Source organism: Brachycentrus maculatus, unplaced genomic scaffold, assembly GCF_059751285.1.
Source record: "Brachycentrus maculatus isolate JH-2025_06_01 unplaced genomic scaffold, ASM5975128v1 h1tg000173l, whole genome shotgun sequence".
Classification (NCBI taxonomy): Eukaryota; Metazoa; Arthropoda; class Insecta; order Trichoptera; family Brachycentridae; genus Brachycentrus; species Brachycentrus maculatus.
In genome coordinates, this window is record NW_028280926.1 from 1,874,277 (window position 1) to 2,405,000 (window position 530,724).

General features: G+C 31.7%; 13 protein-coding genes, 2 long non-coding RNA genes and 1 other non-coding gene across 20 annotated transcripts; 8 read left to right on the forward strand and 8 right to left on the reverse strand.

Moving 5' to 3' along the window:
* Positions 1–16,541: 16,541 nt before the first annotated feature.
* LOC148308201 (uncharacterized) lies at positions 16,542–18,564 on the forward strand. The gene is made up of 2 exons (XR_015837707.1): positions 16,542–16,783; positions 17,216–18,564. It is a non-coding gene; the product is annotated as an uncharacterized LOC148308201 (long non-coding RNA).
* A 57,980-nt stretch (positions 18,565–76,544) lies between these two features.
* Lgr3 (Leucine-rich repeat-containing G protein-coupled receptor 3) lies at positions 76,545–229,501 on the reverse strand. The gene is made up of 18 exons (XM_088262169.1): positions 229,156–229,501; positions 139,758–139,877; positions 130,271–130,372; positions 105,906–106,074; positions 100,824–100,895; positions 99,328–99,531; positions 97,375–97,446; positions 96,676–96,747; positions 94,924–94,995; positions 87,834–87,902; positions 86,704–86,843; positions 83,456–83,617; positions 82,213–82,358; positions 81,627–81,777; positions 80,873–81,005; positions 79,802–79,989; positions 78,521–78,667; positions 76,545–77,752 (listed from the first exon to the last, which is right to left on the reverse strand). The coding sequence occupies exons 1-18, from the start codon at positions 229,241–229,243 to the stop codon at positions 77,628–77,630; spliced, it is 2,232 nt and encodes a 743-aa protein (XP_088118295.1). The 5' UTR covers positions 229,244–229,501; the 3' UTR covers positions 76,545–77,627.
* Positions 83,289–83,360, forward strand: TRNAM-CAU (transfer RNA methionine (anticodon CAU)). Its single transcript has one exon. It is a non-coding gene; the product is annotated as a tRNA-Met (tRNA).
* A 10,649-nt stretch (positions 229,502–240,150) lies between the features above and the next one.
* On the reverse strand, positions 240,151–272,491 carry LOC148308204 (C2 domain-containing protein 5). 2 transcript variants are annotated; one of them, XM_088262102.1, is made up of 20 exons: positions 271,786–272,491; positions 270,637–270,811; positions 267,908–268,048; positions 266,000–266,160; positions 264,327–264,526; positions 259,827–259,981; positions 254,101–254,232; positions 253,167–253,335; positions 251,568–251,656; positions 251,342–251,487; positions 250,312–250,418; positions 248,983–249,217; positions 247,446–247,640; positions 246,627–246,737; positions 244,671–244,876; positions 244,441–244,528; positions 243,015–243,251; positions 242,124–242,321; positions 241,410–241,514; positions 240,151–240,346 (listed from the first exon to the last, which is right to left on the reverse strand). In XM_088262102.1, the coding sequence occupies exons 1-20, from the start codon at positions 271,963–271,965 to the stop codon at positions 240,284–240,286; spliced, it is 3,093 nt and encodes a 1,030-aa protein (XP_088118228.1). In that variant the 5' UTR covers positions 271,966–272,491; the 3' UTR covers positions 240,151–240,283. The 2 variants fall into 2 exon arrangements, with proteins under 2 accessions (XP_088118228.1, XP_088118227.1); XM_088262101.1 differs by lacking the exons at positions 240,151–240,346; positions 241,410–241,514; positions 242,124–242,321; ... (10 more) ...; positions 254,101–254,232; positions 259,827–259,981 and adding an exon at positions 260,301–263,551 and having other exon boundaries at positions 271,786–272,481.
* A 581-nt stretch (positions 272,492–273,072) lies between these two features.
* Positions 273,073–275,847, forward strand: LOC148308205 (steroid receptor RNA activator 1). The gene is made up of 3 exons (XM_088262089.1): positions 273,073–273,289; positions 273,604–274,218; positions 275,084–275,847. Exons 1-3 carry the CDS (start codon positions 273,250–273,252, stop codon positions 275,239–275,241), a joined length of 813 nt encoding a protein of 270 aa, XP_088118215.1. The 5' UTR covers positions 273,073–273,249; the 3' UTR covers positions 275,242–275,847.
* Positions 275,848–277,750: 1,903 nt separating this feature from the next.
* Positions 277,751–305,930, forward strand: LOC148308206 (neuronal synaptobrevin-like). The gene is made up of 6 exons (XM_088262150.1): positions 277,751–278,142; positions 299,485–299,599; positions 300,769–300,847; positions 301,252–301,331; positions 301,893–301,944; positions 305,313–305,930. Coding segments are annotated over exons 1-6 (336 nt in total). The 5' UTR covers positions 277,751–278,140; the 3' UTR covers positions 305,321–305,930.
* Positions 305,931–311,744: 5,814 nt separating this feature from the next.
* LOC148308207 (HEAT repeat-containing protein 5B) lies at positions 311,745–430,796 on the reverse strand. 2 transcript variants are annotated; one of them, XM_088262095.1, is made up of 36 exons: positions 430,660–430,796; positions 394,144–394,294; positions 352,528–352,742; positions 350,234–350,381; positions 349,199–349,416; positions 348,743–348,828; positions 348,342–348,499; positions 346,872–347,288; positions 344,998–345,148; positions 344,257–344,445; positions 343,054–343,172; positions 342,239–342,372; positions 340,597–340,864; positions 339,518–339,696; positions 338,614–338,788; positions 337,567–337,848; positions 336,553–336,742; positions 335,768–335,937; positions 335,125–335,263; positions 333,814–333,993; positions 332,790–332,917; positions 331,679–331,787; positions 330,612–330,793; positions 329,389–329,513; positions 328,106–328,229; positions 327,156–327,453; positions 326,333–326,476; positions 325,172–325,285; positions 324,965–325,088; positions 323,853–324,004; positions 322,754–323,044; positions 321,447–321,665; positions 319,944–320,083; positions 319,031–319,229; positions 313,970–314,115; positions 311,745–313,298 (listed from the first exon to the last, which is right to left on the reverse strand). In XM_088262095.1, exons 2-36 carry the CDS (start codon positions 394,273–394,275, stop codon positions 313,116–313,118), a joined length of 6,228 nt encoding a protein of 2,075 aa, XP_088118221.1. In that variant the 5' UTR covers positions 394,276–394,294; positions 430,660–430,796; the 3' UTR covers positions 311,745–313,115. The 2 variants fall into 2 exon arrangements, with proteins under 2 accessions (XP_088118221.1, XP_088118220.1); XM_088262094.1 differs by lacking the exon at positions 430,660–430,796 and adding an exon at positions 409,794–409,930.
* LOC148308208 (CCR4-NOT transcription complex subunit 9-like) lies at positions 426,477–427,802 on the forward strand. The gene has a single exon (XM_088262096.1). It carries the CDS (start codon positions 426,606–426,608, stop codon positions 427,500–427,502), a length of 897 nt encoding a protein of 298 aa, XP_088118222.1. The 5' UTR covers positions 426,477–426,605; the 3' UTR covers positions 427,503–427,802.
* Positions 430,797–430,947: 151 nt separating the features above from the next.
* LOC148308209 (putative glutathione-specific gamma-glutamylcyclotransferase 2) lies at positions 430,948–436,152 on the forward strand. The gene is made up of 3 exons (XM_088262141.1): positions 430,948–431,220; positions 433,921–434,155; positions 435,306–436,152. Exons 1-3 carry the CDS (start codon positions 431,086–431,088, stop codon positions 435,500–435,502), a joined length of 567 nt encoding a protein of 188 aa, XP_088118267.1. The 5' UTR covers positions 430,948–431,085; the 3' UTR covers positions 435,503–436,152.
* Positions 436,153–440,468: 4,316 nt separating this feature from the next.
* Positions 440,469–454,756, reverse strand: Rlip (Ral interacting protein). Its single transcript, XM_088262090.1, has 10 exons — positions 454,183–454,756; positions 453,742–453,877; positions 452,824–453,013; positions 451,370–451,589; positions 450,164–450,273; positions 449,158–449,309; positions 448,004–448,172; positions 446,784–446,908; positions 442,882–443,065; positions 440,469–441,801 (listed from the first exon to the last, which is right to left on the reverse strand). Exons 1-10 carry the CDS (start codon positions 454,256–454,258, stop codon positions 441,040–441,042), a joined length of 2,124 nt encoding a protein of 707 aa, XP_088118216.1. The 5' UTR covers positions 454,259–454,756; the 3' UTR covers positions 440,469–441,039.
* A 215-nt stretch (positions 454,757–454,971) lies between these two features.
* Positions 454,972–463,677, reverse strand: Golgin84 (golgin A5). 2 transcript variants are annotated; one of them, XM_088262092.1, is made up of 11 exons: positions 463,400–463,677; positions 462,871–463,262; positions 460,948–461,169; positions 459,914–460,106; positions 458,779–459,063; positions 457,762–457,954; positions 456,883–456,980; positions 456,629–456,776; positions 456,412–456,487; positions 455,390–455,550; positions 454,972–455,160 (listed from the first exon to the last, which is right to left on the reverse strand). In XM_088262092.1, the coding sequence occupies exons 2-11, from the start codon at positions 463,259–463,261 to the stop codon at positions 455,101–455,103; spliced, it is 1,827 nt and encodes a 608-aa protein (XP_088118218.1). In that variant the 5' UTR covers position 463,262; positions 463,400–463,677; the 3' UTR covers positions 454,972–455,100. The 2 variants fall into 2 exon arrangements, with proteins under 2 accessions (XP_088118218.1, XP_088118217.1); XM_088262091.1 differs by having other exon boundaries at positions 455,390–455,565.
* A 1,439-nt stretch (positions 463,678–465,116) lies between these two features.
* On the reverse strand, positions 465,117–467,736 carry Cipc (Clock interacting protein circadian). Its single transcript, XM_088262131.1, has 2 exons — positions 467,595–467,736; positions 465,117–466,841 (listed from the first exon to the last, which is right to left on the reverse strand). Exons 1-2 carry the CDS (start codon positions 467,626–467,628, stop codon positions 466,249–466,251), a joined length of 627 nt encoding a protein of 208 aa, XP_088118257.1. The 5' UTR covers positions 467,629–467,736; the 3' UTR covers positions 465,117–466,248.
* A 5,353-nt stretch (positions 467,737–473,089) lies between these two features.
* On the reverse strand, positions 473,090–475,731 carry LOC148308213 (uncharacterized). The gene is made up of 3 exons (XM_088262133.1): positions 474,976–475,731; positions 474,539–474,685; positions 473,090–474,093 (listed from the first exon to the last, which is right to left on the reverse strand). The coding sequence occupies exons 1-3, from the start codon at positions 475,006–475,008 to the stop codon at positions 473,944–473,946; spliced, it is 330 nt and encodes a 109-aa protein (XP_088118259.1). The 5' UTR covers positions 475,009–475,731; the 3' UTR covers positions 473,090–473,943.
* Positions 475,732–475,813: 82 nt separating this feature from the next.
* On the forward strand, positions 475,814–487,385 carry Vps16B (Vacuolar protein sorting 16B). 2 transcript variants are annotated; one of them, XM_088262082.1, is made up of 11 exons: positions 475,814–476,072; positions 476,674–476,821; positions 478,461–478,660; positions 480,735–480,871; positions 482,210–482,237; positions 482,924–483,074; positions 483,892–484,025; positions 485,529–485,618; positions 486,099–486,254; positions 486,396–486,521; positions 487,173–487,385. In XM_088262082.1, exons 1-11 carry the CDS (start codon positions 476,001–476,003, stop codon positions 487,191–487,193), a joined length of 1,263 nt encoding a protein of 420 aa, XP_088118208.1. In that variant the 5' UTR covers positions 475,814–476,000; the 3' UTR covers positions 487,194–487,385. The 2 variants fall into 2 exon arrangements, with proteins under 2 accessions (XP_088118208.1, XP_088118207.1); XM_088262081.1 differs by lacking the exon at positions 487,173–487,385 and adding an exon at positions 486,623–486,774.
* A 16,045-nt stretch (positions 487,386–503,430) lies between these two features.
* LOC148308215 (facilitated trehalose transporter Tret1-like) lies at positions 503,431–525,442 on the forward strand. Its single transcript, XM_088262132.1, has 7 exons — positions 503,431–503,643; positions 511,802–511,937; positions 514,798–515,026; positions 518,107–518,263; positions 520,569–520,961; positions 521,667–521,965; positions 522,613–525,442. The coding sequence occupies exons 1-7, from the start codon at positions 503,584–503,586 to the stop codon at positions 523,001–523,003; spliced, it is 1,665 nt and encodes a 554-aa protein (XP_088118258.1). The 5' UTR covers positions 503,431–503,583; the 3' UTR covers positions 523,004–525,442.
* Positions 518,124–526,384, reverse strand: LOC148308216 (uncharacterized). The gene is made up of 3 exons (XR_015837706.1): positions 526,220–526,384; positions 520,559–520,780; positions 518,124–518,261 (listed from the first exon to the last, which is right to left on the reverse strand). It is a non-coding gene; the product is annotated as an uncharacterized LOC148308216 (long non-coding RNA).
* Between the last annotated feature and the right edge of the window lie 4,340 nt (positions 526,385–530,724).

Here is a 530,724-nt window from a genome sequence, read left to right on the forward strand (position 1 = left end):
AACACCTTTATGCTAAGTACACAGTAGTACGGTTTCTTTATGGAAGCATTAAATAACTGATCGCTGATTATTGACCGATATCTGAGTACTGCGTACTTTGTTTCACGTCCCTAGTATAAATGTCAGATCTTTATTCATTCGTCGTTCGAACGTTTTCTTTATACCAAATCCACCTTTTAAACGTCGAAAAAACACGCGTAAGCGAGAAATGCTCTAGCACTATTGTGTCGATTGAATTATCAGTGGTTCCGGAAAGTGTTCCTTCCAAGGGAATGGTGAAAAGCGGATACTACTCTTAACGCAGATCTGGTCCGAAGATAGGTGTAGATATTGTTGTATATTTTTAAAGCATTTTTGTGTTGTGCCTTCATAGGAAAATTTATGATAATTTATTGAAATCAGTCCTTGTCATAGCATAGAATGAATTTTAATTTTGGAAAGCTTGAATCAGTTGAAGTTTTTTGAAGCCGCCACTTGTTTACGAGTGATTTTAGCACTAACGAACAAAACACATTGGAATAACAAGAAATAAAGGATATTATAAGAGATAGAGATAAAAAAAAACAACAATAATAATCAGTTAGAGTTAGTTGCTTCAAGCTTTTAGAATTGGGCAATCTGCACTTTCGATACAAAAAACTCATTCCCCGTACACTACAATTTTGAGCTTTCAGTGTGTAGTCGTGGTCAATAGCTGCAGTTGAATTTCAGTCGAGTATGCTCGAAATGAGATTTTTCCAATGAAATTTTAAAATACCCAACTGCGGTAGCTTGAAATAGTTGCCACTTAAGTTTAGTTGGCTTCTTCTGTCGAATCTGAAGCCCGAAATTAGAAAACGAAAACGTTCAGTTAGCGAACTCCTGAAAATGTAACTCACACTGTGACTTTAACACTTATCATCGGCTGATCTTTGATCGCCAATCTATTATTGATCGACAATAACTCAAATTACCGTAATGATTGACTGTCGATAACAAGATCTTAAAAAGGTTTATTTCTAGAGTTGCTACTTAACTTAGTTAAACCCTACTCGTAAAATTTATCGCAAATTAGAGAGCATACAATGTAGATATGTATTATATGTATAGATATGTATTATGTAGTGATCTAAACCCTTAACGTTTAAATTTGAATTATATATTCAATGATTGTTGAAATGATTTATGGACTTCTTTTGGGAAAATTAAATGGATTCAAAACAAGGAATAGTATAAATCGAATTTAATTGTAACGTAATCTTATGTTATTGTCTGGTTTAGGCGATCACTTTATATATTATTTTTATTGTAGAAAAAACTTTATATGAAAAAATAAAGGTTTAATCTTTTACAAGGTTTTATTATTTGAGGCCAAACTCGCATTTATAAAACTCAGTTGGCTTCCGGCAACGCATAGAGCCAGAAGTCGGGTCACGCCCATTTTTTTAGAATTCAAATTGGATTTTTGTTTTGTTTTTTACAACATCTGTTGAAAAAATAAATTTTTATATATTTTTTATTACCTTTCCATAACTCTTTTCTTTTCATATCTATGTATTTATTTCGAAGAAAAACTTAATTTTTAAATACAAAAATGGTGCTCAAAAAAAAAATTACCTGGTTTACCAATTACAATGAAATGTTACCTGGGTTTAATAAAAATTAAGTTACTATTTAACGCATACTAGGTCTTAAAGGTCTAGGCACTAAAATTGGGTAGGTATGTATTGTAATATATACCTTTAATTTTTTTTTAAAAATACCTTAAAAAAAACTTTTTTAAATAAAAAAAATTACTGCTTGCTTAAAATCCATTAAATTTACAGCAAAATAAATAAGTGAACTCATCATTTAATATTTTTCAATGTGTTTTAAAATAATCATTTAAATCCAGTAAAATAAATTAATGAACAAATCGTTTGGTATTTTTCAATGTGTTTTAATTCATAGTACATTATATATATTTTTAATATATCTTTATAAAGGTTCGTTCCGTTACTGCAATACTGAAATCTCGGGAGAAAATTATCTTCCAGCTAAACATATTGTTTTCTACAATTTCATTATTTTGAACGCTTTGATATAATGCATTTTATAATCCCATGGGCAGTGTTGGTCGTGCGTTGCAATATTGCTTTGCACTTAATAGGAAACAAACTTCCACGGACGTATTGATTAACGTCCTAAGTGAAAACATGGAAAAGCAACACAAGGCGTTATTATGTTGGGTGATTGTTTATAATCTTCAATGTAATTATTAGTTAGTGCATCTGATATTAATTTTCAGTCTAGCATAGCCGCGGCTTTACCCCGCAATCGACGACTACTAATGGGAAATAAATCGCCATGTACAAAATTATTATATTACGAAAATAAAAGATTTATGGGTTCATTTATAAAACGTGTCTTCTGAAATATTTTTATTGTTTTTATGTTGATGATAAATGTAATATTTTAGAATATTTTGGGTGTGTGCAAATATTTGTTCACAAATTCAGGGCTTGCGTCCACACAGGAGTTATTCTATTGCGAATCTTTCCTTCAATACATTTTAATTTTTTTTAAAACCCTTACCCGCACCCCAATGGTGCATAGGGCACTGCATCATATAAACGCAGTGTTATCTTGATCGTTAACACATGAAGGAAAGGTGATCAGCCCTCCACTTCAGGTACCAGACCAGGGTAATATTGAATAAATATTTGAGTGTCAAAAATTACCTATATTTTATTTGATCCCCCCCTGGGAATCAAACCCGAGACCTCCAGAACGGTAGCCGAGCGTGCTGACCATTACACTACGGAGGCGGACAAAATGCATTACATTAATATATTTATTGAAATCAAAAATTGTATTTTGAATTGTAATACATAACAGCAATCGACAAAAGAACAGTTTTGAAGTACCGAAGAAATGAAACAACAATATACTTCAATATTCTTCTCCGTCTTATTCCTCATTGCTGAGGGTTGTGACCCTTGCAGAAGCAATGACTCTTCTCCAGTTATCCCTTGACTGCGCTGCACGTAGCGCTCCAACCACTGAGGTGCCTGCTGCTGCCTTAATTTGATCGGTCCATCGTGTGAGGATCTTCCTCTCCCTCTCTTTCCCTCCAGGCTACCGATCACATCTAGTCGTTCCAGGCTATCCTCGTTGCCACGCGCAACGTGTCCAAAGAACTGGAGAATCCGTCGGGTACAGATATTGGCCAGAGTCAAGCCATCCAATCCATATATCCATATTTCAATATACATAAGTATATATAAACGCTGCAGTGCCCCATTGGGTACAAATAAAGGTTCGAAGAGTATTGTGAGTTATTTAATTACGAAATTTTATATAATTTAGGAGGAATAATCAGTACGCGATCGGCAGCGCTAGTAGCCGGTTTTTGTTTTGAAAAAAAAGAGGTTTTTTTTTTTAAGAATATGCATAAAAAAATATTTTTATCTTTTTTAACTCCTTATCTTTCAACAACTCTTTTCTTTTCAAAACCATATATTTATTTCAAAGAATAACATATTTTTTTCAATACATAAACAGTGTTTCAAGAAAAAATTCAATTACATCAAATGTTACCTGGGTTTAAAGAAAATTAAATTTCGATTTATCATATATTGGGTTTTAATCAATTTATCAATAAATTAATTCGCTTCGCCTTTTAAGAATACGGTGTAATTAAGCGATGAAAAATCAACTTGAATAAAAATGGGATTCCGTAAAAAATGGTTATAATCCTGGAAAATTAATTGATCTACTATCTTATTAGTTAACCTTACAGCCACATATCAAAGTAAAATACATTTATAACAGGACGCCCTGTAATACATACGTTTTATACAAGGAATAATGATACATTAGGGTTATAGGTCCATATATTTTATTACGGAGACCCGTGGGAATAAAGTGATTAAAGTTTTGTTTTCCACAAGACATATGGGTTCAAGACTTTAGCTAGACAAGTGGAATATGTTGCTAATGATGAAACGAAGAAACGTTAATTGAACCATTACAAATACTTACTTTCATCACATTAATTATTTTTGCTTTCTTTAACGGACTGTGTATTGTCTCTCGCAAAGCAGAGGTTTACAAATAATTATATTATTAACCTGTGGAGAGCACCATAGATGTATTGTGATCATTTTTTAGGAATTAGTGTTTGGTCCAGAACGCACGTTTTTAATATGTTAAATATTATAGTAAATCAGTTTCAGTCGTATCAGTCTATAAATATATTTATAAAATATTAATTTTCTCTTTATTTTCATATTGTGTATTACGCTTTGTACTATTTCAAAATAAGTGTTTTTAAGATTTTCTCTTTATTATCATATTATGTATTACACTTTGCACTTTTCCATGTGCATTGTATTTTATTTATATTATATAATAATAAATTATTATATTATGCCAACATTCTAACATTCAACATATCATTTTAAGAATGACATGTTGAATGTTAAAAAGAACACTTATTTTCTACTACTTGAGTAAATAATATGGTTTTTGTAATAATGTTACACATTCCGCATCATAAACCGAAAAGCTGTGTAAGCTGTGAAAAGAATGCATCGAAACACGGGTCATAATATATTTAAAAAAAATATTATATATTTAAAAAAGTATTTACCAAGTAAAATTTAAATTAAAAACGGATAAATATTCCTTGTACTACAAAACAACTGCCAACTTAATGAATCTAATGAAGCTAATTTTCTCCTTTGAAGTTCTCCTTTGAAGTTGGGAAATTTAGTTCTTAAAGAAAACAGAAGTACCCTATGTACTTTAATTAGTGGCACAGTGCAAGTTAGTAGTGTGTTCTTATCTCCGTTTACGAATCTATTGTAAACCATTTATTACGCTGCACTTTCAACTGCACTGCATAGTGTAACTGCAGCGACTCTTAGAGTGACCAAATGTCAGACAATGTGAATTCTGAAAATCTACGGAGCAAAACACACAGGCGATGTTGTAAAGTTGGATAAAAATCGTCCTACTGATAGATTGTGTTAGATAGGTTGTATAGATTTGTATAGATAGAAATATAGGTTGTATAGATAGAAAATGATGCGGAATGCATCGAAACACGTGTTACAGTAGATTTGAAGAAATAGTGGTATTTACTAAGTAAAACATCAATTGAAAATGGATAGATTATACCACAAAGTGACTGCCGAATCAATTTATGAAAATGTATAGATTTTGGTTACTTCTTGCTAATAATACTTTTTAAAATTTATTATGTGTTGGGAAAAAGAAGGATAATCTAGTGAGGGCCAATCAGAAACTTCTCAGCCTTTGCTCATTGCTGGGAGAAAACCACGCAAAACTCCTTAAGGAAAATCAGGACTGCTAATTGTCCTCAAGCGACCTTCCGTTCCACTTGAAGAGGGTTCAGCATCTTGTGTCCTAGCTTGATTTATATTACCAATGTAAGCACAATAGACCTAATATGGTCGCAGTGACATAAGGGATGCAAGTTCCCTAGACCTCAAAAAAAATATGTAAACACAACTTCCTTATGATATGTCCTCACCCAGGCTCCTACAATGCGCCTCCAGCTGTTGTCTTTGAAAACTCAAATGGGGCAAATCATCAACAGGTTAAGGACCACTTGAGGAGTCTCATTATCCTAGAAATAGGATTTTCGGAGAAAGTTATTCCTGAAAGATGGTCACCCTATCTCCGGCACCCAACTTATGGTCGACTAATATCTTAGGTGATTATATCTGAATTGATACAAATGACCTTACTTGTTGCCGTTAGCTGCTACCTTTGTGCTCAAACCAATAGGAAATGCATATTACTTGCACTGACTTCAGGCATCTTACAATGTAACATTTAAAACATGATATTCAATGAAGTTTCGAATGAAATTAATATATTTGAGAAATTGATATCATCATATTGATGAAGAAGAATATTGAAGTCTGGGTATTTAAAGAGCTTACACCTGTCATAGGTTGGTTTAAGTGATCACTTTACACACAAGTTATACTTACAATTCTACTTATGATTGGCAACCACACTACTCAAATTTCAGAGGTGGTATTTTTCATCCAATTGATACCTCATTTCACATGCGAGTTCTCGGCATCATCAATGGTTGAGTTCAGTATTTTTTTTGCATACTTTTTATTATAGCTGAGACTTTCATCAACTTCTTAACATGATAAGACCTTATGAGCAAAGATTTGGATACTGAAAATATTGTGAATTTATTTGATTGACAAAAAAGTACTAACCTGTAGAAAGAAGAATTACAGATATATTGTAAATTAATAACAGAGGGTACCGGTCTTTGTATCCTAGGCGTCCTCTGACTTGACTCCTTTTGAATACTTGAAATACTTGATCAAAAATTTCAATTCAAAATTATACAATAAATCTGTATAAAATTCTGTGTATTTACGTAAAAATGGATGAAAGTATTAAATCCACCCAAATAAATAGTATAAATAAATAATAATATGTATTATTTTTAACATCTCATCAAAGATGAAGAAGAATATGGAAGTCTGGGCATTTACGGGGCTGACGACCGTCATAGGCTGGTTTAAGTGATCACTTTACACACGTGTAATATTCACCAATTCTACCCATTATTTACAACCACAGTACTCAAATTCTTGGAAGTTCTATATATATATATATATATATATATATATATATATATATATATATATATATATATATATATATATGAACCAATTTAGAAACCTTGTTCTTGAATCACTAGAACTTCACTAGAGACATCTATTGGGACGGTCGTCAGCCCCGCAAATGTCCAGACTTCCATATTCTTCTTTATCTTTGATGAGATGTTAAAAATAATATGAAAATAACTCCTGTAATTGGAGATAATCCAGATTTTGCGAAAAAGTATTTGGACACACTCAAAATGTTGTAAATAATAATATGTATATTTCGTTAACACGTTAAATGCCATGAGGGTCACGGGTGACCCCACCCCATCAAGAGCTATATTCAACATGCTTTTTTGCGCTGCTGGTCACACTTTATGAACACTTTACAATACGTAAATTACCGAAAAGTTTTTTTGTGGATCAATATTGACAAATTTTAGTATTGACGTTTAACGTGTCAATTCACATATCGACTTATATTATACTTAAGGTCTTTCACAAATATTAATAAAGGGATTGCTTATCTCATAACTGCACTCACACTTTTAGGCTACTCCTCCTCTTATGCGTCTACTTTTTGAGATTCTTCAGAGTCTAGACACGAACCCTTAACCACGAACTCTAAGTTGAAGGGGTTTTGTAAATGGTGGAGAAAAAAAGCTTTGTAATTTTAAATTGTAAAGGACAATGGAGAGGATACAGCACTCCCTTTTAATCATTTCGTGAAAGAAATACTTTTTTCATGAACGTGAGGATGTCAATATAAAAGGATATCAAACCACCTACTGAAGATCTCCAATTGTTTAATAAAAAAAAACGCTTCTTAATCAGCATTTAAAATTTATTATTATATTTTTAATAGTATCAATTAAGCAATTTTAGCAGTAAAAACTTTTATTTTGTATTTGACATAAATATTACATTTACATATATTTGTTTTTTTTTTTTAAGTATTTTTTATAATTCTGAAGATGCAATATACGTAGATATGGAAGTCTGCGTATTTACAGGGCATTTATAAGTATTTGTTTTTTTGGTGTAAAAAATTACATAATTTTATTTATAATGTATTCGTTAAATTGGTCTTCAAACAAATAAATAACTTAAAACCCCCTATTATAGATTTTGTCCGCCTCCGTAGTGTAATGGTCAGCACGCTCACCTACCGTTCTGGAGGTCCTGGGTTCGATTCCCAGGGGAGGTAAAATAAATATAAGTGATTTTTTCGCTGTAATATTTATTTAATCTTACCCTGGACTGGTACCCGAAGCGGAGGGCTGATCACTTTTCCTTCATGTGTAAACGATCAAGATAACACTGCGTTTATATGAAGCAGTGCCCTATGCACCATTTGGTGCGGATAAGGGTTTTTATATTATTTTATTTTACTGAAGATCTCCATTTCTTCAATAAAAAAATGCTTCTTAATCAGCATTTATAATTTATTATTATATTTTTTGTAGCATCAATTAAGCAATTTTAGCATTAAAAACTTTTATTATGTATATATATATATATATATATATATATATATATATATATATATATATATATATATATATATATATATTAAAAACTTTTATTATGTATATATATATATATATATATATATATATACAGTATCTACTCAATGAATTAGGGCCACGCAGAATTTCGCGCAATTTCTCAATTCAAACAGGAATAACTCAGAGAAAACCTTGAATAAAACAACATTGAATTTTATTTACACATGAACACTTTATTACGCTTAAATTATGCATATATTTTCATATAAATATAGTTAGTATTTAGTATTTCCACCTTTGGCAGAAATAACTGCCTCAATTCTTTTTGGCATACTTAAAATGCACTGTTTTATCATGTTTTTTGTTTCTTCGTCTTCTGACCAAATTTTTTGAATATTTTTTTTAGACAGTCTACTGTCGGATTTGGAAATGAGTATACCTTATTTTATAACATGCTCCATACGTTTTCTATAGGATTAAGGTCCGGAGAATTTCCAGGCCAGGGGAGCAAAGGCAGATTTTTGTTAGACAAAAATTTTATTATTGATTTAGCCCGGTGGCAAGGTGCCCCATCCTGCATGAAGGTGTATGGACCTTCTGTTGGGTCGAGTGTATGGTAGAAGGGCAATAAAATTCGTTCGAGGACCTGCTTATAGGAATTTTGGTTCATTGTTCCTTCCACGAAAAACAACGGCCCAGGTAAATTGTTAATAATACATGACCATATCATTGTTGCAGGGGGGTGTTTGATAACTTTTACCACACAGGCCTCATTGTAACGTTCCATTGGTGTTCTCCTGACAAATCGACGGCTCTCTGTCACGGCTTCTAACCGGCACTCATCACTAAAGATGACCTGAAAAATAATGAAAATTTAAGTTTAATTCAAATATATAAGTTTATTTACTAAAATGATATGTTGAAAATTCAATTTAAATAAATACCTTTTTCCAATCATCTACCGAGTAATTTCGATGTAGCCTGGACCATTTTAATCGATCCGCTTTCATTCGTGGTGTCAATTTTGGTACTTTTACAGGGCGCCTGCATTTCAGATTTACTTCGTAAAGACGTCGCCTCAGTGTTGATACCGATATATTTATACCCTCTTCTTCCAATTTGATTTTTAATGTTTTTGCTGATGCACTACGGTTTTCTAAGGCACTTTGAACGATTTTTCGATCAGTCCTCGGTGTTGTTTTTCTAATCCTACAACAGTTCTTTCGCCGATTGCTGGTGGCGGGTGACTGATTTTTTATGGATTTTGATATTCTGTCCACTGTTTGACGAGAAACGTTTACTTTTTTTGAAATTTCTCTATTAGATAGTATTTCTAATTTTAGTAGCATTATAACACTAGACTTTTTTTCCTCAGAAATGTCTTTACTTTTTCCCATTTTGTCCTTTTCAAAAAAAACACTTGAGTTTACAAAAAAAAATTATACTTTATGAACTAAAATTAAAAATTAAGTTTTTTTCACAAGACACGATAATTATATAACCTCTCTGAACAAAACAACAACCAGAACTCAAGAAACTTCACTAATAAATGAGATAGGACTATTTTTCGAACATTCAACTATCTGTCTACCTGTGCTAATTAGGGACCTTTCTCAGAAAAAGGGTTTGAAATTTTGTAAAGGCTTAAATAATCCAGGTATATTTTACATATTATTGAAGGTAATATACATGATATTAGATGTCAATAGAAAACTTAAAGTATTTATGTAAAATAAATATAATAATCCAAAAGATTTCAGAGTATTCTAAAAAATAATGGGTGGCCCTAATTCATTGAGTAGATACTGTATATATATAAATATATATATATATCCATAATATAAATATATATATATATAAATATATATATATATATATATATATATATATATATATATATATATATATATATATATATATATATATATATATATATATATATATATACTTGGTTTTAAAGTTTTTTATATATATTTTTTAATAATATTGACGTTGCAATATATGTAGATGAATGAGAATATGGTCTGGGCATTTACAGGGCATTTATTTATATTTGGTTTTATGTTTAAAATAACATAATTTTACTTGTAAAGTATTCATTACATTGATCTTCAAACAAATAAATAACTTAAAACCCCCCATTATAGATTTGACGTGGTTTTGCTTCGCTAAAAAAGAATATAACTTCGGTTAAAAAAACTGACTAATCCTTCACGTCGAATTTTTTGCTGCAAACAATAATTGCTGTACTTTCTTTACCAAACTTTATATTGATCATAATTATTAATAGCCTTAGCAACAAGCAGTGGAATACGATACATTTTTCATTCCGGAAAATAAATACCTCAAATAATTACCTGCCTTATAAGAAATAATACTAAAAAACGCATTTGGCAGCAGACCAACATGCACTAATGACACTAAAAAAAGCACTAAAAAAGGCAGTAAATAAGGCACTAAGGCACTAAAAATACTAATTTTATTGTTGTATGCGTGCATATGTGTGAAAAGTGCTGTAGTTGTGACGTTGCGTGCTGGTGTAGTGATTGTCCTGACGAAGAGATGGGTACGTCTTAACCTCGATGTACTAAAACGTCGATGATTGGTTATATAAAGTAAGAATATTACTCATATTTTGTTACATTTTTTTGTATTTTTTCTAAGCCGAATTAGGAAAAGTACGTAAAGAAAAGCATGAATTGTGTAACTAATAAAATCAATACTTTTTAGGTTTGCCATTTAATATGCATAAATCGCTTGGGCTATTCTAGCCATCTTTGATTCAAACGAATCTTTAAAAAAAATCCGATGATGAATAAAACTAAACTATCCAACTAACTAACCATTTCGCCGCTTCCTTGCAGCGGTAGAAAGAGGGAAAGAACGCCACACTACGATGTCAGTACTAAAACTGGCGGTAAGTTGTGTACTGCCAGTTAAGGCCCAGATCTCTAGCGTTCAAATCAGAATGCGCAGAGCCGCGCTCAGGGCTCGACGTGTCCTTATGCTCGGTTTTATCAAAGAATGTATGTTGGATATTTTTTTGTTTTTTAGAATATCCTTATTTAGATTTTTTTTTGAAATTCCTTACCTTTTAATAACTCTTTGCTTTTCAAAACCATATAATTACTTCGAAGAAAATCTTATTTTTCGCAATGCAAAAACGGTGTTTAAAAAAAATCATTTACGTAAAATGTTACCTGGATTTATAGAAAATTAAGTTGCGACTTAACGATTACTTGGCCTTAAGGTTTTTATATAACGTTATTTTGAGTAAAGTTTATTTTTTCAATCTAAAATTTACCTGTAATTTTTTGACATCTCATCAAAGATGAAGAAGAATATGGAAGTCTGAGCATTTACGGGGCTGACGGCCGTCATAGGCTGGTTTATGTGATCACTTTAACACGTGTAACATTCACTAATTCTACCCATTATTGACAACCACACTACTCAAATTCTTGGAAGTTCTATATTTATGAACCAATTTTGAAACACTGTTCCTGAATCACTAGAACTTTACCAGAAACATCTATTGGTGAGATGAAAAGAAGCCTTTTATTGAGCAGAAACTCTTTTATTAGTATGTTAGTACTTTTATACATATACTTTTATACATCGATAACGGTCCAATACATCCTATAACGGTCGTAAGCCCCGTAAATGCTCAGACCTCCATATTCTTTTTTTTTTAATTAACGTTTTACTTAGTAAATACCACTACTTCTTAAAATCTACTGTGACACGTGTTTCGATGCATTCCGCATCATTTTCAAACACCGTATGTGAAGCTAATTCTAAATTTTAGAGTTGGATCCTTGGGACGTTACAGGTTGTAGCTGTTTCTTGTTTTTATTTTTTAATTTATTTTTAATTTTTTATTTTTATTTCTTATCAGAGGGAACACAGACAAAAGGGGGGAAGCTTAGATGAGATGTTAAAAAATTATATGAAAGCAACTCAAAATTTTGTAAAATTTACAGTTTACTTCTTTCATAAGAATTTGTCTACAGAAATGATCTTGTGTAGTATGTAAAACTGACCTGATATCTATAATGCAATTTAATCATATACCCACACATTACTAAAAGAGATAGGAATCAAGTAGTTGAAGGTTATCTGGTCATGTTTATCTCATTTGCATACTGGAATGCATATTCCCATGTTATTATTTCCTTTATTATATTATTATCATAACACCTTTCGGGCTGTTAGGAATTATCTAATTATTAATTGGTTAAAAACTTTACGAAATATGTTACACGAATGATATTTACATAAATGTTGCAATTTACTAGGGCTGCCAAATGTTCTACATATAGGTACCATATACAACATTTTGAGTGTGTCCAAATACTTGTTCACAAAAATCTGGATTATCTCCAATTACAGGAGTTATTTTCATATTATTTTTTGACATCTCATCAAAGATGAAGAAGAATATGGAAGTTTGGGCATTTACGGGGCTTACGACCGTCATAGGCTGGTTTAAGTGATCACTTTACACACGTGTAACATTCACCAATTCTACCCATTATTGACAACCACACTACTCAAATTCTTGGAAGTTCTATATATATGAACCAATTTAGAAACTTTGTTCTTGAATCACTAGAACTTCACTAGAGACATCTATTGGTGAGATGTAAAGAAGCTTTTTTATTTAGCAGAAACTCTTATATTAGTATGTGAGATCCGAATCCTGGATTATAATCACACACATGAGAAACGCCAGAAAATACCATTTTCATTTTTATTATTAAGCTTATAATTGTCAATAGATGTCTCTAGTGAAGTTCTAGTGATTCAAGAACAAAGTTTCTAAATTGGTTCATATATATAGAACTTCCAAGAATTTGAGTAGTGTGGTTGTCAATAATGGGTAGAATTGGTGAATGTTACACGTGTGTAAAGTGATCACTTAAACCAGCCTATGACGGTCGTAAGCCCCGTAAATGCCCAAACTTCCATATTCTTCTTCATCTTTGATGAGATGTCAAAAAATAATAGGTACCATATAATGTCCTTTTTAAAAATCATATTAACTTAGTATAACAAGCTAACGTTTCGGCAACAACCTGTTGCCCTCTTCAGTCATAAATTAAACCCTGAAGAGGGCAACAGGTTGTTGCCGAAACTAGTTGGTTAATAAAAATGTGAGTGGATCAGAACACAAAGTATTTTTATTTCTCGAAATAATATATTGATTTATTTATTTACGTATTTACATAAACACGTACATACACCCACACATAAATATACATAATTTAATACCATGTATATATGAGTTGAGGAGGTACATGCAGTGGTATCAATGAAACGATGATATAATAGATATTTAGGGTTCCAAGTTAAATACATAATTTTTAAAAACAATTACGCGATGAATTAAAAAAGTTGAAGCACAATTCGAAATTGAGAGGCCTTTAAACAATTAAGAGAAGCGAATCGAGTAAATAACTAAGAAAAAAAATCACGGTAATAGTACTTACTTTCATTTCGCATTTTATACGAGTACCCTCTGTATACTTAACATCGATTTTTATCTGTTTTTTTTTTATGCAATAATAAATCATTCGTTTAAAAATCGTGTCTATTTTGCCATTACTATTTTCATAAAATATTTAAAAGAAATAACAATTTCACTTGTCTAATGATTTAATTATGGAGAAATATACAAAAAGCGATTAAAAAATCAATTATCTTGAAAATATTGGCAAGTTTTTGCACTAAAAGACGATTTATGAGTGAAAGAAGAGAGCAATAAAATACTTTCAATTAATAAAATTGCTTCCATATATGCACGCTTCGAAAATATAATGGATTCAATTATGATTCTGATTGAATAACTTATGAAAATTAAAAAATCATGCGAGTTACGACCTTAACTGTTGGACGGTAAAGAGGATATATGCCATTTGGTTAGAATTGAGACATAAATAAAAAGTTAATATAAATTTACAACATTTTGAGTGTGTCCAAATACATGTTCACAAATCTGGATTATCTCCAATTAGGAATTATTTTTTAACTTGTTAAAATTAAAAATGTAAAAAATAACTTCTAAAAACTAACTAACTAACCACACGCCGCTTCTCCGCAGGGGTAGGCAGAGAGAATAGAACGCCACACCCTTCTGTCTTTGCAAACATTCTTCGCCTCTTCCACGTTCATGCATCTCCTTTTACACACCCGCCGATTTTTTCGACTCCTAACCTGACCGCTTTCAAGTATTTGGTATACCTGATCGTGCCAAGTTTTTCTCGGTCCTCCTCTGCTCCTTTTTCCAATTACATTCGCCTCATAAATTTGTTCTACCGTTCTTTCCTCACTCATTCGTTCTACATGTCACAAACCATCTCAACAACACAAAATAACTTCTAATTGGAGATAATCCAGATTTGTATTTGAGCACACTTAAAATGTTGTAAATAAATAAACTGGTCAAAGCTAAAATAAGTTGTAAACCATGTTTTCAAGCGTTTCTTAAGAATGGGAAATTACTCCAGGATTACGACCTCACATACAAATGGAAAGGGTCTCTGCTTAATAAAAGCTTTCTCCATTCCAACATAGATCGCTGTTGTAAACTCGCACATTCTGTGTTACAAATTTTATTAATATATCTAGAAGCTAAAAAAAAGTTGAGTAATGTGGTTGTGAATCATGGGTAAAATTGGTGAATTTTACTCGTGTGTAAAGTGATCACTTAACCAATCTTATGACGGTTCTAAGCCCTGTAAATACTTAGACTTCCATATTCTCTTCATCTATGTTGAGATGTCAAAAAATGTTATGAAATATTTTAACATAATAATTATTATGAATATTTAAATATAAATATACATTTTACATAGTTATTGCAAGCCAATTTATTTTTCACAATTATTTGAGTTCAAATCCTTGTTCAGATTCTTTTTTGTTTAGTTCGGAGTAGTTTATATTGATATCTCAACATAGACAAAGAAGAATATGGAAGAATGGTTATTTACAGGGATTGCAACTTGTCATAAGCTGGTATAAGTGATCATGTTATACATGTGCAACAAACACCATTCTACTCACGATTGACAATAACACTACTCTGATGTGTTCACCGCAGTGGTAAGCAGAGAGACTATGTATGTTTGTTTGTTTATATATATATATATATATATATATATATATATATATATATATATATATATATATATATATATATATATATATATATATATATATATATATATATATATATATATATATATATATATATATATATTATATATATATAACTATATATATATATATATATATATATATATATATATATATATATATATATATATATATATATACACACCTTCTTCTCGGCCTCTACTATGTTTATATGTACATTAAATTAACAAAGTATTAAGTGGCTTTATTGACACGCCCATACAGTATGCAGTATTGAGTATGCAGAATGCAAGTGATGAAGGCGTTTTGCATAAGTTCTCACGCGCTATATTCTTGTGCAATTTTACGCGATTGAATGCAGCCTATCTCCCATCCTTATAAATGAAAATACATACAGGCAATCATAATTTATTCACGAAAGTATGCATCATTTCATAATGGCATTATTTTAATTTGTTTTTATCATTTTAATCTATAAAGATCAAAATAAAATGATTTAAATGTAGAAATAAAACACTTGTGTGAGAATAATTTGTGGGTTTATTAATGTAAACACAGCTTGTTTCTAGAAGTACAGATGTTCTTTACAGGTGAAAATACAAAATTAAAAATACAAAAAGGTTGTTATGACACCTGATTCTAAGATCATTTGTAGTTCTTAAAACTAGCCGTGTTTACATTATATAAACTCAAAACCTATATTAACCTATATTAACGCAATTAATAAACTGACAAAGTGGTCTTATAGACGTGTTTTATTATTTTTATTTATATCATTGAATATATTAATGATCAGGTATGCCAAATACTTGAAAGTGGTCAGGTTAGGAGTCGTAACAATCGGCGGGTATGTATGAGGAGATGCATGAACGTGGAAGAGGCGAAGAATGTTTGCAAGGACAGAGTGGTGTGGCGCTCTATTCTCTCTGCCTACCCCTGCGGGGAAGCGGCGTGTGGTTAGTTAGTTAGTTTTTAGAAGTTATTTTTTAGTTGGTTAGTTAGTTAGAAAAAAATATATATATATTTATATATATATATATATATATATATATATATATATATATATATATATATATATATATATATATATATATATATATATATATATATATATATATATATATATATATATATATATATATATATATATATATATATATATATATATATATATATACAAAATATAACAATGTGCATTGTGTCATATTTATTTTCTGCCTGTTTCAATCTAGGGTTATTTGCAAGGCCGACTAGAGACAGGCCTGGGCGCACAAGGGTTTTTGAAATGTCACGTGATCAAATCGGTGTTCTAAAATTTGCAGTTCGAGCCAAGCGGAGTGCGTCGGTGCGTCCAGTGTTTACAAATGGCCGCGATTGTTTATGTTGATGTTCGTTGTTGCTTTATTTGTGTGTTGTTTTGATATTGAATTAAAAGCATATAAACTTCAAAGTGAGTGATTAGACAGTGAAGTGTATTTGAAAATTGAATTGGTAAGTAATTTTCGTATTTATAACACAATTTCGATGTTTATACGAGTTTAAATCTCATTTGACGTTTCAAAACGTTTCAATAAATCGTTGCTACTTTTTAGCTTATATAACAATGCATACTTATTTGTATTTCATTTTTAAGTGTTTATGTAACGTGAATATTGACACGTGTTTTATTTATAACTATACTTAATATTTTCAACAAAATCATTATTTCACATTTGAGGTTATATTTCGCTTACGAATCCATGAGCTTACTCACGAGAGATGATGTCGACTCAAATTTCTGTTCGTTTTCGTTATCATATTAAATTATTGTATTAAACATACACTATTCATGTTGAGTTTATCCAAGATAACCAAACGATAACCTCGGATGACCAAACTTAGCATTCTTAAATTCCTACGCTTAATATCTTTGTTTCATTACAGGTGGTTTACAAAACAAAATGGGGAGATGTTGCAGCGTTTTTGGATGTAAATCCAACTACCGCTCTCAAAAAGAAAATGTATCCACATTTGCTCTTCCAAAAAACGATGCTCTACGGAAAAAAATGGCTTCGTCGGATTCCTACGGATTTTTCTGGAATAAAAAATCCATATGTTTGCATCAAGCATTTCGAAGAATCCATGATTATACGAAGCGACAGATGCACAGTACGCGAGGAAGCTATAGATGTGCCTCGCAAAATTCCCAAGCTTCGTGAGGGAGCAATTCCTACAATATTTCCGAGTGCTCTCAAATATCTATCCACCGCACCCCAATCAACTAGAAGACTCGCTGATGTGGAGACATCCCGGATGGAGATCGCTCTTCAAAACAGCCTCGATGACCTAAGGAAGCTGAATGAAGCAAAATCCATAAACAGTTTAGACGATTTAACTAAGACCAATCAAATTAAACCAGAATGGGTTTTAACGGAGACAGCGTTACAAAGAGTTTTGTGTTTAATTGACTTAAATGATGTGCCTTGTGTTTTGGGCGCTATTAAAGTAGTGAGTGATTTAAAAATACATTTATATTTAGGTAATAAGTTAGTAAGTAAAAGTCGTCATCCAAGAAATGTGAGTATAATCAAAAACGTAGATGATTTAAGTGACGTGATAAATTTTATTGAATCCTCTATCCATGACATTACCATCCCCGCCATTGATTTAAATGATGTTCTAATTATGTTGCAATCACACTTCCCAGATAGTGATCAGAGAATTATGTTCATTATAGAACAAATTAAGTATGCCGCTACCCTAAAAAATCTCCGTCGATACAGCGGGAATACTTTGATATTTGCAGCGTCAATGTTTTTACACTCCTCGGCTACGTATCATATGTTATTTAATACTAATTATTTGTGCATTCCTCTTGCTACAGCATTGGTATGGTTTAGTTTGCAAACAATTTTAGATTATTGTCCTGATGTTTTTATTAGTGGCCAGAATCAACTCTATATTTTAAATAAGATAAGTGTTTCTAAATTAAATTATTATTTCTTGAATCAAGGTGATTTTTTAAATGAATGTATTTGTAATAAGACTTTGCTAATAATATTAGAAAATATTTGCCATAGAACCTGTAAAATCCTTTTAAGTAACTTAGCAAATATCAAAAATGATGAACTTGCTGCACAAAGTTGTTCGGGATCAAGTAGAAAAGTACTAAAATTTTATTAGTTTTTTCTCATCCATAACCATCAACTATCAAACCTAATGTGTAAACTGTTTGAGTAAATTAATGTAACATGTCTTTAAATTAAATCCTTCACATAACATAAATCACATATTCTCAATTGTCAATTTAACAAAATTGAAGTATTTTGTTAAATTGAGTAGTACAAGATTAAATGCAAATGTTGTAATTGAATCGACTTATATGGTCACCAATATTAAGAAATTTACTTACATAATTATAAGCTTCTTTTCATGTCCAATTATTTTTCCATTTGATATCTTATGCTTAAAATATTTGTGTTGAATAGATTTTTTTCAATTACTGTTATATTACATGTTTTTAATGTTAAATGTGTATATGTATATACATATATATATATATATATATATATATATATATATATATATATATATATATATACATATTTATATATATATATATATATATATATATATATATATATATATATATATATATATATATATACATATTTATATATATATATATATATATATATATATATATATATATATATATATATATATATATATATATATATATATATATATATATATATATATATATATATATATATATACATATATACATATACATATATATATATATATATATATATATATATATATATATATATATATATATATATATACATGTATATGTGTATGTGTATGTGTGTGTATATAAGAAAATAAATAATGCCTTTTTATGTAATATTAATTCGTTTTATTTTTACCTTTCCTTTTTTGTATAAACTGTTATCATTTAAACATCTGGATTTTCGAAAATTGTAGGTTTAAACCTTTAAAAAATAATCCGAAATTCCACTCGCATATCGCACGCGGACAATAGCACTGACTTCGTAATTCGGCGTTTGCGCGCCCAGGCCTGTCTCTAGTAGGCCTTGGTTATTTGCTGATTACGTCATACTCCCCCCCTCCCCCTTCCTCCACCCACTGACGCTGATTTGCTGCACCTTTACATTAAATATTCATCGATACTAGTTCGGACTACATGAATTATAATTTGAATATAACTAATTTTAAACATTCTGCCACGTCAAAATAATTTATTGACTGTACTTCCAGATCACGAAACTTCACTTGTTAAAACGCAATTCGACCTGACATTTGGAATTGTATATGTAAATACTTATAAATCTGTAAATAATTTTTATAGATACTTTTTTATATAATTGTATGTAAGACTTGTATCCGTTGAACCCACAACATTTTTTCAGACATTTTTAAATAAATTTTTATTTCCAACATTTTGAGTGTGTCCAAATTCTTGTTCACAAAATCTGGATACACGTGTGTAAAGTGATATAAATAACTTAAACCAGCCGATGACTGTCGTCAGCCCCGTGAATGCCCAGACTTCCACATTTTTCTTCATCTTTGATGACATGTCAAAAAATAATATGAACTTTTTATTTATACTTCGTTCGAATGTATTGTGGATGACGTGTTTTTTGTTATATTTATTGGTATGTAACCAAATAACTAATCACGCCGCTTCCTTGTAGGGGTAGGTGGAGAGAATAGAACGTCACACAATTCTGTATTTACAAACATTTTTCGCTTCTTCTATATTCATGTTTCTCCTCTATGATTATTTTTATTTTTTACTTCAAGTATTTGAAATTCTTGATCATGCCAATTTTTCTCGGTCTAAAGTGATCTCTTGAACCAGCTATTGACAGGTTAGAAGTCCAGTAATAATGTGGGCATTTTTAATTATACCTTCTTAATTACTTCTTCGTCTATATTGAGATTTGAAATTTACATAAATATATGTAATAAAAAACTGTATGTAGTTTTTTTCACATTTATTTCATTTAAATAAAATATTAAATCAAATAAATGCGGAAAAAAACAATATACACAGTCGTCATTATAGGTATATTGTATAAAATGAAGTTCAACCAAAAAAGTCAGTACAAAACAAAAAATAATTAAATGTGATTATCCAAAGTATGTAATAGTGCTTAGGTATTAATTAACATACTTTTTATTGCTAAAATTCGAAACACAAAACACTTTTTCGAAAAAACCTTTTTGCACGTACAGTAATTTTAAATTTTACTTCTTAAATCGCTTATTTTAAGTGGTACCATATCGTAGTCGTACAGGAGAAAGTGACCAACTATCAAAACGTAAAATCTTAGGGAGGGCCATTTAAGTCACTTTTGCTTGGCAAGAAAATAAACATCAATGCAGTTAGTCATTTTTAACAAGTTATATATATATATATATATATATATATATATATATATATATATATATATATATATATATATATATATATATATATATATATATATATATATATATATATATATATATATATATATATATATATATATATATATATATATATATATATATATATATATATATATATATATATATATATATATATATATATATATATATATATATATATATATATATATATATATATATATATATATATATATATATATATATATATATATATATATATATTATTTCCAGGTTTAAAATCCTTTGGGATTTTTTCAGGGCAATATTAGGCTAGTAAGATATCAAATAGTCAATGATCACGTTTGTGTAAAAAAAATCACTTGGTCACTTTCTCCTGTATGACTACGATAAATTACTTTGAGAGCATATAAATCAATAAATATAAACGATTCCGACAGTTTCCACAGTTTCGAGAGTAGATGTATCATGAATATTTACATAGAAGATAGAAGGCGGTATCCAATATTAGTATGCGTTTTAATATTTCTGTGTTATTAAATATAAACGTCGATGTAGTGAAGAGATTGTGTAGACCTTAGCCTTTCACCCGCCCTCGCTTCGGTACATACTTCATACTCTATTACTAACTGTACTGCAACAAGAATCAGTATCAAGGCCACAATAATTATTGCCAATTACTAAATATCTCGGATTAGATTAACGAAATCACTTTACACTGCAAGATGTAAAATGAATAATGCATAAAACAGGTGGATTGTGTAATCAATAGACTAATACAGTTTTGTTCTTGTAGTTCAAGAAACTGAGAAATTACAACGAATTCTGTAAAATTCGAAAAAAAAAGTTATTTCGACTCCTGACCAAGCCGCTTTCAAGTATTTATCATACCTTACTATGCCAAGTTTTGCTCGGTCTTCCTCTGCTTCTTTTTCCTATTTCAATCCCCTCATTATTTACCGTTTTTTCTTCGCTCTAACTATCTATCACATTATTTATTATTTTGGCAAAGCTTATCTTGCGATTATGATTATTTTAGCCTTGCATTCTTTACTTATTTCATCATTCAGATATCTATTATATATCGATTTGCCGCACATTAGTCTGAGGAATCATATTTCGACTACATTCAGTCTACTTTCATCCTTCTTTTACCAACTCCATGCTCCGCCTCTATACACTATTTCCAAGTATAAGTCATATCTAAGTAATTCGTACGAAGCTTTTTTTTCTATAATTCTTTGGTATTGAAAATTTGTGGCACGTTACTTTAAAATACTGAGTCTTAACCGGAGAGCCATTTTCCGTTTGAAGGCGTTTTAGGACCATTTTTTTAGAAGTCTTCTGACGCCATTTTTACTCTCCCAAAATCTCTTCTCCCGTCCAAAAATATTAGGGGTCCATCTTGTGGGATCTTGTCTTGCAACATGTCCTGCCCATTACCACTTCAGTCTTGCTACGCGAGATGATATTCGCTATTCTGGTTCTTTTCCTCATTTCCTCATTTCTTATTCTATCCCTAAGGCTTATATCTAGCATTGATCTTTCCATGGATCACTGTGTGCATTTGAGCTTTTCAACATTTTTCTTTGTAAGTGCCAGGTCACTAGTGCATATGTATTCGCTTATGGAATGCAGGATTAATACGTTTTCCTTTTCAGACAAGTCGGAATCTCTATTTTCTAGTATTTGTCTTAGTTTGCCAAAAGCTACCATACTCCTTTCTATTCCTCTTAGCAGTTTCGCTCTTTGGTTTTCTTGCAGCAATACGTATTATTTGATATTTTAATTATCGTTTTACCCATTGATCTGTTTTTTTTTCTCAATAAAGTGACTCTTCCTGTGATGTTGACGCCCAGCTATCCTTCTATCTCTTTGATGGTTTTCCGGGAAGACGGTGACCACGTGGTATCTCATTAGCCGCAATATATGGGATCCTTGATTCATCCAACCGGTTGACATTGTCTCTCCAAAATTTTCTTCTTTGTCTACTTCATAGTACGACATCTTCGGTCTCTCATATCCGCCTAATTTATGCGTTACGGATTCTGTCTCTCAGCGTCTTTCCTGTGGTAGTCCTTAAGTCTTTCATTTCCGGTGTTCTGAGTAGATTTTTGGTCCTGATTATGTCGGCTCTTATCCCTACTACATACGTCATGATTGGTCGTATGCAAGTTCTTATTGTTTTTGAACATTAATAAAATAAGAACAAATAAAACACCTATTCGTATTTACAACAGTAAACATTTATTAGAGTTTCTGCTTAGTAAAAAGCTTCTTTACATCTCACCAAAAGATGTCTCTAGTGAAGTTCTAGTGATTCAAGAACAAGGTTTCTAAATTGGTTATACAGAACTTCCAAGAATTTGAGTAGTGTGGTTGTCAATAATGGGTAGAATTGGTGAATGTTACACGTGTGTAAAGTGATCACTTAAACCAGCCTATGACGGTCGTCAGCCCCGTAAATGCCCAGACTTCCATATTCTTCTTCATCTTTGATGAGATGTCAAAAAATAATACTTATTCTTATATTATTTATTGATTCGGCATTAATTTTGTGGAATGACATGATGATTTTTTAAAAATATTAAACACTTGAATATACCACTTTAATGAGTTTTATTTAAATATACGACTTGTTTCGAAAACTACAGATGCTTTAATTTTTACCAGAAGATGAAAACATCTAAGTTGTTTTCGAAACTAGTCATATATATAAATAAAACTCAGTAAAGTGGTATATTCAAGTGATTAATAAAAAATCAACCTGTTCTTTTGTTATTAAATACATATTACATATCGCTCACTCCTTTCAAGAACGTCATAAATCAAAAAAACTTGATTTTTCAGGAGAACGTTTTTAAAGTTTAATAATATAATCCAATGTATTAAAAATAAATATCAAGCCACTTATCGAACTTTTTACTGTGCAACAGATCTTTTTAGGTAAGACCTAAAGGTATTTTCTCCATTTGAAAAATATTTTGTATATTTAAAAAAATAATTAAACAATACTTTTTCTTCAAAATGCAAAAACAACACTTTCTGTCCTGTAGCGGGTAAATATTAAGTAAAAAATATGCCGCTTTTGCTGGGATGTAGTGCATTTTTTGGGCGTTCCGAAAACATGCATAACTGAAAATTGACGATTTTATATTTATGACGTTCTTGAAAGGAGTGAGCGATATGTGCATTTCAGCTCTTAAGGCATAGTCTTTGTTGAGCCGAAATACTACCATATACAATTTCAATCATTATTTGCTATTTTGGTACAAGAAACTCATTTAATTGAGTGGGAATAATGGAAACACAAAAAACGTAACAAAAGATTTTTTGCATTTTTAAGTTAATTAGGCAATTAGCAGTAAAAAAGCTTTTAAGCTAACGATTTTATCGATGTAAAAACAGTCATTCCTTGTAAAAAGAAAATCCCCTCTTGCGAAAACAGTAACACGTCTAAAGGGGCTTCATTTGCGTCGTAAAAACCAAACATTCATGTAGTAAACATATTTAGTTAGTCAAGTTTACAGCTTATGAGATTTGGAAATATTGCAATAAGCTTACGTACGACATTTGCACTTCAAAAAGTAATTTAAATAAATTTTACACTCTTTAAACTCCGACGAGAGTCAGAAAGGATATAAAATGCACATTTAATTTTTAAATGCGAACGATAAATGTCAGAGGTGACTTTTTATTTTTATTTGTATAATCTGCCTTGCAACCACTAAAGATCAGTTGTTATATGAGAGAGGCATTCAATGAGTTCCACACACAACATATGGAGATGACATTGAAATTATTTCTAAGTTTTACATTCTACTTTTAAATTTATACTTATCCAAATATATTTTACATAACGTATCGTATTTTAGGAACTGAAGACGCACCTTAATGTTTCAGCAATTAAAAAATAATAAAATTTTCAAATAACTAACCATCATGCCGCTTCCACGCAGAGGTAGGCAGAGAGATAACGCCATACCAATCTGTCTCAGCAAACAATATTCACCTATTCCATATTCATGCATCTCATATGTACCTCATATGTTGGATTATTCCGACTCCTGACCTAATCACGCCCAATTATTTGAAATATGTATTTTTAATGTCAAATTTTCCTCGGTCTTCCTCTGGTTGTATTACCAACCACATTCGCCTCATAGCTTTGTTTTACTGTTCAATCGTTCGATTCACATCCCCAAACTATCTCGACATACCTTTTTACTGATAACGCTTATGGGTAAAATTAATTAAATAAAACATTTGTATTAAATGTATACATATATATATATATATATATATATATATATATATATATATATATATATATATATATATATATATATATATATTTATATATACATATATATATATATATATATTTATATATATATATATATATATATATATATATATATATATATATATATATATATATATATATATATATATAATATATATATATATATATATATATATATATATATATATATATATATATATATATATATATATATATATACATATATATATATATATATTTATATATACATATATATATATATATATATTATATATATATATATATATATATATATATATATATATATATATATATATATATATATATATATATATATATATATATATATATATAGTGAAAAAATCACAAAATTTTAGTTCAAAACCTTAGAGTATCGGACATAAGACTTCCAGCAAGGAGCCCAAATTTGCTTACCATTACATTACACCACGGAGGCAGAGATAAAAAAAAAAAACAAAATTTTAAAATAGGATGTAACTGAGAAAGGAATGGAGATATTTCCGGAAGAAACTGAAATTCTCTTGAACTTACGAATTTATTTTCCGCAAGATGTTTTTGCTTCCCAGAATAATTGGTTACTATTTTAGGCCGTCCGCCTCCGTAGTGTAATGGTCAGCACGCTCGGCTACCGTTCTGGAGGTCCCGGGTTCGATTCCCAAGGGGGGTAAAATAAATATAAGTGATTTTTTCACTGTAACATATATTCCTGAAGCGGAGGGCTGATCACCTTTCCTTCATGTGTAAACGATCAAGATAACACTGCGTTTATTTAACGCAGTGCCCTAAGCACCATTGGGGTGCGGATAAGGGTTTTATTATTTTTATATTATATTTCAGGAGATATAAAATTAGGATAAAAAATTACTCTTGTGGACATTTGATTTTTTCTTCTTCTGAAAAGCACATTAAATAGACATGGTAACGTAGTATTCATTATGGGTGTTACCATGAACGCTTAACTTTGGAAATATGGGTGTATTATTAAATATTTTAAAAAAATGTATGTCACTAACAAAAAAAGTCCCTCTCCAAGGACAAGAGATAAGTCTCTTTTGAGAAAAGGTTCAGCGCAACTAAAATTATAAGACTGCATTAAGTAGAAATGTATAGAAATTATATTAAATTTTATAAAAATGTTACTTTATTAAATAAATAATTAATTCATAAATAAATAAAAAAACACAAAATTATTATTGTGAATCAAATAACATTAACGAACTACTGTCTTTAAAAAAATGTAACTTTAATTTTCAGAATATTTGATACAAAACTGCGAATAAATGTAAAAAACGTCAATTGTGAAGTCAATTATTTACACAAATATTTCGATTTCATACTATTTCTGTGAGCCTGAGCGGCTCATTATTAGAAATAGGTATCAAATTGTGGTAGAGTGGGTTCGAACCGAGAAACTCTGACTTAAGTGTCCGCGACACTAACCACGGGACCACAAGCCGACACTACAATTTCTTTCAGTTACATACATGTTCGCTACATTTTAAGTGTAGAACATGCGCCATTCAGGTGAGGATATGCTGAATAAGCTTTTAAAGAACCGCAAACTACAGGAAGCATGACAAGGAACTGTATTCAAAACATTGTGTGTCAATATACCATGTATATAAATATACCATGCACACATATCGCTCACTCCTTTCAAGAACGTCATAAATCAAAAATCGTAAATTTTGAGTTGTGCATGTTTTTGGAATGCCCAGAAAATGTACTATATCCCAGCAAAAGAGGCATATTTTAAACTTAATATTTACCCGCTACAGGGCAGAAAGTGTTGTTTATGCATTTTGAAGAAAAGGTAGGTATTGTTTAATTATTTTTTAAATACATTAAATATTTTTCAAATGGAAAAAAAACCTTCAGGTTTTACCTAAAAAGATCTTTTGCACAGTGAAAAGTGGCTTGATATTTATTTTCAATCTATTGTATTTTATTTTTAAACTTTAATGACGTTCTCCTAAAAAATCTAGGTTTTTTATTTATGACGTTCTTGAAAGGAGTGAGCGATATGATATAGTTCTCTTCATAATACACAAGTACATACATGTTCAAAGTATCGTTCGTATATACAAATACAATACAAGTCCAATGCCCTTCGTCATCATGCAAAGGTACTCAAACATATTTTTTTTTGACCTGACTAAATTATGACCACAAAGTTAAAAGTGCAATGCTTATAATATGTATATAAAATATATGACTTTACCGACTAAATTTTACGATTTTAAAAATAACTCTAGGGGTTCTCTCATTGGACGCATCTTCTGAAATTTGTAATTCAGAATTCATCTTTTGAAATTTGTAAGGATAGAAAAAAACACACAAGTGTGACGTCTTTACGGGACTGCCCGTGGTTGATTAGCTTTCTATGGTCTACCTACCGCGGAACTCGATGTCTCTGTTCAAAGTATTTTGAAATAGGAGCGGATAAGTAACGGCAGTGGGAACGTTTATCAATTAGCTTTAGTAGCATCAGTACCAATATCAAAAAAATAATGCATATGCGTAATGATGCAATATATCAACAACAAATGAAATATATGTATGTTATTTAGGATAAATATAAATCTAAAGAAGTTGAAGAGAGGGTAAGATTTGTTTCTTACATTGATTTATTTATTGTTATAAATTATTTATCTTATCAGTGGGTACATAGACAATAGGAGGCAGGCTTTAGTCATTGTCATATCGTTAATTACGGGTTTATTATTAAATGCGTATAAATTTTTATTGTTTCAAAATGTTGCAGTTGATTATTTTTCGTATTAATCATAATAATTAATTTTTAGGATTTCTTCTCTTGAATGTTTTTCGCAGATACTAATGGCACATTTTATAAACTTTATAAAACAAAACGACTTTGTTTTAACCATTGGTACACTTTATCCAACCGGTTTCGACAAGAATTATAAGTTGTCATTTGGAGTTGACGTATTCGCTACGCAATGCACAATAAAAACAACATTTAGGAGTTTTTAAATCATATTTTCATATGGTGTACGGAGTACGTGGAAGTTTTTGGTAAGGGAAGGGTTGTTAACTATGAGTATTTCAATGTTTTGGAATTAAGTACATAAACCCTGGTGATGACAAGGTTCTTGTCGAAACCGGTTGGATAAAGTGTACTAATAAAAAGTGGTTAGAACATAGTTATTTTATTTTATAATGTTTATAAAATGTACCACAAAGTATCTGCGAAAAACAATCACGAAATTAAGGATTTCTATTAATAATAAACAAGTACACAGTTTGGAGGTCGTTGCGCTGAAATATAATATTTGTGGCAATGAATAAGTCACAGCTGAAACAGTCTGAAACCGTAGAAGTGCTGTTAATTTGATCACATTGAATTTGTTTTGTATAATTCATTGTTTTAGCGAGACAGGAAATCGTACAATGGGGTCTGTAATGGATACCTATCACGTACATATAACATATTATAATACAGATGTAGATATTTAAATAATACTGTAAATTTTCGTTGCTTTAAGTTACAAGAAAATACAACACAAAGCATATAAATTCAGATTTGGAAATAAAACAAAAAATACAGAAATAAAGTTTCTCTTTACAAAAACAGTTACATTTATTTGAAAAACTTTATAAAATAAAACAACTTTGTTTCAACCACTTTTAATTGGTACACTTTTTCCAACCGGTTTCGACAAGAACCTTGTCATCCTCAGGGTTTATTTACTAATTCTAATAAGTATTTCAATGTTTTAGAATGAGCACATAAACCCTGAGGATGACAAGGTTCTTGTCGAAACCGGTTGGAAAAAGTGTACCGATAAAAAATTGGTTAAAACAAAGTTATTTTATTTTTTAAAGTTAATAAAATGTGCCACAAAGAATCTGCGAAAACATCCAAGAAAACATTTATTTGAGCTTTAGTATCAAAATCTGACATATCCATTTTTATTGTTTCTAAAAAATTAAGAAAAGCGTTCATACAATGCATTTAAATTTAATACAAACATAAAGTAAATACCAAAACATGGAGTCGTACTAACGTAATAAATTTGTTTAAAAAAAGGCTGTCAATTATAAGGTAGAATGGTTAATGTTACACGTGTATAAGGTGGGACGTCAGCCCTGTAAATGCCCATATTCTTTTTAGTCTATTGAGATGTAACCAATTCTTAATTGGACAAACAAAAGTTAGGAACAGAAAAAATGGTCAATGTTACAATGTTACACCGGCTTTTGACAGGACGTCAGCCCTGTAAATGTCCATATTCTTTTTAGTCTATGTTGAGATGAAAACAATACTTAATTGGACAAACAAAAGTTAGGAACAGAGCCAGAATAGCGAATAGCATAGATCGCATAAAATAGCATAGCGAATAGCATAGTATCAAGTAGCAACGAGCAGGGCATGTTGCAAGACAAGACCTTACAAGATAGACCCCTTAAGATGGAGACCTTGGGACAATAAAAGAGGCCTTGGAAGATCTCTAAAAATCGATGGTCCGACGACATGGCTGCTGTAGGGGGTAAAAAATGCCTCCAAGCAGCAAGAGACCGAAAAAATGGAAAGATGCGGAAGAGTCCTATATCCAGCAGTGGATGATACAAAGCTAAAGAAGATGAATAAAGAAAATTATTGGACAAACCCAGTTTTGTAATTAAAATTTAGCATTATTTTTTGACATCTCATCAAAGATGAAGAAGAATATGGAAGTCTGGGCATTTACGGGGCTTACGACCGTCATAGGCTGGTTTAAGTGATCACTTTACACACGTGTAACATTCACCAATTCTACCCATTATTGACAATAATGGGTAGAATTGGTGAATGTTACACGTGTGTAAAGTGATCACTTAAACCAGCCTATGACGGTCGTAAGCCCCGTAAATGCCCAGACTTCCATATTCTTCTTCATCTTTGATGAGATGTCAAAAAATAATATGAAAATAACTCCTTTAATTGGAGATAATCCAGATTTTGTGAACAAGTATTTGGACACTCTCAAAATGTTGTAAAATTTAGCATTTTGCTATTTTTTTTAATTAATTTTTGTTTTACAAAATACATATTAAAATAATACAAAATAGTTGGTAAATATACAATACTTTTCAATTATAACGTTTCTACCTCTCCAATAAAGTAGATACTTTTGTTTAGAGAGGGAGATCGTATTAAATTTTTTAATAAACAAAGTAAATTAAAATTAAAATTAAAAATAAACAAATTGAAAAAAAATAATTTCTTTGGTATTGATTGAGTATAGGTAGGGTTGAGTCTAATATGTTTTTTTTTATTTTATTTTAGTTTTAAAGGTTTGTTATTTTTTTATAGACTTTAAGATTTCCGAAAGTTTATTAAAAAGTATGATCGAGTATTTCAAATACTTGTAAGTAGTCAGGTAAGGAGTCGAAATTATCGGGGGGTTTGTGTGAGGAGATGCATGAATGTGGAGAGGCGAAGAATGTTTGCAAAGACAGAGTGGTATGCGATTCTATTTTCTCTGCCTACCCCTTCGGGGAAGTGTCGTGATAGTTAGTTAGTTACATAGTTAGACAAACATACCTCAGAATACCATCGCGTAAGTCAATATTTTACGTTAATCCACCTTATTTATAGGGTTCTAAATTCTTGTCGTTGCATTCCTCTGGAAGTGGTCTACATCTCTTACCTTCTAATATTGCATCTTTCAAAATAGAGCAGGTGAATTTCTGTCGCTGTTGCCAATTTCTGTGTGCGCATTCCGAAACCAGCGATGCGTCTCGAAATATATTGTTATGTTTATATAAATTTAGGCGCCGCCTAAAAAAACACACCATTTTCTACCAATAAACGAGAAATTTAATTCAAAGATTTGCTTGGTAAATACCAAGATTTTAAGTCATAAGAGTCATAAATTAAAAATGGATATATCGCTCACTCCTTTCAAGAACGTCATAAATCAATAAACTTGATTTTTCAGGAGAACGTTTTTAAAGTTTAAAAATAAAACACAATATATTAAAATAAATATCAAGCCACTTATTGAACTTTTTACTGTGCAACATATATTTTTAGGTAAAATCTGAAGGTTTTTTCTCCATTTGAAAAATATTTGGTATATTTAAAAAAACAATTAATCAAAACCTTTTCTTCAAAATGCAAAAACAGCATTTTCTGCCCTGTAGCGGGTAAATATTAAGTTAAAAATATGCCTCTTTTGCTGGGATATAGTACATTTTCTGGGCATTCCAAAAACATACACAACTGAAAATTGACGGTTTTTGATTTATGACGTTCTTGAAAGGAGTGAGCGATATGTTTATTACCACAAACTGACTGCCAAATCAATTGATGAAATTTAGAATAAAATAAAATAAATTAATTGTACGTTTTAGACAATCATCGGTAGAGCGGTGAATGTTACACGTGTGTAAAGTAATCACATAAGCCTATGACTGGTTGTAAATACCCAGACTTCCATATTCTTCTTCGTCTATGTTGAGATGTCAAAAGAACATAACTCCTATGACTTGGAGACACTCAAAATATTGTGAATAAATCCATGTTTAAATATGGAAAAAGTACAATAAGTAATTTATTTGCTTTATTTTATTTGATTGTACTAAACTTCTAAGAGAGACATTCAGAGATGAAGCAACTCTTTATTGTATAATGTGATCACTAATTTCCCTCCAGTGCAAAGTCGTAAGCCTTGTGAATTCCCAGACTTCCATATTATTCAAACCCTTATCGGCACCCGATGGTGCATAAGGCACTGCATCATATAAACTTATAAGTGTTATCTTGATCGTTAACACATGAAGGAAAGGTGATCAGCCCTCCGCTTCAGGTACCTGTCCAGGGTAATATTGAATAAATATTAGAGTGAAAAAATCACTTTCAGTTATTTAACCCCCCTTGGAATTCGAACCCGGGACCTCCAGTACAGTAGCTGACCGTGCTGACTATTACACTACGGAGGCGGACATCACAAAGCCTAGATTCCCTCAGTATAAATATGTAAAAAAAATCCATCAGTTAAAAAAAATGATACAGGAAATATTAATGCTATTATTTACTCGAGTCCGCCTCCGTAGTGTAATGGTCAGCACGCTTGGCTACCGTTCTGGAGGTCCCGGGTTCGATTCCCAAGGGGGGTAAAATAAATATAAGTGATTTTTTCACTGTAATATTTATTCAATTTCACCATGGACTGGTACCTGAAGCGGAGGGCCGATCAACCTTCCTTCATGTGTAAACGATCAAGATAACACTGCGTTTATATGACACAGTGCCCTATGCACCATTGGGGTGCGGATAAGGGTTTTATTATTATTTATCATTATTTACTCGACAAAAAAAATACACTAGAAATCTTCCAAAAATTGTATTTAAAATCCTGCCAAGACGAAATTTCTGTCTAAATACCGTATAAAATAGGGGAAAAATGTCGCGGAATTTGGGGAATGTTAATTGAGAGAGGTAACACCAGATTCACAATAAGAGTCGGGACCAAAGTGATAATGTAATGAGGTGGACTTGAGCCAACACACGCGGCATAGCGGCCCGAAATAGACGCACTGGCCGCATCACCTCCGGACGCATTATGCGACAGCGCGCGGCATATCGCTCACAAACTATCGCCGGCCTATAAATCAAATCTGTTATTATTGCGGATGCCGTTTATGAGGCGCTAATTAAATATTCAATGGGAGTCGTTATCCTTCTCCGTAGTGCAGTGGTTAGTACGTTCTGACGGTGAGACTTCGACTCCAGACTGGGAGCTATGAAAGCATTATTCTAACTTAATAATAATTTCAAAATAGGTTTCATTGGATTGACTGCAGTAATTGAATATTATGACAAAAAAAGCTTATAAAAATTAAATATACATACATTATTTTTTGACATCTCATCAAAGATGAAGAAGAATATGGACGTCTGGGCATTTACGGGGCTGATGACCGTCATAGGCTGGTTTAAGTAATCATTTTACACACGTGTAACATTCACCAATTCTACCCATTATTGACAACCACACTACTCAAGTTCTTGGAAGTTCTATGTATATGAACCAATTTTGAAACATTATTCTTGAATTCTTCGTCATCTTTGATGAGATGTCAAAAAATGATATGAAAATAACTCCTGTAATTGGAGATAATCCAGATTTTGTGAACAAGTATTTGGACACACTCAAAATGTTGTAAATATACTCAGTTTTGTATTATAGAACCTAACCTAACCTAACCTAACATCTGATTATATATTTCTTTCCTATATATGGGGTGTTTATTTACCATTCTACCCATGATCGATAACCACAATAATAAAAATTTTGGAACTTGTCTTTAAATATTCTATAATTGACACGTTTATTCAAATGTAAGTTTACTGTAAATACCTGGACATTCATATTCTTATTCACCTATGTGGAGATGACTGATGAGATGATAAAGATTCGAGCACATTGAAATGCACATGTTCTCACAAATTTTATATGTAAAAAAACATATATATGCAATTGTCATGATAAGTATGCAGTCCTTCGTACGATGTATAAATTTAATATGTCACCTAATTAATTTTAAACCATATAATATATGGTATCCTGCAACATTGTCTAATAGTTACTGATACTAAATAATAATATTTTCTAATGTTCAAATTCCTTTTGTCCATGTCCTGGAAATAATTTATCGCATTATGTTTCGTAAATCTATCGCTTGGTTGTAAATCGCGAGTTAAATGTCACTAATGCGATGTGAAACATCACAGAAATGTTGATTTATACACGGGTACCTACTTGATGAATCGCTCCTTCAGACTTATCATCTCCACTTATTCAGGATTTTAACGCCACATATTCTTGTCTGGTACGTATTTTAATAATATTGTAACGTTTCAATAAAATCTACCAACGCAACTGCAACGATATTCCTGAAATATGATTTTCAGAGAGTGTTACGCAATCCTGAATCATGAAAATAATTTCATGAAAAGCTTAAGAAGATAATTTGATAAACTAATTCAACGTGTTAAATTAAGTTATTCAACATTTTGAGTGTGTCCAAATACTTGTTCACAAAATCTGGATTATCCCCAATTACAGGAGTTATTTTCATATTATTTTTAACATATCATCAAATATGAAGAAGAATATGGAAGTCTGGGCATTTACGGGGCTATGACGGTCGTCAGCCCCGTAAATGCCCAGACTTCCATATTCTTCTTCATCTTTGATGAGATGTTAAAAATAATAAGTTATTCAATGTGTTATACAGCGCAAAAAAGTGAGAAGCATTAATAATAATTTGCGCTACAGCAAATAAAATGATAATTTAAATTAAATATTATTTATAGTGTGCTGGTTCCTACCCTAATAGTATGGAAGTGAAGCATAGAGTGAACATAGGCAAAAGAAGTAAAAAACCACGATTCATATTTTGCATACTATTATTTTTTGACATCTCAACATAGATGAAGGCCGTCTCTACACAATCAATACACACTTGTAACATTCACCGATTCTACCCATTTTACGTCATGTTACCACACTACTCACATTTTTGAAGCTTCTAAATACATTAATCAAACTCGTAACACAGTATGCGCCATATATGGTGGGATGAGGAAAGCTTTTATCAAGCAGAGACTCTTTACATTTATATGTGAGGTCCGAATCCCGGATTATATTCACATACCTACTCGAGAAACGCTTGAAAACATGATTGCATGACTAATTTTAGCTTTTAAATAGACCAGTTAATTTATTTACAACATTTTGAGTATGTCCAAACACTTGTTTACGAATCTGGAATATCTGCAATGAGGATTTATTTTTAACAAAACGTAAAAAATAGCACCCTATTGGAGATAATCCTGATTTGTGAAGAAGTATTTGGATATACTCAAAATGTTTTGCATACTATTTATTATATTATTGTATAAAGTCTGCCTACTCATGTATAAATCAATACACAATATGGCTCCAGAGTATCTTAAGGAGCTGTGTATTCCAGATGAATTGGTTGATAGACGTCTCACGCTTCGATCGGCTACAACATCTGCAATGGGCAAAGTTATCTTACCAGCTCGCAACCAACGCACTAAATTTGGCGAGCGTGCCTTTGCTGTTGCAGGACCGACGCGACGGCGTGGAATGCTCTTCCACCAATGGTTAGAAATAGTGAGAGTGAGATGATCTTTAGAAAAAGACTAAAAACACATTTGTTTGCTAAATCATTTCCACCATAATATTTTCCCCAATTCATTCACCGTGAAGCGCACTTGAGGTATTTTTTTACGAAAATGGCGCTATATAAGTTATCCAATTTTATTATTATTATTACAAATAATATGTACATTGCATGATAATACTGCAATATTAAAAATAAATAAACGACATTAAGCTGCAGGCACCATTACAAGCTGTAATATGAACTATAATTAAATTTAGCAATTGATAATTCGGTATCAACATGAATAAAAGACCCTTTATTCTCTGCAGATACCGAGTAGAACTGAAGACTGAACTGTATGTACCATTCTGAAGCAGATAATTGAATTGTTTCATTCGTCTGTTCGGGAATTTAACCTTGGCGGCCTTTGCCTTCGAATCGACATAAACAAGTATCTTAATTTTATTTTTAGTTTTATTATTAGTAGCAATATATTATAATATTAATATCTGTCTTTGCCAGATTTATTCAGCAGTACAGTAAAGCCACAATATAGCGTACCTCTTTTTAACGATCTTCGCATATAACGGGCAAAAAATCGAGTCTATGCATTTTCGTAATTTTAGAGAATTGGTTATAAAAAAAAACACAGCAAATTTCAAAATTTCAAACAAAAGTTATTTATTTTTGAAAGCAGGATTACTGAGAGCAAGCGCGTCGAAATTAAACAGCAACGTCACTTCACGACGAGTGTCCGAAGACAATAAACATATTTTTGTTGTTGTTTAGTATTGTTTATTTATACTTCATATTTTCATATGTTCATATTTTCAAAAAAGTTTATTTATTTATTTTAAACCTATTTTTATATAACGGACTTTCGGCTTTAAAGGACACCTCCTCTCAGTAGTCCATTATATCGAGGTTTTACTGTACTTCATTAAATTCGTGACAGAACACTAAATAAAATAACCATGTACTTACATTATACGAATTTTCACGAAGCAATAAAAAAAACTTAAATTTTAATGTAAGAATAAATTCCTTTGATTAGAAAATAAGTATTTTATATTCATTGTTGGCAATGTGTTGCTGTGGCTTAGTCTGGTTTGAAAGAAAACAAATAAAATATAAAGCACATATTTCTAATATGTACATTTTTTAAAATAACATTTGTATCACTTAAAAAATATTATTGAGTGAAATATCAAAGCATCAGATGTGGTGAATATATCTATAGATTTGGTTGTTCACACACAATGAGGGTACTTTTTTATTATATATGTACGCACAGATCATATCATTGTTCATATTATTGAACCAAATGTTAATATTACGATGAGATGTGTGAAATACACAGAATGGTAGCCATTAAAGTTGATTGAAGTATGATATGCAATGTATCTACATTTTCAAATATAAGGCTCAAACATAATAAAATTCTACGAGATGGTATAAAAACTGTGATTTTTGCAACTGATCGAATCCAGAATCAACACAATTTTTTTGAAAAATTAAATTAAATATATTTGAATCCGACCAGATCTATTGTTGAATGTTTTAAGCTTCGTAATTGCGTAGATTTCCATATTCTTCGTCATCTGTGTTTGAGATATCAATAAAAAATCTTGATATCAATTAAAAAATCGTGATATCAATAACTCCTAAGTGAAGCAAATCTAGAAATTATGAACAATAATTTGGACACACTTGAAATATTGTGAGATGTCTTTGAAGTTAATCTTCAGGATTTGTGTCAATTTTTTTTAATATACTCAACAGTAGCAAAAGATGATTGAACATACTCCATTTTCATCCCAGTTAATCCCAGGTGATTGGGCCAATTTGGACATTTTTGTCCTATATTGTGAATAAAAACATTGTGAATGGTTCATTTATTTGTACAAGAATACTAGATTTCACCTTCAGCATTTGTGTCAAGATTTGTACATACTCAACAGTAGTGAAAGATGACTGAGCCTACTCCATTTTCGTCGTAGATAATCCCAGGTGATTGGGCCAATTTGGGTCTTATTGCTACTGCAAAATATTGTGAATCGTCCATTTATTTTTACAAGAATACTAGATTTTACCTTAAAAATTTGTGCCAAAAGATCTGTAGATACTCAACAGTAGTGGAGGTTGATTGAACGTACTCCATTTTCATCCCAGTTAATGTCAGAAAATTGGACTAAGTGGGACCTTATTGCTACTGCAAAATATAGTGAATCGTCCATTTTTTTGTGTAATACAAAATATACTAAATTTGACCTTCGGCATTTATGTCATACTCAACAGTAGCGAAAGATTATTGAACGTACTCTATTTTCGTCGTAGATAATCCCAGGTGATTGAGCCAATTTGGACCTTTTTGTTCTGCTATGAATCGTCCATTTATTCTTATAATACAAAATATACTTGATTTGACCTTCGGCATTTATGTCAAAGTTTTGTACATACTCAACAGTAGTGAACGATGATTGAACGTATTCCATTTTCATCCCAGTTAATTGGACTAAGTGGGACCTTATTGCTACTGCAAAATATAGTGAATTGTCCATTTTTTTGTATAATACAAAACATACTAGATTTGACCTTCGGCATTTATGTCAAAGTTTTGTACATACTCAACAGTAGTGAAAGATGGTTGAACGTACTCCATTTTAATCCCAGTTAATCTCAGATAATTGGACTAAGTGGGACCTTATTGCTACTGAAAAATATTGTAAATCGTCCATTTTTTGTAAAATACAAAATATACTCGATTTGACCTTTGGCATTTATTTCAAAGTTTTGTAGGTACTCAACAGTAGTGAAAGATTATTGAACGTACTCCATTTTCATCCCAGTCAGAAAATTGGACTAAGTGGGACCTTATTGCTACTGCAAAATATAGTGAATCGTCCATTTTTTGTATAATACAAAACATACTGAATTTGACCTTCGGCATTTATGTCCAAGTTTTGTACATACTCAACAGTAGTGAAAGATTATTGAACGTACTCCATTTTCGTCGTAGATAACCCCACGTGATTGGGCCGATTTGAACCTTTTTGTCCTGCTATGAATCGTCCATTTATTCGTATAATACAAAATATACTAGATTTGACCTTCGGCATTTATGTCAAAGTTTTGTACATTCTCTACAGTAGTGAAAGATTATTGAACGTACTCCATTTTCGTCGTAGATAATCCCAGATGATTGGGCCAATTTGGACCTTTTTGTCCTACTATAAATCGTCCATTTATTCGTATAATACAAAATATACTAGATTTGACCTTCGGCATTTATGTCAAAGTTTTGTACATTCTCTACAGTAGTGAAAGATTATTGAACGTACTCCATTTTCGTCGTAGATAATCCCAGATGATTGGGCCAATTTGGACCTTTTTGTCCTACTATAAATCGTCCATTTATTCGTATAATACAAAATATACTAGATTTGACCTTCGGCATTTATGTCAAAGTTTTGTACATACTCAACAGTAGTGAAAGATGATTGAGTTATACTCCATTTTCATCCCAGTTAATCCCAGGTGATTGGGCCAATTTGGACCTTATTGTTACTGCAGACTCATGAAATTGGCCGTAACGATATCGATGTTCGATGTCCAATCACGATCCAATAACTATTCACTTTCATACAACCTTCAGCCTATATCAACTCAGATACAATTCCAACATTCTGTGTTGATTCATACTGCCTGCAAATCCGTGCATCCTTTAAAGGCGCGGTTTTTTGTATGGCTCATAATAATAATGGAATAACGTAATCTACAAAATAAATTAATATGATAAAATAACGACTTTATATTTTTCCAAATATTATTTAAATCAATTTTTCATATTCCATTCTGCTGAAATTGCAAAAGCAAAACACTTATTTTTTACCAGTACCTTATATTAATTTATGTATTAATTTTAAATCAAACACATATTTTTTTGAGTCTACTAACTTAGTAGACTCAAAAAATTTGTGTTTGTTTTAAAATTAATACATAAATGAAAATGGAGTTCTACAAATTAAACGCCAAATCAATAAATACCTTATATTAAGTTATTAACTCGTTTATATTTCGACTTGAAGATGGAAGCGAAGCTTCCGAAACTAGTCGTTATAATAAAACAAACTCAAGTGGTAAAAAAAGTGTTTTTCTTTTACAATTTCATCATGTCTTACCGCAAAGTGAATGCCAAAACAAAAAACAAAATATTCCATTCTGTTCAAATACTTTCTTATATTAACCTCTTTATACTTTGTATCACACGCGAATAACAAGCGCCATATATTGAAATGATATATTCGGCCCTATTATTTATTTTTATTAAAATAAAGATAAATTTGTGTTTTCATTATTTACAGAAATACTTCAATTTAATGCTTTTTCTGTGATACAAAGCGGCCCAATATTAAAAATAGGTATTAAATCGTGGTAGAGTTGGTTCGAACCCAGAAACTCTGACTTAAGAGTCCACGGCACTAACCGTGGGACCACAACCCGACGCTATCGTTAAGTCATGGAGCTGAAACCTTTAATTATTAATGTGAATTATTAAATTCCGAATAAGCATAATTTTTTCGAATGGTACATATTTGTGAACCAGTTTTTTAATGCAATATTTTGAGTTTTGTAGATACCCTTACTAAAATATTTCTTTTAAAGACACAAAAATTGTACCATTATGAATGATGTATATGTATGTTCCGCCTCCGTAGTGTAATGGTCAGCACGCTCGGCTACCGTTCTGTAGGTCCCGGGTTCGATTCCCTAGGGGGGTAAAATAAATATAAGTGATTTTTTCACTGTTATATTTATTCAATAATTCCCTGGACAGGTACCTGAAGCGGAGGGCTGATCACCTTTCCTTCATGCGTAAACGATCAAGATAACACTGCGTTTATATGACGCAGTGCCCTATGCACCATTGGGGTGTGGATAAGGGTTTTTTATTATTTATTTATTATATGTATGTAGATAAACCATTATAATCCGAAGCTGAAATGGATTTATTTCTCAAAACATTGTTTGGTTGCGGCAAGGTCAGATGTTTGTTATTGTAATGGATTTCTTAAGATTGTCTAAGGATTTTTCATAAAAAAATTCAAATCGTGTTGTTGGAATAGTATTATACAAAACAAGTCAACATTTACATGCATACACGAGTGTGTTCTCTAAAAAAATATGCAAAAGTCAACTAGTTTTAAATAGAAATGTCACATGAAGTGTTATATAAATTGGTAGAACAAAACAGCATAATCACTGCAAAAAATCAGTATTTTATTTTTTTTGTTTAGTTTTAAAATATTTGATTTATATTATCGATTAATTTATTCATTGAATTGGCGATTATTAAGATCAACATGCCTGTATATTAAAGTATGATTTATAATTCTACGAAATTGATTAATTTTTGTGGCTACTACTGTTTCGCCTTTTGAGGCCATTACAAATAGCGTCAAAAAACGAAATAGACGTATTTAAGCACATTTTTTTAAAATCTGGTACTAAATCTTAAGCATTTTTCGAGCAGTAAAATTCACATTTTTACTCTGAAAAATTTGGCCCCCTCTTATAGTTCGATAGCGGAAAACCCATGAAAATAATTCGGGGATTCATACAAAATGAATCAGGGATCCCCGTAGAATATTATTAGCTGTGCAAGAGCATATATAAGCGAATGTGATTTCAAGCGGTTAATAAAGGTTTTTTTCTTTAATTTGTTATAATCACAGAAAAATTCGGGGTATGTCTTTATGATCCGATGCGTTTTATCGACCGGAAAATATGGTATATTGTGTTATTGTAACCATTGTATTCATAGTGAGTAGATTTCTCTAAAATCACACGTTAGGAACATATGCACAAAAAATAATTAAGTTTAAAAAAAATTGTACTTATTTTGAAAAACACCAATGTTTTCAAATTGTTAAATATATCAGGAGCTATAAATTGGCAACTGACAATCAAAGATGTGCACTGATTGGCGTGAAGAGCTTTAATTGTTCGAATCCCGTATCGCGGGTTTGATTCCCGTCAAAATAAATTCATGAAAGATTTATTTTCAATTGGTCTGGGTGTTTGTGATGAATTTTTTTACATTTTCATTCCCTATCCTTACTCTCCTATATGTATCAAGCCTCAAATAGAGGCTTTGCGGGTTATTCCTTAAATTTCATTTTTATTTAGTTTGGTTATAAAATTCCATCGCCCATGTTTATTACAAACGTCATTTTCGCTATGTCATTAAATTTATAAGCACAATACTATTTCAACATAGTTAAATGCATAAGACGCACATTTGTGCTCATGGAATCGCATAACTGTTCATTTTAATATTTATATTTTCTGATTAAAATTCTTGTGGTTTGGTTTGTAAAATAATATGCATTTATCTGTTAATAGGATCAGGTAAATCTTTCGAAAACAAGTTGATCGAATCTGATATTTTTTCGAAGAAAGTGTCGGCTAGCTAGAAATTAATACCAGTTACAAGAAATCGATTCTTAAATTCCAAAAAAAAAACATAATATGAAAAGTAGCAGTACTTTAAAGGGATAAATATCATTAAACGTGCATAAATATATAAAAACTATTTTAAGCATAATTATGTTTTGGAATAGATAGTTATTAAAGGTATGAAATGATAATTTCGATTCTTCATTGAAAATAATTGTTTTTCCAAAACTGGAAAATTTAGACTAGGTGATTGGGATGAAGGTATGAGCGAATATTTAAAGAAGAGAAGTTATTCGAGTACAGTATTTTTTGTTTTGTCATAAACGTTGTGGAATGAAATAATGATATAAATATAAAGATAAAACACTAATATAAATTTCTAGTATCGAGAACATGAGTATTTTTCGAAACTAGCTGTGTTTACATTAATAAACTTATAATAAACTCATCAAAAGTGATTTTATACAAGTTTATATTTTATATTTATACGTCATTTTATTTACAAGTATGAGCTATTTACAACATATGAATATGTGCATCAATGAAGGCTCCAAGAAGCATCTCATAAAGGTCTTTTAACCATAATAAAGGGCCGAAAATGTTAACCTGAACGTCCACCATAGCATATTTAAATACAAAAGACACATTGCATAAAATATTAACAGTTTTTATAAGATTTTTTTTATTCATTTAAATAATTTGTTAGTATTTTTTTTGGAAATTTCATTTGATCATGGTTAGTAAACAAATTGAGAAATAAAAGAAAAACTCCCGACAAATTGCACATTAAGCAGTTTGATATCGGGTTTTCACAATGTGATTAAAAATATGTATGTAAAAATGTGTTGTGTGTGTGTAAAAAACAAAAAACTATCGGTGATATTCTTTAATAATAAATACCTACTGTTAATTATTGACAAATAATATTGCTGGAATTCACTTCATTTTTTCGATAAAAAAATGTATTTAATGGAATAAAAATAGTGGTTACTGGATAAATACGCTTTTATATATTTCCATTTTTAGATATTTCCAGTTGGAAAAGTTTTCCATCCGAAGAAATTTTACAGGTAAAAGGTGTACATATAAGAATTTAGTTACGCTAGTTAGTCGAGTGATTAACGTCAATTTTCTTGTCTGCCAGTTGCTATGATTGTACATTGACTAATCACTATTATTTATTTGTCATTACACTCGAAACTTTGTGCTTCCTCTTTCCGTATCACAAGTAAAAACATTGTATCAAGGCGTGAATTTACAACGAATTCATTCTTTCTATACCCTTAGGGACAAAATAAAGATGACGTAGAATATTGAAGTATGGGCATTTACGAGGCTTACGACTGTCATAGGCTGGTTTAAGTGATCATTTTACACACGTAAAACATTCACTAATTCTACCCATGATTGACAACAACACTACTCAATTTGAAACATGGTGCTTGAATCATAAGAATTTCACCAGAGACATCTGGGTGAGATGAAAGAATCTTTTTATTTAGCAGAAACTCATAGCATATATATATATATATATATATATATATATATATATATATATATATATATATATATATATATATATATATATATATATATATATATATATATATATATATATATATATATATATAATATGTATATCGTAGTCATACAGGAGAAAGTGAGTTTTTTTACAAAAACATCATTCACTATTTGATATCTTACTAGCTTAACCCCTTACCGCATACTGGCTCATATATGATCCAAAATAATCATTCGCCATAAAAAACAACAAAATAATAAAATATTTCTTGTTTCCGGCAATAATACTTAAGTTTCATCTATGATCTGCATTACTAGTTGTCAAACTTCTTGCTAGATGTATCTGATTGTACTTGATGTGCGTTCGACTGTTTCCAACTGTCGGTTTATGATTTTCTGCACAAACGTGATATTCAAAAGTGTTTTTTTTTAAAGTTTTTTGTTTGTAAAGCGCTATAAAAATTATATTACACTGGTGTAATATTATTTTCATCGGCTAAGTAATAAAATGATCACTTTTATATAAAATTATGGATAATATTGTGTAAAATGTTTTTGGTCCATATATGGTCCATCATGCAGCTAGTCAAAAAAAATTGCACATAAGGTCAAATAAGTTATATAATGCCAATAACCAAGTTAAGTGTATTTTTATCGATTATAATTATTTTTTAAATATGGACGCTCGTAATTTCTACAACACTACAAAATATGCAAGAGAAATACCAAAGAACAGTTTTGACAGCGAGGATGATGTGTCAGATAATGAGGATTACCCCCAAATGAGTACTCCCAAAAATGTAATTATTCTAGAAAGCGATGAGAGCAGTTCTGATGAAGAAAACGAAGTCCAAGAAGCTCCTTCAACTTCTGCTACCAAGAAGTTTGTGTGGGGAAGTCGAAATATGTGTAAATCACCAGATGATATTGCATTTTTGGAAGATCTAGAGTTTCCAAATGACTTTGACGATATAGATTCTCCTTTTCAATTTTTTAAATATTTTTTTGAAGACGACATCTTGGAATGATAGTTTTGGAATCACGGTTGTACTCGACAAACCAAAGACCAGACATTTCAATCGTATTGTCGAAAAATGATATAGAACAATTCATTGGAATATGATGATGTCTATAGTACAGTTACCCTCTATACGTCATTATTATAATCCTGATCTAGGTAACCCATTAATTTCCGAAACCATGACGTGCAATAGGTGGGAGGAAATCAAAAAAATGTCTGCATTTTGCCGACAACTCTGTAATGGCAACTCCAGATTCTCCAGATTTTGACCCTCTTTCGTAAAGAGGGTCAAAATCTCCTAATCAGCCAAATTTTTTAGGCTGATTCTTTCTTTGTCATCTGCAAAAAATGCAAAATAAACTTATGTCTGAAAAAAGACTGGAATTGCTATACAAATTTCCATGAAGAATAGCGGTTTTCGATTCCAAGCCATGTCATGTACTCTAGTATTTTTTTTTACTACAACTGCATGGCGTGCCAGATTTGGACCAAAATAATTGTTTGTATTTTATATAGGTAAAAATAATTTTTTTGAAAAATAAAAAAATACGTGTCTTTTTTTTTCATAATTTACACATCATATATTTTTTTACAAGTTTTAAAAAAATCATGCAGTAAGGGGTTAATATTGCCCTGAAAAAAATCCCAAAGGATTTTAAGCTTGGAAGTATAATATATTGACTTGTTAAAAATGACTAACTGCATTGATGTTTATTTTGTTGCCAAGCAAAAGTGACTTAAATTGCCCCTCTAGAACATTTTACATTTTGTTAGTTGGTCACTTTCTCCTGTACGACTACGATATATATAATATAAATCCTTCGCGGGATAAATCCAGTATTTGTGTAGAAAAAAAAATTAAAATCCGAAAAACATTGGTTTGCACCACAGTTTAAGTAACGCTGTATTCCAATATTACAGCGTATCTTGGTAGGGAATATTGCAAATTTGAAAAACCGCAAATCTCGTTCAGCGGCGACGGCAGCTTCCGATAAATCGCACACACTTCTCGTAATATCGCACATTACATTATGCTTTCGACCGCAAAAATATAAGCTTTCGTATTGACTTACATTCCGGGCGAGTTATTGAGAAATGTTCCTCACACGTATTGTTCAAATGACATGTTATGACAACCAATATAATTGGATTATGCACATACGTAGGTATACATATATACATATATATTCTGCACATTCATATTGCATATGTACGAGTATGTAGATATATCAAAGGCTCAATCATGAATTCCAGGGCTATATTTTAGTTAAAAAGGTCCCGGAACTTACTTCATGTCAAGCTTTTTACTAAAAAAATAGTTCATTATAATACATACAACATAAACAATTATTTTGACGAATTATATAAATATAGATTGTAATTATGTAAGTGCAAAGCTGGTTTCGTCTAATTGAATTTGAAAATTAAAAAAACAAAAAAAATATCCATGAAAAAAAGCCCCTTTCCATTGCGTTAGGTACATGGAAAAAAGCCCTGCATTCACATATTTCATATATACAGGGACGTGCATTCTATGTATATAGGGAGAAAAGCAGTGCCTATCCTAACTCACCCGCGTGACATAAAAAAGCAACCAGTACCTACCCTACCTTACTAAGTAGTACCTAGCTCACCTTGCTACCTACTTCTACTGCCTAACCTTATTAATAATCTGTTCACACCACTACATTTGTATGTACATAGGTATATCAAGGGTTCAAACATGAATACTATTGCATTGATAAATATTGTTTCAGTAAGCTTAACTTCACTTGTGATCGGGAAAAAGCTATCACTTATTTAACCGTTAGAGAGCTGAGAATCGATATATCGACTCTGATATACTGTGCCAAAAGCGCGGCCGTCGATATACCGGCGATAACGCCAGTGTTTTTTGGCGGTCGAGTTGTGTCACAACACACTATATGCCGTTCTAAAATTCCAATTCATAAATAATATTCACAAATAAACAAATTCTCATCTCAGCCTTGCGTTCTTTCATCATATCACCATTTGAACATCTATCATTCATCGTTTTGCCAAACATTAGTGTTAGCAATCTCATTTCGACTGCATTCAGTCTAATTTCACTTCCACATATTATATTAGGGTCATTCGTCCGCAATTAAGTTTGTAGTAAGGTCCTTACAATATATTGCATTTACCCAAATTAATCGGCTTTGAACATACTTCTTACCTTATGTTTCTTTATTAATCGGCTTTGAACAAACTTCTTACCTTATGTTTCTTTATATGCCTATTTACTATATCCGTTTCTTTTTTTACATTTTATATTTTACCCAGTGTTAGTTTTGTTTCATTTTTTACCTTTAACTTTCTTATTTGTATTTCAGTCTTGTTTACTTAAATCCCGTGTCACAAAATGAGTGATGGAAATTAGTCACAAAATGAGTGATGGAGAAACCATTTGAATAATATTTAGTATTTTTAAAAAAATAATTAAACAATACATTTTCTTCAAAATGCAATAACAACACTTTCTACCCTGTAGCGGGTAAATATTGAGTTAAAAATATGCCTCTTTTGCTGGGATATAGTACATTTTCTGGGCATTCCGAAAATATGCACAACTGAAAATTGATAATTTTTTATATATGACGTAGTTGAAAGGAGTGAGCGATATCTGACTAATGTTTTAAATAATAATAATAATAATAAAACCCTTATCCGCACCCCAATGGTGCATAGGGCACTGCGTCATATAAACGCAGTGTTATCTTGATCGTTTACACATGAAGGAAAGGTGATCAGCCCTCCGCTTCAGGTACCAGTCCATGTTTTAAAAATAAATAAATTTATTTTTGCCATCTTTCCTCATAACACCATTTGAACATCTATCATACATCGTTTTCCGTATATTTTTACACGATAAAAAATATTGTTTCTGATTAAAATCAAAATAAAAAAAAAATAAAAAAATTCCATCGCCATTAAGTATCTTTTGTATGGTAGTCAAGCGTGCTAACGTCTATATTAAGGTAACTGATACAACGTAATAGGAAATATAATTAATAAAAGAATGGTAGATTTTATCAAATTCAGAACTATTACACCGTGAAATACAAGCTTTAAAAAATAGCGCAGTCGTTCGTAAAATAGATAATTTTCCTAAAAATGAATATGTAATTTCGGAACCATATGCAAACGTATTACGTAACGTGAATATCAAATGACTTTCCCTCTCGTCCATTTTAGATCTTTCTCCTCATTTAGGAATCACGAACAATAGAGTTACACCATTGGTTACCTCACATCACACATGTGAAGTAAACAGTAAAAGTGTGATGTTCCATATTAATAGACAACGGGCGCTATTCTCAATCTTATCCGTTAAAATAAGTGTGTACAATGGTTACTCCCTTCAGTAAAATACGCAAAGACGTGGTAGTTTTCTTTCGCGGCCTAATTTAAATAATTATCGATGATGGGGACAACTCTTCTTCCGTCTAACTGCTATCCACACCCAATGGTGCATAGGGCACTACATCGTATTGACGCAGAAACGTCTTGATCGTTACTTACATAAAGGCAAAGTGATCACTCCTGCGCTCCAGGGACCAGTCCAGGGTAATATTTAATAAATATAATAGTGTAGAATCACAAATATTTATTTTTCACCCACAACATACTAGCACAGTACCTAAACACGCTAACCATTACACCACGGAGGCAAACAAGGCACGGAGGTACAACGACAACTGACCAAGTAAGATGTAAGTTGGGGTAAAAGGCTTTAAAGCACAAATATAAGCTTACTCAAATTAATCATATACATACTGTCGCGATCCCACACATGAAGTGATATATGAATTAAATCGTATACGTTCAATAAATACGCATACTGACGTCGTAAAACAAACTGTACTTTATTTAGTAGTTACATGTCTGGATACCCTTCAAGGTATTCATTATTACCCTTCAATTAGATTACCTTTAAAGGTATTCATCTCCCCGACGCACACACTTATCCCATCGGTGTTTCCAGTTTTGGAAACAGTACTGAAACGCTTGTTTTGTGCTGTGCTTCAGCTCCTTCGTCGAATTTGCCTTAATCTATGGAAAAGTCTCAAATATTCTACCTTTTAAAGGTCTTTTGAGTTTGGGGAGCAAGAATCAATCAGAAAGAACGAGATCAGGCTAGTAGGGTGGGTGGGGACGAACATGATCGAGTGTTTAGCCAAAAACTCACGACTTTTGAAACCTGAATGGGCTGGAGCGTTGCCGTGGCGTTGTTGTTTCATCGATTTTTTTATTGATTGGGAATCAATTTGCTGAGCTGTGAAGAAATCTCTATGTTTGAATCAGATTATTTTTTTGCTAGATTTTAAGGATCATTTGCTGGGGAAATGTTTATTTTTAGATATTTTAGAGTAGGATACAGGTGGGTCCTCTTAATAAATATTTTTATATGTAAATCTCTAACCCTTATCCACACCCAAATGGTGCATAGGACACTGCATCATACAAATGCAGTATTATCTAGATCGTAAACACATGAAGGAAAAGTGATCAGCCATCCGTTTCAGGTACCAGTCCAGGGTAATATTGAATAAATATTAGACTGAAAAAATCACTTATATTAATTTGACCCCCCCTGGGAATCGAACCCGGGACCTCCAAAACGGTAGCCGAGCATGTTGACCATTACGCTTCGGAGGTGGACATTGAATTTGGTAATTTATCATGAAATATTTGAATAAATATCACGCACTTTAATTTTGAAAAGTATAAAATGTTTAATATAAAAAACTATCATAGATGCATTACTTAGTATCGCAGAACGTTTCTAAGAAGAGAAAAGTTCTTCTGCTTGGAGAAGGACAATTTTTTTACATTTACGTACTTTAAGTATCCACATTAATAATCAGGTTTAACGCTAGGCTTTGAGAATCGCACCCAATAGCCAACATAATACAAAAACCTTTTGTCCCAAATCACTGCAAGGCTTTATGCATTTGCAAATTGTCTAACGAAGTGTTTCATAGCTTGTTCGCCTAATAACTTCCGCGTACCACGAAAGTACGAGTGAAAAAATATCACTTAAATTTTTACGATTTACTGTGTATGTAAAATCTAAGCTAAATACTTATTTATGTAACTAATGATAGAAACTGTAAAAAAGCATTACCTATGTTTGTTTTATTAATATTTAAAAATATATCATTTTTACCAAGATTTTTATTGATATCTTAAAGTCGATAAGGAAGATATTGAGATAAGACTAAGAAGTGCGTAAAGTGATCACTTAAACCAGCCTACGACATACGAGTCCCATAAATGCCCAGACTTCCATATTCTTCTTCATCTTTGATGAGATGTCAAAAAAAAAGACTAAGAAGAAAAAAATCTAGAATATTTTTTGCAGATACTTTGTGGCACATATTATAAATCCTTATAAAATAAAACCTGAAATTTATTTTTAACCACTATTATTTTTGGTACTTTTCTCCAACTGGTTTGGACAAGAACCATGTCATCTTCAGGGATGGCATATAATAATAATAATATAAAATCTAAAACTGTAAAATATTCATAGTTAGGTGAGTAAGCAGGATTAAGGAGTGGGTAATTAAGTATCCGCCTAGTGTTTAGAGCCTCGCTACCGTGCTGGAGGTCCCGGGTTCGTTTCCCAGGGGGTCAAAACAAATATATGATGTTTTTCACTTTCATATTTATTTAATATCACCCTGACTCATACCTGAAGAGCTGGGCTTGCTTTGCCTTCGTGTAATTAACGATCAAGAAAACACTGCGTCGATATGATGCATTGCCCTATGCATCATTGGGTGCGTATAAGGGTTAGAAGAAGAAGAATTAAGTGAGGTTTGAAGTGAGAGGGGATGGGAGCGTTGAGCTTTTATTAATTTTATTTTTACGAATAGGAATAGAACATTTAAACGTAGAGCTAGATACTACCAAAATTCAATTATTTATTAATAAAATTAATAAATAATTTTTTTAATTAAATTAATATTCTATTATATAAGTTTTTATTAAGACCGTGGTATTTTTTAGTTCAAATTTAATTAACAAGTGAATATATAGAGCATACTAAATTTATGATTTTGAACACCATAGTCGAATATATTCACGTTTCACTCAGTCATGTTTACAAATAAACAATTTGTAAACACATGGCTTGATCTAAAAATATATGAAATTCTTCTTTACGTTCGTGTAAGTGAAAAAATCAACGGTACAGCAAGCGTGAAATTGATTTTATGATAGTTATAAATTACAATATTTAGAAAATAATAACATAGATAGTTGCTTGAAATTCACCACAGAAAATAATTAATTATTGAATCAATTCTGTATTAAATGATTACTACCTATTAATTTACGAGTAAAATACCAGAGTAATTATTATCCAGTAAAACTAATAAATCAATTCGAGATTTTGTGCAGTTTCATACACATTATTGCAATAAATAAATAAAATAATTGCTGTGCCGTTTAAAAAAATACAAGCATTCCAAAACAATTTATTATGTAGATTACTTACAATATTTTAGTAAAATATAGATTGGGAGAAAAAATTCTAAATCTAAAATTATCTTACAAACTTTTAAAGAAAAAACAATTGATGTGCAAAATTCAAGTAACTCTAGATATTCTAATAATTTAATTTTGCACAGATGTAAAACAACAGCAGCGTTAAACCATTATACGTACATAGGTAAAAAAAACTTTAATAAACTTCCGGAAAACTTAAAATCTAAGTAAAAAAAAAAAAAAAGAAAGGTTATTCTAGCTATCGAAATATTAAAATATTTTTTACGTATTCATTTTCAAATTTTCAATGAAAAACACTTGTTTTTTTTACCACTTGAGTTTATTTTATGACGACTAGTTTCGGAAGCTATACTTCCATCTTCAGGTCTAAATGTAAACTAAAACATAATAAATAATTAACTGTTCTATAAATAAGGAGAGAGGTAAGTTTGGGGGAGGGGGGGGGGGGGTTACTCATAGGGGTGGAGTTTGAAAATAAAGAAAAAATGGAAAGCAAAGGTGAACAATGTAGAAACAACATATTATTTATTAAATTTTTATTACAATTTAAGTTTTTGGATTTCTAAATTTTCTAAATAATTCATAATTTGTGCTTCGTGTGGTACTAGGTGTGATAATTTTAGTTTATGAGAGTGGAATAAGTGATTCGGATACATAATGTTATTAACCCTTTTTTTTCCATTTTTCCTTTATTTTCAAACTCCACCCCTTGACTAACCCCCCCTCCCCCTAACTTATCCCTCTTCTTATTTATTGAACAGTTAATTATTTATTATGTTTTAGTTAACATTTAGACCTGAAGATGGAAGTATAGCTTCATATTATAAATAAACTCAAGTGGTAAAAAAACGTGTTTTTCATTTAAAATTTCATCATGTCTTACCACGAAGCGAATGCCGAAAGAATAAATAAAATATTTATTTTAAGCTTAAAATCTAAATATCTCAATAGAAAAGAAAAAAAGTATGATATGCAATGAGTAACTAATGGTTTAATGTCCAAAAGATACCGCTTGTACGTACATATGGTACATTGTAACTCGTAAAAAATATTTCCTTTGTTATTCGCTTATATCATACATCTCTGAACACAAGTATTTATTGAATACCTAACAATACAAAAATCCAATGAATCATTTGTAAGTTTGATCAATAGTGCCCTGGGTATTGTATTACTTATGGACAATAAGTATTTTAATATAATATTTTCTAAACTGCATAAATGGGTTAGGTTATTGTAATACTAATGTGCGGATTGTATTTTAAATCGACATATTAAACAAAACACTTGTTGGAAAACAAAGCTGGAGTGAAATCATTATTCATTGCGTTTAAGCAATATAATTGTATGTACCTCATTATGATGTTGGAGCAACGTATCGAAAATGTAATATATCGGGTTTATAGCGAAATAGAAAGCCAATTCATTGGTAAAAGTGTGAATAAATGAATAATCAAATTTGCATTTCGCACTACTTGCAATTGCTCGTAAAAAATATATATTTATAGAATTTAGAATGGCCGATGAATGGTAATAAGTATTATTCAAAGTACAAACAAAATGTACAGTAATGCCTCGTATAACGTACTTAATTCGTTCAAGTAGCAAGTTTGTTATGCGAAAAGTTCATTATATGAAACAAGTTTTCCTATTACAATAAATTTTAAAATATTAATTCGTTGTATAGCATTCAATTTAGTACTGTAACATAAAAAAGATACTCACGTTTTTTGTTTTCTTTTTTCGTCTGACTCTGATTTAGGAGTCTACCGAGGCTTGCAAGATCAAATCCTCTTGTTCCAACCTTTGCTTCTTGGCTGCTGGCTTCTTGCAGGATTGTCTGTTTCTCCCTCTTCTTCAACACCTTCCGGAAATAACGGGCAAGGGTGATATTATACAGATCGTTGATCCTGTTGGCCTCAGCTGAGTTTGGATAATGAGTGTTGGTAAATTTCTGAACCTCTCCCCATTTGACCCGGATGTACTTGATGGCAGCTGTTGAGATTTTTAATTTCATTGCTCCTTGTTGTCAGATGCAGCTTCCTTTAGAGCTTCATCATGTTACTTTACTAGAAGTGTATGGAGTTTTTCGGTTTTCAGATGAAACACGATACAAGAAACGAATTTTGAAAATGAAAGTGATTTGAACACATACTAATAAAAGAGTTTCTGCTCAATAAAAAGCTTCTTTCCATCTCACGAATAGATGTCTCTAGTGAAGTTTTAGTGATTCAAAAATAATGTTTCAAAATTGGTTCATATATACAAAAATTCCAAGAATTTGAGTAGTGACGTTGTGAATAATGGGTAGAATTGGTGAATGTTACACGTAATTGGTGAATGTTACACGTGTGTAAAGTGATCACCTAAACCAGCCTATGACGGTCGTCAGCACCGTAAATGCCCAGACTTCCATATTCTTCTTCATCTTTGATGAGATGTTAAAAAATAATAGTTGTATCTACATTAATAAACTTAATAGTGGTCTTATACAAGTGTCATTTTTGTATAATTTTATCAATACTTTAAATATTTAAAGTATTTAATTTGTGGCTAGTCATTTTTACTTTGATGTCTTTTTTAATAAAAATGTAAGAAGATACTGTTAGCATATACTGAACCACTCACCGATTTAATTGAAAATTTAGTACTAACATGACTTAGATTTTTGTAAAAAAAAAACCTAAAAGTGGAATTTTTACACTGAATGTATTCATTTTTACGAATACAAAGATTATATAAAAATAATGTTTTACATTAAGAGTATATTAACTCTAATAATTTCCTATTAATAGTTGCAGTGTTTAGTTAAAAAGTGAAAACTTGTATGATTTAAAGTAAATGCATATTATTATTTAATTCACAGTCAAGCATCTTCTTCTCAAACGTCACGCCATGTATCGTGCTGAGGACGATTATTTGTACTTATGGCCTTAGGAGAAGTGCGGCATCTTGAGGGTTAAATTGCATCCAATTACGCAAATTTTATGGGGAAAAGGTCGATAACCCTTCTACTGAAAAAACAGAAAAGGTTTTGTTTCTTAAATAAGAAGGCCATTGCAATGTTTGATATCATTGAGGTAGTATTTTACGAAAATGGCGCTATATGAGTTATCCAAATTTATTCTTATTATTGTCTTATTATGTCTGCCTCCGTAGTGTAATGGTCAGCACGCTCGGCTACCGTTCTGGAGGTCCCGGGTTCGATTCCCAAGGGGGGTAAAATAAATATAAGTGATTTTTTCACTGTCATATTTATTTAATATTACCCTGGACTGGTACCTGAAGCGGAGGGCTGATCACCTTTCCTTCATATGTAAATGATCAAGATAACACTGCGTTTATATGACGTAGTGCCCTATGCACCATTGGGGTGCGGATAAGGGTTTTATTTTATATATTTTATTGTCTTATTAGTTGTCATTTCATTTTCGTTAGTTTTCTTAATGTAGGCGTTAGGTAATGAATCCCGAATTAATTTACTATTACGGATTATAATATATAATAAACTGTACCTTTGGGCAAAATGTTTTTTTTGTTACCTACTTCTAACCCTTACCCGCATCAAATGATGCAAAGGGCACTGCATCGCATGGACTTCATTTTATAGTAATCGTATATAACTTGACGGCAAGGTCCTGCGTTTCAGGTACCAGTGCAGAACGATATGAAAAAAATTATTATATTATTAATTATTTTGACCCCCTTATTTCATTTTGCATACTAGGATGGTGTATGTTACACGTGTATAAAGTGATCACTCAAGCCAGCCTAAAGTCTTTAGCTAAATGAAAAACTTACTCAACTCAAGCATAGATGAAAGCCGAGAACTTAATTAGACAATTATGAGAAATTAAACAATAAGTACAACTTCCAAAATTTGAGTAGTGTGGTTGTGGAATGGTGAATGTTACAAGTATATAAAGTGATCACTATTTATTATTATTATATTTATATATATATATATATATATATATATATATATATATATATATATATATATATATATATATATATATGTGTATATATATATATATATATATATATATATATATATATATATATATATATATATATATATATATATATATATATATATTATATATATATATATTTTTTTTTTCGTATGTTCCATAAAACTTTTTTATTTGTTTTAAAGACTACTTAATCCATTCTTCTACATTTTCGCGATGCTGAGATTATGTTTGAAATGCTTTTATAATAAATTTCTACGGCGATTGCATTGTATATATACCTCTGCATATTTTTTAACGTTTTTTTTCCGTTGTAACATGAAACTTTTCTATTTGTTTTAAAGACTATTTAATCCATTATTTTACATTTTCGCGATGGGCGTCAGATATCACGCGTAACACAAAATTACAAGTACCCAGATCTTACGAAGTATGAATTACGGAATGAGGTTATATTTTCGACACTCCCTAATCAAACTACGGTGCTTTTAAATAAACATTAAAAAATGTTAGCTTACATCGCACATTTTTTATCGCCATATATTACTTACTATTTTATCTTACGATCAGTGACGTGCACAGATAAATAATTAGGAAAGGCAGCAGAGGTAGGTAAGCTGGTACTACTCACTAGGGTAGGCAGTAGAGGTAAGTAGCAAGGTAAGCTAGATACTACTTAGTAAGGTAGGGTAGGTACTAGCTGCGTTTTAATATGTCACGCGGGTAAGTTAGGATAGGTATTGCTTTTCTCTCTATATGTCACTCACTCCTTTCAACAACGTCATTTATCAAAAAACTTCATTTTTCAGGAGATCGTTTTTAAAGTTTAAGAATATAATAAAATGTTTTAAAAATAAATATCAAGCTAGTTATTGAAGTTTTTACTGTGCAACAGATCTTTTTGGTAAAACCTGAAGGTTTTTTATCCATTTGAAAAACAATTAGTACATTTAAAATGAAATAATTAAACAATACCTTTTAATACAATTGAAGTTTTTACTGTGCAACAGATCTTTTTAGGTAAAACTTGAAGGTTTTTTCTCCATTTGAAAAACAATAAGTACATTTAAAATGAAATAATTAAACAATACCTTTTCTTCAAAATGTAAAAACAATACTTTTTGCCCTGTCGAGGGTAAATATTAAGTTAAAAATATGCCGCTTTTGCTGGGATATACTACGTTTTCTGGGCATTCCGAAAATATGCACAACTGAAAATTGACGATTTTTGATATATGACGTTGTTGAAAAGAGTGAGCGATGTAATCCACGCCTCTGCTTACGATACAACTATACTTAATGCGATAGCGTTTTTTTTTACAAATGGGTGATACCGTTTTAAATGTACTGAATATTAAAACCATATTTTTACGAAGACGGAACTTTAAATTTGAAAATAAAGATTGTATTCATAATTTTCTCTTTTAAAATAAAGATATACAAGATGAAAATAAATAATATAATACATATATAAATCTAAAAAAAAGAGTATAAGCCCTGAAGAAGACCTTTGTTTCGAAACCGGTCGACATTATAATTATGTAAACACAACTATTTTATTAAAATGTATTGATAGTAACAGGCTTAGGAATTTCAAAAAACAAATAAAGCTTTTTAAAAGCAGTTTGTATTTTTTTTACCTATTTTTGTATCGAAGTACCTACACAGAAATATATAAATATTGAGTATTTTATGTTTTAACCAGTTTATCCCTCACGAGACTCAGGCAAGGAGTTTGTGTTGTGTTGATGAGTCCAAGTGCTGCTTGGGCAAATCGTATTCCAACCTGTCGAGTTGTGGTCCCGTGGTTAGTGTCACGGACTCTTAAGTCAGAGTTTCTCGTTTCGAATCCACTCATCCAAAATTTGATACCTATTTCTAATGAGCCGCTTAGGCTCACAGAAATAGTATGAAATTGAAATATTTGTGTAAATAATATCACAAAAAAACTTATAGCCAAATATATTTATGTACATATTTGTTTTTATTAACTAACTTGAGCAGTGTTTGGGTAATCCTGTTTCGAGTTGTTTGGTGATGATTTTGTCGCCAAAATTCGAGGGTTAAGTTAAGTGGTTAAGTGGTTTATGGCAAAATAAAAATCTGTAAAAACATAACTTTCTCTGTATTGTCTGTACTGTAACTGTCTCTTTATTGGAGAGAACTGCGTTATTCATTTTCAAATTGTAACAGTAGAAATGTCCACAAAATTATTTAAATTATAAAAAAAATTGTAACCGTATTAAATAATAATAAAAAAAAAACCTTCCGATCCCTTATAAATGTTTTTAACACACGAAGGTGGATCTCAATTTAACTACGATTTAAACTTTTTTTATAAGTGTTACACTTTTCCCATATTTAACTCTTCAATTCTTTTGTGCGTCGCTTTCATTTAAAATTAAAAGATTTTCTAAATGTTTCTACAACGATAAAAATGAAAAAAAGTAATTGGCACTCTTCGTGTGATTTGACAGCACCATTAAAATGTCATCTCAAAACTCCTTTGTTTAAAAACTTATCATTTCGATTTGAATCTTTCCGGAAATATGAATTTTCCATGTTGAAACCAAAGAAAATTTACTAAATGCAATGGGTGGAAATAATTTTAGGACCAACCTTTTTAAAATCTTAATTTGAGGTAATTTTGATTTTATATAAGGTTTGAGTTATTTTGGACCAAGCTTTTTTAAAATTCGGGTTTTGGTCCCGTGGTTAGTGTCGCGGACTGCCGTGTCAGAGTTTTTAAGTTCGAATCCACTCTATCACAATTTGATACTCTAATTATGAGCCGCTTAGGCTCACTGAAATAGTATGAAATTTAAGTATTCTTGTGAATAATAAAAACAAATACTTCTAATTTTGATTTTATATTAGGTGGGAATTATTTAAGTACCAACTTTTGTAAATTTTAAATATGTGGTTATTTTAATTTTAAATTATGTCCGCTTAGTTAACAGGTTTTAACTATTATGCATGAATACCGGGCTTGATACTCGGTGACGGCGTCATTAATATAAAGCTATTTTTATTAAATACAATATTTATTTGACATCGCATGATATGTCATACTGATTTTTGCGCAATGAAGATCAAGATAAGGTTAAATTATTATAATTCTCAACTTTTTGTTACCATTAAATGGAAATACGAAATGATTTAATAATATGTAAATAAATACTTTTATATTTTTTTTTTCAAAAATATTAGTAATATTAGTATACAACCACTCACTGAGATTTTTATGTCTACCGGTTTCGAGACGTAACCGTCTCTTCGTCAGGACAATCACTACCACAGCATGCGAACAATACTACCCTTCACTACCATAGCACTATTTACACAATTAAAACTACACAAAATGTTTAACACGTGCAATTTTGGTCGACCCAAAGACCAACAGTAGTGAAGGATAGTATTGTTTGCATACTGTGGTAGTGATTGTCCTGACGAAGAGAGGGGTACGTCTCAAAACCGGTAGACATAAAAATCTCGGTGAGTGGTTTTATACTAATATTACTAACATTTTTGTAAAAAAATATAAAAGTAAAAATGACTAACCACAAAGTAAATGCTATATTGAGAATTATATATACATTTATCATATGGTCAGGAGTCGGATTAATCGGCGGGTATGTATAAGGAGGTGCATGAATGTGGAAGATGCGAAGATTGATTGCAAAGACAGATTGGTGTGGCGTTGTATTCCCTCTGCCTACCCCTGGGGGTGAAGCAGTAGTCGTACTAACATACAATCGAGAATTACATTATTTACATTGTATTGTATCATATACATATATCAATATTTTAAAAGTACTAAAATCATCAACCGATTTGAGAATGCTTTTAACAGACAATTATCGGCATACTGAATTTAAATTTATGCGAATTTTACGTTGGTTTCATTGATAATATCATATCGAATCCAATGTGATTGCCGTCTACTGTTTTTTTATCATAAAAATGTCATTATTTTGTAAAATGAGATAATAAAGGTTGATTGCAATAGTTATATTTTGTAGCGTATTTCGTTAACGTTAGATTAAAATATTTAGAAAGTTGTGCACGTATTTGACACGTGTAATTTTAACCTGTCTGTATTTGCGACACAATATTTCTATAATGCAGGTACATTTTATACCAATATATTCACAATCTAAAAAATGTAATACGAGTATTATTCATTCCAAAATTATTGTGTGTAGGTAATTTAAACGGTTTTTTATGATAAGTTTTATAGGACAAACATATTATCTTCGCGTTTTATCCACTCTGCCTACTCCTGCATAGAAATGATGTGACGGTAGTTGAGTATGAGATAGTTAAGGGTGTATTTACTCTCAAATATACAATTAGTACCTTTCACACGTGTTCGCGTACATTTCTTTTTAGAACGTATACAGGATTTTATTAAATCTTTTTTAGAAGAAAAACTTATTTTTTCAATACAAAACTATGTTTTAAGCAAACAATTCAATTACGTTAAATGTTACCTGGTTTTTAAGAAAATTGAGTTGCAAGCAGTATTTCTCCAGTCACAACTTAATTTTCTCTAAATCCAGGTAACATTATATGTTTTTTTTTTTATTTTCTTAAAACACTATTTTTGCATAGAAAAAAAAGTTTTTCTTCGAAATAATTATATGGTTTTGAAAAGAAAAAAATATTGAAAGGAAAAAATTGTAAAAATATACTTATGTAAAGATATTTTTTATATATATTCTAAAAAACTAAAAAAATATTCAGTAAACATTATTTTAGAAAAAATCGGGCATGGAAAGATGTCGCTCACTCCTTTCAAGAACGTCATAAATCAAAAATTGTCAATTTTCAGTTGTGCATGGTTTCGGAATGCCCATAAAATGTACTTTATCCCAGCAAAAGCGGCATATTTTTAACTTAATATTCACCCGCTACAGGGCAGAAACTGTTGTTTTTGCATTTTGAAGAAAAGGTATTGTTTAATTTTTTTTTAAATATAATAAATATTTTTCAAATGGAGAAAAAACTATCAGGTTTTACCTAAAAAGATCTGTTGCACAGTAAAATGTTCAATAAGTGGCTTGATATTTATTTTTAATACATTGTATTATATTTTTATACTTTAAAAACGTTCTCCTGAAAAATCAAGTTTTTTTATTAATGACGTTCTTGAAAGGAGTGAGCTATGTGTGGCCTCTCGGGTGGTCGGCCGGTGATTTAATTCTATGTTTGCGAATATCCCCTTAAGTGTGAGGTGTCAAGTTGAAACGTGAAATAAGATTTCTAAATTTGGTAAACTACAGTACCTATATTGAAAAATAGCACTGTCTTTCAAATGCATATAAGTATGCGTTGACTGCCCTCTGAAATATTGTATGTTAACATTAAAGAATCGTGATTTTTTAAGGATGTATGTAGATTCAAATAAATCTTTTGTATAACATTTATACCTACACACCTTCTGGTATCACAAAGTATACTTTTTGTATTGCGAAGCGTAACTAATCCGTATTTTAATAGAAATATTATAAAAAACAATAATTGTAAAAAAAAATACGTTTTATTTTTGTCGTCACAAAACACCTTAACGACTTCCACGATTATTTCTTTGATCCGGAGCCAACGGATAATGGCCTTTACAAAAAATGTTCAAGGCGACATGTTGTTGATAAATTAACGCGTTGAAATCAACGAAAAACCAGATGAAAATATATAAACACGTTACCTTAGTATTTTTTAAGCCACTCTTTCATGATAAATAAAATACCTCTTTATTTTTTAAGCTTTGCTATCATAATATATTACAGATTAAAAATAACTAAATATGTTACCTTTATATTTTAAAAACCTGTGTATCTTTAAAACTATTTTTCATCTATAACATATCATGATATATTAAAGATGAAGATTTCATAAATATCGTAGTCATACAGGAGAAAGTGGCCAAGTGCATTGTTTTACAAAAACGTGATCATTGACTATTTGATATCTTACTAGCTTAATATTGCCCTAAAAACATCCTAAAGGATTTTAAACTTGGAAGTATAATATATTGATTTGTTAAAAATGACTAACTGCATTGGTGTTTATTTTCTTGCCAAGCAAAAGTGACTTAAATGGCCCTCCTGAACATTTTACGTTTTGGTAGTTGGTCATTTTCTCCTGCACGACTACGATATGTATCTTTAAATCTACGTTATTATGATAAATTACAAAGAAAAATACATAAATACGAGTATGTTACCTTTATATATTAAAACCTATGCTGTCATGATATATTACAGATAAAAAAACATAACCTTTGTACATTTAAAACTATGCTATAATGATATAGATGAAAAATAAATAAATAACGTTCCCTTTGTAACTTTAAAGCTATGGTATTATGATATATTAAACAAATAAAAGCGTTACCCACCTACATATGTGTCTTAAAAGCTATACTATCATGCTACTTTATACATATCTCAATAGGGACGATGCTTCTTTTAACGTAAATAGATTAGCTTCCTTTGCTACAAGTGCTATTCTGATTATTTGCGTTTTTAATTTTATTTTTTGGGGCATAGTTATATAAAAGAACAGCTACCTATCATAAATTAAAAATAAAACTTCAATTTGATATTTTACTTTATCTTTTCGTACAAAAATGTCATAAAAGTATACATATAATAAAATAATTCATTTCTTGTTGAAATTTTCTAAAGAAGATAAAATTATCGAGTAAAATTTAAATGTGTGCTATAAATATTATATTTTTACAACATTTATAAGAAGCGACCTTTGAACCTTCAACTACACATCGTAAACATTTTTGCTACCCCGTGTTTATATTTAAGTAAATTTTATTAGTCACAAAATTTAAGATGACTCTCTGACGTTACGTATTCACAAACGTTTGTATATGAAATGTCATTAAATTTGGGAGAATTTTTCTAATTATTATATCAGGAAGGTTAATATGAATAGTAACAACAAAAAAACATAGATTACTTATCCATTATTTGAAAACAAAATGTTGGTAGTTATCCATTTATTGTCCGTTACTCTATATTTCACATTCGTTTGAAAATAACTTAAAATGGCGAAACTGTTTGGTTCTAAGATTACCATTATTTGATTATTGGTTATATTATTATTGGTTTACTTGGTACTATTGGTTTACAATATATACTATGGTATGAAGATAATTGTAATAATTTTCATCCAGAAAAATACATATGTAGTAATTTTAAGTAAAAATGTTAAATATAAAACAGTTAAAACTAAATAAAAATTAGGGAATCATCAATTCATTTTATTAATGAATTTGAAATATTGAAAATGAGCTTTCAAAAAGTAAACACAAATAAATATCCACACGTTTGCTTTAATATACATGTATGCACATTACACTACATATGCAAAAAATGTTCACAGTATATTGCAAATATTTAAATATAATAAATATGGACAAATATAGGGTACTTACATAAAAAAATAGTTTCATTCATTTCACTACAAACTATGGAGAACTTAAGTCAAAGAATAATTAATAAACTTTCTAAAAACAGATATGATTTTATCAAAAATACACTAAAAACTCGCAATAAACACTCTTACAACACCATTTTAACTATACATTTTCGGTAGGTACATTTAAAATGTAAGTATTTTGTTAAATACAGTTTTGAATTATTGTTGCATGCACAGATTGTGCATTACAAAAATGTTGTACATAAATTAATACTGCAGGTGTTAATTACGTCAAATGGCATAAAGTTATGAAATCGCATCATGGTAGTGATTACTTAAGAATTTAAAAATTAAAAAAACAGTGAAAATGAATTAATATAGAAAATATATACAAAGAAGAAATGTTCTAGTCCCTACAAAATTATCACAAAGGTATGCGATTTTGCAAATTGTCTATTTTAAATTAAATCTTGTAATTTGTAGAATGATGCAATATCAATGTATGATGAAATTATGTACCATATTAATTGTTTGTCATTGTTTGGTCACTAGTTATTTTTCAAATACATATATTTACATGTATCGTAGTCGTACAGGAGAAAGTGACCAACTAACAAAACGTAAAATATTCAGGAGGGCCATTTATGACACTTTCGCTTGGCAACAAAATAAATATCAATGCAGTTAGTCATATCCTGGGATGTTTTCAGGGCAATATTAAGCTAGTAAGATGTCAAATAGTAAATGATCACGTTTTTGTAAGAAATGCACTTGGTCACTTTCTCCTGTATGAATACGATATTTATTAAAAACTTTTTGCAGGTACAATGGGTGTGTCAACCAAACGGTGGAACTCCAAGAAGAACAGGAATAATTGGGCAGTTTTTGGCAAACTTAAAATATTCTAGAGAGTAAAGAGATTCCGACTTGTCAGCAAAAAAAAACATACGAATCCTACATATTGACAGTGAATACATATGGTCTAAAGTCCATTGGTTTGGCAAAAAGAAATGCAGAGAAGCTCAAATACACACAGCGATTTGTGGAAAGATCCATGCTTGGTTTAAGCCTAAGATATTCAAACCCTTATCCGCACCCCAATGGTGCATAGGGCACTGCTTTATAGAAACACAGTGTTATCTTGATCGTTAACACACGAAGGAAAGGTGATCAGCCCTCCACTTTAGGTACCAGTCCAGGGTAATATTGAGTAAATATAAGAGTGAAAAAATCACTTATATATTTATTTGACCCCCCCTGGGAATCGAACCCGGGACCTCCAGAATGGTAGCCGACCGTGCTGACCATTACACTACGGAGGCGGACGAAATGAAATGAAAATACTATCGAAATATGTATGAATAAAAGAGTCACTAAAATGATATAATGGGTTTATTTACATAATCTGTATTTTTATCTTACAAGGATAATACGTGAGTTCCACAAATATATGGGATATTAGAACCGTCACGAACGCTTAATCCAACGCCACCTATATTAAGTAAGATCCGTGACCTAAATACGGCAATGGGCAGGACATGTTGCAAGACCACAAGATGGACCCCTAAAATTTTAAGATGGAGTTCTTGGGAGACTAAAAGAGACGTCGGAAGACCTCAAAAAGATGGTCCGACGACGTAGCCGCTGTGAGGTGTAGAAATTGGCTCCAAACAGCAACTGACCGTAAAAAATGGAAGGATACGGAAGAGACCTATATGCAGCAGTGGAGGACAGACAGCTAAAGGAGAAGAAGACGAAGAAATAGGTATATAGTTTTCCTAGATTTTCTTCTGCATCTATTCCCAACTACATTCGCCTTGTAATATCTTTTGTTCTTTCTTCACTCTTTGGTTACACATGCTCAAATCATCTCAACCACCTTTCTTAATTTTATCGATAATGCTTATCTCAGCCTTGCATACTTTCCTTATATCTTATATCACTACTCGAACATCTAACATACACCATTTTGTCGCATAATCGTCTGAGAGATCGCATTTTGACTGCATTTAGACGACATTCGTCCTTCTTTTGTAAACTATTTGCTTCACTTTCATACTGGGAATCAATGTTCCGTTGTGTAGTGCCAGTTTAGCTGTCGCAAAAAAAAAAAAAAAAACGTACATAGATTATCAAAACCGGACTAATCGAAACAGGGCCAAGCGAGGTATTCCGCAAGCACGAAACAACATTATACACGTTTACAAGACGCACATTCCAAGTGCGAGATGGTCGGAAATTATGAAACAATGTCGCCTAGAATGTGAGTTTCGCTCGGTACAGTTATGTTACCAACAACACAAATTTACCGGTAACATTCTAAGCGCAGTTTCTGTAATACTTTGCACGGCCACGGCGCTCAGACTGTGCGCCTGAGGTCTGTAGGACGCTGAAGGTCGTCCAGGTGATGTCGTTGAACTTTTGACCAACTATAGGAAATACAGCAATTAAAAAGTAATGTTCAAATAGTAATTAATAATTTTTTCAATAAAATTATTATTTTTACCGCAAAAGCGGCATGGTTATAATACTATGTACCATAAAAACACAAGTTTTTAAGTATTTTGTGTGTTTGTAGGTGTTACTTAAGCGCTAGTATAGTAGTTGTCCTGAGGAAGAGACGGGGACGTCCCAATGTCATGGTAAGTGGTATCATTAAAAAGTAAAGTCAATATGCCATTTGTGAATTATTTTGTTAGAAATATTGTTTTTACTGCAAAGATGATAATATCATTAAAAAAACAGATTTTAAAAATGGTTGTTTTTGGAAAAATTAAGTAAACCTGCTTATTTATTTGAGTGTTTTGTGTATTTGAAGGTGTTCCTTACGCCCAGGTGTAGTGGTTGTCCTGACGAAGAAACGAATTCTTCCCGATGTCGGTGGACTTTGGGAAATCGGTAAGTGGTATGAAGAAAATTTATTACATTTAAATTACAATATTTATTGCTGTTATTATTATTATGGTTTCAATATTATCAAATGATTAGTTATTTTTGAATACTGTTAGTTTATGAAGGAGAAATAAGCCGTACGAGTCGTGTGCGTAAAACTTAATTTCATATGGGTTTCATGCGTTTGGAAATCCTAAAATGAAAATAAAAACGTCTACGCTACCCGTGTAAGAAGATTTGTGTGCTGTCTACCTAAAAGTCAATATTTAACCCTTAACACGGAGGTATCAAAAGTTTTTAACCCTTAACACGGAGATGGTATTTAACCCTTAACCCTTAAGTATTTAACCCTTAACACGGAGATATTCAGACGCGACCGGCCGCGCTAGGGGACAGACCTGTCTCCGCACACGTTTAAAAACAAATATGAATTGGATTTTTTTTAAATATACAGGTACATTGATAAAATATTTTTATATTTTTTTTTAAACTCCTTACATTTCGATAACTATTTTCTTTTCAATACTAAATATTGATTTCGAGTATAGACTTATTTATTCAAAACAAAAACGGTATTTTAAGGGGAAATTTGCAAACATCCAATTTAATAAGCGATCAGCCGCGCCAGAGGCCAGACGTGTATCCACGCTAAAAAAATTAAGAATATAAATCTGATTAACTCCTTACTTTTCAATTACCCTTTTATTTTAAAAACCATATATTTATTTAGAAAGAAATTTTTTTCGAAAGAAATTACTTAGAAATTATTTTTTTCAGTACAAAAACGGTGTTTTGAGCAAAAAATGCAAATACGTTAAATTTTGCCTGTATTTAAAGAAAATTAAGTTGCGCGCCGTCGATTATCTCGCTTTAATTTCTTTTCAGTGTGATCGTTCACTAATGTAATTTCATTATAATAGATTAAAATTTAATTTAATTTTACGTTTAAAGGAACTTTCTCAAATGAGTGACAGATCGAAGCAGAGAAAGGTGGTCGAGTAAAGGTTTTGCAACTTAATGATTGATTCATTTTGGATATATGTAATTATTGTTTATTTTGATAGATCGATTTTTATGTGGCAACCGATAATAAATATTATATGAAGCCCATAACCACTGCTACTTCTTACACAACATTATTTTAAAATAGTATCTCATACCTGTCTGATATGTATCAATCGTGCTACATCTAACAATATTAATATTATGTATTATACGGACATTGGATTATTCATCCTACGGATGAGATTTTAATTTAAAGGTGACTCTACTTGATATTAAACATGTTTCGTTTCAAGAATTAATGCAATATGGGTGTTCAATAATGGGCAGAGTGGTGAACGTAACACAAGTGTATAAAGTGATCGCTTACGCCAGCCAAATGCAAGGTCGATAGTCCTGGGATGCTCAGGCTTCCATTTTCTTTCGTATAAAAGGGAAAAACGAAACATGTTTTATATTATTTGAGACACCCTTTAAATGCATCTAACGTATGCTTTTCAATGTAATATTTGTATTATTATAGTTTAAGATAAGTTGCAAATTCAATGCAGTGCCATACGCACTATTTGATGTAAATAAGCGTCAATACAAGATATAGCTACAATAGCAATCAGAAAATGGCTACAACATTTTGAGTGTATCAAAATACTATTCACAAATCTGGGTTTTGTAAACATAAACGTTTTAAAAAAATCATTAATTGATTCGGCAGTCACTTTGTGGTAAAATCTAACCATTTTTAATTTAAGTTTTACTCATTTAAATACCACTATTTATTAAAATCTTTTGTTACACGTGTTTCGATACATTCCGTGTTTTTTTAAAAATTGATATCCTCAACATATATCCAGACTTCCATATTCTTTTTCAAATATTTTAATATATGTGACATTTTTTTCAAATTGAAAATAAATAAAAACGAATGAAAATTACATTTCATCAAATTCGTTCACCCAAATGCCAGTTTGCCAAGTTTCTGGAAGTCCGTTATAGCTAAGAGATTCTCATCACGTTGAATTGCCAAATATTCCTTCATGTCGCAAAACCAGGACTTCCTCTTGTACCTTCACCACTTCTGCCTTCCGCTTTCCCCATAATTGTTTCCGGAGAAGTTATTACCAGTCATGTCTCTTGACGTGTGTCAGGCACTCAACTTTCCTTCGTTTGATTGATGTCAGTAATTGGCGAGTTTTTCGACCAACCTTGTACTTCTTCATTAGTTCTTCATCTGGACCATCTAAGATATGGTATATCCAAGTTGACTTTTTTTCGACCGTTTTATTGATGAGATGAATTAGAAGCTCAATTTGTAATTAATGTCTCGTTTATTCTCAATATTATTAATATTGAAAGCATTTACTTTGTGGTTCGTCATTTTATTTTTTTTCCAAAAATGTTAATAATATTAGTATATAACCACTCACCGTGAGTGGTTATATACTTATATTATTAACATTTTTGTAAAAAAATAATAATAAGTAAATGTGTCGTTTAGCTGGGTGGTTTTAGTGTAATTTTTATGAGTAATTTTCAAATGCATATGTAAGGATTATCTTAGCACTTAGTTGTTTAACTATAATGAGGAGTAATTTGTTGAATATTATTTTATTGAATAATTTTTTTGCATAGTCGTTTTGTAGTAAGCTAAGTTTTACTAAGTAAATACCACTGTTCAATATCATTTTCATTTTCAAACACCGTACGGTGTTGTACCGTAAAACTTATTTTTTCAGGAGATCGTTTTTAAAGTTTAAAAATATAATAAAATTTATTAAAAATAAATATCAAGCCACTTATTGACCTTTTTACTGTGCAACAGATCTTTTTAGGTAAAACCTGAATGTTTTTCCTTCATTTAAAAAATATTTAGTATGCTTAAAAAAAATGGTTAAACAATAAATTTCCTTAAAAATGCAAAAAACAACACTTTCTGCCCTGTAGCGGGTAAATTTTAAGTTAAAAATAAGCCGCTTTTGCTGGGATATAGTACATTTTCTGGGCATTCCAAAAACATGCACAAATGAAAATTGTCGATTATTGGTTTATGACGTTGTTGAAAGGAGTGAGCGATATAATATTGTGTTTTTTTTCTTCACTCTAGTAATTTCTCTCTCTTTTGTTTATTTCTGTACTTCTTATAATCAAGGGGTGGATAAAAAGGTATTGCTGCAATCCATTCGTCGAAATAGGTTCAAATCAATTTAATCTAAAGCAGTTTCATTTCCTTGTGGGTGTAGCCACTTCCCGGTACAGTGTCCGAAACCTTTGACCGTTGGGCAACGTTGGGCAGCTGTGGGACCTCCCCATCACGTTGTGGTCTGTGATATATGTATAGTCCATAGTCTACAGTCTAATGCCATTATCTGTGGCTTAGTAAGTCAAAGAACAGTGTAACCAGATTAGAAGAGCAGAGAAACTGAACTGGTAGATTATTTTTTTGGGAGTCATTTTAATTACCGAATCTTATGATATTTTACGTGAAAAAACATTTTGTATTTTAAACCATGGTTAACTTTATTGTATGGTAATTAATATAACACGCCTTTGTCCGCCTCCGTAGTGTTATGGTTAGCACGCTCGGCTACCGTCTGGGGGTGGTCCCGTGCTCGATTCCCTGGGGGGGGTTCAAGTAAAAATTTGATTTTTTCACTCTAATTACTTATTTAATATTACCCCGGACTGGTACCTGAAGCGGCTAATATGCTTATTTTTTTAAATTAATTTTACTAGCCTTATGTTTGTTCAAACTTTGAGCTTTTGAGATTTTGACCGTCGGTATTTTGTCCGCCTCCGTAGTATATTGATTAGCATGTTTAAGATCCCAGGTTCGATTCCCAGGGGGGTCTAAATAAATATAAATGTTTTTTACCCTAAGATTCATTTAGTTTTAATATAAATTGGTAAACTTGCCTTCATATTATTTATAATTTACAATCAAATTAACATTGTATCAATTTGATGCAGTGCCCTATGCAAGATTGGGTGCCAATAAGGATCAGAAACTGATTCTGATACAAAAATTCTGATAAACAAAATACTACTAACTGTGAATATTAATACGAGGTATTACGATTCTCTTTATAGTTTTCTGACATAATAAGATCCAGATGCATTTTCGCGATAACGTAACGCAGGGTAAAGCCAAGTCTCGATATCCGATCGTTTTAGTTTTACGGAGCTTCGTTTGCGATGATTTAAGACACGATCATTTATTTCGACGTTTCGAATCAGCCATTCGTCTCAGTAGGATTCAGCAAAGAATCGTACCATCTGCACGACCTACGTTCATTATTTCGACCTAAATATGAAGTGAATGTAAATCATATTATTCGAGTATAACGAATCAGGTATTTCGCAAATAATCTTATCGGATAGTCACTTACTTATTAAATTAATCGATAATTTATAAACGGAACTGTATCGATTATTTGGGCGAATGAGACGGCAAGTGGTATTTTCAATTGATTTACCTTAAATGTTATACCATTTCATTTGCAGAATTTATGTTTTTAAAATGATATTTATAATGTAATAAGCCTTATTACAAATAGAGGATGAACGATTACCCATCTAGTATTTTTTTAAATAATGTAATCAAAAAATACATTTTTGACACACATTTCACTTGTTCCTTACCACTGTCCTATTGTACATACTTACCACCTTTCCTCACTTTCAGCTATCACGACTTTTCACATTCCACCAGACCAACGGATGACAAACCAGTTGACTTTTGCACCATACAATTTCTGTTACATTCTAAATCTGTATGTATATATATATATATATATATATATATATATATATATATATATATATATATATATATATATATATATATATATATATATATATATATATATATATATACATATATATATATATATATATATATATATATATATATATATATATATATACATAAATACATAAATACATAAATACATATATTTTATACAAATTTGAAATTATTTCTGAAATCATATATCTTCCACAGCTTAATACGTTGGTTTATATGTACGTACAATAACAAATAAAAAGACTCTGAAGGTAAAAAATTTAAATATTTTTTCATAAAATATGACGTTTTTTTACTTACTCATATAAACCTTCCGATTTCGACAACGCCAAGTACCCAAAAAAGATTAAATATGAATGAAATAAAAGTCAACTAATCTATCAAGAAACCTAAGTACATTGGTACCATGTAGTACTTGTAGGTACTTGTAGTACTTTAGGTACTTGTAGTAGTACTTGTAGGTACCAGGTAGTACTTGTAGGTACCAAGCGGAAAATAGAGACGACTTTGGTGTTAAATAGATCTTACCTCACGGTGTTTAGTTTTAATAATTTCTATGAATAAAATCTCCACTGTGTTTAGCAGTTAACGATTATGGCACGAGTCAACCGAGTTATGCAATTTCAGAAAGTCACTACCTAACAATAATCTATGACAAAAAATGCCCCCAATCCGATCACTTACATCGCCTCACCTACCTCATGACAGCTTAACACCTATGGCTTTGTACAATATACAATATCTAATAATAATATTATTAAATGGAGGAAATACCAATCAATCAATGTGCTATCAAGATCATTTTATTTAATTTTTAACTAACAGGCAGAGTTGCAGAGACAGGTAGGAAGAGAATTAATAAAAAAATGTAATAATTGTAAACTTACTACGTTAAAACATCTTCATTTGTAAAAAATCCTCAAAAATTGCAAGTTTTTCAAAAACAAATATAACCGAAAAATATCAAAAAAATACCGAATGATTTATAACATTTTGAGTGTCCAAATACTTGTTAACAAATCTGGATTATCTCCGATTATCGGTGTTATTATTTTTTTTTTTGACATCTCATCAAAGATGAAGAAGAATATGGAAGTCTGGGTATTTATGGGGCCGACAACCGTCACAGGCTAGATTCAATAAATAATATATATAACTAATTATTTTACAGTACTTGTACTTATATATATATATATATTTTTAAACCCTTATCCGCACCCGATGGTGCATAGGGCACTGCATCTCATATAAACGCAGATTTACCTTGATCGTTAACACACGAAGGAAAGGTGATCAGCCCTCCGCTTCAGGCACCAGTCCAGGGTAATATTGAATAAATAAATATTGAATCTGTTATATTTATTTAACCCCCCTGGGAATCGAACCCGGGACCTCGAGTACGGTAGTCCAGCGTGCTGACCATTACACCACGGAGGTGGAGTATTAATAGTAAATATTACAGTACTTACTTGAGTATATAATATAGGTAAAGTGCTGTATACTGTTTGAACTTAAGTTATATATAATAATTTTAACAAAACAACAAAACTAAACAAAATGAAATTATATATAATAACTTCATGTTTTAATAAATATTTTCTTCAGTCTTTTCGTGTTTTTTAAATGTTTTCCTACGAACGCTTTTCTTTAAAATCTTGTTCGGATTTCCAGGATTTCTAATTTCCGGGGTTCTACTGTATACACACATATCCCGATTTCCATTGTTACATTCTTATTATTTATTATTGATTATTAATTATTTTATTTTATTTTATTTTACTTTATCCAAAAGTTTTTTTCTAACAAAAGTTTTCTCTAAACGTTAAACCACAATTATTAATTTAAAAATGTCCGCCTCCGTAGTGTAATGGTCAGCACGCTCGGCTACCGTTCTGGAGGACCCGGGTTCGATTCCCAGGGGGGGTAAGAATAAATATAAGTGATTTTTTCACTGTAATATTTATTCAATATTACCCTGGACTGGTACTTGAAGCGGAGGGCTGATCACCTTTCCTTCATGTGTAAACGATCAAGATAACACTGCGTTTATATGACGCAGTGCCCTATGCACCATTGGGGTGCGGATAAGGGTTTTATTATTATTATTAATATCGTTCTCCATAACTTATATGTACTCCTTTTTTATCTTTAAAAAATTTATCGACTGGCACTTAGGGCATTTGCAATTTCCATTATTCTATCATTGTTCCCAGGGTTGGCATTTGACATTTCAACTTCATTTACTTCTCCGGGCTAGTAAAAAAGGTGCTCCATACGTGCTATTTGAAACATTATTACCTAATAACAAACAGCACCTTCTCACTGATAGCTACAACAAAAAAAACATATTTCTATATTTTATTTTATTTTTTGTATCACGATTTAATTATGTTTATTATTTTACATATCGCTCACTCCTTTCAAGAACGTCATTAATCAAAAATCGCCAATTTTGAGTTGTGCATGTTTTCGGAATGCCCAGAAAATGTACTATATCCCAGCAAAAGCGGCATATTTTTAATTTAATATTTACCCGCTTCAGGGCAGAAAGTGTCATTTTTGCATTTTGAAGAAAAGGTATTGTTTAATAATTTTTTTAAATATACTAAATATTTTTTAAATGCAGAAAATACCCTCAGGTTTTACTTAAAAAGATCTGTTGCACAGTAAAAAGTTCAATAAGTGGCTTGATATTTTTTTTAATACATTGTATTATATTTTTAAACTTTAAAAACGTTCTCCTGAAAAATCAAGTTTTGTGACACCTGCCACAGCTATTGGCACTGATTTCATTATCTAAATATTATATTCTCAATATTATTAATATTTAAAGCATTTACATTGTGGTTAGTCATTTTGACTTATTTATTTTTCTACAAAAATGTTAATAATATTAGTATATAGCCACTCACCGAGATTTTTATGTCTATCTGTTTCGAGACGTACCCGTATCTTCGTCAGGACAATCATTACCACAGCATGCAAACAATACCACCCTTCACCACCACAGCACCATTTACACACTTAAAACTACACAAAATATTTAACACATGCGATTTTTTGTCGACCCGAAGACCAACATGCACTAAAGGTTTCAGCACGGACATGCGTTACAAGCCTTTACGAGCCAAGGCATGATAGTGCATGTTTAACCTTTAAAATTTATTTATACAATTTATATAAATACATGTCCGCCTCCGTAGTGTAATGGTCAGCACGGTCGACTACTATTCTGGATTCGATTCCCCGGGGGGGTTAAATAAATATAAGTGATTTTTTCACTCTAATATTTACTCAATATTACCCTGGACTGTTACCTAAAGCGGAGGGCTGATCACCTTTCCTTGGTGTGTTAACGATCAAGATAACACTGTGTTTATATAATGCAGTGCCCTATGCACCATTGGGGTGCGGATAAGGGTTTGAAAAAATATATATATATAAATACATACTTATATGTAATAAAAACTATGGTGTAAAAAAAAATAAAACACGTTTTTCACATGAAGATAATTTACTTTATTGAAATGCTTACATTCAAAACATTTATCACAGTTATATTATGTACAACTAAAACAATGACTTAATATTGATATAAAATATGGTGATTAAAAAATACTTAATAAAAAAAATAATTCAAATTCGCTCATTTCATTTATTTCTTTAATTCATTGTAATATAATTAAATTATCTAAAATAAATCATTCATATGACTTTTTGCATTGGTAGCAATTTAAAAAAATTGTCAACCTGTAAAAAATATTGCGTCGAACTGTAGTCCAGTGGTTAGTGTCGTGGACTCGTTCTACTGAATCCATTCTACCATAATTTGATACTTTATTTTTAAATGAGCCGCCTGGCTTACATATCGCTCACTCCTTTCAAGAACGTCATAAATCAAAAAGCTTGATTTTTCAGGAGAACGTTTTTAAAGTTTTAAAATATAACACAATGTATTAAAAATAAATAACAAGCCACTTATTGAACTTTTTACTGTGCAACATATCTTTTTAGGTAAAACCTGAAGGTTTTTTCTCTGTTTGAAAAATATTTAGTATATTTAAAAAAAAATAATTAAACAATACTTTTTTTTCAAAATACAAAAACAACATTTTCTGCCCTGTAGCGGGTAAATATTAAGTTAAAAATATGCCTCTTTTGCTGGGATATAGTACATTTTCTGGGCATTCCAAAAACATGCACAACTAAAAATTGACAATTTTTGATTTATGACGTTCTTGAAAGGAGTGAGCGATATGTAAATATTCAGTATGAACTTGAAATATTTGTATATATAATAAAAACAAAAAATATTTCACACATAACTTTTACTACTTTAACTACTGACGCAATCAAGAGATTTAATAATGTCTTGATTGCAAAAAATAAATGACACTAATAATTTGCAGATAATTAAAAAATTACAAACACCAAATATTCCACCAATTTAATTACAGTAATATAATTAGTATTTGACATTACTTTAAAAAATACTACTTTAAATTGTAATGATTTTGACACATCAACATTCACACCATTTTCTTATAAATTACTTTTTATCATTCCCGATGTACCCTTCTTTGAGAATCAAATTATCAGCCTGGTTTCATAATGGAAGCCCTTTACTCTTATATAGATTCACCCCTTCTCTCATTCAACATATTAATTTTAATAAATGTAATACAAACTACCATTTAAATCATTACACCAAAATATAAAACTATTTTAAAAATACATTTCAGTATGACTAACGTATGGCTTTTTAAATTTAAATACACGATACTAATATTATAAAATTCTTATTGATATGATATTAAGACGGAATGTATATGTATAAAAACCTTCATTGTAAAAACTTAAATACAATGAAATTTAAAATCATTCCAATTGACAAAATAAATTTCATTTATTTGTATTTTTCTACGAATACTTTACTTATAAACTATATATTTAAATAAAAAATACCTTTATTCAAAACCTGTTAAAATTTCACTTAATAAAAGTAAAACAATCGTAAAAAGTACCTTATTAACCCTTTTTTATAAATACATTTGTAAAAAAAGGTAACATGAAAAAATGTGTTTATAAATATGTACTATGTTGCCATACTACATAAGTAAAAAATATAAATGTACCTTAATAATATAGGAGGCATTTGTATAATAACTTAATATAAATTAACTGTTAAAATGTCACTTAATAAAAGTAAAACAATCTTAAAAAGTACCTTTTTAACCATTTTTTTATAAAAACATATTACATTCGTAAAAAAAAAGTTTCATGAATAAAATGAGTTTATAAATATGTACTATGTTGCCATACCACATAAGTAAAAAAATTCATATGTAACTTTATAATATAGGAGGCATTTGTATAATAACTTAATATAAATTAACGCAGTTCCACATATTATATAAAACGATTTTTCTGTCTACTAACATTAAATTCCTTCTTTCTATAGATACCTTATTCTATGGTACCTGATTAAGTACCTACCTGACCACATTCTAATAACATCAATACAATATGAAATAAACCGTCTGCAGATGCCTCTTTGCCGAACTTATTTATATATAATATATACATCTCCACCTAACACCTAACTTTATCCAAATATAATGTGTTAACATCTTCTTGATATTGTGATTTTCACAAATTGACGTTTAATATATGGGGTAAGGGCTCATATATTGGTGACCCCGAACATGCAACCTTCTGATCTGGAGTCGGATGCACAAATGTAATTATTTAAACATTGCAACTGTAATTTCTCATACAAACAATAAGGTTTTTCTTATATTATAATAGTTTGTCTTATATTACCATATATGTACAAAGCTAATTTGAAACAGATTTTGAAAGGATGTAACATGACCACTTCTTTTTGCCTGTTTTTGGTTGGTTGAAAGATATTGCTTTTAAGCAATAACTCCACCAATATACGTACTAATATTAAGGGAAGCTTAAAAGGAAATTAAAAATTAATTTTTCTCAAAACAAGGATTTTGTCATAGCAACTTGCCAGTATAAAATTCCGTGTGCATTACACGGAATTTTATCGCACAGCAGTCCGGTTTTGAAAAATAAAAGCGACTACGACGGTTTAGCATGATCGAATTTGCGCGCAACGTGTTCATGCACCGATCAACAGCACCGATCCGAAGAAAGATGGACAAAAGCACAGCCAATCCAAGTCAATCACCGTTTTAAAACGCTAACTGAAGTGCCGGACGGTAAAATTTTGTGTAGTGCACAAACGCCCTAAGGATGTTATATTATATAAATACAAATAAAAACACTGAGTTGGCAAGAAAGTTGCACAATGTATTTCTATTGAACATACTTTTATTTTAGAGATGAAATATCGATTTCTATCATTGATCAGAATGAGTCATGATGTGATGTATCTTAAATGAATTAGGCAAACATCTAAAATCATTTTAATATCGACTTTATGAACATACAAAAAAGAATGATCAAATATGATATCCAATGAAATACAAACAAAAAAACAGGAATAAATGCATTTGGGCATGTCTGCCCTGAAATATTAATAAGCACTGTGAATGATACGGCATAGTATCCCAAAAACGTTCCATCAGGAAGCCAACACCAGTCTATACCACACATTTATATTGACAAATTAGTTAAATACATATAAACATTTAATACTTTACCATTTACTTTAGTGTAAATTACCATTTAAAAAGTGATTTTTATCTCGTACGACAATACATATAATATAATGTAGATATTTTTCTCTTAAATAACCTAATTTCTAGTTCTTACACTAAATAATTTAAACAAAACCCCAGCAGTTCTCAATCGTTATTGATCTTACATCTTATTAGAAAGATATATCGAACCATTGTCAATATTGAAATAATTCCTAAATTAATCATAAAATGGACATAGGAACAAAAACTTAAGTGTAAAAATAAAAGAGTGCTAATTTATGTCAACAACATTAAAAATTTCAACACAAATTGACGGAAGATACTTTTGGTGTTTACTTCACAAAGTAAGTAACTGTGTGCAGATTGCAGTTACTCTCAATTTAAAGACAATAGATACTAGAAAAGACTTTGTTTCTTTTACTTGAGGTGTATGAATGAGCACATTGCCTTTATATAATTTACAATAAAGATAACACTGTGTCGATACTATTCAGTGTCTTTATGCACCATTGGCTGCTGATACAAGTAAGAAGAAGAAGACAAAATAATTACTAAGTCAAGGAATTTATTCTTCCAAATGTCGCTTCTGAACTTAATTTTGGAAGTCTTATAATGAAATCTTACATGATAGAGAAAACCCATGTTAAAATCATCTTAACAAATCGCTCACTCCTTTCAAGAACGTCATAAATCAAAAATTGTCAATTTTCAGTTGTGCATGTTTTCTGAATGCCCAGAAAATGTACTTTATCCCAGCAAAAGAGGTTTATTTTTAACTTAATATTTACCCGCTACTGGGCAGAAAGTGTTGATTTTGCATTTTGAAGAAAAGGTATTGTTTAATTATTTTTTGAAATTTACTAAATATTTTAACCTGAAAACATCTGTTGCACAGTAAAAAGTTCGATAAGTGGCTTGATATTTATTTTTAATACATTGTATTATATTTTTAAATTTTAAAAACGTTTTCCTGAAAAATCAAGTTTTTTGATTTATGACGTTCTTGAAAGGAGTGAGCGGAATGTTATTAACTGGGGCTATAAAAAATCTGAAAAACTTCAGTATAAGCACTGTCGTAGAATATGAAACGCTAAAGTCCGCAATAATCTCAAGTCGGGTTTAAAGTTTACAGTCAAGAGAATAAGATGTGTCGATGGTGGAAATTGGCTCAGAATGCATCGGGCGAAGGGGTCCAACAACGCAAGTTATATTCTTATGCGATGACGTTCTGGAGCTTTCTGTATCTAGAACAAATGACAATTAATTAATCGGAACAAAAAATTAAAAATTTTATTCGCCTCCACATTATGATAATTAGCGTGTTTGACTACCAGAGGTCACGAGTTAGATTCTTAGGGAGTTTAAATAAATTTTCAAATTGCTATATGTATTTATTTATTTTTTGAACTGGTATCTGAAGTGCAGGACTGATCGCATTGCCTTCATATATCAAGATAGAACTAGGTCAATACGATTCCTTGTCCTTATGCACCATTGTGTGCTGATACAAGTTAAAAGATAAAAACATACTAATTACGGAATTAAGGAATTTATTTTAGCGAGTGCCACTTCAGAACTTAATTTTAGATACATTTTGATTACTACTACTACTTACTATCACCACTCCGTTTTCCGTAGGAGTAGGCAGAGATAATAGAATGCCACACTCTTTAGTCCTGACGTACACTCCTAGCTTCTTTCACATCCAGCCCTTTGAATACGCAGATTTTTGACACCATCAGATTTTAGATTCTGATTGATCTGATTGTGCCAAGTCTTTTTCGGCCATTTTTGTTCTATTCTCCCACTCACATTTGCCAAATATACTTTCTTATTCATTCTCTTGTTATCTATTCGCTCAACATATCCATTACAGCTTACAAAAACCCTGTTTTTATGCAGTTTTTTTTTTACAAAATTGAAACTGCAAATATAAACATGACAATTGTGGCGCATATTGCAACTATGGGTTTACTGAGGTTGCAAACAGGAATCTAAGAGCAATTTATTACCTCCATTAGATGATCTCTTGGCAGAATATCTCCAACTGAAGGACAAGAGTTGATCTCGGTACTTGGGAGTGGTGAATGTGTACAGCAACGGATTAACGGCAGAGTTCAACGGAACTACAAACACCACCAACCAAGCGTGCATATCAGCTGGAAAATAATCACAATTTGAAGAAGCAGTCACAGTATTTGGAAAATTGGGAACTCAATATTTTATTATCAACCCATATTAACACATTAAGGACGGGAAAGATATTCCTTTTGGTCGATTGATGCTAAGGATGGGAAGGGTATTTTCAACTTCTGCGCCAGGCTCATTTCAAAGGCAGAAAAGAAGGAATTATCCAATGTTTCAATATAAATATTATATACCATATATCTCTGTGTTAAGTTCTTAACTATGTTTACATAATTATCAAATACCGTCGCTAATTTTAGACGGGTATAAAAAATACCCATCTAAAATTTGTTAACTTTACACAGCGTTAAGTTCTGTCAATCCTATCAGTAAGGATAATTTAAAATACTAGGGTATCTCATAAAATAAGGTCATTAGCAATGTCCAAGTAACACGAGCTACCATAAGTACAAACAGGTAAGTAATTCCAAGTGCTCTAGCCATGCTGCATTCTCCTTTTCCTACATACTGTGTTGCCTCCAATTATTTTTCTATATAGGAAAATTGTGCTTTACCCTGAGCTTTTTTACTTATGTGATATGTGTCACTTCAAATATATATTCCATTCCTTTCTAACACTAATAGGTATAACTGATCACCTTCCTGTAATAAAATCAAGATGCAGGTTGACACCGCATTGATTCATGCAGTGGCGTATGTGCCAGATGATTGTGGAGAATGTATATATCACTCTACTAATGTGCAAAGGCAAATAGCCGAAAGTTAAAAACGTAGTTTTGAGATAAATGAGTTTATACTTAAGTTAAAATGATGTTTTTTGCCAAAACATGTATCCATTTTATACAATTTTGCGGCTATTTGGATAATGAATATCTCGGTAAAGGAAAGAAATAGAGCAAAATCTGTGATTGTATATGATAGAGGCCAGTTATAAGAATGCTTCAAGCTATGTTAAGCCAAACAGGCGCAACTTGAGTTACGGCTAGTTGCCTTTACACATTAGTCTAGGCAATGTGCAGTTTCCCATATAAAATGTACCCAAATATTTGTGCAGTAAGTTATGTTTAAAACTTAATTGCTTCTTTAGATCCCAAAGTTAGAAAGAATTAGAATTTCTTACTAGAGCGTTTAGTTTTCATACTCACAAGACACTTCAAAGTCCAAGAAATTTGTGATTTTGAGACAGACGACAGGAGCCCAGCAAGCTGCATTGGTCAGTACAATGAAGAAGAAGCGAATAGCAAATTCGCAATCTGTGGAGCAAGTCGCAACTCGACGGGTACGCCACACAGATACAAACATGGCGCAGTACGCTGTAGCTATCACTATAAATCTGAAACATATTGCAAAAACATATATTTATATTATCTTATTCTGAACATTGCATGTCTGCTTCTGCAGTGTAGTTGCAGGATTTAAGTGGAGGTTGGTGCTTAATCAAGCTTTGTGATGTCATTGCAACTTATAATGATATAGCGTGATGGGTCATTGCACTCTATAACACACGATATTCTCAATATGTATATAAGTGTTTTTTTAGGACTGACCATAATAATTAAATACATATAACGAAATAAAAAAATGCAATGAATCCCTTAACACTCATTCGCACCCAATAGGGAATCACATTAGTTAGATGTGAATTTGACCATTGATTATATGAAAGTAATGAGATAAGTTTTTCGTCTTACATCATTATATTTAGGACTGGAATATATTTGTAGAGACATATAATGTTAGTGAAGGAATTAAAGGTAATGAGCATTACTGTTGTATGGAATGGAAATGAAGAAGTCATGGTAGGTAGGAAAAGGAGAATAGCAGTAATGAGTAGGGCACTTGGACTTGCATACCCATGCTCGTACTAGCTTGTGTAAATCATACCCTGCTAATGTATACAACCTTATACATACATACATTTAATAAAAATAAATGTTTGACAATGTTCTTTTACCTTATCAGTTGTCATACATAGAAAGCGCCATCCTTAATCTTCGTTTAGTTGTATGAATACATATATTTTTACACCATTTTGCTGGTCAAAAGTTTACATAATGACTTATTTCATAGTACCAACAATGTAGTCAGATGAATTGTTTGCAAACTGTAAACTCATGACTATCTGTTAACAGCGAAAATATCAGCGATTTGACTGTTGAGTGTTTAGTGCGATTCGATTAGGGTGGGGTACTGAATTTTGTTATAATATATCTTACCCGATCATATTTACTCCCAGGAATATAAAAGCCGAGTATTGCCAGCCGAGAGGGTATTTCTCTTGTAAATGAAGCGGAAAGCACATTCCACTCTGAGTTCCATAGAAGCGAGTACTATTTCTCCAGTGTAGAACTAAAATGATTAAAAAAACCCACTTATTTTGAAACAAATATTTAAAAAATTGTTTTACAGATGATTTCACATCTTTTGACAAAAGGAGCTCTGGCCTAAATGTGAAATGGTTATTCGAAATACAGAAGAGAGTTTAGGATAAGAGCAAATCTTTCTTTCTCCAAAGTCTGGCACATATAAAGCACTGATTGGAGTGATCGTTTTAAGGATTTTATTTATTGCTGTGGTATGTAAGTTAAAAAAAGTACAAACACATATATTAGTAATGATATATGTACTGTATATACAAATCTTTTATACTGAAGTGATTAACATGAAAATGGGTGGTCAAAGAATCACATTTATTTTTCCTACTAAACCACATATGTATGTATATAAACACATGGATTCGATGTAATTATTATGATGCTGAGATTTTAGAAAGTACATTGAATCGTTTCGTGACAAAGTACGGACCATAGTAAATAAAAGCACTGCTCATGAGTTTTCTGTAAATGTAGTTCAAATTCCTGGAATCTCTACAGCCCTCAAGATATTAAATGGAAAAGTCTATAAAATGATAATTTAGCCTAATCTGAATTGTACAGATCAGATGAACTGTACTGATGCCTTACTACTTACTTGGAAGTACAGCGAGAGTTATTCCAACAGTCCACAGCATCAGAAGGATTCTGCTAGCAACTCGGGGAGTGAGGCGAGGATGGCCCCCCAAAGGGTCTACAATCAGGAGGAACCTTTCCACCGACATAAAAGCCAGAATCAGCAGAGATACCTGTAATCATAATTTGTATTTAACAGACTCTAAATTGCTAATGTGTTGCCAAACTAAAAAGGCAATGGGCAGGTGGATATCTAGAGTTCTACAGTGGAGACCGTGGGACATGAAAAGGGAATAGGCCGGCCCTAAAAAAGATGGGCCGATGACATTGTCCTCATCGCTGGTAATAAATAGGTTGAAAAGCCCAAACTTGAGAGGTTTGGAAATCATTGGAAGAGGCCTACATCCAGCAGTGGAGACGGCTGATTAAGAAGAAGAAAAAATAGGTAGATAATGTAATTTGATTTTTTCACTATTACTTTTCTGTAAATACGACAAAAGAGTAGAGCTATTTGATAAAAATACTTGAAAACGTAATTTAATTGTACTTCAAGTACATTTTAGAATGCAAATATGAGATTTAGACATGAATATAGATTATTTTTTTACTTCGGATGATGTCATAGCCAAGGCACCGATGGCAGTGCATGTCCAGGAATTAGTCCACTGGTTAGAGTTTTGGTAGTATACATGGCGGAATCTTGCATCTTGGACTGCAATGACCAATAAGTATAGTCCCATGAGCATGTCAGCCACTGAAACATAAAATGATATAAAATGTAATGGAAGTCCTCATTTTTTTCTGTATTTTCTTGTATTGTACGTTCCTGTATTTTTAGATTATGTGCAAGTTTCAATAAATGAAATACATGTCGTTAAAAAAATCAACATCGGTTTGTTCCGTTATTATTCATGTTTATACAATTAATACATATAAAGGGAAAAAAATAATTACATATGATGATTGTAAATAAACACAAATAAACGTATTTTTAACCGAGTAAAATAAAGCACTACCTAGCGTCAGAAACGTAAACTAAAATAATAAAATTACAGTTTTCTGTTTCATCAACATTAAATGTCGTGAAATTTATAATATATTTTCTCTCATAGATGTCGCTAGCATATTATTTTTATTTAGTGGAATTAATAAATAAAAAGTTTTATTTTAAACATTTCGCTCACTCCTTTCAAGAACGTCATAAATCAAAAAACTTGATTTTTCAGGAGAACGTTTTTAAAGTTTAAAAATATAATACAATGTATTAAAAATAAATATCAAGCCACTGTTTTAACTTTTTACTGTGTAACAGATCTTTTTAGGTAAAACCTGGGGGTTTATCCTCCATTTGAAAAATATTTAGTATATTTAAAAAAATAATTAAACAATACATTTTCTTCAAAATGCAAAAATAACACTTTCTGCCCTGTAGCGGGCAAATATTAAATTAAAAATATGCCTCTTTTGCTGGGATATAGTACATTTTTTTGGCATTTTGAAAACATGCACAACTGAAAATTTACGATTTCTGATTTATGACGTTCTTGAAAGGAGTGAGCGATTTGTTATAGCGACGATAATCAAATAATGACCAAAAAATCAGTTTAACAAATAATAAATTTTATAGACTTGTAAATTTACGGATTTTAGATTTTTATACGTTATTTTGACGCCTTGTCATCACAGCAGAGTGGCGCAGCGGAAGCGTGCTGGGCCCATAACCCAGAGGTCCGTGGATCGAAACCACGTTCTGCTAGATATACTTTTTGTTTTTTATTCTTATTTTAAATGCATTGCTTTTTTTTATTTTACACTAGTAACCAAAAAAATATTTTAAAAATGATATCTCACCTGCAAGATTTCTTATCAAGAGGGATAGAGCTCTATTTTCGTCCCTTGATAGAAATCTCCCCCATAATACTAGCAGATTCCCTCCCAGGGTAAGCAGAGCGACCAACCAAGCCGAGAGTCTCAAAACTGGTCTACTCACCAAGTCTTCCAAAGACGATATTCCTAAAACAGATTTTTTGATGTAGGGGAAAATCATAGAGTAAATGAATAGATTTTTTTTATCTTCAAGTAATTTTTATCGTTGTTTTTTAACAGTTACATTTATTTTAATTCGTCATTTGAACCTGTTTTTTGATGAGAAAAATTTAAAACTGTTCCATTCGAATATAAGCTTGATTTCACGTCACAGGTTAAAAAATACGCGTTTTTGAAAAATAGTTTTTTTCTCGTAATGGCATCGCCATCTGTTGAACGTAACAACCACTCACATTTTCCATACTAAACATTTCTAGTGGCGGGCAGCATGCTTCTTGCCAGCAGCTAAAATAGTGTACACTCACAAGCATTGTGAAATTAAACATAAAAGAAATGTGTCTTCCTCTTTTCTCCCTTTTCCATTTGAACGGACTGAGCCACAGCAACGTGTATCCGGGTACATTTGGTTTAAAATAAAAATGAAGGCTGTATCAACTATCAGTAAGTTATCCGTAAAATGATGAATTAACTAACTAACCATCACGCCACTTCCCGCAGGGGTAGGCTGAGAGAATCGAACGCCACACCACTCTGTCTTTACAAACATTCTTCGCCTGTTCTACATTTATGCATCTCCTCATACATACCCGACGATTATAACGACTCCTGACCCGACCGCTTTCAAGTACCTGATTGTGCCAAGTTTTCCTCGGTCTTCCTCTGCTTCTTTTTCCAACTACATTCGCCTCATAAATTTGTTTAACCGTTATTTCCTCACTCATACGTTCCACATGTCCAAATCATCTCAACACACCTTTCTTAATTTTATCGATAATGCTTATCTCAGCCTTGCATTTTTTCCTTATTTCATCATTCGAACATCTATCAAACATCGTTTTGCCACACATTCGTATGGGGGATCGAATTTCGAGTGCATTCAGTCCGCTTTCATACTTCTTTTGCCAACTCCATGCTTCGCTTCCATACATAAGGGTTGGTTGGTTGTAAAATGATGATGACGCATTAATTGTGTTTTACAAATTTAAGAAAAAGCAAATGGTTATTCGGCAATATTTAATATTATATACCTTGTAGACTCTATCAATTCGTACCGTAATTGAATTTTGAAGAAATTAGATTCCACCTCCGAAAATATCGTTCTCAGAAAATTGCGAATCCGTGCGTTAAAAATTGATGGAAAATTTATTAAGTTGCTTTTGTTTTTGAGTCTTGTAAATACATTATCGGTTTTATGTTGATATTTGGTCACGGTAAACACTGTTTTTAATCAATATGGCGCGCGTTTGATTTTTTCTCATTTTTCACAGAGGGGCATTGGAAGAAAACCTATATTGTGGTTTTCCATTATAATTACTGCAAAAACAAATCCTAAAATTCTTAATGGACGAAAAAACTGATCGAATTCTTGTGCAATTGACAGCACCATTAATCTTAGTCGATTTGACGTGCAAATGTACGAATATTTGTATGACTTGGGTAATGTATTAATACCGAACTGTTAAAAAAAGCATTCACCTTTTCAGAAATGAACAGTCTTAATTTCTGTTAATTAAATTATATTTTTAATTTAAGCTTCATTTGGTAATTACCATTATTTATTAAAATCTATTATGACGTGCGTTCTATTTAACAGATAATGGTCACATATCGCTCACTCCTTTCAAGAACGTCATAAATCAAAATACTTGATTTTTCAGGAGAACGTTTTTAAGGTTTAAAAATATATTACAATGTATTAAAAATAAATATCAAGCCACTTATTGAACTTTTTACTGTGCAACAGATCTTTTTAGATAAAACCTGAAGGTTTTTTCTCCATTTGAAAAATATTTAGTTTATTAAAAAAAATAAATTAAACCATACCTTTTCTTCAAAATTCAAAAACAACACTTTCTGCCCTGTAGCGGGTAAATATTAAGTTGAAAATATACCGATTTTGCTGGGATTTAGTACATTTTCTGGGCATTCCGAAAACATGCATAGCTGAAAATTGACGATTTTTGATTTATGACGCTCTTGAAAGGAGTGAGCGATATATAAAAAAAATAACGTCTACGTTAGGATTTTTTAGGACATAGAAAAGTCATAAACTGTAACATTTTTAAACAATATATATTTTTTCAAGGAATAATTTTAAAGGAATACTTTTTAAAGGTGCAGGTAGGATGGTAAGGATGGGGAAGGTAAATGTGAAAAAGACATCACAAATACCCAGACCAATTGAAAGTGTGTACAGCTTTCTTGAATTTATTTTGAAAATTAGCAGCAATCGCAATAGCAGTTTCGCAGATGAGCGTCTACCTAACTTTGCCACGGCACCATAAAAATGTAAATATTGATAATAAAAAACCCATGATTAACAATACGACATTGACTAAAGCCTCCCCTCTAAAGTCTACGATAAACTTTATACTTAAATGAATAATAAATAAATAAAAATAAGAAACAGCTCCTATCCCCCTCTTCATCCTTCAACGCCCCAAGGACACAACTCAAATTTAGACTTTCAATAACGTCATATATCAAAAATCGTTCAAATTTTCGAAAAAATTTTCAGTTGTGCGTGTTTTCGGAATGCCCAGAAAGTGTACTATATCCCAGCAAAAGCGGCATATTTTTAACTTAACTTTTACCCGCTACAGGGCAGAAAGTGTTGTTTTTGCATTTTGTAGAAAAGGTATTGTTTAATTATTTAAAAAAAATCAAATGGAGAAAAAACCTTCAGGTTTTACCTAAAAAGATCTGTTTTACAGTAAAAAGTTGCTTGATATTTATTTTTGAAACATTTTATTATATTCTTAAACATTAAAAACGATCTCCTGGAAAATCAAGTTTTTTGAAATATGACGTTGTTGAAAGGAGTGAGCGATGTGTCACAATAGATTTTAAGAAATACTGGTATTTATCAAGTAAAACTTCAATTAGAAATGAATAGATATTACCGCCACAAAGTGACCAACAATTACTGAAAATAAATTATAATTTGATCCGTTTCTTGTTTGATTCTTGTCGGCGAACGTTGGGAAATCGTCGGAAAGCTGCGACAGTTTTTTGATGTGGAAAAGTTCGAGTAAAAGTTGAAAGAAACTTACCATCTGAATTTGGTTTGCAATTTCGAACTTCGGGCACTAAGGAGCAGTAAGAAAACTTTTTGAAGTATAGGTATTTTAGGTTCGTCATACTATCAAACAACTTGAAGTCTATCCTTGCCCCATCAATATTGTCCAGACGTCTGTAAGACAAGAGACATTTTAACACACTAGTTAAATATAAATTCTATCGCAGTGTTCCCGAATAAATATAATTGAAATACATACATAATAAAATAAAATCAAATTAATAACAACAAAATTTCGTGAAGTTTTTACCATGTAATACTGGTGTTTCACATCAAATTAGAAGATTAACAAAACAAATTGGACATTATATTGTATTTTATAAAATGGTTAAAATTAAAAAAATCATATAAGTACTACATATACCGTCAGTGTGAATACCAGCCCACATATTTAATTCTTAAGACTAGCAAGTGCGTTAGTCGTCAAGTTGGTAAGTCTGCGCGGCGCGCTGTCATAGTCTGTGCGCGCGATGTGTACTTTTAAGTTTTCAATACTACTTTGAATAGTGAGTACTACTTTATTTATTTTTTGAAAAACTTATTTTTTTATAAAATACAATATAACATCCAAATTGTTTTGTAAAACGTCAAATTTGATCCATAAGGCCTCCAATTTGATTACAAGAGTAAATCCACTTACAAGTAGAAATACGCTAAAAAAAAACAAGAAAGGCCATGATAAGCGGTGTTGCATAAGCCCTAGGTAGGTTTCAATCACTTGGAAGTTAGGTAATTCAAAATAAAGTTTTTAATCCAGACCTTTGTTAAAAAGTGATTTTTATAAAAAAAATATTTACAAAACGATTTTAAAATGTACCAAATAGGGTTTTTATGTATGTAAACTTACGATTTATTTAGTTTTAAGGATGTATACATATATGTATGTAGAAAGGTAACTAAATTACACAGTGTCGCAACAAAGAACCAAAATTCGATAAAGGTAAATAAATTCGTCTTTGATGGGGTGATTCAAATAAATTCCCAATCAAATAGCCAACCTTTTGTCAAAATGACACAAATTCGAGTGGTCAAATTTTCTCCAAAACCTTTCTCTAAAGCAAGCAAAAGAGAATCCTTTTATGTGTACTTTTATAAAACACTTACAGTGACTTTAGGTTGCTTTGTGATGCCAGAAGGTCCTTTGTCACTACGAGTGGGTTATATCCGATGGATCTGAAAGAATAAACAAAAACAAAATTTAATTGAAAAAAATCCTTTTATACGCAACTTTATAGTATGGTGTACTGGAATCGATTATGCTGTAGAAGTATCGAGTGTGCGGCAAAACGATGTATGATAGATGTCGTAGTCGTACAGGAGAAAGTGACCAACTGACAAAAACGTAAGATATTCAGGAGGGCCATTCAAATAACTTTTTCTTGGCAAGAAAATAAACATCAATGCAGGAAGTCATTTTTAACAAGTCAATATATTAAACTTCAAGTTTAAAATCCTTTGGGATTTTTTTAGGCCAATATTAAGTGAGTATGATATTAAATAGTCAATGATCATGTTTTTGTAAAAAATACACTTGGTCACTTTCTCCTGTATGACTACGATATTCGAATGGTGATATAAGGGAATAATGCAAGTCTGATATAAGCACTATCGATAAAATTAAGAAAGGTGTGTTAAGATGGTTTGGGCATATAGATTGAATGAGTGAAGTAAGAACACTAAAAAAATTATGAGGCGAATGTAAATGGAAATAGCAGCGGAGGAAGACTGAGAAAAACTTGGCACGATCAAGTATGTCAAATACTTGAAAGTGGTCAGGTTAGGAGTCGAAACAATCGGCGGGTATGTATGAGGAGATGCATGAACGTGGAAGAGGCGAAGAATGTTTGCAAAGACAGAGTGGTGTGGCGTTCTATTCTCTCTGCCTACCGAAGCGGCGTGATGGTTAGTAAGTTAGTTATTTAGTTATATAAGGAAATAATACAAGTCTGATATAAGCACTATCGATAAAATTAAGAAAGGTGTGTTAAGATGGTTTGGGCATATAGATTGAATGAGTGAAGTAAGAACACTAAAAAATTATGAGGCGAATGTAAATGGAAATAGCAGCGGAGGAAGACTGAGGAAAACTTGGCATGATCAAGTGTTTAAAATATATACTTGAATGTTGGAATAATCAGCGGGTATGTATGAGGTATGTATTAAGAGATGCATGAATGCGGAAGGGGCGAAGATTGTTTGCAAAGTCAGATTGGTGTGGCGTTCTATCTTCCCTGCCTACCCCTCCGGGGTAGCGGTGTAATGGTGAACTAGTTATAGTTAGGCATCTTTCTTAATACGAGGAGAATCATTTGTGTAGCATTCATCATTCTGTCCATTAGTGAACACCCTTTTTTTTTAAATCTTTGTTTATATAAAAGCCTCCTAGTCGTTTGCGAGTGATTTCGGCTCATACAAACAAAACACATAGTAATGATAACATAAGGATATAGGAACTTCGATGTATATTGGATTTAGAGTTATATAAATGATATTTTTCTTCTATTTTTTGATTCGGCATTAACTTTGTGGAATGACATGTTAATTATTTTAAAAAAAAAACACTTGTACCATTTAATGAGTTTTATTTTTATATACGACTAGTTTCGAAAACTTACAGATGTTTTCATCTACAGTTTTAATTTTTACCTGTAGATGAAAACATTTGTAAGTTTTCGAAACTAGTCATACATAAAAATAAAACTCATTAAGTGATATAGTACAAGTGTTTAATTAAAAATATATATATTTATCTACAACTGTTCTCGTATGCCAGTTAGAACTTCTATCGGTTGATAATTTTGCGAAGTTGTGAATTCAATTATTGAGGTTCAATTCATATTAAATGCTGTTCTATCAATAAATGCCAGTACAAAACTTACAAATATTTATATTAAACTTACAAACATATGAATGAAATATGGTTTTGTGCTTTACCTTATGCTTTTTTAAACGATAGTGCGTAACAATACGACTTTATGTATCATAAGAAAATATGTAAATGTATATAAAAAAATATGGTAAATATAGACTCTAGAATACAAAGGAATTGTACCTACAATATTCCCGCTGTTTCTTCAGAATTTATGAGACAATATTTGACCATAAATAATAGTCGTTCTCGCGACGGTTCTGAAATATTTTACAATACTTGTTTTCGAGATGAAAATTTTAAATAATTTTGAGTCAAAAGTCTCTGGTTTCATAGATAAATGTACCGTTTTATTAGCGATCAATTAGAAATGAAAATACTATCGAAATATGTATGAACAAAAGAGTCACTAAAATGATATAATGGGTTTATTTACATCAGCCGTATTTTCATCTTACAAGGATAATACGTGAGTTCCACAAATATATGGGATATTAGATCCGTCACGAACGCTTAATCCAACGCCTCCTATATTAAATAAGATCCGTGAGCTAAATACGTATAATGATGTTAAATCTGCCGTGTTCTGTAAACTTATTTTTGTTAATAGGTTTTTGTTAATAAGTGAGGTATATTTAATTTTGTAGTTTAAGTATATTATATACATTTTTAAAAACATATGGAGATAGTATATCAGAGTATGATGGTCAATTAATTCTATGGTATGGAAGGTTAAAATTAATCTCATAAGTATTTTTTTTTCATATGTATGGAAGATATTAGTGGCACTGCATTTATGTTTAAAAGTTTAAAAATATTGATTTTCTTTCTTTAATTTGGAGGTCTCTACTTCTTTAAAAATGGCTTTCCCACTGAAAAACCATACAAATTCTGTTTTATGCATTGATTAAAAATAACTAAAAACCTGACAAGATTAAACTTTTAAAGGAAAAGATGCAAGGATATTTTTCTCAATAAGTAGTGTTCTTATACAGGGTCCGCCAAATAACTTTTTTTTTTGAAAATGCTATAAAAAAAAAACTACTGAATATTTTCTCAAATTTCTTTTTTTATTTATAAGTACAATCCTTCCGGTTAATAATGGAAAATAATTTCATTCAAATGGCTGCCTCAGCTGGCCATGCAGTAGCCTACACGATCGGTCCAATTTTTAAGCACATTATCGATTGTGTGCAGCTGTATTTCACCAATGGCTTCACGAATATTGTCCTTTAAAGCGTCAATTGTCTCTGGCTTGTCGGCGTAACATTTATCTTTGAGGGCACCCCACAAATAATAGTCCAACGGTGTCAAATCGCAGCTCCGAGGTGGCCAAACGACATCAGCTCTGCGGCTGATAATGCGATCTTCAAAAACAGGGCGCAAAACATCGAGTGTAGCTTCGGCTGTGTGGCACGTAGCGCCGTCCTGTTAAAACCAAATGTTGCCAATATCCTCCTCTTCAATTTTTGTGAACAAAAATCCGTTCAACATGGCCCGATAACGATCGCCATTGACTGTAACGGCCACTCCTTGCTCATTTTCAAAGAAAAATGGCCCAATTATGCCTCTGGACCAAAATCCGCACCAAACAGTGACTCGTTTTGGGTGTACCGGCTTTTCAATGTATGCGTGCGGGTTTTCTGTGCCCCAAATACGACAATTTTGCTTGTTTACATACCCGCCAAGATCAAAATGAGCTTCATCCGAAAAGATGATTTTTTTGGCAAAATCGGCATCTTCTGTAAGTCGATCGCAGGCCCACTCAGCGAAGCGAAAACGCATTGGATGGTCAGTTGGCTTCAACTCCTGAACCAATTGGACTTTGTATGGCGTCATACCAAGGTCTTTATGCAAAATTCGTCTCAATGATGTCTCCGAAATGTTCAATTGTTGAGAACGACGGTGAATTGATGTTGATGGCGCTTCACGCACACTTTCTGCCACAACATCGATATTCTCGGGTGTACGCACTGTTTTTGGCTTTTCACGCTTTGGTTTATCGATGAGGATGCCAGTTTCTTTCACTTTTTTCACAAGATAACGAACATACGGAGCTGACGGTGCTTCTCTTCTTCCAAAAACCGTACGCAATTTTCGCACACATTCTGCAACATTACCATGATTTTCAAAGTAATGTCGCAATATTTCCCAGCGTTGTTCAAGCGTATACACAACCATATTCGCTCAGCGGAAGGATAAAACTAATTATCTGTCAAATCAGACATGAGCTAAGTGTTACCATTCACGAAATAAGCACTAGTTGAAAAAAAAAACTTTAGATGGCAGACCCTATAGATACCTTGTTTTCAAAATATTTTTTTGTCAATGAATAAAATCCTCTTAAAGTGTGAAATCTAGTTTATTTGAGTGTAGCCATAATTTTAAAAAGGTCTTAAATTATAATAAAGGTGTACTAGAATTGCAAAACAGAATTGTTGTAATATGCATATTTGGCTCTTTGGCTAATAAATTTGCCGACAACTGCCCTGGGAGGTTGTTGTAGGACAGATCCTGTCTAGGAAGCATTGGAAATATCACTTATATAATAATACCGATGCACTGGAATCGATATGTCGCGTTCCAGGAATTGAAGCGCTCCAGAATGACCATTACAGGGATTATGAATTAAATTCAAGTAGAACATTTCTATTGCAGTCTCGAAATTCATAAAAGCTCTTATTAAATACTTATAATATATTTATATCTGACATTTAACCCGACGTTTCTCAAACTAGGGGTCACTACCCTTTGAAGGGGCTTGTCGTGGCACATAGGAAAGTTAAGGATTTAATTTAGCAACGTAAGCGAGTTGGTCATGTATAAATGGCTGACTTCGATCAACGCAACTTGCTTTAACGTGTACGAATGAACTTAAAACGAAAATTTCAGGAAAAAATGTATTGCATTTGAAAAATTGGCAACCATGTTGCTTTTCCCTGATTTTCCTTCTTTTCAAACCCTTATTCTCACCAAATGCTGCATAGGGCACAGCATCGCATCGATGCAGTGTTATATTGATCGTTAATTACAAGTAAGATGATCAGTTCCGTGCCTCAAATATCAGTCCAGGGTGATGTTAAATAAAAATTGGAGTGAAAAATTTCTTTATTTTGAGCCCCGGGGATCGGACCCGGGGCCCTTAGTATACTAACAAAAACCGATTACCACTATGGTACACTAGGAGCGTGGAAAAATAAAAACATTTATGATTTTTAATATAACTTTAATATCACTCTGGACTGGTACCTGAAGCGCAGGATTGATCACGTTTTCTTCGTATTATTAACGAACAGCTAACACTGCGTCGATACAATATAACGTCCTTTGCACCATTGGTTACGATTAAGGGTTAACCAAATGAAACATCCAACATTCCAAGGTAATATAAACAAGAATCGAACCAGGATCCTCGCGTTTATTAAGAGAGTGGACAATGAACAATATTTGTATATATATTTGTATTTGTTAATTAAAAGCATTATTTACTTTGTGGTATAATATTATAACACTCTCCTTAATAATAAGAGAAATTATAAATTTTGATAATTTATACAGCGCCATTTTCATAAAATACTACCTCAATGGTGCTTATCATCCTCATCATTCATCGTTTACTTTGCATAATACCACTTACAAGCTTTAAGTGGTAATTTTTTAAGTGGTATTACACAATGTATACGATGAACGATTAGGAGAGCGCATTATTTATGTACCTACTCTTTATTATATCAAGAAACTTCATTTTTATTTTATAATCAAAGTTTCAATACAATTTTTCAAAATTTAATTTATCACGTTTAATCTTATGGGTCTTGAATAAATTTATATTAAAAGTTGAAAAGAAGACTTTCATCTAATATTCAATTTGGCTTCTGTTCAATCTCAGTAGGTATATATATATATTTTCACAGATATTGTATTACCATGGAATATTTTTTACGCTTTTGGGCACAATTTAAAATGTTAAAATTAAAACCAAGGGTCAATATTAGTTCCTACTCAGTTTAGACAAGGGTCGCTCATTTCAAAGGACACGAAAAATCACATTTATATCCACAAATTTATCTGTAGTAGTGAATCGGTTAAGTACGCTATAAAATTTCGGTTATTGTTTCAATGCGGTATTAAAGCGTATATTTTCATATTAAAAACAATGTGGATGTACCATAATAAAAACACACATTCGCGAGAGAATTAGATTTCTTCCATTTTGGGATATAATGTACTCGGAAAAAGCTCATATGTTTCATACAAATACGGAGCAATAAATAACAAGTTTTACCATGATACTCGCCTGTATTCACTCAACATGTTAACATTTTGTCCAGTTATCCAAACGTTCATTACAACATAAAGAAATTGAGAAGATATTAATAAACGACCAAAATTTACTTTAATTTTAAGTAGAAATTTTCACTGAACAATTACGTGAAATTATAGTAACTTTAATCATAAAGTGTAAACTCACACTTAGCAATTGGCTATAAAACTCGTAATGTTGGAGCCTAAATAGGAACATGATAAGCGGTGTTACACAAGCCGTATATACATTTTAAAGTCACTTGGTTGTTGGGTAATTCTAAACACATAATTTCCTCAAGTAAATTACTAATGTTCTAGACCCATGTCCTAAAAAATGAAGATTCGATAATGATTCGTTGTGTGTTTTATATTATTTGGTATTTTCGTTATGTTAATCAATTGTTAAAAATATTTCAATTATATCCCAATTGTATTGTTCAGTATACCGTTATTTATGCATATTCGTAATATTATTTTTGGTTCAACATTTTGTCTGAAGCATTAATACTTTTACGTTTTATACACATATTTAGAATGATTGGCCTAGTTTTGCAAGTATCACATTATAATTCCCAGTTTCGATTGCTTCATATTTTCTTGTAGCTTAAAGTACATCACAATATTATGTTCTTAATCTGTTATTATGGAGATTAATGAAGTAATAAAATATATTGTATGGAATTGAGGTCTGTAAAATAATTTTAATTACTTAAAGCTTTACTTGATTAATACCACCATTTCTCAAAATTTATTGTGACACGTGTCTCGATTCATTCCGCATCCTTTTCAAACAACGCATGCGGAATGCATTAAAACACGAATCACAAGATTTTAGGAAATAATGGTATTTGCCAAGTAAAGTTTTAATTAAAAATGTATTATTATTACCGCAAAGTGACTGCCGAATCAATTAATGAAATTAGAAGAAATTTGGACGTACATAAGAGCTTATATATTCAATATTTTTGTTTTATGTAAGGGCAAATAATTTTTACAAATTAATTTATTTTGTTTACTTACAATTGCGTCAAGGAACGAAGCGGTGCTATCAGGAGTGGAGAAATCAGTTTTAAATTATTATCCGAGAGATCTCTGAAAAGGGAAAACAAATTACTAGGCTGTTCTGGAAACAATGGCAAATTTTAACCTTCAACTTCAATTACACATAACTTTAGAGTATCTACCTAAATAAACTTTATTAATCAAAGTAAGAACTATGAATTTCTACCCACTTATACTCGTAGAACAAAACGCTGGTGGAAGAAATTTAATTTCTAATAACGTTTTTATGCTTTTCTGTAATTGCGATGATTATTTTTTGAAGTACAATTTCAACCTTAATTATTATCATAAAATCGCTTTTAGCGTCATTTCTTAATTCCTTCATAAAAAAATATTGTTTTTATTTTTGCTATTTTTTAGAATGTAATAAGAGATAATTTAAAAAAAAAGTTGTGCGTACCATTTATCGTTTATTTATTCATTTTACTTAAAATTATGTGATGACAAAAAATAAATATTTAATGACAAATTTTTATTATACTGTTAATATTTAAAGTATTTACCTTGTGGTTAGTTATTTGTACTATTTAAAAAAATGTTATGTCATGTTAGTATATAATATAACCACGCACCTAGATTTTTGTCTACCGGTTTCGAGATGTACCCGTATCTTCGTCAGGACAATTACTACATCAGCATGTAAACAATACTACACGTCACTACCATATTACTATTGTCTGGCGAAGAGAAGGGTACGTCTCGAAACCGGTAGTTAACAATTTCGGTGAGTGGTTATATACTAATATTATTAACATTTTATAAAAAAATGTACTAAAATATTTATTACTTTATTATCGACTGGCAAACTATATAAGAACGTTTATCGTGATTAGCCTATGGCTTGACGTTTCTGTCTGTAGAATTGTTAGAATCAAGCTCTTTTTATTTGACTTCAATTATTTTTATCATTATTTTATTATTAAGTTATGTTTGATGGAATCTGAACAAAAAAAATTGCCGATTCTCATGCTGTATGTAAAAATATGCAATGTCACTCAAATCGGTATGAATAAAAACACAATAATAAAAGCAATAAACTTCTCCAAAGTGCCATATGTGGCATAAGAGCAGTCCATTTTGATATCAAAACGGAAAGTGTACAAAATTTTATAGGCGACATAATAATAGTGCAATCATATACTCGTAACATTTGTTTTAAATAAAAATTTTTACGATTTGCATAACAGCTTACTTTTAAATGATATCGCCAGAAAAATTCCAGACGCATAAAAAAACTTTAAAAATAATCGTAAATCGTGTTGAGTTGAGTATCAACTCACCTATGTGAGTTGATACATTTTTTATGGAAATTTAATTTAATGTAAACAGAATGAATAATATAATTTTGTAAATTGTATTTTAAAATGCGTTAAAATTTGTTGTAAAATACAGAAATGGTATACTAATACCAACAAATACAAAATTGTTTTTTTGAAAATACATTTTAGATTAGTTTTTATATGCATATAATATTTCTCCCTTGTGATTATTTTTCAAGAATTCGACGCTATATAAATTAACCAATCCAAATATTATTATTTTACTTATTTTATTCATGCCAACGGTAAAATAAATAGGTGCATTCATATAAATCCAAATCGCATTAAACCTTTCATTAAGGCCATGATAATAAATTCATTAAAGTAATGAAAATATGCCAGCAATATCAAATTCGTAACTTTGTAAAATACGGTTGACGAAAATACTTACAAATCTCTCAAATTCGTCAGATTTTGAAATGCGATGGAGTCTATAGTCTGAATTCTATTGCTGCTAAGTTTTCTGGAAAAAAAAACAGTAGATAAAATTATAATTTAATAAAATAACAAATACATAAGTATGTATAGTTTTTCCACGTACATTTTAGATGACAATTTAATATTTACAGAAATAATGAATATTGTTTCAAATATATTTGAATAGGATAAAGTTAGGTAAACCAAAAACTATATGGTATACTAACCATTATGGTTAGTTTTAGATTTTTGTTAAGCTGTTTAATTCAATGTATTTATTTGTAAAAATTATTTATCCGCTTAATAATGCAATAAATATTCAACAATGCTTTGGAATGGTATCTGAAACGCAATATTAATCACCTTGCATTCATGTAAATAGACACTGCGTCATAAATAAAATTAAGATACCCCTGCGTCAATACAATGCAGTGCCCTATGTACCATTGAGTGCGAATAAGTCTATGGAGATATTGAATTATGTAACATTTAAAGTAACCTACTCAATAATTTAGAATTTTTTGTGTTTTCAATTTTTTTTTGGAAAATTACTTAATATTTATTTGTTCAAAGAAGAACTTAATTTTGTACTAGTCAACAACCAAGGTATTTTTGGTATGTTGGTTTAGGTTTGTTAAGAAAAAACATCAAATAAATAAATCCAAACACTTACAGGAGATGAAGATGAGATAATTGTGCGAAAGTTTCTTCGTGGATTTCCTCAATGAAATTATGTTCTAAAAATCTGTAAAAAATAATTAAGATATCGATAATAATTCTACAACATTTTGAGTGTGTCCAAATACTTGTTCACAAAATCTGGATTATCTCCAATTAAAGGAGTTATTTTCATATTATGTGTGTGATTATAATCCAGGGTTCTGACCTCACATACTAATATAAGAGTTTCTGCTTAGTAAAAAGCTTCTTTACATCTCACCAATAGATGTCTCCAATGAAGTTCTAGTGATTCAAGAACAAGGTTTCTAAATTGGTTCATATATATATATAGAACTTCTATATTCTTCTTCATCTTTGAAGAGATGTCAAAAAATAATATTTTTAAGTGGTATTAATAAGGAGAGAATTATATTACCATACCACAAAGTTATCAATTATTGTGATATACAAAATACAATATATTAGTTCCAGCATACAATTTAAACCGAGATTACATCAGGATTGTTTTGCATATTTTTTCACGAGAGAAATAGAGAAGTCGCAAAACGAAATGCATTGATTACCAATTTCCCAGTTTTCCTCGGCATCTCTGCATCCTACACAATCCATTTAACCAATCCCAGAACTTCATTAGAAAATGTGCAATTATTCTGAGCGATGGTTACATACGTGCATTGCGCGACCGTTATCTCCCCAAGCGATTGCGGAAATGTCCTATTTCCGCATTCCAGAATGCAAAATGTTATCTCTTTGCGCGAGTTTGGAATTACAGAGTGTGAAAATTTTACGGGAAAATGTCCTGAGTGATAAAAATCCCCCGAGAATCTTGATAAGAAAATTATGATTCAATATCAGGAGATTAATGAGATTTATTTGATATTATTTTCAGGTGTATTTTTAACGATATATCGCTCACTCCTTTCAACAACGTCATATATCAAAAAACTTGATTTTCAGAGATATTTTTAAAGTTTAGGAATATAATAAAATGTATTTAAAAAAATATCAGCCACTTTTTGTACTTTCTACTGTGCAACAGATCTTTTTAGGTAAAACCTTAAGGTTTTTTCTCTATTTTAAAAATATTTAGTATATTCAATAAAATAATTAAACTATTTAGTATATTTAATAAAATAATTACACTTTACTTCAAAATGCAAAAACAACACTTTCTGCCCTGTAGCGGGTAAATATTAAGTGAAAAATATGCCACTTTTGTTGAGATATATTACATATTCTGAGCATTCCGAAAACACGCACAACTGAAAATTGACGATTTTTGATATATGACGTTGTTGAAAGGAGTGAACGATATGTCCAGAAATGCCTATGAAAAATGCCTGTGGATGTCTAAAATAAGCTCGGTCTCTTTCTCTGTATCTCTTTTTTCTTCTCTTTTTATTGCTATAAGCTAAATAAAAAATATTTTAATATACTGTTAAAAATATTTAACAAAAACATATTTTAATATACTGCCAGCTCGCTTATCCGAACGCTTCGTAATATGAATGTTCAATATGGAAGTTCAATGATGGGCAGAATTGTGAACTACACAAGTGATCGCTTAAGCCAGCCAAATGCCAGGTCGTAAGCCCTAGAATATTCGGACTTCCATGTTTTTTCATATAAAAAAGGGAAGAATGATATATATTTTTAAAAGAAATAATCTGCAAAGCATCTACATTAAGAGACTTGTCTGCTGGTAGTAAAGATAGGAAAGGCAAATATGAATAATTCACCACAAGCACCTAGACCAAACGAGAAAAAATCTTTCTTGAATTTATTTGCAATTGGCGGGAATCGAACTCGCGATGCCAGTTTCTCAGTCGAACGTCTACCCAACTAAGCAACGGCGCCCGTCATGTTTCAAATCAAGTTGAGACACCTTTAAAAATAAATTAAATCGCACGAATGAATGTTTCTTTGTAATTGGAATTATACTTACAGTTCCAATATATTCGGTAAATTCGGAAAGGGATGTAAAGTCGTCAGCTGGTTGTAGCCCAAATTTAGCCAAGTCAACGACCCTGAATCGGGGGGTAGTCTAAACTCTCTCAATGTATTATTTTGCAAGAACAGCCACTGGAGGGAAGTCAGACCCCTCAGATGGTCTTCAGTAATGACTTCCAAGAGATTGTTCATCAGATACCTGAAAACAGAAAAATGGAAGAATTTTCTCGAAGATTTGTTTTAAATGTGATGTCATCGAACAAAGTTGAAGGATATACGAATTTTGATAAGATTTTGATCTTAAATTTTGGAAATGCTCCATCTGTTTTAAATTAGGAGAATATATAATATAATGATAAATCGGTAGAAAACTTAGCTTGGTTTACAATTTTTCTAGAAAAAATCTTATGAAACCACGTCATGATTCAAATGCTAAAAAAACATATTTAAAATGTCATAAGGAAAAACCATATACCAGTGCATATGTTAATACTTTTTTTATAATATTTGAAATGTAGCCTGCCGTTTAAATATTTTTTGGGTGTTGTGTGCTGTTATTTCTTTATTGTTTACAACATTTCACCATAAATATTGGTACAGCCATTTTTATCAGATTTGATAGAACAAACATATGCTCAAGTCAAGATATATCATACTATATGTGTTAGGTGTTCCAACATAGACGATATATCGTTTTACACGAATGTTACATGAACATTTGGATTTTTGTCTGTTAAGACACCGAACGTGTCTGCTTTGTATATTTATATTGGCGTAAGGGTAACGATACAAACTGCGTTGAAAGTTTTACAATCCGTATTCAAGCGATGTGTTTATGTAAGTATTCAATTCAGTCTAACTCTGATAAAAACGCAAGATATTTTTTTGTATATTTAAATGTTTATATACTTATGTCATGTAATTTTTTTGATAAATGAGCCTTTAAATGATTTTTTTATGAAGTTTATTTTTAAGAAAATACAGAAAATTACTTGAATTTCCATTCTACGCACGTAAAAAAGAATATTTACATAACCAGAGTACACATCAGAAGTCGGTCAATAGAATTTTTTTTCACACAATTTGAATAATTTTTTGGGAAAAATTAAACCAGACGTTTTTCTGCCTGAAAAAGTATTTAAATTGAAAATTATAAATAGTACCGCATTTTACCATACATAATTTTAAAACAAAATTAGTTATAAAAATCACACAATATCCCTTTAAAAAATATGTAAAATATATAATACCGTAGAACGAGGCTACTTGAACTTTGATGTGTTACTGGAGCCCTGTACAAAAAAATATTTAGACTGTATTTGGTCTACAATAATGAATGTTTCCCTGACAGGTGACACTTAAACGTTCATTATTGTAGACCAAATACAGTTTTTTTTTGTACTGGGCTCAAGTAACACACCTAAGTTCAAGTAGCCCCGTTCTACGGTACTTTGCTTTATTAAAAAAATGATCTGTGAAAAGCATACGTACATTTTTTGGAGTTTGTTTTGTTTTTCAAATACTCCTACAGGTAATTGTGTGATGGAGTTGCCCAAAAGATTTCTGTAAAAAAATCATAAATTTAATTACCATTGAGTAAAGATATTTATTGAATTCCTTTGTCTTCTTCTTGACGATATCATCTGGATTAATCGTGACCTCTCAATATCCATAAATATGTCACCTCTCTCCATCTTTCCTTGTTCTTTGCTTATATATACAGCGGACCAAAAAGAAGCTCCATAAAAGGATACTTATCCGCGCCCAATGATGCATGAGGCACTGCATTACATTGATGAAATGTCAATTTTATCTTTACTTATTTATTTTTTGATAAAAATGTTAATAATGTTAGTATTTAACCACTCACCGAGATTTTTACGTCTACCGATTTCGAGACGTACCCGTCTCTTCGTCAGGACAATCACTACCACAGCATGCAAACAATACTACCCCACACCACCATAGCACCATTTAATAATAATAAATAATAATAAACCCTTATCCGCACCTCAATGGTGCATAGGGTACTGTTTCATATAAACGCAGTGTTTTCTTGATCGTTTACACATGAAGGAAAGGTGATCAGCCCTCCGCTTCAGGTACCATTCCATGGTAATATTAAATAAATATTACAGTGAAAAAATCACTTATATTCATTTTACCCCCCTTGGGAATCGAACCCGGGACCTCCAAAACGGTAGCCGAGCGTGCTGACCATTACACTACGGAGGCGGACATATTTAAAACTACACCATTTAGGACCATTTACATACTTAAAACTACACAAAATGTTTAACATATGCGATTTTTGATCAATTTTATCGTTTATTATATAATATAATGACTGCAATGTGATCAGTCCTGCACTTTAAGACCAGTCCAGATTGATATGAATAAAAAATGTTAAAAAAATATGAGAGTTTAAAAACGCTTTTCTTTATCACGACCCTCTTGGATATTGAACTCGGAACCTCCACCATGGTAGCCCATGACACAACTGTCACCAAGAAAAGGCGATTCAGTTGTCTAGGCTTATATACTTCTTATGCCTTCCAAAAGCTTTAGTCAAGCTTGGCTCTTTTATAAGGTATCAGGTTCTCGACACCCAGGACGTCCACTGCTGACAGTCCGTCACCAGTTCTCGTCTGAACTTTGGGATGCCGACCTGACTTGGGAGAATGCAAAGAAGCTAGCGGCCGATAGAAGAGCCTGGAGGTAGTAAGTCGACTCCATTTGCTTAATAAAAAGAGTAGATATGTAGAAAACTAACTAACTAACTAACCATCACGCCGCTTCCCCGTAGGGGTAGGCAGAGAGAATAGAACGCCACACCACTCTATCATTGCAAACATTCTTCGCCTCTTCTACGTTCATGCATCTCCTCATACATACCCGCCGATTATTACGACTCCTTATCCTGACCACTTTCAAGTTTTTGGCATACCTGATCGTGCCATGTTTTTCTCGGTCTTCCTCTGCCATGTAGAAGTAATAGTAATATTGCGAATTTTAAGCGAATTATAACACTTTCTGGTGTCAACAAAGAAAAACTTAGCTCTTAAACCCTTATCCGCACCCCAATGGTGCATAGGGCACTGCATCGTATAGAAGCAGTGTTATCTTGATCGTTAAATACGCGAAAGAAGGCAGCCTTCCACTTAAATTGAAAACAATTACCCCTTTTTACATCCAGGACCTTGAACAAGGTGCAAAGCTTCACAAATCAACTCCACTGATATTTTCATTTTTGTACATTTTTCTAAATGGATATTCTCTTGGACATGTGAAGCTGCCCTTCCATTTACGAGCATAGCCGAGTCAGACAATGGGCGTGCTATTCTGTTAACGATGATTAAACGTTAAAGCAACAACGTGTGTGAAATTCAATCTCTCTACACAAATAAGGCAGTGCATCGGCTTTTACGTGCTTATACTGGACAGGTCAGAATTAAGATTAAAATAATAATAAAGAGTATCGCAACATAGCATTACAATCGCTAACCATAAAAATACATTAACAACATTTTAAGTGTGTCCAAATACTTGTTCACAAAATCTGGATTATCTCCAATTACACGAGTTATTTTCATATTATTTTTTGACATCTCATCAAAGATGAAGAAGAATATGGAATATGTGTGATTATAATCCAGGATTCGGACCTCACATACTAATACAAGAGTTTCTGCTTAATAAAAAGCTTCTTTACATCTCACCAATAGATATCTCTAGTGAAGTTCTAGTGATTCAAGAACAAGGTCTCTAAATTGGTTCATATATATAGAACTTCCAAGAATTTGAGTAGTGTGGTTGTCAATAATGGGTAGAATTGGTGAATGTTACACGTGTGTAAAGTGATCACTTAAATCAGCCTATGACGATCGTCAGCCCCGTAAATTACCAGTTTCAGATTGAGGTTATCGTTACAGAATATATTTTATATTAGTCACATTATTTTTTGACATCTCAACACAGATGAAGAAAAATATGGAAGTCAGGGTATTTACAGGGTTTACAACCTTTCATAGGTTGGATTAAGTGAATACACATTTCATGAAGGTAAAATAGAATGAAAACTTATTCAATTCAACCAAAGATGGTGCCGAGATCTCGCATATGATACAAGGTGTCAATTAAAGGAAAGATAAACTTTATACACACTATTCACCATTCTATCCATGATTGACAACCACACTATAAAAATTTTTAAACTCTTATATTTATTATAAATTGAAACCTTCTCTCATATGCATGTTTTTGGCACCATCTCTGGGTGAGTTAAGTAGGTTAAGGTCGTAAACTCAGTACAAATTCAATTTTCAATTCAAACCCTTATCCGCACCCCAATGGTGCATAGGGCACTGCATTTTATAAACACAGTGTTATCTTGATCGTTAACACACGAAGGAAAGGTGATCAGCCCTCCGCTTCAGGTACCAGTCCAGGGTTATATTGAATAAATATTATAGTGAAAAAATCACTTATATTTATTTGACCGCCCTTGGGAATCGAATTCGGGACCTCCAGAACGGTAGCCGAGCGTGCTGACCATTACACTACGGAGGCGGACTCAGTACACATACTTATATATCTTCATCTATGTTGAGATATCGACATAGATAACTCCCATGTGGATAAACCCAGATTTGTGAACAAGACTTTGCACTCAAATTTTGTGAATAAATAAACCATAATAGGGGTTTTAAATTTTATAAGTAGGGTCTAAAACTAGATTTTTATAAATAATAATAAATAAATAAATATGGCCAATTTATATAGCTCCGTTTTTGTGAGAAACACCCCGAGAGAGCATAACATGTGAAAGGGTTTAAAAATGTATGGTGAAATGTATGAAAAATGTATGTGCTTGAATGTATGAAAAATGAAAAGAGTCTGAAAGAATTTAATAAGAAATGTTTTGTGTGCTGTAAGAATATGTAAATATGTATGGTAAAAATGTAAATAATAGTTTGAACTATTTTTGACATCTCAACATATGTAGATGAATTTCATTAATTGATTCGGCAGTCACTTTGTGGTAAAATCTATCCATTTTTAATTAATGTTTTACATAGTAAATACCACTATTTCTTAAAATCTACTGTGACACGTGTTTCGATGCAATCCGCATCATTTTTAAACACCGCCACCGTTTGAAACGGTGGCGTTGTTTGAACGGTGTTTGAAATGATGCGGAATGCATCGAAACACATGTCACAGTAGATTTTAAGAAAATGTGGTGTTTACTAAGTAAAACATTAATTAAATATGTAGATTAAGTCTGGGCATTTACAGGATTCTTCTTCATCTTTGTTGAGATGTCTAACTCTTGACAATCCAGATTTGTGAACAAGTATTTGGACATACTCAAAATTATGTAAATAGTAGTTTGTATTAAATGTAATGTAAGCTAACTGAAGTAATAAATAAATAAAAAACTTTAAGGTAGGTATATACATATATGAAGTAAGTTCCGGGATTTTTTTAAACGAAAAAATCCCGGAACTCACTTCATGTCAAGCTTTTTATTAAAAAAAATAGTTTATTAAAATACCATATTTTATAATTTTGACAAATTTTAAAAATATAGATTATAATAACGTAAGCGCAAACATTGTTTCGTCTACTTTATTTTGAAAATTAAAACAAATATATCCTTGAAAAAGGTTCCTGGAACGTCGTTCCACCACGTTACATGAAAAAAGCCCTGCATATATGTATAGCTTAAGTAAATTATATATGGTAAACCTTTATTGTATTGTTATTTTGTAAGTATTCGCAAAATGTAAGGAATTTTCTAAAATTTTCTCACAAATTCTGGATGAAAGAAAAGAGAATATTGATTTTAAGGGCAGAACGAGAGTTTCGCTAAGTCTAAGCATTAAGTCGGCCCTGATTATCACGGAGTAGGTGCCTTTTCCAAGTCTGTGAACCGCCAGCTGACTGGACGATACACAATACCACCTTAATTCCAGCTAGGCTGTACAATATCCCTTGTTAACCTTTTAGGGGAGGTGTTCTGGAATGTGTCTCTATTCTCTATATTTCTATATTATTGTATGATAAATATATATGTATGTACCTGTAAGTAGGGACTTCAAGAAGTTGTGAGAATAACATGTAGTAGGTATAATCAACATTTCAATTGTCCAAATACTTGTTCATATAAGAGTTTCTGCTCAGTAAAAATAGATGTCTCTAGTGAAAATTCTAGTGATTTTTCTACAATGTTTCGAAATTGGATCATAAATACAGAACTTCCACGAATTTTAGTAGTGTGGTTGTCAATCACGGGTAGAATTGGCGAATGTTACACCGTGTGTAAAGTGATCACTTAAACCAGCCTATGCGGTCGTAAGCCCCGTAAATGCCCAGACATCCATGTTCTTCTTCATCTTTGATGAGATGTCAAAAAATAATACTAAGCCAAGGGGTTTGTTGGAGGTTTTCCTGTACGTTCATCTACATAAAATGTTCAATCTGAATCTTATTGCCGACCGCCTAAGGAATCACTCTATTTGTTAACATTAATAGAATTCATAACAATTAATCATGGAATCAATTACTTACAGTAAGTTCAAGTCGTACCCTGCGAAGGAATCTGGAGTAAGGACAATAGAGTTGTCAGGAAGTTGAAGACGCGTTGCTCCCGTGACGCGAGGAACGGAAGTGAGGCCTATCTCAGCGCAATAGAGTTGTCCATTTTTGCATTGACATTTGTCGGGAACGGGGAACACACCTGAAATAATTTTAACATAATTAAAAGGTTATTAAGACAATGGCATGTTGGAGTAAATATCCGACATCTTCTTCTTCCTGGATCCATCCCAATTTATCGTCGTTGTAGACTGTTGAGATCAGCTCTCCTCGTCCTCAGGTTGTAGGTCCTTCTATCATGGACAGCGTCACCTAGGTCATGCCTTCGAATCATGTTATCTTTCTGTAGCATACATGAATTTTTTGGTCTTTTTCAAGATATCTTTCGAATAAACACATCTAACGTGGTACGTTAAATTTTTATATATATGTATTTTTTTGTATGTGAAAAGCATTGATACTTTTGTGGTGTGGTAATAAAACACTCTCATAATTTTATTTAGCTTTGTTAATTTTAATTAAGTTTATTTAAATTTTATTTTTCACTCATAATAATTTAATTTCAATTTTAATGACCTGATGATGGAATGATTTCGCAAAACCGGTAGTTACAAATAATTGTTTGAAAAAGTGGTATTACACAAAGTAAAGAATGGATGGTGTGGAGAGTGTTTAATAAAATTGTTCGAAGTTTATTCAATCATATTTTAAGCCTATGATGGATCGTAAGCCCTGTAAATGCCCATACTTCCATATTCTTCTACGTCTATGTTGAGATATCAATATGGAAAAAAATATGTGAAGACTTATAATCCAGAATTGGTGAACTAAGATTTGGACACACTCAAAATATTGTGAATAAATAACTGGTCAAAATGTAAGATAAAGAATTGATCATATTTATTGGTTTATAAAAATAGATCACTGAAAATGAAAAATCGCTTGACGACGTGCATTACTCTAATCACCCTTAAATATTCTAGTCATCCATCTTGTTCAAAATGCTCCAAGACGCCGGCTTGCTTGGAAATATTACACTACACCGTATTTTCCTTTTTGCAAAGTTGTTATACCACGTATTGAACAGGTTTACTGCAAGTTTATAGAGGAAATCCTATTACCATAAAATGTATTGTAAAGTGCAAGGACTGTGAAATATTGAAAAAGGATTTAGCTACTGGAGCATATGGAGCTGTTAAAATACATTATAGGAAGGAAAGCGGAACGTAGAATTTCAAATGGCTTGGTGTATAACTGTATTTTAGTTTCTACATTTTATTCTTACTATTTGCCGCAACTAATGGTGCATGTAACAGTGGATTGTAGTGTTACCTTGATCGTTAATTACACGAATGCAAGGTCATCTATGTACCAATCTAGAGGGAAGTCTTAGAAGTCTAGTTTTCTTCATACCCTCATCCGCACACAATGGTGCATAGGGCACTCTCAAATTGATGTTAATGTTAAGTTGATCGATAATTACATATGTGAAGGCAATAGGAATAGAACCCGGGACTTACTAGAAAAAAGTAATCACGATACTAGGTGACTAACAATTTTTTTCAAAATTAAGTATTTATTTCAATAGTCAGTACACAACATATATGTTTATATACTATTGACGAAAAATATGTTGAGATGGTTTGGGCATGTGAATCGAATGAGCAAAAAAAAGAATAGTAAAACAAATTTACAAAGCGAAAATGGTTAGTAATAGAGGCAGAGAAAGACCGAGGAAAACTTGACATGATCAAGTATTTCAAATACTTGAAAACGGTCAGGTCAGGAGTCGGAATAATCGGCGGGTATGTACGAGGAGATGCACGAAGACTGAAGAGTCAAAGATTGTTTGCAAAAGACTGATTGGTATGGCATTCTATTCTCTCTGCCCACTCCTTCGGTAAGCGGGGTGATGGTTATTTAGTTAGTTAGACTCGCGCCGTGGTGTTGTCGGGTAGACGCTACACTTGCTTTGTGGGTTCGATTCCCATCAATTGCACAATGAATTCAAGAAATATTCATTTTCAATTGGCCTGGGTTTTGCAATGTATTTTTTATACACCTTCCTTTTCCTAACTATCCTACCTGTAAACAATCCTATAAAATAGAAGCTTTGCGGGTTATTCATTTAAAAAAGTTAGTTATTATTTTTAAAAAAAAATAAGCACTTGTAATAAACCACGTAATGAGTTTTATTTTATTATACACGACTAGTTTCGAAAACTAACAGATGTTTTCATATACAGGTGAAAATTAAAACTAATGAGCACAAATATTTAGGTGTGTATATAGAGGTTGATAAGGTAATAATAATAATAATAATAATAGAGAGGAGGGGGGGGTCAAGTAGCGGGACATTTTCTAAAAAACCGTTCCTTAACTCCCCCCCTTCCCTCTATTTATTACCGTATACAACTCTATATATACACCTCAATATCTTTTGCTCGTAAGTTTTAATTTTTACCTGTATATGAAAACATCTGTTAGTTTTCAAAACTAGTCATGTATAATAAAATAAAACTCATTAAGTGGTTTATTACAAGTGTTTAATTAAAAACAAATTATCATGTCATTCCACAATGTTAGTGCCGAATCAATAAATAACAGTTTGATTATCTTTATTTCTACCCTTTTTAGATTTTTGACCCATATTAGATGGAAAAAAAAACAGATAATATACGTAATATTGTAACAGACGTCGATGACCTTTAAGGGGTATGTTTGCTCGGAGTCTAGTTTTTTCACTGTCAGTCGTTTAACTGTATTTGAGAATTCCCCCATTAGTCCATAGCGAGTAGATATACATACATGTCTGTGGCAATAGAAACGATAATGGAATACGATTTATTTGCTCTGCCAAGTAAACTACACAATACATATGAGCTGAAAATTACATAACATTAGTACGAGTATACACCGTAGATTGTTCGTACAGTATTTTGAGTGAGTTTAAATTTTTGTTACACTTAGAAAATATTTGTAACTGATATCTCTTATTGGCGCTAATCCAGAATTTGTGAACAAAAAATGGACGCACAATATTGTGGAATAAAAAAAACTGGTCTAAAAAAATGAAACTGACATTTTGAGGGGTAGTATGTGCAAAAATTCAAGAAAGAATTTTACAAGCATTTATTTAAGGTTTCTACTGATAAAAAAACGTACTTATTTCAACCATAGGTGTCAGTCATAGACAAATAAATGAGCTATGTGACGGATCTTGATTGATGTAAGATATTGAATCCATTGTATCTATTGTATTCTTGTATTTTTTGTTTTTTTTTAGAGATTAACTTTATTAATTTAAATAAACTAAATATACTTAAAATCCTTGTATATAAAAGACAAGGAAAATTTTCTAAGGCAACAAACAAATATAAAAAAAACATTCAAATTCAAATTCAAACCCTTACCCGTACCCCAATGGTGCATAGGGCACTGCATTATATAAACGCAGTGTTATCTTGATCGTTGTTAACACACGAAGGAAAGGTGATCAGCCCTTCGCTTCAGGTACCAGTCCAGGATAATATTGAATAAATATTACAGTGAAAAAAATCACTTATATTTATGTGACTCCCCCTGGGAATCGAACCCGGGACCTCCAGAACGGTAGCCGAGCGTGCTGACCATTATTACACTACGGAGGTGGACGAAAAAAAACATAGGTATCTCTAATGAAGTAACATGCAATCGTGCTTTTCAATTAGAGCATAAATACAACTTACGAAGTATGAGTAGTGTGATGGTCAATCACAGGTACCTACATAGATTGGTGAATGTTACACGTATATGAACTGTTTGTTCAAACCAGCTAATGGCAGGTCATAGGCTCTGTAAATACCCAGACTCCATATAATTCTTCATTAATGTTGAGATATCAATAACAATTGTTCTTGAATTTTGAGAAGGGGTATTCTCACAAAGTGAGCAAATCGATCGGAATCTTAAGATCACCATTTCTGTATTTCTTGGTATGTAGATACTTCCTACCATAAATCTGGATTTTTCGCTTACTAGATTGCACGAATATAAATGTTCTACCTCTTATAATAAATGTCATTGAATTTGTCAACACCTCTTAACCTTTTTTGTACCCATTAACTTCCAAGACATCGGAGTTTGACGCTGTCGGGCGAATAAAATAATGCCTAAGTATTATTTTACGTAGTAAAATAAGTAAGTGCAAAAAGATGGCAAAAAACTTGAAATGGATACGTTAATCAAAATCCGCTAAGGTCAAGAGTCAACACAATGCGAAAAACGTGTATGGTATATTATATCACGAGAATATTACATTGTCACTGCCCACGCTTGTGGAGAAATTAGGTAGGTACTTTTAAGTCATGTGTAAAAGTAGAAACAAAATAAAAATAATAAGTTACACGTGATCAAATAACAGTTATTTATTTTTATTTTTAAAAGATGTTTTCCAAAAAATAGTCACTTAAGGCCCAACATATATTAAATCGCTTAGTTTTCTTTAAATCCAGGTAACATTTGACGCAATTGAAAGTTTTTCTCCGAAATAAATATATGGTTTTGAAAATATAAGAGTTATCGAAATTTAAGGGGCTTAAAAAATATATAAAATTATTTTTTCCATAAATGTATATAAAGATTTATTCTAAAAAACAAACAAAATATTCAAAATACATTCATTAAAAAAATCTGGCGTGAAGAGAAATGTGACCTCCCCGGAGGTCTCCGGTGGAATGAATGAGACTTAACGAATGCTGGGCCTCAAACCAAGGTAATATTTGAAGTTTGAATTTTTTTGTCGAACACTGTTTTTGTATGGAAAAAATAAGTTTTACTTCGAAATAAATATGTATACGGTTTTTAAAAGAAATAGTTATAGAAAGGTAAGGAGATAAACAAGATATATAAAAATATTTTTTCAATACAGATTCTAAATATATATATATATATATATATATATATATATATATATATATATATATATATATATATATATATATATATATATATATATATAAATATAAATATATATATATATATATATATATATATATATATATATATATATATATATATATATATATATAATATATATATATATATATATATATATATATATATATGTATATATATATATATATATATATATATATATATATATATATATATATATATATATATATATATATTTATATATATATATAAATATTTATATATTCTAATTTCTATTCAAACAAAAAAATAATGTTATGACTCGAATGGTTCCGTAGCCCTATTTCCTGTTCCGTGAGAGCCACCGGGTGCATTTCCGTCGCTAAACCCCCTTCCGGCGTTTCATTCCATTCACTTTTCCCATCTTCAGTGTCAGATGTCAGGTTTAACATTTCGCGAGTCTGCATTACGTCCCTTTACCGACAGAGTGCACTAAATTACCCTGAAACGTCTATTTGTTCCCGAATCAAATATCCATCGCAGAATAATTTTTGAATAAAGTGTCTTATATAAGGGTTAGGGGATGCAAACTGATGAGGAGTAAGGAAAACACTTCCATCTCTTTATATAAATCCTTTCTTTATACTCTTATTCAATATTTTGTAAACATATATAAGCTGCAAGGAAAAAATGCTTTTATAAAATCTTGCTATGAAACAGTACTACAAGTATAAAAAGTGTCAATAAAGATCGCTTCAAAACAATTAGTAGGTACCATCAATAATACAAAAATGCAAGATTTTTATCTTTTGAGAAAACCTCAAAATAAAAAAACATTATCCATTTTTGTAAATCCTTTCTTTATACGCTTATTCAATATATTGTAAACACAGATAAGCTGAGGGGAAAAAATACTTTTATATATTTTTATTTTGTAATAGTACGGCACTACGAGTCAATAAATATAACTTACAAACAAATAATACCACGAAAAATGCAAGATGTTTTTCTTAAAAAAAACCGTAATGCGTGAATAGATAAAAAATCAAGGAAAATACTTTCACCCTTTTATTCAAAGAAAGTAGGTGCATGAATTATAAACTGTTTATTATAGATAAATAAAATAAAGTATCGCGATCTCTTAAACCTGCTTTAAAAAGGTCGAAAACTAGAAAATACCCAAATTTTCATATTCTTCTTCATCTATGTTGAAATGTCAATCTAGATATTAGAGTAATAATAACTATTACACTATGAATGCAGATAATCCTTAGACGACTTTAAATTATTACACTCTTTTGAAATATTCAAAAACCCCCCCTTTTAAAATTCTGTTGATATAACTCAAATGCTTATTTTCCTTTTGAACCCATGCACATTTCACTCGTTTGCTGCTCATCATCTTAAATTGCTATCATTAATGTTGGAAAGGGATGATGCTGTATCTTGGCTTACTCGGGGTTAGGTCGGCAAGCGAGGTTTAAGGGTCGTCACTCCGTAAAGTGCAGGCTATAATTACATTATACCTTCTCACTATTTACGATTTTTATTCCCCACTCTGTGTCTGGCACTGTGTTAAAACGTAAACATATCGCTCACTCCTTTCAAGAACGTCATAAATCAAAAATCGTCAATTTTCAGTTGTGCATGTTTTTGGAATGCCCAGAAAATGTACTGTATCCTAGCAAAAGAGGCATATTTTTAACTTTATATTTACCAGCTATAGAGCAGAAAATGTTGTTTTTGCATTTTGAAGAAAAGGTATTGTTTAATTATTTTTCTTAAATATATTAAATATTTTTCAAATGGAGAATAAACCTTTAGGTTTTACCTAAAAAGGTCTGTTGCATAATAAAAAGTCAACAATTAGTCGTTTGATATTTATTTTTAATACTTTGTATTATATTTATAAACTTTAAAAACGTTCTCCTGAAAAATCAAATTTTTTGGTTTAAGACTTTCTTGAAAGGAGTGAGCGATATGACACTAAAATAAATGGCTCTAAGTGTATTTGTATAAATACAAAAAAAGTTTTTATAAAGCTTTGTTTTTTTCCGCTTGTATGGTCAATAATCTACCATATCTTAGAAGTATTATTTAAAAACCCCTACAAAAGGTTTTCATAAATTCTCTACGTTTATTATTATGTCATCTCAAAATAAATTTAATAAAACTGATCATTCAGAAATTTTAAATAATGAGATTCAATTGAATTGTTTTGAATTTTAGCATTCTTTAGAAATCATATACTATACTATATTTTCAATAAAAAAATGTCACAATTTTTGCTTGAAAAATCTACGTTTCAAAAAACGTAGATCATTGTTACAAACCTACTTCTGAAATTACGTTTCGCCTTTTCGTATTTTCGTACGTATATTACAATAGTAGTCGTGCGTAAAAACTATGTTTTTCCAAACCATTAATAACATGACACAACAAGATGGTCCAACAAAAAATAATGTTAAATGACCTGTTCCCAACAAAGGATCAATACAAAATAAGCCGTTAGATGAAAGTGTGCTGATTCGACTCCAAATTGGGTTTAATATAATATAAAATTGATAATAAAAGCAAGTCATCTTTGTAGTTATACATAAAACCTTAGCAATTTAAGGTTGTTTGATCTTTTCTTTCTCCTTTTGAGGTAACTTTCTTATCATTTTTGAGGTAATATGGCTTTGCCCTCCATACTCCACGGTGACCACATAGGAAATCTTTTTTTCGACAAACGAGAAAACCAGCTCTATGGTGTGTTCTTTAATATGGTAGCCAAGGTGCATAATGAAAGTGAAAAGGAGGTTAAATAATTTTTCACTGGATTGAGTAATGTTCCTATAATGAATGTGAAAACTTTTTTTGAACGTGAATTTAATGTGAAAACTATCAAATCTTTAAAACTAAAAAAAAAAAAACATTTAAGACTCATCCCTACCTAAACTCCGTACCAAGGAATATTTTTTTATTATTTACTTTGTTCAAAAAAATGTAAAACGAACTCCCTCTCTAAACACAAGTATCTACTTTATAAGAGAGGAAGAAACGTTATATATTGAAATGTATTGTATATTTACCACTATTTTGTTTTATTTAAATATGTTTTTTGTAAAAAAAAAAAATAGTGAATATTTTCCTAGCTTAAACAATGATTGAATGCCGCATTTATCAAGTAAATAAGTATGTTTGTTTTAATATGGGTAATTTAACAAAATAACGCATAAAATTATTACACGTCGATATGTTAAATCATAAACAAGATGAAGCTATATTATTGAAATAATATATCAATATGATCCACAAAGTTAATGCTTTCAATATTCAAAACATAAGATGAAGCTAGCTCATCCATCAAGGTTGATGCTTCGAATACTAGCTGTACCCGGCCACTCGTCGGTGTGACTCAGTTTGTCTAAATGGATAAGATTGAGAATAGAAAACACATATTTCTAATTCGTTTCATTTTACTATACTTGTGAAACAATGAAAATAATAAGAATATATGAAACAAAAATGCAATCAAAGACGTTGAAAATGCTAAGTGACATCGGTCGTCAAGAAGCATGCTGTCCGCCATGACCAATGTTAAGTCCTGTATGTATTGCTGTCACGTTCAACACATTTTCACACAACACGTTTTTACCTGTGACAGGTAAAAAAACACCAATCACAAGTATATAAAAACGCTCGTATTCGAATGTAAAGTAATGTCGAAATTTTAAAGCAATCGGTGAATAATTTTAGGAAATTTAATATTATTAAAATTTTTATTAATTTAGATTGTTCAAATGATTTTCGCTTTTACAGTTGGTCTAAAACGTCCAACATTGTTTTGACGCATTTCTTATGTGTTACGCCCGGTGTCCCATTTTTCATTACATAAACTCATTATAAAAGAATGTAGGTCCATCTAATTTACGACCAACATCCCGGAATTTCTTTTTCCTGCGTAAACTCTTAATTTCAGTATAAAAGTTAAAGGTCCTGACTGCATTAAGGGATAAGTGAAAAGATTTGTTATAATACTGAGGTCATTAATTAGGAAAAGTAACTCCGGCGAATAAAAATTTAAAGAGATCACAATTAATCTAGTGGGCTTTGCAAATCTTACGGTCGATGAATATTTTTAATGGATTTGTTTAAAATACATATGTACATATTTTTAAAATGGGAAACCAACATATTTCAACTCCAGATGATTTTTAGTATCTTAGAGAGATTTTATTATTTTATTTAAGAATTTTTAGTTTTACTGATATTTTACTCCTTATAAGTTTTACATTTGTTCGCCTCCGCAGTGTAATGGTCATCACGCTCGGCTACCGTTCTGGAGGTCCCGGATTCGATTCCCAGGGGGGTTAAATAAATAAAAGTGAATTTTCACTCTAATATTATTGAGAGTAAAATGGTCATATTACCCTGGACTGGTACCCGAAGTGGAGGGCTGATCACCTTTCCTTCGTGTGTTATCGCACAAGATAACACTGCGTTTGTATGATGCAGTGCCCTATGCACCATTGGGGTGAGGATAAGGGTTGGAATGAATGAAAATGAAAAGTTTTAGTAGCATGAAGAGGCACTATTATTTTGTATTACAATTTTTACAGTTCATGACATTTTACTCTCAATGATTTTTAGTAGGTTAAAGATAATACAATTTTATAATTTATAAGTATAATTATAAAAAATAATATAATTTTATAATAAGTTTTCCTATATATATTTTTATTTTTTTATTTATATTAGTTTTACCTTTATTGATAATTTAAACTGAATTAGTTTTAGTAGTATAAAGAGGTTTCCCATTTCATTTGAGGGTTTCTACTAAATAATATTTATTTAGTAGAAACCCTATGGGGGTGTTTTAACCTTTAAATAAATATCTTATCTTTAGAATGTAGATCTTTTAATTTTCCACATTCTGTTTTTTTGCTATGAAGCAGTGGTTTTTTTACTTTGATAAAAATAACTTTAAAAAATAAAATAGTGCTATTTGGGGAACAATGAAATGTGTGAATTTCATTGTTTAATTTTGCATATTCACATTAATTTCATTTTCCGAAATTTAGTGCTTAGGATTTAATCTTCCGGAACAAAATTTATATAACAATTAATTTCCATATCAAAACAATAAATTGAATTTTATCATGCCTCTAGAACAACTGATAAATTTTAACTTAATAATGTGTTTTAAAATTATGATGTGAATATTATTTTAAAATAGTAACTAAATATTTACGATATGTACAAAATATAATATGAAAGAAGTACTTTCGTCCGCCTTCGTAGTGTAAATTGTCAGCATGCTCGTCTACTGAACTGGAGGTCCCAGGTTCGATTCCCAGGGGTGTCAAATCGATTTAAGTGATTTTTTCACTCTAATGTTTAATCAATATTACCCTGGACTGGTACCTAAAGCGGAGGGCTGATCACCTTAACTTCATGTGTTATTGATCAAGATAAGATTGTGTTTATATGGCGCAGTGCCCTATGCACCATCGAGTGCAAATAAGGGATCGAATGAAATTTATAATAAATAACTTACGATTAATATGTAATATTTTGTATTTATGAATAGTATAGCAAAATTAATTGAATAAATGCGTTATCCTTCGGTCGATTTTCTTGCCAAAAACCTCTGAAAGTTGTCAGCTACTTTTCGTTCTTACGAATAATATGAATCGTTTTTGGCATTATCGTGGAAAAAAAATACTGAAAAATGATGAAATAAACTACGCAAAAGTTTAGACAGAGCAAATTCGTAAATAGAACATGTGCGATGTTTTTTTGGTCAGTTTTAAAATTCAAATTGTTCTTCTTGTAAACCGTTTTTCCGGCCCGCAATTGAGATCTGTTCGTAAATTGCCTTTTGTTGTGTCATAAGTTTTTCTATGGATCTGGCGAGACCATAGATATGAGAGTGTGAAAAAGAACAAAAGAAACTCTCACTTTTGGAATGGTCCCGATCCTTCGAGACACGTTGACATTTAATATTTTCCCTAGGGAATTTTCGGAATTTAGATTCGCGTAGATTGATATTCTGAAATAATGATAAGCATTCTGAAGTATTTTTGGTAATTTACATGAATTTATTCGCACGTGTGTCACAAAATGTGACTGGAAAGGTTCTCTGGAGAGCATTTATGAACACACAATAGGGAAATTTAATTATTTCTACAATGCGTAGTGCTTTCTAGATCAAGGGTATTGTTTGTATTGACGCGGGCCAAGGTCATAGCAGAAAAAAACGAGGATTTACTGAATCACTAATACTTTTTTATTATTATGAAGATGACATTAAAAATGAATCGGTTCAAAATGAAAACTTATTTATAAACGAGGAATAAAACTGAGTATAACTTCTCGTAATTAAAATTTATGATGAGTTTTTTTAAATCAAAATGACGTAATCATGATAATTATATCCTTGTTTTCCTAAGATACAATTCAAAAACTAAATGCAAAATTAACCAATTAAAAAAATATATATATTCATTTATTTTTATTTCTTCAGTTAGCTTATATTACATTTAAGACGAACTATTTTTTACGCTTAATTTACATCACATATGTATAAATTTACATATTCTTACAGTATACAATACATTTCTTTTTAAATTTTTAAGACCCTTTTCATTTTTCATACGTTCAGGCATCTCATCATACATTTTCGAACCCTTATACATTATACCTTATTGTCGGCCTCTGTAGTGACATTGTTAAAGCGTTTAGCTACCGTACTGGAGGTCCTGGGTGCGATTCTCAAGGAGAGGGGGTGAAAATAAATATCAGTGATCTTATTTGATCTTTATTTAATACTTCCATGGACTGGTCCCTGATAGTTACTTAAATGAAGCAAAGTCATCACTACCGCAGAAGTGATGACTTTACTTCATGTAAAAAACGATTAAAATAAAACTGCGTCAATACGACGCAGTGTCCTATGCACCATCGGGTATGGATGAGGGGTAGGAGAAGAATACATTTTACAATTTTTCGACTCTTTAAAAAAATGGCAGTCTAATTTTATCCTTATTTCTAGTACTACATAATAATACACATAAGAAATTAAAGAAATTGGATTTAAACTGTCGTGATCCTCCTGTAGCAGAATAAAACGTTATTAATTTAATTCGTTTTTCTCTCTCAATGGGATTAAACATTATTTAAATGAAATTAAAAGTTTAGATTCAATTTGTCCAAATACAAATGGCAGGCCGGATAAATTCCGGTATTAGACATTCGTCCGTTTGACAATTATATGTAAATGTACACATATATTTAATTAGTATACACAGGTCTATTCGGATGAGTGAAAAAACGGTCTAAGATAGATGTTGGAATGGTGAAATAAGGAATGTTTGCAAGGCTAGATAAGCATTATCGATAAACCTATGAAAGGTTTGAGATGGTTTGAGCACATGAATCGAATGACTGAAGAAAGAACAGTGAAACATAATTAAAATCTAACTTTACGTTAAAATCACTAAAATTATTTTATTGTAACTAAATTATAATGTCTACTGGTTTCGAAGCTAACCGTTTCTTTAAAAAAAGCGGTTAGCGTCGAAACCGGTACACATTATAATTAAGTTATAATAAAATATTTAAAGTGATTTTGAAACAGTTACATTTTAATTATAAAATGAAAAATCACAGAGTTAGTGCTTCAAATATAAATTATAACAGTAAAACAAATTATTAGGCGAATTTATTTAATCATTCGATTCGAATGTGAAAAAAAATCTTAATTTCTCCGTAATCTTATTTTACAAAATTCAATTCTAAATCGTTTATTGAAAAGATGAGGTATTCATGTATGTTAATTTCATTTTAAACTTTCGTATAAAAGTACGTTGCACTGAAGTGCAAAATAAAATCCAGTAGAGGAATCCGAGTCAACGTTTTCATTCTTAAAAAGTTTCATAAGTTATGTGCATATCTTTCGAGTTCGTCTTTATAAAAATGGGGTGTCATAGACCCACGAACTTGTGGCATAAGCTGAAAGTTTTTATTCTTATTTTGATCGATTAGCCTTATCGCTTTACCTCTTGCTTCAAGTGCTTCGAATCCTAATTACTGATGTTGCGTGCTTTGAAGCAATAACTTAGGGTTTTTCCGCCCTTATTGCGATAAAAAGCCCCTTTGGTTGATCGATTTAATACGGTTCAAAGGGTTGTGAGATCAAATGCAAACTCCCTTTAACTAATCTTAAGACCCAGCATTCGTTAAGTCGCGTTCATTCCACCGGAGACCACCGGAGAGGTCACATGTCTGCTAACGTCCATATTTTTAAAAATAATGTATTTGTTTTTTGTCATTTAGAGTGTATATATTATTTATTGATTCAGAATTAAGTTTGTGGAATGACATGTGGATTATTTATTAAAAATTAAATACTTGTAAAAAACCACTTAATGAGTTCTTTTTTTATTATACACGACTAGTTTTGAAAACTTACAGATGTTTTCGTGTATAATAAAAAAATACTATTTTTTTTAAATTTCTTACCTTTCAATAACTCTTTTGTCATTAAAACCATAGAATTATTTCGAAATAAAATTATTTTTTCAATGCGAAAACAGTGTTTAAGGAAAAATCAATGCGACTTAACGAATGCTTGATCATAATAAAAATATGAATTATGAAAATAACAAGTAGAAAGATAAAAATATTTTTTTTTAAAAGTGTTGGTGACACAGTGTTGACAGTAAACATATCCGCAGTCGTGTGAATATCCACGAAGTCTAGCAGTATATTGTAGATTTGTCTCTTCTAGAAACCAGTCACTCACATTAAGCTTCCTAGTAACTAATATCTAAAATAAACCAATATCACATAACTAACAATATTTTTTATCGATAATTTCTCCAACTTACTATAAAAAATACTAAAAATTATTTTATGTAGTCATCTATCAAGTAGGTATAATACACAATAGACATAAGGGTAAAGAAAAATTATGACAGTAAAACATTACTAAGATTGTCAAGATAAAGTACTACTACCTCCACTATCACGCTATATTTCAGCAGAGGTAGGCAAAGAGGATCCAATATTCGTCTGCCCTGATAAACACTCCTAGATTCCTTGCATCCATATACATATACTCGTAGTCATATAATATCGCTCACTCCTTTCAAGAACGTCATAAATAAAAAACTTGGTTTTTTTAAGTTTAAAAATATGATATAAAATATTAAAAATAAATATCAAGCTCCTTACTGAACATATTACTGGGCAACAGGTCTTTTTAGGTAAAACCTGAAGGTTTTTTCTCCATTTGAAAAATATTAAGTTTGTTTGAAAAAATAATTAATCAATACCTTTTCTTCAAAATGCAAAAACAACACTTTCTACCCTGTAGCGGGTAAATATTAAGTTAAAAATATGCATCTTTTGCTGGGATTCCAAAAACATGCACAACTGAAAATTGACGATTTTTGATTCATGATATTCTTGAAAGGAGTGAGCGATATGTGCTCGGTTTTTATGCAGATTTAGACGACCAGGTCATTACAGGTCCTAATGGATATGGTCGGGCCAAATCTTCCTATGGCGCCTGATTGGATATGTTCTCCCAATTACATTTGTAAATATACTCTCTAAGTCATTCTCCCATAATCTGTTCTTCGTGTTCAAACCACCTCAAGTAACGTTTCTAATTATCCCTAAATTAAGCTAATATCCATTTTGAATATTATATTAATTTATATATTTATAATTATAAAAATAGAACACACACATATATGTATATATATATATATATATATATATATATATATATATATATATATATATATATATATATATATATATATATATATATATATATATATATATATATATATATATATATATATATATATATATATATATATATATATATATATATATATATATATATATATATATATATATATATATATATATATATATATATATATATGTATATATATATATATATATATATATATATATATATAAATGCGTATAAGATCAATAATACTATAGATATAATCATAAGCAGTAAAAAATAAAATAAAATAAAAACTTTATCAACTCAGACCATACCACAAATGGTGCTAAAAACTCACATGTGTAAAAATGTGTCGATTAAAGGATAGATACAACTACCGAATTTTGAGTAGTACGATTGGCAATCAAAGTGGATGTAGTACCTGTATACATTGATCACTTAAATCAGCCTATGACAAGTCGTAAGCCTCGATAATACCCAGATATCCAAATTTTTCTTCATCTTTGTTGAGATATCAATATAATTAACTAACTTTAAGTAAAAAAAATCTGCTGGTGTAGTAGTAATTGTCCTGACGAAGAGGCAGGTTCATCTCGAAACCGGTAGACTGAAATCTCAGTTAGTGGTTTTATACTAATATTGCAAATATTTTTGCATAAAAATTTTTAAAAAATCAATTCAAAAATGAGTTTAGGTATAAGCAATAAACCTCAAGCCATGTAGTCCAGAGCGTAAAGGTGGAGAAAAAATAAGGAATGTGAGGAGAAAAAACCCATTTAATACACTAAGTTAGTAAGCTACTAAAAGTAAAGGTAAGGTGTAAGTTTGAGTAATATCCCTCGGACGTATTCCAGAATGTAACCGGGCTATGTTTCAAATAATTCCTTTATGTATTGCCGTAAGTGTCAGAGCGTTGACCCCCAAAAGTAAACGAGAGTAAGACACGAAGAAGCCTCCTTCTTACTTCCTTTCCACGCCGCCACTTTGCTAAGATCACTTTACTCGGGAAACTAATCTCCAACCCCAACGAAACTAAATTGCCAATCCTTCGAGCAAAATACGCACACCTTTGTAAAATTTCTCATCAATTATAAGGCGAGAAGGAGTTTTTGTTAGACACGATGCGCCCTTTTGAAAACGATTCCTAAATATATGTATGAGCTATTTATTTTAATCATTTGTGTGTCTCTATTAGGAAACGAAATGGGTCAAGGGAGGAAAAATAATTTAATTTTTTTTTTATTAATTTTATCTTTATTCCAAACTTTGAGGTCTACAAGTCTCTACGGTTTATAATACATAAAAATTATATGTTATATAATTATAAAATTAAAATTAAAAGCACATTTAAAAGAAAATATCAAATGAAATAACAGTAAATTAAAATAAAAATATATTTTTTTGTTTAGTTAAAAAAGAGAAATATTTGTGTTAATTTACAAAAATTCATTAATTTCAAACTATTTTTTCTGTGAGCCTAAGCGACTCATTATTAGAAAAAGGTATCAAATTGTGGTAGAGTAGGTTCGAACCGACTCAAAAGTCCGCGACACTAACCACGGGACCACAACCCGACACATAAATAAACATAAACATGCATACTTGAGAACACTGAAAAAACTAAAAAACAAAACGTAGGACCAACCACTATTTTTTAAAAATAAAACTGATATTAAGTACAAACAAATATACAAGAAAAAACATAAAAATATGTCTCAGTACCTTGTTTACATTTATGTTTTAATTTTAAATCAAACACAGATTTTTTGAGTCTACTTAAAAGACTTTACACTTTGTGTTTGTTTTTAAATTAATACATAAATTAAAATGGAGTTCTACTAATTGAACGCCAAATCAATAAATACCTTGTTTACACTCTAGACAATTTTTTTTTAAAATTTTTATTGAAAGGTAAATAGTCGGATGTTTTTTTCTCTCATAATATAATTCTTCCTGATACAAAAAATACCGTTTTTATTTCTTCGACCACCAATTTAATTAAGGATCTCAGGAGAGCACGAGAAAAATAAAAGCCTTATGGAAAAACGTTCTTCCTGCTGACCATAAAAAATATATGGCCGATAAAAAGCGAAATAAAAATATTTCAACGTAACAATGTTGTTCAATATCGCTCTTATACAGTCTGGGTTCTGGAAGACAGCGGTGTAGTGCTCGTATAATGTTAGAACGAGCGAAATGCGATAATTTTCATTATTGCTTTACGTCAATACCGCCTGAGTGATTGATTCCATTTCAAAGAAAATGTTTATTTATTGTTGGTAGTTATTTATGCGTTTATTTTGTACTTGTGAATCTTTAAATTATTTAATAATAATAATAATAACACCCTTATCCGCACCCCAATGGTGCATAGGGCACTGTGTCTTATAAACGCTGTGTTATCATGATCGTTTTTACACATGAAGGAAAGGTGATCAGCCCTCCGCTTCAGGTACCAGTCCATGGTAATATTGAATAAATATTACAGTGAAAAAATTATTTATATTTATTTTTACCCCCCTTGGGAATCGAACCCGGGACCTCCAGAACGGTAGCCGAGCGTGCTGACCATTACACTACGGAGGCGGACAAAATTATTTATTGGTACAAATTCAATGGATATCGTGAAGCTATGATAAATAGAGATGAGGAAACAATAGAAAAGTTAAAGAAATAATCGGTTTACTTTTACGATAACTTATCAAAATCTATTCTCTAAATTAGTGGCGATTCTGAAGTCTAATGATGTCGGTATCAACGAAACTCGGTCACTAGTCAAATAATATAAAAGTGGGAAAATCTGTATGATTGTTGTTTTTAAAGAAAAAAAATATCTATAAATAAAATGAATTTATTGAATTTCCGCCTCAGTAGTGTAACGGTCAGCATGCTCGGCTACCGTTCCGGAGATCCCGGGTTCGATTCCCAGGGGGGTTTAATAAATATAAGTGATTTTTTCACTCTAATATTTATTCAATATTACACTGGACTGGTACCTGAAGTGGAGGGCTGATCACCTTTCCTTCATGTGTAAACGATCGAGATAACACTGCGTTTATATGAAGCAGTGCCCTATGCACCATTGGGGTGCGGTAAGGGATTTATTATTATTATATTGAATATTGAACTTCTCGTCACATTTGTAAATATTATATTTTATAATAAATCTACCATTGAATTTAATGCTATCTGGTTGTAAACAAAATACGGCTTTATAAGTATTAGACCAACCGCTTAGTCAAGCCGAAATAAAATGATTATATTGAATAACAGAATAAAAAAACAATAACACAAAAAAAACTGTTATATTATATAAGTAGTCTTTTTTAGTACTCATATAGGTATCGAGTGTGTTTGAAATTTGTTGATAATTAAATGATATGTTTTTCTTGTAGTTCTACGTATGTGCTCGTACGTATGTATCTTACGTTACTGTAAAGTGTGTTAATTGTGATTTGTGTGCTTTGTTGGGTGGAGCTTTCTTGTATTATGTGAGAGTAATTCATTATGCATAAAGTGTGTAAGGATTGTTTTAAAATAAAGATGTTTGACTGTTATGAGTTGTAATTTGATGCATATTTTCTCCGTGTGAGTCCGTTAATTAAAAAAAATATCGAATGAATATGATTAAGGTTAAATACAGTAAAGCAAAACCTCGATATAACGGACTAATTGGGAGGAGGTGGTATCTATTAAAACCGAAAGTCCGTTAAAAATGTAAAAATATCATGTAAAAATTGTTTTTTTTAAAAATAAATAAATAAACTTTTATTTTATAACTTGAACACTGTATTAAGATAGAAATAAACAGTACAAAACAGAAACAAAATTCTGTTTATTTTTTGTCTTAGGGCACTCGTCGTGAAGTGACGTTGTTATTTTATATCGACGTGATTGCTTTCGGTTAGAAGCTAAACTGGCAGTGCACAACGGAGTCCTGGTTCCAACTCTAATGTATGGAAGTGAAACATGGAGTTGGCAAAAGAAGGATGAAAGTAGACTGAATGCTGTCGAAATGCGATCTCTCAGAAGAATGTGTGACAAAACGATGTATGATAGATGTACGAATAGTGAAATAAGAAAGGAATGCAAAGCTGAGATAAGCAATATCGATAAAATTAAGAAAGGTGTGTTGAGATGGTTTGGACATGTAGAACGAATGAGTGAGGAAAGAACGGTAAAACAAATTTATGAGGCGAATGTTAGCGGGAAAAGAAGCAGAGGAAGACCGAGAAAAACATGGCACGATCAGGTATGCCAAATACTTGAAAGTGGTCAGGTTAGGAGTCGTAACAATCGGCGGGTATGTATGAGGAGATGCATGAACGTTGAAGAGGCGAAGAATGTTTGCAAGGACAGAGTGTGGCGCTCTATTCTCTCTGCCTACCCCTGCGGGGAAGCGGCGTGATGGTTAGTTAGTTAGTTAGTTAGATTGCTTTCGGTTATCCTGCTATGCAAAAAGAATCAAGTTTTGTTTGCGCTTTTAAAGTTTTGAAAAAAACTCGTAATTTGTGATTATCATGGCCCCTAAAAATTGTTTACATGCGGCGACACTTATATTTAAGCATGTGTAATATTAACAGGACCTTTTTTTACATTTGAACGGATTTTTTGTCAGTTATATCGAGGTTTGACAGTATATCCTATAACAAGTTTGATAAATTAGGAGAGATTGTGAAATTGTGTAAGAGGAAATTGCCATTTAAGTAATACTTAGTTATTGGTAAGTGCCGGGCGTTACTGTCATAATCCCGTTGTTTGCCAGGCTCCTTGAGGATTATTAGACTGAGTACACTCCAGTGTAAAACTTCGCCGACGTAATACGGCGGTAAGTACTCCTAAGCATATATTAAATTTGAATTTATCGACCATTAGCTACCCGCGAGTACAATAAGGAAAGATAATACCCAGAGCCTGAGACATTGTACTGGGTGAATCGACTGTTAAAAATGTTTATTGTGAAGTGGGTGTTAGCGCAAAAACGATATCATTGTACCAAGCTGTGTATCCATACATTTTTACAATTTGTTTATCATACATGTTATTACAAATGACTAACTAACTAACTATCACACCGCGTTCCTATATGAGAAAAAAACGCCACTCTGTCTTTGCAAACATTCTTTGCCTCTTCCTTATTATGCATCTCCTCATACATATCCACCAATTATTCCGACTCCTAACCTGACCGCTTTCAAATATTTTTATATACTTTGAGATACTCGTTTATTTCAGCCTCGCATTCTTTCATTTTTTCACCACTCGAACATCTATCATGTATGGTTTTGCTGCACATTTACCTGATAAATCGAATTTTGACTGCATTCAGTCAACTTTTATCTTTCTTTTGACCAAAAGAGGTTGCATTATTAGGTTTTGTTTGATGTGTTTCTATATTTTTGATATTGTGGTTCTTTGTACGTTTCCATCAAGTGAGTTGATGATGATTTGTGTATTTTTCTGGGAGGTGCTCCCTTGTGTTATACTCGTATGTGAGTATGTAATTGAAATTAAATACTCAAATATTTATTTTATTTTATTTTATTTATACTTTATGTACAGAAAATAAATAAGCATATTGGCGGGCTTATTGCTATAAAGCAATACCTTCCAACCAACCAAAATATTTTTAAAAAATAAAACCAATATTTATAATACCAAGTAGGTAATCAAGAATTATTATCATATTCAATGTTTCATAAGGCACTGTTTCAGATCTCTCAATTTTTGTTTTAAATTTTACTTTTTAAACACCACTATTTCTCAATCGCGACACGTGTTTCGATGCATTCAGCATCAGTATCTAATTTCGATGCATTCAGTATCATCATTATCATTATCTATCAATATCTAATAAATCCGTGTGTGAAACTTTACCGTATCATTATTGAATTAAAGACGAAGTTGTATTTACAAAGTATTTTTTAATTACAAAACTAAAGATTTTTGTACTGATTTATATCCGATTAACGTTCAAAGGGCTAACCCAAATAAATCCACATTTATTTGGGTTAAGTTACATTATTTGAGGTCTCATAAATACTGATATGTAATTCCCTTGTACTATAATAAACTGTCCACAACTGTTTCCTAGGTTATGAAGAACAAATGGACTCATGAGTGTGAAGATTATCGCTATTTATGGTTTAGGAATTAAACCCATTACGGAGCGGGAAACTGGATAAAATTTCCGCAAATTCATATCCAAAATTAAATAAAATGTGCTATTCTGAACTACACATATTATCGTAAAAGCCAGGTGCTCACTTAACGTCAGTAAACTGTTATTTTTCGCTTTAACACTATTTTTAGCATTCTTTTGATGCTAAGAATACTGTGTACTTAAATATAAGGAATGTGGTAATTTTTGCTTATTTTCTTTACTTATTTCACATCATCATTTCATTTTAAGTACGGTCGTAGAATATGTCTTTCAACATAAGATCCTTAGCTAAAAAAATGCAATTATTTTGAGAAAATGAAAAATTCTAATTTATTAAATAAAAAAAATCAATTACATGTTAGTTTGACGGCAACATCAATGATTGAGTTTTTTAAACATCTTGAAATGTATGCACGTTTCTTTCTCAAATTATTTTACATACTAGGAGATGCCTAAAAATGTCATTTCAGATAACTTATTACACCGATTTTTTATTAAAAATATTTTGACTGTGACTAAATTCGAGAACTGAAATATCGTAACTTTCAAATTTGTAATAAGTATTTTTTTTCTGAGATATGGTCATTCTGAATTGTAGCAAAAGTATTAAAATATGAATAATCTTGATTGAAACTCTAGTCTGGAGCGTACTGTTATATGGAAGCGAAACGTGGACAATTGGGCAGGCAGAATGGGGTCGGCTGTGCTGCGTTTGAGATGTGGTGCTACAGGTACGGTTTTAGGCATTCATTGGTCGGAACATGTAAGGAACAAAGAGGTATTAAGCAGGCCTGGGGATGACTAAATAACAAAACAGCGAGCCAAAGGAATAGCCCATAATATAAGACACCCAGGCCTGCTTCTTACGATTGCGGAGGGCTCGTGCGAAGGCACAAACTACAGGGACGATCCAGAGATAATCTAGATGGACCAAATTATCTCCGATATGCGTTCTAGGACACGGAGGATAGAGATGGGTGGAGACTGACCATGAAAGAAATAAACCAAGCATCACAATGATTATAACCCACGAAGAAGAAATAATGAAATTTCTTTAATGTTTTCCGCAGATACTTTGTGCCGCATTCTATAAACTTTATAAAATTAATTAACTTTATTTTAACCACTTGTTACATTTAGGATTTTTTACGGAGTGTGTGAAAGTTTTTAGAGAGAGTATTTTAATGTTTTTAATGTTGTAGAATTAAATAAACCCTTATGATGACTAGGTTCTTGTCGAAACCGGTAGGTTAAATTATATTTATAAACAAAGGTTAAAACAAAGTTTATTAATTTTATAAAGAACATAATGAAATATTCAGAATTTATGCAACGTAACACTTTGTATTTTTTTAAAAACATTTATTTGCTAACTATATACAAACATATAAATACTGTATACATTCATTTAAAAAGGCCGAAAAAGACTTGGCACGATCAGATCAATCTGAACCTAAAATCTGGTGGTGTCAAAAGTCTGCGTAATCGGAAGGCATGTATGACTAGATGTATGGATTCCGAAGGAGGCGAGGAGTGTATGTCAGGACAGAAGAGTGTAGCGTTCCATCCGTTCTGCCTACCCCTGCGGGGTAGCGGCGTGATGGTAGTAGTTATAGTAGTTCATTTACCCTGTAAGCGAACTCCCTCTCTAAACACGAGCAATCTGCTCTCTTAGTGAGGTAGCACGTAAAAAAAAATGTAACTATGTTGATTATTTTGCCATACAATGTATCTTTGATTTAAAAATTTATAAGCAAAATGATTTTTTTTTGCAGAGACCTACCAAGCCACCTTATGTGTCTTGTCGGTGGAGTTCTTTTTACATACGTTTTAAAAAAATGTTTTTATTTATTTTAAACTAATTAACATACAAAAAAGAGAGAAATTATAAAACCTAGTATTCATACAAAAAAGAGAATTTTTAAAATTAGTTTTATAACATAAACAGCATGTTCACAGTTTTATGAAATACTCACTCAACGAAAATGTTTTTATGAATAAATAACCGAAATCCTGTCGTCGTGACACTTTCCAAATTACGATCTCGGGATGTAATTTGGTTTCCATTCGGGGTTGGGAAAACATGCTCGTATTCCCTAAAGCTTATTTGGAATGCGGTGAAAAGCGATCGCGTAATAACAGCTTAGTGAGATGAAAAATGAATAGGTGATTTATTTCGAAATTGAGCGAAAAATGGGAATGTCGTGGTTACTTGTGGCAATTCGTAAAAGTTGGTAAACATGTAAAATTTATTTTTCTTTCCTCAGTTCAATGTTTCATGTGAGAAACGAAATCGTCCAATATTAAAAACATTTTTTAAACGATACGGAATGCAATTTCCTTCAGAAACTTGATTGAAAACACGTATAAAAGTTATCCGAGTAAACTTACTGCAATAATTAAAAAAAAAAAAAAAACGTTTTTTAATGTAAACACACACACACACACACACACACACACACACACACATATATATATATAAATATATATATATATATATATATATATATATATATATATATATATATATATATATATATATATATATATATATATAAATATATATAAATATATAAATATATATATTTATATATATACATATATATACATATATATATATATATATATATATATATATATATATATATATATATATATATATATATATATATATATATATATATATATATATATATATATATATATATATATATATATATATATATATATATATATATATATATATATATATATTTATTTAGATATATATATATATATTTATATATATATATATATTTATATATATATATATATATATATATATATATATATATATATATATATATATATATATATATATATATATATATATATATATATATATATAAACACTTTGCAGTAATTTTACTCGTATAACTTTTATACGTGTTTTCAATTAAGTTTCTGAGGGGAAATGTATCCCGTGTCATTTAAAAAATGTTTTTAATATTAGAAGATTTTGTGTCTAGAAGAATTGTATATAGTATATTTACACATTCATATTTTTATTTATTCATAAATATTTATATTTTTATATAAACACACATATAAACATATATTTGAGGTGTTATAAGTAATAACACGTAAAGAATTACTCTACCTTTAGAGGCTTGTCAGCAGTTGATAGTAAAGACAGAGAAGGTAAATGTGAAAAATTCCTTCACAAATAGCCAGACCAGTTGAAAACCTTTTTTTTTTATTATTTTTTGACATCTCATCAAAGATGAAGAAGAATATGGAAGTCTGGGCATCTATCTTTCTTTAATTAATTTTGCAGTTGGCGGGGATTGCGCCCTCCACTACCTAAATTCACTTAACTGCAATTAATTTTGTCGGGAATATCAATAAAAAATCATGGTTTTCAACCCCTATCTCGTTTTGTATATAACATAGAATTTTGAACTATAAAGTTGTTGCTTTATTATATAAAATACAGTTTAAAAATACAATAAAAAAAACACTTACTGCAGTTTGATCGTTGCGAAGTTGTATTAGCTGTTTTTTCACCTTGGTAGAACAGCTTGACCATCGATGGAACCAACATCTCCTTGCTGCCATGAAAGAATCCTGAAAAACATTAAATATTATATTGACATATGCAAAATGACATTTTCAGTATGCCTGTTCAATGAGTTCCATATGCAACTAAAGTTTGTCAATTTAACAGAGACGTGAAGCCAAATCATTTACTGAAATTATGTAGGTGAATGACAGTTCGTTATAGAAATGCAAAACTGTCCTAAATGCAAATTCCGATAATATACGAAAAGAAAATTTTACAGGCATGATGTCAGGGCAGAAGAGTGTGGCGTTCCATTCTCTCTGCCTACTCCTGATAAACGGCATGATGGTAGTTGATGTACAAGTAGAATAAAATGCTAAATAGGTCAACGGTTAGAATAATCGGCGGGTATATTTGACAAGATGTATAAATGTGTAAGAGGCGAAGATTGCTCCCAAAAATAGTTTAGTGTGACGTTCAATTCTCTCTGCCTACTCCTGCGGGAAACCGATGTGATTATTAGTTAGTAAATTAGTTTGATTAAGTCATAAAATATAATGCATAATACAAATAGCTGAGAACTATGTACTCGTAAATTAAATATTAAGGTATTTCCAAACCGGATATGTTATGATATATTTTGGAGGAAAACAAGTTGTTGAAATGAATTCTCAATTTATAGTTTTTCTGATAAATCGATGTTTCCAAATACCTCACAAATATTGAGTATATAAAAAAAACCTTCATAAATTACTTTGAATAATTTTCAATTTATTTTTCGTTCGTATAAAAATTCCCCGCTGGGAGTTTTACATCGATGTCGACGGTATAAATTGAAAATAAGGTACCTACTTACATTTAATATTCTCAACTGACCCCATTTTCTTTATCAAAAGTCACAGATATTAAGTTACGCTTCTTCTATACAAAAGTCTGCTTGAAAAATAATTTATTTATGTTCGTGCAACTTTTTGAGATTTATTAGAAAATATTATTTAATATTTTATGGCTTCTCTCATTTGTCTGTTTTTCTACAAACATATAATATTTAGAAAAAAACGTTATGCTTATTTGATCTTAATACATCAAAAACATTGTTTATTCTATTTCGTGAATCTCATTACTTTAAAATGGTCCCGGTGAAGGCAAATCTGTAACAAAATAAATAACGCAGAAAAGGGTAGGCATGTAACATAGAAAAAGTAACTTTATCCTTACACACGTATGGACCTATTCTTAAAACAAGCTAAACCATTTTTTTATGTTAAAAAATTTCATACTGTTTTTCGGCATCTCATCAAAGATGAAGAAGAATATGGAAGTCTGGGCATTTACGGGGCTGACGACCGTCGTAGGCTGGATTAAGTGATCACTTTACACACGTGTAACATTCACCAATTCTACCCATTATTGACAACCACACTACTCAAATTCTTGAAAGTTCTATATATATATATGAAACAATTTTGAAACATTGTTCTTGCATCAATAGAACTTCATTAGAGACATCTATTGGTGAGTTGAAAAGAAGCTATTTATTAAGCAAAAATTTCGTTATTTTGTCATTTGAAAAGTCTGCCAATGAATATGTATTTATATCAGAATGTGCAAATAAATGAAAATAAAATCAATCTTTAATCATATTTAAAACTTTTGTTTGAGACGTGTTTTTATAGTTAATTAGTTTAATTAGTCAGCTAGATCCAATTCCAACCCGACATTAGCTGGTACACAGACGCCTCCACAATCCCAACCAACACATCAGACAGACACGAAACAGAGCCAATGCATTTGCAGAAATTTTTCAGTTATCGCCTTTCCTAATCAACTATTATTCATCGACATTTTTTTACGGATCCTTTTCATGAGTTGTGACTTTTTATGGTTGTCAATCACAATCCCAGCAAACGACGGAAAAAACAACCCTTACTCATAACCTAGCACAAAGTCTTAACAACGGCATAGAAAGACATCACAAAGCAAGACATTACATAAAGAAAACACCCTTATGATTCAGCACCCTTGATCAAATATAATCATTTGGAAATCACAAGTATATGACTGTAAGATATATTGAAAGCTGTCCCACCGCATTTCCGAATCTGGTACAGAAGCATCTAGGCTTCCCGACAGACCCTTTCTTTCAAAGCATTTCTTGTTTGTTTTATGAACTAAATTGAAATTGTAAGACAACATTGTATCCCGATTTTACTGTGAATTTACATTTAAATAGCCTTTAATGTACCCATCACTGCCAATCTAAATAAATACAAATTTGTAAAACCACCGCCAAATTTTCTAGAAGCGCCTTAGTGTAGGCAGAAAATGATGACGTAGAATAGAGGAACTAAGGATCGAGTAAGCTTTTTTTTAAAAAGGGTTTTCCGTTACTAGAGCAGGCTTTAAAGAGGATCGCGGAATACGGCCAATAACATGATTGTACCATAACCCCGAAGAGCTTTCCGATCACTCGTGAAAAGTGGAATTTGTGATAAATGTTAGAATATCCTGGCATGGGGGGCAAGCATATTCAAATCCATTTCGTGGTCGTGGGATACAAATGTCTGGAAACGATAGTTCAAGTTACAGGACCTTTAGAGAATTGCGTAACATGGCGTTTATCATTTTTTTTTGTTACTGTATTCAATCCATTTCCTCTTTTTAAGTGAATTGGTCGTACACACACACATACATACATAAGCGATTTCCCTAAAATAGGTCCTCTTAATCTCAAAAAAAAGTTCGATAAACAATTATTTAAAGACATTTTTTTTTAAATCTGAAAAAAATATTAACAGGATCATTTGCAAATTGGTGTATTAAAAAAATGTTTATTGCATCCAATACTAATTTCATTTCAATAAAGGTACATATTTGGAAACTGCTTATTTTATTTTAATTATGTTATAAAAAATAGAATAGGCAATTTCCATAAAAAATACTAATCTGAGATAAAATGTTGGAAAATAATTTAAACACGACTTTTAAATAAACCCAAATAAACAATTACAGGATCATTGGCATAATAACGTATTAAAAAAGGGTTATTTTATCCAATACTAATTATATTGGAATCAAAGTATTTGGAAATTGCTTATTTTATTTTAATTAAATATAATAAAATAAGCGATTCTCATAAAACCAGTCCTACTAATATCAATAAGTAAGTAAGATAAAACGTGGAAAATAATTTTATAACAATTTTCAATTAAATTCTGAGTAAAATAATACTAAGACTATTGGGATAATGACGTATTGAATAAAAGATTATTTCATCCGATACTAATTGTATTGGAATAAAGGTATTTGGGAATTGCTTTTTTTATTTAATAAAATAAAATAAAATTAACGATATCCATAAAAAAGTCCTGGCAATTTCGAAAAGGGAGTTAAACAAAACCTTAAACAATAATGGAAAAACAAATTTTTAATATCAGGCATAATGGTGAATTCAGAAAAGGTTTTTTCATCCAATACTAATTGTATTGGAATAAAGGTATTTGTATACAGCCTATCCTCTCACGGTTCTTTGTTTTGATCCTTTAAAACCTGTTTAGTAATAGAGACGTAAAGGGGATGTTGACACTTAACCTATTTACACCTGCTTCGTTAAATTTAAAAGTTTTTTTAAAATTGAAATCCTCTTTACAATCACTTAAATGTAATGGTATATAATTCAGACGATTAATGAAATTGGGGGTAAATTCAAACGATAAAAGCTCTACTATTTTTAATTAAATCATCAAGCTTTAAATAACCCTTACATGTGCAATTTAAAAATGTATAATTATTACCATCAAAACTATTATTTGTATTGTAACGTCATCGATTTAGAAATTTAAGAAGTAAAAGCTTCTAAATTTAGGAAAAAAAGATTAGAGCTTGAATTTGAAGACTAAATATTTCATAAATATGGAACAAAACTAATGAATTAATATGATAAAATGACAACTATTCAGTTTTTTCCGTTTTTTTTTACTAGTGACCGGGTTTCGTCATTACTCACATCGCCAATCTGATGATGTCGGTAGCAACGGACCCTACTCACTGGTCGAATAAAATAAATGTAGAAAAAGCTATTTAATCGTTATTTATAAAATGCATGAAAAGCATTGTTTAAAATGCAGATCAACCAAGAAATGTCAGCACAAAATATAATGAATTAATGAAAAATCAACTAAAATTTGTCAGGGTGTTATGTGATGCTTTGATATGAAGGCGTTAAATACGAATAAGGGGTGGGAGGGGAATCAAAAGGGAAGTCACGGAAAATTGAAAAGTTGAAAAAAAGTAGGATTAATACTACTTCCGTTATTGGAGTAAACTTAAAAGAGAAAATTGTTTTCGATCAGTTTCTTACCAAACGAAAAAAATGCCTATTCATTTAACTGTTTTTGATGTTTCTTTTTCATCAAATTAAAAATCCTGATTTTTTAATGAATGAAAAAAACAGTAAGCATAAAATGTAAATCAGAGAAATTATTCAGTGATTTAAATTACTTAATAGACAATAAGCCACAACTGTATATAAAATAGCTGATCAAATTATCGGTTTAATAAAAACTGAAAATCATGTTTAGAGACGTCACCCGATGTATTTTTGATAAAAAAATCACAACATAGTAGGTGCCGAGAACCGACATGTGAAGGAAGGTGTAGTGAAATTTTAGTAGTGGCATAATGGTGAATGTTACATGTGTTCAAAGTGATTACTTAAATCAGACATTAACAGATCATAAGCTTTGTAAATACCTAGACTTCATTTTCTTTTACGTTTTCATAAAATGTGTTAATTGTGATTTATATGCTTTGCTGGGAGGTGCTTTCTTGTGTTATGTGAGATAAAATAATCATTGTAATTATATCTTATAAATAAAACTTTGTACCTACCTACATACACCTAGAACAAACTTTTTAAAATATATTAACTAATTTCGTTGGTGGTACCCGCCGTGTGGCATGTTGCGCCATATTGTTGAAACCACAGCTCTGTCACATCAATGCCATTCGACTGAGGTGCGAAGAAGTCAGTTATCATGGTTATGTAGAGCTTTCCATTGACCGTAAAATTCTGGTCAGCATCATCTTGTATATGAGCCAATGATTCCACCTGCCCATAAAGCCTTACCAAGCAGTCACTTTTAATGGATGTAAGAGCGTCTCAACAAAGGCTGCTGGGTTTTCTCCACTCCAAATTCAGCAAATTCTGCTTATCGACATAGCTAACCAAAAATGTGCCTCATCGGCGAACAAAATATTGCATTGAAAAAGAGGAAAAGCTGAATATTGTTTTCGGCCCATTCACCGAACCCATGACGCGCATAATGGTTATTCAGTATATTCATGGTAGAACAGCAAAACGTACTGGCAAAACAAATCAACTGTCAACTTTCAAATTGACAGTCTGTAGAAACAATGTTTTCATTCATTCAAACCCTTATCCACACCCCTATGGTGCAAAGGGCACTGCATCATATAAACGTAGTGTTATTTTGATCATTAACATATGAATGTAAGGTGATTAGCCCACCGCTTCAGGTACCAGTCCAGGGTAATATTAAATAAATATTAGAGTGAAAAAATCAATTAAATTTATTTGACCCCCCCTGGGAATCGAACCCAGGACCTCCAGAACGGTAGCCGAGCGTGCTGACCATTACACTACAGAGGCGGATAGAAACAATGTTGCTAGTTTAAAAACCAAACCTGTAAAACAACACGATATAAAGAAAAAATGTGTACCTTCGAATAATTTGAAGTTACGTTGGATTTTCATACAACAGCGTCCTATCTTTGCTGTTGAAAAATAGTATATTGCAAAAATCTACTTAGTTTGAGACACCTTAAGAATTAGACCCGAAGGAGTTGGGTATTGGATTTTCAGACATTGTGTACTTTGTACTAAGGAGAAAATTGCTGTAACCAAAATTGGAAACAGGAAAAGCAATATTATTTAAAAGACCTTCCTTAACTTGTAAACACAAAAGCATTTACACAAAGCCGGATACAAAGTTTTAATGAATTTTTAGATGAGTATAAAGAATATATTTATTTTCTTAAACTCAATAATATTCTTTTTCTCTACAACATTTTGAGTGTGTCCAAATACTTGTTCACAAAATCTGGATTATCTCCAATTACAGGAGTTATTTTCATATTATTTTTTACATCTCATCAAAGATGAAGAAGAATATGGAAGTATGGACATTTACGGGGATTACGACCGTCATAGGCTGGTATAAATGATCACTTTACACACGTGTAACATTCACCAATACTACCCATTAATGACAACCACACTACTCAAATTCTTGGAAGCTCTATATATATATATATATATATATATATATATATATATATATATATATATATATATATATATATATATATATATATATATATATATATATATATATATATATATATATATATATATATATATATATATATAAATATATATTTAAACAAATTTTGAAACATTATTCTTGGATCACTAGAACTTCACTAGAGACATCTAAATGCATTACATCCGTACCATACATGCCCAGACTTCCATATTCTTCTTCATCTTTGATGAGATGTCAAAAATTATATATTTCTTTTCCTTAAAATTCGTACCTTTATTTGCCATGTTAAATATGGTTAAAAGGCTAAATAATGGAATAGGTAAACGATGAAGAGCAAATATTATTTTTTAACTCCTGTAATTGGATATAATCCAGATTTTGTGAACAAGTATTTGGACACACTCAAAATGTTGTAAGAGTAAATATTACAAAAGTAGTCTACTTATTATTTTACTTGTCTTATGTATTGCGTTAAAAAGATTTTTTTTTAAAGTGTTAAAAAAAAATTTCACCGACAAAAAAAACACTAAGTGGCTTGGTGGGTCTCCGCGAATTTTTTTCTTTTAGTTTCTACGTGTAAAACTATATTTTTGATAAACGAACATTTTAACGATTAAAACCCTTACCGCACCCCAATGGTGCATAGGGCACTGCTTCATATAAACGCAGTGTTATCTCGATCGATTACACATGAAGGAAAGGTGATCAGCCCTCCACTTCAAGTACCAGTCCAGTGTAATATTGAATAAATATTAGAGTGAAAAAAATCACTTATATTTATTGAACCCCCCTGGGAATCGAACCCGGGACCTCCAGAACGGTAGACGAGCATGCTGACCATTACACTACGGAGGCGGACGATTTTTACAATTACTTGATTATTTTTTCAAACTAATTAATTTGAATACGAATTTGAGTTCTGGGAATTTTACTGATAATATAATCAATGTATTATATTTAACAAATAATGTGGACTAAGTCAAAATCATAAAAAAGGATTTATGCTTAAAAAACCTTTCAAAAAACCACACCGTATAGGATTAAACACCGGTTTTGAGTTTTAAATAATAATTAATTAAAATAAGGCCATAGTTCTATTTGTGAATTAAAATTTAATCCTTAATTATTGAAAACGTGTACAATTATTTCCTTGTGGGAATAATATTTCGTATTGTTTCATTTACATAATATTACTAAACAAATATTTCTGCTGGTACCTACATTTCTATTTACGTTTTCTTTCAAATAACATTTTAAGCCCTCGATTCAAAAGCTTGTAAATAATAAATAAACAGTTTATTTAATTTCACGGAATATGGGTTCATCTCTGGAGATTACAAGTTATTCTCATAAATTTCTCGTTTAACTTTATTATGTTAATAAAGTAAATTTTACGCACGTGTATTTAAAAAGTAATAGTAATATTATTTCTTACGAAAAGTATGTAAATTATGTTCCTCGAAATCTCCCAGGAAGGATATGGCATATATTTTTACTTAAATATAAAATATATAAAAAATGTATTTTTTAATAAATACGAGCATAGATGAGTTGAATAAGTGTATCTCAAACGTTTTCAATCGATGAAATAAAACAATCAAATCAAGTCTTTGTATTTGAAATAAAAAATAAAACAAATAGATCTGTCTATTCAAGTCTCAATAAGCTGGTAATGAAGCAGTTTGTCATCAGGTTCTTCTCGTATACATACAAACGCAAACACACGCAAATACACTCATACATATATATGGATAAAATGTATACATTCCTACATTTATAAACCATGTAAAAATCATTTTATTAAGGTAAAACTACCCGCCCCGCAGATTAACACCAGTCAGGCCATCATTGTCATCGGGTTCTTTTCGTATACATACATACGCAAACACACGCATATACACTCATACATATATGGATATAATGTATACATTCCTACATTTATAAACCATATAAAAATCATTTTATTAAGGTAAAACTACCCGCCTCGCAGATTAACACCAGTCAGTCGAGCGGGTAGTACTACCTTTCCCGCATTAAGTGTGTTAAAAAAGTATACGAAATCTCAACATAAATAAAATGAACTTATACAAACGTTTAAGATATACCATATACAAACCAGGTATTTATATACAATATCAACGTGATAACATTTTGATTAGCATATAATCGCAGAGAAAAATATGAAGGTACTATATCCCAATTCTTAAATTATTTACCAGAAATTAAAAAAAGATTTTTAAGTGCTAAAATAAAATGAGATAATATTCTTCTTCCTAAAATAAAATGAATGATTCAAAGTCAATAAAAAAATATTTAAAAAATAAATATTATAATTATGGTTTACCGAGAATGTCAATAATGAGTAAATTTTTCAGTGAAAAATGTTTACATTGATCATTTAAAATATAAAGCCAAATAAAATATTTAAAATTCAATATGGGAATAACCGTTGAACGTGTTGTCATTATTTAATATATTGACACCAGTCACTAAAATACTTCAATAACCATGCCAATTGTATCTGTCAAATACACCACTTCTGGTTTTCTACGACAAATGGATTAAAATCAGCTTTCAATTGAGTGTTTGAACAGGGTTTTAAAACGAACATCATAAAATTTTACTTAGGAACGGGAGAGTCCGATTATTTTAAGAAACCCTGATTTTTGAACGAATAAACGAGGAACTGAAATTTTACTTATTCAAATATTATTTTAGCGATTTGTAAACATGCTATTTTTTTCTTTAAAATTAAAGCTTAAATTGGATTTAAAGGAAACTGAACATTTTACATTTACAAATCAAAATCCTTAAATTATTTATATATTATAAAGATTATGTATTTTTGGATAATTTATACAGCGCCATTTTCGTTAAATACTACTTCAAACGTACTACTAAGTTAAAAGTTGTAATGAAAAATCTTATTTCACTAATTGATTCGGCAGTCACTTTGAGGCAAAATCCATCTATTTTTCATTAAAGTTTTTCCATTATTTCTTAAAATCTATTGTAACATATGTTTCGATGCATTCCGCATCATTTTCAAACCTGAAATATGCTTAATGAATAGTATCTTAATTAGAAAAATAAACGTTCTTACCGCATTCTGCGACATCTTCATCCTTTTTGTCATTGCAGTCATAATGAGAGTCACATATTCTCCTCTGTGGTACACACATGGTGCCATTGTCGCAAGGGAAAGATCCGCTAGGACAAGTATCTGTAATAATTAAAAAAATTACATTAGTATAGCAAAACCTCGATATAACAGATTTCAATTTAATGAACTTCGTGTATAACGGACAAAAATAAGGTCAAAGCAGGTAATCCAATAATAATATAAATAACTGTAATAACGGACCATCAAGCCGCTTCTCCGCAGGGGTAGACAGAGAGAATTAAACGCCACACTTATCTGTCTTTGCACACCATCTTCGCCTCTTCCGCATTCATACATCCTATCACCTCCACTTTCAATTATTTGAAATATTTTATCATGCCAGTTTCCCTCGGTTTTCCTCTATAACTAATACTATTAGTTCATCCAATAAATTATTTGATATTCACCGAGTTTATCGTACGTCACAAACACCAACTAGGGCATAGTGTTCTCCGATTTCATTTCAGTCGCTTTGCAAAATTGTTTTCCTTAGTGATTTCCTGGAAACGTTTTTACAAGAGATTTTCCGTTCATAATCCTGATACTGATACTTTCAGTTTCAGGAAACATATTTCTAGAGACACATAACAGCTTTAACGTCTTATATAGCTTAAACAGCTTAAAAGCGTTAAAAAGATTTCCCTCGTAGAGTCTGAAAAGCTCAGCGTATAATTTACTGTCAGCATAATATATATTACAGGTGCTTTCTTTATGCGAAGGGAATGTGAAACTTATTTATTTTTTTACAAAAATGTTAATAATATTAGAGACCACTCACCGAGATTTTTAAGTTTACCGGTTTCGAGACGTACCAGTCATGACAATCACTACCACAGCATGCAAACTATACCACCCTTCACCACCATAACACCATTTACACACTAAAAACTACACAAAATGTTTAACACATGCGATTTTTGTCGACCCGAAGACCAACATGCACAAAGGTGCGTTACATGCACAAATATGCCTTACGAGCCGAGGTTAAACATGCACTAGCTTTTTTTCCTGTATTTTTGTCATCTTTTTTTGTTGTTAATCTTCATATGATATTTTTTAGCATTCACAGATATCGCGAAATCCTTATTATATATGTGTTCTGTTTCTCTCCAGACCATTGAAGAATCCAAATCTGATATATCATCACAAATATAACACCAATTAAACAGGAATAATAATCAGAATTCAAATAAAACAGTCTACATTGTTGTTTAATGCACTTGACCTTGACCGTTTGTTATTGAATGGAGAAATAAATTATGGTACAATGTTCTCCATGACCACATCACTGTCTGTCCATATTATTGTCTTTTGCATGCGCGAGAGGTCAGAGGTCATGCAGAGCAAACTAGGTCACCTTTGCGTTGATTGTTTGCCAATAAAACTGCTTAGTTAACAAAGATATTGCGGTTAATTTTATATTTCATCGTGTATTGTTTAAATCTTCGAAGGTCGCATTATAAAATAAGATATTTGCAACTCTAAAATTGAGACATTCTAATTTGTGTATCACGTTATTAACCTGATATTGAATTTGATATATCGTAGTCGCACAGGAGAAAGTGACCAACTAACAAAACGTAAAATGTTCAGGTGGCCATTTAAGTCATATTTGCTTGGCAAGAAAATAAACATCAATGCACTTACAAGTTTAAAATCCTTTGGGATTTTTTTGCCGGGCAATATTAAAATTTAAATCCCTTGGGATGTTTTTCAGGACAATATCAAATAGTCAATAATCACGTTTTTAAAAAAAAAAATGCACTTGGTCACATTCTTCTGTATGACTACGATATGCAGTGTTAAATGACAGTGAACTTGATATATCGCTCACTCCTTTCAAGAACGTCATAAATCAAAAAACATGATTTTTCAGGATAACTTTTTTTTTATGTTTAAAAATATAACACAATGTTTTAAAAATAAACATCAAGCCACTTATTGAACTTTTTACTGTGCTACAGATCTTTTGAGGTAAAATCTGAAGGTTTTTTTTTCCATTTAAAAAATATCAATGTATTCAACAAAATAATTAAACAATATCTTTTCTTCAAAATGCAAAAACAAAATTTTTTGCCCCGTAGCTGGTAAATATGAAATTAAAAATATGGCTCTTTTGCTTGTATAAAGTACATTTTCTGAGCATGTCGAAAACATGCAAAACTGAAAATTGACAATTTTTGATTTATGACGTTCTTGAAAGGAGTGAGCGATATGTATGCAGTGTTTACTTGATTATTACTTCACCAAAGAAGAGAGGTAACGGAATTTATGAGGAACAAACACAGTTTTTACAATGATTTGTAAAATAAAGTAATTAAAGTTCTTCTTCTTCCTTCTTATAGATCCTCGGATCAGTCTGTTACGCTATCCATCTCTTGTGATGTGGATTGCCCAGGTATCACGCCATCGCTTTGGAGGTTCTAGGTGGTATTCTTCCGTCTGGGTTCTCTTGAAGAGCAATTCAGGCCAGTCTATTTTCTTGCATTCTATTGACATGGTCATTCCAGAATCGTCTTCGCTGTCTTCCCCATCTCACTATATCATCCGTACTACCCATTTTTCGAGTTTCCGTGTTCCTTTTTTGGTGTCGAAAAGAGTTATACACCTCAATGTCCTCATTTCTAAAGTTCTTAGAACAGATTTGGTTTTCGCTGTGAGAAATTGCTGAAGCTTCATTTCGCTCGCTTCTTTATGTACTTTTAAAAATGACATCTTATCTGTAGGGTACATAATCCCGTGTCTGATGTAATACATAATATTGAGATTGTGAATTTTATATGTGTATGTTCATATTTTGCAGATGTCATCATTGCTCTCATACTTATATGTTGAATTATTTACTTACAACGCTACCAAAGACATAATTTCGGTGTTATTAAGCTTGAATAAATAAATAACTTACACATTTTAACAAGACTTGTCACTCTTTTAGTTTTAATGTGACGGAAAATCTAAATTTCAAAACTTACAGGCGGCGTCGCTTTCCGGTTGTCGTCTTATTAAAGTTCAAGTAATTGCCTTTTTGGTAATGTTGAATAATTCCTCAAGTGCGAAATTACTCAAAGTACTTTGGAACCAACGAATTAACTTGCTAATGGTGAGAGATCAACATCGCATTAATGTCCCATTTCAGGGCGCATGGAAACTGTTTGAAGACGTTTGGTTGGATCTTACTTTTCGTTTCAAACGAAATAATTGCTATATTCTGTAAAATGGCGTATGAACTATTTAAGTTTGCCTTTTTAATCCCTTTTCTCATCTCGATTTGACCTCGGTAAGTTCAAACATGGTAACGGGTAGTTAAAAGTCCAGAACACGTGTTCTCAATCTTTTTATGTAGATCTCCATGCTAAAATGTTTCTTTTATTTATTGTTTCGGCATTAACTTTGTGGTAAGACATGTTACAATGATTAAAGAAAACACTTGTTTTTTACCACTTGAGTTTTATTATAGACTACATGTTTCAGAATTTAAACTTCCATCATTCAGGTCTGTATAATAATATTATTATACAGACCTGAGTGATGGAAGTTTAAATTCTGAAATATGTCGTCTATAATAAAACTCAAGTGGTAAAAAACAAGTGTTTTCTTTAATCAATGTAAAATATTTCTTAACCAAATCTATTGATTAAAAAAAATGCTATAATGAAAACATAATTCGTTAAGAGAGAGGAGACTTACATAAAAGCTTGCGAGAAGGTTTGGCAATATTAAAAATATGATTTCTTCGGTTATTTTTACACACATTTTTCCCGACGAATATTAAAAAAGAATAGAAAATAATAAAATATGAATAAATATACATACATGAAAACATAAATAAAATACAAATATTTTTTTTTTTACCCTTAATCAAGTTAAATAAATAAATATTGGGTGTAAGTCCCTCTCCAAGCACAAGAGCTTAATCTTTTTATCGGAGAAGCATAGCGTAACTAGTATTAGATATTTAATAAGTAAACATGTGTATTTAATGAATCAAATTAGAATTTTTTTAAGAATATGTATAAAGGTATTAAATATCTTTTTTCTGTAACTAACTTATCAACTAACCATCACGCCGCTTCCTCGCAGGGGTAGGCAGAGAGAATAGAGCGCCACACCACTCTGTTCTTGCAAACATTCTTCGCCTCTTCCACGTTCATGCATCTCCTCATACATACCCGCCAATTGTTACGACTCCTAACCTGACCACTTTCAAGTATTTGGCATACCTGATCGTGCCATGTTTTTCTCGGTCTTCCTCTGCTTCTTTTCCCGCTCATAAATTTGTTTTACCGTCCTTTCCTCACTCATTCGTTTTACATGAATGATAATAATGGCTTTTAACCCTAAGCTCTAAATCGAAAAAAAAAACTTTTAAAAGAAGGTCCGAACTCTAAAGTATTTAATGGAAAATATTACATTATTTTCTCAATTGCCTTGTCTTTATTACAGTTATAATTTATTGGATATTTTCTTTGAATGGTTTTGATGGAAAAATGATTAATTATCAAAATACTCATTAAAACTTGGCTCCTTTGACTTTTGCAGTTCATTGAATGACAACGAAATAATGAAGATAAAGTTTCTAAAATGTATCGTTAGTCAATCAATACTTAATTAGAATTTGTTTAATAAATGTGTATATTAAACATATAAAATTATGTGAAACTTTATACAATTAAACAACTTTGTTTTAACTACTTTTTTATTATTAGTACACTTTAACCTACCGGTTTCGACAAGAACCTTGTCCTCATCAGGGTTTATCAAATTCTAAAACATATTATTTATTGATTCGGCATTAACTTTGTGGAATAACACGATTATTTTTATTCGATTAAACACTTGAATAATCCACTGAACTGAGTTTTATTTTTATTTACGACTAGTTTCGAAAACAACTGTCGTTTTCGAAACTAGTCGTAAATAAAAATAAAACTCAATGGACTCATAAAGTTCAATGGATTATTCAAGTGTTTAATTTAATTTAAAAAACATTGAAAAACATTGAAAACATTAAAATACTCTAAATACTTAATTACATTCCCTTACCAAAAATTACGGTTTTTGGTAAAGGAATGTAATTGATCATGAGTATTTTAATGTTTTTAATGTTTTAGAATTAAATAAACCCGGATGATGACAAGGTTCTTGTCGAAACCGGTAAGTTAAAGTGTACTTTTAATAAAAAAAAGTGGTTAAAACAAAATTGTTTAATTTTATAAAGTTTATAAAATGTGCCACAAAGTATCTGCGAAAAACATTCAAGAAATACTAAACTATATTTTATTTTTGAAAAACACATTAAAATAAATGTTGTGACACAATGCATTATTTTAATTATTGACAAAAAATAACTAGTTAAATTATAAGCTTAGTTAAAATATTAGAATTTGGGTAGAATGGTGAACGTTACAAGTGTACAAAGTGATCACTTGAACTAGTCTATAATAGGTCGTAAGCACTGTAAGTATCCAAACTTTCATATTCTTTTTCGTTTATGTTAAGGTGTGTCAATATAAAATAACTACAATGTGGACAATCTCAGATTTTTTAACAAAGATTTGGACACTCTCAAAATGTTATTCATCGGTGACATAGACCCCCCGCCAATCGAAATCGACCCTTCGGGGTCCATATATCGCTCACTCCTTTCAAGAACGTCATAAATCAAAAAACTTGATTTTTCAGGAGAGCGTTTTTAAAGTTTAAAAATATAACACAATGTATTAAAAATAAATGTCAAGCCACTTATTGAACTTTTTACTATGCAACACATCTTTTTAAGTAAAACCTGAAGGTTTTTTCTCCATTTGAAAAATATTTAATATATTTAAAAAAATAATGAAACAATACCTTTTCTTCAAAATGCAAAAACAACACTTTCTGCCCTGTAGCGGGTAAATATTAAGTTAAAAATATGCTTATTTTGCTGGGATATAGTACATTTTCTGGGCATTCTGAAACCATCCACAACTGAAAATTGACGATTTTTGATTTATGACGTTCTTGAAAGGAGTGAGCGATATATAATATGTCACTTTGAGAAACTATGAATCTACAACAATTAATGCACATTTAGAAATATATAAATTGTCTCGTTATTTAATTTTTTGCTGAAAACAAATTGATAGGAATGACGGAGAGTTAATATGGTAACGATTGCTAATAAGAAAATTAATTACCTGAACTTTAAAGAAGGGATGCCATATTAATTAAATTAAGCTTCACGATGTTAGATACGTGCGGACTGATTTTAAGTAACTGGTAGGAGAGCTTTTACGTGACTTACATACTAATGTGCCTATAATGCAAGTAATCTTGGTCCCCTTAAGATTTATATGTTGGTTTAAAATAGAAATACTATAATTCTTTTTCCTTGACGTCACGACTCGGAATTGTTGAACAAACGGACCTTATTTATAAAGCAACTTAAAAATATAAACGAGTACTAATCAATTTAAATGAAAATGCATGTACGCAGTTCTTTCATACATATCTTGGAGGCTTTGGAAATAAGTATGCAAAAAACAAAACTCCTTATTCCGATTATGTTTATCATTCTGATAATGGAGAATAAAGTCATTGATATTATTATGCAGTCGAGATAAGTAATAAATGCAAGGCTGGGAGTAGCATTATCGATAAAATTAAGGAAGATGTATTCAAATGGTTTGGAAATATGTTACGAATGAGTGAGGAATGAACAAAAAAACTAATGTAGTTGGAAATAGGTGCAAAGAAAGACCGAAAAATACTTGGCACTATCAAGAATTTGAAGCACTTGAAAATAGTCAGGGGAATAATCGGCGGGCATGTATGACGAGATACACGAATGTGGAAGGGGCGAACACTGTTTGCAAAGACAAAGTGGTACGGTGTTCCATTCTCTTTCTTACTTTCTATGTTCCATATAAATATAAATATATATATATATATATATATATATATATATATATATATATATATATATATATATATATATATATATATATATATATATATATATATATATATATATATATATATATATATATATATTATATATATATATATATATATATATATATATATATATATATATATATATATATATATATATATATATATATATATATATATATATATATATATATATATCGGTAGTGTTAAGGCAAAGGGGTATATCTGTCTCAGGCCAAATTTTACAGGAGAGTCAAAAAAAACTTGTGAAATTAAATAACTTATTTGTTTTATGTATTTTTATATGTACATATCGTAAGAAAACTAAATTAGTATTGCAACTACATCTTTCTTCTTTTACCAGATTATGGAAAACACTATTTTAGACATTTTGTGGAACAAACTTAGAATATATAAGTATATATATATATATATATATATATATATATATATATATATATATATATATATATATATATATATATATATATATATATATATATATATATATATATATATATATATATATATATATATATATATATATATATATATATATATATATATATATATATATATATATATATATATATATATATATATATATATATATATATATATATAAATATATATCGGTAGTGTTAAGGCAAAGGGGTATATCTGTCTCAGGCCAAATTTTACAGGAGAGTCAAAAAAAACTTGTGAAATTAAATAACTTATTTGTTTTATGTATTTTTATATGTACATATCGTAAGAAAACTAAATTAGTATTGCAACTACATCTTTCTTCTTTTGCCATATATATGTATATATATATATATATATATATATATATATATATATATATATATATATATATATATATATATATATATATATATATATATATATATATATATACTATCATGAGATCGATCGTATATCTAGGAGTTCCAAAAGTTTGAGTATTGTGGTTGTCAATGATGGTTAGGGATGGTGAGTGTTTCACGTGTTTAAAGTGATCACTGAATCTAGCGAAAGATCGAAAGCCATATAAATACTTAGACTTCCACACTCGTCTTCGTATTGAGATGTCAGCATAATAAATAAAGTATTAGCAACACATCTATATCGTTAATATCTAAATTTCCCTTGTTCCTCCAACATTCCAACTCCCTTCCTAAACTGTCATTCTCAATGGGTCTATTTGGAATTATTGAAAATATGTTTCATTTCGCCCTTTCATTTACGAAGCGAAGCCTTCGGCACCCAATTATTCCACCCCACTTGTTGATCTAGGCAAGTGTCACAAAAGTTACCCTTTCGCGCAAACAAAGGGTTATTTTCCTTCTACTTTTTATAGGAATTACGCATGATAAATTTTTACAGGACATTTTGGTATTTGACAGGAAACGTAATACCCTTATTAGGAACACATCTTCCTTTTACTAGATATTTAATATTCAGTATCTTCTTCATCTTATAACCCCATTTTGCACCCAATGGTGCATTGGGTACTGCACCTTAAATAAACAGTGTTATCTTAACTGTTCACTTCATAAAGGAATGGTGATTCCTCCGTCCGAGCAAATATTAAATAATTGTTAGAGTGAAAAAATAATTTTCAAGTTATTATAATGTAATAATTAAAGAATAAAACGAAGAATAAACTGTTGGACGAAGTTATATAAACGTCTTCATGTTCCATATAAATATAAATATATATATATATATATATATATATATATATATATATATATATATATATATATATATATATATATATATATATATATATATATATATATATATATATATATATATATATTTATATATATATATATATATATATATATTTATATATATATATATATATATATATATATATATATATATATATATATATATATATATATATATATATCGGTAGTGTTAAGGCAAAGGGGTATATCTGTCTCAGGCCAAATTTTACAGGAGAGTCAAAAAAAACTTGTGAAATTAAATAACTTATTTGTTTTATGTATTTTTATATGTACATATCGTAAGAAAACTAAATTAGTATTGCAACTACATCTTTCTTCTTTTACCAGATTATGGAAAACACTATTTTAGACATTTTGTGGAACAAACTTAGAATATATAAGTATATATATATATATATATATATATATATATATATATATATATATATATATATATATATATATATATATATATATATATATATATATATATATATATATATATAATATATATATATATATATATATATATATATATATATATATATATATATATATATATATATATATATATATATATATATATATATATATATATATATATATATATATATATATATATAAATATATATCGGTAGTGTTAAGGCAAAGGGGTATATCTGTCTCAGGCCAAATTTTACAGGAGAGTCAAAAAAAACTTGTGAAATTAAATAACTTATTTGTTTTATGTATTTTTATATGTACATATCGTAAGAAAACTAAATTAGTATTGCAACTACATCTTTCTTCTTTTGCCATATATATGTATATATATATATAATATATATATATATATATATATATATATATATATATATATATATATATATATATATATATATATATATATATATACTATCATGAGATCGATCGTATATCTAGGAGTTCCAAAAGTTTGAGTATTGTGGTTGTCAATGATGGTTAGGGATGGTGAGTGTTTCACGTGTTTAAAGTGATCACTGAATCTAGCGAAAGATCGAAAGCCATATAAATACTTAGACTTCCACACTCGTCTTCGTATTGAGATGTCAGCATAATAAATAAAGTATTAGCAACACATCTATATCGTTAATATCTAAATTTCCCTTGTTCCTCCAACATTCCAACTCCCTTCCTAAACTGTCATTCTCAATGGGTCTATTTGGAATTATTGAAAATATGTTTCATTTCGCCCTTTCATTTACGAAGCGAAGCCTTCGGCACCCAATTATTCCACCCCACTTGTTGATCTAGGCAAGTGTCACAAAAGTTACCCTTTCGCGCAAACAAAGGGTTATTTTCCTTCTACTTTTTATAGGAATTACGCATGATAAATTTTTACAGGACATTTTGGTATTTGACAGGAAACGTAATACCCTTATTAGGAACACATCTTCCTTTTACTAGATATTTAATATTCAGTATCTTCTTCATCTTATAACCCCATTTTGCACCCAATGGTGCATTGGGTACTGCACCTTAAATAAACAGTGTTTTCTTAACTGTTCACTTCATAAAGGAATGGTGATTCCTCCGTCCGAGCAAATATTAAATAATTGTTAGAGTGAAAAAATAATTTTCAAGTTATTATAATGTAATAATTAAAGAATAAAACGAAGAATAAACTGTTGGACGAAGTTATATAAACGTCTTCATTTTTCTTACCCCTATCCACACCTAAATGTGCATAAGGCAAGCAGCGCTATATTGATCGTTAAATACACGTAAAAAAGGCGATTCGAAATCGGGGTACTAGTCAAGGGTAATATTTAATACATACATATAAGAGTGAAAAATCACTGAAATTCATTTTCAACACCCTGGAAATCGAACACGGGACGGAGAAACGATACGCAAACGCGTTGATCACTACACTGCGGAGGTGAACAACTTAGTTCACAATAATAAGTGTTCATAATTAATTGAAATCGGAATAATCGGATGGTATGTATTGAGGAGATGCATGAATCTGGAAGAGGCGAAGATTGTTTGCAAAGGCAGATTTCTACGCCGTTCTATTCTTTATGTCTACCTCTGCGAGGAAGCGGTATGATGGCTAGTTAGTTTTACGTTACTATTTCGAAAGGTAACTTTCTTTAATAAAACAGTTCGGATTTTTTTCAGCATCTTTACTCGGAAACCACTCACAGACATTAATATGTTCAAATAAAATTACCGATATATTATAAGTACCTACCTATAAAGTAAGCAAGTTTTGTACTTTTACTGAATATATCTACATTTTACCTAAATTCCTAAGCATATCTGACGTAAAGTATAAAATAAAAATAAAAAGTTATCGCATAAATAATAAAAATCAGAAGTTAACCTTTATTTTTCATAGTAACAGTACTTGAGGAAGCTATTTAGTAGGCCTAGTTTTCGCGCTTTATAGTTATTTTGCCGCCAGAAGCTAATAATATTAAATAGTGATGTTTTTATTAAGAAAGGGTGAGAATATGATTTCTCCCTAAATTAGAATCAAAAGTTTTTGTGATAAAATTAGATCACCTCTTTTGGGTGGCGATAAAAATGTTTTCCAACCCTTACATGAAATCGACCGCAAAATATTCATTTATTGAAAAATATTACTTTACAGGTTAATTCCAATATTATAATAGTGAAAAGCAATATACAAAATAATGAAACGCAGATGTTCGAATGGTGAAATAAAGGAAGAATGCCAGGCTGAGATAAGCATTATCGATAAAATTGATAAAGGTATGTTGAGATGGTTTAAACATGTGGAACGTATGAGTGAGGAAAAATCGGTAGAATAAATTTATAGGGTGAATGCAGAAAAAGGAGCAGAATAAGACTTAGGAAAACTGGACACGATCAGGTATGTCAAATACTTAAAAGCGGCTGGATCAAGGGGCAGGTATGTATGGGGAGATGCATGAATGTGGAAGAGGCAAAGAATGTTTGCAAAGACATTATAGTATGGTGTTTTATTCTCTCTGCCTATCTCTGCAGAGAAGTGGCAAGATGGTTAGTTAGTTAGTTTAATGAAACCCTTTTGGATAATCTTCTTTTTTCGTTAGCTGTCTCTCCACTGCTGGATGGGCCTCTTCTAATTCCTTCCAGACTTCTTTGGTTTGGGGTTTTTGATCCACTTACTACCCACGACTGGGACAAAATCATCAGCTCTTCTTTTCTGGGGCCAACCTATTCCTATCTTCAAGTCCCATGGTCTCCACCGCAGAACTCTGGATGCCCATCTGTCCATACCCTGTCTCGCAATATGACCCGCCCATTGCCATTTCAGTCTGGCAACGCGATCTATCACATCGACAACCATTGTCCAGCGTTTGATTTCTTCATTTCTGATTTTATCTCTCAGACTTATGCCTAGCATCTGTCTCTCCATAGACCACTGTGTCAAAGTTATTGTTTCCATACCATACGTAAGCACAGGGAGAATACATGTTTTGATCACATTTCTTTTCAAATGTAGGGGATATATTTTCATTCTTAACCCTTCGCTGCATCGTGTATCAAATTTGTTACATAGCCAATAGTTTGTATTAAAACATATATCAATATATCATAACAATGACCATTACATTTTGTTGCAAATTTGATGCATAAGTAGTTTATTGATTTAATTTTTTTTATAAAGATTTTCATTATTTTTGTATTTATTTTTCCTGTAATGTTTAGAGTAAGATACATTAATTTTTTTATTATTTAAAGTGAAAAAAGACATGCAATGAAGGGTTAAAGGCTGTCCAACCAACCCCAATTCTTCTAGATACTTCTACTGTCTGATTATACTTCCCCTCTTCATGAGCCCTCTGTCCTCCACTGCTGCATATAGGCCTCTTCCGTATCTTTCCATTTTCTTCGGTCGGTTGATGCTTGTACCCAGTTTCTACCCCCCATAACAACTATGTCGTCGGACCATCTCTTTTGGGATCTTCAGACGCCTCTTTTGTTCTACCAAGGTCTTCTACACTTCCCTACCTTACCTTATTGAGTCTCTCTACCTACCTATTTCATTCGCTACCTTACCTTACTTGATAGACAATATCGACAGCTTAATATATTTATCAGTTTTTCTCAAAGCATTCTGTTTTATTGATAATTTGTAATTTTTGTAGGTATTCCCAAACTAAATTATGCCTCAAAGAGCAAACATTGGCCAAGTAATAAAATTTTGTATTCCTTTCTCATAAAAAGTTACTATCGAGACATCTATAAAAGAATATATTTTATTTATTATTATAAATTTAAATGCTTCTTGACAGGAGACACATTTACGGTTTTTATACGAAAGAAGATGGAAGTCTAAACATCCAAGGATTTACGATATACCATTTGGATAGGTTGAGTGATCGCTTTATACACTCGTGTAACGTTCACCATTCTGCACTTCATTGAACATCCATTTTACATTTTGTTTTTGAGAATGTATATATTATATACACTATCATTGGATAATTTTTCCTATTTTTGATGTAATTTTGATTGATTCGGAATTTTGGCTAGCGGCGGCACCCTCGGTAATTTGTATTTGTAAAATATATCTTCAAACTCTTATCCACATCCCAATGGTGCATAGAGTACTGCATAATACAAAAGCAGTGTTATCTTGATAGTCAACACAGGAAGGAAAGGTGATCAGCCATCCACTTCAGGTACCAGTCCAGGGGACTATGGAATAAATATTAGAATAAAAAAATAACTTGTATTTATTTGACCCCCCCCTAGGAATCGAACCCAGGACGTCCAGAACGGTAGCCGAGCGTGCTGACCATTACACTACGGAGGCGGACAAAAAAAGTGTAAAGCATAAGGTAACCATCACACCGCTTCCCCGCAGTAGTAGATAGAGTAAATAGAACCCTATACCACTTAGAAAACAATCATCGCCTCTTCTGCATTCGTATATATAGCATATGTAATATTTTTTTTTTCTTATTACATCAAGATTTTCAATGAATAAATAAATACAAAAGTATTAATTTAAATACTACGAAATCTTTTTAGATTATTTGATAAAATTACGCACATGGATTTAAAAATATATTTCGTGATAAGTTTTTAGTTTTGTCCAAACAAATTGGGAAAATAGATTTGACTGGTCAACGATGTTGAATTTCCCTAATGGATAGGCATTAACGTTGTATCTACCATTTCATAATTAACAATGATCAAATAACTTTGTTATTTGTGTAATGATACCAGGAATTAGTGTAACATTAATTATGAATAATGATCATGTACACTTCAGTTAAAAACATACCTACATAACGTTTATGAAAATAAGGATGAAAGTAGACTGAATGCAGTCGAAATGCGATCTCTCAGAAGAATGTGTGACAAAACGATGTATGATAGATGTGCGAATAGTGAAATAAGGAAGGAATGCAAAGCTGAGATAAGCATTATCGATAAAATTAAGAAAGGTGTGTTGAGATTGTGGTTTGGACATGTAGAACGAATGAGTGAGGAAAGAACGGTAAAACAAATTTATGAGGCGAATGTTAGCGGGAAAAGAAGCAGAGGAAGACCGAGAAAAACATGGCACGATCAGGTATGCCAAATACTTGAAAGTGGTCAGGTTAGGAGTCGTAACAATCGGCGGGTATGTATGAGGAGATGCATGAACGTGGAAGAGGCGAAGAATGTTTGCAAGGACAGAGTGGTGTGGCGCTCTATTATCTCTGCCTACCCCTGCGGGGAAGCGGCGTGATGGCTAGTTAGTTAGTTAGTTAGAAAAGGGTGTATAATAGACAATTTAATTTTGATATTGTTACGCTCTTTTTCATTGGTTAACTCTTGTGGTTACGTTAGTAGTCTGAATAATCAGTTGGCATGTATGAGGGGATGCATGAATGTGGAAGAGGCGAAGAATGTACAAAATAATGTATGTTAGCAATGTCAAAGTGGTGTGGGGTTTTATTCTCTCTATCTACCTCAGCGGAAAAGCGACCTGATGGTTAGTAAGTTAGTTATGTTTGTATGCGTTTTATTCTTGGACCTTATCATGATAGGTTTGTTTCACAATTCAATTTCCGAATTGGTTTTTAGGACCTGAGCTTTCAAATATACAAAATACTTACAAAATAGTTTTTTTTTAACAAATCGTTTATCTCGAATGGCAGAGGACGCGTTCGGAGGTCCGATTCGAAAAAAAACAATCCGTCATTTCGAAAGACAGTTGGCGTACAATTTCTATCAATCACCGCATGACGTTCGGAAAGAAAATTTATGTATGGATTTTAATACATATAATATATATATATATATATATATATATATATATATATATATATATATATATATATATATATATATATATATATATATATATATATATATATATATATATATATATATATATATATATATATATATATATATATATATATATATATATATATATATATATATATATATATATATATATATATATATATATATATATATATATATATATATATATATATATATATATATATATATATATATATATATATATATATATATATATATATATATATATATATATATATATATATATATATATATATTATTTTTTGACATCTCATCAAAGATGCAGAAGAATATGGAAGTCTGGGCATTTACGGGGCTGACGACCGTCATTGGCTGGTTTAAGTGATCACTTTACACACGTGTAACATTCACCAATTCTACCCATTATTGACACACTATCAGTATTTGGACATATTTTTTTTTATATATATATATTTTTTAAATAAATAAGATAAATATTCTGAAAAATTGCGAATACCTGGAATCGAATTCGTGACGCCAGTTGTGCAGTCGAGCGTCTACCCACTTTGTGCGGAGGCAATCACAAATGTAGCATAAATATACTAATTCATAAATCAAATTAGGGTACGGTATGAATAATGACGTTTTTGTCGAAACAAATCAACAACCGGAATTTCAGCGAATTCGCAAACCCCCAATTTGTTATCGAGAAAATAGATATCATAATAAAATTAAAGCGAAATGAAGAAGGGTCTATATGTCTTCGTGTTGATTGAGTTAACTTCCTCCGAATTAATCACTTCGAGTCCCGACGATATCTTTATACACTTCGCTTCATTCCAGAAAATAAAATATGCCTCCCTAAATTTTGAAGTCGCCCTTGCTTCATTAAACCTCAATTATGGATATACCATTTGTTCGGCCTTCAACTCTTGTGAACTGTATTTCCCTTTGGTCCTATTTCAATAGAAGTACACAAAGTCTTATTATTACAGACCATGGATATTAATATAATACATTTATCTCTAAACTAAACATTACAATTACATAGGAAAACATCATCAATGTAGTTTGATAATAATTAAAATATCTAAGTCACGAATTAACATATCCTTGATTAGTTATGTGGTTTAAAACAGTATTTTAACGATAAAAAACAGTAAGCAAATATTTATTTCACAAATTGATTTAGCAGTCACTTTGTGTTAATATAATATCTATCCATTTCTTAATTTAATTTACATTATAAATATCGCTATTTCTTGAAATATATTGTAGTACGTGTGCATTTCGCATCATTTTAAAAGACATATAACCATAGATTTTAAAGAAATATTGGTAAATACTAAGTGAAATTTAAATTATTTGTTGATGAGAATTTATTTTGAAAATGGCTAAATACTCGATTATTTAAAATCAGTACAGTTGTGTGCATATTGTTTTAATATTTTACTAGGTAACATCACGGTGCAAAATATATTTATTGCTGCCTTGTATTTAGATATAATATTTTTATTTCTAGAGGTACATGAATATGGAAGAGGCGATGAATGTTTGCAAAGAAGTTTGGGGGTTTGTTCTCTCTGCCTACCCTTGAGGGGAAAAGACGTGGTGGTTAGTTAATTAGTTAATATTTTGCAAGGTATATTTACTAAGTTTAAAAATAATTTTACTTTTAAATCTTTGCGATAAAAATTGGGCTAATTAAAATTCGTTTGTTTTTTTACTTATTTGTTAAATTTTGGAACAAAAACAACTTTGGTATTTTTTTACCAAAAGTTTTTTAAGACCATTTCATGTGCCCTTAAAAATGGTGTACGCCTGAAGCGGTCGCAAATTGCTTAAGTCCCAGTATTCGATAAGTTACAACATAATTTTCTCTAAACCGAGGTAGTATTTTAAGTAATTGTTTTTTTTTCTAAAAACACCTTTTTGTATTGAAAAAATAAGTTTTTCTTCGAAATGATTATATACTTAAAAAAAAAGAGTTATTGAAAAATTAAGAGTTTAAAAAAAAATGTATATCCAATATATCGTAGTCGTACAGGAGACGGTGACCAACTACCAAAACATAACACGTTCAAGAGGGCCATTTAAGTCACTTTTGTTTGGCAAGAAAATAAACATTAATGCAGTAAGTCATTTTTACTAAGTCAATATATTATACTTCCAAGTTTCAAAATCCTTTGGGATATTTTCAGGGCAATATTAATCTAGTAAGATAGCAAATAGTCAATGATCATGTTTTTGTTAAACAATGCACTTGGTCACTTTCTCCTGTATGACTACGATATATTCATTAAAAAAATCGGTTGCGGAAAGACGCGTCACCCCTCCGGCGATTTGCCGTCGACTGAGTTCTATCTTTGTGAATATCCCCTTAAGGGCGAAGCACAATATACTGTCACGGGCCATTTTAGGGTGATAACTTCTTAACGGCTTCAGATAATATAGGAAATGAACTTAACACGTTATTTATTGTGTAATAATGCGAGCCGCTGAAATCATCCCTTAAAATTTAACGGTTGTTCTCTATACGGCTTAATTCCGTAGAGCGGTAGCGTTACTCAAGGAAAGCGTATGGTGTGATAATAAAGGGTGGCATGGAATGTAAAAAAATACAATGAGATTTGTTGATAAGAGTTAAGCTTTTGTGCTTAAATTTTATTTGAATATTATCATTCATATAAAGTATTAAACCCTTTAACGACAGTAGAGAAATTATCGAAAAAAACTTTGCATGGCGTAGATAAGCATTATCAATAAATTTATGAGACTTGTGTTGAGATGGTTTGGAAATGTAAATCGAATGATTGAAGAAAGAACAGTTAAACAAATTTATGAGGCGAATGTAATTGGAAATAGATGCAGAGGAAATCTTGACATGATCAAGAATTTCAAATATTTCAAGGTGATCAGGTCAGGAGTCATGATAATTGGCTGGTATGAGGGGTGAATGAATGTGGAAGAGGCAAAGATTTCTTGCAAAGACAGAGTGATGTGGTGTTAATTCGGTTTTTTTAAAGAAATCTACCACCTGTAAGAACTAACAAAAGGAATTACTATCTTTTGAGAGCTTTTTCAAATTAATAGTTTATCTGTTTGTCAAATAATTAATGAATATTTAAGAAAATAATATTTTATCAATCACTGCATTTTCACCCCTTAGGGCGACATAAAGAGATATATTTGGTGTATCTGAAAGGTAATAAATAGCTATTATTCTTAACCTCATCCGCACTAAAATGTGCATAAGACATTTCATCAAATTGCACTGATGGAATGTCAAGTTAATCGATGAAAATTATTAGTATTAGGCTTTAGATATTTGTCAAATAAATATTACTATTATTTTTTAAAAAACAATTTTAACCTCCCCTGGAAACCAAACCCGAAATATCCAGCTATATCACCTTGGGTTAAAATCCATTGTTTGATAAATTCAAGAAAAAATGTGTAATAAATGAAAAAGTTATTAATATTTTTGGCTCCTGAAAGATTGGCTGTTCAGGAAGCTCGTATACAATATATTTCTGACAAAAATTATGCTGAATTTTGGTACAATGTATACACATTGCTAACAAAATATGATATTTTTTGCAAATCGAGTGATGTTACAAGAAGAAGCGCACTTGTATTCAAATCCTAAACTCACAAAGCAAGCTGAAGGGAAATACCTACATAGTTTAACGTACGTTTATGCTTCAGGCTCCAGTAGAGAGAAACGGATTATTACTTCAGAATGTGTGGATTGCAGATGAAAAGCAGTTGGGACTTACCCCGAATCACGAGATTGTGGCCTCTGGAGCACTCTCAAGGCTTTCAGCATACTTCATTCAGTTTCAAACATTACTGAAAATTCTATCATTAGTCGGTACAACAATAAACTGTTCTTTCAGGAAGGAAAATGTGTATTAAAATTGAGAGATAACTAAACATTTTTTCATAAAACTATTTCTGATGTTTTCATGAATCATTCAAAATTTGAAAGGTGATTCTAGATTTTACTCATACTACATACATTCGATTTGTTTGATGTAGCCGTCCTTAGTAAATTATTAAAATAATAACATTCGAAATTGCTCAACATATAATATAAATACATGATAAAATGTAAAAAATTAAATACCTGTTTAAGACCATTTTTAAGTTCATTCATGTAAACACAACTAGTTTTGAGAACTACCGAAGTTCTCAAAACTAGTTGTATTTACATCAATATACACAAAAGGGGTATTTTACAAGTGTTGTATAGTTAAATTCAAATCATCGTTTTATTACATGAATTTAATATTCTTTTTATGGTATTTAGACGAAAAATGCTATGTGTCAATGTCACATATAATATATTATGCAATATATTGATATATCGTCTGCAAAGTGAATAATTTAGTATCTAAATAAATATTAAAAACTCGTTGTTGTTTATTTTAAATTGATAAATTAACTTATTTTAAAAATTAATTTTTAAATTAAAAGAGTTCTCTGTTATTCAAATCTAACACATATCTGTACAAATTTTATCAATAAATTTAACACATTCCCGTACATTTTTACCAATAATAAATGACAGTAAGTCTCATGTCGTCTTCGAATGATACAACAATATGTCACATTGACGGAAATATCTTCAAACAAAATAAATGTTTTCTCGAGTTGACGCAATATTTGGTCTGGACCAATCAAGACGTAAAACCGACGTAAATTTGACAATACGATGGAATTTAACCAAAATGATCCTATTGTTTCAGAGTAAGTTTCTGACTTTTGGACTTTTTATTGGATTCCTTGAATTCCTTCTGACAATGGATGGTGATTTAGTGCTATTTTCTAGTTTTATTACTTTAATCAAGATATAAAATTTGCTTTGTTTAAGTTGGGATTAAAATTCGCAGACAAACCCACCGTATTCATTAGACTGATAGTCTCAAGAATGATAAAAATGAATTGAAGTTGTAGAAACTTTTTTATCCTGCGAATATTAAGAATTATCGTCGATGCAAACAAAGGAGAAAACGGGTTCTTCATATTCACATATGATTTGCTTTAGATATATTATTTACAACATTTTGAGTGTGTCCAAATACTTGTTCACAAATCTGGATTATCTCTAATCATAGGAGTTAATTTTCTTATTATTTTTTGACATCTCATCAAAGATGAAGAAGAATATGGAAGTCTGTGCATTTACGGGGCTGACGACCGTCATAGGCTGGTGATCACTTAAACCAGCCTATGACGGTCGTCAGCCCCGTAAATGCTCAGACTTCCATATTCTCCTTCATCTTTGATGAGTTGTCAAAAAATAATAGGATATGTTATTTATTGATTCGGCATTGAAATTGTGGAATGACATGTTGATTATAAAAAATAAACTCTTGTATAATACCATTAATGAGTTTTATTTCATAACGTACGACTAGTTAGTCGTGTGTTATGAAATAAAACTTATTTAGAAGTATTATATAATTGTTTATGTGGTATTCTATTAAGTGGTATTATACAATTGCGTACTTGAACGGGGTAAAGTTAGGAGTCGAAATAATCGGCGGGTGTGTATGAGGAGATGCATGAACGTGGAAGAGGCGAAGAATGTTTGCAAAAACAGAGTGATATGGCTTTCTATTCTCTTTGCCTATCCCTGCGGGGAAGCGGCATGAAGGATAGTTAGTTAGTTAGTTATTTAGTTAGATATGTTACGTATGCTTTATTTTAGACACTAAAAATATAGATTATTCTTATTTCTATCTTAGTAGGATTTTTACAGAAAAAATATCAAATTAAACACGTCACATATGTACAAAAGAATTTAAAAAAAAAATTGTACTGAACGTTATATAAAGTGATCGTTTAAGTGATCGAGTGTATATAAAGTGATCGTTTAAGCCAGCCAAATGCCAAATCGTAAGCTTTGGGAATCTCAAACTTCCATCTTGTTTCGTATAAAAAGAACGACAAATATTTCATATCAAGATGAGCCCCCTTTTATATTGACATATCATCCGTAGGGTGAATAATCCAGTGTCTGATATAATAAATCAAATTATTGTTTTGTCATTGTAATACCAAGTGGCCAAATAAGTATCTAAATAAAATATTTCAGGCTGACTCCAAAAAAATATATATGTATGTATAAATGAACTTGATGATACCAATATCTGTACCCGATGGATTCTCCAGTTCTTTGGACACGTTGCGCGTGGCAACGAGGATAGCCTGGAACGACTAGTTGTGATCGGTAGCCTGGAGGGAAAGAGAGGGAGAGGAAGATCCCCCACACGATGAACCGATCAAATTAAGGCAGCAGCAGGCACCTCAGTGGTTGGAGCGCTACGTGCAGCACAGTCAAGGGATAACTGGAGAAGAGTCGTTGCTTCTGCAAGGGTCACAGCCCTCAGCAATGAGGAATAAGACGGGGAAGAAGAAGAATATGAACTTATTAGGAACGAATCTTGATGTTCAATAAGAACCATCTAAATAAATAATACTTCACAAATTTCTCAACAAGTGACGTCACAATCAGCCATACTTCCAGATCTATGGAAAAGTGTACAAATATGTAAGGTAATCGAGACCAGTTTTTGAAAAATTTATGCAATATGTATGGATGCTCAAAAATGAGCAGAATGGTGAACGTTTTATAAATTTCAGCAATGTTACTGTCAATCATGAGTGTAATTGTGAATATAACACGTGTATAAAGTGATCGCTTAAGCCAGCCGAATACCAGGTCATGAGCCCAGACTTTCATCTTCTTTCATACAAAAGAATGATAGATGTTTCATGAGACACATATTGAGACACCTATATCCATAGGGTGAATAACATAGTGATTGAAATAATAAATAATAAAAATATTATAATTTATTTTTGACGCACTTTTCAGACACAATCCCCAAAAATTTAAACCCGCATTTTACACTAATAATAGTTTGAATAAATCATTAAGAAATAATATAGATAAAGTCGATAAATATAATAAATCAGGAATTTGCTCCTTACAGCGCTCATCGTGTCCCAGCCTTTATATAGGAAAAACATTTAGAAATTTTAACATCCGATGTAAAGAGTTTACAGGATGCCTTAATAATAATTATTATTGTGAATTTGCCAATCACTGAATAGGAAATAATCACTCATTTGATAAAAACAAAGGTCTAAATATATTACACACATGCAATAGAGGACTTAAATTAGATTACTTAAAAATATTATAAATAAAAAAAGCAATTAATAATAATTTAAAACTAATAAATACATAAGTAAATGATTATGCTAAAAGTCCGTTATTAAATATGTTTCCAATCACTTATAAACCCTGATCCCTTTTGACTGTGACTGCCAATCAACACAAAAATAAAACCACTTGAGATCTACCTAAGCAACTTTCCCTAACCGTCAAAATATTTTGAATATTGTTTAGTAGATATAGCTCTGTCCGCCTCCGTATTGTAATGGTCAGCATGCTCTCCTACCGTTCTGGAGGTCCCGGGTTCGATTCCCAGGGGGATTTAATAAATAAAAGTGATTTTTTTACTCTAATATTTATTCAATATTACACTGGACTGGTACCTGAAGTGGAGGGCTGACCACCTTTCCTTCATGTGTAATCGATCGAGATAACACTGCGTTTATATGAAGCAGTGCCCTATGCACCATTGGGGTGCGGTAAGGGATTTATTATTATTTATTAGCAGATAGTGTTTTAGTATTAATCAGTCTCGATAAAAAAGCGGTTAGCTTCGAAACCGGTAGACATTATAATTAAGTAATTATATATTTTTTACAGTGATTTTAAAACAACGTTACATTTTAATTATAAAATAAAAATATTGTAACAAGCTTTCAATTAAGTTCATGAAATCATGAAGTGTGACAAAGTTAATGCCAGCAATATTAGTAAAATCCGCCTTAATTTGTACGCTTCTTTCGCTCACCCAACCACGGCATTTCAGTATTTCTCATTATTTGGATTTTCATCAAATCATTTCATTTCATGGGATTATATACGTACGATAAATTGTTTTTCTCTTTATGCTTAAAGTTTATGCATAAGTACAGTCCAGTCTAGACTTGTATATATGTATGTATGTACGTAAAATGATTTAATGTAACGAACTATGGTTATTCCATTCCTTTTTATATTAAATTTTCTGGTAATAATCTATGAACATATTAGAAAAAATGCATATACAGATGTGGCCAACTTATTAGAGTCATCTGGATCTACAATATTAATGTTTTCTGAAAAAAAATAAAAAACAAGTAAATTCTAAAAAATTCTTGTTCATAAATCTGGGACCTCTACTTATGCCTTACTGGGAGTTATTTTAACATTTGAACATAGATGAAGAAGAATGTTAAAGTCTGAAATAAGGATTTGAACTAACCCAAAAATGTTGTGAATAAAATAACATAATCTGAATCTGATTTTTTTGTCATCTCAACATAGATGAAGAAGAGTATGGAAGTCTGGTAATTTACCGAGCTTACGATCGTCATAGGCTGGTTTAAGCGATCACTTTACACACGTGTTACATTCACCAATCCTACCCATGATTGACAACCATATTACTAATAACTCCTAATTTAAGATAATCCAGATTTGTTTTCAAGTATTTGGGCACACTCAAAATGTTGTATAAATTTAAAATCATCCGTGAAAAAATCCGGTTAGGATCTTGCATTTAGCTTTTTTTTATTGATATAAATTATATCCATTTATTTAATAGACATTTTTAAACATAATTAAAAAAAAAAAAATATTGCAGAGACCCACTAAGCCACCTTGTGTGTCTGTGGAGTTCTTATTGAATACATTTTTACTGTTTTTTACGATTTTAACCTAATATATACACAAAAAGAGAGAAAAATTAAGCATATAAACATTTTATAATTTTCATAAAATTAACTCTTGATCATTCAACCATTCCTTTATTTTGCCTTTGTTCCATATTTTATTTTGACTTCTAACATCCGTCGGCATCAAATTAAAAATGTTCGGAACGATATATTGCAGTGTTCGACTCCCATATTCATTGTTAAATCTTGGGACCGTCAAAACTTCGTTGTGTGTAAATCGTGTATCATGGTTGTGTACTAAAAGATTTCGATATTTTTGTCTAGTTTGTTGTTCAACGATGATACTCATCCACAATATTCCACGCACGGGCAGTAATTTTAAATGTTTATATATCAAGATTGGATTGTCTCTTTGATTATATCTATGACTGGATATATATTTTTTTCATTTAAGGGATCATTTAACCAGCCTATTGGCTAGTCATAAACCCTGTTAATACCCAGAGTTTCATATTTTTTATCTATGTTGAGATGTCGAAACGTTAAATCTAATATTTTGTATGTAACATTAAAGTAACATAACACAAGATGCGTGAGTGGAAGATTCTATTTTTAGCGCCATCCCTATGGATTGTTTCCAACAAGGAATTTCTATAATGAAACCGTATTAGGAGCATAAAATAAATTGTTTTTGACCGAGAGAGTAATGGAACCTGAAATAGGGTAGAATCCGCCTCTTCTTACCCTGAATATCTAATTGAGTAAAGCGACCGGTGGCCGAATAACATTTTATTCCCGAAAAATAATCTATGAAGACCTGAAAAACATCATTTCGCTCACTCCTTTCAACAACGTCATATATACAAAAAATAGATTTTTCAGGAAATTGTTTTTAAAGTGTAAAAATATAATGAAATGTATTAAAAATAAATATCAAGCCACTTATTGAACTTACGATACTTTGAACATGTATATACTAGTCACTAGTGTATTATGAAGAGAATTGTATCATATCGCTCACTGCTTTCAAGAATGTCATATATCAAAAAACTTGATTTTTCAGGAGATTGTTTTTAAAGTTTAAAAATATAATAAAATGTATTAAATTAATTATCAAGCCACTTATTGAACTTTTTACTGTGCAACAGATCTTTTTAGGTAAAACTGAATATTTTTTCTCCATTTGAAAAATATTTAGTATATTTAAGAAAAAATAAAATAATACCTTTCTTCAAAATGCAGAAACAAACCTTTCTACCCTGTAGCGGGTAAATATTAAGTTTAAAATATGCCGCTTTTGCTGGGATATATTATATTTTCTGGGCATTCCGAAAACATGCACAAATGAAAATTGTCAATTTTTGATATATGACGTTGTTGAAAGGAGTGGGAGTGCCAATAGAAAAAAAATATTTTTCTTATATTATTTTGTTCGTTTTAATATCGTTACAAAAAATACACTTCAACACATTAACAACGAGTACAATTTTTTACTGACTAAAATATCTGAAATATCTTTAAGATGTGCCTCTTCAAAAAGGGACTGAAAACTTTTTGAGAGGTAATAACACTAAATATTCATTTATTGTACTTAATTAAGGGTGTACTCGCAAACATACAATTCAGTTCGCACCCCAGTTTAAAAAAACGTGGTAACCAAAAGTGATAATACGCCACCATAGTTTTGATACTCCGTTGTGTACTGCTAGTTTATCTCTGATAGCCTTTTATACATATTACACTATTTTTATAATATTAACTGAAAGCTTTGAGAAATTTAGAAGGAAAAATATTTGTAACATGTAAATAGAAATTAACTCTTTTATAAGTTTCGAGTGTATTAAATACTATGGATCATTAATCAGTTTTGATATGTGCTGGTTTTATATTTAGAAAAATGATCAAGTGCTTTATTTCTAGCCAAGGCTAAACTTGAAATTTCTACAATACATTTAAGATGAAAGCTGAAATCAACATGTATACTCATATACACATTCCAAAACGCGTTTTGCGTATTTTAAACAAAACATTATTTTTCATTGTAGAATAAAAATTCAATTTTGCCTGCGTCACGTTGTTTGGGCGCCTTTAAAAGAGTCTGTCTGGAGAATTTTCTTAATCTGAATGAATTGTAAAACAGAAGTATAATTTGTACACTTTCTTTGATATTTTAAAATTAACATTGGGTATTTTCAACCAATCCGTTAAAAGTTTTCTCGTAGACGGTTAATACTGTAGACTTTATAAAAACTTAACTTTGTTTTAGAAAAATAATATCACAAATGAAGTTACTCGAATAATTCACTGATCCCCTTAAAATAGAATTGTAGTAGAGTGTAAAATATATTATCAAATGTCGATGAAGGTTAACTTAATACGAGGTAATTTGGAAAAGTGTATATTTAATATGGCATGGGATAGAAATAACATTAAGGAAAATGTAAGAGAAACATTGGTTAGTTAGCTCAATTACCAAGGAGTTAAACGATTAAGAGAGTGTTTTAATCCAGGGAATTCATGGAAATGCACGAACTAAAAGAGAACCAGCTGGTAATACTGATAACGGTTTGCTTATCACCATTGTGTTTAAATTTCTATACTAACTAGACAAAAAATTTAAAAGTATTTATTTAAATTATTGGCAATACTTGCAGCTTTTGGAGAAGACATTTGAAAAGGATTTTTCTAGATCCAAGATAACATTTCATTCAATATATATATATATATATATATATATATATATATATATATATATATATATATATATATATATATATATATATATATATATATATATATATATATATATATATATATACATATAAGTATATATGGCTAGCTCCATTTTAAGGAGATTAAAGTTTAATGCTGGAGTATTAAGGGCTTGGAAGCCCTTATACACATACAAATGTAAAGGTATTATTTCGTTATGACTGCATCGGAATATCTGAAGGCTCTTTATTTTTACAAACTATGAACGTAAGGACCATTACTTCTTCTTCTTTTCCTTCGTTTAGATCCTCATATCTGTCTGTTATTATATTCGTCTCTTGTGATGTGGACTGCCAGCTGTTACGTCGTCGTTTTTGAGGTGGTGTTCTTGCGTCTAGGTTTTCTTCAAAATCAATTCGGGCCAGTATATTTTCTCACATTTTATTAACATATACATACATTCCAAACAAACAAAAAAAAAAACAAAAAACGCGCTTAGAGTGTCAGAAATGAAGACTCTGAGAAGCATAACAGGCAAGAGTCTTCGAGATAGATTGAGAAATGCCAAGATCAGGGAAATATGCGAGATCGAAGATGTCTTTAGGTGGGGAAGGCAACGAAGAAGACAATGGTATGCGCTTGTGAGGAGAATGGAACCATCCAGACTCCCCCACATCGCATTGTACGGCCAACCCCATGGTAGACGACTCCCGGGTAGACCACCAAAGAGATGGGCCGATAGCTGGGAATCGACGTCGCAGGAGGCCAATCCCTCTTAAAAACAGGCCGTAAGGCCTATAATAAGAAGAAGAAGAAGATACATTCCAATATCATCTTCGCTGTCTTCCACATCTGACTATATCCTCTGTACTACACATTTTCCAAATTTCCGTGATCCTTATTCGGTATTTCAACGTGTAAACGGTTATGCTTTTAAGTGATTCTTTCTGATTATCTTTTTTTTCAGGAATAACCCGCAAAGCCTCTATTCTTAGAGTCTTGTATGCGGGTAGGATAGTAAGGATAGGGAAGGGTAATGTAAAAAATACATCACAAACACAAATAGAAAATAAATATTTCCTGAATTTATTTTTTACTTGGCGGGAAACGAACCCGTGATGCCATTTTCGCAGTCGAGCGTATACCCAACCAGCCACGGCGCCTGTCTTAGAACAGATTTGGTTTCTTAGAAGTACCTACTAAACAATTATTTTAATGAGAACTGTCGTTTTAAAAAAACACCAAAATGGATTTTAATAAAAATTGGTATTAATCAAGTAAAACAAAAAAAAATGGTTAGATATTACCACAAAGTGACTGCCGAGTCAATTAATGAAATAAAACATAAATTTCTAGCTTATGTCAAGTATTTGAGTAATAATGCCTGAATTATCATAAATTTGAATAAAAAACTATCATTATCTTATGTAGTGCCTTGTGCACTACGTGTAGGCTATAAAAAAATGAAAAACTAAATATAAGATATATATATACAATATATATACATATATATATATATATATATATATATATATATATATATATATATATATATATATATATATATATATATATATATATATAAATATAAATATATATATATATATATATATATATATATATATATATATATATATATATATACATATATATATATTTATATATGTATATATATATATATATATATATATATATATATATATATATATATATATATATATATATATATATATATATATATATATATAAATATAAATATATATATATATATATATATATATATATATATATATATATATATATATATATATATATATATATATATATATATATATATATATATATATATATATATATATATATATATATATATATATATATATATATATATATATATATATATATATATATATATATATATAAATATATAAAAGAATGAATTGATTAAAACCGAATTTGATTAATTTGATGTTGAAATTTTCCAATTCTAGTTTTGAATCAGATTAGTTTTCAGTAACCGTTACGCGAGAAACGTTTATATGATTTATTATACGAGTACCAAAATCTATAAGTCGATTAAGTACACTAAATCGAAATTCCATTAGTTTTGGTTGGAATCAATAACTCATACTAAAGTTCCAGTTAAGCTCACCCGACACTTTTGATAAATAAGTAAATCATATTCCAAACAATATATTGAGTGCGTTCAAATCTTTGATCATAAATAGTGGATTCAACCTGACAAGGGATGCAAAATTTATTAAGATGAAAATATAGTTGTATGAACGTATACAGGGCTCACGACATATCTGGTTTAAATGATCACTGTATTCATAAATTTCAATTTCAATTCAATTTCAATTTCAATTTATTAAAAAAAATGTGCGAACCATATGTTTAAGGCGTATACATTTAAAAGTAAGCAAGAAGACGTAGAAGGTGTAGAAGAATCCCGCTTCGGAAAACTCCTTCAGACACATAGAACACATCAATATCCAATGTGATATTGTTCAACATATCGGTAGCTCAGGCTACAGGCATAACCATCGGCAGTTTGGTCCTTGATACAGTATGTGAAACAATCTATGCCGACGCTCTCTTAAGTAACTATAGGGAACAACAGACCAATGCTCCGGATAATTTCAGGATTATCGACCATACCGTGCAACAATCGATAAAAATGCGTAGTAAAAATGAGTATACAGGGCTCACGACATATCTGGTTTAAGTGATCACTGTATTAAAAAATTCACCATTCTACACATTATATGTCATTATATAGTTGTCAATCTTGGATGAAATGGTAAATTTTACAAGTAAAAAAAATGATAACTTAATCTAGGTAAAATCCACTTAATCTGCATAAAGTGACCACCCAAGTGGGTAATTATTAAATAACCTTATCATTTGTTATTTTTGTGTAATACCACTTTTAAAGTGGTATTATACAAAATAAACTATGAGTGATAAGGAAAGTGTTATATGAGGGGTGAAATATTGAAAAAACATTTTATTAACATTTATTTTGAATGCTTAACCTTCCCCTCCGGTGATATATATTAACCATAACTCGACTTTTCAAATGAGAATATCAATACATATAATATAATAGATACGAGCTCAGAATTTTTGTTTTCCTCCGTAATATAATTATGAATTATTTGAAAGTATTATAATATACAGTTATTCATTTTCAACGACGAAAATAAATAATTTGTGAAAAAATCGGGATGAAAATCACCAATCCACAAACGTTTCTCATTGTTTGAGCGCGTGTCGTTGCTTTGTGTATACGCGCATGTCGTTGCAAGTTTAGTAGTGCGCAGACCGTCGTATGCAACGGTCGTGTCGCTACGGTAGCTAGCTGTTGCGACTATTGACCATATCTTTTTTTCTCGTTTTCAGATAATTATCAGAGCTATCATTATAAAATTGTTATATTTCAACTTCAATTATGGTCAATAAAAGCAACATTTAGGAATATTCACATTTTTCCCATTTTTAAACCACATTTTCATATGGTGTACAAAATACATATCATCGGAGCACGCGGATGTTTTTATCACCGTAAGGGAAGGGCTAAAAGCATAGCTTTTTATCTTTATATATATATATATATATATATATATATATATATACATATATATATATATATATATATATATATATATATATATATATATATATATATATATATATATATATTATATGGTACATACATATTCTATATTATTTAAAAAATTCAATTTTTCCAATGTTTCATGCTTTTCTGTCTAAATAAGCTTGCCCGTTTCGAGACAGAATCAAATTATTCATTTATATGCTGAATTTTCGTGTAAAGTAATTAGAGCTGAAAGTTTTATTAATGTATATGAGATGATTCGTTATCATCATAGTTTGATGCCGTGCCATAAGGGGAGAAACTAATTCCAAAACACGTAGAGAACAACTATCTAACATCATATTAAACTTTCATTCAGTTCTAATATCTTATAAAACCTGTCAAGAACGTGTATACAAGTGAGAAAACTATTTATTTTCCACGACGTTATTAATCGTTATACGCAAAGAAAGGGATTACACCCATACCTCGCTATACGGCCGATCTTTATACGGCATTTCGCTATAACGGTGCTGTTCAATTAAGGCACCTTTTCTCATTTTACAAACTAAAATGTTTCGCTATAACGGCAAAAAAATCGATATCGATATAACTACATTTTGCCAATCACTAAAGAATGAAATAGACAAGAAGGAAGGACAAACAACGTTGGACAATTTTTTTAAGCCAGATCCATCCTTACCAGCGAAAAATGATGAAGACAGTGATCTGCAGGTTATCATTTCTTCATCGTCTTCAGATTAAAGCTATTTAAAAAAAATATGTATCTATAAATACACATATTTTATGTAACGTGAAGTATTTTTGTTGGTTTTTGGAGTCTGTTATTATTTTATGTACAAATGTATGTACTTGTTATGTATGTATTTTTAATTGTTTGATAAACCATGTTTATCATTCAATATGTTTAATTTTAACATATTTAACAAATTTAGAACCGATCCCGTTGAATTTGTATGAATTTTTATTTGAATAATTGATTCCTTATACCGCTTTTCCCATTGCGGTTAAGTTTCGTAGAACGTATCTAGGCCGTAAAGCGAGGTATGGGTGTATTAAAATATTATTTTCATGATAGTTAATGATAAATAGATCCAGTTTCATTATTCTTCATTAATTTTTCTTCAAACCCTCATCCGCACCCAAAGGTGCATATGGCACTGCATGATATAAACGCAGTATTATCTTGATAAATATATTTTTGATGAGACGAAAAAAGAATAATTATTACCCTATTTTTTTATTATTTTAAAATAGGTTTTTATTGTAGAAAAAAAATACTACTAAAATAAACATATTCATATCCCTCACTCTTTTCATCAACGTCATACCTATATCAAAAATCGTCAATATTCAGTTGTGCATGTTTTCGGAATGCCCAGAAAAGCACATATTTTTACTTAATATTTACCCGCTACAGGGCAGAAAGTGTTGTATTTGCATTTTGAAGAAAATGTATTGTTCAATTATTTTTTTAATAAACTAAATTGTTTTCAAATGGAGAAAAAACATTCAGGTTTTACCTAAAAAAATCTGTTGCACAGTAAATAGTTCAATTAGTGGCTTGATATTTATTTTGAATTTATTTCATTATATTTTCAAACTTTTAAAACGATCTTCAAAAAAATCAAGTTTTTTGTTAAACATGACGTTGTTGAAAGGAGTGTGCGTGAAATTTCGTGGTAGATTTTCATCTCAAATCATTCTGTTTCGTATGGAATGCTTAATTGCTTATTTAATTTCCACACGCAGCGTCGTTAAATACACAGAACCAAAACGTACTGGTAAATGTACACCACTATATTTGGAGTAAACAGCTTACCGACAGATTTAATTTAAAACATGTCTGGTAATTTAATTCGAAACCTTTTTCAGTAAAAAAGCTCGTTTCAGGCGTAATTTTCAGTGATTTTTCAGCATTAAATGATGAAAAATGCCGTCTGCCAAATTGGAGCTTTGGTTAAAATTTTATAAAAGCTCTCAACTAGCGTAACATCGTAAATTCGATGATAAGAAGATTCTTAAACTGGTTTATGAAATCAGTTTACATTCATATTGACTTATTAAATTTATGAAGTTTATTTGCTAGACCAATTTACCTAGAATGTACATATCTATCAAATAAAGAATTTAAATTTATTGGCAAAAAATCGTAAACCCTTTATAATATGAAATATGTTATATTCAGTAGTCTGATACCAAAAGACACAAATAATTTATTAATTTTAGATGTTTCAACAATGGTGCAATAATCTATTGAATCACTTACTAATTAATGGTCATGTGTTGGTCGGGCGATTTGGACTTTTTCGTCTCTCTTGAAAAGCAAAATATTTTGTAAATGTTCCGTCACGAGTTGAAGCAATTATTTTTCACACAAAATTTATGACGTTTTTAAATATTTTATTTATATTCAATAAAATAATAGTTGAAATATGTATTTTTATATAAAAAAACTATCGCCTTAATACCTAGACTTTCTTCTAAGCACAATTTTATTTCTTTATTTTGTTGTGTTTTTCTTACAACGTATTTTTGTATGCAATTTTCGTGACAAACATCGATTCGTTGTAGACATTTTTTTTAAGACCTTGAATAATGATGTGTATTAAGATATTGCTCTAATTATATTCATTACATTTACCTTCAAATTTGATTATATTACCTACAAATAAAATTACCTACAAATATGAATATATTTACCTACAAATAAATATGATCATTTTATATTTATAGTTTTTTACCTACTTTGATAATTTTTTAGTTTTTTCAGGGAAGATTTAAAATTCGCTATCATTTGAATTGCCAACGTTTCAGTGAATTATGATTATTGATGCAGTAATAAATTATTGCATCAATAATCATAATTCAATGAAACATCAACACTTTAATGGGTATTTTAGATTAAAATCATCATAAATATTTAATATATTTGCTGCGTAACCAGTCACAAGCCAAGCAAATTAAATAATTATTACATGGGCAGTGTGGTTTATGCAAATTCTAGCATGAAATAGAGCTGTACCGTCTGCTGTCTGTTTCACATAAACCTCCACCCTAAAGTAATTAATTTGTTCAATACATTAGTAAGTAAACAACATGTCAATCTAGATTTACCTCAAACTGGTGTACACAAACAAGTTACTAGGCGTCGGCTCTTGATATACCCAGAACTGAAATATAAACTTTTTTTAAATAGCGACGACTCTCAATGTACGTGGCTTCATAAGGGTGGAAAATTTATCACCCTATAAAATGTAATAATTTTTGCAAATGACCTTGTACGTCAATTAAATTTGATATTTGTAAACGATACAACTGCAAAATACAAACAAATTGATAAAACGGGTAGCAGTCACATGACGCATATCTTCTTTGAAACTTAACAAAAAAATGTAAAGGTCCAAGTAAAGATTTTTTTCACTCAATTTTTGTAGTATTAATTTTTTATTTATAAAGATAAGGTTCTATCATTTGACCTCAATCCGCACTAAATGATGTATAAAGGCACCTCATCGAATCAACGTAGTATAACTTAATTACGTAGTTTTACTTACTTTTTTTATATTTGAGGTTTTGTGTTCATTTCCATTAATCAATTACTGAATCAAACACATTTTCTAGCTCAGTAAGTTTGGCGTGTGTTTAAAATTCAGAACACTGTTAAAAATACAAATTTATGGACTGTTAAACAATTTTTGTGCTTAAATACGTGTAACTGTTTTGACAAAGACAAATTCAAAACAGAGTTGTCACATAAATTGTATTTGAAACAATTATGACAATTAAACAATTCGTAACTCTTATTTCTTTGTATTCTCATGTATCATACTTTTACTTTGTTTTACAGTCTTTACTATATATACTCGGATATTACTATTTTTTATGTTTTTTTGAGGGCTGATCACCTTTCCTTCATGTGTAAGCGATCAAGATAACACTGCGTTTATATGACACAGTGCCCTATAAACCATTGGGGTGCAGATAAGGGTTTTATTATTATTATTATTATTTTTATTATATATTTTTTGTTTGTCCAAATATTTGAAAGTAAGGTATTATATTAATGCTTCAATTGAAAAGATAAATTGTATGTTATTGCATCGGTGTCATTTATAACTAAAATTAGCAAGTTTTTTAGTAGCAGGAGTGTTCATGAGATGTATTTCTATATTACTTGTATTTCTATTATTATTTTAACCTACATACATTGGCATATTTATTGCATTACAATATTGATCGTATGAAAATTGAAGTTATTATTTTTGGCAAGGAACGAAAAATTTTATACGTTACAAAAAAAGACAAATCAGATAAAAGTATTACAGTCACCGGAAGCCAAAGACTGTGCGTCATACAATATAAAAGATCCCAAAATTATGTTTATCCGTTAAAAGAATTTGTCAAACTGTATGTCATAAACGTATATTTTCATATGTGAAATTGTAACCGTTATGGATATTATTTTTTCCATGAAACGCGAATTATATTTTTACAATACAATAACTAACTAACTAACCATCACGCCGCAGGGGTAGGCAGAGAGAATAGAACGCCATACCACTGTCTTTGCAAACATTCTTCGCCTCTTCCACGTTCATGCATCTCCTCATACATTCCCGCCGATTGTTTCGACTCCTAACCTGACGGCTTTCAAGTATTTGGCATACCTACAATATACAAACCAAAATGAGCAAAAGCTAAACTGGTAGTCCAAACCTTTATATATAGAAATGAAGCGTAGAGCAGGCGAAGAAAGACGTCGATTGAATGTAGTCGAAATGCGATCTCTCATACGAATGTGCGGCAAAACGATGTAAGATAGATGTTTGAATGGCGAGTATAGGAAATAATGCAAAGGTGAGATAAGCACTATCGATCAAATTAAGAAAGGTGTGTTGAGATGGTTTGAACATGTGGAACGTATGAGTGAGGAAAGAACTGTAAAAATGTGTGAATGTAGTTGGAAAAAGAAGCAGAAAAAGACCGAAGAAAACTTGCCATCAAATACTTAAAATTAAGGTCAGAAGTCTAAATAATCGTATGAGGAGATGCGTGAATGTGGAACAGCTGAAAAATGTTTTCAAAATGGAAAAATAATTATAAAAATAGAGGAAATTAATTAACTTTAACCCTTGTTACGTTTAATGGAAATCTTTCTTTTATTACCACCTTAATAATTTTCTAATTTTCACTAGAGCCTAGGCATGCTTTTTAAATGTATATTTTGAAAGTTTTTTAATCTTCATTATTCAAAATTTATGTTTTTTAGTATTCATAACAATTTAACTCAAACAAGTTTGATGTTTTCCATTGCTATTAATTAGAATGTAAGCTGAAAAGTTTAAACGGTTTAAGTTCAAGAAAATATTCAGAGGTCAAAGAATATAAAGCGATGTACATTTTTTATTGATTTGGAATTAAATTAACATCAAGATTTGAATATGAAAATAGAACACTTGTTTGATAAAAATTTCTAATTTATTAATATAAACACGACTAGTTTCGAGAACTACATATATTCTCAAAATTAGTTGTGTTGACATTACATTAATAAACCTCAAAATGTTCTCTTGCAAGTGTTTTATTTATAAATTAACATTATATTTACGCTTTCTTCTTCTTCTAACCCTTATACGCACCCCAATGGTGCATAGGGCACTGAATCGTAAAGAAGCAGTGTTATCTTGATCGTAAAATACACGAAGGAAAGGTGATCAGCCTTCCGCTTCAGGTACCAGTCCAGGGTCATATTAAATAAATATTAGACTGAAAAATCACTAATATTTATTTTGACCCTCTTGGGAATCGAACCCGGGATCTTCAGCATGGTAGCCTAGCGCGCTAACCACTACACTATGGAGGCGGACAACTTACGCTTTCACTTCAATAAATACATCAAACAAATTTAATATGGGTAAAATCTAGAATCAACTTTCGAATTTCAAATAAAAACATGAATCGTGTTGAATTGTTAAAAAGAACATCAGAAATAATTTATAAAAACTTTTCCAAAAATGTTTGTAATATTAGTATATAACCACTCACTGAGATTTTTATGTCCACCGGTTTCGAGACCATAGCAATATTTCCACACTTAAAACTACACAAAATAAACAGTGCTATAGTAGCGAAGGGTAGTATTGTTTGCATGCTGTGGTAGTGATTGTCCTGACGAAGAGATGGGTACGTCTCGAAACCGGTAGACATAAAAATCTCGGTGAGTGGTTTTTAACTTATTTAACTAACATTTTTGTAAAAAAAATAAGAAAAAATGACTACCCACAGAGTAGATGGTTTAGATATTAATACTATTGAGAATATTATAAAAACTGTTTAAGTAACCTCTCAATTTTGAGATACGTTTGTACGATTGAGTCTATTAATGTAAACACGACTAGTTTCGAGAAAATTTATGGATCGTATAAACTCAAAAGTGGTCTTTTTTTATTTTCCCTATATATTTTTTTGAAATAATGCAAAATGTATCAAATCACGTGTCACAATAGATTTTCAGAAAAAGTGGTATTTAATAATTGAAATTTAAGATAAAAATCAATATTATTCTCATCGATAAAATCGATTATCCATAAAATTTATCCATTATCGATCAAATTAAGAAGGGTGTGTTGAGATGGTTTGAACATGTGGAACGAATGAGTGAGGAAAAAACGGTGAAATAAATTTATGAAGCGAATGTCGTTGGAAAAAGTTGGAGAGAAAAAACTTGGCATGATCAGGTTTGTCAAATAATTTTGGTATCCACATACATTCAGTGATACATTCAGTTTTGCCATTTATGCAAATCTCAAATTATAATTCAATGTTTCAATATTCTTTAAAAAAATTGTAACATTCAAATAGTAAAGTGACCGCATTGTGTCTCGCTATTTGTTGTTATTGTAAGGAAAGGTCACATTTCAGTCCATTTCATATAGTTGTGTACACAATCCTGAGACGGAAAAACTCTGGCAGTACGTCACTAGCTTTAGCGTTCAGAAGCGAAATATTTACACACCAAACATCTTACGATATTAACTTGTAGGCTTGTCACAGTCACCTCAAATTTCCACAAAATTTCCGAGCTTTCTGCCGGTTAAAGCTAACATAGTATTTTTCTGTTCTGTACGTGGCTATTAAACATAGCTTTAATATATTAATACAAGGAAGAAAAATATAATAAATGTATGAATAATACCAGAAAAATTTACAAAGATTTTTATTGATTTCAATATAGATGGACACGAATATAACTAACTAACTAACCTTCACGACGCTTTCCTGCAGGGGTAGGCAGAGAGAACAGAATGCCATATCACCCTGTCTTTGCAAAAATTCTCCGCCTATTCCATATTCATACATCTCCTCATACATACCCTCCGATTATTTCGACTCCTGACCTGTGAACTAACTATAAGGAAATGTCAATGAGTGGATATGAATACTACTCACATTTTTGTAAAAAAAAGTGATAATGACTAATCGCAAAGTGAAAGCTATAAATAATAAAAAAAATATTTATTTAATAATTGTTCACAAAATCTGGATTAAGTCCATTTTTGATTTTGTGAACAAGTATTTGGACACACGCAAAATGTTGTAAATAAATTATTTGGTCAAATTATAACCTTAAATAATAAAAATAAAAATGATATTTTCTGGCGTTTCTCATGTATGTGATTATAATCCAGGATTCGGACCTCACATACTAATAAAAGAGTTTCTGCTCAATAAAAAGCTTCTTTTCATCTCACCAATCATCAGACATCTGTCTCTAGTGAAGTTCTAGTGATTCAGGAGTAATGTTTCAAAATTGGTTCATATATATAGAACTTCCAAGAATTTGAGTAGTGTGGTTGTCAATAATGGGAAGAATTGGTGAATGTTACACGTATGTAAAGTGATCACTTAAACCAACCTATGACGGTCGTCAGCCCCGTAAATGCCCAGACTTCTATATTCTTCTTCATCTTTGATGAGATGTCAAAAAATAATATTAATAATTGTAGTTGACAGTTTTGTCTGACAAACGCAGAGAACATGAATATGCATATTTTCAGATATAGCGGCGTTGGTATCCAACTTGCGTCGTAATAATGTAGCAATTCATATGAAAATCCACGAAAATTTTCTTAAGATTTTACCGTCAAATTTGCAGGAACCTAGACAGTTTACGAGAAATCAGTTTTTTCCATCGCGGAGACTGGATTTTTATTTCGTTTTTTGCATCGCAAAACTACACTTTTAAGTGAACATTGCTGTTATCCTGAGCTGATAGTAAAATAAAAAAAATGTGCGGTTTCGTTTCAAAATGTATTCGGTACTCGTAGATTTATATTTAAGAATTTACAATGAATCTCGTGGCTATCTTTTTTTCCTTTTCTTTTTTAGCACAAAAGCTGTGAAATAAAAATAAAAATAGAGAAATGTTATATTTCATACAAAAATATATTGTTTTGCAGTCCACGCAAAAATCCATTATTAAAATACATTATTATAACTCGTTTATCGTAGTCATACAGGAGAAAGTGACCATATGCATTTTTCACAAAAACGGAATTATTGACTATTTTATATTTTACCAGCTTAATATTGTCCTGAAAAAAAAATCCCAAAGTGATTTTAAACTTGGAAGTACAATATGTTAACTTGTTAAAAATGACTAAATGCATTGATTTTTATTTTTTTTCCAAGCAAAAGTGACTTGAATGGCCCTCCTGAACATTTTGTAAGTTGGTTACTTTTTCCTGTACGACTACGATATGTATTTAACGAGAAATAATTTTTGCGTTTCAAACAAACTACTGATTTTTCAAAACCTTTTTTACCAGTCGGGGTTTCATACAAATGGGATTGAAAAAAATACAAGTTATTTTTCACGTTGATATTAATTTTATATTTTCTTAGACTTATCCACAATTTGATTTCTAAATTTTTTATTATTTTTTGTAGCGCTAAGAATCCATAAAAATACCATATTTTAAGCAATTTCAACAAAATAGTAATTATTTGGGAATTAAGTATTTTAATAGTATCTAAAAGCAATTTAAATAGAATCCCTACAGATGAAAAAATACTATTAAAAACATTTATAAAAGTGAAATTAAATACAAATGACAAAAAAACTATATCGTATCCTTAATTAAGATCCTAAGATGATGTAAGCCCTCTTACAAGAAAAAGAGCTTAGTCTCTTTTTTAGAAAAGGCACAGCGAAACTAGAATAAGATGTTTTATAAATAAGTAGAAATGTCTGTTTCACAAATTATAATTTAAATTAAAGTGTACTTATTTTTGTAAAAGTATTAAACCTTAAAAAAAAAAATACGCAGCAATGAATTATTGTAAATTAATTTAAATTATGCTACAACATTTTGAGTGTGTCCAAATACACGAAATCTGGATTATCTCCAATTGCAGGAGTTATTTTCATATTATTTTTTGACATCTCATCAAAGATGAAGAAGAATATGAAAGTCTGGGCATTTACGGGGCTGACGACCGTCATTGGTCGTCAGCCCCGTAAATGCCCAGACTTTTATATTCTTCTTCATCTTTGATGAGATGTCAAAAAATAAAATTATGCTGGAAAATAAAGGAATTATGGAAATGCATATTATTTTTTGACATCTCATCAAAGATGAAGAAGAATATGGAAGTCTGGGCATTTACGGGGCTGACAACCGTCATCGGCTGGTTTAAGTGATCACTTTACACACGTGTGACATTCACCAATTCTACCCATTATTGACAACCACACTACTCAAATTCTTAGAAGTTCTTTATATATGAACCAATTTAGAAACCTTGTTCTTGAATCACTAGAACTTCACTAGAGACATCTATTGGTGAGATGTAAAGAAGCTTTTTACTAAGCAGAAACTCTTATATTAGTATGTGAGGTCCAAATCCTGGATTATAATCACACGCATGAGAAACGCCAGAAAATACTATTTTCATTTTTATTATTTAAGCTTATAATTTGACCAGATAATTTATTTACAACATTTTGAGTGTGTCCAAATACTTGTTCACAAGTAACAAGTAACAACAAGTATTTGGACACACTCAAAATGTTGTGAAATATATATTAATGAAATTAATACGTATAATAAATGTATATATGAATTAAATATGTATATTGAATGTATCTATGTATTATGAAATAAATAAATAAATAAATAAAATAAATGAAATTGCTGAAATGCTCGAATTTAAAGTGCGTTGAAATTCCATGCAAATATTAATTCACCCTGTTGATCATCAAATTTCTCAATTTTAGCGCGCTCCTTTACATACACTTGTACGGATTATACTCGTACCATTTAGTGTGAGTTGATTAACAGATGCAGAGGACGCGTCGGCGCCTTTGAGTTATTAGAAAACAGAATTGTTCGTTGATTGATTGACTGTTAATTGACTTCAAAGCCTCTGGGTGTAGACATATACATATGTAGAAAATATAATTCACCGCATATGTCACACGCATTCTATTGACCTCTAAAAACCAATACATTGGCTGGTTAAAGTCGGAAAACTTGCACAAGAACGTGTAAATTATATGATAAACTATATATATATATATATATATATATATATATATATATATATATATATATATATATATATATATATATATATATATATATATATATATATATATATATATATATATATATATATATATATATATATATATATATATATATATATATATATATATATATATATATATATATATATATATATATATATATATATATATATATATATATATATATATATATATATATATATATATATATATATATATATATATATATATATATATATATATATATATATATATATATATATGGTCCACCTCCGCATTCTATTGACCTCTAAAAACCAATACATTGGCCTTTATATAATTAACGATCAAGATAACACTGCGTCAATACGATGCAGTGCCCTAAGCAATAAGGGTTAGAGATATATATGTTTGTATAATGTATATAATATTTCTGGGAATCGAACCCGGGACCTCCAGCACGGTAGCCAAAACGTGCTGACCACTGCGCTACGGAGGTCAAAATAAATATGGCCGATTTTCACTGTCCACCTCCGTAGCGCAGTGGTCAGCACGTTTGGCTACCGTGATGGAGGTCCCGGGTTCGATTCCCAGGAGGGTCAAAATAAATATGGCCGATTTTCACTCTCATATTTATTTAATATCACCCTGGACTGGTACAAGAAGCAATCACCTTGCCTTCATGTAATTTACGATCAAGATAACACTGCGTCGCTACGATGCAGTGCCCTATGCACCATTGGGTGCGGATAAGGGTTAGAAGATATAATATTTTACAATAATATAGCATATTATTAGTTTGGGGTCTCTAAATAGGATTTTGGATAGGATGTCCGCCTCCGTAGTGTAATGGTCAGCACGCTCGGCTACCGTTCTGGAGGTCCCGGGTTCGATTCCCAAGGGGGGTAAAATAAATATAAGTATTTTTTTTCACTGTAATATTTATTGAATATTACCATGGACTGGTACCTGAAGCGGAGGGCTGATCACCTTTCCTTCATGTGAAAACAATCAAGATAACACTGCGTTAATATGACACAGTGCCCTTTGCACCATTGGGGTGCGGATAAGGGTATTATTATTATTATTAAATAGGATTTTATTTCATATTCAATTAAAAGTTTTATTTCAAAATACCACTATTTCTTAAAATCTGTTGTGATATGCGTTTCGATGCATTCCTCATCATTATAATATATTTCAAGAAATAATGGTATTTACTAAGTAAAAAATGGTTTAATTACCACAAAGCGACTGCCGAATCAATTAATGAAAAGGATTTCATTTCGTTTATCGCATTCGTTTGAGTCAGTTTGGTCCCGTGGTCAGTGTCGCTGACTCTATGTTATTGAGAAATTTACTCCACCGCCATATTTTGATTGCTATATTTTAAAAATGGGCGTTTTAGCCTACAAAAATACAATGCTATGAAGTTGACTAATGGTGTTCATGTTTTCATGAATGTCCATATGAATCATGGTCCAATTTTGTAGTACAGAAGTGAACAAGATAACTCACAAAATAAAATTGTGACCTCAAACTCAATTCCTCAACGTATGATATTTTTTTTTTAAACTTTTATCTTCTCGTCTTCTGTTTTTCTACACGCTAACGACTACAGCTAGATTCTCCAGGCAGACTTTTTTCTATTTTTGATATGACCGGAATATCAGAGAAACCTTCTATTTACACAGTTAAGTTATTTACACACTCTTGGAGGATCGAGGTTTTAGTGCGTCTAGTTGTCTATGTTATTCTAAGTCTATAGTATTCAGTCTATGGTTTTCAACACCACATATGCATCTATAACATATGTTTTAATTGTGAAATCAAACACAGATTTTTTGAGTCTACTAAGTTGTATTTTATTAAAAAAACACATAAGAAATTAATATTGTGACAGTTGTTTCGCCTAGTTATGGCATTTTCAAACAAAAGTGAAGATAAAATGGACTTCACATCCGTTTGAAAATGCCACAACTAGGCGAAAAAATTGTCACAATATTAATTTTTATGTGTTTTTTTAAATAAAATACTACTTAGTAGACTCCAAAAATCTGTGTTTGATTTAAAATTAATTAATAAATAATTTAAATGGAGTTCTACAAATTAAACGCCAATCATTAAATAAAATGGCATCTATAACATTACGTTCCCCCGAGTTGATTGTCAAAGTTTCCCCTCCATTAATACAATTCTGTAAAATATTTTGTCCTACGAATATCATCTTTACCTACGTCTCTCTTCATCTGTATTTATTAAAATCTTGCATCACACTTTTTGACTTTGACCCTTAATAATAATCTTAACGTGCTATACTCCGTTACCTTTGAACGAAGGTTATTAATTTAATGGTCAAAAAGGTCGTTTAGAGTATTTATTCTGGTGGTTCGAGAATTACGACGAGTGTTTCGATTTAGCTTTTTATATCATGACTCAGCTTCTTGTTTTTTTTTTTATTATTTCATTTTTTCATTCATTTGTTAAATATATATGTACATATACAAACACACATATATATATATATATATATATATATATATATATATATATATATATATATATATATATATATATATATATATATATATATATATATATATATATATATATATATATATATATATATATGTACATTCATTTATAAATTCAGAAACATAATTACTGTATTAATTTTGCAGAGACCCACCAAGCCACCTATTGTGTCTTGTCGATTACGTTCTTTTCACATACGTTTTTTAATTTTTTTAAATCTATTTTAACATCAAAAAAATTAAAATAAAACTACTTTACAATATTCTAACTCTTGATCATTTACCCATTTCTTTATTATGCCTTTGGTCCATATTTTAGTTTGCCAGCAAAAAATTTAAAATGCTCGGAACTTTGTATTAGGGATTCTATGTACTTCCATATTTATTGTTCACTCTTGGGACCATCAACCCTTTGTTGTGAGTGAAACGGGTATCATAGTTGTATTATATTGTGAGCTGAATTTATATTTCTAATAAAATATTGGCGACTGAAGGCAATTTACAATAAAAATCAAGAATAATGATAGTATCATATGTACATACTGTTAAAAATATAGCGATTCATGTAAGTTTATATGTTGAAGTCCTCACCTAAACGTTATTTTTCCATTATAAATTATTTAAAGTAATCAGGAATTCTAGCTTATAAAATTGTTATGTTTTGGTGCGATTTAATGATTTCATATTGGTTTAACACGGGATAAGTCACGTTTTGTCGCAACTTTAATTTCGATTTCAATAGAATACAGTAAACAGAACAGATTTGCATTTAAAGGCATTTTTTGTGCAACATTGGAAATTTAACTTCTTGGTGAGGACATGTTACAATATGTGGATGATTTTGTGAGCATATCGAGGTCGTTAACATTTAATATTGGCATCAAACGAAAAGAAAGAAAAAAAATGTGATATAGAACGCTATTCATTGTGGAGTTATTATCGAGTTATCGTCGAGTCGGTAGAGATATCACTCTACGAAGATTTCTCTCTGATGTTTTCTCAACAAATAAAGTATGTTGATAGATATCATCATACGAATACAAAATACAATTTACAACAGGTAGAAAAACTTTCGAATTTCTCCTCAAAAACACTTTAAAAACAAAACACAAGCTGTATATTTGCTGTCAACAGACTTGAATTCATGAATAATTTTCCTGTTATTACGGAAAAGTCAGATAAAAACGAGAGTTTTGCATATTTTCGGCATGGTTTATAAAATCAGATAAAACAAGAAATTTCTCCTTTTAGGGAAAGGCTTTGTGTGCTTACTAATAATGAGGTGATGACGGAATAAAAATGGCGAATTGAGCTTTCGTATTGCTTCCGTGATTTTAAAAATATTATTTAAAAAGCTTTTAAAAATTTAATACAAATACACATATACATATATTTCAAAAGTATACAAGGTAGGTAGATCAAGATAACACTTTGTCAATACGATGCAGTGCCCTATGCATCATTAGGTGCGGATAAGGTTAGAAGAAGATTAAAGGGTAGTTAAACTATCAGATCATGCGACGTTATGTTGATTGAAAATTATACTTAATTAATTTAATTATAATTATTAATAGTAAAAAAAGACCAGTTATATATTTCTGTATAAAGAAGCACTTTAATATTTTAATAGTACCAATGGTGGTAGTTTTTGCTAGCCTCGGGTTCGATTCCTAGACGAGCCGAAATGAAAGTGTTTTTTTTTACTCAGGTGCCAGTCTAGGGTAATATTTATATAATATTACCCTAGACTGGCACCTGAAGCACAGGACTGATCACGTTGCCTTCATATAATAATCGATAAAATTAACATAACATCAATTTGATGCAGTGCCTTATGCACCATTGGGTACGGAAGAAGCTCAATTATAGTAGTAGTAGTAGTATACCAATGGTACTTATGACTTCTATTCTACTACGACCATCATGCTGTGTCACTGCTGGGGTAGGCAGGGACGATCCATCCAATCAAATATGAATCAGGATAAAATAGGAAGTACAAGAAGAAGAAGAACTCATAAAACGACACCAGAATAGATTAATACCTCCTTCCCTAAAATCCCTTTTTCCTTTGCCTTCCTTATTATCATCAATTTGTAATTGATGTTTTTTTTAATGTTCAAGTACCTACTGTCTACCCTCTGATTGTCAACAGCTATATATGGTATCAAACGTTTGGACCAATATCACTAGTCTGTTTTTAGTCGGTTGGAAAATTTTGCCTTTTAGCAATAAGCACTCCAATGTACTTATTTAATTTCTGTACAAGAAGTTTAAATAAATTAATTCATGAATATTACAATTGAGAAAGATACATAAACGATATTAATTTACACGAAATGGCACAAATTAATTATTCAAAATTCGTCATACTCCAATTCCACTTACGCAAGTGCTTAAAATGATGTTTCGAGATTTATCCTCCAATTGTTTCCGTGGAATATATTATTTAGAAAGCCACATAATTCATTTTGTAAGATGAGACAAAATTGAAATATTTCTCAAACGTCGGATTTTCGCTGACGTAAGTGTTATTACTAGAGACTGAAGAGGTTCTGTTCTCGATTGAGGACTTGTTTTTCTTCCCTTGGACCAAGGCAAAATACGAAGATGCAATTTTATTTAATTGGTATTTTAATTGTTTTGTTGGGTAATATATCCAAAATTAAACAAGGTTTATTTGCAACTACTAATATAAGAGTTTCTGCTTAATAAAAAGCTTCTTCACATCTCACCAATAGATGTGTCTAGTGAAATTCTAGTGATTCAAGAACAAGGTTTCTAAATTGGTTCATATATATCGCTCACTCCTTTCAAGAACGTCATAAATCAAAAAAACTTAATTTTTCAGGAGAAGTTTTTAAAGTTTAAAAATATAATACAATGTATTTAAAATAAACATCAAGCCACTTATTGAACTTTTTACTGTACAACAGATCTTTTAGGTAAAACCTGAAAGTTTTTACTCCATTTGAAAAATATTTCGTTTATTTAAAAAATAATTAAACAATGCCTTTTCTTCAAAATGCAAAAACAACACTTTCTGCCCTGTAGCGGGTAAATATTAAGTTAAAAATATGCCTTTTTTGCTGGGATATAGTACATTTTTTGGACATTCCGAAAACATGCACAACTGAAAATTGACGATTTTTGATTTATGACGTTCTTGAAAGGAGTGAGCGATATGGAACTTCCAAGAATTTGTGTGGTTGTCAATAATGGGTAGAATCGGTGAATGTTACACGTGTGTAAAGTGATCACTTAAACCAGCCTATGACATTCGTCAGCCCCGTAAATGCCAATATTCTTCTTCATCTTTGATGAGATGTCAAAAAATAAGGTTGAATTCTACATTTATTTATGTATATTTTAATTTAGTTTCGCCTCTTAGGACATTGTCAAACACGTGTTTGATAATGTCCTAAGAAGACGAAACGCGTCACGTATTAAAATATACATAAATAAATGTAGAATTCAACCAATTAAACCTTGTTTAATTTTGGATATACCTATTACCCAACAATTCAGTATGGAATTCTACCAACTGTCTGCAGTTGCAATAAATATTTCATCTATCGGTAGATTAATTATATATTTTTGTATATATTTTATTTACCTGCATAGTGTAATGGTCATCACGCTTGGCTACCATACTGGGGGTCACGGGTTCGTTTCCCAGGATGGGACAAAATAAATATGTGTTTTTTTTGCTCCAATACTCATTTAATATTACACTGACCTAAAGTGAAGGGCTGATCACCTTTCCTTCATGTGTTGACGATCAAGATAACACTGCCTTTATATGATGCAGTGCCCTATGCACCATTGGGTGCGGATAAGGGTTTGATGATGAGCATTTACTATTCTACCCATGATTGACAACCACACTACTCAAATTTCGGAAGTATATCATATCAGCATATACACATGAATGAAAGGTGATCTGCCCTCCGTTTCAGGTACCAGTCCAGAGTAATATTGAATAAATGTATATTATGTAGAGTGAAAAAATCGAACCTGGGACCTCCAGTGCGGTAGCCAAGCGTGCTGACATTACACCACGGAGGCGGACATAAATGTAAATAAACAATAATACCCTTAAAAGCATAGAAATTATTCCAACCGGTACGAGGGGATACATATATTTTTATAAATCTGTTTACTAAATCAAGCCTATGAATTTTTCATTTAAACCCTTTTACCTCCGGCGTACATATATTTATTTTAATTTTACGTTTGTTATCAAAGAGCCACAAGTAATTATTTTTTCCACTTTTAATTGCGAGAAATGCTTTAAAGAAAGATAAACACGGAAGCATTTGAAATCTGGTTGTGTTTTTCTCTGTAATCCCTTATTGTGCTTTGAGTAATGAGCTTTCGAAGTACCCAAATCCTGAATTAATGACATTTGTCGGGATCTCATTTGCAAGTCATTCACCCGCTTTATTAAGGTGTTACGTCTGTAATTAAGGTATGAAGCCTTCGAAGCGAATAATGATGAACAGTCTTAATTCGCCTGAAGGAAGAACACATCTTAGAATTTATTTACTTATGTAGAATATTACTGGTCAATTTTTAAAAGTCATAAAAAATATTCTCACTAAATAATCACGTTTTCGTTTTGTTTATTATTACATTTAAGAAGGATTTTGACTTAAAGCGTGTCGTGTTGTGGTCCCGTGGTTAGTGTCGCGTTTCAAGTCAGAGTTTCTCGGTGTGACCCACTCTATCACAATTTGATTATTTAAAATAAGCGTGGTTCCAATTTTAATATCATAATTTACTAGATGATTTCGCGGTGCAAACTATGTATCTATATTGGTGCCTTGTATTTAAATATTTTGTTTCTATTTCACCGCGATGTTTGAAAATGATGCGGAATGCATAAAAACTTTTTGAAAGATTTTTGAAAATAGTGTTTTTATTATTTACACAAATATTTCAATTTCATACTATTTCTGTGAGCCTAAGCGGCTCATTATTAGAAAAAGGTATCAAATTGTGGTAAAGTGGGTTCGAACTGAGAAACTCTGACTTCAGAGTCCGCGACACTAACCACGGGACCACAACCCGACACGTTATAAGTCAAACTTTTTTTCTTCTTATTTTAAAACTTACAGTCGCTAGTATGTTAGTATTAAAATACATTGAAATTAAATCACCCTTCCAGCGGCAATATTTTAGTTTATTCAATGAGAAGCGGGTATCATCTCATAGGCTTGATAAATTATTGTATGGGATTGAACAAATAGAGAAGGCGTATATCGCTCACTCCTTTCAACAACGTCATATATCAAAAAACTTGATTTTTCAGGAGATCATTTTTAATGTTTAAAAATATAATATGATATAATGTAATAAAAAATAAATATCAAGCCACTTATTGAACTTTTTATTGTGCAACAGATCTTTTTACGTAAAACCTGAATGTTTTTCTCCATTAGAAAAATATTTAGTATATTTAAAAAAAAAAACCTTTTCTTCTGAATGCAAAAACAACACTTTCTGCCTGTAGCGGGTAAATATAAAGTTAAAAATATGCCGCTTTTGCTGGGATAAAGTACATTTTCTGGGCATTCCAAAAGCATGCACAACTGAAAATTGACGATTTTTTTAAAGGAGTGAGCGATATGTACTCGTTCTTATGCAGATTTTTATACGACCAGATTACAGATCCTAATGGATATGGTTGGGCCAAATCTTTCTATGGCGCCTGATTGGATGTGTTCTCCCAATTACATTTGTAAATATACCCCATAAGTCATTCTCCCATAATCTGTTCTTCGTGTTCAAACCACCTCAAGTAACGTTTCGAAAATTGATGATTTTTTTTATATATAACGTTATTGAAAGGAGTGAGCGATATGTCTTCCAAAATACTCACTCCAAATGTCCCTTAAACTAGCGAGTATTCATAGAATAGAGTATTAATAGTCGTAGAAATTTTCACGTATTCCTTAATATTCGCTATATTCGTACCACATTGACAACCCAATGAAAAATAAGCACTTATATATTAAGTAAATATTCTCATACTAGATATGTGTAGCCTACTTTCAAAATCCGCCAGATACAATTTTATAAGATTTAAAAATAATGTCCGCCTCCGTAGTGTAATGGTCAGCACGTTCGGCTACCGTTCTGGAGGTCCCGGGTTCGATTCTCAAGGTGGGTAAAATAAATATAAGTGATTTTTTCACTCTAATATTTATTCAATATTGCCCTGGACTGGTACCTGAAGCGGAGGGCTGATCACCTTTCCTTCATGTGTAAATGATCAAGATAACACTGCGTTTATATGACGCAGTGCCCTATGCACCATTGGGGTGCGGATAAGGGTTTCATTTATTATTATTAAAAATAAATACTCTATCGGAATGCTTATTGTGGGTTTTATTATTTAAAATATTTTTATACTTGAAAACCCTGTTAAAAAATACTTAAAAATTGTATTTTGAAATCCGCTAAATTCATGGAACTTGCCTTCTGACCCATATAGGCTAATCAGAGAGCGGTGATAGGTCAAAAATTAAGATGACGTCATTTGTGTCTCGTGTTTTTTGAAATACTGAATAAAACTCTAAAAGTATGGGAAAATCACTATTTCATTATATTTTATCTAAAGATAGACAATTTTTTTAAACATTAATGTCATCCGGAGAATTTATAATTTTTTGTAAAATTTACTTACATGGATCTGGCGGATTTTGAAAGTAGGTGACACATATATTTTTAGCTCAATTTCGATGTTCTTTTAAATGTCTATACAAATTTAAATGTAAATTTTCACAAGATTTTGAGGTCGTCGAATACTTGTTCACAAATCTAGGTTTCTCCATTCTATTGTACATTTGTAAAAATTACTACAAAGTGGGAAAGCCCAGATTTGTGAACAAGTATTTGGACACAGTCAAAATGTTGTGAATAAAATAACTGGTCGAATCATAAGCTGCATAAAAATTTCAAATCATGTTTTCAGGCGTTTCCCAGAGTGTAAAATAAATCGGGGTTCGGATCTTGCATATGTATAAATAAAAGTGTCTCTGCTAAATAAATGCTTTCTCAGTCCAACCATAGATGGCTGTTGTGAACTCGATGATGAAGCGTCATAAGCTTCATGATATATGTTAAGGTTCCAAAATTTTTAATAGTGTGGTTATAACTCATTGCTAGAATGTTACACCGGTGTTACAAAAGTGATCACTTAACTAGCCTATGACGGGTCATAAGCCCTGTAAATACCCAGATATTCATATTCTTTATTACCTATGTTGAGATATTAAAATGTTAATGTTTAAAAATAGTTTGTTGACAAAAATGGCAGCGACATATGTTGAACGTAATAGCAACTTTGACGGACAGCGTGCTTCTTGGAAATTGCTGTCACTAAGTATTTTCGAAATATTAAGTGCATTTAACTTTTGAAAAAAGGTCAATATGGATGCTCAATAACGGGCAGAATGGTTAAACAGTGTATACTATGATCATTTAAGCCAGCCAATGCCAGATCGTCCGCCCTAAAAATGTCGAGACTTTATTATTATTTTTATATATAAAAAAATTTTCGTCTCTATTGAGATACCTAATATATCTTGATATATCGCCCCCTAGGTATAATTATCTAGTATTTGAGTATAATCAAATAAAACATATCGTTGATTCTGAATTTCTTAAACACACACAAGAGAGACATTAAATTTTATTTTTGTAAAGTTATACAATGTCTCAAAACTATTTATTTTTGTGTTTTTGTGTTTTTGCCGCGCAATTCTGTTATAAAAAATCATATTGGGGATATGACATAACTGCTTGAAATCAAATAGTAAAATGCCCGAACTTTCTACATTTACATACTTACTTAAATACAAAGAGCATAGGTTAATGATATATGTATGTAATAATATAAACCTAGATTTAAGACATGGTGTTGATAAATTGAATTATGAAGTAAAACCGCCAAATCTCTTAATAATTATATTTATTGATAGCGAGTGCTATAAATAACGGCATATCTATGGTGATATCATATCATATGGTGATATATCGCTCACTCTTTTCTACAACGTAATATTTCAAAAATCGTCAATTTTCAGATGTGCATGTTATCGGAATGCCCAGAAAATGTACTATATCCCAGCAAAAGCGGCATATTTTTAACTTAATATTTACCCGCTACAGGGCAGAAAGTGTTGTTTTTGCAATTTGATGAATAGGTATTATTTAATTTTTTTTTAATATGCTAAATATTTTTCAAATGGAGAAAAAACCTTCAGGTTTTACCTTAAAAGATGTGTTACACAGTAAAAAGTTCAGTAAGTGGCATGATATTTATTTTTATTACATTATAATATATTTTTAAACTTAAAAAACGTTCTCCTGAAAAATCTAGTTTTTTTATTTATGACGTTCTTGAAAGGATTGAGCGATTTGTGAATATTTAATAAAACTGCTTCAATACTTATCTTGTTTTAAAAATGCACATTTTATACAAAAATTCAATTTCATCAATGAATACTAAAAATTTGACCAGTAATGTTTTTTGTATAATTGAATAAACACAAGTATAATAACAGAAAAATCGTTTGAATAATGTATTATTTAAAAATCATATACAAAACAATAAACGAGAAGTTGTTTTATTTTGTTTTTTTCAAATATATGGATGTTTGTTGAGTCTACGAATATACGATGATAAAAAACCCTGAGGTCGAAAAAACTCCCACGTTTTTCAAAGACATTTGCAAGATTGAGCGATCCATCGTTTTCAGTATTTTATAATAATTTTTAAATATTTGCAGGCTTTTTCTTCAAATTTACAAAAGAAAATATATTTTAAGCCCGGGGTGAGCAAAAGAAAAAAAATTATGTCGCTTTTATTAATGATACACCTAAAATAGAAATAAAAATACACAAATGAGCCTCAAGAGGATATGCCACAAAAAATATTCACGTATCAAAAAAATATATATTTGTGAAAGGAGGAAAGAAATTAATTTGATTATTCTGAATAGTAATAATATTAAGTATTCGTCCGCCTCCGTAGTGTAATGGTCAGCACGCTCGGCAACCGTTATGGAGGTCCCGAGTTCGATTCCCAAGGGGAGTAAAAATAAATATAAGTAATTTTTTCACTGTAATATTTATTCAATATTACCATGGACTGGTACCTGAAGCGGAGGGCTGATCACCTTTCCTTCATGTGTAAAACGATCATGATAACACTGCGTTTATAAGACACAGTGCCCTATGCACCATTGGGGTGCGGATAAGGGTTTTATTATTATTATTTTAATAATATTAAAGATAATCCAATAAAGAAAATTATACTAATTAAGTTATATTTTTAATTTATTATTTAATTCTCATTATTCCTAAGTAAAAAGTAAGAGAATTAAAATACCAATCAAAACAGACATTTAGCGCCTAATGAAGTACAAATAAGGAAACACACGAGTTCATATAAAGCCAAAACAAACCAGCAGATTAGTCTAAAAGCAATAATGGTGTGTTTTTTAGTAGTAATTCTGAACTTAGGTGCAATAATAAATGAAATCCAACCACTAATTCACCCCTGTCCTGGATTTAAAAAGCTTAAACTGTTTGGATTCAAATAACTTTTGTACGTAAATCAATTATATAAAAGGTATTTTATTAGACAGCAGAAGAATCAAGTGGGATTATGCATCTGGTCACAAATTTAACGTATTTGCATTTCAAACTTTGAATCCTCTCAATTATAAAACAGTTTATATGAATCACTGAACAACACATTAATTACCTTTCATAATTCAGTAACCACGATTAAAAAATGTTCATAAGTAACTTCATGGTAATGTGATCAAATGGACAATATATCTGACTTAATGAACTCAAATGAGAAAATGAAAAAAAAAACGCTAATTATCAGAAGGTGCCCAAAATGCCCACATTCTTTTAAGGGTTCCTTTTTTCGCCCCCTAGGACCTCTAACTCCAGGGGGGCGGTATCGCCCCCTCTGGGAATCACTAGCTTGTATTCGTGCTGAAGATTCCACAGAAACAAATTGTGTATTACAATACACCGAGAAATCTCTAGAAAATATTTGAAAAAAATTCATATCACGAAATGCGTGAAATCAAAATAAAAAGAAATAGATGATCGAGAATTGAGAATTGAAGGCGACTTCCAAACATATCTACAAAAAATGATTTGAAATACATATTTATAGTATGATATAAGATAAGTGCACATATTTTTCCGTGGAATAATATAACAAGCCATAACTCAAAATCATAAATAGATTTATTGGATAAAAGTGGAACTTATAAAATATATAGGGATTGTGATAAAAAATATAGACACCAAACCAAGAGAAATGTAAAACTAAGTATTAAAGAACATCGTAGAGTCTTGTTAGTAATTATATTTCTAATTTTGCAAATCCCATAATGGATGTAAATCACTCATTCATATATCGCAAACTCCTTTCAAGAACGTCATAAATCAAAAATCGTAAATTTTCAGTTGTGCATGTTTTCGGAATGCCCAGAAAATGTACTATATCCCAGCAAAAGAGGCATATTTTTAACTTAATATTTACCCTCTACAGGGCAGAAAGTGTTGTTTTCGCATTTTGAGAAAAATGTATTGTTTAATTATTTTTTTAAATATAGGGTAGACTGGGTACGGTTGAAACAAAGGACGGTTGAAACAGAGCAAATATCTTGCAAACCGTATGCGGTAGGGTGAAGGATCCAAGGGACGAACAAAGCGGACAACAAGTTCAAACACGAATATCAGTGTTGCATCGCTCGCCGCACGATGCAGTTGCTTTTAGAAGGTCCTATTGTATTTTGATAACCAAAAGTAAGTATTTTTGTTCTGAGAATTTCCCTTTTATTACGGTTTCTATTGAAATGATATTATTGAGTATGATTTCGTGTTTGAAATGAAGCTTGTAGAACACGATATAGTGATTAGTTTTAATGTGCCATTATTATTAACATTACTATTTTCTGTTTTCCACCTAAAGGAGGGGTTGGGGACAGTTGAAACATTTTTTGTGGGTACGGTTGAAACAACATATTTTTTCAGTTTTTCTGTTTTCTGGATGCCGAGAGTACGCGCAAGAAAGACTTCAAGAGGGGAGGTCGACTTGTCGAGGTATACATACGCTTATGAGGAGGTAAAAGTAGGAGATTCACTGCGAAAAGCGGCGGAGAAGCATGGATTAAACCACTGTTCGCTCATTAGATATATACGAAAGCGAGATGGATCTGGTGAAGAAGAAAATGGGATATGAACCCCACAACGAAGTTTTTAATAAAGAGTAGGAGCAGGAGCTTGCAAAATACTTGCTACTAAAAAAAACAGAGAAAGAAGAGATAAGAAAGGAGCATGAAATAAGGTTTAAACGGATGAAAACTAAGTAAGTCAAGAAAAGATTGGATGGAGGAAAAAGTAGAAGGATCGTTAAAGGAAAAAATAATCATAATACGCAACAGGAATCATCATCAGAAGAGGACGAGTGCTATTGTCTTGTTTGTCTGTCACTGTATTCAGAGAGCATATCCGGTGAAAAGTGGATACAGTGCACCACTTGTAAACTGTGGGCTTAAGAAGACTGCACAAAAGGTGGTCTTAGCTATGTTTGCCACAATTGTGACTCGGAATGATCCCAAAGCTAGATTTTCGCTTGATTTATGACTAATCAAAATGAAAGAAGTGTTTCCTTTTAGTTTATTTATAGATTATTTTCGTTCGATTTGTTTTTTTTTTAAATGCCATTGTTTTAGTTGTTTTTGTTCATTACATATCTGTAGACTGATTAATATTGTCATGCGGTGCCATTATTATTTATAAAACAAAAATAAATAATGAATAAAACGTCTTCCAATATTAAATATTGATTTATTTGCGTGTGTTTCAACTGACCCCAATCACTGTTTCAACTGCCCCTGGTATGGGGACGGTTGAAACAAATTGGATATATTTTTTAAATTTGATCTGCCACTAAAAATAACACACCGGGTACTGAAATAATACTTCCCATTAGTAGACAGAAACACGCTCTTGTGTTTAATGCATCTTCATCATCGCTTGACTTGTAAACAGCAATACTATGGACGATATAAGCAAAATTGTTTCAACCGTACCCAGTCTACCCTACTTATTTTTTTTTTTTTAAATGCAGAAAAAATCTTCAGGTTTTACCTAAAAAGATCTGTCGCACAGTAAAAAGTTTAATAAGTGGCATGATATTTATTTTTAATACATTGTATTCTATTTTTAAACTTTAAAAACGTTCTCCTGAAAAATCGGGTTTTTTGATTTATGACGTTCTTGAAAGGAGTGAGCGATATATAAACTTAAATTATTACACCCAGTAAGAAGAATTTAAATTTCTTAATATACAAGCATACCAATGATAAATAAAAGTCCAAGTATATATTATAATTATTATAACTAATCATGTATTATTGTTCAAAATACAATTTAAGTTTACATGCTGATTATTGTGATCTCTATATAGTCTCCGGTACGCAATAAGGTGCCCAAATCATATTTTCTGAATTTATACTTTTTTGTTAAAGCTATTTTTGTAAAAAAAAAAAATAAGAAAGTGAACGGGTTTTTGATTATTTAATTATAAAAAGATTTTTTTACAACATTTTGAGTGAAACGTTTTAAATAAATTAGCTGGTCAAATTATAAGTTTAAATAATAAAAATGAAAATGATATTTTCTGGCGTTTTTCATGTGTGTGATTTTAATCCAGGATTTGGACCTCACATACTGATAAAAGAGTTTCTGCTGAGTAAAAAAGCTTATTTTCAACTCTACAATAGATGTCTCTAGTTAAGTTCTAGTGATTCAAAGACAAAGTTTCAAAATTGGTTCATATTTTTATTTTTACATGTTTCCCAGTATGCAAAAATGATCCGGGGCTCGGACCTTACAAACATCCAAATAAAAGGTATCTAAATAAAATATTTCTCAATCTAACATAGATGGCTCTTGTGAACTCATGTGTAGTGTGTTATAAGATTTATAATATAACATATTACTAAGTACCGTTAAGTAAGTTTAAAAAATGATTGGTACGGTTGTCAATGATTATGTATGAAAAAAATTATTAGTACGGTAGAAAATTGAATGTTTCTCTCTCTCTAGTGTCTCTAACCATTATCCGCACCCCAATGGTGCATAGGGCACTGCATCATATATAAACGCAGCGTAATGTTGATTGTAAACACATGAAGAAAAAGTGATCAACCCTCCGCTTCAGGTACCAGTCCAGGGTTATGTTGAATAAATATTAAAGTGAAAAAATCACTAATATTTATTTGACCCCCCTGGGATTCGTACCCGGGACCTCCAGAACGGTAGCCGAGCGTGTTGACCATTACACTACGGAGGTGGGCAAAAACGTTACAGTGGATTGTTACACACGTACGTAAGTGATCGCTTAACCAGCCAATAACAGATAGTAAGCCCTGTATTTACTGCATATTTACCCAGAATTTTATTCTCTTTTACAAAATGTAAAATGGTTCTGTTTCGAAATGGTTAAATTCGACTGTTGGCCGTCCAATTTCCGTGCATTGTTCGTGTTACTTTTATTTACGAGCGCGTGGCCGCTGCCACGTGACTCTTAACCAATTTTTGTAAAATGTCACCCAAAATACAACACTCGGCTGTCGCTTCGAGGACCACGCGCGGTACAATGTCCCCAGTCTCACACTCATTCACCTCACAAATCATTCTGCTCCGGCGATCTCCCGACAATGGCCTGAAAACCGATAAATCGTGCAGAGGTTTAGCGCCTTAAAAGGGCCGTGACTGAAAACACTGAAAATAAATGGTTTATTTTTCAGAGGCGGCCGTCGGCGTCGTCTTGGTAATAAGATATCGGTAACGAAGTCTATCAGGAAATATCAGATAAATGCCAGCGTTTTTTTTGGAGGGGAATTGCATTTATTATTTACCTTGCTTATTATGTGAATGCCATCGTTTGTACGTGAAAGAGGTATTCAATTATTATTTGACATCTCATCAAAGATGAAGAAGAATATGGAAGTCTTTACACACGTGTAACATTCACCAATTCTACCCATTATTGACAACCACACTACTCAAATTCTTGAAGGTTATATATTTTGAACCAATTTTGAAACATTGTTCTTTGATCATTAGAACTACACTAGAAACATCTATTGGTGAGATGGTTGTCAGCCCCGTAAATGCCCAGACTTCCATATTCTTCTTCATCTTTGATGAGATGTCAAAAAATAATATGAAAAATACTCCTATAATTGCAGATAATACAGATTTGTGAACAAGTATTTGGACACACTCAAAATGTTGTAAATACCATCGTTTGAATGTGAAAGAGGTTTTAACTTCATTATTCATTAAGGAACCCAGGTCATCCAGTATGGCTTAAGATTCGGGTTCGATTCTGAAGGGGGGTCAAACAAATAAATAAATAAATAATACATTCACATATTTATTTAATATAACCCTGGACTGCTACCTGAAGCAGAGGGCTGATCACCTTTCCTTCACATGTTAACGATTAAGACTGCGTTTAAATGATGCAGTGCCCTATGCATCATCGGGTGCAGATTGAACTTTCGGATTGATCGGGAACTGTTTTAAGAAGAATCATTAAGGATAAAATGATGGAAGAAAATATATTTCTTATCAAATATCATTATTCATTAATGCCCAATATACGATAAATCGCAACTTAATTTTCTTTGAACCCAAGTAACATTTAACGTAATTGAATTTTTGCTTAAAACTCCGTATTTGTATTGAAGAAATAAGTGTTTCTTCGAAATAAATTAAAGAGTTAAAAAAATGATTTTCCAATATATAATGTAAAAAAAATACGTGTGGCTTTTCGCGCAGCCGGTCGCGTTCTGAATTGTATATTTGAAAGTACACCCTTAGGGAATAATGATATTCTGCTTTTACTGAGAGGATTTTTTTTTTTTGAAAACTATGTGATTCATAAAATAAATATTTAAAAAAAAATTAACATTAATTCGTACAACCACTATGATTTAACCTCTTTGAATTAATTATACTTTATTTTGAGACGTCAATATAAAATCTAAATGTGAGAAAAACGTTATGAAAATCATCATTCAAGTCATCTTAAATATTTGAATACTTAAATACCTCTTAAATATTTTATCCGTAATATTTATCCTTAAATACCTCTTAAATATTATGTCCGCCTCCGTAGTGTAATGGTCAGCACGCTCGGCTACCGTTCTCGAGGTGTTTTTTTCACTCTTATATTTATTCAATATTACCCTGGACTGGTACCTGAAGCGGAGGGCTGATCACCTTTCCTTCACGTCTTAACGATCAAGATAACACTGCGTTTATATGATGTAGTACCCTATACACCATTGGGGTGTGGATAAGGGTTTTAAAAAAAAATTAAATAAATCTTTTATGATTTTTCTGATGATTGACTATTACATACTGCATAAAATAAAGCTTATCATCCCTTTTTAATGGTAAACCCCTTTTAAAAACGCAATTTATTTTACGCTATAGTTTGCTAGACTTAAATAAGAATTCGCTCGGAGAACGAACGTTATACGTAATGCTAAAACTCCCTTAAACCAGTTTTATTCACGGCTCTGTAACTTTGGTTTTAAGGATAGTAAATTTAGTACCTACTGTTAAATTAAGACACTCACGTGGTTTTATGGTCTAAGTTTTACATAAATCTTGGAGTGGGGATTTGTATTTCAATTAATTTTCAGACAAAACACAGTAACGCCGAGAACAAAGTAAATAGTGCACTGAAATCGATAACCGTAAACGAATTCTTATCAGCGAAAGACAGACCACTAATTATATTGAAAGCTGTCCCACCGCATGCCCAGATCTGATACAGAAGCATCTAGGCTTCCTGACAGATCTGCTCTTGCTAAGCAATTATTTTTTTGAAATATTTAAGTTGTCCGCCTCCGTAGTGTAATGGTCAGCACGCTCGGCTACCGTTCTGGAGGTCCCGGGTTCGATTCCCAAGGGGGGTCAAATAAATATAAGTTATTTTTTCACTCTAATATTTATTCAACATTACCCTGGACTGGTACCTGAAGCGAAGGGCTGATCACCTTTCCTTCATGTGTAAACGATCAAGATAACACTGCGTTTATATGACGCAGTGCCCTATGCACCATTGGGGTGCGGATAAGGGTTTAAATAAATATTTAAGTTGCGAAATTTATTGAAAATGTGAAACAACTTAAAATTGTATCCCGATTTTCCTGTGAATTTACATTTAAAAGCTTTCAATATACCTGTCACTGCCAATCTAAATAATACAAGATTGTAAGTCCATCACCAAATTTTCTAGAAGTTCCCCGGTGTAGGCAGTGAAAGGGATTAGTGTTAAGTTCAATTAGTCAGCAGACAGAGTCAACAGACCACTAGTCAACAGACAATAGACCACTTATTATATTGATGTCCTGAGACCAACCCCTAATATATGGAAATGAAGCATAAAGTTGGGAAAAGAAGGATGCAAGTAAATTGAATGCAGGCCAATATCTTAGGCGAATGTGTGCCTTTGTTTTATAATATTTGTTCGTACGTTAAAATACTGAAAAGCATTATTGATAAGGTAAATAAAGATGGTTTGGATATGATAATAAATGATGAATGAACGGTGAAACGGATAGGATGCGAATGTAGATCGAAGTAGAGACAGAAGAAAGTCGAAAAAGGCATGCTTGATCATTAACTTAATTTACTACGAATCCTTGAAAGTGGACAACTCAGAAGTTGTAATAATTGGCATGCACGCATACGAAGATGTATGGGTATAAACTTTTTGTTATTCCATCATTTTAACATAGTCCACTTTATAAATTACTAGACGTAACAGTAAGATACTCAATGCTCAACATTTCTCGTGGCGGACAGCGTGCTTCTTGACAGCTGGTGTCACTTGCCATAGCATTTTCAATATTTTAAATTGCATTGTTGTTTCAAATATTTTGAATCCTTCACAAGTACTGTGAATTAACCATTAGAAATGGCTGCTTTTTATTTTCATCCTTTTGGTGTGTGTGCGTGCATGCGTGAGTGTGTATATGTGTGGATTTTTTTTATAATTAGTATTAACTTTATGATAAGCGAATTATTTTTCGAAATGGGATTTAGTTACGTTAGTCTAAGACAGTATCACAGAACCTCTAACTTAGTCATTTTACATATTTTTAAAAAAACCTTTATTTGCACTTGATGATGCATAGGGCACTGCATCATATAAACGCAGTGTTATCTTGATCATTAACCCATGAAAGAAAGGTGACCAGGCCTCCACTTCAGGTAACCAGTCCAGAGTAATATTGAATACATAGTGAGTGAAAAAAAAACACTATATACAATATATTTTTTTGCCCCCCCCCTGGGAATTGAACCCAGGACCTCTAGTAGGATAGCCAAAAATGCTGACCATTACACTACAGAGGCGGACATATTTTTTAGGGTTTATAAACCCTCGAAAATATGTTGAAAAATATGGTCCTATAGAACAAAGCAATTTTATTGAAAATGATGTCATATTATTTGTCAGCTTCTTTGGCCAAAACAAAAAAGCGTGAAACACGCGATGTCATTTTTCACAGGCTATTGTCAAGGCTTTCCAGAGATATCCGGGCGGGATTTTATATCGGGAATCCTAATAGAAAAAATCTGGCGTTCGTTGTAAATTCTAACTTGATTTCTTTTACTTGAGCCATTTTTCAGAATGAGAAAAGGGAATATTTCTTTTTAAAATCAGAACGATTTAATAAGTTAAAGTGTTTTTATTTTCTTGAATTTTTTTCGAAGATACTTTATAAAATTAAACAACTTTGTTTTAACCACTTTTTTTTATAAGTACACTTTAACCAACCGGTTTTGACAAGAACCTTGTCACCATCAGGGTTTATTAAATTCTGTGTTTTTGGTAAAAAGTTTTTAGTAAGGGAATGTAATTAACTATGAGTATTTTAATGTTTTTTTTAGTATTTTAATGTTTTAGGTTAGGAGTCGTAATAATTGGCGGGTATGTATGAGGAGATGCATGAACGTGGAAGAGGCGAAGAATGTTTGCAAAGACAGAGTGGTGTGGCGTTCTATTCTCTCTGCCTACCCCTGCGTTAGTTTGTTAGTTGGTTAGTTAGAATTTAATAAACCATGACAAGAACCTCATCAACAAGGTTCTTGTCGAAACCGGTTGGTTAATAATTTAAAAAAGTGGTCAAAACAAAGTTGTTTAATTTTAAAAGTGTTTTTATTTATTTAAATATAATATAAAAATCAAAGCTTGAAATATTTTTGTAAAGCATCAAAATCATCTTACCAGCGCTTTTCTTAATAAGTTTCCGTGCAACTTTTCGAACACTGCCATCTATGACCGTGTACAACGAAACACAGGATTCATTAAATGGTCGACCCTCATACGTTTTTCCATGCTCGATTTTTTTTTGTTTTTTAGAATAAATGTAGAAAAAACCTTTTTGTGGATTTTAGAAACTTTTTTTATTTTCAATAATTCTTTCCTTTTCAAAACCATATAATTATTTCGAAGAAAAACCTTTTTTTAATGTAAAAAATCAATTACGTAAAATGTTAACTGGATTAGGAGAATATAAAATTGAGACTTTACGAATACTGGGCCTCAAGCGTATGTTATACTGTTTAACTCTCGGCTTACGAATGCTTCACGCTACGAACAGTTATACGTTGTGAATTTTTTTCTTTACCCTATATTTGACTAAAACAGACTGTGAACTAAAATATAATTAAGGACTGCAAAATTGTGACAGCCAAACATTCGTTAAAAAATAATGAGATGCATTCATTATTTTATGGTAAAATCCCTTCGTTTCGTTTACTTTCCATTTTTCTCTACATATTATTACTTCTTCTGTTTAACTTACAAATAAATTGCTATTTTTTTATATGAAAATAATTGTGTAAGAAAATCCACAAAAATCCACAACATATCCACAAAAAACAATTCAAATAAAAATTCTACTACATATATTAAGACATCAAATTCCAAACCTGTCAAAATAATCAGCGAGAATGTATGAGGAAATGAATGAATGTGGAAGATGCGACGAATATTTGTAAAGACTGAATGATATGGCGTTCTTTTATTTCTACCTACCTCTTTGGAGAAGCGGCATGATGATGAGTTAGTAGTTTTTATGTTTTCAATTTTTAATATAACATTTTTTTAAAGGAAACTGGTATATTCAGATTCGAAACTTTAGAGATTACGTGACGATGTCTACAGTATGAAAATTGTAAATATTGTTACGTTATGTGTATGTGGAAGTATTGGAGATCTCACAAAATACCTTATACTTTGAAAATAAATAAAATGTCACCAGTTTTACGAACAGATACTTTATTTTACAGTTAAAATGTAACTTTGTTTTCAAATAACTATAAATATTTTATTATCACTTAATTTTAACGTCTACTGATTTCGAAGCTTACCGGTAGACATTATAATTAAGTTATAATAAAATATTAAGAGTGATTTTAAAACAAAGTTACATTTTTATTTTAAAATGGAAAATCACAAAGTGCTTCAAATATAAATTATAGGTATTTTATTATCATGGTATTTTTTTAATTTTATTTATTTAACACGTTGACTGCTACGGCAATTTTCATGATTCCGGTCTAAAAAGCCAATTCTTTAAATATTTTCTTTTACTTCTTGATTTTGTTTTTTTTTAGTTATATTTTCTGTTCATTGATTAATAAAATTTCTGTTCATGTAAGCCAGTATTGCCTTTTTGTTCTCTTCCCAGAAGCCATCTAGCTAAAGTTAACAATGCTTTTAATAAAAAATTGTTATTATTATATTTTGGTTTTTTAAATAAAGTAGAAAATAGTGATAACTTTCTGCTAATTTTTATTGCATTTGCCTTATTTGTGACGAACAAGGCTATTCAGTAAAATGAACTTGTATAAAAAACAAATCAACTGTCAAATTGTGGGACACCTTGTGTAACCTTTAGGAGTACCGAGAATTTACGTGGTAACTGTATGACGATACCTGACATACATTACGAACAGTTCGATCTTATAAGAATCGTTTAAGGAAAGTTTTATAGGGTCAAGGTGTATGGATGCACATAATGCGTGTAATATATTCAGAACTCGTATTGCATTTAATGCAAGGCAAAATATAGCGAGAGTACTTTAGACTAAATATAGTATGACTGAATTTCCATACGATTATTTTTCTTTCCCAGACTAATACGTTTCACGGCTATAGGAATGGAATATGTACTTTTCATATTTCGTTTGCATATTGCGTTTTTTTCTATTTATTTCAGTCGCAAAATGAAACGACATGTAACTGAAAACACATGGTTTTCTATAAATAAACGGATTCATCCCTTCGTAAAGAATCTTTAAAATAAAATATTAAAATAATAAAACATATAAACATTCTTTTTATTTTTTCTTCAGTTATTGCTGAATCTATTATATGTTGGATTAAGAATACAGTATGAGGAATGAACTCATATCGCTCACTCCTTTCAACGACGTCAAATATCAAAATACTTGATTTTTCAGGACATCGTTTTTAAAATTTAAAAATATAATAAAATGTATTGAAATATATATATTATGCCACTTATTGAACTTTTTACTTACAGAAATTTTTAGGTAAAACTTAAAGATTTTTTCTTCATTTTTAAAAAATATTTAGCATATTAAAAAAATAAATAAACAAAACCTTTTCTTCAAATTGCAAAAACAACACTTTTTGCCCTGTAGCGGGTAAATATTAAGTAAAAAATATGCCGTTTTTGATGAGATATAGTACATTTTATGGGCATTCCTTAAACATGCACAACTGAAAATTGACGATTTTTTTTGTATATGACGTTGTTGAAAGGAATGAGCGATATGTACTGTGTCATGATATTAATGATATACATATATACAGGAGATCCGATAGTTTGAGTAGTGTGGTAGTCAATCAAGGGAAGAATGGTGAATGTTACGCGTGTGTAAAGTGATCACTAAACTAACCTAGTTGTCATAAGTCATAAGCCCTGAAAATACCCAAACCTCCATATTCTTCTTCGTATTTGTAAAAATGTAAAAAAATCTAGACAAATAAATGCTAGTACCTTACAACACATATATTCATGTATTAAAATCCATGATTATATTTTTTCGGAGTTATATATTTTTGTTTTTGAATAGGTACGTACTAATGGGTTATTGAAGTGAATCGAAGGAAAAATATTTTGTATTTTAATAGCATTGTTAACTTTGTGGTTATAGTATATTTATAGTAATGTAACACTCTCCGAATTTTTCATCGTTCACTTTGTGTAATAACCACATAAAAACATTACTTTACTACCGGTACATAATCAGAATAACCATTCCCTCATCAGGTCACCTTAATCTCACCTCATTAAACTTGAGTATTTTTTTTAAATTACCTAAATTCCAAGTGAATCTGAAATATAGCTACTTATACAATACCGCTCTTCATGGCCTACTTAGACTTCAATTTTATAAGTTTTATATCATATTTCTAATTATGATTGGGTTCAAAGTTACTTGAATTTCATGAAATTCGTTAATGAAAATTCTAGTTAAAAACGCTAGCTACAAATAAAGTGAAATTGGTATGGTCGCCTTTTTATATGTTACAAAATTTTCTTTAAAAGAGAGAAACATTAAGAAATCACGATAGGAATATTTTCAACAGCGGACTTGAGGTAAAGTTTCATTGGTTATTTATTATGGGTAGATCTGTATTAATTGCTTTATTTATTCCTGATTTTTCAGGATTATCTAAGCGAAGAATGTTAAATTTCTATGCCCGTTGATTTATCAAAATTATGATCTTAAAGTATCAGGTGATTGGCAAATTCAGAATTTTTTATTATTATTATTAAGTCACTTTAAATTTTCTTTAATTCTGATATTGAATTTTTGCCAGGATTTTCAAAGGAAACATCATTAAATTCTGATTACGATATTGAAATAAGGACGAAACGAGGACTTTTGATAATTTTTTATTGCCATTCTTTAAAATTTGCTTCACCCTTTTTAAACAAAGGCATCTCTCGCTTCATCATAAAATAAGTTTTAAAAATATAAATTGAAGGTCTTGAAACTAAGTCTCGAGTGCCTATTGGAGAATGATTTAAATTCCTATTGTTAAGTAATTGAAGAAGCTATAGTCTTAAATAATCATAAAACTCCACCATCAAACTTGAGGGCTTTGAAATACTCATTTCTCAATTTGATTCCTTTATTTTGTAAATTTTCAGCAAAAAATATTAAAACTATTATATTTGTGTAACGTTGAAACAAAATGTAACAATTTACTTAATATTTTATATTCTAAGTATCTTAACTTCAGATGAAACATCTATTATTTTTATACGAAAGAAGATTTTAAAAAAACATAAGTGATCACTTTATACAACTGAGTAATATTCGCTATTCTGCCCATTATTGAACATCTATGTATTTTTTTAAAGATGTTTACGTATGTATGCGATATTTTTGGATTAATTTCGTATGTAAGTTGTTTTTTGATAGATTTTAAATATTGTCTAACGGTGACACACAATAACATAGTAACCCAAAAATACAAAAATAATAGTGTCGGGCTGTAGTCCCGTGGTTAGTTTCGCGGACTCTTGAGTCAGAGTTTCTCGGTTCGAACTAACCCCACCACGATTTGATACATATTATTAATAATGAGCTGCTTAGGCTCACAGAAAAAGTGTGTAATTGAGGTGTTTTTGTAAGTAATAAAAAACACAAATATTTCTCTTTTAATTAAAAAAACAATAAATCACCTGTCACCTCATATATTCACCCATTTAATTTTAAATTATATTTTTAAAAACATATTAAGTTGTTCTCATCAATGTATCTCCACGAATTAAGAATTTTACTACTTACTTTAACTCTCCCGGTTAAATAAAAATCAATGCTCGTCTAGTAATTTATCTTACGCCACTTCCGAGATAAATCTGTGAAATCAATCTGAGGTCCACATCAGACGAATAATAATAAATAATAAAACCCTTATCCGCACCCCAATGGTGCATAGGGCACTGTGTCATATTAACGCAGTGTTATCTTAATCGTTTACACATGAAGGAAAGGTGATCAGCCCTCCGCTTCAGGTACCAGTCCAGGGTGATATTGAATAAATATTGCAGTGAAAAAATCACTTATATTTATTTTACCCCCCTTGGGAATCGAACCCGGGACCTCCAGAACGGTAGCCGAGCGTGCTGACCATTACACTACGGAGGCGGACATCAGACGAAGACGTCCATAAAATGGCGTAATGCATCCAGTAATAAAATAATAATATCTCCAACGATTTGGATGACCATTTTCCGAAATCTAAAGTCGAGAAAATGAAATTGAAAAACGGTCAGGCGTGCAAATAAAGTATTACGGATAACCCTTTATCCCGTTCTAACACTTTATCAGCACCCACTGGTGCATAAGGCACTGTAACATATCAACGCAGTGTTATCTTAATCGTTAATTGAAAGAAAGCAAGGTGTCGTGAACTTTTAGTACCAATTCAGGGTGATATCAAATAAATGTTATTGAGTATTTATTTTGACCCCTCCTGGGAATCGAACCCGGGACGGTGGCCAAGTGCGGTTACCACTAATAACACTACGAAGGCGGATAAAAATAAAACAGGTTAGATTATATGAAAATAATAGACTAGTCATTTTTAGCATAGCGAAAAACATATCCTTGTTATAATTTTGAGCTGTCATTGTGCCTTTAATTTTTGTAATTACTAGTATGGTATACATAGGTATATACCCTTTTGTGTGACGTTTTACCAAGTAACTTATTTGTAAAAAAAAAACTGAGCGAAAGAAAGCATATGGAATGTGCAGAAATATTAGATATTTTATTTTTTGACATCTCATCAAAGATGAAGAAGAATATAGAAATCTGGGCATTTACGGGGCTTACGACCATCAAAGGCTGCTTTAAGTGATCACTTTACACACGTGTAACATTCACCAATTCTACCCATTATCGACATCCACACTACTCAAATTCTTGGAAGTTATATATATATATATATATATATATATATATATATATATATATATATATATATATATATATATATATATATATATATATATATATACATACATATATATTTATATATATATATATATATATATATATATATATATATATATATATATATATATATATATATATATGATCCAATTTCGAAACATTGGTCTTGAATGACTTCACTAGAGACATCTATTGGTGAGATGAAAAAAAGTATTTGGACACACATAAAATGTTGCAGAAATATTCGAGTTCATTGAATTGAATTCCACAAATGGTCGTTGGAGGTTTTTCATATTAATTTTAAGCACTTCGTATTTATTGGTAGGAAAAAATATGATTTCAAACTATAAGTAACATTTACAACTTATTTTTGTTGTAAATAAATTGTCTGGTCAAATTATAAGCTTAAATAATAAAAATGAAAATGGTATTTTCTGGCGTTTCTTATGTGTGTGATTATAATCCAGGATTCGGACCTCACATACTAATATAAGAGTTTCTGCTTAGTAAAAAGCTTCTTTACATCTCACCAATAGATGTCTCAAGTGAAGTTCTAGTGATTCAAGAACAAGGTTTCTAAATTGGTTCATTACAGAACTTCCAAGAATTTGAGTAGTGTGGTTGTCAATAATGGGTAGAATTGGTGAATGTTACACGTGTGTAAAGTGATCACTTAAACCAGCCTATGACGGTCGTTAGCCCCGTAAATGCCCAGATTTCCATATTCTTCTTCATCTTTGATGAGATGTCAAAAAATAATATATAAGTAACATTTTCATAATCTTTTAAGATTAGATTTCTCAACTAAAAGAGGCTATGAGGTGTTCTCGAAAAACTGTGAACAATTTTCTAAAAACAAAGTTTTAAATGTTGCTATTTAGAATCAATAAACTCGGAATAAATTTAAAACTGTGAAATAACAATTATCACATTGACCTTAAACCCCAGAAAGAAGTGTGAAAAATGTGTGACGTAAGAGCTCTAAGTTCAGAGTTAAACAAACAAATATCATTCGAATTTCCAATTTAAATGTTTGGACTAGTATTTTTACCCATCTGCGCCCGGTTACGTGATTAAATTGTATTATCTAACTAACTAACCATGACGCCGCCCCCCGCAGAGGTAGGCAGAGAGAATAGACCGCCACACCAATCGGTATTTGCAAATCGGTATCTTAGTCTCTTCCATATTCAAGCATCACCTAACACATACATACATATTCCGACTCCTGACATGACCACTTTCAAGTATTTGAAATAATTGATTATGCCAAGTTTTCCTTGGTCTTCATCTGCTTCTTTTACTGTCCTTTTTTCACTCGCTTGATTCCAAACAACAAAGTGTCAATGAGTTTAAATACAGTTAATATGTAAGTTATCGAGTTGTAAATAATAAAAAAAGAATGTAAGAGATCTAGGAAAATTGTAAAATGGAAAATGTTTAAAAATATAGACAAATATATTTTTAAAAATCCAGTATTTTTGTATATATTATGGCGGCAAGTAATAAAAAGTTTTTAAAAATAATTTCTCACTCAAAATTTAAACGAGGTAAAAAAATACATTTGTATATTCAAATATATATGAGACGAGTTACCAACATATCATATGTTTTTACCCGATTTTCCTCATAGCACAAAAATAACTCAGTGATATATTATCACAGAATATTAGATTATGAGTTAAATGATGTAAAAAGACTCTCTAGACATGCTGGCTACAAGTTACAGCCACTGATGACATAATAATTAGGTACCAAGAAAATAATGAAGAGGAATAAAATCTATTGATAAAAATTTGGCACAGGCAACTGGTAAATAAACAGCCAAACGTCGAGATGAGGCCAGATGACGTCAGATCAAGTTAAGAGCAAAAAAACGACTCTTTGCGGGCGATAAAAGCATCTTTTGATAGAATAAAAATACGACAATTTCTGATCGATGAGAAAATAACGACGTATCTCAAATTTATTCACAGGTTGCTTAAAAAAGTTATAGTTTTAGAAGTTTTTTACTTGGATGTAAGAAATAAAATTGATGTGTACTTTGTACCAAAATATCGTATTTAATAACGATATCGCTATATATTCACGTTACTACCCAGGAACTTCAAATTATTAAAAATAATACAGGTATAACAAATTTTATTATTTACATAAAATAGTTAATATTGCTATGATGTACATATAAAAACTAAAATTTAAGTAATATTTAAAGGAGTATAAATAATATATTTTGTATTTTAATAGCAATGCCAACTTTGTGATATGGTATTATTACAATCTCCTTATCATTCATCGTTCACTTTGTGTAATACCACTTTAAAATACTACTTTATAACTACCGGTCTCAGGATAACCATTCCATCACCAGGCCAAGTCAAAAGTTCAGTTATGTGTTTTTAAACGGTATTCCACAAAGTGAACGATGAATGATAAGGAGAGTGTTATATTTGTAAATTATCTGTAAATATTATAACTAGGCGAACGTAGTTGGAAAAAGGAATAGAGAGAGACCGAGAAAAACTTGGCATGATCAAGTATTTCCAAAACTTGGGAATGGTCCGGTCAGGAGTTAAGGAGATATACATCAATGAAGAAGAGGCTAGGATTTTTTGCAAAGGCAGATTGGTGTGGCGTCCTTTTATCTCTGCCTATACCAGCGCAGAATTTTTTTATACTATAAAATTATTTATACAAATATATTGAAATGTTTTAATTTTTAAATCAAACGCAGATTTTTTGAGTTTACTAAGTTGTATTTTATTGACAAAAACACATAAAAAATATTGCTTTCCCAGAAAATAAATATAAGGGTACGTACCTACATCCCCCATTAGTTACTGTTGTCTCCCATAAATTATTGCTGCACATGTTAAAACTGTCACTTAGAATTGTATAGCTACATAAGGACCGTCAGTCCATTTAATCTCCACATTCGTTTGAAAATGCCATAATTAGGCGAAACAATTGTCACAATATGAATTTTTTTTATGTGTTTTTGTTAATAAAATACAACTTAGTGGACTCAAAAAAACCTGTGTTTGATTTAAAAATTAATTCATTTATTAAAAAGGAGTTATACAAATTAAACACCAAATCAATAAATAGATTAAAATGCACAATCTCTGATGACTTACAGCTAGTAATAAATAAATAAATAAAGGGTAATTATGAAACATAAAATATAACCCGTAGATAGATCACACCATAAAGAGGTTAATATCGCTTTATAGTATAATCGATATGAAATGACGCAGTATTTGATTCAATATCCAAAAATATAAATGATCTTCCTTTTTCAATAAATTTTTGATGGCCATTTGATGGGGAAAAGGGAATTGTGATTGAAAAGGATGATAAATGACTCCACACGATTCCTGTCGCCCCGATAGGAACAGATATAAAATATTTATTTTTAGATTAATAAAGCTAAACTGGCAATGAGTTTTATATTAATTTCAGTTAACAACAGTCGAGCACAAAATGAACTTCGCACTTGTTATACTAGGGGGATACAACGCAAACATAGAAATCAATCACTAGCCGACCACCGGGGAGGTCACACGTCTTATCGAGCCCGATTTTTCGCCCGAAATGTGTACTATATATATATATTTTTTTTTATAATATGTATAGAATTTTTATTTATTTATTATTCGCCTCTTCCACATTCAAGTTCATACAATACCCACCGATTATTCCGACTCTTGGCAGACCCATTTGAAAACTTGATCAAGCCAAGTCTTTTCCTTTCAAAACTATTTACATATTTATTTCGAAGAAAAACTATTTTTTCCATGCAAAAACGATGTTTTGATAAAAAAATCGATTTCGTAAAATATTAGCTAGATTTAGAGAAAATTTTGTTACGAATTAACGAATACTGGGCCTTAATTGTCACGAATCTGTAGATAGATCGAAAAAAAGATAACTCCCAAAATATCTTAGAAAAATAATATATTCGATAGAAAAATATCAAAGCGATGCGTGAAAATATTCAAATATTGCTGAATACGAGTATAACACATCTACCATATACATATGAAAGTAAAGAACAAAAAACGAATAGATATCTTTTTAATTATAAATTCATTAAATCAATTTCTTATTTAAGTAATAACTATTGAGAAAAAGTCTTGAAAACTGTAAAAAAGGCTATTTATTCAATAACTACTGTTCAAAATATTAAATCTCTAATGGGCTTATTGCTTTGAAATTTAAACACAACGTTGTAACGCACGTGTTTTTTCATCTATCTATGTAAAAAAAAATGTAATTTTTTGTTAGTTATATTAACTTTATAACAAACTAACTAAATTCAAATATTTTTTTTCACCTTAATTTTGCATGACGTATAAGTATACATAAAAAAGAATCTCAAAAATACTTGAAATGCCTTTTTTTATATCGTTTGCTGAAACAAAAGTGGTTTAACTCAGAAAATGAGTTTTGAGAAAATCGCATATGAAATTTGGAAAGATGTTCAATTCTGCATTGTGAAATAATCATTCAGTTTATTTTTTTTTATTATTATTAATTATTCTATTATTTTTTGACATCTCATCAAAGATGAAGAAGAATATGGAATATGAATTGGTTCATATATACAGAACTTCCATGAATTTGAGTAGTGTGGTTGTCAATAATGGGTAGAATTGGTGAATGTTACACGTGTGTAAAGTGATCACTTAAACCAGCCTATGACGGTCGTCAGCCCCGTTAATGCCCAGACTTACATATTTTTCTTCATCTTTGATGAGATGTCAAAAAATCACTTAAACCAGCCTATGACGGTCGTCAGCCCCGTAAATGCCCAGACTTCCATATTCTTCTTCATCTTTGATGAGATGTCAAAAAATAATATGAAAATAACTCCCGTAATTGGAGATAATCCAGATTTTGTGAACAAGTATTTGGACACACTCAAAATGTTGTAAAGAGAATTAATTATTATGTTCATAACTTTTCAAAACATTTTAAATAATAATTTTTATTTATGTCCATGGAAACACATTTTAATTATAAGAATTAAGGGAAAATCAATGACAAATTTCAAATTAAAATTGGTAATTTTTTTTTAAAATCTACAAATCGCTTTCAGGAGTAGGTAATTCGTGTTTCCATCTGTTGGTGTTCAATAATGTGTTTTCCTACTTTCCTGGGAATAATTTCATCCTGTAGGAAATTGAAAGTGCTTTTAACGTTAGGGAAAGTAAAGGAAAATAAAATAGCTTGAGGAAACGTGGAAGCAAAAAACATTTATGAAAAACTTAGTCTTTTATTGCTATGTCACGTTTTAAAATCTTTATTATAAATTTTTATTTTAATAATTTCGGCCACGTTTTCAGTATAGTGGATAGAAAGGAAAAACAGTGTATTTTCTAGAAATTATTACTTTTAGTTAAATCACCGTATTTTTAGTCTTTAATAAATATAATAATAATAATTAAATAAAACCCTTATCCGCACCCCAATGGTGCATAGGGCACTGCGTCATATAAACGCAGTGTTATCTTGATCGTTTACACATGAAGGAAAGGTGATAAGCCCTCCGCTTTAGGTACCAGTCCAGGGTAATATTGAATAAATATTACAGTGAAAAAATCACTCATACTTTTTATTTGACCCCCCCTGGGAATCGAACCTGGGACCTCCAGAACGGTAGCCGAATGTGCTGACCATTACACTACGGAGGCGGACAAAAAATAAATATAAGTACAAATTAATTATAATATTATGGTGAATTTGCTCAAAACACACCGAGTTTGGCAACTGTTGCTATTACTGAATGATTTATTTCCATGTAATAAAAATATATTAAATGAAAAAAAAAATATTTTTACAAATTATTATATGTACCTTATTTTAAAATTGTTTTCTTTTCTTTTAATTTAAAAGAAAAACTTGACTCTCACCTTTGTATAATATTCAACCTTTTATAGGAGGAATTATATTATAATACTTTTTTAATTTTTTAAAATTCTTTGTGGTATTCTATTTGATTTCGGAATAGATAAATAAATAAAAATGAATTTTAGTGTAGCCAAGTCGATTTGTACTTAAACGAGTAAAAGAGTCTCAATACATATGAATCCTTTGAATCTGAATTCTGAGTTTGGCCACTTTTGTACTTAGCAAGCGATGTATGTGTGTATAATAATCGATGTATATATCTTTACAAACTCCTATTATTTGATATCTTTGCTCAGCATACTAAAACATATTTATTACTGGTGCTTAAATATCTTTTGCGACGATTTCAAAAGTAATTAAAACATTTTATTACGATTTCACATTAAGGGAACTCAGGTTATCGTAATCATCCTATACATAGTTGGTCTTTATCTCAACAACTATCAACCTGATATTGCGGTATTTTTTTAACATAAAGTTAAATATGGTATGTTACAGGTATCTGAACTAAGACGAAACCTATATAATTTTTGAACGAATGTAAAAAAGGGTGGCACAAAATTAATCACCCTTTTGGAAGATATTATTATTTTTGCAAATGGCGTCTTACGTAAATTATATTTGACATTTGTGAATTAGACCAGTGTTCCGCAAAGTGTGTGCCGCGGCACACTGGTGTACCGTGGTGATTACTTGGTGTTCCGCGGAAAAAAGTCTAGTTTTGTAAGGATAACACTTACAACTTACAAATTTTGATTTGATTTTTGTGCTCAATTAAGCAGGCTCACAATTTTAATAATAAATCAATATTAAATAACGTTTTTTTGCAATAACTTAACTGAATTTTTCCACTTTTTTTTCAGATTTCTAATATTTTTTTCTCTTCGTGAGGTTCAAATATTTTTACAACGTGGTGGACCAAGTAAACCGAGCGTGCTCTGATACATACATGATCTCAATCGGAATATTATGCGACAACAAAGGGTTAAGGACCGGTTCAGGGAACTCTAAAAATTTTATGCTCCAGTTCTAGCGAACCGGTGCGAACCGGCTGATTCCCGCCACTGATATTATTTCATATTAATTTCCATTTCGTTAATTTCGGTTCACGTCTCATCAATCACAAGATGAACGAGTCGCCAATATGGTCCCATAATAACATTATTTGTCCATCCTTCAAGTCACGCATTTCGTCGCGAGTCGTTGAGTTACAAAAACTGCCATGAATATTTTAGGGAAAAATTAAATTGTATTATACCCATCTAGTGCTATTTCAGCAAACGCTTTCAATCTGGATTCATTATAATTCCTCACATACTTTTTAAAAGCTTTCACTAACAGTATTTTGAATGTGTCCATTTTTTAGTCACAAATGCTGGATTTTGACCCACTTAGGGCTTTCTATCAAAGTTTTTATTGATATTCAAAATAATAAAAAGGATAAGTTTTTGAGAGGGGAATGTAAAATTTCTGACATTTTGATAGTATCAATCCATTTTTAATTTAAGTTTTTCTCGGTAAATACCACGATTTCTTAAAATCTATTATATACGTGTTTCACAATAGATTTTAAGAAAACGTTGTTTGTTTGTTTATTTTAAAGTTAACCTTTATTTGAAAATGATGCCGAATGCATCAAAGCAATTACGAATTCATCAAAACACGTGTCACACTGGATTTTAAGAAATATTGGTAAGTAGTTACACTGTTTACGGTGTTTGAAATGATGCGGAATACATAAAAACACGTGTCAATATAGATTTTAATAAATAGTGGTGTTCACCATGTAAAACTTAAGTAAAAAAAGGGAATGTAAAAGTTAGATTTGAAAAAATATTGTACAAAAGTGAGTGAGATCAGTGAGAGAAAGTATGTCAAAAAAGGGATAATTTTTGGACAGTAAGTCGATGCCCCATGACCAAACTAATAACAAACTTTTTAAAATAACTACATATTTTGATTATTACATAATAACACTGCTTTTCGGACATCTTTATTTTTAATGTATCTATTGTGATAAAACTCGTAAAATTTATCGAAAAATAAGATATTGACAAAAATGGCTACATTTTACCGTTATAAATACATAAAATATTGTATGTCATCATTCATAACCTTTTTGTATATGAAATATTGAAAGCTTACGAACCTACCATTTTTAAAAGATTGGCTGTGAACCTCTGTTGATACGATATTGTGTAAGGGTATTTTTAAAATTTGATTTAAAAGCTTGCTCGCTGAAAAATATTACAGGGTTTGGAAAATTATACGATAAATAATTTTGTTCGTAGGCTTTCGTAGAAAAATTAATAAAACGGAGCTTTTTTGAAATAGAATCGCGGGTTTGGTTTATAGTTCAACTTAATAATTTGTTTTAAATTTTCACTGATATTAGGGTTGCCATATGTCTCGTAAATAAAGAATTATCAGTTTATTTCACTACTTAATCCTGAATCAGTATTTGTCCTGGTTTTATCGCGTTTTTTCCTAAACTCTATTATATATACGAAAACAGCAATAAATTGTATTACAGTAAAACTTCGATATAACGGACCTCTATTTAACGAAATTATGTAACGGACAAAAATCCGGTCAAATGTACAAAAAACGTCCTGTTAATATTTAACCTTTTTAAATTGAAATGCAAGATCAAGATCTACCGACACATCATGACGTATGGAGTCGAAAGTAGAGCAGACGAAGAACAGAGAAACCCCATTTAGAGTGTCAGAAATGAAGACTCTGAGAAGCATAACAGGCGAGAGTCTTCGAGATAGAATCAGAAATGCCAGGATCAGGGAAATATGCGAGATCGAAGATGTCGTTTGGTGGGAAAGGCAACGAAGGAGACAATGGTATGCGCATGTGAGGAGAATGGAATCATCCAGACTCCCCCACATCGCACCACTGTACGGCCAACCCCATGGTAGACGACTCTAGGGCAGACCACCAAAGAGATGGGTCGATAGCTGGGAATCGACGTCGCAGGAGGCTAATCCCTCTTAAAAACAGGCCGCAAGGCTTATAATAATAAGAAGAAGAAGAAGAAGAAATCTAAATGTCGCCGCATGTAAACCATTTTAAGCGGTCATGATAATCAGAGATTATGTCTCAAAATTTTAAGTGAAAACAAAACTTTATTCGCCTTTCAAATAAGGATTACCGAAAGCAAGCGCGTCGATATCAAACAGCAACGCCACTTCACGACGAGTGTCCGAAGACAACAAATAGAAATTTGTTTGTAAACCAATACAGTGTTCGAACAGAATCTAAATACAGTGTTGATTTATTTAAAAAAAGGTATTTGAAACCCTTGTTAATATAACGGACTTTCAGCTTTAACGGTCAAACCCTCGTATCCAATTAGTCCGTTATATCGAGGCTTTCTGTATGTAAAATCTGAAGAAGAAAAAATGCAAAAATATATTTAAATTTTCCACAAAACTCTTAGAAAACAGGGGAATTTAAGATCTGAGGAAACTTCTGTAAGGCGTATTCCATTGGTATTTTATTAAATACTTATATTTTTTTTAAAGTGTCTCTGAGGATAGCCAAAAATTCTTTCAGTGATAAATGCGGGCTTTAATAAGAAAAACAACAGGTAAAGAAAATGGTGGTCATTAGGTTAGCTACAAGTACTCGTTTATGGATATAACTTTTATGAAATTATACCTAGGTATAAACCGATTTGTATTATAGCAGTGGAGTCACGTCTCGCCTCGAGGGCACGTAATAATATCAATTTCGTTACAATGTAAGTCTGGCTAGAAATACTTTTTTTCATTTCACCACCCTTACCCCGAGACTTACCCTTAAATATTCTTCAATTTAATAAGGCTTTATTAATAAAAGAAATTTCGCAAAAATGTTTACTTTTACTACCGACCATTTTTTTAAGCCCAATGGTGCATAGGGCTTTGCATCAAATTGATGCGATGTTAATTTGATCGTTTATTTTATGAAGGCAATATGATCAGTCCTGCGCTTCAGGCACAGTCCGAGTTAATATTAAATAAACATTTTTTTTTCAAACTTTTGAAAATTTAACTCGTGATCTTCAGCATGGTACCCAAATGTCCTAACTACTACACTATGAAGGTAAACAAAAATCAATTATTTATGAACTAATATTAATCTACCAAATTACGAAAAAAAGGAAATATTTATTACACTAAAACATTACTGTTTCCTAAAAGGATTCATAAATATTAGGAAATGAAGTGTCCAATAAACAAAATCTTGGACAAATACGTGTAAACATCCCAGAGCGCCTTATCCTCTTTTCATTCCTTAGCTAGTGTTTCTCTTTTATTTCCTTTCCCAAGTAGCATCCATTTCCTATGATATTAATTAAATCAATGCATTTTTGTTATTCTATAAATTAAAATTCAGTCATTTTAAACCTTTTTTAAAGGATTATTAATTTTAAATTTGTGTCGGGTTGTGGCCCCGTGGTTGGTGTCGCGGACTCTTAAATCAGAGTTTCTCTGTTCGAACCCACTCTACCACAATTTGATACCTATTTCTAATTATGAGCCGCTTAGACCCACAGAGATAGTATGAAATTGAAATATTTGTGTAAATTTTTCTTTAAAAAAAATATATTTATTTGATTGGTGTATATCGATTGTTTCAAAGCTAAAGATGAAGAAGAATATGGAAGTCTGGGCATTTACGGGGCTGACGACCGTCAAAGGCTGGTTTAAGTGATCACTGTACACACGTGTAACATTCACCAATTCTACCCATTATTGACAACCACACTACTCAAATTCTTGGAAGTTCTGTATATATGAACCAATTTAGAAACCTTGTTCATGAATCACTAGAATCCTATGACGGTCGTCAGCCCCGTAAATGCCCGGACTTCCATATTCTTCTTCGTCTTTGATGAGATGTCAAAAAATAATATGAAAATAACTCCTGTAATTGGAGATAATCCAGATTTTGTGAACAAGTATTTGGACACACTCAAAATGTTGTGGGAAAAAACTAGTTTTGCACTAGGAAAAAACAAAACAGAAAATCACTCTCAACAATTTGTTAACATAATCTAGGCAGTAGGTACTTTCATCGTATATAAATGGAAGTATTATTTCCAATATTCAGTACCATTATTATAATTGCCAATAACTAGAAGAGCTGATGATAAAAGCACCCCTGTATACCTTACTCATATACTCATATATACAAATGTTTAAAACATTTATTTTGCTATTCAAAAACATTTAAATTTATAAAGGGCCCTTTTAAAACACACATCACGGTTTTACAACATATGCTTGTTCAGCAGGGTATAAATTTTAAGTAGTTTTTTTAAGAATGGCGAATTCGCGTTCCTTACAAAACACCCAGAATAATTGCAGAGATACAAGTATGTAGAATTCTGCACGTCATCTGTTGTACGAACTCGAAAATCTTAACATAGTTTTTTTACGTTTTTATTTATTTATATTTATTCAAACACAATAATATACCCCTAATGAGTTTTCCCATGCCTAGGGCACATTTTACAATACTTATTTATACTACGATACGAAAGAAAATTGTTTATGACGTGCAATTAAATACGATACGATTTATTTCAGATCAGTATATCTGTATATCAGATTAAAAAAAGGAAAATTTTGACTACCAATTGAATCCTGGAATTTTGAGCAAAACTGACATGGAAAACAAAACTCTAGACCAGGGGTTCCCAATCTTTTTCAGCCCGCGGTTCACTTAATTTTGTGACGGCGCCCTACTTTAGTAAGCCATTTGGAATATATAATGTGACTTTAAATGTATGTACATATGTATATTATAGTCGAAGGATATTTCTTTCGATTATAATATATGTACCTACTGCTATAATATACTAAACTATAATGTTTAATAATATACTATACTATATTACTGAAATGTACTATAATATAAGTACCTATTGGTACTTACCTACAATTATAGTAATTGGGTAGAAAGATGCTAGCTCTCAAAAAATAAATTGTCGCTTTATATAGTCGAGGATCGACTCACGGCGCCCCTCTTTACTTTCTACGACGCACCAGGGCGCCGCGGCGCACACTTTGGGAACCCCTGCTCTAGACTTAAAATAATAGTATTTATTACCATTTTCGATCATTTATATAACACCATTTTCGTAAAATACTACCTAAAGGACGTTTCACTGTAATTTGATTTCGAAAAAGAAGATCGCGGAAATGATGTAGGAAACAAATGCGTTTAAAAATATTTTTTTCTAAAGATCATCTCACTCTCACTGTTTCTAACTACTCGTGGAGAAGAATTCCATGCCATCAGTCTCGCAACAACAAAGGGATGCTCATCAAATTTAGTACGCTGGTAAAATCACTTTACCCATGGCAGTTTTTGTAGCTTGGCTTCTTAAAATTTTCTTGTTACCTACTGAATCATCAAAATATTGACTGCGGTTGACCAGCGTTTTTCCGGTGTTCGACATTTAGGGCGCTTGTGCACTACACAGAACCTGTCTGAATAACTGTCCGGCAGTCCAGTTTTTTTTCAAACAAAAGCGACTGCGGCAGTTTAGCGTGATCGAGTTTACGCGCACCGTGATCGCGCACCGATCAAGAGCTCCGATCCGAAGAAAGATGGACAAAAGCACAAGCCAATCCAAGCTAATCATCGTTTTAAAACGCTAATCGACGTGCCGGACGGTAAAATTCAGTGTAATTTCGTGTAGTGGACAAACGCTCATCGAGTGCACCGATCCAGAGAAAGACGGGCAAGTGCACAAGCCAACCATCCGTTTTTTCATGCTAACCGGACTGCCGGACAGTAAAATTCCACGTAGTGCACAAGCGCTCTTACAATTATTAAAATACATGAAAAATTAAAAATAAACCTAGCATGAAATTGTCACATAAATCTATAAGCAGTACACTTTACTTAATAAGTATTGTAGTATGTAATTACGTTTTCTTTGAAAACCATAAAACGTAAACGCTCTGAACATAAAGCTACATTTAACACTTTGGACTGAAAAAATATGAAAAGCTATTTTTAAAACATTTCTTATCAATTTCTTGAAAAATAAATTAAGTCGTTTGATACTATTTTTCAATAAAAAAAAAATTAAAAAAAAAAAAAAATATATATATATATATATATATATATATATATATAAATATATATATATGTATATAAATATATATATATATATATATATATATATATATATATATATATATATATATATATATATATATATATATATATATATATATATATATATATATATATATATATATAAATATATTTATACATATATTTATATATTTATATTATATGTATATATATATATATATATATATATATATATATATATATATATATATATATATATATATATATATATATATATATATATATATATATATATATATATATATATATATATATATATATATATATATATATATATATATATATATATATATATATATATATATATATATATATATATATATATATATATATATATGTATATATATATGTGTGTATATATATATATATATATATATATATATATATATATATATATATATATATATATATATATATATATATATATATATATATATATATATATATATATATATATATATATATATATAAGCATATAAAAAAACGTATATTCGTGTTTACCTAATTATAAACATGCTGTAGGGGTTAGCAGAGAGAAAAAAAACGCCACACCAATATGTTTTTGTTAACAATCTTTGCCTCTTCCACATTCACGCATCTCCTTATACATACACGCCGATTACTCCGACTCCTGGCCTGACCAGTTTCAAGTATTTAAAATACTTGATCCAAAGTTTTCTTAGGTTTTCCTCTGTTTCTTTTGCTGTCCTTTCATTTTAACTCAACGAAAGAATGAATTTCATTTGAATCCAAACGAAAAATAGAATAGAATAGAAATTCCTAGGAATATAATAGAAAATAAATTCCTATTCCTAGGAATAAATCAAATAAAAACACCACGCCTTCATCCCTCTAACTTCAAACCTTACTTAATTACCCATTCCTTCATACCGCCTACCAATCTAACTGTGAATATTTCACAGTTTCATGTTCAATACATATCCATACCTGAAGATGGCAAAATTGTTGTCAAAATTATTTGGAGAAAATTATTTAAAATAAATATGGCCAAAAAAAGTTTTATAGAATAAATAACAACTACTTATGTATGTAATTTTTTCAACATTAATTTTATTTGACCAGCAACCGAGTTTTGCCGTGACCGACATCATCAGACTGGCCGATGGTCGATGATAGATGGTAGGTAAGCAGACTGATGATGTCAGTTATGACGAAACCCGGTTGCTGGTCAAATAAAATTAATGTGGAAAAAATTACATAGTTGTTATTGTACCTATTCTATAAAATGCAGTTCCACCAAGAAAAGTCAGTACAAAACTTACCTTAAGTTTTATTTTGTAAAGTTTTATAAAATGTGCCACAAAGTACCTGCATTTAAAAAAAAATAAATCTATTGTTTTGTATTCTACCATAATCATTACTGCACATGTCATAACTTTTACTTAAGTACCTAGAAATGTAAAGCCATATAAGGACCCTTAGTCCATTTAATCTTCACAGTAGTTAAAAAATAAAAATATATTCATAACAAGGAAAAACAAGTATCCCAAATTTTATTTTTATGTGTTTTTAATAATGAAATACAATTAAGTAGACTGTAAAAATCAGTGTTTGATATAATTATTTAGTATAAAAATTAAAATGGAGTTCTACAAATTGAACGCCAAATCTATAAATATTTTAAAGAAATCACATATAATTTTATTTTTAACTGCCTGGGATTCGAACCCGGGACCTCCAGCATGGTAGCTAAACGCACTGAATACCACCAAACCGACGTGCCCTACGTAAAGTGCTCTAACTACTGTATGTTATCAATTAACCGTTTATTATCTACAAATAAAAACCAAAAAACAACAACAAAAAATACGCCTAGTTATCAGGCGTATAAGACACTATCTACATCGAATTTTCGAAATGACCTGAACTCCTAAAACGCAAACTGCTTAATTTTGACAAATCATAAAGTTTTAAAACGATTATATACATTATTTCATCGTGTTTTTGAATGTATGATACTAGATACTTAGAATTTCAGACAAAACCGTTAATTAATAAAAAAAAGAATACGTTGAAAAAATCTTCTAAGCTCTCTCCTGTAAAGTAACAGATTTGCACATAGAGTACTTTACGTAGGGGCCGTCGAAACTTAAAATTAAAAATGTCATCAGTTGGCCTTTTAATTTACATCAAAAGGAAGCCGTAATGGTTAACGATTGGGAGAAAGATAAAGGCTTATTGTATGAAAAATTCAATTTATAGTATTCACATTTCTCTCGTGGCAGTGAATTTTCTTGATTGTTAAGCTGAGCAAATTGTACCGGGATTCTGTAACACAAAAGCGTTTATTCGAGATCAAAACTAAGGTCTCTGCAAAATAACCAACCCTCTGTAATTCGTTGTCGAATTTATACTGAAACATTGTTTGCTACGCCGTTTTCCGGGCTTACTAAAGACATTGTTCTCATTGTAAAACCGAAATTTGCTAAAACGTCGTAATGAAATTGTACGATTTAAAGATTATAATAATTCTAAACACTTAAATCTGTTAATGAAATGTAAATTTACGTTTGTACTATTTTATACATAAATAGATTTACAGAGTATTTTGAGAGTATTCAAATATTTGTTTACGATACAAATCATGATATAAATAACGCGAAATTGGAGCAAATCTCAAAGAACTATGAATAAATTATAATTGTATAAAATATTTAAAATAATTCAGTAAAGAATCTTTTCTTTCATTATGGTTTTTCTAATGAAAAACTAATTTGAACCATAGATGTCGCCGACGAAGTGAAATGCAGTTGATTTTTGTCGATTGAAGCAAATATTAAACTTTCCGAAATTTAAGTATTGTGGTTGTCAATCATAGGTAAAATGGTGAATGTTAGACAGTGTATAAATTGATCAATTAAACCACCCAGTGAAAGGTCGTAAGCCCTGTTGATGCCCAGACTTTCATATTCTTACTTCTAATAGACTTCTTTATCTATTTGATTTAAGTTTCGTACTGACGTTTCTTGGTGTAACTGCATTCTATAAAATAAAATAGCAACTATGTAGTTTTTTTCCACATATATTTTATTTAAACAGTGACCTAATTTTGTTATTACCGACATCATCAGACCGGTTTGATGATGTCGGTAATAACGAAACCCGGTCACTGGTCAAATAAAATATATGTGGAAAAAAACTATTAAGTTTTTATTTTATTTTACTTTTCATCTTTGTTGAGATATTCATAAAAAAACTTGAAATAAAAATTAAATTCATATTTATTTTCAAGCTTATTTTGTATTTTTCTCTAACAAAAAATACATTTAAGAAAAAAAAACATTTGAAATGTAATTCGCACTAAAATGGTTTTGACTTGATAACATTACTTTTCATTTCCATAATTTAGATATCAAATGCGATAACTTTTGAAAGGATAAGAACCATTTCTTACAAATATCGTGGCGAAAATTTGATTACTAAACGTAATTTTAAACTAATGCGAAAATATTCACGAAAAAATGTATACGAACGCTTAGCAAAATTTTATGTCACTCGGGAATTCACTCAAAGCGAAAAAAAAGATGAAATATCTCGAATTCGATCAATTGTCGAATCAAATTATAAGTAATTTTGATATAAACATGAATTTGGAGACTTTTGGGTGAAATGGGGTGGCTAAATACAAACGCAGCTGGAAATCAATGATTTATTATTTTATTTTTTTGTTTGTTGGGGAATTACATGAAATTTTACCGTCCGGCACGTCAGTTAGCGTTTTAAAACGATGATTGGCTTGACTTGGCTTGTGCTTTTGACCATCTTTCTTCAGATCGGTGCTCTTGATCGGTGTATGAACACGTTGCGCGTAAATTCGATCACGCTAAACTCTCATGGTCGCTTTCATTTTTCAAAACCGGACGTCCTGACGGTAAAATTACGGGTAGTGCACAAACGCCCTTACCCTACCAATAATGATATAGACAGCAAATGATATTTCAAGTTTATGAGAATTTTACTAATGTGTTTACTAGAAACTAAAAGGTGATTGCTAAGAGATGATGAGACGTGTCAATCGCAATAGTCTGACTTAAATTATTGTTTGGTCTTCCTTTAAAAGTACTCCGGTTATTTTAGACCTCGTTATTATACCGTAAAATATTGTAATAATATTATGTAGGGTATAACTTATGGCAACTTATTGCATGTATTTGTTAAACAAATAGATATTGATGCTTCCTCTTCGTTTTCTTATTCTCTAGCCTTCTGTTTTCTACTGCTGGATATAGGCCTCTTCTGTATCCTTCCACTTTCTTCGGTCGGTTGCTGCTTGCAGCCAGTTTATCCCCCCACAGCGACTGTGTCGTTGGACCATCTTTTCGAGGTCTTCCGACGCTTCTTTTACTGTCCCAAGATCTCCATCTCAAAAAATTGGAGTCCCTCTTGTGGCGTCCTGTCCTTGCAATATGTCCTGCCCATTGCCACTTGAGTCTTGGTCACTAGGTGAAAATTAATCTTTCTAGAATTCGTTTGGCCATTGGCGGGAATCAAACTTGCGCCACCAGTTTCGCTGTCGAGCGTCTATCCAACTACAACATGGTACCTATCTGTTTTATGCAGTGCCCTATGCACCATCGGGTGCGAAAAAAGGTGGGTATTAGTATAAATATGTTAAAAGTCTCTTTGTTATATCGCTCACTCCTTTCAATAACGACATAAATAAATAATCGTCAATTTTCAGTTGTGCATGTTTTCGGAATGCCCAGAAAAAGTACTATATCCCAGCAAAAGAGGCATATTTTCAATTTGATATTTAACCGCTACAGGGCAGAAAATGTTGTTTATGCATTTTGAAGAAAAGGTATTGTTTAATTATTTTTATAAATATACTAAATATTTTTCAAATGGAGAAAAAACCTTCAGGTTGTACCTTAAAAGATCTGTGGCACAGTAAAAAGTTCAAAAAGTGGCTTGATATTTATTTTTAAAACATTGGGTTATATTTTTAAACTTTAAAAACGTTCTCCTGAAAAATCAAGTTTTTTGATTTATGGCGTTCTTGAAAGGAGTGAGCGATATATGTATGTATGTGTATGACAAATATAATAGATGCACAGATAAAATAAAATTATAGACACTATAAAGAAAATAAATACAGTGTAGTTTGCCCATTTTACGAGGGGAGAGAATGTATTATATTACGAGGCAAAGTTTAAAGGTAAACGCAGCATGGAATAAAGACGTATGTCGTGGTTTTAAAACATCAGAGTGGTTCCACTATAGCACGTAGTCGCTGTTTAGAACGGCTACAAAGTAAAAATTGCCACGATGATTGCCAACCTTTGACGTAGAGTGGCATGATACGTAGATGATACATTATTATCAACATTCCAAGTCCCAAAAGTAGAAACCATTTTCAAAAACAGTAATTCTTCAACTATTAAAGGGTGAAAAATACTTGAATTTAAAAAGAAGTTCATCTTCGAGATACCAAAATGACTTTATAATACAAAAATGCAATATCAAACAATTCTAATAGAACTTTGAATATTTAAATATTTTAAATATTTGAGAACCGAATACTTCATAGTTTTCATACAGATAAAAAAATGGAGATAATAAAATTCTTGTGTCGGGTTTTGGTCCCGTGGTTAGTGTCGCGGACTCTTGAGTCAGAGTTTCTCGGTTCGAACCCACTTTGCTACAATTTGATACCTATTTCTAATAATGAGCCGCTTAGGCTCACAGTAATAGTTAATAAATTGAAGTATTTTTGTAAATATGAAAATACATTAAATGCCATATTTTATTTATTGTTTCGGCATTAACTTTGTGGTAAGACATGTTACAATGATTAAGGAAACACTTGTTTTTATACCACTTGAGTTTTATTAAAGACAACTAGATTTGGAAGCTAAGCTCCCATCGTCAAGTCTGAATAATAACTAAAATATAAAATAAAAAATTGTTCTATAAATAAGGAGAGAAGAAAGTTAGTGGGGGGGGGGGGTTAGTAAAGGGGCGGAGTTTGAAAACAAAGCAAAAATGCCTTTTATAAATATTAATGGAAAAAAACACACACGCAGCGTAAAAAATAAAATTAAAAATAAAATTAAAATAAATTAGATCACTCACAAGTATAAACAATAAACAATGAATGTTAGTCGCTCTCCAAGCACAAGAGCTTAGTTTCTTTATTGGACAGAACAGTTTAACTAATTTTATATTGTCTTAAAATTGTCAAAAGTAGAAATGTCAAGCAAATGAATTACTATTTTTTTTCTTGTCATTATCAAATAAATAAAATTTAAAAAAAAATCTACTTTCAATATTATTAATATTTAAAGCATTGACTTTGTGGTTAGTCATTTTTACTTATTTATTTTTTTACAAAAATGTTAATAAAATTAGTATATAGCTACTCACCGAGATTTTTATGTCTACCAGTTTCGAGACGTAAATGGTGCTATGGTTGTGAAGGGTGGTATTGTTTGCATGCTGTGGTAGTGATTGTCCTGACGAAGAGACGGGCACGTCTCGAAACCGGTAGATATAAAAATCGCGTTGAGTGGTTATATACTAATATTACAAACATTTTTGTAAAAAAAAAAATGAGTCAAAAAATACCTTTATAATTTTAGCAAAGAAAAAAGTTTGAAAGTAGCATCACATCTTTATGATATTTTAATTTTCTTTTGAAATAAAAAATGAATTGCTTTTAAACAAACTTTAAGAGATAATGAACTAAGAATGCCGGACTCCAGACTTCCTCTTAACTTGTTTGTTGGCAAATACTTTCATTATGAAGAGAATAAAAGTTTTAAGGAAAGAAAGAAAAGGCTGTAAAGGTAGTCGCTGGCTTAAATTTGAATAAACAGTAAAAGTTTCCCCGAAACTAAAAGGAGATTGGATTTGAAAATACGACAATCCAAAATGTCTCCGACTGAACAACGTCGTAAACTCTGTATTGAATTTTCATGAAATACTTAAAAGCCAGCATCATTTTAAATGTCCTAAAGTTAATTTATGTATTTTGACATTTCGACATAGATGAAGAAGAATATGAAAGTCTGGTATTTACAGGGCTTATGACCTGTCATATGCTTGTTAAGTGATCACTTTACACACGTTTAAGTGGTGAATTTTGAACAAAAATGTGAGTATTGTGGTTGTCTATCATGGGTAGAATTGGTGAATGTTTGTCTTCTTCATCTATTTTGAGATGTCAAAGTAAAAATAATTGGTAAGTGAAGATAATCCAGATTTGTTATCAATTATGATTTGGACACAATTAAAAATATTGTGAGATACATATTTTATTTATATTTTTATACTTAAAACAGGACCAAAATTATAAAAATAAATCATGATAACAAAGTTTTTAAAAACGTGACTTAGCGATAAAAGTGTAAGTTTTTCATATTTTTTTTTCTTTCAAGTTTCTTCAAGATATTTTATTAACCTTTGCTTTTCTTATGCATGGCCAAAATCTCTATAGTTTACTCTTTATCGATGATGAATAAAAAATGAACTAAAAAAACAGACTTATCCTAAGGTATATCATTTATTGAAAGCTGTCCCACCGCATGCCCAGATCTGATACAGAAGCATCTAGGCTTCCTGACAGATCTGCTCTTGCTAAGCAATTTTTTTTAACTAAGTTGCGAAATTTATTGAAAATGTGAAACAACATAAAATAAAAAAGTTTATCAGAATGAAATTAATGGTAATTTAGCCAAACACAAAAAACGCTCCCCAAAAATATAGCCCAAACGCTGAAACAATAGTTAAAAAAGCGCCAATGTAAGAAAAAAATCTACGGAGTAAATTAAATCATAAATTACTGAGAAATGTTTCTGCATGAAACCACTATCGGTATATTCCCACAATAAATCCATTCAATTAATATAATTTTGATGTTATACTCTATATCAAAATCGGATGAACACAATCACGTCCCATATAACTATAGCAATTTACTTCATATTCAAGAAGAAGTCAGCATATAACCCATTCAAAATAATTATAGTTATAAAGCAGTTGTAATTAATTGAAATCAAACATTGAATGTAATAATCACTTCGTTCTTCCCAAGAAAGAGCACTTTCCATTCCTCTCCATAGCACATCATTCTTCAGTAATTCCTTCTCTGTCCAAACGGCCAGACTATGGAATGAATTACCTATCCTTGTAAAAAGCACATTCTCTGTAACTTTTAAGAAACGTCTGAGACATTACTATCTATCATTAAAATCCTAACTGTTCATCAAAACTCTTTCTCCAGTTTTTTCTCTACCTCCTTCCCTAAACTCCCTTCTTCCATCGCCTTTGTTGTTATCATCAATTGTAATTTTCATAAATATTTTAAATAAAGTCGTTCCTTCATTAAAAGATAAGTAAATTATACTTCATGACTTTTCCTTCTCATTTATATTTTACGTTCGAGCACTATCTACCCTCTGATTGCAAACAGCTATATCGCTCACTCCTTTCAACAACGTCAAATATCAAAAATGGACAATTTTCAGTTGTACATGTTTTCAGAATGCCCAGAAAATGTATATTTTTAACTTAGTATTTACCCGCTACAGGGCAGAAAGTGTTGTTTTTGCATTTTGAAGAAAATGTATTGTTTAATTATTTTTTTAAAAATACTAAATATTTTTCAAATGGAGAAAAAACCTTAAGGTTTTACCTAAATAGATCTGTTGCAAAGTAAAAAGTTTAATAAGTGGCTTACTATTTATTTTGTATACATTTTATTATATTCTTAAACTTTAAAAACGATCTCCTGAAAAATCAAGTTTTTTGATATATGACGTTGTTGAAAGGAGTGAGCGATATAAGGTATCAAACATTTTGACTAATATCATTAGTCTGTTTTTGGTTGGTTGGAAGATATTGTTTTATAGCAATAAGCTCGCCAATATATGTACTTTTTTCTGTACATAAATTTAAAATAAAAAGAAATATTAAATAATCATTCGGGATTACTTACCGATGCTTAGATAGAAAATCAACACTGCTATGAAGAATATTGACACCACCAACGTCGTTCCTAGTACAAGACTGCGTTTGTACCTCATTTTTCAAAAATCAGGCGAAAAAAAACTTATTTCAGAACACAAACTGGTAAAAACAATTAATTTTTCTAGCTCAATATTTTAAATATATATTTTTAAAAAGTAATGATTACGGTAAACGATGGAAGAGTTCAGCAAGCCTGTGGGGATTTCGATAATATTTTTTTATAGATTGTGAAAATTCGCGATAACTTTATACGGAAATTGGATCAGGAGAGCATGACGACACGTAGGTAGCGCGACCGCGTGCGGCAAACTGCCGCCGAAACTATCAACAGTTTACTTTTTGAGACGCGCAAAATTTTGTTCAGCGGGAAAACGGAAGAAAATGCGCATGCGCCAATTGGACCGAAAAGGCAACCTGTTCTTGTGATAATGAAATTTTTATTTTATTTCAATATATTAGACAATCAACCGTTTTTTTAATATGTAGATTAAAAAAAGTGTTTTTTTTTCGTCCCAGGTAAAAACAACTATCACAGTAGGTATATCAAAAACACGCCCGTATTCTAATGCTACGTTGCCAAAATTCAATCGGTTAATAACGTAAGAAGATTTTGAATCAGCTTATATTTTTACGCTTTCATTAGTCAAATGTGACAAACTAACATCACACCGCTTCCCCGCAGGGGTAGGCAGAGAGAATAGAACGCCACACCAATCTGTCTTTGAACACAATCTTCGCCTCTTCCATATTCATACATCTTCTCATACATACACGCCGATTATTCCGACTTCTGACCTGACCACTTTCAAGTATTTGAAATATGTAAAATAAAATAACGCACATTAAATGAGGTGCGCTGGGATGGTTGAGGCATGTACATGGAATGAGAAAAAATAGAAAAAAATGTTAGGCGAATATGATTGATAATAGAATCAGAAGAAGACCGAAAAAAACTTGACATGATCAAATATTTCAAATTTTAAAATATGAAGCGAATATGACTGGTAATAGAATCACAAGAAGACCGAGGAAAACTTGACATGATCAAGTATTTCAAATAATTAAAAGTGGTTAGGTCAGGAGTCGGAATAATCGGCGTGCATGTATGAGAAGCTGGACATCAAGTCACGTCCATTTTTTTTAATACATAATGATTTTTTTTGTAAATATGTAGACTTTTTTTATAACTTTATTACCTTTCAATAACTCTTTTCTTTTCAAAACCGCATATTTATTTAAATAAAAACTTATTTTTTCAATCCAAAAACGGTATTTTAAACAAAAATCAATTACGTCAAATGTAAAATGCGTTTAAAGAAGATTAAGTTGCGATTTATCGTATGTTGGGCCTTAATGCGACCCGGTCCACCTTAAAGTCCACTGGGCTTAGTTAATTCTGACATGATATGAATTTCCATTGAACTGGTGCCAAAAATCGCGTTGAACATATTTCAAATATCAATATTATTATAATTTGTTCTTTGAATATACATTTGAGTAAATTTAAGTGATTTTTTTCATAAAACGCCACGTGCAACGAATAGCGTAGGATCTGCAGAAACGCTATTTTACAAGCCAAAGAGTTTGAAATACACAAAATAATAAATAGCTTTTTATATTTTTTTAATTATTTTATTTCGTGCGCACTTAGGGCGCTTGTCCACTACCCGCAATTTTACCGTCCGGCAGCCCGGTTTTGAAAAATGAAAGCGACTACGACAGTTTAGCGTGATCAAATTTACGCGCAACGTGTTCACGCACCGATCCGAAGAAAGATGGACAAAAGCACAAGCCAATCATCTTTTAAAACGCTAACTGACGTGCCGGACGGTAAAACTCCGTGTAGTGCGCAAACACCCTTAGAGCGCTTGTCCACTACCCGGAATTCCGTGTAATTTTCCTGTCCGGCACGTCAGTTAGCGTTTTAAAACTACGATTGACTTGTGCTTTTGTCCATCTTTCTTCGGATCGGAGCTCTTGACCGGTGTGCGAACACGTTGTGCGTAAATTCGATCGTAAAATCGTCGTTTTAAAACAATCCTACTAATTGTTTTGGTTATTTAAAAAAAAATTTAACTTTATTATTTGTGTTCCAGTCTTGTTAACCTTAATCCCATGACCCAAAATGAGAAATAGAAATTACTCATCGGGAATATTATATGTATATATGACTAATGTATGTAATATGTTTTAAAATAAATAAATAAATAACTGACGTGCCGGACGGTAACATTCCGTGTAATTCCGGGTAGTGGATAATCGCCCTAACTGTTTTATAAGTTTGGACAGCCGATATGTTTTATGTGTTTCTACGTAGCCCTTCGCTCCGCTCCGGGTATATATGTATATAGTGGAAGCTAAGAGTGGGTGTCAGTATAGATAAGTGTAGCGTCCCATCCTCTCTGCCTACCCCTGCAGAAGAGGTGTGATGATAGTAACAGTAATATTACTTTACCAACGCAAACAAGTATCCGAATTACTAGACAAATATATAATAATTTGTAAATGGTAAAAATATCATTGAATGTATTTTAGAGATCATGAATTTATTTGATTACTGCTTTTTATGACATTCAGATGAATGGAGTTGTAAACAAGATAAAATAAAATGTCTAATAAATGTCAGGTTTAATGACAAAAATGGACATAAAGAAAAAATAAACAAAACTGTTAAAACTCTTTCAGTTTCAGTTTTAGCGTTTTTTGGTTAATTTTGTGAAAATATATAACTAGTACGCACAAAAATGATTTCCCAATAATTTAATGGCGGGCCATCTAGTTCACCTATGATTTCCAGTAACGACAAAGCTCTTTATACTTTAATGTAAGTATAGGAAGTTTAGTTGTTATCTGTGATTTCAAATTATATCAGTGTAAAACCTGACAAAATAAACTGAATTTCTGACAAATAAAGGATTTTACCGGTTTACAACATTTTAAGTGTGTCCAAATACTTGTTCACAAAATCTGGATTATCTCCAATTACAGGAGTTATTTTCATTTTATTTTTTTACATCTCACCAATAGATGTCTCTAGTGAAGTTCTAGTGATTCAAGAACAAGGTTTCTAAATTGGTTCCTATATATAGAACTTCCAGAAATTTGAGTAGTGTGGTTGTCAATAATGGGTAGAATTGGTGAATGTTACACGTGAGTAAAGTGATCATTTAAACCAACCATGACGGTTGTCAGCCCCGCAAATGCCCAGACTTCCATATTCTTCTTCATCTTTGATGAGATGTCAAAAAATAATATGATTTTACCGGTAATCATAGATAAACCAGATGGCCTGACATATGCATTCGCCAAAATATTTGCTGTATATAGGTAGGATCTTAAATTATTATTTTGAACGGTTAATATGAAAGTCTAGCCACTTACAGGGCTTATGATCTGTCATAGGCTGGTTAAGTGATCACTTTATTTTAATTTTGAAAATGATTTTTTTTTAAATAAAAATACTTAAGCAAGTATCCCAAATAGAAGGAAGAATTTAACAAATTTAAAAAATACTGTTTAATTTTTTTACGATTATAAATAAAAACACTTTGGTCTGAAAACATTGTATTATATTGATTACATGATATTTAGGATAAAACATGGAATTGGCAAAGAAAGGATGTAAGCAGAGTGAACGCTGTTGAAGAGCGCTCCCTCGGACGAATGAATGTGCGGAGAAATCATTGTATGACAGAATTAAAAACGGAAATATAAGAAAGGAATGTAAAGCTGAACAAGGGATAATTGAAAAGGTTAGGAAGAGTTCTTTAAGGTGGTATGGACATGTGGAGCGAATGTATAACGAGAGAATGACTAAGAAAATATGTGAGAAACAGAACGAGGATGGCTGAAAAAGACTTGGCACGATCAGATCAATCAGAAACTAAAAACTGGCAATGTCAAAAGTCTACATGTATGACTAGATGCATGGATGTGAAGAGGGCGAGGAGTGTATGTCAGGACAGAAGAGTGTGGCGTTCCATCCTCTCTGCCTACCCCTGTGAAGAAACAGCGTGATGGTAGTAGTAGTAGGATTGTAAATAAAAACACTTTGATTTGAAAACATTGTATAATTAACTATGTTATACCTATTTGTCTCTTGTAAATTTCATAATATTAAAACACACAGCTTACACATAACTCGTAATATTAAACTTATATATAAAAAAGTGTAAAGTAACATATTTCTTTTGATTGTTAGAATGGAAGCAGTAAAAATGTATTTCACAAACATTTCTGAAAGCATTTTCACCCCCTCAAATGTAAAATATCACTTTTTTATTTAAATTTTACTTGGCAAACACCACTACACTAAGACCTCACTTTGCGTCATAGATACGCTCCAAAATATCGCGACGCAAATTGAAACAACGCAAAGTGAATTGCTATTTACCATTGGAAATCATATAAACATCAAAGATAAGTTACCATATTTTTCATTCAGTCCTTAAATGTTAAAAAAAGAAGAATATTTACATAACAAAACAAAAGTAAAACGTTGAAACAACGCAAAGTGAAATGACGCAAAGCGAGGTCTGAGTGTACTTGTTAAAATTTATTGTGACACGTGTTTGAATGCATTCAAACGCATGTCACAATAGATTTTACAAAAAAGTGGTTTTAACCAAGTAAAATTAAAATTTATAATGGATATATTTTACCACAAAATGACTGCTGAATCAATTTATGAAATAAAATATCATGTTAAATGATCCCGATTTTTTAGATCTGTTCAAAGAATGATATATTGAAAAGAAAATATTTCACATATTTTGTCTACATTTGAAAACGATTCTTTAACAGTTATTTAGTTTAACATAAGAGAAAGCATCTAAAAATAAAATAAAATATCACATTAGACTATCCCATTTTTTTAGAATCAGTTCAAAGAATATTTTATAATGAGTATACAATATTTCACAGATTTTGCATACATTTGAAAAAGATTCTTGTCACAGTTATTTTGTTAAACTTCAAACAAGAAAAAATATGTAAATGTAAATCATTTTTAAAGATTTAAATATTTTACATGGGAGGGGATAATTTGGGTTAATAAACTTTCTAACACTTTTCAAAAATCAAAAATTTCTTTCAGATATTAAAGCATTTATCAAAGACAATAATTTTAATAGCTATTTTATAACTGGTTTTATAAATATTATTGCATTTCATGATTAAATAATAACAGTATTTATAATTTGTGTTATGGTACGATGAGGGTATTTTATAAGTAGGAAAATTCGACTAGATTCTTTCAAAATGCTGATAAAAACCGGCATAATATCATGATTTTCTCACTGTTGATGTTTTAAATTCATTTTTCAATTAGAAAAATACTTAACTATTTAAATAATATTTCAAAACATGTATATTTTATAGTTTTTAAAATTAATTTACAGAAAAATAATAACAAAAATGTCATTCAACCCTTAGTGTACTAGGACATCAAAAAAAGTTTTTGATGAATATAAAATAGCTTGACTTTGGTTAGAGCATTTTTAAGAAAGAAATACATCCCCCCAACCTAAAGATAAATTCAAGAGATGGACTGAAGTCCTACAAAACTAAGTTCTTTGTGACTATAATTATTCAACAATAATGGTCGTACAATGTATGGTAAGCAAATTTAACTTAAAAAAATATGGGCATACTTAGTATTACACATCTGGTGCTTTTATTATATAATACATGATTTACCTATAAAATGGATAACCATCTTTACATTTTAATCATGAAAAAAAAAGTTTGTTATTAAAATAAAATATTAGATAAAAATAATTTAAACAAAAACAAAAATATTAATAACGGAAAACAGTTTAACATTTTCATTTGAAAGTAGAAAAAGTATTATATAAAAAAGAAAGTATTACAAATTAATAATCTATTCCAATTAAACATTTTTTTCTCATTATATCAAAGAACATAAGTGCATTAAATTTGAGCACTTGTAATTTGGTATTTTTCTTCAACATGTAACTTTAACCATTTCTACCTTCAAGTACCAATCAAAACCTTTTTTAAAGACTTTTGCGATGTTATTATACACAATAAAGATATAACTTCTTACAAAATAAATTAAAAAATAAATAAACAAATAAAACATACAGAATTGATTGATTTGACTGTATATGTTTGTATTTGGGCAGTGAACTAGCACCATACACTTCGGCAAGCTGTTCAATCTTACGAATCATACTAAATAAAAACAATAAATATAACATGATTGTCGGTTAGTAGCTGATAAGGGTGGTTAGAAAAAAATACGGAGACTTTTGATAAACCCTCAAATTAATACAATTCTCATAATATTAATATAAGCAGAGACTTAACACTAAGGGTTAAAACATTTTTAATATAGCTGAACGACAATACCGTTTTTTTTTGTCATGGCAATACATATAAATAAACTTTTAAATGGCTGTTGAATTTTTATTTTATTAATAAAAATGGCAAAAAATATCTTTAAAAGGTATTTTCTAATTAAGTACTTAAAATCACAATCAAATTCTATTTTTTTTCCCTCCAAAAACACATATCTTAATGGCAAATATATAATATTAAGAGCACCAGGGACATTCCATGTTGAAAATTTAAAAGAGCTGAAAATAATAAAATTTGAAAACTCAGTTTTCTACTTAATTTTTAAAACACCTCAAACTGTATAGGTACATATCGCTCACTCCTTTCAAGAACGTCATAAATCAAAAAAATCGATTTTTCAGGAGAACGTTTTTAAAGTTTAAAAATATAATACAATGTATTAAAAATAAATATCAAGCCACTTACTGAACTTTTTACTGTGCAACAGATATTTTTAAGTAAAACCTGAAGGTTTTTTCTCCATTTAAAAAATATTTAGTTCATTAAAAAAAAATAATTAAACAATAGTTTTTCTTCAAAATGCAAAAACATCACTTTCTGCCCTGTGGCGGGTAAATATTACGTAAAAAATATGCCGCTTCTGCTGGGATATAGTAAATTTTCTGGGCATTCCGAAAACATGCCCAACTGAAAATTTACGAATTTTGATTTATGATGTTCTTGAAAGGAGTGAGCGATATATGAACATATTTTTCTAAATAAATAGAAGTAACATGCCGATATGTTTAATATTTTATTGCAATTTATTATATATTTATATGCAAAATGTTTCCATTCTCCTGCCCTTTATATAAATAATTAACTTGTGAACAGGTAATAAACATTAGACGATGGGTGCAGGTTGTAATTCAAACATGGACTAAACAGAAACCGTAATTATTATAGATACAGTTCCTATATCCGGTTGTTTAAATATTATAGTTATATTCAAAATAATGTTATTCGTAGATAAAGTTTAACTGAATAAATAGCTGTGGCATGTTAGTTTCGATCCGCATTAGCAAAAGCTTAAACTACTGATTCTGGATTTTTAAGTAAAGTGCAGATTATAGATATTGTTTGCCGATAGAAACTAGGAAATAATATGAAATGAGTTTTTTGATAATAAAAAATAATTTGTTGACCAAATATCTATTACATACTAAGCTAAAGCATTAAACAGTTAAACAAACTAGTGTAAAAGATAAGTATTTAAAATGAAACAATTAATTATAAAGTAAAGTTTAGTTTTAAATAATTAAATTGTATGGATATGCATATTATTTTATTAAGCATTTAAAAGCCTTAAATGTTTGCAATATTGTGAAACATTACGTATGTTTTGTAATTGAATAATTTTCAACATGTTTTACATAGAAAACCATTAAAGAAAAATGCAAAAAATGCTCAGTAGAAAGGATTAATTATTTGTTTACAAAAACAAAACCAAAAACATGGAATGACCCACTATATTTACTTTTAAGAAACAAGTACAATCTTTAACATTTTACGTAACACGGATATTTATAACCTAATAAAACAAATGAATAAACGACAAAAGGCAATGTCACAACTTCAGTTTAAAGAGAAAAAATTATATATTTAAAAAAAAAAGGAATCCTCAAAGCCAACAAATACATCACAAATACTCAGACCAATTGAAAATAAATCTTTCTTGAATTTATTTAGCAACTGGTAGGAATCGAACCCGTGACGCCAGTTTCGCAGTCGAGCGTCTACCCAACTACGCCATGGTGCCTTTTGACACTAGATTTAGAAAAATGGAGTATTTTTAGAAATTTCTGCCAAATTTCTTCAAACGCAAAGTGACATATGATGTAACTCTTGTTATTACTCACTGCATAGAACACGCACAAAATACAAATAAACAGTAAACATTGCTTTTTAGTATACACATTATGTTATCACCTCTATTATATTTTAAGACTAGATTTGGCAAAAGTCACTGCACAACACACAAATGTATATATTAACTTAGAAATAATATAATATAAACAGCCAATAACAAGTTCACCTCTATTTTGTATTGCTTGTCAGAATCCATCTTTAGGATATATGTATGTACATATATTGAATACAATACTACATACGATTTTTAATGGATGAATTTATTCACAACTAAATGATAGTTCACAGATTGTCATGGTGTGAAGTTTTTCAACAAACGATAAATGTAATCATTATATATTATTGCTATTGATATTTATATTAATACTTGATATCAAATAACATACTGATAAACTTAATTAAGAGTTAGAAATGATACAAGCAAACTTAAATTGACATTTTTTTTGTTATTAATTCAAAATTGGATAACGTATCATGGAAAATGGATAAGATCGTAGTTTGGACAGTAAATTAAGTACATTTTAAGTACGATGGTATGCTTCTTTGAATGCAATAAAAAAGGTCCCGAGTTCATATCCCAAAAGAATCAATATAAATATATATATGTAATAATAATAATACCCTTATCCGCACCCCAATGGTGCATAGGGCACTGTGTCATATAAACGCAGTGTTATCTTGATCGTTTACACATGAAGGAAAGGTGATCAGGCCTCCGCTTCAGGTACCAGTCCATGGTAATATTGAATAAATATTACAGTGAAAAAAATCACTTATATTTATTTTACCCCCCTTGGGAATCGAACCCGGGACCTCCAGAACGGTAGCCGAGCGTGCTGACCATTACAATATGGAGGCGGACGATATATATATATATATACATATATATATATATATATATATATATATATATATATATATATATATATATATATATATATATATATATATATATATATATATATATATGGATTCCTTAACCCTAAGATTTTACGTAACCAATGACCAAGATAATGCGGCATTAACCCTTAGGGTGTTTGTGCACTAAACGGAATTTTACCGTCCGGCACTTCAGTTAGTGTGATAAAACGATTATTGGCTTGGATTGGCTTGTGCTTTTGTCCATCTTTCTTCGGATCGGTGCATGAACACGTTGCGTGTAAATTCGTTCACGCTAGTCGCTTTTATTTTTCAAAACCCGACTGCCGGACGTAATAATTCCGTGTAGAGCACAAGCAGCTTTAGTGTATCAAGATATCAAATTGATTATTTCCATTATAATTCTATAAAATTTTATTTCAATCATGATACCTTTTCCCCCCCCCAATATTTAAGTCCCAAATATATAAATTAAAATTGTTTTCAAATACTTAAATTCTTTATTGCCTTTGTTTGAAATCAGTGACCTAAAAGGAGAAACAATCAACATGATGACCAAAAAGTTTTTTTTTATTTTTTTTTATTTTTTTATTTATAAAATCACAACTTAAATTGTCCACCAAATATCTACATATATATTGTAAATTTCATACTTTAATTGATTTTTCCCATTGAATGAAGCATTGATTATACTAAAATTTATTCAAAATCAATTAACAATTTTTCTAACGTAAATTCTGGGCATTGTTTAAAAAGAAGTATAGAGGGGGGGGGGGGCGTTTTAAATTGAGTCCCACATAATTTACACAATATAAATAACTCGTATTAAAAATAGGAACGATAATTGAATTGCTTAGATTTTCACGGCCATTAGAATTCCATTTTTTCCAAGTTATAATGCCATGCTGAGATCTTATTATGTCAAAACACCACGGTATAATAACCCAGAAAAAAGCTACGAGGAACAACATTCAGACATTTGTTTGGAGGTAATAATCCATTGTGAGTTTAATACAAATATACATACAAAATTATCTATTTGTCAAGATAATTCATGTTAAAACTGGTTAGGGACCTCTGTCTGCGATTATTATATGTATATCCGATAATATATATCAATATTTAAACATATATTTTTTTAAAAACTTATTACATATGTAACTATACAAAATGTCATTTATTTAGAAGACTTCTAGTGAGAAGGCAATCACAGCAAATAAATGTGGCACAAAAAAATAAGTATTTCGAAGAAAATACAATCATTTAGAAAAAAAATATAAATCTATAGAGTTTCTGAAAATTACAGAATTGAAAATGATTACAAAAAAAAATTAGTTACTTTTTTTCACCTTCAACAGCACCCAAACAGTGCACGGGGCACCATAAAACTGAGACGCAGTGTTGACTTGGGTGGATTTTTTAATACAGTAGTGGAATATGTTTCATGAGAAGCAGTAGACTTAAGTGAAAGAGATCTGGGTGAAGGTCAGGAAAAGAAATGAAGGAGGAATACTAGATAAAAAAAGCAGCAATGACTAGAGCACTCGGAGTTGCATTCTAACACGCAAACATTGTGAAAGTTTGGTGAAATTTGGAAGTATTGTGATACATATTATAATTATAATCAATATGAATATGATTTATTGAAAGTGTCATGAAAAAAGTTGTTAACTGATTTGACATTAGCTTTGTGGAATAATATGAATCAAATATAAAAATAAAACACTGGTAAAAAGACCACTTTTCGAGATAATTCATGTAAACACGACTAGTTTCAAGAACTAAAAATTTTCTCAAAAGTAGTCATGTTTACATTAATTATCTAAAAAAAAGTAGACTTATATACCTGTTTTACTTTTATATTTAAATGTCACAAAAAAGCAATTAAACCAATAAACTGTTTACTATTAGAGAGATTCACGGGAGCCCTAATTCAACAAATATTTGTACAAAATTTTGGCAAGATAAAATAAAACTGATAGGTGAGGTTAATCAGTGGGAAAATACGATACAAACACAACGTCCCCTCCTACACTCACTAGACACTGCGCCTGGAAAAAAGTGAACAAAATATAATTTCAAATATCGCTCACTCCTTTCAACAATGTCATAATTTAAAAAAATTGAAAAGTTTAAAAATATATTGAAAATAAATATCAAGGCACTTTTTGAACTTTTTACTGTGCAACAGATCTTTTTAGGTAAAACATGAATGTTTTTTCTCCATTTGAAAAATATTGAGTAAATTTGAAAAAATAATTAAACCATACCTTTTATTCAAAATGCAAAAACAACACTTTCTGCCCTGTAGCGGGTAAATATTAAGCTAAAAATATGCCTCTTTTGCTAGGATATAGTACATTTTCTGGGCATTCCAACATGCACAACTGAAAATTTACGATTTTTATTATGTGACGTTCTTGAAAGGAGTGAGCGATATGTTATAAATATCTATCAAAATTAAATCTAAAAAAATGAAATGTTTTCATTTATATATATTTAAAACATAAACTAAAAATCACACATGGGCAAAGCCCGTGCATCGGTATACAATATTCTTCTAACCCTTATCCGCACCCCAATGGTGCACAGGGCACTGCATCGTATAGAATCAGTGTTATCTTGATCGTTAAATACACGAAGGAAAGGTGATCAGCCTTCCGTTTCAGGTACCAGTCCAAGGTTATATTAAATAAATGTTAGACTGAAAAATCTCTCAAATTTATTTTGACCCTCTTGGGAATCGAACCCGGGACCTCCAGCATGGTAGACTAGCGTGCTAACCACTACACTATGGAGGCGGACAATACAAAATAATCATTTTAAACCAGAAAAATAGAAGAAAAAACGAGATAAAGACCAAAAATTTAAGAAACATTGAAAACTAAATATTTCTTAATTTTTTTTTAAAGTATTAAAATATTGAAAATTAAAAAATGTTAAATTTATTCCAAAAAAGGGCAGGCTGTGGTCCAGTGGTTAGTAACACGGACCCTGGGTCAGTCTCTGAGTTTCAAACCCACTCCACCATAATTTCATACCTATTTTTAAGAGGCTCACGAAAATTGTATAAAATATATAAATAATATTTATGTAAAAATAAGAAAAAAATACCTGATTTTTGTGTGGATTGTCACTGAGAATAAGTTCTGTCATGTAGAAAGCAACAATGGCATTACCCCCAAGGGCTGTAACGTGTGCTCGAATTACGGCCATCACCTAAAATAATAAAAAAATACACATTTAAATTACATACTTACATTAATTTATGAGGCACATGTATTTGGTAATAGAAGCAGAGGAAGGTTTTGCAAGACTGACGTAACCGTTTTGCTTGAATGACCTATCTTTAGATCGAAATATTGAGTTGTGGACTGACTGGAGCATTTCATCGTAACGTACCGTCCTAACGTCGCTCGCGGCGAGCATCCGACTATGGATGGGGCACTCGGAAGGCTGTACTGACTATGCGAATGCTAGCATCGTAAAGTTTTACGTTACGACAAAATGACTCCGGTCAATCCTAAACTTTTTTTTTTTTTTTAAATCTTTTGCATTTAACAATATAATATAAATACAAGTACAAAATATATATATATATATATATATATATATATATATATATATATATATATATATATATATATATATATATATATATATATATATATATATATATATATATATATATATATATATATATATATATATTTATATAATATAATACAAAAAAAGATCCCACAAAGGCATGGCCTGTGTGTGGGTATACATTTTACATAGCTTATTTCTAAGTGCACATCGTTATTGGCAGTAATAGGTCATAGCAACCTCGGTGATGAATCCGTGCAGGAAGCCGCTGAGTCCGCCGTGCTCCCTGACGCTGGTGCTCTCCCTGACGAAGATGTAGTCCAGGTTGCCGAGGTATCGTAGCACCCGTGCGCCCGGCACGCCCGCCAGCGGCGTCATGTCCACGCCCGACTGCCAGGCACTGCCGCCATTCATGGGGTGCTTGAAGCTCTGCATATTCTAACCGAAAAGAAATACAATAGTCACTAAACAAATCAAAAAAAAAAATACTATCGACAATAAATTTTTAAACACTATAATTAAAGTCACTATACTATAGAAGAGGATAGCGCATGAATGGAATATAAGAGGACGTATGGATGAAAAGATTAATGAACTGTGTGATGTGATGAAAAGTAAGTAACTGTTCTCCGGCATTACCATTACACAGTGAGGCATCCTGTCCAACATCTTGGCCATGCTCCAGCCCAAGAAGACCGAGAAGAAAGCGCAACCAAACGGCGGCTCCACTTTTCTGACTTCAGACTCAGCTGATTGACTACGTTTTTCATTAATATATTTTAAAAATTTTCTCTCATTATCATTTTCATATCATAACCCATACCTGTATAAGCGCCCTTGAGGTATGTTTTTTACGAAAATGGCGCTATATAAATCATCCAAAATTATTATTATTATTGTTTGATGGTAATTAAAAACAAAGGTAGAATGTGGCGAATGTGATTGGTAAAAGGAGTTTTTCAAATATTTAAAATACTTGAAAGTGGTCAGGACAGATGTCGATATGACTGGTGGTTATGTATAAAGAGATGATATGAATTTAGAAAAGAACTTTGTTTGCAAAGATTGGTATGGCATGATGAAGGAGCGTGATGTTCAGTCAGTCAATTAGTTAAAAGATGAACAACTCACATTAGTAGAAGTACCAACAGACGTTTGATTGCTTGTCTTGGTGGGGCCGTTGAGATCCGTGACATGTTCCTCTTCCAGGGTGAATATCATTTCGCTGGAATCCGTCTTCTTCAAGTCTCTGCCGCCGGGTTCCTTGCTATCTCCCTTCTTTCCTGGCGCTTCCACAACGGGCGGAGTGTCCTGGGGAGGCTCACCCAGACCGACGGCCATTCCGGTCACAACCAACTGGATTTCATCCTGCGAAATGGTAAAACATTGGCAATACAGTCATCCGCCAAACATTTAAGGTAGGAAACTGAGATTTTTGTACAATTTGGTATTTGCTCTCATACCAGTAGTTTCCAATTCATTTTTAATAAGGGGGAGAAAAGTAGAAATAAGTCTTGAGATAATATTATTGGTTATTATTGTAACAATTCAATTTCAATTTCAATTCAATTTATTTATTTATAGATAACAAACACATTACAAACTTAAATTTAAATCGTATACATTAAAAAAATAGAAAATAAGCAAGAATACTATTGCTAAAGGTGTAGAAGAATCCAACTTCGGAAAACTCCTTCAGACACATGGAACAGATCAATATCCAATGAGATATTGTTCAACATAGCAGTAGCTCTTCCTACAGGCATAACCATCGGCAGGTTGGTCCTGTGTATAGGAATGTGAAACAATCTATGTCGACGCTGTCTTAGGTAACAATCGGGAACATACAGACCAATGTTCCGGATAATTTCAGGATTATCGATCATACCGCGCAACAATCGATAAAAATGCGTAATCAAATACACATTATTTCTAGTCTCTAAACTATAGTAGCCAAGCATACCCTGGAGAAACTCGGTCGGGTGGAGCCAAGGATAATAGCCGTACTCTCTCATGTAGAGATACCTCAGAAACTTCTTTTGGACTTTCTCTACCATAAGAGAATACTTAAGCTCGTGTGGCCCCCAAATCATGGAGCCACTCTCGAGTCTACTTCGCACCAAGGAGTTATAAAGAGTTCTCAGCACGCGGGTATTTTCGAAAATCCTGGCAGTACGCAGAACAATTCCTAGCATTTTCAATGCATTACCACTGACCGCCTCTATGTGATGGTGAAATGTCAGAGTGCTCACAAACCTAACACCCAGATCCCTAACATTCGACGCTCGCATCAGATTTTGGTCATTCATTTTGTAGTGATAAAATAGAGTTTTTTGGGCCCTAGTGAAAAACGTGACCGAACACTAAAGATTAAAGAACAAAACATTAAAGATTAGTTTGTTTCGTCTTCACCATTCACATATATTTGATATATCTGCTTGGAGAAGATGAAAATCGTCAAATGTTGTCACCTTTAAGAAAAGCTTTAGGTCATCCGAAAATAACAGAAACCGTGAGTTGAAAATTACATTCTTAATATTATAACAATATAACTCACGGCTTCAGGAAGATCCAGACGAAATCTCAGGTCACAAATAGCGCAGGGTACCATTCTTCTCAGCTTGAAATAGACATTTTGAAGTAATCTGGAAAAAATAAACAGTATTATACATACGCCTTAAATTCTAATTTGTTATGGATATGTTGATTCTTGAATAAATTTATTGGATTTGATTTAGTTTACACTGATATGCGTTAATGTATCGGGTGTTACAAGCAGTTGAATACCTGTGGAAGTGGTGATGCAGCGGGCCGGGCGGCGAGGCGAGGCGCGCCCTCCAGAGCTGCGTGAACATCTGCAGGTTGCGCACGGAGACCAGACCCTGGCAGTCCAGCAGGCCGGGCACGCTCTGCGTGTTCACCACGTGCAGCCCGGCAGGCGGCCGCGCCTCCGTCAGCACGCGCAGGACCTCCAGATCCTCCGCATCATCCACCTGGCAACACCGAGATCGGTAATCCAAATTGCAAAGACAGGAAATGGAAACATCTCTACAGGAACCAAATTAATGTTTAACCCGATCCACGCGGCTCGCATAACCGTATGTGTTTTCACAAAACATGTCCCATACGGGGCTGACATAAGCGTATGTGTTTTTACTTTGCTCCAAGTTTCGAACCTCAGTTCAACTTGGAGGGATTTTTTCATGGTGTGGAACTTTGGATAAAATAATACGTCAATCCTTGGCCTTATGACATCTGTTGAAATATCTGACTAATAATTTGTAACATCACAAGGATAAATAAAAGAACAGATCCCTGATTTTTCTTGCGGTCGGTAATTAGTCCGCGCCATAATCATGCCCTATATCTGTCACATTCTCGACGCTACGCATCGCCAGTGGGTAAGATTGGATGCGTGCTTTGATTTATTTATGTTACGATCTTATTTGTTTATATTACGATATATTTCAAGAATAATGTGACACAAGTGTATTATAGAGTACCAAAAAGGCACAATGAATCCCATTGAACGTTTTTGTTTAGGAAAATAAATCGTTTCTTAACTAAATACATGATAAAAGTAATCATTTAAAAAACGGCGAAATACCGCCACGCATGGGCGTCTCTTAGGAACAAAGTTAACGCGGTTAAAAGGTTAAATCCTTTGAACTCTCATATCTAATGGCAAGTGTACTAACACAATCAAGAGTTTTGAATCAGTGGTGAGGTTCAAATCACACAATGCAAATATGTCTTATCATCAACTTTTATACAGATATGAAAATAGGTTACAAACTATTTAGGTCATAATTTGTTCACTTATGTATGTAGATGACCAAATGGCACCTATATAATGCCTGCATAGTTCTTATTATCTTATATGACGGCTCTTATATATTGCTACAATGGCCCAGAGCAGCCATATACATACTCAGCTTTAAGAATAGATTCACAACATTTTGAGTGTGTCCACATACTTGTTCACAAAATCTGGATTATCTCCAATTACAGGAGTTATTTAAATAATAAAAGAGTTTCTGCTCAATAAAAAGCTTCTTTTCATCTCACCAATAGATGTCTCTAGTGAAGTTCTGGTGATTCAAGAACAATGTTTCAAAATTGGTTCATATATATGTATAAAACTTCCAAGAATTTGAGTAGTGTGGTTGTCAGTAATGGGTAGAATTGGTGAATGTTACATGTGTGTAAAGTGATCACTTAAACCAGCCTATGACGGTCGTCAGCCCCGTAAATGCCCAGACTTCCATATTCTTCTTCATCTTTGATGAGATGTCAAAAAATAATATTAAGAATAGATGCCTGAGAAGAATTTCAGGCGTGCGTTGGTTTGACTTTGTGAGGAAAAATACAGTGTAGCATGTAGCAACCCATGGTCACAACTGTTAGTTGAAGAAAACGCGATTTAGTTGGCTAGGCCATGTACTTCATATGCCTCCCAAGAGCCTTGCAAGCTTGGCTCTTTTACAAGGCATCAGGTTCCCTACCGCCCAGGACGTCCACTGCTGACAACCCGTTAGCAGTTCCCGTCTGAACTTCGGGATATGCACTTGACTTGGGAGGATGCAAGGGAGCTAGCGACAAACAGAAGTATACAGAGAAGATAGAGGTAATAGTTTAATAATTTCTCAAAGTTTGTATGAAACCAGTCTTATAAAATCATTCATTAAGAGCAGTTTTCAAAGACGTTAGCAAATTTGATGAAGATATGTTAAATTTACTCACTTCAAGAACACACGTGTCTTTATTTCCTACACCAAGTTCCATATCCGGAAGTTCCTCTTCTGAATCATCCGTATCTGAGGCTATGGGCGCTTTACCATTTGTGTCTTGATCCTGAAAATAATATAATTGAAGAAGATATTTTTGTAATAAAGATCTCACCAAATAAATGGTTGGATCTCACCAAGTCAGCCAGGGTGTAACTCGGGATGAGACCTGTAGAGAAAATTGAAGGCAGAAGGCAAGAGAAGTCATATTCACAAATGACCATAACATAACCACAATCAATCTGCTAAAACAAATCTAATAAAAAGGTTTTGTGTCATGTATTTCGTATGCCTCATGAGAGCTTCAGTCAACTTTGCCTCTTTTATAAGTCATCAGGTTCCCGTATTATCTTGATTGTAACTTACACAAAGGTAAGGTGATCACTCCTGCGCTTCAGGGACTACTCCAGGGTAATATTAAATAAATATTAAAGAGTAAAATCACTAATATTCATTTGCACCCCCCCTGGGAATCGAATTTGGGACCTCCAGCACGGTAGCCAAACACACTAACCATTACACCATGGAGGCGGACAAAATTCATTATGAACACACTTTGGACGGGAAAGGTATTTCTACCTTCTGCGCCGGCCTTATTTCAAAGTCAGAAATTAAGGAACTACATATTTAATGTTGTTATTTGAATATTATGTACCAATCTCTTTGTTAAGGTCTAATGTATATAATTATTAAATCCCGTCGCCAGCGGTCCGCAGGCGTAAAAAACACCCATCTGAAATGTGTTAATAATGTGGTATTTAGTAGTTGAACTCACCGTGTGCAGCTGGTATACATTCTTGTTGGCTTCGAGGGCGTCATCCAGCCCCTTCTGAAGAGCCTGCAGCAGCTGGGGATCCCCGGGTCCCGCCCGCACCTTGGGCCCCGCCCCGCCAGTGCCCAGAGCCGCCAGCAGTACCCCCGTGCCCACTCCTACGGCAGCCACCAGGTTAGCACCTACCGCTATGTTGGTCTAGAAAAATGATGTTGATATTGATATAAAACAAAAATAGAAGTTAGTTAAACAAAGCAAAAATAAAAAAGCTCACTAACCATCACGCCGCTTCACCATAGGGGTAGCCAGAGAGAATAGAACCTCACACCAATCAGTCTTTAGAAACTATCTTTGCCTCATTCACATTCATGTATCTTCTCATACATTCCCGCCGATTGTTTTGACTCCTGACCCGACCACTTTCAAGTATTTAAAAAGCTTGATCATCCCAAGTTTTTCTCGATCTTCCTCTACTCCTATTTCCAACTACATTCGCCTCATAAATTTGTTTTACTGTTCTTTCCTAACTTATTGGTTCCACATGTCCAAACTACAAACCTTTTACATAACAAGCAAGGTAAATAATAATTGCAACTCCCACCTATAAAAAAAGTACTTCATTCTTACACTATTTTTCTTCCTTGCTCCATCTCAACTTATCGTCTTTGTAGACTGTCAAGGTAAGCTCTCCTCGTCCTCAGGTTGTAGGTCCTTCTATCGTATACAACGCCACCTAGGTCATGCTTTCGAATCATGTTATCTTTCTGTAGCATCCGTGAATTTTTATATCGTCCTCTAGACGTCTTTCAAGGAAGATCCATGGCGATCGCCTGGTTTAAAATATGTCCAGGTTCTCTACGTCCTATGTGCCCATACCATCTCAATTGCCTTTCCTCTACCTTACTATTGACCTAATGTGTGAACTCTTTATTTTATCTCTAAGGGACACTCCAGCTGACTATCTAAGCATTCGCCTTTCAGCAGTTTCTAGCGCACAAGTAATGAAAAAGATTGAGTTATTTATATTGATATTTCAACAAACATGAAGAAGAATATGGTAGTCTGGGGGAATTTACATTTATCACCATCCAAGCTGACCATCTAAGCATTTGCACTTCAGCAGTTTCTAGTTGCCTAGAGTAGGCAACTATTACAATCTATTATTCTATTATAAAATGGTAGTTTAAAGTCTTGAAGTCCTTTTTGTTTGGCACTGATTACCCAGTATTAAACCAAAGTAATTTAATTTTTATAGCGTTTTACAAACAAAAAACAAGCAAAAAAACACTTTTGAATATGACGTTTGTGCAGAAATTCATAAACCGACAGTTGGAAACAGTCGAACGTACATATAGTACAACCAGATACATCTTGCAAGAAGTTTGACAACTAGTAACGCAGATCATAGATAAAACTTTAGTATTATTGCCGGAAGCAAGAAATATTTTATTATTTTGTTGTTTTTTATGGCGAAAGATTATTTTGGATCATATATGAGCCAGTATGCGGTAAGGGGTTAAACATTAGTTGTCTGGCTCACCCTCAGGCCGAAGATGGCGTTCATCCCTCTGACGCGCAGCTTGGCGAGCAGCAGGCGGTGCAGCTCGTACTCCAGGAAGGGCAGCTGGTCGGAGATGTCCCGCGCGGCGGGCTCCCCGCGCAGGGGGGCCCGCGCGCGCGTGATGGCCGCCTGCAGCAGGCAGCCGCGCCCCACCACGCCCAGCCCCGCCGGCGGCTCCAGCGAGCACAGCACCACGCTGGGCACGCGACCCTTTCTGGAAGAAAAGAGGGATGTGAGAGGATGGTGTTGCCTGGGATGAATTCTGACGTTCAGACGCTATTACTAGCACTACTACCATCACACTGTTTTCCTACAGGGGTAGGTAGAGAGGATGAAACGCCACAATTGTCTGTTAATGTAATCATAATATAAAAAAGCCACTTGTATGTACATAACCCCAACTTCTGTACACTTATGTATTATCCAAGAAGTTTAATTAATAAATAAAATATATACATATTTTAAAATAAAGAAAAATATTTGTGTTTTTATTATTTGCAAAAATACTTCAATTTTATACTATTTCTGTGAGCCTAAGCGGCTAATTATTAGAAAAAGGTATCAAATTGTGGAAGAGTGGATTCGAACCGAGAAACTCTGACTCAAGAGTCCGCAACACTAACCACGGGACCACCTGTGTCACATGCTGGTGTAATATTCACCATTCTACCCAAGATTGTCAACCACACTTTTCGAATTTCGGAAGTCATATTTGTGTTTCAATTCATATCTTCTTTCACTTGCCTTCTCGGTACCATCTATAGTTTGATTTGGGAAATTTTTAAATTAGCAGATACCTTTATAAAATGTAGGCAAGATTATTTTTATAAACTAGGAGGCGCTTGAAATATTTATAAATATTAATAGAAAACAAAATAAATTTCCCAGTTAATCTAATAATTTAGAAAATTTAAAAAATAGACAAAGATTTTGTTCTTTCCATCTGAAAACACATTGATTTTTTACAATATTGAAACCCTATTTTTTTGTGATATTCAAAATACAAAACATCACAAATAAATCGCTGCCATGTTAATCTGATCCCGGTTAATCCTAAATAAATGTGCAATGAAAATAAACATTTTTAATTTAAGTTTTACTTGGCAAATACCACTATTTCTTAAAATCTATTGTGACACTTGTTTCAATGCATTCCGTATCATTTGGTGTTTGAAAATTATGCAGAATGCATCAAAACACGTGTCACAATACATTTTAAGGAATGATGGTTTTTACCAAGTCAAACTTAGAAATGGATAGATATCACCACAAAGCGACTGCCGAATCATTTAATGAAAATAAACATACTTGCAGAGTGCACATTTGGCTACACTAACTCGGTACGGCATTGAATTGCTATTGTACGGCACATGACATGGTCCACATCTCTCACTTCCACCTCCTCTTCTTCTAGTCTAAAAGAAAAAGAAGAAAGAAAAAATTCATTAATCATATCCTCTGAAAAACATGAGGATCACTGATTTCACCAAATTTTTAGTTGAGTTTTTCTGCGGGCAAAACTGCATTTTTTTAAAAACTTTTGTGTGTGAATGTAAATGTGGACTAAATGCAGTAGAAATCTGATGTCTCAGTCAAATGTATGACAGTTGTTTGAATGATGAAATAAGGAAATAATGCAAAGGTGAGATAAGCATTATCGATAAAATTAAGAAAGATATCGCTCACTCCTTTCAAGAACGTCATAAATCTAAAATCGTCAATTTTTAGTTGTGCATGTTCTCGGAATGCCCAGAAAATGTACTATATCCTAGCAAAAGAGGCATATTTTTAACTTAATATTTACCCGCTACAGGGCAGAAAGTGTTGTTTTTGCATTTTGAAGAAAAGGTATTGTTTAATTATTTTTTTAAGTATACTATATATTTTTCAAATGGAGAAAAAACCTTCAGGTTTTACCTAAAAAGATCTGTTGCACAGTAAAAAGTTCAGTAAGTGGCTTGATATTTACTTTTAATAAATTGTATTATATTTTTAAAAACGTTCTCCTGAAAAATCAAGTTTTTTTATTTATGACGTTCTTGAAAGGAGTGAGCAATATGTTGAGATGATTTAAGCATGTGGAATGAATGAGTGGGAAGAGAACAGTAAAATAAATTTATGAGGCAAATGCAATCGGAAATAGAGGCAGAGGAAGGCCGAGGAAAACTTAGGGATCAAGTATTTCAAATACTTGAAAGTGGTCTGGTCGAAGTCACAATAATCAATGAGTATGTATGAGGAGACGCATGAATATGAAAGAGACAAAGAATGTTTGCAAAGACAGAGTGAGGCATTCTATTCTCTCTTTCTATCCATGGTTATTTAGATAGTTAATTACATTATTATCTATGTTTGGTTTAGTAGATTCAGTCTTCTCAAAATCAGTTCTGTCCAGTGAAGAAGTTTGGGTAAGTTCTCCATGGGATGGTGCTTCCTCAAGCTTTCCATTCAACGGCACTTGGTTTTTGTTTGTAGTAGGCGGACCTGAAATTAATTGCTGTTATTAAAAAAATATGTAAATCGTTATATTATTATCAATATTCAAAATGCATATGTATATTTACCAGGATGAGTAGTTTGAGGCAGAAGAGAGCTAGGATGGAGATCTATTACAGCGGCTGTGCCAGTAGCAGATAAAACGCACACATCATCACTGAAAACAGATAAAATATTTAGTAAAAATCAAGTACAGTGAAACCTCTATCTATCGTTCCTCGAATAATCGTTTTCCCGGATGTGTCGTTTATTTCTTCTATCCCGACTTAATTTCATACTAAACTAAACCGCATCAATCGTTTCTCTATCACCATTTACCGCATTTATCGTTCGAATTAAGCTGCATATTTGATACATTTTGTCTTCTTTTTTTTACATTATATCCAATTTTCTTACATTCAACGGCAACGTATGGGATAGAAACTATCGAAAGCTTGTGTAACCGATAGCAGAAGAGGTCGATATTGATGAAAAGGAGCCGCTGCCTGTACCTGCATTTCCAGAAGTGTGCACACTCTTTGAAAGAAAACTTTCTACAACGCACATTCAATAACCGATGCTGAAAAAAATATTATTTGCAAAGCCGAAAATACACTATTGACTTACAAAAATAAAGCAGTTAAAAAACCAACAGAATTTTTTTTAATTCTATTCAGGTTTGATTTTTTTTTAAATAAATACATTTGCATCGGAAATATGTATTCTTCTTAGAATTTTAGCCGACGAATGGTTATGCAGATTGGAAGGACGGTATCTTTACTCGGTCGTATCTATTTGCCTATTGACCTCTTAATCCCGCATTCATTGTTTTCCCACATTCATAGTTTATTTTGATAGGTCCCTTTAAAAACGATAGATAGAGGTTTCACTGTAATTTGAGGGACCAATATTTGGTGTAAATTTCGAATAACAAATTACATATAGTACAATCCCAAATAATATTTTGAAAGTTGCATTGGCACTTCACAATAGACATGAGCGACCAAATAACAAAAAAAACAATAGAATAACGACAAAATTAAACAAGGTTTATTGGGTTGAATTCTACATTTATTTATGTATATGTTAATACGTGACGCGTTTCGTCTTATCAAGATATTATCAAACACAAGTGTTTGATAATGTCTTAATAAGACGAAACGTGTCTTAACGTATTAACATATACATAAATAAATGTAGAATTCAACCCAATAAACCTTGTTTAATTTTGGATATATTACCCAACAATTCAATATGGAATTCTACCAACTGTCTGCAGTTACAATAAATAAGAATAATAACATCTTTAAAAACATATTTTGTAAGTGAACACACTAAGGGCGGGAAAGATATTTCTACCCGTTCGGTTAATTGGTGCTTAAGGACGGAAAGGGTATTTTTAACTTCTGCGCCAGCCTTATTTCAAAGTCAGCAAATAAGGAATTATTTAATGTTTTTATAGAAATATTATGTACCAATCTTTTTGTTAAGGTCTATACTATATGTACACAATTATCAAAACCCGTCGCCAGCGGCCCGCAGCCGTAAAAAACACTCGTCCTTAGTGTATTAAAAGCATTGTTATCTCTGTGGTCCATACCATAGAGATTTCTATTTGCCGTTATGAACGGGCTTCACGTTGAGTCATAGTTGGGGTGTGTCACAATTACTGGAGTAATGATTTGTACCATATGGCGGTGGTTTCTTGGTAGGCGAGGACAGCATTGCAGCGGAGGGCTCTCATGTGCGAGCGGACTTCAGTGCGTAGCTCACTCCACCATGCGTCCCGGGGGGCAGGCTCCTCCGGGTTCGGAACCCGCTCCAGCAGTTTCACAGACCGTGCAGCAACCGCACCACCTGGTTGACATCAATCACTCTTTTTTAAATGAATAGTATTACCATTAATAAATAAGTTAAATGCCATAAGTTAATTTTATTGTTTTGGCATTTACTTTGAATTATTAAAGAAAACGCTTGTTATAATACCACTTGAGTTTATTTATGACTACTAGTTTCGGAAGCTTAGCTTCCATCTTCAGGTCTGAATAAAAACTATAAGTTAGTACATTCACGAAATAGTACATGACCAAGTAAATCTTTTTTGTGATATAACATGTTGTGGGTAATGATTAAAGAAAACACTTGTTTTATACCACTTGAGTTTTATTAAAGACTAGTTTCGGAAGCTAAATTTCCATCATTCAGGTCTGAATAATAACTAAAATATATTTAGTATAAAACAAGTGTTTTCTTTAATCATTGTAACATCTCTTACCACAAAGTTAATGCCGAAACAATAAAAAATATAATAATAATAATAATAATATAACCCTTAACCGCACCCAAATGGTACATAGGGCACTGCGTCATATAAACACAGAGTTATCTTGATCGTTTACACATGAAGGAAAGATTATCAGCCCTCCGCTTCAGGTACCAGTCCAGGGTAATATTGAATAAATGTTACAGGGTAATATTGAATAAATATACCCTGGGAATCGAAACAAGGACCTCCAGAACGGTAGCCGAGCGTGCTGACCATTACACTACGGAGGCGGATGTATATAACGCATTGAAATCTAACTATAAAACATTTTATGAAGAAAAAAAGTGGAGACTTACCAATGTGTATGATGAATCCAGGAGGAAACTTAGTCATAGACAAAAATGGATATTCTAACATATCTATGCTCTCTTGATTCATAGATGGCCTGAGAACGGACCCACCACATACTCCAGCTGTCAAGGAATTACCTGTAAAAGATATTGACAGAATATTGGTAAATTAATACAACAAACGTATAATTGGAAACCTAATTTTTTAAATATGCTATTTTTGACCAAATGTTTAATCTGATCAATCCTTGTGAAGCAATGAAAATATTAAACGATCAACCAAAATTGTTGAAATGCCAGTTGTCAAAGAGCAGGCTGTCAGCCACAAGCATGTTTAATATTGCATGTGCTGCTTTTACTTTCAACAGATGGCGCTGCCATTGCAGTAAAAAAAACTTGTTTTAAAAAACATTTATCCCAGGTAAAACGCATCACAGTATTTGAGTTAAGTTTATTTTAAAGATATTTAGAAAAAAGTAATGGCAATATATATTTATTTCTTTTATCATGTAATTTTTGCTTTTATTGCCATGTTACGGATCAAATTACAGTATCCATCATTTGGCCTGATGTTCTAATAATGGATTCTGCAATTTGTCTAAGACAATATTGGTAAAAAACGCCTATAAATAATATGGCATTTAAATTCAGAAAATCATGAGTTTTTTAACTGGATATACCTAATATTAAAACACAGAAATATATTTTGGTTCGTTAGTACAATATTTTAGCATTCAAACACTACAACAAACTCACTAGCCACATCAGAAAAAATAACACAATCAAGTATTTATTTCAAAATAAACAAAAATCGAAACATCAAGTGGGTTAGATTATTATATTTTCTACCATTCAACAAAAAAAAAAAACATTCAGACTCTCATTACTGAAACAAATATAAAGGATTAATGTAAGAGGATAATAAGCCTTTCTGCGCTATTTTCTAGCTATAATTTTAGTAACTGCAAATCCTGAGAACAGAAGTGACTAGAAGCTAAGATTTAACCCTTAGTGTATTGAAACGTAGTAAAAATAAACCAATTGGCTAATTTATCAGATAGAAAAAAATGTTAATTTTTTTTTCAGTTTTTAATGAAATAAGAATAATACAGATATTTCATAAATTATTCTTCATTATATACATAAATTACACTAAGGGTAAAATAAAATAATTTATACAACATTTAATGAGTTGAAAATGGAGTTATAAGAGCAACTGTTCAAGACATTGTGTTTTGAAAGGTGTTTGTAGTAGAGTAATATGAAGAAAAAATATATAAATTTGTGCGGCTGTGCATGACTAAAAAAATGGAGTTATTAAAAAAAAAGATTTGACATAGGTTTTTAGTCGAACTATTTAAAAGTTTTTATAGCTGATAAAATACATAAATATCTTGAGATTTTTGTTTATATGATTTCATTTAATTTTTGTTTTTTGAAATTATTTAATTTAATTTTCAAATCATGATGTTGGTAAAAAAAAAATTCATTTGACTCTTATCCGCACCAAAATAATGCATAGGGCACTGTATCGTATTGACGCAGTATTATTTTGATTATTAATTACATGAAGGCAGTATGATCAGTCAACCTGCGTTTCAGGTACCAGTTAATGTAAAATAGACATTAGAGTGAAAAAAAATCATGTTTATTTTGACACCCCTGGGAATCGAATTTGGATCCTCCAGCATGGTAGTTAAATGTGCTAACCACTACACTATGGAGGCGGAGAGATCCATAGATATGAATAAAAGGCTTGTTTAAAAAATAGAAAAGTATTATAATTTTTGCGAGGATAACTTGTTTTGTGCAAATTCATTCAAAAGAAAAAAAATCTTGTTAAAATGTAAATAAAATCAAAAGGCGTAATCTGAAAAAACATGAGAGTCCTTTTTTTAAATACAAAGATGTTTATAAAATAATATGTAAATAAATAAAAGAAAATCATGGGACATGAAAAAAAGTCAATAATGACTGTTTCTTAAATAGTTTAGTATTATGAGTCAAGTGTATGTAAAGGTGGAGACTGACCGGAGCATTTCGTCGTAACGTAACATTCGCGGCGAGCATCCAAAATCGGTTGAAGTACTCAGAACGAGCTGGGCTCGCTGTACTGACTATACGAACGCTCGCAACGTAACATGTTACATTATGACGAAATGACTCCGGTCAGTCCCCACCATAATGTAATTAAGTAATTAACCTTTCCGGGAGTACAAAAATTTATGTCCGACTTTCTCTGGGGAGTGGGTTCTTTTTACACGAATAAAAAAATTTTGTATTATGAGGATAGAAATTATGTTAAAATAATTTAATAAAACATTCAGCCTACTGTCCCGTCCCGTCTTTGGTTTAGGAAAATTTCGATGAACAAGAAAGATACATCCACCATTTGTCGAATGAGGATGGGTCATTGCTGTACGAGAGAGCACCTTGCGAGGATTGGTGTCTTTGACTCCCCCATTTGCGAGTGTCGTTTTGAAGAGGAAGACCTTAACCACATATTCTTTGTTTGCCCAATAAATGACCAAATGCCAAATTTTTTTAAATCTCTGGCCCCGCTTATTCCCCTCCCTACAGATATCCATCTAATCCTGGCGAGCAGGAACCCAATTATGTACAGACTGTTAGTTGTTTTTTTTTTAATTAAATGGAATAAATTTATAGTTTAATAATAAGTCTATCATATTTTATAATTAAGAATTCAATTAACTTGACATTGGCAAATGCAATGTATTTCATGTGCAATGCCATTCTATATTAAAAAAAAAAATTAATTAATAAAAAAAAAAACCTATTCGAAATATTTTTCAACTGTGACAAAATTACACACAAATATCCACAGATGTCATTGCTATACAAGTTACATCATACTAACTGACAGATGGACTTCGACGTTCATCAACGTCGATATTCCTTTAAGGAAAATTCGCACTGACGTTCATTTACGTCCATACTCCCGGACAGGTTAAGAGTTAAATTACCCAAGAAGAAACGAGGTTGTTTTCTTTTTGTAGTTTAGTAACAAGGAGTATGGTGGGTGTGTAATATCCAGAAATACATACATACATTGTGTATTAACAGTTTTTTAGCTATGAAACACAAACAGCCGCCGAAAATACCTACCGAATGAGAGTGAATAGACAGATTCAAGTTACAGAAGAGCATAAATGAAGGCACATCAAAATGGTCGCCGTGGCTAGACACCCGTTCCCTACATACAAGTACTCACGTTTACTGCACATTCCTAATGCGGGACAACAAAAATGAATAGCATTAATGGCAGTATCATTTCAATACCTCAAATATCAGGTTGTCGGGAAAATTCTATTGGACATTAATTGGTGAATAAGCCTTTTGACGGCGAGTTTTAGTTAAGATTTTATTTGGGAAAATGGTAGGTAGTTTTTAATTTCAGATAGTGAAATAATGCATTATATTATTTTTTGACATCTCAGCAAAGATGAAGAAGAATATGAAAGTCTGGGCATTTACAGGGCTGACGACCGTCATAGGCTGGTTTAAGTGATCACTTTACACACGTGTAACATTCACCAATTCTACCCATTATTGACAACCACACTACTCAAATTGATACGAACCACTACTTACATTCTACTTGATATGAACCAATTTAGAAACCTTGTTCTTGAATCACTAGAACTTCACTAGAGACATCGATTGGTGAGATGTAAAGAAGCTTTTTATTAAGCAGAAACTCTTATATTCGTATGTTTCTGTAAATGCCTAGACTTCCATATTCTTCTTCATCTTTGATGAGATGTCAAAAAATTATGTAAACTAACTCCCATAATTGGAGATAATCCAGATTTTGTGAACAAGTATTTGGACACACTCAAAATGTTTTAAATAATGCATTATTGCGAGGCATCGAATAATAATATTTTCTAGTTTTTATAATTTTTTTCAAATATTTTTATCGAATGTTTAAATTGAGAGAATTTCAAATTAATTTTAAATTGATCTTAGATACACAAAGGTTTTCTATCTTGTATTTCTAGCCCATAATTCCACTATAATCCTACTACAACCATCGTTACTACAGTAAAATCTATTTCTTCACCAGGACAAATCCGCAAAAGCCCTTTTTTTTGAGGATATTCAATATAAACCACTAGAATACCTTAGTCCAGACTTATCGCCCTGCGATTACCATATTATGGACCGATAAAGAGGCATTTGGAAGTGAATGATTCAACATGGACCCTGTTAATGAGGAGAATTTTGGACAATTTGCCAGAGACACCCCTTTCCTTTGTTTGAAGACAGTGTGAAAAATATTGTAAAAAATGTATTCAGAAATCAGGAGACTATATTTTTATTCACCTAGCATTTTTACATTGGGAGGTAATTTCATTCATTCAAACCCTTATCCGCACCCCAATGGTGCATAGGGCACTGCATCATATAAACGCAGTTTTATCTTGATCGTTAACACATGAAGGAAAGGTGATCAACCCACCGCTTCCAGTACCAGTCCAAGGTAACATTGAATAAATATAAGAGTGAATAAATCACTTATATTTATTTGACCCCCCCTGGGAATTGAACCCGGGACTTCCAGTACGGTAGCTGAGCGTACTGACCATTACACTACGGAGGCGGATTTTACTTATGCAGGTATACATAAGTGAAACCATGTGTAAACAGATATCATAAAAGTATTTTTGACTTATTTAAGACCTTGATAAGAATACAATCACTTATTTGATATTTAGAATGATTGAAATGACAGAGGAGTAAGTGCAATTAAGACCCCGTATTTTGTATGAATTCTAATGAGATAACTTATGTGCAGTGCTTCGGAGAGATGCTGCAAGTGTTTACACCTGCCAAAGATGGATTCACCAAATTCTATTTTAGACATATCACTCCTGTCAACAACGTCATATATCAAAAAACCAGATTTTTCAGGGGATCGTTTTTAAACTTTAAGAATATAAAAAAATGTATTAAAAATAAATATCAAGGCAATTATTGAATTTTTTACAGTGCAACAGATCTTTTTATCAACAGATCCGCTTTTGCTGGGATATAGTGCATTTTCTGGGTATTCGGAAAACATGCACAACTGAAAATTAACAATTTTTGATATCTGACTTTGTTGAAAGGAGTGAGCGATATAGACAAAGGTACTTCATTTGTATTGCCAAGATCGAATTGAATGTCAAAATTTTCCCAACAACCTTTGAACTTGATATTTATGAAAATTATATATCCCACTCAAAAAAAGTAAACCTAAGTTAAATATGTATAAACAAAAAATAAATAACAAAAATATTGATTTTGAATCAGCAAATAATTTTATTAAAATATAAAGTCGATGATTGGCTTGGTGAATCAAAAGTATTAAATTAAACAAACCTAAATTTAAACTAGATGACATCTAAAAAAATTGTTGTCTTTTCACTAGATGATAAATACTACATGAGGCATTGATTTCAAATACCTGCAATCTTCATATCCTAATTATAATGACTTTTAAAAATGGATTTATGAATTTATTTTGTACATTAAAAATTACTTAACTATGTACAATATAGAATATAAAAGGAATTTCACTAGGGAGTCCCTTGAAGCATCTTTAAATGCACGTCTACCAGGAATCAAACCCGAGTCGCGGTACACGATATCCATCACTATGAGACAAAAATACGTGATCTAATAAAGAAGGAAAAAATTAACCTGAAAAAATTAGGGTTGATAGTAACCTTTGGGAGTGATGCTGAGATCAGAGTCGGACGATCTTCGGTGGGACACGTTGATGTTCAGATTGGCGGAAGTTGGAGGTCGGCTCCCGTGAGATTCGGTCCTGGTGTGCTTGGGGCTGCTGCAGTCCGCCCCTGTAGGTCCTGTCGCGCCGCACCTATCACACACACGCGCAAACACGCACACGCGCATGCTTGTTAGACAGATGACAAACCAACGACAAGCGCCTTCAAAATAGGTGGTACAAAAATGGCACCGTATAAATTATTCTTTATACAAGCCGGGGAAAGGTTTTACAATGCACACTCAAACATAAAAACGGGTATAAAAACATATTATTTAAACCTTACGGATTGTTTTTTACAAATGAAATTAAAATATTATGCGTACAATGAAATAATGATTAAAGGAGCAACAATTTCAGATATTTTAGAGTTTACAGGCAATTTTTTTTGCTGTTCAAGAAAACAACTAAATTTTTTTTTTACATTTTTTGATTCAGTTGTGAATAAAAGTGTTTCATTTCATTAAAAAATTTAGTGACTGCATTGGGTAAATTAAACTGTTTTAATACCACAATTAAGGTATTAAAACACTTTGTTGGTGCTTGTCATTTTTTTGTCAAAAAAATTGTCATATTTTAGGTAAAATAAAAATATGAGGGGATTCAAACAAAATCCACGGAAATGGAGCCAAAACAAATCTGTCTACTCTCGTTTGAAGATTGTTAGTTCACATATATTGAGAAAATTACTGTCGGTCCCATTGTGCTCATTATAGCAAGTTTGACCGTACAGTGGGATTGTATATGTGTGCACGTGGTTTAATTTGAAAACTGAGGGGTTTTATCAATATGCATTACAAAACACAGCAAAAGCTATGTATATGAAAAGGGACCACCTATTAAAAATGGTATGATAAGATTACAAAGCAATATCTATGATAAAAACATGTAGCAAACTTAGTAATATGATATTATAAACCTCGCTTCGAGGATTGCTTGAATTTCGCAAGTTCATTATTGTCCGCTTTAGATGGAATTACAGTAGCCGATTTGCTGTTTATATTTTCACCGTCATCTTGTATCGACTGGATTATTTTTGAGGCTGTCTCATCCAGGTTGGAATTCTGATAATCAAAATCTTCAGGCTGATTGACAACACTATCAGATAAGACATTCAATTCAGTGTCAACATTGTCATAGGCCTGCGACATGTCTTGATGAGGATCAAGATTTGTGTATTCCGCATTAGAGTTATCTATATTATCAACTTCATACTTTTTTTGGAAATCGGAATAATGATGCTCAAAGTCGCTGTGTGCCGAGACGTCTTCCTGAGTACCGCGCTTGTTGTGTAGATTATCATATTCCAAATGAGAATTTCTACTAATGCTTCTCGGGATGCTCGACTGCGAAGAGAACTCGGAGCTTAAGGAGAAACAATGCTTTCTTTCTTCTTCTTCGTGTTTCAAATCATTGATGGACATAAAAAGAGAACCCAGAACCGTTTCCCTGGGCAGAGAAAGGACATCGCGATCCTTCATTTTTTGAGACACATCAGTAAAACCATATTCCAAATCGGTTATATCTGTTAAGCTTTTATGTAGACGAGCAGTGGAAAGTGACGGAGTAAATTCAACGAGAGTTTCATTAAATTTAAAAGTGTTTTTAGCGGTTCTGTTTTTACTAGAGTCGGGAAAATTATTTTCATCGGAAACAAATGCGGTCATATCTAGCGAGCAGTTTGAATTCTTACGCAAATGTTGATCATCTCCAACTATGGGTTCGTGATTGATAATTTCTCCCATGACATTTAATTTCTCCATCAAAATGGTCTGTATAGCCGTGGTGATCAATCCCGGCTTCAGATCTTTCTCTCCGGCCGAGAAGGTTCGCAATTTCTTTTCTTTGGTCTTGGGTAAGTGAAGACCGGATTTATGATGAAATATGCTGCCTGAATTGGACCCGCATTCCGAAGTGTGCCTTCTAAACAGATTATTAGGAAAGTGAAACCTGGATTTCTTGTGGCCGTCAACAGATGTAGGAGAAGTGGCTGATGATGCAGGCGAGGAGCTTTGAGAATGGAAACCCTTGAGGTGCAACCTTTCAATCAGGACATTTTTGAAGGCGGAATCAAAAATATTGTGTGATTTAGGATGGACATCACAAGTTACGGGATGATTCATAGTGTGTTCTTTTAGAGGCAATTTTTCCAAAATTACATCTGCACTAAGAGACTCTTTTTGATCACTTAGAGTAGCTATATCTTCCTTATTAGGAATAATTGTATCACAAACATCGTCCTTTACAAGAGGTGCCTCATTGTTAATGAAATTTTTTTGAGGCAATTCTTCAAATTGAGAATTTCTTGAAAAGTCTTCATCGTAGTCCTTCACCAGGATGTCTTCGCCCTCCATATTCATTACGGCATAATCTTCTGAAGATATGGGATTATTAGTAAGAGGCTCATCTACCACATCTTCACGTGATTCTGTCAATTCTTTAACATACAAATTGGTGTTAGAAATACTTTTATTACATTCAGACGATAATACACCATCTGCATTTTCATTTTCATATTCCAGTTCATCTTTTTTATGTTCGAGTACCGATTTGACAATAAGACTGACTGTCTCAATATTACCACTGCCCCTGATGTTATCGGATAACTCCTCGGAGTTATCATCATCTTCGTCGCTGGACGAGTAATCGTCGGAACTACAGACATTCCCGGAGCCGTACAGATTTTCTTCGCTGGGGATTTTTAAAAAGGGTTCCGGCTTGATCAGGTCCTTTGGAGTGCTCGGACACGAGCTTATAGGTCCCTTATTTTTCCGAACACTGAGGAGTTTACCCATCTTATCTATGGAGGAGTCAGAACTGGAGCTCGGAAAAGGGTGCAACTTGGGAATATCCTCGAGAGATTCGGAGGCCACAGGAACTGTATCAATAACAATGGCCAGGTTCGGTACAGATTTTTCTATCTCGGGAGTGTTGTCTGCCGACGAAGAGAGCTTGCTAGCCCTTGACAACGTGGATATTGGAGAATTGTTTTCGTGGCTTTCTTTGATGCAATCCAAGCTAGAGTGCGCCTGCATGACAGAGCGTACTAAAAGAGCGGCCATTTCCCCGCCACCGTCACTTCCACTGAGAGACCTCTTCATCATCGGAGTTTTAAACCGCGTTTTCTTCTTTATTTCGCTTTTCAGATCGGAAAATTGGAATTTTAAGGATTTTTCCGAGGCATACGACTTCATGGAAATTTTATCCGCTCCGTCATCATCGTCCGACCGTTTAGATTTCATTGCGGATATTTTTTTCGATATGATATTATGAGAGGAATTTTTCAAATTTTTTAGGCTTTGAGTCAAAGTTTTGTTGAAATTGTGCCTCGAATCTTCTTGCTCTAGTAATATTTTTATAGGACTGGTGTTCAAAGTTTCCTCCGCCAAGCTCTGAGAAGACAATCCTCGAAAAACATGCGCTTCCGATAAAGATTTATTGTATTGCCACTGTTCTGTTGATCTCGTAGAAAACAAGTCGGCGCTGAGACTGGCGCTGTGTTTCAATATTCCCGAAGAATCTGTCACACTGACATCGCCGACATTAGGAGACAAGACATTTAATATTGTGGCAACCTGCTCGTTACTCAAGTTGGTCACCGAGTTAGGACCAGATAGATCCTGGTTATCCGTATTTAAAAAGTCAATGTACTTTCTTAATTGTCTGCTTTTAAGAAGTATGCGTAAAAAATATTAGAGAAAAACGATGATTTATTTATGATAAACACGGATCATGCAAAAAAGAAAAAAAAGAAAATTAAAATTAAAAAGTAATTATACAATTCTACAATTGAATATTTAGGTTTATGAAATTATAAACTAATTAGAAAACATGTCGTTTAAAAAAGTTTATAACAAAAATGATGATTAAAGATGATAAAAAATCAAATAAAAACACAAAACAAACACTTGTAAAAGACCACTTTTTATAAGTTGTTTTATGCAAGTGTTTGATTTTAATATTTAAATTACATATGTACATTACGTTATTTCTTTTTTTAATCAGCATTTGGTGATGCATAAGGTACTGCATCAGATAATGCCGCTATCTTGATTATAGATTACAAATAAAGACAAGATGATAAAACTCATACATACTCCAGGATAACATAAACATTATAAGATAAATCTATATTACAAGTTTTTGTAATTTTATTCATGCAGTAAGTATTAGAAGGCTAAAAAAAATTAATATATTTTAATTTTGACCGATTACATATTGACCATTATTTTTAAGACTATATATAATTCATAAAAAAATTGTTTTTTGAAGCAATATAAATTTGTATTCCTATTTTTATAAATTATCAAAAGATTTTCATGAAAACATCTTATGGACCAAAATTTAATGTATTTTTTTAATTAATATATTTTTTAAATTTAGAAAAACCTAAATTTACGAATTTATACTGTAGTGTAAATATTTGCAATCCACTCACTGTGCCAGGGTATCAGGAGATGTGGCCTGATTCGCAGTCGGGTGGGTGGGGGGTGGTTCCTGCTGGCGCACAAGGGTCACCGCGGTCCCAATTCCCCTCGCCACCACCCCCACATCCCCCTCTAGGTCCAGGCAGCGACGGAAACCCACGACTGCATTGGCACCCAATTCCAGAGCTTTAAGGCCGATTTTTCTCTGTACCTGCAATGAATATAGCAACGCAACACCATGTAAACTATTAAAATGCTGAGAATTAATATATTAATTTTATTAATTGATTCGGCAGTCACTTTGTGGTAAAATCTATCCATTTTTAATTAATGTTTTACTTAGCATACGGTGTTTGAAAATGATGCGGAATGCATCGAAACACGTGTCACAGTAGATTTTAAGAAATAGTGGTATTTACTAAGTAAAACATGAATTAAAATTGATATATTGACTCTGGTATACCTTGAAAAATTGGTCTGTTGATATACTGATCATGACGCTAGTGTATTTTAGCGGTCGAGCCGGGAGGTTGTGTCACCATGTCACTCACTCCTTTCAAGAACGTCATAAATCAAAAATCGTCAATTTTCAGTTGTGCACGTTTTCAGAATGTCAAGAAAATATACTATATCCCAGCAAAAGCGGCATATTTTTAACTTAATATTTACCCGCTACAGGGCAGAAAATGTTGTTTATGCATTTTAAAAGGTATTGTTTAATTATTTTTTTAAATACACTAAATATTTTTCAAATAGAGAAAAAACCTTCAGGTTTTACCTAAAAGGATCTGTTGCACAGTAAAAGGTTCAATAAGTGGCTTGATATTTATTTTTAATGCATTGTATTATATTTTTAAACTTTAAAAACGTTCTGAAAAATCAAGTTTTTCGATTTATGACGTTGTTGAAAGGAGTGAGCGATGTGTACAATTCTTAAGTTCCAATTTGACAATAATATTTGCAAATTTAACTAATTCTTAGTAAAAAATAGAAACTCATGTTTTTGTAAAAACCTATTGTTTTGCCCTTATATCAGATTCGTACAATAGTGATGTTGAAAGCTCATACAAACATTTGTTATAAGTAGTGTAAAATGTTGTATTGTCCGCCTCCGTATTGTAATGGTCAGCACGCTCGGCTACTGTTCTGGAGGTCCCGGGTTCGATTCCCAGGGGAAGGAGTCAAATAAATATGAGTGTTTTTTTCACTCTAATATTTATTCAATATTACCCTGGGCTGTTACTTGAAGCGGAGGGCTGATCACCTTTCCTTGGTGTGTTAATGATCAAGATAACACTGCATTTATATGATGCAGTGCCCTATGCACCATTGGGGTGCGGATAAGGGTGTGAAGAAGAAGAAGAAGTATAAAATGGTGATAGTGATGATGAAATTAGAATGTTTACCAATCGGAAGATACACAACTATAGTGAGAACGAGCTAATTTCACACAAATAAAACAGCATACTGTAATAAAGTATGTTTATACAATGTGCTGTTTAATTTGACTAGTTTAATGTGTTTTTACCAATACCAGAAATACTGAAATAGATCAATATGTGAGAAAAATACTGTTGATTTTATTTTACACCTTATATAAAAGTCTTCAGCAATTTTAGCAAACATGTAAGAAAAATCTCAGCACTAAGACGGTTAACTGTTATAAAAAATGTAAATAAATTACCTGCCCGCTGAGTTTCAAGAATGCCACCTGTCTCGCTTCGTTAGAGGCCCTTGGGGTACGGATCTTATCAATCCATTGGTATTCCGGGTCATCATTGATTACCAATTCTTCCACAAACCCATGAATAACCTGAGCTTGATACCCGTGCGGTATTATAGGAGCTGGAACGATACAATACACATTGTAACAAAAAAATATATGGCTCAAAATAAATCATGAATGAAGATGGGAATATGGAGGTCTGGGCATTTACAGAGCTTACCACTTGTAAATTCCCAGACTTTGGAACGCCATCTATGAAGGATCTTGTGATGTAAAAATCTGAGACTTAAAAAATAATAAGTAAGACTTATTTTCAAATTTATCTTTCTTTACATATATAAATTACTATATTATTATATTTATCATTTGACCTGGCACTCCACCTAGCGGACGAATGGTTCCTTATTACATTTTTTTTTTTTTTTTCTAACCCTTATCCGCACCCCAATGGTGCATAGGGCACTGTATAATACAAACGCAGTATTATTTTGATCGTTAACCATGAAGGAAAGGTGATCAGCCCTCCGCTTCAGGTACCAGTCCAGGGTAATATCGAATAAATAGTACAGTGAAAAAAATCACTTATTTTTATTTTGCCCCCCCTGGGAATCGAACCCGGGACCTCCAGAACGGTAGCCGAGCGTGCTGATCATTACACTACGGAGGCGAACAAAACATTACATTACATGAATACAACTTTCGAAAATCAAAGTGGAAGTTCATCAGAATAATAGGCAGGACAATTAATGTTATAAGTCTTCCGTATTGCCTTCTTATAAAATTGGTTAATTTATTTTTTCAATGATACATCTTGATAACAATCCCTTAAATTAGAGATGAACCAGATAGGTAACTGTTACTTTTTCAGTTACCCAATTGAGATGGTATTAGTTACCTTTTCTCGGATTATATTTCTTTCCAGCTTAAGTTTTTATCAAATTTATCAGGAGAAAAAAAAATGCAATACTTAACCGAATTTATGCACTAATTGGCATTAGTAGATGATGAAAAACCAAAAACCAAAACCAAAAACCGAATTAAGTAAGTTTTTTGGTCGGTTGGAAGATATTGCTTTTTGGCAATAAGCCCGCCAATGTACTTTTTTATTTTCCGTACATGAAGTTTAAATAAATAAAGTAACAACTATCTTTAAAGAAGACTTTTTTTTTATAATTAAAATGTAACTTTGTTTTAAAATCACTATAAATATTTTATTACAACTTAATTATAATGTCTACCGGTTTCCAAGCTAACCGCTTCTTTATCAAGACTGATTAATACTAATGAAATTATAAAATGGAAAATCACAAAGTTTTAGTGCTTCAAATATAAATTATAAAGACTTTTTCATTTGATCGCAATCACTAGGATATAGTATTTATATGTACAAAGATCTTAATAAACTACATATTTTCAATTTTAATTATTATTGATGACATCAATAGGAATTGAACCCGAGTCCTCACGCATGGTAGCCAAATGTGCTAACCACTATACTACACACAACAACTTTCTCTTCCTGGCTCCATCCCAACTTATCGTCTTTGTAGACTATGGGGGTCAATCAGCTCTCTTCGTCCTCAGATTTTAGGTCCTTCTATCATGACCAACGTCACCTAGGCCATGCCTTCGAATCATGTTATCTTTCTGTAGCATCCATGAATTTTTTGGTCTTCCTCAAGAAGTCTTTCGAGAAAGATCCATGGCAATTGCCTGGTTCTTTATATGCGCCCTTGAGGTAGTATTTTACGAAAACGCCGCTATATAAATTATCCAAATACTCTACTTCTCCTCACAATATGTTCAGGTTGTTCCGCAAACAACAAATAGTGAACTAAAATATTATATATTGTAGATGATACGTACAGTGAAAAAATTGAACTCCGCAGGATGACTGTCTGAACTTGTTGAAGTCATTGAAAAGTTCAACTTTGACTATGACGTTCACTTCTCCTCTTATTCCATGCATAGTATCGAACACCGGTATCCATCCTGACATGACAGCACCTGAATAAACAAACAATATGATGTGATTCAGAGAAACAAGTGGCACGGAGAGTGACATGCATTTTAAACAGTTTCATTATACAGCGACTATACATCTCGTTCCGTGCAAAAGCAAAAATAAAATATTTAAGAATTATGCATCACTTTTATGTATCACTCATGAGTTAATGCAGTCATATTTATAAATAAATGCAAACTACTTTGGACAAAACACAGAATTATTTATTTAATTCAAATAAAATTAAACACTTATATAAGACCACTTGTTTGAGTTTATTAATGTAAAGATGACTAGTTTTGAGAACAAATATTCTTATCAATATGTGAAAATCCAAACTCAAAAAAGTGGTCTTATAAATGTTTTATTTTTATATTGAAATTGTAGTGTTATTCCACAAAGTAAATACCAAATTAATAGATATTATTTACTTAAATTTCAAAATTATAATCTTAATTTGTAGAGACGTTTACATGATGACAATTCTTTGTTTCTTTGAAGCCATTTTCTAAAAAAAATGTATATTTTATACACAAGAATAATTTCTGCATATACTTAAGGTTATATGCCTTCTTCTACTGGTTCAATATTTTTATTTTTATTTTTAACGATACAGTAATATTTCTTACAGAAACCTAATAAACCAGCTTTCATTAGAAATAAAACAACATAAAATAACTTTTTTACTAATAAATTTAATGCAAAATGGGGGTCGAACCTAGAAACTCTGATTCAGAGTCCATGACACTAACCACGGGACTGCCACCTGACACTTGATTAATAATAACCTATCATTCAGATAGACTGCAACATTTTCGGGGTAATCACATGGTGAGCACTAAACATGAGACTCAAAACAACATATCGCTCACTCCTTTCAAGAACGTCATAAATCAAAAATTGTCAATTTTCAGTTGTGCATGTCTTCGGAATGCTCAGAAAATTTACTATATCTCAGTAAAAGAGGCATATTTTTAACTTAATACTTACCCGCTACAGGCCAAAAAACGTGTTTTTGCATTTTGAAGAAAAGGTATTGTTTAATTATTTTTTTAAATAAACTTAATATTTTTCAAATGGAGAAAAAACCTTCAGGTTTTAACAAAAAATATCTGTTGCACTGTCAAAAGTTCAATAAGTGGCTTGATATTTATTTTTAATGCATTGTATTATATATTTAAACTTTAAAAACGTTCTCCTGAAAAATCAAGTTTTTTGATTTATGACGTTCTTGAAAGGAGTGAGCGATATGTCTCCATGTGAAAGCCTTTTCAAACAGTTATTTAAAAAAAAAACATGTTAACTCAATGCATGATCGGCGCTCTAGATATGTTTTCTTTTATTCACCACTAAAAAGGGTTAGATTGTTAACTGTTTTATTCTGTAATCTAAAAAGTTTGAAATAAATCAATTTGTGTGCCAAACAAATATGTTTTTGTAGTTTAGATAATATTACATACATACTGTGATAAAAAATGAGATAGGAATCTCCAAATTGTCATAGATAAAACATTATTGATTAGAAGATGATTGAATGGGGCAGTGACATGCAGGGTTGTCCAAATTTATTATAAAGAAAATGAAGAAAACATTTAATATTAAAAAAAAAAAATTTTATTTTAAATGGTGACTAATTTTTGTATATATCGAATCAGAAACAATGGAGAAATCTTAAAATATTAAGGTGCTAAATATTCTAGTTGTGATGTATGAATACCTAGCTCTCTTAGACACGTCAGAAGATTACTTCGTAAAAAACGTACTTACTTGATCACAGATCACAGTCTATTAATATTAAGTTATAAAATAAAATTTAAGTAAGGACTCCAAAAGTATTTTTTAAGAATACGAAAGATTCTCCTGCTTTCTGTACGCAGGGCTAACAATCTGATAGGTTTACCAGTGCGGGCAACCTGGCAGGTTTGATTGTTTGTTTAGGTACCTACTACGTGTCGAGTTGCCACAATACTTTGGAGAAAATACATAATAATTTGTCTATGGAATATGAATAAATAAAAATATGCAGCCATCATTATTATACAGCCTCATGAAAGTCACAATAGTGTCTAAAGGCGGAGACTGACCGGAGCATTTCGTCGTAATGTAACATGTTACGATGCGAGCATTCAGGCAGTCAGTACACCGAGCCGAGCTGCTCGCCGCTCGTTCCGAATGCTCCATCCAAAGTGGATGCAATTTTAGGTTAGTACAGGGTTGCCAATCTGTGGGAAATTCCCCAAACTGCGGGGAATTTGTGGGGATTGGCACTATATATTTTTTTTTTCTTCATTTGGAGTAAGCAGTAATTTATTAAAATCACAGATCCGAGAATCATGTCTTCGTCGTTTAACATTTTAACTACAGTACGAATGCAATGTTGCAAAGATTCATACAGATTTTGGGTTATTGATTCAGATTTTCAGATTTTTTGGTGTGACATATGGCAACACTGAGCACAAGGCCATTAGCGAGCACTGATCGCGGTCAGTCAGCAATGCCGTAACGTCATAACGTAACATTCATTCGAAATGCTCCGGTCAGTCTCCGCCTTTAATTGAATAAACTTTTGGAAAAAAATACAAATTTTAACCTTTTCCAGAGTGGGTGATAGATGGTACTGCATTTGGAGGGTGTTGTTGGGCCTCTGGAAGTAACAGCGGATTGAGAGAGATGTAAACTTTCCCAATTGCATCATTCGCTGAATATGTGTCGTGATCCATGAGTCGAAGTTGCAGGGGTTCATCTTGAAGCTCTGCATCATCAATCTAATAAGCAAAAGATACAAATATCATCACATATTGTTATGAACCGACATTCTTCAAGTATTCAATAATTCATGTCATACAGAAAAAAAAATGTATTAAAGACATCAAGAATTAGTATGTTTCCCAACAATCAAGACAACAAGAATCATTATTAAGTATGTCAAAAATAATGTATCGAGAGCATACTAGCGGAACGTATTAAGTCATAATAGAGTTATTTATTGATTTGGCGTTCAATTTGTAGAACTCTATTTTAATTTATGTATTGATTTTAAATCAAACACAGATTTTTTGAGTCTACTAAGTTGTATTTTATTAACAAAAACACATAAAAAATTATATGGTGACAATTGTTTCGCCTTGTTAGGGCATTATCAAACGAATTGTCACAATATAATTTCTTATGTGTTATTGTTAATAAAATACAACTTAGTAGACTCAAAAAATCTGTGTTTGATTTAAAATTAATACATAATAGTGTTTAAAGGAAACAGTATATTTTTTCATTCATTCATTCATTCAAACCCTTATCCGCACTCCAATGGTGCATAGGGCACTGCATCATATAAACGCGGTGTTATCTTGATCATTAACACATCAGTCCCCCACTTCCGATACCAGTCCAGGGTAATATTTAATAAATATTAGAGCGAAAAAATTTATTTTATTTATTAGATCCCCCCCTTGAGAATCGAACCGGGGACCTCCATTATGGTAGCCAAGCGTGCTGACCATTACACTATGGAGGCGGGCAATATAAAAATACAGTTTAATCCATAATAAATATATTTGTAAGTCTTATAACAACACAGTTGTTGTATCAACCCTAATATATGGAGCTGGCAAAGAAAAACAAAAGTGGGTTGAATTAGTAAACAGACTCTGTCCTAGGGAATTTTGTGTTTTGATAGATGCGCTAGCAATGAAGTTTGGAAAAATCTTACGTATTGGAAAGAAAAATTCAAATTACTTACTTCAAATCTGTACCATTCAGATGAATTCCACTGTGGATTGAGAGACTTCCGACAAATATCAGTCTTATGGGTGACATTTCCTAGCTTTATCTCTACATAAGCATCTGTAGTATCACTACCTTTGTCCATAACAGGCAGATTACGGCCTGCTAACACTTTTACCTTAACTTTTCCAGGCATTTTAAAAACTTATTATAACACAAAAAAAAATTAAACCGAAACAAAAACTTTTACATATTGAAAAATATTCAATTTACTTTCCCCCGGGCAACTAACGAAACGTTGTCATTTTTTATTTACCAATTATTAAGGACACAAATAAAATTGCATAAATTTATGACAATTGTCAGCACATTTCAACTATTGCGACGCATTTTAACGAGTTTTATACAACACGGTAACTGAAACAGCACTGAACAGATTATTGGCAAAAGCATTATAAAACCCAGATGAATACAAAAATAACTTTGAGAAGAACATGTGTTTATATTATTATTTCAGAACACATAAAGCAAGTCACTGAATGAAATATTGTCAAAATGCAAAAAATAATAATACCGAATTGTCATTTTTAAAACTCACGATGTAATTTATGTCAATTCACACGAAATTACTTTAAATAATACACTATTATTTCAACTAAAAACTAGAAAAACAATCAGACGACCGACAGTGGACAGATCAAAAATATTCACTATTCGTGATTAGAGAAAAATGCTGCCAGTTGTCAGGTGAACATATATATTTTTTAAATACCTACTTACCTTTCTATGGCTAAACATTTTCACATAAAAAAGGGTTTATTTATAAAAGATAAATAAGAAACGTTATCCTAAGTGCAGTGAAATCGGGTATCGGGTTATAGTCCCGTGGTCAGTGTCACGGTCAGAGTTTCTCAGTTCGAACCCAATCTACCACAATTTGATACCTATTTCTAATAATGAGCCGCTTAGGCTTAGAGAAATAGTATGAAATTAAAATATTTGTGCACACAATAAAAATACACATATTTTTTTTATTATTTCTCAAATAAATAAATATCAAACATCAACTATACTCAGTATCAGTATACATGTATACTCAGTATCCACATACTCAAAAAGAAAATACTTCACTTTTTAATCAGAATGTAAAATATTTACCAGTACTAATAAATACAGTTTTCCTCAATTTCCCGTAGTATTAAGTACTAAACGGCAAAATATTTTATTTGAAAAACTAAACAAATTTAGTCAAAATTTGTAATATTTGTATTTTTAGCACTTTAAATAACCTAGTAGCAACACTGATGTGTCAAACTGCTATTTCTGTCAAATGTCAGAATGACACTTTCACATCAAGGGTTTTCGGTTTTATAGCATGTTTCGGAACAATTTTGTTACGTTGTCGCCTGCAGATACTTAGACGATACATTTGTAATTTATCTATCACTATTACTTCTTATATAAATAAAAAATACTGAATATGAATTTATCTAACGAATGTGTTCAGAAGAAAACTGAAGGTACTTTCACTTTTTTTTTTTTTATCGACTACTACTGTATACTTTTAATGGGGCAATTAGGAAGCTGTCAAAATATTTCCAAAATGAAGAAAATGTCTACTGCGGAGCCCATGCTTGCCTCTCTTATTAAAACATCTTCGTTTTTATGGTTGTTTTGGCTATGCCACATATTCACCCTTTTGTATGGAAATATTCTTACTGCTCCCCATATGTCCACATCGACAGCATCATAGTATATAATAATAATAATTGTAATTACTGTATATTGTTTTCATCAAAGTATATTTAAGTAATGTTTATATTTTTGGTTCTAGTAAAGCACGATCCAGGGTGGAACGATCCCCCCACTTTCTCTTATACTGCCCAACCTGCCCCTGGTTCAAAGCCGAGATTAGCCCTTAACAAAAGAGTGGCATTTCCTTTACATGGCATAAACACCGGAAACGCCAATCCTACAACTGCTATTAATAACCAGGGAACACCATATTTGCCTCCAACTGCTATGTGCAATCAAGGGCCGCCTTTAATACCCTCAACTACTATGACTTATCAAGGGCCACCATTATTACCTTCAACTGGTATGACCAATCACGGACCACCTTTAATAAACTCCACTACTATGACTAATCAAGGCCCACCTTTATTACCTTCTTATATGGCAACTCCAACATCTGACACTTCATTATTTCCAGTAAATACTGGCAGCTCAGATACAGATTGTAATACAGACAATGTGGAAGCGTCATCTCTTCCTGATTCTTGTAATGTTGATGAAGTGATCAGAATTTTACACAAATTATTAGAAGACAATTCAGAACTGGGAAGCAAAATTACGGATATCAAAAGACGCATAGATGTCATGAAGACTATGTGGCTGAATGGAAAACTTGCAAATAGTATTCAAATCTCGATGTTGAATTTATCAAAAGGTAATATTTTAATTATTTTATTTTATTTGATTACTATAGTAAATTTCGTTTACAAATCAGTTGTTATATTGAGATTTTGAACCAATCTATACACAAATACTTTTTCATATAAAAATGACAGCTTGAAAAGTTTGCTCAGTGCTGCCAACCAGGCAGACTTGAAATTGGCATATATGCTAATGATAGAAATAGACCGTAGCTTGCTTCAAAGAGATTTGGCTTCACATTTTTGCTAAATTAGATTAGATATAAAAATATTTGGACAGCTAGACGCACCAATGAGTCCATTCGCCAGGAACTACGCTTGGATGGCTTGTCTCTGGCCAATATCTGTACCCGACGGATTCTCCAGTTCTTTGGACACGTTGCGCGTGGCAACGAGGATAGCCTGGAACGACTAGTTGTGATCGGTAGCCTGGAGGGAAAGAGAGGGAGAGGAAGATCCCCCACACGATGGACCGATCAAATTAAGGCAGCAGCAGGCACCTCAGTGGTTGGAGCGCTACGTGCAGCGCAGTCAAGGGATAACTGGAGAAGAGTCATTGCTTCTGCAAGGGTCACAACCCTCAGCAATGAGGATTGAGACGGAGAAGAAGAAGAATAAAAATATTTATTAGATATAAAAATATCTATCTCCACAAAAGTGGAGAATACATATTGACATGACAATGAAGTATTGGAAGCAAAACTAGCTCTAATCGGTTAATATTTTTATCCATAGATGTCAGGCTAATGTTTACAAAGTTGTCTGCTGTGTTTTTTTGCAGTTTCACATCTTAAAGTATTTGCTTATATTACATTTATTTTATGTACCTTATATTTACACAACAATATTAGTGAATCAATTGAAAATTATTTATTTCAGCCCTAGAAAATGCAGATACTAAAATGGCAGATGAAATTCACAAATCTTTAATGGTGGATCATATTGGCAGCGTGAGTTCATGGATGGTTGGGATAAAACAGTTAATTTTACACTGTACTGCTAAGAATGATCTTCTCAGCATTGACCAAGAAGACTAAAAGAATATTAATCGTAATAAATGTATATTTTGTTTACATTGTAAGTCCTCTTATACAATCTTAAAATGGTGCTTTATTGAATTTTTTAATTAATATTTGACTTTTATTTAATATTTTTTACTGATGCATTTTATTTAAAAACCTACCAAATTAAAGATATGTATAGATTACAATATTATTTTATAAGTGATAAAAAAAGAGTACATTGGTACACATATTATTTTTCTTATACATTTGTGGCTATTGTGTAAATCCTAAATAGACAGGTTTCTATACATTTTTAATAATTATTTTACTTAGAAAATACCACTGTTTCTTAAAATCTACTGTGACACGTGTTTCGATGCATTCCGCATCATTTTCAAACACCATATGTGAAGCTAATTCTAAATTTTAGAGTTGGGTCCTTGGGACGTTGAAGGTTGAAGAGAGGGTAGTAGCTGTTTCATATTTTTAGATTTTACCACAAAGTGACTGCCGAATCAATTAATGAAATTCTATACATTTCTCTATTATTTCGGTTGGTTGGAAGATACCGATTTTTAGTAATAAGCCTATCGATGTACATTTTATGTACAAGAAGTTAAATAAATAATTTTAACCAAATTGTTTTTTTTCATTCAAAACTATTTGGAACCAAAATTGTCTTGTATTATTTTCAAGCAAAATTTTATAATAAAGATTTTAAGCTTGCCCTTTAAGTCTTCTCGGGGAAGTATTTTAAAAGTTAAGCTTGTAAATTTGATTCATCTTACATTGACAGTCACTTGGTAAAGTACAAAGGTGGGGAGATATGATATTACTATGCGGACTGGTCTCAGAAGATAGAAATCTACACATGCTTTGTGAGAACATGAGTGTTTTTCTTAAAATTACTCACAATGCAGAATTATTATTTATGAGGATTTAATGGCAAATATCACAATCAAACGCCTTTTAAAGGTCGGCATATATACCATCTGCCCTCTATTATCTATTTTACCATGCATAGAATTTATAAGTAATCTTAGTTTTACGTAATAATGCTTGAGGATATTGTGAAAACAGTTGATCATTTATATATTTATTAAAGAATTTTACCAATTTATGGTGTAGATATTTATGAAATCAACCAATAATTTTTAATATAATTTACATTTGAAGCACTAACTTTGTGATTTTCCTTTGTTTTAAAATCACTATAATTATTTTATTATAACTTAATTATAATGTCTCCTGGTTTCGAAGCTACCCGCGTCTTTATCAAGATTAGACAAGAGTATTAATCAGTCTTGATAAAGAAGCGGTTAGCTTCGAAACGGGTAGACATTATAATTAAGTTATAATAAAATATTTATAGTGATTTTAAAACAAAGTTACATTTTAATTATTAAATAATTTTTAACATACTTTATATATATCTTGTAGAGATACATACATCCCAAAATATGTGTATGTGAATGTATATATGTATTCATTAATTTTAAAAGAAAAGATATACTTATGACATACACAAATATGTACCTCAATTCAATACTATGTCCAAGTAAATCTATGTGGCTTGTGTATGAAAATAAGCCAAAATAACAAGGGGTACGCAGAGAGAGAGAATACGACTCCACACCAATCTGTCATTTGCAAACAACTTCGCCTCTTCCACATTCATTCATCTCCTTATAATATACCTGCTGATTATTCCGACTCCTGACCTGACCACTTTAAGTATTTGAAATAATTGATACTGAGGTACCCAAAGGCACCTGAAGCGGAGGGCTGATCATCTTTCCTTCATGTGTTAACCGTCAAGATAACACTTGCCGTTTATATGATGCAGTGCCCTATGCACTGCATCATATAAACTGCATATATCATTTAGGAGTTTTACGTGGTTTCCTCCCAGCAATGAGCAAATGCCGAGAAGTTCCTGTTCGGCCCACACTAGATTATCCCTCCTGTTCCCAACACAGATTCAAATAAAACATATTTAATTAGCTAGAAGAAACAAAAATCCACTAAATGATCTATAAACCTTGTACTTAATAAGCAAGGTAAATAATAAATGCAATTCCCATCTTTAAAAAAAGTGCCCTATGCACCATCGGGTGCGGATAAGGGATTGAAGAAGAAGATGAATATATATTGTGTGTGTGTATATAATAATTATAATAGTTATAATTTGTGTATAATAATTATAAGTGTGCATAATAAAAGTAATGTTGTTGTAATGTATAAATGTTGATTTTGGATGATTCAGTGTGCATTGAATGCAAAGTAAAGTACATAGTGTGGCGTTTCGTTTTTTGTTTGCACAACTGAGTGACATAACGCCAACAGGTATGAGCTAGTATTGCCTCCGTGGCACGCGGACCATAAGCCTATCAATAAATACAAGTCGAGGATACGTCACGAACCTTTCATCCGCGAATTGATTTTTGTCCGTTTACCCCACTTTGGAAGGAAGGCACTGCGCATGCGCCCGCCTTCCTCCAATCCACCAATACGCGTCCGCGTAGCGTGTAGAGTTACATACACACATTCAAAGCCCGCGACCGCCCTATCGTAGCGAGAGTAAACTAGATCACCCCATTTTCTGTTCGACGACGAATTCGTCCGTTGCACGGAATGTCATCGCGCTTTAATCTTGTTAGAAATTCTCAAATTAATAATAATATTTAATTATCCTCGTCCGAAATTGACACAAGAGCATTTGCGAGCCTGATCGCTAGGTTTTGTCGAGTAGGAAAATCACTAGGCGGACCTCTAGCGGCAATTTCCATCGGTTTCCATGGTATTCATTAATAAAGTAGATTGATGTCAGTCGCCTTCCGTGCAGTCTTGCCCGCGCAATCGTGAAAATAAAATAAAAACAATAATACTTGTTACTGTGTAATTTTCCGGACTTCATCTTGTTCATCGAATAATGTAAGTACATATTTTTATTTTATAACGACATCGAGTAATTCTACGTCAACAATTTTATCGTTTTGTCGTTTATTTACATGTTATTTTTATTCTTCTGTGATGTCTTGTATAAAGTGTAAACTATACGCCCTACAAGCACAAAGTGCCAACGTATTAAAAATATACATACTCTTTTTTATAGTTCTTTTTATTATTTCTATCAAATGAAAACTATTATATTTATTGATTTTCAATACGTTACCGGTTGAGTGATAAGTAAGTGGGTGGGTATTAACGAAAATGTGGTACATTTAATTAATTAAGAGATAAAAAAATATTACAACAAAACAAATATCGCTGTTTGAAATACAAGTATCAATTTTATTGATATCTATACAATTAAGAAGTATGTTGAGACAAGAATATTGATGTCTAGCTATTTAGAGACTTTCCGATACGTTATTGGCTGGTTTAAGTGATTGCTTTATACTATCTTTATACAACACACAAAACCTCTATTTTACAGGGTTCTTTGCAGGTAAGATAGTAAGGAAGGTAAAAAAAAAAATACATTACAAACACGGAGACCAATTATTTATTTCTTGAATTCATTTCTCAACTGGCGGGAATCGAACCCGCGACGCCAGTTTCGCAGTCGAGCGTCTACCCAACTAAGCTACGTTGTGTGCTCATTCGATCTACGATTGGCAACCACAAATAATTCTATCCCAATTTTTCACTCTTCGGTCTGATATCAATATAAATCTAGGTGTAAATAACTCCTAAGTGGATCAACTCCGGAATTTGTGAACAAAAATTTGGACACACTCAAAATTATATGCTCAGGACTCAAACCTGGACCTTCTTAATGACTTATGAAGGGTTTTATCTAATGAGCTTATCGTAACTATTCTAACCGCAAAACGCAACGGTTATCTATGTTTTTATCACATTGAAATTTTTAAATTTGAAAACATAATGTCCCGTAATATTTTTTACTTAAAATATTTAAATTTTAATTAAAACTTATGACACTGCGTATAAATAACGAATAAAGTCAGACATGAAATATAATTTAGAATATATTATATTAAATGAATTACAATTTAATTTAACATAATATTATCCTTTAAAAAAAATTATGAGGCGAATGTAATTGGAAAAAGGAGCCGAGGAAGACCGAGAAAAACATGGCACGATCAGGTATGCCAAATACTTGAATGTGGTCAGGTTAGGAGATGCATGAACGTGGAAGAGACGAAGAATGTTTGCAATGACAGAGTGGTGTGGCGTTCTATTCTCTCTGCCTACCTCTGCGGGGAAGCGGCGTGATGGTTAGTTAGTTAGTTAGGTTAGGTTAGGTTAGGGTAACTAACTAAAGTTATATTATCCGTTAATATTATCAGAGTTATATTGAATAAATATTAGACTGAAAAAACTCTTTTGTTTATTTGATCCCCCCCTCTAGCTATCGAACCTGGGACCTCCAGTACGGTAGCCGAGCGTACTACGGTGGCGGACGAAATATCATTACAATAATACCCAACAATAACAAGTTTTTCATCGAATTTTATTTATGTATGACTATCGTTTTGCTGGCAGTATAATATCTTAAGCCAGTGGTTCTTAACCGGTGCTCCGCGAGCTTGTTGCAAATGGTCCGCGAAATTAAATATACTTGGAAAAATTGAAAATTTGACGGTGCTCTATCAATGGTAGTTTCATGGAAGGGATTTGTGAACCTTGGCTTAGCAATTCGAATGAAGAAATGAGAGTAGCTATATCAAATATTAAACCTAATATCGCTGAAATTCGTAAAAACCGACAAGCTCAGGTGTCACATTAAATAATTTTCGCCGCAAAATGTTTCATTGGAGTATTCATGTATTTTTTTAAATTTAATGTAATTTTAGTGTAAGAAAGGAATGTAAGGCTGAACAAGGTATAATTATATGAACAGCTTAGGAAGAGTTCTTTAAGGTTGTATGGATATGTGGAGCAAATGGGTAGCGATGAATGACTAAGAAAATATATGTGGTGAATTTGAGCGGGAAAACAGATCGAGAACGGCCAAAAAAGACTTGGCACGATCAGATCAATCAGAACCCAAAATCTGATGGTGTTAAAAGTCTGCGTAATTGGAGGGCATGTATGACTAGATGTATGGATGTGAAGGAGGCGAAGAGTGTATGTCAGGACAGAAGAGTGTGGCGTTCTCCATCCTTTCTGCCTACCCCTGCGGGGAAACGGCGTGATGGTAGTAGTAGTAGTAGTAGATGTAATTTTTTACTTGTTGTAATAAAATAATCAGTTTTGTTTAAAATAAAAGTTTTCTTTGTATATTTTTTGGATCTGAAGTTTTGGTGTACCGTGAATTTTTCTTATAATATAAAGTGCTCCCTGACTTCAAAAAGGTTCAGAACCACCGTCTTAAACCAAGGGGTATTAATATTTTTTAAAGTCTCCATTTACATAACGGTCTACTTTCATTGTAGATTTATTCACCCTGTTTATTCAAGTATAAGCGTTATCTTTTAACATCCAAGGGAATGTTACAAAATATGCTAATTATTTTATCCCTTGGAAGGGTTAAATACAAATTTCTCAACTCCTAGCGGTTTCCTACTTATAATAGTATAATAAATCTGCTTTAATGTGACGTTAATACTAAATATTTATGATGAATTCAATAGCAATCAGTAGGTATTGCAATCAGTCGCGTCAAAATTACTGTTACATTTTCTTCTCCTTCAAACCCTTATCCGCACCCGATGGTGCATAGGGCACTGCATCATATAAACGTGGTGTTATCTTGATCGTTAAAACTTGAAGGAAAGGTGATCTGCCCTCCGCTTGAGGCACCAGTCCAGGGTAATATTGAATAAAGATAGTCCAGGGTAATAGTGAAAAATCAGTCATATTTATTTAAACCCAGGGAATCGAACCCGGGACCTCCAATACGGTAGCCGAGTATGCTGATTACACTACGGAGGCATTGAATTTTACTAAACGTCATAAAAGTCCAGAATCTTACGAGCGTTTTTAATCACTCAGCTATCTATAAATTTGACTGGAGAGTTATGATAGATCCGTGTATTTCCCATTGTCAGATACCGCATAAAATACTTTTTATTGCGCTCAAAAAAATCCAAACAGCTCTCTGAATGGTCAACGTGTTGTTGTTTTTTATTGATATAGAGCAAACGCGATACCCACTTCGAACAGGGCTTCGTTAAAAGGAACTTCATATAAAAAAAATGCAACATGGTGGATATACTGCTTTTTGATGCCCTTATGGTGTGTCTCTTATCTCAAGTAACTTCAATTTTCAACCGGTCTAAGCTATTTAACGTATTGCTATAACATTCAATAATATCATGAATACTTCATGACAGCTTTAAAAGTATAGATTAACAGTTCGGCTGTCCAAACTCAAAACACAGTAAGGCACTTTTTTTTGTAGGTTTTTTTTTGCATTTTTGGACTAAGTAGATTCTACTCTAAGTCCAAAAATGCAAAAAAACGTACTACAAAAAAAATGTCCCTTACTGTGTTTTAAGTTTGGACAGCCGAGTTATCGCGCACTTTCATCTAATATATTTTTATTTTCCTATCAATTTGAAAGCTTTCAGCATATAATACAGCTTTATCAGTGCTTGAAAATATAATAATATGGATTGTTAATCTAGATAAAAAAATGAATAAAAAGCAAATGAATATTTCTTACGCTTTTTTACGCCTGTATTAAGGCAATAGTGTCAACGTACATATTGTTATTTAACTAAGTAGCTAACCATCACGCCGCTTCTCCGCAGGGGTAGGCAGAGAGAAAAAACTCCACACCAGTTTTCCTTGGTCTTCCTCTGCTTCTATTTCCAACTACATTCGATTCATAAGTTTTTTTTAAAGTTAACGCCTTTCAATTTTTTACTTAATTTAAGTTAATTTTTTGTGTTAATTTAAGTTTATTTAAGTTTTGTTTTCATTTATTGAGAATTTTGAGGACAAAATATAAATTATAAAAGAAAAAAACTTATTTTTTACCACTTGAGTTATGATTATTTTATTTTAACGATTTGTTTAAAAAGCTAAGCTTCTATCTTCGGGTCTTGATATAAACCAAGCGTTTTCCTTTTACCATTCTATCATGTGTTACAAAGTGAATGCCGAGACAATAAATAAAATATATTTTACAAAAAAAAATAACTTTAAGACCATTTTTATTTAAAAACTGTTAATTTCCAATCATCAAACTATGCTTAGAGAAGCTTTGTATGTATGTCCCTACAATAACAATCAACAGCAACACACACACACACACACACACACACACACACACACACACACACACACACACACACACACACACACACACACACACACACACACACACACACATCTTCTTACACACTTCCCACAGCACATTTTCTCTCATAAATACGTGTTCATTTGCTAGATCTACACTAAATATTTTGTACTAATCTTTATGTTTCTGTGGTTAACTATAATTGGCTTGTTTAATGTAGTATATCTTTTAATGTTTTGTTTTACATATGTTGCTGTACTCAAATAAAAAAAAATTAAAAATTAAAATATTAAACAAAAACATACGGATAGTAATTTTACATAAGTATGTCGCTGTTATTAACTCAAATAAAAAATAAAGATTAATAAAAATAAATAAATAAAAATAACAATTTAAAAAAAACATGCGAATGGTAATCTTACAACACGGCATACATACGATTTTTGAAAATGAATGGTTAATAATGGGTAGAATGATGAACGTATAAAATATGTACAACATAAAGACGGCCAGTGCCAACTTCTTCCGTTCGTATAAAAATAATTGATGGTTCATCTCTGTTAGGACACCTTTAGGTGAAATATAAAACTGTCATGTGACTACCAACGTACACATTCTTCTGTAAATCTCATTTGCAGATACGAGATTGAGTCAGAATAGGATGGAAATATCCCTTGAATGTCGGTAAAATGTCTTCTATTTTTTTCCATTAAATTTCACAAGCAATTTAAATTTCCATTTCACCATGGAGGGTATAATTCCACTTCCTTTCCGACAGTATTATAGGTCTGAAATTCCTTTGTGAATGGCCTCGAGAAAGTAAGGCCGTATCCGTGATTAAAGCTCTTTTAGACTTGGCATAGTGTAAATCTGAATAGAGAATTTAATATCCCTGATATTTTACGACGCATTTAATATTTATGTCTGGAGTGGATACCATTTGCCAAATCTGTTGTACCTACATACTGCTATAAAATATTTGATGTTTCGGTTACAATATGCCACCGTTGATGTATAAAATAAATACAGTATTACGCATCGTAAAACTAACGTCAGCTGGTTTGAGACGGTCATATATTTTTCAGGATTTTCAGGGGTTAAGTGCACGCGCTTTAGGTAATATTTCTTGAAAGTAATTTCAGGACCTTGAAGTCTGTCGGTTCCTGAAGAATTATGATACTCGTAAGTTATTTTCAGGCCATTATTCCGTATTTTAATATACTGAATATTGGGTTTGTTTCATATAAATTTTACATATAAATTTTAAACCTCGTTTATTTTATATAAAATGTATCTTTAACGCAACGTAGTCGATTGTAAAACGTTCATTTATTTAAATATAACAAGGGACTCAAAATAATAGGATATGTATCGGAGTTTTCATCCTTTTTTATCGGTTTTATCCACATTTTATTTGTAAAAGATCTTTATCGACAATGCACTTTTCTTTTACTTCAATATAACATATTTAAAATCGGTTTTTAATAATAATCCAAAATATAAAAAAGTACGCAAAACACCATCAATAGCCCAAATATTTTCAATGGTTCAGAATCTTCTTTTTAATGGCTTTTCATTTTTCAGTGTTCTAGCCATTCAGAAGCTGTTACAGTATTATCTCTATTTACAGTGCATTATTTATTTTAGCTTTGTAATCCTTCTATTAGTATACCCTTCATTATTCCAAAACGGTAGGCGTGTAAAATGTACATAATTATCATTTTTAATTTAAGTATAACTTGGTAAATATCTACCACTATTTTTAAAAATTTATTGTGACACGTATTTCGATGCATTCCGCATCATTTTCAAACACCGTATGATGCGGAATGCATCGAAACACGTGTCACAATAGATTCTAAGAAAAAGTGGTATTTACCAAGTAAAACGTAAAATAAAAATGGATGGATACTACCATATACTGATTACAGAATCAAGTAATGAAATAATATTATAATCATTATATTAGCTGAACAAAATAAAACTATAAGCCTCGAAATGAAAAACTTCGATTTAATTAATAGAATTTATTTTTTATGAAAAAAGTAATTTTAAAAAAGACTACGGGAAGGCAGTTTTGTCCACAAGTGTGTTACACCATAAAATGTGTTATTACTGACATAAACATCGATTAAATGTTATGGATAGTCGAAAAACAACATAAGTATGGACCATTGATTACTTCACAAAAACAAGTATGTACCTAACACATTGTACATGTAACTTTATAAGCACGGTGTCTAAATAAAATGAATTGTTCACTGACCCATTCTACAGTTAGCTATCTCGACGCTTAAATTACTAAAAAAAGTCTTATTACAAAAATATTTTTTTAGATATTACTAGTCAAAAAAATCATAGGAGGCGCCAAGGAGACGAAGACCGGCATTGTGTATTTTTCATTCCAATGATTTTAAGTTAAAAAATTTAATTTGATATTGAAATAATGAAAATGCAGACTATAATAATAATAATATAATAAAACCCTTATCCGCACCCCAATGGTGCATAGGGCACTGTGTCATATAAACGCAGTGTTATCTTGATCGTTTTACACATGAAGGAAGGGTGATCAGCCCTCCGCTTCAGGTACCAGTCCATGGTAATATTAAATAAATATTACAGTGAAAAAATCACTTATTTTATATTTATTTTACCCCCCTTGGGAATCGAACCCGGGTCCTCCAGAACGGTAGCCGAGCGTGCTGACCATTACACTACGGAGGCGGAAATGCAGACTATACTTACTTTAATTCAGCTGTCTCTGACGTGGTAAAACCAGCTGGGATTCTCGTTTACGATTTGAAAATTGGCGGGATTGTATTCCGTATCCGTATACTGAGTTTTTTTTCAGTTTTGTCGAAAATATATTTCTTCCTAGACGGCTTTTTATTCCCGAAAATGTAGATTTTTACTCATTTGTCCCTCTTCATTCTTACATCTTACTGAATACATGGATGTTCACAAACATACTCATTATATTCCTGCTTGAATAAGCAGACAACTGACTCAAATGGTAATCTATTTTGACCTAGAAAAAATGTTTACCGAGACCATTTTGCTTTATGTATTATATTTACCCCGAAAAGACGGCGATAGACAATACATTATTTTTGTATAATATTATTTGACCTTTCCTTTCGTAACACGTGCGTAGTTTATATAACGACTTCCTCTTATGATTCAAGTGCTTTGTTCTGTCCCTCAAAAGCTGTTTCTTAGAATGTACATATCGCTCACTCCTTTCAAGAACGTCATAAATCAAAAATCGACAAATTTCAGTTGTGCTTGTTTTCGGAATGCCCAGAAAATGTACTACATCCCAGCAAAAGCGGCATATTTTTAACTTAATACTTACCCGCTACAGGGCAGAAAATGTTGTTTTTGCATTTTGAAGAAAAGGTATTGTTTAATTATTTTTTTTAAATATACTAAATAGTTTTTAAATGCAGAAAAAACCTTCAAGTTTTACCTAAAAAGATCTGTTGCACAGTAAAAAGTTCAATAAGTTGTTTGATAATACATTGTATTATATTTTTAAACTTTTAAAACGTTCTCCTGAAAAATCAAGTTTTTGATTTATGACGTTCTTGAAACGAATAAGCGATGTGCAATGCGCGACTTGTCATCGCACAATTCAATTTACCAATATCTGTCATATTGCGTAATATATTCTGGGATGCATTATGAATTTTAATAAAAGTAATGTGCAACGTTAACGCTACCAATACGGACAGTACACCCACCCACCCACATTTATAATTGTGACAAGTTAACACTGCTATCTCGAGTAATTCAAAAATATATGGCAATTTAAGAATAAGTGGAAATTAAAATATTGCGAAAAAGGTCGATTTACGACATAACGAAGCAGAAGATCGAATGTATTTCATAGATTTTTTGTTGCAATTGATTCGTCTGTGAAGAAACATCTTCCGAAAGCAACTGTTTTCAATGGAGTTTCGAAGAGAACCCAAAACGATTAGTTGGACGCAATTTCACATGTTTGTTATGAAACTTTTCAGTACAAATTTGAAGCAGACCTATTTTAAATATGAACTACCATTTTTTAAGTGAAATACACTGTCAGCAATTTCAGCCTCTGAACATCTTTGGTATCACTGTCCCCTCTTGGTTATATTCTCAATAGAAAGCCCCACTGCCATTGCTTTAAAGAACAGCTTTATAGACTTCTCGAAATCTAGTCAACAGCATTTTTTTAAAATATTTTCCGTTGGCAAATAATCCAGTGTCTGATATAATTAGTATTAATTAAATTTACAAATACTTCGAATTATCTTCTGCCAATACCCTTAAAAATCTGTTGAAGTACTCACTTGAAATATAATACCTAGAATCATTCAACATTTCAAGCAAATACTTTGGGACTGTGCGTATCATAATTAAAATTGAATAAATATTTTTTTGTAATTGGTATGTGATTGCCATTTATTTGAAATGCGATATTACGTATTTTTTTTTATAACTATCGAGCTTGGAAAAAATTCCTTTTAAATTTTAGTATGAACAATATGATTCAATAATTTTTTTAACTTTCTTGGCTTGTATTTGGTGGGCCATCAACCAATTTATACTATAGTTGTACCATTAAATATGTTTAGTTTTTTTTTAAGCTTTTCCTTCGCAACTCAGTGAAAAAAAACGGCATCTTTGTTTCCATAAAAGCGATCAACCGTAAATCGGAAAGTTACATAACGTCTGAGAACGTTAAAGGAGAAGTACGTTTACGTGATACGATCGCAAACTCAACGACCTAGATTTCTCTAGTAAAATTATTCAGCCATCGGAATGTTGCTTTTCCATGCACGGCTATTAGAGCTTTTGTAGGGGAGAAAAGCGAAGGATAAAAGTTCGATAAAATAATAGGCCGTTGAAATTTGTAGTTTCTGGATCCGTATCCGTATCCATGATTTTCATGTCTTTAATTCCATTAACCTAAGCATTAAGAATTATGTATTACGTTCTGATAGATAAATGCTAGATGTTCGAATGGTGATGTAAGGAAAGAATGCAAGGCTGAGTGAGATATACATTATCGATAAAATTAAGAAAGGTGTCTTGAGATGGTTTGGATTTGTGAATCGAATGAGTGAAGAAACAATAGTAAATCAAATTTAATAAGGTGAATGTGGTTGGTAATGTAGAGAGGAAGACCGAGGAAAACTCGGCATAATCAATTATGTCAAATACTTGAAAGCGGTCAGATCAGGAGTCGGAATAATCGGCGGGTATGTATGAGGAGAGGCATGAACGTGGAAGAGACGAAGAATGTTTGCAAAGACAGAGTGGTGTGGCGTTCAATACTCTCTGCCTACCCCTGCGGGGAATTTACTCTTAAGTTTTCCAGCTTGTTGATCAAACTGTGAAGCTCCTTGCTGCAAAACATCTGAAATTACATTATTCAAATTATAACCAGCTGGAAATTATATATGGTAAGTATATAATACCAGTGTTTCTTTATTTCTTCTGTAGTAAAAAACTTCACAAAATTTGGAAATGTATATATGTATATATATATATATATATATATATATATATATATATATATATATATATATATATAATATATATATATATATATATATATATATATATATATATATATATATATATATATATATATATATATATATATATATATATTTATATATATATATATATATATATATATATATATGTATATATATATATATATATATATATATATATATATATATATATATATATATATATATATTTATATATATATATATATATATATATATATATATGTATATATATATATATATATATATATATACATATATATATATATATATATATATATATATATATATATATATATATATATATATATATATATATATATATATATATATAAATATATATATTTATATATATTTATATATATATATATATATATATATATATATATATATATATATATATATATATATATATATATATATATATATATATATATATATATATATATATATATATATATATATATATATATATATATATATAAATATATATATATATATATATATATATATATATATATATATATATATATATATATATATATATATATATATATATATATATACTTCTTATAAGCTTTTTGCATTTTGGCATTTTGACTGTTTTACAAATAAAAAAGTCAGCGTTTGTATGTTTGTGTCCGCAAAACTCGAAAAATAGACGATGAATTGACTTTTTTTTTACAAAAAATTTATATATATATATATATATATATATATATATATATATATATATATATATATATATATATATATATATATATATATATATATATATATACTTCTTATAAGCTTTGTTATGGCATTTTGACTTGTGACATTAAAAAAAAACATAGTTTTACTAATAAAAAAGTCAGCGTTTGTATGTTTGTGTCCGCAAAACTCGAAAAATAGACGATGAATTGACTTTTTTTTTACAAAACTTTGAGGCCCTTTGTTGTTGAATCAGATAAATGAATTTGGCCTTTAGAAGTGAAAAGGTTCCGTACCCCTGTTCCAGATATTCTCCGCGTAGACTGTGTCCCTGGACAAAGATAAGCGAACTATTTATTTGTACCTTCTCGCTAGGTATACCGCCACTTAAACTGATAAATATTCGTCCAAAATTATACCTTATACTGTTTGTTATTTATATAAACGTGTGCTTCATCACGGCTGTCCAAATTTAAAACACAGTAAGGGACATTTTTTTGTAGTACGTTTTTTTTTGCATTTTTGGACCAAGTAGAGTCTACTTAATCCATAAATGCAAAAAAAACGTACTACAAAAAATGTCCCTTACTGTGTCATTCACAGATACTTTTTCGTGAAGGTGATTCGGTCTATCGATGGGAATACGTTATAAGGAATGAGTAATACGAATGAAAATGGAAGAGGGTAGAAAAAGTTTGAGAGGATTGTCTATAAATAAAGCACTCGAATGTGGAATTGGTAATAATTCATCGATTCTCTCTACGAACAACTGCGCCTTGTTTCAAATCTTTTTAGCGAACTTTTTCATGTGGAAAAAGACAATAAAAAATTGAATCTATAAAAAATGGGTACTCTTAGACTTATCAACAACGAGTGAGATTTTTTCTTCTATTATTATTTACAATGTATTATTATTTATAGTTCTACGCTAAATATTAGAAATCAACACTCAATTTTTATTTTATTTTGCACTAAACAGCGATTTAGTGGTACTGTGGAACCACTCCCAAGTTTTTGAACCAGGATATACGTCTTCTTACTTTGCTTCGATTACATTCGATTTATCTTTTTCGTATTATTTTGTATTTCTCTCACCGCATACAATATGTAGTAAAAGTGTTCTAGGTTTCGTTTTAAAGTACCTATAACACCGCATTTTGAATGCTTCAATCTCTTCTTTTGGGGAGAGTTTCGAATAGTGAGAGTTCAGATTTTGACGCTATATAGCGTCTAGTGCTTCTTCTAATAAAGAAGAAGCACTAAAATGCAGTGATGGGATTCAATATTTTTAAGAACCGGTTCGCCCTGTAGGTACTACCCCTACCCCCCTCCATATAAAAAAGTTTTTACATTTATTCATTTATTTGTTTTTTATTCTGCACATAAACAGAACATTCACATAACAACACTGAGAATGCACCAATTATATTCTACATCTTTGAGTCTTCTTGCTTACTTTTAATGTATACGCCTTGAATATATTGTTTGTTATGTATGTATTAATTTTTTTTTATTAAATTGAAAAATTGAAATTGAAAATTGAAATTTTGAATAAAATTCAAAATATCTTAAATAATGAAGAAATAATTATTTGGGTTATTTTTCACAATCCGATGTGCGCAGTACTATTCTCCCTCAAGGGGAGATGTAATATATTTTGTTCATTAAAAAACTTTTACCCGGTAAATACTCACTGTTCGGTAATAATTTGGTGGCAATATCTGGTATTTACCAAGTAAGATTTGAATAAGACATAAGAAATTTCGCTTGGTTCGTCTCAGAGAAAAAAATCGAATAAAAAAATGTATCGAACGCACGAAGTGGGCGTTTTGTTTCCAATTACTCCAGCACTTGTGTGGGTTTCTGTATATAAACGTCTTTTGACATTTACGTCAAATTTATACCGATGACATTTTGTTCCAACACTGCTGAGTAATTATACAGTTTTCTTGACTCCCACGATGTAATATGTATGCATATAAGAATGCACGAAAAGGCATTATCTAGGAATCTTCAAAGGTTTCAAAAACAGAGAGGAATTCGCTCACTCCTTTCAAGAACGTCATTAATCAAAAAACTTAATTTTTCAGGAGAACGTTTTTTAAGTTTAAAAATATAAAACAATGTATTAAAAATAAATATCAAGCCACTTATTGAACTTTTTACTGTGCAACAGATCTTTTTAGGTGAAGCCTGAAGGTTTTTTCTCCATTTGAAAAATATTTAGTATATTTAAAAAAATAATTAAACGATACCTTTTCTTCAAAATGCAAAAACAACACTTTCTGCCCTGTAGCGGGAACATATTAAGTTAAAAATATTCCTCTTTTGTTGGTATATAGTACATTTTCTGGGCATTCCGAAAATATGCACAACTGAAAATTGTCGATTTTTGATTTATGACGTTCTTGAAAGAAGTGAGCGAATTGAGAAAAATTTTAATTAAACTTCTTGGTAAAAACCATTGTTTTTTTTAAATCGGTCAAACAACGTATCATACTGTTCGATAATGATGTTGAATGCATCGAGATACAAATGTGTAACAATAGATTTTAATGAATAGAAATTGACGAAAAAATATAACTGCTCAATATTTTTCTCCTTTGTAAAAAATTAAGATTTTCAAGTTCAACTTAAAACGAATACTCTCGTGTAACTTCAATTGCAAAAGCAGCAATTTGTTATTATGTTCCTTCATCATTCTATTTTTATTTTCATTGGCATAGACTTTTATGAAATGTGACAAACCCAGAAAATTGTGATTTGGACACACTCAAAATATTGTGAAACACTGTCCACATCACTGTTCGTACTATATATTATTATAAAGAGACATATCACTCACTCCTTTCAACAACGTCATATATAAAAAAAAGATTTTTTAGGAGATCGTTTTTAAAGTTTGGAAATATAATGAAACGTATTAAAAATAAATATCTAGCCACTAATTGAACTTTTTACTGTGCAGCAAATCATTTTAGGTAAAACCTGAAAGGTTTTTACTTCATTTGAAATTTTTTTTTGTTATAAAAAAAAAAAAAATATATACTTAATACATTTTTTTCAAAACGCAAAAACATTTTCTGCCCTGTAGCAGATAAATATTAAGTTTAAAATATGCCTCTTTTGCTGGGATATAGTACATTTTCTGGGCATTCCCAAAAACATGCACAACTGAAAATTGACATTTTTTATGTATGACGTTGTTGAAAGGAGTGAGCGATATGTTTAATTCGTAAGTATCAGGTGACTTAAGGGTAGTCAGGGGTCCAATAAATAATGTATACACAATCCCATATATCAGTCCTCTGCAACCTTTTCTCACCTACGACACACTAAAATTCGACACCATAAAATTTCTCACCTACGACACCGTATATGGCATATCGTAGTAATAAAGGAGAAAGTGACCAAGTGCATTTTATACAAAAACGTGAGCATTGACTATTTGGTATCTTACTAGCTTAATATTGCCCTGAAAAAAAATTCAAACGATTTTTAACTTGGAAGTATAATATATTGACTTGTTGAAAATAACTAACTGCTTTTATTTTCTTGCTAAGCAAAAGTGACTTAAATGGCCCTCCTGAACATTTTACGTTTTGTTACTTGGTTACTTTCTGTACAACTACGTTATATGGTACATACTTTTAGAACCACTTTTTTACTTAGAGGCATGTATTTTATAAAGATATTTTATAAATGTTTGCACCATATGTATAATATACAGAGACATATCGCCCACTCCTTTCAAGAACGTCATAAATCAAAATTCTTGATTTTTCAGGAGAACGATTTTAAAGTTTAAAAATATAACACAATGTATTAAAAATAAATATCAAGCCACTTATTGAACTTTTTACTGTGCAACAGATCTTTTTAGGTAAAACCTGAAGGTTTTTTCTACATTTGAAAAATATTTAATTTATTTATAAAAATTATTAAACAATACATTTTCTTCAAAATGCAAAAACAACATTTTCTGCCCTGTAGCAGGTAAATATTAAGTTAAAAATATGCCTCTTTTGCTGGGATATAGTACATTTTCTGAACATTCCGAAAACATGCACAAGTGAAAATTGACGATTTTTGATTTATGACGTTCTTGAAAGGAGTGAGCGATATGTATAACTCTTACGTATATAGTAGCTTAGGGTGGTAAGGACTCCAATAATGAGGAAACAGGATATGATAGGGAGAGAAATCTCTAGAGAAATTATTACGAGATATATTTCAGGGCTCCTGATGAAATTGTCTGTTTTAATACGTCTGTAATAGGATTGGGTAACTCGGAAGTACTTTAATCAATCTCAAAAAAGGTAATAATGTTGCTTTTATTTGTCATCCTTGGGAATAATTAAAAATTTCTTCATTTAATTTATTGATTTATGGTGCTATTGATCAATTGATTTTATAAGAAATTAAGTTTAAAATTTACATTGTTTCCTCACAGTAGGTAAAAACATCGTATTTTTGTCAAACGTATATTGAATGTTTTAAATATATTTTTCATCGTTTTTAATAATATGAAAAATTGCCTTGGATTATAAAAAAAGGAAACCTATTTTTGTTATAAAAAAACATTAGTAAAAAATTAGAAATTCTCACAAATTTCGTTTTGCTTTGTTTGAATTGCCAAGAAATTAAATTATTTCAAAATTTTGGATATAAAAATCAAAACACTAAAATTGCAAAAGTAGAGATTGTTGAAAAAAAACCAAAAAAGTAGGTGCAGGCGCGTTTCGATTTCAATTTCATTTTTGATGAAAAATTTTAAATGATTTTATGTTAAAACCTATTATGGTTTTTTCGATCTTAGAACGTCCACTAAATTTAAAATGGATAATTTTTAAGAAAACATTTTAACACATCGCTCACTCCTTTCAAGAACTCATAAATCAAAAATCGTCATTTTTCAGTTGTGCATGTTTTCAGAATGCCCAGAAAATTTACTATATCCCAGCAAAAGAGGCATATTTTTAACTTAATATTTACCCGCTATAGGGCAGAAAGTATTGTTTTTGCATTTTGAAGAAAAAGTATTGTTTAATAATTTTTTTCAATTTTCTAAATATTTTTAAAATGGAGAAAAAACCTTTAGGTTTTACCTAAAAGATCTGTTGCACAGTAAAAAGTTCAATAAGTTGCTTGATATTTATTTTTAATACATTGTATTATATTTTTTTACTTTAAAAACGTTCCTCTGAAAAGTCAAGTTTTTTGATTTATGACGTTCTTGAACGGAGTGAGAAACATGTAATTTTAGCACACATAAAATAGTAAAAAAATCTTAACATTAGCGGTTTAAAAAAGGAGTATAAATTTGTAGCAGTAACAAAAATACAGAAAAATATCAAAGAAAACCAATGTGAAAAGAGAATTTGAAAGCTAGTAAGTAGGTTTATTGTTATTTTTCAAAGCATATAATAATTTTTATCCTTCCTCCTTTTTTATGAAAGTCTAGAGAATTCAATTGTTGGAATACGTAAAACCTTTCAGTTGCATTGGCAATTTTATATTGAAAGAGAAGCCAACGCTCGACTCGCAACTATGAGATTTCTTTCATCTCTAAAACCCACAGTAATGCCATTTTAGTACAATATGGTAATGGTACTTTGTATTTAACATCATGTATTCAACTACAGTGCCCTTTTATTAATTCCTGGAAACTGGGAATATGTATACGAGGATTTTTTTATTTGTAACAAAGGTTGTTTTTCTGGAATCCAATATAAATTTCACCCCACGCGTAGATTTTCTTTTGAAATATTTACTTCATTCTTTAGGTAATATACGGTTAATGGAAAATTTTCCTGATTTGTTTATTTTTTTAACTTCTTGTATAGAATAAATTAGAGTAAATTTCTTAGATTGCCAACCCCGTATATAATTTATTTTTAGAATATTATGCCGTCGTGCGTCAATATTGCAAAGACTACAGAGGAACTTCTTTTTTAGAAATCTTTGTCAAGTATAAAAAATAAAATATCGTAATTTATGTCATTTTGTATGCGTCAATATTTAATTAAAAAAATACTGTTTTGTTTACATAAAATATAATAATAGTATTTGGTTTTCATCTTTCTCAAATTAAATTATGTATTTTATTATTAATACAATAAAAGTCTTATTAGCCCTTCTTCCTTCGTAAATTTTGGTCTTCCATATAACCGTATAAAAAAAATATAACAGCATTTTAAAAATGAGGTAAATATATTTCTGGATTGTTTTATTTTCTATATGAACTACATTCGGTGTGTTGGAGTTTTTAAATAGAAAAATCATTGAGACAATATTGACAATATTTTTAGTGTTTAAATGTTTGTGTATGTAACACACACACACACACACACATACACACACACACACACACACACACACACACACACACACACACACACACACACACACACACACACACACACACACACACACACACACACACACACACACACACACACACACACACACACACACACACACACACACACACACACACACACACACACACACATATATATATATATATATATATAAATATATATATATATATATATATATATATATATATATATATATATATATATATATAAATCAAATAAATGTTGGACGTCAACAGATATAAATATTCTCTTACATCTTTAAAAATAATACATTTCCTGCCCGTTTTAAACAACTTAAGAAGTCTTTGTGAAAATTGTTTACGAAAAAACAAATTATGTAAATATCAAATAAACAACAGTCAACAAGCGGGAATGTAATTTAAGACTCGTCTCATATTACGTGTAAAACGAGCTGTGTTGACATTTATTAAAGCTTCTATCAACACTTGTTTTTTGTCACTCCTAAAGCTCTAAAGCTCCAATAATGGAGAAATGTCACGGAAACTTTTCATGCTTTCAATACAAAAAGAATTTTCTTACATATATATTGTTTAAAAATAAATCCATTTTTTAGTATTGAGTAACTGTAATTTCGTTCTTATTTAAGAACTAACTTCTCACTTTAACTAGGTACTTACATAAAATTATTAATTAGCATACGCAATTATTTAATATGGCAACACCGATCATATTTATTTATTTATGATTATTTTGAAGTAAAATGCAGCGTGTTTTGAACCGACATATAGTGCGACTACTTCCATTCAGTAATGTCGACTAGTAGAGATCTTCAACGGGTCCCTTATTTCCCGGATTTTACTCTACAAAAAGAGCATATGAAGTAGACTATTTTTGTCACTGTAAACAATATGGTAAAAATGTAGAGGCGGCATGGAAAAATGAGTTTAATTTTCATATAAATTATTTTATTAATGTGCATGTATAAATTTATTGTATTTATAATAACACTCTTTCATTATTAATTCACGCAAAAAATAAATTGAACAATCCACTTGACAGTACTACGAAAAAGAAAATAAAGACCGTAAAACGTTTTACCATATTTCAAACCGCTTTTAAATCTAAAATAATTTGGACAGCTTATCCCGACGGAATAACACGGTAATTTACTTTTCGGGTTTTCTGGAAAAAAGCTCTAAATTCAAAGCTCTTTCCCGTATCCTAGGAACCAAGTACGGGATTATACGATATAAGCAAACAAATCGTGACCCGAATATTTGTAAGAAAATTTCACGGTGTGGTTTTTAAAAGCTTTAAGATTTATTGCTCAGATTTATTCTCCGGTAAAAACCGAAGCTTATAGCTTATCCTACTCAATAATTTGTCATATAAAGTATTATTTTTCTTAAGATTAATGTAAAATTAAACCTTTAGTTTATGAACTGTTCTGATTAATTAAAAATTAGTAATGCTGAATTAATTACGATGTATTATTTTTTGTATTTTTTTTATGTATCTCATGAAAGATGAAGGAGAATATGGAAGTCTGGGTATTTGCGGGGCTGACGACCATCATAGGCTGGTTTAAGTGATCCCTTTACACACGTGTAACATTCACCAATCCTACCCAGCCAATCCTAGACAGCCACACTACTCAAATTCTTGGAAGCTCTATATATATGAACCAATTTTGAAACATTGTTCTTGAATAACTAGAACTTCACTAGAGACATCTGGTTGGTGAGATGATAATAAGCCTTTTATTGAGCAGAAACTCTTTTACTGTAGTGTGTGAGGTTCGAATTCTGGATTATAATCACACACATGAGAAACGCCAGAAAATATCTTTTTCAAGTATTTGGACACACTCAAAAAGTTGTAATTACGATGTCTGTTCTTGTGATTCACGTAAAGTGAAAACTTGGAAATTCGATATTTCCAGTATTGGGATTCAATCATCTTTCATATCTCACCTTAACTAAACCTCCTCTGACAAAGTTGTGCATAAATTAATTTGTAAATTAATTGCAAAAATTTGTAAGTGTGTTATATTGTCTTAGAATAACTCGCTAATCAAAATATTATTGGCCAATGATACAATCTTATCGACTGTAGACTCCACAGTTAATTTATTGATTCGGAATTCATTTTGTGGAATGACATGTTGATTTTTTTTTTAATTAAACACTTGAATATACCACTTAATGAGTTTTATTTATATATACTACTAGTTTCAGAAGCTAAACTTCCATCGTCAGATCTGATTTATATCGTAAACCTACACATACTGATTTAGTCATCCCAGATGATTCTATTCATCCCATTTCGCATAAAATGGCCAGTTTCCATTCATTATTAAATACAGTAATTAATATCCCTCTCGGTAATTCAAATTATAATCGTGAATTAAACACAATTTAACTAACTGCAAAACAGTTTTAAAAAATAACTATTTAACTAAAAAATACATATATTCAGTTTCTAAAAATGATTAAATTAAAAATAAATCTTAGCGGAATATTTTATACACAGGTTCAATAACTAAAAATATTTCGAAAATCTTACCCTCCTTAATCTTAATTAGTATGCATTAATATTTGTATTAATCAAACATATTCTTTGTTTGCCCAATAAATGACCAAATGCCAAATTTCTTTAAATCTCTGGCCCCGCTTATTCCCCTCCCTACAGATATCCATCTCATCCTGGCGAGCAGGAACCCAAATTTGTACAGACTGTTAGTTGTTTTTCTGAAATTAAATAAAATAAATTTATAGTTTATCTTTATAATTCTTAGTCTATCATATTTTATAATTAAGAATTCAATTAACTTGACATTGGCAAATGCATTGCATTACATGTGCAACGCCATTCCATATAAAAAAAAATATGTGTAGGTTTACGATATATTTCAGACCTGACGATGGAAGTTTAGCTTCCAAAATTAGTAGTAAACATAAATGAAACTCATTAAGTGGTATATTCATGTGTTTAATTTTTTTTATTAATCCACAGGTATTGTTTCAAAATAACATTCCACAATACTTTTTTGCCAATTTTTTTTCCAAGCAAAAGTGAAGGTCCTCTTGGTAACTCCTTCCTAAGCCGCATAACTTCCGGCTTGCAAGTGAATGTCGTGAAAAAGGCCCTTTCTCTGCTGTTACTCGCTATGCGAAATGTTGCTCTTTAAGAGAGCAATTTTTTTACATTTTTGCTCGTTGTGCGAATTACTCGTTATGAGAGGTGCTCGTTATGAAAGGTTTCACTGTATATTAATTGTTAATGTTAATAAAAAATTACTAGACGCTAGCTTAAACACTGTTATAGGGTAAAAAAAACATGAAAGTATAAGAAAATAAAAAAGCAAGTGTACTTCTTTTTTTTAATAATATTTCTTTGTTTAAGAAAATAATATAGAGATAGAAATCTAATGAGAGTGTGGAAATATTTAAATGAAAATGAAAATATTTCACGAATTAATTTATAATACAAAAAACGTCATAAAGTAGTAATTTTGGTCAGAAAAATTGTATAGTCCATCATCCTCGAAATTAATAATGTTTTTTGTAACCTTATGTATTCTAAATATTTTTAATTATTTAGGGCATCGGAAAAAAGACAATTTTATTTTGTCAGTTGAGTATTCACGCTTTTAATGAAAATATGAGACGCTAAGGCAATTATTATTATTTTCCATAGAGCAAGCGATGGCGGACGCCTGGCGCCTGTCTATAGTATAGCATCTGTGTAGGTTGGATGGTATGTCTGGATAATACAGGAGTAACCTACGACATTCTCGCTATTCAATTCAATTAATAATAATATCTACAATAATGATTAATACATCGTTTGTATAATACATATATTCGCTTTCCTGACTTTCCTAACAAGGGTGATGATATTTTCGAAATATTTTAGTAATTTAGTACGAAAGCAAAACTGGCAGTACATAACGGAGTTGTGTATGGGTTTATTAGGGTTATTTATGTATGCAAGCGAAGGACGGAGTTGGCAAAATAAGGATGAAAGTAGACTAAATGTAGGTCGAATTGCAATCCCTCAGACGAATGTGCGGTAAAACGACGTACAACCGATGTTTAAAGGGTGAAATATGATAGGAATGTAAGGTTGAGATAAGCATTATCGATAAAATTAAGAAAGGTATGTTGAGATGCATTGGATATGTGAAACGAATGAGTAAAGAAAGAATTAAGGACAACTCTCTTAGTTAGACATCTCTATAAGTACAAATACTTGACATTTATTGTGCTTATCTTGGGCAGCGCTAAACAGCGCCTCGACAGTTCTGATCCCTGTACGATCTCGTATATTTCGGAGTCAGGAGATCTGTCTTCTGTCCACCTTCTATTTTCTCAAACAATGCTTTTAGAGTACAAAAAAATAGTGGATAATAGCCTAGAAAAATCTGTTAGAATACTGTTTGTTGTTCCAGGGCGGCTACAGAAGGTGGTTTGTCCACGGGCCCCGCTGCTGAGGGTGGCCCTCGCACTCCGCAGCAGATCGCCGCTCAGAGGAGACTCCAGCAGACACAGGCGCAAGTCGATGAGGTAAACCTAAAAAAAAGTGAAGCTATCCATCTTAAGTGAGAAATTACTTTCTATCGTTTGAATCCTAACTATCCATCAAACCTCCTCCCTTCTACCTCCTTCCCTAAACTCCCTTTTTCCTTTGTCATCCTTATTATTATCAATTTGTAATTTATGTATTTTTTTATGTTCAAGTACCCTATCTACCCTCTTATTGCAAACAGCTGTAAATGGTATAAAACATTTTTACCAATATCACTAGTCTGTTTTTGGTTGATGGAAGATCATCACACCAATCTATCTTTGCAAACAATCTTTACCTCATTTATTTATTGTAACTGCAGACAGTTGTTTAAAACTCTTTTAAAATTTTTGGGTAATATATTCAAAATTAAACAAGGTTAGTGGATTCAATTCTACTTTTATTTACATACCGCTCACTCCTTTCAACAATGTCATATATCAAAGATCGTAAATTTTCAGCTGAAAATGGAGAAAAAGCATTCAGGTTTTACCTAAAAAAATGTGTTGCACGGTAAAAAGTTCAATAAGTGGCTTGATATTTATTTTTAACACATTTCATTATATTTTTAAACTTTAAAAACGATCTCCTGAAAAATCAAGTTTTTTGATATATGACGTTGTTAAAAGGAGTCAGCGAAATATAATGATAATGTGTGACACGTTTCGTTTTATTAAGACATACATGATCATGCCAAGTTTTGCTATCAGAGATGGCCTGGTAATCATTTGTGTGTACCATAAAATATATAGATACTTGATAGATGTTCGAATGATAAAATAAGGAAAGAATGCAAGGCTGAGATAAGGATTATCGATAAAATTAAGAAAGGTGTGTTGAGATGGTTTGGACATGTGGAACGTAGAGTGAGGAAAGAACGGTTAAACAAATTTATGAAGCGAATGTAGTTGGAAAAAGAAGCAGAGGAAGACCGAGGAAAACTTGGCACAATCAGGTATGTCAAATACTTAAAAGCGGCCGGGTCAGGAGTCGTAATAATCGTCGAGTATGTAAGAGGAGATGCATGAATGTAATGTAAGAGGCGAAGAATGTTTGCAAAGACAAGTGGTGTGGCGTTCGATTCTCTCTGCCTACCCGTGTGGGGAAGCAGCGTGATGGTTAGTTAGTTAGTTAGTTAAAATAAATATAATTAAAATTTATTTTTCAGGTTGTTGACATAATGAAAACTAATGTGGAGAAGGTGTTGGAGAGAGATCAGAAACTATCGGAATTGGATGATAGAGCAGGTTATTTTCATTCTCATTTTTATTGGCTATTTAAATATTATATATTATACTTTTGATACTGTCTAATTTTGTAACTGTGAAGAATAAACCACTTTGTCCAATATCGGGTTTCCCAAATTATGTTACCAGGAATACTCATGGAACCCAAATTATGTTCCATGAGGCCAGAACAGGTTATCCGGAAAAGGTTTAAAATTGTAATAAGTCAATCTGTACTATAAAATCTATACTCTATATATCTATATAGAGCTGAGTAGAAAGTAGTTATTACCTAACTTATAAATAAAACAAGCCTGGTTAAAATTTACCAATTTTGTGAAGTGTTCCATTGCAGAAAAAGATTGGAAAACACTGGTCTAATATATCATTTTCATTTGGGTGTAATTTAACCTATTTAATTTCAGATGCTTTGCAGCAAGGAGCTTCACAGTTTGAGCAGCAAGCTGGAAAACTTAAGAGTAAATTTTGGCTACAGAACCTTAAGGCAAGTGTTTAATATTGAAGACCTATATTTACAAAAGTAATATTTTCTATTGCATTATATTGTATAAAAAAAACTTTGTGCCATTAAAGTCACTTTATAATACATAAATGATACATAATTATGAAACTTATTGAAGATTTGAGGTATAAAAATTAAAGATTTTCAACCATTTATTTTTTATAAGCTGGAATGCTTTCATATAATTTTGTTTGAATCAACACCACTTTGATTTGATGCAGTGCCCTATACACTACTTACGGCACATAGATGATTAAAAAGTGCATTATCATATATTGATGCTCATTTATTGCGGTATAACAGAGATGTGTTAAAGTGTTTATTCTAATATTTTGCATCGTGTTACCATTAATCCTTTTTTACTCGCACCACATCATAATTTGCAATTTTACATAAGTTAAATGTAGCGAGTTCAAAAGAGAGTAATACAAAGATAATGATCACACTTAAAACCTTAACAGTGGGTACATAACTTTTAGAAAATAATATTGATACATTCATGCGCAAATAAATAAATAAATAAAAATTCTTATTTTCCCGTAGATGATGATCATTGCTGGTGTAATTGCTATAATTATTTTGGCACTGATAATTGGTAAGTAAATCTGTAGGAGAAGTCAAGGTATTACTTTATATTAACTATATACATTGTTATCACTATATGTATTATATAATTACTATACTACACTTGGTATATAAATAGATTCACACTCTTGAAATAAACTAATTGTTGCATTTTAATATTACAGCTAACTTCATGTAAACTGCGTTCATATTTGTATTAACAAAAACAAAAAAACAGCAAAATTGGTGAGTCAGAATGTAAAAAGGGCGTGTGTCCAGCTTTTACATCTGTTCTGTGTGAATATCTGTTGTGGCAATTTCTCAGTGGTTCTATATCAAACTACTTCTTGCCTGAACTATCTTTCTACCCCGATCTTTTCCTTACTTTCAACCTTCTTATTTTGTGCGTAAATCTAAGTAACCAAAAATGAAACAACATAAAAATTGTTCTGAGTTTTGACATGTTTAATATTTGCCGACACTATATAGCTCCAAAATTATTTCAAAAATACATTGATAGATATTTTTATAAATTTAGAAGGAAGCGTATCTCACCATTTCATAATTCATCAATTTTAATTCATATGACATAATAAAAACAGTCTTTTCCACAGAAACACGTCGTTAACCTTATCGATTGTCCAAAACAAATGATGTCCTTTTTTTTACATAATATTTTATAGGTCTCGAAGAAAAATCAATTTTGCTCTTATTGGTGAAAAAAAATAGCATCAAAATTTCTTTTTATACTTCTATTATTATTATTTAGACACCAGAAGAGTAGTCCAGTTCAAAGGAAGATTTGTAAAATATCATGACACAATTACAACATATACCTTTTCAAATATATATTTTGTGGTATGTATGATCAAAAAGAGACAATAAATATTCCATTCTATATTTTTTTGAAATTCCCTTTTCTGCATGCCTTAATTCTTTCTTCCAGTGCATGATTTTGAGTATTTATTTTACAGTAAGTTATTTGCATCACTTGATAATAAAATACATACCAATAGACATTATGTATCATATTACCATACTATTGTCAAACCTATTTCTTCTCATTGTTATTATTATAACAGGTGTTTAGATACTGATAGCATTTTTTTTAGTTATTATACACACTGTTTGTCATTAGCGCTTCTTATTTGTTTGTTGATTGATGTCATCTATCGAATCTGGCACCACATCAAATTGAATTATGGAAAGGTAGTGTGCTCCAGAAATGTGATCCACACACGTGGATATAGAATTGGAATATATTTGCTGGAATGTATAAGACTGAAGTGAAGGAGCTCACGGAGAAGGACATTACTGCTTTGGAAAAGGAAATGGAGGAGGAATAGTGTTTACCATAAGAGATGAAAAGGAGTGTAAAATAATTGAAAATGTAAACAAGAGCTTGCTAATGACAAAAATAATAACCAAAAAAATACTATCAACATATTTCCACTACATATTTGTTCATAACTTATTAGTTATGTATTTACAAAGTATATATAACTCATATATGTATTTATAAAGCCAAGCTTTAAATTATTTGACGTACTTCACCTTACGTTTCTTATGTATCCTTGACTATCCATAATAATGTAAATATTTTAAATCTTTTTTCCATCACCAGTTTTTCTGCCATGCAGCACACATAAAAGTTAAAGCACTTGCTTAATTTTATACATATATTGAAGACTGATTCACTGTGATGTATTTTGTAAAAACTTGACAAATATTAATGAACAACGTAATAAATAATAAGGAAAGAGCTTTAAATATATATGTATACATGCTTTAAATATACATATATGGGTGCTTGACCATTTTGTATATTCTTTGTGAGCTTTAATTATTTCATAAGAATACCTCTTTTCTCACAAATCAATGAATAAATCAACACATAATATAGATTCATTGATCGTATTAAAATTTTCAGTCGCTTGCATTCTTATAAATAACAAGTCACATTCGTAAGATTTGTATTTTTAAAAGCTTTGTAAATTGACGTTCATTGAGTTTGGATCAGGAAAAATCTGTGATAATAATAAATAGTGAGTCACCAATCAACTCATATTTGTTTCTTTTAAAATATTGAATCAGGTAAGAATAAAAAAATATTCTTGTATAAACTGAATTGCCGATTATCCTGACTCAAACAATCCTTTTTTTGTATATTCTGATATAATCTGGCTTTTTGTAAGAATACATAGTAGGGAATTATCACTTTTTTTATCAGTCTGTAATGAATGATAGAAAAACATGGTCCGATCAAATGTAATAATGTGATGAAATTTCAGTCTTTAACATATATTAAGGGTAATTGTTACAGATACTGTAAACAATTTAAATTAATAATGAAAATGAAAAAAACATACTGCTGTTTTCCACGTGGAAAAATATGGACCATTTGAAAAAGTTATTTTAATGCTAGAACCACTAAGCGGTCACATTGAGTGACTTTTACGTTTAAATTATGATAATTCAAGTTTTTAGTTTCATGTGTACAACATGAAATTATTATTTTGTAAGTTATCAAAGCGTAGTGTTTTTTTTTAAGACAGTAACATTTTAAAGTTATAGGTATGCAGTGTATTTATAGGTTTGTTAGTGGTTCTGTCATTAAATATATTTAAAATAAATCAAAACCAATAATTATTACTAAGCAGTGATAATTTGTCTGCCTCCATAGTGTAGTGGTTGGCTAACGTGCTGGAGATCTCGGGTTCAATTGCCAGGGGGGTTCAAAATAAACATAAGAGATTCTTCACTTTAAAAATATTTAATACTACCTTGGACTGGTACTAAAAGTGCAGATCTTATTATCTTACCTTTATATAATAAAGGATCAAGTTTACATTGTGTTCATCTAATCTAGTCCCCTATGCAACATTGGGTAAAGCATTTGGGATAAGGGTGAGAAAAAGTGATAATTCCCTAGTAAAAACATTAAAGTAAGGCGTTTAAAACTACATAAATACATATTATATGCGTGAGAAAACATTGTATACATTAGACCCTTTAAAATTAAATTAGACTCTTTCAAAATTAAATTAGACTCTTTCGTTCTCATGAATCGATTCGCCGAAAAATGCCAAGCTATCTGGGGTTTGCCTATGATTTCCGTTGGTGGCAAAACTTGTTGGGTATCAGCTATATTCCAGTACAAGATGTTTTAATAAACCTCCTGAACTTACGAAACAGGATTTTGCAGTTATCGGACTTGATTAGATAAATCGGGTAGGCTTTCTAAAGGAGGGATAATTTACTATTTAATTTCCCATTATCACGCTTTATACATTAGAGATAAATCATAGAAGGCCGATTTTATTGTAAAGTTTAGAAATATCAGCTTCTTGGAGAAGTTGCCATGAGACTTGAACTGATTTTACCAATGTGTTTTTGTAGGAACTTAAATAAACAACGGACCCCGCCTTATGGATTGGAAACTGGGACATGTCGGATAACGTATATTCATCCAAGCCCTCGTACGCACGAGTAAACCCCCATCGTATTAACATACCCAAAGGACCAAGCGCTTCATTCTAGACAAGTATTATTCACCAGACGCATTTTTGTACATGTGGAGATCCTATATTAATCTGATATTTAACGGTAATACATATGATATTAATTCTACACTATATTATTCATCAATATAATATATTTTATATAAATTTATTTTTCTGAACTTGACCAAGATTGACAAGTGGTTTTATAAATTTTACCATCGATTTAATTTGATACCAAAATATACAAAGTTCTCAGGTGAGAGTACCAAATTTGCTTCTTTTTTATGTCTGAATATATACAAATCAGCTGGGGGGGATAAAAAATATGTTTAATAGTTAGTAAAACAGAATATTAACAATATAACTATATGAAAAAAAATATATTTGGTGTCATAAATGTGAAAAATGTTGTACTAAAGATCATTTAAACATGTAGAATTGCATATTAGATCATATACCTATATAATAACCATATATGTAAAGTTATATAAATAAACCATTATGAAGAATTAAACGGGTTTTTCAATTTATATTTCTGTATCGTCAGTATAAGAACACGAAGGATGTTTTAATCTTGACCCCATTAGGAATCAAACAGATTTGATGGGGATCAAAACAGTTGAAGTACTGTTTAAAAATACCCGAGACAGGGACAATTAGGGGGCTTGTGCACTATCCGGAATTTAACCTTCCGGCAGTCCGATTTTGAAAAATAAAAGCGACTACGCCAGTTTAGCGTGATCAAATTTACGCGCAACGGGTTCAAGCCCCGATCCGAAGAAAGGTGGACAAAAGCACAAGCCAATCATCATTTTATCACTCTAACTGAAGTGCCGGACGGTAAAATTCCGTGTAGTGCACTTACTGCCCTTACTCTGAAGTGATAGTCAACGTTAAGGAGATCTGACATGGCATATAAAAAAAGAAGGAATCGAACCTGGGATAGTTGTCAAATGTGACAACTTGAGGAAAACATAAAACTTCTTTGTCTTCTTCTTGTGCCATATCAGGGGTAACCTCTGTTGGCAATTACTCCGGAGAAAATTCTCTGTCCTCTACTGCTCGGAACGTTTCCCCCACTCTTCTTCTTCCGGTCCAATTTATTATTTGATAATGTCTTAATAAGACGAAACGCGTCACTTATTAACAAATACATAAATAAATGTAGAATTCAATCCAATAAACCTTGTTTAATTTTGGATATCTTACCCAATTTATTATATTTCTGAACCAGGACTTCTGCTTTCAATAATGATAAATAAAATAAAACAACTTTATTATTACGTATATATATATATATTTCCAATAAATTGTTCTTACAAGATAAACACACTTTCCGTCAAACACAAATGGGTTCTAAACAACATGAAGAAACAATTGTCATTTTTAAGTAACACCTTCAAAATATAATTTCCAAAAAAAATAAGGTTGCCAAAAATAATTCTGGTTCAATTCATTTTACTATGTATTACACGAATAAATATATCCTTTTTGATAGATTATTGCTACGAGTTATTTATTTATATTTAAAGTGATTATAATTAGGTAAGTAGGTTCTAAAATTTATTTCATTCTTTCTCAGATCACCCTGTTTTCGAACATTGAATAAAAACAAGAAATATTCTGCAAATGTACTTATATATCATATTTTTTACGGAAAAAAAGGTGCATTCATAGGGGGCTTGTGCGCTACCTGGAATTTTACCACCCGGCTGTCCGGTATTGAAAAATAAAAGCGACTATGACAGTTTAGCGTGATCGAATTTACGCGCAATGTGTTCACGCACCGATTCGAAGAAAGATGGACAAAAGCGCAAGCCAATCCAAGCCAATCATCGTTTTATCACGCTAACTGAAGTGCCGGACGGTAAAATTCCGTGAAGTGCACAAACGCCCATAAAGCAGTAATGATTTGCTTGCTGTAAAAAATAATTTTACTAAGAATTTAGGCCATTTAATGTTAATATACAATCACACACTTAAATAACTAAATATAATATACATATTTTTTTATCAAATTAACAAATTCAAGATATATTTGCATAATTCTTTAAGCTGGTTGTAAGACACCCCATATAAAAAAGAGATTTTGTAAGGCGATTAGAATGCTGAAATTAAGAATAGTTTGAGGGCAATTTTCTTAGTATTATTCCATTCTTATTATGCATTCTGAATTCTGAATTCAGATGAAAATATGCCAATAAGATAAGAAATAGCAAAATGTAGAAGGGCTTCATATTAGCGAAAACCATTTAGAATTGACAAGGCAATCTTTACTAAAAAAATTATCTAATCCAAAATTTACCACAAAAAGTAAATTGTTACGCCTTGCAAGTAGATATAATGATATTTATTGCTTCATTAATTGATTTGGCAGTCACTTTGTGGTAAAATTTGTCCATTTTAAATTATGTAGTAGTAAATACCACCTGTTCGCCTCCCTAGTGTAATGGTCAGCACGCTCGGCCACCGTTCTGGAGGTCCCGGGTTCGATTCCCAGGGGGGGTAAAATAAATATAAGTGATTTTTTTCACTGTACTATTTATTCGATATTACCTTGGACTGGTACCTGAAGCGGAGGGCTGATCACCTTTCCTTCATGGTTAACGATCAAGATAACACTGCGTTTGTATTACGCAGTGCCCTATGCACCATTGGGGTGCGGATAAGGGTTTAAAAAAAAAAAAAAAAAATACCACTATTTCTTAAAACCTACTGCGATATGTGTTTCGATGCATTCCGCATCATTTTCAAACACCGTATATTATACGGTGTTTGAAAATGATGCGGAATGCATCGAAACACGTGTCGCAGTCGATTTTAAGTAATAGTGGTATTTACTATGTAAAACTTTAATAGAAGGTGGATATTTATTGCATTTATTGCTTAAATTTACAATTTCCTAATATTTATTGCTTTCATCCAGATTTTAAAAAAAACCCTTCTTTTTCTTGTTTTTTTTTAAATTAAAAAAAAAACAACAAAAAACCTTGTTTTTTTTCTCCGAACCTAACAGTTTAAATACATACATAATGACAAACAGAGTTTTTTTTGCTGAAGTATCTGTATTTTTAAAAAGGAGCATAAAAGAAAAAAGTATTTGTGATTCAAAGCGACTTGCATTGTAATTTTCTGTTATAAAATTTAATGGAAAAAAACATTTATTAGGCAAAACGTCTGTCGTATGAACCAAATTAGGATCAAAAATATGTATTTTTTTCCCAAATAATACAAACATATAACAGAGTGCACCATAAAACATTCCAAAATAAATATATCATGCAAAAACTTTTCTCCTTTATTTATTATTTAAATATCATATTATGTAATTAAGTAGGTATTTTATTAAATATTGTGCATTCATTAAAATTACATATATATATTTTAAAAGAAGTTTTTAAGAAAAACTCTATTTCAATATTATAGAACCATTTCCACAAATCAATCTTTGCAAAGTAAAAAATAAACAATACAATCATTTGATTGTTTGTCAAATTGTCCTCCTCTGTAGTGTAATGGTTAGCGTGTTTGGCTACCTTCAGCAGAAGGTGCCAGTTTCAATCCACAGGAGGGTCAAAATAAACATAAATGTTTTTTCACTGTAATTGATATTTAATGGGTGATATTAAATCAATGAAATAATTGAATAAATATCACCCGGGTCTGGTACGCGAAGTGCAAGACTGATCATTCTGTTTTCATGCAATCAAAAATCAATGTAATGCTACGTCAATATGATGCAGTGCTCTTTGCACCATTTGGCGCGGAAAAGAATAAGAAGAATAATTAAAAAATATCAAAATACATATTGCTCACTCCTTTCAACAACGTCGTATATCAAAAAACTTGATTTTTCAGCAGATCTAATAATGAAATGTATTAAAAATAAATATCAAGCCACTTATCGAACTTTTTATTGTGCAACAGATCTTTTTAGGTAAAATCTGACTGTTTTTTCTCCATTTGAAAAATATTTAGTATATTAAAAAAAAATAATTAAGCAATACCTTTTCTTCAAAATACTAAAACAACACTTTCTGTCCTGTAGCGGGTAAATATTAAGTTTAAAATATGCCGCTTTTGCTGGGATATAGTACATTTTCTGGGCATTCCAAAAACATGCACAACTGAAAATTGACGTTGTTGAAAGGAGTGAGCAATATATTGAGATGACAAACAGATTATATTTTGTGATATTACTAAAAATGGCTCTAATTATAAATATTTCGGTTTTACCATAATTTAATATCAATGTTTTCACAATGAAAATCATTTGCTAATGTTGATATATAATTTTTTTTTAAAGTGGCACATTTTTTTCTAACACATCAATACTATGTTTTTATTTCCTATGAAAGATATACACTAGATGACATAAAATACACTAGATAGAACCAATCATTCGCTTCTCATTTATCATTCCCTTCAGAATTCAAACCATGTTCATCCTATCATAAACAGATCAATGAAATTGACACATCCAATGAATAATATCGGATTGGTGGACTATGTAAAAGAGTCATATACCCTAAACACAACATGACTAAGTAGGCTTATCAACATGTCTTCGAGATAGAATAAGAAACGCCAGGATCAGGGAAATATGCGAGATTGAAGGTGTCGTTAGGTGGGGAAGGCAACGAAAGAGACAATGGTATGCGCATGTGAGGAGAATGGAACCATCCAGACTCCCGCACATCGCACTGTACGGCCAACCCCATCGCAGACGATACCCGGGCAGACCACCAAAGAGATGGATCGATAGCTGGAAATGGACATCGCAGGAGGCTAATCCCTCTTAAAAACAGGCCACAAGGCCTACACCAAGAAGAAGAACATGAATAAGTAGACTTATCATTATGTGTCACGGTTTGAAAGTAAGAGAAAAAGAAAATAAAGGATGAAAGCAAAGTAAATACTGTTAAAATGCGATTTTTTGAAAGATAAATATTTGGAAAATTGATACTCGATAGGGTTACAAATAAATAAGTTATAAGGGAATGTAATACTGATTTCGGTATAATTTAAAGGACTAAAATGCAGTGTAAGATAAATGTATAAATAAATACATTAAATACGTACTAATTGAAATACTACAATGTTTTAATATTGTTCATATTTCAATACATAATACAAGGTGCAAATGCAAATAGCACTTTTTGATTGTAACAAGACTCTCATGATATGGCTCTTATGTAAAAAAGAAGTTAAGATCATTGGATGTGTCGAAATATATAACTTTAATAAGTGACAGATAGTTAAAGGATCTAAAATGAATTATAATAATATTAGTAGATCCTAAAGGAAGTCTTAGATTTTACTATGAATTATGTATAATTTAAAATTTAAACTGAAAACGGAGATTTCAAATTGCTTTAATTTCTTTCCACCCGTGTATAAGAGTGGAGACTGACCGGAGCCATTTCGTCGTAACGTAATACGTTACGATGCGAGCATTTGTATAGTCAGTACAGCCAGGCGAGCGCTCCATCCATACAATAGTTTCGGATGCTTCGGATTCGCCGCGAGCGATGTTACAACTTTACGTTATGACAAAATGCTCTGGTCAGTCTCCACCATAAGAGTAAGACATTTTGAAGGCATGCGAGTGATCCTGGGTTCTATTTATGATTAGGTTATTTTCAAATAAGGAGTGTTTTGTTTTCACTGACGTTACCCAAGATTGCCAACTGAAGCTAACAAACTAACAATAAAATAACACATCAGTCTGATGCATTATGTGCCCATAAGGAGAAAGAGAGATGATATATTTTTCAAATATTAAAATTAGATGCATCTTTTTAATTGAAACATGTTTGATAAAAAAATATTGGAATATTGTTAAGAATTTAAAACCTAGCTATGAGTTTTTCATTTGATACTGACTAAAAAAATCTACACAATTTGATTGGTCATTCTAAATCTACAGCTAGAAGTTTCTATATTTAGTAGGATTATATAATTTTAGTAACAACATTTATCTTTAAAACTAGTTCTAATCGTAATTTTATTAAACGTTTTCTAATATCAGTACATTCAATCACTATCGTTATTTTTTTATTAGCATAGACAAGATATAGCATAATAAAAATGCATTAAAAGTGAAATCTTAAATAAGTAAAATAAATAGCTTAGTGAAAATTATAAAAGCGTTTTTTTCTTCTTTTAGATACATCCTTCTTAATAAGGATTTCAATTTGCTGGAATTATTATACATATTTTATTTGTGTATTAGAGACACTCCAAACATTGTCCATCTTTGTTGCAAACAGAGGCTGTAACGTTTTGCTCATAAACTAAAAAAAATAAGACTATTCTGTAAGATCAGTTTTATCTTTATTTTTAAAGGAATAACCTGCAAAGCCTCTATGTCAGAGGCTTGTCTACAGATAAGATAGCAAGTATAGGGAAGGTAAATGTGAAAAATATATCACAAACACCCAGACCAATTGAAAATAAATATTTCTTGAATGTATTTGCAATCGGCGAGAATCAAACCCACGACGTCAGTTTCACAATCGAGCGTCTACCCAACTACGCTACAACACTTGTCCTAATGTAAACACGACTAGTTTTGAGAACCACAACAGTTCTCATCAATAGGTGTAGTTCTCGAAACTAGTCGTGTTTACATGTATCAACTGAAATATGGTCTTAAAAAAGTGTTGAAGTTGAAGTGTAAAAGAGTAAAATGATGACATAAATAAGCCTCCACGAATAAGGAAGGATAACATACAATTTATGAGATGGTGTCAATTTAAGAATCTGACGAAATGTCTGCATTATTTTGTTGCATTGACTTTTGTTGCGTTACTAAAATATCTGCATTAATGTTTGCATTACTTTGTCAGATTCTAAAATCGACACATTTTTATAAAATGACATTTTGGAACATAGAAGAAAGCCAAAAAAAAGGAAAAATACTGCTTATAAGTGTAAGTTTACAAGAGTGTTTTAAGAGAAATATCTAGATAAGTTTTTTTACATACTTTCTTTTTTTAAATAGCTATAGATGACTTATATATAAGGTAAGTATTGATTGAAAGTTAGTTTATTAGATCAATTTTAAAAGAAAAATTAAAATAATAAAATAAAAATGGAAACGAGAACATTTGAATATCTTTTTGAAAATCATTCTTAAATACAGTAGAAGCCCTCTCATCCACCTTTGGCTGGTTGATCCGACTGTACTTGAGCCAAATTTTAATTTGATGCGTTTGTAAAGCTCTTTTTCAACATAACTAACAGCTTTTGTGCAGTTTATTGCAATGTTTTAAGTGTAGAGAATAATACATAGATAATATAATAATAGATAAGAGAGGTTCTACTGTATATACAATAATGATTTTATATTTTATTATATATTTTTAAATAATAAATGAGACCAAAAATCGTATAATTACGTTAAGTTTACATCAAGTGTAGTAGAAATATGTTTCCATAGACGATAAACTATATTTTAACTAGTCAAATACAATGATTTTACTTTTTTGTCACTTATTTTGATCAATAAAAGACAACTATCATAGATAATTCAAAATTACTAATAATTGAGTTGTGTTTTATTTATTTATCGAGTTACGTTTTTCCACCAAGTCAAAAATGCAGAGAATTTTTCTAGCCACATTAAACCGGGTACATAATTCAAATAAATGAATATGTCAATTACTTTGACCGCAAATAATTTTTTTGGGCAAATTTAGCTGAAGTTGCTAAAGTCGGTCTTCAACTGAATGGATGGCTTGGCGGGTTTGTTCTGTTGCCCGTTGGCTCGCAGGTTCTTGTTGGCTTGGTTCAGGTTTACGGCTAGCTGGTTCGCTTTGATGGCATTTTCCAATTTGATGCGGAGTTCACTCGATTGCGACATCAGGGTTTTGAATTCCTTGAAAAAGAAACACTCAAAAATTAGTCAATCAATGGTGAATGTTATACAGTATATAAAGTGATCGCTTGAACCAGCCAATGATAGATCGGAAGCTCTGTAAATTACCATACTTTCATATTCCAATTTGAAAACATCCTTAATATTGGTGCCTGAATAGAGTTGAAGATTTTTATATGAAGGGAATATGGAAGTCTGATGACGCTTATGACTTGGTACTGGTGTAAGTGATCACTTACATCTTAATATATATATATTTTTACTACTACTACCATCAAGCCGTTTCTCCGCAGGGATAGGCAGAAAGGATGGAACGCCACACTCTTCTGTCCTGACATACATTCCTTGCCTCCTCCACATCTGGTCATACATGCCCTCCGATTACGCAGACTTTTGACACCACCAGATTGTAATATAATGAGACAATGTGACAACGGGTTGTGGTCCCGTGGCTAGTATCACGGATTCTTGAGTCAGAGTTTCTCGGTTCGAACCCACTCTACCACAATTTGATACCTGTTTCTAATAATGAGCCGTTTAGGCTCACAGAAATAGTATGAAATTTTGTATGAAGTATTTTTGTAAATAATAAAAACGAAAATAGGTCTCTTTAATTTAAAATAAAAAAAAATAATTCAATGAAAAAGTACATTAAGTGCAGAGGAAAATACCTGTTGATATTTAGGGCCTATTTTCATTAGCCACTGTAAGCTGTAATCGTGAAGCGTCCTGCAGTGCTGATTGGAACTTGCCAACTGCTCCGGCTCCTTGAGGTAGGAGATGAGAATGGGCACTATCAGGCACAGCATCTGTACTCCTGGTGAAATCAAACAGAACTAATTTTAATCTACACTTCAAGTTGTTTCCCTTTTTTTTCAGAGTAACATGAGTATTTTGAGTCTAATATTATTCTTCTCCGTCTTATTCCTCATTGTTGAGGGTTGTGATCCTTGCAGAAGCAATGACTCTTCTCCAGTTATCCCTTGACTGCGCTGCACGTAGCGCTTCAACCACCGAGGTGCCTGCTGCTATATTATTAAACATGTCTTTTTTTATTTGTGTTACTCACTTGTTCAAGGTACACATACACCGCAGGACAAAAAAATTTACGAGTTTACTTGCTACCGCACGCCTTGACTTTACTGAACTCTTTTTCTAAGAAATCCTTTATCTATACCTCTTTCTTTTGTTCAATAAATTAAAGACACTTTGTGTCACCTTTCTACAATATTTACATTTTAAAATGTCTCAACAATTTTGTTTTACCCGCGTTTGAGTGAACATAACACAACAATCATGGAAAGTGCAAAGCAAATGTCGATTGCGATAAAATCCAAAATAATCACACTGTCGCAACAAAACATATCTAATTGTAAAATATCTCGTCGAGTTGGGTATTCAGAAGGTGCAGTGAGGTTTTTATTTAAAAAATTCCAACAAACTGAATCCATAGAACGGAAAAAAGGAAGCGGATGGGGGCGCGCGACATCTGCCCGAGATGATCGCTTAATAAAAAAAATTGTTATGCGCGATCGATTTTTAACGGCACTTAAAATACACGCAGAGGTGCAGTCTACTAGCTAATCAACATTTTCAGTAAAAACAGTGTTCAGGCGGCAGTTGGAGCATGGTTTCCAAGCACGAAGTCCCGCAAAGAAACCATTACTGACGAACAAAATGCAGAAGGCTAGACTGGATTGGGCGAAGGAGCACCAGAATTGGACCTTGTAGGATTGGCAAAATGTTATTTTCTCCGATGAATTAAAATTCAACCTTTTTGGTCCAGACGGCATAAAGATAGTTCGACGAAAACTTGGGGAAAAATACCATCCGTCGTGCGTCCCTCGAACCGTTAAACATTCACCCTATGTCATGATTTGGGGGTGCATGACAGCGTACGGTTTGGGACCTCTAAATTTTATACAGGGTACGATGAATGCCATCCAGTACAAAAAAGTGCTGAAAAACCATCTTATTCCAACAATCGAGGACATTACGCAAAATACCGCGGACCCGATTTTTCAGGACGATTTGGCGCCGTGCCATAGAGCCCGCACTGTGAGTACAAATATTTATTTTTTAATGCACTTTGTAGACCACTTGATAAATAATTTATTGTTTTTCTTACAGATCATTGAATACAAGGATAAAATTGGCTTAAAATCGTTGACGTGGCCCGGGAATAGTCCTGATTTGAACCCGATAGAAAATTTATGGGCGATTATGAAAAAAAAGTTGGGAAAAAAAAATAAAAAAAACATTGAGGAATTAAAAAAAACTTAATTCAAGTTTAGGAAGAAGAAATAACATCAGAAATTTAAGATTCGCTTTACGCTTCGTTAAATAATAGAATTTTACATATTATAAAAAATAAAGGTGAATTCACTAAGTATTAAATATTTTTAAATGTTATAAATATGTTTAAATGTAAAATACCTTAATTTAAAATAAAGCGATTAGAACCTTCTTCTTAAATATGAATAAAAAAATTACATGTCTTTTATTACTCCATCACAAACACTCGACCATAAATGAACCGTTATGGGTCTCTAAGGTTCGGATAATCTGATACCTGGTATATAATGGCAATTTCTAAGTACAATTCATGAGTAAGATCTTTCATTTTAACCTTGAAGTAACGAGTAGTCATCACATATGTTAAACAATACAAAAAAAACTAATTAAATATCAAGAATAATTCATTATGTGTCAATTTTAGTTTTTTTGAGGACTCGTAAATTTTTTTGTCCAGGGGTGTATATAATTTAAAGAATTTAAATAATGACATAAAAAACTCAAGAAGTAATGCTGTAATGCGATCCAAATGTCAGAAATAAGTATGTAGTATGTCAACACAAGGTATAATAACCTAGTAAATCGACATTTGAATAGCCATCTAAGAAATTTTATCAAAACAAAACCCCTTCATTTTACATGATTTCTTTGAAAACGGTACACATAAGGCTAAACAAAACCGAGCAATGATGTATTGAACTAAAACTAAAGAAAACCTAGATGTTGATAATGGTTACTTGCCTCTCATGGAATCTCCTAGTGGTGGTAGCACAAACAAAAAGAAAATGTTCTAGACACACATAACTACCAAAATAAATTAAACATAAAAAATACATTACAAAAATGACACCAGCTATTCATAAATCTATTTATGAAATGTTTTCTTGATGATTTTATATTATTTTCAGAAAATAGAGCGATGATTTCAATATTTTAATTAAATCCATTTGATTTAGATCAAATACTAATAAACATTTAATGTATGTATTTAACAAACTAAGAGAGAGAAATCATTGAACCAATATGAATTCATTACGACATATGGGATAAGTTAGGGGTTACTATAACTATTTGGACATCCTGGTTTGAATCCCGGTGCAAATACATATGTTTGTCTGCATAAATATATGTATATGTGTATAAATACACGTAGGAAAGGTTATCAGCCCTAGGATTCAGGTACCAAGCTGGCCAACTTTCAGGCTGGCATAAACTTTCATTATTATTTTAGTTTTTTTCCCCTATGATACAAAGAATCCACAAAAGTCAAAGTGATTTCTTTCTCTCTTCATTTATTAAGCATATAAGATTATTGAATTTGAAAAAAAAATTGAGAACTATAAAAGCACACAATCATAAAAAGAAAAATGGCTTGCTGAAATGCAAAGCGGTGTTAAGTTCACATAAATTATAATAGAAACACTCAATCTGGGTAGCTTAAAACACATTCTGTATCCATTTTTTAAAAAATTGCATTTGATTCAGTTATGAAAGTTATAACCAAATAACGAGTTTTATGAGTTAAGTCGTAACTTTCTGACAATACAGTTTCAAAATGTCCGAATCATTAGGAATCAATGGTCGTCCAGAAGTAAAGTTAAACATGCCAATATGAGACATTCCATTTTAACACACTTGGTGCAGAAAAGGTATTTCTATTCGCACACCTGCCTGGTGCTTATCTGCAGGACATGTGGTTCTACTGATACGTCGGCTGCACTTTAAACGCGAGGAATATATTTCTACTCGATTATTTCCTATGTCCTATTTATTGTCCGCCTCCGTAGTGTAATGGTCAGCACGCTCGGCTACCGTTCTGGAGGTCCCGGGTTCGATTCCCAAGGGGGGTAAAATAAATATAAGTGATTTTTTCACTGTAATATTTATTCAATATTACCATGGACTGTTACCTGAAGCGGAGGGCTGATCACCCTTCCTTCATGTGTAAACGATCAAGATAACACTGCTTTTTTATGACACAGTGCCCTATGCACCATGGGGGTGCGGATAAGGGTTTTACTATTATTATTATTTCCTATGAGTATTTTATGTTAACGCTAAACTACGCACACTTTCTACGAAAAGCCAAAATAGACCATTGTTTATTTTATATGGATACACACTCTTGCGGTCGGTGCATAAGAAGGTAATTAGTAATTAGTCGGTGGAATAATTTCCGTTGACAATAATGATTCTCGAATCATATCCACCTTCTTTTCACATGTGACTATTTAATAATAGGTGAGCAGAAAGGCAACACTTTCAGAATGTTTTTTTTTTATAAATAGTTTGTTCATTGTACTGCTTATATGATAAAGCCAAGTATTTATTTTTATGATGTGTTATAAAAATAATATCTGCCTTTTTCTAGCATACTATTATCCTTAAATAAATTAATTAGAAGACGAAAATTTGTTAGTCATTGGAGGGTCGGTATTGAGGATATAGCGATTTTTGTAAGATTTGGTGTTGGTTTACTTTCTGCTGGTTTTCACCCGCTGAACGCTCCAAAGTTTTTACGGTTTTTACGCCGCGAAGCCCTCGTGAAATGTGTTAACATTGGTCATGATTCCAGCTCAGGCTAAAGTGACTACAGCACAGGGTGTTTATTTTTAATTTAAGTTTTCTTAGGAAATACCACTATTTCGTAAAATCTATTGTGACACGTGTTTCAATGCATTCCGCATCATTTTCAAACTAAGCTGAGTCGCAATTTTAGAGTTGTGTCCTTAAGACATTGAAGCTTGAAGAGGGGGTAGGAGATGTTTCTTATTTTTATTTATTTATTATTTTATTTTTGTTTTTTTATTTTTTATCAGTGGGAGCATAGACAATAGGGGGGAGGCTTTAGTTATTGTCATATTGTTAATTATGGGTTTATTATATATTTTTATGAACTTCTGTTGTTTCAAAATTATGCACTCAATCACTTTTCGTAGTAATAATTTTTAAGATTTATACATTATTGTTATTAAATTTGTGATCATTATCTATTAAATCACAGGTTTCTAAACTTTTTTAGTATATCCTATCAAAATTTCTTGTCATCTTACTTCTTAGCACTTCCATCTGTCTTTTTGGGCTTCTTATGCCCTGTAAAAGTCATCTAGAACGCCCACGAGAATAACGAAAATTACTGTATTAAATGGTTAGCGAATTGTCAGGTTGGGGGTCCCAGACTCATAAATTAGAGTTTCTCGGTTTGAATCTACTCTACCACAATTTGATACTTATTTTTGATAATGAGCCGCTTAAGCTCACAGAAATAGTATGAAATTAAAATATTTGTGTTGATAATAAAGACAAATTCTGAAAAAAAAATCTGAAAATTCTTAACATAATTAGTGTTTCCTGACTCTTGTTTTGAATTTTCTGGAAGTCAAACCATTGTATGAACTTTGACCGTCGCAGTTTACGCTAGATGTGATGGAACTTACTGCTGTCATCAGGCGTGATGGGCAGCAACGCCTCGGCGGCAGCGAGCATGGCCTGCGTGGCGCGCGTGTGCAGCGGGGTCGCGCCCTCCGTGCGGGGGGCGGAGCGCAGGGCTCTCAGCAGCGGGGGCGCCAGTGACCGCGCCCAGCTCGGCCCCAGAGACCACAGCCCGCAGAGCAACTGCGAGCACCGCAACACCACCTGGACAGACAATATTGCAATTTGAAAAAGTGGACAGAGGTGATGTTTGCCAGAAAAATGAATCATTCAAAATTAAAGTCAATCAATTTAAACTTTATCTAATAGATATAACTATTAAATTAAGACATCCTGAGCATGCTAGGAAAATGGACCAAGTAAAAATAAAAAATTCAATGAGTAAGAGCGTTTGTGCACTACACGGAATAACACAGAATTTTACCATCCGGCACGTAAGTTAGCGTGATAAAACAATGATTGGCTTGTGCTTTTGTCAATCTTTCTTCGGATCGGTGTGTGAACACGTTGCGCGTTAATTCAATCATGCTAAACTGTCGTAGTCGCTTTCAGTTTTCAGTGACGAATTATATAAACATAGATTGTAATTATGTAAGCGCAAACATTGTTTCATCTAATTGATTTTGTAAATTAAAAAATATATATATTATTGTGAGAAAAGTTGTCGGAACGCCATTCCACTGCTTTACATGGAAAAAAGCCCTCGTTAGATCTATTAGATAAGTTTAAATCAGTTGGTTAAATACATTAAAATAGAGTGTTTAAGTAACATTATAATAAAACAGGGCATTTTTTTTTCAATCAAACTAAAAGATTTAACTATTTAAATAAGCTTATGTCAAAAAAACACATACTGATGTGCCTTGTGAATATTTTTTTCTGTGAATTTGTTAAGATAAAATATATGAGTGCAGGAACCTTTGGATCCGAGCTCTGTAGGCAGACTCGGAAGTGATTGATGCAGGGAAAGTGCAGCATCTGGGTCGGAGGAGCGAATGGGAGGATGGCGCTCATGGCTTGCATCGTCACTGTCACATCCAGCTTCACATCTTCTTCATCTGGAATCATCATTATTTTGTTAGCCCATCTTCTCTAGTGGGTGATTGAATTAAAAAACCAAATAAAATAAGACTTCTTTACAAATAAATCATTATGTACTTAATTCAGATTTTGGATTCAATCAGATAAAGTTAATTTGTGCAAATATTTTTTTTTGTGTATTGTGTATTTTTAGCTTCTTATATATTTGACATTAAACCGTAGACTGGAAATAAATATGTATAAACTGAGAAAAGGTTACAAATACCATCCCGATCAAGTAACTGAAAAGTAACAGTTATCCATTGGTCACATCTTTAGTGTGATCTAACCCGAGAGCAACTAAATACATACAATACCAAATATTTTTATTTGATACACTGAGTTAATAATATCTTTGTAATATCACAATTTTGTATTCTTATTTTACGTTTTTATTAATAACAATATTTACCACACGCCTTTCAGTCAACACTTATCAACATACTCGTATTTACTATAAAATAACAAATGTAAATTTTGTAATACATATACTGAAATCATAAGCAGCATATTTTTATTTTTAGTAATTCTGCCAATTTCCAAAAAATAAATTAACACTTTGATGAGTATTAACATTTATTTAAATAAAAAGCCGATTTTTTATTTCAAATATATTATTAAGATATCGCTCACTCCTTTCAAGAACGTCATAAATCAAAAAACTTGATTTTTCAGGAGAACGTTTTTAAAGTTAAAAAATATAATACAATGTATTAAAAATAAATATCAACCCACTTATTGAACTTTTTACTGTGCAACAGATCTTTTTAGGTAAAACCTGAAGGTTTTTTCTCTATTTGAAAAATATTTATTTTACTTAAAAAAAAAATTAAATGATACCTTTTCTTCAAAATGCAAAAACAACACTTTCTGCCCTGTAGCGGGTAAATATTAACTTAAAAATATGCCTCTTTTGCTGGGATATAGTACATTTTTTGGGCATTCCGAAAACATGCCTAACTGAAAATTGACGATTTTGTTATTTATGACGTTCTTGAAAGGAGTGAGCGAAATATTTGAAACATACTAAATGATACCAAACATAGAGCGACAGAATCCACTACAGTTCATACACATAGAGCCACCTTGAAAGAAAACATTCAACTACCTCGTAAAATAATACGGTTATAAATAATACGTTAGAGCTATTTCTTCACCGGGATGCCCGCAAATCCGCAAAGGCCCTTTTTCTCTCGTACCTGTATTTAGTACGGGCAAAGGGTTAATAAAACAAAACCTTTTTTGGCAGCCTACAGCACTGAGGGTGTCCACCAACAAAGAGTCTACATAACTCGTGATTAGGTCATTCCAGTTGACAGGTGTCTGGAAAGGTTGACTCACCGTTCTTGGAGAGGTCGATGACCTTGGCGAGCACGCTCTGCATGAGCGCTCCCCAAGAGGCGCGCGTGTCGGGGTGCGCGGCGTGGCGGTCCCGCCCGGCGGCGCGCAGCAGCGCCACAGCCGCGCGCACGGGCCCCGCCTGCACCGCGCCCTGTTGCCCCGTCCAGCGCACCACGCCTGTCGTCAGGTATAGGATGGTCGGCAGGACGGCCACCGCGCCTGGAACGGAGACAATGCATTTGTGCCTGACGCATAGTTACTAATTGTCTTCCTCTTCTTCTTTTCATAGATCCTCAGGATCTGTTTGTGCGTCCACCTTTCGCTCTTGGGATGTTGACTCCCAGCTATCTCTCCACCTTTTTGGAGGTCTGCCTCGGGGTCTGCGTCCTTCAAGGTTTCCTTGAAGGGGGATACGTGAAAGTCTGTCTTATTATACTAATTGTAAAGCGATAAATTGAACTAAATATTTCTGTAATTCAACAGCATATTTTCCGAGTTATAAATTTAAAAAAAATATAACTCGGAGTTATTGATTCGGCATTACATAGTTACATATGTGCGTAGTACAAAATTTTATAAATCTAAAAGTGTGCATGCTTCTGAATATGAAGGTACAGGCAGCGACTCCTCATCATCAATATCGACCTTTTCTGCTGTATCCGTTAACCTTGCGTCACACAAGCTTTTGATAGTTTCTATCCCACACGTTGGAATATTGTCATTGAATGTAACCAAATAGAGAAAATTGAGAAGAATGTAAAACATCTTCAAACCCTTATCCGCACCCCAATGGTAAATCAGCCAAGGACAGGTCGTAAACCCTGTAATCTCTGCTGATATATGAAGGCTACCAACCTATTTTCGTCTATTGCCCCCTTAGAACTGGTGATGATTTATCAGCGCCCCCTTAGCAAATAGCCAAAATGTCTTCTTCTTCTTCATCTTGCTGTTTTTAGGAGGGATTGGCTTTCTGCGATGTCGATTCCCAGCTATCAACTCATCTCTTTGGTGGTCTGCCCGGGAGTCTACCATGGGGTTGGCTGTACAGTGCGATGTGGGGGAGTCTGGATGGTTCCATTCTCCTCACATGTGCAAACCATTGTCTCCTTCGTTGCATTCCCCACCTAACGACATCTTCGATCTCGCATATTTCCCTGATCCTGGCATTTCTTATTCTAAGACTCTTGCCTGATATGCTTCTTAGATAGCTTTCTGATAGCCGAAATGTGAAAATAAAAAACTCTAATCGTCAGAAATTTATACTACAGAGGCGGACAACAGAATAGGGTTCGTGATGAAGGTCCCACCTTGCGGGCTGCCCAGGCCGGTGAGGTGGGCCATGCAATCCATGACGCGCACGAGCAGCGCGGGCCCGTGGCGGCCTACGCCGGGCCCACGGGGCCCCGCGCGGGGCGCCTTGCCCGGGCTGAGCGCGGGCAGCTGGCGCACCAGCAGGCACAGGCACACCTCCAGGCAGGAGAACAGCAGCGACTTGCCCGGCGGCAGGTCGCCCGTGGGGCCCCCCTCCCCGAGCAGCTGGACTGTCTCCACCACCGAGACAGGGGGGCTGCCGGGGTCGGCGTCTTCGGGCGATAGCTCTGGAATCAAAGGAATTATTATATTGATATTTGATCATAGAAAGGGAACATGATAATAATAGATAAATACGGTTTTATACTTTCAATGAGGGTCTCAGGAGAAAATTAATTAAAAAAATTCAAATGTCTGTAGTATAACCTGTCATACACAACTCCAATTATCAATATTATTTCATAAATTATTTTGACAGTCACTTTGTAGTAAAATGTATCCATTTTTAGTTTAAGTTTTACTTAGTACATTATTTCGTAAAGAATTCCTAAAACTCATCCATCCCCCATAATTTTCATACGGTATTTGAAGAAGAAGAGGTATTCAAAATCACTAGTTCAACCTGTTGGGGAATAAGTTTCTGCAGAAAAAACTGTATGCAGGGAGTGAGTTTTTTTTTCTATTTTTGTAATTTTTTATCATATTCTAAGTCTATAAGCAATACATTTTTCTTGAATAAAAAAAAATTTTTGTACACCATTTATAGAATTATTTTTTCATGAGTTTTCTTTGACAGCTTCATTACGATAACGTCACACAAACTTTAGTTTAAGTAAAATGTGGTGAAAACAGAAAAATTAATCTTTTTGTGTAGTTTTAGTGTTTTAATACAATAACAGACGGCTTACTACTATCTGTCATTGTATTAAAACACTAATGCTATTTTATAAACAAATGTCTCCGGACTTTTGTTATGAGCGCGGCCGTTCATGTATGCCCATATTCCCTTGAGGAAAGTTTTGGATGACCATGTATGGCCACACTCCCGGACAGATTAAATTGTAGACTTGTTCAATTCATTGCATCCGTGTTTACCTTTGATTTTAGCTTTCATCCTGAGATCCAAGTCCTCCTTGGCGGCCGTGATAGTCAACTGGAGCACCTCCGCAGCTAGGAGCAACGCCTGGGCCCCTTCTTGAGTCAGCCCTATGCGGTGTAACACGTGGCATAACTCAATAGCCAGAGACCTGAAGAAAAAGACATCTTTATTTGTACTTGTATCAAAATTATTTAAAAGGAAGACATTAGATAATTGAAGAAGGATTTGAAACACATAAGTCAACAGTCTAAGTAAGAAAATTCACAACATTTTTGGGTCTACATCCATATCCATTATGAGATTTGCGAATTCAGAAAAATGCTTATTGACAAGACCGCTGTGATGTCTTTTAATTTTTAATTTAAAATTTCTCAATATTTCATATATTCCATTTTTTCCATTAATTCAGCTTCCGAAACTAGTAGTTGAAAATAAATACATATAATACTCAAGAGGTAAAAAACAAGTGCTTTTATTTACAATTTAATCATATCTTATGATTTTTGACATCTCTTCGTCTGGGCATTTACAAAATGCCCAGACTTACATATTCTTCTTCATCTTTGATGAGATGTCAAAAAATAATATGAAAATAACTCCTGTAATTGGAGATAATCCAGATTTTGTGAACAAGTATTTGGACACACTCAAAATGTTGTGAATAAATTATCTGGTCAAATTATAAGCTAAAATAATAAAAATGAAAATGATATTTTCTGGCGTTTCTCATGTGTGTGATTATAATCCAGGATTCGGACCTTACATACTAATAAAAGAGTTTCTGCTTAATAAAAAAAGCTTCTTTTCATCTTACCAATAGATGTCTCTAGTGAAGTTCTAGTGATTCAAGAACAATGTTTCAAAATTGGTTCATATATATATAGAACTTCCAAGAATATTTGGACACACAAAATGTTGTAATCATATCTTACCACAAAGTGAATGCCGAAACAATTAATAGAATACTTATATGCTTTACTATCACTACACATAGTTCTTTAAACAATGTAGTAAGTATCTGGGGGTAGGGCAGTGGTTAAGGGTTCATCATACAACCAAAAAAAGATTCAAGGAAATAAGTCGATGTAGGTTTGGTTGGATGGGTCACCTGTCTTTTAATAAGCGAGCTCTGTTGCTAGCTGTGTCCAGTAAGGTAGTCAACGCAAGCAGACATGTAACTGCGTTTTGCGGAGATGCATCGCGCGATGTGCACAGAGCTTCCATGCAGATGCCTGAAAAAATTAACAAAGGATATAAAATATAGCCGAGTAAATCAATGTGAATAAAGTTATGTAATTTTAGGAATTGAACTGACCAAAAAGAAGATGGAATTTCTCATCATCAGCGTCGAGAACATCGGAATTATTATTATCAGTCTTGGCTCGAACAGCATCATCAGATTCAGTTTCTTCTTTCCCTTCAATTGAATCTGAAAGAAAATGAAAAACAATTATTATAAGCATATAAATTAATATGTAATTAGAAGATGTTATACAATTCTTACTAGTAAAATTAATTTTAAAAAAGTGGTGTGTATATTCCTATAAAAAAGATAAAATTACATATATGAATTTATAAAGGAATGCATAAATTATATTTAACAAATGAATAATTAAAAAAAAAAAAACGAAGATAGAGGTATAGACGGTATAGTGTTTAAATAAAAAAACATTGTAGATAAAATAAAATAACAACTATATATATATTCACATATCGCTCACTCCTTTCGAGAACGTCATAAATCAAAAAACGTGATTTTTCAGGAGAACGTTTTTAAGGTTTAAAAATATAATACAATTTATTAAAAATTAATATCAAGCCACTTATTGAACTTTCTACTGTGCAACAGATCTTTTTAGGTTTAACTTGAAGGTGTTTTCCCCATTTGAAAAATATTTAGTATATTTAAAAAAATCATTAAACATACCTTTTCTTCAAAATGCAAAAACAACACTTTCTGACCTGTAGCGGGTAAATATTAAGTTAAAAATATGCCTCTTTTGCTGGGATATAGTACATTTTCTGGACATTCCGAAAACATGCACAACTGAAAATTGCCAATTTTTGATTTATGACGTTCTTGAAAGGAGTGAGCGATATGTTTTATTTGACCAGTGACCAGGTTTTGTCATTACCGACATCATCAGAGCAGTCTAATGATGTCGGTTATGACAAAATTTGATCATTGGTTAAATTGATCATATGTCGGGTTGTGGTCCCGTGGTTAGTGTAGCGGACTCCTGTGACATATTTTCTCGGTTCAAACCTACCCTCCCACAATTTGATACCTATTTCTAATAATGAGCTGCTTAGGCTCAGAGAAATAGTATGAAATTGAAGTACTTCTGTAAATCATAAAAACAAAAATACTTCTCTTTTACATCAATTTTTTTTTAATATACGAGGAAAAAACCATACAGTCGTTATATTATTTTATAAAATAACCAAGAAAAATCAGTACAAAAAAAATACATACCAGTTTCTCTAGTATGCTTGTTGAAGTGTAGAGCCGTGGCGTGCAGAAGAGCCGGCCAGACGTCGTGATAATGCCCCCGGGCGCCCTCCACTGTGTCTGCCGTATAGAAGGCTCCGCCATCGTGAGGTAGCTGAGATCCATATTCTGGAATTTCACATAAATTATTCATATTACACTTGAAAATTCTTTCAACCTACGAGTATATAGACCCGACGTATTTCAACTAACATCCCTAGTGCATGTTAGATTTCCGCTCTTAGAGTATATTTGTTCTGCAACCCCTAGTTGGTCTTCGGGTCGACAAAAATCGCATGTGTCAAACATTTTGTGTAGTTTCAAGTGTGTAAATAGTGCTATGGTAGTGACGGGTGGTATTGTTTGCATGCTGTGGTAGTGATTGTCCTGACGAAGAGATGGGTACGTCTCAAAAGCAGTAGACATGAAAATCTCAGTGAGTGGTTATACATATATATTAATATTACTAACATTTTTGTAAAACAAAATATAAAAGTGAAAATTTTTGTTCAAATTTTACCAAGTTAACTATATAATAAAGCATTTCTTCTTCAAACCCTTATGCATTACTTTATTTATTTATTTTACATACAATATGTCTTTGAAAACAATGTAGTAAGTATGTAAAAATCTCTTGTCTGTTAATTTACCTTGTATTTATAAGCAGGGTACAAACACTAAACGAAATTTTTAAAAAACCCCTTGTCTGCACCCAATGGTACATAAAGCACTTTGTCATACAGAATCAGTGTTATCTTGATCGTAAAGCAGATGAATGAGAGGTGATCAGCCCTACGCTTCAATTTACCTGGTGGCAGACTGAGTAGTGCGTGGTCCTTCAGAGCCGCATACCAATTTTGAGCGAGGTTTTCCAATTCCGGTTCAACCAACTTCAGCAAGCTCTCTCCTTTGAACTCAAAGTTCCCGAAATCGTCATTCTGCAATCCCTTCACCATCGTCACGTCTTCCTGAGTGGGAGAATCCACGTAGCTGTCACTTCTCGACAGTTCTATTTGGTTCCCGTTTGTTCCCATCGGTACATCCTCTAGCTGTTTGATGTTACTGCCGGGAGCACTACCATTGCTGACCATAGCAACAATATACACCTGGGAAAAGAGGGTATCTAATAGTTAAAAAATTTCAATACAAATATGTACAGTGATACCTCTATGTATCGTTCCTCGAATAATCGTTTTCGCGGATGTATCGTTTATTTCTTGGACCCCGAATTCATTTCATAGAAAAATAGATCGCATCAATCGTTTCTATCCACCATTTTACCGCATTCATCGTTTGAATTACGCTGCATATTTCAAATATTTTGTCTGTTTTTTTGCATTCTTTTCAATTTTCTCAATTTTGTACATTCGACGACAAAATTCTAACGTGTGGGATAGAAACTATCGAAATCTAGTGTGACCCAAAGTTGACGGATACAGCTGAAGAGGTCAATATTAATGAAGAGGACCCGCTGCCTGTATCTTCATTTTCAGAAGCATGCACACTCTTTGAAAGATTGAAAACATTAATATTATTTGCAAAGCCGAATATGTTCTGTTGGCTTATTGTCATTATTGACTTTCTGTTATTGATTGGGGGGACGGTATCTTTACTCAATTGTATCTCCTTGTGTATTGATCTCTTAATTCCGCATTCATTGTTTTCCCGCATTCACAGTTTATTTCATTAGGTCCCTTTAAAAACGATAGATAGAGGTTTCACTGTAAATATTATTTGAATATTTCAAAGCAATCTCACCTCTGCCCAAGCCTTCAATATGGCCAGCTTTTCTAATGTCGCTAGACTCTCGTTGTATAGCTGAGCCGAGTTATTCAATTTGGTGTTCAGTTTATGTAAGCTGGAGACGAGTAGCTGGTGAACCCTGGAACAGAAGAGTGATTCAAAGAAACTATAGAAAACTACTAAACAATTATGTTTGAAGTTGACCAATCCCCGCAAAATAAAGAGAGCCAAAAGATTATTATTGTTGCAATACTTGATTCGTTGATATAATTTATATTTGTTGATATAGTCTACCAGGCTGGAGGTCCCGGGTTCGATTCTCAAGAGGGTCAAAATAAATATTAGTGATTTTTTAGTCTAATATTTATTTAATATGACCCTGGACTGGTACCTGAAGCGGAAGGCTGATCAACTTTCCTTTGCGTTTTTAACGATCAAGATAACATTGCTTCTATACGATGCAGTGCCCTATACACCATTAGGGTGCGGATAAGGGTTAGAAGAAGAAAATATACCAAAAAAAGTTCACTGTTTTAGATATAGTTAGTTAATAGGTATAGTTCATAGAGACCATGGGACATAAAAAGAGGAATAGGCTGGCCTTAGAAAAGATGAGCCGGTGACAAAGTGGTTTGAAAAAGCCCAAACAAGAGAAGTCTGGAAAAAATTGAAAGAGGCTCTTTGGAGAGATGGCCGACAACGAAAAAGTAGGAGATTTGTTATACTTCTATGGTGAGGAGGCGAAGAATTTTTGCAAAGACAGAGTGGTGTGGCGTTCTATTCTCTCTGCCTACCCCTGCAGAAAGCGGCGTGATGGTTAGTTAGTTTTTTGTGAAGTAGTTACTGCGTTTGGCTGCCGTACATTAATAAAATATAAATTGCTCTTCCCTCATAAAATAGCCAAAGTACTAGAGCGAGGGTGGCCAACCCGCAGCCCGCGGGCCGCATGTGGCCCGCCAGGTGTCTACTTGTGGCCCGCAGAGCGTATCACAATTTTTTTCTTTTAGTGTACATAAAACCACCAAAAGAACATTCCATCGTGTGTAGTTCGTACCATACCCCATATATGGAAGTATCTCTGACAATTTTATGAAAAAAAATGTTTTAAGGCCCGGTAGGTAATTTCATTTCTAAAATCTGGCCCTGCTGCTGAAAAGGTTGGCCACCCATGTACTAGAGGTATCTTTTCTTTATTGGGTATACAATTTCTCTCTCTTTTTCCATGCCTCTAAAATAAATATTAAAAACACCAGTCATCAGCCAGTTGCTTTGCGATGAATAAGTGAATAATGGATTACCGTCTAAGGTCGTTGAGATCTCTAGCAACTCCGGAGCCAATCCATGTTGAGCAGACCTCGCAAGCGGCCGAAGTCACGTGTGAGGGTGTGTCAGGGGAGAATGCCGGCCTCAAAGCAGCACCAACCTGATCAGAAATATTGTCATATCACACGTAAATCTTCAAAAATCTTAATTAATTTATATGTGGAGGTTCTCACCAAAAAGTTACATTCCCAATATTGCACAAAAAAATACCATAAATGCGAATCAGTTTTGGTTACTGTATTCTATTGAAATCTTGATTAAAGTTGCAACAAAACGTGACCAATCCTGTGTTAAACCAATATGAAATCATTCAATCGCACTGAAACGTAACAATTTTACAAGCTAGAATTCCCAATTACTTAAAATCACTTATAATGGAAATGTAACGTTTTGGTGAGGACCTCCACATATATTGAATATTAAAATTAAACAGATTTTTAGGGTCTACTAAATTGTATTTTATTAAAAAACACATAAAAATAATATTTGTGACAATTGTGTCGCCTTGTTATGGCATTTTTAAAGTAATGTTTATTATTATGACATTAGTTTGAAAATAATGAGGTGAAACAACTGTCATAAATTTTAAAATTAAGTTTTTTTTTAAAAATAATAAAATACAATTTAGTAGACTCTAAAAAAAGGCATTTGATTTTATTACTGAACCGCTTCATACTTTTGAATGAGTCACGCATGTGCCTTTATTGCATTAATTCACTCAACCATATGCGTTTTTCAATAACTTTTTTGACAAAGAATTAGTACAAAATATTATAGATATAATTATAAATTAAATATGCTTAAATATTTGAAAAGTGGATATACTTTTAATAAAACATTTTTAAAACACTTTTTATAAAAAAACCCTAGCATTAAGTGGTTAACCCTTTCCGGTCCCACAAAATTTTAAAAAAGAATCTAGACAGTTACATTCCTGTTGGAAAAAAATCCTTTGTCCTCTGCTCCACATACTGTTGTAATAGATACGAGTGACAAAAATGTAAGCTTGGAATTTAAATAAATAATACTTATGATGAAAAAAATGTCGAATAACATCCAACATGGGACCTAAAAGGAAAAAATTGATGTCGAATGAGATTCGACATTGGACCAGTAAGGGTTAATATATAAATTAAAATGGAGTTCTAAAAATTAGACGCCAAATGTATAAATAATTTTGATGAAGATTGTGGCAAACCTGCGCCTGGAATTGTTCGAGCAGCAGATGTCCCGGGAACTCAGGCTCCGGGACTCGGCAGTAGCGGGTGATGATAATGCAGAGAGAGCGGAGCCCGCTGAGTCGCAGGGGATCCGACTCGCTCGTGGCCGCCATGAACGACATGCGGATCAGGTCGGCCAAATGGAGCACTAGATAATCCACTGAAATGTAAGAAAGTATGTGTGAGACTCTCGTGCGATAAAAGTGAAACTTCTTAGTTTCTGGAAACACTTGATTTTATGCACTCTTTTATGTTCTCTTTGGATTTGATATCAATTTTATTATTTCAGGATTACAAATGGTTATGTGGAATTTAATGACACATTTCTTTTATTCATCAATTTCCATTAATTCATATTCTAAGAATAATGGGTTTATGATAACTGAAATAAAACTAAGCGAATATGGAGTGAATGGATAACGAGAGAATGACTAAGAAAATATATGTGGCGAATGTGAGCGGGGAAACAGAACGAGGACGACCGAAAAAGACTTGGCACGATCAGATCAATCAGAACCTAAAATCTGGCAGTGTTAAAAGTCTGCGTAATCGGAGGGGATGTATGACTAGATGTATGGATGTGAAGGAGGCGAGGAGTGTATGTCAGGACAGAAGAGCGTGATGTTCCATCCTTTCTTCCTACCGCTTTTTTCTCGGCGTGATGGTAGTAGTAGTAGTAATATTAGAAATATAACTGCAAATTTTGGGACGTAAACAAAATCTTGCAAATTAAAATTAATTTATTTGGGAATGCTATATATTTCCACCCCGTAGTGTAATGGTCAGTGCGTTTGGCTATCGTTCTGGAGGTATTGGGTTCGATTTCCAGGGGGGTCTACATAAATATTAGTAATTTTTTACTTTTATATTTATTTAATATTACCCTGCACTGGTACCTGAAGCGCAGGGCTGTCCACCTCTCTTTCATGTATGTATTTAGCAATCAAGATAACACTGCTAATATACAATACAGTGCCCTGTTCATCATTGGGTGCAGATAAGGGTTGGAAGAAGACAGATTTCGTAATAATGAAATATATACTACCATTGTTTCTCGTCAATTGTTGTTCTTTTGCAAGCAGAAGATCGAAGTGCGCCTCCCCAGCAGATTCGCAGGCAGTCATTATTCTTTGAACGCACTCCATCGCAAACACCTACAAGACAATTTTAATTGGTTTTTAAAACTTTTTCAATAAATAAGTATTTCGACAATTCAAACTAAATACATCGGATCATGTTATTATAACAACTGGACACTGGCTAGACCACAGTTTTCCAAAGTGGTCTAGATGGACCCCCAAGAGTCAATTTCGAACTGCAGGGGGTCTATGTTGGCTAGAAAAGAATATATGGGTGTACAAGATGTAAATGGGGGTCTACATGGGCGGATCTCATATACACAAAAATCATCAATGTTTAAGTATCCTGTAAATAAGTTATTACACCTAACGTAGATTGCCAGTAATAATACTTTTAAATACTTACAAAACATATCTTAAATACCTAAATATCTCACCAATAGATGTCTCTAGTGAAGTTCTAGTGATTCAAGAACAAGGTTTCTAAATTGGTTCATATATATAGAACTTCCAAGAATTTGAGTAGTGTGGTTGTCAATAATGGGTAGAATTGGTGAATGTTACACGTGTGTAAAGTGATCACTTAAACCAGCCTATGACGGTCGTCAGCCCCGTAAATGCCCAGACTTCCATATTCTTCTTTATCTTTGATGAGATGTCAAAAAATAATATTAAATACCTAATATTTAATGAGTCTCTGTCTATTTGCTTTGTATTTTGCTATGTACATATGCAAGTTTTTGCAAATTTTAAAACCAGCAGCAACTCATTTGGAATTGAATAACAGCTGTCCAGACTTATACCAAAAACTTTGCATGGTCTCGTTTGATTTATCAAGGCGAATGGCACTGTATCAGCTATGAAAAACACATTTGCATTTGCACATGCAAAGAAAAAAGCAAAACGTCTATAGAAGACATGATAAATTGACAAGTGGACTAAGAGGAGAAAGGTTTGGGAAACTCTGGGATAGACACTCGTAAGAGTGAAAATCCAACAATTATAAATAATGATTAAGTTATGTGATGTAACAGGATAGCAAAAGATGCAAAGCATGTATTAATGTAAAATCCTTACCCTGGTTGGCCACCTCGGCTGTATGGGAGGGTGGGTGACTACTTGGTGATCAGCGTGGAACTCTTCTTGGTCATTATCGTCTTCAGCATCTCCGTCCAAATCTCCCAGAGGAGTCTCTTCGGTGCTCTCTGTATGAAATAAAATATGCCAATAAGTTCATTTGGTGGGATATAACTAAATATGGGCAATCAAATATTTAAACAAACGAATTAAATAATTGTTTCTTAAGAAAAAAAGTCAGAACCGAACTGCTACTTCAAAATGCAAAGCCTCCTAAGTAATAGTAATAATTAGAAAGTAAACCTCAATGTGCGCATGAGAATTGTAAGATTATCATCTTTGCTTCACTATGGCCTAAAAGCCACAAAGAAGATCGAAACATCCGAAATGTGGTGCTATAGAAGAATGCTTCAAATATCATGGGTCGAGAGTTCGAAATGAAGATATTTTTGGACACATAGGAAATGAAAGAGTAGTTAAAAATATTATTTCGAGAAATAAAAAGACTTTGTGTTTTGATCCACTCACATTTTTATTAACCAACTAGTTTCGGCAACAACCTGTTGCCCTCTTCAGGGTTTAATTTATGACTCGAGTCATAAATTAAACCCTGAAGAGGGCAACAGGTTGTTGCCGAAACTAGTTGGTTAGTAAAAATGTGAGTGGATCAAAACTCAAAGTCTTTTTATTTCTCGAAATAATATATCAATATGATCCACAAAGTTAATCCTTCAATATTCAAAACAGAAGTTAAAAACACTATGAATTGACGAATACTAGAGTACTCTGGCTATTTTAAAAAGGTAGAGGAATATAAAGAAATAAACATATGTACAACATTGAAAGTAGAAAGTAAACGCAGCATAGGATGAATACATATATACTGGCTTAACAACTTAAGAGCGTGGTTTCACTGTAGCACTAAGTTGCTGTTTAGAGCGACTACAAACAAGGTTAAAATATCTATGATAATTGCCAAGCTCCAGCATAGAGCGGCACTATAAGATGAAGAAGAAGTAGTTACCTTGTTGGACGGTGAGCACGGCCTTGCAGAGTGACAGCCACTGCGACAGTTGGGCGGCAGAAAGGACTTGCACCATGGAGGTTAGTGTATCGTGCGTGTAGCGTACCACCGTACTATCAGTCTCCGAGTCCAACATGCCAAACAGGGTTCCGGGAAGACCGGACTCGGTTATTGTGGTACCTATAAACAAAACATCCAACTATTTGTATGCTATCCATGGCTAACCTCAAGGTAGACGACTTCGGGCAAATCGCCTTATTTATTATGTAGATGGATTGACAGCTGGGATTCGATTAAATCTCAGGCTAATCCCTCTAACAAACAGGTCACAAGGACAACACTAAGAACAAGAATAAGTGCTAAAAATTTTTTAGTTTTTATTAGATGCGTACAAAATCAACAATATTTGACTAAAATATTTATTGATTTTGGTATTGCTTTCTGGTATTGGTGGAGAACATATTTAACTACTCAAATAAAACGCCATTTTTTAGTGATATATTTAAAAATTAAGATGAAAAAAAGAGAATTTTCATTTGCAAGAAAGTGTCAAGTTCTTGCGAAATTGCATTGTCCTTGGAGTTTTCACTATCAATGACCATTTTTTTTTAAGGTCAATGGATCTTGCATCCCTTATGTCACTGCGACCATATTAGGTCTATTGTGACCTACTCGATGACCATACTCCGATTGGTAAATATTTAAATTTCATGGTCACTATTAATACTGTGAGTATAAAAAACATTTTTATACGCTTTCAACATCACTATTGCACGAATCTGACATTGTAAGAGCAAAAACAAATTGTAACTTAAGAAACCCATACGATGCAACACAACCTCCCAGCTCGATCGCCAAAATACACTGTCATCAACGGTATATCGACGGCCGTACTTTTGGCAAAGTATACCAGAGTCTATATATCAATTCTCATATTATTTTTTTACATTTCATCAAAGATGAAGAAGAATATGGAAGTCTGGGCATTTACGGGGCTGATAACCGTCATAGGTTTTAAGTGATCACTTTACACACGTGTAACATTCACCAATTCTACCCATTTGTATTGACAACCACACTACTCAAATTCTTGGAAGTTCTATATATTTGAACCAATTTTGAAACATTGTTTTTGAATCACTAGAACTTCACTAGAGACATCTATTGTTGAGATGAAAAGAAAAATATGAAAAATTAATCCTATAATTAGAGATAATCTAGATTTGTGAACAAGTATTTGGACACACTCAAAATGTTGTACATCAATTCTCAGCACTCTATTGGTTAAAGTCGAGTAGAGGTTTTGCTTACTGTGGAGCTGATTGGTGCTCTGCTCACCCACCAAGCTGAGAGCGTGTTGGCAGACTTCCTTGGCTTCCCTTTGTGACAGCTGACGGAGACAGGAAATAGCGGCACGGCGCAACACCAGATGCTTGCTGGATAAATTCCTCTGAAAAAGAAAAAAAATCATGTGACACACGGCAAAATTAAAAAAAAAAACATTCTTACAGTTATTAAATATTGTAAGTTTTATTGACCTATTTACAAAAAAAGTGAAAATGCAATTTAAAAAGTAAACAGAAAAAAAAACTCTGAATTTAGATTTTTAGAACTACAAATAAAAATAAAAATACAAGAATATAGCAAAATTCAAACATAAAAATAAAATCGGGCTATTGTACATTACAATAAAATTTTTGTTAAAGAAATCTGAGAACCTGATTGTAGTCCCGGGTAATTGTCACTGACTCTAGTGATAGTTTCTAGGTTCTACTTGTAAAATCCACAATTTGAGATGTCGAAATTTGAGTGGAAAAACCCAGATATGTGAACAATGATACACCCAAAATGATTTATTATTTACCTGGCTTATTATGTACAAGATTTATAGATCATTCAGTGGATTTTTGTTTCATCTAACTGAATAGTTATTGTGTATTAATGTAGCGCTTACGCATAACGTCGGGACAAGCGTGGAGAGATTCAGGTGACGCGGAGCAAACAGATGCAGCTGCTGCAGGCAGCCGATGGCTTCAGCTTGGACCGACGGAGCGCCAACTTCCTGCATGATGGCACAAGCACACAGGAACATAGAACGGGCCGTGCAGATGGACGCAGTGTTTCCTGAAATGATGACCAACAAATGGTAATATAAGCTGCCTTTAGACATACATGCTTTACCGCGGGATTAGCATGGCGGGTGTTGATTCAGTCATGACATCTTCATTTATGAAATTGTCTTCAATAATAAAAATCAAAATACCACCCTGAACAGAATCATGGACACTTACAACAAGACATTTAATGACATTGATATTGTTGGAAAAAACATAGCTACAATTAAAAAAGAGGTTAGTAGAAAGTTGTCATGCTCTGTTTACTCTCCACAATAACCTAGTTTGGTTATGGGTGGGGGGTGAACCACTCTCATTAATTCCTGTCCTTTTCTTCTCCTTCCTGCAAAATCTATTTTTTATACCATACCCTTTACCCTTTTACTCCCTTCCTCACACACACTCTCTCACTCTCTCCCACTCTTTTGTATTTTATTTTTTATCTAGTTATGTTTTTTATCGTTATTATAACATAAATGTGGAATTGTGTAATTGTTTTTTTTATGAATGTAACTATTTTTTATTATATACTTTTACTAAATGTAAAGCTGTACAATTCCCGAATAAATATATAAAAAATTTAAAAAACAAAATAATGTTAATTTTGAATAAATTGTTGTTGTACCTTGCAGTTCCGGTCCGATGGTAGTGATGAGCGCTGAGAGTAGTTTCCCGATGCAGCGGTGGACATCTTCTTGGGAAGGCGGCACCAGCAGGAGCAAGTTGAGAGCCATGGTCAGAGTCGGCTCCACAAAACCCCGGAACATAGGACCTCCTGCGTCAGCTATCAGGGACAGGGCGTGCAGAGACCACACCTGGAAATTGATGCAAATCATATATTTGGCTGATTTATTATTCCTCTTAATAAAGTACTAGATTACTCTATCATTTAAGAACTAGATTGTGATTGTTTGTCTGCGGAGGATGTTGAAATAATTTGGGCATGTCATAAAGGCGTCACCAACAGTATAGAAAGAGTTGTGGACCCATTAAGAATGAACACAAGACTGTTTTGAATATTGAAAGCATTAACTTTGTGGATCATATTGATATATTATTTTGAGAAATAAAAAGACATTGTATTTGATCCACTCACATTTTTATTAACCAACTAGTTTCGGCAACAACCTGTTGCCCTCTTCAGGGTTTAGTCATAACTTAAACCCTGAAGAGGACAACAGGTTGTTGCCGAAACTAGTTGGTTAATAAAAATGTGAGTGGATCAAAAACAAAGTCTTTTTATTTCTCAAAAATAATAGAACACAAGACTCCTTGAAGCCAGTCCTGAGGATTAATGAGTTTTTCCTATAGTTTTCATGATAATAATAATAAATATGGTCACATTCTTCTCCGTCTTATTCCTCATTGCTGAGGGTTGTGACCCTTGTGGAAGCAATGACTCTTCTCCAGTTATCCCTTGACTGCGCTACACATAGCGCTCTAACCATCGAGGTGCCTGCTGCTGCCTTAACTTGATCGGTCCATCGTGTGGGCATCTTCTTCTCTAAGCTAACAATCAAAACCAGTCGTTCCAGGCTATCTTCATTGCCACACGCAATGTGTCCAAAAAACTGAATAATCCGTCGTATACAATGTCAAGCCATCAAAAAGACATTCAATAAATATCGTTGCATAATACCTGCACGTGAGAGCTGGCCTGGTCCTGCGCCAGTGCCAGCAGCACAGGCAGTGCGCCGCCGCAGCGCTGCGCCCCGCCCATGATGCCTCCGCGCGCGCGGTACAGCGCCCCCAGCGCCATGCACAGACCGCCGCGGGGGCCCGCGGCGCGGCCCGCCTTGAGCTGCCCTACAGTGGAGGCGGCCAGGGCCTCCGCGCCCTCGGGGCCGAGGAGGGGCGCCAGGCGGCCGGCACACTGTCCCGCCAGGCAACGCACCAGCGCACTCGTACTGGATAGACCGCTCTAGAATGCACAATTTTACATTATTTAATTATTATCATACTGGTCATATTTCGGCATATGATTAATTTTTGCTTGGGATTACAGATTACTACCAACATTGCCATACAGAGCCTAAAGTACAGTAATATCAAATACTAGGTATAACATTCCTCCCCTAATAACTAATATATATATTTATATACTACAATACTCTTACTATGCTAGGTACTGTTCAAAATTCACCTAAATCAAATAAATTTTTAAATTATTTGAATAATAATCAATTGCTTTGTTTACTAATTTAATAAAGTTGAGTGATAGGAGAAAACTATTTGATGTGATTAATTTACACAAAATTCTAAACAATATTTAAGACTGTCCCTTGTTATTGCAAATGATAAATATTTATGCCTCAACCAGAAACACGAGAAACCGTTTTTGTAATAACAACCGGACAGTGTCTAGATTCAATACTCCTATATATCGAACGCAAAACCTCGGCAATGATTTCGCGGACTATATCGATATTTGAAATATGTCACTTCCTAACTATAAAGCAATAATAATTACAATATTTCAATATTTTAAAGTACTTTTCAAACCAATGATATACTCAAAAAGAGAAAACATATTATTTTATCATAAAATATACAACATGTAATTTATTATGCACAAATTGGCCACAGCCGTTAATAGCAAAGCACCCAAACTTGAGTGATACATAAACCTGTTGGGGAAAATTGAGGTATGAAGAAGAAAGCATTGAAATTGAGAGGGAAAACTTACCATGATGAGAGTGCTAGCGCTCTTCTTGACATCTTCACCCCCGAGAGTGCCCTTGGCTTCGGCCAATCCTCTGAGGCCTCCCAGTAAGGCTGCAAACACGTTGGTCTGGATGGCTTCCTGTCTGGTGGACTTGGCAAGGCGGATGCACTCCGCAAAGTGGTCCAACATTTGGAGCCTAATCAATTGAAAATAATCAATAGGTTTGCAAATCATGAATACCTATTCCTAACAATTTTCTCACCACCAGATTTTAAGTTCTGATTGATCTGGTTGTGCCAATTTGGTCGTCCTCATTCTGTTCTCCCCTTCAAATTTACGAAATATACTTTATTTGTCATTTTATCATTATCTATTTATTTCATCGTAATCATAATCATAGTCCATACCATCCAAAGAACTTTTATGAACTAATTAGCGAAAATTATAAGAAAATGTCAAAAAATATTGTATCACCATTTTAGAGATTTCAGTTAAGAGTCGTCAAGTTTCAAGTGTCAAGTTGTAGTCAAGTTGTCCCGGATCTGATACAGAAGTATCTAGGTTTTCTGACAGACCTGCTCTTGCAAAGCAATTTTTTGTTTTTGTTTAATGAACTAAGTTGCGAAAATTATAGAAAATGTGAATCAATTGTATCCCAATTCGGGAAACAATTGATTCACATTTTAAATTTACATTGAAAAACTTTCAATGTACCTGTTACTGTACCTTAATCTAAATAAATAGAAGTTTGTAAAACCACCACCAAATATTCTAGAATTGTCCCACTGTAGGCAGTGAAAGTAGTTAGTTAGTTCAATTAATCAATTAGAAGATCCAATTCCGATCCGACGTTGGTCTTAAGAGGACTGTATTGACCGGAGATGGTTAGTGAACGGATTAGGCTGGAAGCGAATTGAGTAGTAACCTGTGCTTGTTGGCGACCCTCGGGAAAATGAGGCCAAACAGCACAACAGACATGTCGATGACGGCAACACCGAGAGGCAGAGGTCCCGGGCAGCACTGGCCGGCAGGGAGAGGCTGGTACAGGCAGCAGGGGTCGTGCTCCAGGGCCCCGGAACCACTCGCTGACAGAGAGGACAGCAGCTGGGAATGGAAACATCCATCATTTAAACTCCAATATATGAACTTTTCAGTTGTTTAAGGCAATTATCCATATATAGATAACAGCCACGCTAACATTTAGATGCCAAACACAAATTATTGTTGAGCAATTTGATTGTCCGTTGCCTTTTGTATGCTGGCGATGCTCTCTTTCTTGCCGATAGCAGAGTAGACCAGCACTCATTGGTGGTAGTAATATAATGTGTGCAAGGAAAATAATTTGTAGATGAATGTCGGCAAGTCTAAAGTTATTGTTTTTGAAAGAGATGAACGTACATGGGTGTAAAACATTAGTAAATGGGAAAATTTTAGAACAGGTAGATGATTTTGTATATTTTGGAAGTATGTTTTTAAGGGATGGAATGATTGATAAAGATTGTAAAAAGAGAGTAAATGCTGGGAGCAGAGTGAACGGTGCACTGAAATGGGTTATAGCAAATAAAAACCTATCAGCGAAAGCTAAAATGGCACAACGTGTTCACAACAGTTCCAACCCGAATGTATGGAAGTGAAGCGATCTTTTAGACAAATGTGCGGCAAAATGATGTATGATAGATGTCCAAATGGTGACATGAGGAAAGAATACAAATTTGAGAGAAGCATTATCGATAAAATGAAGAAAGGTGTGTTGAGATGGTTTAGGCATGTAGAACGAATGAGCGAAGCAAGAACAAATTTATGAGGCAAACGTAATAGAAAATAGGGGCAGAGAAAGACCAAGGAAAACTTATCACAATCAAATATTTCAAAAACTTGAAAGCGGTCAGGTCAGGAGTCTGAATAATCTGCATTGATTGTTTGCAAAGATAGATTACAGTGGGGTTTTATTCTCTCTGTGGAGAAGCGGCGTGATGATTAGTATTTTCTGCCTATGGCACATACCTGGTCCTCGACCTCGGCGTGGTCCGTGTCCTGCGTCCGCTGTATGGCGAGCGCAGCGGCGTCCTGCGAGCGGCCGCCCAGCGCGCTGGTGGCCGTGTTGGCCGCGCTGTCCGCCAGCGCCAGCTCGGCCACCAGCGCGCGCAGCAGCGCCGCGTGGCACTGCTCGGGCGCGGGCGGCAGCAGCGCCAGGCACGCGTACAGCCGGCACCGCACCTGCGCCGCGCCCGCCTTGAGCCGCTGCCCGTGCTGACGCAGGACCGTCTGGATGCTGAGGGAATAAGAAGGATGGATATCATCGTCATTCCTCTCCATCCCTTCTCCTTCCTGCTAAATCTATTATTTTATACCATTCCCTTTTTTTTATCTCTGAATGGTTTTTAATAGTTTTATGACATAAATGTGGAATTGTTTAATTGGCTTTTTTTTTAACTTAACTATTTTTGTTAATGTAATGTAATCGGCTGTCAAAACTTAAAACACAATAAGGGACTTTTTTTTTGTAGCACGTTTTTTTGCATTTTTGGACTAAGTAGAATCTACTTAGTCCAAAAATGCAAAAAAAAACGTACTACAAAAAAATGTCCCTTACTGTGTGTTTGAGTTAGGAATGCCGTAATGTTTATTATTGTCAATGTATCTATTGTTTATTATTTAATTTTTTTTTATATGTAAAGCTTTTATATGTACAATTATCAATTGAGCAATCAAATCAATCAATCAAATCATTGAGCAACAAACTAGCACAAAATATAAAAATCCTCTAGTACAAATAAACGAATGGGTAAATGATCAAGAGTTAGTACCATAAAATTTGTAAAATAATTAAATAATTTATCGGCTTGATACATGTTTTACCAAGTGAACAAACAACATTTTAAAATTCCATTCATATCTTACTCCTCAAAGGTTAATTTTTAAAATTATAGTTTCTTGGCGTTTTCAACATTTTGGTTTTTCATTAAATGATTCGGCAGTCACTTTGTGATAAAATCTATTCATTTTTAATTTAAGTTTCACGTAGTAAATACCAATATTTCGTAAAATCATCCCTAAAATGCACACCAAGTCCTACCAAAATTCATTTTTAAATCAAGCCTGTGATATGTGCAATGTAATGCTTAATGAAATAGACATCAATAATGTTTCTTTTAATACGTTTACGAGAAATATGGTTGATGTCTATTTGACTATTTGATAAAGAAAATTTGTATTATTTGATAAAAACATGTAATGTAAGTTTATTATATAGTTTTACTTTTATGTACATGACAGTTTATTTTTATTATTATTTTTAGATTACTTAAGTGAAAACCTCTAATTGGAATGTTATTTTTTTAAATTCCATTATTGTACTATGTTATTTTTGTTAAATATTCTATTGGTTTTCCCATAAATAAATAAAAAAAAATAAAAAAAAATCTAGTGACACGTGTTTCGATGCATTCCGCATCATTTTCAAACACCGAAAATGAAAACGGTGTTTGGAAATGATGCGGAATGCACCGAAACACTTGTCATAATAGATTTTTAGAAATAGTAGTATTTACTAAATAAATCTTTAATTTAAACAATTTGGTCTGTATTTATTTTCAACAGGATATAACAATTGATAGTTATAATGAAAAAAAAAAGGTGAACTTACTTGGTGAGCATCGCAAGAGCACTTTCGACTGGTTGTGTCAGCCGACGGGTAACGTCCTCAGTAGCCAGAGTCGGGCAGTGGAGAAGGAGGCTGTGCAAGGCCGACAGAGCACCAGCTCTTCCTTCTAAAGTCACCTAATAACAAAATATGAGCGATGCAATTGATTGTACAATGAAGAGTTATAATATCTTCTACTTAACACACACGCAGTAAACTTGGTCACAACTGTCGTCAAGAAAAGGCGATTCAGTTGGCTTGGCCATGTACTCCGCATGCCTCCTGAGAGCCTTAATCAAGCTTGCCTCTTTTACAAGGCATCAGGTTCGCGCCGCCCGGGACGACCACTGCTGACAATTCGTCGGCAGTTCTCATCAGAACTTCGGAACGCAGATCTGACTAGGGAGGATGCAAGGGAACTAGCAGCCGACAGAAAAGCCTGGAGACAGTTTGTGGACTCCATATGCTCCACCTAGGGAGCAGATATGGTTTAATTAGTTAAATTAATTAACCCATTGTAATGGGAAATCCTTAAAAGCGTCATTTACATACTGTGAGTAGAGAATGGGAGACGCTTATATGCGTTCCATTTGCTTACTTTTGGTAGAGCGCGAAAGACGCCAAAAAACATTGAACAGATCAGAATTGGGTTTTCGGTTACTTATGATTAGTACACTGAGGGTCAGGCGGCAGACTATCTGTCTGTGAGTATAATTAGGGTCAGGGTTGATGAAAAAACCGGCCGACAACAATGTGTAAATTTAATTTGTTCAAAAAAGTCATACACCGAAGTCGCCAAATCCGAGTTTACAACATACCTGCCATGTGAATGAATCTCCGCGGGCCTTCTCAGATTCGAGCTCTTTATTAGATCTTGGGAAACTGTTCCTCCACAACAGCAACATTCTGGGTAGTAATCCGCGAACAACGGGCACTCCTGTGGAAAAATTAAGGACAAATAATTACAATTTTGAATGTGTATTAAAAGCTCCACCAACTGCATTGCCGGATCTGATACAGAAGCATCTGGGCTTCTTGATAGACCTCTCTTGCAAAGCAATTTTATTTAATGAACCAAGTTGCGAAAATTATTAGCAAATGTGAAGTAAAATTGTATCCCTTTGTCAGCCTCCGTAGTGTAATGGTCAGCATACTCAGCTACCGTACTGGAGGTCCCGGGTTCGATTCCCAGGGGGGGATAAATAAATATAAGTGATTTTTTCACTCTAATATTTATTCAATATTACCCTGGACTGGTGCCTGAAGCGGAGGGCTGATCACCTTTCCTTCGTGTGATCATGATCAAGATAACACTGTGTTTATATGATGCAGTGCCCTATGCAACATTGGGTGCAGATGAGGGTTTGAAGGATGATGAAAATTGTATCCCGGTTTTACTGCGAATTTAAGTTTCATAGCTCTGAATGTCCCTGTCACTGCCAATGTAAATAAAAACAAGTTTGTTAAACCATCACCAAGTTTCTAGAAGTGCCCCAGTGTAGGGGCAGTGCAAGAGATCAGAAGCTTGTTGGTTCAGTTAGTCAGCTAGATCTAATTCCAAACCGACATTGACCAGAACACAGATGCCTCCACAGCCCCAACCAGCGCAGCAGACAGACTCGGAACAGTGCCAGGGCATTTTCAGAAAAAGATCAATTATGGTACTTCCCACTCAACCATTATTCATTGACATTCAATCATGGATCCCTTTCACAAGTTTTTTTTTCTTACACAAACCTATTACGATCCTAACAAATAATGGGAACATTTTGGAATCCTAACCATGACATAGAAAGGCAACAACACAATGCAGCACATTACATAAAGAAAACACCTTCATGATACAGCACCTTTGATTAAAAACTGACCGACTGGCAATATTCCTTCCTACGCTGGAATGGCTTCACAAGTCATGACCCACCCCTCCTCTAGTAGAGATGAATGTACAGTTTTAAATCTACCGTCATCCCGTGCCGAGAGCACATTTCACAACACTACTTCTAGTTGTTTCTAGTTCCTACCCAACGTCATGATGGCTCCGATCAGCAGCCACCCGGCATGAGTCCTGTTGAGGGATAGCCTACTGTTCTGGCTGGCAGACCTCAGCAGCTCTTCGGCAGTGTTGAAGATGACTTTCCCCCTGTTGTGTGGTACGCCCAGGGGGGAAAGGCGAACTGCTCCCAGGACAGCAGCAAGTGCTGCACTGTAGCCTGAAATCAACAATAATTCATTAACACGCTGAATTAGAAATATGTAGCAGCATATATGAAGATAAATCATTGGAAGTATTTTGGTGAAATTGAAGGCATTTTCTTTTCTTGGATGTTTTTCAAACATACTTAGTAGCACATTTTATAAAACTTTAAATAATAAAACTAAAACATTGTTTTTAATCACTTTCTTATTGGTACTTTTCTCCTACGAGAAAAGTATGTTTAAATAAAAAAGTAGTTAAAACAAAGTTCTAGTTTTATTTTATAAAATATTTTTAGGCAGTTTTTTTTAAAAATATATTGTCTGCGTTAAATGCTGCTAGCTACTAGCAGCGCACGACTGAGTCCAGGTACCAACTCTAATGCTTGTAAGTGACCAAAGAGTTGGGAAAATATGGATGAAAGTAGACTGAATCCAGTAGAAATGTGATCATGATAGATGGCATTACGATGTATGATATATACATACAAAGATTTGGACGTATACAAAATTCATATTATTAACATATATAATCGGGTTTGATTTATTTATCAAAAATCTTTGCATACCTGATATGGCTTCTGGGCTGGTCCTCATATTCTCAATGGCATCAACACATCTGTCGATGAGTATAGTTATGTGAGTCGGAACAGCTACACATATGCACCGCAGGCACCAGGCGGCTCCCAGCCTGGCAGCGTGACACGGATGGACCAAGACCTTCCAAGAAACCAAGATGATACAAATTTCAAAACTGAATCTCTAAATTTTATGTATCAATGTAATAAATATGGCCAATTTATAATGAGTCATTTTCGGAATAATTATATCAAGGGCACTTTATAATATCATTTCATCATAGATGAATAAGAATATGGAAGTCAAACAGAAAAAGATGGGGAAGAAAAAAAATCTTCCTAAAATATATGTAAGAGTAAGTAAGATGTAGAGTTAGGGCGTTTGTGCACTACCTGTAATTTTACCGTCCAGCAGTCTGGTTTTGAAAAATGAAAGTGACAACGATAGTTTAGCGTGATCGAATTTACGCGCAAGGTGTTCATGCACCAATCAAGAACACCGATCCGAAGAAAGATGGATAAAAGCACAATCCAATATGTACAAGCCAATCATCGTTTTAAAACGCTAACTGACGTGCCGGACGCACAAACGCCCTTAGAGTTCAAAAATTTAAATTGGCTCTAAATTTAATTATGTATTCATCGAAATGTTATATTATTTTTGGTGTGTCCAATTTTTTCCTTTTCTAAACATTGAATTTCCGGCACTGAGGTGTTACTTGTATTGAAAATTTTATTTTGCGGTCATAATCTCTAAAATGATGAAGGTAAACGCATTAAAACAATGATTATAAAGTAACTAACTAACTAACCATCACGCCGCTTCTCCGCAGGGGTAGGCAGAGAGAATAGAGCGCCACACCACTCTGTCCTTGCAAACATTCTTCGCCTCTTCCACGTTCATGCATCTCCTCATACATACCCGTCGATTATTACGACTCCTAACCTGACCACTTTCAAGTATTTGACATACCTGATCGTGCCATGTTTTTCTCGGTCTTCCTCTGCTTCTTTTCCCACTAACATTCGCCTCATAAATTTGTTTTACTGTTCTTTCGTCACTCATTCGTTCCACATGTCCAAACCATCTTAACACACCTTTCTTAATTTTATCGATAATGCTTATCTCAGCTTTACATTCCTTCCTTATTTCACTATTCGCACATCTATCATATAATGTTTTGTCACACATTCTTCTGAGAGATCGCATTTCGACTGCATTCAGTCTACTTTCATCCTTCTTTTGCCAACTCCATGTTTCACTTCCATACATTAGAGTTGGAACCAGGACTCCGTTGTACACTGCCAGTTTAGCTTCCGCTGATAGGTTTTTATTTGCTATAACTGATTTCAGTGCACCATTCACTTTGTTCCCAGCATTCACTCTCCTTTCTATGTCTTTATCAATCTTTCCATCCCTAGAAAACATACTACCCAAATACACTAAATCATCTACCTGTTCCAAAATCTCTCCGTTTACCAATATTTCACATTCAGATCTGCATTCTTCTCTTTCAAAAACCATAATCTTGGATTGACGACAATGACAATGACAATGATTATACATGACAATGACAATGACAATGATTATAATTATTATTATTTAGTTTAAAATAAAAACAAAAGTTAACAATGGCAGAAACATCCTTTCACTATGTGATTGCCAAATAAAATTATCAACAAAAAAAATATTAAAGATTTTTATTGATATCTCAACATAGATGAATAATTCTGTAGATACACATATTCTCCCATTATTTCTATTGTACGAAAAATTAGGCATTGACATGATTTTTACCAATATTACTCAAAAACTAATATGGCGTTTACATAAAAACAAAAGTTATTTGAAAAGAGAAACTTACGGCACTAATAGCTTCGACGATGTTCAAAGATTGATCGGTCAACAAATTTTGAGCTGCTGTTCCGAGCCCCGACATCAAATTGCCAATCTCTATCAGCCCACACACCAGGAGGTGTTGACTGAACAGCGTTTCCTGATTGAAATCCTTGGCGTTCTCAGGATTAAAGTCGATGCTGTTCATCTGCTTGACGATGATCTGCACGATCTCCTTGCAAGCCGAAGCCTGAGCCTTCTCCCCGAGCATCTTCCCCAGCACGCTCCGGAGAATGAAGTTGATGCACTTCCGGGAATACACGGCATCCACGTGGGAGCTTGCGGCTTTAGGATTTGCTACCAGGTCCAGGATGTGGATGAGTAGTATTGTCAAGTTTTTTTCTAGCCACAAGCCACCCATTGTTTGGATGAATATGACATAGGCCTGAAAAAATTAATGAAGCAATCAAAGTTACATAATTTTTTTAACCCTTTCCACTCTGACCATTTTTTCTCATAACTGATCAGCTACTCTGATCAAAAAAATGCGACGTTTTTCTACCATTAAAATAAATATTTTGGTTCCCTAATTTTGGGACACTCTGTCTGGCAATTCGTATGACGATGTTAATTAAGATTAACTGTATTTATCTGAAATATTTTTTGGTAGAATATACTCGGGTGATAAGAGAAATCAGTGATTTAAGTTATACCTGCACCGGGCCAGACATTGTGGCCTACGGAGCTGCCTACTACTGGAATCATACGGGCCAGAATGTCTGGCCTACAGAGTGGTAAGAGTTAATTTAGCCATATGAATCATAGAGATCTCAACACTCCTCAAGGTTTGGAATAAATAAATTACTAAATATACACTGATCAAAGGCTAGCTGCTTTGCAAGGTAAAACAGCTGGTAAGATCAATGGCAGAATCATAAATTGTGTTTTTTAAATTTTTATTAATAACTATCTGTACCCGGGCACACATTCCTGTGGTTCAGTCTGATCAAATGGAAAATAAATAAAAAAGAAAGCCCACATTTACAATGTTCAATTTCACAATGCTCGTGAAGTAATGAAAATATAATAATCTATAAAACAAAAAATGCAATTGAAAAAGCTAAGTGACAGCAGCTGTCAAGAGCACGCTGGCCACCATGAGAAATGTTTAGTATTGCACCTGTTGTTGTAACAGTTAACAGAAGGCGCTGCCGTTACGGTAAAAAAAAAACATGTTTTTACATGTCATAGGTAAAAATATCTATTACAGATGATGCAAAAATGTGCATATTTAAATGCAACGTGGTGTTAAAATTTCAAGGCAATCAGTGAATAACTTCCCAGATTCAAAATTTGATGAATTTAATTATGTAAGAATAAAGTAACATTTACATTTTTATTTATATAGATAATTGCATATAAGACATTAACAATATTTTGCAGAAAAAGTGTAAAAAATATTATAATAAGGTAAAATAGTTTTGGTGGAAAAACTTACATGTGTCACTCCAACTCTGATTTCGCGGTTGACACCAGACCCTGCTTTGATGATTTCACCCTTAAGAAATGAGCTCCCGCCTCTTAAGAATCCTCCCATCAATATGCTCAGCGCTTCTTCCAGAGATATACCCGCCTTAGCGGACTTACTTTGTTGTGCTGGAAAACATCACATACGTAAGGATTAGTACCACACGCGGTTTCTAAGAGGAAGCTTGTGTGCAATGCACTCTTATCATCACACAATTCAATTTACCAATAATTCGGCTATCATTTTTTTTTAAAAGTAAAATGCACTGCCGATAATTTCAGTCACTGGATTCCTCTTATTTGTACACTGCACATATTTTGCTGAATGAATGGGACATTGCCTGTTTTTCCAAATCATAATAATAATAATACCTTGGTTTCCCTTCAGCAATGGACCCGTCAATTCACCAGCTTGAGTTGCAGCCATCAACGAGCCCAAGAGTTCAGCTACGGCGCACCTGAAATCATAGTGATATTTCTTAATTTTTGTGTAAGTTGATGTTGGATTATTTCTTACCTTGCTTATAACATAAAGTATAAGATTAATATTCAGTATTTTTTTCTTTTATATTCATAAAATATTCAGTATTGCTTTCACAAGGGTCACAACCAGAGCTAAAGTCAAATATTGACCCATTTGTTTTTATTTAATAACCTGAGCGGTGTTTGGACAGTCTTGTTTCAACTTGTCAGTGACAATTTCCAGCACAGGCAAATTTTCTTGCCAAAATTCGTCAGTTGAGTGGTTAAGACGTATGGGGAAGACAGATAAGTAAAAGCACTGTAAAGAGTAGCTTACCCATATTATGGGAATTGATCTGAACCAACCTGACTTCATAGGTGCTTCCGTCGAATGCCCTGAAGCACAGGGTGGACATGTTCTCCAGTTCCGTGGTGTACAAGAACGGGGCGTGTTCTATCATGGACATGAGGCAGGTGGCGGCGGCACATCGCACCGGCATGGATCTATCCGTCAGGCACTGCTTGGCCGCCTTGTAGATGTCCTTGTGCACGTTGGATATGGCCGAACCCATCCCGCAACATACCTGGAGGGACAAAACCTTCATTACTACTGATGACCAGAAATCACTAATCACAGAATTGCAAAAGAGCTCATAATACATAGTACATAGTTTCATAGTACAGTGGAACCTCTCATAATGAGCAAAAAAATGTGAGAAAGTTGCTCCCTTAATGAGCGACATTTCACATAACGAGCTACAGAGAGAGAAAGGGCAAGTCACTTTTTCACGACATTCTTTTGTGAGCCGGGACTTCTGCGCCAGTCAAAAAAGTTTTTTTTTGATCAACGAGTAAGATTGTGGAACTAATTGTACTCATTATGAGAGGTTCCACTGTATATGCATATGTACAATGCACTATTTGTCTTCACACAATTCAATTTGACCAAAATCTTTCTACTTTTTCCTGGCTCCATCCAAACTTGTCTTTGTATACTGTTGAAATCAGTTCTCCTCATCCTCAGGTTGTATGTAAGTCCTTCTATCATGGACAACCTAACCCAGGCCATGCCTTCGAATCATGTTATTTTTCTGTAACATCCATAAATTTTTTGGTCTTCCTGTAGATGTCTTTCAAGGGAGACTTTCTGGTTCACAATATGTTCAGGTTCTCTGCGTCCTATGTACTCATACCATATCAATTGCCTTTCCTCTACCTTACTATTGATGTCTGTTATACCCAGGTTTCCACGAATGGGTGTAATCTTTATTTTGTCTCAAAGGGACACTCCAGCTGACCATCTGAGCATCAATTTGACCAAAAGCTGTTGTTTTTTTTTATATATTGCCTCCCAAGTGCTTTGAAAGCAGTTCATTATCTTGCAAAATAACGTATTTTTACCTTTTCAAGAGTGTTCATGATCTCTATCCTTGTCTGTGATTCGGCACTCCGTAGAGACCTAATCAAGATGTGAACAGTTTCTTCATACGATCTGCCCATCATTCTGCCCAACTTCTCATACATGCAGCCAACACAGCTGATTGCAGCACTAAAAAAAAATCAAGATATTATTAATATTTTAATATAGAATGTAATATAGAATGTCCGCCTCCGTAGTGTAATGGTCAGCACGCTCGGCTACCGTTCTGGAGGTCCCGGGTTCGATTCCCAAGGGAGGTAAAATAAATATAAGTGATTTATTCACTGTAATATTTATTCAATACTACCATGGACTGGTACCTGAAGCGGAGGCCTGATCACCTTTCCTTCATGTGTAAATGATCAAGATAATACTACATTTATACGACACAGTGCCCTATGCATCATTGGGGTGCGGATAAGGGTTTTATTATTATTATTATTAATAAAGATGAATGACTTTATTGAGTTAGGAAAATGGTCTGATAATATAACTCTGATATGAGCATATATCGTTCACTCCTTTCAAGAACGTCATAAATTAAAAATGGTCGTTTTTCAGTTGTGCATGTTTTCGGAATGCCCAGAAAATGTACTATATCCCAGCAGAAGAGGCATATTTTTAACTTAATACTTACCCAGGGCAGAAAGTGTTGTTTTTGTATTTTGAAGAAAAGGTATTGTTTTTTTTATTTTTTTGAATATAATAAATATTTTTCAAATGGAGAAAAAACATTCAGAGTTTACCTAAAAAGATCTATTGCACAGTAAAAACTTCAGTAAGTGGCTTGATATTTATTTTTAATACATTGTATTATATTTTCAAACTTTAAAAACGTTCTCCTGAAAAATCAAGTTATTTTGATTTATGACGTTCTTGAAAGGAGTGAGCGATATGGTTACCAATCATGCGTACAATGGTGAATATTACACAACATTTAAAGTGATTACTTGAACCACCCAATGAGAGATCGAGATCCTCATATTCCTATATCAGTAAACTTTTTTGTTGTGTAATGTTCACCATTGTACCCATGATTGATGACCTTCTTCTTCTTCTTTTTTATCTTGTTGTAGGCCTTGCGGGCTGTTTTTAAGAGGGATTAGCCTCTTACGATGTCGATTTCCAGCTATCGATTTGGTGGTCTGCCCTGGAGTCGTCTACCATGGGGTTGGCCGTACAGTGCGATGTGGGGGAGTCTGGATGGTTCCATTCTCCTCACATACCATTGTCTCCTTCGTTGCCTTCCCCACCTAACGACATCTTCGATCTCGCATATTTCCCTGATCCTGGCGTTTCTTATTCTATGTTGATCAAATCAAAGAAGATGGTAGTCTGAGTATCCCAGAGCTTACAACCTGGTATTTGGCTAGCTCAAGCGATCACTTTATACACTTGTGTAACGTTCACCATTCTACCCATTATTGAACATCTATATTGCATTAATTTTTGGAACTTGTATACATGCAATAGTCTTAGATACCTTTGACTTGTGAGTTCAATTCAATGAATTCAGAAGTACGCCTGGTTTTGGCGCCTACTTTTCTTCTGGTAAAAAACGAATGCCGCGTTGAAAAAACGCCTCATGATTTGTGAACAAGGAATTCTACACACCCAAAATGTGAGAAAGGAATATGGGTATGTTGGTGACACAGTCATTTCAATAATAATAATAAATTTAAATAATTTATATATCGCCATTTTTGTAAAATACTACCTCAACGTTGCTTCACTGGAATGAATTGGAGAAAAGATTATGGTGGAAATGATTTAGCAAACAAATGCGATGACAACAACATCCCGTTATCTTGTGTATAACCCGCATAGTCTGCCAAGCGGCATTCTAGATTAGTCTCTCCCAGAAAGCAGTCACTCACTTGGAGCTACCTACAATATACAAGTATTTGGACACAGTCATAATTGTTGGGTACTATATCCAAAATAAAACAAGGTTTGTTGGATTGAATTCTACATTTATTTATGTATATGTTAATACGTGACGCGTTTTGTCTTCTTAGGACATTATTATCAAACACTCTCGGAGTGTTTGATAATGTTCACTCGTTTGACAATGTAACACTCGAGAGTGTTTGATAAAGTCCTAAGAAAACGAAACGTGTCACGTATTAACATTTACATAAATAAATGTAGAATTCAATCCAACAAACCTTGTTTTATTTTGGATATATTACCCAACAATTCAATATGGAATTCTACCAACTGTCTGCAGTTACGATAAACAGTCAAAATGTTGTTGACAAGGAGTGGTACTCACAGCCTGGTGGGCAGGTAGCTGGGCGAGTCGTCCTTGCTCCTGAGGATGTCGTTGCACTTGTTGACGGTGTCGAACAGCAGGAAGGTGTCGCCCACGGAGAAGAGCGTGGCCAGGCAGCGCGCCAGCAGGCGGCGCGTGGGCGGGCCCGACGCGCCGCCCTCCACCAGCGCCGTCAGCTGCGCCACCAGCTTCTGCTGGCACCCCTTGATGTCCGACTGCAAACATTTAAAAATATATATTTATTTTAATTATAAAAAAAATGTTTTTGTTTTGCTTTTGTTTGTTAAAAGTAACAAAAATCCATTGTTAATTAAAGTTTTCTTCTTCTTCAAACCCTTTTCCACACCCCAATGGTGCATAGGGCACTGCATCATATAAACGCAGTGTTATGATCGTGGACACATGCTCATCCATAATATTTTATATACAGGATACTTTTAAAATAAACAGATAGTATTAGAAAATTGACATTTTACACATATTTTCAGTATTTTATAGTTTTTTATTTGTTTATTATTTTGATCCGTGGTCCAATATTATCGATATAATATTTTTTAACACACATGAAGGAAAGGTGATCAGCCCTCCATTTCAGGTACCAGTCCAGGGTAATATTAAATAAATAAAAAAATCAGTTATATTTATTTGACCCCCCCCCCCTGGTAATCGAACTCGGGACCTCCAGAACGGTAGCCGAGCTTGCCGACTATTACACTACGTATGAGGAGATGCATGAATGTGGGAGAGGAGAATACTGTTTCCAAAGACAGAGTGGTGTGGCGTTCTATCCTCTCTGCCCACCCTTGCGGGGAATAATTAGTTATACTTTGTTATATTATCTGGCAAAAAAAAATCTATAATACTCCCATATACATACAATGGAGCAAATTAAAGGGTGACATCTCCCTTGGTTACATGGTGTAAGGTTACATCGTACCTGCCCATTTTGTAACATATTGCGGAAATCCGAGAATAAAGGAAAAGTCAATGGGTAGGGTTCATTTAGGCGCTGAATACACTCTTACCTAGTCTCGATTTGCGTCAACTCGATATGCGTCATTTCAACTAACGTTTTATGAAAGAAAAAAAAAACATTTATTTTCAGTAGGCAGTAAACACGAAACATCTTAACCAACTAACACGTTGCTTTCCCACAGGGGTAGGCAAATAGAATAAAATGCCACACCACTTTGTTTGCAATTATTTTTCGCCTATTCATCAATGTTCTCTTGTACTTTTTATGGTTGTAACGCTTCTGTATAATTCAATATTACTAAAATGACTTTTTCATTTTCGATTTAAATTTTTGGTAAATATCAACATTCCTTAAAACCTATTAATTGTAACATGTTTCGATACATTCCGCATCATTTTTAAACACCGTATAATGATGCGGAATGCATTGAAACATGTGTCATAGTATATTTAAAAAAAATAGTGGTATTTACCAAGTAAAATTAAAATTAAAAATGGATAAATATTGCCAATAATGTGGCTGCCGAATCCATTAATGAAATTCGTATTTGTTGCCTAGGGAATGATTTGATTTAGTCCAGTTTGAAGTGAAAAACCTGTATAAGAAAAGTTTTCACGACGCTAAATACGATCTTATGAAAAGGTGTGTCGTCATTTCGACATGCGTCATACTTTCCGAACATCGCCCCGACGTAAATTGAGACCCTACTGTAGTGTCAGTTACCTTTACATATCTACTCGTGTCAAAGGTCCTTTCTTATGAAGACATAAAGGATATCTCCTATTACAAAGGGTCGTGTCAAAAGACTCGAGTCAATGCGCGCTTTTAGGTGCTGAGGAATATTCAAATTTTGCCTTTTATTATCATAACCAAAGAAAATCCGATAAAGTTAGTTATTTTTTCCGAAATGGATATCTTTCGCATTCTTTTGTTCCACTACCGTAGCGTCGGAATGTATAGATCTTTTTCTCCTTCTCTTTGTTTTATATAGTTCTTCTCTCTCTTGTGACGAAATGTGCCTAAAAAACGTGACGCATCTTTGAAATTTCACTCACGATTCTCGTTCAATTATCAAATCGCAACAAAAGAGGTTTAACTTTAAAAAAAAGTATTTCATTTTTGTTTACCAAGCCGATTATATTAAAAGCTTTCACTTCCTATGAACTCTTTTTGTAATAATATAGAACACGTTTTAAAAAAAATAAAGAGATAGGTACAAAATTTCACACTGGGTTTTTTCTCACTCCTGTTGAAACTCGTGTCACATGTTAAGTTGAAGTTAGACGCGTGTTACACGAACAGAATGTCAAATGCATTTTTGGCTGCAGGAATCGACGTGAGATAACAACTACTCGAGGCAACTAGAAACTGTTGAAATGCGAATGCTTAGATGGTCAGCTGGAGTGTCCCTTAGAGACAAAATAAACAGTTCACGCATTCTTGGAAGCCTGGGCGTAACTGATATCAATAGTAAGGTAGAGGAAAGGCAATTGAGTTGGTATGGGCACATAGGGCGTAGATAATCTGAATATATTGTAAACCAGGCGATCGCCATGAATCTTCCTCGAAAGACATCTAGAGGAAGACTTAAAAATTCACGGATGCTACAGAAACATAACATGATTCCAAGGTATGCCTAGGTGACGTTGTATTTGATAGAAGGACCTATAACCTGAGGAAGAAGAGAGCTGATCCCGTAGTCTTCAAAGACGATAAGTTGGCATAGAGCAAGAAAGGAATAGAATTGAGGAAGACCAACAAATTCATGGATGATACACAAATATAACATGATTCGAAGGCATGGCCTAGGTGACGTTGAATATAATAAAAGGACCTACAACCTCAGGTCCTTCTATCATAAACAAGTTGGGATAGAGCCAGGAAGAAGAAGGAATTGACGTCAGATAAATTACACGTCACCCGTCGCTTTTCTTATTATCGTTGTACATATTTCCCTTTCTATACCGATTCGCTTTTGAAACGTAAAATTTTCCACCCCGCTCACAAACGGTTGTACATGCGAGGGAGAATTTACCGGACCATTGAGTTTTGGCATCCCCCCGAGGATGGTGGATGCGTCCGCCGCCGAAAAAGGTCCGAATATTTTATTGAATATTTTATAAGGCTTCTTATTTATTTTCGAGCTTTAATTTGACTTGCGTTCAAAAGCTCGCGAGAATTCAATGGCCGGTTGACGTCTATGATTTATACAATTTATATTTTTTTACGCCTTTTTAATATCACTTTGAGTGACGTGACCCTCGTCCTGCTGGAAACATGACATTTTAAGGGGATCGCAACGTAATATTTTTGTATACATTTTCTTTTAGCATCTCTTTACTAAGGAATGATATATTCAGCTTTATTAATTATATTAGATGATTTAAAAGCAGATCGTCTTGAATCAAGTTCACCAACGTATTAAATACCATCCAGACTCCCCCACATTGCACTGCACGGCCAACCGAGTAGATGACTCCCGGGCAGACCACCAAAGAGATGGATGGGAATCGCAGGAGAACCAAGAAAATTTCAAAATCTACTTCACCAAAACGCAACCAAAGGTTTTGAAGATATTTTATTGTTATAAATTCAAAGTCTGGAATTATTGTTCAGATCAAAACATGAAGTGTGTGTACTATTATGTTAATGTTATTTATTCTTTTAGCATTCACTTTGTGGTAAGACATTATTTAATTACAAATAAAACACTTGTTTATTTCCATCTACGGGTTTATATTCAAACCTGTAGATAAAAGCATATGTAGCTTCCGAAACCAGTCGTTTAAATATAACACTCAAGTGGTAAAAAAAACAAGCGTTTAAAAGAAGAAAAAAGTCCCGGTGCAAGCACAGGAGCTCAGTATTTTTTTTGGAGAGGATCAGCGCAACTAAAATAATAAGTTTCATTAATTGATTCGGCAGTCACTTTGTGGTAAAATCTATCCATTTTTAATTGATGTTTTACTTGGTGAATACCACTATTTCTTAAAATCTACTATGACACGTGTTTCGATGCATTCCGTGTTTGAAAATTATGCGAAATGCATCGAAACACGTGTCACAGTAGATTTTAAGAAAGAGTGGTATTTACTAAGTAAAACATTAATTAAAAATGAAATAATAAGATTAATTTAAGTATTAATGTACTAAGTAGAAATGTATAGCAATGGTATTAAATTGTATAAAAAAAAATATTATATTAAATAAAAATATAATATATTTGACCGTTATGTTTACTGAACGAATTCCATATACATTATGCATATACTTATAGTGTTTAAAAAATATAAGGTGAGTTTTCGGAAGAATGTTAATTTACTTTATGGCCACACCGTAAAGAAAAACGTATAATAAAGCAAGCTTTAAAAGAGTTCCGACATCATTATATATTAAATTTTTGAAAGGGTGAATAGAGGGTGTTTGTCATCTAAGACTTTCGTTGGTGGCCGAGTCGTATTTCCATTTTTAGGGAAATTAATTATTTAAGCTAATGTTTCGTTGAACAATGTGTATACGTAGATATATAATATATCAAGGATGCCCAAACGGTCGTTCGAAAGGCGACATTTCGCTCACTCCTTTCAAGAACGTCATAAATCAAAAAACTTGATTTTTCAGGAGAACGTTTTTAAAGTTTAAAAATATAACACAATGTATTAAAAATAAATATCAAGTCACTTATTGAACTTTTTACTGTGCAACAGATCTATTTAGGTAAAACCTTAAGGTTTTTTCTCCATTTGAAAAATATTTAGTTTATTTAAAAAAATAATTAAACAAAACGTTTTCTTCAAAATGCAAAAATAACACTTTCTGCCCTGTAGCGGGTAAATATTAAGTAAAAAATATGCCTCTTTTGCTGGGATATAGTACATTTTCTAAGCATTCCAAAAACAAGCACAACTCAAAATTGACGATTTTTGTTTTATGACGTTCTTGAAAGGAGTGAGCGATTTGTGCGATCCTGAAAACTATCATGAAGGGTTTATTATTTCGATAAGTTGCTCTGAAACTTGTTCAATCCTTGACAAATTTCCGGCGTTACATACGACATTTTGGCATTACATTACGGCAGGCGTGGGTAGACGCTCGACTGCGAAACTAGCGTCGCGGTTCGATTCCCGCCAAATGCATAATAAATTCAAGAAAGATTTATTTTCAATTGGTCTGGGTTGTTGTGATGTCTTTTTTTCATATTATGTTTTGACATCTCATTAAATATGAAGAAGAATATGGAAGTCTGGTCTGGATTATCTCCAATTATAGGAGTATTTTCATATTATTTTTTGACATCTCATCAAAGATGAAGAAGAATATGGAAGTCTGGGGATTTTGTAAATGTTATGTTAATGTAAATGTTTGTAAATGACACCTTAATATTTTTTTGACATCTCATCAAAGATGAAGAAGAATATGGAAGTCTGGGCATTTACGGGGCTGACGACCGTCATACGCTGGTTAAGTAATCACTTTACACACGTGTAACATTCACCAATTCTACCCATTATTGACAACCACACTACTTTTTATTTTTGGATCTCCTAAATATATTGATCAATCTCGTGACCCAGAACATGTGAGTTCGCAACAGCCATCTATGTTGAAATGAGAAAAGCTTTTATTAAGCAGAGGTACTTTTTACTGTTTTAAAAATCTGGTATCTACCGTACATTTCCTAAGTTATTCCTCGTTGCAATGTCGAGACGTTTGAAATTTTTATACAATATAATAATAAATTAATTAACATTTATCCGCACCCCAATGGTGCATAGGGCACTGAATCATATAAACACAGTGTTATCTTGATCGTTAACACACGAAGGAAAGGTGATCAGCCCTCCGCTTCAGGTACCAGTCCAGGGTAATTTGGAATAAATATTAGAGTGAAAAAATCACTTATATTTGTTAGACCCCCCCCTCTGGGAATCGAACCCGGGACCTCCAGAACGGTAGCCGAGCGTGCTGACTATTAATTACACTACGGAGGTGGACGGCCGCCTGAATTTTCTTTGCCTTATGTAAGGCAAAGAAAATTCACGAAACTTAATTTAAATACATATTTTTTTCAGACCAGTTTCACGAATATGTACCAATAAATTAGGCAAATTGTTTGAATAAGTTATCCACATTTTCGGGAAGCAGACGTCTGAAAATCATGAACGAGTGCGGTTTCAGCAAGATGCCGCAGGGCCGCGGACGGAATATTAATGAGGACTTCACGGCGCGTACTTTGTACGAAGTGTCTGTTTCGAGAAATAATAACTTGCGCAAAACGGTAGCTTTAATAATAAAATTTCAATATAATTTACTGTTTCGTGATTTATACTAGGCATACGGATTTTACTTACTTTAAAAACATCTCCAGTTTACACGCATAAAATTAAAAAAATATATATGTAGGTGCTGTATTTCATTTATTGTTTCGGCATTAACTTTGTGGTAAGACATGTTACAATGATTAAATAAAACGCTTGTTTTATACCACTTGAGTTTTTATTAAAGACTACATGTTTCAGAAGTTAAACTTCCATCATTCAGGTTTGTATTCATCATCTTCAAACCCTTATCCGCACCCCAGTGGTGCATAGGGCACCGCATATAAACGCAGTGTTATCTTGATCGTTAACACATGAAGGAAAGGTGATCAGCCCTCCGCTTCAGGTACCAGTCCAGGGTGATATTAAATAAATATTAGAGTGAAAAAATCACTTATATTTATTTGACCCCCCCCTGGGAATCGAACCCGGGACCTCCAGAACGGTAGCCGAGCGTACTGACCATTACACTATGGAGGCGGACAAAAGGTCTGTATAATAAACAGTTATTATACACACCTGAATGATGGAAGTTTAACTTCGGAAACATGTAGTCTTTAATAAAAACTCAAGTAGTATAAAACAAGTGTTTTCTTTAATCATTGTGCTATATTTCCACTGTAAAAACTTATTTGCAGTGATTTTACATACATTTACACTATATTTCATAGTAAATGCCCAGACTTCCATATTTTTCATCATCTACATGTCATAGTCTGGTTTAAGTATTCACTTTATGCACGTGTAACATTCATTATTGACAAACACGTTATTAAAAATTTTGGAAGGCATACATCATTCTACCCATGATTGACAAACACGCTATTATATTTTTGGAACTCATCATACACTCGTATGTGATATAATTCACACGTCGCTTCATATTCAATTTCAATTCAATTTATTTATTTTCAATTAACATTACAAACTAAAAAAATTAAAGAGTATACATTAAAATCGAAAATATGCAAGAATATTATTGTAAAAGGTGTAGAAGAATCCCGCTTCGGAAAACTCATTCAGACACATGGAACAGATCAATATCTAATGAGGTATTGTTCAACATAGCGGTAGCTTTTCCTACAGGCATAACCATCGGCTGGTTGGTCCTCGGTATAGGAATGTGAATCAATCTATGCCGATGCTGTCTTAGGTAACTATCGGGAACATATAGACCAATGCTCCGGACAATTTCAGAATTATCGATCATACCGCGCAACAATCGATAAAAATGTGTAATATTATACGCTTATTTTTCATATAGCTCGAACGCGAAGTGTACCCGGAATCTCATACAAGATAGCAAAACGTACTAACCATAACATTACAAAGGCGAATACTTATCTGTTGAATGCGCGCATTTTTGTTTTTCACACATCTGTCACCGATCCGGGAAAATCGTACCGGTTCGCCATAAAAATCGGCAAATATTATACAAGCATTTGGACGCGACGTGTGTGACAAAATCTTTACGATGTGTGTGGCCGGCGATGTTTACCTCTGCGGTCTTCTGCTAACGAAGGCGGGTTACTATAACTATGTTAGAGTACCAAGTAGATCAGAGATGGCAAACCTTTTTCGCAAGTTGGTAAAAATTGTTTCCAACATTTTGAGTGCGTCAAAATACTTGTACACAAATTTGGATTGCCTCCAATTAGGAGTTTTTTTTTTCTATCATCTCACCATAGATGTCTCCAGTGAAGTTCTAGCGAAGTCAAGCACTATGTTCCGAGTTAGATCAATATATCTAGAAGTTTCAAGAATTTGAATAATGTGGTTGTCAATCATGTGTAAATTGGTGAATGTTACAAGTGTGTCAAGTGATCACTTAAAAAACCAGCCTATGACGGTCGTAGCCCCTATAAATGCCCCGACTTCCATATTCTTCTTCATCTATCTTGAGATGTCAAAAATAATGGTAAAATTTTAATATTTACTATAAAAATCCACGTTGTCGGTCACATAGGTTGAGTAATTAATTAAAGAATAATAAATAAACACTTTGATTTTTTATTTACATCACAAGCGAATTTCGATGAACATAAATATTAATATTTTTTTTGAATTATGAAGAATATGTCGTAAATATATGAATATATTATTTTATGCAGTCGTGATTTATTAAACATAATTTGTGAAAATAACTGCTCGGATACAAACGCCGAGATTTGAAGGCAAGACTTTATTAAATTAAAGCATTTTGAGTGTGTCCAAATACTTGTTCACAAATCTGGATTATCTCAAATTATGGTAATTATTTTTCATATTATTTTTGACATTTTATCATACATACTATTATAAGAGTTTCTGCTCAATAAAAAGCTTCTTTTCATCTCACGAATAGATGTCTCTAGTGAAGTTATAGTGATTTAAGAACAAGGTTTCTAAATTGGTTCATATATATAGAACTTCCAAGAATTTGATTAATGTGGTTGTCAATAATGGGTAGAATTGGTGAATGTTACACGTGTGTAAAGTGATCACTTAAATCAGCCTATGACGGTCGTCAGCCCCGTAAATGCCCAGACTTCCATATTCTTCTTCATCTTTGATGAGATTTCAAATTTAATATTCAATTAAACCTTAAATAAAAACAATCATATTTAAAGTTCAAGCGGCTCAGATAATTTCTCACACGGGTCCTTCGTTCGCCATCCCTGAAGGAGATAGACACTAGTAAAATCTTCAGTGTTACGATCGCCTCGGCCTAGATTATTTTATTCCTAGATTTTAGGGGACATATCGCTCACTCCTTTCAAGAACGTCATAAATAAAAAAATCGTCAATTTTCAGTTATGCACGTTTTCGGAATGCCCAGAAAATATACTATATCCCAGCAAAAGAGGCATATTTTTAACTTAATATTTACCCGCTACAGGGCAGAAAGTGTTGTTTTTGCATTTTGAAGAAAAGGTATTATTATTTTTTTTTTAAATATATTAAATATTTTTCAAATGGAGAAAGAACCTTCAGGTTTTACCTAAAAAGATCTGTTGCACAGCAAAAAGTTTAATAAGTGGCTTGATATTTATTTTTAATACATTGTATTATATTTTTAAACTTTAAAAACGTTCTCCTGAAAAATCAAGTTTTTTTATTTATGACGTTCTTGAAAGGAGTGAGCGATATATAACACAGTGTACCTACACGGGACCCCAAAAATCCGCGCAAAGGAACTCCGCATAAAGTTTTAAAAAAAAAATGAATAACCTGCAAAGATTTTATCTTTAGAGGGTAGATTGCGGGTAGGATAGTAAGGATAGGGAAGGTAAATGTGAAAAATACATCACAAAACCAATTAAAAATAAATCTTTCTTGAATTTATTTCGTGTCATTTAATTTGATTCACATGTTCAAAACCATCTCAACATACCTTTCTTGACTTAATCGATAATGCTTATCTTAGCGATTCATTATTTCCCTATTATACATTCAAAATCTATCGTACATCCATTTACTGCAAATTCGTATGAGAGGTCGCAATTCATTGGTATCCCAAACCATCTCAACGCACCTCTCTTACCTTTATCGATAATTCTTATCTCAGCCTCGCATTTTTTTCTGAAATCACCATTCGAATATGTATCATACATCGTTTGGCCTCACATTCGCCTGAGAGATTGCAATTCATTGGTATTTAAGCAGTGAAAATTTAGAATTTCTATTCGGCAATTTTGTAGCCTAAAAAAACAGATGAGGACGCTGTAATAAAATTCAACTGTCAGAAATGACACGTAAAAGCTGTCTAGATAAAATTCAATTGGTAGAAAGGGGTGTATTTATTATTCGCGAGCTTTGTTTTCGGTACGGACCGCTGCTAATTTTGAAACATAAAGCCCGAAAAGCTCCCATCCTTCCTCATTGTGTCCTGTCTCGGGGGGTCTTTCCGTGATTAATATACCAACTTTCACATCCCTGGAAAGCCATGGGTACCTATTCTCAAAAAGTGTTATTGTTAATTAAAATACATATGAAAAAAGTGATTGCACGGACCTTTTATCTATATATCCTATAATCTGTTTTATTATTAATATTTTTTATTATTACTAATACTTTCCGAACCCTGGTGCATAGGGTACTGACGAAGTGTCTATTTGATCTCTCGGTGATGTGAAGTCTGGTATAATAAGTAGTAGCATTAATATGTAAGTTTAAAAAAAAACAGCACTATAACTAGTACCATTCATTTCAGTAAGACTTAAGTTTTCAAAAGACTGGTATCTATCATAACTATTAGCATTAATTTAAATTACATGTAAGTTTAAAAAAAAACCATAGCATTTCAATTGAATTTCAGGTAGAAAGTGAATTAATTAAAGTCCAGGTGTAATTATCTTATTGAAAAACCTTTGAACTGTAAATTATTTTTGTATCTCCTGAATGTTATGTTTATAATCTAATAATGAAAAAATAAAATATTATTAAAAAATAAAAATAATAATATAAAAATTGTATTAACATGTTAGTATTCGGCTCAACACAGGCCATGCCTAAAGAGCCGTAATACATATAATAAATGTATATATGAAATGAATATGTATATTTGAATGTATCTATGTATTATGAAAAATAAATAAAATAAATAAATAAATAAATAATTCGTAGCATTAATTTTAAAAAAAACACTTAAGTGTAAAAAAAATTGCATTATAACTGGTAGCATTAATTTAAGTAACACTAAGTTTTTAATTAAGAAGCATATAACTACAATAGTTTCATCAACTTAAGTAACACTTAAGTTTGAAAAAGATATCATTATAACTAGTACCTACCATTAATTTTAGTCATACTAAAGTAAGACCGAGAGTTAGGAGTCGTAACAATCGGCGGGTATGTATGAGGAGATGCATGAACGTGGAAGAGGCGAAGAATGTTTGCAAGGACAGAGTGGTGTGGCGCTCTATTCTCTCTGCCTACCCCTGCGGGGAAGCGGCGTGATGGTTAGTTAGTTTTTTTTTATAAAGTAAGACCTGTCATTAATTGATCCGTCATTTAGAATCAGTTATGAATCGTAAAAAGAAGGTTTTTTTCCGTTGTAAAACGGAACTTAATTTCTAATGATTAAAGAAAACACTTGTTTTTTACCACTTGAGTTTTATTATAGACTACATGTTTCGGAAGTTAAACTTCCATCATTCAGGTCTGTATAATAACTCTAATTAATTTCTAATGATGCTTTTAAGTTTAATGGAAGACTTTGAGAATACCACCTGCATTAAGGCGACACGTTCATTGTGAATAAGGCCGTAAAACCATGATTACACCATGTTACATGCGTTATTATAACTATTATCGCTAAAAACTGTCATAAAACATGAGAAAACAGATTAACCCTTTCCTAATTATACTAGGACTTGGTAACATATTCACTGTACTTTGTGAGCATGTACATTTTTTTAAAATTAAACAACAGAGCCGACATTTGGGTGGAAAATTGTCGCAAAACACGACACGTACAATATTGCAGATGTGATTTTGAATGTATTTTTAAGAGTTATATTATTCAAACTAACTAACTGACTTACCATCATGCCGTTTCCCCGCAGGGGTAGGCAAAGAGAATAGATCGCCACACCTATCTGTCTTTGTAAACAATTTTCACCTCTTCCACATTCATGCATCTCCTATTACATACCCGCCGATTATTCCGAGTCCTGACCTGACCACGCCCAAATAATCTTGATCAAGCCAAATTTTACTCAGTCTTCTACTGTTTCTGTTACCAAACACGTTCGCCTCATAAATTTTGTTTTACTGTTCTTTCTTCATACATACGATTCACATGCCCAAACCATCTTAACACACCTTTCTTGATTTTATCGATAATGCCTATCTCAGCCTAATATTCTTTCATTATATCACCATTTGAATATCTATTCTAATTTATGCATTAATTTTTTAATCAAACACAGATTTTTTGAGTCCACAAAATTAAGTTGTATTTTATTAACAAAAACACATAAAAAATTAATATTGTGACAATTGTATTCGGTTGAAAATGCCATAATAAGGCGAAACAACTGTCACAATATTAATTCTTTTATGTGTTTTTGTTAGTAAAATACAACTTAGTAGACTCAAAAATCTGTGTTTGATTTAAAAATAAATACATAAATTAAAATAGAGTTCTACAAAAAAACGCCAAATCAATATATATATATATATATATATATATATATATATATATATATATATATATATATATATATATATATATATATATATATATATATATATATATATATATATATATATATATATATATATATATATATATATATATATATATATATATATATATATATATATATATATATATATATATATATATATATATATATATATATATATATATATATATATATATATATATATATATATATATATATATATATATATATATATATATATATATATATATATATATATATATATATATATATATATATATATATATATATATATATATATATATATATATATATATATATATATATATATATATATATATATATATATATATATATATATATATATATATATATATATATATATATATATATATATATATATATATATATATATATATATATATATATATATATATATATATATATATATATATATATATATATATATATATATATATATATATATATATATATATATATATATATATATATATATATATATATATATATATATATATATATATATATATATATATATATATATATATATATATATATATATATATATATATATATATATATATATATATATATATATATATATATATATATATATATATATATATATATATATATATATATATATATATATATATATTCTTCATCGTTTTGCCGCACATTCCTGTCAGAAATCGCATTTCGACTGCATTAAGTCTACATTCATCCTTCTTTTGCCAACTCAATGCTTCACTTCCATACATTGGGGTTGACACAATATAAGGGAGGCGGATATCATTTGGATTGAATCAATAAAAACTATTTTTTTCTATGATATATTATAATAACAATATTCTGCCATAACAGTCCGCCTCTGTAGTGTAATGGTCAGCACGCTCGGCTACCGTTCTGGAGGTCCCGGGTTCGATTCCCAAGTGGGGTAAAATAAATATAAGTGATTTTTTTCACTGTAATATTTATTTAATGTTACCCTGGACTGGTACCTGAAGCGGAGGGCTGATCACCTTTCCTTCATGTGTAAACGATCAAGATAACACTGCGTTTATATGACGCAGTGCCCTATGCACCATTGGGGTGCGGATAAGGGTTTAAAAAAAATAATTACAATATTTCCATTGTTATAACAAAATGCGACAAATTGATTGTCATTTCCAGACAATGAACTACGTTGAGTACGGTTGTTTTCAATACACTTTACTCAGAAACAACGATGAAAAACAACGTCTCCTTGTCATCTGCGCGAACAAAGGGTTGTTTATTAAGACGGCCATTTTGGAAAATGCTGAAAACGCCATTTCTTTTGTTTCCTCTTAAAACCTTACATCGAAAATAAAATAGAGGAAAAAATCATGAAATAATGTCAACATGACAACATTTTTAGTGAGTCCAAATACTTGTTCACAAATCTGGACTATCTCCAATCATATGAGTTATTTTTATATTATTTTGACATCTCATCAAGGGTGAAGAAGAATATGGAAGTCTGGGCAAATGCCCAGACTTCCGTAAATGGGCAAATGCCCCATAAATACGGGGCTGTACAATCTAGGAGTCGGACCTCACATACTAATAAAAGAGCTTATTTTTTTTTTATTATTAGATTAAAACCAATATTTTTAGCTTTTCCACTTTTTTATTTGACCAGCGACCGGGTTTCGTCGTTACCGACATCATCAGACTGGTCTGATGATGTCGGTAACGACGAAACCCGGTCGCTGGTCAAATAAAAAAGTGGAAAAGCTAAAAATATTGGTTTTAATCTAATAATAAATTAAAAATGCAATTCCATCACGAAGTGTCAGTGGATAATATAAATCTATTTAAAAGAGCTTATTTTCATCTCACCAATAGATGTCTCAAATGAAGTTCTAGTGATTCAATAACAATGTTTCGCAATTGGATCGTATATATTAACTTCCAAGAATTTGATTAGTGTGATTGTCAATAATGGGTAGAATTGGTCCATTTCTTTGGTGGTCTGCCAGGAGTCGTCTACCTTGAGGCTGGCCGTGCCGTGGAATGTTGGGGAAACCGGATGGTTTCATTCTCCTCGCATGCGCATTTATAATAACCTTACATTGTCTTCCCCACCTAACGACGTCTTGGATCACGCATATTTCTCGTATCCTGGTGTTCTTAATTCTCTCAATAGGTTCAGATCAATTCTCATAATGCTCAATTCTCATAATGCCCAAAGTACTCTTTATACTTAATAGCTTCTTTTCATTTCACCAATAGATGTCTCTAGTGAAGTTCAAGTGATTCAAGAACAATGTTTCGAAATTGGTTCATGTATCAAGAACTTCCAAGAATTTGAGTAGTGTGGTTAATGGTTGTAATAATGGGTAGAATTGGTGAATTTTACACGTGTGCAAAGTGATATATGACGTTGTTGAAAGGAGTGAGCGATGTGTAAAGTGATCCCTTAAACCAGCCTATGACGGTTGTCAGCCCCGTAAATGCCCAGACTTTCATATTCCTCTTCATCTTTGATGAGATGTCAGAAAATAATATGTCTATATTCGAGCCTAAAATTATGCTGATGAGCTAAATGTTATTACCAACATCGAAAGGAAACCTTAACTTGTATGAAAAGGGGAAGAAAATGAGAAATGGGGGAGGTACAAGTATCTACGCCCCAATTTCCATAAATTGGTTTTGTTTTGGCCCAATTTAGTGGCAAATATACAAGGATGTTCCTACCGTGATATTCCACTGTGGTAAGGATAGGAGTAATGGATTGCCTTAGTGAAACATAATTAAATTTAATACGTATAATACTTAAAACATTAACACTACGCTGGCGTATTGTCGAAATAGGATTGACGGTTAAATTTACCCGACATTACGAAACTTATCTCATTTATTGATCAGGCATTTCTGGAATAACAAAATGATTTAAATATTTGTATTAAGTGGTTTAATACCATTTTTGAGTTTATTACACGAATAATACTAAAAACATTAACCCTCTGCTGGCGTATTGTCGAAATAGGATTGACGGTTAAATTTACCCGATATTACGAAACTTATCTCATTTATTGATCAGGCATTTCTGGAATAACAAAATGATTTAAATATTTAAAAATAATATATTGTGTGGTTTAATACCATTTTTGAGTTTATTAATGTCAACGAGACTTGTCTCGAGAACTAGAGATATTTTAATCAATATGTAAATAAATACAATATATAAACAGTTTGTATTTTTACTTGTTGATGTAAACATCTGTCGAAACTAGTCGTGTTTACATTAATAAAATGGTCTTACAAGTGATTCATATTTATATTTAAATAACAGTCTTACAAACGCAGCCTTTAAACTTCATTCAATATCGGCTACCATTTTTCGTATCGAATTGTCTCTTCCTTCTAATATTGCTTAGAAATCGAAATTAAAAAATTATAAATATTAATAAATACGTGAGAATAGCGAATGAATAAATATGAATATCTTTATATTGTGTTGCGTCTAAAATAAATTTAAGGATATAATTTACGACACAATCATAATGTGCTTTTAATTGATTTATCAAGAAACCAAATTTAGAAGTATCATCGCTGAAACGAATTGTTAAAAAATATGAAATGTTTTTAAACTATAAGGAGAGTATCAAATATATTAGGAGTCCTACTACGTAGTTTAATGGTAAGCACGCACGGCTCCCGCACTGGACGTCCCGGGTTAGATTCCCATGGGGGGTGGCTCAAATAAATACAAGTGATTTTTTCACATTAATATTTATTAAATATTACCTGAGTCGGACAACTAATCACCTTTACTTCGTGTATTAACAACGATCAAGATAACATTGCGTTTATTAGATGCAGTGCCCTATGCATCATTGGGATGAGGGTTTGAAGAATAAGAAACAGGCAACTAATTTTGTGAATTGGTTGAAATGATTAGTTAAAAATGATCGAACCTAAAAACTTAACGAATTATTTTTAAGACGTCGTTAATATATTACAATATATTATTATGTAGAAGGAAAACCGCAAAAGAAGTAAGCATACCTATCGGAAATTCGTTTTCACGTCTACGTTATTCTTCCGCAGATGCGACGTACTACGTTTCGGAGCTACGCCGGCAAGTCTAAGTCCCCTGGGCTATGCCAAAGTAATGGAAATGTCGCAACTTACTACCTATCCACAATGCACTGTTGCTCACGTACGTATACATAATATACAACGTGCATTACATATTATAATATACGGTTACGTTCGAGCTCACTCGCGTGGCAGGTAGTTGGTGTGTTAAATTTATCGGGCTTTAAATTTAATATAGTAGAAATAAACACAGGTTTCTGTGACTGTGCTATGTTCCAGCTTTTAAACAATAACAAACAATTCTTTTGGTGTGCAGTTACGAATTTGTACAAATTCGCTTTATAATAATTACAAACATGTATAATTTTGCTATAGGATACTTACGAACTTGTAAAAATTTGATTTGGAATAGTTACGAACTTGTATAAATTTGATTTGGAATAGTTACGAACTTGTACAAATTTGTTTTAGGATAGTTACGAACTTGAATAAATTTGCTTTAGAATAGTTACGAACTTGTACAAATTTGCTTGATAATACAAACATGTATAATTTTGCCATAGGATACTTACGAACTTGTACAAATTTGATTTGGAATAGTTACGAACTTGTATAAATTTGCTTTAGAATAGTTGCGAACTTGTACAAATTTGCTTTAGGATAGTTACGAACTTACAAATGTGCTTTATAACATTCACGAACTAGTTCAAATTTGCTATGGAGAAGTTATGAACTTCTACATATTTGCTTTAGAAAGGTAACTTATTTGTAGAAATTTTATTGAGAACAGTTACGAACTTGTACAAATTTACTTTAACACACAAGCTATGAATATTTTTCATATTGACTTATTATCATTGTTTGACTATACTATCCACATTCCGTGCCCCCCTATGCACCACAAGGTGCGGATGAGAAATAGAAGAAGAAGACATATAATGTGCGTGTACCAGAAAATTAATTCAGTGTGTGTAATTAATATCTTGTTTTTCCGCACGATTTTCGATTACGATTGTACTGATTTTTCTAATATGAGTAATTTTTGCGTTGACATGGGAAGAGAGGATAGAACTCATACAATTTCAACACTAACATCGCTTATTTTATAATCGTACGTCATAAGGACAAACAAACACGCCGATTGTTCCAACTTTTGTTGTTGTAATTTCTCAGTCTCGTAAATATTTACTGCGTGTACCGACGTTCAAGAAAACAGGTTCTCAACATATTTTAATCTAGCGCCTCCCCTGCTAAAATTTCTCATCGACATGAGAAATTTGATTGCCAGAATGGTCCCCTCATAGGAGGAGAGGAATGAAAATATATCGTCCCACTCCCTAGCCTTCGATTGAGTCTCGCAGAACCTCTAGTACCCCCTAGAAAATCTCTCCAGCGCCCGCTGGGGGCGGTACTACCCCCATTGGGAATCAATGCTCAAGAACAACTTATTCTGGCATTTTCCCAAGTGTAGTCTGACTTTAAGCCCGTATATTTATTATATGTAAAATTGTTCAAGTAAAAATTGGAATTATATTATACACATTCCTCGGTTTGTTTTCCATACATATGTCGCCAGAGGAGTGATTCTAGTTTGATTGGTTTTCGTCTGCCAAGTTTTAACGTTAGTCCAGAAGGTCTTTGAACGTCGATTCGACGTAAATATTTCTCTAAAGCCATCAAACTTCCTCCTAAACAGGCAAAACAAAGACATTAAAATATAATAACGCAAAATCTAATGGTAAACATAAGTAACATTTTGTGTGTCCAAATACTTGTTAAAAATTCTAGATGATCTCCGATTAGGAATTATTTTTTACATTATTTTTGACATCTCAACACAGATGGAGAATAATGAGATGTCAAATATAATTAAAAATAAACTAATAATTAAAATGTAACTTTGTTTTAAAATTACTATAAATATTTTATTATTACATAATTATAATGTCTACCGGAATGAAACCGGTATACATTATAATTAAGTTATAATAAAATATTTATAGTGATTTTAAATAAAAATACATTTTAATTATTAAATAAAAAATCACAGTTATTGCTTCAAATATAAATTATAAAAATTAACTACTTAATTGAAATAATCCAAATTTGCAAACAAGTATTTGGACACATTCAAAATGTTGTAAATAAATAAACTGGTCAAATTATTAGCAAAAATACAATAGAAAGTGATTTTTTAAAGCGTTTCTTAAGTATGTGAATACAATCCAGGATTCGGACCTCACATACAAATAAAAGAGTTTCTGCTTAATAAAAGCTTCCTCATCCCAACATAGATGGTTATAGTGAACTTGCGTATACTGTGTTATGGCATTGATCAATATATCTAGGAGTTCCAAAAATTGGAGTAGTGTGGTTGTCAATCATAGGATGAAATGGTGAATGTTACACGTGTATAAAGTGATCATTTAACCAAGACAAGTCGTAAGCTCCGTAAATGACCCGACTTCCATATTCTTCTTCATCTATGTTGAGATGTATTTTTTTATCACGATTAGTTTCGAGAACTACAAGTATTTTCACCTAGAGGTGATAATATAGTTTTTTGTCATTTGTAACATCTGTAGTTCTTGAAACTTGTCGCGTTTACATACATTAACTCAGAATGGGATTATACAAGTGTTTTATATTTCAATTGCCATGTTTGTTCATAAAATTATGGCAATTATATCGATAGTTAATAATGTCACTTATTAGGCCGAATAACGTGACAATTTAAAACATTGTACGTAATTTCAAATTCTGGCAGAGCAAAATAATGCTTTAATCTCGAACAATATTTGCATACTTTTAGAATGTAACATTTTATAAGAATGGTAAAAAACGGCTTTCGCGAAAGTTTGCAAAATACAATTGACCCACTTTTAAACTTTTACATTAAACAAAGAGTAATAACGAACTAATTAGATGAAAATGATTAATTTTATTACTAAACAGATCCTTTTTTTCACGGAAATTTAGTTTAATTTTACCTTACATACAATTTATAAAAACGAGTTCCATGCATAAGCGAAATATATCTTTTCCCTTCTTCAAACCCTTATCCACACCTCAATGGTGCATAGGGCACTGCATTATATAAACGCATTGTTATCTTGATCGTTAACACATTAGAAGGTGATCAGCCCTCCGCTTCAGGTACCAGTCCAAGGTAATGTAAACAGTACTTTAAATAATATTGTAAATTGTTATTGTATCTTTTGTATATAATGCATATAATCTAATAATTAAAAAAAACAACAAATAATAATAAAAACAAAAAAAATGTATTAACATGCAAGTATTTCGGCTCAACACAGGCCATGCCTAATACATATCGCTCACTCCTTTCAAGAACGTCATAAATAAAAAATCATCAATTTTCAGTTGAGCATGTTTTCGGAATGCCCAGAAAATGTACTATATTCCAGCAAAAGAGGCATATTTTAAACTTAATATTTACCCGCTACAGGGCAGAAAGTGTTGTTTTTGCATTTTGAAGAAAAGTTATTGTTTAATTATTTTTTTAAATAAACGAAATATTTTTCAAATGGAGAAAAAAACTTCAGGTTTTACTTAAAAAGATCTGTTGCACTGTAAAAAGTTCAGTAAGTGGCTTGATATTTATTTTTAATACATTGTATTATATTTTCCAACTTTAAAAACGTTCTCCTGAAAAATCAAGTTTTTTGATTTATGACGTTCTTGAAAGGAGTGAGCGATATGGTAAAAATAAATCAAAAGGTATGTATGTAAGAAATAAATAAAATGAAATAAAATTAAAAGTAAAAAATGTTGATTAAATTAGAGAAAAAAAATCACTTTAGAAAAAAAAGGTGAAATATATAGTTGACTAAATCTAATACTACATTCGGAGAAGATAATTTTTAAGTGTTCGATTCCGTTACGTCAAATTAGAGTAAATACTCGTAAATGTATTTGAATGAAAATGACATTGGAATTTTTATAAATGTGTCAAATTAACACAATACTTTATCATGATATGGAAAAAGAAGCAAAATTATTTATTGATAAAATAACTTCGTATTTTTACTAAAAAAAAAACAAAATTCGATGTCTTTTAGGTCTTTTAAATTTAAGTTTGGAAAAATATTTGAAACGGGTATGGGTACTGGGGGATATGTCGCGTGCATGGTAGTTTGGTACGAATTGAACTCACAAGTAAAATCATAGAACTAAAATCTTATGTGTAAGTATCTTCATCGCTAACTTGAAAGGCATAATTTTATATAATTCAGAATCATTGAATTATATAAAATCATGCCTTGAACGAGACAGCGAGTGCTTTTCCCTAGAATTTTTACTAAATTACAATAAGTAACTTTAAACATAAAAAGTAAACCCACTCACCGGTAGGAATAGGCTATAAAACTTATAAAGTCAAAGTATAAGTAGGTCCGCAATAAGCGGTGTGGCATAAGCCGTAGCTAGATTTCAGAGTCACTCAGATGTTAGGTAATAAAATAACACTTTTTAAAGACACTTGAAAAAATATACAAAAAAAGACTATTTTTACTATATATAAAAAAAAACTATATATGTAAAATATTACTATATTTAAAAAAGCCTCTTTTATTATATAACATTAAATCACGAGTGTAAGTCCCTCTCCAAGCATAAGAGCACAGTCTCTAAGTTTGGAAAAATATTTGAAACGGGTATGGGTACTGGGGGATATGTCGCGTGCATGGTAGTTTGGTACGAATTGAACTCACAAGTAAAATCATAGAACTAAAATCTTATGTGTAAGTATCTTCATCGCTAACTTGAAAGGCATAATTTTATATAATTCAGAATCATTGAATTATATAAAATCATGCCTTGAACGAGACAGCGAGTGCTTTTCCCTAGAATTTTTACTAAATTACAATAAGTAACTTTAAACATAAAAAGTAAACCCACTCACCGGTAGGAATAGGCTATAAAACTTATAAAGTCAAAGTATAAGTAGGTCCGCAATAAGCGGTGTGGCATAAGCCGTAGCTAGATTTCAGAGTCACTCAGATGTTAGGTAATAAAATAACACTTTTTAAAGACACTTGAAAAAATATACAAAAAAAGACTATTTTTACTATATATAAAAAAAAACTATATATGTAAAATATTACTATATTTAAAAAAGCCTCTTTTATTATATAACATTAAATCACGAGTGTAAGTCCCTCTCCAAGCATAAGAGCACAGTCTCTTTTTTGGAGAGGTACAGCGAATCGAAATATAAAAGTTTTCCATATGTGTAAATGTTTCAAATGTATTATGTTATAAGTAAAAATGTAAATATATTAAATAAATAAATAAAAAAAGAATAAAAAAAGCGTGACATACCTAATACGATTTTTTTTAATAGCTTGTGATTTCCTGAAATTATTCTGGAAATATTTGGTAACATTAAAGAACAGGAGCAGAGAACTAGAGTATGGGTTTTGACAGCCTAGAGTTTTTATTTTATTTTATAGGTAAGTAAATGAAAGAATTGCCACAACGTTAAATTTATAACGACCATTTCTATTATTAAATGGTGGCCAGCGAACCTATATCAAACTCATTTATTTATTCCGTTTGAACCCTTTTCATCTGAGTGGTTTTGTATAATTTATTATTCCCGTTAAATAGTCCGATATAATATTTTAATATGAACAGTAAATTTTCTAATGGAGCCAACCATAACTTTGCAGTGCTTCATAATAATTTATCATTAAATGAACGCGTAAATTCTCTTAGCTTTTTGCTAGAGAAAAAATACAAGAACCTGTAATATATGTATTTTAAAATGTTCTTTGAATTTTAACTTAGGTATGTAGATATAGTCAGGCGCCGTGGCTTAGTTGGGTAGCCGATCGGCTGCGAAACTGGCGTCGCGGGATCGATTCCCGCCAATGGCAAAACAAATTCAAGAAATATTTATTTTCAATGGTCTGGGTGTTTATGATTTATGTATTTTTAACAATTACTTTCTCTATCCTTACCATTTTACCTGCAGTCTAGCCTCTAAAAGTAGAGGCTTTGCGGATTATTCCTTTACAAAAATACACGATTCGATTGCATTGCACAGTAATTTATATTTTCATTAATAAAATATTTGTATTATATACCTTCATTTATTTCATTTATACGAAAGGGGAGAGGAATTTCATATGGTATTGTACATGAATAAATAAATTTGAAACAAAAGTTACAAAGAAATAATAGCTGGATATATGTACATACTTATATGTATATATGTATAATCATAAAGTAGAAATAATTAACGAATTACGGCATTTAATAAAGAAGTGATTATCGATTAATTATAGAAGAAAAAAAACACACACGTTCAATTTTCCGTCGCCTAAAAGATCCATCAATTTTAAGTATTTACAGACATTCCCTAAATAATACGAAAAGTTTCCTCAAGGGTGTATTAAATAAATGAAATAAAACAAAAATTTAAGTCTTGAAGCAGTAACTATTGACTTCGAAACAATTCGATAATTATTATTAATTGTTAATTATACAGCAAATAATTTTAAATAAAGAAATGGCTTAAAAACATCCCTTTAAGTATTATAATATTATATCATAAATAAATCTAAGCTTATTTGAAGAGAATTCACAGACCCATTGTCTGAGAGAAAAACTTTCCTCCAATCGTAAAATTAAGTTCCATAAAGCATATTTTCAAAGAATCCTTTTAGGGAACTTCTAGGCCGTAAGTAGGCAGGATGGATTAGCTCCAACGGATGAGCTTTTAAAATGCCACATAAATAATTGCGGCCATTGTGAAAAGCTAGTTACTTTATTCTCGTTTATTTAACAGTTAATGGCTAGTTTATTCAGGTCATTTTAATGAAATATTGCGTGAAATACAGGTTTTTGATAAATAGTTCTTGGAATTGTAAAATAAAAAAATCCCTCTACATAACTATTCATAAAATTTAAATTTATTTTACATGTCGCTCACTCCTTTTCAACAACGTCATATTTAAAAAAACTTGATTTTTCAGGACATCGTATTTGAAAATTAAACATATAATGAAATGTATTGAAAATAAATATCAGGCCACTTATTTTTTATTGTGCTTATTGCACTTATCTTTTTAGGTAAAACCTGAAGGTTTTTTCTCCATATGAAAAATATTTAATAAATTTAAAAATATAATTAAACAATATATTTTCTTCAAAATGCAAAAACAACACTTTCTGCCCTGTAGCGGGTAAATATTAAGTTAAAAATATGCGACTTTCGCTGGGATATAGTACATTTTATAGGCATCCCGAAAACATGTACAACTGAAAATCGACGATTTTTTATATATGACGTTGTTGAAAGGAGTGAGCGATGTGATCGAAACTTAATTAAATTACGTACTAATTAACCATCACGCCGCTTTCTCGCTGGGGTGGGCAGAGAGAAAATAACGCTACAACAATTTATTTGCAAACATTGTTCGCCTCTTCCACATATGAAAGGAATCTAACAACACTGCACAAATACATCGTTAAAAAATAAATGCAATATGGATGCTCAATTATGGGCAGAATGGTGAAGTTATCAGGTGAGACCTTATTTTATGGAAGGTAGCTTTGATTTTATTTGTGTTTTAATGAGATTTCATTAGTTATACTACAACAACTAACTGTATTGAAATGTAGCGAGGTATCATTCAAACACACAGCAGAACTAAATAATTGCCGTTATATTTTTTATTGATAAAAATTAAATCAGTACTAATATGAAATGAAAATAAGCGAAAAACGATCTCAAACACTTTTGATAAATTCTCAAACTTTTGATACCGTCGCACGACAGGACACTTAAGTAAAATAGATATTAAATAATAAAAATGAAAATGATATTTTCTGGCGTTTCTCATGTGTGTGATTATAATCCAGGATTCGGACCTCACATACTAATACAAGAGTTTCTGCTCAATAAAAAGCTTCTTTTCATCTCACCAATAGATGTCTCAAATGAAGTTCTAGTGATTCAAAAATAATTGTGTCAAAATTGGTTCATATATATAGAACTTCCAAGAATTTGAGTAGTGTGGTTGTCAATAATGAGTAGAATTAGTGAATGTTACACGTGTGTAAAGTGATCACTTAAACCAGCCTATGACGGTCGTCAGTCCCGTAAATGCCCAGACTTCCATTTTTTTCTTCATCTTTGATGATATCGCTCACTCCTTTGAAGAACGTCATAAATCAAAAAACTTGATTTTTCAGGAGAACGTTTTTAAAGTTCAAACATAAAATACAATGTATTAAAAATAAATATCAAGCCACTTATTTAACTTTTTACTGTGTAATAGATCTTTTTAGGTAAAACCTGAATATTTTTCTCCATTTGAAAAATATTTAGTATATATAAAAAAAAATTAAACAATACCTTTTCTTCAAAATACAAAAATAACACTTTCTGTCCTATAGCGGGTAAATATTAAGTTTAAAATATGCCGCTTTTGCTGGGATATAGTACATTTTTTGGGCATTACGAAAACATGCACAACTCAAAATTGACGATTTTTGATTTATGACGTTCTTGAAAGGAGTGAGCGATATGTCAAAAAATAATATGAAAACAGATTGATTATTTCCAAGGAAGGATATCTGAAAAAGTTTTTGGCAGTAACAGGATAAAGTCTGCGCTGAAAACTCGAGGTAGTAACTCGACAAGTGCATTTAGATAACAATTGCATTTCCCCGATGCACAGGAAACGCTAATCTGCATAGTTCACGAATATGCGGCTAAGTGCTCGCCGACGGGCAATGACATTGGGTAAACTGAAAGCCAGCTTCTACGAAAGCTCTAAGCAATGAACACGTTCTGTGAACCTTAATGGTTTCATGAATATCTCGAAAATACCTTTATGGTTAGTTATATTAGATGTCTTTTAAGAGAGTTTCTCAGCATTATATTGTTTGAGTAAGGAAAAGATGAAACAATCATCAAATATTCTTAACATGATTAATATTTAAAGCACTTACTTTGTTTTTTGTCATTTTTACTTTTATATTTTTTTTTTACAAAAATATTAGTAATATTAGTATATAACTACTCACCGAGATTTTTATATCTACCGGTTTCGAAACGTACCCATCTCTTCGCCAGGACAATCACTATATGGCAGTGATTGTCCTGACGAAGAGAAGGGTACGTCTCGAAACCGGTAGTCATTAAAATCTCGGTGAGTAGTTATATATTAACATTACTTACATTTTAGTAAAAAAATATAAAAGTATTATCAAATGATTCCAGATAATATATTATGTTATTTTTTATAAAATTGTATAAATTATTTATTATTATTTCGTTTGAAACTGCGTGAATTATATACGTACTATAAAATTAAAATATATACTCGTAATACATTTATAATCAGTGCTTTCTGAATCTTCACAGTAACTTAATTAAATCTAAATGATCACTTTCCCTTTTACAATAAATATGGAAGTGGAATAATTGAATACCCATTTTTAATTTGTTGCCAACGGATGAAAGAGAGCAAACAAAAATATAGAGTAAAGACAAAATAAAGAATCAAGAGTGAATATTGTAAAAAATGTATTTATAAATGCTTGTATGTGTACATATGTTTATTTTTTTTTATTAAAACCCTTATCCGCACCCCAATGGTGCATAGGGCACTGCGTCATATAAACGCAGTGTTATCTTGATGGTTTACACATGAAGGAAAGGTGATCAGCCCTCCGCTTCAGGTACCAGTCCAGGGTAATATTGAATAAATATGACTGTGAAAAAATCACTTATATTTATTTTACCCCCCTTGGGAATCGAACCAGGGACCTCCAGAACGGTAGCCGAGCGTGCTGACCATTACACTACGGAGGCGGACAGATGTGTATATATGTACGTAGTATATATTATTAACAAATTAATGAAATTATGAAAAAAATTAGACCATGTATATTTTTTTATGAATGCATTAATTTTTCACAAGTTTTCATAAGTTTTCCACACAAAAAAAAATATATTTTGGATGATGAGATTGAAGTGGAAGAAAATATTCATTTGATTAATTACAATTATTGTCCACCTCCGTAGTGTAGGGGTCAGCGCGTTTGGCTACCGTGCTGAAGGTACTGGATTCGATTCCCAGGGGGGTGAAAATAAATATGGGTGATATTCACTCTCATATTTATTTAATATCACCCTGGGCTGGTACAAGAAGCGCAGGGCTGATCACCTTGCCTTCATGCAATTAATGATCAAGATAACACTGAGTCGCTACGATACAGTGCCCTATGCACCACGGGGTGAGGATAAGGGTTAAAAGAAGAAAGAAGAAGAATTACAATTATTAATACACTATACTATATAAAAACACTTGATGGATTAGAAAGATAAAAGCTCTGATTGACTCAAAACCTGTTTATTAAAAATATTTGATTTTTGATTATACTTTGGTTCATTTTCAAACTACGAAATACATATACTCGTACATTATACTTTAAAATGATTAAAAACGTGTTTTCCTCTTACAGTAAAATATTGTATTTTTTCATACGGAAACAAACACGTTTCATATTGTTTGACGTGTTGTGCGCAAACATGCTTTGTTCTACGTATGATTTTAATATGCCTTGCAGCCATAATATGCGAGAATTCAGCATATACAAACTACTATACTTTCCACTGTTTAAGTGCAAGAGTGTAGTAGCAATTACGTAAGTACGTTCAAATAGTATTTTTTAAACATTTTAACTACGCCAGGATCAGCTGTGTAACAAAGTTAGGAACAATGTATGAACGCGTTCCGGAAAACATATTTATGCTGCAATTCTTAAAACTTTTAGTTATATTAAAAGCGTTAACGAAAGTGCATATTAATATGTGGATCATCTCCTCTGCGTCTTGCATGTTAATAATAATAATAATAATAATAAAACTCTTATCCGCACCCCAATGGTGCATAGGGCACTGCTTCATATAAACGCAGTGTTATCTTGATCGTTTACACATGACGCAAAGGTGATCAGCCCTACGCTTCAACTTAAAATAGGTATTATTTATTATTTATTGATTTGGCTTTTAATTTGTAGAACTCCATTTTAATTTATGTATTAATTTTTTAATCAAACACAGATTTTTTGAGTCTACTAAGTTGTATTTTATTAACAAAAACACATAAAAAATTATATTGTGACAATTGTTTCGCCTTGTTAGGGCATTATCAAACGAATGACATTCGTTTGATAATGCCCTAACAAGGCGAAACAATTGTCACAATATAATTTTTTATGTGTTTTTGATAATAAAATACAACTTAGTAGACTCAAAAAATCTGTGGTTGATTTAAAAATTAATACATAAATTATTTATTATTATGGTATATTCGTGGGTTGGAAAAGTTTATCACCAAACAATAAACTGAAAAATGGTGTCAAATTAATGCCAAGGCAGTAGGAGGTAGTAGGGGGTGTAAATGCCACTTGAAGGCATGGAACGGTCGCGTAAAGGTCACTTCTGGTGCAAATGTTAATGGCAGGTGCGCCGTCACGGATCGTTACATACGGAAATCCGTCATAATAACGGTCAACACACGGTGTGTCCAAATCTTTGTTTACAAATCTGGTCTTGTCCACTGTATGTGTTATTTATATTGATATTTCAACATAGACGAAGAAGAATGTTTATATTTAAAAATCAAATGTTATTTTTTTACAACATTTTGAGTGTGTCCAAATACTCTTTATCTGGTCAAATTATAAGCATAAATAATAAAAATGAAAATTATATTTTCTGGCGTTTCTCATGTGTGTGATTATAATCCACATCTCACATACTAATATAAGAGTTTCTGCTTAGTACCATAAAAAGCTTCTTGGCATCTCACCAATTAGATGTCTCTAGTGAAGTTCTAGTGATTCAAGAACAAGGTTTCTAAATTGGTTCATATATATATATATATATATATATATATATATATATATATATATATATATATATATATATATATATATATATATATATATATATATATAGGACTTCCAAAATTTTGAGTATTTGAGTGATCAAACACGAGATTGATCAATATATTTACGAGATCCAAAAAAATTGTAGTGTGGTTGTCAATAATGGGTAGAATTGGTGAATGTTACACGTGTGCAAAGTGATCACTTAAACCAGCCTATAATGGTCGTCAGCCCCGTAAATGCCCAGACTTCCATATTCTTCTTCATCTTTGATGAGATCTCAAAATATATATATTTATAAGTATATGAAAATGTTATTTTGTTTACAAATCACTATCTTAAAATTGATGTTAAGATATCAATATAACCAGTTTAACCACTTGAAAGCTATTTATATTGACATTTCAACATAGACGAAGAAGAATGAGGAAATCTGCGTATTTACATGGTTTACGACTTATCATAGGCAGGTATAATCATTTTGAACGCTCTTGTGCCGAGAACTAGCATGTGAAAGAACATGTCAAAGCATAAATACAATTTTTTAAATTTGGGTAGTATGGTTGTCAGCTCGACCGCTAAAACACACTGGCGTCGATATATCGATTCTCAGCACTCTAACGTTAAATTGGCTAAAATATAAATCCAGAGCGCTCGCGAATAGGGTGGGGGTGAATAAATCATTCTCAGAAAAAAAGGGCCATAAAAGGGGTACACGACATACATACACATACATATATATATATATATATATATATATATATATATATATATATATATATATATATATATATATATATATATATATATATATATATATATATATATATATATAAGAATAACTGCGAACCCTCCCTGTTTTCATGACTAAGCATTTTGAATTAACAAGAATTAACCAGGATAACAAATACATTGGCATTATTTCGTTATTCTCTCGAAATATTGGTACAAAAGATTTAATCCTGCATAGCTTTGCAATACAAACGAATCTTAGCGTGAATAAATAACACCGGGATGAAAAATAGACGCATTTCTATATTAAATCGAGCGCCGTTTACTTCGGGGAATTCCGTGTTACACAATTAATAGCAAACGGTGATAAACGAGAGGGATGCGAGGTTAAGATAAGCACTATCGATACAATTAAGAAAGGCGCACCGAGATGGTTGAGGCACGTGGAGCGAATGAATCGTGAAGGAGGAAGAAAATATTAATTCAGAAGAAGGGAAGGAAAACATCGCATGGAAAATGGATAACCATACCATGTTGTAGAAAAGGGATACGCGTATGGGAGGATACAATAGCAATTGGCAGGCTATTATTTAATCAAATAACCGACTGCTTTTGAAGAAGCCGCTATTTGATATTTCGAAAGTTTTTTGCTAATTCAATTTAATTCAATTCATTAAATAATTAACCTAAAATTACTCTTACATGACAATTTTACATTTCAGGCGTATTATATCAATAACGCAAATTACATAGTAAATAAAAAGACAATAATAACAATAAAGACAACAAACTACACGTAAATAAATTCTTAAATATAATTTAAATGTAATTTTGTTTTAAAATCACTATAAATGTCTACCGGTTTCGAAGCTAACCGCTTGAAATCAATTGAAAAAATGTATATATATATATATATATATAAATATATATATATATATATATATATATATATATATATATATATATATATATATATATATATATATATATATATATATATATATATATATATATATATATATATATATATATATATATATATATATATATATATATATATATATATATATATATATATATATATATGTTTATATATATTTATAGATATATATATATATAAATATATATATATATATATATATATATATATATATATATATATATATATATATATATATATATATATATATATATATATAAATATATATATATGTATATATATATATATATATATATATATTATTTTAAAGACCTGATGATGGAATGATTATTCCGAAACCGGTAGTGTACTCACGAATAAGTGTTTATAAAAGTGTTATTACACAAAGTAAACGATGAATGATAACGAGAGAGTGTTATAACGTTATACGAGTAGGTACTATTACACATCAATGTATGTGAGAAAAGACACACACGTGAAGTTTAAAAGCATTCGCTTTATACGAGTTTAGGAGCACGCGCGCTTCAAAGATTTACGAGGGCTGACCAAGTATCGTGTACTGGAGAAACGAAAAACTAAATTGCTTTCCTTCCCTTTAATTCGATCTGAGAATTGTTGCTCCAGGGGCGAGTGTGCAGGGAGGTACCTGAACGAGTGTTATTTAATAAGATAACGAGATATAGAGGGCAATCAAAACCGCGTTGGGGTAGTAAAGGAATTACGGCAGGGCACTGCTCAAACTTGCGATAAAACGCGAGTGACGATATGGTAGATCAAATTTAATGCTATCCTCGTATACATCATGACGTTTCTCGAATTGGATTTCTCGATCCGGGGATAAGAATAAACGCTGAGAACCGACAACCGTAAAACCTGAAAAACATGGGCCCTAATTCAAGCAGGTTTATTCATATTTTGTTAACAGAACCAGACTTTAACCGTTACCAAAAAAATATGCGTGACACTTGTGCGTTGTTTCGGTTGCCAACAATTTCCAGTCTTTTTTTATAACGTTTTTTCATTAACTGTATTAGTCGTACTTTATTGTGTATACGCAAATTTTATTTCCATTTTTCATTTTTTATAAATTTTGTTGAAAGACCTTAGTCCAAAGTCACCAGTTTTTCAGTTTTTATTTTCTTATTTATTTTTTGAACGGCTAATGCCTTTAACATACAATAAAACAAAAAGTCCTAAACATAATATAATAATAAAGTAACAAATAGTAAGCACTGGTAAATACACGTCACCTTCACACACTATCAGCGAGCAGCGAGAGAGTGAAACACAACATTTAAATTCATCCAGTATAACATGGAGAAGAAATGCTGAGAAAGTACAGACTTCAAGGTGGATAACAATATATTAAATAAATCTATACTTTCAAAAGCATTGGCTAACATGTGAAGCCGCGGAATCGGAGAGAACGTGGCATAGTTTGCATTATGTAAAAATACTGCGAATATAGATTTTTGCCTAGTACCTCTTTGACGCACGCTAAGCTTTATTTGTTTTACTTGATGGACTTTACCGCTTTTGATTTTGTCGGACTCGGTTCCATTACGTTCGGGCGGGCATTCTTCCGCCCGAAGTCTCTGCGTTACGTATCGCGAGATGTGCTCGGCTCAGCGCTCACACCGCTCAGCGCTCTCGCGAGGCTGCAAAGTGCCGGCTGGACCGCAATCAGGAGCGGCCCGGAGCTCGGCCCCGAGTGAGAGTACTCGTGTGGGGCGCACTTACCACATGATCGGATTAAGTTCCCGTTTAACGGTTCAATAATATTAATTAACCTGGATTAACGAACGAGTGAGGAAAGAACGGTAAAACAAATTTACGAGGCGAATGTAATTGGAAAAAGGAGAAGAGGAAGACCGAGAAAAACTTGGCACGATCAAGTGTGCCAAATACTTAAAAGTGGTAAGGTTAGGAGTCGAAACAATCGGCGGGTATGTATGAGGAGATGCATGAACGTGAAAGAGGCGAAGAATGTTTGCAAGGACAGAGTGGTGTGGCGTTCTATTCTCTCTGCCTACCCCTACGGAGGAGCGGCGTGATGGTTAGGTTAGTTTTTTTACTAACCTGGATTAATCAAAAGAGATTTATTTATCATTAATTATTATTCATAATTATTATACTTTATGACTATCGGTTTCGGAATAATCATGCCATCATCAGGTCCAATGCATACGAAATTCGACCTGATGATGGAATGATAATTATATTCCGAAACCGGTAGCCACGAAAAAGTGTTTTTTTTTTTTAAAGTAGTATTACACAAAGTGAAAGATGAATGATAAGGAGAGTGTTATATTACCATACCACAAGGTTAATAATGCTTTTAATATACAAATTACCTTTTTTGATAAATTATTCGGAATGCACAAAAATGGAGTTAGCGTCTTTTGAAATCGAAGGACTCGACTGATCAAAAGTTCAGTGTAACTCAGGAGCTCAACTTGGCGTAAAAACACTTGGAAATTGAAAGGAAAGAGCAAAGAAGAATATAAAACTTTAGATATATAAGTATAATGTATATTGTTACACGTTCCGTCCTTCCTGTTTTATATCAAACGGTTTTACATTGTGTATGTGAGTACATTTATAACAGAAATTCATGAAGGCTTTTTGGATATCCAATTTCAGAATAGAAAAATGTTTTTTCAGAAAAATATTTCAGGAATCTATAAAAACGTGTTTTTGCTTACTTATAAATACATTTTAATTATTTGCAAACGTAAACCGCATGACCGCAAGCGAATGAATTTAAAAAGTAATGTTTAAATTTTTGTATCATATAAAAGTATGATTAAAAATTAAAATAATAGTAATAAAACATGTATTGAAGTTACGTGCAAAACTTTACGATACAATATATATATATATATATATATATATATATATATATATATATATATATATATATATATATATATATATATATATATATATATATATATATATATATATATATATATATATATATATATATATATATATATATATATATAAATATATATATTTTAAATAATAAGAAGAAATGTTATTTATTGTTTCAGCAACCACTTTATGGTAAGACACGATTTAATTAATAAAAATAATTAGTTCTGAAATGAAAAAAATTATAAAAAATAAGTTGACTGAATTGAGCAAATCTGTTGATTTCTGCTCAAAAAAAATTGATGAATATGAACAATCAAGAATAAAAATGGATTCCAAATTGAAAGAAACTCAAAAAGAAGTTAGAGAACTAAAATCGAAAATAAATCAAATTGAACAAAACACACTTGAAACATCAATTGAAGTTCAAGGAATAGCTATAAAAAAAATGAAAACCCCAAATCTGCGGTCAAGATTTTACTAAATAAACTTGACTGTAGTGATATATCAAACGACTATAATCTTATTAACATTTACTCTAACCCCACCAAGAAAACGGTAACTGTCAAATTTAATACAAAGGAGGCTAAGGATAAGATGATGAGTCAAAAAAAAATTAAGGGGAATATTTCGTCAAAAGATTTAAGCATTTCTGACTCTTTGGATAAAATTTACATCAACGAGAAATTAACGACCACCAATAAACATCTACTCTGGTTGGCAAAAACCACTAAACCCCTTGGATACAAATATGTCTGGACGAAGAACGGCAACGTCCTCATCAGGAAAACTTCAGACTCGCCCATTCTATATATTAAGGACCCCAACGATATCCCGCTTCACTGATGGACAAAACATAATTTCTCATCTACATCGGAACCCGCCACTGCGATGCAGCATCACAACCACATTCGGACAGAAATATGTGACAATCTTCAGCAACTCAATGCATACTTACAAGGAAACAGCTTCAACATCATGAATTTTAATATAAGAGGAATAAGAAAAAATTTTGATGAATTTTGTATCCTTTTAAATGCGATTAAAACTCAACAAACAATTTTAATACTCACTGAAACGCAACTGAGGGATTGTACCCCATTCTGTATTCCCGGATATTCATTTTTTTCAGTGCCCTCGAAACATACATCGCACGATGGTATTTCCGTATTTTATAATACTCATTCTATTTCTAATATTAATATAACTGCATTAGAATCAAACTACTCAAACTCAATAAGCATAAGTTTCACTATGAACGAAAAAACATATTTAATAATTGCCATATACCGCTCTCCTTCACTAGATATAAAATCTTTTATTTCTGAACTGAAATTGATAATAGAGGAGGTTAATAAAAAAAATATTGATTTTTCTTTTATTGCTGGAGATATCAATATAAATATTTTGAATTCTGTTTTAAATCCGTTAGCTAATGAGTACCTAAATCTTCTATACACAGCAGGCTATTTATCATATATAAACACCTCTACCCGGCCAAACATACTCACTAACTCATGCATTGATCATGTATTTCTAAAAACTAACCAATCCTATCTCCCAAAATCTGCTATATTCAAAATCGACTTAACTGACCACTACCCTACTTTTTACTGCCATAATATGTTTAAGTCTAAAAATCCATCTATATCTAACGACCAACAAATAAAAAAAATTAAAATTAATTATCAAACATTAACTGATTCACTACAATATGAAACGTGGAATTCCGCGTTTTTACAACACGATCCTAACCTTTCTCTTAACATTTTTTACGAAATATTGAATAAACACATTGAGAACAGTAGCCAACTAATACCAATACCAAAAAGTAAACACAAAAAAATTAAACCTTGGATAACCCGTGGACTAATAATTTGTATTCAACATAGAAATAAACTATATAAAATGTATAAAAATCATGAAAGTTTCTGTTTGACTAATCACAAGCCTATTAATGAAAACAAACGTAAAGAATATATCATTTACCGTAATTTTGTAAATATTCTAATAAAAAAGTGCAAGAAAGATTACTATTCAAATCAATTACTAAATTCGAACTCAGATTGTAAAAAAACATGGAATGTGATTAATGAAATTACGAATAGGAAACAAAGTGAACATATTTTTCCGCAAAAGCTAGTAACTGATGATAACATTATTATTACCGATAGAGAAGAAATAGCAAACAATTTCAATGATTTTTTCACCAACATTGCATCAACGCTCATAGATAATAATCCTTCCCTTAAAACACGTTTAAATGATTCTTCACATTCTCCTCGCATTCTCACACAAAGCCATCTGAATCTTAATTTTGAACTTTCTCACTTTAAGCGTATAACAGAAGCTGAAATATCAAAATATATTGACGAACTTAATATTAACACTGCTAATGGGCCAGATGAACTAAGCAGTACAACAATTAAGTCTATTAAGATATTTATAATACCACCTTTACTTTATATTTTTAATGAATGTCTCGCAAAAGGAATATTTCCTAACCAATTCAAGATATGTAATCTAGTACCAATTCACAAAGCTGGGTCCTCAAGTAAAACTGATAATTACCGACCAATTACTTTAATCTCGCAACTAGCTAAAATCCTAGAAAAATGTATTAAAAACCAAATTATATTTTTTCTGGAATCTTCCGATCTTCTATCTCATAACCAATTTGGTTTCCGATCTAGTTATAGCGCAGAAGATGCAATTTACAACCTTACAAAATGCATTTACTCTAGTTTAGACTCAAATAAGAAATGCCTTACAATATTTTTAGATCTTAAAAAAGCATTTGACACAGTTAACCATGGAATTTTACTAAAAAAACTTTGTAAAATTGGTATTAAAAATGATTGTCTATTGTTTTTTGAAAATTACTTAGTAAATCGACTTCAAAGCACCAAGATTGGACCAACTATAAGTAAGGCTAACACTGTGATACACGGAGTTCCACAAGGAACAGTGCTCGGTCCTTTATTGTTTCTAATTTATATTAACAATCTTTGTAATATCGATGTACCTGGTAAACTGTTCTCCTACGCTGATGATACCGCAATAATTGTACAAGGTAAATCCTGGGAAGAGACAGCCAGCAAAGCCAACAAATGTATAACAGTAATCAAAGAGTGGCTAGATCGGAACCTCCTTTCTCTTAATTGTGAAAAAACTTTATTCATACCTTTTTACAATTCTTACTCGTCAGCCCCTTCATCGAATCTTAACATCATGTTTCATAACAAAAATTGTAACCTCGACATTTGTAATAACTGTGTAAAAATGAAATCTGAAAAGTCGACAAAATATTTGGGTCTAACAATAGATTGTCAACTCAAATGGAACCAGCACATAGAAAAAATTGTGAACAAACTTAGGTATCTGACATATATTTTTAAACGTTTGTCTAGTTATGTCCATCCTAACACCAACAAAATGGTCTATCATGCACTTGTACAGTCTTCTCTTTGTTATGGAATAATTGTATGGGGGGGAGCTTTCAATATTCATTTAAAGCCTTTAGAAACAGTCCAAAAACTTATTATTAAAATCATGCTTAAAAAAAATTCTACTTTTCCTTCCAACCAATTATTTCAGGAAGCCGAACTTTTGGAGCTACGAGAAATCTATTGCCAACAGTGTCTAAAATATGTTTATTTGCGCCAACATTTATTTCCTAAAAATAATAATAGATCTAGCCAACGAATTAATAATTTATTAGAAATCCCTTTTTGTAAATCCAGACTTGCGCAAAGACACTCATTTTTCATAGCTCCAAAACTGTTCAACTTATTCCACAAAGACTATTTGTTAGATGTTAATTCCCTAAGTTCGTGTAAATTTAAAAATTTGCTTAGATTATTTATAAAAGAGACAGATTTAAGTTCCTTTTTCATTTAGCACATGATCGCTAGCTTTTTACTTTTTTTACTTGTCATCTTTTTTATGTTTAAGTTTTAATTAAAAAAAATAATAGAAAATTGCTCCCTGAGAGTCAAGTATTTTTTTTGTATTTTTTTTTGTATTTAAATTAAGTTTTTTGTATTTTGTATTAACTAATTATACTTAGAAACCTATACCCTTATACCCTGTACTATGACTATTTATTTTTTGTATACCCACACACAGGCCATGCCTTTGTGGGATCTTTTTTTGTATTCATTTTATTTTTTATATATATTTTTTGTTTTTGAATTTATGTAATGCAAAAGAATTTTAAATAAAGAAAAAAAATATATATATTTTTAAAAAACTTGTTTTTTTTTTTAAATATAAATGAAACGCTTGTTTTTTACCACTTGAGTGCTCAAAATGAAAACTCGAGTGGTAGAAACAAGTGTTATATTTATAATTTAATAAAATGAAATACTGTGTTGTTGATCGAATAATAAAACGTAGTTGGGACGAACTCACACATGCAGCAACGTAAGAATTATTTAATATATTATGAATTCCAAAAATTTGAGTAGTGTGGTTATCAATCATAAGTAAAATGGTGAATGATACGCATGTATTAAATCATAACTTTAACCAGCTTATTACAGGTCGTAAGCCCTGTAAATACCCAGACTTACATATTCACCTTTATCTTTATTGAGATGTTAAAACGCTAAACGTAGTTTGTTCACGAAATAAGGAGAATTTATTTGCTAATTAATGAAAAACTGAAAAAACTAAGTAAAAACATTTTACACATTAGATTTTCAATTTCAGTAGATTTGAGTGGGAATTTCGATCAAAAAATTTGATAACCTATCGAATTGAGCGGAAAATTCTTGACACAGCTGTTGCAAACTAAAAACCGATCAAATTGGATTTTTCGAGCACTGTTTTTTGTAGCTGACTATTCACGTGGGATTTGGAAGAAAAGAGCGTACAGAATAAAAGGTAGGTATACATTGTTATTTGTTCAAGTCCAATCGCTGTAAGAACTAAAAAGAAAAGAATTTTGGCCATATTATGAGAAGAGAGAAATGTGAAGTAATACGTATAATATTGCAAGGAAAATTTGAAGGAAAGCGAACTAAAGACAGTTTAAAAATATGAGAAAATAATTCCAGTGGTTAATGAACCGAGTCCACTTATCACCAAATAATTATCAATGGGCAGAGGCGTGCATTCAATATAGGCAGAAAAGCAGTGCCTACCCTGTATTACTCGCTTTCCATATAGAAATACGACCAGTGCCTACTTTGCCTTATTGAGTATTGCGTACTTTATCTTACTACCCTACTCTACTGCCTACTCTGATTAAAAACTCTGTGCACGCCACTGGCTGTAGGTAAGGTCAACATCTCTACAATTATAGCCAACCTTCAATATATAGGAGAAGAATAAGAAAGAAAGAAAGAAGAAGAAAATATATATGTCCTTTGTACTGTCTGAATACGGATAGTAGTCCCAGAAAAAAATTGAGAGGTTTCTTACAATTTATTACTGTATTACAATTCACAGGCTTACTATAATTGAGGCTTATTACAATAATGTAATAAACCTCCACATTTGTTGAAAATCAAAAACGATTTGATGTTAAGAGGTTTAAAGTACAAAAATGACGTAAAAATTTCTATGATTCATTTGTATATGTATGTTAAGTAATACCCCGCTTAACGCCACCCCTATTTACGTTGTTCCGCTAAAACGCTGTTATAAAAGCGCGGTTCAGTGATTCACTGAGAAACCGAAAATGCTATCTTTTATTCGGGAATTTCCTAATATTTATTCCACGTGCCAACTCCCAATCAGTTTATACCGTTTCACTCGTGTGTGCATTCCCAAAAAGTTTAAACATGAACCACAATACTGTTTAGTCGTTTGAAACGCATTAGTTGTTGTATATAAAATCGCAATAATTGAACACTGCGTAGAAAAATGGCAGAAATAATAGTTGCTAGATTTTGCTATATAATTTAAATATGTATTACTTTTATGTGGGAAATAAACCCCGCTTAGCGCTGATTCGTTAAGCGCGCCATTTTGCTGGCACGGATTACCTGCGCTAAGCGAGGTATTACTGTATTATATTTTTCTTATACATTTTGGGTACGCTAGCGAATCAGACCAATGTCACTATATTATTAATGATAGTCTATTTTCGTGGGCATAGCTTGTTTTCTTCGGCATACTGAAAAATACATGTTTGCATTAATATTACGTATGTGGAACGAAACCTAGCGTCTAATCCAACTAGAATCTAGCAGAAAAAGTTGGAAGTATTAAAAAATGTATGATGCGAAATTCAAAAATGGGTTTAATCAACAAAATATCTTCTTTGCCACTTCGATTCATTGCTTTCATTCATCGTTATAAGTCAAAGGATTCCTCACTAGAATTTTTGGAATTTGTTAGCGAAAACGGTTCAAGAAGTTTTGACAGGAGTTAAAATTCAATAAATTTCCAGCAGTAACAAAGTTTTAGAAAAGATATAAGTTCTAGACACTGTAAAGAAAAGAAAGATAGAGTACTTCGTCCATTTTACGAGCGGAGAGAATGTATTATATTACGAGGTAAAGTTGAAGGTAAACGCAGCATAGAAAAAAGACGTATATTCTGGCTTAAAATGTGAGAGAGTCGTTCAACTATAGCACTAAGTAATATTTAGAGCGGCTGCAGACAAAGTAAAAATTGACATGATGATTGCCAACCTTCAGCGTGGAGCGACACAAGAAGAAGACGAAGAAGAACAATATTTTATATTTGAAAAAAATGAAGAGTCCGGAATATAGTGTGATACTGATACAATCAAATACTCCGGTCAGATCGCAACAATTTTTATGAAGTAGCATTAAATATGTGTGATTTAAATTCCTTGAAATCTGAATTTCAATCATAATCGGATGATAGATCATAAACTCTGTAAAAGTCCAGACTGCCATATTCTTCTTGATGTAAGTTAAGATGTAAAAAAAAGAGTAAAAATAACTGTTAAATGGTAAAAAAAAACATATTTGTGAACAGGTTTTTGGACACTCAAAATGTTGTGAACAATAGAAATTATTCAACTAGAAATACAGAAGTAGGTCATAATACAAACATGACTAAACATGTTACGGGATGAGAAATTAATTTATTTTATTACCGACTGTTTTGCGTTTAAATGCAAATTTATTCGTTGAAATAATTGACTATAAATAAGAACTAACAAAACGTTGACTTTTAAGTACAACGTTACTTTGGGACCTAAATCCGGATAATAGAACGTAGTAGACCTAAAAGCGACCCAGATAATTCAAGTCCTTTTGTTGTATTTCTACACTTAAAAGTAATATGAATCACTATTATATGACATAATTTCAAATTTACGTTTTCAACACTCGAAGAAGTAATGGCGAACGTATAGGCTTTTTCGCTCTTTTTAGAAGAACACAGTACGCCATTTTAGAATACAAATGTGGCTTTGATATTTTTAAAGCATTTTACATTTCTACACGCCGTTTTGCTTGCTTAATGCGCCAGGCGCCGTGGCGTAGTCGGGTATGCGCTTGGCTGCAAATCTGGCGTTGCGGGTTCGATACCCACCAAGTGCAAATTAAATTCAAGAAATATTTATTTTCAATTGGTGTGTGTGAGTATGATATATTTTTTACATCTATATTCTCCTTTTTAACTATCGTACCCGCAGACAAGCCTCTAAAATAGAGGAGTTGCTATTTTTCCTAAAAAAGTAAATATCAAAAATGTATACTTTATATACACTTTATAACAAAATTAATTTATAATTTCTTCTCAATCAACGAAATTTCTAGATGTTATAAAAATATAGATTCGTAGCTTTATATGCGCACACGAGATCTCTTCTTATCCGCGCATTTCAAACAGCATAATATGTCACATTTTATTACACAAAGTTACATTTTAATTACAAAATGAAAAATCACAAATTAAGTGCTTAAAATAGGAATTAAAAAAAAATACATAATATATATTTACAAAAGTATTATTTTTGACGTTATCCTGTATGTTGTATTTTTATGTAAAAAAGTTGGTTATTATTATTATCTTATTAAAACGTGTATTAAATTTGTCAAAAAATATATATCGTCAAAGTATTTAAAGCAGGAAGCAACATTATTCCATAAAAATCAGAGTTCTTTTGACCAAAAGAGGTACGTGTTAGAATTAGTTTGATGTGTTTCTAAACATACATAGCTAGTTTTGGAAAATATGTAACAACGTCATATATCAAAAATCGTCAATTTTCAGTTGTGCATGTTTTCGAAATGCCCAGAAAATGTACTTTATCGCAGCAAAAGCGGCTTTTTAACTTAATATTTACCTCAATATTTACCCGCTACAGGGCAGAAAGTGTTGTTTTTGCATTTTGAAGAAAAGGTATTGTTTAATTATTTTTTTAAATAAACTAATTATTTTTCAAATGGAGAAAAAAAATCAAGTTTTACCTAAAAAGATCTGTTGCACACTAAAAAGTTCAATAAATGGCTTGATATTTATTTTTAATACATTTTATTATGTTTTTAAACTTTGAAAACGATTTCCTGAAAAATCAAGTTTTTTGATATGTGACGTTTTTAAAAGAGTGAGCGATGTGTAGATAGATGAAGAAGGAATGTTTGAAATTACCTTCTGGGCGGCGACGAGCACCTTGTCCAAGAATCGTAGCCATTCGAAGATGAAGAGTGGTCGTTTGGCGGCTGGAATCTGCTGGAGAGCTTCCTCGTTCAGGGTCAAGGAGTGGGATAACTCCATCATCATGGCTGCCAGGGCCGCCTGCCTGGAGGAGCAATAAAAAAAAAACATCAATTTAACAGTCACTATATTACTTTTCGAGATGCGCTGGTGTTTGATAACACATCACTCAAGAAGTCTCCGGCCGAACAAAGATATTGTAGTCGTACAGGAGAAAGTGACCAACTAACAAAACGTAAAATGTTCAGGAGGGCCATTTAACCGTTTTTACTCTTTTGTCATCAATGCAGTTAGTCATTTTTAACAAGTCGATATATTATACTTCCAAGTTTAAAATCACTTTGGGATTTTTTCCAGCTCAACATTAAACTAGTAAGATGTCAAATAGTCAATAATCACGTTTTTGTAAAAAATGCACTTGGTCATTTTCTCTTGTATGAGGACGATATGTGAATAATCCAGTGACCGGTACAATAAATAATAAATGAAAAATCTGTTTATAAGTATAACAACAATTTGTATTTATAATCCAATTTATTTCCCGATTAAAATTAAGTACTAAGTAACAAAAATGCGAGATCGAAGATGTTGTTTGATTGAAGGTGGGGAAGACAACGAAGAAGACAATGGCATGTGCATGTGAGGAGAATGGAATCAACCAGACCCCCCCCCACATTGCACTGCACAGCCAACCTCAAGAAAGATGACTCCCGGGCAGACAACTGAGAGTCGACATCGCAGGGGGCTAATCCCTCTAAAAAACAGGTCACAAGGCCTACACCAAGAATAATAATTTTGTTTTTGATACATTTTGAAAAATGAAGAATATGAAAGTCTGGGTATTTACAGGGCTTACGACATGGCATAGGCTGGGTTAAGTGATCACGTTATGCACGCGTAACATTCACCATTCTACCCACTCGGAATGAATCTCCACATAATGGCCAGGTCGTAAGCCCTGGGATGCTCAGACTTCCGTCTTCTTTCATGAAAAGAGGAACGATAGATGTTTCATAACCAGTTGAGACGACACGTATAATAATAAACATTAATACCGAAAATAAATGTTGTTTTCTACAGGAAAAAATATATTAAAAAAAAGGAGGTAAATACAAGATTGTTTATTTTTAAATGAAACAACTTTTGATAGCTAGAAAATTTTATCATATTTTAATTTCTGCCTCACATTTTCTTTGTTTTGCATAAATTCCAATTTCCCGTTCATTATACATTCAAGTAAAGCGTCGAATAACAAGCCTAAAAAGTAAACATTAATTACTTGGAGGTGGAAAAATGAGATTTATTATTTGCTCGCAGAAAATTTCCAAGAAACGAAATTTTGACTTAAAATAACGGTGTACGCAAATAAATTACATATTCAAAAGCGTAATAATTAAATTTCTAGGTAAAATTGTTTGGTATAATATTGAATTGGTACAATTTTGAAACGTGATATTCCAAGAGAGAAATGTCCTTGCCATACTATGCGAGTTTGCACACGATTGCGGCTATGTTGTTGTCACAGCTGTATCACCAACATACCCACATTTCTTAAAGAATACAACAAAAAAAAGGATTATTTGCATAAATGTCATTTAAATATCTCATACCTAATCACATAGAGCTGTTATATTAAACATTGTGTAAAAAATAAATAATTATTTGATCAAACAATATATATATATATATATATATATATATATATATATATATATATATATATATATATATATATATATATATATATATATATATATATATATATATATATATATATATATATGTATATATATTGTATATATATATATATATATATATATATATATATATATATATATATATATATATATATATATATATATATATATATATATATATATATATATATATATATGTATATATATTGTATATATATATATATATATATATATATATATATATATATATATATATATATATATATATATATATATATATATATATATATATCCTCATCCATACGTTGATATATCGCTCTCCTTTCAAGAACGTCATATATCAAATTACTTGATTTTTCAGGAGACCGTTTTTAAAATTTAAGAATATAATGAAATGTATTAAAAATAAATATCAAGCCACTTATTGAATTTTTACTGTGCAACACATCTTTTTAAGTAAAACCTGAATGTTTTTTCTCCATTTGAAAATATTTAGTATATTTAAAAAAAATATATTAAACAATACCTTTTCTTCAAAATGCAAAAACAACACTTTCTGCCCTGTAGCTGGTAAATATTAAGTTAAAAATATGCCACTTTTGCTGGGAAATAGAACATTTTCTGGGTATTCCGCATAACTGAAAATTAACGATTTTTGATTAATGACGTTCTTGAAAGGAGTGAGCGATATGCAATAAAAATAAGTGTTATAAGTATGATAAGTAGATCGAGTCATTTGGTTTATTTTTGTTGTTTGTTTGAATATTTTTATTACAGTTTAAATATTTATGTTAGTAGGTAGTGAAATGACTGACCGCACATTATTCTCACAGCTTTGGGTTTCGAGTCGCCTGAATATTTTTTTAGCGAAATCGTTCGAAGTTGGTATTAAAGCCGGGCAGCGAATGAAATAACTTGAGAGTAATATGTAATAACACAAACCATTTATGGCATCACGCGCACGCACGTAAAACAACACGATAGTAATTGCTTATCGGAATCGAAAAGCGTAAGAAAATAGGAATTTGATAAAATATCGCGTAGAATAAACTGTAATTATTTTGTCCGGAGAGAAAAAGTGCCTGGCTACCATCAATTAAGCGCTAATTCAATAAAAAAATGCATTTCAAGAAGATTCTTTACGTCATGACACATCAATTGACCAAGTATTTGAACACATTCAAAATGTTTTGAATGAAAATTGGGATTATTTTCATAACTTAGAATAAAATATTAACTATATAATTTTTTCCACATTCATTTTATTTGACCAGCAACCGGGTTTCGTAGTAACCGACATCATCAGACTGGTGATGGTATTTTTAAAACTATTGGGAAAAATATTATAAATTTACGAGTATCCACTATCGCAGATTTTGTATTTGCGAAATACCATACCGTGTCTTCGAAGAGAGTTAAAGTTAAAACGAGGAAAAAGTTTATTTTCTTTTTTCTATACAAAACACGAGATTGCTACGACTTTGGCTAAACTTTTCGACCGTTCTTATCACGCTGGAAAGTCTCCAAGTACTCTCCGGGGCTAGTATTACAAACATATCTCCCATGTTGCGGAGACAACTTTAAGTTCACATCTGGACATTTTTTTGTAACGACTCATTTATCAGAAAGTGCCATTTATTAGAAAGTTTATGTTATCAATATAAAATGGGTAAGGTGGGGACGACAACGAAGGCGATACCGAAATGAGCACATAAACAGAATGTCAGAAGACAGACTTCAACGTATCGCCCTTCAAGGAAACCCTGAAGGACGCAGACCCCCAGGCAGACCTCCAAAAAGGTGGAAAGATAGCTGGGAGTCAACAACACAAGAGCGACAAGCGGAGGCACAAACAGGTCCTTAGGATCTACATAAAGAAGAAGAAGAATAAGATTATTAAATGGGTACTTATTGGTTTTTTTACTGAATGCAATTAAGCGTTCTATTCTCTATGCCTACCTCTGCGGGGAAGCGTGCGATAGTAAGTTGGCAATATATCTTATCCACTAAAAACGATCTTCTTATTTTTATTTACAAAGTATAAGTTAAATATAAAAAAATAAAAATAAAAAACATTATCGACAAAATTAAGAAAGGTGTGTTTAGATGGTTTGGGCTTTCTAAATCGAATGAGTATTGAAATAATAGTAAATCAATTTTATGAGGCAAATGTGGTTAGTACCTAATAGAAGTAGAGGAAGACCGAGGAAAACTTCGATCACAATTACAATCAAATATGTTAAATATTACATTTGAAAGTGGTCAGGTCAGGAGTTGGAATGATCGGCGATTATATATGAGGAGATGTATTGATGTGGAACAGCCGAAGAATGTTTGCAAATACATGTTGGTGTGGTGTTCTCTTCTCTCTGCCTGCCCCTGCAGTAAAAGTTAATCAAAAGGTTTGTTAGTTAGTTGAAGTAACTCAAATTTATCAAGACTACGTGGTTAATGCGTCGGAATAGACGCTTGGTCTAGTTGTTAAATTATAGATGTTATAGTTTGGATAGAAAACTTTTAGTATTCAAATGGTATATTCACGTCAACTACTCGAGTTTATCCTGAATTTACGTACTGCAGAACGGGGCTACTTGAACTTTGATGTGTTACTTGAGCCCAGTACAAAAAAATCTGTATTTGGTCTACAATTATGAACGTATCGTGACAATAAGTGTCACATCGCTCACTCCTTTCAAGAACGTCATAAATCAAAAAACTTGATTTTTCAGGAGAACGTTTTTAAAGTTTAAAAATATAATACAATGTATTAAAAATAAATATGAAGCCATTTATTGAACTTTTTACTGTGCAACAGATCTTTTTAGGCAAAAACTGAAGGTTCTTTCTCCATTTGAAAAATATTTAGTATATTTCAAAAAATAATTAAACAATACCTTTTCTTCAAAATGCAAAAACAACACTTTCTGCCTTGTAGCGGGTTAATATTAAGTTAAAAATATGCCTCCTTTGCTGGGATATAGTACATTTTCTGGGCATTCCGAAAACATGCACAAGTGAAAATTGACGATTTTTGATTTATGACGTTCTTGAAAGGAGTGAGCAACATGTCAGGGAAACAATGAATCATGTCGATGCGTTCATTATTGTAGACCAAATACAGATAAAATTTTTTGTACTGGGCTCAAGTAACACATCAAAGTTCAAGTAGCCCCGTTCTACGGCACATGTAAATATTAACTTAGTATCTACAAGATGATTACCTATTTAGACCGAGGGGCTGAAAGGCTACATAAATTGTAAACATGTCCAAAACACACTGGACTTCATGTTTCTTTTTTCATTTTTGTGTCATTTTTGGCATATTTTGTACGCCAGCCATAAATTAATGACGAAATTCGTAAATGGTACTATGCGAAGTATTGAGATAACATTTTTGTGAATTTTCACCGCAATATTTGAATTTTTGGATAGTAAATCAAAAATTCTATACAAATTTACGGGACCACAACCAGAATCGATGATATTTTTTTAATTTTCAAAAATTAACTGAAACATGGTTAAGGCCACTATTACACAATACGGTGTCTGATAATCATGCATCGAAACACGAGTGTCAATAGATTTTGACAAATTGTGAAATATAATGAGTAAATTCAAATTTTGTCCGCCTCCGTAGTGGAATGGTCAGCACGCTCGGCTACCGTTCTGGAGGTCCCGGGATCGATTCCCAGGGGGGTCAAATAAATATAAGTGATTTTTTCACTCTAATATTTATTTCATATTACCCTGGACTGGTACCTGAAACGGAGAGCTGACCACCTTTCCTTCATGTGTTAACGATCAAGATAACACTGCGTTTGTATGATGCAGTGCCCTATGCACCAATGGGGTGCGGATAATGATATGAATGAAAAATGACAAATTCAAATTAAAAAATACATTTTTCTTTTAAGTTTTACTTAGTAAATACCAAATTACTAACTAAATTAAAAATGCATAGATTTTACCGCAAAGTGACTGCCGAATCAATAAATGAAATTAAAAATGGACAGCTTAAAACAATTAATGAAGTTTAGATATTACGGTAAAAATTAACTTAGCTACTAGCATCTACCCCTTGAGCTGAAGTATCTTTAAAACTAACTAAGCATCACACCGCTTCTCCGCAGGGGTAGGCAGAGAGAATAGAGCGCCACACCAAACTGTCTTTGCAAACACTCAACCAACAACTGACCACTTTCAAGTATTTGAAATACTTGATCATTCCAAGTGCCTCTCGGTATTCCTTTACTTCTATTACCAACGAAATTCGCCTCATATCAAAGAAACAAAACAGAAAGAAAATATGATAAATAAATGATATCTTGTTCGCCAGATGTATAAATCCAGATTTCAGAAAAAAGAGAAGAAATAAAGAACAATTCTAGTAAAAGCCATCTACACATTTATAGCTTTAAGTATCCACAGACTTCTTCCATTTCTCGTATGAAAAAGTACATCGTTTTAAAAGCCTCTGGGCTTGGAGTTTTAGACCTTACGTTTATATTCAAATTGGAATTTTATTCTGCATGAGGTAGATTACCCAAATACTTACGAAAAATACCGCGAGAGCGCGCAAGAACAATATTTAATGATATTTAACTTAAATATATATATATTTTTAAATTAAAAATTAAAATTACCAACCTATTTTATCAAAAAAACATAACGGAAGCGTGCTTTAAATTCAATATTAATCAATGTCTTTATAAACTAAATTCATACAACGCTGCATTTGAAGTCCGTAGGTATTTAATACATCGCTCACTCCTTTCACGAACGTCATAAATCGAAAAATCGTCAGTTTTCAGTTGTTTATGTTTTCGAAATGCCCAGAAAATGTACTATATCCCAGCAAAAGCGGTATATTTTTAACTTAATATTTACCCGCTACAGGACAGAAAGTGTTGTTTTCGCATTTTGAAGAAAAGGTAATGTTTAATCATTTTTTTTTAATATGCTAAATATTTTCCAAATGGAAAAAAAAACATTCAGGTTTTACCTAAAAGACCTGTTGCACAATAAAAAGTTCAATAAGTGGCTTTATATTTATTTTTGATACATTGTATTATATTTTTTAAACTTTAAAAACGTTCTCCTGAAAAATCTTTTTTTTATTTATGACGTTTGAAAGGAGTGGGCGATATCGCTCACTCCTTTCAAGAACGTCATAAATCAAAAAACTTGATTTTTCAGGAGAGCGTTTTTAAAGTTTAAAAATATAACACAATGTTTTAAAAATAAATATCAAGCCACTTATTGTACTTTTTACTGTGCAACAAATCTTTTTAGGTAAAACCTGAAGGTTTTTTCTCCATTTGAAAAATAACTAGTATATTTAAAAAAATAATTAAACAATACCTTTTCTTCAAAATGAAAAAACAACACTTTCTGCCCTGTAGCGGGTAAATAATAAGTTAAAAATATGCCGCTTTTGCTGGGATATAGTTCATTTTCTGGGCATTCCGAAAACATGCACAACTGAAAACTTACGATTTTTGATTTATGACGTTCTTGAAAGCAGCGAGCGATATATCACCTACTACGTATAACAGAGACTTAAACACTGCGGGATTAGATATTTAGTAAATAACGAACCTGAACCAGCCTATGACAGGCCATTAGCTACAGATTTTTATATTCTTCTTCATTTACATAAAGATATCAATAAAAAATGTGATTTTCGAATATCACGACTAAAACAAAATATGTGCAAATTCATAGAGCTAAAATTCAGAATTTTCAAATGAAAACTGCGCAAAAATTATCTGCAATCTTTTTATGACCTCCTTAAGCAACTATGATTTTTTTCCTTTATTACATATCGAATGAAATTTTGAAGTAAAAAAATTAATACATTTTTACCGTGGAATTCAAGTTATGAACAACTTCTTAAAACGGTACGCAAAAATTATCTGCAATCCTTTTATGACCTCCCTGAAAAACTATTATTTTTCCTTTATTACATATAGAATGAAATTTTGAAGTAAAAAAATGAATACATTTTTACCGTGGAATTCAAGTTATGAACAACTTCTTAAAACGGTAAAAGTAGGTAAGCGATGTTAGCACTGGATCCAATGTTGAAAAACTAATCGTCTGGATTCAATATCGACCCTTTCTCGGCAAAATAAATTCAGGTTTATATCGTTTGGTTTTACGATATATGTAAACGCATGATTTGTAAAAAAAAAACGTGGAATTGGGAGTGATCCTTGGAGTATCTTTGGTCGCTAGATACAAAAGTCTAGAAATAAAATTAATGTTATCTACACTACACACCCGTTCGATTTCCAGGGAGGGTGAAAGTAAATATCAATAATTTTATCACTTTATTGGATATTTTATATCAAGTAATAATAATAAAACCCTTTTCTGCACCCCAATGGTGCATAGGGCACTGCGTTATATAAATGCAGTGTTATCTTGATCGTTTACACATGAAGGAAAGGTGATCAGCCCTCCGCTTCAGGTACCAGTCCAGGGTAATATTGAATAAATATAACAGTGAAAAAATCACTTATATTTATTTTACCCCCCTTGGGAATCGAACCCGGAACCTCCAGAACGGTAGCCGAGCGTGCTGACCATTACACTACGGAGGCGGACAAAATCAAGTACAAAGCAATAAACTGCGAAAATTCCCTTTAAATGAATAAGGAATTTACATTCATACAACGCAAAAGCGCGAGCTTCTATTTCTCCCTAAATGAAAATCAATGTTCGGGGTGGAACGTACGAGAATTTCCAATTATCGTGTTGAAATTCTCTGAAAAATGAAACACACAATATCGAGGTATCATTTAAAGTGTTTCCAATACGTGTTTCAATCCCTGCGTAATTGTTTTGACGATAATTTTAAATATTCATGATTCAAGCACGCATGAAATACACGGGTTGATAAAATTTCAAATTGAATTTTTTTTTTAAATAGTACAAAATAGTACAATGATTTTCATGTTATGAAACTGTTTTTCAGTAAGGATTTTTAAATACTACATGTTTTTTCATTTTTTAATGTTTTCTGCAGATACTTTGTGGCACATTTTATTAACATTATAAAATGATATAACTATTTTTTTTTATTAATACACTCCGTAAAAATCCTAAATGTATCCAAAAAAATAAATAAATAAATACATTTAGGATTTTTACGGAGTGCATTAATAAAAAAAAATAGTTATAAAAATAGTTATAAAAAACTTCCATGCACTCCGTAAAAATCCTAAATGTATACAAAAAAATAAATAAATAAATACATTTAGGATTTTTACGGAGTGCATGGAAGTTTTTTGGTGAGAGTATTATAATGTTTTTGAATTAATATAAACCCTGATGATGACAAGGTTCTTGTTGAAACCGGTAGGTTAAATTGTACTAATTAAAAAAGTGGTTTTAACAAAGTTATAACATTTTATATAGTTTACTGTATGTTTATTTTTATTAAATATGCTCAAAAATTCTTAAGCATAAGCATTTTTTTTAATTCTGAAAAAATGGATCATATCTACATATATCAATTTAATATACCATCTTTCTTCATTTATCAAAATATTGGAAGATATTGCCGATACTACGGCTATCCAAACTCAAAACACAGTAAGGGACATTTTTTGAGGTACGTTTTTTTGCATTTTTGGACTAAGTAGATTCTACTTAGTCCAAAAATGCAAAAAAACGTACTACAAAAGAATGCCCCTTACTGTGTTTTTAAGTTTGGACAGCCGACTACGTCTTATTTCAATTTGTAACCACCTATCCAAATACTGTATTTCATATTGTTACAAAACATATAACAAATTGCTACAAAAAAAAACAAAAAACTAACTAACTAACCATCCACATATCGCTACATACCGCAGGGATACGCAGAGGAAAAGAACGGCACAACACTCCGTCTTTGCAAACATTCTTCGTCTCTTCCACATTCATGCATCTCCTCATACATACCCGCCGACAACTACATTCATGTCATTTTTTCCCCCGAGAAAATAATGCTTTTTCGTATTTTTCATATTTTATTTATTTATTTATTTTTCAAAACATATTACATACATAAGTCATATATATAATATTCCCGATGAGTAATTTTTATTTCTCATTTTGGGACATGGGATTAAGGTTAACAAGACTGGAACACAAATAATAAAGTTCCAAAAAAGATTTTTTTTAAATAACCAAAACTAATACATGGCAAATTATGAAAACAATAAACAGGTAAAATAAATAGGCAAAAGAAGCATATTTAAAATGAGAAAATATAAGAAATGAGAAAATTCAAAAAACATAAGGTAAAAACAAAATAAGAAAATATGACTAAACACTACATATATATCTTTCAATAAAGTATCTTTTCAGATCATTTATTTTGGATCCCCGAACGGGTACTATTTTATATATGTCAGGCAGCTGGTTAATTTGGGTCATCATCATCTTCTAAAGGCAGCGCCTTGTTGTGTCAGCCACTTGTCTCTGTCAGTCGCCATCCTCTTGAGCTGTGAATAGGAGGAGACGTCCATGAGCCGCTTCAAATCCTGGAAGTATGAAGTTCTTGGGCGGCCTCTTGTTCGTTTTCCCAAGATTCTTCCTTCGAAGATGTTGCTAAGAAAGGTGCTATGTCTAATTGAGTGCCCTATTAGCTTGGCCTTCCTCTTCAAAATATGATTTATAAGCTCTCTTCTTTCTTTTACGTCCTGCAACACCTTTTCGTTGGACTTCCTTACGACCCATGATGTTTTGGTCATCTTCCTCCAAACCCACATCTCAAATGCTTCAAGCCGGTCTTTTTCGTACTTTTGGATGGTCCAGGTTTCACACCCATACAACAAAACACTCCAAACAAAAGCCTTTATGAATCCTTTTCTTACTTCAATTTTTAAATGTTTGTTTGATAGGAGGCTGTACTTTTTCATAAAAGTTTGCTTGGCTAGCGTTATCCTCTTTTTTATGTCTAGGGTACATTTATTGTTATATGTTAGCGTGCTACCCAGATAACAGAATTGATCCAACTGTTGAATTACTCTATTTCCGAGAAGTATTGTTGGATGGAGGTCAGATTGCTCTTTTTCAACGATCATTGATTTTGTTTTGGCGGCATTAATTTTCAAATGGAACTTATCCAAAACATTAGAGAGAGTGTTTAACATGTGGTTCATGTCACTCTCGTCCTCTGCTATCAGGGCGATGTCATCAGCGAATCTTATACAATGTATTTGTTGACCGTTTATTTTTACTCCATTTGTTTTTTCCTTCAACTCTTCAATGGCCTCCTCTATGAACAAATTGAATAGATAGGGTGACAGCGGACAACCCTGTCTCACACCTTTTCTTATCTTGGCTTATTAATTTGGGTATAGGCATTATATTTTAAGGACCTAACTCCAAATTTAGTAATGTTTATCGGCTCAACATGTATTTTGTCATGTCCTCGTGTATTGTAATTATGAATTTCGTTGTTGAAAATCGTATATGTTAAATTACATGTTAATTTTTTTTTTAAATGCATAAAAGTTGGAATTTATATTGGTGACTGCAACGAGTACGTTGCCTCCCAATACCTCCGCATTTCGGATCTCATATTTCCTTGTTACGTTTTGTATATTATTATTTTTCCATTCCATCGACAGAAATTTGAACCCATCAGGTCCGGGAGGCCATTTTGAGGCTATTCGTGTTTCACTACGAGTATTAAGCCCCCGCTGTCAACAACTCCTGCCGCAAATCAATCCAAAGAAGGGGGCTTGTGTACTCGAGGATAAAATTACAAAATCATTTTTGTGTCAACGTCAAAAAATCGTCAAAGACAAAAATCCCTGTGATTCGATAACAATTACCATTATTTATTGTATCAGCATTAACTTTATAGAATGACATGTTGATTAATTAAAAAAAAATACTTAAAAAACACTTGAATATACCACTATAACGAGTTTCATTTATATATACGACTAGTTTCGAAAACTTACAGATGTTTTCATCTTAATTAATTAATTCTGGTAAGTTTTAATTTTTACCAGAAGATGAAAACATCTTAGTTTTCGAAACTAGTCGTATAGATAAATAAAACTCATTAAAGTGGTATATTCAAGGGTTTAATTTTTAAAAAATAATCAACAGTTTACATTGCGGTGTTTCAAAATACATTGTTTAACATTTCTAACATCTCAACAAAGATGAAGACGGGTAGAATGGTTAATGTCACACGTGTATGTAGTGATCACTTAAACCGGACTATGACAGGTCGTAAATGCCTTGTAATTTATATATTTTGACTTATATATTCTTCTTCGTCTATGTTGAGATATCAATAAATATTTTTAGTTAAATCCCTCCTTTTCCACCGCGTTGCATTATTTAATAACGTAATATGTATTTTTGGATAATATTCATGTCGTACATTTTTGGAATTATACGAATTTATTATAATATTACATGAAATCATATAAAGGTAAGATGATCACGATTAAATCAAATAAATATTAGAGGGAAGAACCACTTATATTTATTTTGACCCCCCTGGGAATCGAGTCCGGGACCTCCAGCATTGCAGCAAAATGTGCTAACAACTACACTATGAAGGCGGTTTATTTATAGTATACGTTCATAAAAACATAAAGAATACATTTTAGAAATAAATGAGGCGTGCTAACAACTACACTATGAAGGCAGTTATTCATAGTATACGTTCATAAAAATATAAAGAATACATTTTAAAAATAATTGATACGTACTAAAAATAAAAGAAGTAGTAAAAAAATCTTGAATTTTTGTTGAAAAGATTTAAAAATAACTTAATTTATTTGAGGCGAATAAAAATAAGATATTTTTGTATGACTGCATTTATAATTAATTAAGATATTCATATTATTTTGACATCTCATCACATATGAAGAAGAATATGGAAGTCAGGGCATTTACGGGGCTAACGACCGTGACATTCACCAATTCTACCTATTATTGACAAACACACTACTCAAATTCTTGGAAGTTCTATATATATGAACCAATATTGAAACATTGTTCTTGAATCACTAGAACTTCACTAGAAATATCTATTGGTGAGATGGAAAGAATCTTTTTATTGAGCAGAAACTCTTATATTAGTATGTGAGGTCCGAATCCTGGATTATAATCACACACATGAGAAACGCCACAAAATATATATATATATATATATATATATATATATATATATATATATATATATATATATATATATATATATATATATATATATATATATATATATATATATATATATATATATATATATATATATATTGTTTTTATTATTTAAGATTATAATTAGACCAGATAATTTATTTACAACATTTGGACACACTCAAAATGTTGTAAATTAAGATATTGTTTACAATATCTAATTAACACAATTAATAAGATAAAAATATACATGATTTATAATTAATTAATATATATACATAGACTAAATATCCCACATCCACATCACATAGTCCCCACATAACTTATAAAAGGCCAAGTCGCAAAGTGAAATAGGGGTGGTGTGCTTTATCATTTCAAGGGAGATCAATCATGATTATCAAGATCTTGCAGAGCTCCCCGAGGAGACAGGTAATCCCAACTTAAGTAAGTTTACCTTTACTCTTCCAGAATCACTCTCGAGTAGACGTTTAGTTACACGCCTATTAGGATATTCTATATAGGCTACAATCTTCTTCTTCTTCTTCTTCTTCTTGGTGTAGGCTTTGTCTTAGCCTATTTTTAAGAGAAATTAGTCTCCTGCGATGTCGATCCCCAACTGTCGACATCAAAGATGAAGAAGATTATAGAAGTCTGGGCAAATGCCCCGTAAATACGGGGCTTACCATTTTCTTCTTCATCTATGTTGAGATGTCAAAAAAATAATTTCAGTTAACACACTATCTACGGGAAGGGTAATTATACCGTTTCACTCGGCTGGTGGTGTTCGGCGGAAAGGGTAATTTTACCTTTTCACTCGACTCATCGTTAATTCCGTGTAAGTTATTTTTACGCATGACTTTTGTGGCATCTTTTGATCTCATATCGATGTATACAGTATGGTCAAATGTTATCACTTCTTTTCAGAGATGTTTATCTCTATTATGAGCGCGAATCCGCCCGCAAATATAATTATTATAAAGTTTATAATTATAAAGTTTTCCTTTTAATTTGAAATGTTGAAACGATAAAAGGTTTTCCTGAATATATTTAGCTGGAGGGTGGGGGGGGGGGGGTGGCTCGGTAGAAATTATTAATACAGAGATAGTAGGTACTTACTCCTTTTTGACGATCAATCCATCAAATATGTGAAAGGTGATGTAACATTTTCAGTAAAATGTTTTATTAGTATTCGGCATTACTTTAAGGTAACCATTTAGGTTACGTTAGGAGGCGACCGTTCTTGAGAAAAGTAAGTAATACAGGGTGGCGCAAAATTAATCACCCTTTCGGAAGATGTTATAATATTTGCAAATGGCGTCGTACGTCAATCGTATTTGACATTTCGGTCACTCCTTTCAACAACGTCATATATCAAAAATCATCAATTTTCTGTTGTGCGTGTTTTCGGAACGCCCAGAAAATTTACTATATCCCAGCAAAAGCGGCATATTTTTAACATAATATTTATCCGCTACAGGGCAGAAAGTGTTGTTTTTGCATTTGTAAGAAAAGGTATTTTTTAATTATTTTTATAGTTTACCCAATATTTTTCAAATGGAGAAAAAACATTCAGGTTTTACCTAAAAAGATCTGTTGCACAGTAAAAAGCTCAATAAGTGGCGAGATATTTATTTTTAATGCATCGTTAATGCATTATTTTTAAACTTTAAAAACGATCTGTTGAAAAATCAAGTTTCTTGATATTTGACGTTGTTGAAAGGATTGAGCGATTTTTGAACTATATTATATATTATTATATTACTAGAATACTCTTGCCTTTGCAAGTCTCTCTATAGGCGTTATCTCAATCAGTTTATTATTGGGACTATTTAAAAATTAATAGTGTCTTAAAATGGTTGAAACTAACTACAAAACAAAGACGCTAGCTGTCAGACTCGGTATAGCTTCGATTCGGTATTACCGCCCTCTGTAGTTGACCAGTCCTAGCGCTGGTAACTGTAGAATCTACATTAATATGTGAAATATCTACAGTGTAGATATTTCACATTATATAAGTGACATCTGTTTACAAGTAAAGCAAGCACTTTTTTGTGAATTTAATTTCAATAATAATAACAGTATTTTAAAACAGTTTTTACCGCTGTGAATAGTTTCTTTCTTTTAGCCTTTACTAACACTTCCACAAGTGTTCTGACTTGGGAGGAAGCCAAGGAGATGGCGCGTGACAGAGTGACTTGGAGACGTCTCGTGTTGGCCATATGCTCCACCTAGGGAGCGAACATGGGAAAAGAAGAAGAAGAACACTTCCATTAGAGAATCATACATAACCGTCACAAAATATTCAGAAGTTTGTTCCCTTTGTTAGATTAAAGACTGGGAAACATAAAATATACGCAGGTATTTATTTGCTACTTGTCACAATAATTGTCACAATTCACCACAGATGGTTTCATTGATAGGTTTTCGATTACTTCTTAAAGAAAAATAACATAATATTTCCAATAAAAATTATTTCAACTAACAAAACCATATTATAATGAAACAATAAGAATTTCAACAAAATTTTAGTAATGTCAATTCGTTAAAAAATAACACAAAAAATCGTTTCATACAACGTCAGTTCATTAAATGTCACCAAATGAAATAAAGCAAAAATTTTGGTACAAATAATTTGGCGACTGTTGTAATTACGTAACATATATTTACATATCTACTTTCAAAATGTCGTGCGAACCAAATATTATAAAACGGCGGAATAAAGCTTACCTCCTCACAGGCTCTGGCGTCAACATGTTGGTGATTTTAGTAAAATACAACAGGAAAACAAACACTCATTCCGATAGGGTCACATCCGTGTTTACAGCCGATGGCTAATCGTATCAACAAATAAAACAATCACAGTCACAGAATGTATTGCAGAACTAATAATCGGGGTTAATTCACTGGTGAATCTTTCACTTAGGGGAATTTAAGCACGCGATATCACGTGGAGGTATTTGAAGAATAACACACCGCTTTACTCACACGAAACCAAGATATACACTTACTAAAAAAAAATTGCAGAACAATTAAAACCAGACTATTTTCTCTTTGATTGGGATAAGAGAACAAAAAATCATTTTATTCGTATTGCAAACTCAACTTAAAAATAAAAATATCATTATTAATTTTTTCTTGTTTTATTATATCTACTAGTACCTATAAACATGGTCAATTTATTTTTTATAATTTTATATTTATTTATTTTTATTATTTAATTACATGTTTTACTTTTGATTGTTGTCGTCAGTCGAAAAATGAAGTCGCTATTTATATTTAATTTGGTTATTAAAAATGTGTGCACGTATATTATAATATATATTCACAATTATTCAAACATAAAATGCGATTAAATTTGTTAAGGGTAGTTATGAATATAATTCAAGCATATAAAAAAATACTAAACACGCGTCGATATAAGTTTTCTGTACAACTGTACTGTTTTTATATGATGAGATATGTTTTTATATAAAAGGCTTAAAAACATGTTAAAATATGAAAGATATAAAAATATTTGATAAAGTAAATCATGGTTTTAAGTAACACACTAAAGTTGGAATTATAAGAAAATGGCTACGAAAATTTTTCTCTTATTCATCGATTTGGCTTTGTGGATTAACAGGATGTAACACGATAGTTTCGAGAATCACAGATGTTCTGAACAGGTAAAAATACAAACAAAAATAATGTAAATATTGTTTACTTTATTACTGATAGATATCGGACGAATTTTCAGTTAACAAGAAATGGAAGACATAGAGCAAGGCGCAATAAGATAATAATAATAATTCAGAATTGTATGTCAGATAAAAATGTAAAATAATGATAAAATCCCGCATTTCTTTGGAGAGATGTAGAATAGACCTTTGACCTTTCAGCTGGTGATTCCTCTTAGGCTATTTGGCATTTAATTGAAACACCAAACTACCCTTGGACAAACAAACCCCGACGAATGTCTGTGGGGGAGGTGGGGGGCATTGTGGCGTAAACTTAATCGAAAAACACGGTTAATTAAATTGACTGGGTGGTAAAATTAAAACAACAAAATTGTTCGTAGATTAGACCTGGATTTACGGCTTGTTCTTCACGTCTAAAGCAGGAATTGAGTAATACCTCACAGAAAGAATATTGGTACACACTCTAAGATAATTATTTTTACTGTCATCATATTTATAAAAATAAATTATTTCCTTCGTCATTTTCAAAAATTTCTCATCCATTTTCGCCAACTTTTATCAAGTTGGCGAAACATTGTAGCATCACGTGCGCAGAGACTTCATTCTGATGATAATAAATGTTTTTTTTTTTATTTTTAAATACTTAGTACCTTTTCTTTTTTCTTCCCGCAGCGCGGTACCAATCATATGTAACGTATTATTCAAGTCTTTATAAGCATCCTTGAGGTACTATTTTACGAAAATGGCTCTATATAAATTATTTTTCTAACTACACAGACCTCAAGGTTTATGATAATGAAATTCAGGAAATAATGAAGTGGAAAAATTGCATACGAATTGAAAAAAAAGAATTTGAAGTGTGATCCCGTCATTTAAATTAGGAGATAGTTAATCCGTTAGAGTGCTTAGAATCTATACATCGAATATTTTTACATATATATATATATATGTATATATATATATATATATATATATATATATATATATATATATATATATATATATATATATATATATATATATATATATATATATATATATATATATATATATATATATATATATATATATATATATATATATATATATATATATATATATATATATATATATATATATATATATATATATCTTTAATCTCTAATAAAAAAAAACCCTTAAATCAAAAATGGTATCTAAATCGTCAACATTTTCATATTCGAAAGACACCCATAATTCCAGCGTTAGAAATGGACATTTAACCAGCGATATATTCCGGAATACTTTGCCAAAAGCGCGATTCGTCGATATACAATATTATACTTCGGATGACTCTTGTATATTTTGGCGGTCGAGCTAGGAGATTCTCGCAAGAAAATTGAAAAATTTTAGTGGGAAACCAACCTATTAAAATCCGGCCTAAAGAGCGGCCTTAAGTGCCACATCTTTACCACACTTTACCTTACTTAAATATAAAAATTTTAAAGGAAGTATTATAAATAAATAAATTGGTACCTTTTTAATATATCCCATGCATGCCAAACTAACGCCATATTATTATATAACTCAAGTGAAACCATAATAATTATTATATTATAATAATTAACACAAAATATTAATACGAAACGTACTAGTGAATTGAAAGGAAAGCTTATAATGCAGGTAATGTTCATGAACTCAATTTGCGTCGACAAATTTATCAGCATTTAGGCTTCCATGGATAATCGTAATTAAGGGGTAGAGAACCTTTCATTTCCAAATTCTTCAGGCATTTTTAAAATTTCAAACAATTCGCTCACTCCTTTCAACAACGTCATATATCAAATAACTCGATTTTTCAAGAGATCGTTATTACAGTATAAAAATATAATGAAATGTTTTAAAATGTGGTGCCATTTCTCTACTACATAAACACTTTATAGTATTTACATATCGTTCACTCCTTTCAACAATGTCATATTTCAAAAACCTGATTTTTCAGGAGATCGTTATTGAAGTTATAAAAATATAATGTAATGTTGTAAAAATAAATATCAAGCCACTTATTGAACTTTTTACTGTGTAACAGATCTTTTTAGGTAAAACCTGAAGGTTTTTTCTCCATTTGAAAAATATTTAGTTTATTAAAAAAAAAACAATACCTTTTCTTCAAAATGCAAAAACAACACTTTCTGCCCTGTAGCGGGGAAATATTAAGTTAAAAAATATGCCGCTTTTGCTGGGATATAGTGCATTTTCAGGGCATTCTGAAAACATACACAACTGAAAATTTACGATTTTTGATATATGGCGTTGTTGAAAGGATTGAGCGAATTGTAAATTACGGTATTTAGCGTATTTGCCGTATTAGATTATTACTAAAGACATTCGCCTCATATTTTTTTTTCTATTCATTTTTCTAAAAACCAACTAACTAACCATCACGCCGCTCACCCGCAGTGGTAGGCAGAGAGAATAGAACGCCACACCATTCTGTATTTGCAAACATTCCTCGCCTCTTCCACGTTCATGCATCTCCTCATACACACCCGCCGATTGTTTCGACTCCTAACCTGACTATTCTTTTTTCGCTCATTTAATTTACGTACTTAAACTATCTCAGCACACCTTTCTTAATTATTTCGATAGATATTAACTGTTTTACTGCTGAGCCTTTTTTTTGGCATACTATGCCAAAATTGGGAAGAATTTTAGTGAAAAAAAAATTCAATTAAGTGTACACGAAATTGTGTACATTATCATTAAATATTATTTTCACCGCTATTTTTTAAAATTACCTAACGTCCAAGTGACTCTGAAATCTAGCTACGGCTTGTGCAACACCGCTTATCATGACCCTACTCAGGCTTCAACTTTTTTACGTTTCATAGCCTTTGCCTACTCGTGAGTGGATTTACTCTTTATGTGTAAAGTTACTTTAATTTTATATAATTCATGAGTGAAAATTCTAGGCAATAACACTCGTTTTTCACCGCGATATACTTAAATATAAATTTTATTTATGATTATTATTGACGAATTAAAAATGACATACGCGCGCGCTCCGCGACACGTCGATATTATAAATAATAAAATATACACAGGTCGATATTTAAAATAATAAAAAAAACTGAGCAATAGTCGATGTTTCGACGTTACGCAGTTTCCGCGCAGTAATAAAGCGTCGATATATCGACGGCCCGCAGTACAACGGTTAATACCAGTCTTGGATTCTTTCCTTATTTCATCTATAATTGGAGATAATCCAGATTTGTGTTGCTCAAAATGTTTTAAGTATTAATTAATTATATTCTCAATATTATTAATATTCAAAGCATTTACTTTGTGGTTAGTCATTTTTACTTATTTATTTTTTTACAAAAATGTTAATAAAATTAGTATATAACCAACTATATTAGGAAAGCACTTAAAAATAATATTCCTCTAATTAACAACCAAATAAATTTTACATGTAGTCCATTGTTTGATTCGACATCCGTTAAACACGATTCGTCAATATCCAATTCGAACCGCGCCCACTCCTTTCATCCTACAAGTATATAAGTTGATTCGATTATAGGTCTAATTTTAATGTACGTTTAACCTCGGCTCGTAACGCATGTCTGTATTGAAAACTATAGTGCATGTTGGTCTTCGGGTAGACCAAAAATCGCATGTGTTAGACATTTTGTGTAGTTTTGAGTGTGTAAATGGTGCTATGGTGGTGAAGGGTAGTATTGTTTGCATGCTGTAGTAGTGATTGTCCTGACGAAGAGACGGGTACGTCTCGAAACCGGTAGACGTAAAAATCTCGGTGAGTGGTTATATACTAATTTTATTAACATTTTTGTAAAAAAATAAATAAGTAAAAATTAATTAATTAAATTAGTACAGACGATTTTCGCGAGTTAATAATTGGAAAGCGATAAATAAGTTATAGGCATCCCCCAGCCCTTGACATTTGGCTCGCTTCCCTTACTCCCAGACTGCTTGCCGTTGTTTCCACAACGGCAAGCAGCAAAATTATTGTTTAATGTTTAAAAGTTTCCTCGAGCAAAATTATTGTTTAATGAAACAATTTTGATAAGAGCTTTTCGCAAGTTTAGGAAATCATTATTCTCACTCGGTCGACAAACTTTTCGACAAATATTTATGAGGCTCCAATGAAAAACGAGAGTTCAATTAACGTCCCATTCATTTGTTATTTATTTGAATCAAAATGGTGACAAAATCTCTTAAAACATTTTGAGTGTGTCCAAATACAAATAAAAGAGTTTCCACTCAATAAAAAAGCTTGTTTGTCTCACCAATAGATGTCTCTAGTGAAAATTCTAGTGATTCAAGTACAATGTTTCGAAATTAGATCATATTTATAGAACTTCCAAGAATTCAAGTAGTGTGGTTGGCAATCATGGGTAGAATTAGTGAATTTTACACGTGTGTAAAGCGATACACTTAAACCAGCCTATGACGGTCGTAAGCCTCGTAAATACCCAGATTTTCATATTCTTCTTCATCTATGTTGGGACGTCAAATAAAAATACAAAATCTCTTCATTACTTTTTACAAACCAACTCAACTTACAACTTACTAAAAAGAAGATATTATTCTACTAAGAACAGCCAACTCTTATGTATGGAAGTGAAGCATGTAGTAATTAAAAGGAAGATATGAGAAGATATAATGCAGTTGGGATACGATCCCTCAGACGAGTGTGAGGCGATACGATGTATGTTAGATGTTTGAATGGTGAAATAAGGAAGGCATTCAAGCTGAGTTAAGCATTACTGATAAAATTTCAAAAAAGGTATTAGATGGTTTGGGCACGTGAATGGAATGAGTAAATAAATAATAGTAAAACAAATTTATGAGGAGAATGTGGTAAGTAATAGAACCAGAAGAAGACCGAGGAAAACTTGGCATGATCAAATATTTCAAATACATGAAAGTGGTCAGGGAAAAGTCGGAATGTGTAAGATGCGATGATTGTTTGCAAAGACAGCTTGTTGTGGCGTTATATTCTCTCTGCCTGCCACTGCGGGAAAGCGGTGTGATAGTTAGTTAGTTAGACTTTGAAGATATTCGTAGGTCGAACGAACATATAAAATGAAAATGACATATTCCCGTTATTTGATTTACTTATTTAATAAGTAGGTACTACGATGTCAACTTCTGCCAATTGAAATTCACTGATAAACGTAACATCCGCTGTTTCCGCGATAGCATTACGAGTATTATTAAACCAATAGTAATTCTCTATCATGCAGTTAGTTGGTCGAGACATTTCCAGTGCAGTTACTACGAGAATATGGAATTTGGGTCATCTCCATCGGAACATGAACTTTTGGTAGAAATTAATACATAATAATTTACTTTTTTGACATCCCAACAAAGATGAAGAAGAATAATATGGAAGTCTAAGCATTTACAGGGCTTACTACTATCATAGGCTGGTATAAGTGATCACTTTACACACGTGTAACAATCACCAATTTTACCCATGATTGACAACCACAATACTCAATTTTCGGAACCCCTAGATATATTGATCAAACTCGTGATACAGTTCATGTGAATTCACTACCGACATCAAAATACTTGTTCACAAATCTGGATTATCTCCGCTTAGGGGCTCTTGTGCACTATACGGAATTTTACTGTCCGGCAGAACTACTACGAAGTTTGACAGTTTACCGTGATCGAGTACCGATCCTGAAAAAGACGGACAAGTGCACAAGCCAATCTTCCGTTTTTTTTTTATGCTACACCCGACCTTAAAAAGACCAGGTAGTAAAAATCCGCGTAGTACACGCTTTAGGAGTAATTTATACATTTTTGACATCTCAAAATTACAAAATTAAAAGAATACAGATAAAAATAATTTCTTTAATGTTTTTCGCAGATACTTTGTGGCACATTTCATAAACTTTATAAAATAAATAAAGTACGTAAACCCTGATGATGACAAGGTTCTTGTCGAAACCGGTCAGAAGAAATGTACCAATAAAAAGTAGTTAAAACAAAATTGTTGTATTTTATAAAGATAAAAATATTTTTTTATCCGTTTTTAGTAAATTATTTTAGGAAATCTCAAAGTTAGGGTAGTTTTTCCCTATGAACCTGTTAATATTCGAAACACGCTTATGTAATCTTAACGTAGAACGTTTAAATGATAAACAGACGAAAGTAAGAAGAGGAAACAAGGTAGGGATTTCTCAAATGAAAGGTGATTTGGAGGAACCAAGCCCTTGAGAGGGTAGAAAGTAAAACAGAAGTGAATTGATGTAAAACTTATCTCTTGGGAATATAAATTCATTTTATTTAAACGTAGAAACGTGACTGAGCGAGGGAAGAACAGAAAAAAAAGTTACGAGGGGGACGTAGTTGGAAATAGGGGGAGAGGAAGACCGAAGATAACTTGTTACGATCAAGTATTATATTTCAAATACTTAAAAGTGTTCATGTCAGGAGTCGATATAATTGGCCGATATGTATGTATGTATGTAAGTCAAATTGACTATCACGCCGCTTCCCCCAGGGGTAGGCAGATATATTAGAATCCCACGCTTTGCAAACAATCCTCGCCTCTTCCACATTAATGCATCTCCTCATACGTACCCGCCCATTATTCCGATTCCTGACACGACAATTTTTAAGTATTTGAAGAACTTGATCGTGACAAATTTCCCTTGGTCTTCCTTTGCTTCAATTACTAACCACACCCGTATCATAAATTTGTTTTACTATTATTTTTAACCCATTCGATTCACATACCCAAACCATCTCAACACACCTTCCTTATATCACCATTTGAACATTTATCATACAACGTTTTAGAGCAGATTCGTCTCAGAGAACGCCTTACGACTGCATTGAACCTACTTTTTTTAAAGGAATAACCCGCAAAGCCTCTACTTTGAGATGCTTGTCTGCAGGTAGGATGGTAAGGATAGGGAATTTCATCCTTCTTTTGGCAACTCCACGCTTTTCTTCAATACATTATGGTTGGAACCAGGACTCTTTGATTGTGAACTGCAAGTTTAGATATACATATATACCCGTGCATGTTTTTTTTTTTGTAATTTCTGGTTTGTTAAAAACAACTTTTATAGCTGGGTTAAGAAGTAAGCCCCACATATAATATAAGGGTGAAAACGGATCGGAGCACTCACTCGCGGCGAGCATGTTACGTTATGACGTTACGGCATTGCTGACTGAGCGCGATCAGTGCTCGTTTGTGGCCTTGTGCTCAGTTCTGCCATATCGCTCACTCCTTTCAAGAACGTCATAAATCAAAAAACTTTCAGGAGAACGTTTTTTAAATTTAAAAAAATAATGCAATGTCTTAAAAATAAATATCAAGCCACTTATTGAACTTTTTACTGTGCAAAAGACTTTTTTAGGTAAAACCTGAAGGTTTTTTCTCCATTTGAAAAATATTTAGTATATTTAAAAAAAGAATTAACCAATGCCTTTTCTTCAAAATGCAAAAACAACACTTTCTGCCCTGTAGCGGGTAAATATTAAGTTAAAAACATGCCTCTTTTGCTGGGATATAGTACATTTTCTGGGCATTTCGCAAACATGCACAACTGAAAATTGACGATTTTTGATTTATGACGTTCTTGAAAGGAGTGAGCGATATGTTTGCCAAAAAATCTGAATTACAGTCTAGAAATCTGTATAGAATCAATAACCCAAAATCTGTATGAATCTTTGCATTTGTAGTTAAAATGTCGAACGATAAAGACGTGATTCTTGGTTCTGTGATTTTAATAAATTACAGCTTACTCCAGATGAAGAAAGAAAAGGTTTCCCACAGACTGGCAACCCTGGTACTAACCTAAAATTGCATCCGACTTCGGATGGAGTATTCGGAACGAGCGGCGAGCAGCTCGGCTCGCTGTACTGACTGCCTGAATGCTCGCATCGTATTTTGTTACGTTACGACGAAATGCTCTGATCCGTCTTCACCCTAATATTTCGATATATATGTATTTTAAAGGATCCATAAGGATTATTAATCACCCTTTGACAACTTCGACAGGGTATCATAGCTACTTAAATACCTTTATATTGAATGGTCAACAGCAAAAGCGGACAGGGGTTGGGGGCTTTAAAACACATAAATCATTTTACAGGGATCACTGTTCAAATAGAGAAATGCCGGAATGCGGCGAAATGAGTTCCTACTCACACATTTCAAAGTAATTCTAACCTTATTCATATTCCATTCAACATCAACTTCGGTAAGTGCTCAGAAAACAAAGTTCTCTCTCAAAGGTAAAAAAAACTGATTATAATGAAAGTTGAAAGAAACTCGACGGTATTTTTTTTATTAATACTTACTTGCCTTTGAAGGTTTGGCAAAAAAATATCGAGAAAACCAACAACGAAACAATCGCCTTTTTTATCCAATAAAATTATCGACATCAATTCGTAAAACGAAATTTCGTATAACTAAGCGGCACAAATATTCATACAGCAAAATACTAATTACGTCTCAAATAAACCAATCAAATAATAAATTGTACAGTGATAAATAATAATTGAGAATGGCGTTTATATTTCAGAATATTTTACTTTATTGTTTACTATATATGTTTGTTGTCAGCCTCCGTAGTGTAATGGTCAGCGTGTTTAGCTACCGTGCTGGAGTTGGATTCTGGAGTTGGTGCTGGGTTGGATTCCCAGGGGGGTGAAAATAAATATTAGTGATTTTACACTGTAATATTTATTTAATATTACCCTGGACTGGTTCCTGAAGCGCAAGAGTGATCACCTTGCCTTCATGTAGGTAATGATCAAGATAACACTGTGTCAATTCGATGCAGTGTCCTATGCACCATTGGGTGCGGATAAGGGTTATAATAATATATGTTTGTTGTGTAGTGTAATGGTCAGCATTCTCGGCTACCGTACTGGAGGTCCCGAGTTCGGTTCCCAGAAGGGGGGGGGGTCAAATAGATATAAGTGATTTTTTCACTCTAACATTTATTCAATATTACCCTGGACTGGTACCTGAAGTGGATGGGTGTTGGTGTTGATTATAATTAAGTTATAATAAAATATTTATAGTGATTTTAAAACAAAGTTACATTTTAATTATGAAATAATTATGGTAGTAGAAGGGTTTGAGTTTTGGTGACACGGTGTAGGTACATGAAGGACTAGTAGTAGGTGTGGTCAAGATATCCTATTACTTACGAAGAGCGTGATAGCAAACAATAAGATCGTTCATTGCGATCACTTTATTTACAACCAAAGAGATCCCGCAATTCGGAACCTACACACCATAGACACGGCAATAATAATGTAAAGTCAGCTTTGCTCGAAATTGAATTATCAAAATGGCAAATCGGTTGGTTGGCAGAATCCGAGGCGGGGGAGTGACTCACAAAAAGAGGCATTGATCACAAATTACCCATTTAAAAAGGGTAAATTTACAAAGGGTAGTATTATACAATATGAAACGTACAGGGGAAGTGTGTCACTCTACAGATAGTTGGCTAGAAATCGATTCTCAAACATTCAACGTTCAAAGACAATGTCTTGCCTAGTTGTTGTTAAAAAAACAAAAACAAGTTCAAGAATATACTGACTTTTTTCCGTACATAATGGTGCACAGGGCACTGCATCAAATTAATGAAATGTTAAGTTGATACGTAATTATAAAATGGCAATATTATAAAAACAGGCAACCTTTTTGGATCTCCGTTTCACAGTGACCAGATGAAATGTACATTTTCGTTTTCACTTATACCCGTAGACATTGCTTGCAATGCGTAGCAAGGACAGGCACCGCGGCGTAGTTGGATAAGCTCGACTGCAAATCTGGCGTCGCGGGTTCGATTCCCGCCAGAAGTAAAATAAATTTAAGAATGATTTATTTTTAATTGGTTCGGGTGTTTGTAATGTAATTTTCACATTTACCTTCTCTATCCCTACTATCCTACCTACAGACAAGCTTCTAAAAGCGGAGGCTTCGCAGGTTATCCCACAAAATGTTTATATCTAATTGTAAGAATGTAAAACTACAAAAACGTAAAGTGCGCAAATTGTAAAATTCACCTGAGGTGATTTTTCACAAAAACGGCGCTTTGTGAATTGGCCATACTTGTTTATTAATATTTATTATCAGCATATTAACGTATAGATAGTTACGCAATTAAATTCATGTCTAAGGGTAAGAGAAAAAGTGATTTTTTTTTATTTAATCTATAACTATCGATAAGAGATCCAGAAAAGGGGGGTTAATAAACATAACAGGGATCAACGTCAAAATTTTACCTGAATCATATCGAATGAAAAAATTCCGTTTCTAACCTACTGACTTATTTTAACATCATAGACTTTAGAGTCGATGACAATAAAAGCTAATGTTATTAAACAATTTTCACCTGTTTGAGACTGCATTTCTATGGTTGACACTGTCAACTTGACATCTTTGACCTAGTTCCATAAAGCAACGCTTAAAAAAAACTCTCGGAAACACTCGTAGGATAAATTGTGTTTAATCTTCTAAAGATGTTTTATTTTATTGTTTTGGCATTTACTTTGTGGTATAACATGATGAAATTGTAAATGATAAAACTTGTTTTTTACCACTCGAGTTATATTTATTTTAACAACTAGTTTCGGAAGCTACAGATGCTTCCATTTTCACGCCTGAGCATAAACAAGTCGTTAAAATATATATAACTCATTTTTTAATTAAAGTTTTACTTAGTAAATACCACTATTTCTTAAAATCAACTGTGATACGTGTTTCGATGCATTCTGCATCACTTTCAAACTCCATAAATATACTTTTCTTTATAAAAATGTTAATAATATTAGTATATAACAACTCACCGAGATTTTTATGTCTACCGGTATCGAGACGTACCCGTCTCTTCGTCAGGACACTCACTACCGCAGTATGCAAACAATTGCATGCTGCGGTAGTGATTGTCCTGACGAAGAGACGGGTACGTCTCGAAACCGGTAGACATAAAAATCTAGGTGAGTGGTTATATACTAATATTATTAACATTTTTGTAAAAAAAAATAAGTAAAAATGACTAACCACAAAGTAAATGCTTTAAATATGATTAATATTGAGAATACAATAAAAATAACTCAACTGGTAAAAAAACAAGTGCTTTCATTAACGATTTCAATAGATGTAATTAAACGACAAAATATAACATATTTTTACTCGCGTTTTCACTCGCATATGTAATTTTTATTCTAAAGCGGTTATAAGTATTATACAAAATTAATGGATATAAGTAATTAATCCGGTTAACCTAAAAGGAAACATGTTATGCCAGCTAAAAAATACGTAAACATGTACATATTATGTAATAACCATACCTGAATGGATTGCTAAATTGGGTCAAAATGTTCAATAAACACGACAGTCGATAATATGCCCGTCATGTGTTTTGCAAATTCGGGATATAACTTTATAACAAATGCCGGATTTATGTAAAATGTACCAACACTTTGAGTGTATCCAAATACTTGTTCACAAATCTGGATTATATCCAATTATAGGAGTTCCTTTCATAATATTTTTTAAATAATATGAAAGTAACTCCGTAAATGCCAAGACTACCATATTTGTCTTCATCTTTGATGAGATGTCAAAAAATAATATGATTTGTATTTGAATCCCATAAGTTTCTCAAGTACTTATGTGATTATAATCCAGGATTCAGATCTCACATACTAATAAAAGAATTTCTGCTCAATAAAAAGCTTCTTTTTATGTCACCAATAGATGTCTCTAGTGAAGTTCTAGTGATGCAAGAACAACGATTCGAAATTGGTTCATTTATATACAGAACGTCCAAGAATTTGAGTAGTATGGTTGTCAATAATGGGTAGAATTGGTGAATGTTACACGTGTGTAAAGTAAACACTTAAACTAGCCTATGACGGTCGTCAGCCCCGTAAATGCCCAGACTTCCATATTCTTCTTCATCTTTGATGAGATGTCAACAAATGATAAAAAGTACCCGCAAATTTTATCGTTAAATCTAAACAAATCATTATTCAACACGGCATACGAATATCTTCTAGACTGTTTTAGAACATAATTTATACATCAATTTGAGAATGTCGCACTCTTATTAGGATAACCGATTCATTAAACGAAATACATTATGAACAATTCGTACAGTAAATGAGGTGGCGGACACATCATTCTACTTCGAGATGACTAGAGGCGCGAGTATAGAAACATGACGTACTTTACATTAAATTCGTATCACAGTATTTCGATTACTGATAATTTTCTTTCTTGGAATATTAAAAATGGTAAGAAATTACGCATCATTTTCTTTGCCTATTCAAATAAATTCGCATTTCATAGAATATTAAAAAGTAAATGCATATTTTCACAAAAAGTAGTATGGTTTTCTTCTTTTAATAATAAATTATGACAAAAGGGGGACCTCTTAATATAACCCAATAAATAGCCCATCGACATAACGTCACCGTCATAGCAACTTTGATTATTTTATCGAAAAATCTGCTATGCTGAATTGGTCTAACAATTTGGCAGACTTTTCAGTATTTTCGAGGGCCAAAAGACATCCGGAGCTAAGCGAAAACAGTCGCAAAGAAAAAAAATATAAAAAAATTAAAAACTAGGGATACTCACTCTTTTTCATTACGTAAAAAAAGTACGCAGTTTTAAACATACCACTTTAATATCAGGGCTATGTATATGTGTATAATAACCCTGATCTCTACAATACATATATGTTATATATAAGAAAAAAATATATCTAAATATATAATATATACATATAAATTATTAATATCACGTGATAATCATTTATCTAAGGTAACCCACAAAGGAAGCTTTAGTACAAAACGTATTAGAGATTGTCACTTTTTTATCTACCACAAAAAAGTGACATCATACCTAGTAAAACTTCGAAAACGTAATTTTATTCACTTAAAATAAACAATACAGGTATTATGAACGGTTATTATTTAAAAACGCATCTAAAATGTTTGTATTTTAATTTACAAGTTATAAAATAAAGTGTGGTAATTAGACGTAAACGCTTTATGCAAACTTCTTAATTTTTTACTTGTGTGTATTGTAATTATTTATCACTTTTATTATTTAAATGACGGTACGAATTTAGATAGACGTAAATACGAGTGATTTTATTGAATGAATTATAATTTAAGAAAGTATGTAACTGCTAAGCGAATCTTACACTTTGTATATATTGTACGTCAATTAATAGGACCCATTACATTTACCATTTAGATTGTAGCATTGCACGAATAAAATTATAATTTTTTAACATTGAGGTATTTTTTTCACCTGTTCATATTTTATTTGGCCAATTTCATCCTCCACTGAGCACCTTTAGAATGCAGTGAGCTCTTTTGAATGCCATATTCAGACTTCTTGTAAATTGTTTTGGCATCAAACAACGAGTATATTTTTGTTTTAAAACAAGAGTTAAATGTAATTTTATGGGAAATCTAACATAATTTATACGTTATCTAACGCGATTTTATATTTTTATTAAAGTAAAATAAATTTCTTATTCCTTAAGAAGTAATCACTGACATATAATCGAAACAAGCTATTTTTTACTATTTTTTGTTGTTGTTTTTGCTCATTTAAATGCCATTTAAATTGTTGCGACATCACATAACGTTTACACATTTGTTTTATAAGACGGGTAAATATTTTTGATATTACGTGATTGATAAAATTTTATGGAAAAATTAATCTGTTACAATTTACATATCATCCAACGCGATTTTATATTTTTTTAAAGTACAATATATTCCTTATTCTTAAACAATTAATAATGAACATATGATCAAAGCAATCTATTTTTAATTTGATTTTATATTAATTATACCACACTGTTAACAAATTTTACGTGCATTTTTAACCATATTTTTGCTTGTTATGACATATATGAACGAACAGATATGAAAAGAACCGGTACTGTCAAATGAGACGCAAATCCGACGGATAACCGTAGCGTCCGTTTTCCACGACGCTCGGCGTCGAACTGCCGCCAGCCTCCCGGCACCCCCCGTTCAAAGGAACTCTGTTCCTATAACATTTCAGTAATGTATTGGCAAAAGGGTATATCTGTATTTTTTTTTTAAAGTTTGTTCCACAAAATGTCTGAAAGAGTATATTCCATAATCTGGGAAAAGGATATAGATGCAGTTGAGATACTTATTTAGTTTTATTAGTTATGTACATATAAAAATACATGAAACAAATTAGTTCTTTAATTTCACAAGTTTGTTTTTGCTCTCCTGTAAAATTCGGTCTGAGACAGATATACCCCTTGGCCTTTACACTACCGATTTATATACATTTCATAATTAACTACTGAATATAAATGGTAAATATAAGTGATTATTTAAATATTAATCTTTGAGAAATAAATATTTGAAGAGAAATCTTTAAGAAACAATAGTTGTTCGAATAGTGAAATAAGGAAGGAATGCAAAGGTGAGATAAGCATTATCGATAAAATTAAGAAAGATGTGTTGAGATGGTTTGGACACGTAGAACGAATGAGTGAGGAAAGAACGAAGACGCGAATGTAGTTGTAAAAAGGAGCCGAGGAAGACCGGGAAAAACTTGGCACGATCATGTATGTCAAATACTTGAAAGCGGTTTGGTTTGGAGTCGAAATAATCGGTGGGTATGTATGAGGAGATGCATGAACATGGAAGAGGAGAAAAATGTTTGCAAAGATAAAGTGATGTAGCGTTCGATTCTCTCTGCCTAACCTAACCTAGCCTAGCGGCGTGATGGTTAGTTGGTTAGTTAGTTATATTAGTGATTTTACACTCTAATATTTATTTCATATTACGCTGGACTGGTCCCTGAAGCGCAGGAGTGATCACCCTACCTTCATCTGTTAACGATCAAACATATTCCACCGCCCTATACATACGAACGTACGTGATACGCGCGGTTTTTCTTCACCATTCCGCGCTAAACCGTATGACCTACGCGCACGAGAAAATATATCTGTTCCAAAAATATTTAATGCGTACCGGATACACAGACAAAAAAATTTCAGGTTTCATACCTGACAATATTTTGTGACAAACGTTGTGATTTTTTTGCTTGTATATAAAAAATATGCCTGAAAATAACCCGAAGGTTAAGCTAATTCATTAACTACCTAACCATTATCCCACTTCACCGCAGGGGTAGGAAGAGAGAACAGAATGCCACACCAATCATTTTATGAAATCAATTATAATTAAAGAAAGTATGTAAATGATTAACGAATCAAGCATTTTATATCAATTGTATGTCAATTCATATAATCCATAATTAGATTAACCATCTAGACAGAAGAATTGTACGATTTTTTTTAACTTTGCGATTTTTTTCCACCTGTATATTTAATACGGCCAATTTCATCCTCCACTGGGCCCATTTAGAGTGTTGTTTTAAATGCCATATTCAGCCTTTCGTCAATTGTTTTGATATCAAACAACGCGTATGTTTTTGTTTTATAACACGGGTTAATATTTTTGATATTGCGAATTTGATATAATTTAATGCAAAATTTATTAAGACTGATTTTTTAAAAATATTTTTATATGTAAGGTAAAAAAGGCATTCTTTTTTATTTGTGTTGGCAAAAGTAATAAATGATAAGTATTGTACAATTCAAAAATATTATTCATTGAATTTACAGGCGCCTACTTACTTATTTTACCTACTGGCAATATTTTTATACTGGCAACACTGAATACGAATATCGCTACTTCTCGGCCTTTAAGTCACAGAAGATCGCTTTGTTTTTTTCCGTTTTTACTTTGTTTTTCGTTTACTGCGGTTACTTGCCAAAAGTTTTTTGATAAAATTATCCTAAAGGTACAATATATAATTTAAATGATACAAGACTTTTTAAAGATGAGTGCACAACCGAGCCCGGCCAACCTGCAAACCGCTGTCGATCGAGAGAAAATATATCAGTGGATCCTGGAACTTTGCAGTCCGGACACGAGAGAAAATGCGCTTCTCGAATTGAGCAAGAAGCGAGAAGTGGTTCCGGACCTCGCTCCGATTTTGTGGAACAGTTTCGGCACGATCGCGGCCTTATTGCAAGAGATCACAAACATCTACGTCGCTATGATACCGCCTACACTGACAGCTCACCAGAGCAACAGAGTTTGTAACGCGCTGGCTCTGATGCAGTGCGTGGCTTCACACCCGGAAACTCGCTCTGCTTTTCTGCAAGCGCATGTTCCCTTGTTCCTGTATCCGTTTTTACACACAGTTTCTAAAACTAGGCCGTTCGAGTACTTACGCCTGACAAGTCTAGGAGTTATCGGCGCGCTCGTGAAAACCGACGAACAAGAAGTCATCACATTCCTGTTATCCACCGAAATCATTCCGCTATGTTTGAGGATCATGGAGAATGGTTCAGAATTATCGAAGACAGTAGCTACGTTCATACTGCAGAAAATACTTTTGGATGACAGCGGACTCACGTATATTTGTCAGACATACGATAGGTTTTCGCACGTCGCCATGATTCTGGGGAAGATGGTTCTTTCTTTGGCAAAAGAGCCCTCTGCGCGGCTTCTGAAGCACGTGGTGCGTTGTTACCTGCGCCTTTCGGACAACCACCGCGCTCGCGAGGCATTGCGCCAGTGCCTCCCGGATCAGCTGCGAGACGCGACCTTCTCGCACTGCCTGCAGGAGGACAGGTCCACCAAGCACTGGCTCGCGCAGCTAATCAAGAATCTAGAAGCCATGCAGCCGCCGGCTAGTCCGGCTCAATAGCGCTTAATGAACTTATTTTTTAAATAAGTTAACGCATGTACAATGAAGTCGTCGACTGTGCGGGTTACAGGAAAAAGACATTTGTGAATAATTAGTATTTCCACCCGGTCAATGTAAATCTCTTAGACTTTCTTATATGTTTAATTATGAAGAGTGTTCCTAGCATGTTTTTGTAATATTTACTGAACCGAGTATTTAAATATTTTACCTTGTGCATAAGAATGAATGCAAAGAGTGATCTGTTTTTATTGCTATAAGATAGTAATTATATTAAGTAAAATAAAGTTATTATTCAATAAATCTATTGTTTTCTTTTGCGAGTTATTGCAATATTGTAACCACACACCATATTCATACAATTATACACCATGTTTCATATTTCATTGAAATTTCACAACAGCACTTAGTATACTTTAAAAAAATAAATATAGTATAAACACTACTTGACTATTTCTACGTTACTGTTCGCCTCTACTTGATCAGTTTCCTTTATCAAAAAAAAAAAACTTGATAGCTTATGTTAACACATAGTTTTCGGGTGATTTTTTCATCAACACCGACCCTTATTATACTCAGTCTGCTGCCTGACCCTCAGTTAACAAGTTTACAAACCCAATTCCGATCTGTACAATGTTTTTTTTAGATCTCTCGCGCTCTACCAAAAGTAAGCAAATAGGACCGTGATAAGCGTCTACCGCTCTCTCCCGCGCTCTCTACCAACAGTATGTAAAAGACGATTTTAAGCGCTTCCCGCAAATAATGTGTTACCACTCTGTTACAGAATACTTTCGAAGCAGTTGAATATTTTCTACCGATAACAAGTTTGATTTTACATCCAATAATGACAAGGGAATATCGAGAATTTGTTTGGTAATGCTGCTTCCATAAAATTTTAGCTTAAGAAATGTAGCAAAAATTGATAAACTTATTAAAGTTATGTTGTGTTTATGACTGACATTTATAATATTTTAGACCTCATCCTTTTATATTTTACACTACTCAATGTTCTCTCCTAGGGTCAATCGGATAAATGTGAAAATAAATATTAAATACTTTAATTAGGCTGTAAAACTAATCGGAACAATGTAACCGTCAACTCAAGGAGAATCATTTTGAAACATTGCAAGAGTTACAAGTAAATCTCGGTTACAAACAAAAAATTATCGGTTTAAGAACAGAATTTTGGAACACAAAGTTTTTTAAACCGAGATCAACCAAAATTTATTACATCATGGCAAAAATCTGTGACATACATTTTAATTTATTTCAGAGCAGCCGTGTACTAAGCTTTGAGAATAGGTGTTTGCGGAGAATTTTAGGCGTGCGGTGGTTTGACTTTGTGAGGAATGAAGAGATAAGGCGTAGGACACAGCAAATCTTGGTCACAACTATCGTCAAGAAAAGGCGATTTAGTTGGCTTGGCCATGTACTCCGCATGCCTCCTGAGAGCCTTAATCAAGCTTGCCTCTTTTACTGCTGACAATTCGTCGGCAGTTCTCGTCAGAACTTTGGGACGCGGATCTGACTTTGGAGGATGCAAGGGAGCTGGCAGCCGACAGAAAAGCCTGGAGACAGTTTGTGGACTCCATATGCTCCACCTAGGGAGCGGATATGTTTTTTTTTTTTTTTTTATATGATACATAATATTATATTATTTCTTACTATCTACAAATAAATATTTTATTATTTTAAACTATAAAAATATATACTTTTTTAATGACCCATTTGCATTGCATGTTTAGTTAGGGAACAAATTGAACTATTTAGTCAATGTATCACTGTATAACTAAACAAAATGAACTTTTTAGTCAAGGTATCACTGTATTACTAAATAAATTGAACTTTTTACTCAGGCTAACACTGTATTACGAAACAAATTGACCCTTTATTTGTCACACAAGGTTGCAAAAAAATATCATCAAAATAATACAGAAAGATAAATCATCTTCATACGTGACTGCAAATACCAAAATACTATACTTTCCTCACTCATAGAATTCATAGAGTCTCACATTTTAAGGACATGGCAAATAGAAAATGGAATAAATGAAAATATATATGTATGACCTAAATATGTACAAAATATATAATTAAAACATATTAAACTTATGCATTGACTTAAATTTTTACGGGTCATGGAGCATTTTGAGAATACCTCGTCCGTTTAAAAATTAGACAAAACTTTACTTGTGAACGTGATGAGACGTCATCACAAGATGTTCTAATTTAGTGTGGGTATGTACAATTTTTGTTAAAGAAAGTTTCAAATTGGAAACAAAATGTGCAAAAGAAGGTATGCAGTTGACAAAATTTTATGAGGCAATAGGACATAAAGATCTATCAAATTTAGTGGTATCTTATTTGGAAAATATGAAAAGATGAATAAGATAAATAAATGAGTTCTATGACAAATCCTTATTCGTATAAGATATTGAATCCGTTGTCTCTGTTGTATTGTTGTATCTATTGTATTGTTTTTAGGGATCGACCTTATTCATTTATTATTAACTTTACACATTCACTTTCATTTTTTGACATATGAACTAAATATGCCATAAATCCTCCTACATAATAGGTTAGGAGAATTTTCTAAGGCAACTAATAAATATTTAAAAATAAAAATTAAACCCTTGTATCGCACCATGTGAGATCTTTCTTTTTGTGATACGCATTTTATTTTAACCTATATTAAAAAGCATAAAGTAAACTTATAAGTACCCTTTTCTATCCAAATTAAACTATAATAATAACCTATCAATCATCCTATTCAAATAAGAGGGTTTATACACACTACGGTGAAGATGAAATATTAATATTATCGAATATATACAAAACTATACACCTACATGCAATTAGTCATTTTATGAGTAAAGGTAAAGGCGAAATGATATATACAACAAAATGGGAGACACAGGAAACAAGACATTTAATTAATGTAGGTATTTTGTTACAGTGTAGTATAAGTTTCGTGCTAAAAATCGTATCGCAAAACGTGATAATTAAAAAATAAAGAATATGATTATACGACCTCAACGTTAAAAATGCGAAGTTAATGGATGTTTAAGTAATATTTTTATATTAGAGCGACGTGAGAAAATAACAAATTCACACAATATTTTAATATATATCTACTAAAATAAATATATAATATTCTTACCCAAATAATTATCGAACGTTTCTGCAGGATTGTGCACCACTAAAACTGCTCAATAGTAATTCAAATAAACAAATAAAAATTTAATCGACAACCAACTGACATTAAACACCATTTAGACACTTCATTCACTTTTTGACGTTTCAGCGATCGTTGATTTTCGTTTCTTCTTCTTTTTGTCGTACGTCGGTAACATTGTATTGCAGTACTTAAATATATTTATGTATATATATTTTTAGTACATATTTTGAAGAAAAAAATGACGTTTCGATTTGACAGATGGATTTGAAATTTGACATTTCATTCATTCTGATTTCCATTTCGCTCGAAAAATGCTTGTAAATATTTTACTAATAAAATTATAGTTTAGTTTCTATTTAAATAAATTATTTGTGCTATTTGTTTTCATTTGGCCCAAATTAATACAACATGTGGATATTTGGTTATGGGTCATTGATTTGGAAGGTAGACTTTCCATTCGAACGCAAGCTAGTTGGATATATATCGGGATATGTTAGACGATTTTACCAGCATAGCATTGATCATAGAGGCATTCCAGAAATGGTGGGTAATTCAGTAATCTCTTTTTTTGTATTTCGTCCATTGATTTTTCGTAATCGATGTTTTTTTTAGATAGAAAGGACATTTTCAATATTATTTTATTATTTTGTAACCTCACATAATACTCCTATCGAGTAGAATCTTACCAAAATGATGATTCATTCATTTCGCAAGCATACCGACAGTATAACGACTTCGTTTGCTAATAAACTTTTGGGCTAATTCCGTTCACAAACTGATTATTTTGTTCTAACGAGTTTTTATTTGTAGTCTGAATTTAATCACTCTGCACATTCAGTTAACACAAAAAAATTGTCCTAACATACGGAACACCGTACGTGGACTACATGGTACAAGCACAGTTGTTTGTTATTTTTGATAAAATCATTATTGAAAATTTAATCTAATTTTCACATAAATACGTAATCTTGTATGTGTAGCTTAGCCTTAAGACGGGAAAGTAGAGAACCATACTGCATTCATGTATGCTTATTTTGACTCCTTACATGTCTTCTTTAAAGTATTTTTATTCTTTCCCGTGCAACATTTACATCATAAATCTATTTTACCTTTCTTTCATTATTCATTTTATAATTTAACAATATAAACTTCTTCGTGTTAAGATCAGCTCTCCTCATCCTCAGGTTGTAGGTCCTCCTATCATATACAACGTCACCTAGGTCATGTATTCGAATCATGTTATCTTTCTGTAGCATCCATGAATTTTTTGGTCTTCCTCTAGATGGTGATCGCCTGGTTTACAATATGTTCAGGTTCTCTACGTCCTATGTGCCCATATCATCTCAATTGCCTTTTTCTACCTTACTTTTGATATCAGTTACACCCAGGCTTCTACAAATGTGTGAACTCTTAATTTTCTCTCTAAGGAGCACTCCATCTGAGCAGTTTCTAATTGCCTAGAGTAGGTGTTTTTTTTTTTGAGGTCAAGGTATCTTGCATCCCTTATGTCACTGCGACCATATTAGGTCTATTGTGATCTCCCTTTGTATTACAGCTCACTGCCAAGACCTACATGAGTCATGTAACTTAGACCTGTCTTGGTGGTAGGAGCTTCACCTTCTCGGAGTCCAGTAGAGGTCCTCCAAGGATGTGACTTCGTTTGTGAGCAAGTGCGTCACAATTGTAGAGTGGATTGGCGTTTTGTTATCCTCCATACAAAATCTGCATGCTGGGGGATTGGCGTTTCGTTATCCTCCATACAATATCTGCATACTGGGGAGTCATGAAGTCCAATTTTTGTCATGGGTTGCCTCAGTCTGCAGTGTCCTGGTTAGGATCCGTATTTGCTTTTTGCTAAGCTTTACAGCTTCTATGGTGAATCGAAGAGTAGGTGTTTTACATCATCCAGTATTCGGAGCCATAGAGGAGTGCGGGTCTGACAATTGTTTGGTACATTTTTCCCTTAAGCTTAATTTAAAAATATAAACTGTTTTTCTTAAAAGAGAATACATAGTTGGCATTCAGCAACCCTAGATAATTATTTTCTATTCCATTTAAAAGAAAATTCAAAATAAATAAAAACACCTACCAAACACAATTAAATGCACCAGTTTGATGTTGTCGGTTATGACAAAACCTGGTCACTGGTTAACCTTTCCCTTCTGGTGCTAAAATAAAATGCGCGTCCCGGTGTTAGGTAGTCACATTATAAATTAAGCAAAAAATTATAATAATTTAGATTTATTTGCTGAAAACATTGAAAAACCATCTGGCAACGCTCACGGAACAAGCATAGGTCCATTCTTGTCGGAAGCCCAATAGCTACTGTCGCTCTAGCCAGAGAACATTGAGCCTTGAGCTCCTCACGCTTGCACAGTGCAAGTATGCAAGAATGAGATGCGAATATAGTGTCGCGGTTCCTGTACACTCTTCACGTGATGTTTATACGCAAATTTGTTCCGATATTCACAAAATACCTCCGATTTACCCGATAAATTCTGATTATTATTAGTAATATTTTTTAAATCAATGCTTAAATATGTTATGGAGGAATACCCAAAATCTTAGCCTTGTATTTATTATATTAACCTGTTAACCGGGCGGTCCGCTGTCCAATTACGCAACTTGTAAGGGGCGCGAATACTGATTCACTCCGTGTCTTAAATTCATGTCGTGACATGTATGGATGACTAATACCCTTGTTGTTTGAAAAATATACGTCCCGCCCGTTCCAGGGCGCAACATATATTTCGAGTAAGTATTCATATGTCCTACCCGTACCCGATATTGTTTACGTTTGACGTATTTATGCGTCCCGCCCGGTTAACAGGTTAATAGAGATATTATGTTTATTAGAAGCAACGTGTACAAGGTACACAACAATGAGAAGGGATGGTTTGTAAAATTAAATTTATGTGGAAAATCTATATACTTAGTTGTTATTTAAAGAAAAGAACTTGTTTTTTACCACTTGAGTTTTATTATAGACTACATGTTTCAGAAGTTAAACTTCCATCATTCAGGTCTGTATAATAATTATTATACAGACCTGAATGATGGAAGTTTAGTTTCTGAAACATGTAGTCTATAATAAAACTCAAGTGGTAAAAAACAAGTTGTTTTCTTTAATCATTGTAACATGTCTTACCACAAAGTTATGCCGAAACAATAAATAAAATATAGTTGTTATTTTATTATATACAATTAAATACTGTTTAATTGATTAATTTTTATGTTTTATAGCCTGGCCGAGTTGTAACATTATTACCAGGTAGTGAAAATGACACAGTCTGGGGAGTAGCATATAAAATAAGTGAGGAAAATAGAAACACTGTTCTAGACCACCTTGACTTCAGAGAAAAAAATGGCTACGTGAAGGATAGAGTTATATTTCACCCCGGATACAAAGATCAATGCAGCGATGAACCATTCCAATTAACTATATATGTTGCGACAGAGGAGAATGTCTCGTTTGCTGGTATGTAAATCCGCCAGTTCTTGTATTAAGATTTAACTGAGGTTTAGTAATGCCAGCACGATCGAGAAATATGCTTAACCCTTTTTGAACGCGTTAAGCAAAAAATAAAAGTTGAGTTCATATATACAGAACTTCCAAGAATTTTAGTAGTGTGGATGTCAATAATGGGTAAAATTGGTGAATGTTACACGTGTGTAATGTGATCACTTAAACCAGCCTATGACGGTCGTCAGCCCCGTAAATGCTCAGACTTCCATATTCTTCTTCATCTTTGATGAGATGTCAAAAAATAATAAAAGTTGATTTGAAAAATGCTAATTTTCCATAAAAAATCAAGTATTCCATAAAATTCCTTTTATTTGTTTACTTTATTTAGTCCATGGCTTTTACAAGTCATGGACAATAGTCGATTTGCGTGTCCAAAGGGTTAAGAACTTCATCAGATTTTTCTATTTTGTTGAAATTCCCAGAGGGGGGGTCAAATAAATATTGATTTAGTGATTTTCGTAATTAGTGATTTTTTTCACTCTAATATTTATTCAATATTACCCCGGACTGGTACCTGAACCAGAGGGCTGATTATCTTTTTTCATGTGATAACGATCTAGACAATACTGCGTTAATATGATGCAGTGCCCTATGCACCATCGGGTGCGGATGAGGGTTTGAAGAAGAAGAATAATATATTTTACCGCATAGTATAATGTATCTCATTTTTTACATTTCATCTAAGATGAAGAAGAATATGGAAGTCTGGGCATTTACGGGGCTGACGACCGTTATAGGCTGGTTTTAGTGATCACTTTACACACGTGTAACATTCACCAATTCTACCCATTATTGACTACCACACTACTCAAATTCTTGGAAGCTCTATATATATGAACCAATTTTGAAACATTGTTTTTGAATCACTAGAACTTTACTAGAGACATCTATTGGTGAGATGAAAAGAAGCTTTTTGTTGAGCAGAAACTCTTTTATTAGTATGTGAGGTCCGAATCCTGGATTATATATTAGTATTTGGACACACTCAAAATGTTATCATATATCTCAGTGTAAATCTAGCCTAATGCGTATTATAATTTTGTCTTTGCAGTATGTATTGTATTTCAAAATCGATTTTGTATTTTCAAATTATATTATTCAGGTGAAGCAAATATTGAAGACATCGCCCAGCAAGTGGTCAAATCGGAAGGTCCGAGTGGCACAAATAAAGAATATGTGTACCGATTGGCTTCAGCTATGAGACTGATAGCGCCCGATGTTCATGATGACCATTTATTCTCTTTAGAAGCTGCTGTAAAAAGATTAGAAAAACAAAATAATAATATATCACTTCATTGACCATAGGAAAATTTTAGGAGCGAATTCTTATTTTTTAATTTTTATTATATATCACTCACTCCTTTCAACAACGTCATGTATCAAAAAATTAATTTTTTTAGATCGTTAAATGTGTTAAAAATAAATATCAAGCCTCTTATTGAACTTTTTATTGTGCAACAGGTATATTTAGGTAAAACCTGAATGTTTTTTCTCCATTTGGAAAATATTTAGTATATTTCAAAAATTAATTAAACAATACCTTTTCTTAGCGGGTAAATATTAAGTTTAAAATATTCCGCTTTTGCTAAAATTTAGTACATTTTCTGGGCATTCCGAAAACACGCACAACTGAAGATTGACTATTTTTTATATGTGACGTTATTGATATGAGTGAGCGATATGTTTTAAATTATTGATTTTTATAGATTAATTCACTATGTTTATATTTTTTATATAAATGAATAATATTTTAATAATGACTATTAATTCATTAATTTATAAAAGGAAATATTTTTCATCAACATGTACATACATTTAAATTTTCTTTATCTTTACAAATGTTTGTGTACAGTAGGTATTACAAAAAAGTACATGTTATCTCTCCAGATAAAGATGTTTAACGATCACCTAAAAAGTTCACAATATCAGAAAACATGTAGGTATGCTCACATATCGCTCACTCCTTTCAAGAATGTCATAAATCAAAATACTTGAATTTTCAGGAGAACGTTTTTAAAGTTTAAAAATATAATACGATGTTTTAAAAATAGATATCAAGCCACTTATTGAACTTTTTATTGTGCCACAGATCTTATAACGTAAAACCTGGAGGTTTTTTCTCCATTTGAAAAATATTTAGTTTATCTAAAAAAAAAAAATTAAACAATACCTTTTCTTCAAAATGCAAAAACAACACTTTCTGCCCTGTAGCGGGTAAATATTAAGTGAAAAATATGCCTCTTTTGCTGGGATATAGTACATTTTCTGGGCATTCCGAGGACATGCACAACTGAAAATTGACGATTTTTGATTTATGATGTTCTTGAAAGGAGTGAGCGATATCAGAAATTTGTATGCAAATTGCTATCTATCATTATAAGCTCTTACTAAGCAGTTTCTGATATCCTGATAAAAAGATGGTATTTTTTGATAAAGCCATTTTAAGAATAAAAAAAAAACATGGCAAAATAATGAATGTAAATTTTATAATAATAAAAACAACACAGTAAGTTTTGGTATATTTATTTTATTTTTTTAAATTGTATAAATAATAGAAAAATAATATATATTTGGAAAAATAATGAACGATTTTATTAATATTGCATAATTCTAATCATCTATCTAAAACATAATTTTAATTACCGTATAATAATTTAAATAGGAAACGTTTAAAGAGGTCATATAAATTTTATGTATTTATAAATATATTCTTATCTTAATTTTTAGTCTCAAGGAATAGGACATTAATTCAATTATATAATAATCACAAGTAAATTGTGTCAAGAGCACTATTCTGAAATAAAATATAAATGAAAAAAAAAATTGTTTAAGTTTATCTTATCTGGACAAAATAGTAATCAAAGATAATGAAAAGTGTTTTAATTTTCTCTTGAAATTTTTTTTCACATTTTTCAAGAATTTTCCTTCTAGTCGTCGGTGACTTCGCTTATGGTCACTCCATGGGGTTCATCTTCAGACGGTCCTTTTGTCACGACTTCAGTTTTAACAACATTGCTTATCGTTTTACCGTCTGATGTGACTGACTTTACTTGAGTGGAATAGGTGACTTGCTCTTTGCGAATCGAATTCGGGGAACTAAATGGTTCAGCAAATGGGAATTTGTGTATTTCGATCACTGACTTCTGTTGAATGTTTCCATCAGCGGATGATCTTGTTCCAAACCTGGCAAAAGGATCAGGTTTTTCTTCCTCTGCCGCGTGTGTTTTTGATAAAAATGAACTCTTAAGTTTCCTCAATGCCTGTGATCTGTTATTTTCATTGAGGAAAATTTCTTCTCCTGACATATTGTCGGGCGTTGTAACACTAAAATGTTTGGTGTGTATGACATCAGTGTCTCCTTGTATAGATTTAGCTCTGGTTGTCTCGTAGGAAGTGACCCTGACAGTCTTACCGCCACTATCTGATGTCTGTGACTGGTATCGACTAGTAGTGCGATATTCTATTGCATCCTCCATCTGAGGCATGTCTTCCAAGTCCATGAAGTTGTGCATATTCGGTGGCTTGACATGCAGTTCGGACATCTTGCCAAACATTCTGTTGATCTCTTTCTGATCCATTTCACTTATCACTTTCACTCACTTTTCAATGAAATTCAAATTGGCTTGACAGAACTAAACTACCCAGCACATTGTAATGAAGGAACCCAAGGCAATGAAAGATTACTCATATATTGAAATCGACACCTTCAACCACAGATAAGATATGAATACATCTTTGATATCAATTCGAGTTTACAATATAATATTTTCTACTATGAGTACATGCTTATAGGTTGTTTTTATCAAATGCATCATGCTAAAAAAACAATACAGGATGTTTCTTTTTAGAATTATATTTTCAATAAAATAAATAACCTTTTTATTATTTTTATGTAAAAAGACGGAAGTATGTACATATAGGCGGACATGCAAGGTATGTATTTCCGCTCCACGGTGTAATGGTTAGCGTGTTTAGCTACCGTGCTGGAGGTCCCGGGTTTGACTCCCGGGGTGGGGGGGGTGAAAATAAATATTAGTGATTCACTCTAATATTTATTTAATATTATCCTGGACTGGTCCCTGAAGCGCAGGAGTGATCACTTTGCCTTCATGTAAATAACGTTAAGATAACACTGTAAAGATAAATAAATTAAGATAAATAAATGAGCATTTTCTAAATAATCTATTTAATGAAATTGATTGATTGGATTATTGATTGGATTATTTCTGTGGTTCCCAATTAGTTTTCCTACGTGCCACTTCAAGAATGACCTCAAACTTGTGTACCCCTAATTATGGGAATTATAAACATATAAATTTTTTTTTTTTTAAAAACATTTATTGCTTTCAAAATACAGTTCTAACGATAGTGAAAATCAGTTTAATGTGACAAATTTCATCCGCGAGATTGCCGTGCATACCCTACATCAGGGGTGGCCAACCCGCGGCCGGTCGGGTGTGTACTTGCGGCCCGCGGAGCAAATCACACATTTTTTCCCTTAGTGCACACAAAAGAATAGTCCATCGTGCGTAGTTTGTATCATATCCCATTTATGGGAGTATTTTACTATCCTGACAATTTCAAGACCCATAATGGCGTCAAGTAGTAAAGACGTTGGACTAAAGAAAAGAAGAGTTACAGAAGAACTGAGAAGTTTTTAAGACAGATGGACTTTAAATATATAAATATCTTGTTTGCTTTGAATAATAAAATAGAATTTTGTTTTACGGCCTGGTAGGAAATCTCATTTCTAAAATCTGGACCGGCTACTGATAATGTTGGCCACCCATGCCCTAGATGCAACTTCCCGTACCCCTGGATTACTTAAAATTATTTTTATTTTCATAAAAGCCTATCAGTCAAAGCAAAACTAGCAGTACTCAATGGAGTCGTGTTATCAACTCTAATGCACGAAAGTAAAGCTTAGAGTTGGCAAAAGAAGGATGAGATGATGATAAAGATTTACTTTTGCAAGAGTTAGAACCTGCAAGTATGAAACTTTCTTTACTTTTTACTTGGTTCTGGAAAAAATATACGAAGATCTCTAGGTAGTTGGGCTGCGTTATAGACGCAGATCAAGACTGTCTTATCTACTTAACTGTTTCTGCTTTGTGAAGGTCTTTAAGGCCAGGAAGGTGTCTTCTGGTGAAGCACTCTTCCACCATGTGCTACCAGACAGTCTGGTTCTCCTCCCTACAGTCGCATCCTCGAGATGGCTTCAGCCCCCATCTGTGAAGCAGGAAGTTGCGCTGTCCTTGCTTGCTGCGAACCCTATTTAAGGTCGTCCGCAGTCGCCTCGGAAGATTAAAACCTCGCAATATGACATAGTATGTAACCAGTTCATGATTTTTAAAACTATGCTTAACTAAATTTTTAAAACTCCCATATGGACCATTGTGAATTGTGCAGATGTGGTTTCTGGATTTGGTTTGGTTGTTTGTATGGAAGATGAAAACAGGGAGCAGTAGGTTACTTCCTACTCTGTTTACTATTTTAATGAATAAAAAGATTAAATATGTAATAAAATTTCAATGAAAGCTGCATGATTAATTCTGCTCTCCAGATTTTAGATGTAAGAGCGGAATATATTGAATGGAATATAAATTTAAAGGACATCCTTAGGTAGTCTATTGAGCAAAGAAATGAATAATAATGTTATAACTTTAAATATTTTCATCAATATTTATTCATGATGAAAACTAATAAAAAGTTGTGTTTCTTGAATGTTTTTCGCAGATACTTTGTGGCACATTTTATGAACTTTATAAAATTAAACAACTTTGTTTTAGTCACTTTTTTATTATTAGTCCACTTTAACCTACCGGTTTTGACAAGAACCTTGTCATCATCAATAACATTTAGGATTCAGTTTTTGGTAAGGGAATTGAATTAATTATGAGTATTTTAATGTTTATGTTCGATTCCCAGGGGGGTCAAATAAATATAAGTGATTTTTTCACTCTAATATTTATTCAATATTACCCTGGACTGGTACCTGAAGCGGAGGGCTGATCACCTTTCCATCTTGTGTTAACAATCAAGATAACACTGCGTTTATATAATGCAGTGCCTTATGCACCATTGGGGTGCGGATAAGGGTTTGAATGAATGAATGAAAATGTTTTAGAATTTAATAAACCCTAAAGACGACAAGGTTTTTGTCGAAACCAGTAGGTTAAAGTGTACTAATAATAAAAAAGTGGTTAAAACAAAGTTGTTTAATTTTATAAAGTTTAAAAAATTATGTGTTTAATAAAACACAGAATTGAGTTGATATTTTATTTTATTAAATTATTCATAACATAATCGATATTTATATCCTCGTAACATGATATATCTTAATGATTTTTATACATATATATTTTGATGTACAATACTTATTCAACTTCAAATCCAAAGTTATAAAAACTAATTGTCTCCATATCAGAACAATTTCCTGATTTGTATGACTGTTAGTATACATCATATTTTTTATTTAAAATAATCAAGGTGTATTTTTTAATATTTTTAAATGAAATATGTGAAAGGCTATTTATATTTTTATGTATAAAAATAATATCAACTAGGTTTCATCAGTTTAAAAAGTGTTGTTTTTATTCAAAGATTAGGTAAAAATAATTGTTTTGTCCGTATAATGTTTATACTAGACTAGTGAAATGCATGTCAGAATCTTTTTCCATATTCTAAATTAATAATATGTACATATTTACATGGTTATATGTAATTAAATAATCTTTAATCAGGTATTGCTAAAGAATTATATTAAAAATAAAGAAGTTATTTATATGAAAATAACATTAACTAGTCAAGGAATTAAGATATGATTTACGTGCAGATCAGAGTATTTCGTTCATGGCCAGTTGTATCCTAAGCTCGATACAAGCCGTTCTTTCTTGAAATATTTGGTTAGTTAATAAGCGTCGTTTTTGTTCCAGTAATGCATTTTCCTTTATCAGTCTATGCTTTTCTTCAATTTCTGCCTCAGTATATGTTATAACGGTGCCTTCTCTCGTGTTTGAATGCAGAGCTGCATTATTTTCTTGTTTGTTCTTAATCGCTAAATGACTTCTTAACTTCACTATGTCAAATCGCTCGGAGTTGATTTTCGCTTGAAGTATCGATTTTAACTGCAAATATTCGGCGTGTTCTAGCTGCAATCTCATGAATTGTAATTCTGCCTCGGAAAGTTTTGGTTTTTCAACTTTGGTTACGAAGGTTTCCGAGTTTATAGAGTATACAGACTCCGTCATTTCATTTTTGGCTGTCACGGGTGGCTCGGGAATTTCTTCGTAGTGTTCGAAGTTATCCTCGAAGCTTTCTACAGGGAATGAAGGTATCGGATCTGGCATAATTTCCAATTTATCTACAGGGAAGGTGATAACTTTCGGTTCGATGACAACAGTAACTGTCTTCTCTAGAGGTTTTGGCGGCTGAATTCTTTCATCCGAAGAAGTTGGTAATGTAGAAATGGAGGCTTCGGAACTTAATGGTTTGTCAAAATGGTCTTCTTCGTGCGCCATTTGCTTTTCATCGAGTGATGAGTGTGTTTGAGAGGAACAAGATGGATCATTTGACTTTTGCACTGATCTTAATTTTCTCTAGAAATAAAAAATAAAATATAAAATAAAGTGCAAAATAAGCACTAATATGATCATAAATCATGGAAGATTTGTTAAAATTAAATATACTGTTGTTTATTATGTACTTTGAGTAAAATTGTTTATTTACAGATTGAAAAATCTTTATTTTGTATACAATTGTAGTTATGCACGATTGAGTTGCATTAGTTGAAACTTAACTATTTTTTTTAATGATTGTTAATTAGTACTGGGAGAATTTCAAAGGAGCATAACAGTTTTTTTTTTTAAATCCCAAGACGTTTCTTTAAAAAGTTAAAGCCAGTACGATATAATTTGGCTTTTAGCTCAAGCAGTGTGTTATGATACATCAGTGATATTATTATTATTACACTTAGTAATAAAATTGAAGAAGAAAAAAAGGAAAATACAGTAAAAGCTTGATGAGTCAAAAATGATAATTTGAATTTCGACATACATATATTGAAAAACATTTCAAAATTACTTTCTACTACTGATTATTCAAAGAATTATACAACAGAAAAGAATTACAAAAAATGAGTATGTATTTCTCTTTTAAATTTTCACTTGACTTTTAATAAAAAAAAAAGATGTTCCTAAAATATTATTTATAAAAATTTCTTAGTTATTTTTTATTTCACTTGTTTTGTAAACATAAAAAGAATTACAAAAAAAGAGAACAATTCTTTTTTAAATTCTCATATTTAAATTCTTCTATTTATTCGTATACCCTTTAATTTCAGATTCGCTAATTATAGATTACACCACCTCCGTAGTGTAATGGTCAGCACGCTCGGCTACCGTTCTGGAGGTCCCGGGTTCGATTCCCAAGGGAGGTAAAATAAATATAAGTGATTTTTTCACTGTAATATTTATTCAAAATTACCATGGACTGGTACCTGAAGCGGAGGACTGATCACCTTTCCTTCATGTATAAACGATCAAGATAACACTGCGTTTATATGGCGCAGTGCCCTATGCACCATTGGGGTGCGGATAAGGGTTTTATTATTATTATTAATTATAGATAGTATTGGTTCATCAATTATGACATTTTATTTGAAGTATTTATATAAATACCTTTAATTGGGTCACAATTCGCTGGCCTTCCCAGAGCTGCTCTTCGCGTTTTTGAGTGACGAAACCCGCGTGCATTTCGGCATGAATCTGGTTCAACAATGACTCCTGCTTTCTCAGCTCTTTGGTTATTTCCTCCGTTGAATCGGGCAGTTTGGGCGCGAGAGATGTCAGCGGAGGCACATATCTATGTCAAATATATCATAAAACATATTAAAATATTTCAATGTCTTTTCCTCATAGCAAATTAGATTTTTTTTGTGCGACATTCATAGTTTTAAGAGATAACATGACGTATTTGTGTGATGTGACATACCTACTAAACATATTATTGAAAAAACCTACAACAGAATTTCTTTTCTTCTTAGGCTTAACCTGTGCGGTCCTATGACCGTACATGTACGGTTGGCACTTACCACGCCAAAAGGACTATGACCGTACATGTACGTTCCCGCTTTTTTCTGACAGGGTATCGAGTTTGCGTTAAAACGGGTAACGTGTCGGCATCTATGTAATATTTTTAAAAACGTTTAGACACTGATTTCAATTATGGCAGTTTTAACGGCCAAGTTTTAAGATAACAAAATCACGTGTTCCGTAATGTATGCACCGCGTGGCGGTCAGTAACATTTTGTCCGCGTGCGGTTGTTTATCGAAATTTTGTTTACTATTTTGGCGGTAATTTCTCACAAATCTTTATAATCTAATTGTTTTCACTTATATATTCGTCTATATTCGTCGCTTTGATGACGTTTTTTGTGTTTTTTTGTTGATTTATGTTTATTGTGAGTGTTATTTCAGTTTTATTTTTATACGTACTTTGTTCTAATCTAATTGTTTGCAAGTATACATTCGTCGTTTTGATAACGTTTTCAGTGTATTTTGTTGATTTATTTTTATTGTGAGTGTTATTTGAGTTTTATTTTTATACATACTTTGTTTTGATTAGTTTTTCGGTGTATTTTATTGACAGTTCACAATGTCTTTTCATTATACAAATGAAGATATTGAGCAAATGCTTATTGAAAGCGAGGATGAAGATATTTTGAGTGACATAGATGATTTGGTGATGTCATCAAACGAATCGTCTTCAGATGAATCATCTGATGAGGAAGACAGCAATCCACCCGCTGCTAAAAAAGTCAAAGTTGACAAAAGAAAGTGGAATAAAGGAAGTTTCTCCCCGACGCTCCATACTTTCGATAGTTCTGCATCAGGAATAAGTCCGACAGCCAACATAACCGACGAATCGACGGAATTGGAATACTTCCAATTATTTTTTTCAGACTCGGTCATGGGCATGATAGTGGAGGAGACTAATAGATATGCAGACCAGTTAGTTAGCTCTTCGAAAATGAATAAATGGACGAACACATCTCTGGAAGAAATGAATATATTTATTATGACTATATTGATCATGGGTTTAGTTGGAAAAAATAATATGAAGCAATATTGGACAACTAATCAAATTGTGGAAACGCCATTTTTCCGAACGTTATTCTCTCGGGATAGATTTTTTAGCATACTAAGAGCTCTCCACTTTGTTGACAATAGTAAGCCAGTAAATAATAAACTTTTTAAAATTGGACCACTTCTAGATTTGTTGCGATCATCATTTAGAGAAACGTTTACTCCGTATCAAAAGCTTTGCATTGATGAAAGCCTTATTTTATGGAAAGGACGTTTGTCGTTCAAAATTTATATCCCATCGAAAAGGCATCGCTTTGGTGTAAAAATTTTTGTATTTTGTGATGTACTTACCGGATACGTCTTGGACCTCATAATTTACACGGGCTCAGAATCTGATATCATTTTGAATCCTGATATAGGCATATCGGGTTCTGTAGTAACGACGTTGATGCGCGACTATTTGAACAAGGGCCACCAATTATACGTAGATAATTGGTATACAAGCCCGACACTTTTTGATTTTCTTTTTGAGAATGGGACAAACGCTTGCGGAACGGCCAGAAGTAATAGAAAAAACATGCCCGATTTTGACAAAGTCAAAATGAAAAAAGGTGATGTAGAGCATTACATATCTGGATCACTGATGTCAGTCAAATGGAAAGACAGGAGGGAAGTAGTGATGCTGACTAATATGCATGAGAGCAAAATGGAAATGAGCCATAAAATTGACTACCGAACAGGTCAATGTAAAGAAAAACCAGCAGTTGTCATCGATTACTCAAAAAATATGGGCGCAGTCGACAGGGTGGACCGAATTTTAGGGTTTGTTGAGTGCTCGCGTAAAACACTAAAGTGGTATAAAAAAATATTTTTTAGACTGCTTGATATATCTGTTATGAATGCCTTTTTTATGTATAAACATAAAACTGGCAAAAAACTCGCGTTTAGTGACTTTTATCTTAGTGTAATCAAACAAGCAATTGAAAAATATGGTGTGGAAAGAGTCAGCAGATCAGGGGGTAGACGAATGTTAGACCATCCATTACGCCTTACCGGAAGACACTTTCTAAAATTCGTTCCTCAAACAGCGGCCCAAGGAAGCAGAACACAAAGACAGTGCCACGTTTGTCGCCACTCTACAAAAGGTGCAGCTAAAAGAAAAGAGACAAGATTTATGTGTGTAGAATGCGACGTGGCATTGTGTGCGGTTCCGTGTTTTGAGGAATACCACACAATAAAACAATATTAAAGAACTAAAATAAAATATTTTAGTGTATAGAATAATTTAGTGTTAAAATTTTTGTAAACAATGTTGTGCGTTATAATGTAAAATTACTATGGATAAGAACAAAATTGTGCAAAATCATCTGTTGTGAACCCCTGGAATTATTGACAGGTAAATACTCTTTATATCACTATACATAGTAGATACGGCCGCGGATTTGATTTCCTTCCAAATATTTACTAAATGTGTACCATATGACACTAAAATATACAAAAAACATATGCATTAAATTTTTTGAAAAAAACTCAGGCCTCCCGTATAAAAAAACTATTTTTTGCTCAGTACCGTACAGGTTAATTTGAGGAAATGAAGACATTCTAGCTATTTTATTGTCAAAATAGAACTAAAGAATGTTGACAAGTACAAGTTTTCATGACAATTTTATCAAATTCACGGTGCGATGCTCAAACACATTTGTTTGAACTTTATGCTACAATTTCAAAAAGGCTTAAATTTTTTAATTCACATATCTGATATGGTGATTTTTAAAATTATAATCATCAAGACTCGAGTGTCGTTTCCCATTTATTGGTTAATAAAACTTATTGCCGCAAAATGTTATTTAAAGTAAGTATGCAATTTAAATAAAATGTTTCTTTAAAAATCCAGACATCATTTTTAAACACAGACTGGTAATAGAAGCAGCCATTTTGGTTTTGCGACACGAAAGCAATAAAGTCCTTATCAGTAGGCAAATAAAATGAGCTGCAGATATGTTAAATGCTACCTGTACACATTCTTCCGTGAGGAATATATATAACAAACATTTTTGTTTTGTTTTATAGTTCCTTTAAAGAATATATTTATCTTTAGTTCTTTTTTGCTAGTAAGAGCAACCTACTTTTGGAATCTCAGGTATATATTATTGACACATTTTTTTATGTTTATTTTTCAGTTTATGTTTACATTTCAATGTGGAATGCATTCTACATAGAAAATAAAGACATCAACAACAACAAAAATGTGTTAATTATACAACAGATGACAAAAAGTATAAAAGTTGATATTACCAGCAAAAATAGAAGAAATAAACAAACAAAGAGAACTAAATTAAAATCGATTATTACATTATGATTTAACAGCATGGATGGTTATAATTTTTAAGAATTATGTGATATGTACATACTTGATAGCATAAACATGTTTCGGTTAAAATCTATATGTATGTTAAAATCTATGTATAAACAATAGTACCTGTGTATTTACTTACTTGGCTAATTTCACATCTGGAAATAGTAATTTTGTGTTGTAAATGAAGACGGTTAGCAAGTTTGGTGACATATTTAATATTGGTCCCAATAACGTGCCAATGGTTTGTATATTCAACCGATTTGTCTGTAAAAAGATAATATGTATACATTTTAAGTATTTAGTCTTGAGATTTATTAACACTCACATAAATTTTCAACTACTAATTTGAGGCACCAAGTGTACTTCATTAATTCAAATCAAATCATTCATTCAAATATTTTATTTAAAATATTATTTCATTTAAAAAGGGAAATCTCTGTATTCTTATTTTATGAGTAAAAAAAAATATCAAACTATTTTTGTATCCTTGAATGGTCCGTTGCTAAAAATAAGTGTCAAGTTGTGCTCAAACCACTTTGTTCAAACACTCAAAAATATCCACAATGGCAACATCAAATGTCACATCAAATGCTTAAAAAATTTCAAATTACATCTTTATACTTTCTATAATACTAGCTTATGTATGAAAATGAAATCGTGGAATGGATTTTGTGATTGGAGTCTTAGTGAAATGGATTGGTGGACTGGCACGAATTGTCCTCACGTAAATACAGCATTCAAGAATACAACCTGTATCTAAGAATGTCTATAAGAAAATAAATCAAGCTTATAGTACAAATATTATCCAAAGTTAGATGAATATTTCTAATTTCGGCAGTAACTTTCGACAGAAGGTCATGTTGAATTTAGAGAAAGTGATTTACAGATACATAGATTGTGAAAAAGTGTCAGGTTGTGGTCCCGTGATTAGTGCCGCGGACTCTTTAGTCAGAGTTTCTCAGTTTAAACCCATTCCACCACAATTTAATATATATTATTAATAATAATAAGACACTTAGGTTTACAGAAATAGTTTGAAATCGAAGGTTTTTTGTAAATAACAAAAAACACAAGAATTTATATTTAACCACCCCTATATTTGGGTTATTTTCAGGCATATTGTTTTATAAACAAGCAAAAAAATCACAACGTTTGTTGTCACAATATAATGTCAGGTATGAAACCTGACAAAAATTTGTCAGTGTATCTGGTACGCATTAAATATTTCTGGAACAGATATCTTTTCTCGCGCTCGTATATCATACGGGTTAGCGCGGAATGGTGAAGAAAAACCGCGCATATCACATACGTTCGTACGTATAGGGCAGTTAAAGGAAAAAAAATAAAGTTATGGTCAACCTTTTCATCGGATAAAACACACGCTAGGTGAGCTATCAGCCAAGACAATAGGGCTCGATGGCACGAGGGAAGTTGAGAAATAAGCGGTATTAAGCTGACAGCCGGCTGAGAGGAAGACTCTTCAAACACAGAGCAAAGTTCTGTAGTGAGAACTGGTTCGGGTAACTCGCTGAAATCAAAACACGCCATCAAATTACACAAAGGATGTAAGAAATACTTACTTTATAGACATTTAAAAAAATCAGGTCAGTCCTAAACTAACAAATGTTATAAGGGGCCATTATCAGCTCGTAATACAATCGTCCGAACAAATATGTCCTCGGCACGAGAAAACCCAGTGAGGGCACATTATTGCAAATTGTAATTTTACGTATGATGAAAAATAAATCAATAAATAAATAAAATGACATATCGCTCACTCCTTTCGACAACGTCATATTTCAAAAATCGTAATTTTTTAGTTGTGCATGTTTTCGGAATGCCCAAAAAATTTACTTTATCCCAGCAAAAGCGGTATATTATTAACTTAATATTTACTCGCTACAGGGCGGAAAGTGTTGTTTTTGCATTTTGAAGAAAAGGTATTGTTTAATTATTTTTTAAATATCCTAAATATTTTTTAAATGGAGAAAAAACATTCAGGTTTTGCCTAAAAAGATCTGTTGCACAGTAAAAAGTTCAAAAAGTGGCTTGATATTTATTTTTAATACATTTTATTATATTTTTAAACTTTAAAAACGATCTCCTGAAAAATCAAGTTTTTTGATATATAACGTTGTTGAAAGGAGTAAGCGATATGTACATACTATAAAGTGTTTATGTAGTAGAGAAATGGCACCATAATGGTTATTACTACTACTACTACTGACCTTTATCCGCGCCCAATGGTGCATAGATCACTGCATCAAATTGATGCAATGTTAAGTTGATTGGTAATTATATGAAGGAAAGAGAATCAATCTTGAACTAAATATACCAGTCTATGGTAATATTAAATAAATTTTACAATGAAAAAACCCTGATTTATTTTGGCCGCCTTAGTAATAGAACCTCCAGCTTGGCAGCTAAACATGCTGACCATTACACTACGGAGGTGGACAAAAAAATAGTAGCTATAAGTTAGTGTACTTGCTTGAATAGGTATGGTATCTTACGTTATGAATAACTTGAGCAATGCACAAGCCGTTGGTATTTCATATTCCATCTCCAGGACGGGTTCTCTGTCATTATACAACTTGCGTAATGTGAGGACTCTTTGTTTGGCCGGTTCCATTCTGTACAATGCCTCAGAATGTAACCCGTGCTCCTATGACATGAAGAAGAAAAAAACATTATTTTTACCTCTATAATTCATGTTATAATTAACCTTTTGACGCTCATGCACAGCGTGCAATAAGGGTAGCGCCCTGCCCAAGCATTTTCGCGCGACTTGCTACCTACGCGTAGTTATTATAATAATAATTATATCTCTAAAATTAGTCATCCTATTTAGGTAAAATAAAAAGCATTAACAAAATAAAACATTGTTTATAATTTCGGTTATATGCCAGATTATGCGCCAGGGTAGCGCCCTGCCCAAGTATTTTTGTGCAATATTCGCGCGACTTGCTACCTATGCGTAGCTGTTATAAAAAAATATATCTCTAAAATTAGTCATCCTATTAAGGCAAAATAAAAAGCATTATCAAAACAAAAGATTGTTTATAATTTACAGGACCTCAACAAAGCAGCTTTATTTCATTACGGTCGACATAATAATACACAACACATCTCCCGAGAGTCAATCTTGTAATGCAGGTATAAACATTAATATTACGCATCATGACTAAAATATATATCAGAACCACAAAAAAAATTATAGATCGGTATCTCAAAGACATTATTTACGTATGCTAATATTCATATTTTGGATACTATTGTCATAAATCAGTGTAATATAATAGTGAAATGCATTACAATCCTGTTTGGGACCGGTGGGGATTGATCGACGCAAATCTGCGGTCCCGTAAGGGACCACTGGGCGGCTAAAGGTTAATTGATTCGGCAGTTACTTTGTGGTTATATCAATCCATTTTTTAATATTTCTTGATAAATATATAACAGCAATTATTAAACCATATAAAACATATGGATTCTCATGAGGTTTTAGGGAATATTTACCTGAAGATAATCGATGCAGTCTCTCACAACTAAAGGCAAGTTAGTATCGTCGTGACATCTTGATCTCTCAACTGCCAAACCGAGAGATACTCCAAATATAGGTTGGGCGACTGAAAGCAAGAAATAACACTGCTATTATATCCTAAGATACACATTGGAAAAGACATTATGTGAAATACCTCCTTGGGCAGCCACAGTTTATACCATCTATGATCGTTGAGAAATAGTAAAATAAATGTGCTTGATTTAAGAATCACAAAAAATAGTCAAATGATATGTTGGATAGAAATTTTAAAGACATATTCCAAGCATATGTTTATTATAAAATAAATCAAATTGCAGTTTCGAACATAACTATATACAGAGTAAAATAAATATAAGTATACGTACCTACATGCCCCATTAACTATTGTTTTCTCCTGTAAATTATTACTGCGCATGTTAAAACTATAACTTAAGTACCTAGAATTGTATAGCTTTATAAGCACCATCAGTCCATTTAATCTTTACATTAGTTTGAAAATGCCATAACAAGGCAAAACAATTGTCACAAATTTTATTCTTAGGTGTTTTAAACAATAAAATACATTTTTAATTTATGTTTTACTTAGTAAATACCACTATTTCTTAAAATCTATTGTGACATGTGTTTCAATGCATTCCGCATCATTTTCAAACACCGTATGTGCTCCAAATGAAGCGGAATGCATCAAAACACGTGTCACGGTAGATTTTAAGGAATAGTGGTATTTACTTAGCAAAACATTAATTAAAAATGGATAGATTTTACCACAAAGTGACTGCCGAATCAATTAATGAAATAAAATACAATTTAGTAGACTCTAAAAAATCAGTGTTTGATTTTAACATTTAGTATATAAATTGAAATAGAGTTCTACAAATTAAACACCGAATCTATAAATATATATAAATATAATAATAATAATAATAATAATAACTCTTTATTCCAGCTTGACTAAGTGGTGGGTGCAATACTTAGCCAGCCATATATGTTTTACAACATTTTTTTATAAAATGAAATTAAAATTACAATAATAAAGAAATAAAAAAATAAAGAAAAGAAACCGCGAAAGAAAAACAATTAAAAATAAAGTTTTTTTTTTGGAGAGATGTAGTAGATGAATATCAATCAGCTCGCTGGCAAAATATATATACATATATATACAGGGTGTTTTAGATACATACCACCCAAGGTAAATATTTCTTCAAAGGGAACACCAGCAGCTATAGTAGGTTGAGTTTTACTCCCCTTTTTGTCTTTTTTATCTTTATCCTTGTCCTTGACCTTTTCTTTTTCTTTTTCCTTCACTTTCTCTTTATCTTTGTCCTTAACTTTCTCCTTTTCCTTATCCTTGCCTTTCTCTTTTTCCTTCAGCTCTTTTACCTTCATCTTTTCTTCCTTTTCCTGGAAAGACAGTAGCGCTATTACAAAACTTTAATATTTCGCTTCATATTCACGTGTATCAAAACCAAACAAAAATGTATATAATAATAAAACCCTTATCCGCACCTCAATGGTGCATAGGGCACTGCGTCATATAAACGCAGTGTTATCTTGATCATTTACACATGAAGGAAAGGTGATCAGCCCTCCGCTTCAGGTACCAGTCCAGGGTAATATTGAATAAATATGACAGTGAAAAAAATCACTAATATTTATTTTACCCCCCTTGGGAATCGAACCCGGGACCTCCAGAACGGTAGCCGAGCAGTGTCCGCCTCCGTAGTGTAAAAATGTATATAATATTGTTTTATTAGGGGAAAAAACTATACATATTCATTCATTAGAAATACAATATTCATTGCTGTATTGTAAATAATATTGATATTAAAAGTAAAAGAAAACTCAACATGACCTGATCAATCAAAATCTGAAATCTCTAATTAAAATTCAACGTCCCAAGGACCCAACTCTAAAATTTAGAATTAGCTTCACATACGGTGTTTGAAAATGATGCGGAATCCATCGAAACACGTGTCACAGTAGATTTTAAGAAAAAGTGGTATTTACTAAGTAATAGATTAATCAAAAATGGATAGATTTTACCACAAAGTGACTGCCGAATCAAATAATTAAATTAAAATACAAAAGTCTAAGTAGCTCAAAAGCGTGTATGGAAGTTAAAGAAGCAAGTTGGAGCAACATGGATGCAATATTGTATCTTCTCTGGCTACCACCGCAGAGAAATTTCGTAGCTGGTTTGTAGTGACACTATTTTTTTTTTTAAATCTGTTTTTTATTTTTTTGAATATTCGTGAGCAATTGACACAATTTTTTTTTATAAAGTCATATATCAAGTTTAATTTTTATTTTATTGATTTGACATTTTCAGTGCAATAACATGATGATTTAAATAAAAAATAAATAAAAAAAATAAAAAAACAGTTGTATAAGACTGCTATTGAATTTATCAATGTAAACATGACTAGTTTCGAAAACTGTAGATGATCTCGTAAACTGGTGAAAATACAAACTAATTTATTTGACAAACTGATTTATATTTTCACCTGTTGATGAGAACACCTATAGTGCTCGAAACCAGTGGTGTTTGTATTTAAAAAAAATTAAAGTGGTGTTATACACGTGTTTCATTTTTTAATTGAATCTAATGAACAAATAAAAAATTTAAAATTAAAACCTTTTCACGCTTTTCTTTTTCCTTTCTGAGTTTTTCCTTTTTCTTCTCTCGTTCAGATATTTCCTTTTCCTTTTCTTTCTCCTTCACTTCCTTCTCGCCAATTTTTTCCTTGTCCCGTGATTTCTCTCTTTTTTCCTTACTTTTAGATGGAAACTTGAAGGCTTTGGTTTTCTTAGATTTTGAAGGACTTCTGCAAAAAGACATTGGTAAATAAGCATCTAATGATGTTATAGTCAGTAGGTATGTCATTTAAATCTGTTTTTCAATTATTCGGAGACAGAGTTGTATTGAGAGAAAATTGTAATTTAACCTTTCCGGGAGTATGGACGTAAATGAACGTCGGTGCGAATTTTCCTTAAAGGAGTATCAACGTTAATAAACGTCTAAGTCCGTCTGTCAGTTAGTATGACGTAACTTGTAAAGCAATGACATCTGTGGATATTTGTGTGTAATTTTGTTATTATTGAAAAATATTTCGAAGAGGTGTTTTTATTTTTAAATTATTTTAACATAATTTCTATCTTCATAATACATTGATTTTATGAAAAAAAAAAAAAATACGTAAAAAGAACCCACTCCCCAGAGAAAGTCGGACATCAATTTTTTTACTTCCGGAAAGGTTAAATTTCAATTTTAATTTTATGTTAGCACCAATAAAAAAGATAAGTATTAAGGTATTTTTTGTCTCTTGTGTATCCATTATATAAAATTTGGGCATTTATTGAATAATTTCCAATAAAAAGCGTCAAGTGGCAACTTCAAGCTCAATTCGGTTGTTTGCGTATACTATCCGCGAACACTGCTTGCTCAAAAGCATTCAGTGGTTAACGTAATAGAAATAAAGATATTTTTTTAAATTAAACAATATAGTGACATTGAAATATAGATACACGAAGCAGTTGAAAAATAAAAGTTTACTTGGTCTCCGCATCTTCTTCAGGAGAGCTTTCTCCGGCTAATGCAGCATATCCTTTGTCTTTCTTAGATTCCTTCTTATCTTTTCGTCGACCAATTAAAAGGTCTTTTTTACTTGGTTTCTCATCTCCATCACTATCTACAAGTACAGATAATAATATATTAAATTGGTGTTTCATTTATATGCTCACAATAAACCCCGTACACCTATTTTCAAAACAAAACAGATTGTTATATCTCATGCTTGAAAAGTAAGTAAAAGTTTTACTGTATGCTGCTGGGGTGTACTAAGGAGGTTATTGTATAATTTTAACTTATTAGTGCTATTGCACATGCCCGTTAAGATTTTTTAAAACTATATTTTGTAAATAAAACACGGTTGAAAAATACTAGTAAACTAATTTTAAAAACAACAAAAAATAATTGAGCTTCAAGGGAACCTACAATCACTTTCATTACTCCTCCGTCCAGACTCCGAACTGTAGAGACCAGTGAATCCCTCTTCATTGTCGAAATCCATTTAAATAATCTAACTATATTCTTTCTTTTTCAATATTCATCAACAATCGAATAATACCAAATTAAAAAGCTAAACTGAAAAATGACAGACACGATCCATAAGTTATCCATAGATAAAATTGATAACATATTATGTCAAAATTCATCTCATCTTCTTTCTTTTTTCGGCTTCCTTCCGAAAATAATTCGGGTAGGTCCCTATAACAAGGAGCGTTCAGAAATCTTGTATTTTTCAAACCAAGTTTTTTTGCATTCAATGTACGGGATCCATGTCTAAATGCTGACAAAATTTTTAAGTCAGCGCACATAGAAAAAGTCAATGAAAATCACGGAAGATGCCCGTAAAAAAATTAGGGGAACTTTAATTCGTTTTATAATTATAAGACTTAATTCTTCTTCCTCTTCTTTTCTAGATCCTAAGGATCTGTTTGTGCCTCCCCCTGTAGCTCTTGGGATGTTGACTCTCAGCTGTCTTTCCACCTTTTTGGAGGTCTGCGTACTTTAGGGAAAAAACTTTATTCATATAAAATACTTATGCACATACCCTCTGAATCTGATATATCTCGATAATTGATCTAAAAAGTGTATTGAGCCCTTCCGGGTAAAATATTATATAGGAATAAGCTGTAGGAGGAAACACTTTGTAATAATTTATTTTGAGTTCACATTTTTATATTAAAATAGCAAATAAAAACAAATATATAATATTTTATTTTCTTCTTTGATATACATAATTAATTTTATAATTTATAATAATAAAAAACAAAATATTTTTACAAATTTCATGGTCTACAGACAAACATAATATCGTAGTACTTTTATATTTTTTTAATTTACATAAACTTAATGTATTTCCGGTGTGTATGTAAATAAAACTACTAGCACCCAGAAGTGAAGTATAATCTGAAATAACAATAAATAAATAAAATTAAATAATATTCGAAACAGTCTGAAAAACCAGATAGTATATAAAAGCACAAATGAGTAAAACAAATACATTAAGAGTATATTCAAATTTGATTTGTGCAGAAGCACAATTTTATGTGTACAGAATACATAATCACAATTAAATTATGTCAAGAAATGAGAATATGTATTAATATTAAATTTTTAATAAAAGCAAATTACAAACCATATATGAAATTATGAATATCCTTGCAATAGGGTTCCGCCTCAAGAAAATTCCAACTCGAACACTGAAGCTATCCAAAGTAGAATAGGCTTTTTTCACCCGACGAGACAAATTAGAGTCCCACGGATTTTCCTGCATCATGTGGGGCAATCTCGCCTTAGCTGAAATAGAAAAAACTAACATTTCACTAATACTTTCATGCAGTATTGATTGGCAATTGAACGAAAACCAAAAAAATTATTAAAATCACAGTTCTCCATTAAAGATGATATTATCCATGCCACAATTTAACATTAGAATTAACTTAGGACATGAATTTATGTACGTAATTATAATTATAGGCTAACAAGATCGCACACGTTTTACATGAAGAATTTTAACCCTCTTCCAAACATAGCAGCGTAGCGTAGTTGGGTAGACGCTCGACTGTGAAGCTGGCGTCGCGGGTTCGATTCCTGCCAATTGCAAATGAATTCAAGAAAGATTTATTTTCAATTGGTCTGGGTATTTGTGATGTATTTTTCACATTTACCTTCCCTATCCTTACTATCCTACCTGCAGATAAGCATCTAAAATAGACGCTTTGCGGGTTATTCCTTTAGTAAAAAAAAGTGTATTTGTTACATGGTTTAATACTGTAGTTTAATTCGCATTATTTTATATTAAAAATTATTTAATTTGTAACTTCTAAATTGTAGCTTAATGTACAGTATGATATATTTAGCCATTCCGGTGTACTACAAACAGAGAATGCTCATTGTAACATTTATTAGTTGGCAATTATTCTTTGAATAGGGATATTAAATACATATATTACAACTCATAATTCGTCACTGCACAACTAAATAAACTTTTTTTTTTGTGTACAATGCAACAAAGCATGCAAATATTATAAAATAATGCAATGGTAAACATTTCAAAGGTTTGTTATAAGTACACATACATATGTATATAATGTTTATACAGGGCTTAAACATATTTGTATCATTAAAATATAAATACGTAGGTGTCTAAATACTTACCATCATCTGTATCATTCACATGAATTATTCTAGGTTGATTATTCTTCATGCTGACAAGATCAGATCTGTATTTATTCTGAAAATAGATGTACAATAAAGACATAGTAGAATATGTTAACGCAATACTAAAGAATATAAAACACTAATTATTATTATACATAATGTGTTTGGAACATATTCCTTATTGGTAATTTGATATAAAATTAATCTAGCTTACTTCTGTTTTCTCTAACTGTAATCTCAAAGCATTTCTATCAGATGTGACACTTTCTAATGCGGCTTGTTTCGCTACAAGGGCTTGGGTGAGCAGTCGAAACCGTTCTTCACCTGATTCGGAAACATTCAAGTTACTCGTTCCTGGATTACTGTAAAAACACACAAAAATGCCAACAATCATGTCAAAAGTCACGAAAATATCAGGAGTCACTTGTTGCAAGTTTTTGAAGAATAAGAATCAATTTTGAAAAATACCTTAACAGATGTTCATTTTCTTTCGGCTGACTTTCGCGTAACTTTGCACGCAGAGAAGAAATTTGCTTCGCTGTTTCTTGTTGCATCGATTTTAATTCCTACAAGTCAAATAAAAATAAACTCAAAATCACAGACATAAAGAATTTACAACATTTTGAGTGTGTCCAAATACTTGTTCCCAAAATCTGGATTATCTCCAATTCATCTTTAATCAATTAATTTGTTCATCTCATCAATAGATGTCTCTAGTGAAGTTCTAGTGATTTCAATTATTTCAAATAAATACCACTATTTCTCAAAATCTACTGTGACACGTGTTTCGATGCATTCCGCATCATTTTGAAACCACCCTGTGAAGCTAATTCAAAATTTTAGAGTTGGGTCCTTGGGAAGTTGAAGGTTGAAGAGGGGGTAGTAACTGTTTCTTATTTTTATTTATTAATTTTATTTTCATTTTTATTTCTCGGGTTTTTTCATGGGATCAGTGGGAACAAAAACAAAAGGGGGGAGGCTTTAGTCATTGTCATATTGTTAAGTATGGGTTTATTGTTATTTATATTCTTATGAATTTCTATTGTTTCAAAATGTTGCAGTTTATGGCTTTTCATATTGATTATTTTTAGGATTTCTACGTTATTGTGGTTAAATTTGTGAACATTATCTATTAAATAGTTAGCGAATACCGAAAAATTATTATTTCTCAAACATAATTCATGTTCCCTGATTCTTGTTTTAAATTTTCTGGAAGTCATACCAATATACGAACTTCCACAGTCGCAATTTAATTTATATATGCCACTACTGTCTAATATATTTTCAGGATTACTTTGTGTTTTAAAAATTTTAGTTAAATTATTTTTTGTGTAAAATACAACTTACTTTGCTAAGACTGAAAACAGTGTGCTCTGCCATTTCTTTCGCGGCTTTTTCTTGGCGAAAGCCATCCTTAAGAGCAGATAGTTGTCTCTCTGTAGAAGTGGTTCTAATCTCTAGTCGTTCAATTTCTCCCGATTTCTTTTCGCATTCAGCTTGGTATTTCGATGATTCTGTAGCCAAGTCATCCCGTTCCAATCTGTTTGAAAAATACGTATGACTAGGCTGTAGAATATTGCATCCTTAGGTCATTACTGCTACTGTATGTCACGCACATTTGTATGTCTATGATTCATTGAAATTTGTAATACGGTGGTATCCAGCATCAAACCTCAATTTGATGAGAATAGGTTATACAGATATTCAGATTAAAATAAAATATGGCAGAATAACATAATAAAAATAAATGCATATTCTATTTTCTTCCAATTCTTATAATAAAAAAATGGTGCATGGGCCATTGCACCCCATCGATGCAGTGTTGTTTGATCCTTGATTACATGAAGGTGATGTGATCATTACTGCGTTTCAAGTACCAGCCCAGGGTAATATTAAATAAATATGAGTGAAAAAGCACTTGATTTATTTGCACGGGTAAAAGCATGTAAAGATTTTACCCATGATTTTTTTCAAATATGCCACTGACAGTACAATTTTTTTTTATTCTCAATATCAATATTCTCATAATCTTTAAAGTATTTACTTTGTGGTAAGTCATTTTTACTTATTATTTTTTTTTTACAAAAATGTTAATAACATTAGTACTATATATTATATAGTATTATAACCACTCACTGACATTTTTATGTCTACCGGTTTTGAGACATACCCGTCTCTTCGTCAGGACAATCACTACCACAGCATGCAAACAGTTTTTGTCCTAACGAAGATACGGGTACATCTCGAAACCGGTAGACATAAAAATCTCGGTGAGTGGTTATACTAATATTTTTTTTTAAGAAACATTACGTTTTACATTTTTGTAAAAAAAAAGATTTTTTTTTATAATATAATGTAACTTACTTAAGTTGACTTATTTGAGAATTCAGGGTACTGACTAAATCGTCCGCAACATTTTCACTTTTACTGCCTCCCAACTCTTCAATAATCTTCTCCTTCATCAGGAGAGTGCTGTTGGCTCTTATTTTATAGTTTTTCCATTCCGATTGTAGATCCACCATTTCATTTTTCACCTTCTCCAATTTCTCTTCCAAGTCCCTACACTTGCTTTCTTTTTCTTTTAAATCATTTTCTAGTTCTGTTTTTGTGGAAACACTGGATATTTCAGACAGCTCGAGGCTTTTCACCCTGAAATAAAATGAAAGATGCATTAAATAAAGCCTTTATAGGAAAATTGTCAGATTTTTTTTTTAATTCAATATCCCGTACTTTATCATATTACTGAAAAACTTTTTTAACAAGTTGACTGCCACGGCAATTTTCTGAATTCTTGTCTAAAAAGCCAATTTCATTTTATAAAAAAAACTGTAATTATAGTACATGATTATATTTTCTGTTCATTTATTAATAAGTTTTCTGTTCATGTAAGCCAGCATTGATTTTTTGTTCTCTTCCCAGAAGCCATCTATCCATATAAGCACTGATTTACTAGGAATTTTATCATAACTGCACAAATATGGCAGGTAACCACAGTACGAGATAACTCGCAGTCAGCGTCATAGAAAAGAACGCAATCTACGAGTTATCTTGTAGTTGGCAGCCGACGTGTTAAAGATGTATTTTTTAATGCGTAAACTTTTATGATTGGTTTAAATTTACGGCGGATTAACATAAAATACACTTAATATTAATAGAAAAATAGTAAAAAAAAAAACAATTTTTAATATTTTTCAAGATATTAGGTCATTTCTGCCACTTAACACACTTAGGATGGGTGTTTTTTACGCCTGCGGATTGTTGGAGATGGAAATTGATAATTATGTACATATAGTTAATGCCTTAACAAAAAGATTGGTAGATAATATTCATATAAAAATATTAAATATGTAATTCCTTTATTTCTGACATGGAAAGGAGGCTGGCACAGAAGGTAAAAATACCCTTCCCATCCTTAAGTATCTTACCGCAATATATTTTAAACAATTATCATACCACCAAATTTAGACAAAATAAATAAAAGAAGTTGAATTGCACATACTTCTCAAGCAGATCACTTTTTTCCTGTTCAAGAGTATGAATGGTGTCTTCTAAATCATTTGTGTCATCTTCTGACATACGTTTTATATTAGTTTGCATATCAAAAATCTTTGCCCTTAAATGTTCATTTTCCTTAACGGCTATTGCGTGCGTTTTTTCTAACTGATCCAATCTTACCGATTTACTTTCAGAATCTGGAAAAAAATATATTAATGGTAAACAGATGAAAAGATTAATAAAAACAGAGTGCCACTCCGAACAATTATGAATAAACGAGAAACATGGTACTTATAGATTCAATTCAAACCCTCGTACGTACCCGATGGTGCATAGGGCACTGAATTAAATAAACGCAGTACTATCTTGATGGTTAACATATTAAAGAAAGGTGATCGGCCCTCCGCTTCAAGTACCAGTCTAGGGTAGTATTGGATAAATATAAGAGTGAAAAGATCACTTATGTTTCTTTGACTCCCCCTAAGAATCGAACCGGGGACCTCCAGAACGGTAGCTAAGCGTGCTGACCATTAATTACACTATGAAGGCGGACATAGAAGAAGAGTATATTGAAATATAACTCTTCAGGTGAATGTATGGAAAATCAATTTACAATAGGAAAAAACCATGAAGAAATGTAACAACATTTTGAGTGTGTCCAAATACTTGTTCAAAAATCTGGATTATCTCCAATTTTAGGAGTATATCTCACCAATAGATGTCTCTAGTGAAGTTCTAGTGATTCAAGAACAATGTTTCAAAATGGGTTCATATATATAGAACTTCCAAGAATTTGAGTAGTGTGGTTGTCAATAATGGGTAGAATTGGTGAATATTACACAAGTGTAAAGTGATCACTTAAACTAGCCTATGACGGTCGTCAGCCCCGTAAATGCCCGGACTTCCATATTCTTCTTCATCCATGTTGAGATGTCAAAAAACAATAAGAAAAATAACTCCTATAATTGGAGGTAATACATATTTGTGAACAAGTATTTGGACACACTCAAAATGTTGTGAAAATAATAGCGATCAGACCTTTTTCGGCATTTTTTGCTTTGGCAATAAGCAAGGAAACCTCATTATTGACTACGGATATTTCATTCCGCAGCATTTCATTCTCAACATTTACATAGTGGTCTGAATTATTGGAGGCAACCGATGCATTTCCATCCTCGCCGAAATGGAGTCCATGATCCGATACGACGCTGGAGGTTTCTATTACGGAATCCGATTCCAAAGACAGTACAACAGGATCATCTGGGAATAAAATCAAATCAATTTATTTATATTCAGTCCTCATTTTAGTAAAAATATGTACATATTGATAAAGTTTTTTTTTTTAACTAATCAAATACAAAATGGCCGAATGATGTGATTTATTTCAGATTCCGCCTCTATTATCTATTTATGAATGGCCCTTTTAATTTGTGTCTTTTTTAATTTTGTGAATTATGGAAGCAGAAGACACTCTTTTATAAACTAACCACTGAGCCGCTTCTCCCCAGGGGTAGGCAGAAAGAATAGAATGCTACACAAATCTATCATTGCAAACAATCTTCGCTTGTTCCAAATTCATGCTCCTCATACATACCCGCCGATTATTGTGACTTCTAACCCGACCATTTCCAAGTATTTTAAATACTTGATCATGCCAAGTTTTCCTCGGTCTTCCTCTGTTTCTATTACTAAATACATTCGTATTTTAAATTTATTTTACTGTTCTATTTCCACTCATTTGATACATAGGCCCAAACCATTCAATACACCTTTCTTTATTTTATTGGTAGTATTTTTTTATAAATAGTAATTAAATTAATGTTTAAAAAATCACATGATTTTCTGATTAAAATCTCTAAAGAAATAATATAAGAAATTGAACTCTTTAATTGAACATTTAAATTGCCTTCAAGATGGTTGAATCATAATTATGTCTGGGTTGACATTTTGTCCGCCTCCGTAGTGTAATGGTCAGCGCGCTGGGCTACCGTTCTGGAGGTCCCGGGTTCGATTCCCAGAGGGGGGTCTAATAAATATAAATGAGTTTTTCACTCTAATATTTATTCCATACTACCCTGGACTGGTACCTGAAGCGGAGGGCTGATCACCTTCCCTTCGTGTGTTAACGATCAAGATAACACTGCATTCATATGATGCAGTGACCTTTGCACCGTTGGGGTGCGGATAAGGGTTCGAAAAAAATGAAAATGACATCATAACTAGAAGGTGGAGCTTACACTCTACTTCTACTCTAGCTTGTGATCCCTATTCCACATGTATATTACTTGGAATAATACACACTAGTTAGCAGTAGTAATTAACTTACATGTCCCACTGAGAGTGATAGGGACTTTGAAAGCATAAGTAATAAAAAAAAATATCGTTGTCCGTGAAAAACTTTCCATGATTGATTTAACCAGTCCGGGAGTATAGACGTAAATGAACGTCAGTGCGAATTTTCTTTAAAGGAGTATGGACGTTAATGAACGTTGAAGTCCGTCTGTCAGTTAGTATGATGTAACTTGTATAGCAATGAAATCTGTGAATATTTGTGTGTAATTTTGTCATACTTGAAAAATATTTCGAAAAGGTGTTTTTTTTAAAAAACACCTTTTCGAAATCGTAACATAATTTCTATCCTCATAATTCATCATTTTAATGAAAAAATAAATAAATTCATGTAAAATGAACCCACTCCCCAGAGAAAGTCGGACATCAATTTTTGTACTCCCGGAAATGTTAATATCAATAAAAGATTCAAAACAGAAAAGTTTTTTTTTGTAATGGATGGCTCAGAATGGAAACCAAGAGTTTCTATACCAGACCTGGAAATACGGCGGGAGCTTTCGAAGAACATGGAGTAAAAATTAAGAGGAACATCTTTGATATTTTAAATCTTTGATATAAGTAGGTACACGTTAATAATTATTACGAAATAGAATAAAATAATTTCATATGCACCTTTTTTCGGTGGAAACTCGAGGCCATTCCGTGGTTCACTTTTGATAGTGTTGGTAAAATTTCCGTCCGATCTGGACTGTCGCAAACTCGGTGAAGGTTTGAAATCTAGATTTTTCTGCGAAGATGTTTCACTGCTGTCAATATTTTTGTTTCTGTTATTTCTTATTTTCTTCCCCTTTAAAATGTTCTGTTTAGGAGAATGATTAACTTCGGGTATTGAATTAAATGATGGTGTATAATGTGTGTCATCATTACTTGTTTTGTTCTCTGGACCAGATGAAAAGTTGGAGTGCAGTTTTCTTTCCGTTTCTTGCAGTACTATTGCTGCATTTTGGTCTATTTTATTCAACAAATTTTCCGCCTTATCGGCTAAGTCGCTAAACCATGACATACTAAAAGAAAATTTGAACAAGTAAATTATAAAATTAATAGTTGTTTACAATATATATTAGCATAAAATCAAGGTAAAACGTCGAAAGAAATCGCTTTACAACTGAAAAGTGGATACATAATCCAATTTCATACTTACTTCGAAAAGTTTTATGATCACAGCACGAGAATCGTTGTATTTATTTTATTCTATTTATTTTTTTTTAGTTCAAAGGTACTTAATAGTCAAGTAATTTTCACATAACAATTAAAACAAACTTTTGTCAAAGACATTATGATTGAGAAATAAATGTGAAGGCATTATAATTAATATAATCACAAACACTTTGCAAAACATTCACATTAAAATCATGTACGTGGAAACTATTTCTGCAATAGTACATCCTACCAAATTCTCTCCCTGTCAAGTCAAATGTCAAAATAATTTATAAAAAAAATAACATGCAGTGAAGTTGGTCTTAACAGTGTAGCCAACAATCAGACATTTTGTTTTATTGTCTTTCTTTATTACCGACGGGTACCTCGCTCGGTCTGTGTGTCGCTAGATGGCAGTAATATATTCAATGCAAGTTCTTTTTCGGAGCGGTATGATAGGATTTTTTAATATCCTTTTATCCATTATCCGTAACTTATGAGATATTTAAAATATCCTTTTTTGCTGAAATAAAAGTTTCTATTTTTTTAAGCAGTTAAATTATTATAAGAAACCTAAAATCTAAATATAATAGGAAATTTTAAACAATCTCAATACAGCAATCGATGACTTTGAAGAAACATGCATACGAACTCTTTTTAAAATTAAGTATTTTTAAAAGTATTTTACATTTCATATTATTTTCAATTATTTTATAACCTGAGTAGCATTTTCAGGATATTTTGTGTTAAACTGATACTGCACATTTCATATCCGTAAAGTAAATAATATAATTTTTGTATTGTAATTATTGTAGATGTTTGTATTGTTATTTAGTTTTTGTATTGTTGTTTACTATTTAATAATCCTTGTTAGGGTTATTAGTTATTTCTGTTAAAACTTATTTCTATTTAAAGTTATATAATAACGAATAAAATATAGTGAAAAAAACTACAACCTAGGTTATATGGTTAATAATTATTAAAGAAAAATATTTAAAAAAAATATATTAATTCCTTTTCTTTCAATAACTCTTTTCTTTTTAAAACTATATATTTATTTCAAAGAATAACTTTTAAAAAATAACAAAAACGGTATTTTAAGAATAAAAAACAGATACATCAAATGTTACCTGGGTTTAGAGAAAATTGAGTTGGGCCTTAACACTTCCTAGATCTATTTCGGTGTCCTATGCATCGTGGGAATAACAGTTAAAAGAATAGTGTTTACTTTATATTCTTCATGAAATACCAAAATGTGAGTTGGAGTAGGTATTTTACAATATATACAAGATACAAGTGTAAAAATTAAATAAAATAATTTCATTGTGTTTATTTACTTTATTCAGATAAAGATTACAATATACTTTATAACAATAAAACTAGGGCTATATTAAATTGGCTGAACATGTCTCATGTGTATAGATTACACCGAATTCATGCCAATGTTAATTGCGGAAAATCGTTAAAAATGCATCATGGATGCAACATGTAAGTCCAAATATTTTTTTTACTTTTTTTACGAGCAAGTGCTGTGCACAGTTAAATTTCTAGCGAACCTACCCTAGAACAGTGTTCCGCAAACTTTTTCTGTTCAAAGTACACCTGCCAAATCAAGAAATTTTAGAGGTACACCAAAGAAAAAAATGAAGCTTATTTAATATTGATTTATTATTAAAATTGTGAGCCTGCTTAACTGAGCACAGGCAATCAAAATTTCTAAGTTGTAAATGTTATCTTCACAAAACTAGACTTTTCCGACTTAGTTGGTGTTCCGCGGAACATCAACTAATCACCACCCACGGTACACCTGTGTGCCGCGGCACACACTTTGCGGAACACTGCCCTAAAAAGTCTTGTTTTTCAGAAGGTGCCATGCAAGGAAAAATATTTATCTGGCGCTACTACGAAACCACCCAAAAGAAACTAAGAAACTATCCATTAGACTATTTTACGTATTACGTAAATACATACTTATGTACATTATATGAATGTATCATGTTTCCTTTACAAACTTAAAGTATGTCATATTTTAATAGTGCGTATCTTGATATGAATACTAATTAAACATATCTTGGTGATTATTTGAGTAAGTTATTTTGCACTATTTAATTGAGCAAATAATAATGTTTATAAATCTACCCAACAACTAGATAAGGTATAATAATCATACAATTTATGCAACAATCCCAAGAATTGTTTTGTTACAAAGATTGTCTGAAAACAAAATTGCTATGTAAATCTTATCTGGGAAGTTGATGTAGTCGTCGTAAATATATACTTACATATTTTTTTAAATGAACTAAGAACATAAACACTCAGTATTTGCACATTTTTGTAGCAAAAAATTGAATGACGTGGTTTCCAAAGAAAGTAATATGATTATTATGGGGTGATGCCCCCTGGAGACGTTGAAGAGAGATTGGTCAATGTTTAAGCTTGAGTTTAATTTTTTTTATTTAATTTCTGATGGGAAATTTTACCGTCGGCAAATCATTATTAAGACGCTGGATCAAATAAAATGTTTGGGATAAGTGTACCTACACAGTCGTATTTGAATATTAGCAATAACTCAATTATCAACTAATGTCGTATTAATATAAAGAGTTTATGCAAATCAAAAATTTACAAGGAAATTGTGGTAAAACTACAAAATAAAAAGCGTAACTGCATACATATTTTTCTAAAAAAGCAAACTGTTTTACTATAAAATAAAGCTATAGAATCTCAAAGATTGCATTCACAATTAAAGAATGAATAACCTAACACAACGAGATCTGGTGATCGTGAAATGACTTATCTTAAATTTGTGAGTAAAAAAATATATAGAAGAATGAAGATCACATTTAAGATGTTTTATTCATCGGAATCGTCCATTATTTTAATGTTGAAGGAAGAGCTCGGTTTGGGATTATCAGCCTCTTGGTTCGGGATCAATTTACGATTTTCTAGTTTCGTTTCAGGATCTGGTTTTGGGACCATCGCAGCATTATTTGCGCTGGAACAAGGAAGTCGATTTTCCGGGAACAACGCCCTATTTTCTGGGTCGTTCCACACAGATTGGACAAACTTGGTCGTCTCGGCTCGCAAGGCTTGCATCTTGAGCTGGATCATTTGGTTTCTCTGCATAAGCTCGACAGTTTTCACGGCGATCTCGTTCAGTCTTTGCCTCTTGGCCTTTGTTACAGGATCCATCGGTTTGGGGGGGAGCAGGTTAAAAAAGGGTTGGGAGTGGATTCTTGCGACGATGGAAGCGAGCGACATCATGGCATGGATATCCTCGGCATGAACTGGCGGCGGTGTGAGAAGGGGGCGACCCTTGGAATCCACTGATGGTAATGGCGCCTCAGGGTTTTCAGATAAAACAGCAGCCTCGTAATAACGTTCAAGAATATGAACTCGAAAACGAAGCAGGTTTAGACGACGCAAGCGTTGGGAAGCTGACGCTCCTGATATAAACATAAAACGAAAACATTGATATATTTGAAAAAAAAAATGGCTATAGGGTGGGGCATAATAATCCCAAAAAACATATTACCTAACTGGCATAACCGACATTTTGGCGGAAGAGGGTCAATCAAAAATGATAATTTTTCTTGAAAATATTGCATTTTTATTTTTTTTAGTTTCACTTCATAAATACCATTATTTTCTATTTACTATTTCCACTAGAAATAGTGATATCTCCAAGTAAAACGTAAATTGAAAATGGATAGATTTTACCACAAAGTGACTGCTGAATCAATTAAAGAAACGAATGTAATTTTGTTTAACAATAATAGTAATAGATTTAAACAAACGCCAAAAGAACCTAAAAGAATTCAATTTTAAACCGAAAAATAAAATCGGGTAATAAAATTTTTCATAATACACAGATATGTTTTATTTTGAGAAGAAGAAATTTTTGCTCAATTTGTTTTATATAATAACATATATTTATGTTTTGTATGCATTATAGACAGGAACCGAAGTTAATTTTTGCTTAGTGCAGTTGATTAAGTGTCTAACTCACTTTTAGCTAAACAAATAAATTTATTAATTAATAAATTGATTGATTTTGCGTTTACTTTGTAGAACTCCATCATTCATATTTAAAATATGAAAATCAAAGACATAAAATAGACCCTCGACCCTAAAAATTACTGTTTGATTTTAATATTTAAAATAAAGATATTAATAATAAAATAAATCCGAATATATACCTTTCGCCAGCCGAAGAGAACGATCTTCGCACATTTTTTTTTAAATGTGAAATTAAGTTTTTTTCTTTTAATTTGTTTTTTTTTCAAGGCAAGTCGCCGGCGTCCACTGCGCCCCGGCGGTTGATCAACTTTGGCGGAAAACGAAGCTGCGGTCGCGAAAGTCAACTGTGTGACCTCGGGATGTTTGTGTCATAAAACACGACGTCATGAGGTTGGGATAGGGCAGTTCAAAAGAGACAGAAGCATCAATCTGACTCTTTCTCTCCTGCAGATCTGAAACGCGCGTGATCGTTCGTTTTCAGATCAACGCTCGCGGGCAAATGCTATCTTAAAACCATCACGCCACTTCCGCAGGAGTAGGCAAAGAGAATAGAACACCACAACAATCTGTCTTTGCGCACAATATTCATGCACCTCCTAATACATTTTCATTCAAACCCTCATCCGCAACCGATGGTGCATATGGCACTGCATCATATAAACGCAGTGTTATCTTGATCGTTAACATATGAAAAAAAGGTAATCAGCCCTCCGCTGCAGGTACCAGTCCAGGGTAATATTGAACAAATATTGGAGTGAAAGAAATCAATTATATTATACATACCCGCCGATTTTTTATACTCCTGACCTGACCGCTTTCCAGTATATGATCATGCCAAGTTTTCCTCCGACCTCTTTTGCTTCTATTACCAACCGCATTCGCCTCAGTTGTAAAAATATAATAATAATACTCGTATGATAAATACGAGTGCAATATATTATACAGTGGATTCATATATTGCAAACAAATAAAAGAGTTTCTGATAAATAAAAGCTTTCTAAATCCAATCTTTGATTTGTTGGCTGTTTTTCTCCGTCTTCCTATGCTCCTTTTTTCAACTACATTTGCTTCAAAAATTCATTTTACCATTCTTTCCTCACTCATTCGTTCCACATGTCCAAACCATCTCAACACACAATTTTATCGATAATGCTTATCTCAGCCTAGCATTCTTTGATTATTTCACCATTCGAACATCTTTCATACATCGTTTTACCGCGCATTTTCCGAGGGATAGCATTTCGTCTGCATTCAGTCCACTTTCATCCTTCTTTTGCCAAATACATGCTTCACTTCCATGCATTAGGGTTGAAAGTAAGACTCCGTTGTGTACTGCCAGTTTAGTTTTCGGCGTTTTTGTGCACCATTCACCCTGTTCCCAGCATTCATTATCCATTCTGTATCTTTATCAATCTTTCCATACATTGAAAATAGCTTTCTTTGTTATGATTTAAGCTATTTAGCCTATTTAGACTGAAGCACCAATTCATAAACAATGAATTTATATCATATGTGTATAAAACTGTGTATGTGTTATCATCCGTAGGGACGTGTCACACTTATCGACAAAGTATAGAATGGTCCTGTAATTATAAAATCGAATGCACTATCCTTAAGTCCACAGAAAACTTGGGATATGAAATATGTAGACTGAAATTAAAATAGGATAATTTCATTAATTCATTCGGCTGTCACTTTGTGGTAATACCTATCCACTGAACTGAAAAAATACTTTATGGAAGGATTTCATATTTGTGTAAGTGATTAATATTATTTTCTCATTTGTTTCCTTTAAACATGCTTCTTACCTTATGTTTTTTTTTATATGTCTATACCCCGTTTTTGTTTTATATTTTACATTTTGCCCCCTTTAGGTTTTGTTTACTTTAAAAAAAAACTTTCTTATTTGTGTTTTAGTCTTGTTTATTTTTTACTTTTGTTCTGACTATGTTTTTTTTACTGTATTCCCCTATTGGATTATTATTTTATGAGAGAGTATTGCGAAATAATACATATTATATCATAAGTCAAAGTGGAAAGTTGTTGAAGCGGCGTATGAAGAAGACTTATATCCTGATCTGAAAACAGATTGGTTTTACTGAAGCACTAAGTCACGGTTCAGAGTGACATAGTGTATTTATTTATTTAATTTCAAAGTATGTAAGCCTCTTTGGTTCATATTACATATTCGTTACATAACATACAATGAAACAAAAAACATTATTGGAAATGATATCACAATTTTTCGTGTGGCAGATAACTTGTTTGACTTACTGAACAGATAACACCTTGATGATTGCATGCGCTTTAGAGCAAGTGGTTATCAATAAAATTGTCCACGAATTGCTTACAAAACTCAATGTCAAATATGTGATTAAATTTAATATTAAAATAAAATGAATAAAAACATTAATTACCATATGTTGTTCTATTTTGGTTCCCCAAATACCACCTCCGTAGTGTAATGGTCAGCACGCTCGGCTAGTTGCTCCGTTCTGGAGGTCCCGGGTTCGATTCCCAGGGGGAGTCAAATAAATATATGTGATTTTTTCACTCTTATATTTATTCAATATTACCCTGGAATGGTACCTGGAACGAAAGGCTGATCACCATTCCTTTATGTTTTAACGATAAAGATAACACTGCGTTTATATGACGCAGTGCCCTATGCACCATTGAGTACGGATACGGATTAGAAGAATTCTGGTCCCCCAAAATAACTAACTAGCTAACTGTCATGCCGTTTCCCTGCAGAGGTAGACAGAGAGAATAGAATGCCACACCAATCTGTCTTTGCAAACAATATTCGCCCCTTCCGCATTCATGCATCTTCATCCTCAAACATACCCGCCGATTATTCCGACTCCTGACCTGACCACTTTCAAGTATTCTTCATCTTCAAACCCTCATGATCGATGGTGCATAGGGCACTGCATCATATAAATGCAGTGTTATCTTGATCATTAACATATGAAGGAAAGGTGATCAGCCCTCCATTTCAAGGTAGTGTTGGTTGGAAAAAATCACTTATATTTATTTGACCCCCCTGTGCATCGAATCCGGGACCTCCAGTACGGCAGCTAAGCGTGCCAAACATTAAATTACGAAGGAGGACAAAAGTCTTGTTTACTTACTTTCGAGTATTTGAAGTACTTAATTACGCTAAGTTTTCCTAGGTATTCTTCTGGTTCTATTACCACTCACATTTGCCACATAAATTGGTTTTACTATTCTTTCTTCACTCATTTCATTGAACGAAACCGTGAGTTTAAAATTACATTTTTAATATTGTTGATGAAAAAAGAAAACAATAATGGACCCAGTGGCCCATGGAATACTGTGTGTATGTGTGTGCGTGTAGGCGTGCATCATGAAAAAATTGAGTAGGAAACAAACGTGAGTGCTTCTGATTTGCATTCGTGTGGTTTTGGAAACAGATGTTTAAATGATTTCATTACTCCTAAAAGTTCTAAGGGTCGTAATTATTTGATATAGTGCATTAATTTTATATATCGATAAAACCGCTACTTTTAAAATAAATATTTTTATGGGTGCACATTTACATAAAGTATTTTTTAAATGTTTTTTTATTCGGAATTAAAAATAACAGTCCTTGAACTTCAAGATAATGAAGTACATATAATTTTTTTGCGATAACAATATTTTGTTTACTCGAAATATTGGATTTAAATATTAAATGATACTCGTAGATTATTCAAATAAAATATAAACATTAATTGATTCGGCAGTCACTTTGTGGTAAAATCTATTCATTTTTAATTAATGTTTTACCGAAAAATTCCGAAAAACAAGAATCAGGGAACATGAATTATGTTTGAGAAATAATAATTTTTCGGAATTCGCTAACCATTTAATAAATAATGATCACAAATTTAACAACAATAACGTAAAAATTCTAAAAATAATTAATACGAAAAGCCATAAACTGCAACATTTTGAAACAATAGAAATTCATAAAAACATAAATAACAATAAACCCATAATTAACAATATGACAATGACTAAAGCCTCCCCTCTATTGTCTATATTCCCACTGATAAGAAATATAAAAAAAATTAAATTAAATAAATAAATAAAAATAAGAAACAGCTACTACCCCCTCTTCAACCCTCAACGTCCCAAGGACCCAACTCTAAAATTTAGAATTAGCTTCACATAGGGTGTTTAAAAATGATGCGGAATGCATCGAAACACGTGTCAAAGTAGACTAAATGATGCGGAATGCATCGAAACACGTGTCAAAGTAGACTTTAAGAAATAGTGGTATTTACTAAGTAAAACATTAATGAAAAATATAAACAACATTTTGAGTGTGTCCAAATACTTGTTAACAAAATCTGGATTATCTCCAATTACAGGAGTTATTTTCATATTATTTTTTGACATCTCATCAAAGATGAAGAAGAATATGGAAGTCTGGGCATTTACGGGGCTGACGACCGTCATAGGCTGGTTTGAGTGATCAGACAATTTAGAAACCTAAATTGTCTGGTCAAATTTTAAGCTTAAATAATAAAAATGAAAATGGTATTTTCTGGCGTTTCTCATGTGTGTGATTATAATCCAGGATTCGGACCTCACATACTAATATAAGAGTTTCTGCTTAATAAAAAGCTTCTTTACATCTCACCAATAGATGTCTCTAGTGAAGTTCTAGTGATTCAAGAACAAGGTTTCTAAATTCTTCTTTACTTTTTGTATATTTAATAAAAAAAGTTATGTTATTTAAAAAAAAAATGTTATATTACCAGCTAGTTTATATTCCAAAAAAAAGTTTCTTTCTCAATATAAATTAATAAAATAAAATGCTTTGAATTAAACTTTTGTATCTGTAACTAACGTTTCCAATCTCATTCTAAGAATCAAAAGTTCTTCAAATCTGCATTTTTTCCTAGATTTTTTACTGGAAAAAGTGACCAACTGCTTTAAGTAATTTTAAAAACTTTAGGATGAAAATTTTCTAAAATATTATTTACTCATTTCAATATTAGCAAACATCCCTTTTCACACAAAAATAATCACAATCGTGAATACATTATTTCTTTGTTTTTAATTGATGACAAAAGTGTAAAAACGGTTAAATGGCCTTCCTGAACATTTTACGTTTTGTCAGTTGGTCACTTTCTCCTGGTTGACTACGATATAAGAATTATGGGAAAATAGTTTCAGTAGCGCCTAATTTTTTACACGGATTGGACTACATCATGTATTCGAAGTTGTTACACTTCTTAACAATTTAAAAGTAATTTTATATCAAGAAACGTCAATATAAAAATATAAAAATTGAGTATTCTTTCGGCATGGAAAGCAAAATCGTATTTTACATTGATTTCTATGGGAAAAAATGTTTCGCTTAACACTTAAGATGCTGGAACGAATTATGCTCGTTATTAGAGGTTCCACTGTATTTGTTTTTTTCCCCTACCTGTCCCGACTTAGAGCTTCACAATTATGGTAAGCCTACATATAGATCATGTTAAATTCCATAAACGTTTAACCACTATATAGGCCTAAACCTAGAATGCCTAATTGGTTGATTTTAAAGCCAGATTTGGATGATTTAGAAAATTTTGGAAATTCATGCAATTCTTCATTTTAACATACTAATTATATGAAATCAAAACATCACTTATATGAAAGAAAAACATCACAATGACAATTTTTATAACATTTAATTTTTCAATACTTTTTTACACATACAATCTAATGAGGATGAGTGTTCTAATTAATAATGGATATAATCAATGGTTAGGGGCAAAAGAACCTACATAGTTGGCGATTGGTTTTTGTGTTTCAACATTTTTCATAATACTCATTTGGCATTTTTCTTTTATTAACAAAAATACTAATCATATAAGTCTTTCATTAATTTATAAATAGATGATGTTTTTTTTTATTCAATATTTTATGTTGAAGATTAATGTAAGAAAAATACAAAAATATAGCATAAATTTCGTAAAAAACATTCATACATATTAACAGTATTGGGATAAAATTTTTTCAAGAAGCTAGTTATTTAGTTTTCACATTTATTCATTTATTTGTTTTTTATTCTGCACATTAACAGAACATTCACATAACTGAGAATGCTCCAAATGCTCAAGCGTATATCTTTTACGATATTCTTTTTACTAAGTGCAATAACTTAACTGAATTTTTTCCACTATTTTTTTTTCATCTTTCCATTATTTTTTTCTCTTTGTGAGGTTAAAGTATTTTTACAACGTGGTAGACCAAGTAAACTGAGCGTGCTCCGATACATGATCTCAATCGGAATATTGTGTGACAACAAAGGGTTAAAGACTGGTTCGGCAAACTCTAAAAATCTAAGGCACTGGTTCTAGCGAACCAGCTGCATCCCACCACTGCATATTAATATTAAAATAACCAATGTTCAACAGAAGAATAATATAACCTTTTTGTAAAATCACATAATTATTTAATCTGGTATAGTTTGGAATGATTTTTTATTGTTTCAATAGCGTTATATCTAGTAGTCATATTAATTTAATCACGAGTGTCGCCAACTGCATCTTTAAGTCTTGAAAATCTCTCTTTTACACTATCCATTCGTTCGTGGAGCTGGTTGCAAGCTTGATTTTGTTGATCGAAAACATCTTTTAGTTCTTTTTTTGTGGCAGCGTATTCAGTTTTCATCTGGAATTTAATGAAACATGAATAAAAAGAATCTTTTCAATGTTAACAAGCCATCATTTGTAGAGATCTACTGATGCAAGTAAGCTGGCTACTAGTCAGTAAACTGACTGCTGATAAGTCAGCTCCGCAATTACAGCACAAAAAGATAAAATTGATTTGAGGTTTAATTTTTTTTAAATAAACAAATTATTTATTGAAAATTATAATTTTATTTAAATAAAACATTAGCACAGGCATGTACACAAAACAATTTCCTTTTTTCTTTATATATTAACACATTATTGTTGGGTGGTTTTTTCATCATTTTTTTACATCTTTGCATTTTTTTCTTATTTCACTATTCGAACATCTATTATACATCGTTTAAAAAAAACTGGTGTACTATTTTTGGCATTATAACTGTGAGATGCTTGTCAAATTTGTTTTTAACAATTTTTTTGCAAACCTTTGATAAATCCTTAAGTAGTTGAGAAACAGTGACTGGGGGTGTTTGTGGCGAATTTAGAAGAGAATTATCAGCAGAGAAACCATTTTGAGACAATGTTTCTACCTTCCATTGCAGCATGTCAAGTCGTGACTCCACGTCTTTTGCCTGAAATTCATTAAAAAAGAATAAAGAACACGATGATTATATTTGCAGTTTGTCAAACCGTGCCCCGGTTTAAAGAGAGGTAATTTTTATATTGATTCGTCTTTTCGAAATTAACAATGCAAATTATACCAGGACGTTAATCCATTTTTAACAGACCTGCTTTGATAAATTTTAAAAGATTTCATAGACTACGGTTTTCCGAATAAAAGTGTTTAATACAAAATAAATCAAATTAAAATGAGATTATGTTGAGAAATTTTAATAAAATGACAGTACAAAAAACAACTTACCGATCTTCGAAATTCGTCTACAGACTTCCGCATTTTATGACTACTTTTATTTATAAAACTGCTGCAAAGAAATTAATGATTGCTTCATTCAAAATCAAGTAAAACGTTTTAATTTTGAATTGCCTAAATAAATACAATTCCGCAACGAATGAACGACAGACTTTTGAATTTACAACTTTCTTTTCACAACTAATGTTGGTCACATTGATGTTGGTTTGTATACGACAAACTTATGTGCGGAATTTGTGGGGAAGGCACTTTTGCGATGGTAAAAATAATGATTTCCAAAGGAATAAAAATTAATAAATAAATACTTTTTGAAACTAAAAAGTTAGTTTCCTTTTTTACCGTTCTACACGTTGATTGAGGTTCACTCGTAAGGTAATAAATATTACTTTTAGAATCGTTTTCCTCTTTCGGCATTCTGAATGTATTGATATGTAAATGTAAAACAATATTTTTTTATTTAAAAATAAATAAATACATTGGCCGGCTAAAAAGTAATATCTTCCAACCAACCCAAAACATACTTGTGAAATTGGCCGAAACGTCAACAATGAACAGTATACTTTTTTTTTTTAAAAGCTTCTATATACAATAAATTAGCGGCTACGTTTTTCTTTTTTGGAATTCCAAATGCATATACTTTTACAATGAATACAATGTTTTTTTTTTTATATGATCATCAATAAACAAATACGATAATAATACATTTTCTATAAACGATAGCTTTCAATGAAAATGATAAATATTTACAACCAAGGGAGTACCAACTTTGAATGATTGAATTATTAATTTCATAGTGAAATTTGCCAACGCGGGTCGGGCAATTATCTATGGACACAACTGTCAACTGTCAAAATAATTGCATTCTCTGTTAAAATTGAACAAAATACTTGCAGTTTTTCAATAATAAATTTTGAATAATACAAATTAATAATACATTTTTAATTGAATTATTGACTCATTGACATACAAATTAGTACCTTAACTAGATAAAACATAATATATTAAAAGTTTCAACAATGTCTGAGGAAGATGATTATTGGAATTATAGTGAAGTTAAAGTAAAACCTTATGATTTTGAAGATGATGAGGTGGGTAGCATTAATTTTACTATTTATATAAAATGAATTTAATACTTAGATTTTTAAAAATGTTACTAATTCCTTTACAACATCTTGAATGTGTCCAAATACTTGTTCACAAAATCTGGATCATCTCCAATTACAGAAATGTGAACAAGTATTTGGACACATTCAAAATGTTGTAAATAAATTATCTGGTCAAATTATAAGCTTAAATAATGATGTGATTATAATCATGTGTGTGATTATAATCCAGGATTCGGACTTCACATACTAATACAAGAGTTTCTGCTTAATAAAAAGCTTCTTTACATCTCACCAATAGATGTCTCTAGTGAAGTTCTAGTGATTCAAGAACAAGGTTTCTAAATTGGTTCATATGTTTAGAACTTCCAAGAATTTGAGTGGTGTGGTTGTCAATATTGGGTAGAATTGGTAAATGTTACACGTGTGTAAAGTGATCACTTAAACCAACCTATGACGGTCGTCAGCCCCGTAAATGCCCAGACTTCCACATTCTTCTTCATCTTTGATGATATGTCAAAAAAATAATTACTAATTCTTCATGAAATAACGTAGAAAACTAACTTGTGAATTTTTTTATTTTCAGCTGTCATCACAGCAATTTTTCAAATTAGGAGCTGAAGTGCGTGCTGGCTTGGATGAAAACTCACTGGAGAGAAATATTAGTTTTGATGTTCCTAAACAATCCCTCTTACCCCTGCATTGTATCATTTCGGATAAAGGTTTGGAAAGAAGTGAGTGTTGTTCAAATTTGATTTGAATTTAAAACTGGTTTGTAGTTCCGTCAACCAGCTTACCTTGATCTTTATAGCTATGACTTGACCAACTGAATATCTGGTGTACCCAATTTTAATCTTGCACCATGTCGCTCACTCCTTTCAACAACGTCATATATCAAAAATCGTCAATTTTCAGTTGTGAATGTTTTCGGAATGCCCAGAAAATGTAATATATCCCAGCAAAAGCGGCATATTTTTAACTTAATATTTACCCGCTACAGGGCAGAAAGTGTAGGTTTTTTTCATTTTGAAGAAAAGGTATTGTTTAATTATTTTTTTAAATGTACTAAATATTTTTCATATGGAGAAAAAACCTTCTGGTTTTACCTTAAAAGATCTGTTGCTCAGCAAAAAGTTCATTAAGTGGCTTGATATTTATTTTTAATACATTTTATTATATTCTTAAACTTTAATAACGATCTCCTGAAAAATCAAGTTTTTTGATATTTGACGTTGTAATGGAGTGAGTGATGTGTGTGAGAAACCAACTTTAAAGAAAGCCTTTACTGCGTATGCACGGGACATATATCATTGACCACTGAGGTATGGCAAATCTGCATTATTCTGCTATTGACTACTATCTTATTTTCACCCTAGCCATGTTTTTTTGTACCCTTACTTGTAAACCCATTTAATATTAAATTTTACTCTTTATCTTAAGACGCCCTGTGTAACATTTTAAGATGTGAAAAGTGTAATCATCAATAAAGGAATGTGAGTGATTAAATTGAGGGAATTTTTTAAATTTATTTTCATTTAAAAAAATCTCCTAAGTGGAGATACCCAGTTTTGTAAACAATGACACACCCAAAATGTTATGAATTTTCAATTTTGATTGTAATTTTTTTTTTAATTGTTTGATTTTGATTGTAATTTTTTTAATTGTTTAAAACGTATTGTATGATTAAATATTTTGTAAGCACATGTCATAAACTGCCGCACAGGCTAAGGGCAAAAGCGATCATGGCAATTAGAGAGTCAATTGTAGTTTAACCAGTTCGCAGATTAGCCCGAGTGTGACTCTGGCTAGGAGTTTGCATTGTAATGATAAGCCCGAGTGCTGCTCCTAAAAATTGTATTCTGAATTCTCGGTATTGATGTACGTATTTGTTTTTATTGACTTATCCGAGTGGTGTTCGGGCAGTCTTGTTTCGAGTTTTGGTGATGATTTTTTGCGCCGGTGAATTTTCTCGCCAAAAAAGATTATTGATTGGCTAATATAGTAATGCCGACTTGAGTTTGTATTGTATGATGAGCCCGAGTGCTGCTCAGGAAAATCGTATTCCGACTCTTTGGTATTGATCTGCCTGAGCCAATTATATTTACGTATTTATTGACTAACCCAAGCGGTGTTCAGGCAATCTTGTTTTGAATTTTTGGTGATAAAATATTTCCAACATTCATTTATTCTGTGTATAATTTATCTTTGTATGTAGAATGGTGGCTCAGTTACCCAGAGTAGACTAATTTGATATTTATATTGTATTTGTATTGAGATTTTTCAAAAACTTATTCTCGGCGATTTAAGCTTATAGATGAACGATTGTATTGATATTTTGAGAACAATATTAAACTTCATTTATGTTGATTCTAGTTTTATCAGCACAGTCTGGAGCAGAACCTTCGGGAGGAAAAGGACCCCTCAGTGAAGTGTCCTTCCCGAGTGTTTCAATTACTTTGAAGAGACTCGTGATTGGAAGACCTTGTTCTCTTCATCATCATAAAAGCCTCAGATCTAAGACACAGCTTCTTGATGGAGCCATCGCCATTGGGGATGGAAATGTTATATTAGCGGTAAGCTTAAGAAGTCAATGATATTAAAGTTATAATATTTTCTAAATATCCAACTTTTGCTAACAAGTGCTGGATGTTTTTTTTAAAATAAATTTTTTATTTTTTTTATCTAGATGTTATTGATATTTCAATGTAGAATTAATATCGAAGTCTGGATATTTACAGGGCTTACAACCTGTCATTTATAACCTGCACCATTCTATCCATGATTGACTACCATATTATTCGAATTTTGAAGTGGTGAGACACTTTACATTTTTCAAAACAAAGTTCAGAGTAGAAATCTATGGTCTAAATTTTTGTTCCAGATTCCCATATTCCCATCTCGATAACTTCCTTATCTATTTTGAGATATCAATAAAAATCTAGATATTATAATTTTCGTAAAATATTTGATCATCATTTTCATATTATTTTTTGACATCTCATCAAAGATGAAGAAGAATATAGAAGTCTGGGCATTTACGTCTGGGCATTTTGATCACTTTACACACGTGTAACATTCACCAATTCTACCCATTATTGACAACCACACTACTCAAATTCTTGGAAGTTCTTTATATATGAACCTAATTTAGAAACCTTGTTCTTGAATCACTAGAACTTCACTAGAAACATCTATTGGTGAGATGTAAAGAAGCTTTTTACTAAGCAGAAACTCTTATATTAGTATGTGAGGTCCGAATCTCGGATTATAATCACACACATGAGAAACGCCAGAAAATACCATTTTCATTTTCATTATTTGAGCTTATAATTTGACCAGATAATTTATTTACAACATTTTGAGTGTGTCCAAATACTTGTTCACAAAATCTGGATTATCTCCAATTTGCAGGAGTTATTTTCATTTTATTTTTTTATTATAGCCCCGTAAATGCCCAGACTTCCATATTCTTCTTCATCTTTGATGAGATGTTGAAAAATAATATGAAAATAACTCTTGTAATTGGAGATAATCCAGATTTGGGGAACAAGTATTTGGACACTTAAAATGTTGTAAATCATAATTTTCATATTAGAAAATCAATAGTGCATTGAAGTTCTCTAATTGAGATGAAAAATTATTTGTTGTTTTTTTCAAATGTCGTATTGATAACTTTTATGGCCATTTTGATATTTTGACCCTCATGGCAGGAATTATCTACAAGAAGAACTTCTTTAATTTAATTTTGGAGGTCAAATTGCAATTGATGTCGATAGGTCAGTAGAGGTGGGATCTTATCGATAGAGAGATACTTCACAAACAATTGATTGTCATATTATTATTCATGTTGTGATATAATTAATACTTAATCAGTAATATAATTATGCTGTATATTTACTGTCCCTGGTTATTTTGTATTATTGAAAAAAATAACAATAATAATGTATTAAATACTAAGTAATTAAATACTAAGTATTTACATTAGAAACCAGCTGTACCCGGCCACGCTGTGCTGTGGCTCAGTCTGGTAAAATGTAAAAGATAGAAATCATAAAGTAGGCATTTTGAATACATTTAATTTCACAATGCCTGTGAAACAACACTGTAATAGAAAACATTGAAAATGCATAGTGACAGTAGTGTCAAGAAAGACGCTTTTTTCCTTGAACGGTGTTTAGTATTGTGTTTGTGTTGGTGTTAAATCCAACAGGTGGCGCTGCCATTGCGATAAAAAAATGAAAAACATGTTGTTACCTATCACAGGTATATAAAATCATGCGCATATTTAAATGCTATATTCAAAACAATCAGTTAATAACTTATAATTTAATTTGTTAATACATACCACTATTGCATAAAATCTATCATGTTTTGATACATTCGGCATTATTTTTATCACCAAAATGATGTACAATGCCACAAAAAGTGTAGATTTAATAGATTTTAAGAAGTAGTGTTATTTACTATTTAATAATTTTTTAAAATTAAAAATGGATAGATTTAAATGCAGAGTGACTCCCGAATTACACCAATCCTGAATCTTGATTTCCGGTCAGTTGCCTTAACTCCTAATCTTTGATATGGGTTCTAATCCTAGTGCAGAACAGTTTTTTCTCTTTATTTATTCATAATTATTTTACATTTCAGGTAATAATTTTCTTGGTGCAAACATTGAAGAAAAAATTGGTTTATCAGCTACTATCATCTAGGCCAGCAGCCGTCAATCATTATATCAACTATCTAATGACAAGATTAAAAACTCACGAACTTGTTGATCTACTCACGTATGTTTGATGTTGTTTTTTTTTTGTAGTTTTTTGTATATATAGTAAAATGGATAGGTTCTCACAAACATATTTTTGCATAGATAGGTCCGAATGGAAATCAAAAGTTTCCATACCGAACTTGGGAATGTAGTGGGAACTTTCATAGAGATTCTCACTTTTTTTAATATTTTTTTTACAGTTAACATAAATTGTATGCATTTATTTAAATCATAATTTTTAACATATTTAAACAATTATTTTGAAGAGATCCACCAAGCCACCTTGTGTGTCTTGTCGGTGGAGTTCTTTTTTAATACATTTTTATTGTTTTTAACCATTTTAACCTAATACATATACACACAAAAAGAGAGAAAAATTAAGAATATAAACATTTTAAAATTTTCATAAAATTAACTCTTGATCATTTACCCATTCCTTTATTTTGCCTTTGTTCCATATTTTATTTTGACCTCTAACATCCATCGGCAACAAATTAAAAATGTTTGGAACGATATATTGCAGTGTTCGACTCCCATATTTATTGTTAATTCTTGGGACTATCAAACCTTCGTTGTGTGTAAATCGAATATCATGGTTGTATACTAAAAGATTTCGATATTTTGGTCTGGTTTGTTGTTCGACGATGAGACTCATCCATAATATTTCACATACCGACAGTAATTTTAAATGTTTATATTATATATCAAGATTGGATTGTCCCTTTGATTATATATATATATGACTGGGTACAATTTTTTTGATTATGAAATATTGCAGATTTTGAACCATTTTTAAATTTGTTTTCGTCGAATGTCCCCAAGACTTAATTCCATATCTTAATATGGATTCTACTAAAGAACAGTAAATACTCTTTAAAGCCGATTTAGGCATGATAAAGTACAACTTATAAAAAGTACTCCCTAGAGCCCGCAGACGATCACAGAGTTTTAAATGTAATATGCGATTCCCATTTGAACTTATTATCTATACATAAACTTAAATATTTAAATTCGTCCACAAATTCAATCTTATTAATTAATAATAATAATAATAAAACCCTTATCCGCACCCCAATGGTGCATAGGGCACTGCCTCATATTAACGCAATGTTATCTTGTAATATTGAATACATATGACAGTGAAAAAATCACTTATATTTATTTTACCCCCCTTGGGAATCGAACCCGGGACCTCCAGAACGGTAGCCGAGCGTGCTGACCATTACACTACGGAGGAGGACGGATCTTATTAATTATTATTGTTAATTTTTATTTTGTATAAAATAAACTCTTGTACATTGCTAAACCTTGTTAAATTGTTTTATGATTAACGCTTAGTTTTATTTTATTTTTTCAGTATGCTTGGAAGGAGTGCTGAAGCTGCAGTAAGTTATAAAAATTAATATCTTTATTCTTCTTACAACCCTTATCTGCACCCAATGTTACAATGTATCGAAACAGTGTTATCATGATTCTTAATAGCATGAAGGCACGGTGATCAGTCCTGCATTTCTTGTACTAGTTCAGGGCGATATTAAATACATACGAGAGTTAAAATCACTTATGTATATTTATATTGATCCAAATAAAAATAAATGTTTTTTCACTTTAGTTTTTTTATGTTTAAATTCGGTGGTGATATGTTGAAAAACATTTGAAAAATGTTATATCAAAATAACTTATTAACTTATGAAATAGTGTTATTGTTGGAAAATATCTATCTTTCGTTGCATTGATATGAAAATTGTTTTTAGTAAATTATAAATGTCACGATACTGTCGTGTGAATAATATTCTAATAATCTTACTAGCTTAAAACGTTCGACGTACTTATTTTTTCTTTTAATGACCGAATAGCAGAATGCTCTTCACCAGCAGTTAAAAATGGTGACAGTCAGATTATCTATAAGGAACAAAAAAAATCTTTTTGATTTTTACAATAATTTTTCTTTTCTTAATTAAATCACAGATTTAAAACATTCAGTTTCATCAAAACACCCTTTAGGCAGTATTTTACTAACATGGTGCTATGCAATAATACAAAATTATATATTTATTTATTTCTCTTTTAGATGAAGCAATTTCAAATGGTTGTGATTTCAGCTACATCTTCCATCGATGTGCTTTATAATAAACTCAAGAATCTTCGTTCCAACCAATTTACTTCACCCAGCGTGGAACAATTTCATATTAATATCCTTTCAAATTATATAAAACTGCTAGGTAAGACTTATTTTGTTATATCTTAATTTGAAAAATTCTTAAATTCTACTTAAATTAATACAATTTTATTGATTCGATTCTTACAAATTCATCCGATAAATTAGCTATGGTTAAAGTGACACATTTATATGACAATATTGATTAATTTTAAATATAAGCTTGAGGTTTTTAGTGTCCTTTTCTTCTCTGTATTCCATCAACGCTCTAGTCTAATTATTAAATAAATTATAACTTTTTGCCATAGTTAAATGACTGATGGATAGAAAATCCAAATTTTATATGCTAAATCATAGTATGTGATCTAAATTGTTTATAATAAAAGTTTATATCATATATAAAACACCCATTACATTCAAATCTGTGATTTTAATTGTGTCATTGATGTAGTGCTATATTATTCTCCATTCCCACAATTCACCCACAATTCAAACCCTTGTCCGCACCCCAATGGTGCATAGGGCACTGTATTATATAAACACAGTGTTATCTTGATCGTTAACACACGAAGGAAAGGTGATCAGCCCTCCGCTTCAGGTACCAGTCCAGGGTAATATTGAATAAATATAAGAGTGAAAAAATCACTTATATTTATTTGACCCCCCCTGGGAATCGAACCCGGGACCTCCAGGACGGTAGCCGAGTGTGCTGACCATTACACTAGGAAGGCAGATCCTGCCATTATTCTCCAAATATCTCTGTATCATTTACTTAAAACATGATCTTTGACTTAACAGATCGAATGAAATATATATAGAAATGCAAAAAAATTTAATGAAAACTGTAATAAATATTTGTGTAATATTTTTGATTCTCACAGAATGGCAGAAGATGAATGGTATTCCAGATTTATATAACAAACCGGCCATACAAAATTTAACTCACTGCATTACAAATCACTGGACTGAAACTGGAAAAGTTAATTCTCCACAGACTTTTTGTCAATCACAAGAGGTAGTTATTCATATAAGTTAAACAATAATACAAAATAATGAAGTTTATTTTGACTAAGCCGTAGGGTGAAATACTTAGTCAGCCATGTTTTGTTCAAAAAACATAGTTCAATAAAATAATAAATATAATAAACATAATATGATTAATTTATTTCTTATTATTGATTTTTGAATACTTAGTTTATTATCATAAAACACATATTTTATACTAAATGTTCTCAATGGGTGCTGAGCCAAGAGCACATTTTATAATTTTAATTAAATTAAACACTTGAATAATCCACTGAATTGAGTTTTATTTTTATTTACGACTAGTTTCGAAAACGACAATTGTTTTCATCTTCTGGTACAAATTAAAACTTAATTTAATTTACTTAGTTTTAATTTGTACCAGAAGATGAAAACAATTGTCGTTTTCGAAACTAGTCGTAAATAAAAATAAAACTCAATTCGGTGGATTATTCAAGTGTTTAATTTAATTAAAATAATCATGTCATTCCACAAAGTTAATGCCCAATCAATAAATAATACATTTTATAATATTTGTTTTGTAAATTATTTGTTAGTTATTTGTCTGTTATGAATCCTTCAATCATGAATGGTGTGGCCAATTGATACAATCTCTCTTTTTTCTACCTACCTTTATTGTCTATTCAATAATGATTTTTATTTGATTTTTTTTCTACATTTTTGGTCTTGTAGTTCTATGAATGTTTTCACGTAGTATGTTATTGGTGAAATATTTTCCTGTGATTTTTTCAAATATATAATAAGTAGTATAAGTATTGTTTTAGCGTAAAGTTGATTGAATGCCATAGGCATTTTCATATAATTTGTTTATTTCCTTTGTGAAAGTCTGTATCAGAATTTTAAGTATTTTGTTCAAAATAGTTTTTTGAACAAAATACTTAAAATTAAAAATAACCCCGAATCATAATTTCATGCCGCGAAATAGATTGCTATATAACATATTATTCAGTCATAATACATATATTTTCACTAATTCTTTCTAAAACCAAATGCCGCCTATACAATGCCTGCATTGCTCCTGTTCTCTTATACGGCTGTGAAACATGGCACCTTACAAGGGCCCAGAGCAGCCGTGTACTAAGCTTTGAGAATAGGTGTTTGCGGAGAATCTTAGGCGTGCGGTGGTTTGACTTTGTGAGGAATGAAGAGATAAGGCGTAGGACGCAGCAAATCTTGGTCACAACTGTCGTCAAGAAAAGGCGATTCAGTTGGCTTGGCCATGTACTCCGCATGCCTCCTGAGAGCCTTAATCAAGCTTGCCTCTTTTACAAGGCATCAGGTTCGCGTCGCCCAGGACGACCACTGCTGACAATTCGTCGGCAGTTCTCGTCAGAACTTCGGGACGCGGATCTGACTTGGGAGGATGCAAGGGAGCTGGCAGCCGACAGAAAAGCCTGGAGACAGTTTGTGGACTCCATATGCTCCACCTAGGGAGCGGATATGGTTATATTAATTCTTTCTAAATTGTTTTCAGTTATGCCCCCAGCAATATGAATGGACGGCACTCAATGTACATGCAGTTAATAAAAATTGGGAAATAATTGAAACAATGTTCACGAAACAGGTTGGTTACATCATATATTATTAGATGGTCACTTATTTTACATTGCTGTATTTCTACAGGATTTTTGAAAAGGTTCCGGATTGGATGGAAAGCGTTTGGGAAACTTTCCCAATTGTTTGAGAAAATATGTTAATAAACATTTAATGAAAAGTATATGAGCAGTCCGCCTCCGTAGTGTAATGGTCAGCACGCTCGGCTACCATTCTGGAGGTCCCGGGTTCGATTCGCAGGGGGGGTCAAATAAATATAAGTGATTTTTTCACTCTTATATTTATTCAATATTACCCTGGACTGGTACCTGAAGCGGAGGGCTGATCACCTTTCGTTTGTGTGTTAACGATCGAGATCCCACTGTTTATATAATGCAGTGCCCTATGCACCATTGGGATGCGGATGAGGGTTTGAAGAAGAAGAAGAAGATATGAGTAGTGTGTTGTGTAGAGTGAATAATCCAGTGTCTGATAAAGTATTTTTTTCCAGAATTTCTTTGGCAGAACAAACTTTGCATGCAGTATCCCCTTACCAAAAGTGATAAGTCTGCTTAAAGATTTAGGAGCCAATACAGTTCTTCTAGCCATATATTTGTCTTATGTTACATCGGTTGAACAGCGTTTAGATTTGGCAAAAAAACACAAGGTAAAACATATTTTCATCTGCTTCAGTCTGATATCTCATATGATTTGATCGGGGCACTAGTTATGTTCCTCTATTGTCTGTAGACATGCGTAGGAAAATAGATTAATTGGTATTCAAATGTACATAATTTTATATTTATAGGTTCATCGGACTGTAATAGATTGTCTTGTTTTACAAAAAGATCGTCAAGCGCTTACTCAATATAAAATGACTTTGCATCCGCAATCTGAAGAATATTTCCATGCAGAAAACGCGTTAAGAATATCTGTAAGTATTGAATTTATTAGTTAAATATTACATATGAGGACACAGCATACGCATTATACACAGGATGATTACTACAGTAAGGGCGTTTGTCCACTACACAGGATTTCACCATCAGGCAGTCCGGTTTTGGAAAATGAAAACGACTACGACGGTTTAGTGTGATCGAATTTACGCGCAATGTGTTCACGCACCGATCAAGAGCTCCGATCCGAAGAAAGATGGACAAAAGCACAAGCCAATCCAAGCCAATCGTCGTTTTAAAACGCTAACTGACGTGCCGGACGGTAAAATTACACGGAATTCCGAGTAGTGGACAAGCGCCCTAAGAGTTATCCAGTTGGAAAATGAGTGACAGTGGGATGCCTTAAAATTCAATATGCATCTTATATATGGTAATATTCACATATGGAATCAGTAGTATCAATAATTGGGAGTATTTACCCTGTATTTTTGCACATCGGCTGATAGTTTTTCACAAATATCTCAGTGACTCATTAGGTGGAGAATTACAAAAAATATATATTACACCCTCTTACGATATTGCTTAAAAATTAATAATAAAATTTTTAAAGGATTGTTTTAATTAATAGTTACGTTGGTAAATAAAGAAACACTGGTTTGATTTATTGTAATAAATATAATTTTTTTCAGACTACTGCCTGGAAAAAATAATTTTGCTCAGTTTTTTAACCTTCAATCTCAGACAGACGAATGAATTGAAATGATGGGAAACCAAGAAGAGTTATAATAATATGTAATTCGTTATAAGTGATGGAAGATATGTCCCAAATGGAAAACAAAAAATACAAATCAACTGATTAAAAAAAATTACAAATACAATATTGACTCACATTATTTACATTTTATAAATGTCATATATTTTCAACCCTTATTGTATTAATTATTACTTTATATAATTATTTTATAATTTTTTTACTATTGATTTATTTAAAAAAGTGTCTTACACAGTTTTTTGTCGGAACATGGTAGATTGTATTAATTATTTATTTATACTTTGCCTGTTCAATGACGTCATAAAATAAAATGTACTTTATTTGGAAGTTACATTTCTGGGTCCCTTTATTATTATTATATTATTATATTCTTATAATATATTATATTATTAGTTTTCCCCTCCCTGACATTAGAGTTCTTTGCCCGACTCTCTCAAATACCTATTACATGTTCTTATTATGCTTTGGTAGCTGCGTAGCAGTATGATTGTCAAACAGAGAGTGCCATGGCAAAGTTAGTTAGACACTCGACTGCGAAACTGGCTTTGTGGGTTCGATTCCTGCCAATTGTAAAATAAATTCAATAAAGATTTATTTTCAATTGGTTTAAGTATTTTTCTGGGTCTGATGGATTTTTCATGTTTACCTTCCCTATCCTTACTATCCTACCTCCAGACAAGTCTCTAAACGTTGAGGCTTTGCAGGTTATCCCCTAAAAAAAATATAAGAAGATTGTATTTCATATATTTGTTTATATTTAAAAAAAAAACCTTTAAGATTATAAGAAATAAATATTTTAAAATAAAAACATATGATTCATTTGAATGTTTTTATTTTCATTATTTTAATTATTCGATGATGATGCAGTGCCCTATTTACTATTGGGTGTGGATAGGGCTTTGAAGAAAGTATAAAGTAGTTACTAAAACCAGCCTATGGCATGTCGTTAGCCCTGTAAATACCCAGACTTCCATATTCATCTTCATGTAAGTTGAGATATCAATTAACGGAGACAAATCCAGAATTTTGAATGTGTACCGAAGATTTGGGTACACATTCAAAATAATTGTGAAGAATTTTATTTTCTCAGTTTTCGTTGTGATAAATGGTAGAAAAAAGTATAATATGAGTTGCATTTTACATATCTTGTTTGGTTTGTAATCCAGGGTAAAAGGAATCCATACAAACAATTGAAGCCCTAATTATTCCCTTATTCCCGTATGTCATTCAATATCCTATAGAAATAATCCAGTCAATAGGGTACTGACTTAAGTACGGAATTAACACTATTCTTCAAACTAAGGATGGCTTTTAATCATTTCAGGAATTTTCATGACTGAGACAGAATATTATTTTGTTTCGGATTTTAACTAACTAACTAACTATCCATTACCCCACTTCTCCGCAGGGGTAGGCAGAGAGAATAGAATGCCACATCACTCTGTCTTTGCATACAATATTCGCCTCTTTCATATTTAAGCATCTTTTCATACATACTCGTCAATTATTTCTGACCCCTGGCGGGCGGAAATAATGGGCGGGTATGTATTGCACACAATCAATTATTTGAAATACTTGATTATGCCAAGTTTTCCTCTGTCTTTCTTTGCTTCTATTTCCAACTACATTCGCCTCATAGAATTGTTTTATTGTTCTTCGCTCGTTCGTTATACCCATGTGTCCAAACCATATCAACACATTTTCCGTAATTTTTGCGTTAATGCCTTGCATTCTTTCTTTATTTCACCATTCGAACCTAAAATTTATCTCAGAGATCGCATTTCGACTGCATTCATTCTACCTAGCCAACTCCATGATTCACTTCATGGTTGTAAACATTGCAAGAATATATATATATAATATAAGAATAAGTATATATATATATATATATATATATATATATATATATATATATATATATATATATATATATATATATATATATATATATATATATATATATATATATATATATATATATATATATATATATATATATATATATATATATATATATATATATCTATATATATATATATATATATATATATATATATATATATATATATACAGTGGGTGGCCAAATTATTAGGAACACTTGTACTTTTTTGTAATTTTCAAGTTTAAATGAATTTTTTGGTCAAATTAATTAATTATAATTATTTTTTCTTTTGTATTTTTGTTGCTGGTATCATAATTATTGTTAAGAAGATGTATCAATACTGTGAAATATCAAATAAGTAAGTTTTTTTTCATTTGAATGTTGATTAGTGAAAAATGATATTAGTGTGAGCTCAGTTAATATTTTTTTAAACCATTTTTGTGTAAGTTTTTTGAGTTCAAGACCATAAAAACGTAAGTGTTGTTTAATAATTTATTAGTTTTGCTAATTCAATAAGTTAATTTCAATTATTTTTTAAATAAAATTCAATTTAGTTTGAACTGAACCATAATATTCTCAATTTAAGTATGGGCAAGTCTTCAAACATATCTCCGAGAAAATGTAGGAAAGTTATAACCTTACTACTTCATTCCACATATTTCCAGAGAGAAATAGCAGCACTTGCAGATGTTTTGAAGTCAGGAGTCCATCGGGTACAAAGAAAAATTGATAAAAACCTGCGTCTAGAATTAGCCCGCGTCGGAAAAAAAGGCAGAAAAAGCATCACAATTCCGCGTGGTGCCCATAAAATCAGGGACATCTATTTCCAAAATCGTAAAAAGTCTGTTGATTGTCTAATTGTTGTTGATTTCTGTTGATAAACGATGAAGGAATCAACCTATCTAAAAGGATAGTTGAGAGACGGTTAGTTGAAGTAAATCTAATGGGTCGACGTCCAACCAAAAAACTACGCCTGACTGAGGCATGAAGAAAAAACGACTCCTACGGGCCAAAGAACACCGGAATATGACTGTTTTGGACTGGAATCGAGTATTTATGACTTGTATTCATATAATAAATTAAGAAGATAAAAATATATGTATTTTTGCAATTATGGTAATACATTATAGGTCAGCTTCTTGGACGAGTCAACATTTAAAATTTTGGTGGGAAAAACTTCATTTGTCCGACGTGGCCCAGGAGAAAAATTCCACCCAGACTGCCTTGTGGAGAGGGTTAAAAACACCCTGTTAGCATAATGTTGTGGTCCGTGATCTCATTTAAGGGTATGGGATGCCTCTTTATCATGGAAGGGACCATAAGGCAAGACCAGTACCAGCGAGGCTCAAGAATGGTTCCCTGGCGATGAAGAGTATGTGTTAATGCATGATTCGGTATCGTGTCATAAAGTTAGGAGTGTTATCACATTCCTGGCTAAAAAAAACCTCTGTGTTTTGCCTTACCCGGGGAATTAGCTGGATATGAACCCCACTGAAAAACTTTGGGAACTAACGAAACGTGAGATTGCTAAAGAAGTCATCACCACCAAGCGGCAAATGATAGAAACTCTTATCATAAGTATAAGTATGGCATAATAACCCTAATCTCTGGCACAATGCAAAAATTTGCATTAAAAAGTATGCCCTGACGTTTGGAGGTTGGAATCGCAGCAAAGGGTGTTAATACTAAAAATTAAGATTTTTTTGAAATTGTAGAATAATCACTTTTTATGATAAAAATAAATTGGTATTATTAAATCCATGATAATACAGTTTCTTAATACTAATTAAAGCACCCCAATAAATAAAAAAATATTCAAAAAAATTAATTGTTTGCTCATTAAATTCATTTAATAATGAAAATTACAGGAAATTCGAAGTGTCCCTAATAATATGGCCACCCACTGTATATATATATATATATATATATATATATATATATATATATATATATATATATATATATATATATATATATATATATATATATATATATATATATATATATATATATATATATATATATATATATATATATATATATATATATATATATATATATATATATATATATATTTATATATATTTATATACATACAAACATAAATCTATTTATATGCATAAACATACATTTACTTGATTTGTAAAAAAAAAGTTTTATTAAATTAATTAAAAATTAAAATTAGTGTAAAGTTATTTATATGATATTCGGAAAACTTTTTTCGAATAAAAAAATATAGATAGAAATCAAGGAAACATATTGTAGTCGTACAGGTGAAAGTGACCAACTAACAAAACGTAAAATGTTCAGGAGAACAATTAAAATCACTTTTGCTTGGCAAGAAAATAAACATCAATGCAGTCAGTCATTTTTAACAACTCAACAAATTATACTTACATGTCAAAAATCCTTTGGGATTTTTTTCGGGGCAATATGCTAGTAAGATATCAAAAAGTCAATGATCACGTTTTTGTAAAATATGCACTTGGTCACTTTCTCCTGTATGACTACGATATTATTTTTGCAAACAATAATATTTTTATTACTTATATTTCAAGCACTAACATTGTGATTTTCCATTTTATAATTAAAATGTAACTTTGTTTTAAAACAAAGTTACATTTTAATTATTATAATATTTTTGCAACAAAAGTATTGCAACATCATCACGTTTCTAGGTCTTGTGTAATGGCAGGATACCTTCCAGTACCTAAAATCGTAATCTCATAAAGTTTTTTTAAAGAAAACATCTTCTTCCGATGAATGCTCGGCGCAACGTTGATCGGTAAGTGCATATCATTTAATGTAATGAAGTAATCATTGAGTTTTTGCCTTGAGCGCGTGGTGTATCATTGAATGTTAGATTAAATAGAGCGGGAAATGATTAACCGTCGAGTTCATCATTTATCGTTTAATCGAATCTGTCAAAATAATAACGATGGCTATGGTTAACAATGATTTTAATTAGATTAAAATTTTTATACTGACATTTCTTGGTAGAACTGCATTTTATATAATATAATAAAACAACTACTACCTACGGTTATTTTACCTCTAGTTGTTATGTTGGCTAACTAAATATTAATCAGAGGTAAAATAAATATGAACACTAATAAAATAAAGTAAAATAAATATGAAGGTGAATAAAATAAAATAAAAATAAATATGATTATAAATATATAAGAGGTAAAATAAATATGAACGGACAGTAGGTATATAGTTTTTCCACATATCGCACCCCTAGATCAAAAGAGTATCAACTAAAAAAAAAACTGTTTTTTCAGGAGAGACTAAAAACGTATACCTAGTGATGTCGCCTTATGTAATAGAAGTTTCCTGTTTTCTTTTATGAATGGACAATGCATATTAAAGAATATTCACATTAAAACATTTTATACTAACTTACTAACTAACCATCACGCCGCTTCCCCGAAGGGGTAGGCTGAGAGAATCGAACTCTTTTATTCACCAAAGGAAACATATAATGCTATATTTTGAAGAATACTTAATATATTAACAAATCGAGTAAATTGATAAATACGTCTTCGTTTGAGGAATCCTAATAAGTGATTATCTAAAAAAATATATTTTTTTAGTTGATACAGTTTTGATCTAGGTGTGCGATAAATTTTTTTTCTTCAGTGACCAAGTTTCATCGTTACCGACATGTCTGATCATGGTTATCAAATAAAATATATGTGGAAAAAACTATATACCTACTTGATATTTTATTATATATTATTTTATTATATGATTATAATGTAAATTAGATTATAATATAATTTTTTTCAAAAATATTATGATTAAGGAACCTACATATATATTGACCCCCCTAAAAATCAAACACGTGACCTCAATCAAGGTAGTCAAACACGCTTACCACTACATTGCGGAAGCAATTTATAAAATAATGTTATTAATGAAATATAAACGTAAAAAAAGAAAATAATACATTTAATAGTTTTTTAATGCAACCAGGGTTTTAAAAATGAATGAATGAAATGATAAATAAATGTTTTTATTTTGTATGCGTATTCTGGGTGCGTCAAAATCCTTTTTCAAGAATCTAGGTTCAAAAAATATGACTAGTGTGGTGTTCAATCATGAGCAGAATGGTGAATATTACATTGCATAAAGTAATCACCTTAACCAGCCTATGACAGGGCGTAAACCTTGTAAAAATCAAGAGTTCCATATTCTAATTCACTTTGTTGAGATGACAAAAATGTATAAATGTTTTTATTAATGTAGTTGTAATATATTAGCGTAAAGAAAAATGTAAATGCTACTTTTAATATGTGGTTATAATATAATAATATGTGTTTGATTATTGTGTATAATTGTTAAATATTAGTTTGTATAATTCATTTATTGCAATATTAGCTAAAGTAAGTTAGTGATAAAATATAAAAATAATAAAATTTCCCCCGGGCAATAATTTGCCTTGGTTTGCCAATGACCTAGAAAAAGAGCTCGTGTGTTATATATTACACATTAAAATGGCGTAATATATTACATTATAACTATTAAATGATGAATTTATTTTACTATATAATTACAGTCACTTTTTAATATGTGTATGATGGTCGACTAAATTTTTCATCTTGATAAATCTTGTTCCAATGAATTATTTAATCTTAAACCATGAATATGCATAAGGCGTTTGTGCACTACACGGAACTTTACCGTCCGGCACTTCAGTTAGCGTGATAAAACGATGATTGGCTTGGATTGGCTTGTGCTTTTGTCCATCTTTCTTCGGGTCGGTGCTCTTGATCGGTGCGTGAACACGTTGCGCGTAAATTCGATCACACTAAACTGTCGTAGTCGCTTTTATTTTTCAAAACCGGACTGCCGGACGGTAAAATTCCGGGTAGTCCACAAGCCCCCATATACTCGTATGTTTGTATTATTCTTATCGTTCGTCCATTAAAAAATTGAAAACCTTGTATGCAAAACGGAAAAGATCCATTTATGGCTATTTTTATATATATTTTTTAATTTAGATTCTCTAAAATAAAAATAAAAATATCTGTTTAAAATAAAATTGCGCGGAGACACATCTGGCTCCTCTGAATTGTCTAAATTGTGTGATTGCGAGTACCCCCTTAAAATAATTCCCTATCCCGCCAAAAGTTTGGTTTAAAAACTAAAAGCGAGATTATGCAATCATTCGTATTCAGAGAATAAATAATTACCCGGCTTATTGTAAACAAATTAATACAACTCAACAAGAATAGTGGAATTCAACAATACCATAATCGCCGGATTAACCCTGTTCTTTGTTTTGAATATTTTTTGTCCGACTTAATTGGTTACTTAGGTAGGTACTATAAATATTTTATGAAATAAGTTTTTCCGCATTTTTTTCAGTACTTCTTCAATTCTTATAAGACCGCTGCAGTTTTTGCTGTCATTAGCATATGACGGTATGTGTAATTTTTATATTGAAGACTCTAGAGATAAGAACTATTATGTCTAACGTTTTATGAATTTAAAAAGTACTTCAATTTATCGCCCGTATTCGTAATATATAACTCCACTAGATCTGAATATAAAATAAATTAAATAATTATTATTTGAAGTACAAACTTTCTGATTTTCTATTATATAATTAAAATGTAACTTTGTTTTAAAATCACTATAAATGAGTAGTGATTTTAAAATAAAGTTACGTTTTAATTATCAAATAAATTATTCAATTATTTAACTTCCTCTAATAATTGTTAAAAATAGTATTGAATAATATAATATCTTTTGTTTGCAACAGTGATGTACCTACTTGTAAAAGAAAAAAATATTCAATATTTTACAATTTAATAAATAAAAATAAAAATAAGTAAATATATCAAACACTCTCCTTATCATTCAGCGTTCACTTTGTGTAATAATACCACTTAAAAACTCTACCACAACTAGACTACCGTTCCCTCATCAGGTCAATGATAGAGTTAAATGAAATAACCATGGTCGCCTATTTGTGTAACAATTTCTTTTTTCTTATAGTAAAATAAAATAAAGAAATCACGATGGGAGTATTTTCAACGGACTGGAAGTTAAATTTAACAGGGCTTTTATTATGGGTAGAGATATATAGATTGCTTTATTAAATGACGATTTTTCAAGATTATATAAACGAAGACTATTTTATCAACATGTTAAATTTATATTTACTTTTCCTCATATGAGTATTAAATTTTATTCTAAAGTTACTACCTAAGGCAGAAAGAATCATATGCTACACCAATCTGTCTTTGCAAACAATCATCACCTCTTTCACATTCATGGCTCTCCTCACCTGACTCCTGGCCTGATCAGTTTCAAGTTTTTTTAAATACTTGATCATGCAAAGTTTTCCACAGTTTGACTCTTTCTATTTCCTTTCTTGAATGTTTTTCGCAGATACTTTGTGGCACATTTTATAAACTTTATAAAATCAAACAACTTTGTTTCAAGCACTTTTTTATTATAAGAATACTTTAACCTACCGGTTTCGACAAGAACTTTGTCATCATCAGGGTTTATTAAATTCTAAAACATGAAAAACATTAAAATACTCATAATCAATTACATTTCCTTACCAAAAACTTCCAAACGTGTGGAAGATTTTGGTAAGGGAATTTAATTAATTATGAGTATTTTAATGTTTAAAATGTTTTAGAATTAAATAAACCTTGATGATGACAAGGTTCTTGTCGAAACCGGTAGGTTAAAGTGTACTGATAATAAAAAAAGTGGTTAAAACAATGTTGGTTCATTTTATAAACTTTCTATTTCCAACTACATTCGCCTCATAAATTTGTTTAACTGTTCTTTCTTCACTCCTTTGTTTCATACGCCCAAAATATCTTAAAATGCCTTTTTGAATCAAACATTATCCTTGATCCTTTATAAAATAACATGTTATAAAACTGGTAACGGAATTAAGTCCATAACTGTATTTAATTATAATTCTGATCCCTCGGCACTCCACCGGGTTCGTTGAAAATAATAATAAAAAACAAAGACACTTTTAATATTTATTTTGTTTCTTAAAATACATTTCAAATTTGGCCCTGGGATATTACTTAAGTATCGCATTATAAATAGCATTACATGAAAAAGTGTGGGTATTCTCGAAGAAATGCCTAAAAAATCTCTTGAATACTTATCACAATTAATCAGCAATTTGCTGAAGGTAAAGAGATTACGATGATTTGTTATTAAGATGGGAGGATATTTTAAACTATCTATATTATATATTATTTTGAGAAATAAAAAGACTTTGTGTTTTGATTCACTCACATCTTTATTACCAAATAGTTTCGGCAACAACCTGTTGCCCTCATCAGGGTTTAATTTATGACTAAACATATCGTTGTCGTACAGAAGAAAGTGACCAACTGACAAAACGTAAAATTTTCAGGAGGGCCATTCAATTCACTTTTGCTTGGAAAGAAAATAAACATCAATGCAGTTAGTCATTTTTAACAAGTCAATATATTATACCTCCATGTTTAAAATCGCTTTGGGATTTTTTCACGGCAATATCAAACTAGTAAGATATAAAATAGTCAATGCTCAAATTTTTGTAAAAAATGCACTTGGTCACTTTCTCCTGTTTGACTACGATATATATAAAAAAGAAACAGTGTACAAGTTGTTGGGTTTCATAAGGATATGGGTGGGGGTAATGGTGATTCAAGGAGGGGTAAGAGCAAGGAAGGGGATAACTCTGTTTAGGTTGGGTTTGATTTTATGGGAAAAAATATTAAAAATGGGACTTTGACTTAAGTTTATTTTATTGTTAATTATATTTAATTTTTGTTTAACCGCTTTTTTTATTTCTAAAACTTCCAAATTATTATTTTGACTAGTTCTATTATCAAAATGTGAAATTTCCATCCCATCTTCAAAATTGAATGAATGATTATTTGATAAGATGTGGTCCGCAAATTCCGAAAAATTGTTATTGTTAAGACATCTCATATGTTCCTTTATTCTAATGTGTTGTTAGTTATTTAGTTCAGCTAAAGACAATTTTTTTAAATTTGGTCTTTAGCTGAACTGCGTAAATGAGTTGGCGAACGTAATAGAAAATTTGATTTTCACCGATTAAAAAAATACATTAAAATAAGGTCATTTTATAATCTGCTGCCTTAGTGATGTGCAGTGTTTAGTGCATTTGACTACCGTGCTGTAGGTTCCAGGTTCGATTCCCAGGGGGGTTGAAAATGAATATGTATGAGTAGTTTTTCTATCCGATATTTATTTTATATACCCTAGATTGATATCTAATGCGCGGGACTCATCACCTTGCCTTTATATAAATAACGATCAAAACTTCATTGCTTTGATACGATGCAGTGCCCTATGCACCATTGAGCTCCATTAAAGTTAAGGAAAAGAAGAAGAAATTTTATAAAGTATATATTTGAGTCTATATACATATATGTCAAGAAAATAAGTACGATATAGACTTCTTCATAGGATAATTTCATTTAAAATTTTATTATTATTTCCTTATTTTCCTGGTTTTATTGATGTGTAGATATATTTATAATGTAAATGGTCGTTTGGAAAAGGTTTGATAATGTTATTGATAAATTGGTAAAAAACAGTCTATAATAAATTTTAGAAATTAAATTAAATTTCTTTAAAATAAATAAAGTATCATATTTTTATATGCACAAAAAGAGATAAAGTTCTTTTGTTGTTTTTTTTTAATGTAAACAAATTTTACTTTTAATAAATTGATGACTGCTAAAAAATAATAATATATAACATTTTCTCTTATAAATCCATTTGGACATAAAACAAATCGAAAACGAATTTCAGGTTAATATCAACAACTGCTTTCATAGCGCAGCGGTAACCATATTTGATCACAACTTATTTAACCCCCGTTTGATTAATCATTTTAACAAGTTAAACTCGACATCAGATAGGTAAAGGGAACAAAAATTTCAGAAAAATATTGATGTTTTTTAATTTTTTTTAAAAAATAAAAATACTTTAATTTTTCTTGAGACTCGCCACTTAATATGACGTAATGTTCTGAGAACTACCGGACTTTTGTGGATTTTCTTATATTGTACATATGCATTAATTGTTTGTTTGCATAAAATACATCTATTCAGACGTAGTCAACCTTTTTTCATCTAAAATAGTGAAGGACATTGGTATCATAAATCAAACTAGGACATAAAATGCCGAACCCTCTCCGGCTTTTTGTCAATCAAAATCAGGTTAAATGTTACCTGGGTTTGAAAAAAAATCAGTTGCGGGCGATTATCCCGGGCTAGCGTATTTTTTTTTAAATTTCAGTAATTGTACTTTGGTTAAAAGCAAAATTGTATTCAGTTTGTAGCTTTGTCTATAATTATAAAATTAGAAATATGAGATAAAATCATTTTCTCAAAATTGTTTAATGTACAAACAATGGTTTGAATAAATATGATGATATGCCAGGATATGGTTATATAAGGAAACCGAATGACTAAAAAATGTTTTAATAATTGCAAAAGCATTATTGTTGTATTTTGCTTATAATATACATACACAAACATTTAAATTTTTACCTTTTAAATTCACACATTGATTCGGCAGTCACATTGTGATAATATCTTTCCATTTTTAAATTAATTTTTACTTGGTAAATACCACTTTTTCTTAAAATCTCAAAAGACATGTGTTTCGATGCGTTTTTCGTCTCATTTGTTAATACCGTATCAATCGTATTTGAATATTATGCAAAATGCATCGAAACACGTATCACAATAGATTTTAAGAAATATAAGTATTTATTATTCTTCTTCAAACCCTTATCCGCATCCAATGGTGCATAGGGCACTGCATCGTATTGAATCAGTGTTATCTTGATCGTTACTTACAGTATTTACAAAGTTATTTTTTATTTCCCAAGCCTAAGCGGTATGTTGATAAAAATAAGAATCGAGTTATGGCAAAGCTCGAACCTAGATCCTCTGATCCAGAGTTCGAAACACTAACCACGGGACCGCAACTTGATTTTTATTAGTGTAGGATAAAAATGTATATAATAGGATATGATAGTTACCATAAATATTAGCAATTATACATTTGTAAAATAAATGTACTATCTTAGTAATTATACAGTATAGCAGTAAGCGTGTTTAGTTACCGTGTTAAAAGTTACGGGTTTGATTCCCAGGGGATCAAAATAAATATAAGTGGGTTCATATTTTACTCACATGTTTATTTATCACTCTGGACTGGTGCAGAAAGTGCAGGACTGGTCATCTTGCCTTAATTCAATTAACGACAAAGATAACACTGCGCCAATAAGACGCAGTGTCCTATGAACCACCAGGTGTTGAAGAGGGATAGAAAAAAATATTTATTTAACTAAGCAAAAAAAAACATTTCAAATTTGAAATACTATAACTTATTAATTTTATAAAAATAGTGTTTTTCGATAAATGGATGCTTAGATCGCTAAAGTATGTTATCATTGTTCACAACATTTTTAGTGTGTCCAAATACTTGCCCACTTGTGACGTATTTGGACACACTCAAAATGTTGTGAGTAAAACAATCTAGTCAATCTGTTTTTGTATAAGCAGCAAAAAAATATTTTTTTAAGGCATTTTCTCGTATGTAAAATAATATGAAAAAATAACAAAGGTTAGGATCTTGCATGTATCCAAATAAAAGGGTCTCTGCTGAATAAAAGCCTTCCCAATCCAACCATGGGTGGCTCTAGTGGACTCACGTGTACACTGTCATGAGATAAATGATATGTGGTATGTAGGAGTTCCAAAATTTCAATGTGGTTGTCAATTATGAGTAGAATGGTAAATGATGCACGTGTGTAAAGTGATCACTTAACAAGTCTACGATAGGTCATAAGCCCTGCAAATATCCAGACTTTCTCATTCTTCTTTATCTTAATTGAGATGTCAAAAAAGTGTTATCATTATATTTATAATATTCTGTTTTCTCGCAGGAATGTCGACAATAAACAAAATCAGGATTTTAAACGGCGTCCTTCACAGTAAAAACATAAAAGATATAAAAAAAAACAATTTTAGCATTGACCTTCGTAAAACGGACACTGGATGAGTAAGTAGTCGTAATCCCAAGAACTAGAATTGATTTTTCGCTTATCTGAAAACGATGTTTTCGGTTATATATTGCAATTGATTTTACAATAATCGACAAAATAAAAACGAATATTTGCACGATATTCTTCCACTCATTACTTATTAGTATCATAAAAAAGAAAAAAAGACCATAAAAATATTGGTCACGATTGAAAACAATTGATATAATTCATTCCAAGTTTTGTTATGAAAATTAATTCAATTATTTATGAGAAAAACAGGGCGGAATATCTATATAGGTAATTTCATTAAAAAAATGATATTCGTTAACTATGACTAATATGGAAGCATAGTGAGTATGATTAAACTAAAAATAAATAAATATCGATAAATTAATCTCCAAGAATGAACACACACAATATGTTTTCCATAGCATTAACTTTTAACTTACAAATGATATATTTATAAAAGCTTATTTTAAAAAACACAGTTTATAAAAATACAAAAAAAACAGACGAAATAAGATGAATTGAATCTTATGCGATAACGTTATAATTTAAAAAAAACTTAACAAAGTTCTTAATACTCTAAATACATTATAAAATAGATTTGTTGTAATTGTTAAAAAATAAATTTTATTCACGGTAACTAATAAATTATCCAGTTTTGGGATCTAATTTTAAAAATACATGCATAAAAATAGTACAATATGTATTTTAAAAATAATAATAAAAAAAACAAAATACACTCGTATTTGAAAATATATCGTTTTGATATCGCTTGATGTGGTATAAGTCACACTTGCGTAACACAATTTTCAATAATTAAAACCTGTTACATTTAATAAAGCAATCATTTACCATATCATTAACATTTGTAATGTTAATTGTTGTTTAATTGGAAAATGAGATCGAATTGCCTCGGATACCTGGATTTATTTATTTCATCTTGATTTATTTTATTAGACTGTACCAGAAATTAAATCAATATTATTATTGGTAATTCGACTTAAATATATTGGCTATATATACATATATTATATATTGGATAAGAGGATGTAGTTATTTCAAAATAAATTGTTTAAAATCCGTAGTACAAACGTGGATATTAATTTTTAATTTTAAAATCCTTTTAATCCTTCAAGTATCGCATTAAAACATTATTAAAACATATTTCTGTTTTGCAAACCATTTCCATTAGTTTCTGATGTTCTTTCGAGTTTTTTTTACGTTTTGATTACCTTGTAATTTAACAATTTTACACCAAGGGTTTTATACTGACATCTCAACACAGATGAGGAAGAATATGGAAGTCTGAGTATTTACAGGGGTTACGACCATAAGTATTACATTGAAATAAGGTTTTCTGATAGTAAAAAAAAGCTTACTCAATCATAGATACTGCCGAAAAGTCGCATATGAAAGAATGTGTTGATTATAAAAGATTAGTAAGAATATAGTAAAATGATGAGAGTAACATTCCACGCGCATAAATTAGTTACTTAAACCAGCCTATAACAAGTAGAAATTCCTGTAAATAACCAGGTTTCTATATTCTTCTTCATCTTTCTTATCATCAATATATTTTGAAATAAAAGTTTATATTAATATTGCAACAGCATTTATTATATTATGCAATTGTTGCATTAATTGCTTTATTCCTCGTTGGAAAAATTACTATCGTCCTTGCTTGTTTTACACAAGTAATTAAACATTTTACATATTTTTAAATAACAAATCGCAGAATTAATTTAAAAAATTTAATTATCACTGTAAAACTTATGAAAACTACTGTTCACACATAAACGCAGTAAAAGGATGTATTTTTTTGGCCAGTGATTTCATAAATAAGATCTTATCATTGCAGTAACCATCGCCAAAATGGATAGCAGTATATTCTTAAAATATATCTATACTATTCTAAATGTTTTTTTACAATACATAATTCAATAAGTCTTCGGCCTGTTGCATATATAGTAACACTGTCGACAGACACAAATGATTTATGTAACAGCCTTCACACTATAAGGGTCAAAAAAAAAAATTTGTTACTTTATTATTTGTGTTCCAGTCTTGTTAACCTTAATCCCATGTCCCAAATGAGAAATAGAAATTACTCATCGGGAATATTATATGTATTTATGACTTATGTATGTAATATGTTTTGAAAAATAAAATAAAATATTAAGTATGGCATTCTGACAAACAGATTATAGGTCACAAAGGGTTAGAGACTGCATTCAGTGTAATTTCATCCTTCTTTTGCCAACTCCATACGTCACTCCCAAACAGCATCCAGGGTTGTAAGAAGTGTGAAAATTTTCTAATAAACTTATTTTTTAATTATATGGTATATCGTAATGATAACAAAACGCATTAAAAACAAACGTTCGAACAAGTTTCTTATTAGAATTGTGTTAGTAATCGTACATCGTTTTACGAACAACTATCATGCAATCTCCGCCTCCGAAGTGTAATGGTCAGCATGCTCGCCTACCGTTCTGGAGGTCCCGGGTTCGATTCCCAGGGGGGTTTAATAAATATAAGTGATTTTTTCACTCTAATATTTATTCAATATTACACTGGACTGGTACCTGAAGTGGAGGGCTGATCACCTTTCCTTCGTGTCTAATCGATCGAGATAACACTGCGTTTATATGAAGCAGTGCCCTATGCACCATTGGGGTGCGGTAAGGGTTTTATTAACATGCATTCTATATATAACACTTTTATAATTTAAGTTTTACTTAGTAATTACCATTATTTCTTAAAATCTATTGTGACACGTGTTTCGATGCGGAATCAAACACCGTATGATTGTGCGGAATGCATCGAAACACATGTCACAATAGATATTAAGAAATAGTGGTATTTACTTAGTTAAACTTAAATTTAAAATTGATAGATTTTACCACAAATTGACTGCTGAATCAATTAATGAAATTATAGATGACTTTTGCAAAAGAACCTCACAATTTTGCAGTGCAGTTCAAACATAAATTGAAAATTGATAGATTTTACCACAAAATGACTGCCGAATCAATTACTGAAATTCTAGATCACTTTTGGAAAAGAACTTCATAATTTCGCAGTGCAGTTATTTAAAAAAAAATAGTCAAGAGTCTCATGCATTAGTTGTTTATGGTCACAGCTATGAAAAGTTTTGCAATGACAGGTAATAATACATATATTGAGTAACACATTTCAGTTTGTATACAGTGGTCCGCCATGTCGGACGTACAAGAGTGACACAAACCTCACTGTCGGAGAATATGCTTTAACTCACATCGCCGTTGGATTTAAAGTTGCGTGCACCTGTGTGCCAATAGCGAAAAAATTCACTGTGATTTTCTTCTGAATGTTTGAAGTTTTTGACAGGAAAAAATGTCGGTATCAGAGAATGGAGGGAAAACGAAACGGCCGTTACGGTGGATACTGTCACAGGTTTGAATTTAGATTTTATTTTTTAAAATTGAATTTTTTGACAGAGATACTTCTTACAATCACAGATTAAATTTTTAAAAATTGCTTTTTATCATTCTCGTTTACTTTTACATGGCATATGAACATATGTGTATATATACATATATGTGAGTGAAGAAGGGGTAGTTTAACAAACTTATGAGGCGAATGTGGTTGGCAACGGAAGCAGAGGAAGACCCAAGAAAACACGGCAAGATAAAGTATTATAAATACTTAAAAGTGGCCAGGTCAGGAGTCGAATTAATAGGCGGGTATATATGAGGAAATGTATGAATGTGGAAGAGGCGTTTTTTTTACAAAGACAGATTGGAGTGGCGTTGTATTCTATCTGCCCACCCCTGTGAAGAAGCGGCGTAAAATACTTGAAAGTGGTCATTTCAGGAGTTGGAATAATCGGCGTGAATGTATGACAAAATGTATGAATATGGATGAGGTGAAGGTTGTCTGCAGAAAGATTGGTGTGGCGTTCTTTTCACTCTATCTACCCGTGTAGTGAAGCGGCGTGATAGTTAGTTAGTTTACTTTTATATACTTATATATTATTCTATTATGTAGAGTATGATTCAACAAATTAAAAAAAAACATCTTATTATAATTTCATCAATTTTATGCAGTGTCTTATGCACCATCGGGTAGAAACAAGAGTCATTAGTAGTTGATAAGAAGAAACAGTAGAAGCCTGGATGATGTTCATATCTGTAAAATACATTTTTTTAAATAACTTTTTGCCTGATCTTTTAAGCAATGTATGATGTACGTGTTGAAGAATCTCAGTAAATGTGTTTATATGGTATTTTTGGTAAATACAGCTCGGCTGTCCAAATTCAAAACACAGTTAGGGACATTTTTTTTGTAGTAGTTTTTTTTGCATTTTTGGACTAAGTAGAGTCTACTTAGTCTATAAATGCAAAAAAAACCTACTACAAAAAAATGTCTCTTACTGTGTTTTAAATTTGGACAGCCGAGCTGTTTTGTTACAAATGTTTTGAAATTGGTTCGCATTATTCTTATAATATTATGATCGGTAATAATGCAATCAAAATGTTATTCATTTTTATTTATTTATTATTTTTTCAGAATATTGTCCCAGTTGTTGTGTACATTTGTAAAGCGCAAATGTACATTTGAGCTGTTTTGAAAATAAATCATTTTTTAGTGAGAATTAACAAATATCCACTTAAGGCCCAGTATTCGTTAAGTCGTAACTTAATTTTTTCTAAATCCAGGAACATTTTACGTAATTAATTTTTTTCTTAAAACACCGTTTTTGCATTGAGAAAATAAGCTGTTCTTCGAAAAAATTATATGGTTTTGAAAGACAAGAAGGAAAAGAAAAAAACATATATAAAAAAAATCTATATATATTCTAAAAAACAAACTAAATATCCAATGTATGGCGTGAAAAGACGTGTTACCTATCCGGCGGGTGGGCGTTGATTGAATTCTGTATTTCGTTGTATCTCTTAATGATCTCTAAGCCTTGTACATAATACGTAAGGTAAATCATAAATGCAAATCCCATCTAAAAAAAGCGTCATCATTTTCAAAATGTCAGACTCAATTTCAATATCTAAAATAAAGAATTTAATTTTTCAAAAATTCAACACTCTTAACGTTCAACATCGTTCACTTTGTGTAATACCACTTTAAAAAATACTATTTCGTGTATCATTCATAATCATTCCATCAGGTCAAATGTTTAAATAAAATTACAACATTTTGAGTGTGTCCAAATACTTGTTCACAAAATCTGGATTATCTCCAATTACAGGAGTTATTTTCATATTATTTTTGACATCTCATCAATAGATGTCTCTAGTGAAGTTCTAGTAATTAAAGAACAAGGTTTCTAAATTGGTTCAAATATATAGAACTCTCAAGAATTTGAGTATTATGGTTGTCAATATTGGGTAGAATTGGTGAATGTTACACGTGTGTAAAGTGATCACTTAAACCAGCCTATGACGGTCGTCAGCCCCGTAAATGCCCAGACTTCCATATTCTTCTTCATCTTTGATGAGATGTCAAAAATAATATTTAAATTAAGTATTGTTTTTTAAAGTTGTTTTACACAAAAGAAACGATGCATGATAAGGAGAGTGTTATATTACCATACCACAGAGTTATAATGCTTTGAATATACAAAATATTTCAAAAATAAGTTGAAATTCATGTTTTTTAGTGGCCATTCGAGTTTTGTTATTGAACAATGCCGACAAGTTTAGTTTGTAACTGACCTGCTATTCAGACATTCAATGTCACCGTAATAATATCATTACATTGCCATTGAATTGAATCTTCTCTACGAGAGCGGATGTTAATCGCTCAGAGAATAAACGGCTCATGTCAATAATGTTTTTAACAGCAAAAAATTTAACCAATGTTGTCCTTTAAATTGCCACTTAACCATTAATAAAGCTAAAACTAATTTCCATATTAGTACCAGTAACATTTACATATGCATAATCAAGAATTTCAATTTTTTTAAGTAGTCAGGTCAGGAGTCCGAATAATTGGCAGGTATGTATGTATGAGGAGATGCATGAATGTAGAAGAGTCGAAGATTGTTTGCAAAGGCAGATTGGTGAGGCGTTCTATCTCTCTGCCACAAGCTGCGCGGAAGCGGCGTATAAGTTTTTTTTTAAATTTTTTAAGTGAGTTATTAAATTATGTCACTATCCATAATTAACAACGGTAATAATACCTAAGTAATACCTAATAAAAACATACATAGAAACTCAATAAATAAAACACAGAAATACAATCTTTATCACGTTTGGTGAACACACACCACGTTTCGTTAAAGGAACTTTGAATATTACGCGAAAAAACTGTACTGTCTGCTTTTTCTGTCCATAAAGTCATTTAATAACGAATCTATATATGAAATAGCTGTTTATTATTGGATATCAGAGATGAGTAGATTTAAAAAAGATCGTATTATTCAGTCTTGTCATCTATAATTAATGCATGACTCATGAAAAATTACTAATCGAATAATAAAAAAATGTGCCCTTGACACAGGAAAACCCAGTGAGGATACATTATTATAGATTTGAAATTATGAATATGAAAATGAATGAAAATGAAAAATAAAATACTGTATACTTACATAAAAGTGATTGCTTAATAAATTAGTATTTATGCTAACAGACTTTATTCTGGTAATAGGCATCAAACCACTTTTGATGAGATGTCAAAAATAATATGAAAATAACTCCTGTAATTGGAGATAATCCAGATTTTGTGAACAAGTATTTGGACACACTCAAAATGTTGTAAATAAATTGTCTGGTTAAATTATAAGCTTAAATAATAAAAATGAAAATGGTATTTTCTGGCGTTTCTCATGTGTGTGATTGTAATCCAGGATTCGGACTTCACATACTAATATAAGAGTTACTGCTTAATAAAAAGCTTCTTTACATCTCACCAATAGATGTCTCTAGTGAAGTTCTTTTGATTCAAGAACAAGGTTTCTAAATTGGTTCATATATATATAGAACTTCCAAGAATTTGAGTAGTGTGGTTGTCAATAATGGGTAGAATTGGTGAATGTTACACGTGTGTAAAGTGTTCACTTAAACCAGCCTATGACGGTCGTCAGCCCCGTAAAATGCCCAGACTTCCATGTTCTTCTTCTTCTTCATCTTTGATGAGATGCTAAAAAATAATATGACTTTATTCTGGTAATAGGCATCAAACCACAATTACAGTAAATGGTTATTTTGAATAAAAAATTATTGTAATATCCATAATTATAAATTAATGTTCTGTAATCAATATTTGAAGCACCAACTTCATTATTTGTCGTTTTAAAATATAATTAATGTTCATTAATACTTTTTAAAATTTGTGCATTTACTCTTAAATGATAGAACTACTTTTCTTTGACTGCATTTACGTTCATTTTAGAAGCAATCCTTGACATAATTTTAAAAAAATGTTACTCATTGCCACCGTTCACGGTTAATTTATCTTTAATTTAATTTTATTTACTATTATTAAAGATTAAATATAAACATTTAATACATTGAAAAAGATTGTAAACATTTTACAAGGTGCAATATTTTGAGCGAGGCAAAATGAACAAAAATTTTGGCAATCTTAATATTGCGAACAAAATAACTGGTTTTCCTGGCGTCTGAAATAATTCAGAGAAGAATCTTACATACTTGTATGTGAGATCAGTGAAGGGTTTTGGCTAACTGCACTTACCGATTTTAACCAAAGTTTTAAATTTCATTTGTATTTTTTTTCGGAGAATATATCTGATGTTTTCAGTTGAAATTTTAGTGTGATTGTAAATAATGGGTAAAATTATGAATTTAATACAATGTACGTAATAATTTATGAGGTAAAACAAATTAATCAGGCGAATGTAATTGGGAAAAGGAGCAAAAGGAAGACCGAGAAAAACGTGGCACGATCAGGTATGCCAAATACTTGAAAGTGGTCAGGTAAGGAGTTGTAATAATCGGCGGGTATGTACGAGGAGATGCATGAAAGTGCAAGACGCGAAGAATGTTTGCAAAGACAGAGTGGTGTGGCGTTCTATTCTCTCTGCCTACCCCTGCGGTTAAGCGGCGTGATGGTTAGTTAGTTACATAATAAATAGAATCAGCGAATGACAACCCTGTAAATACTTACATTTTCATGATCTCAATATTTTTCATTATTTATTGATGTAATAAATAGTGCCCTATGCGCCATTGAATACGGATAAGGGATAACATACTTACTTCTACTCCTCAATGACATCTTACGGATATCAATATATATGATAAGTTTATCTTTTTGGACTAAGTAGATTCTACTTAGTCCAAAAATGCAAAAAAACACGTACTACAAAAAATGTCCTTTACTGTGTCTTAAGTTTGGATAGCCGAGTAGGCACATGTATATTTTTAAAAAATAATGGAATATGGCTGTTTAAAAATGGGCAGAATGGTGAACGTTACAAAAGTGTACAAAGTGACTACTTAAGCCAGCCAAATATCCGGTCGTAATCCCTAGATTGCTTAGAATTTCATCTTCTTTCTTATTAAACCGATAGGTACTTATCTCACTTATCTCAGTTAAGACACCTTCAATACATATGTGATATTTCGATACTGCCATTTTAATACATATATACATACAACTTATGTTAACATATCAATAAAATATCGATCGTTAGAAGCCATTAATAAATGTGTCTTAATTAAGTCAAGTATTTTTAATTTTTGCCGTTTTTTAAATTTGATCATATTTTTCTTCAGAACACGTAAACGTGGGCCATTTTTCTTGTTTAAATTTACAGATCGAGGCAACACGCTATCAATACCAAGTCAAGCTTTTTTTTCTGAATTTGGAGAATTTATTACTAAGCCTGCTATATGTGGGTTAAATATTAAATAAAAAATTAGTGGGTAAAAATTAAATATGGAAATGAAATTTATAAAAATTCAATAGAATACCTAGACCATTTGAAAATAAATATGAACTCACGGATGAATCTCGTAGCCTTGGAAAACACTGATACATGATTTGCCTTCCAACGCTTAGAAAATTATTGTCATTATGTCGTATGGTTGTTTTGCCGGAAATATGTACTTATTTATGAAGATATGTAATTATTAAGAAACATCTTTATTGTCGTATGACATTATCGTACAAAGATCTATTATAGAAAACGAAAAGGAATGTTTGTTAAGAAATATGTATGGGCATTAGTTGCAATATTAAAATTCTTCAGGAAGCATCCGTTACCAAAAATCCATCAACAATTTTGTAAAACAGGACACGTAATATATTATGAACATTTTAACATCTCAACAAAAATGCAAAATATGGAGGTCTAGATATTTATAGGGCTTATGCTCTGTCATAGGCTGGTCAGGTAATCACTTTATACACGCGTAACATTCAACCTGTGATTGACAACCACACTACTAAAAATTTACTCCTTTCAACGACGTCATACATCAAAAAACTTGATTTTTGAGGAGATCGTTTTAAAAGTATAAGAATGTAATAAAATGTATACAAAATAAATATCAAGCCACTTATTGAACTTTTTACTGTGCAACAGATCTTTTTAGGTAAAACCTGAATGTTTTTTCTTCATTTGAAAAATATTTAGTATATTTAAAAAAAATAATTAAACAATACCTTTTCTTCAAAATGCGAAAACAACACTTTTTGCCCTGTAGCGGGTAAATATTAAGTTTAAAATATGCCGCTTTTGCTAGGATATAGTACATTTTCTGGGCATTCCGAAAACATGCACAACTGAAAATTGTCAATTTTTGAGATATGACGTTGTTGAAAAAAGTGAGCGATATATCATTAATCTCATGATGTTTTATATGTAATTTTCCTGGAGACATCTATGGTTGGTTTGAGAAAGCTTTTAATAAGCAGAAACTCTTTTATTTAGATATATGCAAAATCTTAACAGGATTATTTTACATACTAGGAAACGCGTGAATGAAAGAACTTTTTTTTACTCAAGTTATAAAAAATATGTGTTTTCATTTACAATATAACACCTTATATAATAAAATAACAACAATTTTCTTTCCACATGAATTTTCTTTGACCACCAACCGGGGTTCGTCGTAACCAACATCATCAGACTGGTGATTTCGGTTACGACGAAACCAGGTTGCTGGTCAAATAAAATAAATGTGGAAAAAATCACATGGTTGTTATTTCATTATATAAAATGCAGTTCCACCAAGAAATGCCAGTACAAAACATAAATCTATTATTACACCTTCATTAGTATTCATTTTCTGGTAAGTCTAAGCAGTTTGGGGTTAAGACTCTAATCGAGTTTTGGTAAGTGGAGCCAACATTGGACCACAGACTGCCACTGGACCATTCCAACTCTCATTAACAAAAGATTAACAACGATACGCGCGGGATAATTGCATGTATAAATTTGCAAACATACCTTTTGCGTATAATCGGATTAAACATGCAAGTCACTTCATATGGAAGTATGCAAATTTGAAAACTGTAAACCCCATATTGAGTGGCAAGTACGGAATGAAATGGATTATATATAATACATATATCACTGACTGGATTACATCGGTTGACATATTCAAAATAGCTATTTGAATTGCAAACAATTTGCATCAATAAATATTGAATTATTTGCAAATATCTTGGATTTGTTATCTTGTAGTTTTCTTACTACACCTTCATCCTAATTACATAATTTTATAACGATCAAATATATATATATATATATATATATATATATATATATATATATATATATATATATATATATATATATATATATATATATATATATATATATATATATATATATATATATATATATATATATATATATATATATATATATATATATATATATATATATATATATATATATATATATATATATATATATATATATATATATATATATATATATCTATATATATATATAAATATATATATATATATATATATATATATATATATATATATATATATATATATATATATATATATATATATATATATATATATATAAACATGCGTTTATAAGTACAATGGGAAATTCGAATTACAGAGTGTTGTTGAAAATGAGAAAAAAAGGAAATTTTGGTTGGATAAAATGGTCCTCATTCATACATTTCTTTTATTTTGGCTTGAAAAAATCCTATATTTTCTTTTGAATCAACAAACCTAACTGGTGTTCAAGGACTAAATCACGAATTCACCTCAAAACCATCATTTCCTCAGAGCTCTGGACGACTTTTTCAGCCCAGTTGATGGCAATGTTGAAAGGTGGAAGTTTTGAAACTGGCATCAGCTGCTTGATAAGACCCGCGAACTTGTTCGGATTACATCGCGTTTCGGATTACAGAGCTTTCGGATTAGCGAGCTAACACTATGTACTTATAAGCCCTTGCAAATACTTCTCTTCAACTTTTTATTCCTCATTACTGAGGGCTGTGACCCTTGTGGAAACAATGACTCTTCTCCAGTTTTTTCTTGACTACGCTGTACGTAGCGCTCCAACCACCGAGGTGTCTGCTGCTGCTATACTAATACTTCTATTTTCTTCTTTATCTATGCAGAGATATCAAAGTTTATAAATCTATTATTCCAGATTGTTGCAGCATCTGCGCAGAATCTCACGCTCCTGGACCTTGGAATGGCCATCAGCTTCTCCACCATTTTGATTCCAGCTCTTCTTGGAGCTGAAGGACCCATGTCTTTCACCAAGGAGCAAGCGTCTTGGTTTGGTAGGTCTACACGTATGCTCTACTATTTGTTGGTGTAACTTTGTCTTTATTCAAAAGAGATTCTCATTATTTCAAATTTGAGCAATATAATAACGTATTTAAAATAGGATTTGATGTATGGAAATATAAATATATTTTTTTAAATTCCACTTTCAATGTGCTAAAAGTACTAAAGTTTTGTTTATCAATATGATTTAAGTTCTCAACTGATATTTTTTGTTGGAACTGCATTTTATAAAATAAAATATTAAAATAACAACGTATTTAAAAAAAAGGTTTGATGTGAACATAAATATTTAAAAATATCTTAATTTTTCTAATCATTTATTAATTTTATATTCAATGGGTTAATAAGTTAAAGTATTAAAGTTTTTCAACAGTAAATATGATTTAAATTTTGTACTACCATTCCTTGGGGGAACTGCATTTAGTATATTAAAAAATAACTATATATAATAGTTTTTAACACATAAACTTTATTTGACCGAAATGAAACGGTTACGACGAAACCCAGTCACTAGTCAAATAAAATTTATGTGGAAAAAACTATAAAAGTAGTTGTTATTTTATTGTATAAGTAAATATGCTTTGTTTATATTTACCCAGTAGATGTACTTAATATTATTGAAAAAAAATTATTACATTATCGGTTTACATAAAAAAGAATAAATCAAGACCGTTAATCATTCAATTTAAATCTACTTTTAATATTTTCTCCGCTCAAAAAAAAAATTGTATTGTTTCCAACCCTAGTGTAAGCATGACGTAAACAAAATGAATGTATATTTAAAATTTAGTTTTGTTTAATTAATACCACTTGATTTTAAAATCTATTATGACACATATTTCGATGTATTCCGCATCATTTTCACACACCGTATGAAATGATGCAGAATGCTTAGAAACACGTATCACAATGGATAAGAAACAGTAGTATTTACTAGGTAAAACTTAAATTAAAAATGGATAGATTTTACCACAAAGTGCATGCCTAATCAATAAAAATTAATGTAAGGGTATTAATTACAATCTTTATTGATTTGTATTTAATACAATATTTACGTTTTACATTTTGGTTTTATTGACCTCAATACAGGTTAAATTAACACGTAAAGGCAAAACCTAATTAATTTATTAGGAAATTTTAGTGAAACAATTTATATTTGTTTGAGTCATGGCTACAATTAAACTGATAATACTAAATTACTCTCTCTGAATCAAATAAACGTTTTAGATTTTTAGTTTATTTACGTATGTATTACGTATTTGAGTTTATTGAACTCAATGTAGGTTTAATCAACAAGCAAAGGCAACATCGGTATTTTTAAAGTCGCAGTTGTAGATTAATTAATTATTTATTCAAATCTCTATTCAAAAATAATAAATTGCAAGATGGATGATTTTGTCAAACCTATTATGTAATGTGACAAAGCCGCTTTTATGTTTATAAGCAACTAAAGACCGATCTAAGAATCGAACAAAAATCTCTTAAGAAAAGTTTGTTATTATATGTATACGTACATACATAACATAGGTACGTCATTATTTATTTTCAAACAATTATCGTTATGTGAATGGTAAAAACGATATTGAAACAATAGTTACATATCGTAAAAAATAGTCACGTTCTCTCATAATCAAGAAAATAAATTATTAGCTCATTATTTTAACAATATAGAATGACCCTTGAAAAATGTAACAAACTTTGAAATAGAACAAAATATCAATTGTTAGACATTTTTTATTTATTCATTTGGCGTTTAATTTGTAGAACCCCATTTTCATTTATGTATTCATTTTTAAATCAAACACAGATTTTTTGAGTCTACTAAGTTGTATTTTATTAACGAAAACACATAAAAAATTGTATTTTGACAATTGTTTCGCCTAGTTATGGCATTCGTTTAAAAATTCAATGGCACTAGTTATGACATTCGTTTGAAAATGCCATAACTAGGCGAAACAATTGACACAATATTATTTTTTATGTGTTTTTGTTAGTAAAATACAACTTAGTAGACCAAAAAAACGGTGTTTGATTTAAAAATTAGTACATAAATAAATTATATTTTTTCATAAGTTGCAAATACGTATAGGTACGTGTACGAATGTTGTTTACGGAAAAATCACGTATGTATGTTTTCTCTGCGAACAGACTTCTTTAATGAAAGGGTCATTATCACAACTACGTTCTGTATCAAGACCGATAATTCATGTTGCTGATAACGCTCACCTAACTGTAAACTAGAAGGTCTTTTACCGATTTTAATATACCGATATGTATATATATATATATATATATATATATATATATATGTATATATATATATATAAATATACATATGTAAATATATATATATATATATATATATATATATATATATATATATAAATATATATATATATATATATATATATATATATATATATATATATATATATATATATATATATATATATATATATATATATATATATATATATATATATATATATATATATATATATATATTTATATATATATTAGTCAAGGTCAATTTTAATTTTTATTATGCAATTTTGTACAAAAAATCCTTAATTCACCGTTCACTTTGTGTTATATTCTTTAAAGTGGTATTACACAAAGTGGTCGATGAATGATATGGAGAGTGTTATATTACCATACCACAAAGTTAACAATGCGAAATATAAGTTGTACTACCTTAAATCTCTGTGAGTGGTTATTTACTAACATTACAAATATTTTGGACTTGTACAATGTTTACTTTGGAACCCGATAGCAAGTAAATGTAACAAATATATTTTTTATAATTTTTTATTTTTTTAATTTCGCTGTAATAAAATGTGTTGTTCCTCCAAGGCAGCATCAACTTCATCCTCCAGCCTGTTGGCAGCGTTCTCTCTGGACCAATATGCGAGAAGCTGGGAAGAAAGCGGTCTCTTCTGGTGGCCAACCTGCCGCACATGGCCGCATGGATCATGATCTACTTCGCGCAAGATGTTACCACCCTCTTCTGCGCTAATGCTATCCTGGGACTGGGGACCGGTTTCATGGAGGCGCCGATTCTGACATACATCGGAGAAATAAGGTTCTAAATTTGCTTTAATAATTGAAATATCTAGTTGAAATATCGCTCACTCCTTTCAAGAACGTCATAAATAAAAAAACTTGATTTTTCAGGACAACGTTTTTAAAGTTTAAAAATATTATACAATGTTTTAAAAATAAATAACTAGCCACTAATTGAACTTTTTACTTTGCAACAGATTTTTTTAGGTAACACCTGAAGGTTTTTTCTCCATTTGAAAAATATATAGTAAATTTTAAAAAAATTATAAAAAATACCATTTATTCAAAATGCAAAAACAACGCTTTCTCCCCTGTAACAGGTAACTATTAAGTTAAAAATATGCCTCTTTTGCTGGGATATAGTACATTTTCTGGGTATTTCGAAAACATGCACAACTGACAATTGACGATTTTTTATTTTTGACGTTCTAGAAAGGAGTGAGCGATATGTATACCTGAGTCATGTTGCATCGTTGTTCTTATTGCTGAGGGTCGAGACCATTCTCTCCTTGTCTTTTAAACACTAATTGTTGTTTCTTGAAATTTTAATTGGTGATATGAAAACCATCTCATAGGAAGAATGCTGCAGTAATTTCCTCTTACTTTATGTTGGTAGCAGTGCAGTAGTTCATAGTTTTTGGGTGTCTTTGATATTGTGTTTTACGACACCTCAGGTGCCCAGTGTCCCGTACCCCTAAGTTCCGACGTGCGTAGTATTTATGGTCCACCTCTGTAGTGTAATGGTCAGCACGCTCGGCTACCGTTCTGGAGGTCCCGGGTTCGATTCCCAGGGGGGTCAAATAAATATAAATGATTTTTTCACTCTAATATTTTTTCAATATTACCCTGGACTGGTACCTGAAGTGGAGGGCTGATCACCTTTCCTTCGTGTGTTAACGATTAATATAACACTGTGTTTATATAATGCAGTGCCCTATGCACCATTGCAGTGCGTATAAGGGTTTAAAATTGAAGTATTTATTAAAAAAAATATTAGTTTCTACATTAATTATATAAAAATATTAGTTATACCCTGCCCCTCTTTAGTCAGTAGAAGTATGTATCATATTTACTTTTATTTTAGCATACTTTTTTTACACGGTATTGTTTGGAACGTATCTACCCATGCAATTGGTGAGTTCAGTGTTTTCCTTTCACTGACATACAAAATTCTTTAATCGCATTTGTGGATGACTACAAGTCATTAACGATTTGACTCTATGTAATCATTTTGCAAGCAGTTCCGACCGAAATGATTATAATTGATAATATCAACCTCTCAAGATGTCGAGTGTTGCGTAACAGCTTTTAAAATATTCACATACCGTATATGAATGAAATTCTTGCCGTTGGTACTTAGACAGTTGATTGACTGCATAGTTGATGGTTTTGAAATAGGTACCTAAGAAGGTAAGGTAAACTTTCAGTTACTGGTCTCTTAACTTTTTCGCGTATTGAATAAGAATTGATTAAGAATTCTGCCCATTTTAAAATTTAACATTTGCTTGGTAAATGTCGCTTATTGTTAACGCATTGTGACACGTGTTTCGATGTTCTCAACATAATTATTATACACCGTATATAATGATGTTGAGTGCACAGAAACACGTCCCATGGGTAATAAAATTGAATAATTACGATATTTTCCAAGTAAATATGTAGTAAATTTTATACGGATGGATATAGTATTACCACAAAATGACTGCTGAATTAATATGTCCTTTTCTCATATTTAAAATAAAGTTATGTGATTTCTGTTTGTTCAAATATTTATTTAAAAAAAAAATGCGATTTTTCGGTTGTAAACATGTTAAGAGGAACTCTTCTGAACCTTTTATATCATTTTCAACATTTCTGAAAAACTTACTAATTTTTTTTAATTTCACTTACACATTAATTGAAATATTTTTCATCACATAAAAACACGTGTAATATTCACAAATCTTCCCATGATTGACAACCACACTGCTCAAATTTCAGAATTTTTATTTATGCTTCGATTAAAAACGTATTTCATGTTTTACTTCTTTGACTACATCTCAGGTTTAAAAATGTTGTTTTTTAGCTGAAACCTTCATTGAGGTATAAATAAAAAACATTTTTAAAAATATGTCCTAAATGGAACAAACTCTAAAAATTGTTCAAAAATTGGTCACATTCATAATAATGTTATGTATTTAAAAAATTTAAAGCGAGTATTTTATGAAATCTACATTAATTGAATAACAAGTTTGTTGGCATCGTTAAAATATTTTAATACATAGTTAATTCACGATTAAATAAAATTCGCTGAAAAACATAAAAAATATAATTTATTTCTCCTTATTTACAAATAAAGACTGATTAATCTTTTGAAGGCAAAATATGATCGGTTTGGTATGTTAATAAGTCGATTTCATTCGACAAAATAGCATTTAAAATATTTTCCACTCCTTCTAATAAAAATGATTCTCTGAACAATTCATAATTATATTGACATCTCAACAAAGATGAAAAAAATATGGAATTATGCGAAGTAACATGGCTTACGACCTGTCATGGCTAGTAGTAAGTTATCAATTTATACAAGTGTAACATTCACCATTTTACCCATGATTTACAACCACACTACTTAAATATCGAAAGTTCTATTTATTCTTTGTTTGACATCTGATTTTTCGGTACTACCTGCATGAAATGTGTATAAGAGTCTTCGTGAATTATTTTACATACTAGGAGATGCCTGAAAATGAGATTTTTATTTTATTTAACTAATAATTTGACCAGTTTTTTTATTCTCAATCTTTTGAGTATGTGTAAATCTTTATTCATTTGTAAACAAAGAATTAGACACAAATTCATTTAAATACATTTTTTTATATTTTTTATTTGTTCGGGAATTGTACAGCTTTACATATAAAAAAAATGAAATAATAAATAAAAGTTACATTAGAATAATAAACATTTAATTACGTTAGCAAAAATAGTTACGTTAAAAAAAAGCCAATTAAACAATTCCATATTCATGTTATAATTATTATTAAAAAACATTCAGAGATTAAAAAAAGGTTATGGTATAATTTTTATTATTATTTATTTCATTAATATTTTTCTTTTCAGCCATTCTTCAGTGCGCGGTTTTATGACCGCTTACGCAGAAGTTTTCGCAGTTTTTGGTATATTTCTGGCCTATCTGCTGGGAACACTGATGCCGTGGAGAGAGGCAGCCATCACATGCTTAGTATTCCCTCTAGCCACCTTAGTAGTCGCCATTTCTGTAAGTATTAACAACTTATTAACACGTTCGAAATCTCGCGAAAGTCACGAGATGCTGACGATAAAACTATATTTAAAATATGAACTTTCTTTTGTACACTGTTTTCTTTGTGTCTAGTATTCGCGTGCGCCTCATATTTATACGCGCTTTAAGACAAGCGACTATAAACATGAGTCTACACTTACAAAATATACATTCATACATGAAATTCAATTATTTTTCTTTTATTTATTCATCACACAGACATTAATTATTATATCATGACTGTTAGGGTATACTTTCAACTAAGCAATGATATTTTTAAGCCATTTGACTCACTCATCAGCCATACGCGCCTAGCGCGTATTCCGCATCAAGGAAAGTGTCGTGGTTTTGTTCTTCTCTTTTAATAATTAGCGCTCCTATCCTTACTCTCCAAAGATCAATGATGCAATTACAAAACATATTTTAAAACTATGTATGATCCGCCTCCGAGGTGTAATGGTTAGTGTGTTTGGCTACCGTGCTGGATGTACCGGATTCGATTCCCACGGGGGGGTGAAAACAAATATTAGTGATTTTACACTATAATATTTATTTAATATTAATAATAATAATAAAACCCTTATCCGCACCTTAATGGTGCATAGGGCACTGCGTCATATAAGCGCAGTGTTATCTTGATCGTTTACACATGAAGGAAAGGTGATTAGCCCTTCGCTTCAGGAACCAGTCCAGGGTAATATTGAATAAATATTACAGTGAAAAAATCACTTATATTTATTTTACCCGCCTTGGGAATCGAACCCGGGACTTCCAGAACGGTAGCCGAGCGTGTTGACCATTACACTACGGAGTCGGACAATTTTTTATATTTTTTATTTAATATTGCAATTTCTAATAAAGCGATTTACCTCGTTATATTTATAGAAAAGTTGTGCTTTATCTGTCGTATTCGTGAATATTTTTCCTTCAATTTATTTAAGCTTTTAAATACGACACATATAAAAAGTATGATTCAACAAACTCGATTCAATTTGCAATTTAAATAAACCGAGTCCTTAATAACGCCTGAATTTATTGACTTTTGTGTATATAAATTAAAAGGTTTTATGTGAATATCAAAGAACATAGATCCATAGTTATATTTTTCTTGTATATGTAAATAAAAAACGCAGCCAAATATGTTTTATGCCTACTTTGACAACTGTAAAATTTATGTGAAAATCAAGGTTTTGTGAATTCAAAATAATTTAGTCTTCTTCAAGGACTCAAGAGTTAAATATGTACATATTTACTACTTGTAAAATTAAGCGGATATTTTTTTTTTGCATAAATCACTGATCTTATCAAAATCCAGCTCTCGTTTCTAGGTAATATATGCAAAAAAGGCGGAAAAGATAACCAAAAAAATAAAAATCATTCTAAAAAAGCACTTTGAGTAAACCAAAAGTAATTTTCTCGTATTTTTTAGAAGCCAACAAAATTGACACGGAAATGTGTATTAAATTAAGAAAAAAACTAATTTTTATCAAAATGTTTCAAACGAGTGATAGGAATGTTGTATTTATAAGTATATACCGTTATTTTTATTAAATTTTTAAAATTGATTTGACATTAACTATGTGGAATAATATGATGATTTAAATATAAAAATAAAGCACTTGTATAAGACCACTTTTGAGATCATTCGTATAAACACGACTAGTTTCGAGAACTGTAAATGTTCTCATCAACAGGTGATAAAACAGTTTGTGAATGTGGTCTTACACTAGTTTTTTTTTTATAAATTTAATTAAATTTCTTTGTTTTTTGGTCACTCCATTATTATTATTATTTTATTTAATTGGCATTTTTCTTACTACTATTCTCACTATGTATCATAAAATATATTTCACTCTTATATCCAAGTACCTGGAGCTCAAAACTAGTATATTTGCTTCCATATAATTAACGATCGAGTTAGCATCTCTTTGATCTGATGTGGTACCTTATACACCATGTAGGTATATTTTGGAACTAATGAAGATGAAAAAAATTGTATTTTATTTTGTTTGTTAAAAGCATTATTAACTTTATGGTATGGTAGGTAATATATCACTCTCCCTATCATTCGTCTTTCGCTTTGTGTAAGTTTTAAGTGGGATTATACGAAGTGAACAATGAGTTATACTTATATCCATTGGGATATAATTTTCATCTTGAGAAAATTTCAGTCAGAATAAAAGATTTGATATATGGAATTGGTTATAGTATGTTACTCGTACATCACAATCTTAAATGAAGTCATGCGCATTATATATTAAATTATCTTACATATTTTCAGATTCCTGAATCACCAGTATGGCTCCTGACAAAAGGAAGAAAGGACGATGCACTAAAAGCCCTCTGTTGGGTGAGAGGATGGACGCACACGTCAGAGGTCCAGAAGGAGTTCGAAGACCTTACAGTTTACCAGAAAATAAGTGCCCAATGCGCTCACTGCAGCAAGCCGTCCGAGCTGCCAACTTCTAGAGACTGTCCGCACAAGAACCTCAGCTGGCGGGAGAAAAGTAAATACAAAGTTATGGACTTGACCAGGAAAGAGATCATGAGACCGCTGGGCCTGGCTCTCTTGATGTTCTTCATACAGCAGACGACTGGTATCACAGCTATAAGGCCAAATATGGTTAATATTTACAACAGCTTTGGTATGGGAGTCAGCGGACATTTTGCAACGGTGGGTAAACTATATTTTATGTGTTTTTTAATTAAATTTCTATACCACCAAAGTTGATGATATCTAGTGGTCTTTTTTGTCATTGTTTTCATAACCTTATCATGGAAATTGTATGGGTCGAACGTTTATATGACATACAGCCATGTTATGGATTTGGTCGACTAATCTTGTTAGGATTCAACCTCCTGTCCTCCGTCCTTTTAAATACATGTGTTTAATTCCAGGTTGTCGCCTTCTTTAGATTTGTTTAGTATTTCCCAATTCCGATTTGAATTATTTCCATCAAAATAATTTCAATTTCATATTGTTCATTTATCACGAAATTATAGTATTTTTATATTTATAAAAGGATACTTATTTTGGCAGGATTGGAGTGTATATTGTTTTCAGGGATCACCGATGATTGTTTCTTTCCCCATTTCGTTTATAATTTCCCTTTTATTTCAAATGCCTGATCTTCTCTGATGTTTTATTCTTTACAAATCACAATAGTTTCAGCATAAAATAAAAATAACAAAAATGTTAATTTCAAAATGTCATTCAAATCATTTCGTCGGATCAATGACTGGTTGGTGGCTCTTGTATTCAGATAATCTAATGTCTATTGACAGTTCTCTAATTAACAATACAAACTGTGTTGTATAATAAATACTTGTATTTATATTTTCACCATTTTTTAAATTCTGATCCGCTTATTTTTTGAAGGTCGTTACTGGATTGATTGGCATTATTGGGACGATCGCCATGATGGTCTTCGTGAAGAAACTCGGTAAACGTTTTTTGAACCTGATGTCCCTCGTTGCATCGGTTATATGCACCTTCTTACTGGGAATGTACGCGTATACTGTCCTTCCCCATGACGTCAGCTCTTACTCTCCTGAGAAGATCACCCCAGGAACTAGCTCCTGGCTTCCTATCACCTTGTTCATTATCCTCAATCTGACTGTCAGCGCTGGGATTGGAATCATGCCGTGGATGATGCTGTCTGAAATCTTTCCACTGAGGTAAGATATGATGCTAAGATACGATTAATGACTTTAAAGTCTGTCTGCTGCACTAGTTGGGGTTATGAATGCGTTTATGTACCATCCACCGTCGAGTTGGAATTCGGATCTAAATAACTAACTGAACTAACTAGCTACTAAACCCTTTCACCGCCAACACTAGGTCACTTCTAGAAACTCGGTGATAGTTTTCCGAACATGTATTTATTTAGATTGGCAGTTACAGGAACATTGAAATCTATTCATTTTAATTTAATTTTCACTTAGTAAATACCTTTTTTTAAAAACCTATCATGACACGTGTTTCGATGCATCTCTTTCAAAATTAGATTTATCTTCACATATGGTATTCGGAAATGATGCAGAATGCATCCCTGTAAAATCGGAATATAGTTTTATTGACATATTTGCTACTTTACATATACAGTTATTTTAATTTTTAAAAATTTAATACGGTTACAAAAGTTATAAAGTTCATAAATAATTATTTTGCAAGAGTGGTCTATCACAAAGCCAGAACTTTTGTGTCAGATCCAGGAATGCGTTGGAAGCTTTCAAAATTACTTTTGAAGCCAATGTGAATAGCTTCAAACATATAACCGTAATCTAATTCTTTATTTATGAATCGGTTGATAATATTGTTCCAGGGGGAGAGGAGCAGCTTGCGGAGTGGCTGCTGCATTCTGCTACATCATGAACTCAATAGTCTCCAAGCTATACTTCGATGTGGAGACAGCTCTTGGTATATTCGGAGTCATGTGGCTCTTCTGCGGCTTCAGCATATTTGGCGTGATAACAATGTACTTCTTGATGCCAGAGACCGAAGGAAAACCTTTCGAGGAGATAGAGAGAGACTTCTCGGGAAAGAAGATACCAATTTTCGCTAACGATTGCATCAGTCAGAAAATTTTCAAGGACAGATGCGTTGACACAGCGGTGCACAAACATGACAGCACTAATAATAATAATATATCGATCATTGAAAAGGAAGCGGAAGGGTTAAAGAAAGCTGCATATACAGAAAACAGTAAACTGTAGAAATTCCACATTATTTAATTACGAGATTTTATTTATTAACCTATTGAAATTATTAAGCAATGGGGTCTTTTCAATAATCATTGATTGCGTTTTAAATGTATTGAATATGTAAAGCGAATTTCAACTTCAAGTTCTTCTTCAAACCCTCATCCGCACCCGATGGTGCATAGGGCACTGCATCATATAAACGCAGTGATATCTTGATCGTTGACACAAAAGTAAAGGCGATCAGCCCTCTGCTTCAGGTACCAGTCCAGGGAGTGATGAATAAATATTAGAGTGAAAAAATCCCTTTTGTTTATTTTCCACACTGGGAATCGAACCCAAGACCTCTATTCTAGAATTTTTACTACTCTAGTACTACTACTATGAATTTTTTCTGTTTTAAAAATGAGATAATTTTAAATTTCGCCATTGGTTAACTTTGTAGTGACGACACAAACGTGTTGCGAGTCATTCCGTTATTTTATTTCCTTCTGGGTCAAAGGTCAAAATTCTCTATAAAATGTCAATTACGAACGTGCGAAATTTTACGCTCATCCTTGCCTGATATTTTTTCACAAGCAGGATTATTTCAGTGTTTATCCATATTAATCAAAATCAAGTATACTTTCATTATTATTGTAAATATATATTTTATAGTATTTTATTTTAATTTAATGAAAATGACTTAAAAAACATATTATGATACAATGGAGGATGGAAAACTAAGAGATGATGTGAGGTATTTACATCTTTGGCAGAGGCCTCTGCAGGCGATCTTTTGCATCACTTTAACAGATACGTACTATGTATTGTATAAGTGTATTTAAATAAACACGATAAAACATGTCGTAGTCATAGAGGGGAAAGTGACCAAGTCCATTTTTTTTAACAAAAACGTGATCATTAACTATTTGATATTTTACTAGCTTAATATAGCCCTGAAAAAAAATCCCAAAGAATTTTAAACTTAAAAGTATAATATATATTGACATGTTAAAAATGACTAACTGCATTGATGTTTATTTTCTTGCCAAGCAAAAGTGACTTAAATGGCCCTCCTGAACATTCTCCTGTAAGACAACGATATTAAGAAAATTCATTTATCATTAAATGAAGAAAAAAACTTACATACAGACATCATTCCATTTTTCGCTAGGTTAAGAAATATATGAAAAAAATGTGAAAAGACCTTATTCTATGTATTTGTGTGTGTTTTTGTACCCATGTTTTGAATATGATCAAATATATCATGTAAAATAAAATAAAAACTAAAAAAGTACAACATATTTGTTGAAGGAGCATTGAAATATTGTTCCAGTATTTTTGGCCCGTATCAAAACCCGACATATCCATTTTTGTTAAAAAAAATAATTTAAAATAATCTTTGCAGTTTTGTAGATGTGAAGCATACGATAAGTCTATGAAATCCGAATGGTGAATATTATTTTGGATTTGGACTAATTTGAATGTATAGCTTGTTTACTATCCAAACGTATTAAGTACGGTCTGGTCAATTTTAAACTATGACACACATTTTTAACCAATAAGCTTTATGAATTGCGTTACGCAACTGGTATAATTAATTCGGTTGTTCCTATTCTTATATAACTATTTCGATAAAAACAACATTTTTAGTCAGAAAAAATCAACGGAATTTCTCAGTGTGTTCAAATCTTTTATTTACAAATGGTGGTTTAAACTTCTATTGTTATCTAAAAGCAGATGAAGTTTTTTTGAGATAGTAATTAATAGAGCTTATAACTTACATTAAAATCACCCAATGACAGGCCGTTAGTCCCGTAAATGCCAAGAAAATTACCCCCGTAATTACCAAGTCTTAGGTAAAAATATAAATTAACAAGAGTTAACAACTATAAAAGTGAAACAAAGATTGAAACCTTGAAAAGTTCTAACTAAAAATTCTTTAAAATAATTTGTAAAAAATTGGTTCTACCATATTTGTCTTAAAATAACAAAAAGTATAATAAAAAATGTCTATTTTTTTGGAGTAATTGTTTATATTTTTTTTTGTCTAAAATTTCATTATTTTTCTAAATTTCAGTATATATATTATTTTTCTAAATTTCAGTATAATATATCTAAGATTTCAGTATTTTTTCGCAAGTATTTCAGTACTAAATATATATTTTACTATGAAAATGAAAATGTCGTGTTTCGATACATACCGTCAAAAACTTACCAATCAAAACTTTAAATTAAATTTAAGTTACTAATAACACATTTTTGTTAAATATTATGTATTACTTTCTAAAATGTATTATTTCTATAAGTATTAACTCGCATTTTCTGTGATTTTTAAATTTTTTTCAAAGCAATCGACTAAATCCGAGCTACAACCAGAGCTCGTGTTGGCAAAATAAATAAACAAATAAGTATATGTAAGGATAAATTTAAATGCAAAACAAGAACTAGACAGATTTATGATTTTTTTAAATAAATTTTATTATAAACCCATAAAACATGAATTTTATTTTGTGTGTTAAATATTTTATATGTTTCAAATCATTAAAACTAAATGGCTCATGGATCGGCCAAAAGCAGGAAAGTAGTAAAGAAAAAGATATCAGACCATACCGGATTCATAATTAAATTAAAAAAAACCTTACCTCATTTATCCAGTACAGTGGTGTAGAGGGCTTTTCAAATATTGGATACAATATTTATACACACACACACACACATATATATATATATATATATATATATATATATATATATATATATATATATATATATATATATATATATATATATATATATATATATATATATATATATATATATATATATATATATATATATATATATATATATATATATATATATATATATATATATATATATATATATATATATATATATATATATATATATATATATAAATATATATATATTTATAAACATATTTATATATGTATACATATCTATATATATATATATATACACACATATATATATATATATATATATATATATATATATATATATATATATATATATATATATACATATTTTATGAGGTTTACGCTTCGGATGTCAGATCGAAGTAACATATTAATCAAAATTAACAACTATGTAGTATGTCCGCTTCTGTGGTGTAATGGTAAGCGTGTTTAGGTACCGTGCTGGAGGTCCCGGGTTAGAATCCAAGGGGAGGGGGGTGAAAATAAATATTAGTGATTTTACACTATAATGTTTATTTATTATTACCGTGGATTGGTTGCTGAAGCGCAGGAGTGATCACCTTGCTTCATAAAAGTAACTATCAAGATAACACTGCGTCAAAATGATGCAGTGCTCTATCCACCATTAAGTGCGGATAAGGGTTAGAAGAAGACTATGAAGTTAACGACTTTTCTTTTTACTTTAATTCTAGCCCAGAGAATATACGTTGATATGACACAAACAAATATGGTTGCGATGAATAATTCATAAATATCTGGGAAAATTCCGCGTATTTACATAATAATATTTTGTTTATGCACGTACAAAGATACAAGAATAAAATTATCCTAGATCCGAACCAACATTTCATTTTATTTTATCAAACAAATATTGATATACATATTGAGGTGCGTGGAAATGCCAACAGATGTCAGCTTAGTATGTAGATTGATATTTATAAGTATTACTTTACTGTGCATGCCAGGACGTTCGACTACCCAAACGTAACGTCTTAGATTCGATTCCTGATACTCCCATTAAAATGGTGAATCCATGGTAAATCCATCTAATAATGATGCTGAGCACCCATAATTATTATAATACGTAATAACGTGAATATTTATATTCAAAATTAACACTAAAACATCACACTTTCCGGTACCATTTCCCTTATCGTACCGTAGTTTATCATATTTTATATTTTGCGATAAACTCCATTTTATATATTCCATTTTAAAATAAAATTACACTTTAATTATAAAATGGAAAATCACAAAGTTAGTGCTTCAAATGTTAATGAAATAATATTACAGCTTATGTAACCCTTAGGGTCTATTAATCTATCTTTACTTTCGACATTCGTAAAAAGATTATATAAATATAAAAATGTTTTTTTTTAAATTATTTGTAACACGTTTTTAAAAATATTTTTTTTGGTTACTGTAATATTGTGTTATTTAAATATTGTATTTCAATCGCGAGTAAAAAGTTTACGGTATTTAAATACCCATGAAAATAATAAATTGCGATCCTTCATAAAAACAACTTTTAAAATGAAAATCATATTTTTTAATTGTAATACATTTCCATTTTTTTGTATAATGCAATTTTATATATTTTTTATTTATTTTATTTTTATACAAACAGGTGAATTATTTTATTCGCGAGTGAAGAATTTATGGTACATACCATAATTAACCATAGAAATACAATTTGCGTTCTTCTTAATGGCGGTCTCGTAGATATATGCAGTAACTTAAAAAATAATTGGATTTTCATAATTTTTTAAATTCCTTTTGTGCTTCGAATAAACGTAAATGTCAAATACAAAAAAACTATTTTTTGCTAAAATTTTGTTGTTGAATTAATAATTTGAAGTATTATTTCTTAAATGCACACAACTATTTAACCATCACGTCGCTTTTCCGCAAGGGTGGGCAGAGATAATGGAATGCTAAACCAATCTGTATTTACAAATAAGATTCGCCTCTTCCACGATCATCCTTGTACACATCCGCCAATTATTCCAACTCTTGACCTGACAACTTTTATTATAAATATACTAACAGTAATGTAAGTATTTTGCAAGTTATTAGTATTTTTATGTACCATAGAACGTGTATCCTTGAACATTGATGTGTTACTTGAGCCCAGTACAAAAAAATTAGATCGTGGTATCGATCGAAGTATCGTGACAATAAGTGTCACCTGTTAGTGTGACAATAAGGGAAACAATGAATCATTTCGATACGTTCATTGTAGACCAAATACAGATTTTTTTTGTACTGGGCTCAAGTATCACATCAAAGTTGAAGTAGCCCCGTTCTTAGTGTTCACGAACAATACCGTAAAGTTTATATTTTTGTGCAATATTTTGATAAAGGTACTTAAACTTATTAAATACCCTGTACAGTACAAGAAGGTAGGCGTTATTGAAATATCTGTCATAAACAAAAACAAGGGTTCGATAGAAAATGTATTCATCCTAATTTCGACATCCCAACAATAGTCAGATTGAGAAGATGGATTGGAATAATAATCTCTTTACATAAATACATGAAATCATTTGAATTTAATTAAGATTACAACCAAGCTGAAGTAAAATATTCATGTATATTGTTTGTATAAATGTACTAGTACGTGTGTAACAATGTTTTTGAAATATAATTTAATGCGAATTACAATAATTGATACACATTTCTCTAAACTAGTCGTGTTTACATTAATAAACTCTCAAATGTAGTCTTATATGATTTTATTTTTTATTTTTTTAATATATATATATATTTTTTTTTAAAAAATTGTTTTGCATTTCAAAACGTAATAAAAATAAAAGTACAAAAAAATATAAATGCAAAAAAAGATCCCACAAAGGCGTGGCGTGTGTGTGGGTACCTATACATTACATTTTAGGTCATAGCAAAGGGCACTGGCAAGAATACAATAGATAACATTAGAAGTAAAATTAGATGTAAAGTGTCAGTATAAACTACAAATACTTGTCTTTATCAGAAAACATATTGTATAAATAATAAATAAAAAAGATGAAAAATAAAAAAGTTAGCAAACGTGTACTACATGAGTGATAGTCTAAAAGGAAAAGAAATTTAAATCATCGTATTATCCCACAAAGTTAATACCAAATCAATGAATGATGTGACAAAGCATTAATTTTTATTTATTTGACATTATCGTGGTAGTAATATTTTTTTCTTCGTAACTTATTTTCAAACGGAAGCTATTTTTGTCCTATGTTTATTGTAACACAGCATGTTCTTTATTAAATATATTTTTTAACAAAAAAAAAAATATATATTTATCACCATACAACTAATCATTTTTATAACTTTTACTATCCACTTCCATAGAATAAACAACAGTCAGCGTGTTTGATTTCACGAGGGAAATAATATACTATAAGTAATTAGTAACATAGTAACGTTTTTTTAAATAAACATTTCCACTTGCAACAATTGGTTGTGACAATGGAATAAATTAGCCTTAAATAATTCGATATTTAAAACAATTTTTTTTATATACGTAACTACCATCATACATCTCACTATCAATCTTCAGTTATACAAGAGAAAAAAATGGAAAAATTTTACGACTTTGAACCGAAAAATAAATAACATACAAAGGGGTTAATTGAGAATTAGGAATGATTAAATGTAGAAAAAACAATCGTACATCGGATGCGGTATTCCTGCGGAGCAAGCTTGTCAGGATGACCAAGATAAATAAAGATGAATGGCCCGAGGGAGAAACCTTGTGAAGGTAGATTTTTCGTGACATCAGAGGCGTTAGCCAGGTGTAGATTGTACTATCAGTAACCCTATATGCACATTTTTTATTATTATTATTAATATAGTAAATGAAGGCCTTGTTGCCCTGTTTAGTAAGCCAATCATCAAAAAATGTCAAAATTCATAAATAAAATAAAATATGAGTTTTTTAACATCATCCTTTATTTTTTACTTATTTTTCTAAAAAAGTGTCAACCAAACATGTCAATAAATTCTTGTTATCATAAGGGCCATCGTAGAAAATTATTTTATTATTTTTTATTGTATCTAATATCAAGATTATTTTTATTTCCTATATCCGAAACGACCGGAAGAATTCGGTAAACATCTTTCCACGAAATCATCTCACCGATGGAATTCCACAATGTTATTGAGCGTCACAATCTTCGGATCCCTTTCTGCCCTTGAACCCTGAATGGAGGTCTGGAGAAATAAAATACGGCCTTGTTATGGAAATTCCACGACAGTTTTGCCTCCCCACCTTATCCCGAATAAGTAATCTAATTTTTTCGTCTAGTGTAAGGACCCCAAATCTATTATTTTGGCCTTTACGGTACCTAGACACATTTCTTTATTTTGCTTGTATTTTGAAGTTCGGAGTGCGTGATTAAAATTTAACTGTTTTTTTTAATGAAATGTATTGAATCGTCAGTAAGTTTCAATTCAAATAACATATTTTTATTTTGTAAATAATGTACGTACATCAGCTAAGTAACTGATACATAGAAAATGCCAATTAGATGATTTGCATATGTTTTATATGAGATTCCATTTCATTTCAATACGTTGATTTATATTGGACGAAACACACATATCAAAGTAAGCCTATACTTAATTATTTTTGTTACTAAAAAAATACTTTTTATTTAACAAATTATATGTATACACAAAATTAAAATTTAAACATGAACTTCATTTCTTTGTTTTTATTTTTATTTATTATTTATATTTGACAGATATACACTTAGCCAACCGATACGCCAAACGCAAGATACGCGTGTACTTATTTTTTTTTACTATTCATGAAACAAAAGTAAACACTATAAATAGTTATAAAATAAAATTACAATTCAAGGAAAAATTATTTAAACAAAAAAAATTAAAAAATATAGAGGGTAGGTAGGATGCAGAAAAGTAAAATTATGACGAGCAAAAAAAAGTTTGAATGAGTTTGAAAATAAATGTTTTTTTTAAGAGGCATGTATTATATGATTTAAAAGCAAAATAATATTAAGCGTTATTTAA

What these genes read in the sequence shown, in the direction of transcription:
- LOC148308208 (XM_088262096.1), top strand. Translation starts at nt 426,606, where the DNA reads ATGATACAAGACTTTTTAAAGATGAGTGCACAACCGAGCCCGGCCAAC.
- LOC148308204 (XM_088262101.1), bottom strand. Translation starts at nt 271,965, where the DNA reads ATGCCTGGAAAAGTTAAGGTAAAAGTGTTAGCAGGCCGTAATCTGCCT. An exon ending in TCTTGAAACTCAGCGGGCAG is followed by an intron (nt 264,527 to 265,999) that starts GTAATTTATTTA and finishes TATTCATTGCAG; the next exon opens with GTACAGAGAAAAATCGGCCT. An exon ending in TCTCCTGATACCCTGGCACA is followed by an intron (nt 263,552 to 264,326) that starts GTGAGTGGATTG and finishes TCTTAAAAGCAG; the next exon opens with ACAATTAAGAAAGTACATTG.
- Golgin84 (XM_088262091.1), bottom strand. Translation starts at nt 463,261, where the DNA reads ATGTCATGGTTTAGCGACTTAGCCGATAAGGCGGAAAATTTGTTGAAT. An exon ending in AAAAGTGATCTGCTTGAGAA is followed by an intron (nt 459,064 to 459,913) that starts GTATGTGCAATT and finishes ATTTTATTTCAG; the next exon opens with GGTGAAAAGCCTCGAGCTGT. An exon ending in TACAGTTAGAGAAAACAGAA is followed by an intron (nt 456,488 to 456,628) that starts GTAAGCTAGATT and finishes ATCTATTTTCAG; the next exon opens with AATAAATACAGATCTGATCT.
- Rlip (XM_088262090.1), bottom strand. Translation starts at nt 454,258, where the DNA reads ATGGATTTCGACAATGAAGAGGGATTCACTGGTCTCTACAGTTCGGAG. An exon ending in GAAGAAGATGCGGAGACCAA is followed by an intron (nt 453,014 to 453,741) that starts GTAAACTTTTAT and finishes GTCTTTTTGCAG; the next exon opens with AAGTCCTTCAAAATCTAAGA. An exon ending in CCAGATGTGAAATTAGCCAA is followed by an intron (nt 443,066 to 446,783) that starts GTAAGTAAATAC and finishes TATTTGACATAG; the next exon opens with ATATGTGCCTCCGCTGACAT.
- LOC148308209 (XM_088262141.1), top strand. Translation starts at nt 431,086, where the DNA reads ATGTGGATATTTGGTTATGGGTCATTGATTTGGAAGGTAGACTTTCCA. An exon ending in ATAGAGGCATTCCAGAAATG is followed by an intron (nt 431,221 to 433,920) that starts GTGGGTAATTCA and finishes TATGTTTTATAG; the next exon opens with CCTGGCCGAGTTGTAACATT. An exon ending in GGAGAATGTCTCGTTTGCTG is followed by an intron (nt 434,156 to 435,305) that starts GTATGTAAATCC and finishes TATATTATTCAG; the next exon opens with GTGAAGCAAATATTGAAGAC.
- LOC148308205 (XM_088262089.1), top strand. Translation starts at nt 273,250, where the DNA reads ATGAATTTATCTAACGAATGTGTTCAGAAGAAAACTGAAG. An exon ending in TGTTCAGAAGAAAACTGAAG is followed by an intron (nt 273,290 to 273,603) that starts GTACTTTCACTT and finishes TTTTGGTTCTAG; the next exon opens with TAAAGCACGATCCAGGGTGG. An exon ending in GATGTTGAATTTATCAAAAG is followed by an intron (nt 274,219 to 275,083) that starts GTAATATTTTAA and finishes TATTTATTTCAG; the next exon opens with CCCTAGAAAATGCAGATACT.
- LOC148308207 (XM_088262094.1), bottom strand. Translation starts at nt 409,819, where the DNA reads ATGTTGACGCCAGAGCCTGTGAGGAG. An exon ending in CATCGGACCGGAACTGCAAG is followed by an intron (nt 335,938 to 336,552) that starts GTACAACAACAA and finishes TCATCATTTCAG; the next exon opens with GAAACACTGCGTCCATCTGC. An exon ending in ACTACTCAGTCTGCCACCAG is followed by an intron (nt 326,477 to 327,155) that starts GTAAATTGAAGC and finishes GTGAAATTCCAG; the next exon opens with AATATGGATCTCAGCTACCT.
- LOC148308215 (XM_088262132.1), top strand. Translation starts at nt 503,584, where the DNA reads ATGTCGGTATCAGAGAATGGAGGGAAAACGAAACGGCCGTTACGGTGG. An exon ending in CCTTAGTAGTCGCCATTTCT is followed by an intron (nt 518,264 to 520,568) that starts GTAAGTATTAAC and finishes ACATATTTTCAG; the next exon opens with ATTCCTGAATCACCAGTATG. An exon ending in TCAGCGGACATTTTGCAACG is followed by an intron (nt 520,962 to 521,666) that starts GTGGGTAAACTA and finishes TATTTTTTGAAG; the next exon opens with GTCGTTACTGGATTGATTGG.
- LOC148308206 (XM_088262150.1), top strand. An exon ending in CACAGGCGCAAGTCGATGAG is followed by an intron (nt 299,600 to 300,768) that starts GTAAACCTAAAA and finishes TTTATTTTTCAG; the next exon opens with GTTGTTGACATAATGAAAAC. An exon ending in TTTGGCTACAGAACCTTAAG is followed by an intron (nt 301,332 to 301,892) that starts GCAAGTGTTTAA and finishes ATTTTCCCGTAG; the next exon opens with ATGATGATCATTGCTGGTGT.
- LOC148308213 (XM_088262133.1), bottom strand. Translation starts at nt 475,008, where the DNA reads ATGCGGAAGTCTGTAGACGAATTTCGAAGATCG. An exon ending in TAGACGAATTTCGAAGATCG is followed by an intron (nt 474,686 to 474,975) that starts GTAAGTTGTTTT and finishes AATGAATTTCAG; the next exon opens with GCAAAAGACGTGGAGTCACG. An exon ending in TACTTAAGGATTTATCAAAG is followed by an intron (nt 474,094 to 474,538) that starts GTTTGCAAAAAA and finishes ATTAAATTCCAG; the next exon opens with ATGAAAACTGAATACGCTGC.
- Vps16B (XM_088262081.1), top strand. Translation starts at nt 476,001, where the DNA reads ATGTCTGAGGAAGATGATTATTGGAATTATAGTGAAGTTAAAGTAAAA. An exon ending in GAAGGAGTGCTGAAGCTGCA is followed by an intron (nt 482,238 to 482,923) that starts GTAAGTTATAAA and finishes TTTCTCTTTTAG; the next exon opens with ATGAAGCAATTTCAAATGGT. An exon ending in AAAACGCGTTAAGAATATCT is followed by an intron (nt 486,522 to 486,622) that starts GTAAGTATTGAA and finishes TCCACTACACAG; the next exon opens with GATTTCACCATCAGGCAGTC.
- Cipc (XM_088262131.1), bottom strand. Translation starts at nt 467,628, where the DNA reads ATGTGCGAAGATCGTTCTCTTCGGCTGGCGAAAG. An exon ending in TTCTCTTCGGCTGGCGAAAG is followed by an intron (nt 466,842 to 467,594) that starts GTATATATTCGG and finishes TGTTTATATCAG; the next exon opens with GAGCGTCAGCTTCCCAACGC.
- Lgr3 (XM_088262169.1), bottom strand. Translation starts at nt 229,243, where the DNA reads ATGAGGTACAAACGCAGTCTTGTACTAGGAACGACGTTGGTGGTGTCA. An exon ending in TGGCTATGACATCATCCGAA is followed by an intron (nt 81,778 to 82,212) that starts GTAAAAAAATAA and finishes TTATGATTACAG; the next exon opens with GTATCTCTGCTGATTCTGGC. An exon ending in CTTGGACTTTGAAGTGTCTT is followed by an intron (nt 78,668 to 79,801) that starts GTGAGTATGAAA and finishes ATTATTTTCCAG; the next exon opens with CTGATATGCACGCTTGGTTG.